General features: G+C 41.6%; 5 protein-coding genes across 5 annotated transcripts; 3 read left to right on the top strand and 2 right to left on the bottom strand.

The window, feature by feature from the left end:
* The first annotated feature begins 8586 nt into the window (after positions 1 to 8586).
* Positions 8587 to 12337, top strand: LOC148024641 (molybdenum cofactor sulfurase-like). Its single transcript, XM_087694270.1, has 4 exons — positions 8587 to 9059; positions 9761 to 10144; positions 10377 to 11252; positions 11631 to 12337. The coding sequence occupies exons 1-4, from the start codon at positions 9015 to 9017 to the stop codon at positions 11994 to 11996; spliced, it is 1671 nt and encodes a 556-aa protein (XP_087550396.1). The 5' UTR covers positions 8587 to 9014; the 3' UTR covers positions 11997 to 12337.
* A 42621-nt stretch (positions 12338 to 54958) lies between these two features.
* Positions 54959 to 97310, bottom strand: LOC148024640 (putative inactive DNA (cytosine-5)-methyltransferase DRM3). Its single transcript, XM_087694269.1, has 12 exons — positions 97183 to 97310; positions 88569 to 88653; positions 88355 to 88482; positions 87986 to 88070; positions 87804 to 87898; positions 72732 to 72846; positions 72410 to 72534; positions 72243 to 72308; positions 71981 to 72083; positions 71715 to 71785; positions 59567 to 60820; positions 54959 to 55193 (listed from the first exon to the last, which is right to left on the bottom strand). Exons 1-12 carry the CDS (start codon positions 97249 to 97251, stop codon positions 55128 to 55130), a joined length of 2262 nt encoding a protein of 753 aa, XP_087550395.1. The 5' UTR covers positions 97252 to 97310; the 3' UTR covers positions 54959 to 55127.
* A 39621-nt stretch (positions 97311 to 136931) lies between these two features.
* LOC148024639 (U2 small nuclear ribonucleoprotein B''-like) lies at positions 136932 to 166722 on the bottom strand. The gene is made up of 5 exons (XM_087694268.1): positions 166445 to 166722; positions 166074 to 166246; positions 138080 to 138173; positions 137896 to 137975; positions 136932 to 137777 (listed from the first exon to the last, which is right to left on the bottom strand). The coding sequence occupies exons 1-5, from the start codon at positions 166515 to 166517 to the stop codon at positions 137490 to 137492; spliced, it is 708 nt and encodes a 235-aa protein (XP_087550394.1). The 5' UTR covers positions 166518 to 166722; the 3' UTR covers positions 136932 to 137489.
* Positions 166723 to 245257: 78535 nt separating this feature from the next.
* LOC148024638 (uncharacterized) lies at positions 245258 to 247004 on the top strand. The gene has a single exon (XM_087694267.1). It carries the CDS (start codon positions 245448 to 245450, stop codon positions 246705 to 246707), a length of 1260 nt encoding a protein of 419 aa, XP_087550393.1. The 5' UTR covers positions 245258 to 245447; the 3' UTR covers positions 246708 to 247004.
* Positions 247005 to 296436: 49432 nt separating this feature from the next.
* Positions 296437 to 573229, top strand: LOC148024637 (U5 small nuclear ribonucleoprotein helicase). The gene is made up of 51 exons (XM_087694266.1): positions 296437 to 296563; positions 296903 to 297018; positions 335562 to 335626; positions 335724 to 335892; positions 375960 to 376452; positions 376551 to 376616; positions 376719 to 376823; positions 376989 to 377306; positions 377586 to 377702; positions 377841 to 377900; positions 402471 to 402542; positions 402622 to 402738; positions 402912 to 403073; positions 403257 to 403322; positions 403562 to 403714; positions 421734 to 421817; positions 422004 to 422078; positions 422321 to 422452; positions 422539 to 422604; positions 442165 to 442230; positions 442312 to 442434; positions 442529 to 442678; positions 455546 to 455758; positions 456008 to 456163; positions 469428 to 469652; positions 469735 to 469836; positions 506429 to 506509; positions 506642 to 506722; positions 506950 to 507153; positions 507229 to 507345; positions 537893 to 538015; positions 538138 to 538227; positions 538316 to 538441; positions 538530 to 538592; positions 538703 to 538791; positions 538880 to 538970; positions 539449 to 539598; positions 561414 to 561605; positions 561757 to 561822; positions 561901 to 562056; positions 562154 to 562297; positions 569702 to 569769; positions 569858 to 570026; positions 570113 to 570175; positions 570768 to 570863; positions 571020 to 571187; positions 571279 to 571461; positions 571561 to 571710; positions 571792 to 571920; positions 572075 to 572402; positions 572599 to 573229. Exons 1-50 carry the CDS (start codon positions 296549 to 296551, stop codon positions 572141 to 572143), a joined length of 6354 nt encoding a protein of 2117 aa, XP_087550392.1. The 5' UTR covers positions 296437 to 296548; the 3' UTR covers positions 572144 to 572402; positions 572599 to 573229.
* Positions 573230 to 576716: the final 3487 nt, after the last annotated feature.

Genomic DNA, 576716 nt, shown 5'->3' with positions numbered 1-576716 from the left:
GCAGTCATCTGATCAGTCCAACAGGGACAAGGATTGCCATTATTGTGGCCGGTATGGGCATATTGCAAAGGATTGTTACAAGAAGCAAGGAGATATGAAGGCAAAGGGCAAACATCATGGGCACTATGCATCTTCCAGTGGTGCTCATGATGAGCCAGTTGATAGACTCTTTGCCATGCAGCATGTATCCAGAAATGCATCGAGACATGATAGAGATGACAGATGGTACATTGACTCTGGAGCGTCAAACCACATGACACAGCATGGAGAGTGGTTTGATGAGATGGTTGCAGGTACACATGGTCATGTATGTACTGGGGATGACACCCAACATGACATAAAGCATAAAGGGATTGTTCCTCTTATGATGCCTGATGGCAAGAAGAAAGGCCTGCATGATGTATTACATGTACCGACCATAACAAAGAATCTGTCGTCTGTGGGTCAAATGGCAGAACAAAATTTGCAAGTGAGGTTTAACAAAGATGGGTGTTTCATTGAGGAGTATGGAAATGGCTACAAGTTAATTGCCAAGGGCAGAAGGGATGGCAGGATGTTTACATTGGATGCGACCATTCCGGGACTCAAGGCAGCCATGTTTGCTCATGATGAGAGTGCCATTCGGGATGTAGAGATTTGGCACAAGCGGATTGGACATGTCAATGTACAAAAGCTAAAATCTATGCAGCAGAAGGAAGTAATACTTGGATTACCTATATTCAAGTATAATGATTTAGGTCATGTATGCCCTGCATGTCAGTTTGGGAAGCAGGCACAGTTTCCTTTCATGAGATATGTAAAAAACAGCACTAGGCCTTTACAGTTGGTGTACTCTGATGTCTGGGGTCCTTCACATGATGCTTCTTTTGGCGGAGCACGGTATTATGTCTCATTCATTGATGATTTCAGCAGGTACACTTGGCTTTATATTTTGAAACATAAGGATGATATGTTTGATGCATTCAAAGACTTCAAGAAGCATGCTGAAAATGAATTGGGCTGTTACATATCATGCTTGAGATCAGATGGAGGAGGTGAATATGTCTCAAATTACTTTGACAGGTATCTTACTAAATATGGGATCAGAAGACAGCTCATATGTAGTTATACACCGCAGCAAAACGGTGTTGCAGAGAGGAAAAACAAGGTTTTGATGGAGTCAGCTAGAGCTATGCTGAATGAAAAATGTCTACCAAATGGTTATTGGGCTGAAGCAATGATGACTGCTGTCTATGTGCTGAATCAAACCCCTACAGCAGGGATTCATGATGTCACTCCGTATGAACGGCTGTATGGTCATAAACCTGATATTTCGCACTTGAAGGTATTTGGCAGCATTGCATATGTGCATATACCGGATGAGAAGAGGAAGAAATTGGATCCTAAGGCTGTGAAAAGTGTGTTTATAGGATATGCACAGGAACGGAAAGCTTATAAGTGTTATGTACCTTCTTCGCATGAGACACTCATAAGCAGAGATGTGGTATTTGATGAGTTAGCATCCTGGTATGGAAATCCTGTTGCAGTGCCTACTGATGGCTCACCCAGTATGAGTCATGCTGAAAATACTCCTGTAGAGAGTACTTCCATGAGTGGTCAGGCAGGTGATGTATCATCTACAGTGAGTCCTTGGATAGGACGATTGCGAAGTCACACTATTGCATCCACTGACACATATATGTCAGTGAGGGGGAGAACAGATAAGGGAAAAGAAAAGGTTTTTGAAGATGTAACAAGTCCACTCACTGCAGGTTATGATTCATCTAGCAGTGACAGCTTAGACAGTGAATTGGGGATTCCGTCTGTTATGACGCCAGGTGCTAGGCAGAGCCGTTATGTGCCGCCTCATGAGAGGCAAGCTCACAGTGAGCCACAGCTCAGGAGATCAGAGAGGGTCAGACGACCTATTGATAGATACACTTACACTGGATATTCAGCCCGTCATTATGCTTATATGACGAAAGTAACAGGTTTTAGAGAACCAAGTAAGTTTGATGAGGCAGTTGCAAATGAGAATTGGCGTGCTGCTATGGATGAGGAATATTCAGCTTTGGCTGAAAATGGTACATGGGATTTGGTACAGTTGCCTGAGGGCAAAACACCTATTGGATGCAAGTGGGTGTATAAGGTAAAATGTAAATCAGATGGATCATTGGAAAGATATAAGGCCAGGCTGGTTGCAAAAGGGTATGCGCAGCAATATGGTCTTGATTATGAGGAGACTTTCAGCCCTGTAGCAAAGATGGCTATAGTTAGAACTGTGATTGCTTTGGCAGCAGAGCTAGAGGCTGGAAACTATGGTAGATGGACGTAAAGAATGCATTTCTCAATGGAGAATTACAGGAAGAGGTTTACATGGAATAGCCTGAAGGCTATGTACATCTAGAATTTCCAGCATATGTATGTCGGCTGAAAAATGCATTATATGGGCTGAAACAGGCACCCAGAGCATGGAATGCTCGCATCAGCAGTTATTTGCAGCAACATGGTTTCCGATTGGGTGATGCTGATCATAGTCTGTTTGTGAAGAAGACATATAGTGGCTATATTTTCCTAATTGTCTATGTTGATGACTTAATCATTACAGGAGATGATGAAAATGGGATTGTTGAAATAAAGACATGTTTACAGGCTGAGTTTAAGGTCAAGGACCTTAGAGAGCTGAAATATTTTTTGGGGATTGAGGTTGTCTCTACACCTCAAGGCATATGGCCGCTACAGAAGCAGTATGATCATGACATGTTACAGAAATATGGTATGGTTGATTGCAAGCCTATGGATACGCCTTTAGAGCAGAATGTCAAGCTGTAGATTGATGTTGGGACAGAGATTGAGAATGTTACTATGTACAGACAGATGGTAGGCAGCTTGATCTATCTCACGATCACTAGACCTGACTTTTATGCATATGGGAAACCCCTTGACTTGATGGGGTACATTGATGCTGACTAGGCTGGTTGCACGTATGACAGGAGGTCAACCAGCGGCTATGCATTTGGACTGGGTAGTAGCATGATCAGTTGGCAAAGTAAGAAACAGCCTACAGTTGCATTGTCCAGTACGGAAGCAAAGTATCGTGGTGCAGCCTTAGCGGCCTGTGAAGCTAAGTGGTTACAGAAGTTGCTGAATGACTTGGGAGTACACTTGGACAGCAAAGTCAAGCTGTACTGTGACAATTTGAGCAGTATCATGTTAGCAAGCAATCCTATTTATCATGCAAGATCGAAACACATTGAGGTTCACTACCATTTCATCAGGGAAATGGTTTTAGCAAATCAGATTGACTTGGAGCATGTGAAGACTGAAGACCAGGTAGCAGACATCTTTACCAAACCACTTGGTAAAGATAAGTTCATTCACTTTAGACAGCTACTTGGAGTGATGCAAATGATTTGAGTTTTGTTTTGAGCTTGAGGGGGAGTGTCAGAAATCAAGCTCACCGTCAGTGTGTCTTTATCTATGACCAACATCTATGACAGCTAGAGTGTGCAGCTGTCTATATGTGACTACATTAAATAAGTCGGGTTAGTAGTCAGTTAGTGACCTGACTAGAGTTAGTCTGTCTAGTCTACACTTACACTAGGTCACTTTATCTTTGTATTGTGTGTGCTTTTCAGTGTTAGTGTGTGGAACATGAAGAAATGACTTTGAGAGCCTGAAGGCTCATGACTATGGAGTTTCCCTGTCTCTCTCTCTCTCTCAACTTTGAACATCATGCCATATAGTCACAAGATTCTAAGCAATCAATCCTAGGAGCTACTATCAAAGAGGGGGTTAAGACCAATTTGGGTTGTAGCCCTAAGTCCTTTAAAGTTTACAACTTGAATCTAATGCTTAAGGAGGTTAGTCCATGATTGTGGGCCACCTCATCCTTTTAAACAAGCTAACAATGTTGTAAAAGCCGTTTGGACCAAATTAGGCATGCCTAGCCCTCCTTTTGACTCAATTGTCATGACCTAGGACTAAGAAACAACCCTCTAGTGACACTTGCCTTTAGGTAGACACCAAATGAAACTAGTAAAGTTATTCTTTATCCTACTCCATGCTACCTTGCTAAGGTTGAGAACCATAGCCAAGAATGTAATAGTAGATGTAATCATTGTTTTAGTGACCATTAGTTTGCCCTGAAATGATACTTTTCTATTCTTCCATGGATCCGCCTTGGACCAAACTTTTTGCTCTAGCCAATTAACTCTTTGTTTCATTTGAGGCCCACACCAAGTGGACACCCCAAGTATCTAAAAACCTACCCAAGGGGAATAATCTTAAATCTTAGATTCTTAGCCCATTTTGTGACATCCTTATGTCGCATGTAAACGAGCTTAGTCTTGAATGCACCAGCAAAGAGCCCAAGAGCTCGAAGCAATAGTCATAGAAACCTAGTAGTGTCTTCATGTAGTCTTCATCTACATGAATAGGATTAGAATAATCATAAGCAAAAAATTGTGTGACAAACTCCTTGCTTCCAAGGATTGGGATGCCTTTGTAGGCTCCTTATTGAACCTTAAGCTCCAAATTGCATAGAAGGGGGTTAGTCATAATCACAAATAGTAGGGGATCAATAAGACAACTTTGATTGATCGACCTTTTAATATCAAAAGGCTAGGAAGTGACCCCATTAACTTGGATTGCTACAAAAAGCATTGGCAAATAAAGCTTGGGTCATCTTTAAAGAGCCAACACCAAAACACATCACTTCCATTACCTTTAATATAAAATCCCACCTTATCTTGTCATAAGCTTTGTCAAAATGCATGTTAATCAAGACAAATTTTTATCAAAGAGAGAGAGCATGATCCATGGAAAACATCAAGTTAAGGATGGTGTCATGAATTATCCTGCCATGGATGAAGCCATATTGTTATGCATGCAAGATGCGTCCTAAGAGAAATTTAATTTGATAGGTCATAGCCTTAGCTAGGGTTATGTAGCCCACATTGAGCATGGTTAGAGGTCTCCATCCTCCCATTTTAATTTATCAAGGGATTTAGGTGTTAATTTGATCGATTCTCTATTCATATGTTTAGGAACTATTCCTTCCACTCTTATCATATGAAGTAGCCTACACAAATCTTGAGAGCATGCATGCCAAAGTTCTTGGAAGACTTCATTCACTAGCCCATTGATGCCTAGCACCTTCCCAATCTTCATCTTGTCCACAATAAACTTGAGTTTGTCCACAAAGAATGGTTTGTGCAACATAGCAACCTTAGGTCGCTTCATGAGGCATGTGCCTACATGCAAAAAGGCCCTTCTAGTTTCATTGCATACTCTACAAGCCACTTAGGTTTAGTATCTACAATGGCAAAAAGATATTTGGTGAAAGCCTTTGCAATATCAAAATCCTCTACGATCATTTTATCATTTGGGCCTTCTATCATTACAATAGTTTCATAGTGTTTCTTAGTCTTTAGGGCCCTAAAGAAGGTGTGATGGGAGCATCTCCTAGAAGGTGCTAAGTGCCTTTTAGATGAACTTTTGCATCTTCAATTTGAGCCCTTTGCAAACTATCGAGGTGATGCTCCAACTCCTTGAGAAGATGGTGAAGCATACAATCATCAAGGTTAACCTTAAGAGCCATAATAAGAGAATCTTTGCATTGCTGACAACTAGCAACCAACGGTCTCCTATTTTTTGCTTGATGTATACCATGTTCCTTGTCCACCTCAATTATTGTAGCTAGGTGCTTTGACCAAATCTTGGTAGGGTGGATTTCTGTGTCACTATTAGCCTTCCAAGTGTCCCTAAGTTACTAGCAAAAAGACTCCATTTTTAGAAAGGATGTGTTGCTGACCAAGACACTCGGCTGCTAGCTTGAGAGCACAAAGGAGAGGGGAATGATTTGAGTTTTTAACCTCTATGAGCAACATCACATGTACAATCCAATCTTGTTGACCTCCATGTGCTACCAATTTGCCTAGTATGCCATGTGTGAGTAGATGCCAAATGCTATAGCCAAGTCTATGAGCTCATGGGAAGTTTCCAATTCATGCCAACTCTCTCTTTCCATGATCAAGGTGTTGTCATAGCCATGGAAGTGGTCTCCATCAACCAATGCTATATTCTGATCCTTAGATAGATTCCATTATCATCGGCTAGAAGTTGTGACATGTATTTTCATAATTCCGCCATGTTAGCACAAGCATTATGTCCATACACTGAGCATACAATTAGCTTTTGGTTGCCATAAGACAAAGAAGCAACAATCATACTTCTATTGCCCCCCCTAACCCAACATTGAGCAAGGCTAAATGTCTCTTTAATGAGTAACATTGTACCTCTTCTCCCTTGTGTACAATAGTCTCCCATCACTTTATAGCCACTACATCCAAACACTTGTGCTTCTTCAGCACCAAGTTTAACCTCTTGCAACACAAGAAACATCAAGGATCCTTCACTTGAGAAGGTGATTACATCATCCATTTTGGCTATGCTACCAAGCCCTCAAACATTCCATGAAATGATTGTAAACATGTCTGATGGCTACTCATAGATTTGGATCTCGTCACCCTCACAGTCCTCATCTTCATCTAGCACTACAAGTACATTCCTATCCACCAACATTTTTCAACAAGCAACTTCTTGAGTGATATCTTCTTCTCACTACCACTACCTTTTGAAGACTTTGAGGGTATGTTTTCCTTCTCAGCTCCTTTAAGCTTGCTACCTTTGCCACCAAAGACGACTTGCCTCTATTTATTCTCATCCTACCTCTCTTCTTTGCCTTTACCCTTTGTTTCTATACATATTTAAGAGGGGGTTTTTTCACATTGCTTTTACCTCTTCTTGGATCTGCACTTCTAGCCTTGAGCTTCTCATTAGGGGTCCCTACAAGAGCAGCGTTCTTCAAATTCTCCTTCTCAACAAACATCCCAGATTGTTGAGGTAGTGTCTTGCTCCCTTTTGTGAGTGGGTACTCCTTTGCATAGTGCCCAGAGCCTTTACATATGAATCACATATCTTAAAAGGTTGATAACTTGATGTCCACCATAGTTTGATCCCAGTTGCATATTGAACAATTCAAGGGCCTCATGTATTTGCCCAAAGCCTTTACAGATGAATCACGAATCTGAAAAGGTTGAGAACTTGATGTCCACCATAGTTTGATCCCATTTGCATATTAAACAATTCAAGGGCCTCATGTATTTGATGTTTCCTATCCCATAGTAAATAAGCATATTTTTTCGGCTTGATAGCACTATCAATAGTAGTGGTAGTGAGACATAATGCATTTTGCCAAGAGCCTGCACCACGAGCATACCTCCCCATCCAGCCATAGAGCATTTTGCCAAGAGCCTCAATGATGAGCATAGATACTTCCCCATCCAGCCATGGGGGTAGACCCAAAAAACTAACCCATACAAGGCATACTGAGTGTAGGACCTCTTTTGGGTTAAAGTTGGCCTTCTAGAGTATTGAATGACCAAAGTTCCATCTGTATCCCATTGTTAAGCCTAGTATCATGTCACATTTAGCCTTGGTTGTGATCAGCATGAGGAAAACACCCCTTCCAACAAACCTAAACTAATATAGAGATGCACTTAATCCAAAGGTGTCACTAAACCATTGCACAAAATCATTCTCCATAAGAGTCTTCCCCATTGAAAACATGTAGAGACCACACAGAGTATAATCATCATACCTTTGTTGAAAGTGGGAAAGAGAGAGAGCCACAGCAATGCACTAAATATGGTTACCACCCTCAAGAGATCCCTTCTTCTTTTTGTTGAATGGTGCTTGATCCTTGTGCATCTTCTTCTCGAGTGCTGCCATGTCTTCCCTTTGTAGGGACGACTCTTGCATAGTCCATATCCATGCTACTATTCTACTGCTTCGACAAGCCATCATTCTTTATTGAGCATTCAATAAAATGCTTTGGCCCTGGCATGTGAGAGGAAGCCTCACCATGTGTCATTAAACATGGACTAAATGCATTAAAGGCCATTATCTTGCCTTAAGTGCACCATGTAAGCCCTCAACCTTATTTTATGTCACACAAAGAGTTACACACAAGTCCTCGGGGGGAAGGGGCATCCTTCTTCATGCTTTCCCAGCCTTATGAGCTTCACAATTATACATTTCTACACAAAGCCAATAAGAGTGATACTAAATAATGCATTGTTTGAAGGTCTTACCAAAATGAAGATATAAAAAGTATCATATGGTTGCACTATCTCACTCATATAAGACATACAATTCATATTAATTTTTTTAAAATAGCTTCATCTATACTATTAGTTAAGGAGAGGTGGGGGGCAGGTGCCACATGGCAGCCCCCCACCTCCCCCACAAAAAAGAAAGAGAACGCGGGGTGGGTGCAACGCATCTAGCACCCCCCCAAAAAATCGCGCCCGCCACGGCGCGAAACGCCGGGGCGAGTCTAGATGCAGAGCGCCTAGTGTATCTAAAACTAATATATTGTAATTTGTTGCATTGAGCGTTATGCTTCCCTTCGCTCATGTTGCCAAGTGTACAAAGCGTGCGTAGCAGGCCTGACAGCCAGGCCACCGACCCGACTCCCGTCCCGAGTAACTATAATTTTTGGAAAAAGAACCAAATCTACTTTTTTTTCCACCTTCAGAATCTAATTTTCTCTCTCACCATCTCTGCCGCTGTCTCTGTCTGATCCGAGATCGGTCTGTCTGTCTTGCTTCGTCTCCGGAGTCCGACCTGGTCTCCCACCGCGTCTGTCTCTGTCACACGGAGGCTTTACCTTGTGGCGCAGTTGCTCTGCTGCGCGTTACCGCTTGTCACTTTATTGAGCGATTCGTGTAGCCACTTCAGTCTTCCATAGCAAGAAGAAACAAACAGAAGAAGAAGAACTGAACCTTTACCTTGTGGCGCACTTCCTCGGCTGCCCGTTACTGCCAGTCACTTTATTGATCGAATCGTGCAGCCACTGCCATTGCAAGAAGAAAGAAACAGAAGAAGAAGAAGACGACGACGCAGCAGAGGAGGAAGAAACAGAAGATAAGAGGAAGAAGAAGAAGAAAGAGGAGAAGAAGCACACAGCGATGTTCAACAAGCTCTCGAAGCTTCGTGCCAAGGCCGGGACACAGGCGAGTCCCAACGGGATTCCAACCCCTCTCTTTTGTGATCAATCAAAGAGATTTATATGCAGTTCCGCAAGAAATTATGGGTCCGAGATGTCAAATTTTCAGTTTCATGACGGAAATTCTGCATAGCCTTTCAGAGTCAACGATGAAGCTTGGCTTGTCCGGTCATTCTCTGATTCCAAGAAGAAATCAATAGAAATTCCAGACCACAAGTCAAGAGAAAGGGGAAATTCACTCATTCCTTTTAGTAGCTCGAACGTTTACTTGAGCTGATGCTCTTAAACCACCTGAGCCAGAAACTGAACATTTGTCCTGCTTAGACCAGTGTGTACCAGGATTATTGTCACTTTGTAGCTGTGCATTTGTAGATAAGTTTCTGCTATCATTCTTTGTTCAATCATCTCTTGGAGGGGATTTTCTGTACTATAAACCGGTAACATCCCAGCCTTCCGTTTTCACACAAACGATCCTGATATTCATCTGCGGACTAACAATTTCTTGAGAACATCATTAGGTTTCGACAAGATATTCCACTCAGAGATGATCGACAGTTTCTTATCTTCATATGATCCTGCTAGTTCTATATGGGAAACACACAGTTGCACAGTCATCCGATCTTCTAATGCATCGCATACAACCTAAATTTTCCTGCAACTTTCTAATGCATTGTACGTGACCTAATTTTTCCTGCAATGTGCTTGCAGAAAAACAAAGAGAATATCTATCCAAGGGCTCCAATATCTGCTTATACGTTTGATAGCTATTCAGCTTCTAGCCAGAGCAGTGGCTTCTCACAGAAACCCTTTGACTCGTCAGCATCTTTTGGAGAAACTTGCAGCATAGGTCAAGGATCTGATAATTATGAAGCCTCACAAGCTTCATCTCCTACTTTGAACGAGGGACTCAACATTGGAAATCCAAGTTTACCTGGATATGAAGATGCAGAAGAGCAGTTTTTAGAAGACTATGAAGGCTACTTTGAACATCTGCACGTGGATAACATTAGGAAGGACCAATATCCTAAGCTTGAGTTGCAAAGAATTGTTTACCTAGACTATGCGAATTTTGCACTCTTTTCGAGGTACCAGGTATTATCATTTTAACACTTCTTTATCTTAATAAAGCATCAGACGAAAAATGCATAGCTATATGGTTGAATTGATAACACTCCTGCATTTGGTATTATCAGCCATGCCTTTATACATGTCGATGCACTTGGCAATACCTTTTTCATTAAAAACATGGTATGAAGTTAAAAACGTTCTGCATGTCGACTTGAAGGCAATCTGTGATTTCACTCGACTGTGTCTTTTGGCTCAGGTTGAAGAACATATGCGAGTGCTTTTGGAAGAAGGACCCAATCTTGGTTCAGTCTCTTTGTCAAATGCTCCCTTCAGCCACCTTATGGCATATGTCTTTGACACACAGCACAGGCTTCTACAGCTTTTCAATGTTGACAAGAGTCAGTACTCTGTCATCTTTACGACGGGCTTCACAGCTGGCTACCGGCTTTTTGGTGACATATATCCTGCGCAGAGGGAAAGTGTCCTGCTAGTCTTGGCAGACAATCATGAATCTGTGAAACATGTTATATCCTGTTTTACTCTGCGGGGGGCCAAATGCACTCTGGCTCCTGTAAAAGAGCCCGATCTTCAAATTGGCACAGCAGAGCTAAGAAGGCTGCTGAAGAGGCAAGGCTGGCATGGCGGGGGGAAAGGCTTGTTTGTTTACCCTGCTCAGTCTTGCCTGTCTGGTGTACGACATTCTTTGAATTGGATACCTGAAGCACAGCAGAATGGGTGGCAGGTGCTACTTGATGTCTCTACACACCTGCCAACGGGTTCCTTGGATTTGTCAATCTATAACCCAGAATTTGTTCTTGGCTCTTTACACCACATGCTAGGCTATCCCTCAGGAATGGGATTTTTATTGGTTAGAAGAAAGGCTTTTTCTGTGCAAAAGGATTTGGATTCTCTCCAATTGGGACCAGCAGTGGACGAGGGAAATGATTGTCATATAGTCAGTGAGGATGACAATATTAATCTCCTATCATTTGCAGCTTTGAGTTTTGGGTTGCAACATCTAGAAAATGTGAGTCTAGTTGCTATCCAGAGGCGGACATTGAGCTTAGCAACTTGGCTAATACAGACCTTGAAGTCCTTAAGGCACAAGGATGAAGTGAGACCCTTGTTAGAGGTATACATCTTGCCGTCGTTTTATTTGATTTATTTCCAAGAAAATTTATTGTAGTGGATTAAGTGAGACCCGTGTTAGATCTGTACATGTTACATGTTCTTGTCACATTATTTATTCGTTTTTCATTGCAAATTCGTTGATAATGGAGCTTTAGCATGCAGATTTGCAGATTGCAATTGTCTTTCTTTTCAAGCAGAACTTAAAATGTTACAAGTGTCTTAGCGTCTGATAGCTATACCCTTTTTAAGCATATCATGCTTCTATAGTGTATTCATGTGACTGCCTTGTCAGCTTCTTAGTTTCTGTTGTCTCTGAAGAGACATGTATTGATATTTCATTATTTGGATAACATCTATAACTGCACTTTTTGTGATGCAGGTTTATGGGGCAATCTCAAGGAAAAACCGGGGCAGTATAGTAGCATTTAATGTAATTGACTCAACAGGGCATACATTTCCAGGAAGTCTTGTACAAAAATTGGCAGACAGAAACAACATTGTGTTTGGTGTAGGGCATTTCAACAATCCAGCATTGGCTGCACTTCTTAGCAGGTCATCTGACAAGTCACCTGATCCGACAGTCTTCAGTAAAAGGCCTAAATTCTCTGCAATCAGGGTTTCTCTTGGTCCTATGTCAACTTTTGCAGATGTATATAGGCTTGCACAGTTTCTTTCTCGTTTTAGGGATGAAGACTATGTATCATCAGAGGCAATGGAGTTTATAGAGGAAGGGGTTTCAACTTAGTTTTGTATAATCGTTACTCTGTGTGTATCAGTGCGAGTCAAGCCTAGGTGTCCATAGAGGAGCTCAACTTTTCCCCTATCCAAAGTTTTACCTCTCTACCATGTTACGTGTGTATAAAGAGGATGATTCTCCACATTTTCTTAAAGCAATTTATTGGCTCTTCCTTAAAATAGATAGTGTTGTCCAAACATGAAGTTTATGGACATTGACTAGCAACGCTTTTAGATACGGATGAATCTGTGCATCTCCTTAGCAAGATTCCTACTCATGAAAATTATAGAAAGAAAGAAAGAGAAATATTAATGTCTTTTGAGGACAAAATTGGCCTATGAGACAAAACCACGTACCCATATAGGGATACAATGGGGGGGATGAAGTAGTATGTCAAGCTATTTGGCTAAGTGATGTCCATATATCTAGTTTCACCTAGTCAAGATCGATGGGTAAGAGTATGTTGTACATCCTTGATGAAATAGTATGGGAGTAGTATTTGGATTGAGCTCCTAGCTTTGTCATGTGTTGCTCATGTTGTTGGTGGATCTCCCTCATCTCTCTTTGATGTAGCACTTGTGTCTAGTATCTTGATATCCACGGTTAGGGTGCTACTGTGATGTTTAGATTGTGACTTCTCTATGTGGGTGTTGTGTGTGGTTATTGTGTAGAAGAAATCGATGAGTTGATTGATGTCCCTCTCTTTGGATAGTGCGAGTGTATGGTAATGATGTGCAAAGCCTCTAAATCTTTGACGAGGAATTGGTCCAAGTGGTGGTGGTCCAGGGACTCCATGACTAGTACAAGGGAGATGTCTCCAAATAGCATGGGGTATCTAAGCTTGGATTGTAGTATAGGCTTTGCATTTGCAAATGGTGCTCCTTGCCCTCCACCTCCTCTTGGTATATTTTGTAGATGAGAGGATAACTTGAGTTAGCCAATGGCTATATGCATGTCATGTTGCATGTATACTAGGTATGTTGGTCTCTTAATGAAGCCATTTGCTAGTCTTTATGAAAGGGTCATTATAGTAGTACATCTTTAGGGAAGTGGTTATTGGGGTGAAATCCATGTATGATATATGTATAGATGATAAAGGTCTTGCTATGAGAGTGCATAATAGAAAGAGAAAATTGAACACGGAGAGGGGACAAAGAGAACATGAGAGAGAAGGAACAATGTGATTGCATTGGTTGAAGGTATGAGTTTGTAGCAATTAGTCCCAACACGTAGCTCTATATGTCAATGTGGATGCTAGACAGTTGCAAGGGGATGAGAAAAGGAGGGCTAGTTGATCACGAAGGATCAATGATGGATAATGGATAATGGATAATGAAAGTGAGAGGAGAGGTTGTCTATATATAGGTGGAAAAGAGGGAAAACCCTAACTGTGGTCAAATCCCTTTAAAAAAAGCCAATAGTGTACAAAAAGAAATGCACTAATGTGCTCTCCATGTAAAGTGTCTAAATACATAAAATGATAGGCATATAATGTTAGAGCTCCTAATGTTGTTATCTAACTTAGATCGATGCTCATATATAGGAGATGACCAATGACCACACAAGACACATATGATTGCTAACATCCCCTCTTAGATTCTGGATGTGGTGAAAGGCCAAAGGAGATGCAAATCCGAGGGGTGGCAAAAAAAGTGCCAAAGCTTATGTAGTTTGTTGATGAAGAAAGCTAGCTAAGGAGTAAGATCCCTTCTCTATATAAACATTTGAACAAAAGGAAAGCCATCGAAGGGAAATGGAAATGGAGGGGCCTTGAATGGGTTACACCAAAAAACTTCAATCGAGGATGGGTGAGCCAAGCCTCTAACCCAACTATGAGATGGCAGTGAGAAACTATTGAAGGCGTCATAAGCTACATAGAAACACTAGAGACTAAGGGCCAAGTGGCAAGGGATGGTGGTTTGAGGATGAAGACAAGGGGTAGTCGCATAAAAGGAAGGCCCAAAGTAGATTGGAAACCTTGAAGAAACTCCTCACGATCTTGGGAAGTCGCCTCGAAAACTTAAAAGGCCCAGGAAATCCATAGTCGCATCACCAATGGGGCAATAGAAAGGTGCCTCAGAGGGCCCTACACAAAAGAAAGGGAATGGAGCATGGATAGTCCTCTTTGTGATCCACTTATCACAAAAGGGGTTCTTGTAGAAGAATCCTCAACAAAGATCACCAGCTTGGTGAAGACCATGTGGGGCTCGAGTCTAGGAAGGCCATGAACTTAGGGAAGAGAGAAGCCCAAGTCTGAAACATGTAGGGCCTCAAAAACGGAGCTTGATGGACTGTACGACAATAAAGGCGAGATGCCAACACCACTAATTAGCACCAAAAAAAGGTTACCAGTAGTGGTGATACCCTATGATAGATGGAGAATCTGTTATCTCGGGAAGTCATAGAACTTGACACACCACTATCAAAGAGCAGAGGTTGCTCAGAGAAAGGCGGTCAAAGGAGGCTCCTCCACTTAATAAATGTGTAGAAACATTGACTTTGTGCGAACAAGAAGTGATGAAATGGAGGTAGACAAAGGCTCCAATGTAGATCCACCCTTCGCTCTCAAACAAAGGTGAGGGTATAACTCCAACAATTCTCCTCAAGGTGTGAGGTGTTCCCATGGTGAAGACGTGGGATATCCTCTACGCTTCCCCATAAAAGCTATATCAAAGTCGAAAGATAACTCCAACTTCTTTCTCTTTTCTTTCTTCTACTTAGCTTGTCATGTATCTTGAAATAAAAATGCATAAGCACGGCCATGTGCATGGGCTTTGTAAGAATCTAACTCATTGTGATGCGCATCTTGCTCAAGCACCAATGGGACTAGCTCCTCACATGTAAGTGTGAGAGTGCGCAACGGAAGAAGAACACGAACACAAAGGAGGAGAGAGAGAAAGCAGGGAATGAAGGAAGAAAATCTGCACTGACTGAAATGAATGCTGAATACACTGAAATGGACTGATCAGTCCCTGCACGCAGCCTGAAGCGTCAGTGAGGGCACCAGATCAGGCTGATGATGATGGCAACACCGAAGACGGAGGAAGATGACGGAGTCGGAGTGTGCACTTGCCAAGGAAGGAGGGAAGATGATAATACAACTGACTGCCAAGTGGGAAATGGCTATAAATAGCCAAAAAACCCAAAAACTGGCCGACCTGAAATTTGAGGCCATAAATATGTCCGACCAGCATTTAATGCTGATCCTACCAGCATTTAATGCTGGTAAAAATGCCAGGAATGCTCAGAAAAATCCCGGAAAGGGTGGACAATGTCCGGCAGGTGAGGCAAGCTGAAGAAAGCAGAAACTGCCCCGGGAAATGCACATAAAATCCCGACTGGAGGTGAAAATGCACTGAAATGCAATAAACTGAGTGCTCTAGAATGAGCTACCTCCTCCGTCAAAACTAGTGATAGACAAGTCAGAGCTCCTAAAGTCCTCGCTTGACTCAGACTGAGGCTCACAGGCAGGAGATGACAAGGCATGACAAACATGACTGCTAACAGTAAGAGTCTCTCGGCTACGAGGAGTGAGAAGATTGGTGCAGAACACATCATATATCAGTTATGAAAGATGTGAGAGAAGTGTCATAGATAGGTCCTTCGAAAAAATGTTTGTACCAAGTAATGAAAGCTCATCCCAAATATCCTCCATCCTTTGGATGTAACCCCTCATTGTAGGGGAATCTACCAACAGAGAGTTGTCGTAGCTTCAACTCAAGAGATAAGTGATGTCCAAGTGTTTGGATCTAAAAGAGATATACCAATCTTCTCCAAATCTCTACAATAGTGTGGTTATATCGAACATGCATGAGCACAGAATTTGTACAATTCAAAAGGAGAGAAGAGCGGGTTCTTGCATTCAACCGGTCCCATAAAGCTTTTGAATTTGTAGCCACACCATCATGAGGATCCATGGTAGATTGGGGTATAGGGACTGTAACAAAATCCCAAAGGTCACAATCGTCGAGGAGACACTCCATGCAGCATGCCCATAGAGGGTAGTTCGTCTTATACAACCGGTCGAATGTGGAGAGAGAGGGTACAATTGGGACCTGCTTAGGAGATGCCACCAATACCAATTGGGGACTAGAAGCCCTGGAAGAATCTAACAGGAAAGAGTAATAAGATAGTGGTTAGTCTGAAAGATCCCAAACCACACGATCCCCCATAGCATACACGTTGGCCATCTATGTCCTTTGATAAAGTAACTACAAGAAAACAAAGGAATTGTTGGCATTAGAAAGTTGTCCACGTGTATGGGGTCCGTTGTTATGTTGATCAAAAAGCATATTTGAGGTGTGAGAGGCGACTTGAGCTGAAGAGGTAGATATGCAAAACATAGATATGGTTGTAATAAATATAGTCAAAATAGGTCAAAAACCTGTTGCCTAGCCAAGAAAGAGGCCACCTGAAAAAGGGAGAGTTTGTCCAACAAAGAAAACACAACAAAAAAAGTAAATCTGTCTGCCTAATAGAGGCTGCCTAGCAAAGAATAGGTACCCCACCCAGCCTGCTAATGTGCCACCTAGAAGGACCGATGACTTGCTTGCACAAAACAATGAGATATAAGGGTTGCATGCACAAAAATGTAGGTAATGCAAGGCCTAGTTCTGTAGTACGTGTGTCGGGGGCTGCCTGTAGAAAACATGTCCGTTTTGGTGTTGCCCAGCCAATAGAATGGTTGTCCAACTTTTTTTATGCTGCATGGGTGCAGTAATGGTGCCGCCTAGCTTGGTAGAGGTTGCCTAGGAGCAAAATGCAAATATGCATTGGTAAACACAACCTAAAAAAAGGTTGGAAATAGGCTACCTTGCCCTGTTTGACTCCAAGCGCAAGGCCTACAACACGTGGGATGTCACTTGGCAAGTTTTGTTGCAAACAACACGCTCCTCTTTGAGATCATTGACTCGCATGCTTGGCTCTTATACCATGTAAGAGTGTGCAACAAAAAGAGAAAACTGGACACGGAGAGGAGACAACGAGAACTCAAGAGAGAGAATGGACAATTTGACTGTAATGGTTGAAGGTACAAGGCTGTAATAGTCGGCCCCAACACATAGTTCTATGTGTTAGTGTGGGCGCCAGACGGTAGCAAGGGGATGAGAGAATGAGGAGAGTTGGTTGCTCACAAAGGATCAGTGATAGACAATGGATAATGAAAGTGGGAGGGCAAGCTGCCTATATATAAGCAAAAAAGAGGGAAAACCCTAAATGTGATCAAACCCCTAAAAAATAGCCAAAAGTGCACAAAAAGGAATGCACTAACACATTTGAAGTGCCTAAAATACATAAAATGACAAACAAATATAATGTCAAAGCTCCTAATGTCCTCATTTGACTCAGACTGAGGCAAAAATAGATGACCACACAAGACACACAACTGCTAACACTTGCCACATGACCAAGTTCCTCTCGATATAGGAGAGGTGTATGAAGGGGGAATCAGGGTTGCATTGGAAGGGAGGGAGGTGGTCCATGTCTATCTTGTATTCTATGAGCCACTACTCCACCTGTGCATACCATGAAGTCTCACGACTTGCATGAGCTAGTTGCTTAGCGGCCTTGAAGGTTCTCCTAGGTAGTCTATTTGGATGCATGCCATGTACTTTAAGTATGAAGCTAATGGTTTGAAAAAGAGCCTCCATCATCATGGGGGTGCATCAAACTTGGCTCTCACAAGCTCATGTGGTATTGATGGTTTGCTACATATTATTAGTGAGAACATGATGATCTGTGGTCTCTCAATCTATGTCCATATGTATATAGCCAAACCAAGGGGTCCAAATAGGTGCACCATACATGATGGCTGGTGTGATCAATGTGTCAAATAGCCACCTCTATGTGTGAGGCTCTTGGAAGTGTGCTAGTGGCACTCTCTCTCCATCATGGCCAATGTTGCATATCCTTGTGTGAGTCGATCTCTAGTTGCTTGTGCCATGGTGAATCTCCTAGCGAATGAAGCGAACGTGACTCCTAAGTAGATATATGAATCCATAACCTTCACTTGCCCTCCTCCTAGGTTGATCTCCTCATTGGGGTTGATGTGTGGAAGATCAAGTTCTTGGTTTTGCCAAGATTAACTGCCAAATCCATGTTGTGCACAAAAGTCATGAAGTACATGAAGATGTCCTTCTAGACCCTCATGTGACTCAAAGACTTGAACAATATTGTCAGCATAAAGTATAATAGAGACCAATATACTTGCTATACCCCATCACCTTCTTGTGTGATGCGAACTTCTAACTTGTCGATGTAGAGCCCAAAGAGTGTAGGGGAGAGGGGATATCCTTGCTTCACTCCGATGGTACTAGAGAATATTGCATAAATGAAGTGCTCACCTTGTATACTCGTGTGATCTATCAATTGTCCATGTTGTAGGTGCTTCGCTATATTATGTGTGAAAAAGGTGGATATGGTAGGGTGGGGCTCTAGTGGGTAAGGAATCAATGGCTGGTGTGGTATATCATATAGTCTCTTTGCATAGGAGTGCCATGTCTTTGGGTCATTGATGGGTGTGGGGTGGCATGGCTCCTACAGACAATGTTTTGTTGTGGCTACATCTTTGCTCATGAATGAATGGTATAGATTCCAATATTGTGCCTCTTTATATGTTCGCCATTTACTGTGAGTCAAGGTCCTCATCTACATGACTGTCTCTGTGTAATAGATCCAAGTCTACTTTGGATCGGGAATTTCTGTATAGATTCTTGCACTCATCATCATACCACCAGTTTTGGGGCATGGTTTTAGGTTGTATAAGTCCACTAGTGCACGTGGAGTGTGGGAAGCTTTGAAAAGTAGCTGAGTGTGGGACAAAGGTGAGCTAGGAGAGGTGTCCCTACGGGAGTGGTATGATCAAACTATGTAAGCCCATCATAAGCATGATGTTTGTATATGTTAGCTAGCTCATGCGTGAAATGGAAAGTGGTGGTCTGGGTGGTGGGTGGTGGCTAGTACCTGTGGGCATGTGGAGGAGGATATGGTGAGGGATGGGCAGGTATGATTTGCTCCACTACTCAGACACAAGGAGGTATGGTGAAAGATTGAACTAGTTCCATTGTCACAATGGAACCTAGTACATAATCCACTGTGTTGGAGCTAGTGGGCTAGAAACGAGTTAGTGCTTGGGATCCATGCCATCTCTTCATCTCACTACAAATGAGGAGATGGTATTTAGCTCTAGTAAGTATTGGCCATAATGAGTACTATCTCCTCCAATGCTAATTGTTACTTTGTCTATGCTTGCCTCTACATCCATCACTTGTAGCCTCCCTTGATCCTTAAAATCATATCTGTCACACTATTTGCTCTTCTTCATCTTGGCATTAAAATCGCCTACCAAGAGAATCTCTCCTAGTCCAGAGTAGTGTCATTAAAATCTCATTTGATAGGTCTATGAAAGGGGGCTCTCCTCCATCTCCCTTCCTCTCCTTCTAGGGCTCCCTCATAGCATAACCCCTTAGGGGAAAATAGCAAAGGTCTATATAGCATCCAATCTTGGGAGATCTTCACTCTGATCCACATGTATCATGCGCTAGGGTCTTGTGCAATGATGGAGACTATCATATAACTCCCATTCGATCATCACTGCTCTTGAACCTTGGGTGGTACCTTGATGTCTTGTGTAGCTCCTATATGTGGACTCCCATACATATCCTCGTACTTTGGGCAATCCCCTCTTGGGACTCTAGTGTGCCTTTGTGATCAAAATTAGCTCATGGGTTTGCATCACCTCCTCCCTCCCTAGATGTGTCCATAATGAACCATTATAGTTCCATACTATCATCCATATCTCTAAGATGTTTGCCTCATAGGCCTTGCATCCCTATTCAACTGGCTTGCCATCAATGATGGCTTAGTCATCTCAATGCATTGCTTTCTTGCCCTCCTTTTTGGCCTTGATTATTCTGGGCATACTCATGCACTTGTGCTCCACTTGGATCCTAATAAGATCATCATCCAAATAAATGAGATCTCCCGGGAGTCCACTTAGTATGACCTTTTCCTTCATGAAGGCCATCCTCTCCATCTTGATGCCACTAAGTCTTGTGGTTAGAATAAGCAAATGCCCTCTTGAATCCTTGCATTAACTATATACGAATCATTGGAAAGTTAAACATCTTGTGCTTCATTGGATCCTATGAAGGCCCATGGCACCTTGGTTAGTAGGGATATCATGTTGGATTTGCACTCTCCTTTTAAGTGTTGGTCATTGGCATCAAGAATGTTGCATTGCCCTTCATATGCTTTCTTTGGCTTCAATTGTGTATTTGGCTCTCCAAGCCTTACCATCTTTGCAAGATTCGGCAAAGGCTTCTCTGTTGATGGCCTATCTTCCAATAATGAGCACATATATTTTTATTAGCTACTCGATAGTGGGGATTGGTAGCACCCTCCAAAGAGTTGGTGGAACCATAAATTTAAACATGAGAGGAATATCTAGTCTAGCTTGTGAAGCTACACACTCCTCAATGGGAGGTTCCAAGTCTTTGTCCTACTATTATGCAAATAGGTTGGGTGAAGTTTTGTAAGGTGCTTTGTGGTTGACCTAAACATGCACATCATGATGATGAGTTGCTTTGGGCTAAGCTAGAGGAATGTGAATGGTGTTATCATTGTTGGAGGTTCTTAGTTAGATGCTATTGTAGGGTGATGAGGGGCTTGGACAGTTGGTATTGGTGATTCTTCTATTGTTGGAGTTATTGGTGCTTGTTCTCCCAATTATTGTCATTGATATGCACTAGTGAGGCTACACTACAATAGTCTATGGGATCCCATTGATCTATACTGAGTATTTATTTACACTGACAATCTATTATACATTTGTGAAAGTTCGAACCTAATACTTGATTTAATTACCGCAACAACCTGTAGATGCTTAATCTATTCATGACAACTCATGATTATTAAGCGCTTTTCGACTACCTTTCAAAATATGCAAGTTACTCGATGCGAGGTATGACTTCTTCCTAATGATGTCCATGCTTAAATATTCGATTTCAATTACTAGACATGGTAGCAGTACCTGGTTTTAGCGTTCACACCTCATATTCTGTTCGTGTTGATGGTGGCATCCTTGCTCGATCATTATCCCGTAGTCACAGCTTTTCCAGTTACTTGGGAGAGTTTACGATTTGGGGCCATTTCGGAACTAGAATGCGACCTTCACTTCTCTCGAAGGACTCCTTGGTGCTGGATTCCTTACACCTTATCTTGACTTTCGCGGTCTCCTTGTCAATTAGAGGCAATCGATGGAGAGGTTATGAGGACCACCATGGGGAGAGAGGGTACTTGAGCCTTCGCCCAAGAAAGGAATTTGCTCTTGAGCCTCTTCTCTCTCTCTCTCTCTCTCTCTCTCTCTCTCTCTCCCTCCCTTTCTCTCTATGTTTCCTTTCTCTCTCTCTCTCTCTCTCTCTCTCTCTCTCTCTCTCTCTCTCTCTCTCTCTCTCTCAAGTCTGTGGCAACAGGGGGGAAAAGGAGAATAGCGTGTCTATTCTTTTAGGGGGGGTGATTTATATAGGGGGAGAAGGGTATTATTGGGGGGAGAAGGCACCGTGATGAGGAGGCCTTCACTCGCTCTCACGGCCATTGTGATCATTGCCATGTAGCCAATCAAGAAGGGGTATTGGGGGGTTTGGAGGTGGCACATTTGTGCCCCTCCTCCTCGTTATCATCGTCGTGTTGTCATGATCTTTGGCCTCCTTGTGACATTCCATGGGAGTGCTAGGCAGCATATTTTAGATCAGACTCCCAATGGACTACTAAAATGTGTCATGACCCAGGCATGTTACAAGAGTGGACAACTCTCAATGTTCTTCTTCTTCATCATTCATCACGCTTTCTCTAACTGAGTAACACACAATACAATGTACTAAAACCTAAGTCAAGTAGTGTAAAGAGACTTAGTCTAACTATACCAACTTAGTTTGATCGACTTTATTACACACACATGTCATCCAACTAATCTATTGTTGGATAGAGTCAGTAGCTACTAGGTAGAATGAGCTTGCATATCTCAAGAAGTATTACAAAAGAACAAAGATTTGATTGGATTTATGAGAAAATTGGTGAAAATCTTGGTTATTGGGATTCTATAGCTCTTATATTTTTTTGGAAAGTCATTATGCTTTGAAATGTCCTTTAATCTATGACAATTTTGTAGCCTCAATCTTTTCCTTCTGCAAGACTACACGGTGATGAATTGAAAAGTTTTTTTGGGACTTTTCTTGGTAAAAATGAGAGAAAAATATTGGCAAAATGTTAGGTGGGGTCAATTCACATTAAGTAGGGAAAGTGGTGGGCTAGGGATCCCTAGACTTGTCGTATGTGCTCTTGCCTTTACAAGCAAATGACTATGGAATTTGGAGTCTCGTCAACCTTGAGCCATTTTTCTCAGATCTTAGATTGAACTATCTAAAGCCATTGGTATCAACGCACCCTAGTGAGACTACCTGATGTGTAACCCCCTTTGCATGAGGTTCCATCAGTCAAGGATTCCCAAGTCCATAGTCAAAGCTTGGTCTAGAGCTCTCTCTAAAAGTAGAGTGTGGAGCTAAATTTGAAAAATTTTACTTAATTTTGGTCTTATGCAGTTGTTTTAACCATATCTTGATTTAGGATACTCACTCATTGGTGCTTGTAAACACTAGATTGTCGAAAGTTATGTTCAAGAAGAAAGTCAATGAATGGAAGGATCTGTCAAATTTTGGCAAGTTGAAGTGCCTCTCTACAGAGGAGATCACTCAAAAGTTCTATTTGACATATGATATTCCCCTTCTAAAGGTTAAAATGAAGAGACAAAGTAGCTCTTCCCCATGGATCAAAGTGGCATACGAATTCTGGAAGCAAAAGGATACCAATTGGTTAGAGGACATGATGAGGAAGGTTTTTCAAAAGCTTTGGTTTGCTTTTCCATTTTCCAAAGATCCAGTTTTTTTCTTCATTCAGGTGAAAAGTACTTTCAAAAAGAGCATTTTAAGAAAATGATGAAGTTGTTAAATTAGCTGAAATTGTAGTAAAATGAACCCTCTAAATTTGGTCATGTAAACATGAGTTATAGGAGAATGTATGGTTCATTTAAGATATCAACATTAAATAACTAAGGTCATTAACTTATGTCATGGTCACTTTTTAGTTGTTATTACTTATTGAATAGTTAAATATTATATCCTTTTTTCCACCAAAATCATGTCTGCTTTTTCATTTGTAGTCATTTGAAAATATCATTCTCATCTCATCTCATTTATTTCCCATTAGAATCACATATGTTTCATCCTCCACAGTCATTTGAAACATTATTTTCTCCTCTCTATTTTCCCCTCCTTCTCAAATAGTAGCTTCTCACGTAGATTATACTCTATTGTAAAATTTTGTACCAAAACCACATATGTTTTTTCCTCCACAACCATTTGAAACATTGATATTTATTCTTCTATTTTGTTCCTTCCTTCTCATACAATAGCTCTATTATCATGTCAACTTGGAGAAGCCCACATCGTGGAGCATTGCTAAAAAAGGAAAAGGTCAACATATTATCTTTGAATACAATAAATATTATAATATTTAAGTGGATCTCGTGAAATAATAGATTTGTGAAATATAAATACAATTTATAAAACATCAATATAGCTTGTATACGATAAATTTTGGCTTTTAATGTCCAACACATTTTTCATATTCAGGGGCCTTATATTATGAAAGAGCAAGAGTCCTTGCAAATATATAAAAGCCAAGGTAAAAATCACACTACTAAGCACATACATCATTCTTTTAGAGCACATAACATGGAGAGGAATTACCAAAATTACTTCTTTTGTGGAGAAGTAAGGCTTTGTTGGCACCCTTGAGTAGTCAAGAATCGTTGTTGGTTATTGGGTTATGCCATAAACAAAGAAGAGGAGAAAACATGGAAATGAATTCATTAATATTTACAAGGGGCTTGTTAAGGATTTCAAGCTTGAAAGATCAGGGAAAAATATCAAGGATGTGCTTATACAACATACATATATGTGCTCATAGAACTAGCCCATCCACATGCCATGCCATAGATCAAATTGTAAGTTACTAGAATATTTCCATAGGCTTCAACATTGGCTTATATTTTAGGAATTTGTTGAAGTTTGTCTATGTTTGCAGATATATATCCATCAAACCTCCAATATTGATAGCCTATCCAAAGCATAGTTAGAATCTTTGATGCATTTTAGGGTTCTATTGGTAATTATTTGTACAAAGTAATTACCAATAGAATGAATGATGTTAGAGGTCTGGTTAGAGGATGAGCTCATAACAACAATGCTAAGTGTAAGAGAAATGTCTCCTTATGTCAAGTGCGAATAGGCCTAGCAAATGCGGACATAAGTATTTCTACTACTTATTCATTCAACTACAATGGTTATAAGGTAAATAGAACATGTAATCTAAAATTGTGTGGCATTGTTTAAGATACACCTTTTTTTGGCTAATTATGTTGATCATGGTGAACCTTATGTGCAGGTGCCCCAAAGAAAAGAGAGAAATATTTTATGTGGGAACATTATCACAAAACAAGTTTTTCTCTTGCCATAACCTATCTGATAGGAATATGCAATAGTTGTGATAAGGACAAAATGCAATACAAAAAAAAAAGAATTCTAAAAGATGGCATTTGATTACAAGGTTGTGTTTTATATATAATAAGGCAACTTTTTATGTGTATACAAATTCATGGAGTATTTAGAGTCTTTGCATTCTTTCTACGTCTGAACAATCAAAATTGTCATTGATATCTTATGCCTCATCATATGGCTCCACATCATCCAAACATATGATACTTGGATGGCATTCATTCTTTCTCACTTGGGAGGTGGGCAAGGTGATGGAGATGCATATGCAAGTGGTATTGAGATATTCCTATGCATTGCACAATTAATTAGATTCTTGACCATCTCTGTTCTAAATATAAGAAGGTCATCATCCATGTAATTATCCAAATGATTGCCTTGCATAAAGTTGTACAAATTGAGGCTAACTATAAATTCATTAACACTATGCTAAACTAATTTAAGGAAATTAAACTTACATTATTGGTTTGATCCCAATAAGATGCTCTAGGAGTAGTTTGGTGGTGTAACAAACTCTCCATCCGTAGCTATGGCCATCACCCTACTCTAGCAATTTGCAACTAATTATACGTATATTCTCTAGCATATCATTGTCTCGGTTGATAGCCTTGAAGCCTTTGATGAGTTTTTCAATGTATCTATTTTGATAAAGGAAGAGAATGTTAGCACCTCTCTCTCTTTCTTCCCCCTCCCTCGCATGGGCTTAAGAAACTTACTTCTTCACGTTATCATGATATCCATAAGTCAAATGGGCCAAAAAGTATCTCTTTGTCACACAATATTGAGTAGCTCCAATGAGATCTATAAGTCAAGGAGGATAACAAAACTACAAAAAAATAGATTTGAGATACTTTAGAAAAAACATATCAAATAGTTTCTTACCTTTCTTGGTATACCACCACAAGGTATTGCACGAGATCTAAGTTACAATCTTGGTACCACTAGCATACATCCATAAGCAACATCTTGTACTAAATTAAGGTAGTGGATAACATGGAGTCTAGGATGAACACCTTATGTTTTTGCTTGAATGGTAGATTTACAAAAATTAAGTTGTAAAATTTAACAAACAATAAGTTTCAAGTTATTGGACACAAAAAAGAAACATACAAAAATTTCCAAGTATTATGATTTAACAAGTATACCTTAGGATGGCATTCATCACACAATCGTTGACCTCCTTATTGAGGTTTGCAAGTACCAAAATTAATTTTGAACTCTCATGGTATACTTGCATTTCCCTAGGTGAACTCCCCTCCCCTCCCCCCCCCCCCCCCCCCCCCACTTAAGTACAGGACAATGTGGCAAATCTTTCAATATATATCTCAAAACCTATAAACATTGGGGCAAATTCAACCCATTTCTTTGAGTTTTTCTTTCATATGAACAGTCAAAGAGCCTTTATAACCTCCAATACCTTAGAAATGTGGGTGAATAAAAAATCTTAAAGTTGTAACTCAACCTACTCAACTTTCAAGAAACAAATTGCAGATATGTAAAATTTTAGCCAATTGATGAATATTAGCCACTAAAGGGAACTCTAGAGGAGATGTACACGACTTAGCCACTAGGAGTTGAGGCCCTTGATTCTAAGAACGAACTTGATTAGTTAAAATTTTATTTTCTAGGTTGAAATGTCCCCTCTAAAGCAAGGTACCGATAGATAGATGAGTTTTTTAAAGCTTAAAATTCAAAAGATATATGTTAGATATATAAATTCTATTAGATGTAAAACTTATATTGTTTATAGAGATGGGAAAAATTCTATAATAGTGATTGTCATTCTAGGAGTGATGTCATTAATGGAAACAATAGTAATAGCAGAGGAGGGAAAATAATTTTTGCACTAGTGCAAACCCCATGCATTCATCCACTCATGTTCATGGAAGGAAATTTTGATGAGACAAATTGTAGCTTATGGTAGTTCAAGATCTTAGATTTATATGAGCTCGTAAATACAATTTTGGAAATTAATGATGAACATGTTACAATATTAGATCTAAGCAATCATGATGTCCAACTCTTCTTCATTTCTACAAATAAAGAAATGTACATGAATTCTATGCTATCTTTACTAGCCCATCTTATTCTACTTATTGTGATTCAAAATACATTCAAATCTAGCCAAGATTGAGATTTATTGAGTTTACCAATATGAGACACAAAACCAAACAAGGATTGAAAAGTTTGAGAAAAATGTTACAATAGGAAAGCTTTCTAAAGAAGTAGGCGAAGAACTTCATTATGTGGATCAAGAATCTATGTGTCAAAATAGCAACAATGAGGATAGCAAATGCCATTGATGAGGTGGGTGTAGTCCCTTTGTAGAATCACTGGCATATCTTTAATCTTAGTTATCTAACATACCAATAAATAAAGTCTTGCTACATTACCAAGGCATGTAGTGAATGCTAGCTCATGTGGAGCTCGATATCTTAATACTCCCTATTAAGCTAAGCATGGGCCCATGAACTCCAAGCATAGTCCTAAAGTTGTAACATACCCAAAATTTTACGAAAAAATATACTTAACCTTATTCATCGTCGTTTTTGCTAGAACATGATTAAACTAAGTTGATTAATGCTTTTTTGAACAAACATTAGTTTTAATGAATTAATTGAGATTTTTAGATTTAAAACTCATAAGAAACCAAAAAATAATTTTAAAATTAATAAATTAATAAATGATTCCTTTTCTTATATAAAATGAAAGAAACTCCTTTTGATGGAAAAGGTCCCCTAATTCCTAAACCTCATAAAAAGACAACCAAACTCCACATTCCCCCCCACCTACCTCGCACAAATAAAACTATATAAAGGAGGGTCTTCACATCTTCAATACACAACGATGACGAGTCAACTCTTGTGAGTGAGTGGGAGAGTGATAATCACAAGTTAGAGGTGAGAAAACTTTGCCGCGCGAAGCAACTAGAGGCTATTCTTGTGCACCTTTCCCCTTCCTCAAAGACTTTTCTTTTCTTATTCTTCTCATCCACAATGGCCCCTTGCTAGTGCATCGATGTAGCAAGACCCTCAAGGAGTCATGATGCTGAAATTTTGATCGTTAATGTAATGGAGGTATAACATTTATTATTATTAATAAATAGATAAAATAATACTTAATGTTTTAGAAAATTTGTATTAAAATTAAAAGTTCTCTTATTTTTTATTTAAATACTATTTTCTTATTAACTTTAATTATACAAACTCTTTTAAAATAAAGAAAATAAACATTATCATATTTTCTTAGTATTTTTATCTTTTAAAAAGTAAAAATATAGCTCAAATCATATCAAAATTTAGAAAAAAAATGTTAAAAATGAAATTTTAAAAAAATAGTTTAAAATTTAAAATTAAATTGAAATATTAGTTTATTATAGTTTTAAATTCTTAAAATCCTTGTAAATGTGTTTAAAAATCTTATTTAGTATTCATAATCATTATGAATTTATAATTTTAAATTTTTGCAATTAAAAAATTAAACTATATAAAAACTCATGTTTTTCCTACAAATATTATTTTTGTTATATTATTTTAGCTGCTCACTTAAACTACAACAGAAATTCAAATAATTAGGAATTATTATTCTCTTCTTTAAAAAAAATTAAATTAGTTCTCAATATTATTTAAAGCGTATTCATGCACATAAAAACTAAAATGCATTCATATTGGTTCATTTTAATGAATACAAAATAAAAAACACGCTACATTCACACACATAAAAACCAAAATATGCTCATTAGATTATATTTATATGGAATAAAATACTTGGATTATTTCAATGAGCAAAAGACATGAAATAAGATGCATTCACATGCATGGAAAATAAAATACATCCAAATGCGCGAGATGAACTTCATAATTGTAAAAGTATGAAAACTTTTATTTTTTGGATTTCTTAAAATTATTTTAAAAATATTTATTGGTAGAAAAATTAAGAACTGATTATGGTTGCCTTTAAGTATGATAAAAATTATACTATTTACATCCATGGCTTGAGCAATTGCATGGGAATGAGGCATGTTGCCAGGCCACCTTGGTTACTCTTCACCTAGAGTATTGTGCACTCTCTACTGTGGCTGACAACCACTGGGTACATTTTGGTCTTTTGTAAATGAAGATTTACCTTTATGGTGGGTAAGAATTAGCAAGGCTACATGTAGTTTGAGTTTGTAATATATGTCCCGGACCTAAGATAAGGTGGAAACATGTACAAGCCCAATTAATGTGGTTTAGCATTGGAAGGCCTAGGATGAACAAGGCAAGGGTGGTAATATGATTTTGGATTGGTTCACTTTTAAAGCAATTATATATATGAGAATAAAAATAAATATAGTCACTTTCAAATGGATTACTGAGTGTTCATAAATTAAGGATATGTCAATGAACCAAGTGTAAAAATTTTATGTGCTATAACAACATGGTAGCATGCCTTATTTATTTGGAATACTAAAATGTGCCCCAACATGATTGGAAGCAAGTGGACAATTTCTTGACGAAATCACTCTATGATTGGGTGGGCCTAATTAGTGATGTGGTTTTTTCCAAGTTTAGAATAAGGATTGATAAGCAAGTCCTTTCTATGAGCCAATTCTAAAATCGATAAGCATTATTTTAGGGGGCCAATAAGAGACTATGCCTTATAGGGAGAGGGGTTGATGCTTAGCTTCCCCTCATTTCTCACTCTCATTGAACTGAGTGTACTACTTTCCTACCTCAATCTTGGGTAATTCGCAATATGTGATTCGCAAGATTGAGGTTCTGGCCTACTTCAATCTTGGGTGATTCGCAAAATGTTTTCATTTTGAGCTCAATGTGTTAGATTGCTATCAAAGATTGTAGTTGTGTCTTTAGGAGCCTACAAGTCAATCTTTGTGGAATGAGGTTGAATGCTTCACATGCAAGATAGACCTAGGGAATGCTTAGTCATCTAAGTCTATATGCTCAAGGTAGCACAAATGGAGGTGACTAGGATTGATCTTTAGACGACTACCGAAAACTACACTTTTTAAGTTAAATTAGGATCAGGTAAATTTCATATGGTATCAAAGCATTAAATTTTAATAACTCTCCATCACTATGTTAAATTTGAAAATAAGGATATTTAAGTTATTCAACATTGTGATCAATGGACTAAAACTAGAATTTATTCTTTAAGGACTTTTTGACCAACTTATAGGCTATGCGATATTTTGAGCTTTATATACTATGGCTTGTGGATCCAACAATTTCTAATTTAGGAATAATGTTGGCTTGATTACTCTCAAGACTAACCTTGGATTGGATTGGCAAGAAATCGAAGAGAAAAGTTGAAAATTGTTTAATGGGCTTTACGTAGTGGATGCCAAAAAAGGCAGGCATATTGAAAATGATATTTAAAGATCTCAATTTTTTGAAGAACTCAACTTGGGTGAAGCTTTTTGATTCTTTGAAACCAAAGACTCAAAAGTCCATATTCTTGTAAGTAAGAAATTGATTAATCAAAATCAATATGTGTATTTTCGACTTACTAGAATATAAGCCCTGATCACATTGGATTGTGACCTCATAATTCCTTCATTTCTAATTTAAAAATATCAAGTCATATGGATTATTCTCTCTTGGCTATGGATGTACATAAAAATCCTCTTGAAAAAAATTTGGTCGACCCTAGCAAAACCACTCTCAATTGGCCAACAGAATATAAGTTTAGGCCAACTAACATCTTGTAAAGAAAAGGAGTGAATAACTTATGAAATCCAACAAACCTTAAGACTTGTACTTTGATAAGGGAATAGTCATAAGTAATTCATGAACATCATTAAAAATAACTAAAAGTTGTAAGAAAAGAATGTATGAAACTCTCTTACATTTGTTACTTTATATAGAAGAACTTTAGTTTGATATTCCCCTTGGTATACCATCTTGGCTCATAGTGTAGCCTACCCTTGAGAGAGAACATGTTTTTCTTGATGGATTGGATTTCTGCACTAGTATGATAGTAGTTATTTCACATGTGATAGTAGATGTAGTATATGGGTTGGTACTAGCAGATGTCTACTAACTACTACATGCATGTTGACCACATGGACAATCTTGAGTATGAGTTGTGGAGATGTTGGGCCAAGAGGCTCAACATAAATTGAATTTTTACTTTCTACCTAGGATCTCTAGGGCCTATTAAGTCTCATGATGGCAAGGAGATCAGCCAAGCCCACTGGGTATATCATAGGATTATCCAAGTCATACGACCCAACTATGTTGTATTTGCACATAGATCATGTTCTTCTGGTTATCACATGGAGGGCTTCTTGATCTTCCTATCGAGTATCTAGCCCTAGATATCCATAGTGAGCCACCCACATTTAAAGCTTTCTCTATTTTGTAGTACCATGATTGACTTGTATATCATGCAATGTTTGAGTCAAACAAATCATTGTATATAAATAAAGAAGTAATATAGTTGGCTTTCTTTTGTTCTCATTGAGTTGTACAATCTGCTATGCACTTGTTGGATTATGCTTGGAGAGAACACTTCATAAAGATCCCCAAGAAATTATATTGTCCTCCTAGATACTATTAAGAAAGACAATGGACCCAACATGGAAACTATTTCTTTATTGAGAAAGATTTGTCTATCTTGAAACAAATTTTAAAAGAGTTTGATGGATGGAATAACTCAAGCTTGTAAAGATATTTCTCTTTGAAGAGCCATATGTAAAGACTATTATAAATGTGAATAATAAAATTACCCATTAAGATTAGTATATCTTTGATTGGGTTACCAATGTCTTACCTCTTGATAGAATAGCTCAACAATGTAGACTAAAACAAAATGACTATATTGTCAAGGGATTTCTAAAAAAACCAAGCCATTATCAATTTCTTAAAGCCCATGAAAAACCAAATGTATATAAAGAGATACCTGTGTCCAAGTTTCATGAAAGCCTTTTTCAATGTATCAAAAATCTCCCTTTAAAAAGCTACATACTATATACATGGATGCAATTATGTTTGATGGTGTGAAAAAATATTGTCATTAATGACCTTGTCTAAGGCTATCATACATCTTCAAATACCCCCACCACCAATCTCTTTGGTCAATCAATAAAAAAAGAAATATCTATTAAATTAAGTTAAACCATTGGAGTTTAATAGTGAAGGCATAAAGATGAAACAAATGCTAAGATATGGATTGAATATTTGGAATACTATTTTTCCACAGTTGGAAAAAGCATAGTCAATCAAGCTATGCTTGCTCAATTATGTCTCATTGGAGAGACTTGATTATAGTGAAAACAATGGTCTCACAACAATGCTGTCATTGAGACATCCCAAACTTGGGAACAAATTAAGATAGTTGTCCAAGGAAGACACATGTCTCCCTATCAAATCCATAGAATGGACAAGTTTTTTAGCCTATGACAATAGGACCTAATAGTGAAAAGGTATTACTTTTGTTATGTTTCCCTTATGAAGTACACCCTCAAGATGACTATGACACAAGTAGCATGACTTTGTCAATGCTTAAACCCACCCTTGAACGGGCAACTAAATGCCATGAAACCTTTTGACCTTGAAGATGTGTTGCTTTGGGATCAACCTTTGATGGAGTCTCTTCCAAGAAGAAAATTTTGAGCTATCGCTTTCTATCCAATCATGGCTTTTCCTATCTAAAGATAGCTAGGATCAATATTCGGATGGAAAATCAAAATTAGAGTTGCTTCAACCTTGTCAATAATGCCACCAATTTCCAAACCAATAACAACATCAGCCTCATCTTGCAAATCTCAATCTAGGAGTCCAACCTTGTTGCTTTAAATGCAACTAGCTAGGCCACTTCAGGGCTCAATGTGCAAATAATGCCAACCCTCTAGTAAGAGGAAACTTCAACAATCCAAGGTGAGGACAGGAGTAGGACGAGGGACAGATATCCGTGCTTGTTTCCCTACTGAGCAAGAAGAGAAAGAGGATTCTGCTCTCTACAAAGAATTGGAGAGAGGAACTATCCATGCGGCCATCAATAATCTAGAGGGCGAATGCTAATTCAGTGTCTTGCTAAAGTGCCTATAGCGCAACAAGGTAAACCTTATCTAATTCTTATTGATTGTGGTGCTACTCATTTATTTATGTCTCTAAAGTACATTAAGAAATTATAACTGGAATTTGAACCTGTTAGGAAAGATGTAGTCGAACTAGCAAATGGGAAAGAATTATAGTTAAAACAAATTATCAAAGATGTTGATTTATAATTAGAAAATCATTATACTAAGGCAAACTTTAGGGTTCTATCCTTAGAAACTTACAATTGTCTCGTATGTATGGACTGACTGGGTCATAATCAGGCAAGTATCCATTGTGGGCAAGGGAAAATCACTTTAATAACGTTTATGGAACTTTAGTTCAAACTCAAGTAAAAACTAAGAAACCCAGACTACACTTAGCAAAAGCAAGTCAACTGATAAAGGGTCTAAGGAAGGAACTACCCATTTATCTAATCAAATTAAATAATGCAAATCTACCTAGAGACCTTGAAGAACCATCATAGCTTAGCAAGTATACTAACATGTTTCATGAAGTTTTAACTAAACCACCTTCTAATCAAGAGAGATCATGAAATTAGATAACTCCAAGAGCTAAACCAATAGCAAAAATGTCTTACAAAATGTCTATCCTTGAGGTTATCCAATTAAAGGAGCAACTTAAACAACTCCTAAAACAAGGATTTTTGATCTAGCAATTCACCATGCAATGCTCCCCTACTTTTCCAAAAGTAAAAAGATGGGACTTTAAGACTTTGCATCAATTATCATGGGTTAAATCATATAGAAATTAAAAATAAATATCCAATCCCATGGATTGGTGTTACTTTGATAGACTTCAAGGAGCCAAGTTGCTCTCAAAAATGGACCTAAGGTTAGGCTATTATCAAATCTGGATTAAGGACAAGGATATCTCAAAAACTACTTTTAACATGAGATATGGCCATTTTGAGTTTACAGTGATGTCCTTTAGATTGACTAATGCATTGGCTACTTTCAACATATTAGCCCATGATATATTCAGACTATACCTTGATGAATCCATCCTTGTATCTTTTGAGAATATCCTAGCCTATTTCAAAGAAGAGGAAGATTATCCAAACCACCTCAAAGTCGTCCTTGATACCTTGAGAGCAAATAAGCTCTATGCAGAGCAGACCAAATACACATTCTTTAAGAGCAAGATCAAGTACCTAGGATTCATTGTTTCAATCAAAGGAATCTCGAATGGTCCTACAAAAGTGAAGGATATTCAAGAGTGGCCATCTCCCCAGACTATCCAAAAAATCCAAGGATTCCTAGGACCCGCATGATAGCATTGCATTTTCATTAAGGATTGTACCCTTATTACCACTCCCTTGATTAAACTTCTTAAGAAGTAGATAAAGATAGTATGGACTCCTACATAGTTGAAGAGCTTCAATAAGCTAAAGGAATGTTTTACTACTACTCCGATATTAAAGCTCCTTGACATCTCTCAAGAATTTGAAGTCGTCTGATGCTAGCATTATTGCAATGGGATGTGTGGTTTGTCAGGATAGCCAACTATTCTTCTCAAAAGCTGAAACCTTATGGGAAGAACTGTGCTATGTATGGTCTAGAGCTTTTGGTCGTCATTCAAGTCCTTAAACTATGGTGCCATTATCTACTTGATAGAAGATTCATCCTCATCACCGATCACAAAAGTTGAAAATAGATCGTCACCTAACTAGAACTCAATAAGAGGCAAAGAATGTGACTATAATTCTTATAAGATTTTGACTTCAAGATCTGATTCTGTCCTAGGAAGGTGTCAGCGTTTTTGCAAGCTTGATTGTCAGAATCAATGGAATGCTTATGCTTTCAAGTGCTTCATCTGATTTGGCAACGGCTACAACTCACATAGCCTATACATCATATGCACTCATTGATTTATCTATTCTTCTCCCAAACCATATGAAAGCAAGAACGAATAAATTGACAAAGGTCCCGGGGGATCCACTAGAGTTTACTGTATGGTACCACGTGAGTGTAAGGGAGGGGGGTTATTTAAGGGAAGGAAGGTACATTTTATAAGGTAAAGTCCCATAAATAGGGGGTAGATAAGGGGTATTTTCATATATTTCTTGCATGCAGGTGACATCTCCTTATTTACTACTAGTGAATCCCCCATGACAATGGTGTAGTGAATTCAACACATTATCTTCTCCTTGACCACATGAAGTAAAAGCTCGATTGTAGCTTCATGATCTGTGAGATGATACATAATCCACATCCTCTACTCCATAGCTCTTGCTTTGATCCACAAGCACCCAATCTATGAGAGAAAATTCAAGGAAGAAGAAAGACTACTTGATCCCTCCTCTAATCCACTTCTCACCCGAGAGGGGAAGAAGAGAAGAGCATGTGTAAGGAAGAAGCCTTACCTCTCAAGTCTCTCACTCTCACACTCAATCTCCCTCGCTCTCAAGATGGAGCATAAGTAGATAGAATAGAAGCAAGAAGAGGCATGCTCTCAAGTTTGTACACCACAAGAATAAGCTTATCCATTCACTTTCCAGTTTTACACATGGCCTTTTGGGTTTGGGCTTCCTCTCTCATATTTGACTTTTGGTCGGCCTTCCTTGGTTTATGCATATATTATAGATTGCAAAAACTATCATGAAAGTGAATGAAAGCTAATACTTGCACCCTTGTCAAGCTATGAGTCTTTCTACCTAGCGAAAAATATTGCAACTTGCATGGGCACTACTGCCTCGCTTTCAAAATAATATCACAAGTAATTGTATGATTGCAAGCTTTGGCAAAAAATTATATGCCTTACACCCTTCTCTTGATTCGCACTTCTCTTTACTTTTTCTATCTTTGAGCATCTTTGCCAATTTTTCTTTGCTTTCACCTTTGCACATATTTTCCAATTTGCTTTGTTGTTCTCATTCTATGGTTAACACTTCCCCCCTCCTAGATGAGTGCTAGTCCCATGGCACTCTTTTAGGAGGTAGCATCCCTTAGCTTCTTGCACTAAAGATGAAAAATGTTTGAAATTTTTGAGGGATCATTATGTGAAGAGTGGTGGTTGTCACTCTAGCTTGATTTGGATGTTGAAGTCATTAGAAGGTTTTTGTGGGAATTAGAGTTTTTTTGTGCTTTGGATACTGAGAAAAAAGTGGTAATGTGGGTTGAATGTAGCTCTTGGCATTATGATCTCTTGGTCAGAGGTTGTTTGGGATCAATTGGACTAGTTAAAGCCACGTACCACAAAGGATGTTGGCTCGAGATATAATTTGCAAGCCACTACATTCACTTACGTGCAAGGGTAAATCTCTTGTGCTCTCTCCCTAGGGAGTGCTAGTTTGATTACATGCACAGGATGTATGTATGGATTTGGAGACTAGTTGAAATCGAGACAAATTGAGAGTATTGTCCCACACTTGAGGACCCAATCCATGTATAGGTGTTATTATGTGATTATTATGTGAGTACACATGCTTACATAGGCTATTACATACTTAGAAGACATCATGATGGCTTTATTTCATCCATCATGAATGAAGTAGGTCACCTATTATTGATGGGTAGGTGATGGAAAGTATTATTGCTACTAAGGGATAGAGGAATCAATGGGGAATCATGAGAAAAACCTCGAAGTACCATACGGTCAATGGGGCTCACATTCATGGACATGATGACAAAGGTTCATTTTAATGAATAGAGATTACAATGCCTAGTAAGAGTGTAGTATTGGGCTAAGGCCTAATAGGCCTTACATTCTTGCATTCGATTGGTTCACTCATGAAGATAACATCTAGATCCTTATTAGAAACCTCATCAGTCCTTATTGTTCATTGCAATTGATTGGCACCTCTAAAGCCTAGAAGCCTTTTTCATCAATTCTTTTGGCCAATGCCTTATGGCCAATAATCAATGTCCAAGGCTCTAGCCTTAAAAAACCATTACATCCAAGTGATTGATTTTAAGGGCAAGAAACCCAAATTAAAGCTTGGCAGTAGAGTGAGATGCCTTTTGGTTGATTCCAAATATCCATAATTCTAGCGACCAATCTTGTCCCAAGTCCCAATTTTCAATTTACAAGGCTTTTACACAAAATTTAGTAGCCAAATTTTGTGAGTCCTTGGCCCCAATGATGCCTCATACTCTATGATGATTGACCAAGATCTATATCCCACAAAAGTTAATTAACGAAAGAAGATTTCTCAATTGGATCACATAACTCAAGTAAATGCTCCAAGATATCTCCACCCCCCACTTGCTCAAACCCCTTACTTTGGGCTCACAAGCATACCCTTTCGCAATCCCACATGATGTAAAAACAAATACCAAAATTTAGATTTAATTTTTTAATGTTTTGCTTATTTGAGATTAAGGCCATTTCCTAAGGTTTTTCACATTTTCTAACTATTCTAACTTCACATTTTCATTCAAGAATCGACTTTCTAGTTTATCTCACACCCATTTCGAAACCACTCTTAATCTATATTAGAGTACATGTTATTATCCTAGTTTGGAGTAGTGCTTCTATTTTGAAGCATGATAAAAAGAATATTTATCTACATAGATGATTCCATCTTGTTCTAGAAAAGGAACCAAAATGTCAAAAATTTCACAAGATCAACCACCAAACTTGACGTAGTGCTTATTGTTTGAAGTGTTTCATTCAATTTGGTAATCACTACCTTCGTTTCACAACTACCTTCACAAATCAACGAGGGTGTGGTGAACTCACCACCTTACCTTCTCCTCATTGATGCTGCAAAGTGAAAGCTCAATGTGGCTCCATGATCCATGTGATGATACTCAATTTGCATCCTCTACTCCATAGCTGCTGATCAAATCCACAAGCACTGGATCCATGATAAAAAATGAGAAGAATAAGAAATACCACTTGATCCCTCCTTCAATCTACCTCTCACCCAAAAGGGGGGAGAAGAGAAGACCATGTGCAAGGAAGAAGATTTACCTATCAAGTCCCTCACTCTCACTCTCACATTTTCACTCTCTCTCACTCTTAAGATGGAGCATTAAGTAGATAGAATAGAAGCAAGAAAAAGAAGCATACTCTCCAATTTGTACAGCACAAGAATGAGCTTATTCATTCACTTTCTGATTTTTATACACGGGTTTTGAGTTTGAGCTTTTGAGTGCCCACTTCTCCCATTTGGCTCTTAGTTGGCCTATTCTGTTTTATGCATAATAGTAAACTACACCGATCATCATAAAAGTGAATGAAAGCTAATACTTGCACCCTTGAGCTATGGGTCTTTCTATCCAATGAAAAATATTACAACTTGCACTGATACCATGCCTAGCTTTCAAAGTAATATCATAATTAATTGTACGATTGTGGGCTTTCATCAAAAAGTATGTATGCGCCCTTCTCTTGATTCGCCTTTGTGCATCTTTGCCAATTTTCTTTGCTTCCACTTTTGCGCATCTTTGTCAATTTGCTTTGTTGTCCTACTACCTTCTGTTCTATGGTTAGCATAAGAAAAATGTGGTAGCCAACACTCTTAGTTGCAAAGCTTTCCTAAACTTTCTAAATATGGAAGACTCTACAAGGCAAGTAAGCCTTGTGAGTCTCATCTCAATACCCGATAACCCTTTTCTGGGAGCAATGGCTATCGAAGATCCTAAATACCTAGATTTCCTAGAAGTGAAGAGGATTATTTGCTTAGAAAAGAAAACTCGAAGGAGAAGGCTAAATTTAAGAATTATGTCTTATAAGATGGGCTACTCTATTATCATCAAAGACTTTATATACCAAAAAGTAAGGAACTAAAGAAGAAGATTCTATGGAAAGCTCATGATAGCATGGTAGCTAAACATCCAAGTTATGCTAAAACTTTGAATGTAATTAGGAAGAGCTACTATTAGCCTAGAATGAAAGCATATATCCTTAGATATATGATGTAATGTCTAAGCTATCAAAGGGTCAACGGTGATAGAATCAAACTTCCTGGTGAATTGTATTCTCTTGATATTCCTCTAATGAAAAGGGAATACATCAATATGGATTTTATAGTTGGCTTATCCATTGTTTAGGGAGGTTATGATATTATTGTAGTAATAGTAGACATGCTTACCAAGATAACTGGTAGAATATGCTTACAATGCTTCCTTCCAACAAAGCATTAGAATAACCCCCTTCCAAGCATTATATGGGGAAGAGTGCTTATTCCCTCTTAACTTCCCCAATCCAACCATAAAAGTGGAAGTCTCTAAGAGAATATTAGATGGCATGCAAGAGCAAGTCGAGGCAATCCGATAGGTTATAAAAGCAACACAAGATCGACAAAAGGCCTACACTAATCCAAAAGGGATTGACCAAACTTTTAAGGAAGGAGATATAGTTTTCATAAGGGTTCATCGACCCAAGAAAAACTCTCTATCTCTTGGAAAATTCAAAAAGCTTAGTCCCAAGTATTATGGGTCTTACAATATTATAAAATGCCTTGAAACTCATGCATACAAACTCGCCTTAATTCCTCACTTAAGATAAAAAACGTATTCCATATCAACCTACTCGAATCTTATGTTCCCAATTCAAAATATATCCTTGATGATTAACAAGTTGTAATACCAATGAATCCTTGAAGTCTAACCCAATAGGATCCTAGAAATTAGGGAGAGGCCCTTGAGAAATCATCTATTATGGGAATATCTAATCTAATGGAAGGACTTTCCAAAGAAACATGCTACCTAGATTGAGAAATCCATCCTTCAAAAAGAACAACCTTAGTTTCTCTTGCGATGAGGACATTCTGATTTCTCTAAGGGGAAGAGAATGTAACATACCCAAAATCTCGTGAAAGAATATACTTAATGCAGCCTTATTCTCCATCAATTGTAGTCACAAAGTGATTAAACTAAGTAGATTAATGTTTTTAAAAAAATTAATAAATTAATTAGGATTTTAAAGTTTTAAAAATTAAAATAAAGTATTTTATATTTTTTTAGATTTATTTTAAAATATTTACATATCCAAAACTAAATTCTCAAATTCTTTTATAAGCTAAAAAAATTTCTCTAAGTTTATTAATTTTTTAAAAAAAACCTCAATTTTAATTAGTTTTATAATAATTAATAAGAATTAATTTAATTTATAAATACTTTTTAAAAATTATAATCACATTTTCTTAAATAATCTTGATATTATCTTGAATTTTTCATCTATTTTTTCAAGATTTTTTACATTGAAAACAAACTCTAAAATTGATACACACAGATGTATATATAAAAAAAGAAAAATAAAAAATAATAATTAAAATAAAAAAGGGGATAGGCTTATTAGCCTTAATAAGAGAATAAGGGGGAGATAAAAGGGATCACCTTAGCGGTGCCCCCCTCCTGTGTGATGAACACATTGTCCCTCTCCCCCCCCCCCCCCCCCCAATTTAATTGGGATCTAACATGTCTCTCATGTGTGTGTGTGTAACCCCTACCTCGCTAAATTAAAAATTAAAAAAGGCAACCCCCCTCTCCTAAACTCATAAGAAATAAAAGAATAAGTAAGAAAATTTATAATAAATTAATTAAAATGTTAATTTTCTTATATAAAACAAAAGAAACTCCTTTTGTAATTAGATGGAAATAGTCCGCTCTTGTTTAAACCTCATAAAAAGACAAACTCCCCTATCCCATTCTCTCCCCTCCCTCCCCCTCAAAACTATATAAAGGAGAGCGAATCTTCTCATTTCTAAGACACATCAACGATGAGCCAACTCTTGTGAGTTAGTGAGGGAGTAATAATCATAAGTTAGAGGTGAAAAAACTCTACATGAAGGAGCTAAAGGCTCTTCTGTGCCGTATCCCTTCCTCTAAAGCTTTTCTTTTCTTATATTTCTCATCTACGATGGCACCTCGTTGATGCATTGATATGAAGCAAGAAGCATGATGGGAACATGAGTAAGCAAAATCAAAGGAGGTGCAAGCTATGAAGAGTAGAGTAAGAGAGAGAGAGACTCAAGATATGGAAACTCTAAAAATTAAGGCCAATCACAATGTGCGATCGGCCTTCCCTTGTTCATCACTAAAAGAATAACGAATGAAGTGATAGTGATGGACGCCTGCTACACGTAGTGTATGCATATGTGGATACTATAAGTGTAGTGAAGTGTAGTGAATATATAGGTGGTGTAGGCGCATAGATACCCTTACCCCTAACAACCTCCCACTTAAAGGCAAATATACCGCTAGTAAGAAGAGAACAAGAAAAAAGTAACAAAACACAAATGTATGTAAAGTACAACAAGATGAGCAAAGACGCCATCTTATCCTACACCCATTATCTTTTTAAGAAAGACAAAATGCTTTGTTTAAAGACTTTTAGTGAGCAGATATGCAAGATCTTAGTCAATTGAGATCTTAACAAGCTCAATGGACTTGTCCTCAATGATATCTATAATAAAGTGGTTATGCAACTTAATATCCTTTGTCTTCACATGGAAGACCGAATTCTTGGCCAACTGAACAATACTCATAGAAGTTGAATGTAATGTAGGGGACACATCAATAATACTGAGGTCTTCTACCAATTGGCCTAACTAGAGATCCTCCTTGCAAACCTTAGTGGCTACAATATACTTTGCCTCTGTAGTAGACAGAGTCACACATTTCTGCATCCTTGATATCCAAGAAACAATACCTCTAGTAAAGGTGAATATATAGCTAGAGATGGACTTCCTACTATCTAGATGTCCTGCATAATTAGAGTCAATATACCCCATGACTCTTGTATCCTAGCTATCATACCATATATATAGATCTATAGTGCCCTTAAGATACATCATGATACCCTTTATGATATCCCAATGCTAGCTACTAGGTATAGCCATATAGGATCCCACAACTCCCACTACAAATGCTATGTCAAGAGAGCAATTAGCTATCATGGCATATATCAAATTTCCCACTACAAATATATAAGATATCTTAGCCATCTTGACCTTTTGCTCATCAAACTATAGACAATAATTCTAACTAATCTTCACATGAGAAGGTAAAGGTTAGCCAATAGGCTTAACATCCTGTATATAAAACCACTAAAGAACCTTACGGATGTACTTCTTCTATAACAAGTAAAGAAGCCCCTTAGAGTGATCACACGTGATGCACATCCTAAGAATATATGAGACTTGTCCCATGTCCTTCATCTTAAAGCTCTTCTTGAGTTGACCTTTCAAGGCATCTAGCTCGTCATGAGCTCGTCCAACAATCATCCACATAGAGTACCAAAATCGTAAGATTGCTATCATGCACCTTTTTCGTGTATAAACATAGATCCATATCATTGTTAATATATCCCTGTGAATGTATGAAAATATCAAACTTGTAGTATCATTCCCTAAGGGACAGATTAAGGCCATAAATGCTCTTTTTCAACTTACACACTAAGTGTTCCTTGCCTTTTTTTCTCGAAGCCCTTAGGCTGCTACATATAAATCTCATCATGCAATTCTCCATGTAAAAAAGCCTTCTTTATATCCAATTGTTAGAGGTCCAAATCTAATTGTGCAACAAATACCAAATCCAATCAGAGTGTAGTCATCTTGACAACAAGAAAGAATGTTAACCCTCAAATGAATGAAGGTGGAAAATCCGGAAAAGCTAAAGCAGAAGACAAAGACAAAGGCCAAGGCAAAGAGAAACGGAAGACAAAGACACACAAGGAGAAGAGTCCTAAATAAGGGAGAAATGCGCACAAGGAAAAGCGCAAGTCAAAACTTTTGCAAAAGAGCGCAAGCGCATCATGGTTTAATTCAAAGAGCGTCGGGCTCTCACCTGTGCAATTTGTAAATGTAGACGGGCGGTGGAAAGGAAGCTAGGAAGATAGAAGGACAATGGAAAAAAGGGGCCTAGGCTACGGCCGGCCATGTAAAAAATGGAAAAAGGGGATGGCCCCCCAAAAGGGATTTAGGGTTTTGTATATAAAGTTGAAAAGTGAATGAGAAGCTCATTCTTGTGTGTGGCCAAAAGTAGCTCTCTTCTTCTTCTTCTTCTTCTTCTTCTTGCTTGCTTGAGCTTGTGCTTAAGAGAGGGAGTGTGAGAGTGTGAGGGAGTGAGTGTGTGAGGGTGAGGGACCGAGGAGGAGAAGCTCTCCATCTTCTCCTCTCTTCTTCTCTTCTCTTCTCTTCTCTTGTCTTGCTCGCGGCAATGGAGCTTGGAGCGTGGAGCTTGAGGATGGAGCTTGCTTGAAGCTTGCACTTGGATCGTGGAGCTACTAGAGTGCGCGGGAGAGGAGGTAACTCGAACGGCACAGAGGTAAGCTCACTACACCCTTAGATATGGATGGCACGTCGACTATGTGAGAGGTAGCCATTAGTGCTCGGCTTGGAATGCTTGAAACAATAAGTGGTCTATGGGTCTTGGCGGTTGAGTAAAAGCTCCCACATTTTGGTTCCGTTGCCGGGACCAACGGATTCAAGCCTTGAATGCTTGCGCACTTCGAATCGAGCATTGAAGTAGGGTTTTCCCCGAACTGGTACTTGAGGTAGATAGGTAGGAAGCGAGGGAGTTTGAAGAGGTTTTCGATCTCCTTAGCAAGTAGGTTTTTGGTTTTTTGGATTTGGAAAAGCATGTTGGAGTAGTCTAGGGATTGCTTTGTTATTTGTATGAGTTTAGGATAGGAAAAAATAAAGAAAAAGAAGAAAACAGTAGGGTTTTCTGTTGGCCTGAGCCCCCAGCTATGCTAAAGCCTAAGGAAACCCTTAGAACTTTGCATGAGATAACAACTGAGCAAGCCCTCGTTGAATATAGAAGTGTTACAGAATGCTTAACTGAGTTGGATGCTAAGCTCAAGGTGTTCGCACTAGTTTACGTCCTTGCGAACATGGGCACAATCCCCAAGGAGCATCTTGGAGATTACTTGCCCTTCCCTTTATCTTGGGAAGAGCAGGAACACCTTGATGAGCACTATAGCAGGCTCCTACACGAACGATTGCGACTCATCTCGAGCAAGGAAGCCGACGAACTGCGCTTAGCTGTCACGTTCAATGAAGTGCTCTGCCAACCGAATCTCGTAGACATAGAGCAACTAAAGCGATTGTCAGCATGCCAGAGTCAATTTGACTAGCGTTGGTGTGAAAACCGCGTTGCAATGGCCAAACTAGGAGCTTAGATCATGACAGTATCTGAGGAGCGATTGGCCAAATGGCGGTCTCAAAGAGACCCAACCTATGTGGCACCAACTTCCCTTCGAGTGTTGACTGCCATTCGAGGTACGGACTTGACTGAACCTAGCCAAGAAAACTCTCTGTTTGATAAGGTTCTCGCTGAGGAGAAGTTACATGTTGCCAGTAGACTCGGAAAAGGGTCCATGCTGGTCGATGTCGCAAAATATCTATCGATACTAAGTAAGCTGCCACGAGTGCTGGATGTGTGTGCCACGCTTTAGTACAACCCCGAGTTCTACAATTGGTTCTTATCCTCGTGAAGTGACATGGATTCATAAATATGTATATAAATAAACACTGGTTTTTGTGTCAACATGTATAAACAATATCAACACACACAAGCAATGATAGTCAAGCGCAGGGAGAAGAGTTGGGTCTGACAAGCTAAGCTCCTCAAGTCCTCCTCTCATCACGCATTTAAAAGCCGTATGACCATCCCAACCTCCAAGTGAAGGGCATGCAACCCACATTACCGCCATAGGAAGCCTTGACCAACAACTCTGATGGTGTAGACAGGGTGTAGTCCCTTTCTATACACCTTCTTCCCTTTCCGGTCTATCCTTTCGAGGAGGAGCCCTGCCTAAATCCATGACAGCCAGTCGACGTAACTCGGCGTAAACCAAGATCTACTAATGGCAGGAGGCTAAATATACATCACGGGGGCCATCCCTCTACAAAAAGACTACATGCCCCACCTCTCCCCCTTCTCGTCCTATGTGCTTGATAACCTGCACTATAATCCCTTACATATGAATGGTCTTATCATGTGACAAATCCTAATCCTTGATTCGCATCTTACAGGCCCCCCGTGAGGAAAACATGGAGAACCAAGGGCAGCTAGCTTGCAAGGACTCTCTCCGCAGTCGATGGGAACATGCAGCACACACCCCTCCGCCGGTGCGCTATGTGTCCACTCTGAAAAGGTATGCCAAGAAACGCGGCCCTAAGCGACACCGCCCCGGACGAAGGCTGAAGAATCCGCAGGCCAGGGGAGCAGACGCTCGAGGAGGCGCACACAATGTGGCAACACCAGTGGCACAAACCCCCAACGTACGCTCGGGCACCAGATGCTCAAGGCAGAAAGGGTAGCTCGGGACAGGGAAGAATTCAATGAACTATTTAAAGGCATTTTGGAAACGGTGGTGGCCTGGGACTACAACATTCATGTCCCAGCCAACATGTTCCATGCCCAACCCCACGGGAGCCCTGCACCAACAGAGCCCCAATCACCCGACCACCCAGACTCGCCCCGCCTCGTACAAATGGAGTAGCCCCATGTTGAATAAAGGCTTATGAAATGCTATCTAGCCAGGACTTTTTGCCTTTAAATGGTTCAATGTTGACATGTTTCCGAATTGTACGAACTTTTCATATCTGTGTTTAATATATTTCACGTCTTTAGCAAAAGAAAAAGCTAATCAAGCGCAGGTGATGAATATCTAAGTCAACACCATAGAATTCAGATAAGTGATGCCTCCTTGCATTGCACTGGTTTATTATAGCTGCGGCATATACCATGCATGTACTCTCATGAAGTGACAAGTGGATACAGGATGATACAAGTCTTTGTGTGAAAGTGTTCAATGCCGAATCACCGCAAGACCATCGACCCCACAAAGAGCCGCGACAAAGCCACGCTGCAGAAAGCAAAAACCACCCTTGCCAATCACCCACATCGCATAGCCCAAAGCATATTCATGGCCTACACTCTCTTTCTGGGTCAAGCTCTATAGTTGGCCCATGGCAGTCGTTACCTCAATTGTACCAACACCGCGTGTGTCGCAAGGAGGTTTGCAATATCTCAAGTGTATCTCCCTATCTCAACAACTGCTTCTCTAACAACGAGGCTAGGGCACAATCATCACTGTAATATCCATTTCCTGAGCCTTCGAAGCTTGATATTTTCCAACCCATTAAAAGGCTGATAGCCTCAACATATTGTAATGGTTGTACTCAGGCAAGTCCCAAAAAAAAAAAGAGGAGAAAAGAAAAGAGAACGAAAGAAAGAAAGAAAGAAAAAAGCACAAGAAAAAGAAAAAGAAAAAAAGGGAAAAAAAAAGAAACGAAGAAAAGATAAGAAGCACCCACGATCACAGCACAACACCTAGGGGTCCTCAAATTAGGTACGTCCAGTGACCTTGGTCGACTGGCTCCGTCCCTAGTCCCCTAGCCCTTTAGCATCACCCACAATTGTTTAGGGCACATCAAGGGCAGGACATACCTAGGGAGCTTGTCTCGCCTATGGTTAGACCTGTCACCCTGACCCACTTGCACAATTCTCTCTTGCACTCTGCCTTAGTACCATTGCAATCAGTGGTGGTAAGCACCGCACGATTGGCCATGAAAAGTACACTGTCCTCATCAAGCAAGTCCAATAGCTTCCACCTACCAAAAGTGTGGTATCCCTGTATTCAATTATGCTACGTCGTGCAGTCACAATGCAAAGGATGTCTCATATACCTTCACGTGTACTTCTTCTCAACATGGACAACTTTGCTTCATCCACACATTGTTACGAGAAACTAGCCCACGGTCTTCTAACTACGTAATATCTAAGTATGCACGAGCTCTTACATAATATCTGCACCGAAGTATATACACAGTTTGGGTCCTCAAGTGCAGGACAATACTCTCAGCTTGCTTAGAGTTCGACCTGTCTCCCAAACTAATCAAATATGTCTTGTGCACGATAAGAAGACTAGCACTACCCCTTAGGGAGAGACCACACGAGAGGTTTTCAATTGTAGGTGTTGAAGACTTCAACGAAAGCGTCATTCGCTCTTCATCAACACCCAACTCTGAATGCTTATCCCGTACCATCCGACAAGCCCGCAAAGAATCGTCATGTGCAGAATCCCTAACAAACCAATACTTGTGCTGGCCATCAATGCAATCCCCAACACAGAATAGCCCTACCACCAAATCCAACAACCTTCCACCAGCCACCTTGGCCACCAACAACAGGCCCCCAGGACCTTCTGCCACACTACCACCAACACTCCTCCCCGGAAACCACAGGTGTCCTTGTCACCCACGTCTTCGGTGCATGCTACAGCCTGCTACCTACGACGGTGAGTGCCATGGGACTGGCACTCGTCTAGGAGGGGGGTAATGTTAACCCTCAAACGAATGAAGGTGGAAAATCCGGAAAAGCTAAAGCAGAAGACAAAGACAAAGGCCAAGGCAAAGAGAAATGGAAGACAAAGACGCACAAGGAGAAGAGTCCTAAATAAGGGAGAAAGGCGCACAAGGAAAAGCGCAAGTCAAAACTTTTGCAAAAGAGCGCAAGCGCATCATGGTTTAATTCAAACAGCGCCTGGCTCTCACTCGTGCAATTTGTAAATGTAGACGGGCGGTGGAAAGGAAGCTAGGAAGATAGAAGGACAATGGGAAAAAGGGGCCTAGGCTAGGCTACGGCCGGCCATGTAAAAAAGGGGAAAAGGGGATGACCGCCCAAAAGGGATTTAGGGTTTTGTATATAAAGTTGAAAAGTGAATGAGAAGCTCATTCTTGTGTGTGGCCAAAAGTAGCTCTCCTCTTCTTCTTCTTCTTCTTCTTCTTGCTTGCTTGAGCTTGTGCTTGAGAGAGGGAGTGTGAGAGTGTGAGGGAGTGAGTGTGTGAGGGTGAGGGACCGAGGAGGAGAAGCTCTCCATCTTCTCCTCTCTTCTTCTCTTCTCTTCTCTTCTCTTGTCTTGCTCGCGGCAATGGAGCTTGGAGTGTGGAGCTTGAGGATGGAGCTTGCTTGAAGCTTGCACTTGGATCGTGGAGCTACCGAAGTGCGCAGGAGAGGAGGTAACTCGAACGGCACGGAGGTAAGCTCACTACACCCTTAGATATGGATGGCGCGTCGGCTATGTGAGAGGTAGCCATTAGTGCTCGGCTTGGAACGCTTGAAACAATAAGCGGTCCGTGGGTCTTGGCGGTTGAGTGAAAGCTCCCACAAAGAAGACTTCATCAAAGTTAACATCATGCTTATGCTTAAAATCCATAGCAACCAATTTGGCTTTATATGCTAGTTTGGGCTGTCCATGGTTAATCTTCAACTTATACATGCACTTGCATGGCAAAGCACGCTTTTCACCACTAAGCAAAGGAACCAAATCCCACATATGATTTATTCACAATGAGTCATCTTTTGACTACATGGCCCTCTCCCAAGAGTAATTATCACCTTTGCGTATGGCCTCATTGTAGGTAAGAGGCTCATTAAAATTGGTCACCATAAGATAGTCCATGGAGGATACAAACCGATTAGCCTAACATCTATCTCTAGTAGATTGTCACAAAATAGGATATGGTACCTAAACATCATATCTAACATCATGGTCATGAGCTATTGGAACATCAACTATAGATTCTCTAGCTAGCTATATGGGAACATGAGTCTCTCCTATAATATCACCACCATAGTTTAGTTTATGCAAGGTGTTTCACTGTTGTGATATAGTGGGTAGAAAGCTATTTCTCTAGCAAAATATATGCCTATTGCTCTTTGATGCTCTTCAAGTACTTAATTGGATGTATTGATATATGACATTGATGTTATGCACTTGGATATGCATTTGAAAGCTTTTAAGCTTCATCTTTGAGCTTGGTGATATTTGTACTAGTAGTGGCTACTTAACATAGTGCTCCTATACTTACAACTTGAGGATTCACTACATGTACTGCTTTGGAATGTATGGTCTTGATGTATCTTAGCTTTTGGACGCTTATGTATTTCATGTGTTGAGATTGCACGCACTTAGCCATCATTCGGCTTTGTTCTAGTGGGAGCCACTTGTTACTTAGATCTTTGCAAAGAGCTTTGTATTTGCGTAGTTGAGCTTGAGTTTATTTTTGAGATTATGGGACTTATTGAGATATGCATATTCTCTCTTAATGCGTCTTGGATGTAGTTACCTTTTAGTGGGCTAATTTGATTCATGTATTCGACATCGGCACTTATCTCTATTAGTATGATGTCAGTGATGTATACATGATTTCTGGCTATGTATTGAGCTACATTATCTTTTGCTCAGTTGGTTGTGCATTGGCAATTCTCTTCTATTATTAGAGACCTAATATATGCATGATGTCTATGCCTTTTGAATGTATGGTCTACTGACATATTGAGTTTGTGACAAATCTTGGTACCCGTTCAGTGTATATTCATTGCTAGCTACTCCTACATATCCCATATGTTGCAACATACACCTAGTATTGCAAGCTTGGATTTTTGTGATTGATTACCCACATTTTATATTGGATTCACTATTGTATCTATTATAGAAATGTTGTAATTGTTGGTTTATGCATTCTTTATGAGAGCAGATGCTTTGATTTGATAGTTCATAATTGTGCATGTAGTTTGTGGATAGTCCTACACTTTGGTGTTTTCTTCTATTTAGACCTTGTCTTGGTTGTCATTTAGGGCTGATTTTAGTCATTTATAGGAGCCTATTCTCTTGTACTATGCTCTTGGAAAATCGGATGGCATTAATTACAGCTACTGGAAGACACAAATATGGCAAGTTTTGGTACAGAAATTGTAGATTAAGCCATTGAGACACAAGGATGTAAAACCCAAACACTTTGATTCAAAAGATTGGGCTGAATTGGATGAATTGTGTAAACCTACAATCATTTTGTCACTCTCTGAGCAAGTCTTCTACAATGTTATCTCTAAAGGGTAGACTAGATGCCAGTTATGCGAGAAGATCCATAATGTCTAGAGCCCTACCTCTCAAATGTATTGGCTAAAGCAACTCATGGTGGTAGCTCAAATCAAGCCAAGAGCATCTCAAAACATTACCCAAGCATGTACCAAATGTTCAACATCAAATGAGCATCAATATGAGCAATAGGGGAGCCATAATCTCTAAGAATACACTATTTCACATATGTAATAGCAAGGGTATTGTATATTACAGCAAATGATAGAGGTGTAGAGGCTCAAATCAATGCCCAAAGCTAAGGATTCAATGCTACGAGTGTTCGAGATAAGTGCCAAGGTAGCCAAGAGCGTCTAGGAGCTTGAGGATAGGCCAAGCTGATCAAGAATATGGGCAACAACAATATGTGCAATTCACATTGTTGCTTCTATAAATGGAGTGAATGTGGCACACTTAAAGCTCAAGGGGAGCTCAATAAAGCCCCTACAATGCCTTGAAGAAGCTTTGATCAACTGAGAAGAAGAAAAATATCAAATGCATCCTTGCAAGCTGAAGCTATGGCTGCCATAAATGAAGAGTTATAGGTATTCAAATCCGGGCTAAAGTAATGTCAAGTGAAGCTCTTCAATCTCAGCTCTAATACTAGTTGAAGGGAGAAGCTCAAGTGGAAGAACGAGTGGAAGCAAGGGAGGTGCAAGCTACAGAGGATGGAGCGAGAGAGCAAGAGAGAGAGACTCAATATATGGAAATTCTAGCAATCATAGTGTGTGACCGGCCTTCCCTTATTCATGAGTCACTAAAAAAATAAATAATAAAGTGATAGTGATGGACGCCTACCAATTGCAGTGTACATGTGGACCCTGCCACCTGTAGCATATAGATATATGGGTACTATAAGTAGAGTGAAGTTTATTGAATACACGAGCGACGTAGGCATAGATACCTTCACTCCCAACATGATGTAGCAAGACCCTTGAGCAACCATGACACCAAAATTTCAACCAAGATATAATATTTTATTTTTCTTTATTAAGAGATAGCTAAAATAATGTCCAAATTTAAACATTTTAAAAAATTAAAGTTAAAATGTTATTTAAAAATTAAAATTAAATAAAAACATTAGCTTAGTAAAATTTTCATTCTTAGAATCTTTATAATTTCATAGAAAAATCTTTTTTATTATTTTAAAAAATTATTAATTCATAATTTTAGTTTTTCTCATAGTTAAAAAAATAAACTAGGTAAAAACACATGTTTTTCTTAGAAAATGTTATTTTTTTATATTATTTAGTTGTGCGCTTAAATTAGGATAGAAACTCAAATTGTTGAAAATTATTGTTTGCTTTGAAAAAAGAAATTAAATTGGTTCTCAGTATTTCTTTAAAGTGAGTTTACACACTCAAAAACTACTATGTTCATATTGGCTCATTTCCATGAATGAAAAAATAGAAATTAAGGTGCGTTCACACACACACAAATTAAACTAAAATATGCTCATTAGAGTGTGTTCACACGCTTGTTGAAAAGATTGATAGACAGAAAAAACTTAGTGATTGTGATTGCCTTTAAGTATAGTACAACTTATTTATACTAATTATGTCTATGGCTTGAGCAATCGGATGGGAATGAAGCACATTGCCATCCCCAAGGTCACCCCAATTACTCTTCACACGGAGTATTGTACACTGCCTAATGCGATTAACCACCGCTAGGTACGTTTTGGTCTTTCATATAGGAAGGTTCACCCTTATAGCAAGCAAGAATTAGCAAGGCTCTGGTTTGCGTTTGTTATCTCTATCCTAGGCCGAAGATAGAGTTGAAAACTCTTGGGATGTACAGAGCAAGGGTGATAATCTAATTTTGTGTTAGTTCACTTTTGAAGCGATTGTATATATGAGAATAAAAAACAAGAATACTTGTTACTAAATTGATTGCTTAGTGTTCGTAAATTAAGGGCATGTCAATGAACCAAGTGCAAACACTAATTAAGGAAGATCTTTTTATGTATTATAACAATGTGGTAGTGTGCCTTATTTAAGATACTAAAAATATACCTCAATGCAATGGAAAGCTAGTGGACAGTTCCCCAACAAAATCACCTTATGGTTAGGTGGACCTAGTTAGTTGGGTGGCTTTTCTCAAGTTTAGAATAAAGACCTATAAGCAATACACTTATATGAGTCAATCCTAGGACTAGTAAGCACCATTGTAAGGGGTTGGTGTGAGACTATGCCTTATGGATAAAGGGGTTGGCACAATTTCCCCCCATTTTTTACTCTCATTGAATCAAGTGTCGTGCTTGCTTACCTCAATCTCATGTGATTTGTGAAATGTGTTCATTTTGAGTTAAATGTTAGATTGCTGCTAGAGACTATAGTTGTGTCTTCATGAACCTATAGATTGATCCTCATGGGATGAGAATGGATGCTTTGCATGCAAGGTAGACCTAGGGAGGAACACCTAGTCATCTAAGTTTGCATGCTCAAAGTATTAGGATCGAGATACATTTCAAAAGGGGCAAAGCTATGGTAACTATAGTTATCATAGTAGATGATAACTTTCTTATCTACACACAATTCCAAATTACCAAGTAGCTTGCATAGCCAAGCTACCTCACATGCTATAATTGTACCACCCTTGTACTCTATCTTAGTACTAGACAATAGCAATACTCCCAAAAGGAAACATAAAAGCACTAGTAGATATGTTATTTGAAATATTACCAATCTATCAGCATCTGTGTAACCATATAAATCCAACTATACACCTGCAACCTCGGATAAGGCATAATCAAGTACAAATCTAACATAGTGTAATATGTGCCATACTACATCAAAATGTGGCTTTCATGGAAGTTGCACAAGTGGACTCTACAAAACATTTACATAATTCAAGTATTTGATCATCTCAAATAAATAATGTTGCCCACAATCTCCTTAATCAAGTTAACCTCATGTGCACTAAGCTTAGCATTAATATAGAAAGGTATAAAATTTTGCTTACAATTAGCCATATCAGACTTTTCAAATAAATCTAAAGCATATTATCTTTGTGATCCCCATATCCCCTCTTGAGACCTAATTATCTCAATGCTAAGAAAATAGTGCAACTCTCTCAAATCCTTCACTTATAACTCTACCTTGAGAAAACCCTTTATATGATCAATCTCTATGTCACTATTATTCACAATCACAATAATCAAGTCATCTATACATATAGTGATAACTAGAATACTTGCATCACCCTAAAATACATAAAGTTAGTGATTGGTATGTATTTTGTGAAATCTAGTGCTAACAAGGTAGGTGTTCTGTAGTAATTGATATGTGTTCTGTGAAATCAAGTGCTAACAAAGTATTTTGCAATCTTGTCATGCCATGCCCACATGTTGTATGCTTTGTGCGTTCCATTGTTTTTTTTTGTTCCTTTGGATTCCATTACTTTTGTAAAATACTATTACTTTTTATGATTATGCTTCATTTTGTATACCCTCTTGTCATGCCATACCCACATGCTATATGCTTTATGAGTTCCTTTGTTTTCTATTTTTTCTTTGGATTCCTTTGGTTTTGTTAAAAATTATTACTTTTTGTGATTTTGCAACCTTTGGGTAAAGATACCAAATCCCAAGTGACATTTTCCTTAAGTGCAACCATTTCTTCATCCATAGCATGATCTCAACGCTATTTACCCACTACATCCTCAAAACTAGTGGGATTTATATCATGTACCTTAGTCGTGTATATATAGTGATGAGCTACATAGCTACCATAGCTCTTGTTGCATTGACTTGCATGGACCTGGATCACTACCGAGTGCCTTAGTATGCTCTTATGCCTTCTTCACATTACACTAGGGGATTTAAAAAATAGAATTCCAAATTCATCATTCAAGCGCTCAAAGCCATCCACATGCACATCAACATGAGAGAAATATGATGTCACATAAACTATGATGGGTTAGTCCCTAATGCTCTACAAATGACATCAACTTTAGTCGACATGCAGGCACACAAACACATGGATGCCTTGAACCTTATGTTTCTTAGAAATTACTATAGTTATCTTCTTCTTGTTACTCACATGCTATTCCTTACAACGAATGATTTTGCCATAGTAGTGATATTCGTACATTGGGGGACTATGCATGGGCAGTAAGCTCATCTTTGCTCTTTCTCACTAGGTGATGTTCATGATGCTCCTCACCACTTGTGAGCAGAGCTTCTCGCACTTCTTTTGTGTAGATGGTAGCTTAAATTGCCCAAATTCAACTCTTCCTCTCCAGTCTACTCATTTCCTCCTTTGCTCCCTGCTTGAAACAGGACACATAAATCTCTAACTTTCCTCTTTCTATCTATGCATCATCAGTATCGCCTACAGTTGTGCATCTCATCAGTATGACCTAAAGTTGTTGCTAATAGTAACATGCATATTTTTGAGCATTATCTACAATTCAGTCAAAACATAATATTAGTGAGTTTGGGAATCTCCCAATTCCCATTTTTTGAATACTAAAAAGGTGGCACCCTGATAATATGTCCATAAGTTTCTCAAAACCATATGATGTGACCTATCATTGGAAAGCACTTGAAAAATGGAATATATTGAGCTATAGACCGCTTGATTTGGAGTTATAGTGTTCAAGTTATGGCAAACCCAAAGATTTGACCATGTATCCCAAACTTACGGGAAATTCCCATATTCCCCAATATGGTGTTTCAAAGCTTTGCACTGCAACCTTGACCTGTTGTCAAATGGACCTCAATACATGATGCACATTGCATGTGCAATGTGCCTTTGTGCCATAACTGTTCTCACTGAAACATGTCTACTAGCCTGATTGATTTTGGATGGCTTGTTGTTCATTGTCAGCATCCTATACTTTCATTGTCATTACTACACCTTTATCAAACAGTGAATTGTTGTCCTCATACACTATAAAACATTTAACGATATCAAGAGTAGTCCTATTCAATTCTTTAATGATGCACCGTCGAAGCTGTCCTCAACATAGTCTTCAAGAACTAATATTTGAAGCTGTCTATAGCTACATTGAGACTGATGCTCTCTCTCTGCTAGAGCTATGTCTGAATTTGCATTGATTAGCACCATACTTGTTAATCAATTCATGAGGAAATTTGGATGCCTCATGCTCAACAATCTGAGCATCCACAAGTACATTCCCCTCTTGAAGCCCACATATGGACTTGAAATTGAAGCCCGTACTAGCTTCTACTTTTGTCAACAAGCTTACATCTCTACACTTGCATCTTACCCAACTTGCAAGAGCCATTGAGAATAACAAATTCCATGCATAAAATACTTTCAAAAAGTGAAAATCAATATAATTCCATATTAGAAAATTTAAGAATTTTCCAAGTCCCAATTTCAAATAAATGATAAGTATTTGACCATGTAACTAAATCTTGATCCATATTTGAAAGTGGAATTTGGAAAGATAACTTATATAACATTTAGTGTAAACTCGACCTTTAAGTAAGATAACAAGATTTGACTATGTGGCAAAATAATAATGGGGTTTCCCAAAGTGCATGGAAATTCCCAAATTTCCTAATACAAGGACTAAAGCAATTATAGTCACCAAAAGTGTTTTCTTTTGACTCAATGTGAATCCATGATAGCTTCTTTAAAGATAGTGGCTCCATGTAATGTTGAAAGCTCCATTCGATATCTTCATTGGAATGAGTGCAAGCACTTGCACTTGATGATAGCATCTCCATAGTCCTCATAAGATTTCAACTTCCTCAAATGCAATCATAATGACAATGAGTACACATTTTCTTTTTTTTAAAGCAAGGATGACTAAGACATACTAAGCATGAATCTAATAAAAGAATATAAAGCAACATAATCAAGAGCCCCAAACTCGCTCTAATGCCATGTTAAAAATTCCAATGTGGGGTTAAGCATGGTGTCTACAATGGATAACACATAGATAATCAAGGAGAATCAAAATAGACCAAGAAAGACATGGCTACAAACTAATTGCACACTCAATAATAAGTTATGTTCCACACCACACAATGTTACAATACAAGGCTTCTTTTATAGATAGCCTTTTGCCCTTTCACTCATACAAGTGGCCATCTTAGGTGATGTCCTTATCTTTACTTTTCCATAGTCAATACTTATCCACTGACTTTACACCTCTAGGGTGTTGTCACACACATACACATACACCCACAAGACCAAGCTTATACTCTCAACAATCTGTCGTCCATTGTGCATATGCGCAAAGAATACTTTCTTGACATTTTTTGTTCTTTGTCTCCTTCTACTTAGCAAACTACCCAAGCCCACTCGGCTTTCTATGCCTCGATTAGGGATTTGGTTTCACTAGATATGCATGATTATTTGAACAAAGATATCTTAGAGGGAGAGGTCATGGATGTCTTGTTTCATTTGCCCAGTGACAAAAGTCCAAGATGGGATGGTTTGATTAATGAGTTTTTTTAAAGTCTATGTTGCCAATCTAGAAAAACCCTTGACAGCCATGTGCCAACAAATCTGGGAGGCTAGAATTATGTTTGGCTCCTGGAAGGTGGGAGTCATTAAGTTTATTCTACAATTGTCCTCACCCTTGATGCTAAAACATTGGTGACCAATTTCTTTGATGGCATCTATGTATACAATTTTCTCTAAAGTCATGGCTAATTGCCTCCAAAAGCACCTCCTTAGCCTTTTCCATCCTAATCAATATGGATTTATCAAGAGCTGGAATATCTTCCACGATGTATTGAATGTTCAACTAGCTATTAACTATGCAAAGCACTCTAAGCAAGAAGTCGTGTCGATTCAATTGGATCTCAAAAAAGCTTTTGATTACTTGGATTGGTCTTTTGTGGTAGAGCTCATGCAGGTTATGGATTTTGGTCCATGCACGTTTGGTTTGATACACATAGTCAGAATAGATGCCTATTTAAGGGTTATGCTAAATGGTGGGGTCACTAAGCCATTCACTCTTGCATACTCAATTAGATAGGGTTTCCCTTTGAACCCATTATTATTTGCCCTAGCAACACATCCGGTTCTCTCCATGTTCTCTCATTTTGGTGGATATGGGACATATGGGTGGTCTCTTACTTTCCTTTGGCGAGCATTTTGTGGGCCAATAATTAGCACATGACACATTCATGATCCTCAAAGAAAAAGAAGAGAATGTCCACAAGGCATTGGATCTATGGAAGCTTTTTGTGCAAGCCTATGGTCTTCATATCAATGTAGCCAAATCCTCTATCATTAGTTGTATTGAACCAAATTTTCATTCTTTACAATCTCAAGGGATGGCGATCCCTTGTGGGAATGTTACATGGCAGTGGTGCAAGTTGGTTGCAAAGGGAAGTAGAGTTGGATGTATATTTACTCTGGATGCTGGGATTCCTACTATGAATGCTGCTATGTATGCTAAAGGAAAAGGTGTTGTTGCAGATATTGAAATTTTGTACAAACGCATTGAACATGCAAATGTACAAAGGCTGAAATTAATGCAGTCCAAAGAGTTGGTTGCAAGTTTGCCTACATTTAGAATTGCAAAATTTCATAAGGTATGAGAAGCATGTCGATTTGATAAGCAGGCATAGCTATATGCTTTTCGCTCTCCTTTGCCATATCTACTACAATTTTCTCTAGGGAACACCTAGTATAGTTTGGTTTCAAACCAATGACAAGGTTGAGTTTAGATGTGTATACCTTGTTTACTTGTTCTTTACCTCCTAAATTGTCAGGTTGAGTTGCCACAAGAGCTATAGGAATCATCATACATGGTCCTACTTCTTTCCTTTTGTATTCTTTGGAATTTTGTATGGTGTTCTTTTCTTCTATATTGGTGTTATTACTTGTGCATGTATACAACTTTAGGCTTTGGTAAGGTCTTTTATTTGGGTTATACCCTAGGTGTTGATTTTTTTAGGCAAATTTTATTCATCGAAAAGCGTAGGCTTGGCCTTTCCATGTCTACCTTAAAGTGGCACAATCCATCATGCTATCCATGCCCATTTATTTCTTGTTACTCTTACCTTGGACTACCTCCACTTTGAGGGTTCTTCTTGGACACTTTTGCCTTATGCTATGGAAAATTGATACTTTGCATGCAAGTTTCTCATAGATCTCTTGGAGCCATGCTTGCACTCCTAAAAGTATGGGTAATGGAGCTATTATGGATGTGCACATATTCACATGGTTGCTCTTTAATGATCCGCTTTTGTGCCATGTGTACTGATTGACACCCTCAAGTCTTTGTTGCCTGGTTCTTTTTTGAAGAGTGAGGTGTCATTCATATTAATACGACCATTCACAATTCTTGGGGGTAGGTCCTTAGCATTGATGATCTCTTTTCCTTATCCTCTTTTTTCATGGTCACTTGGCACGTCTCATTGTGGAAGTTGGTTCTTCAAAAGGCCCAATGGCACCTTGCGAAGGATTGTTTTGCTACCAACTCTTTTTAGATGGAATTGTTGGTAGTGTCAAAGCTAATTTTGTGAGATGGAAAGCAAGTGGCTAGTCATAAATTTAATCGCATGGCACGTTTAGCCTAGTGGCACCCTGTGACGAATCCCTTAGCTGCTAACTCTTTTCATATGGACTTGCTAAAAGTGTCCAAGCAGATTTTGTGGGATGGGAAGCATGAGGCTTATCTTAAATTTAATGGCTTGGCATGATTGGGCTTATCTTCAGTTTTTTTATGCCACTCTAGTGAGTCAACAAGGATTGATGTCTTTTCACACATGCAAGAGGCTTTTTCACATCCCTCAATTTTAAAGGGACTTGTGGGACCACCGACACTGTGACCCAAAGAGCCCTTCCCTTTGTAGTTTTTTATCATCCCTAGCAAGATTAGGACCTTGCAAGTTGACTCCATCAAGAAAAGAATTTGGCTAATCAAGTGTATCACCTTATGATTAAGGACCACCATTGGTTGGTAGCTAAGGCTAATATCATCTAGGGCTTGCACAAATCTTGAGATTAGTGGAAAATTGCTATCATGGAGGGTCGGTTCGATAAGACACCATACAAAACAAAAGACTTTCTTTGGCATATCATGGTTGGCGGGCCACCTTTGACCATGGCACTTGCAAAGTGTCGCATTTCCAATGGCTAATTTTTTATGTGCCTCACTAATGTAGAATCGTCTTGTCATCGTTCTCTTTTGGGCCCTTTGACACAAAAAATCTAATCCCTATTGTTTGCTATTTTGAGAGCTCTGGTTGGCACAGCATTGCTCCCCTTTGATTGTGGCCCAAATTCCCTACTCTAACACAACCACATATGAGGATTTTGTTTTTGTTCCTCTATTTTTGGGGCAGTTGTTTTTAATTTCATATGTGGGGTGCAAACACACCTTGCTAAGTTGAAAGGTCTCCTTAAAACTTTCCAAGAGATTATGATGTTAGAACTTGTGGCAAAGAGACTATACAAAGGATTGATCCATCTCATTTCCAAGGAGTGGGGATAGATTGGACATTATGTAGTGGCAATTGATAAATTTGCTAAGAACTACAAATTCATGCTCCAAATTGTCCACATGTATAGTGGACTCAAGTACATCATCATAAATAAGAGCTGATTGAGCTAATTGCTATTTCCATTGCCTAGTACATTTGGACTGCTATAAACCTTGATGGTGTTTCCACTACAAAGAGTCTCTCTTTTAAAAAATAATTTATTTTCTCTTTGAGGGGTCACTAATAGATGTTCTTTTTCTTTTTCAAGAAATTGGGCAACTAGAAGAGGAAGGAGAATTGATTAGTTGAACAATGGAAGTGCTAAGAGTATAATGGGAGCACATGTTCATCAATATTCAAGCCAAGTTTTTGCAAAGAGTTTGTAACTTGTGTTCAACAGTTTTCAATTTGGAAGTTGATCCCCTCCCCTCTATTGAAGAAAATAGTTAGTAGTAATCGGCAAAGTCCTAAATTGATTTTATTCTGTAGGCCTATTTTTGCAATTCAAGGCGAACCAAAGCAGGAGCATCTCTACACACATGACCAACTAGAAACGACAATTCATTAATTTCTCATGTCATTTGACATGCAAAGTCATCTTGGACACGGCACAGTGCGTTGGGGCAATTATTCAATTATTGGGCTCTGTCAACAATGCATGAGTTGCTTTACCATATTGAGGATGCGAGGAAACTCGTAAAAGAGAACAGATTGCACTGCAGTCTGCTTGCTGTTGCTGGTACCACTAGCAGAGAGATCAGTCCAGGGGCAGCCTCCAACAATAAGATCAAAGCCTCCACTCTCATCCATATAAGAAGAGAGGACATCAATTGTGAGCTTTTGGACATCTTGTAGTAAAATCAGCCTCCCTTGCTGTTTAGTTCTCTTCCACCAGCTTTGTATCACATCCCTATTCTTCTCTTTGACCTCGACACTCACCACATACTTAAGGAAAACACCATTCTTATGCAGGGCCACCTCTGCCCCCCCAATGCCAGCAAACAAACTTAGTACACTCATGCCCTCAGGGTAATAATCGCACAATGGGGATAAATGGTAGGCTATGGTGTCAATTTGAAATGAATTTGCCAACGCCTCATACCTCTCTGTTAGCGTGTATGCTCCTCTCGTATGTTCTGGGTCATATCCGAGCAGCAATTCCATCTCATGAGGCTCCACAGAAGCTACCTGACCGGGTCCTATCCATATTAGGTTCCATACATCACACTTCTCTAATATCCATTGCTGCTTCTGTAAGGGAGGATCTCTCTCTTTATATGCACGCAAAATGTCTGTGATCTCCATGCATAAAGTATCAGCAGCCTTTCTGCTGATACAACAAGTAAGCTTCTCCCTGTTATCCCAGCAAGGCCAATAAGGTCTTGTACCAGGAAGTGCCTCTTTAATAGTCATGGGTGGGGGAGCTATAATTAAACGTCTTCCTTCAACTGGCAGGTTATGGACATAACCCCGCTCTCTTTTTAAAGCGGAGAAGTACTTGCAATCTACAAATTCTGGGTCAACACCATGGAAGTGCCGTTTTGTAGTATCCCATGCTTCTGCCCTGCCAGTAAGATTCTCAAAATAAAAATATGGTGGCCCTGATATCATGGGGTTCAAGTTTCTTGAAATTATTGACATGGGACCACCAGGTACTCCATATCCTATCATGTCTCCATAACTCTGAAAGCTGCCTGAAATACTGCAATTGTTGTCTGTTTTACGAGGACGCTTCTGGCATGCGTTTGTCTGCTTCACGCTTCTTGACACTTTAACAGTATCATATCCTCTTTCACTTGAGGTAAATGCATAATCTGTAAGGTCATCCCACAATCGTTTGGATGTGCTCCCTTCAGCAACATCAGCAGTACGGAGAGAGCAAAAATTTCGAGGTTGACAAGAATCCCCAGAGACATTTCTAATTGCCTGAAGAAATTAGACCAAGCATCAGGGAGAAAAAGATCATATTGACAATTCCAAGTCTGATAAAAATGCAACAACTCTTTTGGCTTCACACGTCATAAAACCTGCTTAACCATTAATTTAGACTTTTGCAGGATACCATTGTCACAGCAGCTAAGAACTCATACAGAACATACAAAGGGTTTCCATACTTTGCAGAGAGATTATCTTGAAAGAACAGTGTGATAACTTTCAGATATTCCGGGGCCAGAACCCCAAGAATGCATAAGCTATGAAAGAAATGGCCACTTTACGTGGTCATAAGCTTTCTCGATGTCCAAGAAGACACCCCACTTTTTTTGCAAAGATACTTCACAAATTCAAAACTTATTCCAATCGCACATTAATGACAGATCAGTTCAGTACCCTCTCTTAAACACGATTATATTGCACCAAACCACCCATATAAGTATCCAAATAACCATAAAACTCTCATTCAGATCAGTTATTCTCAAATAAGACGTGAAGAGCAGATTACCTTCAGGTTGTTGAAGCCCATTCCATGCCGAGTAAAATGCTCACTTGATAGGGAAGTGCCTCCTTTTTGTACCGTTCCTTATATCTTCAGTAAACACTATACAGCTCAAGAGTATTGTCATCTATAACATTCTTAGCTAGAAGCCCTGTCTGTGTCATCTATAACATCCTTAGCTAGAAGCCCTGTCTGTCTCTAAATATAGTCATTCTCCTAGATACAATGGATTATACATAGCTGATCCCCATAAAGAATTCACTGTTCTTTTTTTCGAGGTACAGTTTTATGACTTCATTAGCTTGAACATCTCTCTGAAGTGTTCATTGTGCTCACCCTGGGACCTATCAAGCAACACCTTGCACCATATGATTCTCTACAAGAAAGCTAGAACATAAGGTGGCCCAAATTTGCAATCGAACTTCCTGAAGATACCACCCCAATCCAGGGGTCAATGAAGTCATCATCTATTTGTGCACGTCATGTTTGGAGGTTTAAGGGCTTATTGGGAGGCTCTTTTTTTGGTCTTCAAAGAAGAGAAAATTCTATTAACAAAACCTCCTGAAAATTCCCAAAAGTAGAAATAAAAACTAAGCAATATATAGGACTTCCATGAGATATCAAAGACTAAGGCAAAGTCTAGCAGAAGGGCTGAGTGAACAACCAATCAAGTAGTGTAATGTCAAACCATATGTGACTCCAAACAGAAGAAGATGCTAGAATCCCAAGTGTGAGGAAAAGCATCTCTCCTCCTCATCAGCTCAGAATGGGCATGCCATATCTTCCGTCTCCCACAAAGTATGTAGATAATCTCGTCCAAATCCTAGAGAGTGTCCCTACAGTATGCCCTGCAAATCTATGACATGAGTATAGCTAGCAGTCCAAATGAACAGAGCAAAAAATTTTGGAATCTGACTCCCATCTATAACAGTATTTCCATGTACAACAGAGTATGTGAAAGTATGGTGTGGGAATCATGCCGGAGTGCGAAATGAGAAAGGACTGACTCCCTTGAAAATTTTCATATCCACATGTTGGGCCTTTGTCCATGACATAATCAGGTCCTTATCATAGTCTCAGTTGTACCACTGGACACTATCTTGAGTACTCTGTTCAACGCTTCATGGTCCCTGCTGGCGGAATTCCACAAGTGGAGTTTACATTTCCTACGACTCCCCATATCTAATACAAGGTGATGGACACTTGCCGTAACCAAGCCATGTGCCAATTACCAAGCTCATATGTGCTACTAACCACAAGAAGAGTGAAACCTTTCTAGGCCTGCACCTATCCTCCAATTGCCTCAAAAACTCATTCAAGGAGGATAACAGCTTCCCAATCAAAGACAATGCTGGGAAGAAAACTGACTCCACTCTGGTCCTGCTCATCTATATCCTCCTCCCCAACTTGGTGGTATATCAAAGAGGAAACGTCTCAAGGTCTACCCAAAAAGGGATCCCTCCAAACCCAGTCATGGAAGTCCCATTGTAACTATGTAAAGGCATCCTCAAATAAGCCCAGTCTCTCCATCCATTGATTGTGTAAAAAACTATCTTAGATGGTGGATAGAAAGATGGAGCTGGACATGTGTTGAGCCTTGAGTTGCAAGGAACTTCAGCATGATCTACAATCTTGAAACTTGGACTTTCTAAGGACAATGTTTAGGGTTTCCTCCTATAACTAACTGCACTTTACTTGAAGCTGCATAGATTTTCTTGGAGTTCTGGATGCTGCTGGTAGTTTTTGCAACTGAAATTGTTTGCAAGACCATATCTTTGATTTTGGAATGGTTACTTATTGCACGATATGGAACTCACAATGGGAAAACTTGAAGAACATGTGGATGATGGTAACCTGGCTTGATTGAACTCATGTATGCATACTTCAGTACTATCATGGCAGGGCTTTCTGGAGAAGATGTTTGTTTCAGGGTTACTCACAGATTCTACTGGTGCTCAGACAGTTCTTTCTCTAATCCTTGTGTTTTAATTTCTCATAGTCAATGTTTGGCGAATAGGACAGCCTAGCTGTACACATTCTGTATGCTGGAAGGATGAAATTTTGTTTCCCCTCTAGCAATATTTTTACATATCCTAGACTCTTTCTTTTGAAGAGATAATCTATTAACAGCTAGCTATGTTGCTAAGACAAGTACAAATGGAACTTTAAACATCTATATTTTCTTATCTATTGTTGATTGCCCATGGAGCTTGGCTGCAGCAGGAGAGGATTTGTCCTGGATATTTTGAAGCACTTTTTTCATACATGTAAGACAGGCCAAAAAGTGTGCTAAGGGGCTTGCAATATCTTACAATGTATAGGGCCACGACTGGCTGTGTCACTTGGGGGAGCTTCTGTTGTTTGCTAATTAACTAAGGATACTTACTCTACAAGGATAAGATGTAGGATACCACCTCATTAATGAGGCTGGTGCATATACAGTTGTCAAATTGGCATTCATGCCTAGCCATCCTGTTTTGGAGCCCTCAACATCACCTTTGGAGGTTTAAGAGCTTATTGTTGGCCTCTTTTTTTGTTTTCAAAGAAAACACCATATTGGGAAATATGGGAATTTCCCATAAGTTTGAGAAACATGGTCAAATCTTTGGATTTGTCATAACTTGAACACTTTAACTCCAAATCAAGCGCTCTATAGCTCAATAGATTTTCATTTTTCAAGCACTTTCCAATGATAGGTCACATCATATAGTTTTGAGAAAATTATAAATATGTTATCCGGGTACCACCTTTTTACTATTCAAAAAATGGGAATTGGGAGATTCCCAAACTCACTAATACTGTGTTAGAAGAGAAAACTCTATTAACAACCACCTCGAAAAACTCCCCAAAATATAAATAAAAAATAAGCATCATATAGGATTTCAATGATCTATCAAAGACAAAAGATAGTCTAATACAAGGGCCGAGTGAACAATGAATCAAGTATTCTGTAATGTCAAACCGTATGTGTCTCTAAAGAGAAGAAGGTGCTGGAATCTGAGCATGAATAAAAGCATCTCTCCACCTGATGAGCTCAGAATCACCATGACATATTTTACTAGTGCTAGGGCAAGTCTCTAAAGTATGTCCTGCATATCTATGGCATGCCTATATCTAGTAGGCCAAATGAACCAAGCAATAATTTTAGGGATAGACTCCCATCTATAACAGAGGATCTAAAAGTATGGTGTGGGAATCATGCTCAAGTGCTGACCAAGAATGAGAAAGGACTGTCTCCCTTGAAATTTTTCATATCTACATGTTGGGACCGTATCCATGATGTAATCCCATCATTATCATAGTCTCAGTTGCTGTGTGGGGCACCATCTCGAGGACTCTCCTGCATGCTTCATAGTACCTAGGGGAATTCCATGTCATGTAGAGTTTACTACTAACCACAGGAAGAGTGAAACCTTCCTACGCCTGCGGCTAGCCTCCAATCACCTCCAAAAGTCATTCAAGAAGGCTGCCCTGGTCCTGCTGATCAATATCCTCCTCCCAACCTGCTGGTATACCTGAAAGAGAAAACAACTCAAGGTCTTCCCAAAAAGGGATCCCTCCATTCCTAGTCATACAGGTCCCATTGTAACTGTGTAAGGCATCCTCAAATAAGCCTAGTGTCTCTGTCAATTGATTGTGCAGGTAGCCATGCTCCATACATCTAATCAACACTATCTAGCTTGAGACCATTGTCATCCCTAACATTTTCAGCTAGAAGTCTTGACTGTCTCTAAACACTCATCATCTTCCTAGATAAAATGGATTATGTGTAGCTGATGAAGCCCATGAAGCATTCACATTCCTTTTGTTGAGGTAGAGCTTATGACTTGATTAGCCTAAGCATCTCTCTGAATTGCTTGTAGTGCTCACCGTGGGACACATCAACACTTGCACCATCAACTATAAGAAAGCTAGAGCATCTGATGGCCCAAATTTGCAATACAGCTTGCTGAAGACACCATGCCAATCCAAGGGGTCTAAGGAGTCATGATCTATTTGTTGTAAGGGTGACTGTTCTTCATGGTGATATACATTTTCAAACTCTGAAAATGACTAGCAAAGAGCTATTTTATCAGTAGATGGTGGATAGGAAGATGGAGCTGAACAAGTGTTGCCTCCTGTTACAAGGGACTTCAGCATATCTACAATCTTGAAACTTAAAACTTTCCTAGGACAACGTTTTGGGGTTTTTGTCAATCACTAACTGCACTTTACTTGAAGCTGCATAGATCCTATTGAGTTCTTGATGCTCCTGGTAGTTGGTGCAACTGAAATTTTTTGTGAGACCATATCTTTTCATCTTGGAATGGTTTGCTTATATCATTACATGGGACTCACAATGGAACTCATGTATGCATACTTCAGTACTATCATAGCAGAACTTTCTGGAGAAGATGCTTGTTTCAATGTTACTCAAAGGTTCAATTGGTGTTGCAGATAGTTCTTTCTCTAGTCATCATGTGAGCTTGTTCATAATTTCTCGTAGTCACTATATGGCAATAGGACAGCCTAGCTGTGCACATTCTGTATAAGGGAAGGACGAAGCTTTTGTTTCCTCTCCAATACCTTTTTCTTATCCTAGATTCTCTTTTGAAGTGATAATCGATCATCAGCTAGCTATATTGTTAGGAAAAGTACAAATAGAAATTTACCCATCTACATTTTCTGTCTATTGTTGGTTACCCATGGGAGGTGGTAGTTGGTAGTTGGCTGCAGCACAATAGGATTAATCATGGATATTTTGAAGCACTGTTCTTGAATTGCAGGACAGCCTGGAAGGTGGGGCAATACACGTGTAGGGTCAAGACTGGCTGTATCACTTGGGAGGCCTTCCCTTGGTAGTTACCTTTGGATCACTTTACAAGGATGAGATGTAGGGCACATTCCTCATTAACAAGGCTGGAGCATATATGGTTGTTGGTTTGCAGATCTTGCCTAGCTGGCGTGTTCTGCAGCCCTCAGCATCACACTTGGAAGTTTAAGAGGTTATCACAAGACTCTTTTTTTGTTTTCAAAGAAGAGAAACACCTATTAACAACCACCTCAAAAACTTCACAAAGTAAAACTCTAAGATGATTATTGTATAGAACTTCAATCATCAATGTTATACAAAGACATAAGAGAAAGTCTAATACAAGGGCTGAGTGAATCACCAAGCGAGTAGTCTGTAATCCCAAACCATATGCGACTCTAATTAGAAACAAATGCCAAAATCCCAAGTATGAAGAAAAGGCTCTCTCCTCCTCATCAGCTCAGAATCAGCATGCTGTATCTTACATCTCCCAGTAACCATGTGGATAATCTCCTTCCTAAGTCCCAAACAGAGTATGTACTATATGTCCTGCAAATCTATGACATGCCTATATCGAGCAGTCAAATGAAACCAAGCAATAATTTTAGCAGTCAACTTGTATCTATACTAGTACTCCCATCTATATTAGTATCAGTGAAAGTTCTAGAACGGCCCAAGTTTTTGAAAATCCAGCTTCTGGAAAGTGCGAGAAAAGCATAAATCATGCCATAAAAGCCAAACTCGATCTATGATGTTTTAAGTTGGATGTTGCATTCGTTGTTGATCGGCATTGTCTTCATACCTTTCCTAGGCTTGTTGGATACGTGATAGATCTTGGACAAGTATTCAGATAGATTCATAGCTATGAGATTCTTTACTGGGTAACTCATATAAACGTCCATTTTAGGGTGTCTTCCATAGTTGGCAGAGAATGAAGTTTTCCTACTAGAGGTATGACTAGCATTATTGTGGGCAAGTTCACAGCCAAGGGAAGCAAATCCACCTAATTAACTTAATGGTAATTGATTGTATATCGGAGATATTGTTCTTGTGAAAATGCGCAATGGAAGAGAACACGAACACAAAGAGAAGCACAAAGAGAGAGAGAGAGAGAATACAAAGCTCAGTCATGGTGGAAGGCAACGGTGATGGAGGGCTGGTTGAATAAGACACCGTTCAAATGTAAAGTCTTTCTTTGGCGGGTGATGATTGGTGGTCTTCCTCTTGCCTCGGCCCTTTCCAAGCACCGAATCTCCAATGGCAATTGTTTCTTCTGTACCACTACTGTGGAATCTGCACGGCATCGATTTATTTCTTGCCCGCTGGCCAAGAAGATCTAGTCGTTCTTGTCACAGGTTTGGCGTACAGTGGTGGGGTCCTCTCTAACCCCTTTCGACTGGGTTTTTGTGCCGCCAAAATACCCCACACCGCCACAGTTGCATATGAAGATCTTGTTTCACTTTTTCAGATTCTGGGGATGCTAGCACAATTGGACCACTCGGAATGCCTTTCTTTTTGATTCCGCCTCTAATGTACCGAAACACATTGCCCAGCTTAAAGGTCTCTTGCATTGGCAGATAGATCTCATTCGACACTCGGACTTGCTCCCTCGGGAGGACTTGCTTCCCTGGCACATGGCAATCTCCTCGAGGACTTGCTTCCCTGGCACATGGCAATCTCCTCTGGGTCTTTGCCATGACCTGTGTAACTTTTGTGTGGCTTAGTATTGGGATCTTACACACGTGGGCCTAGAGCCCTCGTGTATCTTGTAATCATGAAAACTTGTACCTTTTTCGTAATTAATACAATTACCTTTTACGAAAAAAAAAGAGAGAAAGAATACTGCAATAATTGAAGAAGAATGCTGATACAATGGAAATGGATTGGTCAATCCCTACACGCAGCCCAAAGCATCAATGAGGGCACCAAAACAAGCTGATGACGATAGTAGCACCAAGCACGAAAAGTCCAATGTTGAAGTATGCACCTACAAACAGAAGAATGAAAACTAAAGAGTGTGTGTCTGCCAAAGTTCCGAGTGTGGCTATAAATAGCCAAAACACCAAAAAACTGGCCCACCTACTCCTATCGGACCCATAGATGCTGGCCGACCAGCAATAAATGCTGGCTGACCAGCAATAAATGCTGGTCACTAAAGAGAAAAATGCCAAAAAAATAGAAGAGACCTGCAAAATTCCTAGATAACAATGTCTAACAAGTGTAGGCAAACTGTGGAAAGCAGAAATTGGCCTTAAAATGCACACAGGAAGCCAACAAATAAAGAAAATGCACCTAAACTGCTAGAGCTCCTATGTCTCCATTAGACTCTAACAAGAGCTCACAACCAAGAGATGACAAACTAACATGACTAACATAGACAGGCTAACACCCCCTCTCATGCCCTGCGAGTGTCTAAAGACCTAATAATGTCATGTGATGAAGCAAACAAGCCTTGGGTCAAGGCTTCGTGAAGAGATTTGTTGCATTGTCCTCCGTGGAACAATAGGCCACCACTAACTTGGAATCCACGATCCACTCACAAACATAGTGATATTGACCCTCAATGTGCTTCATGCGAGCATGAAACATAGGGTTCTTTGCCAAAGCTAGAGCACTCTGATTGTTAGCATGCAGCTCCATAGATCCAAGTTGAGAAAAGCCAATCTCCGCCAACATGCAATGTAGCCAAATCGCCTCCATAGCATTAGAACATAATGCACGATACTCTGCCTCTATAGAAGAAAGAGCCACAATAGGTTGCTTCTCCAACCAAAGAGAGAAACCCCCTCTCCATGTGTGATCCCATAGGATTAGATCCCCTATAAATAACAAAGAACATGCAAGGCTGCTCTCCAATGCTCCTAAGTGGGAGTCTTCATGAAAGAAGACAACAAAGCCACAACAAAAGAAATATCTAGCTGAGTGTGGATAAGCCAAATGAGGGAGCCAACAAGGCACCTATAATGGGTGGCATCTGAGTTTAGGTTTACAAGATGCTCCCGACAAAGGATTAGAGTTGTGGCTTAATTGTGACAAGTCTTGGTACCAAAGCCACAACAAAAGAAATATCTAGCCGAGTGTGGATAAGCCAAATGAGGGAGCCAACGAGGCACCTATAATGGGTGGCATCTGAGTTTAGGTTTACAAGATGCTCCCAACAAAGGATTAGAGTTGTGGCTTAATTGTGACAAGCCTTGGTACTTAGACCTAGACTCTTAGACTTGCATGATAGGTGGATGAAGACATGGGCATACAAGAGAAGGCCACAATAGAGACTTCAATGGGACTGTGGGGATTGGGTATGGAGAGACCCATTTGCTGAGATGCCTCGAGATGTGCCCGTCTTGGGTTTACTACTAGACTAGGAAGGAGGATACAAATAAGCAAGGTTAGAACGATGCCAACAACTGCTCAGCATTGGACTACCCAAGGTATATCACAACATTTCTTTGCAAACTTTCAGAGGAGATTGGAAAGAAGCTTTAAACCAAGAAAGATTTCACTCTTTCTTTGATTACTGGCACACAAGAGTTTAGCAGTTGGTACATGGATTGGCTATGGTAGAGACCCTATTCCTTGTGCTCTATGTAGGGAGCATGAGGAGACACATAAACACAACATATGGAAATGCTCAAAGGCTCAAAGGCTCAAGAAGTCTAGAGGAGAGCCCTTAAGATGGTATTTTATAGCACTTTATATTCTATGATTGCTACATGGGGGAGAGTTACTTGGGCCACAAATAGAGACTTCAATGGGACTGTGGGGATTGGGTATGGAGAGACCCATTTGCTGAGATGCCTCGAGATGTTCCCGTCTTGGGTTTACTACTAGACTAGGAAGGAGGATACAAATAAGCAAGGTTAGAACGATGCCAACAACTGCTCAGCATTGGACTACCCAAGGTATATCACAACATTTCTTTGCAAACTTTCAGAGGAGATTGGAAAGAAGCTTTAAACCAAGAAAGATTTCACTCTTTCTTTGATTACTTGCACACAAGAGTTTAGCAGTTGGTACATGGATTGGCTATGGTAGAGACCCTATTCCTTGTGCTCTATGTAGGGAGCATGAGGAGACACATAAACACAACATATGGGAATGCTCAAAGGCTCAAAGGCGCCACAAATAGAGACTTCAATGGGACTGTGGGGATTGGGTATGGAGAGACCCATTTGCTGAGATGCCTCGAGATGTGCCCGTCTTGGGTTTACTACTAGACTAGGAAGGAGGATACAAATAAGCAAGGTTAGAACGATGCCAACAACTGCTCAGCATTGGACTACCCAAGGTATATCACAGCATTTCTTTGCAAACTTTCAGAGGAGATTGGAAAGAAGCTTTAAACCAAGAAAGATTTCACTCTTTCTTTGATTACTGGCACACAAGAGTTTAGCAATTGGTACATGGATTGGCTATGGTAGAGACCCTATTCCTTGTGCTCTATGTAGGGAGCATGAGGAGACACATAAACACAACATATGGGAATGTTCAAAGGCTCAAAGGCTCAAGAAGTCTAGAGGAGAGCCCTTAAGATGGTATTTTATAGCACTTTAGATTCTATGATTGCTACATGGGGGAGAGTTGCTTGGGCCACAAATAGAGGACCAGCATGTTGAATATGAGGGTGTACAAGGGTGTCATGCCTATCTTGTTTTGGGGCAGCTTGTGAGCAGGATTATCATGCCAGATTTTTCACAGACTATGTGGACTCAAGGGTATTGTCATAGATGGGAGCTAACAGCTAGTATTACTACTTGGTCCATATGGACAATCGGATGTAGCTAGGCTATTGATTTTTTGGACATATATACTGCAGAGACTCTCTCCATGATCTAGACAGAGATTGTACATACTGTCCCTAGGAGATAGGAGAGGATACAAGGCAGTTCTATGAGGAGGAGGAGGAGGAGGAGGAGGAGGAGGAGGAGGAGGAGAGATGCCTTTCTCAAGACATAGGATTTTGGTACCTTCCTGCTTTTCCAAACCCACATGATCTAGCATTGTAGACCTCTGGACAGGTTATTTACTCAAGCTTTGTAATAGACTTCCCCCTTGTTACATATTTTTTGATATGGATGTCCCTTACAACACTGCTTTATATTTTGCATTTTTCCTTGGATATTTTGTTCCAAGGAGTCTTATCAATAGAATTTTTCTCTCCTCTTGGGGGAAAAATGCCAAGGCCTGAAGGACTCCTTTCTATGTCCTTTTCTGCACTTTGCTCGAGCTGATCCGCGGCCTTGCTATAGCTGATCTGTGGTCTTGTTAGAGCCAATCTGAACCTCTAGTCCCCCAACACTATCAAACATGCCTTACTTTTGGGAAAAAGAAAACCTTGTCTATTTGTGACTGAGCTTGGGTCAGATATTTTCTTCAACCATCACTCAATATAAAAGTTCTTTAGATAAAATGACAGGAATGCTAAGGATAAATGTTTGTGAGTTGTGTTAATCAAGATGAGCTCCTTAACTCTTATTAGATGATACACCTCGAATGTGACCAAAACCATGAACGTAGTTTTACCTGTTTCAGAAAATTTTAAAATAACTACTGAAACGAGCTTGAACATGTAAACCTTGACTTATAGCACTTACCTTTGCTGAAGGTGATACTATCTCCTCATGTACTAGAAGACAGTCCACAAGGACTTCAAGATCACAGGTTCCTGCAAATTTTCGAGTTAGTTGCAAATTATCAGTTGAATATTTTGGCTTCGTGAAGGATGCAAAGCTTGAGCCTTATTGCAAACACATTCTTTTTTGAACAGAACTACAACTTTTATGGAGGAAAAAGATGCTAGATCCATATTCCAAACTCATTCTTTCTGAAACAGAACAAATAGCACTTTAATAATTCTCACCCAAGGTATGCACTGCTCTTTGAATAGATTCATCAGTAAAGCCCATTTGTTTTAACTGCTGGAAAGAAGTTCCTTCAACTTTTATACAAGGTGACAAACTCTGCTGTAAAACAGTCCCAGGTAATGTACCCTTCTTTTTTAAAATAAAAGCTTAGTGTGAGAGCATGCAAATCATGTTTACTTGATGCACATTAAAGACAATAAAGTTGCTATTTACTTCACTGAGTGATTTTCATATAAAATTTCTTGTTCACAATCTTACTTCTCTCATTGGATGCTGTTGGGAGATCCCATATTCTCTTCTGGTGTTTCTATTTACTTCACACACCTGCAATATATCTTTTAATCTTGGGGAATGTTATTTTGAATAAAACTCCAAACAACAACAAAAGAACTTGTTTTATAAGTAGCTTGATAGCAAAATCCTACATCAGATTGCAAGTCTTGTGGTGTTGACCCTGCATATTCCACTGCAGGGCTTCCATACTGTGCCTCGATAAAATCAGATTGTGCCTCAATAAAATCTGATAGCACATCTATTGAGCTGTCTTCTCCTGCACAAAACAAAAAACGTATCTGCATCATATGATGGACAATCATGGAAAGTGCCTTATTGATATAGAAACGACTGCCTGTTTACTTTTCCTCCTATTATAGTAAAATGCATAATTCCTCAAGGTGCACTTTATTTTTAAATCTGTTCACTTTCAGAACGGCGAAGGTAAATCAAGGCTTTTTCTGGATAACTGACCACATGCATTGATAGCAGCAGAGACATGCCTTGCATGGAACCCCATTTCACGTAACTGTGTCTCTACATTCTGTGAAAGACCTGATAGAGGAGATCTTTCTTTGCTAGCCCTTTCCTGGTACATTGAGATAAGCACTCAAATAAAACAACATGGATCCTTTGCACTACAAAAGTTATAAAATTTAAGATTCCCGAGTTTTCTAATGAGCTGCAAGTAAAAACAGATTTGTAGCAAGACATACAATCAGTAGACTGATAGTTTCTGAGGAAATAAATGTATATTAATAACACCTCGAGAAAATTCTACCAAGATAAAATAAAAAGTACAAGGAACTATGTACATAGTAACTAAAAACATCACAAATACAATGGTTGTGTGAACAACCAATTTGGTGGCCTGTAATTCCAGACCATCTGAGGAGCAGTGTGGAAAAAAGTGCTGGAGTCCCAGGTCCACAGGAAGACCTCTCTCCTCCTCATCCTCTCAGAAGTGCCCTACATCCTCTTCCATTTCTTGTGGAGAGTGGATGATCTCTGTCCAATTCCTCAAAAGAGTCTCTGCTGTGGATACATCCTGAAGGTCTGTGGCATGGCTGTACCTCTCAGTCCAAATGTACTACACTATGATACTGGCAACCAGCTCCCATCTGTGACAATTCACATGCGTGCAATGGACACTGGTAATAGGACTTCGGCCCCCAGCCTACAATTGGCCCCAAGTCATGAACCTTATATGTTCTCCTTATAGAGGACCAGCAGTTCAAGCCATGGACAAGAATATTTAGAGATCACAACCCTTGGCATCTGGGCTTAGCTTCATGATCGGCCTAGTCCATGCTTCTTATCCACACCTTGCACACTACCAAGGCCATGCAAGTCAAACGACAGTTTTGCATGGTTTGTCTTAACTCCCCTAGCATCAACTAGGGAGTTGGTCAAGATGAAATTGGCCTTTAGTGAACCACAGGGCAGTGAACTTAACTAGCAAGCACTTAATCATAAAAAAAGAAATTCAGCAACAGAAAAACAAATCAAACATTGGACACATATCAGGCTGCCCGTGATGTATTTGAAGGGCTGCCGCCCATTACATTTGGTGTTTCAGCTGGAGTTTTAGCAAGTGAACTCAATGTTCAGCCAGCTGCTCCATTGGAAAATGCAAAAAATCAGCCATTGGCTAATCTGAATATTCAGCAAAGTGCTGAAACTGAAATTCCATTGGAAAATGCAGAAAATCAGCCATTGGCCAATCCGAATATTCAGCAAAGTGCTGAAACTGAAATTCAGCAAGAGCTTATGCACAGTCAGGAGGCAAGACGAATGCCTAGATGGTATTTACAGACTATGAAAGATAGTCATCTGGATGCACCCATGGCTGGTCGTACTAGAAGGCAAGCTCGTATGCATGATATTGCACATACCATGGAGTTTGTTATGGCAGCAAGCACACTTGATGAGGAGCCTGAATGTTTTGAGGATGCACAACAGAGTGTGCATTAGATGGCAGCAATGCAAGCTGAATTGGATTCTATCACTAAGAATCAAACATGGAATTTAGTATCTTTGCCCTTTGGAAAAAAAGCCATTGGAACAAAATGGGTCTACAAGCTGAAATGGAATGCAGATGGATCCATTGACAAATATAAGGCAAGGCTTGTAGCTAAAGGCTATGCACAGAAAAAAGGCATTGACTATGAGGAGACATTTGCTCCTACTTCCCGCATAATGACCATCAAGTCTATGGTTGCTTTGGCTGCCCATTATGAATGGACTGTGCATCAATTGGATATTAAAACTGCATTTTTACATGGGGAACTTCATGAGGAAGTATATGTACAGCAGACCATTGGTTTTGCAGTTGAGAGATCAGAACACTTGGTTTGCAAGCTGAAAAAAGCTTTATATGGCTTGAAACAAGCTCCTAGAGCTTGGTATGCAAAGATAGATGCTTTCTTGCTTAGCCAAGGGTTCATAAACAGCTCATCTGAGTCTACCCTTTACGTATGTAAAGAGGGGGAATCCATGCTGATCATTTGTCTATATGTTGATGATCTCTTGCTTACAGGGACACATGCTGATCAGATTTCAGCATTCAAACAAAATTTGCAGCAAACTTTTGACATTTCAGACTTGGGATCTTTGCATTATTACTTGGGCATTCAGTTCATACATGATGCTAGAGGTATCGGTTTATCACAGTCAAGATACATTGGTAAACTTCTTGAGAAGTTTGGCTTACAGGATTGCAAGCCAGTCTGTACACCAATGAAACCTGGACTGAAGCTGTCATTACATGATGACAATGATTTGTTTGATATACACACATATACTCCAGCAATTGGATGTCTTATTTACCTATGCAACACTAGGCCGGACATAGAGTTTGCAATTTCAGCCCTGAGCATATATATGCATCAACCACGTATGTCACATTGGCAAGCTGTTAAACGTGTCTTCCGTTACTTGCAGGATACTAGGTCTCTTGGATTGCTTTATGCCAAGGGGGGTCCACTGCAGTTACATACTTACAGTGATTCTAATTGGGCTGCTGATTATGATTCACGTCACTCCACTAGTGGCAATTGTTTCTTTTCTTGGCTCATCTTGCATCTCCTGACTTAGCAAGAAACAATCCACTGTTGCCACATCGTCATGTGAGGCTGAATACAAGGTAGCTTTCACTAGCACAGTTGAACACGTATGGATTAGATGCTTGCTAGATGATCTGGATGTATCTGTTACGGAGCCTACTCCTTTGTTCACTGACACTCAAAGTGCCATTGTAGTGGCACGGAACTCAGTGTTTCATGTACACACGAAACACATTGAGATACATTATCACTTTGTTAGAGAGAGGCTACATGCAGGTGATATCAACCTTGTCTATTGTCCTACCACCGGTAATGTGGCAGACATCTTCACCAAAACTCTTCCTCGTGACAAATTTGAAGCATTTTGCAATGCTTTAAATTTGATCTCCTTTGGTGGCGGATGATCCTTGTAGTCTTGATCGCTCTTCACTCCAGGGGGATTTGTTGGGTATTTCACTTACGCCTCACTTACGCCTACGCTCACATAGGAGTGTCAGTGATCAATAGGACACCGGGGCACTTTTTACTCTCAGTACGAGAGGTTTTTTTTCCCTAGACTTATGGTCTTATTTCGTACATACTTATGTCACACACTTACAGGCACTTATCCTGTTCGGGTGTGAACATCCCCTACAACCCTACGGTTTAAGGGTTTTACCTTGTACTTTCAGTTTACACTCTTTCAATCTATTGTGTTGGGTGTTGTGCATCACTCTCACACTGTCTACTGCATTCTGTGCTAAGCTTCGATCCTGTCTCCATCTCACACTCATGAAAGCCAAGAAAATAAACTACGATAGTTTCAAAGCATGAAATAATCCTTGCCTTCTATCCATCTATCAAATAAGGCAACTACTATCCAAACATCTAATGGGGTAGTAGGCACCACTACAAATTGCTTTGGTATGCTAAAGCTAACCCTAAAGCATCCCTTTCATAATAGGATTAGTTTGGTAACTCTTGCAAGGGTGCTTGTGAGATTTGCTTGTATCATGTCTCTTTCAATGTGTGCATCACTAGTCTCTCACCTCCCAATTGGCACACCACAGATGACACCTCCAAGAACACCACTCTCCAAACATCTAATGGGGTAGTAGGCACCACTAGAAATTGCTCCAGTGTGCTAAATCTAGCCTTGAAGCATCCCTTTCCTAACTGGATTAGTTTTGTAACTCTTGCAAGGGTGCTTGTGAGATTTTCTTGTATGATGACTCTTTCAATGTGTGCATCACTGGTCTATCATCTCCCAATTGGCACGCCACATATGACACCTCCAAGGACACCACTCTATCACTAATAAATGATCTCTATGTTAGGATTGGACCTGATCTGTTCATCAGGTCAAACCAGTCTGTAAGTCTAGTCCAGATCTATGTTCCATATTTTCTCTCTATGAGCCATCTCTCAAATCCTCTATCTAGAGAGAGTACTCTTGCATGTCTATCTCCCATCTGATCAGGTCATCATCCTATACAATGAGCATAAAAGAAATATTCTCATAAGCAGTCATCACAATAAGTAGAATGTCTCCTCTAGTAAACGATCCCATTCAAGCCTAACCACTAGTTTGAGCCCACATAATTCAATCCCTCTGATGCCCCTAAGCCTCTAGCCTTTTGAAGCACCTCTGTGAAAGTATGTGACTCTCAAATTTTACTTGCGAAAAATACCCTAGGTGAGGTGTCTCTCATATAGTGTGGTAGATGTTGAAAAGAAAAAACTAACTTCTCTTCTCCTCAACAGGTTAAAGGGAATATGGAAAAGAGCATAAGATATTGCTCCATAGGTTTTGATGACCTGCTGCAAACTTGCCCTTGAAAGCCCTACCAAACTTTGTAGCTCTGATACACTCAAAAGTCCATTGGACACTAGGCTCCAAAACGCCTCTCATGTGTGGTCTGGTCTATTTGAAGAAATATGGGAGAAATTTCTTTGAAGGATCCTCTCTTTGAAGAAGACCACAAACAAGGAGCTTTACCAAAATGTCTTCTTTGACAGTCTCGCCTCTCATGTGTGGTGTGGTCTATTTGAAGAAAGATGGGAGAAATTTCTTTGAAGGATCCTCTCTTTGAAGAAGACCACAAACAAGGAGCTTTACCAAAATGTCTTCTTTGACAGTCTAGATCAATAATGCCTAGCCCCCCTCTGAATCAAGGTTAAAGACCAACCTTCCAGGTGACCTTAGCTCTTCTTGGGATTCCATTCCCTGCTGACCGAATGAAGTTGTTGATAAGGCACATCACTTGGCTAACACAGGATCTAGAGAACTCAGAAGCCAGCAAGACTCCAGGAATCTGCCACATTGTCACAAATAGGAATTACCTGATTGGCCATCAACACTCTCTCTGCAATAGAGAGTCTATGGTGCAGTGAACTGCTGATTGGAAGTGTGTAAATGGTCACATGTCAGTCCTATGAGGGTGAGACTCAAGTGAAGAGTTCATGAGGTCTCCCATTGTGGCTGTGGAGTGTTACATACCCAGAATCCAAAGGACTGGTGGCAATTCCTAAGGGATGCTAAGGCCAAGAGAAAAATTTCCATGCCTCCAACAAAGGCCCTGAGGTTCCCCTAGTGTCATTGATATGGAAGACACCTTTTGTAGTGCAGTATCATAAGCAAATCCGTCTGACAACTTTTGTACTCAGCAATGAAAGCCATTGCTGCCTCCAATTCCTGTCTGCCTGTCTCTAAAGAAAGAGGGAATAGCCACAAAGAGGACAGGAAAAGGCACGAGAGGACGACCCTAAGTCACTGATTTGCAAAGGTTGAATCTGTCACCTGACTCATCTCATCAAAACCTGGCTGTGAGCAGAATAATATAAAGTTGAAACATGCAAAATCGACTGTCCTGAGAAGCCCAGCCATAATATAGTGTCCTCTTGGAACTCTCCCCTTTCCCCCCAGACTACTGAAATGGATATGTATAAATTTGATACAGCTGGAGCACAAGAGAGCAGTCCTATCTCACTGACTTTAAAAACTGGATCTATCACTCCTGTCTCCTCTGATCAAAACCTGGCTATGAGCTGAAGAATATAGAGCTGAAACACCCAAAATACACTGTCCTGGCCCCAACCATATCATAGTAACCCCCAGTACCCCCTTGGAACTATCTCCCATTCCCCTAAAAATGTTGAGCTAAAAATGCGTTGGCCCAACATAAACAGCCCCAAACACACTTAATTAATGAAGAAACTTTCTTGTTTTAAAAAGAAACCGGATCCCAAAGAGTTACTATATCCCACATGCCAAACCCTGATTTGGGTGCCCCAAACTTTCTATGAAGAGGCAATGCAGCCCATCACTCTCCCTTAACCTCGTTTTTGCAAGTTTCAAGAGCCGTATCTCAGCTACCCACACCCCATTCATGGAGGACATCACAATCAAAGCTTCCCTTCGCTATTTGCTACCATCTAGCGCTTGATTCCAGCCTCCATCACCCACATCCAACTATCGCCTGCTGATTGACCACTGTCAAATTTGCATTTGCTGCCACGCATCCATCTCCAAATGCTAGCATTGCCATTCAAGCGGCATTTACTACCACCAAGGCTTTCTGGAGCTATCACCATCATCCAGGTGTTGTCACCTTGACCAAATTGCTTGCATTTGATCTTCTCTCCTCCACAAAGTCATCCTCACTATTGCCTACACTTTACACACTATCGCCCGCATCAAACTATTTGTGTTTGCCTCCTACAATTGTCGCCAAGTTTTCTCTCTCCTCTACAGATTTGTGTTTGTTGCATATTCTCTCTTCTACTACCTGACTGCATCAAACCCTGTCTTCTGTGGCTATGTTTGCCAATGTTCGACACACAAAGGCTGCCTTACTAGATCTATTCGGAGTACAACACTCTCTCCATCTCATAACCTTTGCCTTGATCCTAGAGATATGAGAATTTGAGGTTCAATATTCACTACATAATGTGTTTGTTGTGTAAGCACTATATATTCAGTAGTCATTCACTTCATTAATTATTGTATTCACTGTCTCTGAGTTACCCTAATCCTAATTGTGTTTTGTGTTTATCAGTTGTGCTTTGTTGTATGATTGGTTTTGTCTTTTTTACGTTTAGAGTATTTCTTCACATAATATCAGAGCTAGGTACTCTTTGAGAAATCTTGGTCTTTGATGGGAAAGCTCATCCACAAAAGCATAAACAATGGAAGGGTCATGTGACTTCGAACGCATTCACACCATCGCTCCAATCTCCATAGCCAAACATGGACAGAAATGATTAGGAGTGGACCTCCTAGCTTGCTATTGTCCAATCTAACATAGGCAAAGAGCCATTGAACTACCATGGAGTCTACAAACCATATTAGATTTCTACCATTGAGTATGATCTCATCCTTATGCACAGGGCTCAATAGTAGGTTGAAGGTAAGCCTAAGTTATCTCCTTGAGTTTGGTGCACGAAACCAATGATCTTACAGAACCTTCAGAATCTCCACTACGGACTGGCCATCCATAAGTGAAACGTAGCTCAAATTACACTCCGCTTCCATATTACTTGTTTTCTCCAATGTCAAGTATGAACCCCATGATGTCAAATTCTATGCTAACTGATTCTATATTTTCTATTGGATCTCGTCAAGAAAGGACTCTTCAAAATAACCTTTTATTTTTTAGTAATGAGGAAGACGCATATTTCTTTATGAACTCAAAACTAAGTAAGAAGCTAAAAGAAGAACTCGTAAGTATTCCTTCACTTCCTTTTTCTTCAAATGATTTTATTTCTCATGATCAATTTGGAGTAGGTGAGTCTTCATCTAATGCATTTAATAGACCAAAGGTACCAACCATGTTTCCCACAACAACATCAATCACTAATCCATTTGGGCTCTCATCCATCCCTCCCTCATCTTTCACTCCACCTTTCTTTCCTCTTCCATTAAGTGCACCACATTTACCACCACTCACCACACCGGGGGGTTCTGCACATTTAGGCCCAGCCTTTAGAACCTCTACATACCTGTTTCTAGGTGGTGTACCTATGACAAAGGCTCGATCTCCCACACACTTTTGAGTTCTCTCTCTGAGAGGCACCTATCTAGCTTAACCTTCTCCTTATCATCCACCACCATCTTATCTTCCACACTATCCCACCTATCCAACTTCACAAACACCTCATGGTTCTAGCTCCTCATCCGCCAAGCATGCTTTTAATGATAAGCCTCGTTTCAACAAGTCAAACTATATCACGTGGTCAAACTTGATGAGACATGTCTTAGAATCTCAGGACCTATGGGATTCAGTGCATGGGTTGGAACCTGAACATGATCTCGCACTTATCTCATATGAGGTCATCCGCTCATAGAAGGCCCGTAACACCTCTACTATTGTCGAGCTTATGTAGGGCCTATTGCTTGAGTTTCACCCTTAGCTTCAGCATTTTGACTTAGCATCCAAGTGTTGGATGCACTTGACTGACTCCTATGTGGCTCAAGATAGAACCTGTCGCATCAATTTGGATCATGAGCTCCCAAAACTTTAAAATCACAAATAAGGATAACTTGAAAATCAAGTTGGTCGAGTATCAGTGTCTCCTTGCTCAGTTCTCAACCACTGGGGCTCCTACATCCTCTAACGAACAGGTTACCCTATTCCTTAACAAGCTATCAAGAAAATATTTCCATTTTGTGCAACAAGTGATTTCACAGCCTCAAATGCCACGTTTTATGAGTTTGAGTGTTAGCTATTGCATTATGTATGGTTGTTCGATCAATTTCATAACATGTCCTTGATAGAGGAGGCTCCTGTTGCATCTTCTCAAAAGGGGCAACAAAGCAAGGGTAAACAAAAGTCGAATCAAAATCAAAATCAAAACAAGGCTAGTGAATCCCAAGAAACCACAATCCACTCTCAAACTTAGATGGCAAAATGTACATAAGAAAAATAAGTATTGTCAACATTGTCAAAAGGCTAGCCATTATGACAATGAATGTTGATCTAAGGCGAGAGATACATAACCAAAATCCAAGAATCTAACCTTCGCACCCCAATCAAGTAACCCCCAGCAAGGAAAGTGGGGTAGTGGCAACCCTCAGCAAGGACAGTGGCGAGGCCAGACCCACACTGCCACCGGTCAACCATCAAAGTCACCAAACTACCCAACTCCAGAGGGTTTGTCCGATTGGTTTACATGTTTGGCTTGTGGATAGTGGAGCTACCCATCACATGACTCCTATAGAGGACATTTTCATTTCCCAAGCCCCTACATCCAAGAGAATCCATATAGGAAATAACTCATTGGTTAAGATTTGGACCCAAGATCGCCTTAGTTTTTCCACTAACCAAGGCTTAGATCTCGCTTCATTGGATGATGTCTATCATGTCCCTCAGTTTGGGATAAACTTGTTGTCCATTCAACAACTTTGCCAGTTGGGGTGAGCAGTTTTCTTCACTGCACCACACTCGAGGTTCTAGACTCTGAGACTAGTTTAGTAATTGCTCGCAACAAGGCACAACCTAATGGTCTTTACCACATTATCCATTTTCTTACCAAGCCGACTGCCAATGATTCAAAGTTCCATCACTTCCAAGACTTGGCTACCAAGTGAGAGCCCATAGACCCTATGCTTCTTTGGTATTTTTGCTTAGGGCATAGGGCATCTTGGATACGACTCTCTTTATGTATTGTTACATCATGGGATGGTTAAGGGCCTTCCATACCTAAAACTTTCTTGCAAGGTCTGTAAAGCTTGTCAGCTACATAAGCAGCATCATATACCCTTCCCTCAACAATCTACCACCCATGCTGAGGAACCCCTCAGGCTCATTCATGAAGATTGTTGTGGTCCCACATCCAATGAAGATCTTTGTGGCCCCACATCCAATGTTGCCTTGAATGGTGTGATGTACTTCTTTTTTATAGTGGATGATTTCTCTAGATACATATGGGTGTACTTCCTCAAGCACATATCAAATGCCTTCACTTATTTCAGTGCTTGGGTGTTATTGGTTTATGACCAGACTGGTTGTCATGTGGATACTATGAGTGATTCTAGTAGCAATTTTACCTCCCACAAGTTTTCTGAATTTCTACAGGAGCAGGGCATTGCACGCCAACTCACCTCTACCAACTCCCTACATAGAACTGAGTCATAGAGCGTAGAAACTAGACAATCATGAATATGGCACACTCTATGCTATTCGCAACAAAGCTCCTTAAGCGCTTTTGGGTTGAGACTGTTAACACTTCAATGTATATCATTAACCAATATATGACTACAGCAATGCCTAAAAAGACTCCGTATGAGGCATTTTTTAGCTCTCGGCTTGTTTCTCACTTCAGAGTCTTTGGTAGTCATGCTTATATGCACACTTCAGATGACATGTAGGAATGCTCATCCCTCGAGCAAATCTCTTGATCTTTGTGGGCTATTCTTTCCCAAAGTAAAAGTCTATCATTTGTTCGATCTTTAGATGAACAAAGTGATCATTAGGAGGGATATCATCTTTGATAAGAGAAACATAGTGCAATCTTCTATACCAAACTCTACATCCTCACCTCTGCTCACATTGCATGAGATCGTGCCTTCTAAGCTGAGTCTACTATCCGCTCTTGACCTTTCTGCAGATACTTCAACTCCCAAGCTCCCTCCACGAGACCCGTTATCTCATTAGTATTAGCAAACCGTGTGGGATTCGAGGATTCTTTTATTGGATTCCACTCTAGAGGGCCCTAGAATGTCTTCTCGGCTCGTCCCTCAAGCTTCATATGCATCATTGTCTACAACTGATTACAGTACATATTCCAAGCTGAACAATTTTGGCAACAGGCTCTCCAAGTCCCTTTGTGATGTGAGGCCATGGAGAAGAGACTAGATAGTATCAATCGAAATGGGACTTGGACATTGATGGATCGTCCTTGTCACAAATCGGTCATCGAGATGCAATGGATCTTTAGAACCAAGCTAAAGGCTAATGGTACTTCAGACAAATACAAGGCTTGCCTTGTAGTGCAATGTTTCAAGCAAAAGCACCGCATTGGCAATGAAAAGACCTTCATACCTATAACTCTGTTGACATCATTTTGTCTATTGGTTGTACTTGCCGCTCACCACGAATAGCCAATCTATCAAATGGATATTAAAAGTGCCTTTTTGAATGGTTTTTTGGAGGAGGAAGTCTATGTGGAACAGCCTCCTGGCTTCTCTTCCGCTAACCAGAATGACAAGGTATTCCGCTAGCGGAAAGCTCTTTATGGACTAAAGCAAGTACTAAGGTCTTGGTACCATAAGATGGATGAGTTCTTACCAACTCATGGATACCATTCTACCTCCTACAATTCAAATCTATATGTATGCACCACTAGCACAGGGGTCAACTATATCCTGTTGTATGTGGATGATATACTTTTCACTAACTCAAATTCTAAGGCCATTGCAAAAATCAAGGCAAAACTTTGTACATTCGAGATGACCAACTTAGGTTCGTTATCTTACTTCTTGGGGATGGATATTATTTGATCCAAGGAAAGTATCTTTCTATCACAGCAGAAATACACCCTACAGCTGATAAAACGGTATTGCACTAATCAAACATGGCCAATGGCCACGCCTCTTGATTTTCTATCCATCTGTATAAGAATACCTCGGGTCAACCTTTTGATGCTCATACTTATCATTCTACTGTAGGAAAACTACTTTGGTTGATCCATACTAGGCCAAATCTTGCATACTCAGTTAGTTTGCATAGCCAATATCTTAATGTATCTAGAATGTCTCATTGGATTGCTTATTTTCATATGTTAAGATATTTAAGGTGTACTTATAATTATGGACCAATTTATGGTCATGGTTTATGCTTGCAGGAATACACTAATTCTAATTGGGCAGGAGATCTTGACACCCAGTGTTCCCATAGCAACTACCTCTACACCTTGGGCATGAAACCCATCTCTTGGGCTAGTCGTAAGTAGGAGACAGTAGCGACTTCCACGACCAAGGCAGAGTATTGGGCTCTTTTCAATGGTATCATGGAGGCCATCTATCTGAAAAACTTGCTAGCCGCACTTTAGTTTACTTGTGAGATGCTTACAGTTGTCTACTGTGACAACCAGAGTACCAATACCCTTGTAGGCAATCCAATCATCACCCCTCAAACAAGACACATGCCGATTCCCTTCCACTTCACCAGAGAGAAAATTGAGCTAGACACTATTTGCCTAGAGTTTGTGCGTCTAGTGACAATATTGCAAATATTTTGACCAAGGCAGTCAACAAGCCAATTCTATAGTACCTTCTACCTTGGATTGGCTTGGGTATAAACTTCTCTACTTCTTTAGATTAAGAGGAAAAGGATACTTCTTACTTCTCGTTCCAAATTGAGAGAGCAATTTTCTTCTCTTAATAGTGATGATGCTTATAGTCTCACTTTGTATATTTATTGTACATTATGAACATTTATAACTTCGTAATGTCAGCATGGCATGATTATAAAAGGACGCTTGGGCAAGTGAAGAATTTCCCTACATGAATACTATCCAAGTGATACCGTTGCATCGCATTCTGCATGAGCATGAAAACTTGCATCTTTCTTTGCATTACCCCATACATTGGCATTTTGCTTATGTAAACATGCATCTCTGCGCATTTATCGCTTTATCTTTAGAGCAGTTAACTCCGAATCCACCATACTCGTGGCATTGCACATGTCAATCTCTAAAGGTAGTTTTTCCCTATGCTTGCATGTTGGCTTTGTTTGTCTTGCTTGCTTCCACGTCCGTCATGCTTGTCTCTCCACATATTCTCCATATGATTTGTACACACTCCGAATCCACCATACTCGTGGCATTGCACATAGCAATCTCTAAAGGTAGTTTTTCCCTATGCTTGCATGTTGGCTTTGTTTGTCTTGCTTGCTCCCACGTCCGTCATACTTGTCTCTCCACATATTCTCCATATGATTTGTACACACACACCATTAGGTAATCCCTAGGCACTTATCCTAGTAGTGTGTAAGATTGTTTTGCCTGTTTTATGAAGGTAGTGGGACTATCCATCCTTATTTCTCGTACTTTGAGGCACAATGACTCAATGAAACAAACGCTGATTTGAAACCCTCGTTTAATGCTAAATATTGTGATACACTAAAGCAAAGATCTTCAAGAAAAAAAAAAGTCCATTGTTGATTCCATCTGCCTTTGTAGGACTTACTAGACCCCTCGGCAGTTGATGAGCATCCTTGGTCCGATGTCGTGGCCTCTCTGGGTTGATTACTTGGGCTCCCTTAGTAAGAAAACCATCGCCTCTACAGTCTTGGTAGGTCACTAGCAACTAATGTGCACCCTTTGCTTGATTCCCTGGCTACTTTGGGGTGGAATGCCTTGGGGTGAAAGAAAATAAACAAAAGGGCTTATTTCCTATGGCTTAGTTTTGGGCCTGAGAGGGACTGTTGAGCTAAAAATGTATTAGCTTGACTTAAACCACCCCAAAATACGCTTAATTAATGAAGAAACCTTCTTATTTTAAAAAGAAACACAATCCTAGAGAGTTACTATATCCCACATGCCAAATCCTAATTTGGGTGTCTCAAACTTTCAACAAATAGACATGCAGCCCACTACTCTTCCTTAATCTCTTTTTTGCAAGTTTCATGAGTCATATCTCCATTGCCCACATCCTATTCGCGAAGGACATCAAGATCAGAGCTTCCCTTTGTTGTCTGCTACCATCTAGTGTCTAATTCTAACCTCCATTACCCACATTGAGTTGTCGCCTATTAATTGATCGCTACTAGATTTGTATTTGCTGCCACGCATCCATATCCAACTATTGGCATCATCATTCAGGCTACGTTTACTATCACCAAGGCACTACTAGATTTGTATTTGCTGCCATGCATCCATATCCAACAATTGGCATCATCATTTAGGCTGCGTTTACTACCACCAAGGCCTTTTGGAGCTATCGCCATCATCTAGGTGCTATCGCCTTGATCTTTTCTCTCCTTCACAAGGTCATCCTCACTGTCACCTACACTTTGCACCCTGTCGCCCACATCAAGCTACTTGCATTTGACTCCTACAGTTGTCACTAGGTTTTCTCTCCTCCACAAATTTGCATTTGCTGCGTATTCTCTCTTCTAATGCATATCTACATCAAATCCAGTCTTCTATGGCTATTTTTTATGGTGTTCGGCACCTAGAGGCTGCCTTGTTGCGTCTCAAGATCCATTCAAAGTACGACACACTCTCCAGCTCATAACCTCTACATGATCCCACAGATACAAGAGTTCGAGGCTCAATATTCACTGCATAGTGTGTTTGTTGCATGAGCACCGTATATTCAATAGTCATTCACTTCATTATTCACTGTGTTCATTGTCTCTGAGTTACCCTTACCCTAACTGTGTTTTGTGTTCTCAATTTGTGCTTTGTCGTATGATTAGTTTTATGTTTTCTGTGTTTAGAGCATTTTTTTACACAAACTACTTAAGAGGCTTTGAATATATTTGATGCAGCTCCAGCTATGCTGAGAGATCTTTCATTTTATGGTTCAACTATACTATTGAGCCCATGTATTTCCATGTTTTTACTTTTGAGTGACATGCATAAGAGGCTTTGCATATATTTGATGCAGCTCCAGCTATGCTGAGAGATCTTTCATTTTATGGTCCAGCTACACTGTTGAGCCCATGTATTTCCATGTTTTTACTTTGAGTGACATACTTGGCCACACTTTTTTCTGCAATAAAAGCAGTTAAGAGTTTCTTTAGTGAGGAAAGACTCTAATATGCAATCATAATATGAAAAATATTCCCAATGTAAAATTGATAACCATTAGCCTTTTACCAGGTGTCATACCACACACAATCATAATGCCAATTAGCTTCCTTCAATGAATTGTAAAAATTGATAATTCATCAGGATTGTGTGATGCAAAATGCTCTGTCCCATACAAGAAATTTCCATAATCATATGTATTGCCTGAATCTCAACAAAATACGAGTTTGCAAAACTCCAGCTATTTTCACGATGCACTGCTGGATTTTCGACTTTTTCACATATACTTGGCATTACATGTCTAAAGTATCTTCTGTAATACATTTGTTACAGCTGGTCGAAACGTAACTTCCACCCTTTAACTTGTACTCCTGAATCCTGACAGAGTTGCATTAGAAATCATGTTTTGACTGTTCATGTTTTGACTGTTCTTGGTAGAGTGTGATTCTAGGAACCCATAAGATCTCTTCAGTCAGAAGTAAGAAATGTAGTAGGCAGCTTCAGTTTAAACAAACAAATACATCAGACCATGCATTTCACATTTTAAAACCATGAGCATTTCTTTGAATCTGAGAACTGAATATTTCTTTTCTAGTACTCCTACAGGCATAATTTGACACCATACAAGTCCCCATGGTCTCAGTTCTTATTTCGTACTGCACAGATTCCTATATTTCACAAGAATCTCAAGTCCAGCAACAAAGAATGACTGGATTTCAAAAAACTTAGGACTTATGCATCTTACAATTCGATCTTTACCAACTTCATCATTTACTTGCTTCAACTTTGTAGCTTCTGCCTCAATGAATTGAGAAAGCTCGAATATAGACATGTCCTTCCCTGCATTCGGACAATCCAATAAAGTTTTTAGGAAGAGTTCTCAATTCACTAATGAGCTAACACCACAAAAGTCATTTGAGCACTTACCATGGGCTTCAATAGCCTGGGACACCCGATCTATTGAATAACCCATGTCCAGAAGTATCCTAGTAAGAGTCTGAACTTTTGAATCCTGATAGTCATAGAAATATGTGAGGCATACATGAAACCTCCTCAATCACTGATACACTACCATCATCCTTGCCCCCTACTTATGCATATTTCCACTCAATTTTCAACTGAAAGTCTTATTTTCATTAAATACCAGTTAATTCAACATGTGTACCTGCCGCTTCCAATGTGCAATCAGTTGGCAACTTCCAAGCAATTGTCACAATTTCTTTCACATGATCATATCTTGCATGTAAGAGTTGGACAATGTAAATGACAGACGCCATGTAACAGAGTGCATCTTACATCAATTTCGCAGTCCCCTTTATCATGGCTTTCTTTGACTTGATTGTGGCTCGTTGGCTCAGACTCATTATCTTTGCAACACAAGCTGCAGATGAAATTACTCAGCTCAGAAATTGAGCTATCCTTTCCTGTGATCATTCAGCAATACAGTACCTCTCAAATGACAAGTATACATATGAAGGGCAGCACACAATTCACCAATGAATTGAATTACCCAATGCTTCAATAGCTTTAAATACATGACCCTTTAAGAATCCCATCTCCGAAAGTATCCTCATAACTGTCTGCTCTTTCAGGTCCTGTCATTTAAACCAATAAAGAAAATACACCACTCATTCACACCCACACCCAGATGCACACACATGCACATGCTCTCTCTCTCTCTCTCTCTCTCTCTCTCTCTCTCTCTCTCTCTCTCTCTCTCTCTCCTTTAAATAAATGAGAATATTTACATCAAACCTTCTGGCCAGCCAACGAAAATCACAGCAATCATAAGTGAAGCCAAAAGGCTACCAAAACACAGCATACAAATATCATCAAGGGGGCACAGCAGGAGTGGAGCAAACAATATGCCGCCATGGAGCAGCTACTTCAGTGAGGACCAGGTCAGCTGAAACCATGGAGGAAATTTTCCATAACAGTAACCCTTGAACATGGGCCATGTGACCACAGATACCTGAGGCCAAATCAAAAATAAAGATATTATGGGTGCACCAAATGTACCAGAGCCCAGTGATGATTGGGCTGCAAAGTGGTCCTGCATCTTGTCCCCCATGACTCAAGAATAGACGGCCGTTCGCTGCTGTGTCAACAAGGTCCACACATTGGAAATAAACTTCCAAATCTGTGTCACAACAGAGCAGGAAATGAAAAGATGAGCCATGGTCTCATCAAATGGAATGCAAAAAATACAATGGCCATAGGAGATCTTGCAAGCACGGAGAAAATCCCCAATGTGAAGACCTCAAATAATCACCTTCCATATGAAAGCTTTCCCTGATAAGGAATATTGGACTGCCACAATTGAAGAAATATGTCCCACCACTTCCCTCAGCTATCCCAAACATGCCAAACTTTGTTGGCTTTCTCAATGACCCTCTCTTATCCTCGACCCATCGTATGGTAGATTTGATGAGCCGAACTTTTTAGGAAATTGTCTGGTTTCACAAACACCCAATCTTGACAAGGGAAAGAAGGCTGAAAATCAAGCAACGGAGCATGCCACTGAAGCTACTCCTACAAGGTCAACAAAATCTGGTTGTAGAGTCTAGGCACCCAAAAGTGCTAGTGGATGCAACAAAAAGAATAAACACAGGGTTGACTATTAGTGGCAGCATCATGTACAATCTGCAACCCCATTCTAGCCATTTGATTGAATTTCTCTCAGTACAAGTCTTTATCAAGCCAATCTAGCAGCCTGGAAGTGGCCAGCACTTCCACTAGTAATCAATTAGCCTCCTTTTGGAGATCAAGAGGGCACAAACTATAAAGTGGAGAATCTCCTACCAAAAGCTATTCAAATGAATAAGGAGGAGAATTGTGAAATCTTAAAAAGCTGTGTCGAATTCCAAACACGCCACCAAGAAGCCCGAATACCAATACGATCATGGGAGATAGTAGTCTCCTCTATAAAAGATTTTACAGTATTAATCCAAGGATGACTTTACACACATATAGCGTGCAAAAGAGCCACTCTCAAAGCTGTCATATGGAGATTGACATCCAACAAATCAGCCCAACCCAATCGTTTTGGAGTAGTAACATGCTAAGCTATCCGCACCTGACCCAAATGATTTCCTTTCTTTTTCCACAATGAAAAGTGGATGCGCTGCACCAATTCCAACAAAGACTTCTTGGTCCAAGGGAAAAAGGGCAAAACATATGAGACTATACTTAATCATGATGGATTGTGCCACTTTCAACCGCACATGAAGAGGCCAATCCTAAGATATCCAATACATAAACTTGTCATGAACTCAAGAAGACATCCAATCAAGCAAGGCCCGAGGAGCCACATCCACACCAATCGGATAACCCACATGCCGAGCATAATTTCACCTTTAGAAACAACCACTCCTTGCAACCTCAAATTTTGCAAATCTATCTCCATACAAGAAATCACATAGATTTCTAAGCATTGACATGAAGCCCCAAAGCCAAACCAAACAAACTCCAAACAGCCATTTCCCTATTTACATTGGTCAGCCTTGAGAAACATAAAGAAATCATTTGCCAAAGATTGCTAGAGATTGAACCATAAGTTGAGCACCACTAGGAAGAGTTAAACCAATGATTCGCCCACCATCAGCCAACTTATCCAAAAAAGAGAGCATTGGGTGAGTGACCAATGTGAATACTCAAGGACTGAGAGGACATTCTTGACGAAGAGAACTAGGATGATCTCATCTATGACCCCACCATTAAGCGCAATATGTGCCACAACATCTTGCCTGGTGGCATCAATAAGAGAAGTCGTGCAAGGATGAAAATGCACGATAGACATCAATTGCTATAGAAAAGACCAACTAACATGACCAAAAGCATTTCTGATATCTAGTTGGATCATAACAACTGCTAGCCAAATTATGCATGATGTTCCTTTCCTTAATAAAACCATATTAGCATGGATGAATCAACTTTGGAAGCACTTTATATAATCTTTTGGCAATGATTTTGGAAAAGACTTTGTACAAGGAACTCATAACAAAAATGGGTTTGCACTACTTCAAGATTAAGGGACCTTGGGCAACAAACGAATGACTCCAATCTTCCAATACAAAGGCATTGAACTAGATCTCTATACATGTTGGCAAAGGCCAGTGAATGGATCCTCAAGTTGTTCAACATGGGCTGAAAGTAGTTCATTGGGGAGGCCATCCCAACCATGGTTTTTCCTGCATAGTCGATGGGATACTACATCCTCCACTTCAACCTCAATAATATCCACCTCCATGAAGTCTACCCATTCCGGCTTAATGTGATATCGAACCATGCCACAAATGTAACAACAAGTAGAATAACAACATCAAAAAGAAATTCATGCAAACCCACCAAAGATTTGTAGTACTCGAGGCACATCTAAATAATAGATCCAAGATGAGTAAACAAGTCACCTTGCTCATTCATCAAATGCACAATATTCTCCCAAGCATATTTGTTGCGAAGACAAGCAAAGAAAGGAAGGGTCTAACAGTTATTATCATGCATAGCATCTAGACAAGCCAACAATTCATATTTACGATATTCCTCATCATGAAGGCCTTGGACTATGCATTTCAACCATTCAAAACATGTGACCAATTCATCACTGAATGTTCCAACAAGGATTGCAAATGCTACAATTCAGCTTGAAAAATCAATGCATGCTGAATACCATATTGTCGGGAGAAAGCACATGCATTATCTCTAAGTATGGGACATGTATCTATACCCCTGGACAGAACCTGCATGCCAAACAAAGCAATCAATTGCTGCATGTACCCCAATAATTGATCATGCAGTAGAAAAGACCAATTAAAATGCTAAGGAAATTGAGCAAGCAAAGCCTTGAAGGCATGCATTGGCCAATGAGTCATTTCCAAAACCAAGAAATAATGAAAGAACATGTAGGCACTCCACCCACATGTCAATCACTTTAGGAAGAAAGGAATTACTCCGACAAATGTACATACTATGCAATCTAGCCCAATTGCCCAAGTGCTAAAGAGATCAATATGTAAATCTAGACTGAGAAGAACAAAACAACAACCACATGTCTTGTTTCAATGACAAGGCTGCGAGAGCATCCCATGTCTAATGCTAGGACTATCCATAATAGAGCGAGGAAAAATCACCCAATCTACAAACATGCAAATATTACAGTCACCCATAACAAACCCCTAACAGGCCAAAGAGAGGCATTGCAAACCTTCCCAAAACTAACGATGATCCCAAGCTCTATTAGGTGCTTAGTGCTTGAAGGGTGAGGAAAGAGGAATCTCAACCAAAGGCTTTGAACCTTTGCTTTGAGTCAAGGTATTATACTACAGTAAAATAGGAGAAAAGCAATCCATAAGACAATGCTAAGAGACTCATCACCAAAACTAGGGCCTCAAATATTCCTATTGCTAGTGCTTAGAGGATGGGAAAAGAGGACAAATGGAAAACTGCACTCCATCCATTAAAGCTGGGGGCTACTAGGGGCTTTGGGGGTGTGGTTATACTTGTTTGGAAGAAACTCAAATGTGTTGTTACACAATACATGTGGTTGAGATACGCACAAGGAGACTGCTTGATATCTTCACTGAAGTATGCTACTTCCCTCCAACAAATTCAGGTTACACTACATGAGATGGGTCACCCTTTGATGCACTTTTTGAGGACATCATGAGATGTGCTAGCATTGGAGTTGTACTATTTTTGGGGAACTTCAATGAACGCATCGAGAACAAGCAAAGTGGCTTCTACACGCATGAGAATTCTATGTTCAAAGAGATTGGCATAGATGAGGTGGACTTGCATAGGTTGGGCCAGGATAGGGAAGTGAGTGCTTATAGGGCACATCTATTGGCTTTGAGAAATGCACAGAGTGGTCAATTTTTATGGTCTCTCACACTTGCCAAGATGAGACCCTTAGGCATGCTCAAATCATAAGTAAGGAGAAAGTATAGTGGACTAATTTGATAGGGTTGCCATCATTGATATAAGACATCTAAAGCTTTGGGATATCTAGGAGACTGATTGGTATAGCACTAGACCATGCCATCTTGAGTTTTACGATTTCTTGTGGCCTCATGAGAAATACGACACCATATCTACTTGGGCACCCTGGATACCACTTTACAAAGATTACAACTCAACCTCGACAAAACATTGTAGGAATGCACAAGGTATTTGACAAAGGCTTTGCACAATTCAACCACATATGCATTCCCACAAAATTCACTACCATCTAGACCCCCATGTTCTACCACTCCCTAGAATGGTTGGTATGATGAGGAGTGCAAGACCACTTGCAGTTACCTAAAGAGAGAGATTGAGGGGGACACTCAAACATACTAGAGCAAGGATAACCTTCAAATACCCTATATGGAGAAAGAAGCAAGACTACTTGGCATTGGTAGAAACAAAAATATACCAATTATTCCTAGAATAGAATAGCAAGAGAGCATGGAAGCTGCCTCACAAGAGGTAGCCCCCATACAGATCAGCACCGAATGCTTGGCTTGATTATGGGAGACAGCTATAGGATGTGCCAAGACAATACCCGTGCAGGCCCCACAATACCACAAGCCAACATGGTGGTCTCTCTTCATCCAAAAGATGGTCAAAGATGTATGCTACAAATTGTAGAATGGCAAACATATGATGCGGACCGTCTAGTAGCAAAGCACTTCTCACATGATTGTGACAAATTCAACATGTGTATCAGCATGAATGCTTAACAAAGCAATATGTGAGGGTTTTCTTGTGAGTTGGCTGGAACATACTACAGCCCCACTCTTTAAGAGCAATGACCCCTTGGTCCCCAGTAATTACAAGACCACTATGATCAGCCACACACTAGCCACAATATATAGATCTATCTTGGAGTATGAGTTTAATGCATGGGCTGAAATGCAAGGCATGAGAGCACAAGGACAAGTACGATTCAAATGCAAATATACCACATTAAGCACCTAGGTGAGACAAGAGAATCTACTGTTACGTTGCAGATTTTCACAAACCATCTGATATAGTACCTTGAGCATGCATCATATAGAGATTACAAGATACCAAAGTACCAAAGAGTATACAATGGGGTATTTATGCATTGTATGAGATAGTGATAGGCCATGTACATGCACCTAGGACTAATAGGATTCATAGCACGATTCTAGAAGGCAAGGAGGCTCGCTCTCACCCATACTATTCGGATTGTATATAGATGAGGTGTCTACCTACATTAGCTAGGGAGGTGGAGCTAGAGCTACACTAGTCAAAGTGTTGATGCCAATACTGCTATATGGTAATGACATTGTAACTGCATGCCTTTGGCAAAGATAGAGGACTCACAATGAATGTTTGGATAGTTCACATTTGGAGGAGATGTACTAGAGCCTATGAGGGAATATGTATGCCTAGAAGTCACACTATCTAGCCCAAGGGCCAGCCAAGGCAGGATGGCACAAGGTTGTGCAACACTAGGGCCTTGAAAGTCAGTATGCCCACATACAGTTTCAAGAGCCCCCAACCAAACTATGGTTGTTTGATACCCTCCTCACACTTACTTTACTGTATGGAGTAGAGGTTTGGGATTTCAGCCTATACAACAATGGTTGAGCCTGCTCACTGTGATCAAACTTGTCAAGAGAGAGACTATTATGATAGTTGGCATAGCATGGAGAGGCCATTGATCGTGACGGCATCACATATGATCAAGACTAAGCCCTCCACCCCACATTTCATTGTTACAGAAAAGTTGGAAACAAGACCTGTGGCAGTGTGGTAATGGAGACGCTCCTCATAGTAATGATTATTGCACAAATTTTCAAAGCTTCCATATCAACAAAACTCCAAACTAGCACTAATCTCTTCCCAACAGCTAGCAACGGAGGCAAGGGGGAATGTTGGTTTTCACAAATGACTTCTTGGATGAGCTTGCATGGGTTGTACATTGATCAGTGGACATTGATCGGCTCCCACCCTTTGACTATAGTTTGGACTATCCCACACTCCCCCTCAATCAAGCTGAGCTGAACCAAATTATAAGGGCTAATATCATGAGGATGGAAACAAAGATTACATGGACTCCACCACCATCCCCCTTGGGGCTGAAGACAGCATTCTACCAAAGCCGTTTCTTGCAGCTCTTTGAGGATGGATTTATGGTCCAGCCGTAGTATACAAATATAAATCTGTTCCACGACATGCACTCTGCTATTGAACAAATTCACACTCTCCCATAGGTTGAGGAGAGAGACAGGAAGATGGCCAAACATCCTAGTAGAGAATACGATATGCCAACTCTATGGCCAAGAGCCCAAGGAGGAGGGACAAGGTGGTGCCTCTCTAAAACATTATCCCTAGTTACTAAGTGGCTCACTTTAGAATTGTTGAGTTACTGGTTAATTCGGTTCAGATCACGTTCACTTTTTGCCTGACTTTTCTTTTTCTTTAAATCTAGTTTTTGGTTTTTTAAAGAGGGACAGTGCCCAAAAGAAGGTTGGGTGGTAACCTTTAATGATACCCAAGAAATTGAGTTGGTGATGTGGAAGGCTGCAGAATTGGTTGTGTGACAAAGGGATGGGCTGGCCATACAAGGAAGAAACCGGAAGCTACCGTACAATTTCGTCTTTACCACTCCTCTTTAACGTAGAGAACTCGAAGCAAATATTTCCCTTTCATTGTAGGCACACAATAACAGGATTCTTTTAACTATTCTCTCCTTCATTCCACCGTTGCCACCCATTCTTCTCCCTCTTCATTGCTCCTGCTGCTAGCCACATCTGTTTTCCAGATGCCATTTCTATGAGCAACAATGGGAGCTAGGCTTGTGGTCTTTAGCTATGATCCTTGTGAGAACAAGACCTACAAGGTGTGCCACCGTTCCCTGCTGAAGCATGCCACACTGCCCCTGGACATCATCCCTATCAAGCAACCAGAGCTTCACATGCTCAACATCTATACATGCGAGTGCAACCCAACCAGCAGCATCAAATTCTCCTTCGTGCACTTCTTGACAGCATACCTATCAGGCTAGATATAGCAGCTACAAAGGCTGGTCGCTTTTTGCGGAATGTGTCTTCCTACACACAACTGACATCAAGGAGCATGCGGAGTTGAGTAACGACCAATACACCATCATGTGCATGCAGCACAAATACGCACCAAAGACCACCACCAAGATGGATGGCATGCTGCAAACCGTTTATCCCTGCAAGAACTGGTCCTCCATGGTCCTGTATATTGCTCCTATCCCAAAAACTAGATCTTACACATGTCATCACATTAGATCCCAGTCCAGCTCCTTCCTCCATTGCTTCATGTGGCTCGATGACAAGGACATTGGCACCAGTCCCTCCACCCAGAATTTCCTTGTCATCCACAATGAAAAGCCTAAAGGCTTTGCTCGCCTCCTTTCTAATGCCATCCATCATACCTTTGGCAGCCCTGGCTCAAGGCATGGCAGACTGTGAATCCGCAGGTGCCTGGATCCATGAGCAGGATGAGTACAGGGGATCTTACATGGTGCAAAAGGTCATCCAAGACAAGCTTATCAAGCAGCTTGATACCAAGCTTGCTGAGAGAGAGACGTGCAGAAATGGAATAGAGATAGAATGCATGCTCAAGAAAGTTGATTCTTTGGAATGTCTCCTCCGGTTTTGCCTGCAAGATAAGTCGATGCCTGTTGCCGAATTATTGTTTTCAAGCGGAAAAGGAACTCTGCAAGAGCAATGCTCTTGTGCACGCTCGTGGACCTTGTTATTGATCTCATGTGAAGAGGGGTCAGTTTGGAAAGAAATAACCCTACCTCTTCCACCATCAGATAACAGTGTCACAAACTTTCAAAACTATCTCATGCGGAGAGGATTCAGTTTGAAACCCATTAACCCTGCCTCTTGCATTACCAGACAATTCTTGCACAAACTTTAAAAACTGTCTACCCTGCGATGCACTGTACTGCTTGGCCTTGGTACATATTCGGATTAAAAATGGGAAATCCGAAGTACAGAACAGGTTATGTCGAAAACAAAAGAGAATTACAAAGCCAAACACACACACACATTCTCTCTCTCTCTCTCTCTCTCTCTCTCTCTCTCAGCAATCAAATACAAAACAGAAATGGAGGGTGCGAAAGAAGAAACGACCGTTGAGGAGCATAGCACACGCTCAGTAAACGAAGATATACGAACGGATTCCTCTCCTTCATTCGCCATTGATGCTGGCTGGCTCGCTCGCTCTCTCTCTCTCTCTCTCTCTGCCAACCCAAAATAAAGAAAACTTCTCTCTATACAATCGCTATCGCCGCCAACGGTCTCTCTCTCTCTCTCTCTCTACCCAAAACAGAGAACGCTGATCTCTCTCTATACTATCGCTACCAACCGGCTCTCTCTCTCTCTCTCTCTCTCTCTCTCTCTGTCTCTGTCTCTCTCGCTAGTTGGCTACAGTAGCGCCATGCAGAGTGCACGTGTGAAATTAAAAGAGAAGACGGCCATTTGTAATGTTTTTTGTTTTCCATCAATTCCAATTTATCAATTCTGCCAACCCGCCTTGGGTGTGAGCATAGCTGAAGGTAGTTCGAATCCTTAGTTAGGCCGCTCTAAAACATCAAACCTCCAAGGTGATTTAAAACCTTCCTATTAAAAACCCTCAGAGCATTAGGTTTCACCCAAACTCAAATAAAAATATCTCTCAAATAAAAATATCACTGGTATTCTATGCGAGGTTGTTTCAATATCTCAAACCAGCAAGCGAATGTTCAACAATCCATTTCTCATCTTTTTCTCTTCGCTTTTTTTCTTTATTTTTATTTTTTTCCTTCACCCTCTCTCTCTCTCTCTCCTTCTTCCCCCCTTTCCCAATTCCCTATGTCTAATTCTCTCTCTCTCTCTCTCTCTCTCTTCTTATCCTTCCCTTTCTCCTAATTTTCCTCTTTTTCTTCTCTTCCTCACTCTTTTGAATTCTCTCACTCTCTAAAATGTTTAAATTTACAAAATACTTTTCTCTTTCCTATTTTCCCCCATCTCTCTTCTATTTTCCCTCTTCCTTCTTTTTCTCTCTTTCTCTCTCTCTCTCTCTCCCCTCACTTTTCTTCTCTCTCTTTCCCTCTCTCCTCTCATTTCCTTCTCTCTCCCTATCCTCTTTTTTCCTTTTTTCTCTCTTTTCACACTACAAGATATAGGCCTTATACCGACGTTGAAAGCAACGAAAATGTTAATAAAAGAATTTGCCCCCGTTATCGCAAAAAGCATAGTTATTGGCGACGTTACAAAACAGTCAATATTAGTGTCGTTATTAGCATCGGTATTTGCAACGCTAATAACAATGCGTGTAGTAAATTTGCGACGCTAACAGCGACGGTAACAGGGAAAAAAATTGAAATAAAGACAAAGTGTACTTAAATCATAACACTGATACATGAAATAAATACATGATCGCATAATGAAAGTGACTGGTACAATCATGGCAAGATATCACTACTACATAGAAAATGTCTACATAGATCACGTGACCAAAAAAGAAGGATGTGTAAGCTCTAGGGATCCAAGGGCGAGCTATAAATCATCGACATCCGAAAGCTCGTCCCGTCGCAAAGGAGCATCAAACGGACTCTACAAAAAAAGAAACAACTATACATCAGTCCACTATACGATAATGCATTCTAATTAAACATGGTAACTACGGACAATAAAATGAGTGGCTTACAGAGCCGCTGCGTCCATGCAATCGATCGATCAATGCAGTGAGACCGTGCCTCTCTGCATATCGAGTCTCAAGGCCGGTCGGATCGCGATTTGTAATGGAGTACTGCAAAGAAAACAAAATACTAACTGTCAAAAACACGATTGTCAATACAAAGGATATTGCAAATAAGTAAGCAAGCAAAACAAAAAAAAACTTACAAAATCCTCTAGATATGTCGTGTGGCCGCCACTTCCAAGATGATGGACCACTCTAGCCTCTAGTCGTACCATCGCCGCCTCGCGCTGCTATCTCCAACGTCCTGAAGAATTTATAGCCTCCTCCTTGAGTCGGCGCCAGTCGTCTGCGTCTAGTCACTTGGGCTTTGCAGCCCCACTCTTGAGTGCCTTGCGTGCGTCCAATCATCTGTTGACATATATGCACGCATGCACTCCATCATCCAATCCATAGAAAACCTATCTGTTGCGGTTGGTACCGGAAACTCCTCATGCAAGGATGCTACTATGTAGTCTTTGCTTCCCTCCGGTATGTTTTTCCAATGATTCAAGATGTTATGCCGAAAAACTTGTTAGTACAACTTGTTAAGATATCGAGCTCCACTCGTGATATGCCAGGGTGACCGTTGTGCATTTATGTCACCGACTTGTCAATTGCAGATGCGGTTGGTACACCGCCCATGAATAATAGCTAGATGACAACTATCCTTATCTACTCTAGTTCGTGGCTCAGTTAGTATGCCACCTTAGTTAGTTGAGTTTGGTTTGAGACCCATATATAGGGTTCTTCTATTTCTATGTACTTGAGTTCTTTTTTGCTTATACAACTAAGAAGAGGAAAACTGTTTTCAACCTCCACCTTTGTGTGTATTCCCCCATTGTGCAAGCAAGAAAGCTACAAGTGAGACTCCTTCCTTCTCTCCCACAATCTTGACATGGTATCAGAGCCTTGTTCGTGGTAAGGAGCTTAAGAAAGTAAACCAAGTTTGCGGTGTTCTGGTAAGAGGACCAATGTTGCTTTCATTTTTCTGTTTTGGGAGCAAGTCTCTGCAGGTAGCACAGTCGAAAAGTGCAAGAGTGCATTGTTTCAGATTGAGACGCCCTTCGCGGTGTAGCAAGAGGGCAGTATATATTGTGGGCAAGGGCTTTAGTCCTTGGTTGCCCTGTTTTTTTTATTTGAGGCCATTTCGGGGCCTGTTTTGGAGGCGGAAGTTTTCTGCACGCACTCAGGAAAAGGCCCTATTTTATGCTATGCGACCACTGTTCTACAGGCCGGTGAAAAGTTATTATAGAAATTGCATCGTATGCCTGTGCGCAGAGACATTGGGAGTTACAGAATCATCCTTGTTGCCTGTTGATGCAAAATCGTCACTAGGAAGTGACTGTGTGGTCAAATACCACTTTCGTCAGTTTTGCAGATTTGCCCTTGTGAGGCTAAAACTGTGTTCTTTGCAGTGACAGAATTTTTTGCAGTGTTCTATAATGGCGTCTAATTCTCTTTCACAGATTGTCACTGAAAAGCTTGACAAGAACAACTTCCAAGCATGGAAGTTCAGAATGACGAATTTCCTTATAGAAAAAGGATATTGGGAATTCGTTGCAGGAAATGAAGAATAACCAATTCTTCCTGATGTTCCCAATCAACAGCAAATGCAGGCATTTAAAGCATGGCATGAGAGAGCCAGGAAAGTTATGTATTGGCTGTCTATCAGCATTTCAGACTCTATAATTGTGCATATTCAAGATGCAAGTACGCCAAAGGAAGCATGGGATACTTTGTCAAAAATGTATAGTACAAATACGCAAGCCACGAAAATGCAGCTCAAGCAAGAGTTGCACAATGTGCAAAGAGAAAGTATGAGCATCAATGACTACCACATGAAGGTGAAGAAGATTGCAGATGCACTTGCTTCCATTGGGTCGCCAGTGGAAGATGATGATTTAGTTTCTGTGACCTTGAATGGTCTAGGAAAGGATTATGCATAGTTCCGAACATCCATTTTCATCCGTAAAAGATTTCCTGATTTTGAGGAGTTGATTGCTCTTCTAATTTCTGAGGAGCAGAGAAATGGTGGTGCATCTTCTTCAGGAGGAACTTCAAAACAAGCTATCTTCTACTCAAATGCTGGAAGAGGTAGAGGCAGAGGTAGAGAAGGCCGATCTTGAGGCCGTGGTAGAAATCAGAATATGTAGCAAACTCAAGAAAATCAGTCCTATGGAGGAGGACGTGGTAACTCTAGAGGCATGGGGAGCCAAAGAGGTCATGGTGGATGGCAAAGAGGCCAAAATGCAAACAACAATGTTGAATGCTACTAATGTGGTAAAATTGGTCATATGGCTAAAGATTGCTATAAAAAGCAGAATGACATCATGAATGGAAAATTACAACAAGGAAATTATGCATCTTTTAGTAGACAGGGTGATGACAGAAATGAGCATTTGTTTATGGTGCAGCACATGACCAATTCTGTGATAAGTGCAGAAGAAAGCAACGATATGTGGTATGTTGACTCAGGTGCATCAAACCACATGACAGGTCATGCAGAATGGATGCAGGATGCAAGGAAAATGAAAAAACCAGGATTTGTGGAGACTGGTGATGATACTGCACATCCTATTGTGCAGATTGGAAAAATTCCTTTGTCTATGCAGGATGGGAAAAAGAAATACTTGTCGGATGTATTTCATGTCCCGAATATCACCAAGAACCTAGTTTCTGTTGGTCAAATGGTTGAGCAAGGCTTGCAAGTCAGATTTAATTCTCATGGATGCTTTGTTGAGGATATGAAAAATAAAGGTCGCTTGATAGCAAAAGGAAAGAAGAAGAGCAGAATGTTTACATTGGATGCAGACATGCCTGAATTGAGTGCAGCAATGTTTGCACATGGGACCGGTGTAGTTGCAGATATTGATATCTGGCATAAACGCATTGGTCATGTTAATATACAGCGACTTAAATCAATGCAAGCCCAAAATATTGTTGAAGGATTGCCTAAATTCAAGGTTGCTGAATGCATAAGGTATGTGAAGCCTGTCAATTTGAAAAACATGCAAGAAAACCATTTTCTAGACATGTTCAAGAGAGTAAGAAGCCATTGGAATTAATCCACTCTGATGTGTGGACTACTAAAGCTGCATCTCTTGGAGGCTGTCATTATTTTGTCACTTTTATTGATGACTATAGCAGAAAAGTTTGGGTGTATTTTATGAAAAAGAAAAGTGAAGTTTTTGGGTATTTCAAAACTCTTAAAGCTATGGTTGAAAAAGAAATAGGCCTGCAAATAAAATGCCTAAGGTCAGATGGAGGGGGAGAGTACCTCTCAAATGAGTTTGCAAGGTTCTTGTAGGAGTATGGCATAAAGCAGCAATATTCATGTAGTCATACCCCACAACAAAATGGAATTGCAGAAAGAAAAAACAGGCATATTGGAGAGGTATCTCGTGCTATGCTCAATGAAAAAAACCTGCCAGATTTTTACTGGGCTGAGGCAGTTGCTACAGCAGTCTACATAATGAACAGGACTCCCACTGCAGCAATACATGGCATGACTCCAGAGAAGATGTATACTGGTAGGAAACCAGATATTTTTCATTTGAAAATTTTTTGTTGCATTGCCTATGTTCATGTGCCAGATGAGTTGAGATCCAAGTTGGATCCAAAAGCTGAGAAGTACATCTTTATTGGTTACTCTCTGCAGCAGCAAAAAGGGTATAGATGCTATAACCCTTCTACTCGTAAGTTTACAGTGAGCACAGATGTTGTTTTTTATGAGATGAGTAGCTGGTATAAACCAGTAAATGTGATTGATAATGAAGATACACAAAATGGTAATGCTGCACAGAATTCACAGCAGCAGTCACAAGATATTAGTGGACCTGGAGCATCCTCTACTAGTGGTTCACATTCTTCGCCATGGACAGGCAGATTGAGATCAAGAGAATCGTCTCAAAGCAATGCAGATAGTGGTATGCAGGTATCACGAAGAGGAAAAGAGAAGGTAGATCAGCCCATGTTTGATGTGAATGCAGGTCACTCTTATGTGGATGGTGAATCCAGTGGCTCAGAACAGAGCATTAATGATGAGTTGGGTATTCCTTCTATTGTTACACCTGGAGTAAGGAAGACCACGGATGTTTTGAGAGCACCTGGGAGTGAACCTACTTTGCGCAGGTCTACCAGAGCTAGGTATCCTATGGATAGGCTGAAATATGATGGATTTACAGCCATTCACTATGCCTATATGGTCAAAGTGATACAGGAACCAAAACCCACTTCTTTTGAGCAAGCCATGGGAAAAGAAAAATGGGAGAAAGCCATGGATGAAGAAATGGATGCCTTGGAAGCAAATGCTACATGGGAATTGGTACCTTTGCCTAAAGATAAGAATGCAATTGGTTGTAAGTGGGTTTATAAGGTGAAGCACAATGCAGATGGTTCTGTGAACAGATACAAGGCAAGATTAGTAGTCAAGGGGTATGCACAAACATATGGCATTGATTATGAACAAACATTCAATCCGATTGCAAGGATGGCAACCGTAAGAGCAGTTATTGCTATGGCTGCATCAAAGGAATGGTCTTTACATCAGATGGATGTAAAGAATGCCTTCTTGCATGGTGATTTGCAAGAAGAGGTATATATGGAGCAACCACTAGGTTATGTGCATGCTGTTCATCCTGAGTTTGTTTATAGGTTGAAGAAAGCATTGTATGACTTGAAGCAAGCACCTAGAGCATGGTATGACAAGATAGGACAGTATCTTGTCACTATTGGCTTTCAGATTTCCAAGGCAGATTTCTCACTTTATGTGAGAAAAACAGAGAAAGGTATTATGCTACTTATCATTTATGTTGATGATTTGATTATGATAGGTGACAGTAATGAAGATATCCTTCATTTGGAAATGCTATTGAAGCAGAAGTTTGAGATGAAGGATTTGGGAGAGTTGCGTTATTTCTTGGGCATTGAGGTGATTAGATCACCAAGTGGGATACGGCTCTTGTAGAGGCAGTATGGATTGGATATGCTGTCCAAATATGGGATGACAGGCTGTAAGCCTATTTCAGTTCCTTTGGAGCAGAATGTGAAGCTGAGCGCAGATGCAGGTGAGCTTCAAGAAGACGCTACTATGTACAGTCACATAGTAGGAAGTTTGATTTATATAACTATTACCAGGCCATATTTGAACTATGCTGTTGGATTGGTAAGTCAGTTTATGGAGGCTCTAAGGAAACCGCATTTGGATGCGGCTAGACACATACTCAGGTATGTGAAGTCCACATTGCAGTATGGACTACTTTATGAGACTGGGGTTCAGATACAGTTGTATGGATACACTGATGCTGATTGGGCTGGTAGTATTTCTGATAGACGATCTACCAGTGGATATGTGTTCTCTTTTGGAAGTGCTGCAGTCACTTGGAGCAGCAAGAAACAGCCTACAGTTGCCTTGTCGAGCACAGAGGCTGAGTACAGGGGCGTAGCAATGGTTGCATGTGAGGTAGCTTGGTTGCATAAGCTACTTTATGACATGCATCAGCCTACAGATGGGCTAGTTGTCATTTATTGTGACAATATGAGTAGTATACACTTGGCAAATAACCCAGTCTATCATGCTAGAACAAAGCACATTGAGGTGCATTATCACTATGTGCGGGAGAGGGTTTTACTAGGTCTTATTGATCTAGTTTATGTCAGCACAGAGGATCAGGTAGCTGACATATTCATGAAGGCATTGGGCACAAAGAAGCTGCGCAAGTTCAGAGACCTGCTTGGTGTACAAGAATTGGGATTGAGCTCGAGAGAGAGTGTTGAGATATCGAGCTCCACTCGTGATATGCCAGGGTGACCGTTGTGCATTTATGTCACCGACTATTCAGTTGTTGCAGATGCGGTTAGTACACCGCCCATGAATAATAGCTAGATGACAACTATCCTTATCTACTCTAGTTCGTGGCTTAGTTAGTATGCCACCTTAGTTAGTTGAGTTTGGTTTGAGACCCATATATAGGGTTCTTCTATTTCTATGTACTTAAGTTCTTTTTGGCTTACACAACTAAGAAGAAAAAAATTGTTTTCAGCCTCCACCTTTGTGTGTATTCCCCCATTGTGCAAGCAAGAAAGCTACAAGTGAGACTCCTTCCTTCTCTCCCACAATCTTGACATAACTCTCTCATGTGAGCCATCACCCTCCTCCCCTCATCATTCATGATGATGGCTCTTGACCTATCATCTACAAGGTAAGCATACCCCTTTGGGGTATGCTTAAAATGGGTCCTCTCCCACCTGCGACCACGCTCCTGGGCATATCCAGGAGACCCTTGTACATCTGGTGTACCGATCGGGGTAGTATCTATCAGAGTAGCACCTATAGGGGTGCCACCTACTTGCGGATGGCTGAGCAAAATCCGAAGTGATTGGAGTAGATGTCTCCATAGGTGTGACAAATCCTGGAGGTAATGCAACTCTAGCAGAACGACGAGACGAAGACACCGTGTCCATGCCTCCACAGCAACCACCTGAGCCACGCTCTCTAGAACCACCACGAGAGCGAGGAGTAGCACCTGTATCCTGAGCCGACCGCAGGCTCACTGCATTCAGATCTTTGCAACATCCCCTTGAAGCACTCCCTCCGTCTGGCCCAAGTCTGGAGCGTCGATCTCGTCTGCTCGAAATTGAAACATCAGATCACGTTGAAGTAGATCTAATAAAGCGGCCTAACGATGTCCGAGACAGCTCCTAGTCCGCCATGTTTCTAAATCTCGCCATCTGATCTAGAGACATGCGTGTGAAGATCTCATGCAACTCCTCATCGCTCATCCCTCGACTCATCCTGAGGATCTAAGTATCCACAAAGGTTACCTGCACAGACAAAAAATGATGTTAGCATAATCAATTTAAATCATACAAAGCGCGATAATATAAATCTTTAAAAAAATGATCTTACTTAAAATGTATATCTTATGTACCCTTATAAGTGATTCGTCAACAAATTGAGTAGGTGGATGCTCCAAGTATGAAGTATCCTATGATCCCATGCCAATCTCGTGACACAACCCAGCATAAACTAGAAGGTCGATAGATATGTCACCACAAAATGATGAGTCCACCTCGTTCTCAAAGAATTCTTCGACTCCTATATTTCCATCATTGTTACCCGATGCTGGCTCCTCTGCGTGCTCCAAGCTTTCAGTGGCCTCCACCCCTTGCAATATCGACCCCTCTATTTGCATATCGTCCTCATCTATGCTCGGAACATCGCTTTGATCATATACTCTTGCACTTCGGGGAGCTGAATGTATAACATACCACCATCGAGGTTGTCGGGGGTTTGGATAGAAGATTACATATTCACAAACATGTACAAGAGAGATTTAATTATTGTGACATGTACCATGTCGTACTACAATTAAAAAACAAATGAGTTCATGCACCTATTCACAATGGACCGGCAACACAAAAGTGTCGCACAAATCTGTCCATTTTTTTCGGAATCTATTTCGAGAAATCCAGATGGACCTCATCGAACTGTTGCTCTAGCTCCTTCAAGTACCACTTTTAACCACTGCACATCAAATAGTATCATGGAGAAGTTACCGTAATCCACCGTAACAATACTTTGCAAGTTCCCAAAATACTCCATCTCATCTATAACTGTGTTTGGATTCGTTGCTCGTCGTCAGCTCTCTTGCTCGAATCTTGCCATGATACCACAGTCTGTTGTGGAGCACATTTTGTTAATATGCTCCACGCAAAAATGCCGTCCACGCAACCACACTGCACTATATATTTTGTATTGTATATTGAAACACTCAATTAGTTGTCGCATATAAAATATAGATATGACAAACCATAAACACATCATCACCTTTGGAGGGTCCCCTCGAGAATTCCCACTCCTCGATTGAGACCTCCGTCCCTTCACGAGACATTGTGGTCAAAGCTCCATTCAACCATCGCGTTGACATAAATCGTGGCATTTCCTCCATGCGCTCGGAATATCGAATCGGTTGATGGCACATACTACGTCGAAATCCCTCTCGATCTTGCCTAGCTTGTTGGTACCTAGCGAGCCACGTCTCCATAGAGGCATGGTGCAACATACAAAAGCGATTCACTTTCTCCTCCATTGCAGCATCCATTCTTTTTTCTATCCCATTTCTAACCACCACATCTTCGATTAGTCTATCATCATCCTTCGGTGACCATAGCATACTGTTGTTTGGATCCACCATTGGTATCCATTATGAAATATGCACTAGCGCCTCAGACACCAACCAACCTTCAGCCATGCTACATTCTGGCCGAGCTCGTTGTTGCACAAAGCCTTTCAGGGTTTTCATGAAGCGCTCCAAGAAGAACATCCATTGCGTATGGACAGGTCCAGCAATCTCCACTTCATCTACAAGATGCACAAGAAGGTGGATTTGTATAATGAGCATGCTTGTAGACAGGTATTTCTCAGAGAGACAGACCATCTCCACTGCTCCCCACCTCGCGGATTCAATAGAGGACATCTTAATCTCCTTCTCTGAGATCCATTGCACTAAAGTCGACAACCTATAAATTGCCCCATGTACTTTTGAAATAAGGCATCCTGCGATCTCGATCAGTAGTACAAACTGTCACAAATGAGAAAGCATTATGAACAATGATTACACTCTAAATAGCAAAATACGTAGGCCACTTACAATCCATTCATAGTACAAACCTGACATATCTTATGCCAATCATGGGATTTTAGTCTTGATAATTAGTCATCTTTAGAAAACGCAGACCTGAGAGAATGCATCATACCCGTTGAAGTGCGGATAGACTTGACTATTTGCTTCACAAAGCGCTCTTCATTAGTGGACAAAACCCCAGGAGCGCGAGGTAGCTGCAAGCGACCATCAGCACTCGACTACGGCCAAAGCGCCTCCATCTTGCCTACCTCCTTCAAATTCATTCGTGCCCCTATAGTGTCTCTTTTTCCTGTGATGTGGTCCCATAGCAAGCTACCCACGCTCTTGAAAATATGCATGGGATCCAACAAGTGGTTGATCTGTAAGTGGGTCCAATATGGCAACTGATAGAAAACTGAGAATCGTCACATTCCATTTGGATGTGACTTTGTGTGGACCATTTTCAGCTCATACCAGCTTTGGGCATTCATACGTGTTGGAGATCGTCCAAGAAAACCTCCCCTGAGTTCATGACCCTCTTGCAAGAAAGCAACGTATCCTTGATATACCATCTTCTTCATGGTTTGTGACCTTCGGGAGTCTAACTGTGGCCCACACAATGGACATGCATGATAACCTGAGGAAACCAGACTTATCCCAATACCTCTATCTAGTGAATACAAACTTGAACAAGCTATGATAGATACCAACCAACGAGAACGGAAGCCTACTTACCTAAGCACTCTCCGAATCCCGGAAAGTCATGCATCGTCCACATGAGAATGGCTCGAATATTGGCGGACCATCGACCATCGCGCTTACTTATATCTTGCACGTGACCCCCTCCTCCCATAAAATCTTAAGCTCATTGACTAATGGACAAAAATACACGTCCATATTTTTAACTTTGTAGCGGTCGGGGACGAGTAAGCTAAGAATGAGATGTCCTTTCTTCATAGAAAGCCATGGAGGGATATTGTAGTTGACAAGGACTATAGGCCACACACTGTAAGAAGTTGAGCGCAGACCGAATGGGTTCACGCCATCCATTGCAAGACCGAGCCGCGAAGATTCCTTGGCTCTCCGGCAAAGCCTGGGAAGGTAGAGTCAATGTGGCTCCATGCGCGTGAATGTGTTGATATTCGTTGAAATCCATTTGTGGACCTATTCTGTGCATGCCATGTTGTCAAGCTCGCCATACCGGACGTACAAAACATGTGGTTTATGTAGGGGATAAGCGAAAAGTGTCTAAGAACTTTTTGATGGATGGTTTGCCCTTACAAGTCATGTCGATACATGTGAGAACACACTTTGGACATGTCTCCATAGTCTCGTATTCTCCTCAAAACAGTATGCAATCATTGATACATGCATGGATGTTGTTGTAGTCCATGCCAAGCTTTCGTAAAATATGTCGTGCATCATCACGAGACTCAGGCATGGTATTCGCAAGTGGTAATATATGATACTTCAGTAACCTGAAAAAAAATCTTAAAACACCTTGAAAAAGCACAAATGTTTTTAATAATAGTGCCGAAAAGAAATCAACGAAGCGTACATACAAGGTACCTAATCAACTCGGTCACACTCGCATTGCTACACCCGTATTTTGCTTTCACACTTAGGAGTACAAGCAGTGTCTTCAGGCGAGATACTCGGCACCCATCATATAATGGTATGGATGCTTCCTCTCTAAGCGGATCAAAAGTCTCGACATCCATGGAAATCAATGCATTGATCATTGCTCTCTTTCTCTCTTTCCCTATTATGTTTAATGTTTCCCTCTCTCTCCTTTCCTCTCCCTCCCTCTCCCTCTCATTTTCTCTCCCTCTCTCAACACACATGAATTTTAACAAAAACAAGTAAAAGAGAAAGAGAAAACACAAAAACAAAGCAAGAAGGAACAATGCACTCACCATAAAGGTTCGAGGATGGATTCGGCGGCTCCTCTTCACCCTCTGTACACTTCCTCCTTTTCTTCGCAAACGACGGCGGCGACGGTGAGAAGCTTTCCTTCTCCCTCTCCCTCTCAAATGCAAGATGAAGTTTGCTCTCCCTTTTGCTCTCTCTTTCGTGTATGCGCGCAAAATAACACGCTCAGATTTCAGCCCGCATTTTTTTCATCTGAGCACCATCACTATTTGCATCGCTATTAGCGATGCCGCTATTTTGCGTTAGAAAGTGCCGTAGCTATACCTCCATATCCTTGTAGTGTCATTCTCTCTTTGAATTTTTTATTTTCTCTTTCTTTTAAATTTATCTTTCCTCTCTCTATAAGAATCTCTCTTCTCCTTTTCTTCTCTCTATCTCTCTCCCCCTTTTCTTTTCCCCCTCTTTTCCTTTTTTCTTTTGCTCTCTCTCTCTCTTAAATTTGATATTTCCTCTCTTTATAATTCTCTCTCTCTCTCTCTCTCTCTCTCCCTTTCTCTCCCCCTATTTTCTCTCTCTTTCAAATTATATATTTCCTCTCTATCTCTCTCTCTAAGTCAAAAACTATATCAAAAAATAGTTAATTTAAAAAAGACTATTCTCTTTCCTCTTTCCCTCTCTCTCTCTCTGTCTTTTTCTCTTTTTTTATTTTCTTTTTATCCTTCCCCTCCTTCTTCTTCTTTTTCTATCCTCCTCATGAAAAACTGTCCAAAAAATATTTAATTCAAAAAATTAAATTAAAAAGTTTAATCTAACTGAGAGAGAGAGAGAGAGAGAGAGAGAGAGAGAGAGAGAGAGAACTTTTGATTTAAAAAGAAGTTTGATTTAATTAAAGGAGAGAGAAAGAGTGAGAGAGAACCTAGGCCCTACATAGAGAGAGAGGGGAGGGGGGAGGAAGAAAAAGGTTTAATTTAAAGAAGATTGTTATCTTTCCTCTTCCCCCCCTTGTCTTTTTCTCTTTCTTCTTCTTCTTCTTCTTTCTCTAGCTCTCTCTCTCCCCTTTTCTTTAAATTAAAATAATTTATAAAAATATTTAATTAAAAATTTTAACCTAACTGTGTGTGTGTCTTAGAGAGAGAAAACCTAGGCCCTACACATAAGAGAGAGAGGGGCGGAGAGGGGAGGAATTAAATTTAAAAGGGTAAGGGGATAAGAAAGAGAGAGATTATATAGAGGGGGGAGGGGGTTTTAATTTGAGAGAGAGAGAGAGAGAGAGAGAGAGAGAGAGAGAGGGGGGGAGGGGGGATGGTTTTAATTAAAAAGGGGGAGGGGAAGAGAAAAGGAGATATTACAAGTGAGAGAAAGGGGAGGAGAAGGGGTTTTAATTAAAAAGGGAGGTTTGGAGGTTCGGGGCTTTCCAAACCTACAATCAAAATAATACAGTAGTAAGATACTTAAAAAATTTGTCCCTTCATAATTGTAAAACAACACAACTCTGAAGAGATCTTACCCATGGAAGCAAAGTTTACCTACATAAAAGGTTGAGATTGGGATGGGTGGGTAAATGTGTACTTTGGAGTTTCAAGCACTAAAGTAATCAACATATCCCAAAGGAATCAAAATGCGCATCATGAATGAACTTAGCCAACATAACTCATAGCGAAGGTGAAGTGAAATCACCAAGATGACTGGGTTTTAATAAAGAATGGATTGTGGGAGCAAACTAGATAGGGAACAACAAGTTCCATTTGAAAAAACCATTCCATCCCAATCCACCTAGTTACATACATGCAAGCCTTGATGCTTATGTTAGATGTGGTGTCTATCAAACAGATCTCTACTCAATGAGTTCCTCTAGGTGCTCTCCCCCTTTAGCATCATTGCCATTGTGTTGCCTGCCACCCATGGAATACCATTCTAACATGCAAAGGGTCCCTTCCCCTATTAGGAGTGCCACACTCAATCTTTCTTCTATCCTCCCACAATTTGAGACAATCTCTACCCCCATCAAGCAACATGCTACCCCCTCTTTTCATTGTGAGCACCCAAGCATGGTGAATTCCCTACAAAAAACATATGGAAGCATTGTGGGGAATCCTCTATTTTATGGATTGACTTTGTAATACATCAAACACGAATTCTAGCCTCCTTGGTCAAGAGGAGAAGCTCCTAACCATGTGGGAGGAAGAAGGGAGTGGCAATGTCACAACAAAGGAAACTATAAACCTCCTTGGTCAAGAGGAGAAGCTCCTACTCATATGGGAGAAAGAAGCAAGTGGCAATGTCACAATGAAGGAGACTACAATGGAGGCAATGCCAACCAACATACAAGAGTTGGAGGACCTCACCTCCATCAAGGGAAACTCCCTTAGAAACTGAAGGGGTTTACTACACAATAGTTCCTAGAGATCAATTGAGCCCTACTAAACAAAGCAAATATCCGACTCTCTGGGGAAAAGAAAAAGTTGACCCAATTGTCAATGAAAACCAAGAACGTGTCTAGTTAGAAAAGCATAAGGTGAATATCTCAAATAATTCCATACCCATCTCTTTTAATACATTAGGGTTAAACCAATGCAATTTGATGTATCAAACTAGATTGTTGATTGGTTTGTGTCACCTATGTGAATTTCTTGAGAAATTAGGTCAAAACCCATGAGAAACTTGCTAGGACCCATTTGACTACAGGTAGCAAATCATTCAATATCCTCCAAACAGTTATTTCTTCTTTGCTTTTGAGAGTGCCAAATGCTTCTGACTTCATGGAGTTACGGGTAGTGGATGTTGTGTAGCTCCCACTTGTCCCTATTCAAGTGGGCATTTGAGTTTGAACTACTAGCTAGATCCAAACTCACAAAGGTTCCACCCTCAACTCCTAGTTGATATCAACATTAGCAAAACTTTAATTAAATTCCTAATAATTTTTTATTTTGAGGGAAATTTCATTAAGGATTGGCCTATAAAATATCTGCTTAATGTCTATTCTAAGTGTTTGAAAACATACCATTTCACAAGGAACTGTTATGAACTCAACGTAACAAAAATTGCCCTTCAAAAACAAGAAAATCTCCAAGTCAAAGGAGACAAACCGATAGATTATGGGTTCTACCAAAGGGACAAATAAGAGGGAAAATAACAAAAACCAAAAGAATTCGGTCAATAAAAACATTAACAGAGGAAAGAGCATGAAAATATATGCCCCCCTTTTAATGGACTTAACAAATAACTTATGTAACAAATCACACAAAGGGGAGTGTAGTAAATCAATAGCTCACATCTCACATCCCATCAAAGTCCAATGAGGATGAGGTGATTGTTGAAGAAACTCAACTAATAAGGATTGGGAAAAACTCTTCAAAAAATGGTGAAAATCAAAACCTAGACTTAAATGGAAAACAAAAGAATTAAGGCTTGCTTTGGGGAAGAAGGAGGAACTACCTAGGGCAATTTCATCCTAATAGCCCTCTTCCTTTAGACAACCCAAGAAAAGAAATGAGTAGCACCCAAAACTCCAAAAGGAGGTACTCAAAAGTGATGCTAAGTGAAAACATTTAACCAGCGGAAAGAAACTTAGAAAAAAAAGGGAAGCAAATTTAAAAATATTAACAATGATAAACAAACTTACTATAATATATTTCAATACTAAAGGGTTCATGGGCCCTAAAAGGGCACAAACCATTATAACAATGCCATGCACCTTGATGTTATATGCCAATAAGGATCAAAGGCTACACAAGATAATCTACTTAAGAACCTCATCACTATTTTTCAAATTTCATAGGGATACTCAACTCGACATACCCCTAGAACTAGGGGTACATGCATATATGTTCATGATAACATAAAAGATAAGGTATGCAAACTTTTCAATTGATGTAAATAACAACTAGATTGTTGTACATTGCAAATAAGTTGAAGAATATGCAATAGTAATAGTATATGCCCATAATGACTCCTTAACAAGGAGAAAAGTATGGAATTCTCTATGAGAAATTTAATGTCCCCTAATACTTACATGGGACTTCAACGTTGTAGAGACATTAGAAGATAGGTATGTGAACAAAGGTCAAATGATCTTCGGTAAATAAAGAGATATGTTGCACAACATCAAGGCTTTTCATGGTTTAGTCAAGAAAGTGAATTTACTTGGTCTAATATCTAGCCAAGTACTAATCTCAAGAAAGCTAGGCTAAATAGATTGTATACTTCATCTAGTTTATTATCCACCTTTTTTAGTAAGTGTACACATGAATCATGCAGTCATCAACTTCTACCTTTAAAGATGGACTATAATGAGAAGGTGAGTGACAAGTGAGCCCACTAAAGCTTTGAGTCCATCCTTTCTTGCCTTTCATAAGATTTATGAGAAGGTTGAAATTGAGAGAGAAGCAACAACACGTAACCATAAACCATCCATAGCATAAATCTCATTACCCATTATACTATCATGAATACCTATAAGGCCATTCTCTTACCAACTACAATTTCCTACTCATATTCATAGTGGATACACCATGAGGGCCATATCCAAGCTTACACCAAGAGCCTCAAGTTTGAGTTTTTACTCACAAGTATTATTTGATGCTTGCTATTACCACTGCCAAGGCCTAAAAATTTAGTCTCACCACAAGTGCCCTAATCACAAGCTTACTTTCATCACGAGTGTATCTACTCCACTTGCTTGCCTCAATCACCTATTTGTCACGTTCCTTGCCACTCATCCACTTGTGATCATTACGACCATGCCCTCATAGGTGCACTCAACACAAGCTTACCTTCATCATGAGTGTATCTACTCCACTTGGTTGCCTCAATCATGTGTTTGTCACCTGCCTTGCCATTCATCCACCTGTGGTCATTATGACCATGCCCTCATAGGTTCACTCACGTAGGCACACTCCACCTATAGGCACTCAAACTAATCATGGTCACCTTAGGCACAATCACACAAAGATTACCACCTTTGCACTACACTTGTAAGCTTGATAGCTCACCACGTGAGCACACTTGCCATGAGTAGTTTCATCTCACAAGTGCATCTAGCCACATGTGTCACATCCCCTAGCCAGATCACAATTAACCATGCCATAAAAACATAGTGTGTCAACCATGTGTGCATGCCAAAAGAAGAAACTAATCACCACAAGTCCATCCACCTTAGGGCCATCACTATCTCATCCACCCATCCATCTTCCTAGGTGTACCTCACCCAGGTCACTAAGGTATAGCCCTTAGGTGGAGATTTTAGGGATCCACTAATAAGCACTCCATCTCACCAACAGTTCGGCCAACCATCCCTTCAAGGGATGGTTATTCACATGACCCATCCTCACCTAGGCCCTTTTATCTATTAAGTACATAGTTTAAGGCACACTTAGCTTCAACTCACTTAGATTAACCTAGGGACAACTCACTTAGACCTCTCACAAGACCAATTAACAATTGGTCAAGAAAGAGGTGCATTTTATAAGTCAAGAGTGTAGAAAGACCAAAACCAACCAAGAACTAACTTGTATATCACTAAAAGAAATTGGTTGTACACGTGATCATTAGATTGATAAAAAGAAAAAATCTTTGATTGAGCACAAGGACACACACTTGGTAGATTGAAAGAAGGCTTGGAAGTTGAATTGAACTAATTTATGGAAATATAAAACAATAAACTTGTAGGTAGAAACAATCATGCGAGGGTCAAAAAACCAATACAAGGCTAGAACTTGAGATTGACTCAAGGACAAATTGAGGAGGGGGGGAGGTAAAACCTAATTATCCATAAATAAGAGCTTGTTAGAAATATAGCCTACTAAAAAACACAAGTGTTAAAGTAGAGAATCAATTTCATGAGCTACTCTGCTTGCAACTGAAAGGGCCCTTGACCTGACATTCTCTCTCTCTCCTATTGCACATTTTAATGCAAATTGTCTCTTATAAATTCTATACTCTGATCATAGGAGCATACCCATGTTGAGAACCATGGCATGAACAACAATGGATCCAGCTCCTTTCCACAAAGGCAAGGACACCCTCATCTCCACTAATTATGTAGAGAGCATGTAATATGTTGATGTAATTTCTACATTGTGCAAGGGGTAATGTGTTGTCAGCTTGCCTTTGGAATGCAAGATCTATAGGATTACCAAAGCAAGCAACAATTGCTCTAGTTGTCAACTCACACAAAGCCTTCTAATATAGTGGAAGTGGCTTTCCTTCCATCGATGCTTCCTGTAGCCATTTACTATGTTCTCTTACTTGATTAGTCACAATGCATGTGTTGACTTCTTTTAAAAACCAAATCATGGACAGCCAATAGGCTTTACATCCTGTAGCACTCAAGGGTTTTATGAATGTACTCCCTCTGTGACAAGTAGAGGAGTCATTGATGCCTGTCGCATCTAATGCGCATACCAAGTATGTGAGCGGCCTATCCCAGATCTTTCATCTCAAAGCTCTTCTTGAGCTGAGCCTTAAGAGCATCTAGCTCATCATGAGCTTTCCCTGCTATTAGCATATCATCCACATAGAGTACCAAAATCAATAAAGAACCATCACGGGCTTTCTTCGTGTAAAGACACGGATCCATAGCACTCTGGCTGTAGCCCTATGACTGCATAAATACATCAAAGTTATGATACTACTCCCTAGGTGCCTGTTTCAAGCCATAAAGAATTTTCTTCAATTTGCATACTAGGTGCTCCCTGCCAAGTTCTGCAAAGCCCTTAGGCTGCTCCATATAAATCTCATCATGCAAGTCCCTATGTAAGAAAGCCGTCTTGACATCCATCTGGTATAAATCCAAGTCAAACTGAGCAACCAAAGCCAAGACTAAGCGCAGGGTGGTCATCTTAACCACAAAAGAAAAGACCTCGTCAAAGTCCACACCATGCTCCTGCTTAAAACCCTTTGCTACCAATCTAGCCTTGTATGCCGGCTTGGGGTGTCCAAGAGTACTTTTTAGCTTGTACACCCACTTGCATGGCAAAGCCTTCTTGCCCATAGGCAAGGAAACCAAATCCCAAGTGTCATTCTTATGCAGGGAGTCTATCTCAAACTGCATAGTCCTCTCCTAGGAGTGACTGTCACCCCTGCGCATAGTCTCATCCTAGGTAAAAGGCTCTCCTGCATCTGTAACCAAGACAATGCAACGAGGGCTGAAATCTATCAGGTGGACGTCTGTCTCTAGTAGACCATCTCACAGCAGGCTCTGCTGCCTGCCCAGCTGCCTATCCAACACCCTGACCATGAGCATCTGCTGCAGTTGTAGGCTGTCCAATTGGCTGTGCGGGAGCTCTCGACTCCTCCTGAAATATGACCCTGCGGATCTCAACAACTCTCTCAGGTTGGCTATGCATTTTGTCTTCATGGAAGACTACATCATGACTGCGGATGACTTTCCGCGCCTGCGGATCCCAGAGATGGTAACCCATCTCGCCTGCATCCCCATAACTAAGGAAAATGCATTTGATACTCTTGGGATCCAGCTTACTTCTCTTGTCCCTAGGCACATGGCAAAATGCCTCACATCCAAAGACACGAAGATGCGTATAAGAGGGAGGTTTTCCAGTCCATACCTCCTCTACAATCTAGAAATCCAAACCACTAGAGGGTGATCTGTTTATGACATGCACAGTTGTACTAGCTGCCTCAGCCCAAAAGCTCTGTGGTAGGCCTGCATGGCTAAGCATACTACGTATATGCTCCTGGATGGTTCTATTCATCCGCTCAGCCAAACCATTCTGGGGGGGGGGTGTAGGGGGCGGTCAACTGACACTTAATACCCCTCTCATCACATAACTGCTCAAAAGCACATGAGACATACTCACCCCCATTATCTGTCCTGAGGCATTTTAGCCTATACCCAGACTGGTGTTCTCAACCAATGCAAGCCATCTCTAAAACACAGCCAAGACATCGGATTTCAGCTTAATGGGATAAGCCCAAACTTTCTGTGAAAAATCATCTATGAACGTAACAAAATACTTTGCACCACCCATAGACTGACAAGGCATGGGCCCACAGACATCCAATGTACCAATGCCAAGGGCTCACTCATGCGTGGCCTCCCAGACTTCTTATGTGTAAACCTAGTCTGCCTGCCATAAAGACAATGCTCACATGAATCAAAACATGCATAATCAAGGGGCGGTAAGTACTGCAAACCAAAAAGCATTTTCATTCCCTTCAAAGACATATGGCCCAAACGGGCATACCAAAGAGATACATGTGGGGTAGAACCCACAGACAAAACATGATCAAGGGAAGAAGCTGATACAATCAAGGGGTAGAGACTGCCAGTCTTGGCACCTCTTGTAATCACAAGTCTGCCACGAGTGATCTTCCATGCAGAGTCTCCAAAACATACATGATATCCTGCGTAATCAAGCCGTCTAGTTGACATGAGACTGCGTGTCAAAGCAGGTACATGACATGCATCCTGCATAACAAAACTGCTGCCAAACGGAAACTACAGTTTAACATCACCAATGCCCACAATATCAAGAGTGCTTTCATCACCCAAGCGCACAAAACCCGAAATAGTACGGTATGAATGAAACCACTCTCGGCAAGGTGTCACATGAAAGGATGCACCTGAGTCCAACAGCCAACACTGTGCATACATAGAGTGTATCTCTGTCATCTGTGAAGCACTAGAAGAAGCTGGTAGGATATAATCATCATCATCAACATTCTCAGGTTGCATAACATTGATCTCTTCAATTTTAACACTGGACTTTGCAGGTACTATGCTGCAATCAGAAGACTTATCCTGCACTTTGTCTTTTCCCTTATCTTTGCACCTTTCATTGCGCAATTCATGGCATTGTGGCCTAATATGGCCATTGTGGCCTAATATGGCCATTTTTTCCACAATGGTAACAAGTAACATCTGCATTCTTGCCACGGGATTTGCTACGTGACTTACTACGAGACTTGGATCGAGATTTCTGAGAATCTCATCCACGGCCACTACCACTACCATGCTTTCCATATCCATCATTCTTGCCTCTAATTGTCATAGCATGAGACACACGAAAGGCATCCAAATTCTTATGATTAACCTCTTCCTGCAGAAGAGCACTCTCAACATCAGATAATTTCAAGGTAGCAGTAGAGGCACATAATGTAGTGCGGAATACATCCCATGACTCATTAAGAGTACCAAGCAAGAAAAGAGGAGTGACATCCGCTGTAAACGTGATGTCCTGTGAAGTCAAGTTCTTGAGTATAGCATGGAACTAGCTCAAGTGAGCAGACATAGTCACATTCTCCTTCATGCGCAGATCCATAAGCTGCTTCAGCCAATACATCTGACTTGCTGGACTTTTCTTATCATAGAGATTTTTTATCTTTTCTCATAACTGCCATGCACTCTGTTGTTCCTCAAAGAAATTATAGTAAACCTATTCTGTGAGAGACAATACAATAGTGGACTTACATAACTCATCAAGCTCAAGCCAATCCTCATCTGGCATAGTTGCAAGCGGATGCCCCCTCAACCTCAAAGGTTTGATCTACAATTTCTACACCAACACCTGCCAAATTTGGCTTTTCCAATAAGAGTAATTCGTACCATCAAGCTTAGTGATGTTGAAAATAGCATGATCAGTGGACGAACTCGCCATAATGCAGGCTGGAAGACTGTAGACAGTTCAAAACTGCTTGATGTTTACTGTAGAAAATGACAAAAAAATCACCAAAATCTAGGAAAAATGGCGAAGAAAGTGGAACCAAAGATGCTGCCCACCAAGTACTAGTGAAACTACATCATTTCAGAGTGTTTTAGCATGGAAAATCCATGTCAGTCCATACATATATGCTTGCTATAATAAATTTCAGATTTCAGTAAAAGAGAGCTAATAGTGCCAAAATCGGATCCCAAGGCAATCAGATACTGCCAAGACCAAAGGCGGCATCATGCGGACATAGCATAAGCATATGACGGTCGATAAGCATGAATCCAACACCCAAGTATGTCATACAAACATCTGCCAGTGAGTAGGCACACCCCTAGGCAACGGGGCAAAGTGTTCCTGCCACTACCAAAACTTGACACAAGTAGGTGTCAGTTCATAAAGATACGGATCCAAAACTAAGACTTAGCTCATAAGCATATAGTGAACCAAGACATATGATGTATCATCCCAAAAGGTAAGAAGTCCCAAAGTTTCAAGTGTCTGTAACTACTCTATAGCATGTAACGGCTCAATGCATAAAAGTACCACCTGCTCAATGTTTGATAAGCATTCAAGAATTCTCCCACTGGCACAAAAGCTGTATGTACGAGCTCAAGAGCTCAAGCCAGGGCAAGACACAGTGCCGATGACATAAGTCCAAGACAATGCATCAATAGTACATCTCGAACATGTAGGCGATAGAGCATCCGTATGTAGCATCCATAAGCATGTAAGACATCAAGTATATCCCAAGATACAACTCTAGCAAGCCAATAAATAGCTCAAGTAAGCTCCAAGAATCCAAGGTCAAGCCAAGACCGAACTCCAGTAGCAATAGGCTCCAAACAATGTAACTAGCATGTAGTAATGGCATAAGCTAAGCATGTCAAGACCGGTCAGACATAAGCAACATACATGCCATAAGTACATCCAAGATGGAGCATCCAAATGCTTTGCAAAGCGAGTTCAAGCTCAACCAATGATCCTGAATCAAAACCAATCTCTATGTTGAGCCCCAAGTGTCAATACATCACCATATATGCCCGAAACATAGCCTGAAAAGCATAGGCATAAGTATACATGAGTAAAATGACTTCAGCCCAACTATGTACAGCAGTGATTTACTATTCAAAATTGAGAATTTCAGCACCAAAAATGCCTTAGATTCATTGAAGCAAAGTCTTCATGGCAGCTTTGACATGAAGGATCTTGGTGATGGAAATCACATTCTTGGCATGCGAATACTCAGAGATAGATCGAAAGGCTTACTCTATCTATCTCAGTAGGAGTATATCTCCAAAGTTTTGCAGTGTTTCAATATGGAGGGGGGGAAAACAATTGGGGTTCCATTGCCTTCATATGTGAAAATTAGTGCAGAGGACAGCCCTACATCTGATGATGAGAAGGCTGAAATGGCCAAGTTACCATATGCTTCAGCTGTTGGCAGTTTGATGTATGTTATGGTTGCTACACGTCCTGACATTGCCTTGGCAGTGGGAGTGGTTAGCAGATAAATGGCAACCCCTGGCAATATGCATTGGGATGCAGTGAAAGGTATTATGAGATACCTCAAAGGCACAAAGGAGTTGTGCATGTGCTTTGGAAAGCAGAAGGCATCTGTTGTTGGCTTTACGAATGTAGACTATGCTCATGCGGACTATAGGAAGTCCACTTCTAGGTATGTGTTTACTTTCAAAGGAGGAGTAGTCTCCTGGATCTCCATGCTACAAAAGTGTGTTGCATTGTCGACTACAGAGGCAGAGTATGTGGTTGCCACAGAGGCTTTATGGCTTTCAAGTTTGATGGGAGAGATTGGCATCACAGAGTTACCTGTTCTCCATTGTGATAGTCAAAGTGCTATCATCCTAGCATGAAATCTTGTCTTTCATGCAAAGACAAAGCACATACAGGTGAAGTACCACTTCATTAGAGATGTACTTGACAGAAAAAGCATTGAGCTTGTCAAAGTTCATACAGATGATAACCTTGCAGACCTTCTTATAAAGGGTCTTCCAGCAGAGCGGTTTGCTCATTGCCAACAAATGATGGGAGTTGGATAGATATATGAATTTCAGCTTTGTACATACCTAGACTTAGCTGATTCTTTTTTCTCCTCTTGAAGCACATTGCCTTTAGGTGGGAGGTTGTTGGGAATAAAGGCCTCATGCCTTTAAATGTGCTTGGGTGTGAACGCACCCTTAGCACTTGTACTTACTCATATATATCTATCTAAAAACCTAAAGGTACACACTCGTCATTTGTACCTAAAAACGTGCTCACTCTTTACTCTGCTCTCTTGCACTCTCTCTGTCTCTCACTACACATAACAGATGTATGCCTTAATCTCCGTGCCTAACCGGTCCCTACAGATTTTCTTAGTAATGGGAACTTGTCATTTTTGGACTTTTAAATACAATTCGATACTCTTTTAGTATAGTATTATGTATAGCAATACTGAAACTCAATGTTGAGTCATTTTGTTAAGAGCAAACACTTGGTTTGAGCACTTTAGTGCATTCATTTTGTGAAAATCTACACATTATATTGCACCCTATCTCTTACTGTTAATTTTGGGCCGATTATAGGGCTAATTTATTGTTATTATAGTAGCCCATTCTCTCTTTGCATTGCAATCATTATGGCATGTGCTTCTAGTTTCTCTGGGGGATAGTGCCATCCTTAACATTGATAAGTTGGATAGCAATAACTTCAATTATTGGAAGATCTAGATATAGCACATTTTTGTACAAAAAAAGTAAATAACACTACGTTAGGGAATTTAGCAATTTAGATGCACTTTGGGAATCCCCAATACCTTTATTATTTGACCACATAGTCAAATGTTGTTGTCTTACTTAAACGTGGAGTCTACCCTAAATGATATATAAGCTACCTTCCCGAATTCCACTTTCAATATGGATCAAGATTTAGCCATGTAGTCAAATATTTATCACCTATTTGAAATTGGGACTTGGAAAATTTCCAAATTCTCTAATATGGTGTTAAATTAGACCATTGAAATACAAAGGCATAAAGCCAAAAGATATGGATGATGACAATTTGGGATGATCTTGATGAGTTATGCAAGTCCACTATCATTTTGTCTTTGTCTAAGTAGGTATCCTTTAATGTCATTGAGACTAAGGGTTGAACATGGTAGTTATGGGAGAAAATATGTGATTTTTATGATAAGTAAAGCCATGCTTCACAAGTGTGCTAGCTAAAGAAACTTGTGGATCTTATTATGAAGGAAGGTATGCTTATGTCTACTCATTTGAATGTGTTTCATTCTTTTTGAAACTAGCTTACTTCGCAGGGGATTACCTTTGAGGAGAATGTCTAAGCTATGTTCTTACTTGTCACTCTCCTTAATTCATGGGATACTTTCTGTTTTACTAAAACCAACACTAATTCTCATGCAAATGGTTTTATATTCAAAGATGTAGAGGGTGTCTCGTTTAGTGAGAAAGTAAATAGAAAGAATATTGACGCTCCTCATGCACTCACAATAAGAGGCCACAATGATAGCATAAATGATAATGACTCCCTTGGTAGAGATGCATAAGAGGACACATCAAAGTAGGGTGCAGTAAATCCCATGGCCCCAAGTCATCTCTTACATGTCATTATTGCATGCAACAAATCATATTTGATCCCAGTGCCATAAAATGCACTAAGATTGGCATGATAAAGGCAAGGAAAAAGTTTAAAATAATGCTAAGACATTGGATGATCGTAGCATCACAAAGTCTATGGTCAAGACTGAGGAGATAAATGCATTGGAGCACAGTTCTGATAGGTATATTCTAGTTGCTCTTCACATGACATGTAGTTGACTGATATTCAAAAATAGACAAGAGGAGAGAGAGGTGAGGGCCCAAGAGCACACACACAAAAGCAATGGAGACTTGAGAACGCAAAGAGATATGGCTAAAATATTCTCTTCTTCTTTTGTCATCTTCTTCCACATAAAGTACTAAGCCTATAGCATTATAAAAGGCTAATACAAAAGTACCACAATGTATGTATACGTAGTCAATAAGTGTCAACCCACTAAGGAAAGAAGAGGTGGCACTATGAATGTGCAATAACCAAGGATGGACTATGTGGGTAGTCCAACTATAAAATCACTAGTGTATCCTCATGTCAATGACCTAACATGCTAGTGAATAATATCCTACCACATCACTAAGGTGCATAGTGAATGCTAACTTATGTAAAGCTCGACATCTCAATAGTCCCCCTCAAGCTCAGCATGAGCTCGTGAACTCCAAGCATAGTCTTGAAGTGTTGAAGTTTCTCAGCTCTCCAAAGCCTTGGTGAAAATTTCAATAGCTTTATTCTCTATGCTAACATAAACCAAGTCAATATCACCCATTAGAACCCACTTTCGAGTGAAATGGTAATGGACCTCTATGTGTTTGGTCCGTATATGATACATTAGATTCCTAGTCAATTGAATGCTACTAAGGTTATCACAATAAATGATAAATTTCTTGTCTACTCACATCCCCGAATCACTAAGTAGCTTTCATATCTAGTCTACCTTATATGCTGCTATTGCAGCACCTCTATACTTTGCCTTTGTACTCGACAAGGTAATTGTTAGCTATTTCTTGCTTCTTCAAGTAACAACATCACTGCCAACGGAAAATATAAAACCACTAGTAGACCTCCTATCTAAACTACTACTAGCCCAATCTGGATCTATGTAGCCATGCAAGTCCAATGGTACTCTTGCACCATAGAATAAGGCGTGGTCCAATGTGGACGTGACATAGCATAATGTTTGTTGCACTACATCCAAATGTGGCTTCTATGAAAGCTACATAAACTGACTCTCCAAACCAATTGTGTAGTTTAGGTGTACCCTAGTGATTGTCAAATAGATAAGGTTTTCCACAATCTTTCGATACATAGTGACATCCTCAATCAAGTCACCCTCATGTGCACTAAGCTTAGCATTAGCATCCAAATGTATAGAAATATGCTTGCAATCAGTCATACCATACTTCTTCAACATATCCAATGTGTACTATCTCTATGGCAACAATATACCCTCTAGAGTTTTGATTATCTCTATGTCAAGAAAAGAGCATAGCTCTCCCAAATCCTTTATCTCAAATTCAATCTTGAGGAGATTATCAATCTTTGTCTCATTGTCACCCCCACAATCAAATCATCCACATATATAGTAATAGCCACAATATTTACATCATTCTCATAGACATAGAGTGAGTGATCAGCATGTGCTCTACAAAATCCAATGCTAACAAGGTATTCTGGAATCTAGTCATTTCATGCCCTATGTACTTGCTTTATTCCATACAAGGCCTTATGAAGCCTACATACATAATGTGGATGATTCTCATCCACATAACTAGTTGGCTACTCTATATAAACTTCCTCTTGCAACTCCCTTAAGGAGGAATTCTTAACATCCATTTGATGCATGATCCAACCTTTTGATGCAATCATTGCTACAATAGCCCTTACAGTGGCCATTTTAATCAATAGAGCAAAAGTCTTCTGATAATCAATACCAGAGTTAGCATAATCAATACCAGTTATACCTTATCGCACTCAATAGATCCATCTAACTTATATTTGACCTTGCAAACCCATTTTGGGTAATAGCTTTCTTTCCTTTGGGTAAAGGAACCAACTCCCATGTATCATTATCCATAAGTGCAGCTAGTTCTTCATTCATAGCACAATCCCAATACTCATTATCCACTCTATCCTCAAAACAAGTGGGTTCCAAATTGTGCTCAACCTTAGCCATATATGCATAGTGATGAGCTACATAGTTATCATAATCGTCTACGTTGGCTTTCTTACTTCTATTTGACTTGTATGGACCTGGATCAGTACAAGGTTCTTTAACATCCTCTCGTGCCTTCCACACACCAAATGTTTTAATAAATGGAATCCCAAACTCCTCATCGAATCTTTGCTCAGAGCCATCTAAATCAGTATCAATATGAGATAAACTTGATGATACATCTATCAAAATATTTCTATTTACATTTTCTTGATGTCTGTGATGTACTTAGTGGAGTAACTTGTGACCTCAATCTACACTCCAAGGTCTATCAACATAACCATGACTAGGAGACTATTGTGGTCCACTCAGTAGCTATGATTGCTAACTTGTTTCATAAAAAATAACATCCTTGCTAACTCTCAACTCATGTGTAACATGGTTATAATATCTATATCCCTTCTGCTCAACATGCCTTGAATGCACATGGTATATAGGATTTTTACATAGTGACCCCCTAGAGCCCAAGAGATGAACTATTAGAGGAAATGTTAATAGTTTATCCAAAAATTTGGAGCCACAAAAAGGCATCCATGGTGCTCAAAAAATTTTTGAGAAAAGATTTCATTCCTGAAAGATTACTTTAAAATTTTTGCACAAGTATAGGAATTTGAAGGCACCATCTCAAAACTAGTTGGGGATGCACTAATAGAGCAATCACAATGCTTTGAATGTAGACTGCAAATGAAAGGTCCATTATTATATGGACCATGCTGGACTTTTCAAGTATCGGGAGAGTGCTTAGGTAGATGGGTCTCCATTCTCATTGCTTTCTTTTATATCATACTTTTATATTCATGTTCAGTAGATACAGATGTTGTGGTAGGCTTAGTCACCTAAGAGAATATCCAACATATACACATTTTTTTGCTTTGGATCCCATTTACTATGTAATTGATCAGGAATATGCACATAAGCAATGCATTCAAATAATTTCAGATGGGATAGATTTGGCTTTCTACACGTAAACTTCTCTTCGATTCTCATACTATGTACATCAATAGTAGGTGTCATGTTCATAATGTATATAGTAGTAGCAATTGCTTCAGCCCAATAGTAATGAGGGAAGTTTCTTTTTTATATCAATGGGAAATTCATCTCTATAATATGCATATTTTTCTACTCATAAACTCCATTTTGTTGCGAAGTATATCTACATGTGCTTTGTATACCTTTTTTTGCAAAAAAACAGAAAACTCATCTAAATGATATTCTTTCTCTCCATCTATCCTTAGGCATTTAATATGCAGTTTTGCCTCATTCTCAACCAAAGCCTTAAAGCTTTTAAATTGAGTGAACACCTCACTTTTCTCATGTATAAATTAAATCCATTACGAGTATAATCATCAATGAAGGAAACATAATACATGCACCTACTCAAAGTTGTAGTCTTTGTTGGACCCCACACATTAGAATGCATCAATTCAAGTGGCTTCTTGCATACATGCTTTTCATGTGGAAACACATGCCTTGATTGCTTTCCAAATTGGCATGCTTCACATACTTTATGCATTTCATCAACTTTAAAATTGGACAAACCATCTACAACCTATTTTGACTATATGTCTTTCAGTCATTGCACATTCACATGACCAATTCGCTTATGTCAAATTTAAATATCAGCCACAACACTTAAACCTTGTGTAAACATGATAGCATCTAGTTTAGGCAGACTTTATCGAGAGTAAACAATTTGCTAGCATGTTTCCCTTTTATAGCTAGCTTGTAATCATTTTTTGAGATTTTCTACATAACAATCATCAAATGTAGATCGAATCTGCAATCCATGTTCTACCACCTAACTAGCAATAACCAAGTTTTTTGTAATATTTGGTACATAAGCATATTAACCAAGTACTTAGTTTTACTATCATGCATACTCAAAGGAACAATTTCAACATGAGTAATTGGGTGAGAGCTATATCATCCCCTATCTCCACATAGCCCCCAGGGACTCTGAACTGTGCATCTCTCTTAACCACTCTCTGTAAGAAGTCATGTGGTTAGAGGCACTTGAATCTACATACCATACATCATTCTTTGATGAAGCATTAGCAATCATAGTATTCATAAAGTGTTGCATAACAAACAACTATTCACTTCTGTCATCATTGTTTCTACTGTTAGATGCATAAGTACCTTGTTGCTTTTTCCCATTTCTAATTTTAGTCTTCTTTTTGAAGTAGTTTTTAGAAATGTGGCCTTTCTGACCACAATGCTAACACTCTTTACTATCACCAAAATTATGTTTCCTATTAGAATCTACAACTTGGTCTCTTTGACTCCTCCTTCCTCGTCAAGACTATCCTCCTCTACTTTGCTATACATCATAACTTTGATAATGGCCACCACCTTGGTGTCCACCATGACCTCTACCTCTGCTAATAGAGTAAAACGCATGTTCAGACCTATTCTTGCTTTGAGAAGAAGGGGAATTCAAGCCAAGGTTCTTCTCCTTAAGTATCAATATAAAAATCAAGTCTATAAAATCAGGGATATCATCCCTCGTATTCATAGATGACCTAAAGCTATTGTATTCATCTCCAATTCTATCTAAGCATGCATGCACAACATCATCAACAACTACCATACTAATAGATCTAAGAGCTTTCACAATACTCTTGATCTTCAAGGCATAATCATTAATGGGCAAGTTCCCTCTTTTCACTTAGTTCAGCTCTAACTTTGTGCTTGCTTTGAACAGCCTTCCTAGTTTCTTTCATGCAATAGCAGGGGTATTAGATTCTTGTGAATAGCCCATCATACTATCTGCGACACTACTAGATAGCCAATACATGATTTGACTTTGTGTTTGCTCCCAATCTTTCTTAGCCTTTATCTATTTTGTAATAACATTTCGCATAGGAACTTCAGGTGCAACTTCCATGTCTTCTTCAATTGCATTCGAAACACCTTTGCTCTTCAAGAAATTTGTCATCTTGAATGTCCATGTAAGATAATTGTTCTTATTAAGCTTCTTGCTAAAAATTTGGTTGAAGTTGTCAGATATTTTGACAAAACAACAACTTGCATAAAACTACAAATGCAAGCAAGTTGATACAAGGTGTACCACAACTAACAGTCTTTTTCATTAATTGCACAATAATAATCACAATCTGCAATCTATATATAGATACCTTCTATGTTTGCAACCTAGCAAACACTTGAAATCTTATCGATTCAAAAATTATAACATGTGCACTTGTAAACGGCCAACATAACCAAAATCGTAGCATACCCAAAAACTATTGTTGAGACCACTTGTAGGTCCAAAACAAAGGCCAAAATGACCTCAAATGCCAAAAAACTCAACTCATCAAGTTTCACTACAATGAGAGACCATAGCTTTGCCATCCTTAGGAGCCTCTTGCAGCTATAATCTAAGGCAAATCGAGCAAGGTGGAAGAGCTTCTTACTACCCATTGCTTGCTTGTTTACTTTTATGCTCCAATGCCTTCACCTTAGCCTTCGATCGAGCTCCCTACAGCCATGATAAAATACTAATATGAAAGTATCATAACATATGTACATTTGGTCACTAAGTATAAATCCACTAAGAAAAGAAGAGGTGGCACTATGAATGTGTCATAACCAAGGATGTGGATGTAGTCTAGATATAGAATCATTAGTGTATCCTCATGTTGATCACCAAACATGCCAATGCATAATATCTTGCTATGTCACCAAGGCACATATAATGAATGCTAGCTTATGTAGCGCTCAACATCTCAACAATATTCATTCCTCTTTCTCTCAATGTTGGTTACTTGATTTGGGGTCTTTCTTTCATGTGACCTCACATTGTGCTTGGTTCCATACCTATCATTCTATGATAGGTTCTTTGACACTAGGAGATGATCATGTTTGTGTTATTGTTGGCATCGATTATATTTGCTTGTAGTTTGCTATTGTTACTTTTTTTCTATATGATGTATACCATGTGTCAGATTTGCCTAAAAACCTCATTTCTACTCAATACTTGAATGATACTAGATATGTCTCATTTGGTGATTCTACATGGAAAATCACGCATAGCAACCTCATTCTAAATAGAGGTGCCGAGACTGGTAGTCTTTATCCCTTACTTGTATTTAGCACTAGTAATCATGTTTTGGGACCATTGGGCTAAGGCAGCTACTACTTTAGTTTACTTGATTAGTAGATCCCCATGCACTGCTCTTGGTAATAGAGCTATAGAGAAAGTATGGTCTAGTAAACCTCCCTCATATGCTCATTTGAGAGTCTCTAGACATAAGGTATTCTTCCACATTCCGAAGGACAAACGCAATAAGTTAGATCCGATCTGATAAATGGATATTTCTTAGATATGGTAATATAGATGAGATGGACTATCACCTTTGGGACCCACAAGCTCAAAAGGTTATCAGCAACAATAGCCATAATATTGTGTTTCATGAGAACAAGATGCATAAGCAACCAAACCAAGTGATTGAATTGTGCAAGGTGATCTTTTAGGAGGAGCCTCCTCTTACCATATGGCTAGTCCCAATTAGATAGTCTACAATTGTGATGATATATTGGCCTAGGATCCACCTGTTGTGCAGGATCATGATGTTGGACAAAGAGGACAAGATGCAAAGACCCCCTATCTAGTCTTGTGATGATCTACTAGAGTCTCACTTCCTCTTGATTCTTATGAGCCTTCTATGCATTATGTCATGGTGATAGCTTTTGATGAGCCCATTACTTATGAGGAGGCTATACACATAGGTGATAGTCACTCTTGGGGGAGGGCCATGTAGTCTAAATTGGATTCATTGCAAAAGAAACATACATGGAATTTGGTTTCATTACCCAATGCACAATATCCATTGCCATGGAAGTGGGTATATGTGTTGAAGAGCATCCCTAGTCACCCTAAGCTAGCATATAAGGCCCGTTTGGTTGCTAAGGATTCCAAATAGGAAAATGGAGCTGATTTTGATAAGATATTCTCCGATGTGATCAAGATGCCTATCCTTTTCTTAGTTTTGGCCTTGGTTGCATAGATGGATTTGGACTTGTACCAAATGGATGTGATAATGGGTTTCTTACATGAGGACTTGCATGAGGACATCTATATGCAATAGCCTAACGGCTTTGTGGAAAAGGGTAAGGAACACCTAGTGTGCAAGTTGAGGAAAAGTCGTTATGGACTTAAGTAGACACCTAGGAAATAGCACCACAAGTTTTATACTTTCATGCATTCATTGTCATGTTCTGGTAGTGATATGGATCTTTGTCTTTACATGAAGAAGACCCATAATGGCAACCTTATCATTGATTGTTGGGAGTACTCTCAATACTTTGAAGACACAACTCAAGAAGGGCCTTGAGATTAAGGACATGGAGCATGCTTCTCATATACTTGGTATGTGCTCTAACAGACTTCTCTACTTGTCACAGAAGGAGTACATCCACAAAGCACTTGAGTGGTTTCATATGCAAGGTGAGGAGTTGATTGTTAACACCCCTTTACATTCTCATTTGAAGGTGAGTTAGGAAGGTTGTCCCTAGTCAAATGATGAGAGAGCCAAGATGGCAAAGATCCCATATGCATCCGCAATGGACAGCTTGATGTATGCCACGATAGCCACTAGACCTAATGAGCATTTGCAATGGGACTTGTCGCTTGTTATATGATGACACCTGGCAAGTGACATTGGGACACTGTGAAGGGTATTATGAGATAACTTAAGAGCAGTATATACTTGTGCCTTTGCTATAGTAGCCAGGACACTGACATCATGGGTTACATAGACTCAAATTATGCAAGAAATGCATATAGTAGAAGCCCACGTTTGTCTATGCTTCATTTTTGCTAGAGGTATTGTTTCTTGGATATCTAGTGTGCAAAAACACAGTAACTTATCTACTACCAAGGCTAAATACATTGTAGCCATTGAGGCTTGCAATGAGGCCCTATGGTTATACAGGTTGATTGGAGAACTTGGTATCACATATATGACTCCTACATTGCATTCAAACTCTATGAGTGCCATCCAATTTTGGCACATAATCATGCCTTTCATGTGAAGACCAAGCATATTGAGATCCATTCCCACTTTATTAGAGAGGTGGTTGAGGACAAGCAGATAGAGCTGGTTAAGATCTCTACAGATGAGAATCCTATTGATCTACTCATCAAAAGTATCCCAATGGAATATGATGCCTTCCATAGGAAGATAATGGGTGTAGAATAAGATGACATCTATTCCTCTCATCAAAAGTATCCCAATGGAATATGATGCCTTCCATAGGAAGATAATGGGTGTAGAATAAGATGACATCTATTCCTCATCCAATTATGATTATATATACACATTGTACTTAGTCATTTTTTTATTATTTTATCCTCACTCATGCACGTTGGCCTTTAAGTGGGATATTATTGGGGGGTTAAAGGGTCTGCCTATGCCTAGCCGCCCACATTTACTACGTACTTAGTGTCCACACACATGTACACTATAGGTGGCAATTCCCCACCATCACTGTCACCTTATTATTTATTATTTACTATGACAATAGAATAAGGAAAGGCAGGTCAAACGTTGTGACTATTGGAGTTCCCACATACACTCTTGCTCTCTCTTCTTTCTTGAACCTCCATAGCTCTTGCTTCATGCTTCTACTTGTGAATCATTCTTGCACACCCTTTCCACCTTTCAACTAAGCAAAAACATTTCTTGAGAGTAGAAAAACTATTTTAATAAAGACTTGAAGTGAAATCTTTGAGGTGATTGGGGTACAAGACATGGATAAAGACTTTCGGATTTTTATTCTTTCAAGGAGGGAGAAGTGACTATCCAAACAAAATTTAAATCCAAATGTTTCTAGAAAACAATTTTGTATCAAGAGTAGAAGAAATATTTTAATAAAGACTTGAAAATCTTTGAGGTGATTACAGTACAAGATATGGATCAATACTTTGGGATTTTTATTCTTTTGTAAAGTTTTTCTTCCAGTAACAACACCAAGCGTTGAGCCTGCATTAATTGCATAACAATTTTTAAATTGTGCTACCTTTGACTTTGCACCATAGTATCCTCACCTACTCCCACGTGAGGGAAATGTTGATTGAGAATTATCCCTCTTTGTAGATTATGGAGTAACTTCTAGATTATTGTTTCTTTGTGATGAGAGGAAAAATTTGTCGTTGATGCCATCCCCCTTGAGGTCTCCAACCACCATGATGTATAAGAGACTTTCATGGCCATGAAGAAAAATTCCCTTTACTAAGCAAATACCAAAGAAGGTTTGATGAAATCATGTGTATCGTTGATTCATTTGAGAAATAGTCATGATTATTTTCGATAAAAAATTTGTCCACACTATGAATGTTATACCATAGAGCATGGTCAAACCACAAAGATATAATTATTATTATATTTAGCTTTATGTCTACTGGCATCAAATGTGCATTTTATGAATGGTTTGCAATAGTTCATATTGCCATACAATAATCTAGTTTGCAATGGTTTGCAATAGTTCATATTGCCATACAATAATCAAATGTGCATTTTATGTAATCCATATGGGGACAGGCATCTTCCTCCTTCAAATGTCTCCATACAAAATGGTCCTAATAAATGAGTTATACCAAAGCGAGACGAGATGCCCTCTTGTGTGAGTCTTGAATATTCAAGGACATCAACTTCTTGGTTTTTTTCTCCTAAAGGAGAAAGCCACATTTATGTAGAGATGGGTGCCAAATAGGTAAAGGTACCAATCTTGGGCGCCGGGGGTAAAAGCATCCACACACAATGCTTCATCCTTTTTTGAAACCCACTCACATGTTTCCCAAGAGGTAGCTCGAATATTAACCTCTTCTTCTATAAATGCTGGGGGAATTAGAGAAGTACATTCCATTGCTCTCGAGCTAGGAAAAGAAGAAAAATTTTCAAAAACTTGGCATAACCTTGTATTTTCAAATGTGAAGGGGAACTTGTTGATATGGAACACGTGTTTCAAGTTATTTTTAGAACATGTACACCTGATTGTCTTCCTCAATAAATTTGTGGGGACCTTGCACTAATGCCATGGTTTTTGCAATGGTAGATTATGGATTGGTGAGGTAAGTCTCATATAGTTTGAGTCAATATGTTATATCCAACTGCAATAGGAATAACGATTTAGAATTAGCATCCTAAGGGTATTTTTATCAATGTCAATGATTACTCACTAGAAATCCACATCCTTCGTACACATGAAAAGGCCATGCACAAATATTGGAGGTACAAGTAAAGGAAGAGAGAGACGATGAGAGAGAGAGGGGGGGTGAGAGAGGGAGGGAGGAGGGGGATTATAGTAGAAATATATATCGAGGGTGTACAAGTGATAAATGTAAAAATTAGAATGTTCTTGTGTCCTTATCATAAAGACAAAAAAATCATCTATGTACATAGATAGGGTGATAGGTATAGCCGAGAGAGAGAGAGAGAGAGAGAGAGAGAGAGAGAGAGAGAGAGAGAGAGAGAGAGAGAGAGAGAGAGTGTGTGTGTGTGTGTGTGTGTGTGTGTGTGTGTGAGAAAAGGTATACATAAATGTGTATATATGTTTGTACATATACCAAATTATATATAAATCATACTAGATAGGTAGGTTAAAAACACCATATCAAATGGAGTATCACTGCATTTCTTCCAATGAAACAACATCACAATGAAAGCTAATTGTAATTGAACCAAGACAGTTGCCTACTACACCTAAGCTCTCACACACACACACACACACACACACACACACTCTCTCTCTCTCTCTCTCTCTCTCTCTCTCTCTCTCTCTCTCTCTCTCTCTCTCTCTCTCTCTCTCTCTCTCTCTCTCTCTCTCTCTCTCTCTCTCTCTCTCTCTCTCTGTGTGTGTGTGTGTGTGTGTGTGTGTGTGTGTGTGCGTGCGTGCGTGCGTGCGTGCGTGCATGCATGTGCGTGCGCATGCGTGCACACATATGCACATGCTCTATATGTTGTTGAGGCAATTATATTCTATAGTCATGTACTTGCTCATTACACTTGACCCTTTCAAAAACACAACCGTGACCTATTGCACATAAATGAAAATGCAAAACGGGCTCTCATCATACTAATCAAAAAGTTCTTATTGAGAGAACTTGGATCTTCTTGTATGTCTTTTTTCAATCTATTGCATACTTTATTAGCATGCTACTTATCTTCTTGTAATAAAGAAAGCTTTAGTGGATTCCTCCATGCCTTGAGTGTGGCATTTTGAAAATACTCCCTAGTTATCAACAAAGAATACTCGATTCCTCATAAAATGGTGCTGCATAGGAAAAATAATATATTAGGAACTATAAGAGAATATGTAAACCTTGTCACCTCAAGTTAAAAGATAAAAATACTATTGTCTCTATCTAAAGAGGTGTCATTCATCCTCTTTGGTATTTTTGCTTCCCTTTAGATCCCAAACATATATTTTGCTTCTTTTTCTCTTATTTGAGCTTCTAAGATCACACATTTAATTATTCCAATTCCATCTCTACCCGAATTGACCTACTTACTTATTATTTAATATATATATTCCTTCCAACCATAATGGTTTTGATAAAGCATTACGAATCTCAAATTCATGTTGAGAGTTTAAACAATCACAATATTCTAGTAACCTACTATTTTCAACTCCAATAGACCTAATTGTATCATATAGTGTAAAAAAGTTAGGTGGCTCACCTAATAGATTTGCTAGATATAACTCTCCATCCACACATCATTACGCTTCTTAAATTCATCTCCTAACCTTTTTAAAGAGAGAGAGAGAGAGAGAGAGAGAGAGAGAGAGAGAGAGAGAGAGAGGAAAGCCGCTTGCATGAACAAAATCTTGGAGAAAAAGCACAAAAAATAGCACGCACTTCACGAGTAAGGGTTGTAGAATAGCCAAAAAAGAGGGGTCCACAAAAGAATGTAGAGGCTTTGAGCTCAAAGATTGGGGAAACCAATGTCCCTATCACTAGTGTTGCATGGCAAATAAACAAAAGTAATGCAAGAACAAGGTCACTAATTATAAAATTTGTAGAATTGAATCAAAAAAATAACTCTCGACTAGAAGGAGAAAGAGAGTATCTAGATGATGACCTCAATCCAAGCCAAAATAGCACGAGACTACATGATGGCATTTGGCCTATGGGAGCATGAAAATCTCAATATGGAATGGTAATGGAAGATTGTATCTAGATGTAGGTTGTTCTAAAGACACTTGTGAAGGTATAAGCATGGCCTTTCACACGAAAATGCATGAATTCATGGGTAGAAAGCTTCCAATAGTGCATAAGCACAAATGGGAATGTCATTCATTTGCATCCATAAACAAGAGGCACTAGAGGTTCAACAAGAGTTGCATTACTATTCAAAGAAGAGGCAGATAATAAAGTATGCATCCTATGTAAGAATGCACATGTCAAATGCATGTGAGTAAAGATATATAGACAAAGGCAAAGAGACACTTTCACTATAGTATGCCACTTTGCACTAGCTCATTCACGCTATACATCGTAAGAGGAATCCCATTACGTGCCCCTACATGGTATAATGAGCTTTGTTGGCATGGGAGACATACTTCTAGTATGGAACTTTAATGTCAATACTTGGAACTTACATTGTCATATGATACAAATGACCCTATGTATAGAGAGTTGCCATTGAAAAAAACTGGTATACAGAGCACCTCTCAAGGCAAAGGGTATGTAATTTAGGTATGGGATACATCTACTAATTCTTTGGAATGCACAAAGACTTGTGATAAAGTCAAGAGCTCTCCCATGATGGAACAAAAGAGTCGCTAGTACTGTTTACCACCTCATAGAATCACCTACTTTAATCCCCAACATACAAATTATTTGGGTAGACATATTGGTGTGGCACCAAACCATGCATATTTGACATTTCCAATGATACACCAAGGGGAAAATAAGTTATAGGCTCACATGTAAATAGACATCAAAGTATTACTTTGCAAAGGATACCTATAGAGCATATAGTGCGGTTGTGTGGGATGATGGACTATGGAACATGGATCTTGATAGCTTCCTAGAGAAACTCACAAGGATCTTAACTAATGTATTACATATTATGTATGTATGCATTCCCATATAGCAAGGCTTCTATAGATAGGCACCCACAAAGCAAAGCCCCTCAAGACAACTAGGATAATAATGAGAGATGTAAGACTACAGATAGTCTAGAGAGGGATATTGCACAAGGAACATGTACACACACACAGTCGAAGAAAACAATTTGAAACTTAGTGAGGAGGAAAATCCTCAGCAATCTTAATAAGTTAGAAATGTAAGACTACAGATAGTCTAGAGAGGGATATTGCACAAGGAACATGTACACACACAGAGTCGAAGAAAACAATTTGAAACTTAGTGAGGAGGAAAATCCTCAGCAATCTTAATAAGTTAGAAATGACATCTACTAGTGGGCTTTAGAGCAAGAGAGTAAGAAGGCTTGAAGGATGTTCCAAGAAAAGTGTAGAATGGTTATGCAATAGCGCTATATGATATACTAGGATAGTCAAATGTACCACAACTAGTCACCCCTAAACCAATTCATAGCAATTTCTTTACACAATGATTGAGAATGCCATTAACAAATTGCAAATATGAAGAGCATAGAATCACGATAGCCTAGAAATCTTGACATTTCTCACATGCAAAGATTCATTCCCCCAAGTTTTGGTACACATTGAATGGAATCGTATGAAACAACTTTCTAGCAAACTAAGCAAATCATATCATTCCCTTTGAAACCACTTAAAGATCGTGATCGGACACTAGTGGGCAAAAATCCTTGTCTATCTTGGAACATTAATTGAGTTGTTGAGCAAAGAAACATGGTTAGAGAACTCTTAAGGCAAGCTAATTCTAAGAGAGATTTCCCTACATTAGATCATTGCTTACACTCCATGCCCTCGCAAAGGAGGGAGAAACACCACATATATTCTATACAAACAAATACCTCTAAATGGATATTAATATAAGACTAGGTCATGGTCTTTTAACACCAACCAACCTTGGGCAACCAAATCAAAGCATCAATTCACTTCTAGTGAGAGCACCATAGAGATGGTCAAATCATAGGGAGCATCTGCCCAAATTCTTAAGCACAAATGAGATACACCAAACCAATACCATCCTACACACTTTTGTACACCACCAAAGCACTAGCCAACAATGAATTCTACCCATTCAATGATGCCTTCCCCCAAGTCTATAGCCAAACAACTTTTTTTAGTCCCATCTCCATCTTCGTTGCAATAGCTCTCTATCAATTCATTTATAGTGAGAGCACCACAGAGATGATCAAATCATAGGAGGTTTCAAGCTTTGACACTGTAGATGAAAAGACATCTATACTGGGTAGAGTGATTTCTTCTTAGGTTTTCAACCATACTTCGGCATCAAATGAGTTCTTACAGAAAAGTACACATGTGATCCTCTTAAACATATGTCACAGATCCAAGTATTGTCTGTCCTGAAAACTTGCTATTCACCACTCTTCTTTTTCAAGTCTTAACAGATCTACTGGAAGACATGAATTACTCTCTGACCTCAGGTTTTGACATTGATGCAACAGGCAGTGCCTGTCCTGTGACAAAAGCCACAACTGCTTTTGTGTACTGAGTACAGGATGTCCAAACATGGATTTAGCCTCAAAAACCCTCCTAGATCTGACATATATGGAGAACATACTGGTTGGTGAACACAAGATCAAGGACTACTTCTTGGCATAAGTAATCTGCATAGGATTCTGTGGTGTAATTTTAAAATTTTGGAGAGCCTGCAAAGCCGTTGTGGCCTGCATTTCATCTCCATACTCGACAAATGCAATACCAGGTTTTGCTTCTATCATCCTTACTTCCTTGAAGCCCGGAAACTGTTGAAAGAGCATTTGTAGCATCATTGAGGTGGCCTCGTGAGGTAGATTCTGCACAAACAATATACTGTTGGGAAGGGCAGGAGCCTCTGGTATCACAGGCTTTGGTGGCTGAAATTGGGGTGCCATCTGCAAGACATGACATGACCTCCAAATTAGCGGTGAGATAAATGAGATGAATGAGATAAAGTTTTAAAAGTTGTCATAAGCTTGTAATGCAGTGGATAAAAATGAACCAGGTACTCACAGGATTGCCATATGAATTGGAATAAGGTGCATTTCCAGCATTTTGGGATTCATTATGTTGCTCTTTTCTTTTCTTCTCCGCTGGAATCCAGATGCAATATTGTTATGCAATCAAAATGATGCTCTAAAAAAGGTCAGCAGCATTTAAGCATTCAACTGAGAATAACAAGACAATCCTTCATTACCTCTTTCTTCTTGTTTCTTCCTCTTTTCTTTCGGTACGTAAGTCCCATCCGCTTTGGCAATTGCATCAGACTTGGTTTTGGCATATTGTATTTTCTGGCATACATGTTTGTAATGTGGCAAGTTGATGAGACAAAAAAGAAATGAAGAAGGCCTACCAATTTCAATGGAATCAAAAAAACAAAGGCCTGCTAGATTTTCTGACATACAGTGTTTACAATATAGCAAGTTGATGAGACAAAAAAGAAATGAACAAGGCCTACCCAGAAAACTCTCAACACGCTGGCAAAGTGTACCCTCAATTTCAATGAAAGCAAAAAAAAGGCCTGCTAGAGTAGTGAAATCATCAAGACATGCCTCTGTAGCATGTCTGTAACACAATAATATGTCAAGGATTTAGATGTAAGATGCATAGGCAGAATTAATAATTAGGACAGATTTTTTTCCGGGAAAAGGAAATTCTATTAATAATAAATCACCTCCGAACAATGTACCCCAAGGCGCCAAAATACAGTATACAAACAGCCCTGTGAGGGACTTCCAAAACTAAAATATATACAACAAAGTGGAGGAGTCTTTTACAAGGCCTGATTAAATAACCAACCAGGAGGTCCGTCATGCCAAACCGTATGTGGCTGATAGTGAAAAAAGGTGCCAGAATCCCATGTCCTAAGGAAAGCATCTAACAATTTGTACAGATTCAACTATAACTTCCAGTTTTTGTTTTGTATAAAGTGCTGCGCACGGTCATTACAGCAGCATAGCCATTGGTCTTCAGCTGTGAGAGATTGCCTATGCATATGGGTGTAGTATATTAGAGTGGCTGGGTAGGCAGGTGTCTGTGCACTCGTGCATGTGTATACGCATGTTCTGAACATGCTTCCACATGACAATAGAAAGAAACAATTACATCTCACTATGGGGAATGTTACAGCATAATCACCATGTTCTTGGTGACTGGTCTTCTGTCAGCTCAAGCTGTGAGGTTGTGCCTCCATGCATTATCACTCTGCGCTGGCAGTCCAGTCTCAACTTGCTCAATTGCATTTCAGCAGGAAGATGTAATATGAGAGAATGTGAAGGACCTGCTATGTTGCATAGGGAAGCGGTGTTAGGCCTACCACATCACTTGCAGGTGCTGGTAGACAGTAGCAATGGATGGAGTGGCTTTCAGATGGAAGATACTTGGGGACTCATGGTGTGAGCCTCTGAGACAGGCTCAACCATTATTCGACAGTTCACTATAGTAAACTACAACTTGCAGTAAAGACACAAGCAGTTGGAGCCATTACATATGAAGATGCTCTCCTATTATGCAATACAAATGCCACTCACCACATCGTCCAGGAAGAATTTGGTCCACTACATGAGCTTATGACATTCTCCAACTAGAGACGCATATGAGAACTCAGAATGAGCAGATGATAGGATGTTCAAAAGAGAAAAAGAACACTGACAAAAAGAAAGAACACATGAACACAAGAACTCAGAAGGTATAGGCAATGGAATCCATTAGATGAAGCAAGAGATATGCAATACAACATTAACAGGGTACCAGCACAATGATGACCAGCATCAGTGCCTCCAATCTCCCCTGCAAGTCTTATCAGTGACTTTCGAGTTACTGTGGTCTGTTCTAGATTACCAAGACAATAAGCAGTGTATCTAATGCGTTGGATTTACCTCCTGATATCCAAGTTCACCCAGTGTTCCATGGGAGTCATTTGAAAAGGTGAACCAATAGTCCTGATTGGGGAAGTCTTGCGACTCCAGGACATTGCTCATTATATTCCACTCAAACCTAAAGTGCTTCTTGACTATAGGACTAAACAAGAGTGTCGGATCATTTTTCTAGAGTTTTTAGTCAATGGAAGAACAGCTCAGAGAAGGAGGCTACATGGTAGTCAGTATGTTCATTGAAGATCCATTTTCCTCACTTCGTCCCTAAAGATATTGCTGAAGATAGCAATCATTCATAAGTGGGGAAGTGTTACATCCTTGGCCATCTAGATGGGCTCTAGTAGCGTTTGTAACAATGGTCATTAAAGTGACCTAGTTAGAATGCACTAGGGACACTTTAGGATTTAGGATGGCCAATTCCTATTTAGGACTCAAGGCCCTATTGTGCACATCATAGTGTGATCACCACTCTTGGACTCTTGGCCCATTGGCTGATTTGTCCTTTACACTGGAATGGTGGGGGCTGGTCGTATGGAATGCCCGCTCTTGGGACATTTGTGACCCAATTTGTTGCTAGCTCCCATGCTTAAGGGTGAGCCCGTTTGGCCCTTTCGCTAGGAGGTGATTCTGATATCCATTCCTTTTTTGTTCGATGACATGGGTACAACTTGTGTTGTCTCTCCTGTGCAAGTTGGATTCTAGGGGGACATTTCACAGCCCATTTGGGATTTCTTTAGTTTTCTTGTATCTCGTTCCAAGGCATCAATATATGCTCAACTTCTCTCATTCTTGTAGCATCAACGTCCTTTGGGACTTTTAAGGTAACCCACATGTCCACTTGGAGCTCTTGAGAAGTGTGATTACAATTAAGATAAATTGTAGCACAATCCTGGGGCGTTTTAATGCTTTCCCAAACAATCATTAACACTTCTTGCACATCCTTGGACATCCGAATCGGACCTAGAGCAAATCAAGTCACAACCGCATCCCAAGAGCTAGTGTTCAATACCACTAACCTATCAAAATGCAGTGAAATGTGAGCATATGCACAAACTAACCGTAGATGCTGAACAAAAAAGGAGGGTAAAGAAATACCCTAACACAAAAACACAATACAATCATATGACAAAGCACAAACTAAACAAATGAGAGTGTTGGAGTAACACAAAGACAATGAACACAATGAAGATCATAAATAGATCAGTAAGTAAATTTTCAGAAGCACCAAACCATGTGCTACAGCATTCCACAACTGATTACAGTTGTTCCAAGGGCAAATACATCACATTACATGAGAAGTCCCAAATTTTAGCTGCAATTTCTGTTGTACATGTACCCACAAGCATAAAATTTGACACGCACAGTCAAAAGCCCCAAAATTTTTGTGCTCAAAGTATCAACCATACATCTGCATTGTCTCTGACATGCATAGAACACACCAATTTTGCCAAAATAGAGCAATTTCAGTAAAAACCCCAAATTTTTTCAGATTCTAGGTATCCAAATTGCATTAATATATATTCCCGAAAGCATAAAATGGGCAAAATTAGTAAAATTTCACAAGGTTTTTTCAAAAGCCCCAAATTTCTCAGGTCCAAATGTGCACCAATGTCAACCAATCTAACTCAGCTTAACAGAATTTCACTAATATAGTAAAAGCCCCAAATTTTATGGGTCCAATGTTGAGAATTTTCAATAAATTTAGTGAGATCCCCAATTCAAACGCACACAATGTTTGCAATTTCTGACACAGATGCCTCAATTTTGCATGAACAGCACTCAATCTAGAAAAGCCTCAAATTTATGGGCCAAGATTGCACAAATCTGACCTTTTGTGCTTATGCGCGCGAACATCGGGCAAGGGAAGAAGAAAAAAATTCCAAGAATTTGCCAGAAAAAATGACGAGCAGGAAAAAAAAAAACGTCACGTCTGGATGTTAACCCGTCAGGTCAGGTCTGGTCGCGCTGGCATGAAGTAACCCGCCGTAAAGTTTGTGTCGCCCGTTGGTCCCGCCACTAACTCGTCCAGCTTGTCGCCTGCTCGCCAAGCCGTTGCATGCTTGCCCAACTCGTCGCACGCTCGTCAGCCCATCAACTGCTCATCAGCGCAATCACCTATTTGCCTAACCTATCAGCTGCTCGTTAGTCCCCCGTCAACTACTCGTCGGGCAGTTGCCTGCTTGCCCAACCCGTCAACTACTCGCTAACCTGTAGTCGATGCACATCTCGTCACCTAACTGTCTAGTCAAGGCTGACCTATTGACTATTGCCTACCTCAAATAGTGTGCACTCTTTTGCCTGCTCTGATACCAATTTGTCGAGCTCAGAGGGCGCAGAGAATGAGACACGCAATGCTTGCTAGCGAGAGAGAGAGAGAGAGAGAGAGAGAGAGAGTGAGCACGACTTGAGGGTACAATCGAGTGTGTACTGCTTTAGGTTTTTAGATATATATATATATATATATGAAAGTACAAGTGCCAAGGGTGTGTTCTTTTAAAAGGCACGAGGGCCTTTATTCCCAACACCAGCAACCCTGCATTATCCAGCTGCGAGGCACATTGCAACCTGGCGGCTCTGTCTACAGGTTCTAACCTGCGTTTTCTGCAGTTTACCAGCCTCAGCTTTGCATTTCTGGCTTACAAGCAGTCTATGGCACTGGGCAGCCCATCACAGGTCTGGACAGCCTTATCTGCAGCATTCGAGCAGGCTTTTCCAAACAGTCAATCCCTTTCTCAGCTGGGCGCAACCTATTGTGTGCTGGGCGGCCTATTTACAAGCAATCAAAGCTTGCATTTTCAGTCATAGGGTTCCCCTACGATAACTCTTTGTCGCAAATTCCCCTATGATGAGGGATCACATCCACAAGCTAGAGGAGATTTGGGAAGAGCTTTCATTCCTTGGTATAGACATTTCTTCGAAGGACCTAGCTGTGACACTTCTCTCACATCTTTTGTCACCGACAAATGATGAGTTCTACACCAGTCTTCTCGCTCTCTTAGCCGAGAGAGACTCACTTGGAAGGAGCTAGTTCCATTGGTTCGTTAGTAAGATGTGCGCCACAATGAGAGAGATTCTTGCAAAGCCCGTGCACATGGCTGTGTTTATTCAGCTTTATCTACAGGTCCAAGACATGCCAAGTAAAAGAAAGGGAAGAGGAAGGAGTTGGAGTCATCTTCCAACTTTGATACAGATTTTGTGGGGAAGCATAGAGGATATCCCACGTGTCCTCATTGTGGGAAAGCCTCGCACCCCAAGAACTGTTGGAGGATATACCCTCACCTTTGTCCGGAAGTGGAGGGTGGATCTACATCGAAGCCATTGTCTACCTCTACTTTATTACCCGCTATTACCACCAAGTCGATGCTTCTACACATTTCTTAGGTGGAGGAGCCTTCTTCGATTATCTCGACTTCTAAGCAGCCTTGGCTCAGTAACAATGGTGCCTCGAGTCATATGACTCGCCAAGGTGATTTGTTACAAGATCTTCATCCATCAGAGGGTATCGTCACTTCTAGTGACATTTTTTCAATGCTTGTTAGTGGTGTTGCTACCTTGCCTCTATTGTCTAACCATTCATCAAGCTCCCACGCATGCTCGCCTTCAAGATCTCCAAACTCCCATGCATGGCTCTGATACCATGTGAGAGTGTGCAACGGAAAGAGGAAAGTAAACACAGAGAGAAGGAGACAAGGAGAGAATACAAGAGAGAGAAGGAACAATGTGACTACAATGGCTGAAGGTACAAGGCTGCAACAGTCAACCCCAACACACAGCTCTACACATCAATGTGGGCATTAAACGATAGCAAGGGATGAAAACATAGGGAGGGCTAGCTGATCACGAAGGATCAATGATGGATAATGGATAATGAATGTGGAAGGGCAAGCTAACTATATATTGGTGAAAAAAGAGGAAAAATCCTAAATGTGGTCAAACCCCTAAAAATTAGCACAAAAAGAAAAGCACTAACAAGCGCTCTTACTAAAGTATCTAAAACACACAATATAACAAATAATTACAATGTCACGGCTTCTAATGTCCTCATCTGACTCAAACTGAGGCTCACACGCAGGATATGACCACACAAGACATACGACTGCTAACAAGATCAACCCAATGATGATAATATTGAACTTTGTAGGACATGGGGCAAAATTAGAGATCAACATCATTGATTTTTTTTGTCCACAAGCATGATCAAATTTCATCTCTCTTGCTATGGCAGCGTGTTTAGGCATCAAGAGGATGAGATAGGGCTCATTGGTGAGATTAGTGTAGCATGCAATGGACACATAGAGCCAGTCACTCGTATCATTGGAAAGCTTTATTTGCACATTCAAAGTCATCTGGACAACAGAGTTCTTTATTGCTCCTTTGAAAGGACATGATGTCTTGCTTAGTATGCCTTGGTACCATCGCATGCATGCAGTAATTGATGCTCATGATAAGATTGTGACCCTCTTTCATAGAGAGAAAATTCATACTTTGGATGTAAAGTTGAAAGGGAAATCTGTCCCTATTGTATCTGCTTCTACTATTTCCAAAGTAATGAAAAATCATCTTTCAGCTTACTTGGTATTCACTAAGAGGATAAGAGTGATAATGAAAACGTTGGAAATGTGACTCATTTGGATAAAGATCACATGTCATTTTTGCAAATGTATGCTGATTGCTTTTATCAATCACTTCCAAGACACTTGCCACCTGAAAGGCTTGAGGATCATGGCATAGATTCCCGGTAGTAGCCCTCCCAGTAAGCCACCTTATGGAGTTCGTGCAACCCAACAAGAGAAGATAGAGTCAATTTAATCTGTTTTGTTCTTCAATGCCTCTAGTATAGAAAAACATGCGCATTGACTATCGTGCTTTGAACAAAATTAGGATAAAGAACAAATTTCTGATCCCCAGGACCGGTAATATCTTGGACAAATTGCACGGGGCAACCATTTTCAATAGCATAGATTTGAAAAGTGGTTACCATCAAATTCGGATTGAGGCAATTCGTTCGCAGTCACATCTTCGAAATGTTTATGAGATCCACAATTTTATGGGTCTTTGTTTGTACTACAAGACATATATACAAAACTTTGCTGAAATTGCTTCTCCATTACATGCTTTGCACAAGAGGAATGTGCCATTTAGATGGACAACAATGGAAATTTCAATATTTGAAGCATTAAAAGATAAAATGACTTCGGATCATGTGCTTGTATTCCCTGATCTCAAAAAGTCATCTGTTATGTAGTGTGATGCATATGGGAACAGCATTGGGGCTGTTTTAATGCAAGATGACCATGTAATTGCTTATGAGAGTCATGTTCTCCATGGTGCGGAGAGGGATTTGCAAGTCTATGAGAAAGAGCTCTTGGCTGTAATTCATGCACTTTCCACATGGAAACACCATCTTTTAGGGGCTGATTTCACAGTGCAAACCAACCATCAAACTTTGCACTACTTCTTGACTCAGAGGAAGTTATTTGAGAAGCATATGCAATGGGCAAACTTCTTGCCTATATTTCACTTTCATTGTGCACATAGATGGCAAAAAGAATGTAGTGGTTGATGCACTATCTCGTAAGCCTTAATTATCAGCTATCAACATGGTTTATCACACTGAGTTGGATGCTATGAAGGATCAATATGCTGTTGATTTGGACTTTGAACTTTGCAATGGCCAAAGCCATGATCACTTTGTACTTTGAGAGGGCTTTCTCATGATGCATGGACAACTATGTGTCACAAAGCAGTTGAGGGCCAAGGTGATAACTCAGAGTCGTGCTCCTCCTTATGCGAGTCATAGAGATATCGATTGCACAATTAAGGCAATTGAGCACCCTTTTATTGGCCAACTTTGAGGGATAATATCGAATAGTATGTCAGACATAATATGCTAGAATGACAAGTATGGAAGCAAAATATGTCGGTTTTATTGCAACCCTTGCCTATTCCTAATAAGCCTTGGCAAAGCATTGCTATGAATTTTATCTTTGAGCTTCCACGTACATCTACAAAGCCGGCTCACTTCATTCCAATGAGGAAAAATATAAAGGCTGATCATATGACATGCCTTTTTATGCAACATGTGTTTAAGTACCATGGTATATCAAAGTCAATCATTAGTGATCGTGACCCATAGAAGACAAGTTTGTTTTGGAAAGGATTGTCTCAGAATAAGTTTTTTTTGTTTTTATTTTTTGAGCCGCGTGCCTAATCAGACTCAAAGGCGGAACCCTGTGCCACTAGCTAATGATTTCGCTACTTCCTTCAGGACCAAGGTCCTTGAAAGACTCCTACCAATGGAAGGGGCGTGGGAAATCTGAGAATAAGAACAACGCTGAAATTCTCTTCATCCTTCCATCTACAAACTAATGATCAATCCAAGGAGGCTAACTCCACAGTTTTAGATCTTTTGAAGTGTTATGCATTAGACCACAAAGCGTAGTGGAAATAATATTTGCCGTTGGTTGAATTTGCATATAATAACACCGTGCATAGTTCCACTCATTAGGCTCCTTTTGAGGTGGTAGAGGGTGATAAGAAAGTACCCCCTATTTTGCACACAAAATATAAGATCTTTGAGGCTAATCACTATGTGGAGAGCATGGGTGCATCTTGTCAATAGGTTAAGTAGCGCTTCAAAAGGGTGGTAGAGGGTAGTAAAAAAAGTACCCCCAATTTTGTACACAAAAGATAAGATCTTTGAGGCTAATCACTATGTGAAGAGCATGGTGCAACCTATCAAAAGGTTAAGTATGAGTTTCAAAGATCGCAAGACAAGCAAAAGAGAGCAACTGATCATCATACGCGTACTTTGCATATTGCAAAGGGCAATTATGTGTTGCTACATTTTGAAAAGGCACAGCTAAAACATAGAAAGGGCAAAGAGAGATTATATTTAAAGCTAAATATGCAATACTATGGGCCATTTCGAGTGTTGAAGAGGATGAATGATGCATGTTATAGGCTACAATTGCCTCCAACACTTGCAGATACACAATGCCTTTCATGTGAAGCTAGCTTAAGCCTTTTCATGGTGATGTGCCAAAGCATGCATCTATTGAAATTCAGCTTGAGATTGAAGAACTCGATGAGATACCGATATCAAAGTAAATTTTGGCGCACAAAGTGCGAAAGATCAAGTAAGGCTTCTAGACAGTACTTGGTGAAGTTTCAAAAATATTCACCAAAGGATACCAAATGGATGGAGAAGGCCTACTTGGCAAACCATCCTCAGTTATTGCAGCTTTACCTTGATGCTTTCCAGTTAAAGTGGACTTTAGATTAGGCTTCAGCACAACAAGGGTCCAGAGTATTACTCCATGCTTGTGAGGAAGCTAGCACCTCCACCCCTCAATGATGGACAGCTCTAGATATAGTGGATCTCGGATATATTCAACATACATTCAAGGTACTATAGCTGACAGTATGTTTGCCACAAGATCACTATTCAATGTATTGGGCACTATGTTTAGTATGCATACGGTATAGTTTATTATCTGCACCTCTAAAATTGTACATTTGCATCAATTAATGATCATCAAGGGCTGATTATCGAATGCTGATTTTTAGTGTATGGTCATTAATTTTCAGTGGTACTCGGTAGACTTTATAGACAGTAGCATATGTTATGATGTCATTGATGTTTCAGCCACAGTTTATGCTTGATTTATGTTATACTATTATTTAATTTTGTCAAATTAATTGAGCTCATGATTAATGGATCCATTGTATGATAATCTAGCAATGTTTTTAAGATTCTCTAAGTCTTATGTTATGTTATGTTGGCTGGTCATTTTCAACATGTGTTGGGCATATAGAATGGTTCAATAGCAATGCACAATGTTGTGTTGACTATGATACCTTGACGAAATTCCAATGCAGTACTTTGCTTTTGATGCGTCTAGTAGTGCAATCAGGGACGATTGCACTACTAATAGTGCAATCTAGTAATGTAGTACTTTGCTTTTGATGCATCTAGTAGGGCAATCGGGAACGATTGTAGGGATTTTACAAAGGAGGGCTCTCATGAGGACATGTATTTTTGCAAGCCTCACTTAACATGTGGATTAATTTTTAATCATATGTTTGAGTAAATGTTGCACATGTGAGGTGTAACAAACATTAATGCAAATTAATGAGGTCAAGACCTAAGGAAATCAACGGATGTCAAAGGCAAAAGTTGTAACTAGTCATATCACACAAACACTATACGATATCTGGTGTCAATTATTGGCCTAAGTCATTTATTTAGCCATAAGTGTCGATTGGTAACACTAGAGATGTAGCGTTTTATGGTACTTAGCACTGAACTAATCATCAAAAATAGCAAAGAAAAACTCAAACAAATTAAAGTGGCCTAGCTAATTCAATTACTAGCTAGTCAAAATTTATTTTCAAATTTTATATTCTAAAACTAAAATTTAATGTGTTGAATAATGCTGAAAATTCAATTAAGAAAGTTGCCACTTGGCAAAACTTACCCATGTAAGTTTAGGAAAGTTGAATTCACGCTAACGAGACAAGGAAATCTTGCATTTTGGAGCTATTGGGAAGAGAGTTTGGGCTAATACTGCCTACTTTTGGGGCAATTTCTCAACCATTGGAAAACATTTTCGTGAACACGTTCAATAGCTCAATTTCACTAAGTTCTCATGACAAATCTCTAAATTATCTCTCTCTACAGCATTCCCTTTCTTTCTCCAACCATTTCCCATCTTTGCTCCAAGTTTTACAGCAATCCAACCATTGGACGTGGAGATTTTGGGTGAATCTCTGCTGTAAACCCTAATTTACAGTAGAAATTAGGGTTGAACAGTTGCCTCAAGAAGCGTGTGAAACATCAAAAACTCCAAGTTCTTAATTATTCAAGGCTGAAGGTGATTTTCAGCTGAAAGCCAACCTATTAGCAGATATGTCAACTCATGTGTGAGTTTGTACATGCAAAAGCTGGGGACATTATTTAAGATATTTAGGCATTTTTTATTTATCATTTTATGGTCATATTGAGCATTTATTGCTGGCCGACCAGCATTAAATGCTGGATGACCTGATCATATTGAGGACATATTTTTGTCCTCTTTATTCAAGCTCTTCCTCAATCAATCAGTCAATCATCATCACTTGTGGATCTTCTGCTAAGGAGAGGAGCCAGTGCCAATGGCCATGCACCTAGTGACTGATTGTTGCATGCGACTATCTCGTGTTGGATATATGGATTCCATTTCCAGAGCATACATCTGAGTTCTCATCTGCATTGTGTTCTTCAGTGTTCTTTCTTTCCCTTTCTCTTTTGTCTTGAGTTTCAGCAGTTTATTACAGCATATGTTTACGCTTCCATTGCCACTCCACTTCTAACATGGTATCAAATTTCAAGATATGTAATCCTGTTGTATTTTCTTTGCTGATTTTAGGACTCTTTTTACCATTGCTGATCAGGCAACTACTCCTCCAACCAAGCAATCTATTTTACCTGGGTTTTTGCTGATGTCAGTATCTGTACAACCTGCGTCAACTCCTTTACTGCATGTGTGTCAGTTCCAGCCTACATTTTGGTGTTTCTACATCTCCTGGCTGGACGATTGCATTTTCAAGCCTTTTTACTGTTTCAAGTAATTTCTAACTAATTTTTTGACTTTTCACTGCAGTTTTTTCTTCTTGTTTTGATCGGATTTTGGTGAATACTGCATGTAAACTCTCATTTTCTACAGTCTATGCTTGTGATTTGGCTATGTTCCCTCAGCAAATACCTTCTCTTTCTCTACTTCTCTTCTAAATCCTCTACAGATGGCTCCTTCATGCACATCCACTGATGATAAGTTACATGGATCTGATTATCTTATGTGGAGTGCTCTGACGAAGGCTTGGTTTATACAAACGTGGTCATAAGGGAGGCTTTCATCAAGTTCTAGTGAGCCTCTTGCAGCTTTAGAGAGGGGTTTGAAGAAGAAATCGAAGACCTAGTGTTTACCACTATGGGCAGCGAGGTCATTAGCTAAAGGACTACAAAGAGTTAGCGGATTCCAAGAAGAAGAAGGAGAAGATGAACGGGATGTGGACTCCGACAATGAGTCATCGTTTTGCCTCAAACTCGAACTCCGATCCTCTAACCAAGGAGAAGTTCAAGGTGTGGAAAGGCTCAGCTCCGACAATGAGTCATCGTTTTGCCTCAAACTCGAACTCCGATCCTCTGACCAAGGAGAAGTTCAAGGTGTGGAAAGGCTCAGCTTCTTCAAATCGCGAGAAGGGCTTGATGGCCCCTTTCTCAGTTGCTTTCTAATGGTGGTGATGACAGTATTCCTCAGGACTCTCCAGTACCAAAGAGGGAGTGTCAGAGGGTGGTGAGATGGGGCAGCCGTGCCTCATCTATACATTTATACAGATGCACAAGATCCAGAGAGGGACTTCCTTGACACATCGATTGAAGTCTGGCAAGTTCAAATCCAGAAGCTAGGATTGACATCCAGGTTCATGATGGGTTATTTCATTGACAAAGAGCGGGTTTGGCTCCTAGTCATGAGCTCACATGCAGGGACACTTTGGTGGTCTAGCCAAAGGTAGGGAATCCATGGTCACGTATGTTCTAGAGGCAATTTTTGACACGATGGTCACGTATGCTCTTGAGAGACATTGGGATAGACACAGAGATATGCTATGATCTTCTCTATTTTTAGGAGCTGGTATCGACATCAACATTAGATTCTCTCCGAGGCACCTTGGTGGTAGCTTGATCACCCACTGCTTGGGTATCCATGGTTCTACTTGGTGGTTCTATGTTATATGGTTTATGATTCATTCTCATTGTACCATTGTAGCATTAAATGTTGGCCGACCTCATCATATTGAGAACATATTTATTTATTCAAGCTCTTCCTCCTCAGTCAGTCAGTCAATCAATCATCACTTGTGGATTGTCTGTTGGGGAGAGGAGCCACTGCCAGTGCCCACACAACCAATGACTCATTGTTGTATGCGACTATCTCGTGTTGGATATATGGATTCCATTTCCCGAGCATACATCTAAGTTCTCATCTGTATTGTGTTCTTTAGTGTTTTTTTTTCCCCTTTGTCTTATGTTTCAGCAGTTTATTACAACATATGTTTACGCTTCCATTGCTGCTCCACTTTTGATACAACCAGCCATCAAATTTGGAGCATTTTCACTCTTCTCAAAGTGGGTGAAGGCCAATGATTGTCTAGATCAAGGGGCAAATCAGATGGTCACTTTGGATAACAAGGGGAGTTTGGATTGTGAAGGGGATTGGGAGAATCCCATTGTAAATCAACTTCTACTTTAATAAAGCTAAAGAAATACAAAAAGCGACGCTAGTTTTGGGTATCCATTGTTCAAAGAATAGTAGGAAATTTTGTATTTTCATTTTTGCAATAAATGCTTGGTGTTGTAATGAAGTTGTAATCAGAGAATTACCACCCATCCACTGAAGGAAGAGGCTGGTTTCAATTTGTTATGATGGTCTAGCCATTTAGCATTAGGTTCTCTATAAAAGCACACTTATGCAACCCTAGCACATAATGTGTAGCATTATTCATTGTTGTCATTCAAGTGTTGTACTCTCCTTTCATTTATACATTTCCTTTCATTTTGTGATTGAGTATCATTGTGCATCAATTAGTTCTCTCATTATCTTTCATTCTCTATCAATTAATCGCACAATACTTCACGCTTGAGCCAACAATCGGAAGGCTCATTAGTCATGCTTGGGAAGTGGGCTATCATGAAGGTTGTGGCAAACTGTAAGGCATCACTTTGGCAACAAGACTTCGAGGTTAGGGCACATTAGGCAGCAACGAGCTCTCTTTTATCAAGGTTAGGGCGAACTAGACAGCAACAAGCTTTCTTTTAGTAATGCTAAGAAAGGCCAACCTTGTGGTGGCCCACATAGGTAGAGCAGCACGTAACGTACTATAGGATGCATCACGATGGTGCAAAGTGATGCCTTTATGGGAAATCACACCAGCAACAAAACAAGTCCTTGCTCACAAGTTCCCTTTTTTTTGTATGGAAAAAGAGGGAGGGCAAGGAGGGGAGGCGGACTATGTGGCTTTTGTCAAAATAGAGGGCAATAATGGAAGCAAGAGAAACTATTGTAATAGACTACACAAACATTAAGAAGAAAGAAGAATCCTGCAAAGAACAAAAGAATAAACTCAAGGAGAATATACTCAAGAAATGGAATCTATATACCAAGGCACAAGTCAAAACAAATGTTGAACACCAAGTCACTGCCAGCAATGGGCATGGTCTGCCTCTCTTCATTAGGATGTGAATCTACAAGTATGGTGATGACTGAAAACAAAGAGGGATACCTTCCCACAAATAAACAAAAAGAATGCATGACTGGATGACCAATCGGCCAACTGAAAACTAGAGCCCAAAATCACGACATCCAACCTTAGCAAACTCTAGCATAAAGTACAAAAAAACCCTCTAAAGCACAACTCTAACCAATGAGATGTGCAATATATGCTAACATCCTCTCTCACATTCTGGGTGATCGGTACAATAAGAGAGACAATGATAAGGACTCATCATAGTATATACAACAATGATACTTAGATAGGACCATGGATATCCAAGTCAATGTCCATTGTACGAAACCTTAACCACAAAAAATAGTCACAACACCTCTCCATAACCAACAAAAACCCCACATGCAAGCTCCTACCCTTTTAGGCCCCAAACTTGCTGCCATCTACTTATGGACAACCTATAGGGGCCGTCACCTATCTCCAATGGTCTTCTCATCAATTGGGACAACTCTTTGACAACCTCCAATGGCTAGGCTGATCATTAATGGCTCGAAATTTGCAACAGTAGCTCTCTCTCTTCCTCTCCCGACCTCCACAACATTGGAATGAGCCTCCGACAGCCTCTAATAGCGTTTTCCTTACTTGCGTGAGCAAGTTTTGCAAAGTGGCAACCTTCTAGTTAGTTTTTTCAACCAATTAAACTAATTTTTAAAATTGAAATTTTAACAATTATTTTAATTATTAATGCGTACTCCAAAAATTAATTTCAACAACCAACAAGTAAATTGCCTGGGCCAATTTGTCACCCAAGTGTCCTTAAGCATTTATTAGCCCCTAAACTTGCATTAATTAATTAATTCATGTCTAGTTCTTAATGTCACTAATGACATTAACGGCTTAAGGAATATCAAATTCAAAATCTACCACCAAGCACTACCTTGTACTTAATCAATATAACTTATTACAACTTTTGCCTTCGATACTTAATGCTAGAAATACACATTAGCATCATAGTCAAACAGCATGTGCACCTATTGCTTAACCATGCTCGTGCCCTCTATATGTCTAAAATTCCAACCACTTAAACTAGTTACAATTTCACATTGCTACCAAAAAGGGTACATTGGCTCCATTTTCCTCATGACTAACAGCAATATATGGAGCATTTGCATGACTAGCATTAATACCATGAGTCCCAACCACAATGGATTGCAAATATGCATTGTTAAACTTGTTACTTGGTGCTCCAACATCATACCAACATTGCTATTCCTTCGATACATCTTGTTATCCCTTTCAGATTTCTTTGTTGTAAACCCTAATTTGCACAACAAAAATTAGGGTTTAGCAACAGTCTTGGGAGGCGTGCTAGAAATTGGAAGCTGCAAGTCTTGGATTCAATAGGGTTGAAGCTATTTTTAGTCAAATTCAAGTGGAGGGACCAATAAATTAATGAATTTGGGTCATTTTCCATCTCCATTAAAGCGAGTGAAGGCCAATTGACTATTTGAATCAAGGGACAAATCAAATTGAAGACTTGCTGGTCATTTTGGACAGCAAGGGGAGTTGGAATACCGAAAGGGATTGGGAGAATCCCAATGTACATCTTCTTCTTCTTCTTCTTCTTCTTCTTCTTCTTCTTCTTCTTCTTCTTCTTCAATTAAGTTCAATAAATACCGAAAGGGGTGCTAATTTTGGGACCAACAGAGTGTCCATTGTCCAAGATTGTAAGTTAATTTATATTTCTCAGTGATGTAATAAATGTTAGTGTTGTAACTAAGTTGTAATTCGGGAATTACCACCTATCCGCAGAAGGAAGGCTAGTTTCACTTTGTCTAGTATTTGATTAAGTGTTAATCAAATGTTCAAATGTGAGGTACACATGTGATGTGCAAGCTAGTTATTTCACAATGATGGGCCAAGGACTTTGCGAAGTCACTATTGTTAGCAGATTAGTCAGCTCATGGTTGGGTCTCGACTTGTGTGCAGCAGGCTAGGCACAGAGACATTTTAGGCATTTTATTTGCCATTGTTTATTATGGTTTAGGCATTATTTGCAGTCAATTGGCCAGCATTTAATGCTGGCCGACCAGTTATATTTTGGGCATTTATTTGTCTTATATATTGTTTGGCTCCCTCCTCATTCATTCATTCATCACTTGACAATTCCTTGGAGAGAGGGAGCAAGTGCCAGTGCCTCCACAGTCAACGACTCACATTGTATTAGTACTGTCTCATGTCTTGGTATATGGATTCCATTTCCTGAGTATACATCTGAGTTCTCATCTGTATTGTGTTATCTCTTTTTTTTCTTTTGTCTTGTGTTCAACAGTTTATTTCAGCACATGTTTATGCTTCCATTGCTGCACCACTTCTGACATGGTATCGAATTTCAGGATTTGTGTTTCTATTGTGTTTTAGTGCTGATTTCAAGACTGTTTTCCCTCTTGCTGATCAGGCAGCTGCTGCTCCCATCAGGCGACCAGTTTTGCCTGCGTTTTCTTGCTGATGTCAACATCCATACAGCCTATGCATCTGTCTCAGCCTGTGTTTTCATCATCAAGCTGCTGGCGACAGTTCCCTACACCTGTTTATGCAGTGTGCAGCCTGCGTTTTGCTGTTTTCAGCACTCTTTTAGGCTAGGCGATTGGCACAACAGGCCGTTTTTGCTGTTTCTGGCAGTTTTGAACCAATTTTTTGAATTCTAACAGCAGCTTTTGTCTTATTTTAATCAGATTTTGGGTTATACTGTATGTGAACTCTTGTTTTTTGCAGTCTGTGCTCATAGTTTGGCTATGTTCCCTCTCCCAATCCCTTCTTTTCTCTACTTCTTTTCTCAATCCTCTCCAGATGGCTGCTCCATGCACATCCACTGATGATACGCTATATGGAGGTTCAGGTGAGGCTCTTGCAGCTTCAGAGAGAGGTTCGAAGATGAAAAAGTCGAAGGACTAGTGTTACCACTATGGCAAGCAAGGTCATTTAAGGAAGGACTGCAAAGAGTTAGCGGTTTCTAGGAAGAACAAGGAGCAAAAGACGAAGCGGGATGTGGACTCCTCCGACAAGTCATCATCTTCCTCAGATTTCGATTCGGATCCTCTAGCCAAGGCACGGACGGGATCCTCTTCTTCGGATAGTGGGAAGGGCTTAATGGTTGTTTCCTCAACTGCTTTCTAGTGGTGGTGATGTGGTCATCCCTTACGACTCTCCAGTGCCAGAGGGAGTGTGATAGGGTGGTGAGATGGGGCAGCCACACCTCATCTATATTTCTATACAAATGCACAAGATCCAGAGAGGGACATCCCTGACGCATTGACTGAAGTCTGGCAAGTACAAATCTTGGAGCTGGGATTGACATCCAAGTTCATGATGGGCTGGTTACTTGATAGAGAGCGGATGGCTTTCGTCTAGAGCTCACATGAGGAGACACTTTGGCGATCTGGCCAAAGACGGGGAATCCATGGTCATTTTTGCACTACAGCATTGATGACAGGATGATCACGTATGCTACCTTAGGGGCATTGTTGACAGACATTGAGAGCTGCTATGATCTTCTCTATCTTCAGGAGCTGGTACGATCGACATTGACAACAGATTCTCTCCGAGGCACCTTGGTGGTGGCTTGCGCACCCACTACTTGGGTATCCATGGTTCTACTCTGGTGGACATTGTTGTGTGTACTATGATGCGACATTATCATTGTCTTGTATTGTATCAGATCAACCATTATCTGAGAGAGGGTGTTAGCAAATTAGTCAGCTCATGGTTGAGTCTGGACTTGTGGTGCAACAGGCTAGGCACAAAGACATTTTAGGCATTTTATTTGCCATTGTTTATTGCCAGCATTTAATGTTGGCCGACCAGTCATATTTTGGGCATTTATTTGTCCTATATATTGTCTGGCTCCCTCCTCATTCATTCATTCATCACTTGACAATTCCTTGGAGAGAGGGAGCAGGTGCCAGTGCCTCCACAGCTGGTGACTCACATTGTATTAGTATTGTCTCATGTCTTGATATATGGATTCCATTTCCTGAGTATACATCTGAATTCTCATCTGTATTGTGTTATCTCTTTCTTTTCTTTTATCTTGTATTCAGCAGTTTATTTCAGCACATGTTTATGCTTCCACTGTTGCACCACTTTTGACAACTGGGTGTCAAATGCAAAAGTTATAATAAGTTACATTGGTCATATACTAGGTGGTGCATGGTGAGATTTTAGCCAATAACATTTTATTTTATTATCCATTAATGTAATTGGTGATATTGGAAACTTATCATTAATTAATACCAGTTTAGGGACGAACAAATGCTCAAGGATACTTGGGTGACAAATTGGCCTATCCAATTTAATTATTGGGTGGTAACATTATTTTTTTAGAAAGAATTAATAATTAAATTAATTTTTAAAATTTTAATTGTGAAAACTAATTTAATTGGACTGAAAAATCTAATTAGAAAGTTGCTACTTGGCAAAACTTGCCCATGCGAGTGAGGGAAAGTCTATTAGAGGCTTTTGGAGTCTTATTCCAATGTTGTGGAGGATGGGAGAGGAAGAGAGAGAGTTGCTACTGCAATATTTTTAGCCATTGATAATCAGCTAAACCATTGGAGATTGTCAAAGAGCTACCTCTAGCTGATAAGGAGGCCATTGGAGATAGGTGACAACCCTTATACGTTGTCAATAGGTAGGTGGCAGCAAGTTTGGGGCGCACAAGGGCAAGTTACTACATGTGGAACTCTTGTTGATAGTGGGCTGCATTCAATCAGCCATTTAAATTTCAGCCAATTCTGGTGATGAAACTTTGAAATTCCTCCCTCTCCAGCTTCCTCTCCATTCTCTCAACCAATTCACAGCTTCTCTCAAGGGATCTTAGCCAAATTCAGTCCCAAGAAGGTGCAATTGAAGAATTTCTGATGCTAAACCCTAATTTATAGCAGAAATTAGGGTTAATCAGCCACCCTGGTAAAAGTGCTTAGAAATGGGGTCTAGTACTTGAAATTTAGAGTTGAAATTTGGGGATTTTAGAGAATTCCATGAGGCCAGCCAATCAACATGAAGTTTGGGGCAGAATTTGTCATCAAAAGAGTAGATTGAAGGCCAATCCCTAAGCAAACCAAGCGGTACATTGGTTTGAAGGCTTGCTTGTTGCTATGGATAGCAACATGTATTGAAGATTGAATGAGATCATGTTGGATTACTTCAATCTTTAGTAATACAAGCTAAAGAAATACTATTAAGGGCATCAATTTTGGTGCCAATCAAGTGTCCAATGTCCAAGATTAAGTGGTAACAAGTACATTTTCAATTTCTGTGAATTTTATGCTTCTCAACCTCTGGTGATCTCAATGTTGTAATCTTTCGAGCAAGGCTATAAAAAGCCTGGGAGATGAGAGAGAATGCTGAGAAGAGAGAAAATTCAGACTTTCTTTGCAAAAAGCTGAAGAAAATCTACCACTTACTACTGTTGCCCTGTCTCAACAACTTGTAGATACAAAGAACTAAAGAAAATCAATCATTTACTGATGCTGCCCTTTCTCAATAGCCTGTAGATGTTGTCACTTGCTATTGATTGGTCTTCTCCTGCCCCTAGCTGCCTCAAAAATCCTCCGATGGTTGCAAATCAAACCAACAGCATCTCCTCTCTCTCTCTCTTGCAAGCTGAATACACTAAAATGCCTCTCTCTAGTCTCTAAAGACGTTTCTTCAGTCTTGCATGGGCATTTTTGACAAGTGGCAACCTTCCCAAATGGTTTTTTTAGCATTATCCATAATTAAATATTAATTTTCAATCTTTAAATACTGAAAATTAATCTGATAATTATTTCGGTGCCCTGAAAAATAATTTGACTGACCAATAATTAAATTGGCTAGGCAACTTCCATTCCGAGTGTCTCTGCGCCATCTTTGACTACCAAATTGGCGTTAGGTACTATTAAATGCCACTTCTCTACTATCACCAACAATTGATACTTATGGCCAAATGAATGACCTAGACCAACAACTAGCAACATAACTTATAGCAACTTTTGCCTTTGACATCTTGTGATTTCTTCTAGTCTCAGGCTCGTAAATCTACTCTAACCCCAGTTACACCTCATATCTGCAACATTTACTTAACAATGTGATTAAAAATTAATCCACATATCAAGTCGGGTTTCAAAAATAATGTCCTCATGACACAAAGCATCAAAATTTCATGTCCTTCTGACACAAAGCCCCCTCTCTATGAAAAAAAGTAGCTCATAATGAGCTTGGATGTTAATCTTAGCTCCAAGACTTTAAAACTTACTAGACTTCACTATATGCACAAAGCGGCACTCTAGACCCACTGCATCTATACATCAATGAGGCCAAGATGCCCCACTCTCTCTAGCATTAGAGTCATGAGGGGTGACAACTACTAGGGCTAGAAGGCAAAAGAGGATATCATCACAGTTTTTGCCCTCACTACCAAAGAGGAGCCCTTCAAAGCTTGTCCCTCACTCTAATTAGAGGACTTGAATCTAAGTCAAAGCCGAGAATCAAGATTACTCTTCTTCTTCTTCTTCTTCTTCTTCTTCTCTCTCTCTCTCTCTCTCTCTCTCTCTCTCTCTCTCTCTCTCTCTCTCTCACACACACACACCATGCTACTAGTTCCTTGTAATCCTTTCAGAGATACCCTACTTGCCACAATGATAATATTTTGCCTTCGTCTCTTCTTTTTGTCACTTCTCTCAAGTTATATAAGCCTTGCCACCATATCAAGATACAGTGATCACCAAACAAAAAATGACTAAATGTCAAAAGATGACGTACCAACGAGACAATAGGGTTGGCGGGAAGGAACACGGAGTGAGCTCGGTAAACATGGAGAAGAGAAGAGAAGAGAGAAGAAAAAAACTTTGATGAATGGAATGATGAAGATCTGAATCATAGAGTGAATGTGATACAAGGGAACAAGGGTGTCGTAGCACAAGAAAGATGATGAAGACAGCCACGAACCACGAACCGCAATGTCCTCCTGAAGGGGTGTGAGGGTAGTGGAGAGGCTGGAAAGAAGAGGTGACGGACTGAATGAATCAGCCGTGAGGAATGAATGAGAGTGCGCCCTATAAATAGGCACAGTCAGTCCAGGATGGAGCCCCTTTTTGGGACTGCAAACCCTAAACGCAAAACGCAAAAACGCAAACTGCGGATGAAGGGTGAAGGGTTTCTCAACACCCCCTCTCAGGCCCAAAAAGGGGAACAAAATAAGAGTAAGGTGGAGATGCAATACTACATGCTGAAGAATACTCATGCAGCAAGTGCCATTTGGAGAGTGTCCCTCGTGGGGAAATTGTTCACTTGCCCAAGCGCCCTAGTAGAAAGATGATGAAAACATGCAATGCATAGGAGGAATGTCGAACTTTGTGTGGTGCCAAGAACCATAAGGATATCCCTGTACTCAATCTCAAGAGGTGGCTCCATGCTAACCAAGGGATGAAAAAGATCCACCCTATAATCTGAGAATACCACCTGAAAGGAGACCTTTGAAGATAATCAGGAGACCGGATGAGCTGTAGAACCCGAAACTCAACCTCGGGAGAGAAGCCACTAGCTCCGTGCATCCATGCTAGAAGGAATACGAAGGTCTAATCACCAAGTTGTGTTGAAGATCCAAGGGCCCCAATCTACGTAGATCCTCTAGATCCTAGGTATCAGTAAAAGAGATGACGAGTCGAAGATAGCCACCCTAAGAAAGTAGAGGATGGGTGAAGAACTTCATGTGGAGTAGGTTCCCCCTTTGAGGTGGGAGGTGAAGGGGCTCCCACTGAAGAAGAAGTAGATGCCCCCTCTGAGGGCAAAGAAATAACATCCCCCTTTGAATCCCCCTCTGAAGTAGATAGGGAATCTAAAAACTCATGGATCACGGACACTGAAATGTCTGATGGCGAAGGAAGTACCATCGGTCGTGCCAAAGAAGGTATCTAGGATACTGAAGAGCTCCCAGAGGTAGCCTCTCGAACCTGAGTAGTCGAGGGTGAAGAAGAGTGGGGCTCAAAATGAGCAAGAGGTAGGCAACAGTCGTTGTCTCTCAGTGGAGCGGACTAGGTAGCCGAAGAACAGGAAGGAGTCGAGAAGCCATTGTCTCTCGAAGGAGCAGACCGACGAGGAGACGGTATCAAACAATCACTGTCATTCGGTGGAGCAAACTGTAGAGCCGTAAGTCGTGAAAGCCACTAAAACTGAAAATAAGTGGGAGAAGACTGCCATTGGCATTGCGACGATCTCCAAGAGGTCGAAGCGCCAATCAATCCTCCATGTGCTTGAAAGGACTTAGTGCGTATCGGATGCGTCTTATTGCCTTGAGCATAGTACTCTGATAGCCTATACAAAACGATCTCTATGGCCCAGTAGGAGAGGTGGCACAAGAAGTGCCTGGTGGAAGACACATGTACTCTGAAGGGGTGGGGAGCAAAGGTCGAAGTCGGCAAGTATCGGTGGTGTGTCCAGTGATGCCACAGTAGGAGCACCCAGTAGTTTGGACATCTGTTGATAAAGAAGTCATGGATACCAATGTGTCTTGCTGAAGAACAAAGAGGTCAGCCACCATGAACCACGAACCGCAATGTCCGCCTCAAGGGGTGTGAGGGCAGTATGAAGCACGAACCGCAATGTCCGCCTCAAGGGATGGGAGGGTAGTGGAAGGGCTGAAAGTGAGTTGCCAGTGGGAGGAGGATGCGACCAGCAGTAAGAGGTTGCAACTAGTAGAAAAACACAAGTGAGGAGAGAGGACTAAAAACGCAGGTAGCAGGTGAAAGAAATACTAAAAACGCAAGCAGGACAGCCTGCAGAAGAGAGAAATACTAAAAACGCAAGAAAAAAACAGCAGCAACAGTCAATATGCTGAAATCAGCTCCGAACAGTGTGATAAGCTGGAAACAAGTGCCAGACTGTTGTAGACAGCAATGGCAAGCTTGGACCGTGATATCCTCCGCATTTGGGGTGTGGGCAGCAAGCTGAAATACCTGAAATCTGCAAAAACGAAACTGTTTTCTGAATGGAGAGTGATCAGCAATAGTCGCTCTGTTGTAAACAGCTGCAGATTGTTTTCTAAATGGAGAGTGATCAACAGTGGTCGCTCTACTGTAAACAGCTGCAAACTGCAGGTGGAAGGCTGGAAACAAGTGCAAGACTGTAGATGACAGCAAGGGACAGCTGAGACTACGATGTCCTCCACGAAAGGGGTGTGGGCAGCAAGCTGAAAACACCTGAAACCTGCAAAAACGAGATTTTGATGCAGCGGAAGAAGAAGAGAAGTGGATGCCAAACCCGCCACCGGTCTTTGCCTTCACTGAAGTGGAGGATCTTTGCCACTATTAGAGCAGATCCAGTTCTGATACCATGTCAAAAGATGACGTACCAACAAGACAGTAGGGTTGGCGGGGAGGAGCACGGAGTGAACTCAGTAAACATGGAGAAGAGAAGAGAAGAGAGAAGAAAAAAACTCTGATGAATGGAATGATGAAGATCTGAATCATAGAGTGAATGTGATACAAGGGAACAAGGGTGTCGTAGCACAAGGAAGATGATGAAGACAGCCACGAACCATGAACCACAATGTCCTCCTGAAGGGGTGTGAGGGTAGTGGAGAGGCTGGAGAGAAGAGGTGACGGACTAAATGAGTCAGCCGTGAGGAATGAATGAGAGAGTGGCCTATAAATAGGCACAGTCAATCTAGGATGGCGCTCCTTTTTGGGGCTACAAACCCTAAGCACAAAACGCAAAAACGCAAACTGCGGGTGAAGGGTGAAGGGTTTCTCAACACTAAATCATATCAATCATCTTAGACTTGATAGTCTAGAGATGACCATAGAGGGTCACAACTCACATGGTCAATAGAGCCTCATACATAAGTTGAAGCTTCTTCCACAAATCTAAAGTTGTCCTGCAAGAGGTAATTGCTAGAAAAACTTGTTTAGAGATGCATCTTAGAAGAGCAGAATAGGCAAGGGAGTTGTTTATCTCCCAAGTAGCACTAACCCCTCATAGTTGCCTTGGCCCCAATATTGTGGAATAGGATTTGAAATCCAAGGATGTAAGATAGCTCCTAAAACATCATACCACATGTGTTTCTCCACAAACCAAGCTTTCATCACAATACTCTAGGTGAGATAGTCAAGTCCTTTAAGCTTATCATCAGTAGAATAACAATGAGATACCGTTGAAGAAGAGAGGTGCATAAGATGAAGGAAAGAAGAGGGCTATAGAGAAAGAGAAAGATGCGAAGACTTTGATCCAAAAACCACTGATTTAGCAGTACAAGCAAGTTAGGTAAGCCACAAAAACAAATATGTGAAGAGAAAGTCAATAGATGCAAAACACATCAACCCAAAACACTACAATTGAAAACACAAAAAAATGTATTCAAACAGCTCACAAGAAGAAAAGAAAACCCAAGGGTAGTGTACAAATCATGGTGCAGCCTACAATGCAATAAATACAAAGTTGGGGGACAAGGAAAGAAGTTTAGCACGCCAAGATATCATGCAACCCTATAAGAGATACAAAAACTAAAATTGCAAGGATTGTCTAGTAAACACAAGGTGTAGACTAGTATTGCAAGTTTGGCATGGCAGAAAACAAGTCAAACAACAAAAAGAATGAAAGTCAGCCCAACCCTAAGATCAATTTTGTCATAGGGACATGAAATTTTGATGCTCTCCCTATGCATTGGTTGGCATTTTATTGATTTAATAATCAACCGTGCATATGAGAGATACACACGTGATGTGCAAACAAGTTATTTCACAATATCTAGCCAAGGACACCAAGATATCAATTAGTGCGAAAGATAAAAGTTATATTAAGTTATATTTGATAAGTACTAGATGGTCACCTAGTGTCAATTTGGGCATAGAGCAATTATTTGACCAACAAATATCAATGTTGATACTAGGATTTAGGCATTAATTAATTAATAAATGGTTAAGGGTCAAATAATATACGTGAACACTTGGAGATCTAAATGGCCTAGTCAATTATATTATAGATAGTTCTTTCACAATATCTAGCCAAGGACCCCAAGATATCAATTAGTGTCAAATACAACAGTTATATTAAGTTATATTTGATAAGTACTAGGTGGCCACCTGATGCAGTTTGGGCTTAGAGCAATTATTTGACCAACAAGTATCAATACTGACACTAGGAACTAGACATTAATTAATTAATTAATGGTTGTTTAAGGGTCAAATGATACACATGAATACTTGGGGATCTAAATGGCCTAGCCAATTATATTGTGGATGGGCATAATCAACCTTATGGGTAAGGTCAAAGGACTAAATTAATTTTCAAAATCAATTAATTTTGAAAATTAATTAATTGGCTGAAAATTGCTAAAATACAAATTAGGAAGGGTGCCCTTTGGCAAATGTCTATACAAGGGAAAAAAAAGCTGTAACACTGGAGAAACGTCATTCCAACTCGGTGAGGGCTGTGAGAGAAAGTGTGTGTGTGTGTAAGAGAGAGAGAGAGAGAGAGAGAGAGAGAGAAGAGGCTGTCATTGCTACTACAGTGAATTGTAGGCCATGTCCATCCAATTGAGTATCCCTTAGCAGCTAGTGACCTGATTTGACCTGATTTGGAGGATATCTCCCTACATGCAATAGACTAGAAGAGCTGTCGATTAGATCAACCACATATAATGCAAGCAACAACTAGTTTTGGGATTTTTTGGTAGTAGGCAACCGCATAAGCAACAGTCCTAATTGAGACAACAACTATTTTGATGAGTTTCCAACAATGAAACTCTGAAATTTCTCTCTCTACTATATTCTCTCTCATTCCCTAGTCTTTCCTTAATATATCTCAACAATCCTTAGCCATTGATAGCAGAATTCGACCAAATTTAATGTAGACAACAGAGTCATTACTACTATAAACCCTAATTTACAATAATAATTAGGCTTTACCAGCCATCTTGGAACCCGTGCCAAAGATTGATGGCTTGGCACACTGAAATCAGCAACTAGAATTTGAGTAATGGCCAAGGATTTCAAGAGCCAGTCCATCCCAATTAGAATCGCCTTTTGGGATCCAAAAGGTAGAAATATTACTTGAAGTAATGATATAATCTTCAATGAGAAGAAAATGCATAAGCAACCTCTTATGGAAGGCTACTTTCCAAGATACAATGCCGTTAGAGTTGGCCATTGACAAGTAGTCCCAAGTTATAGTGAACTCATCCAATGGGTTAAAGAAAAGACAATACACACTTCCATTAGATGTGCCAAAACAAACCATTACAATTAGCAAGATGGTATGAACATGAAACGTTTGTATGATGTGAATGTGTAGACTAAAATCTTAAAATGCACATATCTTGGGATAGAAAATGTGTACAAAGATTTCAGTGTTGTTTTTGTTTCACATGACACCCATATTGAGGAGGTCCCTAAATTTTAGAATATCTTAGGATAGAAAATATTTATAAAGATTTCAGCATTGTTCCTATTTCACATAGCACTCATATTAGCAGGATTCCTAAATTTTAGAAAATCCCTAAATTTTAGAAGGTCCCTAAATTTTAAGAGCCTCAGCTTGGCCTACTTCTTCTTTAAAGAACTTGGGTTGAATTACATTTCCACAAAAGAAATTTTTTGAATAATTGTCATATTCAACTTTAAGTATTTGTTTTCTCCATTTCTTAAAATATTGAGTCTCGAAAAACCAATATTATAATTTTTGAGTATACTATGTTATTCACGACAAAGAGAGAACTGAGAAGAATACTCAAAAACAAAATCCATACACCAAAACATGTGACAATAAAATACAACAACAAGTCATAGACTGAGTGGACACGAGTACAAGCTTTATCTCTTCAACATGGCCTACAAATAACAAAGTATGTTGATGATGTGTCTAAGGAGAAGAAAGCCTGGCAATAAATAGGCCAAAATAGGCCAATAATCTGCATCAAGTCGACCAGATGTGAACCACATAAATTAGGTGCTAGAAAATAAATCCACTAATAAAATAATGTGGCGCCCAGCACCTAAACACAACCAAACTCACACATGGACTGCCTAATCTGCTAACACAAGCTGCAAGTAGGGGCTGACAAAAACCAACCTTGTATCATTCAGATTTGTATCAATTTTATTCCTTCAACTCACTATATTCCTTCTATCTCCTCCTCTTTCACTCGATGTTCATTGTTCCTTTCTATTGCCCACTCTCACAAAAGCTATAGGGACCACCTCCCCCATCATGTCAATGTCGAATGGGAAGGAGGAACTGGAGGATCAAGCGTTTGGCCAGCTTGGTCAAGGTATCAATGAATTTATCGAATGATAGCACAAACTCTAGGCAGATGGTGGCTAGCTTCACCTACCCTAAAGTAAAATCATAGTGGACCCCAACATGCTTCATTTGATAATGATTCGCCCAGGACAACCAAGTGTAGACAGCAACAAAATGTAAGGTGTTATGACCTCTAAGGCAGTTGAACAGGACAAATCAGACCAAGAACAACAATCACAAGAATTTTGAAGCACCAAGACCAAGATACTCACAGAGAGAGAAAAAAAAAGGACACAAGCCCAAGGTACACAAGAGTCAAACTAACAAGCCCACAGCCCATTTCCCTTCCACTCCCTCCTTCCTCACGTCACACTTAGCACACAGCCATATTTTATGTTTATAATTCCCCTAGTATCACCTCCCACACAACCTTAAGCCCTTCCCCATTTATGTAATCTTATGGGGGCATCAGTCTCTTCTACAGTGCTTTCACACGTACTCATTTTTCATGTGAGATGTGTTATTGTGCAAGTGCAAAAATTCTTCACGTTCTTTCAACTTATGCCAACACAAACCAAACTCCCGCCAATGCATATTCCATTAAGATATTTACATCCAATGCATGACAGGGAAACCAAAGTTGCCCCCTTTCTTTCAGTTCTGTCCTCAATTGTAGCGAAGTTTATGATAAATTTGAGACAAAGAACGTGATTGTGAAGATGAAAACGATATCTGCTTACAAAGAGACGAACATACTCAACAGTGTCAAATTACCATAGACTTGTCATAGAAAGGAAAATCTTGCATCTGTCTCAGAGCATTCGTAGCTGCAGTAACATCGTCGAACACGACCCATGCCTGTCCCCTCAGCTTCAACGTTTTGCTCGCAACAATGTCCAAGATTTTCCCAAACTGGGAGAACACAGCATAGAGGGACTTCTTCAACTCTGCAATGGCAAGATGCCGATCAGACAGAGGGAAAACCGAAAGTTGCAAGCTACTAGAGATTCAGTGGAGACGCGAACTGTCTTCTTCTCAGTTAGAAACTCCTCTACTGTGATTTCGTCTATTCATGACATTTCAGTAAACGTCTAACCCTAAAACAAAGGGTCTGAGATGGAGACAGAAAGAGAGAGAGGGAGCACCTTCTTTCTTGACCTTCTCGTTGAGGTTGTTGATGTAGATGGTCTGGTTGGGAGGGACGTCCCCCTGCATCATCGTGGCGAGCACCTCCGGCTTTCAATAGCGAATGGCAGGCAAAAGAAATGCAGACGAAGCCTAGCTTAAACCTTCACACCAATTCACGAAATACAGCTTCCGAAGGCTCAAGACTTTGGCGATTCGAGAACAGGCGTTTGCTTTGATTTTCTGGCACCACTTAAGGTTTCTGAAGGCTGCCAATGGCCTTAAGGGCGAGCTAGTTTACACTAGTACTTGTGTGCACATTATAGTGGAGTTCGATTCCCATGAATGGACTTAACTTTAATTGCCTCACTCTCTCAGGGGCCTCGGCACCTTAAAAACTAATTGTATAAAAAAGAGATAGTCTGTAAAAGCCACTGTAATCTTTAAGCAGGACATGTAGTCATGCAGACCTAATACTTGAGAGCCAACATTTTTTAAAGCTAATGACAAAAGAATATAAAGTTGAGCCTACTCTAGAACACATGTTGTATGGTTGATCTTTTTGCATGTTTAGGACATGTTTGTGAGGCAAAAGTGGTCTACTGAAGCAATGCAATGCCTTTCTTCAATTGAAGTCCTAACAACTTTGCTTACTGCTAATAGAATACATAGGGAGGTGGAACTAGGACTAAGTTGCTTTGAGTAACTCCTCAAACTAAATGAAGCAAATGATGCTCCATAATTGTTGGTGGCAAACATTTACACAAATGATGGCTAGTGGATTGATGCAAACATGATATAAATGAGATGAGAAAGCATGTGGGGGGTAAGAAAATGCTTGCAAGTTCATTGATAGAAGTGAACAAAAAGCGATATGATTTCACTGTTGGTGAAGGTAAAATCAAGTATTTAGCAGTACTATTTGAATCTTTTAGCCTAAGTATAATAATGAAGGATGTGTGCCAAGTTTGGAATTGGTGTTGTAACACATGTATGAAGAAGGTATGGAAGCATGCCTCAACACTTAATAGAAGAGGTTGTCTATTATGCGGTCAACATTTTTTATAGTATAGGCCAATATTTTGGTAATAATTCTATTAACATTGGTTTTAAGGGCATATACTTTAGTGATGGTTAGACATACCAATTTTTAGAAGAGGTTGTATATTATGAGGTCAACATTTTTTATAATATAGGCCAATATTTTGGTAATAATTCTATTAGCATTGGTTTTAAGGGCATATGCTTTGGTGATGGTTAAACATAGTAGTTTTTGAGGAAATTTTACATCAAGTGGTAGAGATATCCCTCTTTTAGAGAGAAGTCAATGTGATGGGGTGAGGATAAATGCTCTTCTTTTGAACTAGAAAATGAATCTTTCTTTGTGGCATGTCTCTGTCTTGTTTTTGCGAGTCATTATAGCTAAGAGATAGACTATTCCATAAGTTGCATGCCATGGGAGTACCTAATGAGCTTTATTTGGAGGATTCTTGCACTTTATAAGTAAGGTCACTAGCAAATTGCCAACACCTAAAAGACTTTCAGCACTTGTCCACTCCACCATAGACGTGAAGTAGGGATGACCCCTCTCCTCGACATTGTTTGGCCTCTACCTCTACATTAACAGGATTTCTAATTGCATATAGCAAGGAGGTGCCAAAGAGGCCCCCTAGCCAGTACTTTGATACCTCTCTTACTGTTTGTAGATGACATTGTACTGATAGCCAATTCTTCACATGGGATATAGAGACACTTAGATGCATTACAATCCTATGCACATGATAGTGGGTTGTTAGCAAACCTTGGTAAAACCAAGGTCTTTGTATTTAATACCACACAATAGTAGGTTAGGAGATCAGCACCCAAGTTCACTTATGAGCATGAGGAGATGGAGTACGTGGAATCTTATATATACTCGAGAGTTTATTCACTGGTCCCACCTTCTATATGAGAGGCAGAATAGATACCAAATTGACTAGGGGATATGCATCACTAGGAGGCTTAGAGAGAATATGCTCACAGATCCAATTCTAGGAATCTTGTAGTAAGCTATGATTATTTAATATGTTGGTCACTTCTACATTGCTATACGAAGTATAGAATATGGGAGCCTAGCCTTGACCATCACAGGGTTTAGATTGTACCTATGATAGTAGAGCCCCAAGAGAGACACCAATTTTTTTTTTGAGGAATCTACTGCAAGAAAATCTGTATTGTATCATCAACAAGCATGCAAAAGGGTCACTAGAGCCACTATAGTGTCCTTTCGTAGCTCAACAGTGTCACTATCACTTGAGTCTTTATTCGAGTCTTCAGCATCTACTTCTTATGCTTCTTTGAACTATTTTGAACTTGTATTCGTCTCTTCCCAATATTAGAATATTTTCCCAAGCTACACATTCATTCCACAAAACACTTATAGAGGCATACAAAACAAAAACAAAACAAAGATAGAGGCTCTACAGAAGATCTCTAATACCATCAGAAGGTCATTAGAAAGCATTCAACTAAATTAAAATCATTCAAAAACATCAAGAATCATTCAATAAGCTTCCAAACATTATTAAACACCATTAATTATCATTCCAACCTATCATATAAAAAGAAACCAGAACAAAATAGAACCTATCAAGCCCTTGACAGAACCTTTCAATACATCATATCTCTACTAAAAAACATAATGAGTTTCGTAAACCTATTCAACATTGTCCAAAACTCTCTCAAAAACTTCAAAAACAATCAATCATCATTCAAATCATATAAAAAATCACCCAAAAATCCAACAAAAAATAGCAAAAAATACAATCATATCAACCCTCAAGATATCCTCGTATTTAATTAAGAAGCATCATCGTGACCTTAGAAAAAGAAAATAAAAGTTTAAAATAATAGCTCATTACTTTATCTTCAAATATCCAATTAGCAACTAATAAGGGCTCTAGCTTCATCTTCATAAAAGAAAACCTGAGAGTTTCTTCATCTATATCCATCCATCTATCATCACTAGGAATCTCCAAAAAAGTATCTTCGAATAGTTTGAATATCCAATCACAACCCCATCATACAAATAATACACACAATACAGACACTAAACACAAAACGACCATTTGGATGGCACCTCCAAAAGAGAGATATCACATTATAAATCGTCAAAATACATCCAAGGATATCAAAGAAGGTGATCTCTCTTAAAAGCTTGGTGATTTCAGAAACAATCCATGGACAGAGATTCATCTACAAAAGTCTTGGGAGGATTTTGGAAAATTTGTAAGCAACACATCTTATTCACAGATACAAGATATCAGTTAGGTGAGCAAATGGCATGAAAGTACAAAATATCCAATTGTTGGGGATCAAGATCCATATTCACATTCATATACAACTTCGGATTGACTTCAGATCATTATGGAAATACCGGTGCTACATGTAGGCAAGATACCAAGCCAAGCGAGCAGTCACTCTCACTAAAGGATTTGAAGACTGAGAATACTTTTGAGCAAAGTGTAGATATTTTTGAAAAGCTTGGCTGGCAGTTATTCATTCCTTTGGAATCAACAACCAATTATATTTGAGGTCCTGTTAAAGAATCTACTGCACTCCATCCTCAACATCTAAGAATCTTGAGATCACAACCTGTGTAACTGCTAACCAACTAAGGGGGACGAGGAATAAAAGTGGTAGAAGAGGGAATATAAATAAGCAAGAGGGGGTGAAGGTATGGATAAGAAAAATCATAAAAGGAGGAATCGGTTTTAAAGAAGGATAGTCTGTTAATTTAGGGGAATCAGCTAAAAGGATTGTTAACAAGTATGGTGGAAATGTGGAAAGAATAGTTGTGGATAGGGAAGGACAAGAAGGAGGAGGGGGAAATACATGATTCTCAATAAAAAAACTACGGGTGAAAATAGAGATCTGAGAGGCATCTTGGGGTTGAAAAAGAAGGGGTAGAATAATCTGTGGAGTAGATTGATACATAGAAAGATAGGCTTCATATTTATGGGCCATCTGTTAATAATAAGATAAACAAGGCACTGATGGTCCTGGGGTTGTTGGGATAAATATATCTACAAATAAAAAATAGTAAAAGTAGTAAATAAAAACTTATTTACAAGATAAAAAGTGTAGGAAAGGGATTTGCACAACATATTTTAGATTTCCTATATATTCCAATTAGAGATTTCATAAACTTAAGTGACTTCTTAAGAAAAAAAATTAATATAAATTAAGATCTAGTGTTCTTTATAAATAACATACTAGTGAATAACAAATAAAATTAAAATATGCATTAAATTGTACTCATAAGTTATATTTATCTTTCAATGTAAAGATAAAAGATATAGTTTGTTTGGCTATCATATGAATTGAAAAGATTTACAACCTTTGATCTTGTTTCTGAAAAAGAAGGGGTAGAATAATCTGTGGAGTAGATTGATACAGATAGGCTTAATATATATGGACCATCTGCTAATAATAAGATAAACAAGGCACCGATGGTCTTAACACAGATCTACGATGATAGACATCAAAGAAATATGAATCAAATGGAGATTATTTGGAAAGGTGGGCTAAGAAATCCATCCTCAGTTGGTTAGTGTTTTGCACATGAGCAAAGGCTTTGATTTGACACTGATTCAAAATCACAGAATCAATCATTGTATGCTAAGAGGTTGCAAGACAATCTGTCACTTGGAAGGAATATGTTTGGAATATTTGATCTATCTACAACTCCAAATGTTTGATATATAAAACAACTTGCAATACCACATCTCCAACATACCAAGATAAATCTTCATCATTTGGGATCGACAAATCACCTCACAAGTGTACGTATGACATAAGCATAGTATCTAGAGTCACTAAGTCTTCAAAGACTATTCTTACCACCTCAGTCAATAAATCAAAAGACCAAGCTCCACTCTAGCTATCCCTCTAGAGGAGATCAATCCATCGTAAAAAGCTTAATATAAAATGCCAACTTATGTTACTAATAATACACAAAGAATGAGTGATCTAGAGGAATAAATTATTGGAAATACTCAAAACAAGTCCATTCTTGACTGAAGCCTTTTCACCTTTGTTGAAATAAAGAACATAATGTCACATTTCTTTGAAGAACAACTAAATCAGTAGGGGGTAAGGAAGGAACTGGCTGTACAAAAGGACTCGATGAGGCAAAATGGGATTGAGCCAGTTGTTCCTTAAGTTGTTGAATTTGAGTATTATTCTAGTCTATGATAGTGTTGGCTAATTTGAGCTCTTCCATTTGGATAGCTATCAAAGCTTTCGGCTCTTTGGCTTTCTTCAACAACCCATATTTCTCCTCAATCACAACAACTATTGTAGATTTGGTATTTGCCAACAACTAAGCTTGCAATGTAGATATCTCTGCTTTTTGGGCATCAATGACCTTAGTCTGTTGCTCTATCTGTGTACAGAGGTTTGAAATTTTTTATGTGGCAAAGACTAGCTCAATATTAGCCTTTTCTAGCTCCTCCTTGGACTCTTGTACCTTCTCATAAAAAGAATAATAGAGTTGTTGAATACAAGCGGTAACTAAGAGTTCAATAGAGCTTTGAATATCTTTGCATAAAAATGGAATTGCATCTCTTATCACTAGATGTTATACAGAAGGAATTGAAATATCTAGAGTACCATCTTGATGTGCTCTAAAAAGACTAGGCGTTGTACGAAAATCACATAGTATACTATAAGATTGGACAAGAATTGGAACTGAAGGAGTGGAAATTAGTATTGATTTAGCCACTCACTTAAGATGTTTCCTCTGAATGACCAAAGGAGGAGGATCAATATCCACAATGGTGGCATTAAGAGCTTCAATAGGAGTAGAAACCACTGGAGGATCAATCATCGATAGTGAGGGAATTTCCTTTACAAGGGCAACATATGTGAAGAAAACATAAAGGTAGGAACCAAATGTGACATTAGTCACATTACTCCTCATGACTTGAATAAAATGCTAATCCATTTTAGTGAGGAGATATGAACTCCAATCAATACTAATACCTTTCAGCACCATGCAAAAAGTTGTAAACAATTCCTTCGAAAGATAATTAGAAGGGGTTTTGGCAGGCATGAACCTATCCTGAAGGAACTGGCACAACTGTTTCCAAAAAGGGTTAGAAACCTTGGACACGCCAACTCTTGAAGTAGTAATGACCCGCTTAGGATCCAAGACATCCATAATCTTCTTCCGTAAAAGCTTCAAGATGTCCTCATTTGAGAAAAGTTGACGGGCAGTAGGAATAGATTCCCTAAGGTAGGGTAAAGAAAGATATTTGCCCAAGCTCTTAGGCATCATGAAGATAATTGTCACGGATAGAGCCATACCTCTTGCTATAAGAAGTTAAGAACTCACATATGTCAGGATCATCAAGGATAAGTGGTAGTGTAAGAGCCATAAATTTGCCCAGGGGAGGAGTACGAGGCGCCATTCAGATGGATCACACACACACACACACACACACATAATTACAAGGAATGCTTGCAAGATAGCACAATAGCAACGTATAAAATATTGACAAAAGAAATGACTCACATGGATATGATTGACTAACCACCCTAGGCAATTCACATCCTAAAAAAAGTTGGCATGACCTTTCCACTTATGTGACCAAAAGCTTCATGCTATGTAGACATACAAGTATCCAATATCTCGTAATCATGCAAGAAATAATAAGAATACACATTGTACCCTGACTCAAATCAACATGACCAAACAAAACTGGACTAAAAAAAACCAGAAACACACTAATAACCAAACCACACTTGACTAAGATGATCAACAAAGACTGAGACTAAAAACCACGTCACCCACCCCATGTAGCACTTCATTTAGAAGGGGTATTGTGCAATGTGAGGGAAAGAAAAAATTTAATTGAGTGTAAATTTTAATAATTAATTAACTGTAGATGAGTTTTATTAAGTGTAAATCTTAGCAAGAAAATGGTAGTTCATTTTATCTATTAATTAAAAATTATTAATATGGACTAAAACAAGCACCTAGAGCATGGAATGCTCGGATCAGTAGTTATTTAGAGCAACATGGATTTAGATTGGGTGATGCAAATCACAGTCTATTCACGAAGAAGACATATCATGGATATGTGTTTCTAGGTGTTTATGCAGATGATCTTATCATCATTGGAGATGATGAAGAGGGCATTGTTGAAATTAAATCATGTTTGCAAGCTAAAATCAGAGTCAAAAACCTTGGTGAGCTGAAGCATTTTCTTGGAATTGAGGTAGTATCTATGCCTCAAGCTATATGGCTACTACAGAAGCAGTATGCTTATGACATGTTACAAAAGTATAGTATGGCTTAATGCAAGACTATGGAGACACCTCTTGATTAGAATGTCAAGTTGCAGATTGATGTTGCGAATGACTAGACAATGTGACCATGTATTGACAGATGGTGCTTTAACGTTTCTCGAATATCGTTCCCGACTCAAGGTCTTTAAATGTGCGTTCATTTTTTGAAATTTAATGTGTGTGGAGTGCTTTTTTCTAGCACGTGCATTTATGACAATGGGTTCATTTTATTACAAATTAAAAATACATGTTTAGCATACGAAGTGCATGCTATGTGAATGAGTGGTTAATTTTGATTAAATTATATATGTGTGTAGCACGAATGTGCATGAAAAATGCGATCAATTGGTTCTTTTTAGTAATTAGTTATGATGTTTGGTGCAAAAAAGAAAAAAAGGAAAGGAACGAGGTACTTGGAGGGGTGTGAATGCAAGTGTATCTGAATGCGCACAAAAATCAATTGATAGAATGAGAAATGATCATGACCATGATGAATCCAAAATACACTTCAACTAGTTGAAAAATACCAAAACATCGTGTGTATATTGTTTGATTTTTTTTTTTAAAATGTGGATGTATTGGATTGTTTTTTTATTTTGTCTTTTGTGTGTGTGTGTGTGTGTGTGTGTGTACACACACACACACACAATAAAATAAATATGAAAAATTAATCATGAAAATTTATTTTATTTAAAAAATTAAATACCATACACACGATAAAATAAATATAAAAATTTAATCATGAAAATTCATTATATTTAAACAATTAAATACTTTTTTTGTTGATTTTATAAAAAAATATGACATTTTTAGGTTTTTATGAGAAAATTTTCTATTTTTAATTTTTAAGCTAATTACATGATAAAAAAATTCCCACAAATATTTTTTGGTTTTTTTTAAAAAATAATTATTTAATTTAACTTTTTAGTACAATTGAAAATTACAAAAATGTGTTTACTCGGGATTGCGTGTTGATTATGTGTAAAGGGCAATTTTTTTAAAACTTGGAAGGGGGAGATGGAATTGGGGTTTGTTGACATATATATATATATATATATATTATATATATATATAAGTGGGATGGGGAGACAAGGGTTTTTTTTTGGGTAGGGACAAGGGAATGGGTGGGGGTCACAGGTAAGGGGAGGACAAGGGAGTGGGCGGGGAGGGAAGGGAGGGAGGGTAAGTTGGGGTGGGAAAGAGAAGAAGGAGGGAGGAGATGACAAAGAAAGAGGAGGATGTAGGCGGTGGAGAAGGAGGAAGAGGGGGGCGAAGGCGGGAATCGACGAGACTGGGCAGTAAGGTGCTAGGTGGAAGAGGTGAGTGGCCGAAGGCAAGCTTAGGCAGTGGGCACAAATAGCATCGAGGGTGGTGGGCAACGAGTGTGAAGTTAGCGGGTGGTGGGTAAGCAGCTAGGCCAGTAGTGTTGGTGATAGGGCCAGTAGGTAGATGAGAAAGGGGAGGAGGAAGGGAGGGAGAAGGAGAAGGAGAAGGAGAAGAAAATGACGGGAGAGGAGAAGAAGAAGGAGCAAGAGGAGAAGAGAGAGAAGGGAGGAGGAGGAGGAGGAGGAGGAGAGGGAGAAGAAGAAGGATCAAGAGAAGATAGAGAAGGGAGGAGAAGGAGAAGGAGAAGGAGAAGAAAATGGCGGGAGAGGAGAAGAAGAAGGAGCAAGAGGAGAAGAGAGAGAAGGGAGGAGGAGGAGGAGGAGGAGGAGGAGAGGGAGAAGAAGAAGGATCAAGAGAAGATAGAGAAGGGAGGAGAAGGAGAAGGAGAGGGAGAAGAAGAAGCAAGAGAAGAGAGAGAAGAAGGAAAGGGGGGGGGTGGAAGGAGAGGGTAGAGCCTCAAAGAGGGGGAAGAATGGGAGAGAGAAAGAGGGAAGGAAGAGAGAGAAGGAGATAGGGCTGGAAACGGGACAATTGAGAGGAGGGGGAAATTTTTAATTATTTTTATTTTTAAAAAATAAGCATGTCCCATATCTCACGCACCTACATGGGTGGGGGATAAAAAAATTGAATTGATGGAGTTGAACAGGAGTGGGGAGAAACTAGTAGGGTGGAAATGGGAGAGGGGGCCGCCAAGAGGGGGGGAGATGGGTAGGGTGGGGGTCATAGGTAAGGGGAGGACAAGGGAGTGGGCGGGGAGGGAAGGAAGGGAGGGTAAGTCGGGGTGGGAAAGAGAAGGAGGAGGGAGGAGGTGACAAAGAAAGAGGAGGATGTAGGCGGTGGAGAAGGAGGAAGAGGGGGGCGAAGGCAAGCATCGACGAGACTGGGCAGTAAGGTGCTAGGTGGAGGAGGTGAGTGGCTGAAGGCAAGCTCGGGCACTGGGCACAAATAGTAGCGAGGGTGGTGGGCAACGAGTGCGAAGTTAGCGGGTGGTGGATAAGCAGCTAGGCCAGTAGTGTTGGTGATAGGGCCAGTAGGTAGACGAGAAAGGGGAGGAGGAAGGGAGGGAGAAGGAGAAGGAGAAGGAGAAGGAGAAGAAAATGGCAGGAGAGGAGAAGAAGAAGGAGCAAGAGGAGAAGAGAGAGAAGGGAGGAGGAGGAGGAGAGGGAGAAGAAGAAGGATCAAGAGAAGATAGAGAAGGGAGGAGAAGAAGAAGAGGGAGAAGAAGCAAGAGAAGAGAGAGAAGAAGGAGAGGGGGGGTGGAAGGAGAGGGTAGAGCCGCAAAGAGGGGGAAGAATGGGAGAGAGAAAGAGGGAAGGAAGAGAGAGAAGGAGATAGGGCTGGAAACGGGACAATTGAGAGGAGGGGGAAAATTTTAATTATTTTTATTTTTTAAAAATAAGCATGTCCCATATCTCGCGCACCTACATGGGTGCGGGATAAAAAAATTTAATTGATGGAGTTGAACAGGAGTGGGGAGAAACTAGTAGGGTCAAACATGACACGTCGAACACCTGGCATGCATGACGAGGCAAAAAACCAATTTTGCACGTGATATGTGGGGAGGGCAAGGGAACGAGAATTTTATGAAAAAGTTAATTCGAAGAGATCCACGCATCAGATGAACACCCCATAAAAAGCAAAACTGGGTAGGGCGATTGGAGGAATAGCACAAACAATGCATATGGTGTGTTTGACAACAAATAGGGGATTTGCATGGGAAAATAGAAAAAATCAGCCACAAAAAAGCACACAAAAATTAATTTCAAAAAAATCCATCAGTTGAAAAGAAATGCAAAAACAATAAAAAATATCCATAATGAGGTGTTGGACAAGCTTTTCATGTCAATATACAGTTCTAACATAAATAGAACCTGTTCACATGGAAAAAATAAAAAAACTTGATAATGCAATAAAAATTAATAACAAAAAATCAAAAAATCGAATTGGAATGCAAAAAAAAGAGAAAAAAATTCAAGTGATGAGTTGGATAGGGCTATTCAAAACATGGTTTTGATGACAAAGGGGATAGTTTGCATGGAAAAAATGATAAAAACACATCCAAAAATTTGAGCTGAACTAATTTCACATAATCTGCAAGTCGGAGCAAGGGACAACAAAAAAGAAAAATGTTTGAGGAATAGTGATTGATAGGATGATCCAATCAAAATGCAATTCGAGTGGAAAAAGGACGCATTCGCATGGAAAAAGGGACAAAAGTATATTAGAAAACACAATTAAAAATTAATAACAAAAAATTAGTAGGTTGAAATAAGGGGGAGAAAAAGGGAAAAATATCCAAGGGGACTAACAACTTGAAGCTATCCAAAGAGAATGCCATTCCGATAAGAGAAGCGCATGTTCACATGGAAAAAACAAAAAAACGAGTAAAAATAAACTCGCAGACACTCAAAAATAAATATCAACCAATCCATGCATCAAAAAGATGGCTTGTTCAAAGGAAAAGTATTTGAGAATGAGAGAAGATCAAGGCTAGTACATCAAACTACAGTTCTAGCGCGAAAAATGTGTGTTTGCATGGAAACACATTGGATTCGTGTAAAATTCTTTAAAATTTAATAATTGATGAATCATTGCTCTGGTGTGAGGGCCATAAAAAGTAAAAATAGCTAGTTTAAAGGGACAAACAGGATTGGAGGATTAGATTGCAATTTTCGTAACATAGGGTGCGTTCTCATGGCGGATAAGCCTAATGACACAACAACCAGAAGGGTAAGAAAAGGTCGTGGGAACAGGGTAAAATAAGCCACTGGGGGAGAAAGGGATCTCGATAGGGCATAAAGAAAACATGGTATTGTGTAGGGATCAATTAACATGATATTCATGGATATATGCAACCAATACGTGCAAGGACATGCTTCCACTTTTAAAATGTGAACAAATCAATTTGACTAATCAATAGGGGTCTAACACTCGACCACGACCCACAATCTTACATCTCCACACTTAAGACATGGTATATACCTAAATGAACGTAAGAGGTAGGGTTAGAAACGCTTAGCCCATCTAGTTGGTCGATGTAGAGTGTCGACACGCACTGGGGAGTTGAAGTCATCCACTGGAGGTACCAAGGCTTGCCATAGTATGCTCTTGGCATGGCAAGGACCATGTAGTAGTTCCTAGGGAGCCATTGTTTATGAAGATTGTTGGTTAAGGTGTTGAGGACGAAAAATACAACACTCGATGTCAACAATCACTTGTGGGAGGTTGATAGATTAGGCACTCGCCCCATAACTCAAGTCGCTCGAGAAGAGTGATTGAAACCCATATCTCACACTCCATTTAGAAATCAACAAGAGGGATGGTTTAGAAGAAGTATGCCGATGTGCACAATTGATGGTGCATTAGTGCATCCCAACCCATCTAGCATAGGTGCAAGAATGAAGGTTGGGGAGCCTTGTAGTGAAGTACATTGAATAGAATGATGTGTATGTAGTGATGGCAAAGGCTTGCCCCTATGTGTGGATAGGAAAATGAAAACATACTTGATACCAATTGTCATAACGTTCCTCAATCCTCACCTCTTAGTTGATGAAAGGGAACTGAATCATAATTAGCCTCCCCTTTGTCTCACGCTTTGTTGATAGATACAAGAGGGCAACCGAGTTCCTCACACCTATTGATGCAATCCTCATTGCCACTTGTGCAAAGGTTGTATGTCTTGTGCGCAATTGATGGTGTAGTAGTGTATCTCATCCTGTGTCAGCATACGGTGCGAGAAGAAAGGCTAGGGAGCCTTGTAGTGTCATGCACAATAATATATCATGCATTGTGCATTGAGAAGCCTAACCCATACGTGCGACACTCCATTTTTACATATCTCACCTCTCATTTGGATTTAAAAGGGCAAGGATTGGTCACTCATGCCACCCTCTATCTCACATTTGTCTAATAAATACATAGAGTAGCCCTTGTACTCACATCCTCATCTGGTTAGGACATCGCTCAAGGAGTGGTCAATGAGGATTGGCTTCATCTAGTTGATAATGTCAACTTGTATCAGTTGATAAATAGGCATACCTAGGGAGGTAGCCAACAAATCTAGAACTTCGATTGCAAGTGAGATGTCATCTGCTGTAGGAGTCAGATGCACGATGGAGTTGCAAGATACAACGCACCAAGGAAGGCAACTTTGAAACTGCATCCTAGAAGGTTGATTGAAGAATTGACTGATTTGGATTGTAGGGTGTTACCAACTTTTCCATAGCCAGCTTCCATCTAAGGATGTTTACCACCATTTCTTGGTACGAGGCCTATTATGAAAGGAAATTTCTTCATTTTCTCCCATAACAATTTTGATTTGAATTTTTTGGTTTATTTTTTTATTTTTCATACTTCTAAGGGTGTTTCCACCTTTTCTTGAAGAATAGGTTGGCATAACAAGAATGTATGTATGTATGTATGTATGTATGTATGTATGTAATTCCAATAGAAAAATGGTAGGAATACCTTGTATCATAACCATCCTCGCCACCTTTGTTGGACCAAATGAGAATGGAGTAAAGTAGGAGTGGGAGGTGGTTATGAGGGGCTAGAAGAACAAGGCCACCTCAGGATGAGCATGATGGTTATCAATAGCAACATGAGAGGTAAGAAGGAGTGATATCTCAAAAGGAGAGGAACTGACAGCTATGATTGTCAGGATCCCAAGGGAGGGAATACTTATTTAGGCGATAGCCATTAATTAGGAAGGGATTATCAGAACCATCTACGACCGATATCTAAATAGAGTCGTTAGGATTGATAGCAAGTACCTTATAGGGGCCCATCCAACACTATTGGAGCTTTCCTAGGAACTTACCAAATCTCGAGTCATCATAGGCCAGGACTAAGTCACCCGTTTTGAATTCCTTATGCTTGATGAAGTTGTCATGGTAAGTCTTTCATCAAGCTTGGGTAGCTTCCATACACTGTAAGGCCATTCAGCGAGTCTTGTCCAGACATTTCAAGTGTAAGAGACGATGCTACATGGACTCATCATTGCCTAGACATTCTTTGATAGCCATACGCAAAGAGGACAGCTCTAACTTAGCAGGGAAGACCGCTTTTATGGAAGGTTTTGTATGGCTAGAGGGCCTTTATAAGTCGACTATCCCAATTGTGACGATGTGCAACAATCATTCTTGTTAGGATTGAACAGCTGATGCAATTGGTAACTTCGACTTGGCCATTGGCTTTGGGGTAGTAGGGTGTGGACTTGCAATGGCGGATCTTGTACAACTCTATTAGTTCATCCATAATCTTGTTAAGAAAGTGAGTACCTCTATAGCAATCATAGGCATCCTTGTGGAGAGTCAGCCACTAGTGTCCTATAAGCAAAGCTTTTTTGGCTATCGCTCCTTCTGCAAAGTGTCATCCACATGGCTCATTATGACATGCTTTTAGAACTGTCCCAATCTCGTCTCCTACAATACATTTGCACAACACTTCATCTTTTCTCTTCTTGTACAGAGCACCACCTAATAGGGTGTAGAGAGCTGATTCCAATAGAATCTTCTTCTCACGGTTGGAGATAGTAGGAGGATACTATTGAGTTGCCAAGAGGTTGGCAATGTTTGCATACCATGGGGTTACTGTTTTTACTAGAAATAGGAAAGCATTAGGGAGGTCTGGATCATCTTGCTCCTCTTCATTGCTTTGAAAGATACATAACAAATGATCAGCTCTAGAACATGGGAGTGATTGGGTTTGGCACCCACTTCAAAGTCAAACTCTTGGAACAAAAGGAGCCACCTCATCATTCAACTTTTCACCTCTGCTTTATTCATTAAGAAGAATAACGCCTCATAGTTCATATAGAATTCGAAGTGCGTCAATAATAAGTAGTGTTAGAATTTCTCCAAGGCAAACACCATAGTGAGACATTCTAGCTCCATCACTGCGTAGTTTCTTTCTTGATTAGTTACTTTTCAACTTGCATAGTAAATAGATTGATCTAACTTTGAGGAGCCTTTTTTACATAATAATACACATAACCCTTCGACAAATAACTAGTGTGCACATGGAATTTCTTTGTCCAATTAGGAGATTATAAGATGGGTGCTTCAATCAAACACTACTTCTAGGTGTTGAACACTTTGTCGCAATCAACGGTCTATGTAAACTTTACATCTTTCCTTAAGAGCTTATGCAAGGGGATTGCCTTTGTCAACAAAGTGTGCAATGAACCATCTATAATAGCCCACATGGCCAAGGAATCCCCTTAATTTTTTGAGGTTGGATGGCGCAATTAAAGATGCAATCTTCTCAATCTTGGCAGGGTCTATTGATATCCCTTGTACAAGATAATGTGGCCCAAAAGAACTCTCAAAGAGACTCTAAATACGCATTTGTCAAGGTTGAGAGAGATCCAATACTCTTGACATCTATCAAAGCACTGATCTAGGTATCCCCAATGCTCACAGATTGGGCTATAGACATAAAAGTCATCCAGGTATACCTCAATAAAACCATGTAGATAGTTTTGAAATCTTTGAAAGGTAGCATGGACGTTACAAAGCCCAAACGACATCACTCTATAAGTATAGTTTCCCCATTCTGTTGTAAATGTTATTGTGGATTGATCTTCTTCTACTATCTGGACTTGATTGCATCCATTGAATCCATCCAAGAGGGAATAGAGTTCATGTCTAGCCATTGTATCTAATAGTTGGTCTATGAAAGAAACATGGAAATTATCATTCTTTGTCTTGGAGTTTAGCTTTCAGAAGTCCACACATATTTGCAGCTTCCATTTTTCTTGAATACTACCACAATGGGAGAAACTCATTTACTATTGGCCACTCGATAGATAAACTCAACTTCAAGGAACGTCAATAATTTGGATTTTACTAGGGTAGAGTAATTTGGATTTTGTAATATTCTCATCATAACGCTTCATATCAAGAAATGAATTCAAGCTTGAGATGTTTTAGAAAATTACTCGTCAAGCTATCACATAAGTGATTGCACGTAATTTTCTTAATATTGAGTCTTGCATTAAATCAATTTCACAATCCGACAAGAAGACGCCTCAATGTTTCCAGCTAACAAAAACCAAAGATACCTCATAAATAATATCACGACGGCTTGATCATAATTTTCCTCGCATTCACTACAACAAAACAAAGGAAGACGGCGGTTAGTGATGCAGAAATAGCGGCGTCGCTATTAGCGTCGCGTTTTATGCAAATAGCGACGCCCCATTGAGAAAAAAAAGCGGGCCGAAACTCGAGCGCGTTTCATTTCGCGCATTCGTGAAACTTTTTGAGAGGGAGAGCGACCGTTTTGCATAGAGGGTGAGAGAGGGAGAGGAAGAAGGCTTGTTGCCACCGCCGCCGTTCACGAAGGAGAGGAGGAGCCGCCAAACCCTCCTGCAAATCTTTATGGTGAGTCAATTCTCTCTTTCTTTTACTTATTTAGGGTTTAATTTGTGTATATTGAGAAAGGGAGAGGAAATGAGAGAGAAAGAGAGGGAGAGGGAGAGGGAGAGGGAGAGGGAGAGGGAGGGGGAGGAAAGGGAGAGGGAGAGGGAGGGAGAGAAAGAGAAAGAGAGGGGGAGAGAAAGAGAAAGAGAAAGAGAGGGAGGGGGAGGGGGAGGGGGAGGGGGAGGGGGAGGAAATGAGAGAGGGAGAGGGAGGGAGAGTGCATTCTCTCTCTCTTTTACTTTTTTAAAAATAATTTGTGTATATTGAGAGAGGGAGAGGAAATGAGAGAGAAAGAGAAAGAGAAAGAGAGGGAGAGGGAGAGGGAGAGGGAGGGGGAGGGAGGGAGAGAGAGAGAAAGAGAGGGAGAGGGAGAGGGAGGAAATGGAAGAGGGAGGGGGATCAAATGAGAGAACGAGAGGGAGGGAGAGTGTATTCTCTCTCTTTTTTATTATTTTTTGTATAATTTGTGTATATTGAGAGAGGGAGAGGAAATGAGAGAGAGAGAGAGAGAGAGAGAGAGAGGGGGGAGGAAATGGGAGAGGGAGGGAGAGAGAAAGAGGGGGAGGGAGAAGAAATGAGAGAAGGAGAGGAAGAGAGCAAAATGAAATGAGAGAGGGAGAGGAGAGAGAGAAAAATGAGAATGAGAGGAGAGAGAAAAAGAGAGAAGATGTTAGACATAATAGGAAAAGAGAGAAAGAGAGGATGTGGGTGAGGGAGGGAGATGAAATGAGAGAGGGAGGAGAGAGAAAAAGAAATGAGAGAGAGGAGAGAGAAAAAGAGAGAAAAATCATTAAACCTGATGGGGAAAGAGAGAAAGAGAGGGTCAGGGTGAGGGAGGGAGAGGAAATGAGAGAGCGAGAGAAAGAGACAAAGGGAAATGAGAGAGGGAGAGGAGAGAGAAAAAGAGAGAAAAATCATTAAACATAATAGGGAAAGAGAGAAAGAGAGAGTCACGGTGAGGGAGGGAGAGGAAATGAGAGAGGGAAAGAAAGAGAGAAAAAAATGAGAGAGGGAGAGGAGAGAAAAAAAAATGAGAGAGGGAGAGGAGAGAGAAAAAGAGAAAAAAATCATTAAACCTAATAGAGAAAGAGAGAAAGAGGGTGAGGGTGAGAGAGGGAGAGGAAATGAGAGAGAGAGAGAAAGAGAGAAAGGGAAATGAGAGATGGAGAGGAGAGAGAAAAACAAATGAGTGAGAGAGAGAGGAGAGAGAAAAATCATTAAACCTAATAGGGAAAGAGAGGGTCAGGTGAGGGAGAGAGAGGAAATGAGAGAGGGAGAGAAAGAGAGAAAAGTAAATAGGACCTTACAATAAGCTCATCCTAGGCTCATAGGGGTTAGGCCGATCCTCAACAAACCTAAGGGATATATGGATAGAGAACCCTAGCATGATGTTCTTTTTGCAAAGAGACCTCTCATACATGGGGCTTGTCCTAGCCTCCACTACGCAAATATACAACGAAGGCAATGGTGTGTAGATCGGATACTGTATGCTCGCGTAGTGAATGCGGGAAGGTTCCCAAGAACAAAAGAACTCTACTTTTTGCACAAAACTCAAGGTAAAAAGCATGCACGACATGAACAAGAGACCAATTGGGTGCAATCTCCCCCCATGCCTTGTGTGAGCGCTCCACAAAGCATGTATTTTATGTATTAATCATCTTCAAGCTCAAATAATAGCCCAAATTACAAAATAACACGCTTTTGGCTTTTGAGTTTGCTTTAGCACAAAATAGAAATAAAGCTAATGGGCGGGCGCCCAAAGAGTCAGGTGTTCCCAATACAATGTCCAAATACAAATATCATAATCGTGCGTCCATGCGCATACAAAATAATAAATAAATATCCAATGCCTTAATAAATAGGCGCGACAAAATATAGGCGCCATGTCTAAGGTATGCACCCATCAAAATATAAGTAATAACTCGAATACACGCTATTCTCCAATGCTTTCCTCCGCCACTACTGCTATCTCTACATATCAATTGAAGCATTCACAATGTTAGTAAAATAATACAATTAAACTGACAAAAGTGAATACCTAGCAGTCTTCAGCTACATAAATAAATCAACTGGTTAGAAATCAATCCTAACCTTAATTTATTACGAGTGCGCACTCTAAACTCATAAACATTTATTAATTTAATATGTATTTTGAGGAATCACCCGCTATGGAATCACCCATGTACACACTAAATTAATGAAACGCTCGAAAAGGATAGGCGTCCCCATCAACTTCTCGCACAAAGAATCCACTTTGTATATGAGCCTCGGTCAACAAAGTTTACGGAATCCACCGTAAAACCTCACGGAATCCACCGTGAAATATGCCTCCTGGCATCATATCCCCGGGGTGGGATATCAATTGACCTCAATTGCTATTAGCTCAATGTGGAGCTAACAGAGTGGGGAAAGCATTTAAGTCTCTAGCGTGCATCCATTGAGCTTTCTCTACAGGATGGTTTTTAAATTTGACTAGATATCTAGAATATCTTCAGCCAGTTCTAGTGGTCATAAAGTCAGTATCTATGATAGCTTTAGGTTCAAGTATTTTAGTCTCTTCATCTAACAAAGGTGGGTTTTCGTAAACAAGGTGTACATGTAATTGGCCTCTAAAGGGTCGTAATAAACTAATGTGAAATGTGTTGTGAATTTTCCAGTGAGGTGGTAATTCTAACTTAAATGCATTGTCATTGATTTTATGAATGATCTTAAATGGTCCATAGAATCTAAGTGCTAATTTCACAACTGGGTGTTTATCTACATTTTGTAATCTACATTTTTCTATTCTCAACCAAACATAGTCATCAACTTTGAAATTCATTACTTGTCTTTTCTTATTGGCTTGTTTGGTATATGATTGCTGGGCTTTGGCAATCATGTCTTTAACCTCATAAAAAATAGTAGCGTGTATATTAGCAATATCATCAGCATTCTGAATTCTATTTGATAAAGATGCAACATGTGTAGACAATCTATAGCCATAAGTCACTTCAAACGGTGCTTTCTTTGTAGATGTGTGTGGTGTATTGTTATATGCAAACTGTAGTAAATGCAAATGTGTGTCCCATGTCTGTGGTTTAGAAATAGTGTAAGCACGTAAAAGATCTAAAATAGTACTGTTAGTGGCTTCTATTTGTCCATTAGTTTCAGGATGAAATGCAGATGAGAAATCAATCTTTGTTCCTAGGTTAGCAAACAAAATAATCCAAAAAGTTGTTACAAAATCTAGAATCACGATCAGAAATAATAACTTTTGGTAATCCATGATTAGTAAAAACAGTTTTAAAAAACAATTGTGCTGCCTGAGATGCTGTTAAAGTTTTCTTACATGGAATGAAATATGCTTGTTTACTAAACCTGTCTACTACAGTCCAAATCATGTCATGGTTAGCTTTAGTATTAGGTAAACCAGTAATAAAATCCATAGAAATCTGTTCCCATGGTCTTGAGGAAATAGATAAAGGCATAAATAATCCATATTGTTTAGCATGATGTCTCTTAACTCTTTGACAAATCAAACATTTAGAAACAAAGTTAGATACATCAGTGTCCATATGTGGCCAAAAAAAATCTTCAATCAATGTATGCAAAGTAGATATGATACCTCTATGACCTTGATATGGAGGATAATGAATCTCATTCAAAACAAAAGATCTAAATGGAACTGTAACACATAATCTCTTTTCATAAAACATGAATCCATCATTATAAGACAATGAATCAATAGGAATCCAGTTATTTCCAACTAATTTATTCCAATCAGCATGAAAAGTAGTGTCCTGATGATAAGTATCTTTCATAGGAGTTAGAGAATCAAATGATATAACAGAGATATTATGAATGGTGGGTCTTCTACTTAATGCATCAGCCATTACATTTTCTTTACCTGGTTGATATTGAATAATGGGATGAAAACTCTGAATAAAAGCTGCCCATTTCATATGTTGGTCAGATATTTGAGGTTGGCTAAGTAAATGTCTAATACTTTGTTGATCGGTCTTAATCATAAACTCAGAATCCATTAAGTAATGTTTCCATTGTCTTAAAGCTTGTACCACATCTAATAATTCTTTATCATATATGGAATATTTAAGTTCGAAGGGTTTCAGTTTACAACTAGAATAGGCTATGGGATGATTATCTTGCATAAGTACGGCTCTTATTTCAGATCCGCTAGCATCAGTAAAACTACTAAAAACAATGGTCTATTAAAATCAGGTAGTTGTAATATAGGAGCATGGGTTAATGCATGTTTCAATAAATCAAAGGATTTCTGTTGATTATTAGACCAATGATAAACAATACCTTTCTTTAAAAGTTTAGTCAAAGGCAAAGCAAGTAATTAAAAATTTCGCACAAATTTCTTGTAAAAACTAGCAAGACCTAGAAAAGAACGTAACTCATGCACATTTTTAGGTATAGGCCAGTTCAATATTGCTTCTATCTTCTTAGGGTCAACTTTAATACCATCTGATGACACAATATGACCTAAATATTCAATTTCTGTTTAAAAGAACTCACTCTTTTCCAGATTAGCATACAATTGATTATCTTTCAACAACTTAAAAACCAAGGACAGATGTTCATAATGTTCTTTCTCATTTTTACTAAACACCAAGATATCATCAAAGAATACAATAACACAATGCTGATATTTAAAAAATATACGATTCATCATTCTACTAAATGTAGCAGGTGCATTAGTCAATCCAAAAGGCATCACTAAAAATTCATAATGACCAAATTGTGTTCTAAATGCAGTCTTGAATATGTCAGACTTATCTAATCTCACCTGATGATAACCAGATTTAAGATCTGTTTTACTAAATATGGCAGAACCTTGTAGTTTATCCATAAGATCATCGACTCTAGGAATTGGATATCAATTCTTTACAATAATTTTATTTAAAGCACGATAGTCAATGCACATACGATAGGTATTATTATTCTTCTTTACCAACAAAACAGGTGCACCAAATGGAGAACTACTAGGTCTAATTAATCCTCTATTTAGTAATTCCTCAACTTGATTTTGAATTTCTTTTTGCTCAATCTGGTTATGCTTATATGGTGCTTTACAAGGTGGTTATGTACCAAGAATTAAATCTATTTTGTGGTCTTCAGGACGTGAAGGAGGTAATCTAGGTGGTAGCTCTTCTGCAAAATAGTCTTTAAATTGTGCAAGGAATTATTTATGCCTAGGGTGCATATGTTTTTCTTTAGCTTGCAGTTCATTCACCCAAATTAGATAAGATTTACTACTTTTGCATAATGCACATTTAGCTTGAGTATGAGAAAGCAGTGGAAAGGCATTAGATGCATGCATACTATACAATGTAATATGTTTTCCTTAAAAATGAATATTAATTGAATGCGTGGAATAATCTATATCAAGATTATGCTGATGACGCTAAGGCATACCTAAAATAATATCACTGGATTGTAATGGAACAACTAGGAAATTCCTTCTTTCAGTATATTCACCAATTTGAATTTCTAAATCATGCACCTCTTGTGTTCCATTATACCTTGTGCCTAAGAATGCTGCTTTAATGTGATAATGCGTATGAACAGTTTGTAATTTCAATTCTTTCACTAACTTTGTAGAAATAAAATCATGAGTACTACCATCATCATGCAAAATATCTTTTCTTTTCTATGTACTAAACATTTCATTGTCAACAAAGAATGTGGAGTTGGCATACCTGGTAAAGTATCAGAAGGAGTAGTAATGTCATCTTCATCTTCTGTAAAGTCAGGCATTTCTTCATGTTCTTCAGCTTCCATTGCTCCAAGATAGTTGATATGGACAGGTGGCTTCTTCGATTGGCAATTGGCTACTAGATGTCCAAGTTGATTGCATTTGTAACACACTATAGGTTTGGCTTTAGATACATTGTTTGCAATGGCAGAAAGTCTAGGAATATTAGGATTTGGCTGTGAAGTTGGCTTAGGGTTTTGATTGGTATTCGATGGTAAAGCAGGTGGTTTTGCCCAAGACTTACGGAAAGATGATGAAGGAAATCGACCTTGATTGAATCTTCTAAAATTTAAATTGAATTGCTTAGATCCATAGTTACCATTTGCTTGAAATTGTTGTGGACGCTTGTCTCTTCCTTGAAGCTTGTCTTCAGTGTCATGAGCTAAAGAAATTGCATCTTCAAGAGTTGCAGGCTTGAACATATTGACTTCAGCGTAGTAATGCCCAAGTAATCCAGACATATACTTGCGCTTGTGAGTTGCTTCAGGTACGTCTTCAAGCATGCATAACTGGAGTAATGCATTCCAAAAGCGTTCAGTGTACTGAGGAATAGACTCACGATCTCTTTGGTGAAGAAGGTCCCATTGCTTTATGGCTTTTTTATGGAATTGTGGAGGAAGGAAATTCTGCATAAACTTCTTATTGAAACTCTCCCAGGTAGGACAATCTATGTTCTTACGAACCACAGTCCACCAAAGAGATGCTCTATCCACGAAATGATTAGTGACACACTTGATTTTATCTTTTTCAACGTATGTCTCCTCATGAAAGTAATCATCAAACTGACTGATGAATGCAAGAACAAATTTTCCATCTCGAGTGCCATTGAAAGTACGAAATTTGAAATTTCTTTTACTTATCTTTGTTTCTTTGCGGATACATTGAGCTTCGAGAGTCGCATCGATGGTACGTCGGATAAGATCTTCAGATTGTGGTTCCTCTTTGTCGGTAGTGGATCTTTGTAAATTGGCCAATTGAACTTGCAATGCTTGCCGGCCTCGTCGTTCTTCGTCCAACTGCATCATAATTAAATCCAACTTTTGCTCCATCGTAGGTTCAGGAAGATCGCTTTCAGCCATTAAATCATCCATATTTTATTTTGTCATCCTGCAAAACTTCAAAAGACCTCACACTCTCAAAATCCAATTAGCGGGATGAGAGTAGCTCAAGATCAGGTGTACAAGGCTTATATATTTTTGTGTGTGGCTTTCACAGTCTTCGTCTTTGGCAATTACGAAATTTGAAATCTTTAAAAAATCTGTGTTTTGTCCTTCTGCATGTGCTGAAACTGGTTCAGCAAGTCTGTATATGCGAACAGTACCTTCCAGGAAACAACTTTGCATGTTCGGTACTTCTGCGCAGGAACAGTCCTTATAGGAGTTTTGAACACAAGTCAGTTTTTACTTCTGGTTACTTGTCAGACTTGCAGAGTTGCAGACTTACGAAACTTAATCAACTTGGTAGATTTACGTGTTTGATGACTAACTGAACTTGCAGGATATGTAAATTTGAACTTGAGGAGTTAGAGAACCTCAGTAGACTTAGGTTACTAAGAAGCTTTAAGCTTCTTCACCAGTCGTCAACTTTTAGGATATATTTATGTCCTCGGCGGAATTTTCGCCGCCCAGCACGTCCTGTCGCCATTTTCGTTGATGTTTTTGATAATAAGCTTCTTTAAGCTTAAATTAAGCTTTATAACTTTAAAACTTAAGCTTTGAAGCTTAAGGAAAAATATGGCTTATCTCGGTATATCCACGAATTGGAGAAGGGGATATAGGAGTAGTCCTCCGCCGTTGCAGGCCGGTCCTTCGCGATCAGAGGCTGGAAACAGAGGTTCTTGATTGCCAGGATTCCACTCGTATCGACCGTTCGCGATGAGATTGATCGTAGAGCTCGATCGTTCTAGGAGCTCTATCTTCGCACAAGATGGGTAGCGATTGGAAGCTCTCGATCTCAGCTTCACTTTGATACCACTGGTACGCAGATCGGATGCTGTATGCTCGCGTAGTGAATGCCGGAAGGTCCCCAAGAACAAAAGAACTCTACTTTTTGCACAAAACTCAAGGTAAAAAGCATGCACGACATGAACAAGAGACCAATTGGGTGCAATCTCCCCCATTGCCTTGTGTGAGCGCTTCACAAAGCATGTATTTTATGTATTAATCATCTTCAAGCTCAAATAATAGCCCAAATTACAAAATAGCACGCTTTTGGCTTTTGAGTTTGCTTTAGCACAAAATAGAAATAAAGCTAATGGGTGGGCGTCCAAAGAGTTAGGCGTTCCCAATACAATGTCCAAATACAAATATCATAATCGTGCACCCATGCACATAAAAATAATAAATAAATATCCAATGCCTCAATAAATAGGCGTGATAAAATATAGGCACCATGCCTAAGGTATGCGCCCATCAAAATATAAGTGATAACTCGAATACACGCTATTCTCCGCCACTGCTGCTATCTCTACACATCAAATGAAGCATTCACAATCGTTAGTAAAATAATACAATTAAACCGACAAAAGTGAATACCTAGCAGTCTTCAGCTACATAAATAAATCAACTGGTTAGAAATCAATCCTAACCTTAATTTATTACGAGTGCGCACTCTAAACTCATAAACGTTTATTAATTTAATATGTATTTTGAGGAATCACCCGCTATGGAATCACCCATGTACACACTAAATTAATGAAACGCTCGAAAAGGATAGGCATTCCCATCAACTTCTCGCACAAAGAATCCACTTTGTGTATGAGCCCCAGTCAACAAAGTTTACGGAATCCACCGTAAAACCTCACAGAATCCACTGTGGCACGGAATCCACCGTGAAATATGCCTCCTGGAATCAGGCAATCAGCCTATTAGTATGAAAAACATTCATTTTTCATAACGTAATCCCAAAAATAACTTTGGATATTCTATAAAAATCAATCTCTTCTTAAAAAGACAAATACATAAAACTAAAACAGCATCATTCATATATATGCTTCGCAAAACTAAAACAGCATCACCACAATATCTCTTAGAAAACTCATCTTCAACTATTAATTTTAATTAATAAATATAATATAAAATCACTTGCAAGGAAAGACACTCTTTTATCATTAACCCTCTTTCTTCCTTAGAATAGTCTTAGGAACAAATTTATGCTCTAACAAGCATATATTTGAGCATAATAACTATTTTAAGGTTTATTCCATGAGTAGTAGTAGTATACATGCAACCATCAAGCTAGAGATCATGGTTTGGTATCCGTGGAGATCCCAATCTCATGCCCTCATAGAGATTGTAGTGTGCAATAGTGTGGAGAGAAGATGGGTGAGTTGTAAATGGTAAAGGAGAATTCTATTGATGATGGAGAGAAGATGAGGTGAATTGCCAATCCTATTCTTAGTGAGTGCAACCTACCCATAGTCATGGTAGTCATGGTCGTGGTCGTGGTCGTGGTAGTCGTAGTCGTGGTCGTGGTCATGGTCATGGTCATGGTCGTGGTCGTGGTCATGGTCGTAGTTGTATTCATAGTCGTGGTCATGGTCATGGTCATGGTCATGCTCGTGGTCGTGGTCGTGGTCGTGGTCGTGGTCGTGGTCGTGGTCGTGGTCGTGGTCGTGGTCGTGGTCGTAGTCGTAGTCGTGGTCGTGGTCATGGTCGTGGTCATGCTCATGGTCGTTATAGTTGTGGTTGTGGTCGTTGTAGTCATAGTCGTGGTTGTGGTCGTGGCCATGGTAGTAGTTGTGGCCATAGTCATAATCGTGGTGGTGGTGGTGGTGGTGGTTGTGGTCGTAGTTGTAGCCGTGGTCGTGGTCGTGGTCGTAGTTGTCGTCATGGTCGTAGTTGTCGTCATGGTCGTAGTCGTGGTCATAATTATAACATAGAAAAAGAGAGAGATGGAAGGAGAGGATAACAATTTAAGAAAGAAAAAAAAAGAGAGAGATGGAAGGAGAGGATAACAATTTAAGAAAAAAAAGAATGATAACAAAAACAAATTGTTTGTTGTAACGTAGACAAAATGGAAAACGATGAAGATCTTGTTGTTCAAGATCATGAGACCTATCTTAATCAGCGTGTCCCATGTCCTTGCTCTCAATGCAAGCTGGCAATTAGACGAAAATGTCGATTGTCTATAGAACACGTACGACGATTTGGCGAGTTTCAATCCGAGATCATTGATCAGGCGATTGCGGATCTTCAGTAAACGGTAAGAAAAGTTAATATCAATCGTGCATTATACTCGCAAGCTAATTGAATACCATATACAATAAGATTGGGTCTGATTGGCAAATTTTCTATCCAGGGAGGTGATGTCTCGTCCCAAGGAAGAGTGCACCCTTTGCAGCCAATTAGAACAGTTCCTGGGCGTACGATGGATGGAGTGCATAAGCCAATCCACTACTTGCAAGGCCAATCTATACCGTCAATGCTAGAGGAGACAGGTAACCTTCCAGACCTACCTACGATCTTGGAGCATGAGATGGAGGCAATGATCGATGCATTGATTCCCATGGATGTCGAGACTTCTGATCTACTTAGAGAGGAAGCATCCATACCATTATATGATGGGTACCGAGTATCTCACCTGAAGACATTGCTTGCACTCTTAAGTGTGCAAGCAAAATATGGGTGGAGTGATGCGAGTGTGACCGAGTTGTTCAGGTACCTTGTATATACGCTTCGTTGATTTTTATTGGGCACTATTATTAAAAACATTTGTGCTTTTTCAAGGTGTTTATGATTTTTTTAGGTTATTGAAATATCATATATTACTATCTACAAATACCATGCATGAGTCTCGTGATGATGCACGACATGTTTTACGAAAGCTTGGCATGGACTACAACAACATCCATGCATGTATCAACGATTACATGCTGTTTCGAGGAGAATACGAGACTATGGAGACATGTCCAAAGTGTGGTGCTCATAGGTATTGATAGGACTTGCAAGGGCAAACCATCCCTCAAAAAGTTCTCAGACACTTTCCGCTTATCCTCCACATAAACCACATGTTTCATACGTCCGGCATGGCGAGCTTGACAACATGGCATGTGCAGAATAGGTCCACGGATGGAGTTCAACGAATATTAGTGGATTCACGCGCATGGAGCCACATTGACTCTACTGTCCTAGGCTTTGCCCGAGAGCCAAGAAATCTTTGGCTCGATCTTGCAATGGATGGCGTGAACCCATTCAGTCTGCGCTCAACTTCTTACAGTGTGTGGCCTATACAATATCCCTCCATGGCTTTCTACGAAGAAAGGACATCTCATCCTTAGCTTACTCGTCCTCGACCACTACAAAGTAAAAAATATAGACGTGTATCTTCATCCATTAGTCGATGAGCTTAAGATTTTGTGGGAGGAGGGGGTCACCGTGCAAGATATGAGTAGGTGGATGGTCGGCGGTCAGTCAATATTCGAGTCATTCTCATGTGGAGGATGCATAACTTTTCGGGATTTGAAAAGTGCTCAGGTGAACAGGCCTCCGTTCTCGTTGGTAATATCTATATTTTATCTCATTCAAGCTTGTATTCACTGGGTCGTGGTGTTGGAACAGGTCTGGTTACCTCAGGTTATCATGCATGTCCATTGTGCGGGCCACAGTTAGACTCCCGAAGGTCATGAACCATGAAGAAGATGGTATATTAAGGACACGCCGCTTTCTTGCAAGAGGATCATGAACTCAAGGAAGGTTTTCTTGGATGACCTTGAACACGTATGAACGCTGCAAGCTGGTACGAGCTAAAAATGGTCCATGCAGAGTCACATCCAAACGAAATGCGGTGGTCCTCAGTTTTCTACGAGTTGCCATATTGGACCCACTTACAGGTCAACCACTTGTTGGATCCCATGCATATTTTTAAGAATGTGGGCAGCTTGCTATGGGATCACATCACAGGAAAGAGAGATACTATAGGGGCACGAATAGAGTTGAAGGATGTAGGTAAGATGGATGCACTTTGGCCGCAGTCGAGTGTTGATGGTCGCATGCAGCTACCTCACGCTCCTTGGGTTTTGTCGATTAAAGAAAATCGCATTGTGAAGCAAGTAGTCAAGTCTATCCGCACTCCGATGGGTATGATGTGTTCTCTCAATCTGTATTTTCTAAAGACGACCAATTATCAAGGCTAAAATCCCATGACTGGCATAAGATATGTCAGGTTTGTACTACGAATGGATTGTAATTGGCGTGCACATTTTGCTATTTGAAGTGTAGCCATTATTCATAATGCTTTCTTATTTGTGGCAGTTTGTACTACTGATCGTGATTGCAAGATGTCTTACTCCAGAAATACGCGGGGCCATTTATAGGTTGTTGACTTTGGTGCAATGGATCTCACAGAAGGAGATTAAGACATCCTCTATTGAATCCACGAGGCAGGGAGAAGTGGAGACGGTCTGTCTCTTTGAGAAATACCTGCCAACAAGCATGCTCACGATACAAATCCACCTTCTTGTGCATCTTGTAGATGAAGTGGAGATTGTTGGACCTATCCATACGCGATGGATGTTCTTCTTAGAGCGCTTCATGAAAACCCTGAAAGGCTTTGTGCGACAACGAGCTCGGTCAGAAGGTAGCATGGCTAAAGGTTGGTTGGTGTTTGAGGCGCTAGTGCATATTTCACAATGGCTACCAATGGTGGATCCAGACAATGAAATGCTATGGTCACTGAAGGACGGTGATAGACTAACTGGAGATGTGGTGGTTGGAAATGGGGTAGAAAAAAGAATGGATGCCTCAATGGAGGAGAAGGTGAATCGCTTTTGTATGTTGCACCATGCCTCTATGGAGACGTGGCTCGCCAAGTACCAGCTTGCTAGGCAAGATCGAGAGAAAGCACGATCTGAATTCCGACATAGTACGTGTCATCGACCGATTCGATATCCCGAGGGCATGGAGGAGATGGTGTGGTTCATGTCAACACGATGGTTACATAGAGCTTTGACTGCAGCGTCTCGCGAAGGGACAAATGTTTCAATGGAGGGAGTGGGAATTCTCAAGGGGATGTAGTCCAAAGGTGATGAGGTGTTTAGGATTTGTCGTATCTATATTTTATATGCGACATCTAATTTGGATGTTTCAATGTACAGTACAAAATATATGGTACGGCATGGTTGCGCGGACAGCATTTTCGCGTGGAGAGTATTGACAAAATGCGCTCCACAATGGACTGTGGTGTCATGGCAAGGTTCGAAATGGACTGTGGTGTCATGGCAAGGTTCGAAATGGACTGTGGTGTCATGGCAAGGTTCGAGTAAGAGAGCCGGTGACAAGCAATGGATCCAAACACGGTTATAGATGAGATGAAGTATTTTGAAAACTTGCAAAGTATTGTTACGGTGGATTACCGTAGCTTCTCCATGATACTATTCAATGTGTAGTAGTTCAAAGTGGTACTTGGAGGAGCTGGAGCAACAATTTGACGAGGTCCATTTGGATTTCTCGAAATAGATTCTGAAAAAAAAAGGACGGATTTGCGCGACACCTTTGTGTTGCCGGCTCATTGTAAATAGGTGCATTGACTCATTTGTTTGTTAATTGTATTAGAACATGGTACATGTCACAATGGTCTCTTGTACATGTTTATGAACATGTAATCTTCTATCCAAACCCCCGACAACCTCGATGGTGGTATGTTGTACCTTCAACTCCCCGAAGTGCGAGAGTATATGATCAAAGCGATGTTCCAAGCATAGATGAAGACAATATGCAAATAGAGGGGTCGATATTGCAAGGGGTGGAGGCCACTGAAAGCTTGGAGCTAGTATCGGCTAACAATGATGAAAATACAGGAGTCTAAGAATTCTTTGAGAACGAGGTGGACTCATCCTTTTGTGGTGACATGTCTATCGACCTTCCAGTGTATACGGAGTTGTGTCAGGAGATTGACATGGGACCATAGGATACTTCATACTTGGAGCATCCACTTACTCAATTCATTAACCAATCGCTTATAAGGGTACATAAGATATGCGTTTTAAGTGAGATATTTTTTTAAAAGGATTGATATTACTGTGCTTTGTATGATTTAAATTGATTATTTTAACATCATTTTTTGTCTATGCAGGTGACATTTTCAGGTGAGTTGAGGGATGAGCGATGAGGAGTTATAGGATATCTTCACACGCATGTCTCCAGACCAGATCATAAGATTCAGAGATATGATATACCAGGAGTTGTCTCGGTCTTTGTCAGGGTGCTCTGCTAGATCTACTTCAGTGTGATCGGATGCTTCAGCTTCGAGCAGATGAGCTCGATGCTCCAAACTTGGGCCAGAGGGAGGGAGTGCTTCAGGATCAGGGGGATGCTGCAGAGATACGGAGGCAGTGAGCCCATGGTCGACATGGGATATAGGTGCAACTCCTCGCTCTCATGGCGGTTCTAGGGAGTGTGGCTGAGGCTCAGTTGGATACTGTGGAGGCATGGATACGGTGTCTCTGTCTCGTCGTTCAGCTAGAGTTGTGTCACCTCTAGGATTTGTCACACCTGTGGGGACGTCTACTCTAGTTACTCCGTCAGCAGGTGGCATCTCTATGGGTGCCACTCCGAGAGATATTATCTCGGTCGGTACATCGGATGCAAAGGGGTCTCCTGGATATGCCCAGGAGCGTGGACGCAGATGGGAGAGGACCCATCTTAGGCAGACCCCAGGGGGATATGCATATCTAGTCGATGATAGGTTAGGAGCCATCATCATGAATGATGAGGGAAGGAGGGTGATGGCTCACATGAGAGAGTTGTGCCAATAAGTTTTTCGGCACAACGTCTTAGATCATTGGAAGAACATACCGGAGAGAAGCAAGGACTACATAGTAGCATCCTTGCATGAGGAGTTTTCGGTTCCAGCCTCAGTAGATAGATTTTCTACGGGCTGGATGATGGAGTGCATGTGTGTATATATGTCAGACAGATGATCTGACACATGCAAGGTAATCAAGAGTGGGGTTGCAAAGCCCGAGTGGTTAGATACGGATGATTGGTGGCGATTGAGGGAGGAGGCTACAGATTCTCCAGGACGTTGGAGTCAGTAGCGCGAGGCAGCGAGGGCACGACTCAAGGCCGGAGTGGTCCATCATCTTTGGAGTGGCGGCCACAAGACACATTTGGAGGACTTTGTAAGTTTTTCTTTTGTTTTTCTTGTTTATTTTTTTGCAATATCCTTTGTACTGACAATCATATTTCTAATAGTTAGAATTTTATTTTCTTTATAGCACTCCATTACAAATCGCGATCCGACTGGCCTTGAGACTCGATATGCAGAGAGGCACTATCTCACTGCATTGATTGACCGATTGCATGGACGCGGCGGCCCTGTAAGCCACTCATATTATTGCCCGTAGTTACCATGTTTAATTAGAATGCATTATCGTATAGTGGATTGATGTATAGTTGTTTCTTTTTTTGCAGAGTCCGTTCGATGCTCCTTTGCGACGGGACGAGCTTTCAGATGGCGATGATCTATAGCTCGCCCTTGGATCCCTAGAGCTCACACACTATTCTTTTTTGGTCAGGTGATATGTGTAGACATTTTCTATGTAGTAGTGATATCTTGCCATGATTGTTGTACCAGTCACTTTCATTATGCGATCATGTATTTATTTCATGTATCAGTGTTATGATTTCAGTATACTTTAGTTTTTGTTTGCAAAAGCATTGTACACAGTGTAGAAACTATTTTGTATGGCTTTAATTTTTTCTCCCTTGCTACCGTCGCTATTAGTATCACAAATTTACTTGCACGTGTCATTATTGGCATCATTGTTTTCGTTGCAAACTGTTGCTATCAGCGTATTGGCGTTGGTATTAGCGTCACATTGATATCGACTGTTCTATAGCGTCACCAATAATGACACTTTTTGTGATGACAGGGGCAAATTTTGTTATTTGTATTTTCGTCGCTTTTAATGTCGGTATAAGGCCTATATCTTATAGTGATTATATTTAATTTAGCATTCTCGATTCCATTTAATGCATCAAAGATCGCATTGATCTCATAAAACTGTAAGACAAATCACAAAAGCCTTAATCGATAGACAAAGAACGTGCAAGAATGAGCATGATATTGAGTAAGTTGAGTATCAAAGAGTATGACTTTATAAACTAGATAAGTCATGAGGTAACTTAGCAAAAAACCACAATATGAAGTCATTTTGAAGAAAAAAAGACGTTTTTGAAAAAATAAGCCGAAATTCATGTCTTTTTTAAAGCTCACTTGGCTCTTGACAAGTAGCCAAAAGAATGAGTTGACTGTATGCTCCCCCTCATGCCTATAAATACACCCCCTCTTCTTCACAAAGAAAACAAGAAGGAAGACCTCCTGATGATTGAAAATTTTCTCTACTTATCTTATCCATTGAAGCTTTAAACTTGAAAGAGGAAAATACCCCCCTTCTACCTCATTTTCATTTTCTCTACCCTCTGTTACACCGTTGTCCCATATGACCATACCGCTAAGCGAAATGTTGGTAAATTTTTTTTTAAACAATCACCAACTTTTCCTAAACTACAGGTCAATTTTGCTTAACATCCATGGTTCCACGTGGTCGCAGAAATTTAAAAAGCCCATTTAAAGGAAGGGAAGCAAGAAACACAGCTAATGGAGAAAATGACGAGGTAAGAATTAGCAAAACCCCCGTTACTATAAACTTGATAGAGGTAACATCTCGTTGGTTTGGAAAAAATTAATTTTTTATAAGCTTATTGCTATATTTGGCTTTAAATGATTATAAATACATTCTAAAGAAAACACATATGAACTATCGCTTAGGAAAATAACCTAAGTAATATAAGAATTAACTATTTAGTGAAAAGACTCTTTCACTTGAAAAAGGATTATATGCTTGTCATTAAGAAAATATCATAATTATGGTTTATTTCGTGATATTTATTGTTATTTCATTAATGACACATGTGATCATAATAACAAAAAAAAAGTAGAAAGTGTTTGGGAAGAGAATATTTTATAATTTTTTTGAAAGTGACTATCTCTATTTCATTTTGCTAATGATAAAAAAACACATATGAGTTTTATAATAATTTATAAAAAATAATTAGATAATATCATGAAATAATCAATGCATTAAATCAATAGAAATTTATATAGAAAAATATATACTAGATGTGCATAAATTAGGTGCGTACCAATATAATTCGATATCCAAAAAATGAAAGTAAATTTGCACTTATGATTTTTGCATTGCCTAGAATAAAGATTTTAGAAAAACAATCATCATTGCACTTAGGACATAGCTAAATGAAAATTGTTCTTTCTAGATAACATTGAAAGTTCGACAAATGGTCGAACGTTGTTGATTAAGCCATAGAATATGAGTAGAATAAAATAAAAAGTATTTTTTATTAAAAATACACGCAACGTTAATATTAATGATTATATTGGCGAGAGCGTCAATATCATGAGTTGACCCACGTATGAATCAATGATAAAACCTAACCTAAAATATCGAGAATATTGAAGTAAAAATAACTATGAAATACTCAACAACCCTGAAACTATCAATATTAGAAAATTAAATAAATATCAGAAGTCTGTAAGACTTGTTGGGCATTGATAATAATTTTTTGATACAAATTCTAAAGTCTAAAAAGACTTGAAAAAGCATTTGAAATCTTGGTAAGCGCGGGTTAGGGCAGGGCATCGCATGAATTGTTTACCATAGGTATAAATGCCCATATTATCTTTTAGGACTGAAATACCAAAATTTTCATAAGGATAAAATAGACATTACATTCGAGAAATTACTTGCGGATCTCAAAAAAGAGTTGCAAGTGGAAAGCGAAACCCTAAGAATAAGGTGGGACCTTAAAATAGAAACCTTAGATTTAGGTGGGGCTACTTCCTATGCTAAAAACACTTACTACTGTTTCTTTTTTATTTGTGCATGCATTGATGGTTGCACAAGAAAGATTGATTGTGCTTGCATCAATTAGATTTTATTGTAAATATATAATCAAGATAATAAGAGGAAAGATCACGCTATGCCTCCCCCATGGCTAGACGCAAAACCCTGCTCCAAGGGGGATTGTTTTGTATCACTACGAGAGGAGCTTTGGACTGACTCTAACGGTGAGAGGTTGCTTAGTGAGGAATTCGTTCGGTAAGAGGAGGCGGAAGTGGCAGGGGAGACTCTGGCCATAAATCTCTCAAACGCTCCTAGGAACTGCCTGACCACTTCACATGAATCAGGATGGGATCCTAGAGTCCCCAGTACTAGTGAAGGGACGAAAATCTCGAAGGATTTCTTTCTTCTGTGCAGACAAAATGGATTTTTCGATGAACAGAGGTTTATCTTCTACATATGAAAAATGAAAAAAAATTGTGAATAACTTTGCAAAATAATAAATAAATATATTTTACCAAAAGGTTATTTTCTATGTCTTTGTGTTGTGTCGTAAAATTACATGAAGGTACATGTGATAACCGTAGAGGCAAGCTCAAGCGCTCGACCGCCAAGATCCATGGACCGCTTATTCTTTCAAGCGTTCCCAGCCGAGTACTGAAGGCTACCTCTTACATAGTCGATGCACTATCCATCTCTACAAGTGTAGTGAGCTTACCTCCATGCTTGATTGAGTTACCTCCTCTCCCGAGCACTCCAGTAGCTCCACGACCCAAGTGCAAGATTCAAGCGTATTCCATCCTCAAGCTCCATGCTCCAAGCTCCATTGCCGTGAGCAATACAAGAGAAGAGAAAAAGAGAGGAGAAGATGGAGAGCTTCTCCTCCACAGTCCCTCACCCTCACATACTCACTCCCTCACACTCCCTCTCTCAAGCACAAGCTCAAGCAAGCAAGAAGAAAAAGAAGAAGAAGAAAAAGAGGAAGAGAGCTACTTTTGGCCACACACAAGAATGAACTTCTCATTCTCTTTTCAACTTTATATACAAAACCGTAAATCCCTTTTGGGCGATCATCCCCTTATTCCCTTTATATATAAAACCGTAAATCCTTTTTGGGCGGTCATCCCCTTATTCCCTTTTTTACATGACTGATCGTGGCCTAGGCCCATTTTTCCATTGTCCTCCTATCTTCCTAGCTTCCTTCTTATCGCCCATTTACCTTTATAAATTGCACGGGTGAGAGCCTAGCACTCTTAAAATAAATCATGATGCGCCTTGCGTTCTTTTACAAAAGTGTTGATATGCACTTTTTCTTGTGCACCTTTCTCCTTGATTTAGGACTTTTCTACACTTCTTGTGTTTTTAGATTCTTATCGACGTACCTTCTATTTTACTTTTGCCTTGGCATTGTCTTCTGCTTTAGATTTTTCGGATTTTTCACCTTGTTTGTCTGAGGGTTAACAATACTCTCCTCCTAGACACGTGCCAGTCCCATGGCACTCACCGTTGTAGGTAGCAAGCTTGGGCATGCACCAAAGATGTGGGTGGAAGTGACATTTGTGATTTACCTTGGAGGAGTTTTGGTGGTGGTGCGGATGAAGGTGGTTGATGGCAATTTGTTGGTGTGATTGGTTGGTGAAAGGGTTATTGAAGTTGGTGATAGGGCTAGTTTTTGTTGGGAGTTGCACTCATGGGTTGGCACAGGTGTTGATGTTCTGAGGATTCTGCAGGCAATGATTCTTTGGTGGGCTTGCATGATGATAAAGGACAAGAGTTTACAGTTGAGTATTGATGAAGAGTTGACAATACCTTTGTCGGAGTCTTCAATATCTGCAATTGAAAAACCTCTCATATGTTGTCTCTCCTTGGGGATAGTGCTAGTCTTCTTATTGTGCACAAGACATAGTTTTATTAGTTTGGGAGATAGGTCGACAAACTCTAGGTGGAGTAATGTCTTGCACTTGAGGACCCAAATTGTGTATAGATTGTGGTGTAGATATTATGTGAGTGCACATGCATACTTAGATATTACATAGTTAGAAGACTACAAATCTGGTTCCTCATAGCAATGTATGGATAAAGCAAGGGTTCAATGGGGTGGAAAAAATTGTCAATGTTGAGGACAAGTACACTTGAAGGCTTCTTGAGACATCATTTGTGATTTTGTCAACACAATGTAGCATAATTGAGCTCATTGATGCCTTAGATTTCAGTAGATGGTGGATACTTGTAGTATTTGAAGAGTATAAAGTACTTTCCATGGTCTTGCATGCCTTGCTTACCACTATTGATTGCAATGGTACTGACAAGGGATGTTAAAAAAAATTGTGCGAGTGGTTCAGGGTGGCAGGTCTAACCATAGGCAACACAAGCTCCCTAGGTATATCCTACCCTTGATGTGCCTTGAACAATTGTGGAGGGTGTGTGAAGGGGTAGGGGACCAGGGACGGAGCCAGCCGACCAAGGTCACTGGATGTACCTAATTTGAGGACCCCTAGGTGTTGTGATGTGATTGTGAGTACTTTTGTTTTGTTTTGTTTTTCCTCTTTCTTTCTTTTCTTTTCTTTTCTTTTTGTGTTCTCTTTTGTTGATTTCTCACTTTTTTTGGATAAAATGAATACAACCAGTGCAATACATTGAGGCTATCAGCCTTTCATTTGGACTAAGAAATGTCGAGATCTAAAGGTTGTGAAAAATGGATATTACAAGGATGATTGTGTTACTAGTCTCGATGCCAGAGGAACAGTTGTTGAGATAAAGAGATACATTTGAGATTTTGCAAACCTCTTTCTAACTTATGAGACATCAGAACAATCGAGATAGCAACTGCAATGAGTTGAATGTAGAGTTTGGCTAAGAAAGGGAGAGCAGCCAATGACTATGCTTTGGGCCATGCTCAAATGCAATGTGTGATTTTTGCAAGGGTGATTTTCTCTTCTAGTAGGGCTTCTGTCACACCGCTCTTTGTTTCTTGGTATTTTTGTCACTTTCTCCATAATGGTTCTTATGGGGTTAGTGGTCTTATGGTGACTTGGACATTGAATACTTTCGTACAGAGGCCTATGTTGTCATGCATTCACTTGGCAACTTGTGAGAGTACATGCAAGTCATATGCTTCAACCATAATGAACAGGTGCAGCTCAAGAGATCACTTATCTGAATCCCACAATGTTAACTTCGATGCATATTACTTGCGCTTGATTGTCATTGCTTGTGTGTGCATGCTAGCTTTGCTTCTTTTGGTATTATTTATACACAGCCACAAAACACATTGTTTATTTATATACATGCTTATAAATCCATGTCACTTCATGAGGATAAAAACCAATTGTAGAACTTAGGATTGTACTGGAGTGTAGCACACGTATTTAGTACTCATGCTAGCCTACTCAATAATAACATATATTTTGCAACATCGAGTAGCATGGTACCTTGTCCGAGTCTACTCACAACATGTAGCTCCTTCTCAGTGAGAATCTTATCAACCAGAGAGTTTTCTTGGCTAGTTCTGGCTAAGTCCATACCCCAAACAATAGTTAGTACTCGAAAGAAAGTTGGTGTCACATAGGTGGGTCTCTTTGAGATTGCCATCTGGCCAATCGCTCCTCTAAGATTGTCATAAACTGGGCTCCAAGTTCAGCCAATTGTAGTACGGTTTTCAAACCAGTGTTTTTCAAATTGACTTGGACCCTTTGATTGTCGCTTTAGTTACTCTATCTCTAAGAGATTTGGTTGGCAAAGTGCTTCGTTGAATGTCACAATTAGGTGTAGTTTGTTGGTCTCCTCATCAGAGATGAGTTGCATGCGCTTATATAGGAGCTTGTCATAGTGGTTGTTAAGATAATCATGCTCTTCCTAGGATAGAGGATATGATAAGTATTCCTCAAGCTGCTCCTTAGGGAACGTGTCCATGTCTGCAACAAGAACATAGACACGTGCAAATAATTTGAGTTTAGCATCCAACTTAGTTAAGCATTCTGTGACACTCCTATGTTTAATGAGGGCTTGCTCAGTTGCTATTTCATGCGAGGTTATGGGAGTTTCCCTAGGTTTTAGCATAGCTAGGGGCTCATGCCTAGATGAGCAAGATTGGTCAATGCTAGGATTGCTTATGTCATCGGGGTTTTTATGTTTCTCCTGAGACTTTGCTGCTATTGTGTCATGGTTCTCCTCGGATGTAACTGGTATACTTTTGTTAACCTGTTGTGACAATGTTGTATCCATTCCTAATTGGTCAATGTAAGTTCTGTTGGTCGATGAATTGAGTGTTGCAAGAAACTGTTGATGGTAATGGTTGCTTTGATTTATCAAAACATATGGATGTGTCTGAGTTTTCACTACTGTTAGGAGAGATGGCAATGGGTTCCTTAGTGGGTGGACTCGATGCTTTATTCCTCAGCTCTTCGGCACTCTTGGTCTCAATCTTCTTGGTGCCTACAACCACTTGCAACGATCATTGTTGTTTTCATTCTTTTCTCCTCTTTTTCTTAGGCAATCAAGGTGTATCCCTTGAAGACTTAGGACCTTGAACTAGGTCAGTCGTTGATGTGCTTGGTTGGGCCTCAACATTCTATTTCTCTAGTGTATCCTCATGGGACGTAGTTGTGGCCTGTTGAACAGCCTTGCTAGGTTCTGAGGGTACAATTGCCTCTCTTTGTGGAGAGTTTTGCTCTTTAGCCAATTCTCTTTCATTTAGCCCCTCATCTGATTGCATTGGTAGTTGCTCCTGGTCGGGCGTTTGCTCTAGACTCTTGTCCTTAGCCATTGTTGGAACATGCCTCCATTGCTTCTTATCAATGTAGGTGTTGTGTTTAGAGTTGTTTTTCTCTTGCTCATGAGGTTTGGGTGACTCTAGTGTAGAACCAAGAGATAGTTTAGGGTTCTTGTCATGTAGGCTTGGACAGAACCAGCTGAAGAAGTCAGGGTTGTATTGATGGGAAGCATAGAGATATAGGATTGCAAGGTCTTGAGTGGAGGCAGAAGACATATGCGCTAACATCAAGAACCATGCTCCCTATCCCTAGCATGCGAGCCACATGTAGATCTTCTTCTAGAAGCAGTTTATCGTATAAGGGATGTTTTTGGACAGTTGGTAGAAAGCTGGACCTCATGGAACACTGCTAACACTCGTAATGAGGTTGGGAAAACGTACGTGGGATCATATATTGATGTCCAAAGGGCTTTCCTCTGCTTAACAAATGTGATTAGTCAGTGGCCAATTTTGGCTGCCAAACTTTGATTGGAGTACCATTTTTGCACCAAGTTGCCTTGTCCTTTCCCTTTTCGTTTGATTGTTTTGAGCTTTTCCTTGTTTGGCTCACATTGGGTAGTATAAAGTGAGGGTATCAAGCGCAATTCTCTAGCTGTGGCCTTTGGGATGTCCTTTATGACTTCCTCAGCAATAGCTTCATAGTAGGAGCAAACATGTTGTTGCTCATCCCAAGTCAGGGGTTTGGCTATGAGCTTCATGTGCTCTAGTGTTGGCATTCCCATGTCCACATTGATGTACGCACTTGCCATGGCTATCAACTTGTGATCAAGCTTCATCAAGCACTTCATCTCTGGTTCATTGGTTAGATGCGCTATCTCCTTGGCCAAATCTTTGAGAGATTTCTCCTCAAGCCTAGGCTTTAGGTGCTTCGGCAATGCTGGAGGTATAATGGTGCTCAACCGCCAAGACCCACAGACCGCTTATTGCTTCAAGCGTTCCAAGCTGAGCACTAATGGCTACCTGTCACATAGCTGATGCCCTATCCATCTCTATGGGTGTAGTGAGCTTACCTCCATGCTCGATCGAGCTACTTTGTCTCTTGAGCTTACCTCCATGCTCGATCGAGCTACCTCCTCTCTTGAGCACTCCGGTAGCTCCACATTCCAAGTGCAAGCTTCAATCAAGCTCCATCCTCAAGCTCCACGCTCCAAGCTCCATTGCCACAAGCAAGAGAAGAGAAGTGAAGAGAAGAGAAGAGAAGAGAAGAAGAGAGGAGAAACCACAGTCCCTCACCCTCACATGCTCACTCCCTCATACTCTCACACTCCCTCTCTCAAGCACAAGCTCAAGCAAGCAAGAAGAAGAAGAAGAAAAGAGCCACTTTTGGCCACACACAAGAATGAACTTCTCAATCACTTTTCAACTTTATATACAAAACCCTAAATCCCTTTTGGGCAGTCATCCCCTTATTCCCCTTTTTACATGGTCGGCCATGGCCTAGGCCTATTTTCCCATTGTCCTCCTATCTTCCTAGCTTCCTTTCCACCGCCCATTTACATTTACAATTTGTACGGGTGAGAGCTCCCGTCACTCTTAAAATAAATCCTGGTGAGCCTTGTGCTCTTTTACAAGAGTATTGACTTGCGCTTTTTCTTGAGCGCCTTTCTCCTTGATTTGGGAAATTTTTGCACTTCTTGTGTTTCCATATTTTTCTTGGCGCACCTTCATCTTCTATTTTGCTTTTGCCTTGGCCTTGTCTTCTACTTTAGATTTTTCAGATTTTCCACCTTGTTCGTCTGAGGGTTAACATTACCCCCTCCTAGACGAGTGCCAATCCCATGGCACTCATCGTTGTAGGTGGCATGCTTTGGCATGCGCATCGAAGCGTGGGTGGAAGTGACATCTATGGTTTACCTTGGAGAAGTTTTGGTGGTGGTACAGATGAAGGTCATTGGGGGCATATTCTTAGCCTGGGTGGCCGGGGTAGGGTTATTGGAGTTGGTGATAGGGTTGAGAATTGCATTGATGACTGGCACATGTGTTGTTTTTTGGGGATTCTACACATGCCAATTCTTTGGTGCGCTTGCATGATGATAAAGGATAAGAATTCAGAGTTGAGGTTGATGAAGGGCTAACAGTACTTTCATTAGAGTCTGCAATACCTGCAAATTGAAAACCTTTATACGTGGTCTCTCCTTGGGGATAGTGCTAGTCTTCTTATCATGCATAAGACGTAGTTTGATTAGTTTGGGAGATGGGTCAAACTCTAAGAAAACTGAGAGTATTGTCCTACACTTGAGGAGCCAAACTGTGTATATATTGTGGTGCAGATATTATGTGAGTGCACATGGATACTTAGATATTACGTAGGTAGAAGACTGCTGGTCTGGTGCCGCGTAGCAACGTGTGGACGAAGCAAAGCTGTCAATGTTGAGGAGAAGTGCACATGAAGGTGCATGAGACATCCTTTGCACTATGACAACATAATGTAGCATAATTGAGCTCATCAACATCCTAATTTTTGGTAGCTAGTAGCTACTTGTCTTGTTCGACAAGTATGGTGGACTTCCCATGGTTGTTCGTGAGTTGCTTACCATGATCAATTGCAATGGTATTGAAGTGGAGTGCAAAAAAGGAATCGTGCAAGTGGGTCAGGGTGATAGGTCTAACCATAGGTGAGACAAGCTCCCTAGGTGTGCCCTGCCCTTGATGTGCCCTGCCCTTGATGTGCCCTCAACAATTGTGGGGGGATGTGAAAAGGGCTAAGGGACTAGGGACGAAGCTAGCCGACCAAGGTCATTGGACGCACTTAATTTGAGGACCCCTAGGTGTTGTGCTATGATTGTGAGTGCTTTTTTCTTTTTCTTTCGTTGTTTCTTTCTTTTCTTTTCTTTTATTGTCCTTTCTTTTTGTTTTCTCTTTTTCTTCTCTTTTTTTTTGGGAAATAAACCATTGCAATACGTTGAGGCCATCAGCCTTTCATTTGGACTGGGAAATATAGAGAGTCAAAGGCTGTGAAAATGGATATTACAACAATGATTGTGTTACTAGTCTCGTTGCTTGGGGGAATAGTTGTGAGGATGGGGAGATACACTTGAGATTTTGCAAAACCTCTTTGTGACATGTGAAGTGGTACAATTGAGGTAACAATTTCCGTGAGCCAAATGTAGAGTCTGACCCAGAAAGAGAGAGTAGCCAATGACTATGCTTTGGGCCGTGCTCAAATGCAGTATGGGCATTTTGCAAGGGTGCTTTTCTCTTCCGGCAATGAGACTTCCATCATGGCTCTTTGTGAGGTTGGTGGTCTAGAGGTGACTTGGACATTGAACACTTTCGTACAAAGACATGTGTCATCTTGCATCCACTTGACACTTTGTGAGAGTATATGCAAGCAATATGCATCAACTTTACTAAACAGATGCAATGCAAAAAGACATTACTTCGTCTAAATCCTATGGTATTGATTGCGATGCATATCACCGGTGCTTGTTAAAGACATGATATGTATTAGTAGCAGGTAAGGAAAGTTTGTACAGTCGGGAAGCCTGCCCCTTTAACCACTTAAGGAAAAAAAGTTAAGGTAAGATGGAATTTAGCAAGTAGCTTATACAATATAGGGACTATTCTATTTGTATAAGAGGCGGGGTGAGTTTGAGTGATCAAGCGAGTAGGGCAGTGTTGGTGGTGGGCTCATGTCGAGGCTTTGGGTAGAGAAGACATCAGTTGGGACCCAAATGGTGTAGTCTCTAGCTGCCGCGGTATCAAGAATGCTTTGGAATAACTTAGCAAATTCCTTTTTTTTTAATAGCTTCCTTCTCTTCCTTTGAGCACCTGGTGCCCGAGTGTCTAGTAAGGGCCTGCATGGCAGGGGTTACTATCCCCTGAGCGTTCCCTTGTACCTTTCTCTTCCTTGCTTGGGGAGTTTACAACCTACGTCTTAGACAGTGTCACTTTGGGCCTCATTTCGACGTATACCTCTTCAGGGTAGGTATGCAGTGCTTTGGTGGAGGAGCTTGTGCCGTATGCTCCCTTCGACAGTGGAGAGCTTCCTTGTAGGCCAGCTGCACTGTGTGCTCCATGACAGCTACTGTGGGGAAACCTGCAAAATGTGAACCAAGGGTTATGCCTTGAGGCAGGATACAATTATTTACATGAAAGGGATTAAATAGTGGATTATCAAGCACATATGACGAGGAGGGGTGAAGTGAGGCATGCAGTGGTCATTGTAGAGGGCCGCCGTGATGATGTTTGTCTTGCCTCGACTATGGGGGCGTATTCTAGCCAGTAGTAGATCTTTGGTCACTCCCAGTTGCATGTACTAGTTGTGATGGAATGCTGGAAGGATGGATTGGGAATGGGGGAAAGCCTGTAGAAGGGAAGGGTGCCTTGTGTACACCCTCAGAGCTATTGGTCAGGGCTTCCCATGGCGGCCATGAGGACTGCATGCCCTCCACCTGGAGGCGGAAATTGTCACACAACTTCTAGATGTGTGGTAAGGGGAGGACCTTAAGAGCTCATCTCGTCAAACCCAACTTTTCTCCCTACGCTTGACTATCATTGCTTGTGTGTGTTGGCATTATCTATACACAGTTACATAATTTATTGTCTATTTATGTACATATTTATGGACCCATATCACTTTGTGAGGATAAGAACCTATTGTAGAACTCGGGATTGTACTGGAGTGTGGCACACACATCTAGTACTCGTGGTAGCTTACTCAATATAACAACATATATTTTGCAACTGTTTGAGATTGCCATTTGGCCAATTGCTTCTCTGAGATCGTTGGGCTCCTAGTTTGGCCATTGTAATGAGGTTTTCAAACCAATGCTTTTTTAAATTGACTTTGACTCTTTGATTGCCACTTTGGTTGCTCTATCACGAAGAGATTTTGGTTGGCAAAATGCTTCGTTGAATGTTACGGTTAGGCATAGTTTGTCAACCTCCTTGTCAGAGATGAGTTGCATGCGCTTATGTAGGAGCTTGTCATAGTGGTTGTTAATATATTTCTGCTCTTCCCAGGATAGAGGAAATAACAAGTATTCCTCAAGCTGCTCCTTAGGGAATGTACCCATGTCTGCAAGGATGTAGACATGTGCAAATGATTTGAGTTTAGCATCCAACTCAGTCAAGCACTCTGTGACACTTCTATGTTCTATGAAGGCATGCTCGATTGCTATCTCATGCAAGGTTCTAGAAGTTTCTCTAGGCTTAAGCATAGCTGGGGGTTGGGCCTAGATGAGCAAGATTGGTCAATGCTAGGATTGCCTATATCCTCGAAGTTTTCATGTTTCCCTTGAGGCTTTGTTGCTATTGCTTCATGGTTCTTCTCGGATGTGACTGGTGTAGTTTTGTCACCCTGTTGTGACAATGTTCCATCCACTCTTGATTGGTCAATGCTTGTTCTATTGTTTGTGGATTGAGTATTGCAAGCAATCGTTGATGGTAATGGTTGCTTTGACTTCTCAGAATACATGGATACGTTTGAGGTTTTACTGCTGCTAGGAGAGATGGCGGTGGGTTCATTGGTGGATGGACTTGACATTTTATTCCTCAGCACTTCAGTGCTCTTGGTCTCAATCTTCTTGGCATCTTGTTGCCACTTGAAATTGCCGTTGTTGTTTTCATTGTTTTCTCCTCTTTTTCTTAGACAATTGAGGTGTATCCCTTGAAGACTCGGGACTCCGAACTAGGTCAAGTGCTGATGTGCTTGGTTGGGCATCAACATTCTCTTTCTCTAGTGTGTCCTCATGGGATATAGCTGCGGCAAATTGAATAGCCTCGTGAGGTTGTGAGCGTATGACTACCACTCCTCTTGGGGAGTCTAGCTCCTTACTCAATTCTCCTTCTTTTAGCTCTTCCTCCGATTCCTGATTGGAATTGGTAGCCGCTAGTTTAGTGGATTATTGGTGGATTGCGGTGCCAAATCCTTAGGCAGATCAGAAGTGGTCACGTCTTTTGTTGGCCATTGAGCATTCACTTGTGCAGATCGAGCATGAGTTGAGTTAATCACAATGGATTGCACAAGCATATCCTTAGGTTGAGAGCTAAGGGTGGTGTCATGTCCCACCTCTTGGACATTTGGAAGCTTAGATGGAGATAGAGATCAGGACTGAGCAGCTGCACTTGGTGACTGCTGTTGAGCTTCTTATGTCTGTTTAGGGAAAGAAGGTGTAGGAGATTTGGGACTCCTAGGTGGACTTGGCACTGGCCGAAAGATTTGCTCATGACTATTAGACGACTCTACCATTTGCTTTCTTGAGCAATTAGCCTTATCATGAGCAATGTTGTGTCTATGATGCTCACTAACCTCTTGGCAAATCAAAGGCTCCTTGGGCACTAGTGGCTTTTGTGTACACCAGACAGTTACATCTAATATCTGTTTGTTAAGTACGCTAGGCTGAGGATCTACCTTACAACCAATCGTGTTTGGTTTCTTGATTTCAATCGTGAGGGGCTCAATCACTCCATCGCTGTTGATTTGAGTCTTGGATTTTTGTTTAGATTTCCTCCTACACTTCCTCGATTCTGATACGATCTGGCCTTCAGCTGATAGAGGTGGTTTAGTAGGGGGATTTGGCACCCAAATCAAGTGGTTACTTGCATAATACCCTTGAGCACAAAGCAACACTTTGGATATTCATTGTGGTATTGTGGTGACTCTCCATCGATACATTCGTCTATAAGGCTTGGGCTTCTTTTGTGGTCTTCTATGATATTTGTAAGTCCAAATCCTGTCCTTGCAATTGTTTTCTAACCTTCTTGTTTCAAGCATGGCCTTGCTCACTGGTTCTCTTTGTTCAACATGCGCTTGTATCAACTCTTCCAACAAGTCCTTGCTCTCATCACTAGGCTTGCCTGGCATGTCAGAATGTTCATTGTCTTTCCCTCGAGGTTTGATGAGGTCACCCTTACTAAAGGTTGTGATTATCCTCACACTCGGTAATGTCAAGTGTATCCTCTGTGCTACATAGTCGGTCTCACACTTGGTCACCCTTTTGAAGGGTCGTCCTAGGAGGGTTTCCTTTCTACAATTAGCACTATTCGAAGGAACATGGAATAAGATAGGCAAGCTTTTAGTCTCAATAGTTACAAGGGTCTTGCACTTCCCTATAAGTGCTTGTGGGTGTCCCCCGTAAGGATTAAAAGTTGCATCGGTTAGTGTGAGCTCTAGTTGGCCTAGTAGGATCCATGCTTCATAGGTCAAGATATTAAAGTCAGCTCCTTCATCGATGAGAGTATCGACACTATGCTCTCTTTTTGTGGTGAGTTTGACCCTAAGATAAGCAGGTGATACTATATCTTCATCTTCTGGGTCTTGGCTTGTAAACTTAAGTCTTCTGATGCATGTATTTGAGTCCCCGATTGCACAACTAGATGTGGATTCTCTATTGATGTCTTGGGTCATCTATGCAGTGTCATTCAAGGCGCATCTATCATTAGGACTGCCATTTCTAGTCATCCTCCTAGTTATAGCTTGATGTTGTTCAGTTTAGCTTTGACTAGATGCATTCTAAATGCAACCTGTACGTGTTTTTGTGGTGTGGTCTTTTTGCCCTTGTTGGCTAGATTGGCCCATTGAGGTTCTAGGGTCTCTGTTCATCATTGTTCGGGTATGGGCTTTTGGTTGATGTTTTGTAAGTGAGAGTCCATGCTTGTGCAGAGCCATTACTACACTAGGATTTGATTCGGAGGACTTGTCACGGCACGCATTTTCTCTCCAACCTACTTAGGGGAGGTGCCGAGGGGGCCTCTGCGAGGATCTTGGGGGGCGGAGTTCCCCTGGCCTATAGGGCCATTACGATAAACACCATGCATGATTTGAATGACCATTTATAGCCAAGTTTTGAACTACTTGCTCTAGATTTTAGTCCAGTGATAGATCTATGATGTGCTTTTGGGTCTCTATGGTCTTTCGGTCGGTTTCAAAGCCTAAAGGTTAAAATTTTGTAAAAATCCAAATTCGGCTCAGCACGTCCGAATTGTAAGGACCGAATGTTCGATTCGGCCCTTCCGAGTGGCCAAGAGCCGAATGAGAAAAGGTCGAATGTAACTGGTCTAAATATCAAATTTAGATAGTCTGAATGTGGTTGTCCAAGGGCCGAATGATTGAATGGTAGTGGGCCAAATCAACTAGGCCAAGGGTCGAGTGATTTGTCCAAATGGGGGGTTTGGGCCGAGTGCAAAGTTGGTCTGAGTGGTGAATACAGTTGAGCCAAATGCCAGCTTGTTCGAGTGGGGTTGGGTTGAGTCAGTAGGACCGAGGATCGAGGGCCGAATATCAAGTTGGTCCGAATGGTCGATTCAGAGAGGTCGACTGGTAGGCGTTTGAATGGTAGTGGACTGAGGGCCGAATTTTCATGTGTCCGAGTAAGATGCGGATTCTAGGAGTTGGCCTTGAATCGCGGTCACTCGGTTCAACGCAACACGATTTAGATTACGATCTATCGCATACACCTCCAGATCAAAGCTATGGGTGGAGGGGAAGAGTTGTATATACATGGAATAGCAAATAAAATCCAAAATGCAAATCAACAAACGAATTAAACCTTCATACCTTGTTATGGCAGCAAAAACCCCAATGCTTGTTTTTCTTATTTTTCTTTGTTTTTTCCTACCCTAATGTATACAAATCACAAAGCAATTACCTACATTACTCCAACATGCTTTTCCAAATCCAAAAACCCAAAAAATTACTTGCTAAGGAGATCGAATACCTCTTCAAACTCCCTCACTTCCCACCTATCTACCTCAAGCACCGGTTCGGGGAAAACCCTACTTCAATGCTCGATCCGAAGTGCACAAGTGCTCAAGACTTGAATCCGTTGGTCCTGACAATGGAACCAAAATATAGTGGCAATCAACTGCCAAGACCTAGGACCATTTATTGCTTCAAGCATTCCTAGTCGAGTATTAATGGCTACCTCTCACCTAGCCGATGCGCTATCCATCTCTATGGGTGTAGTGAGCTTACCTCCATACTCGATCAAGTTACCTCCTCTCTTGAGCACTCCAGTAGCTCCACGATCTAGGTGCAAGCTTCAAGCAAGCTCCATCCTCAAGCTCCACACTCCAAGCTCCATTGCCGCGAGTAAGAGAAGAGAAGAGAAGAGAAGAGAAGAGAAGAACATAGGAGAAGATGGAGAGCTTCTCCTCCATGGTCCCTCACCCTCACACGCGTACTCCCTTACACTCTCACACTCCCTCTCTCAAGCACAAGCTCAAGCAAGCAAGAAGAAGAAGAAGAAGAAGAAGAGAGCCACTTTTGGCCACACACAAGAATGAGCTTCTCATTCACTTTTCAACTTTATATACAAAACCCTAAATCCCTTTTGGGTGGTCATCCCCTTATCCCCTTTTTTACATGGCCGGCCATGGCCTAGGCTCATTTTCCCATTGTCCTCTTATCTTTCTAGCTTCCTTTCCACCACCCATCTACCTTTACAATTTGCACGGGTGAGAGCCCCTGTCACTTTAAAATAAATCCTAGTGTGCCTTGCGCTCTTTTACAAGAGTATTGACTTGCGCTTTTTCTTGTGCACCTTTCTTCTTGATTTAGGACTTTTCTGCACTTCTTGTGTTTCCATTATTTTCTTGGCGCTCCTTCATCTTCCATTTCACTTTTGCCTTAGCCTTGTCTTCTACTTTAGATTTTCTAGATTTTCCAACATGAGGTGTCAAGGATGTTGCTTACGACACCTCTTCCATAGGTGAGTTGCTAAGGACACGTTCTGCAAGGGGCATCATCATGGCCAAAGATTGTGATTGCTGTGATTCCTGATTGGAAGTAGTAACGGCTAGTTCAGTGGATTGGCCACTATTGGTAGACTGCGGTGTTAACTCTTTAAGCACATCAGAAGTGGTCGTGTCTTTTGTTTCCCTTCTAGCATTCACTTGTGCAGATTGAGCACCAATTGAGCTAGCCACAAGGGATCGCACAGGCGTACCCTTAGGCTGAGAGCTAAGGTGGTGTCATGTCCCACCTCTTGGACATTTAGAAGCTTAGATGAAGATAGAGATTGAGATTGAGCAGCTACACTTGACGATTCCTGTTGTGCTTCGTGTGTCCATTTAGGGAAAGAGGGTGTAGGTGATTTGGGACTCCTAGGTGGACTTGGCACTGGCTGAAAGATTTGCTCATGGCTATTAGACGACTCTACCATTTTGTTTATTGAGCAACTAGCCTTATCATAAGCAGCATTGCGCCTGTGGTGCTCATTATCCTCTTGGGAAATCAAAGGCTCCTTGGGCACTAGTGGCTTTTGTGTACCCTCAATGATTATATCTGATATCTGCTTGTTAAACACGCTAGTAGGCTGAGAATCTACCCTTCGAATAGTCCCATTTGGTTTCTTGATTTCAATCGTGAGGGGCTCGGTCACTCCAATTTTTTTGACTCGAGACTTAGTTTTTCGTTAAGATTTCCTCTTATGCTTCTTCGCTTTTGATACGTCCTGGCCTTCAGCTAACAAAGGTGGTTTAGTAAGGGGTTTTGGTACCCCAAATCCATCGATTACTTGCGTAATACCCTTGAGCACGTAACAACGCTTTGGATATCCATCACGGCGTTGTGCTAGCTCTCCATCGATACCTTCATCTATAAGGCTTGGGCTTCTTTTGTGGTCTTCTACGATATTTGTAAGTCTAAAGCATGTCCTTACAATTGTTTCTTGACCTTCTTGTTTCAAGCATAGCCTCACTCACTGGTTCTCTTTGTTCAACATGTGCTTGTATCAACTCTTCCAACAAGTCCTTGCTCTCATCACTAGGCTTGCTTGGCATGTTAGAATGTTCATTATCTTTCCCTTGAGGTTTGATGAGGTCACCCTTACTAAAAGTTGTGATTATCCTCACACCTGGTAGTGTCAAGTGTATCCTCTATGCTACATAATCGGTCTCACACTTGGTCACCCTTTTGAAGGGTCATCCTAGGAGGGTTTCCTTTCCACAGTTAGCACTATTTGGAGGAATATGAAATAGGATAGGCAAGCTTTCAGTTTCAATAGTTATAAGGATTTTGCACTTCCCTATAAGTGCTAGTGGGTGTCTCCTATAAGGATTAAGAGTTGCATTAGTTGTTTGGTGCGAGCTTTGGTTGGCCTAGTAGGGTCCATGCTTCATAGGTCAAGCTAGGTCCTACTTTGACAACATGAGGTCTCAATACATCAACTAGCTCCATCGGAGATGTCCCACAAGGGCTTCTCATCTGACTGGAGCGATCATAGTTACTCTTTGGTTCATGCAATGCAATGCTTTTCTCTAGTAACTGGTTAGGATTCAAGGAACCTTAAGGAGTTTTGGCATAGTCGTCGCACATTTTTCCTAAGATAATTACTAATCAAGGTTTTTAAGACCTGACCCTAAGTAAGTCAATGCTCAGCTCTACTCAAATTTTTCTTATTAACATTTCATTCAATATCTTGAGAGAAGCTCCTAGCTTACTAGGACCACCCATCCCATAGGACGGATCCATCGGGGATCCCTCCCATTTGCTTCCCACAAATGGTTTTCTTGAGTTTTGTAATTACCTATCACATTAAGTTATGGCATATAAAAGCAACTACGTTAATTAATCCGTTATTGTTAACCCTAAGAATAAACAAGGTGAAAATTTTGAAAAATCTAAAGTAGAAAACAAGGCCAAGGCAAAAGTGAAACGGAAGATGAAGGCGTACCAAGAAGAATCTGGAAACACAATAAGTGCAGAAAAGTCCTAAATCAAGGAAAAAGGTGCATAAGAAAAAGTGCATGTCAACACTTTTGTAAAAGAATGCAAGGCGCACCACGATTTATTTTAAGAGTGCCGAGCTCTCACTCGTGCAATTTTTAAAGGTAGATGAGTAGTAGGAAGGAAGCTAGGAAGATAGGAGGACAATGGGAAAAAGGACCTAGGCCACGGCTAGCCATGTAAAAAAGGGGATAAGGGGATAACCACCCAAAAGGGATTTAGGGTTTTGTATATAAAGTTGAAAATAAAATGAGAAGCTCATTCTTGTATGTGGCCAAAATTAGCTCTCCTCCTCTTCTTCTTCTTGCTTGCTTGAGCTTGTGTTGAGAGAGGGAGTGTGAGAGTGTGAGGGAGGGAGTGTGTGAGGGTGAGGGACCATGGTAGAGAAGCTCTCCATCTTCTTCTCTTCTCTTCTCTTGCTCGTGGCAATGGAGCTTGGAGTGTGGAGCTTGAGGATGGAGCATGCTTGAAGCTTGCACTGGGATCGTGGAGCTACCGAAGTGCTCGGGAGAGGAGACAACTCGATCAAGCATGGATGTAAGCTTGCTACACTTGTAGAGATTGATAACGCGTTGGCTATGTGAGAGATAGCCATTAGTGCTCAGATTGGAATGCTTGAAAGAATAAGTGGTCCGTGGGTCTTGGCGGTTGAGCTTGAGCTTGTCACCTCTACATTTTGGTTCTGTTGCCAGGACCAACGAATTCAAGCCTTGAGTGCTTGCACACTTCAAATTGAGCATTGAAATAGGGGTTTCCCTGAACCAGTGCTTGAGGTAGATAGATGGGAAGCGAGGAGGTTTGAAGATGTATTCTATCTCCTTAGCAAGTAAGTTTTTGGTTTTTTGGATTTGGAAAATGTAGGTTGGAGTAGTGTAGGTGTTTTCTTGATGATTTTGATTTACATTTAGGTAGAATAGGTTTGCATTATGTTTTACTTTGTAAATCCAGTTGTAGTATATACAATTTTCCCCCTCAGGTAGTGGCACCAAATCCCAAGTCAAATTTACATTCAATTCTAGCATCTCTTTTTCTGTGGCTTTCTTCCAATGCACATGACCAATAGCTTCCTCAAAAGAAGTATGCTCAATCAATTTCGTAACCTTCTCAATATACGCATAATGGCAAGTAGCATAACCATCATATGTCAACTTATTTACGAGATACCTTACTCTCGTTGATCTTAGCACTTGCAAAGCACTCTATAACCCTTTTGCATCAGCCTTAGTTTTCCTCACATAAGGTGTACGGACAACTAGAATCCCAAACTCATTCATACTCTGACATAAGCCATCAAACTCACCATCTATATGTGAATAGCTTGTAGAAATGTTTGCTATACCAAGTGACTCAACCACATTTTCTTTTCTTTTAATATGATACATTTTCTACACTTGTAGGAGTGTTATTCACATGAAACCTGCCACTCTATGGTTTTCAATAGATCTACTAGAAAAGAACTCTTCTAGGCCACTCAATGTTTGTGATTGTGGACCCACATTTTTTGCAATCACCTTTTCTTTGCATCATCTACAATAACCTATTTTTCAGTAGCATAGCAACTACTCATCTCATCAAACACAACATCTCTACTTTCTTGTTATTAATTGTAATTGGATTATGATACATATAACCCTTTTTCTCAAGGGAATAGCCCACAAATATAGACTTTTTAGCTTTCAAATCCAACTTCTTTCTTAGCTCATTAGGAACATGTACATATGCAATGCATCCAAATACCTTAACATGTGACAAATTTGGTTTCTTGCCAATAAACTTTTCCTTTGGTGTCACATCATACACTATACTAGTGGGAGTCTTGCTCATAACATACACAATTATATGGAGAGATTTAGCCTTGCCCAAGCCATCCAAACATACAACCACTATATCATCATCGTCAACCTACTTTTTAATAGATCCAAGAGATTTAACAATGATCTTATTCTTCAATTCATAATCATTAATATACATATTGCAATGCTTGACATTGTTTAACTTAGACTTCAATTGCAACTTTCTAGGTTTGGTATTTGTACCAAAGAGTTTGACCGGGTTATTCCATGCTTCTACAAGACTATTTGCAACCTGCATATACCTAATCACATTATTTGAAATATGATGGAAACCTAGTATATAACTTTTCGAGCACCTTGGTCCCATTCATTAAATGCCTTAACCTACTCAGACATTGCATTTTTCTCCAATAACATTGGAGCCTTAACATTATCTCCTTCAATGTAGTTCTAGTAACCTTTACTTGTAAGGAAATATGCCAATTTGAACTTCTAAGCATGGAAGTTGTGCTTGTCAAGCTTGTCACTAATAATTTGATTAAACCCCTTAGAAATTATGCAGCAAAACCCAATAATCTACTTTTATCAACAACCTACTAATTCATATAAATTGTCACTCATACCGAACTCGGTACATAAGCACATCTTGAGTAACACTTGCAATGTCTGACAATATCCAAATACTATTTGCCACACCCAATACTTGTAACCTATTTACGAAATGAAAATGTTTTCACGGTTCATGAATCTTACCAGATTTGCATATAAATAGCCTCAAACTCCTAAATGGGACCAAAATTCACCTAAAATGTGAATTCGACCACATAGGCTCAGACCAAAGGTCTCTTTGGAGTAGTTCAAGCTCACAAAGACAACTTGTCAATCAAAGATAGGTATACTCCATATAGTTTCCTTGTAGACTCTTATGCTTGCAGCTCAAAGCTCCTTGCATGAATACCTCTCTCATACCATAGAGAGAGAGAGAGAGAGAGAGAGAGAGAGAGAGAGAGAGAGAGAGAGAGAGAGAGAGAGAGAGAGAGAGAGAGAGAGAGAGAGAGAGAGAGAGAGAGAGAGAGAGAGAGAGAGAGAGAGAGAGAGAGAGAGAGCACACAAGATAGGAAGGTGAAACCCCTAGTCTTTCTTCGTCTTCATCTTCTTCACTAAATGTCTCTACCTCAAATAAGAGAGAGTATAACATACATAATATAGAAGCATTCCATGGTGTGAACATGTTAGTTAGAAAGACGACTAGATAGATATCTTGTAACTTGAGTAGGTGGAGTAACTACTATATAGTTGTAAAGTATTATTGGAATGATATGTTGATGTAGGTACCAACTACCACAATGATATGAATATGAGTATTCTAAGTAGAAAGATGACTAGATAGATATCCTGTAACTCTACGTGGAGTAACTAATGACTAGTTGTGAATTAGCACTAGAATGATATATTGATGCAGGTACCAACTACATCAATGATATGCATGCAAAAATGGTATTTAAGTATGTGAGTGTTAGCTTGTGTTGAGCTTGACATCTCAAAAATCTAGTTTCTTGCTTTGAGCATTGGCACGAGACTACTACTATTGCATTTATTGTCTTGATTTTGGTAGTGCTAGTTTTCTAGAAATTTTTGGCTATATGAATGGAGTCACAACTACCATGGCTTGTTGTTCTTTTGTGTTAGGTGCTTGTAGTGTCCTTCCTTTTCTTAGATGAGTAGTAACATGGGTCTTCTATTATAAAATTCTCTGCTTTGGGTTTAGTAGTGTGGGTTTCTTTAGACACCTTTTGTTCCTCATGCAAACTAGGCTATTATGGTTCAACATTGGGTATCTTTAATGTCCTTTACCCATAGATAAACATGGACCTTTTGGCCACTGATTTCTTTGGCGGTATTTTTTTAATCTCCTTAGGTGCCTTCACCTATAGTGCTAGTTATGTGACTTTCTTGCCTTTTAATTTGGAATTGCTTTTACCAAAGTTGTATCTAGAATGGATTGTGGAGGGAGAGGAGTCCATTTAAATGATCTAGGTATACAAGTTTTCATCATAATATCATTGAACATATAGCAAGGATTTGGGGAGTTATTCTAGAATCAAGATGAATCTCCATCAATATCTTCAGTGAAAATATTGTGATTTCTTGCATTTTCTTTGTGGGGCCATTTGATGTTTCTTTTTGGCTAGTTTGGGAGCCATTGCATTATCATTAATGGCCTTAGGTACCCACTTAGTGCTTGCTATTATCTTTTTAGAGAGGGCTTGGCTAATGGGTTTGTTTGTCTCCCTTTGTGCCTTTAATAGTCTTTGATTACTTTGTCACCCCCCTTTTTGGAGGTTGCAGTAGATCATGCAAATAATAATGATCTTGACATTGGAAAGGCTAAGGTATATTCTTTATATATCATAGTCAATGTCGCACTTAGCTTTCCTCTTGAAGCTTCATCTAAGCAAGGTTTTTGTCTCAACATCTTGCTGATTTGAAAGTATAAAGAATATGAGTGGTAAGCTTTTATTTCTACTTTCATGAGGATCTTACACTTCCCCAAGGTGGTGTATGGATTTCCTTAATAAGGTAGAGGAGCCATGCGAGAGAGAGAGAGAGAGAGAGAGAGAGAGAGAGAGAGAGAGAGAGAGAGAGAGAGAGAGAGAGAGAGAGAGAGAGAGAGAGAGAGAGAGAGAGAGAGAGAGAGAGAGAGAGAGAGAGAGAGAGAGAGAGAGAGAGAGAGAGAGAGAGAGAGAGAGAGAGAGAGAGCACCAAGAGCTTTTGTGGATATGGGAGGCCTTAATTTCCTATTATCTCCACTTGTCTATCAATGTACAATGTGTACATATACAAAGGGTATCCACAGGACCATATGCCATTGGCCTTTACCCCAATAACCTCTTTCTTAAAGGCCAATGCACCTTTAAGATTAAGGGAGGTAAACCAATGGTTTAGTACTCAATGTCTATCAATAGTCTGTAATGTGCAGGGCTTCACAAGACGATTTGTAGGGTTGTCATCTTCATGAATCTTGATAACTTAAATATGCTTGTCCTCAAGAAATTCCCTAATAAAGTAGTACTTTGCATCCATGTTCTTTGTCTTCTCATAAAAGACATGATTTCATGCCAATTGGATGGCACTTTGACTATCACAATGCAAAATTGGAACATCTTCTGTGATGCCCAAATTTCCCTCTAGATGAGTAATTCATATGGCTTCCTTGCATATATTAGTAGTAGCAACACATTCTATCTTAGTGATAGACTATGTTGTACATCTTTGAAATTGAGAGGCCCATGAAACTGCACCTCTTATAAATGTAAAAGCAAACCCTATCATAGAGACTTCTTGGAGTCCCTTCAAAATCTACCTTTGCATAACCAATGATAGATGTATCCTTCCTTCCAAAGGAAAATGCACGTATCTCTTGTCCGATTCCAACATCTCATAATACTCTTCACTACATTTAAATGCTTCTTACCAAGGTTTGCTATAAGCTTGAAGGGAGTGAGCCCCGAGTGGAAGCACGTGAGTGGAAGCAAGAGCTATGGTGGAAGGAGTAAGAGTGAGAGTGAGAGAGAGAGAGAAGATGTGGAAACTCCAACAATCACAATGTGTGACCGGCCTTCCCTTTATTCAAATGTCATTGAAAGAATAAAGAACAACGTGATAGTGATGAGCGCTTGCTACCTATGGTGCACAAGTGTGCGGTTACTGTCAATGTAGTAATACATGGGCATCTTGACACATGCACCTTTACCCCCAACAATCTCCCACTTAAAGGTGAATGTGCCCCTAGTTTGAGGAGAGAACAAGAAAAAAAGTACAAAGTACAAATATACATAAGTATACCATGATGAGGAAAGAAGTCATCTCATCCAACGTCCCTCAACTTCCTTAGGAAGGCAAAACACTTTGTTGAGAAACTTTTTGTGAGTAGATCTACAGGATTTCGTTTAGTTAAGATCTTGACAAGGTCAACCAACTTGTCCTCAATGACTTCTCTAATGAAGTGGTAACACACCTCAATGTATTTTGTCTTTGCATGGAAGATCGGATTCTTGCCTAAGTGGATAGCACTCATAGAATTTGAATGCAATATCTGAATGCAATGTAGGGACCACATAAGTAATACCAAGGTTTGCTACTAGATGTTAACTAGAGGGCCTCCTTGCAAGCTTTAGTGGTTGCAACACACTTGGCCTCGGTAGTAGACAAGGCTGTGCAATTTTGCACCTTGGACATCAAAGAAACATCACCTTTAGCAAAAGAAAAGACATAGATAGAGGTGGACTTTCTGTCTGCATGTCCTATATAATCAAACTTAGTGTACCCCATGATTCTTGTATTCTAGCTACCATAACATATGACATAGCTAACATGGCCTTCACATGCCTAATGATACATTTGATAGCATCTCAATGCCATCTACCACGTGTATCCATATAGCATACCATAACTCCCACTACAAATGCTATGTCAGGACGAGTGGCTATCATGTCATACATCAAATTGCCCATTGCGGATGCATGAGGGATCTTGGCCATCTCAAACTTCTACTCATCAGATTGCAAAAAATGAACCTAAGTAACCCTCACAGGAGAAGGTAGAGAACAACCAATAGACTTACCATCCTGCATATGAAACTGTTTAAGGACTTTCTAAATATACTCCTTTTGACAAATAAAGGAGCCCCTTAGAGTGATTATATGTGATGTACATCCCAAGAATATGTGAGTCCTCTCCCATATCGTTAATGTCAAAGCTCTTCTTGAGCTTAGTTTTTAGGGCATCTAGCTCATCCTGAGTGCTCCCAACAATAAGCATACCATCCCACATAGAGTTCCAAAATCATAAGGGTGCCATCACAAGCCTTCTTCATGCATAAACACGGATTCATGGCACTATAACTATATCCCTATGAATGCATAAAAGCATCAAACTTGTGGTACCATTCCCTAGGTGCTTGCTTAAGGCCATAAAGGTTCTTTCTCAACTTGCACACTAGGTGTTTCCCTACCTTAGCCCTTAGGCAATTGTATATAAATCTCATCATGCAAGTCCCCATGTGGAAAAGCTATATTTACATCCATCTAATAAAGGTCCAGATCTAGCTGAGCAATCAATGCTAGTTCCAAGTGTAGGATTATCATTTTGATCCCAAGAGAAAAGACTTCGTCAAAGTTAATACCGTATTCCTACTTAAAACCCTTAGCTACCATAAGCAGGCCTGGGGCATCTAGGGATAATTTTAACTTGTATACCCACTTGCATGGCAATACCTTCTTGCCACTAGGGAAATGAACCAAATCCCATGTATAGTTAGTTTGTAAGAAGTCAAACTCTGACTACATAGCCTTGTTCCATGAGTGACTATCATCTTTATACATGGCCTCATCATAAGAGAGAGGCTCACCTCCATTGGTCACCATAACATTATCCATGGAGGGCGTAAAGTGCTAAAGTTGATGTGTAGCTCTATTAGAGCATCTCAAAATAGGCTGATCTTGCATAGTGAACATGTTGCTCAAACCAAACTGACATCACCAATACCAACTGTCTCCAATGCCAGATCATTACCCAAACAAAAAAAATCAATCATATTGTGATAGGAGTGAAACCACTCTCTTATGGGGAGTCACGTGAAAGGAAGCCTAAATCAATCAACTGACACTGAGTATATCTTGACAAAGCATTAGTCAGTTGTTGTGAAGCATCCAAAGAAGAAGCTACCAAGATAAGATTATCAAATACATCAGGTTGCAACACATTAATCTCCTCAATCTTGATACTAGACTTGCTAGGTGCAATGCTATGATCATCATTGTTTTCTTACACTTTATCCTTGCCCTTTTCCTTATGCTTGTCTTCACGCATTTTATGGAACTATGGTCAAATATAACTTGATTTCTCACAATAATGATAAGGAAGATGGGACTTTTGGCCATGGGACTTATTGTGAGATTGCTCACGTGCCCTAGACCAAGACCTGTTAGAGTCTCTACCATGGCCATTTCCATCTTTTCGGCCTCTCATAGTCGATGCATAGGACTTGTAAAATCAATGTTGATCTTAAAGTGTTTTTCAATGCCTCATATAGGCATGTTTGTTGAGATATCGAGCTCCACTCGTGATATGCCAGGGTGACCGTTGTGTATTTATGTCACTGACTTGTCAGTTGCAGACGCGGTTGGTACACCGCCCATGAATAATAGCTACATGATAGCTATCCTTATCTACTCTAGTTCGTGGCTCAGTTAGTATGCCACCTTAGTTAGTTGAGTTTGGTTTGAGACCCATATATAGGGTTCTTCTATTTCTTTGTACTAGAGTTCTTTTGGCTTACACAACTAAGAAGAGGAAAACTGTTTTCAGCCTCCACCTCTGTGTGTATTCCCCCATTGTGCAAGCAAGAAAGCTACAAGTGAGACTCCTTCCTTCTCTCCCACATTCTTGACATGGTATCAGAGCCTTGTTCGTGGTAAGGAGCTCAAGAAAGCAAGCCAAGCTCGGGATGTTCTGGTAAGAGGAGCAGTGTTGCTTTCATTTTCTGTTTTGGGAGCAGATATCTGCAAGTAGCACAGCCGGAAAGTGCAGGAGTGCATTGTATCAGGTTGAAACGCCCTTCGCGGTGAAGCAAGAGGGTAGTATATGTTGCTTTAGCCCTTGGCGACCCTGTTTTTTTTATTTGAGGCCATTTCGGGGCCTGTTTTGGAGGCAGAAGTTTTCTGCACGCACTCAGGAAAAGGCTCAGTTTTATGCTGTGTAGCCACACTGTTCTATAGGTCGGTGAAAAGTTACTATAGAAATTGTATCGTATGCTTGTGCACAGAGACATTGGGAGTTACAGAATCATCCCTGTTGCCTGTTGATGCAAAATCGTCACTAGGAAGTGACTGTGTGGTCAAATACCACTTTCGTCAGTTTTGCAGATTTGCCTTTGTGAGGCTGAAGCTGTGTTCTTTGCAGTGACAGAATTTTTTGCAGTGTTCTGTAATGGCGTCTGATTCTCTCTCACAGATTGTCACTGAAAAGCTTGACAAGAGCAACTTCCAAGCATGGAAGTTTAGAATGACGAATTTCCTTATGGAAAAAGGATATTGGGAATTTGTTGCAGGAAATGAAGAAGAACCAGTTCTTCATGATGTTCCCAATCAACAGCAAATGCAGGCATTTAAAGCATGGCATGAGAGAGCCAGGAAAGTTATGTACTGGCTTTCTATCAGCATTTCAGACTCTATGATTGTGCATATTCAGGATGCAAGTACGCCAAAGGAGGCATGGGATACTTTGTCAAAAATGTATAGCACAAATACGCAAGCCAAGAAAATGCAGCTCAAGCAAGAGTTGCATAATGTGCAAAGAGAAAATATGAGCATCAATGACTACCACATGAAGGTGAAGAAGATTGCAGATGCACTTGCTTCCATTGGGTCGCCAGTGGAAGATGATGATTTAGTTTCTGTGACCTTGAATAGTCTAGGAAAGGATTATGCACAGTTCCGAACATCCATTTCCGTCCGTGAAAGATTTCCTGATTTTGAGGAGTTGATTGCTCTTTTTATTTCTGAGGAGCAGAGAAATGGTGGTGTATCTTCTTCAGGAGGAACTTCAAAAGAAGCTGTCTTCTACTAAAATGCTGGAAGAGGTAGAGGCAGAGGTAGAGGAGGCCGATATGGAGGCCGTGGTAGAAATCAGAATATGCAGCAAACTCAAGAAAACCAGTCCTATGGAGGAGGACGTGGTAACTCTAGAGGCAGGGGGAGCCAAAGAGGTCGTGGTGGATGGCAAAGAGGCCAAAATGCAAACAGTAATGTTGAATGCTACTACTGTGGTAAAATGGGTCATATGGCTAAAGACTGCTATAAAAAGCATAATGACATCATGAATGGAAAACTGCAACAAGGGAATTATGCATCTTCTAGTAGACAGGGTGATGATAGAAATGAGCACTTGTTTATGGTGCAGCACATGAACAATTCTGTGACAAGTGCACAGGAAAGCAATGATGTATGGTATGTTGACTCAGGTGCATCAAACCACATGACAGGTCATGCAGAATGGATGGAGGATGCAAGAAAAATGAAAAACCAGGATTTGTGGAGACTGGTGATGATACTGCACATCCTATTGTGCAGATTGGAAAAATTCCTTTGTCTATGCAGGATGGGAAAAAGAAATACCTGTCCGATGTATTTCATGTCTCGAATATCACCAAGAATCTAGTTTCTGTTGGTCAAATGGTTGAGCAGGGCTTGCAGGTCAGATTTAATCCTCACGGATGCTTTGTTGAGGATATGAAAAATAAAGGTCGCTTGATAGCAAAAGGAAAGAAGAAGGGTAGAATGTTTACATTGGATGCAGACATGTCTGAATTGAGTGCAGCAATGTTTGCACATGGGACCGGTGTAGTTGCAGATATTGATATCTGGCATAAACGCATTGGTCATGTTAATGTACAGCGACTTAAATCAATGCAGGCCCAAAATATTGTTGCAGGTTTGCCTAAATTCAAGGTTGCAGAAATGCATAAGGTATGTGAAGCCTGTCAGTTTGGAAAACAGGCAAGGAAACCATTTCCTAGACATGTTCAAGAGAGTGAGAAGCCATTGGAATTAATCCACTCTGATGTGTGGACTACTAAAGCTGCATCTCTTGGAGGCTGTCATTATTTTGTCACTTTTATTGATAACTATAGCAAAAAAGTTTGGGTGTATTTTATGAAAAAGAAAAGTGAAGTTTTTGGGCATTTCAAAACCCTTAAAGCTATGGTTGAAAAAGAAACAGGCCTGCAAATAAAATGCCTAAAAGGTCAGATGGAGGGGGAGAGTACCTCTCAAATGAGTTTGCAAGGTTCCTGCAGGAGCATGGCATAAAGCAGCAATATTCATACAGTCATACCCCACAACAAAATGGAATTGCAGAAATGAAAAACAGGCATATTGGAGAGGTATCTCGTGCCATGCTCAATGAAAAAGCCTTGCCAGATTTTTATTGGGCTGAAGTAGTTGCTACAGCAGTCTACATAATGAACAGGACTCCCACGGCAGCAATACATGGAATGACTCCAGAGGAGAGGTATACTGGTAGGAAACCAGATATTTTTCATTTGAAGATTTTTGGTTTCATTGCCTATGTACATGTGCCAGATGAGTTGAGATCCAAGATGGATCCAAAAGCTGAGAAGTGCATCTTTATTGGTTACTCTCTGCATAAAAAAGGGTATAGATGCTATAACCCTTCTACTCGTAAGTTTACAGTGAGCAGAGATGTTGTTTTTGATGAGATGAGTAGCTGGTATAAACCAGTAAATGTGATTGATGATGTAGATGCACAAAATGGTAATGCTGCACAGAATTCACAGCAGCAGTCACAAAATATTAGTGGACATGGAGCGTCCTCTAGTAGTGGTTCACATTCTTCGCCATGGACAGGCAGATTGAGATCAGGAGAATCTTCTCAAAGTAATGCAGATAGTGGTATGCAGGTATCACAAAAAGGAAAAGAGAAGGTTGATCAACCCATGTTTGATGTGAATGCAGGTCACTCTTATGTGGATGGTGAATCCAGTGGCTCAAAACAGAGCATTGATGATGAGTTGGGTATTCCTTCTATTGTTACACCTCGAGTAAGGAAGACCAGGGATGTTTTGAGAGCATCTGGGAGTGAACCTACTTTGCGTAGGTCTACGAGAGCTAGGTATCCTGTGGATAGGCTGAAATATGATGGATTTACAGCCATTCATTATGCATATATGATTAAAGTGATACAGGAACCAGAACCCACTTCTTTTGAGGAAGCCATGGGAAAAGAAAAATGGGAGAAAGCCATGGATGAAGAAATGGATGCCTTGGAAGCAAATGCTACATGGGAATTGGTACCTTTGCCTAAAGGTAAAAGTGCAATTGGTTGTAAGTGGGTTTATAAGGTGAAGCACAATGCAGATGGTTCTGTGAACAGATACAAGGTAAGATTAGTAGTCAAGGGGTATGCACAAACATATGGCATTGACTATGAAGAAACATTCAGTCCGGTTGCAAGGATGGCAACCATAAGAGCAGTCATTGCTATGGCTGCATCAAAGGGATGGTCTTTACATCAGATGGATGTAAAGAATGCCTTCTTGCATGGTGATTTGCAAGAAGAGGTCTATATGGAGCAGCCACCAGGTTATGTGTATGATGTTCATCCTGAGTTTGTTTGCAGGTTGAAGAAAGCCTTGTATGGCTTGAAGCAAGCACCTAGAGCATGGTCTGACAAGATAGGACAGTATCTTATCACTATTGGCTTTCAGATTTCCAAGGCAGATTTCTCACTTTATGTGAGAAAAACAGAGAAAGGTATTATGCTACTTGTCATTTATGTTGATGATTTGATTATGACAGGTGACAGTGATGAAGATATCCTTCATGTGAAAATGCTATTAAAGCAGAAGTTTGAGATGAAGGATTTGGGAGAGCTGCGTTATTTCTTGGGCATTGAGGTGATTAGATCACCAAGTGGGATACAGCTCTTGCAGAGGCAGTATGGATTGGACATGTTGTCCAAATATGGGATGACAGGCTGTAAGCCTATTTCAGTTCCTTTGGAGCAGAATGTGAAGCTGAGCACATATACAGGTGAGCTTCTAGAAGACCCTACTATGTACAGACGCATAGTAGGAAGTTTGATTTATATGACTATTACCAGGCCAGATTTGAGCTATGCTGTTGGATTGGTAAGTCAGTTTATGCAGGCTCCAAGGAAACCACATTTGGATGCGGCTAGACGCATACTCAGGTATGTGAAGTCCACATTGCAGTATGGACTATTTTATGAGACTGGGGTTCAGATATAGTTGCATGGATACACTGATGCTGATTGGATTGGTAGTATTTCTGATAGACGATCTACTAGTGGATATGTGTTCTCTTTTGGAAGTGTTGCAGTCACTTGGAGCAGCAAGAAACAACGTACAGTTGCCTTGTCAAGCACAGAGGCTGAGTACATGGGTGCAGCAATGGCTGCATGTGAGGTAGCTTGGTTGCATAAGCTACTTTATGATATTCATCAGTCTACAGATGGGCCAGTTGTCATTTATTGTGACAACATGAGTAGTATACACTTGGCAAATAACCCAGTCTATCATGCTAGAACAAAGCACATTGAGGTGCATTATCACTATGTGCGAGAGAGGGTTTTACTAGGTCTTATTGATCTAGTTTATGTCAACACAGAGGATCAGGTAGCTGACATATTCACGAAGGCATTGGGCGCAGAGAAGCTGCGCAAGTTCAGAGACCTACTTGGTGTGCACGAATTGGGATTGACCTCGAGGGGGAGTGTTGAGATATTGAGCTCCACTCGTGATATGCCAGGGTGACCGTTGTGTATTTATGTCACCGACTTGTCAGTTGCAGACGCGGTTGGTACACCGCCCATGAATAATAGCTACATGATAGCTATCCTTATCTACTCTAGTTCGTGGCTCAGTTAGTATGCCACCTTAGTTAGTTGAGTTTGGTTTGAGACCCATATATAGGGTTCTTCTATTTCTTTGTACTAGAGTTCTTTTGGCTTACACAACTAAGAAGAGGAAAACTGTTTTCAGCCTCCACCTCTGTGTGTATTCCCCCATTGTGCAAGCAAGAAAGCTACAAGTGAGACTCCTTCCTTCTCTCCCACATTCTTGACAATGTTGGGATGCCTCAATTGGTCCACTCACGGCAAAGAAGACACTGAACTTCCTTAGTTCATTGGAGGTGGGAGATTGATAATAGCTTTAACTTTTGGAAAGTTAGTTGCAATATTGTTCTTAGAAACCACATGCCCTAGAATATAACCATGCTTTACCTATTTACAACATTTAAAGATAGCTCAAAGTTTTTCTAAATTTTCAATTTGGAATGTAACCTTCCATGTGCACATTAATGCCTCAAAGTTTGTTGTTGGGAGTATTTTAAGATGTTAAGATGTTGAAAAGAAAGAATGTGGATGTTTTTTGTACGCCTCTAGATATGGGAGAGCAGGCCAATTGATGAGTTGGAGTGGGACCTTAGAGAGTAGCTATGGCTGGCCACTGTGGTTGCCAAGAAACCACTGAGGTTCTTGGAGTATACAACCAAGATTGGTAGACATGTACTGATGCAAGAGGACATGGACTAGGTGCCTTCGTGTAGCAGATATCAGGCAGAGCATAGCATCACAGATGCCTTACGTCGGACTTTCTGGCACCGCCTATGGGATAGCTAGAGGCCGAGGAGGGTGTCATATTTCCTATGGCTTTTGGCACATGGAGGTCTGGTGCAATGTTTATATCATCCGTCTTGTTGCATCTGGGCTAGCCTTGCCAATATGGAATCTAGGCCAACTGTTGATGAGGTATTTCATGTGTCCATCTCAACCCTAATTTCTTTTGTACAATTGCCAAGAACATTAGGCTATTGCCCCAATCCTTAATTGCTCGTGTGTTTCTCATCCAAGATCAACCAAGAGTAGGATATCATAGTCCACTACCTTCACGACAATTAAGTTCATGGAGAACTAGATTCCCACAATCTTGATTGACCAATCCTTCAATATCCCAAAATGTTTGACTTTCATTCCATTGGTTGATCCTTCTATATCCCAAAAGGTTTAACTTTAATTCCATTGGCCAATGTAACATTAAAGTGTGCAATTTCTACATGTGGGTTGCACCTAGCTTGTAGAGCCATATGGCTAAGAACGCTAACTCCTAGCCCCATGTTGACAATTTCTTTTCAAGCTGTGTCACCTAAGGCAACAATTAGGAGAACTATGTCCATCTCCCTCCCTTTCCAAAAGGCAACTTGTAAGGTTCATGACATGCTAGGCTTAGGCTGGGTATATACATATCAATGTCATGACCTTGCATGTTTCCTATCCCCGATTGCATTGGTCTCTCTATCTAGTTTCTAGCACTTCCCAAAGTGCAAGGCTTTACTTTAGCTGTCCTAATGGCAAGAATTTGGGGTTGAGATTAATGTGGCAAGGCAAGCTAGCACTCAATTTTCCTTGCTCATACACTTCAAGTTCTTGTCTCTAGTGGTTAGCTTGTGTTTGATGCTCAACAACAACTTTGCTTGGCTCTTGATTAGGTGCCTCAAGCATTGAGTTTGTTGAGATGGCAAGCTCAACACATGCGGACATTGATGATGGACCGCATGGCTAGATGGGTCTGCACGTCTACACTTAGTATGTTGGTGGTCATTATGATACTCACATGGCCACTGACTTATCACTTATTATACTTAGTTTGTTACATCTACCTACAGCTGGCAAAGATATAGCACTAGTCGATTAGTATAGTTGGTTATACACTGTTTGACTTAGTAGACCACTTTCCTTTATGTTGTATCTTACCTATACTTTGTGTACATTGTATAGTGTGTGGAAGAAGAAGAAGAAATCAGCAAGAAAACGTTTTGGCCTCCATCTCTCTTCTTGTGTTCTTGAGTGAGCTTCCTCTTGTGTATACAGTGTGTGCTTAGCGCAACAACTCAAGCAAGTCCCCCCACCACGCGATTCTTGACATGGTATCAGAGCTGCGCCATTGAGAGAGACTGATTTTGAAGGTTGAAGTGAAGGAGAAGAAGCAAGGTTCGAGCAAGCAAGTAACGGGTAAGAAGCTCTCCCATTCTTCCACTCTCTCTCTTGGATAGTGCATGTGGAGGCACCAGAAGTAGGGTCAAGCAAAAATCTCAGATTGTTGTGAGATTTGGTGTGCGAGCAGACCACTGTATATTCTACAAATCAGCCATTTAGGGGTATTGTAGTTATTTTGGGCGTATGAGGCCATTTCAGGCCCCGTTTTAGAGCCGCAAGGTTGTGGACAACAATTTCAGGGTATACTGTGATTTCAGATATTTTAAGCGAAAGTGGGTGCACAGGTTACAGATTTCGAATTTGTAATTTTTGAGGTGTTTGCAAGAAGCAAACATAAGGTTTATCTGCAAACAGGTTGCAGATTATATGTACTATTGAGCAATCAATGAAAAAGGTTACTTGGCGTAGTGCTGTGCACGTGTTGTGAAAGATTGCAGAAGACTAGCTTGCTGTGCTGTATCCTTGTTTGTGATAATAGCAAAGAACAATGGAACTCCCATTATTGAGAAGCTCGATAAGAACAACTACCCTTCATGGAAGTTCTGTGTGATGAACTTCCTCATAGGAAAGGGCCTTTATGAATTTGTTTTAGGTGAAGAAAAGGAGCCAGAGCTGGGTATTCCTCCGACTGCAGATGAGTTAAAAGCATGGAAAGAGTGGAATGCGAAAGACAAAAAGGTAATGTATTGGCTATTTGTAGTAATTGATAATACTATGCTGGAATATATCAGGAATGCAGAAACTTCACATGCATCTTGGACAATTTTTGAGAGCATGTTTTCAGTAAATACGAAGGCATGAAATATTCAACTCAAGCAAGAGTTGAATGCCTTGAAGAAAGAGAAAATGTCTGTCAATGAGTATGTTTTGAAGGTGAGGAGCATTGCAGATGCCTTAGCAGCGATTGATGCAATGTCAGATGATGATGATTTGGTTTCATCTACTCTGAGTGGCCTTAACAATGAGAAGGCATGGAAATCATTTGTTACTTCAATATATGTACGGAAGCCATTTCCAGATTTTGATGAGCTAATCTCTCTCATGATTACTGAAGAGATCAATATGCAAGGTGATTCATCTAAAAGAAATGGTGAACAGGTCCAAGCATTTTACTTGAGTTCAAGAAGGGGACGTGGAAGATCCTCTTCGAGAGGCTGTGGTATGGGATGTGCTGGCGATAACCAGCAAAACATGTTCAATCAATAGTTTGGTGAAATGCAGGTTTCTGGAGGCAGAGGAAACTTTAGAGGCAGGGGGAGCTCTAGAGGAAGAGGTGGATGCCAGAATAGAGGTTCTTGAAATTTTGCTATTTTTTGCCATTATTGTGGCAAAACAGACCATATTGTAGCCCATTGCTATGCAAAGAAGGATGATATTCATAGTGGTAAATTACAACAAGGAAACTATGCATCGTCTTCATGACAGAATAAAGACAAAAATGAGCGTCTGTTTGTTATGCAGCATATGATGAATGCAGTTCCAGGAAAGGGGACACACGATGATGTATGGTATGTTGATTCATGTACATCTAATCATATGACCAGTCATGTTGAATGGTTTAGAGAGATGTAGGACTTACAAAACCCAGGTTATGTGCAGACGGGTGATGATTCATGCCACCCAATTTCACACATTGGAAAGGTTCCCTTGTCCTTGTATGATGGCCAGACAAAGAGTCTGACAGATGTATTACATGTGCCTTCAATTACAAAGAATCTAGTGTATGGTAGAACAGGGGTTGCAGGTTTGATTCAATGCAAAAGATTGTTTTGTAGAAGACTTTAATGATAAGTGTAGGTTGGCCGCAAAAGGAAGTAGAGTTGGCCAAATGTTCACTTTAGATGCTGGAATTCTTGCAGTGGATGCTACTATGTATGCTACAGGAAAATGAGTAGTTGCAGTTATTGAAATATGGCATAAATGTATTGGATATGCAAATGTGCAAAGGCTGAAATTAATGTAGTCTAGAGGATTGGTTACATGGTTGTCTTCTTTTACAGTTGCAGAATTGCATAAAATCTGTGAAGCATGTCAGTTTGGTAAGTAGGCAAAACAACCCTTCTCACATGACATAGAAGTGAGTAGAAAAATACTTGATATAGTGCATACTGATGTTTGGGGGCCTACACATAATGTATCTCTTGGTGACAGCAAATACTTTGTCACATTTATTGAAGACTATTCAAGGAAGTTATGGGTATACTTTATGAAGGAAAAAAGTGATGTGCTTGAGCACTTCAAATCTTTTAAGGTAGCTATTGAAACAAAAAGAGGATTAAAAGTAAAGTGCTTGAGATCAGATGGAGGGGAAAAGTACCTCTCTAATGAGTTCAGTGGCTTCTTGAGGACTCATGGGATAAAAAGGCAATTTACTTGTAGGTATACCCCACAGCAAAATGGTGTTGCAAAAAGAAAAAACAGGCATATTGCAGAAGTTGCACGAGCATTAATGGCTGAAAAGAATATACCCAAACATTTTTTGTCTTAGGCTGTCCATACTGGTGTCTACATTATGAACAAAACTCCCACAGTTGCAATTCATGGGATGATTCCTGAAGAATGCTTTACTGGTAAGAAGCCTGATGTATCGCACTTGAAGGTATTTGGCTGTGTTGCATATGTTCATGTGCCAGATGAGCTATGAAAGAAGCTTGATCCAAAGGTAGAAAAATGTATTTTTATTGGATACTCTTTAGAGCAGAAAGGGTATCGCTGTTATAACCCTGTCATAGGTGAGTTCAGAGTGAGCAGGGATGTTATCTTTGATGAGATGGGAAGTTGGTATACACTTGTTGGTGATGTTTTGGATGATGATAATGATCATGATAGCTATGTGCAGAAAGATAAACAAGAATCACGGAGTTTTAGTGGACTAGAAACATCATCTAGTACTACACCTACAGTGAGCCCTTGGTTTGGGAGACTAAGGAGTAGCCCCACATCTTCAGGTGGATCTATAAGTGTTGCAGGGAAGGAGAAAGGAAAGAAGAAAGTGTTGGATGGTAATGATGCATCTACCAATCATTTGGGATTTGACGGAGATTCCAGTGGTTCAGAGAGCTTGGTATTCCTTCAGTTGGGATACCAGGTGTACAGAAAGCTCATAGTAATGTAAAGGCTCCATTGAGTGATCTGGCAGTACGCAGATCTAGCAGGGTCAGATACCCTATTAAAAGATTTGGTTTTGAAGGTTATGCAGCTCACCATTATGCTTATATGGTGAAACTAGTTGAGGATGTTGAGCCCACTTGTTTTGAGGATGCTGTTGGTCATGCTCATTGGGATGCAGCAATGGATAAGGAGATCGCTGCATTAGAGGCCAACAAGACTTGGGATTTGGTATCCTTGCCTAAGGGTAAGAAAGCTATTGGTTGTAAGTGGGTTTACAAAGTCAAGCATAATGCAGATGGTTCAATTAGCAGGTATAAGGCTAGGCTAGTTGCAAAAGGCTATGCTCAAACATATGGCATAGATTATGAAGAGACATTCAGTCTAGTTGCTAGGATGGCAAATGTTAGGTGTGTGATTGCCTTGGCAGCAACCAAAGGTTGGAGTTTGCAACAAATGGATGTTAAGAATGCCTTCTTGCATGGTGAATTGCAAGAAGAAGTGTATATGGAACAGTCAGAAGGTTATGAGGATTTAGAGCATCCCACATATGTGTGCAACTTAAAGAAGGCGCTCTATGGGCTGAAGCAAGCATCTAGAGCATGGTCTGACAAGATTGGAGAGTATCTTGTCAATATTGGATTTTGTATTTCTGATGCTGATCACTCACTTTATGTGAGAAAGGGAGATGCAGGGTTGGTCATCATAGTCATCTATGTGGATGACTTGATTATTACAGGTGACAGTGACAATGGGATTGCTGAAGTTAAGGACTTCTTGAAGAAGAAGTTTGAGATGAAAGATTTGGGTGAGTTGAGATACTTTCTTGGTATTGAGGTGATCAGATGTGATGATGGTATATGGCTCTCCCAAAGGCAGTATGGCTTGGATATGTTATCCAAGTATGATATGATAGCATGTAAGCCTCTTTCAATACCATTGGAGCAAAATGCAAAGTTGAGTGCTGATGTTGGAGATGAGATAGAATACCCTACTATGTTCAGGAGGATAGTAGGGAGTTTGATTTACATGACTATCACAAGGCCAAACTTGAGCTATGCTATTGGCCTTGTCAGTCAGTTTATGCAGATGCCTAGAAAGCCTCATTTGGATGCAGTTAGACGTATATTGAGGTACGTGAAGTCCACTTTACATTATTGACTTTTTTATGAGGCAGGTAAGGATGTACATGTCTTTGGATACACAGAAAATCTACAAGTGGATTCATGTTTTCCATTGGTAGTGCAACAGTTACATGGAGCAACAAAATGCAACCTACAGTTGCTTTATCGAGTACAGAGGCTGAGTATAGAGGTGCTACTATGGCAGCATGTGAGGTGGTATGGTTGCAAAAGTTATTAGGTGATTTGGATGTGGAGGGAGATGGTCCAGTTGTCATTCATTGTGACAACATGAGCAGCATACAGCTAGCTAGGAATCCAAAGTTCCATGCTAGGACAAAACACATTGAGATGCACTACCACTTTGTGAGAGAGAAGGTACTTGTAGGAGAGATTGACTTGGTATATGTCAGCACACAGGATCAAATAGTTGACATTTTCACAAAGGCATTGGGTACAGAGAAGCTTCGAAAGTTCCGAAACTTACTTGGAGTTGCAGAGATAGAGTTGAGCTTGAGGGGGAGTGTTGAGATGGCAAGCTCAACACGTGCAGACATTGATGATGGACTGCTTGGCTAGATGGGTCCGCACGTCTACACTTAGCATGTTGGTGGTCATTATGATACTCACATGGCCACTGATTTATCACTTATTATACTTAGTTTGTTACACCTACCTACAGCTGGCAAAGACATAGCACCAGTCGATTAGTGTAGTTGGTTATGCACTGTTTGACTTAGTAGGCCACTTTCCTTTATGTTGTATCTTATCTATACTTTGTGTACATTGTATAGTGTGTGGAAGAAGAAGAAGAAGAAATCAACAAAAACATTTTGGCCTCCATCTCTCTTCTTATGTTCTTGAGTGAGCTTCCTCTTGTGTATACAATGTGTGTTTGGTGCAATAGCTCAAGCAAGTCACCCCACCATGCGATTCTTGACATCGTTTCCTTTTGACCCAATGTAAGTGGGAGAGGTAGGTGGGTTTACACTCGAGAAGTCATGAAACTCTTCTTTCACTATTGGTTTGGCATTCTAGAGATGCACTTGTGCCTCCTTTACCCAACTTCTAACATTATCTACTATTTCCTTCTAATCCTACTCTTCCTGTGAATGCTGGGATCCGTTAGACCTAGTTTGACTAAATCTCTCTTTGTTGCCTACCCCCATCGATGTGCCAATGTGAACTTCATGACTTGCTATAGCATATCCTTTCCTAGTTGCCTTTCCTCTTCTAGGTCAGATATTATTTCATGCATCATTCTTCTTTGTCCACAACCTTTGTTTGTTGATCATGTTGTGTAATTAATTGTTGAATATTCAAGGGAAATTCAACTGGGCCGAAGCCAAGATCTTTTGTATTTGAACTAGAGGTAGATATTGTTTTGGATTTCTCATGCTTGACTTAGTATTCAATAATGCTAAAGAGTTCAAAAAACACGATATAGGATCCTAGGAAAGACACATCTTACTAGAAAAGCATGTGGAGGGTGAATTGTTTTTCATGAAGGGTTGCCAATGGTTTATTGCCCAATTTATCATTATTGTATAGGAACAATGAACTTCTCGTCTCCTCATGTTGGTTATGGCCTCTACTATTCATGGTACTTTTTAGCACAATAGGCTCATATGGCCCTCTTGGTATTTCCTTCCTTCCTTTTATTATTGTCTTACTTCATTCATGTAGCAAATGTTGGTCTAGTATGGCCTAGTTGGCCCTGAACACTCTAGGATTCTCTTGGGCAAGCAATCTATTCTCGGGCTAATGGTAGCTCTTATCAACACTCATCCCTTTGGTTTATTATCTATTCTACAACATACACAATATATGTGTTCCTTTTGGCAAGAGAAATTCTTCATTCGAAGGAAGAGTCACAACCATCTAGGTCATGCTTGTGGTGCAAGATCATATAGGTCTCTTGATGGCTCACTTAGAAAGAATAGCCCCTAGTGCAAGGAGTCTGTTGGGGTTGTTGTTTCTAGCTTGGCCCTCTAATCACTACCTGGTTTATACTCCACAATCAAGGTTTTGATAGTCCACATTGTACTTAGATGAGCAATTGTGTGGTGTCTAGGTCAAAGTGTGGGAGCAATGTGATGTACAACAAATGCTCTATAAATAGTTCCCTTAATGTAGGGTGCACCTATTTGCAATGGGGTGTGGTTACGATGACATAGAGGGTGAATAAGTCAAACCCTAAAGGTATGTATGACTTGTGACTTATGTCAGGAGGTTTTTGAGGTAAGGTTCACAAGTGACCTTGGGTTGGGATTTATGGCCTAATAGGGTGTGTGTTATGAGCTCTCCTAGATGTGTGTGTAAGTCACAGAAGTGGTGGCTAAATGTGGTTGATTGTGGTTTAGAGACCTAGGGAGTACGAGGTAACTTAGATCCCATTGGGGGATCGAGATGAGCAAATGTGAAGAGTCGATGGTGCAAATCATTAGTCCTCGATTGAGGTCAATCCAAACCATGATTGCTTGGTGGTACGAAGATTACTTTAAGGCATGTGACTACAACCATGGAATTAATTCGGCATTGTGTGTGGGTGAGTGCTTAAAGTAGTGGCCAAGTCTGATTGTAGTGTTCTTGGCATGAGTGAGTTTTTGTCTTTTGAGCCCTATGTGTAGCTTTCTTCCTCAATGGGCAAGTGTTTAGCTTCTCTTATGGAATCACTAAGAATTTGCATTTAGACTCCCAACCATTACTTGGTGATTGCTTGGGATAGGTTTTAAATAATATTTCTTGGTCAGGTCCATGTGTATAAGAGGCTCTTGGTTTACTTTATCTCCCTTAGAAACATTTATTACAACTCAAGGTGCATGAATTGAGAGGCGACTCAATGTAATTTTGTCTAATGATAATGCAATGAGATCAGATCCAATTGATTGAAGATTTGCAATTCAAATCTTGAGCAAGGATCTAGATCTCTTGATACATCCCCTTTGTACTCTTACTCCCACTTGGCAAGTTTATGCAACTCGAGGTAAAAGGTCATTCAAGGCATTGCGCTCAAATTTTTACCTTAGAATGAAGCCAAACCCCTCACAATCTATGTGTGAGCAATCGAAGACTCTCTTAAAACACTCCCAAGGCTCATGAAACATAGCATGAAGTGCATGCATAAGTGCAATATTCGATAACATGTAAGCAATATCATGGGCCCCAACTAATGTTTTAGATGGAAGGGATTACCCCTTGCAAGGGCTAAAAGCCTCAAGTCTAAGTGTATATGTGCATCATGATTTGGATTAAGGGTTCATTTGACCAATTGTAGGGCTAGACTTGCATGGAGTGGCATAAGCAGTCTCCTGGTGATTGCAATCCTTGACATTCACTACTACTTTCCCTTGGTTGGGTGCATTGGATAGGGTCTAGTTAGATTCAAACACAGGTTCTACCTGGGGCATGATTCTAAAAGATTGAGTCAGATTTGGTGAGGATTCTAGGTCTAGCCATACAGTTGGATTCCAGAATTGTTTTCAGAAGTGTTTCTAGGGATGTTAGGGAAGCAAGGTTGAATGTCATGTGTGCAAAAAGGTAAACATGATTGTAGATTTGTGTGTGGGCTAAGATGAACACTCTAGTTTGCGTGGTAGATGAGTAGTGTCGTTTAAACTTTGCTTGTTGTGGAGAGACACGAGTTGAGTACTTCAGACCCTAGATTAGAGAAATTGTCCCAAGTATTGAGTGCATCAAGGAAGCTTGGGTCGGAAAATACAAACTTTAGAGAACACTTCAAATTAGTCCTTCTCAAAGAAGCATTCTGTCAATCCAAAGCATTAGGCATTCGATTCTATCGTTACTCCAACAAAGGCGTTTGCTTTTCTAGTGTCAAAACAAGGCATCTACTCTCCATGCTTTTTGGCATTCAATTCTCATGAGGCATCATAAGGCATCGGATTGCATCACTAGGAGGTCCATCCAACTAGGCATTTGATTCATTCATCATAAGGCATTTTAAATGAAATCCAAGGCATTTTCATTCCATGAAGGAAGGCATTCATCACAAGACGTTGCTTTTTCTAGCGTCGAACAAGGTGTTGCTTTGTCAACTCTACTCTTCTTTCCTTGCGTCTTGGCATTCAATTCTCTAAATAGCTGCACATGCCTCTTCTTTTGGCTTCTATTGTTTCATGAGTCTAACCATCTAGAATGCAAGCTAGCTCTCACATAGTCCCTCATCTCTCTTCCCCTAACCACTTGCTACTCTAACTAGCATAGTGAACAACAACTAATAGCTTCGAGATTATAGTAGACACATGTCAAACTCCTTGTAGTCCTTTGCAAGCCAAAGTGGGTCTCACCATCCTCCTATAATTACCTCAATTATAGGAGGTGAGCTCTCAATCTAGACATTCTGACCACCACTAGACTCAAGTTGCAATCATGTAAAGGATGTAGAAATAAGAAATGAGTAAAGAGATCATCAAATGCTTCATGTCACATCCCTCACGTCCTCACTATCATACTCTCTTCCTCACTCCCCCTCTCATGTTGCTTCTCTCAATAGCACACAACAACCACAAGCAAGTAGTAAGTAGAGAATGAATAAAGAAAGCTCATTCAAAATGTTGGCACACATTCAAATGCATGTGAATTCTTTTTTCTCATTTTTCATACATGCATATGAGGGTTTCTACCTGTTTTGGCTTCGTGGATATTCAGCTCACCCTCGTAGCCTTGTGGTCGAATCTTTTCAGTACAAGCTCTTAGAAGTTTAAATGCGACTCTAGTCCACATAAAATTATTAGAATTTGCACGAGAGTGATCCTGGCTCGATATGAAATTGATTGTGATAACAAGCCATCACATATATTCTTCTCAAATGAAAATTGAGCACTTGCATTCCCTTTCTTCTCTACTTTCTCCTCTTTGGGTTAACATTAGTGGTAAGCTAAGTAATGGTAGGCCCAATCAATTTTAGGCTAGCCTAGCTATGGTACGGTTCTCAAAAGTGGGCAAGGGTAGATGTTGTATACCTTCTATGTTAGGCAAGGGGTAACCCTCCCGTAATACTAAGTCCATCCAATGGCTCTCTCTCTACTCTCTCTATTTTCTCTCTCCTCTCTCCTCCCTCTATGTGTATGTGTGTCTCGATTTCTCCTTATTCTCTTTCTTTCTCCCTCTCTCCCTAGCTCTCACTTTAAAACTATCCTAATAACATTAATAACTTCTTGAAAAAAACTATAACGTTCCTTTCTCTCCCTCCTCTCTACCTCTCTCTCCCCACAACTTTATTCTCTTTGCTTCTCTCCCTCTCTCTAAAACCATGCCAGTGACAAAATAAATTTTAAGTAAATAACTTAACCTTCTTCAAAACCACCTACAATACATTTAGATACAAGAAAGAAACACAAACAACAAAAACTGAAAGAAACATGAAAAAAAAATTGCAGGGGTGAAGCACTTATCTCAAAGATGATGGCATCAAAAAATGAATAAGGGAAACTTTCAATTTTAGCCTCTTATATAATGGCATATCCGTTATTTTGATGACATGAAACTTTTTGGAAATTATATAGGTGAATATACTAATGATTATTTTGATGACATTAAATGTTTTAGAAAACCATTGGAATCCTAGGTTTGAAATTATATTCACCTCTTGTAGTGAGTGTGGTACATTTTGTTATTAAGATAACCAAGGTTGTATGTGGACGCGCATGTGACCTATTTGTGACTAATTTGATCTATAAGATACTATGCACAACCTTGAATTCCTTTACTTTTCAACGAATATAAATAACATTAGAAAAAGTTGGCCTTTTTCTTTAAAGGGGAAGCATAACATAAACTATTATCCAAGAGTTTATGCACACATAGAGTATTAAAATTGAACAAAATACCTAACCTATATGAAGACTCTATGATGCTACCAAGTGTGTGTGCGTGTTTGGTCACTTGGAATATGATATCATGGATGCAAAGCATGCCATGTATGTCCAATGTTTGTACATTGTTGTGCCTAAAGAGCAAGTTCATGTAGCATGAACCATGCCTCCTCATCTTTTGTGAGCAAAGGGAAGCAACCATGCAATTGCACGACTACTTCCCTTTGTGCACAAAAAATGCAAAGCAAACTTAGTAATGATGCCAACCACATGAAGCACAATTAGTGGGTTTGGCCTACAATATCGACTAAGCTAGCTAGTGGTTTATAATTTGAGGTAGTAGCTATAGTTTCAATATTTGAGCACAACTTTTGTAGTCAATAGTAAATTTCTCAATCTAGACTTCTCTTTTTTTTATCAAAGCTCTACTTTTAATATTTGAGCACAACTTTTTCTCTACTTTTGATCAAAGCTTCAAATCACTTATAAGACCCAATATCTCATGGTAAAAGATTCACATAGCACAGATGTCAACATGTTGGCCTTCCATTTGATCATCTAAAGGGCATAAGCCTTCATTACTGTAGCTTGAAATTCCCTCTCCGTATTGTCATAATTCTCATCGTATAGTCTTTCTTGTTCATAGGTCATCTTCTTATCCATGCCATATATACACCTTATTATTCTAGGGTCATGCCTTTTGACTTGACCATTGAGTTGATAAGACATTTAGAAACATCACAATAATAATATATTTTCAACTCTATTGTTTTAAACATTAGGAGGTGGTATACAAGGAAGAGTATAGTTGTGAACTTTAATGGAGGAAAAACACATTTATCACAATGTGCCTAAAGGAGGGTTTCTGTCAAATATGGAAGTATAAACGTCATATGTAAGTATATCCTTATTGGAGTTGTCATAAAGTCTTCGGACTACTTCTGAAGACATGCTTTAGATGAAAAGAAGTCCAATATGAAAGTAAAATACTCTACTAAAAAGATCACTTTAAGTTTTATCCTTATTTTGGTATTTAAGAAGATGATGTTAATAGCTATCACAAGGGCATGCCAAGGGAAGAGTAGAGCAAGGTTCAAAGAATTATTAAGATAAGAAATGATCTAATCACAAACTAAAGTGACAATCAAAATAATTTCAATGGACTTGCCCATAGGCAAGGCCATTACATTCCTTTTTTGGTTTCCAAATTTTTTAAGTGCAAGGTGTGAGAGTCATATTTTCAAAAACCCTCTTGGTAAAACCTTTTTTATATGGGCATTGCATTCATTTGTTAGCAATTCCTATTTTCCTTGAGTGCAAGATGTGAGAGGAGCACTTTCAAAAACCCTTTTGGGAAAGCACTTAGAGCAATGATCATCTTCTAGACTTGGTCAACTTCATGATTTTATTCATAGGATACTTCACACACACACACACACACACACACACACACACACACACACACACACACACACACACACACATTCTATAATATCTTTTACTTCTCTCCTTTATAGAGCTCACTAATATGTAGCACGTGAATGATGTCATCTAAAAATTTGGGCTTTTGTTTGCACCTTTATAAATCATACCCAAACATATGCATGCATACATACACATATAGGTACATAAATGTGTACACATGCATAGGCACGTGCACATGACCACATGTGCACACACACACACACACACACACACACACACACACACACACACACACACACACCTACCTTGCATGCATGGTACACATATGTGCACACACAAGTAAATAAATATAGACATGCATATATACAAGCTACACATGAATAGACAAATATGCTATATCCACTTATAAAAACATATTGGTGCATGCATATATGTAAGCTACACATGAAAGGGCTCGGATATTATATCCACTTACGAAAAGACAATGATACTTCTATACCAATATTTATGAAATAAAATTGATGTTACCTCTTAAAGTATTCCATTTTTCACATGCCTATCATTGTTAGATGCATAGTTGCACACACATGCACACAAATTTTACTATTTTAGGAGATCTCTTTAAGCATGGTCAAATTATATAACTAACAGTATAACTTGATGGAGTAGAGGTTTTCAAAGGGCCTTCACATATCTCTTGCCATTCAACTTCTATATTGAAAATCCAAGATTATTAATTAGGAGCGGCTATGTACATTCACATTGAAAATTTATCCCAAAGTTTGAGGTGTTATCTGTTGCTTAAAATTCCGCGATGAGGCTTAAATTGAACAACAAATATGAACCTTAAAATCCATTTCATTACTTTCTTGTGGAGGAAGCATCCCACATATGTGTGCTTGTTTCCCAACTACACTCATGTAGGCATGCTTCTATGATTACGTCACCTTATAATTCTAAGATTGAAGGTGGTCTCACATGTTGACTCACTATGAAGCTTTTCCTCAAAGACACATCTGCACTAGTTGTTGTGAGGCTCTTTTTTGTAGGACACATGTGTTCTATTCCAACAAAAAGTCATCTCATCCATTGACTTCTGGGCTAGAAAATGTTGGGAAGACCAGTCATAGTCAAGCTTGAAAGTACTGTAGCTCCTCATCAAATATTTCATTTTGTTGCCCTGCAATAATTAATTGTGATTCTGTCCCCCTACAAGTTCCTATCATCACCAAAACTGTAAATTACCCTTTCCAATTGTATCGAACAAATAGAGATATAATAGTCTCTCTATTTTCCCTTGTCACAGTATTATAGGCTAGTGTAACGGAGACTAATGTTTTATGGGGTAGAATAATAAGAGACAATCCCATGTCAATGTGTCATTCCTTAACACATTTTATATATTCACAACTACATTCCCAACATTTTTATGATGGTTTAACCAATTGTTGACATTATATTATTTTAAAAGAAATATCTTAAAAGTGTGCAAGAGAGATATCGGCAAGTCATGTAACTCATGAGCCCTTGAGGTTTCTACCAATCACCCTTTGATAAAAATCTTGCAGTTTCTACTAATAAGTGGCCAACATGTCTATCTACTAATAACCATTTCACAAAAAACATGAAATGTTTCCAATTGAGATACTACTTTGTAGGTTCTCCGTGTGTATGTTTGTGTTGTGTGGTTCAAGGTGATGTGTTCACTTCATTCTAAAATATATATAGTGGAGTGGAAATGCCACTAAGCTATCAAGCCATAAACACAAGTTCGAACTCCACACTTTTGCTTCAATAGCTCAAATCCCTCATGAACACCCAAACACACACACACACACACACACACACACACTCTCTCTCTCTCTCTCTCTCTCTCTCTGTGTCAATCAATTCTAAGTAGAAAAGAGAGAGATGGCATAAGTAGGCCTCGCTTGTGCGATGGACTCCTTCGACATCTGCACAACACCCACCGATTTCTACCGCCTGGCATCGGGGCTCAGGGGCTTCTTCCTCATCATCGGAACGCACCTGCTGGCCGGGGAGGTGGACACGACCCTCTCCGATGCACCCCTGTGGGAGCGCTTGTCATGGCTCCTGCTCTACTTCAACCCTGTGAATCTCTCGTGGCGCTACTACTCAATTCTGTCGTACCGTATGGCGGTATGGCAGGTCAGGGGCGGGGGCAGGAGGGCTAGGGCCGGGGCCGGGGCCGGGGCTGGGACGGAGCCCGATGTGGCTGGCGTGGGCGAGGCTGGGACCAGAGGCAGTAGCGATGGCAATCAGGCCGGCTGCGGAGGCGGCGATGGCGGCAAGGGCCTGGGTGGCCTCTGCTGGATTCCCTGCGGGTGGACTAGGGCTGAGGCTGGGGATCGAGCTGAGGCTGATGTGGAGCGCATGGCTGAGGCCGATGGCGGCGGCTGCGGCTGCGGCAGCGATAAGACTGGTGGCTGCGGCAGCGGCCACAACCGCCGCAGCCATGGCCCGGGGTCCCTCCCCGACATCCCGCGCCGCCCCGCCTGGGGCGATGTGCAGATGGCCATCATCAACCACGAAGCCCACCCCTTCAAGCACCCCCTCCCTTACGCCGTGGCGGAGAACCATGCCGCCCTGCATGTCCGCCGCCTCGAGCCCGCTGGTCTCTTCAGCTCCCAGGGCATCCTCACCGTCAGCGCCGGCTACCAGGGTGTGCTCGCGCTGCAGTACACCGTCTCCACCGCCGGCGTCGCCTTCCTCCCCAACATGACCATGCCCCTCGCCATCATGGGCCTATTCCGCACCGCCGTCTCGCCCTGGATAACCAGCAAAGTGTATGTCGACCCCCATTGCTACCCTGGCCAGGATGTCCCTGCGTCAGATTATAACCCTAACAGGGTTTTGGCCTTGGGCTGGCTCTGCACCATCTCTGGCCTTGTCTTCCTTTCCTTCTGGCCTTACCTCGCATACCCGGCCTTTGACCTGCCGCAGGACCTTATGAAGCTCTGGATTCAGATCTTCTATCAGTACGCCACCGTCTCTATGTTCTTCTTCCATGCAGTATTGCTCAGACATGGCTCGCTCGCATGGGCAAACCGGATTCTTTTCTTTGATCATTGGGTTTACAAGCTCCAGACTGTTGGCTTCATGGGCATCCTCGTGTGCATGCTTGCACTTGGTATCTCAGATTATGTGAGACAAGACTATTACAGGCATTGTGGCTAACAATTTTTTGGGTATGGATCGTGTGACTTCTGAAGCTGCCGAGGGTGTGGGCTAATTATGTGGCACAGGGAAAAAGAACACTTGCAAAATGTTGTTGGATTCTGAGTATTTCTAGGCCACCATGACACAGATTGAATGTTTAGCTAAACAAAGATTAGTACAACTTCTCTCTCCAAGTCACTTGTCAAGATAAGAATTTACCCCATTGTAAAACAAGGGTGAGTTTTATTCATTCCTTCCTTTTACCAAGATTTAATCATGGGAATTTGAGAGTGCTTTGCCTCTCTTGGATGAGAATGGCCATTGCTTTCACCTTGATAATATCAAGGTCCATCAACATATTCTCATACCCTATTAGAACTTTTGTCTATAAACTCTTAGACCTCTACAAGGATGCAACAAAAGCAATGCACGAGTGTGACACGCAATTCAATCGCTAGCCACTTGAATGTAAAGTCGCCCATGTGAAATGGACTCTAGGCCTTAGCCTTGCAATTGTTATCCACTTGAATGTAAAGTCACCATTGATGTGAAATGGACTCTAGGCCTTAGCTTTGTTATAATCAAATTGTGGAAATGTATGTAGAGGTGGGACTATTGAGCATAAACATGGGCTATGGTTGTTGGGTGTGAAACACTCTTGCAAGTCATACCTAGTGTGCAACCATGTTATCCAAAATAATACAAATGTTACTAAAGGAGTAACGTTACTTACGAATGGATGAGGGCATTTATTTGACTTCACAAATACCCATAGGACTTCTTGATTTATGATCAATAAGCTACTCATAGTATGTTGGGTTCATTTAACTTAACAAGCCAACCTTGGCCTATTGGTTGTTTGGTAACCAATGCTTTTTGGGATGGAATACGACATACTTGTTCAATATGCATTCACAAGTGAACAAAAAATTTAAGGCTCCTTAAACACTAGTCTTTCCATATGAAGAAGTTACCATTCCCACATGCATTATAACATTGTATGAGAATGAGAAAATTTTACATGGTGGTTCCTTATAGATGTCTATATTCACACTAATGAAAAGTGGTGGAAGTGGCTCCAATACGTGCAAAGGGCATTTAGTAATTGTTAGGTAGTATGTAGAAGCCTCTTATAAACATGGTCAATGCCAATGCACTCTTGATATGAACGTGCTTATTAACCACCTTCATCCATGTGTGCTCATACTATCCAAGTATAGGACTAAGTGTCTACAAGTTTAAGTAAGCCCACCCTTCAATGCACAGTTAAAAACCATTGTCTCAATGGTTTTTGTCTTTTATTTGTTGATTTGAAATGGATCGTTTAATTGTGTTGTAGATCTAATAACTCTCTTTACTCATAGCATGCCATGAACCATGAAGAAATTGATAATACACAAATATACTAGCATGATGACACATTTGCACTGCAATAATTTCAATGATGATGAGCATCAAAGTCGCAAATTAACCACCACTCCAATAAATTTGCTTCTTCAAAGGTTGGTAAAAAGGGAATTCGGCATGCGATGTTTATGCAAGATTGTGTAGTCTAAGGCTAAGTACATCTTCCTCAATGTTTCAATTCTCTTTTCACATCTTTTATTGAGTATTGTTGAGTAATGGGAATGGAGGAATCAACTCTTATGTGTGTGTGTGTGTGTGTGTGTGTGTGTGTGTGTGTGTGTGTGTGTGTGTGTGTGTGTGTGTAGCAACATAGACACTTAGTCTGTCTCTCTCTACTTGTCCTCTCTCTCCACAATTAGTTTGCTCTCTTTGCTCATCCACATCTGTAGCAATGCAAAATAGCATGTTCATCTCTCTTTGCTTACCCATGACACCACATAGAGTTAGCCCACCCACACAATTTGCCTCCTCTCTCTCTCATATCTAACAAACATATACTCTACATACTTAGCTTGTAGAGCATTGTCTTGGAACCCTTTCTCTAACTCTCACATTAGAGCTTGTTCATACACATAAGAGTCCTAAGAAAGTTTTAATATTTTAGTAATCTCCCCCTATGGTGCAAGGGTGGCACCTAGGGAGAAGGTTAGACTTGAATTATCACCCTAATAGCATGATATACCCAAATACTTTCTCAAGTGTCACAGCAGTATCACCCAAGCCCCAAGCCCGTGGGAGGAATATCTACACCAATGAGTTTATAACTTGGAAGTAAAAAATGTGGCCTTGAAGAACTCACTTTCCAAAGTGCATATGTGCTTGGCTCAACTAGAGGAGGAGTTGGTGCTAGAGGTGACTACAACTAGTATGAAGATTGACGATGATGTCAAGGACATGACAATAAGAGTGCAAGAGGAGATATAAAAAGAAATTAAGAGAAGGAAGGAAGAAGATAAACAAGGTATAATAGACACTATTTTTTCTATGGTAAATGAAGCTACATTACAAAAGAAGATTGAATCTCATGCATGGCTCAGAGGACTTCCTAACGGGTGGCAATGGGCATGAAGTAACACAAGAGCGACTAGAGGATGAAGAGTGATAAGAATATTTGGAGTCATACATGCTAGAAACCAAACTAAAGCCAATATTAGAGAATCACAGGTTCAATTGGGTGACACCATGGTGCATCACCAAACAAGTGCATTATCAAGCAACTTTAGAGTTTGGAGACATAAAAGATAAAATTGGACCCAATCCATGGAACACAAATGAGCTCACACCAACATAATTCAAAGCACAACAACCAAGTGAGATCACCAAGAAAAATATAGCTAGAAAAGAGGGAAATTTGTATTGAGATCAGAAAGCCATCATAAAGAGTTCAAAAAGGCTAAGAAATAGGCTACTTAAGAATCATTAACATATATATTAACTCTTATATCTTTGTTTGTCTTTGTTCATGCCAATGGCACCCCAAAGTGGATTGTATATTAATCATTAACATATATATTAACTCTTATATCCTTAGTAGTTTGTCTTTGTTCATGCCAATGGCACCCCGAAGTGGATTGTATATGAATTTTGAGTTACATCATTTTGTCCTATACACCTTTGAACCATCTTAGAGGACATTAATCTCTCATGCACATGTGCGCGTGCGCACACACACACACACACACACACACTCTCTCTCTCTCTCTCTCTCTCTCTCCATTGCCATCATCATCATCAGCATCTCAATGGCATCATCTAGTCCTCATACTACCATCACCTTGATTTGCCATTGTAAAAGCTCCTTAAACTTTTTTAAAAAGTCCTATAACTAATCAATTATAAGTTATCTATATAGCTTAGAAGCTAGTGTATATTCCCCTTTCACATGCTAGACTTGTGCACTTGCTAAGAGCCTTAGTGCCCATTCTTGATTTCACTTTTGTAGTTAAAAAAAACTTTGGTGAGGATCTGGAGGTATCATCATCACTATAGCATTGAAATTATGCATAGAACTCACACTTGACTTACTACTTTTAAGTCCCAATAATGTGATATTTTGTGAGATATCCAAAGGAGTTTTCTAGGAGTCAACTAAAAATTGTGTCCATACACATCACCCACCTAATCTCCATGCGGTCTTAGTTCAACATAGGAATCTTGATTCCACTTTGTAGGGGAAGTATAGACAAGTCGACTCCAACAATACTCTAACTCTTACTTAAGAAGACTCACTTGTTGTAATCAATTAGATATGAGTAGGACCAACACTACACTTGGTTTAAGAATAGTGAGAAATTGGGGAGAGTGTAATGTCGATTCCCTAGCCCATAAGACATAGTCTCTGTTAACCTCAGTTCAAGATGGCGGAAAAATGAAGCAAAAAGCAAAAAAAGGATAGAAAAAGAGCAAGGGCGCAAAGGCGGCCCTTAAACGGCTAAGATGAGGCGAAAGCACAATTTTAAAGAGAAGGCACCTAAAAAAACTCTAAAAACTCTTGTAAAAGAGTGCCAAGATCCCTCTAGTCCCATTTATAAAGGAATAGATGGGTGTAGGTTTAAGGCATGAGGCGAGAAAAGGGGAATAAAGGAAAGAACCTTGCCACAAAGGCTGGTCATGTAAAAAGGATGTGCGCCCATGGAATTTTAGGGCTTGTATATATAAAGTTCAAAAAGTGAATGGAAGATCATTCTTTGGTGTGTGGCTAACAAGAGACCTCTATTCTTCCTTTCTTCCCTTCTCTTTGCTTGTGTGTGTGCTCTTGAGGGAGGGAGTGTGAGAGTGTGAGGGAGTGAGTGTGTGGGAGTGAGGAATCAAGAGGGTGAAGCTCTTCACCATCTCCACTTCTCTTCTTCTCCTCTCTTCTCCTTGCTTGCGCGAGCACGGCCATGGTGAATGGAGCTTGATAGAGGAGGCTTGAGGGTGCTTGAGCCAGCATCAAGGATCATGGAGCTATCGGTGTATGTGAAGGAGGAGGCAACTCATTTTGGCATTTAGGTAAGCTCACTACATTCGTAGGTTTGAAGGCGCATAGGCTATGTGAGAGATAGCCATTAGAGCTTGCTTGGAACTCTTGAAGCAATAAGCGGTCCGTGGGTCTTGGTGGTTAAGCGAGAGCTCCCACATTTTGGTTCTGTTGCCGGGAACAACGGATTCAAGCTTGAGCACTTGCGCACCTTATATCAAGCGTCGAAGTAAGGGATTCATCCCCGAACTGGAGCTTGAGATAGGTAGGAACTTGGGGCTTTTGATCTTCAATACAAGTAACTATTCTGGTTATTTTGGTTGTTTAATGATTGGGAAAGAAGGGGAGATCCTTTCAGTCATTTGCTTTTGATTCTGGTTGCATTTAACATAGGATAGGATTACGAAATCGGTTTGGAGAAGCATAGGGTTACTGCTGTAAAATAGGGCAAAACAGGCACAGATCGAGGTGAATGGGAAAAAAAGAGTGGTTGGAATGATTAATGCCGGAAAGGGAGTGATTGGGGATGGAAAAACCCTGCTTGGGAAGGGGTTTAAGAGCCAGGGGACTATAGAGGAGCTCATTTTTTACCATAGCAGTGAAGGAGAGAGAGAGAGAGAGTGTGTGTGTGTTTCCAACATTGATTCGATTCGAACTTGCCATTGGGGAGTTCTTCGCACGATTCATGTACATCAAAACCTCCCTGATGTGTGTATTTGTTGTGATCTGGAAGGCGGTGTGCTTGGTGTTTGTGCGGATCGTTGGATTCAACGAGATCATCCCCGATGCGGCCATCGTCGCACAAGGCTCGTCCCGTCCGAGTGGATTGGGTTTGGGCCGAGTCTTAGAATTGGACCATTCGGCCCTCGGCCCCCTCGGACACTAAGCACTCGGCCAACTCACTCGGACAAGTTACCATTTGGCCCTTGACCGAATCAACCATTTGGCCCATTGTACTCGGATGCCCTTTGCTCGGCCCGTCCGAATCAAGCATTTGGACTAACTTGATATTCGGCCCTCGACCCGGTGTCCTGTATTCGGCCCTCAGCCCGCTTTTGTCACTGGGTGCACTTTTGTCACTCAGCCCACTTTTGTCATTCGGCCCTTGCCCTGCTCAGTCCTCAGACATATCTATTCAGCCACCCAAGGTCACCACTCGGCCCCTATAACTCGGATGAGTTGAGCCGAGTCAAACTGTTGCACATCTTGTGGAAGTTTACACCAAACCCAGCTAGATCTTAACGGCGCTAACCTTTGTGAGCCACCTCGACAGCAGGGACTTGATTCTGGCTCAAGGAATAGGCAATTTCGCAAAATGCAGCTGCTTAGCAGCTAGAGTAGGTTGTCGAGAGAGTCAGCGCCTTAAGGACAGCTAGTGGAGACATAGATGGACAATTGGAGCCTAGTGTAGGACTAAGCGAATAACAACAAAATACTTGGAGCAAGAGAACCTAACCATGTCTGAGGAAAGCTCAAACTGCAGGGAGAACGACGAATTTGACTTAGGAGCTTTTCCACAAGCAATCCAACAGTTGGTGAAGTAGCTATGACTCTCACGCTCGGTGTGAGCACGATGGTAGAGCAACAGAAGCCATTATAGCCAACCTAGAGGAGGAAAGAAAACTAGCCCACAAAGCATTGCGATGCATAATGGAATACAACTAGGACTAGCAGACTAGGAGCTTGAGGCAGAACGCGGAGATAAGAGAGATACAATGAGTGCTGAACCTAGGAAGCAGAAATCGAACTGACCATGAGAGAGCGTTAGAAGGAGATTTGACGCTAAGTGAGCTTCTCACGAAGCGATTGCTAGACAACACAGTGGCAGAGTAGAGCGCTATAGCATTGGCCACGTCACTACTAGTGGGGTTGGGGGTGAACCAAGGCTCCAGGAGCTAGCCTAAGATACTAGTGGTTGCGAAGCAACTCGATAAGTACTAGCCCCAAGATGATCCGTATGGCTTTATAGAGTAGTTCAAGTAGGTCTACAAGGCCAACAGTCTCACCGACTTGACTCAACGCTCTCAAGCATTCGGGCTTTGCTTGGGAGACAAGGGTCGGACTTGGTACACGAGTCTAGATGCCGCGGAGTGAGTAAACTTCAATGGATTGAAAAACCTCTTCATTAAGAGATTTTCCAAGCCCGAATACTCGGATAACCTGCTAGTACACCTTATGAATGTCAAGCAGAAGGAAAAAGAGGACATCTGCGACTATGTGACCCATGTAAGGAGTCTCTTCAAGAGAATCTCAATGAGCGAATGGCCGACCAAAAGAGCAGTGTCGATGGTATTCATCAGTGGGATACGAAATGAAGAATTGTATAAAGCCTTGGCGGGCAACTCGAGCTTGCAAGAGACACGCTAGCAAGGGTATTCAAAGAGGCCATTTGGGTTGATGACCAATTGAAGGAGAGGAGCTCTAGGAACTTGACCCAAGACGAGAACCACTCGAGAAGATTGGAGAGAGCTTCAGCATCCGGCAAGCGATCAAGCACAAGCACCCAAGATAAGGGAAAAGCTGTAGACACCAACTGACATGAAAATGGAAATAGCCAAGATGTAGGAAATGCTAAGACGACCAAGGTGACCACATGTCCAATGCGTGTACTATGGCGAAAACCACTTGTCGGCCGAGTGTCAAGACCCCAGGTCGCTGCCTTGTGCTAATTGTGGTAGGTTTGGTCACAATAGTGCGCATTGTAGATTGCCTAGAATACTTTCGTACTCACAACCATATAGTCAACTGTACCTAGTAAGCAAGCCGCAACAATTCTTCGGTAGGGGAGCACCATTGGCCCTTCCCGCACCAAATGATGCTAAGCCAGGTGTTCCAAGAATGGATATAAATCCTACTCGCATACCTAGACCACCGGGCCCCTATGTGACACATCTGCCAAGCGACGCTCCAATCCACTACGTGGAAGAGCTAAACGAGGAGGAGCCTTACCTATACCCTTACGTCTCGCACGACGATGAAGGCAATGCAGTCCTTATGGACTATTGACCGTATCAGTGATGGCGCTAGGTAGGGGACGAGGTAGAGGCCTAGGAGTGCAGACCCAGGAACCCATCATGTGTTGGACTTGCAGCCATCTGGGGCACATCTCATCACGCTGTCTCGAAAGAGAGCAACAAAATAGAGACAAGACTGACCTAAGGTGCCCTGAGTGCGGAATCACTCATCTCTTCGTTGACTGTCCAAAGCGAAAAACACCCTCAAACTTAGCTAATGTGCCATCCATCCCATTGGGACTGTTTGGTATCGAGAATTTGGATGGTGAAGCTACACCTATACCATTGCATGTCATGACCCATGCACAAACGAAGCAGGCTGGCATATCATTGCTGGGTCTTGGCAATCTTGCCACAGCCTCAATAGGGAAGAAGAGCCATAGGCGGAGGAAGAAGAGACCCGAAGCTAAAATCACACTGAAAACTGAGAGCGCTACGATGCTACCTGCTGGAAAGAAAGTCACTGATGCTGAAGCACAGACATCAGCCCCAAAGACTGCTGAAAAGGGAAGCGCTAAGGCAGGGGACTGCCCCGACCCGAAGCGCCAACTAGAGACCATTGAGAAGGTGAAGGAGTGGGTAAAGGAGGCTCAGGAACACCTGAAAGATGCGGAGCCCATCTTGGAGGACGAGATCGAAGATCTCTCTAGCATTAGCACGCCACTCTCACCCCCTCCGCCAAAATCGAGGGATACGACGGTACCACAAGGAGTACTGCTTAGGCAAGGCCTTGACTCTACGGGCAAACAACCCAGCCAGGGGGGCGCTGGCCAGGACAATCCAGAACAAGAGAAGGACGAGCAGCCAACGACCTCCTTACCACTCTAGTGACCACCTCGTTGATGGTAAACCTGGGAGATCTGCTTAGGCAACAACCGAGTCTATGGCATGACTTGACGCAGTGGGTTGAAGGGACATAAGAGCAAACTGCTGCAGACCTATAAGAACATGATGCAAAGACGCAAATACCGATCTTGACATTACACTTCGTACCCAATCCTTGCACATTAACGCTTTTTGGGAAGGCACCGAGAAATGCGCAATCTTGCCGGTCTCAGCCCTAGGAGACATAACAAGGAAGGGGATTGTAGACACTGGGGCATGAGTAAGTGTACTAAGTCACGCAGCGCTCCTGACTTGGGGCAACCCACCTATCAAGACTACTAGGTTCAACGTCACATCAGCTAACGGAATGAAAGTGAAGCCATTTGGGGTGCTAAAAAACTGGCCAGTAAGAATTGCTGGAATCCAATTCACGGTTGACCTTATAGTCATGAAGGGAGTGGACTATGATGTCCTATTGGGTCGACCTTGGATGTGCAATGCCAGAGTGATAAAAGATTGGGGGAATTGTCTCATCTTCCTAGGTAATAGAACATCAACTGGAGGGTAGAAATGGAGTCCTGGGAAACTACACCAGTTGACCTCGACACCATCTCCGCGGTGTTCAAGGGTGGTACCCAGATCAGGAAATCCTATGGGCCCCTAACTAAGTATATACCATGCCCTAAAGACGAGCGAGACTGGATGCATGTCCTTGCTACCATCGAACTACCGTTCTCGAATGACGAGGAGTATGAACACGTCCTTAAGATGATATGCAAACCCAAGAGTGCGCCCTCAGTGCCAATCTACATGATGGCAGGAAACCTTCACGAAAGGCCCAACCATGTCACCTTTCAAGTGCCAACCAACTGGAGGGAGCTCCAGGGGGTTGTAGAGTATTTGACCGGCAAGCTAGCAGGTAATCCAACATCAAACTTCAAGCCACTCCAAGATCTCTTGAATGAACCAAGGTGGCAATGGGCTAGGATGCATGACCTAAACCTCAGGTACAATTGGACCCTGATTCCCGGACAACCACACGAAACAAACCAAGACCTAGGAGACAATGAGCAATCAGATGAAGATACTTCCAATGACGAATGCAAGGACCGCCACTGCTTCAGTAACGAGGGTGAGGACGAGGTAGACACCATAGAATACGACACTGAAGGACGAGTGATAGAACATATGTGAGCAGACTCTAGGCCAAAGAGAAAAAACACCTTCGGGATAGAGCAAGGGGTCATGTGCGTGGATTGTGACCGCGCTTAGTTGGAACGTGTAAGAGCTATAAATCTGGAATAAGCACGCCTAACCCAACCAGGTAACATACCAATGCTTAAAACAGAGCGACCCTCCGAGTTGCGACCACTGAGGGAGACTACCTCACCTAGCAAAGGCGGAGAATTTGATTCTGAGTTGGAAGTCAACTTAGAAAGCGACCCAAAAATATAGAGTCATCCCAAGACTAGGCGTACCAAGGGGGGCCTGCCCATCCACCTGAGGCGCAGATGCTTGAAAGAAGAGAGGGCAGACCAATCTAAGGATGCAAGAGCAGACGAACAATAAAAACCACATGACCTCCCCAAGAGGTTTACGAGATTCAAAAAGGGCGACAGGGTAGTGATCGTGCTGGGTGCTAAACGTCAAGGGCAAACAAGTGAACCCATTGAAGGGCTCGCCAAGGTCAAGGAGGTGAACCTAGCCCTGGATGGGGAGACACCCCGACATGTCTTCATTGCTGATGATCTGACGGATAAGGACGAGACACATCTTGTTGCCCTCTTACGAGATTATCTAGACATGTTTGCATGGTCCTTAGAAGAACTCAAGCGGGTAGATCCAATTGTAGTAACTCACAGCATACCCATGACGCCAGATGCAATGTCGGCCAAGCAGCGATCGTACCCCATGAATCCAAAGCACGCTCATGCGGTCAAAGAAGAGATCAACAAGCTGATGAGAGCGGGGCTCATCTACGAAATTGAGCACACAGACTGGGTATCACCTATAGTCATTATAATGAAGAAGAACGGAAAGATTAGGGTATGCGTCAATTACAAGAAGGTGAATGTTGCAACGAAGAGGAACAACTACCCATTGCCGTACACCAAGCACATGCTCGAGAGAGTGGTGGGCAAGGAGGCCTACAATTTTCTAGACAACTTCTTTGGATACAATCAAGTACAGGTGCATCCCAATGATAAGCATAAGATTGCATTCACTACTAAGTGGGGGGTCTTCGCCTACATATTCATGCCCTTCGGGTTAACAAACGCTCCAACCACCTTTCAACGCCTTATGTGCACTATATTTAAAGACATGCTTAGGAAAGGGTTGGAGGTCTTCGTAGATGATTTGTGTGTTCGCTAGACCTGGAGAGAACATTTAGATACACTTCGAGTGGTCTTTGAATGGTGTCGCCTATATCGCCTCTCCTTGAACCCTTTAAAGTGCTAGTTTTGGGTAAAGCACGGATGTATCCTAAGGCACGTGGTGTCGAAGAACGGCATTGCCACGGACTTTTCAAAAGTCAGGGTCATTAATTATCTTCCACCCGTGACCAACTATAAGGGAGTGCAATGCTTCTTAGGTCATACGGAGTATTATCGACGGTTTGTGCTGAATTATGCATTGATTGCTAGACCTTTGTACAAGCTATTGATTGTATTCGAATGGACTAAAGAGTGCTATGCATATGAGAAGCTAAAAAAGTCTTGACCATAGCACCGATTCTGCGAGTCCCAAATTGAACCGTTAACTTCCACGTGCATATTGATGCTTCTAAATTCGATGTAGGGGCAGTGTTGTGCCAACTGGGCAAACACAATCTCGACTATCCAGTAAGCTTTGCCAAGACACAACTTCTTTGTGGATCATCAAGCCTTGCTATATTTAGTAAACAAACCTTGTACCACATGCCACATAGCTCGATGGCTCCTTCTGCTTTTAGAATTCTACTTCTCCGTGGTTCTGCAAAAAGGGAAACAAAACTATATGGCTGACCACATATCGCGCATCCCCACGGGAGAGGCCACTGGACAAGGCATCGTAGATGATTTACCAAACGTGCACTTGTTTATCCTGTCAAGTGAGAGAGAGTTATTTCAAGTGGACTTGATGCCATATTAGGCAGAGAACATAGTCCAAGTGCTTGAGAATGGACTACATGAACGACCAATGAAGAAAGCCCCCGGCTTACACGGCTCATCCTTAATATCCAACCCTATTAGTTGATAGCAAGTCAGTTGTATAGGCTAGGGCAAGATGGCTTGTTGCACAGATGTGTATGCAAATATGAGATGCAAGAAGTGCTCTCAGAAGCACACAATAGTGGGATTGCGGGAGGACACTTTAGCGAAGAGATAATAGCCCGTAAGGTGTTGTAGTCTTAATTGTGGTGGCCCACACCTTTCCACAATGCAGCGTTGTTTGTTAAGAACTATGACGAGTGTCAACAGACAAAGGTCTTGATTCGCAAGGATCATATGGGAGCTAACCCCGATGATTGCATGACAACCCTTTGAAAAATGGAGACTTGACTTCATAGGACCCATTAGACCTACAGCACAATACTCTCAAGCCAAGTATATCATTGTAGCCACTGACTATCTAATGAAATGGGAAGAAGCACCGGCTACGCGAAAGAATGACGCGAGAATGGCTGCCAAGTTCCTATGGGAGCAGGTAATCTCATGATTCGGCTTCCCCATCGAATTGGTTAGCAACCAAGGCACACACTTCATTAATGAAGTGATCGCGCATCTTCTAGCCGCCTTTCTGATTATCCATCGAAAATCCTCGCCATACTACCCTCAGGCAAATGGTCAGGTGGAATCCACCAATAAAATTCTAATCAACGTCCTGACCAAGGTGGTCTCTACATCACGCAACGACTAGGATAACAAGCTGATGGCAGTCTTGTGGGCTTACCGCACAACCTACAAAATGGCCATAGGCTAAACGCCTTTTAGGTTGACCTATGGAACAGAAGTGATTCTACCTATAGAGTTCTTCGTTCCTAGTCTGAGAATCGCACTTCACAAAAGATGGGAAGGAAAGGAAGCATGGATGCAATCTCTAATTGAACTCGAACGCGTCTCGAAAACACGCCTCCTAGCTATCCATGCACTCATATGCAAGAAAGCACGACGCAAAAACTGGTTTGACAAGCATGTCAAGCAGTGCGACTTCGAACAAGGTGACTTAGTGCTCCTGTACTCCGTTAAGGGGCATAAGCAGAAAATGAAGTTTAAAGGTCTAGGGCCCTTCAAGGTTCGTGTAATCAGCCGAACTGGTAATGTTGAACTCAACACTTTGGAAGGCGAGGATGTAGGCTTCTTTAATGGCAGTCGCATGAAGAAGTATTATCCCCCCACACAACCCTTGGACGAACCACTTATGTTAGAACCACCGGTCAGAGTACGGGTAGCCACAATCATGGAGATTAATGAGGAAAATGAGAAAATTGTAGAACCTGCCTATCTCCGTATCACAATCACTGCCAAGCAAACCTGCATTGTCAGCTCTTTAGTTGATGATGGAGCAGACTTCAATGTCTTAACCCACGATCATTGGACCCATATTGGCAAACCACAACTATAGCCCACTATCACCAAACTGAGCCCATATGGGGGGCCCTCATACACACTCCTAGGGAAATGCAAGGTCACTATTTCTATCGAGTCTGCGAGCATACCAATGACATTTTATGTGTTGTTGAACACGGAAAATGCAAGCACATAATCTGTGATGGGTTGAACCTTTAAAAAGCAAGCTCATTGCAATGTCGATTATGAGTCGCAACGTATCCACATAGCCATTGGCAATGTCCGCATAGTGGTAGCATTCAGCGAGGGCCATGCGACTCCCACCAAACCTACAATGCCACTGGTAAACACACAGCCAACCAAGTCCAAGGAGGAGGGTTGTGATTTGTCGTACCCTTCCATGCCTCTATGCCAGCAACTGATTGAAACCATGCTCGATGCCCATGAACATCACTTAAGGTGGGTGCCTAGACATTAGACCCTACCACCCAAACGCAATCGGCCACGCCTTTGCAAGGCCCACAGCACAGCCCCAAAACCTAGAAGGCCAAAACAAAGCTACACACAGCAACAGGTAGTCAAGCGACACTGGGTTCCTAAGACCCTATTGCAAGCACAAGGTTCTTATGAGGGTAATTTTCGGATATGGATCCCTAAGTCTAAAGCAGCCCAGAGCACCAATCAAGTGCCACCCCCACGAGTAACCGTATCCCACCGTACAATGGGTCAAGGCCTAACGCCGCAAAGGACTCAAGTCACCAAGCACGTTGACTCGCAACTTATTATGCACACACAAACCGACCAAATCTACTAGCCCAAACTTCAGCCTACTATTCCCAAACCAGTCTCACGTGACTTAATCAAGACGCAGAAGTCCATACCCCCAAGTAGGGACATCCCAATTGTAGTCCAGTCATCTGAGCCCGCCGGGCAACCGACCCAACCACAATCTCAGGAACAACTGAGCCTGCAACTATCTGCTACCCAACTCTCTAGTTCGGTCAGACCTTAGCCACCCGTAGGCCTTAGACCCTCCTATGAGCGGAAATCATTCTTGTCATTGGCCGCGGATCTAGCCAAGGACACAAGGGATGATGTCATTGCTTGCCTCAAAAGTTTAGATGCCACATTCATGTCGCTGGCTCTGAGTTATGACCACTTGGACTTGAACCTCTTGCAAGAGCCCTTTGCAACAGAAATTCGTACAATGCCTTGTTCATGGGACACACTGGAATTTGCATTCATCAAAGCACCCCACTCAGCTCCGCAGAGTTGCTCCGCACTGAGATATCTACAGAGCAAGCCATCAAACAACGGCTCATCACGTCATACGATAAGCGAGCCTCTTCTGCCATCACTGATTGAGAATTAGTGGAGTTAAAAAGGCTTGCTAAGACCGAATCCCGATCCCTACGGAGTTGGTACGCCCTTCGATTGCAATGGCAACTTAAGGGATGCCAAATAATGACCAATGTTGAGCAGCGTCGAGCCATCAAGACATTGAAATATGACCCAACTTATGTCGCTCCCACCTCATATAGGGTGTTAACCACTATTCGTGACCAACCCCTAGAAGAGCACATCAAAGGACACCCTTACCTTGACTGCCTCTTGACATAGGAAGATTTACATATTGCTAGTCGCATTGATTCTGGTGACATCCTGATAGATGTCCTTACTTACATTACACATGTAGGTACGGGACCCTTCGATCTAGACTGCGATGCTTGGCTAGAATACAATCTATACTTCTACGCTTGGCTCATGCAAAGGTAAACACTCGACCGAAAGCTAACAGCCCTAGGCCTACTAGCTTTCAATCTTAGGAAGGATTCTCCCCAGATCCGAAAGGGAAGGGGGATAAGGTAAGGTAAGTTAAGGAAGGGAACCAATCAAAATCAAGCAAACACATAAACACATGAGGAAAAGCCACACCGCGGTGAAAACCTCAGTCAACATTTAAACACGGGAAGAAAAGGAACATATTATTTTGCGGGTGAGGAAATATTTCACGAAAAAGTTGAATTAAAGTGCGAAAAAGTCTGAAATGAAAGTTTATGTTGGAGCTTAAATGTTTTCATTCAACGAACACAAAGCCTTTCTTTTCAACAAGTAACTCTTTCGCAAGCATTAATGGGAATGATGATATATGATAAGAATGAAAGATGTTGCAGCAAGATCGTGCTCACCAACTCCCATTCACGGAGGAAGAGAAAGCGCAGTACGACATTAGCCTAGAAAATCGGGCTTATATAGTCAACTGAAATTCCGTAGCATTCACAACCTTGAGAAGGTGGTGGCCAAGGAGTAGGCCGCAAGGAGAATAGTGAAACAGTGTAACCTCCACAAGTACTGAGAGAAGTTTGCACAGGAACCTGACCACATGAAGTGTGTAGAATTTTTGAGAACGTACAACCTCAACCAAGAATGCGAAACTGTGGCAGTGCCTTGGTGTGGAGAAGGCATTGGGGTTGGAACCTAAGCTGGAGAAAAAACGTAAGAGGAACTTGTATCCTTTGCTGAAGATGAAGAGGGAAGAGGTTTTGACAAACGACGGCATCAGCATACAAGATATCCCTGATACTGAGATTTACATGTAGACAAAGTTGGTGCACTCCCTTTTCTCTAGCCAACGCTATAATTCCCTCATGCACCGGATCAGTGTACACAGCTGTGCTGGAGAATGTGGCAGCTTGCACCTTGGATAAGGTGGATTGGAATGGCTACGTGTGCAAGACAATAGACCAAGCAGCCAAATCACTAGCCCTAGGCAACAGACAGGCAGGTGGAGAATCCCCAACCTCTAAGAATACGGAGAGGAAGAAACCTTCCTCGAAAGCCTCCTTCATCAGGTATGGAAGCATGCTGATGGCCATCATCTAGGAGGCTATGAAAGAAGCCCAACAAGGAAACGAAGGAGCGGATGAGACCCCAGACAAGTTGCTAACCCATCAAAGGGATGAGCAATCAAGTGATAGGACAGAAACCAAGACAGAGAAGGAGGAGCGAGAGGCTCTCAACCCAGAAGAAGAAAAACAAAGGAGTCCACTGGGAAGGCAACTCAGAAGAAGAAACAGAAGGCGGGCAGGAAAAATGAAAAAGAATATCTGGAAAGAGCCAAAAAGGAATCCCTAAGAGAGGTGGCGGAGTGGAAAAGAAGGTGAAGGAAGAAGCTGAAAAGTTGGCAGAGGAAGCAAGGAAAATAGAATAAGAGAGAGAAAAAAGAGATATGGAAGAGGAGGCAGAGTTGAGGAGACAGGAGGAGGAAGACATGGCCGAAGCAACTCGCCGATCCTAGGCTTGTGTAGACCTATTGTAGGCCTTCATTGGGCTCTTGCTTATTCCCTACCCACCCTGATTTGGTCCCTTAAGTACAGCAGCATGCTCACATTTTATTTGAGCCTATTTGCAAAAATGGCTCAAAAATCACTCTTTTTATCATATCTCGGGCATTTGGAACCCGATTCAGGAAGGTAAAAGTCTAAGTTGGGGTTTTGGCACACTCCGGACACGATATGATGTCAAATTTGTCAAATTGTGATGACAAAATATTCTGTAGCAGATATCAGGTCTGAGACAACATGTATTTGTATGCCTATGGCCTATGTGATGCTTCTATTGACGTCTATTGATACCATATCACTTGTGGATGTTATATCTCTTATGTAAGATGCATTTGGAGCCTTTTTAGCTCAGCCATTGACTGTTTTGAACAATCCCACATCTGGCCAAAACAGGGCAGCACTTATCTCTTGAAGTCTATGCTTACTGGGATTGATCACTTGATGCATATTGATGCCCGGATGATATCTACATGTATGGAGATGCTATGTTAATGGATTGCCATCATTTTGGTACTGCTTTGAGGCCTGAAATACTCATTCTGGAGCAGTGAATGCCTGTTGTAAATAGTAGGGCTGAAGCTATTCTACTCATGTATGCTTATGCCTATGCTTTTTGGGTCATGTCTTGGAGATGTACATTGATGTATTGACCATCAGGGATTGGAAAAGAGTTCGACATTGCTTCTTAATCATTGGTTGAGCTTGAGCTCCACTTTCCATAGCATTTGGATATTTATCTTGGATGAATCTTGGCACTTATCGGTCTATGCTTGACTGCTTTGGACATGCACTTATGCTCATGTCACCTACCTATGTCAGTTACACTGTTTGAGCTTGGATGCTATTGGAGCTTTACTTGGGCTTGAAATTTGATTGTCTAGAGTATATTTTGGAGATTTATTGGCTTGCCATAGTTTATTTTGGGATATACTTGATGTCTATGGATGCTACATATGGATGTCACACTGCCTCCATGTCTAGGATGTCTCATTGATGCTTGATCTTGGACACTTGTCATTGGTGCTTGTATATGCTTTGTTCGAGCTTTGTTGCTTGATATTCATGGCCTTTGTGCTAGTGGGAGCATCTTTGGATGCTTGACAAACATTGAGCAGGCGGTCTATTCTATTTGAGCTTTTGAGACTATTTGGGATTTCTTACCCTTTGGGATGATGCATGGTTCATATGTCTTGGTTCCTTCCAATGCTTATGAGCTGACTCTTTGACTTAGGTCCCTTTTCTTGTGAGCTGACACCTACTTGTGTCAAGCCTTGGTAGTGGCCCAGGCACACTTTGCTTCCGTTGACTGAGGGTGTGCCTACTCACTGGCAGATATTTCATGACATATTCGGGTGTTGGATTCATACTTATCGATTGTCATGTGCCTATGTTATGCCCGCATGATGCTGGTTATGGTCTTGGCAATATATGATTGACTTGGGATCCACTTCTAGCATAGTTAGCTCTCATTTACTGAAATCTGTCATTTATTACAACAAGCTAAAATCTGCAAATTTTCAGCACTTCTCTAAGGGTAATGCTTACTATTTGATGTTATCTTGGTCATATTTAGTGGACAGGTTCTTCTCTCGGTAAAATCCACTCTTTCAGCTAGTTTTAGCAGTGTTTTTAGTGTATTTTTTGCTAAGTACATCAACCTGCAATTTTGCCTTTTTGCATTGATTTGGGACAGTATGGCTGGTCATCTGAAAGACACAACTCTCTTTAACATTGCCAAGCTGGATGGTACCAACTATGGGTATTGGAAGTCCCAAATATGGCAAGTTTTGGTGCAGAAGTTGTAGATTAAACCCTTGCATTTCAAAGGTGTCAAACCTGAGGATATGGATGATGATGGTTGGATGGAAGTTGATGAGCTATGCAAGTTTACCATTATTTTGTCACTCTCAGAAGAGGTCCATCATAATGTTGTTGAAGATGAGAATCAGAGTGCATGGGATTCATGGGAGAAGATTCAGGAGCTCTATGCGCAGCAGAGTCATGCGTCACAAATGTATTGGCTGAAGCAATTAGTGGAGGAGGGGTCATCCCTATCATCTCATTTCAGTTAGTTTCATGCTATCATGAAGAATCTGTTGTCACTGGGTATTGAGTTCAACGATAACTTGCACCCGTTATTTTTGCTTGGCACCCTTCCTGAATCATGGGATGTATTTCGTACTACCATATGCATGAACAAGCTTGATGGACTGAAAATCAAAGATTTTGAGAGTGCTTTATTGACTAAGGAAATCAACAGGAGAAACAATGATGCTTCCCGCTCTTCACATGCATTGACCGTTAGAAGTGGCAGAAATAGCAGGCATGATAATAATCATAAGGGCAGGGACTCTGAGAAGTCCAGGTTTAAGTCATGTGGCCACAGTAAGTCCCGTGGACGGAAGTCTGATCTTACCTATCATTATTGTGGGAAAGTAGGACATATTAGGCCGCAGTGCCATAAAATGCGTGATAATAAACGCAAGGAAAAGGGAAAAGAAAAAGTGCAGGAAAAGTTTTGTGAGTGCAGCATAGTACCTACAAAGTCTAACGTGAAGATAGAAGAGGTTAATGTCACACGTGCCACTGATTCAGATGATGATTACATACTTGTAGCTTCTTCATGCGATGCCTTACAGACTTCTGAGATACATTCTATGTATGCACAGTGCTAGCTCTTGGATTCGGGTGTGTCCTTTCATGTGACACCTTGTCGAGATTGGTTTCATACCTATCGTACCATGTCTGGTTCTGTGCATCTTGGTAATGACAAGTCTCTTGACATTGTGGGCATTGGAGATGTTAGGCTATTGCAGTTTCCTTCTGGCATACGCCATGTACCTGCATTGACTTGTAGCCTTATGTCAATTGGACAGCTTGATGATGCATGGTATTTTGTGTCTTTTGGACACTCTACATGGAAGATTACTCATGGTAGACTTGTACTTGAAAGAGGTACCAAGTCTGGCAGCCTCTATCCCTTACTTGTATCAGGAGCCCCTTGCTCCCGTTCAGCCCTCTCCATGGCCAGCTAGACAGCACGCAGCATCACCTGATGCTCATGGCCCAGATACTAGACATGCTGATGCTATTCAGGATAATATGGAAAGTACAAGAATTTAATAAGGTATCTCATCGACCTATTTCATTAAAAAGGAAGGCGGATTAGTTTAGTCTCTAGAAATCAATAATGCTTCAAGAGGTCAGTATGCTGAGGGAGTTTATAACTTTTAGACTTTACTCACTCAATGATAGCAATCCTAATTCCTATTAGGTGAAATAACCTTGTATATTAATCATATATCCATTTATTCATCCTTACAAACTTTTAGACTATAAACTTCACTTTATCTCTTTAAAGAGTGTCATACTTATAAAGTCCAATTAGTTTAAGTTCATTGAGCCACTTCAAGATTTTAATATGATTTCCCATAACTTCATACAAGCTTATGTTTAGATAAAAGTATGGGTTAGCTCAACCCCACATTGGACTTCAATTGAAGCCCCTTTGTAAACTCAAACAAGTCCATAAGTGTGTCTTTTCTAAGATAGACATAATGCTTTCTCAAAATTCCAATATGGTTGATTGAGAAGTAGTTGCGTATATGATTTTGAAAATCAATCACATAAGGTATATCCTAATCCCTCACTTATAAAAAACAACTCAACTAATAAGCATGGCTACCATACATAGATTTTTTTTTCCACAAAAGAAGGCTTCTCTTTATTAATACAATAGTACTTACAAAATCTATTGAGTGCAATCCATCTACCAAAATACCATTTCATGAATTTTGTTCTTATGGAAGTTATTAGGATCTACATCCTCATATCTTAGTAGTTTCTCTTGGGCATAATAGATAATATACTTAGCAAGATCATGGGGGTATCTCCAACATCCAGTTCCAAATATAGGCCTTTTTGGCACTACAACTATTCTCTTACACTATATTATATGCAATACTTACTAATAGACCTATAATGTTTTGGGAACCAATTCAATGCCAATTTCTAACAAGATTCATCAAAAGCAGCAAATGAAATATATACCTTGACTAATTTTGGTTGCCCAACCCAACAAATCCTCCACAACTTATATTGAAGCAAGAAGTTTCAGCCTGCATATATCCCCATGTGTGACCTATTCCATGATCAAATGTCACTCATGTCCCACTCACCTTAGTGAGGTTGCAACACATTTGGAGGGATAAATGTCTTCTCCAATATCTCAAATATGGCTTCCCAATACAAGTTGTTTGAATCTAAGGCCATCTAGCACATCAACAGGAAAATCTCCCTCAAAGGTGTAGCGTCTTCATCTCCTATTTCATATGGGTCATAGTGCACTTACTAGAATTAATGGAAAATAGACAACCAACAAACAATTGAGATTCTTTCAAACATGTGTTGTTATTTAATTAATTCCTTTTATTCATTGATCACCTATATTTTAAACCATTGCTATGATATTACATGTGGCATACCTCCTCTAATAAACTTTTAGGAGTTCTCTAGTAGTCTATTGAACATTATGTCCATGCATATCACCACCCAATCTCTCCTACTAAAACATTGAATTTAGTTGAGCATGGGAATCCTAATTCTACTTTCACAAGGAAAGTGTGGACAAGTCATCCCTAAAAGCAACCTATCACCCCCCTGAGAAAGATTGCTTTGTAATCAATTAGAGGTCAGAGTAGGGCTAATATTGCAATTGGTTCAGTGATAATGAGAAAAAAGAGATGGTAGAATGTAAATCCCCCTACCCATAAGCATAGTCTCACACCCATCCCCTAAGATGGTGTTAAGCCCAATAGGTATCCCACCGAATTCCATCACATATTAATGGCTCTCTAAAGTGTTTAGGAAAGCTAGTCAACTTTTCAAGTCCACCCAACTATAGGAAATTGGTCATCAGGGCTAAGGCCTCCCACTTTCCTTGATGGGGTTCATTTTAGTTATCTAATTAGCAAATCATGCTACCACACTATTGTAACATATAAAAACATCTTCCTTTTATTATCCAACTCAACAGGGTTGATTAAAATGATCTTTAGCACATGACAAATACTTCAAAAAATAATATTTTATTTCATAAAAAGAAGTACAAAAATCATCACGTCATAGAGTGATACAAAATTTGTCTCTTCACGCAAAAGATAGTCATGGACCTTCTAACCTTACAAAGTTGGGTTGCATATGATCATACTCCTATGGCAAATAACATGGAATTTATTAACTCAAAGCCCTATTAAGCTTGCTTGAGCCTGCAGAGCTATCCCACATGACAGGATGCCTACCACTCCACCCTTGTGCTCTTAAACACTTGAGTATTTCCCATAACAAAAAAGACCTACCTCCCATTATAGGATTGTAGGGACCCCACCCACAAGTGAGTTTTCTCGTACCAACCCCACAGGATGCTAAGGCATGTTGAGCTAGGGATCTCAATGGCTTGAACCACCATAATGAATCTTCCATACAACTGCAAGCATGGAACCATAATATAAAATATTGCATCATACCTCAAACACAAAAGTAATCATAATCATAACAAGAATGTTTTTAAAGCACTTTTTAAAATATGTGGTCCATAGAAACTACATTGTTAATCCCCATGTTCATTCCAAAAAAATCAAATAACACTTTTAAAGTTGATTTCAACATTTCATAACTTATTTTTCACGTAACTTATAGCCATATAATTTATGAAGTGAAAAACCAATTCTACATTTACACTATATTGGGTTTATTTTTCAATTTTTCAATTTTATCCTAAACCATGTTATTATTTAGCAGGCCATCCATTATTGCATGAAATCACCATAACTTCAAGTTGATGTGCAACCCCACAGTATCTTTGGGTTGCATGATTTTAGGGCTACTTCAAGTTTCCCTTAAGCCTCGAGTTGAACCTCAACTTTAGTAGCCACCTCATTGTTGATGGGAGCACGAACACAATTTATTATGCCTCTTTGGAGCCATAGCACTAGTCTTCCAAACATGATTTTCACAAGCATGTGAACGATCTCTAAAAACTTGTGTCTATTATTGCTCGAGGTACAGTAGGGGTACAATAGTGGTCACAAATTTTATTGACTCATTCCAAAGCTACTTGGACCTAGAAGAGCATCCTAGTGTTATCATTGCAGAGTGTAAGAAGACTAATTTAAGTGTTGTAGAGAAAATCAAACGCCAATAGTTGTTGCTAAGCCAAAAGATCAAGAAATTGAGGACATCTACATGGGAGAAGAAGCTTCAACATTTTATGAGTCCTTAGCTAAAAATGTTTTAACTTTTTTATATAGATTTGAGCATAATACATGCTTTGATAATGTTATTAATTTTTTTATGCTCCATTTATTACAAAAGAGGTCATTTCATAAAAAATGACTTTTTATTAAAGATGAGTTCAAGGCCTTCAAAGTCCTTGTGGAGTCAAAAATAGTTATTGAAGATTTAAATACATTTATTCATTATCCTTTCCAATGAAGATGTACAACCAAAGGAAAATTGTGAAGAAAAGGCTAGAACAACTTGATGATTGTGAGCAGACATTGGATTGCCCACACCAAAAAAAGAGATGTGAGCTTTATGAATTCTAATCTAGATTCATTAGCTTTTTGTCTTTCCAAGAAGAGGCCTCAGTCCAATAAAACGTCAACAAAATATTTCCATTTGCAAAAGATTGAGAGATATTGAGGACACTAACATCAACATGTAGGAGGTCTTCGCTATTGAGTGGGACAAGGAGGCAATGTTAAGGGAGATTGACAGTGAAAGCTTGAAAGTGGATTATGTGCAAAAACAGGAAGAGCAACAAGAAATCCCAATGGTTATTGTGTCCCTCACTTTGGCAAACCTCCCCTTTTTGGGGAAGAAACTCATTACTCTTAATTATGTCCAAAACTTTTTACAAGGCTTATGGAGGAATTTGCATCAAACTCATTGTAGAGTATTGTTAGGATGGGAAAGATGTAGTGGATGACACAAATGAGGAATCACATATCCTAGAAACCAACACTACTAATTTTTTGGAGGCCAGCAAGGAAGCTCTTAGGCTTTGCTTGCAAAAAGCACTGGAGCACCCAAATAAACTTCCTACTAAATAGGAGTTTCTAAAGACACGAAGAAGATTGGGTATTGAGTTTATAGATAAATGTTAATGTGCAAAAGCCTCAACAAGGTTTAATTGATCTATGCGGAATAAAAAAGTTGAAGTGGAAGAGAATCCTAAAAATATGAGTTTTTGTTTGTTTGTTTTGTACTATTTCTTGAAATGTTTTAACAGTATAATTTAGTTTACTCGACATTTCACTTGTTCTTTAGGTATTAATTTATGATGATGATGGATTTCTAGCTTGTGTTCATGGGACAAAGACCAAGTTTGGTCAAGTTTCATCACTTGTCCATTATCTTCCCAAGCTTAATCTAGAGATTGCTATGATCTATCATACAAATTATTATAAGGAGCTAGCCATACCAATATTTATTAGGAAGACTTTGTCTAGCTATTTAGGGTATTCCCACATACCCACAAATAAGGAAAATTCATACTCGTTGAAAAATATATGCATTTTTTGCCCAAAATAAAGCAATGTGTAATTATTTTGCTTAATGCTTATTGGGAAAAAGAAAAACTCCCCAGCTCATGGAAACATATAGAGGGAAGCAACTCATAGGTCAAGGCTTTGCCTATGACCTCCCTATAGCTCTCAAGGTAAGTAAAGACAATATGGAAAGAGCAATGGCAACTCTAAAGGTGTATGAGTTGGTAGCAAGGGCTATGATAAATATTCATGATCAAGCTTTAAAATTCACACTTAGCAATCTTGGCTGGGAAGGGAAAGTTGTAAGAAGACGCCACACATTGAGGTATCTAGGCTTGCCTCTAAGCATTTGAGTAAGTGAAGTAACAAGAGATAGTTGGGTAATGGAGAAGCTCAAAGCAAAAATTAGCTCTTGGAAGTCCACAATAGCCCTTTAAAATAAAGATGAAGATATTTCACCCCTTTTTCTATCTAATACTCAAGTTTAGCATACCATTGCTAATTTTATACGTTAAAGGGCTGTTGTGGACTTCCAAGAGCTAATTTTTGCTAATTAGGAGCACATGGATGCTGATATTTCCTCTACAAGAAAGAAGCTTTGCTTAAAGAATCACGGTGGGCACCTTTTTGATAGCATATAATTTGATGAGGATAATCTTTATGAATTAAAAATCTATATGTGGTGAGCTTGAAACACTAAAGCATGTATTCTAGGGGATGGCTATGTCACTAGTAGTGCATGGAAACTTTTCAGGCCCCATCTTCATCTTGGACAAACAAAAGAACCAAGTATGCAAATATGTTTGTTTAGTGAATACAAGGTCAAGGGAAAAGTCAATAAGCTAATGATAAACTTTCTTAGAGTATTGAAACTCCAAGAGATTTGGGGCATTAGAGATAGGCAATTATTTCAACAAGAAGCCCTAGATTTTAGTTGGGAAGAAATGGGAATAAACGAGAGTTAAAGTTTCAATTTTTTGGAGTACATCATGTATGCTAGGGACAATAGGAAAAGAAGATGTGGCTAAGTTTATTGCAATTTTAAATTGGTCAAGATTCAAATATTTTATGTGGAAATTATTTATTTAGTATAAATACAAACATTAGTTTTAAAATGTTAAAAAATAAATCATAGCATGGTTCCAACCACTGCAACATGATTGAGCTTTATGTAATGCAATTCAATTGAAAGAAGGTAATGTGATTCTTCATGAGATGTGATTTTCTTTTGATGCTATGTGATTCAACATTCCAACGTGATTGAAATTATGCAACATGAGTTTAATGTGTGGTGCAATGCCACATGAGTCTAATGTGTGGTGCAATGCCACCCATGATTGTTGCAATCCAAGTCACTTTTTACTCCACTTGCAAGTGTGGCAATCCCAATAGTGATCATTGTTGTAGGTGAAGGAGGCCACCTCACTTGTGATGTTAGTGTGAAGCATTAAACTTGCAAGGGTGTGATCCCATCCAACCCCTACAAGATGTGATGTGATCCCTTGTTGAATTTCTTAAAACAAAGAGTGCAATAGCTCAACTTTTCTCACTTTCTTAAAACAAAGAGATGTTGAATTTCTTAAAACAAAGAGCGCAATAGCTCAACTTCTCTTACTTTCTAACTTTTTGTAACCTTCCATAAATATCAAGCAACTTGCTTCTCAATCATTATGCAATGCACAACATGATCTATAAGCATTAAATGGATTGAGCATTATAAGCAAAACTATATCTTTTCACTTATATTATTCACTCTGCAATCCTTCTACTTTAATAATCTAAAGGCTTCAATTTTCTCTTTCTTCACAAGCATTACTCATTCCACTCTTCAATGAGTGGCTAGCTCACTCTACTTCCACAAATTCCTTGACTCCAGAACGGAACTGAATGGAGGTGATTTAAGCTCAAGGTTCTTGCACTTGCAATGATGTTTGTGAGTGTCATGAACTATGGTCTATGGGATCATGGAATAATGATGATAAGGAGACTAATCTATGCTCACAATCTCACTTCGAACTCACTCATATATAATCTACTCAATGCAAGATGCTTCTAAGAGAGCTAACCTCTTAGGCCTTGAACTGCTTTGATACCAATATCCAAACCTCAAACCACTCTTTGATTGCAATGCTACCCCACATGTTCAACTTGAGAGAGAGGGGAAGAGCATAGGATGGAGGGGGATATCAATGGAGCTCTCACTTTGCCTCTCTCTCTCGATCCCACACCAGAGCTTGCACATAGGAGAATAGCAAGAGGAAACAAATCTTGACTTACTTGATGCTAAAATTGTGACTTACAAGGTAGGATTATTGCCTTTTATAGTGTGTTTGTATCCTCTTACATAGGGGTAGTTCACAATTGGTTATTGCATATCTTAGTGATTTACAAGGCCATGGAGACCAATGTAAATACATTATAAGGCCATTAATGGTCCAAGGTTGGTTCATTGGTTTTCCACTCGTCTGTCTTATTATAGCCATACCTAGTTAACAAACATAGTCTCCACCTTGAAGTTAGAACTTTAAAAAGAAGACCTTGGTGGACACTCAAAACCCAAAAATTTCATCTTGATACCATTGATTTGGCTCAAATCTTAGCCTGAAAGACCTAGCTTATGTATGACCCTAGGAATAATTATAAAAGTTTCTAGGAGCTCAAATTATCTATAGGGAGGTGAAAATTTCACCTCTAGGTGACATGAATTGATTGAAAGCACAAAGAAGAAATATCAAGACCAACTCCATGAAAACCAAACTAGATCCATCATTTGGAGGTTTTAAAAAAACCCACCATAAGTTTCTAAGATCTCAAATATCCGTAAGAAGGTAATAATTCACCTATAAGTGACCTAATTGGAAAGATCAAAACCAAGACTATGTCCATCTCAAAGCAAAAATATTGAAACCAAGACAGAAACTAGTTATCTGCCAATACCAAGACATTATGGATATTAGATGGGCATAGCCTTCAACTCAAATTTTTAAAAACAAACAAGATACATCGTATGGAGGTGGAAATGCTTGTAGGGAGGCAAAAATATCTAAATTTTCATCTCAACTTAATATTTTGCACCCTAAAGATCTATCATACAACCTCAAAGCCATCTAGAACAAATTCACGGGATCCTACTAAACTAGATAAGCACACGAGAGAACTTTTGGACAATTTCCAAATCAATGGGGAGACTCAAAATCATCTAGAACAAACTCATGGGACCTATTAAACCTAGAAAAGCACATAAGAGAACATTTGGCCGAATTCCAAACCAATGGGGAGCTAAAAACCAAACTCAAGGTGAGAGGTTTGTTATTTTCTCCTCTAGGTCATCTTCTTTGGTTCGAAATAGCAAAGTTCAAACCCAAACATAGCTACTAGCCTCATAGAACATATTGTACACTATGCTTGCCAAATAACGGTCAGGATTGACCATAATTTATTGCCCAATGGATAGTAATCACACTCCTAAATATCTTTTAGACCAAAATGTTGTACTTTCATAGCTTTGTATCTTTCCACTTGGAAGTACTTAGGGGATACAATCACAAGAGTATAGATAGTCCAAGGCGAGCACATGGAACCTACACAACAAGTTTGACCCAAAGAAGCTTAAAGAAACATTGTAGGGACCCAAATCAAAGTGGTACATGTGACTATAGAATGCTTCTAGGATCAACTCACCCAAACCATTCAACCTCCCAACCTAACAACTAATCTAGATGGCCTCGACCTATCCTTTGAGGAGAATCTTGTTAAAATTCTTATAAACCAAATTGAGCATCTTATAGGTATGTTTGTCATAGATTTGGACCCATCAAATAGATATCTTGTGGAATGTATGGACTTTTAGACCAAACCAAAGCATCCATCAAACTCTTGAATGACTCATCAAACATAGACTTGACTAAGAAGACAAAAGAAAAATATGCAAACAATTGTCACAATCATAAATGAGAAAGAAGGCACCATCTTGCAAATGTTTATGAGATCCAATAGCAAAAGGAAGGGTTAGATGGGATTTGCAAGTTATCATCTAATGTCGAGATAACTAGCACTTCCTCAAACACTATGTTAGATCTAGCATGAGACTACCTTCCAAATTCCTCATATCTTAGGACTAGGCTTGTCTACAAAGGAAAAGTACAAAATTTGTTTAGTCACAAAGTAACTAGACAAAGTATAGATCAAGCAACAATCCCCATAGCTTTGTGGAAAAAATTGAGCAAGTTTGCAAGCTAGTGGCCTTGCAATTATAGACAATTAAGCTAAGCTTTTGGCCTTTTCCTTGATGAGAAAGGAAAAACTTGGTTCACAAGCTTGGTTTCCATGGAGAAAGTAGACTTTACTATAACATGCGTGTCTTGCTAATATGCTCTTTTTCTGACACATGCTTGGGTACAAGAAGAAAGAATATATATTTATATGCAGTTGCATGCAAACGTCAACTAGTCATCTAAGTTAGTTAGTAAGGGTAGTACTAATTAGTTATGTTAGTTAAGTTATTATTAATTGATTAAGTTGGTTAAGGTAGTGGAGTTAGTATCCTAACTCAGTAAATTACTTAATTTACTTTGATAACAATTAAAAATAATATATTATAAAGATTGAGGGTAAGTTAATTAAGGGGAAAGGGGAAGTTTAAAAGGGGGTGGTGGCCTATATAGGCCACTATTGATAGCAAACCCCCCCCCCCCCCCCACCCCTCCTCCTCCAACTACAAAAAATTAGCTTTGACCACCCAATCTTCAACATCCCTCCCCCCAATGAACTCAGCACACTACCCAAAAATAACCCCCCATATTTTAATAAAATTTTTATAATTAAAAAAGTTATAAATGTCCCCCCACCTTCACAAAAATTAGATACATGGGCAAGAAGAATGCCATAAGTTTGTTTTGGAAAAGAGAGAGAGAGAGAGAGAGAGAGAGAGGAAAGAGAGTGAAGATAGAGAGACATATATGTAGAGAGAGAAACCAAGCTTCCTTTCTCACCCCCTTTCCATTTAATCATCTCTCCCCTCCTTTGCAACTTATAGCTCAATCTTGGAGCCCGTTCTATCAACATCAAGTGGATCTCCACTTAATATTTCGAGGGTACTTCTCTAGCAATAGGAGGCCACTCACCCACTTGGGCAACACATTGCGAGTAGTGATGGCACCAAAGAGGTGTGCGGTAAGCATTTCCCCAAAAAACTCTCTAGTCATGCTAAATGAAACCGCCAAAATAGTTACAAATTAAAGTATCATTTCAATAGACCATGGCATCATTTTGCATCATATATCAGATGTAAAATGTGATGGCATGGGTCAATAAAAGTTTCCCAATGTAAGTGTATAGCTTGTAGTAAAAGATATTTACTCAAGTTATCTCTAAGGAAAGACAACAATTAAATACTACTTAGAATTGGGTCATAGGACCTAACTAGCATCGTTTTAAGGGCCCCAAGTGAGTTTATGCCAAGGTAGAGGGGTCGATTCTTAATTCTCCCTCATCTCTCACTCTCTTTGAACCAAGTGTGGTGCTAGTTTGCTCTCAGTCTTGATCAATCGCTAGATTGATAATAGAGACCAAGAAGTCATAAGTCCCTCGGGATCATCCTAGTGAGCAAGATTGTGACATTTTGTTGCACGATAGTAGACACAAAACCAACTAGATTGATAATAGAGACCAAGAAGTCATAGGTCCCTCATGATCATCCTAGTGAGCAAGACCATGACATTTTGCTGCACGATGGTAGACACAAAACCAACTAACTCTATGAATTCTAAGGGGTCTACATGATGCTACTCTCAATTAAGGCATCTAGGCAACTATTGAATACTATCTCCCCTAGCTTGGGTGGGTAAATCAAATATGCTAAAGAAATCTTCATTATGAAGATTCTTTAAGGTGGGTTATATGGACAAGGTCATAGTCCAATAAACTAGCTATCACACCCTACACCTAGACTTTCCTGACTGCTTGTATACATGTGAACCCCAAATCATTGAGCCCCTAGTTCATACAAAATTTTATGTTTTGGACCTGCAATACTTCAATGAGCATGTGAGTCCAAGGTGCCTTTTGCTACTAGCAACTCTTTGATAACTTGGCCCTTTGCATATTCCCTTCCTTCTACAAGTTTAATACCTTCCTTCATTCTTGCTTTTTTCTAGGCTATCTTCACATGGAAGATCATATTCTTAGCTAACTAGATAAGTACTCATAGAATCTAAATGCAATGTAGGAACCACATCAATAATACCAAGGTCTGCCACCAAACAACCTAACCAGAGAGCCTCCTTACAAGACTTAGTGGCTGCAACATATTCTATCTTAGTTAGTAGAGAGGAACCTGCCCTAGACATCTAAGAAATAGGACCTCCAACAAAGGTGACGACATAGCTAGAGATGGACTTCCTACTGTCTGTATGTCCTACATAATCGGAGTCAATGTACCCCATGACTCTTGTGTCATGGTGGCCACCATAACATATGCACATAGCTGATGTGCCTTTTAGGTACCTCATGATGCCCTTGATGACATCTCAATGATGTCTACTAGGTGTAGCCATATAATGTGCTACAACTCCCACTACTGGTGCATAGATCGAATGTTGTATGCTTATGTAGCAAGCGCCGAAAGGTCCCCAAGAACAAAAGAACTCTACTTTTGCACAAAAAACGAGAGAGAAGACTTGCACGACATGAAGCAAAAGACTAATTGGGTACAATATCCCCCCACCATGATTAGCTTTAGTGTTAGGCAAACCAGTGATAAAATCCATTGAAATATGTTCCCATGGTCGTTCTGGAATTGGTAAAGGCATTAATAAACCATATTGTTTACCATGGTGTCGTTTAACTCTTTGGCAAATTAAACATTCAAATACAAAGTTAGATACATCAGATTCCATGTGTGGCCAATAAAAATCTTCAATCAATGTACGCAAAGTAGAAATAATTCCTCTATGGCCTTGGTATAGGGGACAATGAATTTCGTGCAAGACAAATGATCGAATTGGAACAGTTACATATAATATTTTTTCATAGAACATAAATCCATCAGTGTAAGACAATGGATCAATTGGAATCCAGTTATTTGAAACTAATTTATTCCAATCAGTTTGAAAAGTAGGGTCTTGGTCGTATGTATCTTTCATAGGGAGAAGAGAGTCAAAAGATATCACAGAGATATTATGAATGGTCGGTCTTCTACTTAAAGCATCAGCAACAACATTTTCTTTTCCACGTTGATATTGTATGAGTGGATGAAAACATTGAATAAAAGCAGCCCACTTAATATGTCGATCAGATATTTGTGGTTGATTAAGGAGATGTTTAATGCTTTGTTGGTCAGTTTTGATCATGAATTCAGATCCCATTAAATAGTGTTTCCATTGACTTAAAGCTTGTACTATAGCTAGCAATTCCTTATCATAGGCAGAATACTTAAGTTCAGAGAGTTTAAGTTTGTAGCTAGAATAGGCTATGGGATGGGAATCTTGCATAAGAACTGCTCCTATTCCAGATCCACTAGCATCAATGACTACTAGGAAAAATGGTCTATTGAAGTTAGGTAATTGCAATATAGGAGCATGAGTTAAAGCGTGTTTCAATAAATCAAAGGACTTTTGTTGATTGTCGGACCAATGATACGCAATGCCTTTCTTTAATAATTTTGTCAAAGGTAATGCAAGCAATGAAAAATTTCTCACAAATTTTCTGTAAAAGCTAGCAAGACCTCAGAAATAACATAATTCGTGCACATTTTTAGATATCGGCCAATTCAAAATTGCTTCTAACTATTTAGGGTCAACTTTAATACCTTCAGATGAAACAATATGTCCTAGGTATTCAATTTGTGTTTGGAAAATTTCACTCTTTTCAGGATTAGCATATAATTGATTCTCTTTCAATAATTTGAAAATCAAGGATAAATCTTCATAATGCTCATTCTCATTCTTACTGAAAACCAATATGTCATCAAAGAAAACAATGACACAATGCTGATGCTTCAAAAATATGTGATTCATCATATAACTCAATGTGGCTGGGGCATTAGTTAAACCAAAAGGCATAACATGGAATTCATAGTGTCCAAATTGTGTTCTAAATGTAGTTTTGAAAATATCAGATGTGTCCAGTCGTACTTGATGGTATCCAGATTTAAGGTCTATCTTGGTAAATATTGCAGACTCTTGTAGTTTGTCCATAAGATCGTCTACCCTAGGAATCAGATATCTATTCTTAACAATGATCTTATTTAGAGCACGATAATCAATGCACATTCTATAGGTATTGTTTTTCTTCTTTACTAATAGGATAGGTGCACAAAATGGAGAACTACTGGATCTAATGAGTCCTCGAGTTAACAATTCTTCAACTTGGGCTTGAATTTCTTTCTGTTCAATTTGGTTATGCCTATATGGAGCTTTACATGGTGGCTGTGATCCAGGAATTAAGTCTATTTTGTGATCTTCGGGACGTATAGGTGGTAAGCCAGGTGATAAGTCAGCAGAGCATAACAATCTTGAATTTGTGAAAGAAATTGTGCGTTCTTAGAATTCATTTGATTTGCTTTAACTTCAATTTCATTCACCCATATTAAGTAGGATTTGCTAACTTTTCGTAATGCATGTTTAGCCTGTGTATGACTAAGCAATGGAAAATTATCGAAAGTGTGCATACCATGCAATGTGATTTGTTTCCCATTAGAATGAATCTTCATTGAATGCGTGGAATAATCTATATTGGGATTATACAGATGACACCAAGGCATTCCTAATATAATGTCACTAGATTGTAAAGGCACAACTAAGAAATTTCTACATTCAACATAATCACCAATTTTAATTTCTAAGTTATGCACTTCTTGTGTTCCATTGTATCTAGTGCCTAAGAATATAGCCTTGATGCTATAATGAGTAGAAACAATATATAAATTCAATTATTTGACCAATTTTGCAGAAATAAAATCGTGTGTGCTTCCATCATCATGTAAAATAGTCTTTTCTTTACCATGCACAAGATTTTTCATCGTTAATAAAGAATGGGGATTTGGCATACCTAGTAAAGTATCTGAAGTAGTACCAATATCATCATCGTCTTCCGTGAAATCTGGCATTTCTTCATGTTCTTCATCTTCTATTGCTCCCAAATAGTTGATGTGAACAATTGTCTTTTTGGTTTGACAATTCACTGTTGCTAGATGTCCAGGTTGACAACATTTGTAATAGACTATGGGTTTGGCCTTAGACACAATATTGGTAATAGTGGGAAGTTTAGGGATGTTGTGATTTGGCTGGAAAGATGGCTAGGATTTGGATTTGTGTTTGATGGTAAAGCAAGGGGTCATGTCCAAGATTTATGGAATGAAGATGGAAGGAATTTGATTGAATCTTCGAAAATTTGAATTGAATTGTTTTGAACCAAGTTACCATTATTTGGGAATTGTTGTGGTCGCTTCTCTCTTCCTCGAATTTTGTATTCAACATCATGGGCCAAGGATTTGCATCTTCGAGAGTCATTGGCTTGAACATGTTCACCTCCGTATAAAAATGTCCAAGTAAGCCAGACATAAACTTGTGTTTATGGGTTGCCTTAGGTACATCTTCGAGCATTTGAAGTTGCAATAAAACCTTCCAAAAACACTCAGTATATTGTGAAATAGATTCACGATGAAGATCCCATTGTTTGATTGCTTTTCATGGAATTGGGGTAGAAGAAAATTCTACAAAATTTTCTTTTGGAAAGTCTCCCAAGTAGTAGGACAATCAATGCTTTTGTGGACAACAGTCCACCATAGGGATGCTCTGTCCACTAGATGATTAATGACACACTTAATTTTGTCTTTCTCACCATATTGTTCTTCATGGAAATAATCATCAAATTGACTGATAAAAGCAAGTACAGTCTTTTCATCACGTGACCCATTGAAAGTACGAAATTTGAAATTTATTTTACTTATCTTTGTTTCTTTCTGAATAGATTGCGCTTCAAGTGTCGCATTGATCGTGCATCGTATAAGATCTTGAAATTACGGTCCATCTTGGTCGGCAGTAGATTGTTGCAGATTAGCCAATTGAGCTTGCAAAGTTTGATGTGCTCTTCGTTCCTCTTGAAGTTGCATCATAATTAGATCCAGTTTTTGCTCTATCGTTGGTTCCAGTAAATCACCTTTGGCCATAAAATCTTCCATGGTTTGATCGGACATTCGAGTGGTCCTCCGCCTGTAGAGGGTAGTCCTTCGTGATCCAAGTGCGTAGCAAGGGGTTCTTCACTGCCACGAATACGCTGGTATTGATAGGTTGCCGTGAGACTGATTGTAGAGCTTGATCGTTCCAGGAGCTCCGCCTTCGCGCGAGATGGTAAGCGATTGGAAGCCCTCGATCTCAACTTTACTCTGATACCATTGGTGCACAGATCGAATGTTGTACGCATATGTAGCGAGCGCCGAAAGGTCCCCAAGAACAAAAGAACTCTATTTTTGCACAAAAAACAATAGAGAAGACTTACATGACATGAAGCAAAAGACTAATTAGATACAATCTCCCCCCATGCCTTGTGTGAGTGTTTCACAAAGCATGTATTTGATATATTATTCATCTCCAAGCTCAAAAAAATAGCCCAATTTACAATTAGCATGCTTTAGCTTTTGTGTTTGCTTTTGTCCAACTAAAGAATTAAAGCGATTGGGCGGCCAAAGAGTTGGGCTGTGCCCAAATACAACGTCCAATAACAAATATTTAAATCATGCGCCCATGTGCATACAAAATAATAAATAAATGTCAAGCGCTTCAATAAATAAGCACGTCAAAATAAATATTGGCGCCTCGCCTAAGATGCACACCCATCAAAATGATAATTTCTTCTAAATAACTTGAATGTACGCTATCGCCCAATGGTTCCCAACGCCACCGCTGCCTGCTCTACACATCAACTGAAGCATTCACAATTGTTAGAAAATAATAAAATTAAACCGACACAGGTGAATACCTAGCAATCTTCATCTACAAAATAAATAAATTGGTTAGAACTCAATCCTAACCTTATACTCCTTCTCTAATAACAAACAAAGGGCCTTAGAGCGATCGTGCATGATGTATATCCCAAGAATATGTGAGGTCTCTCCCATGCCCTTCATCTTAAAGCTCTTCTCAAGGTGAGTTTTCAAGATATCCAACTTATCATGAGCTCTCCTAGCAATATGCATATCGTCCACATAGACTTCCAAAATCATAAGACTTACCATTACGAGTCTTCTTCATATATAAACACGAATTCATAGCACTATGGCTATATCCTAGTGAATGTATAAAAGCATCAAACTTGTGGTACCATTCCCTAGGTGTTTCCTTAAGGCCATTAAGGTTTTTTCTCAACTAGCACACTAGGGGTCCCCTGCCTTTTTCTTCAAAGCCCTTACGCTGCTGCATATAGATCTCATCATGCAAGTCCCCATGTAGAAAAACCATCTTTACATTCATTTGATAAAGGTTCAAATCTAGTTGAGCAACTAATGCTAGTACCAAGTATAGGATCGTCATTTTGACCGTTGGAGAAAAGACTTCATCAAAGTCAACACCATATTCCTCCTTGAAACCCTTAGCTATCAATTTGGCCTTATAAGCGGCCTTGGGGTGTCTAGGCATACTTTTCAGCTTGTATACCCACTTGTGTGGCAATGCCTTCTTTCCACTAGGCAAAGGAACCAAATCCCATATATGGTTAGTCTATAAGGAGTCAATCTCCGACTACATAGCCATGTCCCATGATTGACTATCATATGTGTGCACAACCTCATCATAAGAAATAGGCTCGCATGCATCTGTTACCATAACATAATCCATAGAGGGCATAAAGCACTCAGGTTGATGTCTAGCTCTAGTAGAGCATCTCAAAGTAGGTTGAACCTGCACAACAAGTGGGGCCTGGGTCACTAGAGCATCAGTTGCTACAGGTTGTCTAGCTAGTTATATGGGAGTAGGAGGCTCCTCCTAAAAGATAACCTTGCATACCTCAACCACTTACTCAAGCTACATATGCCTCTTTTCCTCATGGAAAAAGACATCATGGCCATGGATAACTTTGCAAGCCTACGAATCCCATAGGCAATAGCCCATCTCACCTGTATCCCCATAATCAAGAAAGATGCATTTCACAGACTTAGGATCTAGCTTATTGCACTTGTCCTTGGAAACATGGTAGAATGTCTCATGACCAAAGACGTACAAATGAGCATATGGTAGAGGTTTTCCGGTCCATACCTCCTCTACAACCTAGCATCAATAGCAGTACAAGGGGACCTGTTAATCAAGTATACGATAGTAGTAACTACCTCAACCCAAAAGTATTGAGATAAGTCTACCTAGCTAAGCATATTGTAAACTCTCTTCTGAATTGTCCTATTCATACATTCAACAATACTAATCTAGGGAGGTGTGTAAGGGGCAATCAACTAATTCTCAATACCCCGCTCATCACAAAACTGCTCAAAGCTTTTAAGACATACTCACCCCCATTATTTGACCTTTAGGCATTTCAGCCTATACCCAAACTACTTTCAATAAGAGCAAGTCAATACTGAAAGGTAGACAAGACATTTGATTTTTACTTAATAGGATATGCCCAAACCTTATGTGAGTAATCATCAATGAATGTGACAAAGTACTTCGCACCACCTGGCGTGATTGATAGGGCATGGGACCACATATGTGAGAATGAACAAGAGCCAAAGGCTCATCCATGTGCTTAATCCCAAACTTCTTGTGCATACTATGTGTCTGCTTTCCATATAAATAATGATCATAAAACTCAAAACACTTATCGTCTAGGGGCAGAAGATACTACAAACTGGTAAGCATTTTCATTCTTTTCAAAGACATGTGTCCAAGGCAACAATGCTAAAGAGATACATGTGGAACTATAGCCATAGCCAAAACATAGTCAACTAATCCAAATACAAGCAAAGAATAGAGGGCACTAGACTTAGCACCACATGCAATAATGAGATTTCCACGAGTAATCTTCCATGAGGAATCACCAAAAGAGATAACATAGCCTACATCATCCAAGGTGCTAGCAAAGATAAGGCTCTTTGTGAGAGTTGGTACATGATGTACATCATGAAGAGTGAGCATGTTGTCTAAACCAAAATGCAACTGGACATTACTAATAGCAACTATTTCCAATGCCAGGTCATTACCCAAATGGAGAGATCCAATCATTCTGCAATAGAAGTGAAACTACTCTCAATGAGGGGTCACATGAAAGGAAGCCCCTAAATCTATCAACCAACATTGAGTATATCCTGGTAAAGCATTAGTTGGTTGTGAAGCATCCAAAGAAGAAGCTACCAATATAAAATCATCAGATATATTAGGTCGTACTATATTAATCTCCTCAATCTTGACACTAGACTTGGTAGGCACAATGATGTGATTATCATTCTTGCCCTGAACTTTATCATTTCCCTTTTTCTTCCTCTTGTCATCGCACATTTTATGCCATTGTGGTTGAATATGACCTGCTTTCCCATAATAATGACAAGTAAGATCGGACTTACAGCCACACGACTTACTGTGAGACTGTCCACGTGTCTTAGACCGAGATCGGTAAGAGTCTCTACCATGGCCATTTCCATTCTCTCAACCTCTCATAGTCAATGCATAGAATATATGAAATCCATCCACATTGTTTCTATTCACCTCTTCTGCTAAGTGGGCACTTTCAACATCCTAGAATTTCAGCCCATCCTTAGCATAGAGAGCCATACAAAAAGTGTCCCATGACTCAAGTAGAGTACCAAGTAGAAATAAAGGATGCAAAGCATCTTTGAACTCAATCTGCTACTGCGAAGCTAAATGGCTAGTGATGGAGTGAAATTCATTCAATTTTGCAAACATGAAGGTCCCTTCCTTCATGTGAAGGTCCATCGGTTGTTTCAACCAATACATTTAAGATGCAAGACTTTGGTTGGCATAAAGGTTCTTAATCTATGTCCAAAGTTCATATGTAGTTTGATTTCCAATTACAACATTGTAGTGAATTTACTTAGGGAGTGATAAAATGATTGTGGACTTGCATAGCTCATCCAACTTGTCCCAATCCTTGGTTGCAACATTTTCAGATTTGGCACCCCCAAATTTGAGTGGTCTAACCTACAACTTTTGCACTAAAACATATCATATTTGGGTCTTTCAATAGCTGTAATTGGTTCCATCTAGTTTCACAATATTGAAGATAGTACTATCACGAGAACTACTCACCATAATGAGACTAAGTAGAAAGAAGGCAAGACAGGTTGTTGTAATACCCTACAAATCAACCCCAAAATCACTGCTAAATCAAGCAAAAAATTGGAGATACTACCAAAGTAATGAGTTGTCTACAACCTATAAGAAAAATATTATCAAGTTTAGGTGACTGCCCTTAAATAGAATGCATAAAATTGAAATTACATGTTGATGTAATAAGTTGCAGCAACATACCAACAACCAACTATGAGCAACCAAGAAGAAATAAGCTAGGAATAACCAACATTGGAGACTATCAAAATTGTTGCGTGTCAAAAATCATACATGAAATAAGCATAGATGTCATGCATAGGGTAGGCCTCAAGGGTAAATGAAGAGAACTACCAGATGCATAACATTGAGTAGAAGCTCAATACATAACTGTTATAAAATCCGAGATACACGCTCGACCTTCTAATATACTTAAAATATATATGGTGAATATTATGTTGGCACAGAGAGAGAAGAAAAGAAAGATGTAGAGAGAGAGGTAGAGAAATTGGCAACACACTAGGGACTGGAAGATGGGCCAGTCTCCCCCCCCCTTGTGGAGTTATATTATTGACAAGGAGCAAGCTCCTCCATTACACATAAGCCAGTTCTTACTTATAGATCTTGGAAACAAGATCACGGTTCCTTGCATGGTATACAATCGGCTAACACTTGCACAACTTGGAAGTTGGTACCTTTTGATCCTTCTTGAGTCTCCTTCTCTCCTACACAATATGTGTAGGGCTCTCCTCTTGGCGCTTGATTTCAGCAGAGCTTCTGCAGCACTTGCACCTTTCTTCTCCTCTTGGAACTTGATTTCAGCAGAGCTTCCGCAGCACTTGCACCTTCTCTTCTGCTCTTGGAGCTTGATTTCAGCGGGGCTTCCGCAGCACTTGATTTCAACAAGGCTTCCATAGCACTTAATTTCAACAAGGCTTCCGCAGCACTTGTACCTTCTCTTCTCCTCTTGGAACTTGCAAAGCGATGCTTCCTTCTACCTCTCCCTTACACCCAAAGAGAGCCTCCTCTTTTATAGGCTTTCAAAAGATCCCCTTCTTCGAGAGAGAGTTGAGTTGTTCTTCATGCAAGATGTGGTTGTTCCACTCTGCAACACTAATTTCGAGATATATCTTTGTGCATTGTTTGGATGAAAAAACGTCCAACACGAAAGTTGTAGATCTCGTTGTTTCCGATAACTCGCGCCGCCCATTTTTAGATATCGTTTTTCTATTGTGAGATATTTTAATAATGGAATTTCCAAAAAATAGCTTTTTAAAATGTACTCTTAACTTGTAGTCCATGCAACCACTTTGAGTCATAGATAAGGAGAGTTCGTTAGTTTTCCTTGGGCCTCAACCTTAAGATTGAATTCCACAAAAAATATAGTGTCATTTTAGACCTTAGAAAGAGAAAATCACTTCTCTCCTCACTTCCAGAGGATCACGTTCTCTCATCTTTCTTAGTGAGAGGATTCCCTCTCTCATCTTTCTTAATGAAAGAAAAGGCCTCAAACCTTGACTTGTAGGGAAGAGGGTGACCCCAAACGAATGCAATGCTCATTACACACAAGTAAAACATTCCCAGGTGTCCTTGGATGCACACATAAATACATAACACAATGCTAATGCACTTCCTCTTCTTAGAACTCAATCCATCTTCATTTATGTGTAACTTCTTGGTTCTTGCGTACACTCTTACACTTGGCAGACACTTCTTTCCCCCTTCATAACTTGTATTGCCTGTACCAGATATCCCCGTCATAGTGCTTTGATCACCCCATTAAGTGATAGACTAGGAATACTGGTCTCTAAATGGTCTCATGGCCATGCTAGATCATCATCAACACTTAAAGAAAAGTGAGTCATTAATTTATTGACATGAATTTATTAAATAGAGAATGCGCAGTAAGCAATCAGTTTAGTGACAATAACCCAGAAGCATATAATTACCACTAACAACACCCTGAAAGACATAAGTACCAGGTCTAAGCCAAAAGATCAAATCAGCCCACGATAGGGTAATTGCATCCAAAAAATATCAAGAGAGAATATACATGTCACAATGAGTCCCAATGTCTCACTGTAATAAGCTCAAGCTCAAATGCATAAATCAAATGATTTGTAGTATATCCAAGTGTAAATGTGGTTGAGTACATAAAGCCAAGTAGCTCCCATTGAAGCAAAATCTGAATACTAAGTGAGAAAGCAAAGCTCAAAACATCATGTGAATGATACTCAAGTATCCAAGATACATGAAGCATAAGTTAGGAGTATAAAACTCGAGAGCTTCTTCATGCTCATGACTACATAAGCCATTGAAATAACCAAGGCATGTAACCACAATCAAGATGAATATTTCTAAGCTCAAAATTGAAGCTCAAGAGCATCCCATAGCATATTTGAGTGCATAGACCAATGTAAGCATCAATACATGTATATGAAACACCTGAATGACATTCAAGAGCAATAGGCATGTATATGAAACACCCAAATGACATCAATACATGTATATGAAACACTCGAATGACATTCAAGAGCAATAGGCATTTAGTGTTTCTTGAGAAAAGCTTGATATCCATTATATTATAGTAGTGAAATCTCTATAAAAATTGAGCCAATGCAAGCTCAATCAAAGCCCAAAAGCATTCCAAGACATGTGTCAAGCATCTCAAAGCGTTAAGCGAACATTTAGACATCAATACCAAGCCTTGAAAGCATCAAATAACAAGGGATATATACTTTTCCCAAATAAATGACATTCAACCATGTTATTACAACAATGAAATCTATGAGAAAACTGAGCCAAATGTATGCTCAAATCAGCCCAAAAGCATAACCATACCATCCAAGCACCAAAATGAATCCCCAAAGCATCAAACAAGCATTATGGAATTTACAATTTGCTATCCAAACTAGAAATTTTTTATTTTGTTTGAAATAGAGAATATAAAACTACATACAATCAACTCTATGAGATGCTCTTTATTTCTAGCTATGAAATGTCTAAATCCAATACTGGATGCAAAAGTTATGGCCAAAATAAGATAGTGATGTCAAGCTGCCACAACTATCCACAACATCTACAATATGCTCTATATCCACTAAAAAATGGATGCTCCTCAACTCAATAAGCACTAACAAGGCTCAGCTAAGCCTGGGGAAGTTTTTCAATAAAGCGTGCAGTAAGTTGAAACAAGCCGGAAGAAGGAAAGACTCGATGTATACCTCAAGAGAAAGAAATAATGGTTGCCATGAAACCTTGAGTTGAAGCTTTGAATCTGGGCTAAAGAAAGGATGGAGAAGATCCTTGAATGGTTGGCTCTGATACTAGTTGAAGGGAGTGAGCTTGAAGTGAAAGCATGCAAGTGAAAGTGAGAGCTATGGTGGAGAGAGAGAAAGAGAGAGAGAGAGAGAGAGAGAGAGAGAGGGAATATGGGAGCTCAAACAGTCACAATCTGTGACCCCAACCTTCCGTTTATTTGAGTATCATTGAAAGAATAAAGAATGAAGTGACAGTGATGGACACCTGCCACATGTAGTGTATAGGTGTGCAAGTACTACAAGTACTGTCGGTGTAGTAATACATGGGTAGCTAGGCACACATGCCTTCAATATCTTATTCTACCCATGTTTTTCAAAGCTTTTATTAGTCCTCCCTCTAAGATGGCCAAGATTAGGTAGGTGTTATCCCTCTATGTAATACTTTATTGATTTCTTTCAAAAGTGACCCATTGTTTGTCTATCTATAAGGCATCCATCTAGTTACAAGCATATCTAATTGAATTGTTTCAAAAAGAATAAATAAATTAGAAATGGGTAAGAGTAGCAAGATAATTATTCTTCCACTAGTAAAAACAATAATAACATAACTAAAAAGCTCTTTATCATGCTTCATTTTATAAATATTATAACTATTAATGGCCCATTTACTAATGATGTATGATATTTAGACTCATATGCCTCTAACCACAATGACTTCTCATGGAGAGTGGTGTAGAGAGATGCACAAACTAGAGTCTTCGGGTTATATGGAGATAGAGGATGAAACATCCCATCCTATTACTCACATTGGAAATGTTCCCATGAGTATACAAGATGGTAAAACAAAGTACTTGGCTGATGTGCTACATGTACTAAATATAACTAAGAACCTAGTTTTTGTTTAGACAGTAGAATAGGGATTGTAGGTTTGGATCACATACGATGGTTATTATATAAAGAAACCTAAAATGGTTTTAGCTTGATTGTAAAATGTAAGCATGCTAGTAGATTGTTTACTCTTAATGTAAGTCTACTTGAAATAGATGCTACTATGTTCGCACAAGGTTCAAGTATTTTGACTGACATTGAAATTTGGAATAAGCAGATTGGTCATGTAAGTCTACTTAAAATAGATGCTACTATGTTCGCACAAGGTTCAAGTGTTGTGGGGCTGACATTGAAATTTGGCATAAGTAGATTGGTTATGCAAATGTGCAGCATTGGAAAAGTATACAAGCAAAAGAAATTATGGATGGCCTACTAAAGTTTAGAGTTAATGGAATGCATAAAGTATATGCATCATGTCAATTTGGAAAGCATGCAAGACATGCATTTTTACATTAAAAACATGTATACAAGAAGCCACTTGAGTTGATACATTCTGACGTGTGGAATCTTGTAATGACTGTAACTATGAGTGGTTGCAAGTATTATGTCTTCTTCATTGATGATCATACTTGATAAAATGCACGTGTATTTTATGCATGAGAAAAGTGAGGTGATTATTCACTTTAAAAGCTTTAAAGCTTTGAAAAAGAAGGATACATGGTTGCATATTAAATGCCTAAGGTTAGATGGAGGGAAAGAGTACTTCTCTAGTGAGTTTTTTAATTTTTTACAACAAATGGCATTCAAAGATAGTTTCTATGTAGGTACACTCGATAACAAAATGGAGTTGTTGAATGGAAAATAGACATATTATGGAGATGGCTAGAGTGTTGAAGTAAAGAGACTTGTCTCATTACTATTGGGTTGAAGCAGTTGCTATTGTTGTATACAATATGAATAAGACACGCATGGCTATTATATATGGTATGACACCCATGAGGAGAAGTATATAGGTAAATAGCAAAATTTGTTTCATCTAAAAGTATTTGGATGTATTACTTATGTGTATACCCTTAATCAGTTGCATGGCAAATTGGAACTCAAAGCAAAAAGATGTGTATTTGTGAGATATTCTCTTGAGCAAAAGGGATAGAGCTGGTATAGCAATGTGTAGGATATAGTTAGGGCTGATATATATGAGAGTGTGGCTATGTAGAAAACAAGTCAATAGACACAAACATTGAGTGGGACACAAAAGTCTCCTAGTTATGGGTCTGTTAATAAATCTTAGAGTGGTAGATTGCAATCACAAATTGTTGGGGTAAAGGTGCCTATGCCTAGCTGCCCATATATTAGTTACATTGATAATACCCACACCATGTATTAGGTACCTGCACACTTGTACACTATAGGTGGTGGGTGCCCATCATTGTCACTTTATTCATTATTATTTTAGTAATATTTGAATAAAGGAAAGGCAAGTCACACATTGTGACTATTGGAGTTAGCACATCTTGTGTGTGTCTCTCTCTCTTGCTCTTGCTCCTTCCACCATAGCTCTTGCTTCTGCTTCATGCTTCCACTTTAGGTTTCAATCAGTATCAAAGCCATCATCCCTGAGAGCTCAAGCCTAACCCAAGATTACTTTAGTTTGCATTCAAATAGTTACAACAATTCTTCTTCAATGGAAGCCATGGCTCAGCTTGGAGAGGTATGAGTTGATGCTCTTCTCCTTCCTAGTGATCAAAGATTTGTTGAGACTTACTCCAAGCCTTCCCTTGGCTACAATAACCATTGTCTTGGGTTTTCTTATGGGTAGCATAAGCTATAGTAAGAGAGGCTGCAGGCAGTGTGTTTGTACCTGCTGTCCCTACCCCTCTTCCTATCCCATTTGGCACCCCTTCTACCTCCCGTTTAGCTTCTACCACTTGGTTGACTCCCGGGTAATCACCTTGGCACCTCGACATTGGTTATTGGCTCTTGGGATTGGATTTGAGCTTTTCCATTTCAATCATTGACTATGGATTGACAATAGTCTGTTGTATATTGCATGTGGACAACAAGTCTTGAGCTTTTCTTTACCTATGTGATGCTCTCGGGCTTGACATTGATGCCTGAATGTCAGCTTGATGCTTGGGATGCTTCTTGGGCTTCGATTGAGCTCATTTGGACCAGTTTACAAAGGTTGTTTCATTACTACAATAACAAGGCAACATACTATTTTATCAAAGATCTTGTATGCATATTACCATTTGATGCTGCTCGAGCACTTTGAATGCTATACTAGGGTATACCATTGATCTTACATGCTTGATTATGCTCTTTACATGCTCTTGAGCTAAGATTGGAGCTTTGAATCTTGACATTGGTTGTTATTCATTGTTATGTATCATCATTGGATGTTACAATTAGAGCTTTGCAAGTTACTTGGGTTGGATGCTCCTAGATATATGCTACTTGGTCATTGGAAGCCACAGTAAGAGCTTTGCAAGTTATTTGGGTCGAATGCTCCCATATATATGCTACTTGGATCTTAGATATAGGGATGCCTTCCACATGATATTTTGAGCTTTGTTTATTTGTCTGGCATTTGACTTTTGTTTCAATGGGAGTTGTTGCTTGACACTTCGATATTACATTGAGCATTTGGTTATGCAGTTGAGCTTGAGGGTCTTACAATGCGATCATGAGACTTGGTGACATGTACATGCTATTGTCATTCTTTATGTACATAGTTGATGCTTAGTGGGTTGATCTGATATTGCTTTTGGGCCAGCACATATCTCTGTCACGATGTTGTCAATGATATATGCATCTTGGTTGGCTATGCATTGAGCTTTTGTTAGATTGCTCAGCTCGTTGTGCCTTTAGTTGGTCTTTTTTGTTACCCATGAGACCTACTCTATCCATGATGGTTATGTCTATGGAGGATGTATCTCAGTCTGACACATTAATCCTTTAATAATTTTTTGTGCCAGTTGCATTTGTCCTCATTGCTAGTTGGAGCTACTCCCTGGTAGTTACAATTTGTCTTGAATGAATGATTGCCCCTCTCTGGCATTGATTTCTTACTGGTGTACATTTTTAGCATGTTGTAATCGTAGTTTATTGCATTATTTATGCAAGAAAACATTTCTTTTGTATTGACTTTGTGAATAGCTCATTACTTGTTCAATACCCCTTGTTTTCAACTTGACTTGGCAAAGATTGTGGAGCTAATTTGCAAGTTATTGTAGCAACTTGTTTTGCCCTTTTGTGCATTTTCTTGGACTCAGTATGGTTGGTAGTTCCAATGATAGTGCTATCTTTAATATTGACAAGTTGGATGGCACCAAGTATAGCTACTAGAAGGCCTAAGTCTGGCAAGTTTTAGTGCAGAAAATGCATATTAAGTCTTTGAAACATGAGGGTCTTAAGCCCAAATGTATTGATGCAGAGAATTTGGCTAAATTGAAGGTGCTGCATAAGTCCAGCCTCATATTGTCCCTCTCTAAAAGCAAATTTTCTATAATGTTGTCTCTAATGGGCAATCCGCATGGGACTTATGGGATAAGATTCACAATGTTTATGATGAGCAGAGCCCCACTTCTCTGCCATATTAACTAAAGCATCTCATGGACCTTTGCATGAAGGAGGGCACTTTCATATCAGCCCACTTACATAAGTTTCATTCTATTCTCAATCATTTGTCTTTGTAGGGGATTGAATTCAAGGACAATCTGCCCCTTTGTTCCTCTTGGTTACATTGCATGAATCATGGGATACATTTCATACTACTATGTGTGTAAACATGCCTATTAATGGGTTGCAGTTACAGGATGTAGGGGGTGCACTCTTGAATGAAGAGGTTAATAGAAAGAATATCAATACCTCTCGCAACTCTCATGCTTTGAAAATTAGAGGAAATAATAGTAGGAGCAATAATGACTACCACGGAAGAGACTCTCAACAGTCACATGGACAGTCTCGCAGTAAGTTTCGTGGCCGTAAGTCCTCATTAACCTATCATTGTTGTGGGAAAACAACACATATTCGGCCCAAGTACCATAAAATGCATGAGGACAAGCGCAAGGAAAAGGGCAAGGGTAAAATACAAGATAAAAATGATGATCATAGCATTATCCCTAGCAAGTCCAATGTTAAGATTCAAGAGATTAATGTCATGGAAACCAATTTTGATGATGATTTCATACTTGATTCATACTTCACAACTAATTGATGCGTTGTAAGGGTATGCTCAGTGTTGGCTAATAGATTCAAGAGCTTCCTTTCATGTGACCCCTTAAAGAGATTGGTTTCACTCATATCGTAGTTTGACTAGATCTCTCCATTTGGGTAATGACTTGCACTAGAGATCGTTGGTATTGGTGATGTCCAGTTATAGTTTGGTTTAGGTTACACATTTACTCTTTATAGTGTACATCATGTACCAGCTCTCATGAAGAGCCTTATCTTTGCTGGCACTTTGAATGATGTAAGTTATGTAGTTTCTTTTGGTGATTCCTCATAGAAGATTGCCCATGGGAATCTTATCATTACACATGGTGCTAAGTTTGATACTCTCTACCCCTTGCTTGTATCTGGGTCAATTGACCATGTTTTGGCAATGGATGTAGTTTCACATGCATCTCTTTGTCACCATCGCCTTGGGTACCTGTCCTTGAAAGGAATGAAAATGCTTCCTTGTTTCTAGTATCTTCCACCCCTTGACTACAAGTGCTTTGAGTCTTGTGATCATTGTTTATATGGCATGCATACACGTAATACACATAAAAAGTCCTATATGACACACATGTGTGAGCCTTTGGCTCTTGTCCATTCGGATGTATGTGATCCCATGCTTTGCAAGTCATTAGGTGGTGCAAAGTATTTCATTACCTTCATTGATGACTATATGCATAAAATCTGGGCATATCATATTAAGCAGAAATCGGAAGTCTTGGCTACATTTTAGCGTTGGCTTCCTTTGGTTGAGAACTAGTGTGGATATAGGTTGAAGTGCCTCACGTTAAATAATGGGGGTGAGTATGTCTCTAAAGCTTTTGAGCGGTTTTGTGATAAGAAGTGTATTATGTGTTAGTTGATCGCCTCATAGACCCCACCCCAAAATTCATTTTTTAGGCTGAGGTAGTTACTACTGCTATACACTTGGTTAATCGGTCCATTGCTCTTGACTATCAGGTTGCAAAGGAGGTATGGTCTAGAAAACCTCCCTCATATGCTCATTTGCATGTCTTTGGTTGTGTAGCTTTCTGCCATATTCCTAAGGACAAGCATAATAAGCTAGATCCTAAGTCTAGGAGATGCATCTTTCTTGGTAATGGTGATGCGAGTGAGATGGGCTATTGCCTATGGGATTTGTGGGCTTGGAAGGTTATCTACAGCCATGAGGAGAAAATATATAAGCAGCCTGAGCAAGTTGTTCAGGTACGCAAGGTGATATTTCAGGAGGAGCCTCTTGCTACTGTACAACCTTGTAGCAGTGGCTTATGCTCTAGTGGCCTAGGTTTCTAATGCTCCACAAGATGTATAGGCCCCACAACCTTTTTTGAGGCAGTCTACTAGAGATAGATGATAGCTTGCATGCTTTGAGTCCTCTATGGATTATGTTATGGTGACAGATGTTGGTGAGCCTCTTACTTATGATGAGGCCATGTGCAAAGGTAATAGTCACTCTAGAGAAAGGACCATGCAATCAGAGGATGACTCATTGCAAAAAATCATACGTGGGATTTGGTTCATTATTTCATGCTTGGCTACTCATGCATATTGTGGTTGATTAATAAGCAATCCAATTTGGCCACTTCTAGTTGTGAAGTTGAGTGCAGAATAGCTTTAACTTCACATAGGATAGCTTACATAGCTATGATTAAGTGTATTTGGCTTAAACACCTTTTTTGTAAATTGGTTGTTGGATAGTTATATACCACCACCATCTTCGATGACAATTAGAGCATACTAGGAATTGCATGGAATCTAGTGTTCCATATACATAGAAAGTACATCGAGGTGCATTATCATTATGTTGGGGAGAGACTATTGGCTTAGTATATGTGCCAACACAAGACAACCTTGCAGATATTTTCAACAAAGGCTTTGCCTCATGAGAAGTTTGAAGCTTTCCACAAAGCTTTGGGCTTTCTCCCCTTTGTGGATTGATCATACTTCACCAACAAGCTTGGCAATTCACTATAAATGAGTGCTAGCTTTAAAAAAAAGTTGCAAGCCTTATGATTAGCATTAACTTATCACTTGTTAATTTTTACAACAAAGTTTTACTACTAGTAGATTTAACTCTAGATTTCTACCTCATAACCCAAACACTTCCAAAAAGCCTATCATTCCTTGCCTTCCATTGAAGATTATCGCAAGTGTTTGCAAGAGGCCATGTGACCCTTGATAGCCCTATTGTGGATGAGTAGGATTGATTTCTTGGGAATCTCTCTAAAAGCACCTTTAAAAGGGGATGCAATATTCCTCATAATACATACTAGGTGCTCAATACCTAGATTCTCTTGGCACTAAGAGATAATCCTTACATTTTTGTTAATCTTGGAGAGCTTTGATACTTTGTTAAATAGCTTGAATCTATTGGTCCATTTCTTTCAGCATAGCTTTGGATGCGTCCATCTTGAGAGTAGAATATGAAAAGTTTATAGATGTATGGTATTCTTGCCCATGCAAAACTAGGTAGCATTATAGGTGAATTCTTCAAGAGATTGGTGTTTGATATACTTTCTCGGTTCTCTACTAGATTACGATCTTAGGATGTCTTTAATCCTTTAGTTTACTTTCTTAGTCAAGCCGTCAAAGTTGTATTCCAATATACATTCTAATTAGTATTAACATTTTATATTGAAATGTACTCTAATATTAAAAAAGTACTTAGAAAAGTTTGTGATAAGAAAATGTTATATTATTACATGTTAATTTTAATAATTAACATTAGATTATAATAACCTTAGATTATTGATGCATTTTTACGTACATATAAAAACCAATTCGTTTTGTCCACACACACACACAGTGTGGCTCCATGAGCGTACCTAAGTCTTGACTACCACTCTCTTTCGCATCTTAAACTGGTAACATTATTTTTTTACTATCTTGGACTATTAATACGTTTTTACACACATTTTAAATCAATTTTGTAAAACACGCACACACACACACACACACTCTCTCTCTCTCTCTCTCTCTCTCAGCTTGGCTCTACGGGGGTGTGCTTGAGTCTTGACCACCACTCTCTTTGGCATGCCCGAGTCTTGACTGCCACTCTCTCCCCTCTTCACTCAACTTTGGCTGGGTATCTCTACATCCACTATTTCTTGTCAATATGGTGCCACGTGGTGACATAAAAAATGTTTCCTTAAAATATAGAATAATATTTCCTTAATATATAGAATGGTATATGGAATAGATGATAGGTAGATAAAAGATTTGACTATTGAGAAGGTTTTAGATTAACATTACAATAAACTTTAACTCACTCACATAGAAACACACACCCACACACATAATCTCTCTCATGCTCTCGGTTGGCTCCCCATGCACACTTGCAAGTCTTGACTCCCACACTCTCTCCTCTTCATCCAATCTCTCCTCAGCATGGTGCCACATGGAGAGGTCAATAACCTTCCTAATAATATAATATAAATAATAAATAAATGTAGATATGTGTGTGTGTGTGTATATACACAAATGTGAATATACATGCATAAATATAAATGTATATGTATATGCACCTGTAAAAAGGTTCACTGGGATTGTTTTGTCGAGCGGGCAGACCACGCCTGCTACGTCGAATGCTTGCCCGGCACTCTCTCTTTCTTTGCTGCTCCTCCATCAGCACGCCATGGCCGTGCTACAGGTACGAAGATTGCGTTCCTTTCCTAGTCTTACGTCGCTGTAATCGATTCAAGCATATCTCAGCGTGTTTCCTTCTTTACAAACATTTGATGAGTCGTCTACATGAATTTGCGCATTGATCCTGGGAGAATGGTTGTCTCTGTACCATTTGCAATCATTTCCGGAATGCTGCATGAACGATTTAGCTGCATCAGCTTGGTCGTGGGATTGTGTCTTTCTCATGCATGTTGCGCTTGAATTATTGGCCTTAACACTCTGTGTTAGTCTTTCACCATTGGATCTTTCTCATGCATGCTGCCTGATGATTTATTGATCTTGACATGCTTTGTGTATCTTGCAGGTGCCTCGACTATCCACGACTTTGAGAACCTTTAGTAACAATTGTAACAACATTCATGACATTGAGCAAGCATATTTGGATCGGAAAAAGCTTTTGGAAAGCAAGCGAGAGAAAAGGTTGGCATTAAAAAAGAGTTGGTAGCATGAATGGATGTAGGAAGAGTGTGTTTGTTGGTGTAGTTCAATGAATCACAAGTCCAAAATACGTGTGTGTGGTGTGTATGAGAAGTGAGTAGGAAGCTTTGCTGTTTCCCCATGACTAGAGGAGAAAGATTGGCTGTTCTCTTGACTCCATACTGTTATCATATCCTTCATGGTCGAACTTCTGACTTTTTGTAGTGAAAGTGATTATACAACCATTAAACATGGAATGGGCTGAGAGAGAGAGAGAGAGAGAGAGAGAGAGAGAGAGAGAGAGAGAGAGAGAGAGAGAGAGAGAGAGAGAGAGAGAGAGAGAGAGAGAGGTATGAATGTCCACAAAAGGCGAAATCAGCCTATGAGACAAAAATAGACACATTTGAAGTTCAAAGAAGCTGCCACATGTTTTGGAAAAAAAAAAAGTAATCTAAAAGAAAACATTTAGTCAGGAAACAACAAATAGCTGAAACTACTAAATAAAGCACTAGGGATCTAATACAATGTTGGACTGATATGGGGATCATCTCATCCCAAGATATCCATCATGGGTTCATCCAACATGGATGGGTTGAAACGTTGAGGTAGAGTTGTTTGATGACATACCAATGTTGTCTATGTCCTTCCAATGTGGATTGGTGGGCTGTGGGCGACGTACTTTGCATCTCTCGATAACTTGGTCCAAGGTGCCTCCCTGTGGTGGAACCACTAGTTAGTTTGGATTATGCTTTAAGGGATTAGGTGTAGTTGTAGCTATGAAAAAGTGAGTAAGGGTGAGTTGCCATGAATCCCCAAGACAACTCCCTTTGGATTATAAGAGTTGATCTCTATGATGACGCAACTCCAAAAGGAAGAGTCCAAGGCAACACTCATCCAAGAAATCCATCACCCTTGATAGTGGTTTGAATCCATCTTGAAATAGACAATGGGAACACCCTCTAACCTCATAGAACATTGGACATCTATATATGTAGTACTCCTTAGTCTTTGGCTTGATCTAGCAAACTTGGTAGATCTAGCCCTTTGGGAGAAGGAAATTTGCTCCATAGTGATCGGTTTCTATTTGTAATTGGGGTGAGGATGTGTGAAGCTAACCAATGGCACACGATACTTTGTGGACAGATATGTGTCCATGTATCTCGGTTGGATCACAAAACCATTGGGGGATTTAAGTAGAAGATGCTTTCGGTAGAAAGCCATCTTGGTCCCTAGATCTTCGTTGGGTGCCAACCTAGTCGTGGTTGCATGTAGTTGAATAATGTTGTTCTTGATGATCTTGTTGAGCTCCTCTTAGTTGATCTATAAGAAAGGAGAATTCAACTTGTATTGTAGAGGTGCAAGGTGATCTATATGTAGTCCATGTAGTTGCAACCATGTGCTTTCCGAGCATATCAACACCTAGTGTCACCTTGTAGTGCTAGTTGTCTAGATGACTCTAGAGCAAGTCTAGAGTATCTTTGGCTTGAAAGGCCCGAAAGCCTATGCCCAAAAGTTCCTGTTTGGAAAAGGGCCTTAGCCACAATAGATAGTACTCCCATCTTTGCACTAACTATCTCATGTGGCATGGAGGATATTGCAACCCCTTTGGGGTGTTTGAGATAAGCATAATATCATTTGTATATGGTAGTATAAGTATCAATACTTCCCCAAGGCTAGGTCAATTTCCTCCCAATCTATCAATATATTTTGATATCTCATCAATGCATAGCCCAAAGAGAGTGCGTGAAAGGAGGTAACTTTGCTGCACTCTAATAGTGCTGAAGCCTTACGATCTCTTCTGGCATCCCTCTTGGAGCTCAGAGATATTGAGTGTGACAGACTCATACAATGCTAGGGCACCCCATTGCACGTGAATAGAGACTCTCAACTCTTGTAATCTTTGCAAGAGCCTAGCTTGTAGTAGTGTATAAAAAATTTAGAAGTCCACAAAACAATGATACATCCGTCTTCCCTATGCTCTCCTCAATGATAGCTCAGAGTGTGAGGATATGGTCAAGTATGGAATATCCTCTCTTGAACCTTGCTTGTCTACATGTTCGATTTTGGATCTTCACAGTCCACATCAGAGCATTCGGTGATGGACGCTCTGGAAAGTTGTGTGTGGAATGCGTTTGCTCTTGCTGTACTTAAGTAAGATATTTGGTCTTGGCTACACCCTTCTTCTACAGGGTTTACTTTCCATTCTGCGCAGTATGCAACTACATGGTCGCGGTTGGACCGCATGTACATCATGCAGGATGATGATTTTTTTCCTGAGATGTTGGAAATGAAAGTGTTGCAGCAATATGCCTTGTCGGACCGTTTTCCTCTACAGCTTGAGATGCTTGCACAACCCATTGCACCTTTTAAGCAATTTCTGGATAGACTCCCTTTGCGTTTCAACTCGTCTTATTTGAAGCATTCAATCTTTCAGGGCTATATGCAGCAATTGATTGATAAATTTTTATTGGACTTCGCCTCTGAGGGCAATGCTTCTTTTGAACGATTGCTCTCTAATGTGCAGCAGGTTGTTTGGTAGTATGGGATCCATCATGCCTCTCTTTGTCGGCGGCATCGACAAGCATTGGAGGACTTATTGGCTTTGGTTCGTTCTCTGTTGGTGGACACTCCAGATGATGTATTTCTGCTGCCACTGGCGATGCGTTTGTTTGATCTTATTAAAGAGTTTCAGTTGAAATCCTATCAGCAGGCCAAATTGCAAAATTTGACTGAGAATTTGCAAGATAGTGCTTGTCAGACTCATAAGTTCTTTCGAGCTCTACATGCATCTCCTGCTCGAGAAAATATGACTAGACTCCAGGATCCAGTAGGTCGAATGGTCATTGATCCTCAGACTATTGTGAATATGTGTAGGAATTGTTTTCTAGACCTTCTTGGTTCTTCTCCTTCACCTTCTGATCAAGTTACTCATGCACGCTCAGTTTTCTATGATCTGGTCCGCAATCAAGTTCCACTTGATATGCAAACTACTTTGGAGACAGATATTTGTGAGGCGGAGGTTATGGATGTTTTGTTACACCTGCCCAAGGATAAAAGTCCCGGTTGGGATGGTCTCACCAATGAATTCTTTGAGGTTTTTCCTACTCAACTGGTGAAACCATTGAGGACTATGTTTCAGCAGGTTTGGGAAACGGGGTTCATGTCTTCCTCATGGAAAGGTCTTATCAAATTGCTTCCAAAAGTTCCTTCGCTGTCAATGTTGAAACATTGGAGACCAATTTCTTTGATGGGTTCGATGTATAAAATCTTTTTCAAAGTGATGGCGAATCGGCTCCACAAGCATCTTCCGGCCATTGTGCATCCTCTTCAATATGGTTTCATTAAGGGCCGAAACATTCTGCATAATATCTTAAATGTGCAAATGGCTATTGACTATGCAAGGCACTCTAATCAGGAAGTGGTATTGATTCAATTGGATTTGGAAAAGGCTTTTGATTATTTAGACTGGTCTTTCATTGTAGAACTTATGTCTACTATGGGCTTTGGTACTCGGATGTCTCGCTTGATCTACACCATTAGTGCTGCGGCTTCTTCGCGAGTTATGCTAAATGGTGGTGTTACCGAGCCATTTGTCCTTGCACGCTCTGTGCGACAGGGTTGTCCTTTGAGCCCTCTCTTCTTTGCCCTTGCGACTCATCCGGTTCTTTCGATGTTATCTTATATGGTAGCTTCTACTTAGTTGGTTGGATTGTCTCTTCCTTTTGGACAGCACTTCATTAGTCAATCTTTGGCTGATGACAGCTTTATGATTTTGCGTGCGGACAAGGACAATCTTCGCAAAGCATTAGATGTTTGGACGCTCTTTGGTCATGCTTCTGGTTTTCATATGAATGCTTTCAAATCAGCCATTCTCAGTTGCACGGAGTCAGATTTACAGTCATTGGGCTGGCAGGGACAGGTTGTTCCCTGTGGTTCCATTGTCAGGCATCTTGGGTACCCTTTGGGTGTTGATGTTCGGCCAAAGCAACTACTAGAGTGGATTTCACAGAAACTGGCAGCTAAGTTTTTGTATTGAAAGTTGCAGGCCTGGCCCTTCCATGTTCGCCTCAAAGTGGCTCAGACAATCATGTTGCCAATGCTCACATATTTCTTGCTATTGCTGCCTTGGACTACTACTACTTTGAATGCTCTTACTCAGCACATTCGTTTCATGTTATGGAAAAAGGATTCCTTGCATGCAAGCATTTCATGGATTTTTTGGTCGCATACATGTACCCGAAACGCATGGGTGGTGGAGCTATTTTGGATGCCAAAACTCATATGCTGGCACTTCGTTGGTCTCTTTTTCGTGCCATGTGCGTGGATCATCACCCGCGGGTCGTTATAGCCGGTTATTTTCTTGAGGATCGCGGGCTTGTGCATGGTAATACACAAATTCGGAGCTCCTGGTGGCATGTTCTTAATGCAGACTCTTGGTTTTCTAGTCCTTTCTCATCCCTGCTTGCTCATTTGGTTTGCTCCTAGAAATTGGTTTTTCAGAAGGCGCGTTGGCATCCAGCGGAGGACCGCTTACATACTAACTCTTTTCAACTGGAATTGTTGGCAGCCTCGCGACTACTTTCTTGAGAAGGCAAACATGAGCTCAGACCAAAATTTAACCGCATGACTTGGGAGTGCTGCTAGCTCCCAGGCTCGAGGGTGAGCCTGTTTGGCTCTACGGCTGGGAGGTGAGTCTGATGTCCAGTTCCTTTTTTATGTTCAATTAGGCTTGTGTCGTGTCTTGTGTGTAGGTTGGATCCTAGGGGGATGTTTCATTAGTATCAGAGTGTAAACCTACAATTGGATGTGAGATTTGATGATGTGTACAAAACTACTTTTGGTCATGGAACCGTAATGGTTCATGCTTGACAGGTACACTTTTATCTTGTCAAGGGTGGTATGGGACACCGCTGGTAGGAGAAGTGTGCATAGGGGGTACGTGTTGCGGGTGGTGGGTATGAGAGCAAGGTACATTTTTTGTTTCGTACTTGTGCTTGGTTTTGCATTAAAGCGATGCTTGTGCACAAGAATTTTTTGGCAGTTATGATAATTTGAGTTCGGGGAGTTGCTACTCTAGGGCAATGGCAGACCATCGTTCGATGTCGAAATCTTATAGCGCGGATAGGCATCAGAGTTTTAATTGGCTATAATTTTGTTGAGTTAACCTTTAATGTTAATGAATTGTCATTTGATGTTAATGCGATTATTAATTTTAATGTTAATGCAATATTAAATGTTAGCATTGCCTTCAACATTTAATGTTAGCATTGTTTTAATCATCAATGTTAAGATGAAATGTTTTGTGGGGTATTACAATCAATGTGGTTATTGGGGGGAGAGAGATTGTAATTAAACAAATTTTCTTTTATAGAGAGACACATAGGCTGTTAGATCTTGGATAGAGAAATGTCACTCGTTTTTTAGTGACCGAATTGGTACTCGTCTTCAGTTGATGCACTGTTGGAATGTGTGCGTGTGTGTGTGAGAGAGAGAGAGAGAGAGAGAGAGAGAGAGAGAGAGAGAGAGAGAGAGAGAGAGAGAGAGAGAGAGAGAGAGAGAGAGAGAGAGAGAGAGTTATATTAACGTCTACAACAGGCCAAGTTGGCCTATGAGACCAAAACGTTGCATACAAGATGTCAGGGAGATTTCAAAAGTCCCAGTGAAGCTAATGTTTATGCTATGTTGAACTAAATTGAGTGGGTACAAAATGATATCTAGACTGGATACAGTCTAGAGGTACTCCCATTGCGGTGTGGAATTGCTCCTGGAGTGTTCATCCTAGGATGTCCTGCATGGGTCGGTCTAACATGGAGAGACTAAAGCGGCTGGGCAGGGCCCTTCGGTGGCGGCGTAGTATCCCTTGTATCTTCGACATGTGTCTTCTGCGGGGACGGGGGCCGGTGGGCGCCAGGCTTTGCCTCTCTCGCTGTGGCTATTTCTAAGGTGGTCCCCCGGGGTCGGGAGGCCGGTGGGTTTGGTGGGGGCTCGGTGGTGGGGAGGGTAGCTGGCATTTGGTAGAATTCGTTGAGTGTGCGTTGGTTGGTGGCTCCTTGTCTTTGCTCCGTGGTTCGTAGGAGGTGGTCTCTGTGGCGTCGTATTTCCAGTAGAAAGAGCCCTAGGCATCTCCGGTCTTTGAATTCCATCACCTTGGAGGAGAATGCTTAACTGAATAGGCAGTGGAAGCGTCCCCGGATTTCGTAGTACACTGGGCATCTACAGATATAGTGTTCCTCTGTCTCTGGCTCGAGATGGCAGAGCTGACAGATTCAGTCTTCTGGGGGGAGGGGGTTGGCCCTGTATCTGTCCGTTTCGACTCGTAGTTGATGTGAGGATGTGCGGATTTGTCCGATGGCACTTCTGACCCCGTGGGACAGGTGTGTGTCCATGTAGCTTGGGCAGGTGATGAAGCCATCTGGGGAGATGTGCAGGAAGTGTTCTCGATAGAAAGCCTTCTTGGTTCCTGGTTCCGACGTGGGGGTCACCCATGTCCTGGTTGTGTCTGTCTGGATGATATCCATTCTGATGATGCAATTCACCTCCTCTCGGCTGAGCTCCAGGTGTGGGCAGTCTAGACTGTATTGTAGTGGGGGGAGGTGGTCCATGTGCAGGCCATGGAGCCGTAGCCAAGTCTCTGTTCGGGCATACCAGCACTCAGTGTCCCCTTGTGTTGCTAGCTGTTTGGATGACTCCAGGGCGAGTCTGGGGTACCGGTGCCGGGGCAGGTCCCATATTCGGTGCAAGAAGGTCACGGTCTGGAAGAGGGCCTCAGCCACGAGGGGCGGTGCCCCCAGCTCTGCGCGGATGATCTCGTGCGGTACGGAGGGCTTGCTTCGGATCATCCGTGAGATCATAAGTATTAAGGGTCTCTCCATCTGCTCCCATCCCTCATAGGTGGCCTCCTCCTTAGGCAGTGGCTGGTCCTGTGGGGCCCTCCGTGTGTGGTAGAGACTGGACCCCCATATGGGAGCCCCGTATAGGAGGGCTGGTGTGACCAAGGTGTCAAAAATCCAGAGCTTTGTCCGGGGTTCCTGGAATTGTATGCGGGCACATTGGTTCTCCATTGACCCGAGGGCTGCATAGCCTCGGGTTAGTCTATCTTCTGCTGCTTTTCTCAGGGTAAATCTCGGTCCAGAGAATGTAGTCCCCAGATAGACGTATCTTTGGACCACGTCCATGGTCTCTCCGCCGTATGTGAAGGGGGGTACCGACCGTCGGAGGCATTGGGTTGACGTGTTGAACACCATGACCTTGGTTTTCCCCAGGTTCACAGTTAGGTCTTTGTCTTGGCAGAAGGTCTGTAGTGCGTCCAGTTGGCGCTGTAGCCCTTCAGGTGTGTTGGAGATGAGGACTATGTCGTCCCCATATAGTAAGATGGGTATCAGTGTCTCTCCCAGGCTCGATCCCTCCTCGCCCAATCTATCTATATATTCTGAGATCTCATCAATGTAGAGGCCAAATAGGGTGGGTGAGAGTGGGCACCCCTGCTTGACTCTGATGGTGCTAGTTATCTCCTTTGACAGCCCTCCTGGTGCCCGGACTCGGCCCGTTACCGATTCGTATAGTGCCACTATCCCCCATCGCATTTCGGTTGGGACCTCTAGTTCCTGTAGTCTATGCATGAGCCTCGCTCGTGGGACTGTGTCAAAGGCCTTGGGGAAGTCCACGAAGCAGCAGTACACCCGTCTTCCGTGTGCTCTGCCCTCCTCTATGATGGCTCTCAATGTGAGGATATGGTCAAGGGTGCAGAAACCCCTCCTAAACCCTGCTTGTCTTGCCGCCCGATGTTGATGTTGCTCTGCCCACTTGCTTAGCTCGTGGTCCAGTATGGATCCATAGAGCTTGGCTAGCACATGGCCAACCATGACTGTTCGGTAGTTCGTGGGAACCATGGGGTCTCCGGTCTTCAGGATAGGTATTATGGTGTTGGCTGACCAGCTGGCAGGGAAGCCTTCGCATAGGGCTCTGTTGAACATGTGTGCTAGGAGAGGTGCCAGTATGTCTCTGGCATGGGTCAAATGCTCTGCTACCAAGCCTTCGTGGTCTTGGGCACGGCCATTTTGGAGTCTATCAATGGCGTCCCGAACCCGCCCCGTGCTGAAGAGTGTGGATGATCTGGGTCTGCTCCCTGGGGGCCGGGGTAGCTGGGGCTGCTTGGGTACTTGGTATAGTGAGGTTGCATATGCGTGCCAAGTGTCCGGGGAGGTGATGGTGGGTGTTTGGGCTCGGGGTTCCTGAAACTCCTTCCATGCCTCTTTGCTGTCCTGTCCTAAGAATATCTGGTAGAATTTGTGTTCCACTTTGGAGAGGTAGGCTCGTTTCTTCCGTCGCACTAGACGACGGAAGATCAAGCGTGCCTGTTTATGCGTGTGTACTCCCCGTGCTTCGTCCTGTTGAAGACGGAGCCAGGTTTCCCTGCACTCTGCGTAATACCAACTGTTTTGTGGGACCTCCTTGTTCGGAGGGGTGGAGTGGGGGGATGTGTGGGGGAAGTATTCGGCAGCCGAGGTGTGTAGTGTGCCTGTCAACTGTGCTGTGACCTCCTCCAGGGGTGCGTGGGGGTCCATTTCCTGCAGGCTCCAGTAGAGATGGTTGGAGTATGCGCTCGCCGTTAGCCTGGTAAAGTGGTACGTGGGGAATCTTTGGGGGGGGGGGGGTTTGCTTGTTGGGGGGATTAGGTCATACCTGCAGGTTATGTCAAACTGCAGGTAGGCATGATCGGCAGCCACTGCGAGTGGGCGAGGTGATATTTTAAAGGACTGGATGACGGGGATAAGTGATAGAGGGCCGAGGATATAGTCCACTTTGCTTGCTCCCAGTTTTTGTGTGGGTGCTCCATGTGCCCCCCGTCCGATGTAATTGGCCGCATGCTTGTGTGGGAAGTATGTGAGGGCCTCCGACCTGGGCCATCTGTCGAGACCGTTGAGGACGGCTAGTCCGTGTGCCCCCCCTAACGCTAGTAGGTGTTCACCATATTCGGTGCATTCAGCTGTAACCTGTGATGCCCGGTTGAGTCCTATCTCCTCCGGTGCGATCTCTTTGTACATGTGGTCTTCGCTCTCGAAGAAGGGGGTCTGCCTTTGTGCTGTGCGTGCGTTGAAGTCTCCGGCCAACATGACATCCCCCAAGCTGGAGTAGTGCATGATATCTTCGTACAGTGGTAGGTATGGTGACTCACCCTTCGGTGATGCATATGGGGAGTGTGCTGGTGGGAAATAGCACACCGCCATGTATATGTCTCGGGGGCGATCTGTGTGTATCCGGATCCACATGAACTGGGCTTCCTCATCTTTCCGCATGACTTGCACCGTGGGCTGTAACTCCTCCCTGTACAACACAGCCACCCCTCCGGACCCTCCGGTCCCTCCTTTTGTTCGGGTTCTAGGGCGGCATGCCGTCTCCCATCTATATCCCCTCACTTCTGGTAAGTAGGTGCCTGGGCTTTGGTGGGTTTCTGTATAGAGGACGATGTCCTTGCCGGTGAAAGTCTCCTGGAATAATCCTGCATGTGTTTTCATAGCTCCGTTGCAGTTCCACATTGCAAACCTCAGGTGGGTCTCATAGGCCGCGCCCCGTCATTGGCATTTATCTGTGATGATGACACGACCATCTCTGTATACTGCCCATTTTCCCGCTTTGTGAGCCTCCAGGATCTGTGGCATGCATTCTTTACGGTGTGCCACGTGTGCGGGTGTGAGGTCATCCTCCAGGTAGACTTTTTCCCCTTTTAGAGCTGTCCTTTTGGAGAGGAAGGCTCGTCTGGATTCTAGGTTGGCAAATTTGAGGATAAGAGGCCTTCCCTTGGTGAGGTCTTTCCCTACGCGCCATGCGCTCTCCACTATTTGAGGGTCCGCTACTCCCAGCTTTTCACATATCTGTTTGGCGTTTGCCAGGGGGCTATCCCCTTCCTTCCATCCGACTACCCGGATGTGGAGCGCTCTAAGCTTTCTCCTTTTCTCCTCCTCCAGTGCTGCGTTCACAAACTCCTCCTTTTTTGTTGGTGACTTCTTGGCTACCTCAATCCATTTGGAGTTCTCGGCCACTTCGGCTTGTGCTTGTTTCACTATATTCGCCCATGTGTTGAGCTCCTTTGTTACTTGTGTCTTCAGCTCGTTGATCTCGGTTTGCACCTTGGTGGGCATTGTTTCAGTGATTTCTCCTTCCTCCTCCTTGAGTAGCTCCAGCTGGTTTCTATATTCATCGAGCTCGTGCCTCAGTTCTTCGATCACCCTGTTTCTCTCCTAGAGGGACGTTTCAATGTCCACCTTCCAGGAGGTGAAGTGTGATGCGATCTCGGCGTAGATTTCGTTCTTCCAGTCTTGCACTTTCGTGCTTATTTCCTCCTTGATTTGGTATGTAGTTTCTGCGCACATTGCTACCATGATTTCCTTGATGTTGCTGATGTCTTGGTCATGCGCCTTGCATACATCTCGGAGGGCCTCCATGCCTTTCCTTGTGTGGTAGTTTGTCACCTTGTCAATGCTGCTCCTAATCGCTGAGTATTTCTCATTTTTCTCCCCTCTTGTGCGGTTGCCTGGTGACGGGGATGTCTTGCTCGAGCCCATCCCTTCCTCATGGTTCCTGGGCTTGCTCAGGGGATGTGTGCATCTGGCCTCATTGTGGTGGCGGATGCGTGATGGGCGGTGGTGGGAGGTGGCTGAAAATTTGGGTGGTGTGATATGGGTGCTGAGTCCGGGGTGCGAGGGAGGCCTGTAGCAGGGCGGGGGAGTGGGGGGTGGCTGCTACGAAGAGAGGAGAGATGGCAATTGTTCTTGTCGGAAGAGCAGGGAGGGCGATGGTAGGGGCGGGCTGACGTGCATGGTCCGGCGGCTCGGGCGGTATGGACGGGGAGGGTGGTCACGTGGAGAGGGGGGCGTCCGATTGTGGGGGGAACTCGCACAAGATTGTGGGGGGGACTCGGACGAGGGCGGGACTCGGACAAGAGATGTCCGAATGTGGGGGGAACTCGGACGAGATTGTAGTGGGGGGGGGAACTCGGACGAGGGCTGAACTCGGACGAGGGCTGAACTCGGACGAGGGACGGACGGCGAGGAGAGATGGGCGATGATGGGGCGCTGACGGGGCGAGAGAGAGAGAGAGAGAGAGAGAGAGAGAGAGAGAGAGAGAGAGAGAGAGAGAGAGAGAGAGAGAGAGAGAGAGAGAGAGAGAGAGAGAGAGAGAGAGAGAGAGAGAGAGAGAGAGAGAGAGAGAGAGAGAGAGAGAGAGAGAGAGAGAGAGAGAGAGAGAGAGAGAGAGAGAGAGAGAGAACGGAGTGCGATGGTGGGAGCGAGACTGGAACCCTTCTGTCAGCTCGTCCTTTCTGCGCCCGTCTGGCCTGTTGCTGCCGTTGCCTGACCCGTTCGCGCCAGTCGCTGCCGTCGCCTGTCCCGTCCGCGCCAGTCGCCGCCGTTGCCGGACCCGTCCGCGCCTGTCGCCGCTGCCGCCGGACCTGTCTGTGCCCGTCCGCGCCTGTTTGTGCCCGTTCGCGCCTGTCTGCGCCCGTCCGCGCCTGTTCGCGCTCGTCCTCGCCTGTTCGCGCCTGTTAGCGCCCGCTCGGACCCGCCCGCCCTGGTCCACCCTGGTTCGCGCCCCGTCTGAACCTTGCTCAACGTTGACCTGATCATCTGCGAGCCCCCGTACGCACGTCTCAGCCGTTTTCCCTGTCTGATGGTCCCTGCGTCTGCATGACGACCTGCCCCGCGATTCCTTGTGTCGGTGCGCCCGCCTGGCCCCTCGTTTGACCCGCCCTGCTGAACTTGTGGCGTCGGCTGACCTGCCTTGCGGACCTGCCCTGCGGACCTGCCCTGCGAACCTGAGACATCGGCTGACCTGCCCTGCAGACCTGCGACGTCGCCCTTGGCTGCGCGCCCTGACAGAGAGAGAGGCCAGTAGCATGGCTGGCCTGGATATGGCTTTTATCGAGCAGACGGTGGCTGCCCTTGGTCCTGATTCTAATACAGAGGAGCCAGAGGATATGGTCCCTTGCACGGAGGAGATGCGTTCTGGTTCTGGCCTGCCGCCTGCTGGCAAACGCTCCAAGCATACTTCCGACGAGATAATGGGTCCTCCGGAACGTTCCTATGCGTAGGTTGCCTCTGATTTTGTGGATTCTCAGGAGATTGACTGGGAGCATTTGTTGGAATTTGCCAATACTTTGCTTGGCGATTTTCGTCCAGCATAATCATGAAGCTTTTTGTGACTCGGGAGCAGATGAAGTGCTGGAAGCCACGGTGGACCCGAAATCAGTCTTGCGGTCTTTTTCGGTGTTTTATGACCATGCAGTTATACTTTTCTTCACTGGCCGGATCCGAGTGCTTTCCCATATCTGCCAGTGGCTGCACCATTTATTACAAGGGAAATGTGTTGAGGAGATCTTTCTTGGACCCTGCAGCTTTTATGAGCTGCTGCTGAAATCAGAGACACATCGGGCTAAGCTCCTGTCCAAGTTGCCATTGTTCTTTGATCGCCGCTTGGTCCATGTTGTGCCATGGCGCCCTATGGCAGACTTTCAGCGCCTGCTTCAATGTGAATGCCCAGTGTGGGTTGAAGTGGAAAATTGTCCGGCAGTCTATTGGCCATTGTTAGAGGATGTGATGGTAGTTGTGGGAACGGTGCTGGTTCCCCCAAGCCTAAGGGCTATGAATCGAAACCATTTATGCATGTTATGGGACATGGCCAGGAAAAGGCCTGCGTGGCTTCGTCTCAATTGCTCTGGCATGCATCCTTTGCACTTTCGCTTGAAATGGGGCAACTTTGCAGGACACTGCTTTTCGTGTGGAAAATTGGGGCATTTTATGGCCGAATGCCCAGAGAGACAACCGTCTTCAGATGATGCACATGTTGTGCTACCTAAGGATGACATGGTGCTTGATGCTCCGGCATAGGAGGCCCCCCAGCCACCTAATGTTGTGGATAAAGGTAAACAACAGGTCCTGGGTTTGGATTCCCGTAGCAATGACTGGCTCGAGACACGTCTCAAAAAAGGTAAAAAGTTGGATGCAAGCCTGGCGGATTCTGGGCCTAATGTTTCATAGGATTCCGTGCGCACGTATATGCGCAGGAAAGAAATGTTCTCTTCACAGCACGCTGCGTGTACTATGGTTTCTTCTGCTCCCGTAATCAGTCTACTAGGATAGTCTATACCGACGGTCCAAAGAGCCCACCCGCTAAGTTGGCTTTTGATACTCAAGGGAATGTGATTACACCCTGGGATCGTCGTTATCCCCGTTCCACTCCCAAGGCAGTGGATATTCCATCTACCTCTAAAGCGGGCCACTAGAATTTGTTTGCAGTGTTAGCTGATTTTCTGGATGAAGGTGTCCTGGACGCTCTTGCGGAAAAGGTGAAATCGAGGCAACAGGTGTCTCGTTCTTGATTCTCTTTTTTGAAGATATATGAAGATAGCCACGTGGAATGTGCGAGGCATTTGTTCTCGTCATAAGCAACATGCCATGTGGACTGTCTTGCATGAGAACCAGTGGGATGTCGTGTGCGGTTGAGCACAAAAGTCACGGGGAAGCAAGAAAAGTTGTGGATTGCCATGGCTTTCGCCTGTTTTATGCAGGGACACGTGCTATGCACTATTCGGGCGTGCTTATGATTGTCCATGAGAAATACCAGCCTGTTCTTATTAAAAATGATGTATAGGGCCCGCTTTGTGGTAATCGAAGTTTTATTTGAAGGAGAGATTTTATGGTTGCTGGGCCTCTATGCTCCGAATGACCCTGCATCTTGACGGGATCTTTGGAAGACTTTGCAAAGCTCCATGTCCCTTGGCAGAAGGGGTTTTTTGATGGGGGATTTCAATATGTGTGTTGACTCTTCTCAGTCCACTTCAGGGCATTCGGTAATGGATGCTCCGGAAAGTCGGGTATGGAATGCCTTTGCTCTTCACGTACTAAACAAGATCTCTGGTCTTGGCTCCACCCTTCTTCTTCAGGGTTTACCTTTCATTCCGCACAATATGCAACTACCTGGTCGCGGTTGGACCGAATGTATATCATGCAGGGGGATGATTTTCTTCCCAAGATGCTGGAAATGAAAGTCTTGCAGCAATATGCCTTGTCGGACCATTTCCCTCTCCATCTTGAGATGCTTGCACAACCTATTGCACCTTTTATGCAGTTGCTGGATAGACTCCCTTTACGTTTCAACTCGTCTTATTTGAAGCATCCAATCTTTTAGGGCTATATGCAGCAATTGATTGAGAGGTTTTTATTGGACTTCGCCTCTGAGGGCTTGGCTTCCTTTGCACGGCTGCTCTCTAATGTGCAGCGGGTTGCTCGGCAGTATGGGATCCATCATGCCTCTATTTGTCGGTGGCGTCGACACGCAACGGACTTACTGGCTTTGGTCCGTTCGCTGCTGGTGGATACCCCAGATGATGAATTTCTGCTATCACTGGATGTGTTTGGCTGATCTTATTCATGTATTTCAGTTGAAATCTTATCAGCAGGCCAAACTGCACAACTTGACTGACACATTGCAAGATAGTGCTTGCCAGACTCATAAGTTCTTTCGCGCCTTGCATGCTTTTCCTGCTCGAGAAAATATGACTAGACTTCAGGATTCAGAAGGTCGTATGGTCACTGATCCGCAGACCATTGTCAATATGTGCAGAAATTATTTTATGGATCTTCTTGGTTCTTCTCCGTCGCCTTCTAACCAGGTTACGCATGCACGCTCAGTCTTCTATGATCTGATCCGCTAGCAGGTTCCACTTGATATGCAAACTACTTTGGAGGCAGATATTTGCGAGGAGGAGGTTATGGATGTTTTGTTACACTTGCCTAAGGATAAAAGTCCTGGTTGGGATGGTCTCACCAATGAATTCTTTGAGAGCTCGGCCACCCAGTTCGTGAAGCCATTGGCGGCTATGTTTTAGCAAGTTTGGGAAACAGGGGTCATGCCTTCCTCATGGAAAGAAGGCCTTATCAAACTGTTTCCAAAGGTCCCTTCACGGTCGATGTTGCAACACTGGAGACCAATTTCTTTGATGGGTTCGATGTATAAAATCTTTTTCAAAGTGCTGGCGAATTGACTTCACAAGCACCTTCCAGCTATTGTGCATCCTCTTCAATATGGTTTCATTAAGGGCCGCAACATTCTGCATAATATCTTAAATGTGCAAATGGCTATTGACTATGCGAGGCACTCCAATCAGGAAGTGGTATTGATTCAATTGGATCTGGAAAAGGCTTTTGACTATTTAGACTGGCCTTTCATTGCAGAACTTATGTCTGCCATGGGTTTTGGTACTCGGATGTCCCGATTGATCTACACCATTAGTGCGCGGCTTCTTCACGCATTATGCTCAATGGTGGGGTTACAGAGCCATTTGTCCTTGCACGCTCGGTGAGACAGGGTTGCCCTTTGAGTCGTCTCTTCTTTGCCCTAGCGACTCACCCGGTTCTTTCAATGTTATCTTCAATGGTGGCTTCTGTGCAGCTGGCCGGATTGTCTCTTCCTTTGGGACAGCACTTCATTAGCCAATCTCTGGCTGATGATAGCTTTATGATTTTGCGTGCGGACAAGGACAACATTCGCAAGGCATTAGATGTTTGAACGCTCTTTGGCCATGCTTCTGGTCTTCGCATCAATGCCTTCAAATCAGCCATTCTCAGTTGCACGGAGTCTGATTTACAGTCATTGGGCTGGCAGGGTCAGGTTGTTTGTCATGGCTCCATTGTCAAGCATCTTGGATACCCATTGGGGGTTGATGTTTTGCCAAAGGAACTACTGGAGTGGATTTCATAGAAACTGGCAGCTAAGTTTATGTATTGGAAGTCGCAAGCGTGGCCATTCCATGTCCGCCTCAAAGTGGCTCAGACAATTATGCTACCAATGCTCACATATTTTTTGCCATTGCTGCCGTGGACTCCTACTACTTTGAAGGCTCTCACTCGCCCCAATCGTTTCATGTTATGGAAGAAGGATTCATTGCATGCAGGTATTTTGTGGATTTCATGGGCACATACATGTACCCCCAAACGCCTGGGTGGTGGAGCTATTTTGGATGTTGAAACTCATATGCTGGCTCTTTGTTGGTCTCTTTTTCACGCTATGTGTGTGGATCACCACCCGTGGACCATTATAGCCCGTTATTTTCTTAAGGACAGCGGGCTTTGGCATGGTAACACACGTCTTCGGTGCTCTTGGTGGCATGTCCTTAATGCAGACTCTCGATTTTCCAGTCCCTCCTCCTCTCTGTTACTGCATTTGGTCGGCTCCTGGAAAGTGGTGCTCCAAAAGGGGCGTTGGCATCCAGTGGGGGACCGCTTGCATACTAACTCCTTTCAACTGGAATTGTTGGTAGTCTCGAGATTACTTTCATGGGAAGACAAACATGAGCTCAGACCAAGATTTAATCGCATGGCCCGCTTGGCTGTGACTTCAGTTGCGGATGCCACCCTTTCCACTCGTAATGTCTTCGCATCCTTTCGTACTGCTAGGAGACTATTCAGGATCCCGCGCGGATACCGTGATTTATGGAAACAGCTTTTGTCGGTGCTTCGGGGCAGGCAACCCTTTCCTGCCCCGGTCCTTGGCAGGACTGGGACCTTGCAGGCCGGTTGAGCCTCGAAAAGGCCTCTGCTAATCAGGTGTATCATCTTCTCATTAAAGATCATCAATGGCTGGTGTGAAAGCTAATACTGTATGAGGATTGCGGAAATCTCAGTCATGGTGGAAGGCAACTGTGATGGAGGGCTGGTTGAATAAGACACCTTTCAAATGCAAGGTCTTTCTTTGGCGGGTGATGATTTGTGGTCTTCCTCTTGCCTCGGCCCTTTCCAAGCAGAGAATCTCGAACGGCAATTGTTTCTTCTGTACCACTACTGTGGAATCGGCCTGACACCGGTTTATTTCTTGCCCCCTGACCAAGAATATCTGGTCACTCTTGTCACAAGTTTGGCGCGCAGTGGTGGGGTCCTCGCTAACCCCTTTCGATTGGGTTTTTGTGCGCCTAAAATACCCCACACCGCCACAGTTGCATATGAAGATCTTATTCCACTTTTTCAGATACTAGGGATGTTGGCACATTTGGACCACGCGGAATGCCTTTCTTTTTGATTCGGCCTCTAATGTACCGAGACACATTGCTCGGCTTAAAGGTCTCTTGCATTGGCAGATAGATCTCATTCGGCACTCGGACTTGCTCCCTCGGGAGAACTTGCTTCCCTGGCATAGGGCAATTTCCTCTGGGTCTTTGCCATGACTTGTGGAACTTTTTCGTGGCTTAGTTCTGGGATTTTACACACGTTGGTCTAGGGCCCTCGTTTATCTTGTAATCATGTAAACTTGTACCTTTTTTTCGTAATTAATACAATTACCTTTTACAAAAAAAACGAGAGAGAGAGAGAGAGAGAGAGAGAGAGAGAGAGAGAGAGAGAGAGAGAGGTCGCTCGTCACAGGTTTGGCGCGCGGTGGTGGGGTTCTCACTAACCCCTTTCGATTGGGTTTTTGTGCGCCCAAAATACCCCACACCGCCACAGTTGCATATGAAGATCTTATTCCACTTTTTTAGATACTGGGGATGCTGGCACAATTGGACCACTTGGAATGCCTTTCTTTTTGATTCGGCCTCTAATGTACCGAGACACATTGCCAGGCTTAAAGGTCTCTTGCATTGGTAGATAGATCTCATTCGGCACTTGGACTTGCTCCCTCGGGAGGACTTACTTCCTTGGCATATGGCAATTTCCTCTGGGTCTTGGCCATGACTTGTGTACCTTTTTCGTGGCTTCGTACTGGGATTTTACACACGTTGGCTTAGAGCCCTCGTGTATCTTGTAATCTTGTAAACTTGTACATTTTTTTCGTAATTAATACAATTACCTTTTACGAAAAAAAAAAGAGAGAGAGAGGTCAGGGCATGGGTTAACTATCACAGAGTTTGCGACTCTTGGTAAACGCTGATTGTAGGTGGGGGCATGAGTAGATTGTTAGTGGCAAGTGTTGATGAGAGTGTGAAGGGACGTAGGAGGTGTGATCAATGTTGTCCCATTGGGACAATCGACCCGGGGGGGGGGGGGGGACATTGACATTAGACACGTGGCTTGGGGGGATCGATTTTCCTCCTAGTGGAGTTACGTGGGAGGTAGGCCACTTTGGTTGTAAACGTGATCATTAGAAAAATTGGCCACATACTAAATTTCTTTTGTAATAAAAACTTCACCATGAAGATTTAAGCTTTCTTTCAAACCTGTTTTCCAAAAGCACAAACTTCTTGCCTAAAGATGCTCCTCTATTTGTCCCTGATGCTTGTCCACTCTACTTGCAAAAAAAAAGAGGATGATTTAGTTTCTCCTGCTCTTTTCTCTTGCTTTTCTTAAGCCTCAAAAATCGTCTCTTTTCTCTCTCTCTCTCAAAATCTCTCCTATATTGGATACCATGTCTTATCATGGTCTATCTCTCTTTGATGTGCTTGCTTCTATTGAACTTTAGCATATAGAGGATGCTCTTCTAACTTCTCTCAAACTCAAATACATGCACAGGTAGCATCTCGAAGCTGCTTCTTCTTTGAAGTCCAAAGGAGATTTGTCCATTGTGGTGATCCTCCAAGCTCAAGTAAAGGAAACATAGTAGCAATTAGTTGACCACTCCCCATTGTCCATTTGTACTTGTAGCCATGAGGACGTAGTCTCTTTAGTTCCAACTTGATCCCTTTAAAGATGAAACAAGCCTTCCTTCCGTGGATGGGGGTAATTCCCTGATTATTACAATGGACACCTTGCTGGCCCTAAAATTGGCACCCTTTTTGGTATTTCTTTAACTTAATGGAAGAAAAAGTTGATGTACAATGGGATTCTCCCAACAATCCCTTTCGGTATTTCAACTTCCCTTGCTGTCCAAAATGACCAGTAGGTCTTCAATCAGATTCGCCCCTTGATTCAGGCAATTAGTTGGCCTTCACCCGCTTTGATGGAGATGGAAAATGCCCCAAATTCATTGACTTTCTAGTCCCTCCACTTGAATTTGACTGAAAACAACTTCAGCCTTGTTGAATCCAAGTCTTGGAACTTTCAATTTTTGGCACGCTTCTTGAGGCTACTGCTAAACCTTAATTTTTGCTGCAAATTAGAGTTTATAGTAGAGAAATTTGAAATTTCTCATCCTTTGGTGATCTCAATGCTGTAATTTTTAGAGCAAGACTAGGAGATGAGAGAGAATTGTGAAGAGAGAGAAAATTCAGACTTTCTTCATGAAGAAGTGAAGAAAATTAGTTATTTACTGTTGTTGCATTGTCAAACAACCATGGAAGCTGTCATCTACAGCTTAGGACCGCCAGACAGACCACTGCCTTGCCAAACAGCCATGGAAGCTACCATCAAAAACTTAGGACCACTACATAGCTTGTTGTGCCCTTCTGTATGCTATCATTTGCACTAGGACCTTGGGCTGCTATCATTTGCTCCTCGAGGGCTCCAAATTGCTGTCAGTTATTGTAGGACTGGTCTATGGTGGCTGCAAATCACATAAACAACCTCTCCTTGCTCTCTAATAGCCTCCTTTACTCACATATGATGACAAGAATAGACTCCACCAGCCCCTTAAAAACGTTTTTTCTACTTGTATAGGCAAGTTTTGCCAAGTGGCAACCTTCGAATCCTAGTTTCAGCATTATCTAGCTTATTAAATATTAATTTTTAGTCTTTAAATACTGAAAATTAATCTTACAATTATTTTGGTATTCTTTTTTTTTTTGATTGGCCAATAATTAAATTGGCTAGGTAACTTTCATTCTGGAGTGTCTTTGCACCATCTTTGATAGGTACCATTAAACGCCACTTCTCTGATGTTACCAAATGACACTAATGGCCAAAAGAATGACCTAGGCCAACAACTGGCACCAAATACCAACAAGTATTTGTGCAACATAACTTATAGCAACTTTTGTCTTTGACATTCCGAGATTTCCTCGGGTCCCGGGCTTGTAAATTTACTCTAACCCTAGTTACACCTCACATGTGTAACATTTACTTAACCACGCGGTTAAAAATTAATCCACATGTAAGTGAGGTTTTAAAAATACATGTCCTCATGACGAAAGCAAAGAAGGAATGCGATGAGACGAATATTGATTCATAGCTGGCCAAGTGGATGACATATTTTGATTTGTACCAATTCGACAATGCCCAGTGCATTGGGTAGATACAAATCATGTTACATGGGAAGACATATGCTTGGTAGGCGGCTTATGTCCTAAGCAAGTGACTTGGGTTGATTTTCAATCCGTTTTTTGGAGATATTTTATAAACAACGATCGAATTTAAAATTTAGAAAAATTATTTAAGCTTGATATGTCGAAGAAGAGGTTGGATGTATACTCTTAGGAATTTAAAGATTTATTGCATAAGACGAAGGCTTTGGATGATTCTCAAGGCATTGCGGCAAGACTACTAGAATGAGGTGCTCTACAATCCTCTTTACTTGCTCGAGGATGTCTATAAGTATGCAAATAACTTTGATATTACTTTGATTGCAAGTAGGGACAGCCCGTTGACTAGGGTTTTCCATCGAGCTGTCTCCATCTTTAAGTCAGAGAAATTATCTACCCCCCAAGCAACTCCTCAGCTAACTTCGGAGTTCCATAAGAAAAAGGACAGTGGATTGCTCAAAGGGCTATTGTTTTGCTTGCCATTTGATGGGTCATTTTCACGATGATTACGAGTGTTGCTGGAACAAACATATGAAGTCTACTTCCAAGACTTCAATAAATACTCTTGAGAGTCTAGGTATTTCTTTTGAAATTTTATTTGAACAATATTTTGTTAATGCTAGTAATAGAAATAGTAGTCCCATTAGTAGCTTGCATGATCTTTTAAAGGTCACTTGGTGTGTTAATGGCCAAGACATTATAGTTTTATTTGATGATGGTTCTACTCATAATTTTATTTCATCTCGCTTGATGCAAAGATTGTAGCTCCATACGATACCCCTTGATCAAGTTTATCATGTTCGATATGTGAAGGGCCCTATGGTGGATCATTGGGATCAACTCGTACCATACTTAGGTCTTTCTATCCAACAGTACCATTAAATTATGGATTTTCGACTTATAAGCCTTGACCATGTGGATGTCATTCTTGGCATGCCATGGTTCTTTGAAAAATATTCCTCCTTGTATATTGATTATAAAAATCGTGTTTTTTTTTTTTTTTGGAGCTTGATGGTTGTTTCTATGTAATTGAGGGCTATTTATCTTTCGAGATCACGAGAAATAATGTATATATGATTTCAACAATGGAGTTTAGTCAATGTTTTTCCGATTCAACTATTACTATTTATATTTTTTCGTGGAAAAAGTTCAATCGTTTGATGATTGATGTAATTCAATTTCTTTTAATAATAATCTTAATATCAATTCAAATGTAAGTAAGTATTTGGATTCTATATTATATGAGTATTCTGATGTTTTTCCGTTTGAGCTACTTGATGAACTTTTGCTGTCTCGTGGAGCCTTAGACCATAGGATTGAAACTTTGCCTAGTAGCCATCCTCTCTCTCGGTAATCTTATAGGGTTAGCTCGAAAGAGGAGGACGAGATTGCTAGGCAACTTTAGGACTATCTGGCTAAGGGTTATATTGAGCCGAGTAAGTCTCCATGGGGCACGTCTATGGTTCTCGCTAAAAAGAAGGATGTCACTGCGCTTTTGTGTCGATTACAAAGTGTTGAGATATCGAGCTCCACTCGTGATATGCCAGGGTGACCGTTGTGCATTTATGTCACCGACTTGTTAGCTGCAGATGCGGTTGGTACACCGCCCATGAATAATAGCTAGATGACAGCTATCCTTATCTACTCTAGTTCGTGGCTCAGTTAGTATGCCACCTTAGTTAGTTGAGTTTGGTTTGAGACCCATATATAGGGTTCTTCTATTTCTCTGTACTAGAGTTCTTTTTGGCTTATACAACTAAGAAGAGGAAAACTGTTTTCAGCCTTCACCTTTGTATGTATTCCCCCATTGTGTAAGTGAGAAAGCTACAAGTGAGACTCCTTCCTTCTCTCCCACAATCTTGACATGGTATCAGAGCTTGGTTCGTGGTAAGGAGCTCAAGAAAGCAAACCAAGTTCGCGGCGTTCTGGTAAGAGGACCAGTGTTGCTTTCATTTTTCGAGTTTGGGAGCAAGTCTCTGCAGGTAGCACAGTCGGAAAGTGCAAGAGTGCATTGTCTCAGATTGAGACGCCCTTCGCGGTGTAGCAAGAGGACAGTATATGTTGCGGGAGAGGGCTTTAGCCCATGGTTGCCCCGTTTTTTTTGATTCGAGGCCATTTCGGGGCCTGTTTTGGAGGCGGAAGTTCTCCGCACACACTCAGGAAAAGGCCCTGTTTTTTGCTGTGCGACCACTGTTCTACAGGTCAGTGAAAAGTTACAGTAGAAATTGCATCGTATGTCTGTGCGCAGAGACATTGGGAGTTACAGAATCATCCTTGTTGCCTGTTGATGCAAAATCGTCACTAGGAAGTGACTGTGTGGTCAAATACCACTTTCGTCAGTTTTGCAGATGCTATATTTATAAGGTAAATTAAGGGAAATATGCACGAGGCATGACCGTTCGGGGTCTTGGGCACCCGAACGGGGTTTAGGGGAGCCTAGCATTTAAGAGGGTCCAAGAATAGTAGGGCTCACCAAGGTTTGACAGCTGGCAATCGGATCATGATGAGGGGGGCCAGCAATGATCTAGGCAAGGCTGGGAGATGAAACCAAGCTCGTGCTCATTTGTATCGGACTGCTTTCCTCTGGTCTTCATCGTCTTCTTCAGAGCCACCTGACATATGTTCGTCTTCTTCTGAGCTGCCTGATGAGAGTCGCCTGACATTGGTATCAGAGCCGACGGGTCTCGTTTCGTTGACCCGTGAAGCTGTTCGTCGAGAAGACAGAGCCGACGGGTCTCGTTCCGTTGACCCGTGAAGCTGTTCGTTTCCGGCGCCCTGGTGACACATCATACAAAATTTGACGTGACGTTTATTTTCGCCACGTCACTTATCATTTGGCAAAAAAAAAAAAGCTATCCTTTATGTCTAACGCCGTATCCTGGATCGTGAATTCCGTGAGACTTGACGCTATTCTCTGGTTTCTCTGTGACCAGCCGACTGCATGCTATCTTTATTTGTCTAGTATTTCTCTCGCCAGCCCCGACTGCACTTGTATAACAAGTACAGGCTGAGCAGAGAACAAGTTCAGGAAAGGTGCATTGATGGCCTGCGTGATCATTAAGAAGGGGACTAAATACTAGTCGTTTCTGCAAAGAAGCTCCATTTCCTGCGTGACCGGCTTAGTTCGGAAGATAAGGATTGCTTCTCACTCTTCGGGCTTACTAATAAATCCAGCAACAGCTGCCCTGTCATTAAAACCAGGGAAGTACTTTACTTTGTATGCAAATTTCTTATCTTTGCTTTCCAATTCCAGTGTATTAATGGCAGAAAAAGGGAAAGAGGGAGTAATGGAAGGTTCTAGTTCTGGGGACCACCCTATGGTAGATCTCCATGAATTAGAAATGCAAGAGGAACAGTGGGAAGAATTCTTTGCTACACGAGAACAATTTGATGATCGTACTGCTCGTGTGTAGGCTTAGGGGGTTCAAATGGAATTTTTAACTCAAACACTCACTGAAATAAAATCTGAATTAACTTTATTGTTAGAAAGAGATAAAAAAAAGGTAGAAACCTCGGATGTCCCATCTTCATCGAAAGATTTAGATGGACTTTTTAACTCAAACACTCACTGAAATAAAATCTGAATTAACTTTATTGTTAGAAAGAGATAAAAATAAGGTAGAAACCTCGGATGTCCCATCTTCATCGAAAGATTTAGATGTGACTATGCGAGATCCTAAGGAAACCCACCACAAGTTGAGGGATAATCCAGTTTTTAAAGATATGAAACCCCCTCAGTTTCACGGGGAGAAAAAAGATAGAAATAAATATACAATCTTTAATTTCCTCCAAAAATGGGAAGATTTACATAAACTTAAAAACACTCCACTACATCTCCAAGCACTGGAGGCTAGTTTAACTTTGGGGCCCAAAGTATATAAATGGTGGCGAACTTTAAAGAAGGCAAATAAAATACCTGAAACTTGGGCTCAATTTGAATCCGTCTTTTTGAAAGAATTCATTCCTGAAAATGAAATGGAAAGAAATTGGGAAGATTGGGATTATGTCAGACAAAAGGGAAGACCCCTGCTGACATATCTGGAGGAATATCGTGAGATAATCCTCAAATTGGAAGGAATAGATGAATTTCAAAAGACAAGAGGATTCATTAGGGGACTAGATAAAGCCTGTAAAAAGGAAGTAAAAAGGAGTTCACCTCAGACGCTGGAAGAGGCAATTAAATTTGCATTAATTAATGAAGATAATATGCGTCTAGGTACACTCACTAGTCTCACTGATACGGAGCCCAAGTCTAAGGAATTGGAAACCTCAAAATTTGTGGGCAAATTTAAAAGGAAAATGCCATTTTTTAAGGATAAAAAACAACCTTTTGAAAAGAAACAATATGTGAGGCCAAAGTTAAGTCTTGATGACTTTGATAAGGCCAAAAAAGAAAAGTTGTGTTTCAATTGCCTATTCCCTAACCATGCTGCTTGGAATTACCCTCAAAAGAAAAAGGGGGAAGATAAAGGAAAGGATAAGGACAAGGGTAGGGGAAAAGAAAAACAAATCCATGTAGTGCAGACCTTAGAATTAAAGGGGCATGAAAGGTATAAATCTTTAGAGGTCTTGCATATGGATGTACAACACAAGTGTGTATATCAACCTCTATGTGGCAGTCTACCTTTGGGCCACATGATTTAGTTAGAGTGCATGGATTGATAGCTGGAAAGAGAGTTAGAGTCATGATTGATGACTCTGCTACACATAATTTTATAAATTATGCACTTGTCAAAAAATTAAAACTTCCCCAACAAAAGAGTGGGCATGAATATGTTGTTCGTATGATGCAAGGTCAAGATAATAAAATATGGGATACAATGATATCCAATTTGGAAATTGAGATTCAAGGATATAAAGATAAACTTGATTTCCAAATTATAAACATGGAAAGAGCTGATATTGCTCTAGGGAGGGAGTGGCTATGGGGATTGGAACCATCCTTAAAACGTAGTTACCATTATAATACACTGGAATTTGAAAGGGATGGTAAGACTTTTGTCATTCAAGGTGAACATGAAGTATGTGATAATCCTTTGTTGTGTTCCACTGAGGTTCAGAAGCTGATAAAGAAGGAAGTTTGTGAGGTATATATGTGTTTTACGGCCCTATCTAGAACATTTTGTAGTAGTCTTCTTGGACGATATCTTGATCTTTAGTAAATCAAGAGAAAAACATTTGGAACACTTACAATTAGTATTCCAACTGTTAAGAACACATTTCCTTTATGCGAAGAAAACTAAATGTAAATTCTTTGCACAAGAGCTCAAATATTTGGGGCATATTATCTCGAAAGAGGGAATCAACATGGATCCAGAAAAAGTAAGGGCAATTATTAAATGGCCATCTCCAAGGAACTTGGAAGAGCTGCAGATCTTCCTAGGTTTATCTGGATTTTTGTGTAGATTCATTCGAGATTATGCTAAAATAGCTGTTCCAATGACAGACCAACTTAAAGGGAAAGGAAAGAGTTTTAATTGGGGAACATACCAAAATGAAAGTTTTAAAAAACTTAAGGTAGCTATTGCTACAGCTCCAGTACTATTAATTGTGGATCCCAATAAACCATTTGTGGTTGAAGCTGATGCTAGTGATAAGGCGATAGGCGCGGTCTTATTAGAAGAAGGTCGACCAGTTGCTTTTGAAAGCAAGAAATTAGACCGTGCAAAACAGAATTATTCTGTTTATGAGAGGATTATATGCAATAGTACATGCAATGAAGAAATGAAGGCACTATCTGTACGGTGCCAAAATTTTGATTTTATTGGATCATGAAAGCATTAAGTGGCTTAATGATCAACCGTATTTACACGGGCGTAAAGCCAGATGGGCCGAACTCCTCCAAGAGTTCGATTATGAGATAAAATATAGAAAAGGAAAGTATAATATAGTAGCTGATGCACTCAACAGAATGCCCATCATTAATGAATTGAGTTTTACTCAGTTTACTTCTGAATTGCTTGAATCTTCAAAAGGGAAATGCCAGGTTGATCGGGCATATTCCAACATATGGGAAGCAATAAAAATGGGGATCCAAATGAAAGTGCTTTTACTGAGGAAGGAATATCTGAGGATGTTCAACAAGGAAATGGAGCATTAGGGGTTGCTCAAACCGGATTCAAGTGGAAGAATTTTACCATTGATAATGGTTATTTACTCTACAAGGGTAGGGTATGTGTCCCGAAAGATACAGAAATAAGGTGCCAGATACTCTTTGAGTGTCATGATACCCCTAGCGTGGGACATCCAGGAGTTAATAAGACTTATAGTCTTATTAAAAGGCAGTTCTATTGGTCTGGAATGAATAAGGACGTCCTTGACTATGTGGTCAAATGTAATAAATGCGAGGTTAATAAAGCTGAAAGATTGAAAATGGGAGGACTTCTCCATCCACTAGAGATTCCTTCGGGAAAATGGGAGAGTATCTCCATGGATTTTATTGTTGCTTTACCCAGAACACAGAGGGGGCACGACTCTGTGTGGGTGATTGTGGATAGGTTAACCAAAATGGCTAGGTTCATTCCAACTTCAACTGATGTTAAAATACCAGAATTGGCTAGATTATTCGTAGAGAACATATACCGATTGTATGGCCTTCCGGCAAATATAATTTCTGATCGGGATAGAAAATTTGACAGTCAATTTTGGCGTGCGGTATTTAGGAAGTTGGATACTAAACTTAGCATGAGTACGGCGGATCATCCGCAAACTAATGGGCAAACTGAAAGGTTTAACCAAATCCTTGAAGATATGCTTAGGGCATATGTAAGTAAAAGGCAAACTAATTGGGAAGAGTATCTACCGATAGCAGAGTTTGTATATAATAGTGCCAAGCACTCTTCCACTGGATATAGTCCATTTATGTTAATGTATGGGTTTCAGCCCAGAGCTCCTTATGAAAAGGTTCAGGCAGCTAAGGATTTTTTGGAGGATATGAATAGTATGTTAAAATTTGCTCAAGAAAATATTAAAAAAGCTCAAAATCGAGGTAGAGCATATGCAGATCCTCACCGAAGAGACATCTCCTTTAAAGAAGGAGAATCGGTCTATCTTAAGGCGCCTGAACAAACTAAAACTATGAAAATGGGACAATGTCTAAAGCTTTCACCAAGGTATTGTGGTCCTTTCATAATACTTAAAAAGGTGGGAGAACTGGCTTACAAGCTCCAACTACCTGTTGGTAGTAAAATACATCCAGTTTTTCATGTAAGTAAGTTAAGGAAGAAGCTGGGTGACTTGGATAATCTAATCTTAAATGATAACATTGAGGAGCTATTAAATGACCAATCTAATCCACATGAACCAAAAAGAATATTAAATGTTCGTAATAGACGAACAAGGAATACTATTTATCAAGAATGTTTGGTTAAGTGGAAAGATTGTTCAGAAGAAAGCTCAACATGGGAGCGAGTAAGTACTTTAAAGAAAATGTTTCCAAATTTATAGTTAGACCTTCCAAGTATCGTTTTCGAGGACGAAACCGATTCTTAAGGGGAAGGAAACCTTATATTTATAAGGTAAATTAAGGAAAACATGCACGAGGCATGACCGTTCGGGGTCTTGGGTGGCCGAACTGGGTTTAGGGGAGCCTAGCATTTAAGAGAGTCCAAGAATAGTAGGACTCACCAAGGTTTGACGGCTGGCAATTGGATCACGATGAGGGGGGCTAGCGATGATCTAGGCAAGGCTGGGAGGTGAAACCAAGCTTGTGCTCATTTGTATCGGACTGCTTTCCTCTGGTCTTCATCGTCTTCTTCAGAGCCGCCTGATATATGTTCGTCTTCTTCTGAGCTGCCTGACGAGAGTCGCCTGACAGCAGATTTGCCCTTGTGAGGCTGAAGCTATGTTTTTTGCAGTGACAGAATTTTTTGCAGTGTTCTGTAATGGCGTCTGATTCTCTTTCACAGATTGTCATTGAAAAGCTTGACAAGAACAACTTCCAAGCATGGAAGTTTAGAATGACGAATTTCCTTATGGAAAAAGGATATTGGGAATTCGTTGCAAGAAACGAAGAAGAACCAGTTCTTCCTGATATTCCCAATCAACAACAAATGCAGACATTTAAAGAATGGCATGAGAGAGCCAGAAAAGTTATGTACTGGCTATCTATCAGTATTTCAGACTCTATGATTTTGCATATTCAGGATGCAAGTATGCCAAAGGAGGCATGGGATACTTTGTCAAAAATGTATAGCATAAATACACAAGCCAGGAAAATGCAGCTCAAGCAAGAGTTGCACAATGTGCAAAGAGAAAGTATGAGCATTAATGACTACCATATGAAGGTGAAGAAGATTTCAGATGTACTTACTTCCATTGGGTCGCCAGTGGAAGATGATGATTTAGTTTCTGTAACCTTGAATGGTCTAGGAAAGGATTATGTACAGTTCCGAACATCGATTTCCGTCCGTGAAAGATTTCCTGATTTTGAGGAGTTGATTACTCTTCTAATTTCTGAGGAGCAGAGAAATGGTAGTGCATCTTCTTCAAGAGGAACTTCAAAAGAAGCTGTATTCTACTCAAATGCTGGAAGAGATAAAGACAGAGGTAGAGGAGGCCGATCTGGAGGCCGTGGTAGAAATCAGAATATGTAGCAAACTCAAGAAAACGAGTCCTATGGAGGAGGACATGGTAACTCTAGAGGTAGGGGGAGCCAAAGAGGTCGTGGTGGATGGCAAAGAGGCCAAAATGCAAACAGCAATGTGAATGCTACTAATGTGGTAAAATGGGCCATATGGCTAAAGACTGCTATAAAAAGCAGAATGACATCATGAATGGAAAATTACAATAAGGGAATTATGCATCTTCTAGTAGATAGGGTGATAACAGAAATGAGCATTTGTTTATGGTGCAGCACATGACCAATTCTGTGACAAGTGCAGAAGAAAGCAATGATGTGTGGTATGTTGACTCAGGTGCATCAAACCACATGACATGTCATGCAGAATGGATGCAGGATGCAAGGAAAATGGAAAAACCAGGATTTATGGAGACTGGTGATGATACTGCATATCTTATTGTGCAGATTGGAAAAATTCCTTTGTCTATGCAAGATGGGAAAAAGAAATACATTTTGGATGTATTTCATGTCTCAAATATCACAAAGAACCTGGTTTCTGTTGGTCAAATGGTTGAGCAGGGCTTGCAGGTCAGATTTAATTCTCGTGGATGCTTTGTTGAGGATATGAAAAATAAAGATCGCTTGATAGCAAAAGGAAAGAAGAAGGACAGAATGTTTACGTTGGATGCAGACATGCCTGAATTGAGTGTAGCAATGTTTGCACATGGGATTGATGTAGTTGCAGATATTGATATCTGGTATAAACGCATTGGTCATGTTAATGTACAACGACTTAAATCAATGCAAGCCTAAAATATTGTTGCAGGATTTCTTGAATTCAAGATTGCAGAAATGCATAAGATATGTGAAGCTTGTCAATTTGGAAAACAGGCAAGGAAACCATTTCCTAGACATGTTCAACAGAGTAAGAAGCTATTGGAATTAATCCACTCTGATGTGTGGACTACTAAAGCTGCATCTATTGGAGGTTGTCATTATTTTGTCACTTTTATTGATGACTATAGCAGAAAAGTTTGGGTGTATTTTATGAAAAAGAAAAGTGAAGTGTTTGGGCATTTCAAAACTCTTAAAGCTATGGTTGAAAAAGAAACAGGCCTGTAAATAAAATGTCTAAGGTCAGATGGAGGGGAGAGTACCTCTCAAATGAGTTTGCAAGGTTCTTGCAGAAGTATGGTATAAAGCAGTAATATTCATGCAGTCATACCCCACAACAAAATAGAATTGCAGAAAGGAAAAACATGCATATTGGAGAGGTATCTCGTGCCATGCTCAATGAAAAAGACTTGCCAGATTTTTATTGGGCTGAAGCAGTTGCTACAACAGTCTACATAATGAAGAGGACTCCCACTGCAGCAATACATGGGATGACTCCAGAGAAGAGGTATACTGGTAGGAAACCAGATATTTCTCATTTGAAGATTTTTGGTTGCATTGCCTATGTTCATGTTTCAGATGAGTTGAGATTCAAGTTGGATCCAAATGCTGAGAAGTGCATCTTTATTGGTTACTCTCTGCAGCAGAAAGGGTATAGATGCTATAACCCTTCTACTCGTAAGTTTACAGTGAGCAGAGATGTTTTTGATGAGATAAGTAGCTGATATAAAACAGTAAATGTGATTGATGATGTAGATGCACAAAATGGTAATGCTGCACAGAATTCACAGCAGCAGTCACAAAATATTAGTGGACCTGGAGTGTCCTCTAGCAGTGGTTCACATTCTTCGCCATGGACAGGTAGATTGAGATTAGGAGAATATCCTCAAAACAATGCAGATAGTGGTATGCAGGTTTCACGAAAAGGAAAAGAGAAGGTAGATCAGCCCATGTTTGATGTGAATGCAGGTCACTCTTATGTGGATGGTGAATCCAGTGGCTCAGAACAGAGCATTGATAATGAGTTGGTTATTTCTTCTATTGTTACACCTGGAGTAAGGAAGATCAGGGATGTTTTGAGAGCACCTGGGAGTGAACCTACTTTGCGTAGGTCTACCAGAGCTAGGTATCCTGTGGATAGATTGAAATATGATGGATTTATAGCCATTCACTATGCCTATATGGTCAAAGTGATACAGGAACCAGAACTCACTTCTTTTGAGCAAGCCATTGGAAAAGAAAAATAGGAGAAAGCCATGGATGAAGAAATGGATGCCTTGGAAGCAAATGCTACATGGGAATTGGTACCTTTGCCTAAAGATAAGAATGGAATTGGTTGTAAGTGGGTTTATAAGGTGAAGCACAATGTAGATAGTTCTGTGAATAGATACAAGGCAAGATTAGTAGTCAAGGGTATGCACAAATATATGGCATTGATTATGAAGAAACATTTAGTCCGGTTGCAAGGATGGCAACCGTAAGAGCAGTCATTGCTATGGCTGCATCAAAGGGATGGTCTTTACATCAGATGGATGTAAAGAATGCCTTCTTGCATGGTGATTTGCAAGAAGAGATCTATATGGAGCAGCCACCAAGTTATGTGCATGCTGTTCATCCTGAGTTTATTTGCAGGTTGAAGAAAGCCTTGTATGGCTTAAAGCAAGCACCTAGAGCACGGTCTGACAAGATAGGACAATATCTTGTCACTATTGGCTTTCAGATTTCCAAGGTAGATTTCTCACTTTATGTGAGAAAAACAGAGAAATGTATTATGCTACTTGTTATTTATGTTGATGATTTGATTATGACAGGTGATAGTGATGAAGATATCCTTGATGTGAAAATGCTATTGAAGCAGAAGTTTGAGATGAAGGATTTGGAAGAGTTGTGTTATTTCTTGGGCATTGAGGTGATTAGATTACCAAGTGGGATACGGCTCTTGCAGCGGCAGTATGGATTGGACATGTTGTGCAAACATGGGATGATAGGTTGTAAGCCTATTTCAGTTCCTTTGGAGCAGAATGTGAAGCTGAGCGCAGATGTAGGTGAGCTTCTCGAAGACCCTACTATGTACAGACGGATAGTAGGAATTTTGATTTATATGACTATTACCAGGCCAGATTTGAGCTACGCTGTTGGTTTGGTAAGTCAGTTTATGCAGGCTCCAAGGAAACCGCATTTGGACGCGGCTAGATGCATACTCAGGTATGTGAAGTCCACATTACAGTATGGACTATTTTATGAGATTGGGGTTCAGATACAGTTGCATGGATACACTGATGCTGATTGGACTGGCTGGTAGTATTTCTAATAGACGATCTATCAGTGGATATGTGTTCTCTTTTGGAAGTGCTGCAGTCACTTGGAGCAGCAAGAAACAGCCTACAGTTGCTTTGTCGAGCACAGAGGCTGAGTACAGGGGTGCAGGAATGGCTGCATGTGAGGTAGCTTGGTTGCATAAGCTACTTTATGATATGCATCAGCCTACAGATTGGCCAGTTGTCATTTATTGTGGCAACATGAGCAGTATACACTTGGCAAATAACCCAGTCTATCATGCTAGAACAAAGCACATTGAGGTGCATTATCACTATGTGCGGGAGAGGGTTTTACTAGGTCTTATTGATCTAGTTTATGTCAGCACAGAGGATCAGGTAGCTGACATATTCACGAAGGCATTGGGCGCAGAGAAGCTGCGCAATTTCAGAGACCTGCTTGGTGTGCAGGAATTGGGATTGAGCTTAAGGGGGAGTGTTGAGATATCGAGCTCCACTCGTGATATGCCAGGGTGACTGTTGTGCATTTATGTCACCGACTTGTTAGCTGCAGATGCAGTTGGTACACCGCCCATGAATAATAGCTAGATGACAGCTATCCTTATCTACTCTAGTTCGTGGCTCAGTTAGTATGCCACCTTAGTTAGTTGAGTTTGGTTTGAGACCCATATATAGGGTTCTTCTATTTCTCTGTACTAGAGTTCTTTTTGGCTTACACAACTAAGAAGAGGAAAACTGTTTTCAGCCTCCACCTTTGTGTGTATTTTCCCATTGTGTAAGTGAGAAAGCTACAAGTGAGACTCCTTCCTTCTCTCCCACAATCTTGACACAAAGTTCTCAATAAGGTGACTGTCAATAATAGATATCCTTTGCTGAGGACGGATGATCTTATAGATTGACTTTGTGGTGCGTGCTATTTCAACAAAATCAATCTAAGGTCCAGATATTGTTAGATACTAGTAGCTTGAGAGGATGTCCTAAAAACTCTGTTTTGAATGTGATATAGACATTATTAATTTTGATTCTATCTTTTAGATTGACCAATGCTCTTGTAGCTTTCTAACAGTAGATGTACGCTTTATTTTGTCCGTACCTTAGAAAGTGGATAGTTGTTTTCCTCAACAACATTCTTATTCATAGTATGTCGTTGGAGGAGTATGACAAACACTTGCATATCGTCTTATATCTCTTAAGATGATAGCAACTGTTTGCCAAACTATCCAAATGCGAATTCTTTCATACGGATCTGTTATACCTTGGTCATGTCATCTCGATTGATGGCATTCGAATTGATCTTGAAAATGTATGAGTAGTGCTTGATTAGCCTATTTTGGGGACCATAAGGTAAGTAAATATTTTTAAGGTTTTACGAGGTTTTTTTGAAATTAAGGCTATGTTCATATTGTTGAACTCTTAACACGTTTGCTTAAGGGTATCTTAAGCAAGAAGAATCACATTAGAGTGTCCATTGTTTGGACTAGTGAGCTTGATCAATGTTTTCAAACATTGAAATGACTTGTTACTTTTGCATTGATGTTGCAAATTATTGAGTTGAATAAACCTTTTGAGATTCATATGGATGTAAGTGATTATACTTTAGGTATTGTTCTTTATCAAGATGACCAACCTATCGCATTCGAAAGCCGTAAGTTTGCGGATGCCCAGATATGTTACACTATCCAAGAGGAATTATAGGCAATCATCGGTGCGCTTAAAGTATGGCATCATTATTTGTACGGTGCTTGGTTTATTATTTGGATGGACCACTACTCATCGAAATACCTATGTGATTAGCTTAATCTTTGTGGCCGTAAAGCGAGATGGGCGGAGCTTTTGCAAGAGTTTGTCTTCCAAATTCACTATAGAAGGGTGCAACTAATATGGTTATTGATACCTTAGTAAATTCGTGAAGTCAATGCCTTGTTGTCCTTCAAAATTTCGATTGATTTCTATCTTTCTCTCAAAGGGTGTTGCCAAAATGATCTTCACTTTGGTAAGATCTAGCAACTAGTTCAAGAGGGACCAAGTAGCCCATGAAGCTTAGGCAGTCCAAATGCTCGAAGGTTGGCTATTGAGAGAAAGATGGCAGAAAAGTATTCCATTCGGAATGGATTGCTTTTTAAAGAAGGGAAAATGTGTGCGCCCAATAATCAGGATATTTGCAAGAAAATTTTATATGAATGTCACAATACACTGAGCATTGGATACCCTGGCATACACAGGACTTTGGCCTTGGTTACTTGTTATTTTTATTGGCCACATATTAAGACTATTGTTGAGTCTAATGTGCGTGAGTGCCCATAGTGTATAGACAGGCGGGGATATTGCATCTTTCACAAATCCTTGATAGGAAACAGAGTAGCATTTCTATGGATTTTGTAGTAGGATTGCCCTGAACGAATCAAGGTCATGATGCAATTTGGATTGTGGTCAACTGATTGACGAAAATGGCTCTATTCATTCCTACAAAGACCAGTGGTTTGGGATTTGGGATTGGATTCATCTTTAAAGTGGGTAGAATACCCTTAGCTGTGGATGGTGCGATTTCTATTTTGTGTCTAATAACTTTGGCCTTTGAGTAACAATTGTCATTTACATGGCCGTGTCTCTAGTAAAATGTACAAAACCTATTCTTTCTAGGCAAGTAATGCTGGAAGGATCTTTGTGATGTTGTGACCTTACCCCTCACTTTTTCCTTCAATGACGGAGAGTGAGCGTCGGTATCGGAATGAGGTTTTTGTTTAGGATCAATTTAGGAGTGTGCCACTAGGTGAGAGTATCTAGGTGATTCCTTTTCACTCCTTGTTTCCTTGAAGGAAGGAAGGGATGCATGAACATGAGTGGGGTTTGTGCCTTTGGGCAACCAAGGAAGTTGGTTTGTGTGTTGGAGGGGGATTCTCCACACAACTGGACCAAAGGACTGTGCGATGCACTTGCACATATGAAGGAGGTGCCAAGTGCACAAATAGCATTCCTGGAAACAAAGCACTAGGGTGCAAAGTGGCACACCTTTGAGTGTGCAATGATGACATAAAACCCATCAAGGACATGTGAGAGAGTGCAATGGAAGAGAAACATGAACATGGAGAGAAGAGAGAAACAACAAGAGAGAAGAGAATGAAGTGATAATCTGCACTGAATCTGAAGGAATGCTGAATATAATGGCAGACTGATCAGTCCTTGCACACAGCCCAATGCAATCAGTGAGGGCATTGGATCAGGCTGATGACAATGGCTGCACTGGAGGCAGAGAATGTTAGAGACGGAGTGTGCTGAACTTGCAGAAGAATGATGAATGTCTGCTGCCTCCAATTTGCCTATTTTCTGCTATATATAGCAGAAAATGACCAGAATTGGCCACCTTGAATAATGATGAATAAAATAATGCAGTTGGCCAACATAAAACTGGCAGGCCAGCTTGATTTGAAGGCGAAAATGCTGTCAACAGACTCTAAGCAGGTTGCCCAATATCTGGCCCTAATAACAGGGATCCCAGCCACTGAAAAAGAAATGCAAGCATGCTGGTGCTAGTGCGAACACACTCAAATTTCACTTAAAAAGAAATGCATACACCTAGACTGGGCTAAAATAGTTAGAACTCCCTTTGTCTTTGTCGAACTCTGATGGGGCTCACAACTAGGAGATGATGGGAGTAGCTGAAGATCCAAAGACATCATGTGATGAGAGCATTGTCCTCTGTGGGACACTAGGCCATTGCTAACTCAAAGTCCACGATCTGCTCCCATACAAAATGGTACTAGACCTTGATGTGCTTCACATGAGCATGAAATAGAGGGTTCTTTGCCAGAGCTATGGCACTTTAGTTATCCATGCACCGCTGTGTGGGTCTTGTCTATGGAAAGTCAATCTTTGCCAATAATTGACGGAGCCAAATTGCCTCTTGAGTGATAGAGCAAAGTGTTTCATACTCAGCCTTTGTAGAGGATAATGCCATGGTAGGCTGCTTCTTATTGCTCCTTGAGATAGCTCCCAAGCCAAGGGAGAAAACAAAACCCATCGTGGAGCATCAAGTCTCCACGTCACTTGCCTAATCTAAGTCACTCCATCCAGTGAGAGTGGCCCCCTCTCCATACACGATCCCATTAGATCGAGTCTCCTATAAATAGTGCAACGCTTGTGATGTGACTCTCCAGTGAGCATGAGTAGGAGTCTTCACAAAAGAAGACATTAATGCCATTGCAAAAGAAAAGTTAGGCCTAGTATGGATAAGCCAGATCAAAGATCCGAGGCACTTATAACGGTTGGCATTAGGAAGGGGAACTCTGGTAGTCACCATCTTGGATTGAGGATCAATGTGGCATGAAATGGGCTTATAGTAAGCTATACCAAACTTCGAAAGAAGCTTGGAGATATACATGTGCTGGAAAATAAAGTTCCTGTGTGTCAAGACCAAGGAAGAAGTGTAGGATCTCAAGGTTCATCATGTCAAACTCCTGTTGCAAGATCTCTGGAGTCCAATCCACGTGCTATGAGTCACTTCCTGAAATAATTAACTCATCCACATATAAGATGACCAAAGCGCACCTCTCATCCTCAACCTTATATTAAAGGTTGAGGTCACGATAAGAGTGATGGAAGCCACTTTGTAGAAAGAAACGATCAATCAGTTGTCACCAAGCCCTAGGAGCTTGCTTTAGGCCATAGAGAGCCTTCCACAACATGTAAACATGATCCTCCTTTCCCAACTCATGAAAATTAGGAATTTGATCAACATAAATCTCCACCTCTAAGATGCTATTCAAGCATGCAGACTTTATGTCCATCTGGTAAACCAGCCAACGGTGATGAGTTGCAAAAGCCAAAACAACCCTAATAGTAAAGATACATGTTGTAGGTGCAAAACGTCTTGGAATAGTTCAAGCTTGCCCTTTGTGCAAAACCTTTGGCAACAAGACTAGCTTTGTGCTTGTCCAAGGTGGCATCAGCTAGGTATTTGGTCATATGGACCCACTTCACACCTATCATCTTTTGCTTCCCTCAACACGGAACCAACTCCCAAGTTTGATTATGTTTGATGGAATCAAGCTCCTCCTACATAGCATGGTGTTATACATTTTGTGCAAGAGCCTCATCGGTAGTAGTAGGCTCATGATCCTGTAAAGTCTGAGACATAAGGGCATAGCTCACACAAAGTAAACTACCTTGCCGAGCCTTGGCTGATCTATGTGGGCTTGTCGGTGTAGCATGAAAATGAGAGACACCTGCATCTTGCATAAGCTGCTTGTACCATCGTGGAATAACAATAGACTCATTTTGCTATGATGGAGATTGAGAGGCCTTCGATACCTATAGTGCATGTGTTTAGGATAGGGACTCTCCCTCATTGGGTAAAGGTTCATTCTCCTCATTAGAAGAAGAGGGCTCCCCTCCGGACCGCTCAACACCCCTTGAAGACATCTAAGGGGATGGGAAAGGAGTAGAAATACTCAATGGAGTAGAAAGAGCCATCAAGGGTGGAAGGGAAACTGAAGGGGGAGGAGTTGCAGATAAAGGGATAGTGCTGATGGGTAACTTGGAAGGAAGGGAAGGGGCTGATGGTTGGGCGGGTCAGTCGATGACAAAGAATCGCCTACATTAGAAGCACTATCAATTGGATTATCAGAGGCCATAGCCTCATCAAACACCTCTTGGTCGTACTATAACCAACCAAGATAAACTTCTTTGACTTCAGGTGGTTTGGAGGAGGGGGGGGGAGGGGGGGAATTGTAGGCTGAATGATATGCATGGCCATTGCAAGATCTGGAGGTGATGACATCGGCAAGCTGGAGTGAAATGTAGATTGGAGGTGCTTGATGGATGCAGGCTTGGGGAGGTAGACTGATGAGGGTAGGGGGTGAATTGGTGGTAGACTAGGATGCAAACTGACCTAGCACACTCTATTTATAGATGAGGAACCAACCGGAAAGTGGAGTGTGCTTATGGGACATTGAAACACGTTTAGTGCATTTGAGTTTTGGGGCTGTTTAATGAGCTAATGAAGGTTTAATGTGTAATGCACCTTTTAAAGCTTAACAAGGGGTTGGACCCAAGAGGTGTGATCTTTAAGTGTGGGAGCATTATAGCTCCATTGTTGTTAGTTATTTGTTTGCTGATTTACAGTCTAGTCATTGTGGGCCAATCTTCAAATAGCAAGGGTAGGGTTAGGGGTAGTGAATATGCAGCGTGCACTCTCTTTTGTTTATGCACACACATATGCATGGTCATATTTACATGTAAATAGATGTGCTCATCCAATTTCTTTCACTTCCAACAAATGTAATTGGCAATCAAGTTGTTATTTCTGTTCTAGATATTTGATGTGATGTATGATCAGGTTTGTGTTTTTGTGCCACAAATAATTTACATATCGTGATCTTGAAGGCATGGGCAATATGTTTAGTTTTGGCCTTGTTCCAGACTTTGACTTGAGTTCTGAAAAATGGCTAATTTAAAGAAAATTATGATAGCTAGACTTTACATCATGATTGTGAAATTGAGGCCATGCATAATGCATTTAGTGGCCTTGTTCCAAGCATTGATTGAAGATTTGAAAAATACTAATTTAAATGGAAATAGGAAAGAATTGGTGGTGGGGAATTGTCACCAGACACAATCGTGTTGATTATCAGTTATGTTGAGGTACACGTCCTTTTTCTTGTAGGTTACCTACTCAGGTTGTTGGGGAGTCAAATCTTGCTCACAGAATCATACTCAATTGGCATGATGGTAACATTCTTGTTAAGCTGTTTGGTGTTTATGCTTTACATTTGGAAACTGTTTATTTTTAGTGACATCAATGGGGGAATCAACTTGGCATACGCAGCACCTCCTGATGTCCGAAAAACCTATGAAGAGTTTCTGCATGCTGTTGCTGACCTAGTTGATGGCGAACTCATCTCCGAGGAGTTGCAAGAAACAAGTAACATTGTGTACAAGATTTTGAGCAATAGCGAGCCTAGTGATTCCACAAAATCTACAATCGAGATGAAAAAGTGAGCACGTTGATTTCAGTAAAGTGCTTCAAAGTCATGTTAGATTATTAATGTCTGAAATGTCATCTCATGGCAGTAGCAACACAATGTAGGGTCCCTTGAGAAATTTAGTATGATATTTTGGCTTGCTGATTAGAGTGCTGTTGCATGTACCATGTTTAATATAGGTCAATAAATGAGTTGTTGCATAAGAAATACTATCATGGTTTTTGGAAAATTTTCCGGAAAAGATATAATTAGTTGGTGATGACTAATGTCGTCTTACGCTCAGAATTTACACTTGCAGGCAAATTTGTCTGCTACACTCTAATGTGTCACAGGTCAAACTTGCTAGGGGGTCATACCTGCTGGCCAGATGATGGCTTTTTAGCTCTCATTTGGATGATTGCCAATGGCCATGCACACTCTGGAGTTTTGACACGAGAATTCAAAGAGAAGATGAAATGGAAATGTCTGTGAAATGGGAAATAGTTGAAATCAGACAAGGGAGTTGAGTTAGAGGTTGTCTAATCATATTACTCTACTTTGTGTGAGTGCTCAATATGGGCTGTTTGTGCAATGAAATAGGCTACTGGCTTCGACTGAAGGAAACCACCTCTCTTTATGCTACATAACAAAATTAATAGCTTTTTCTTGCCATGAAAGCAAAACAAATTCATTTTAGCAAATGCAATAAGATGCGATGCCATATGCATGCCAGCACTGCCATATCATCATGCCACGTCAATACTGTCAGCATTCGGTGTTTCATGCATGTCATCTCTTGGTTGTCAGTTCATGTGCATTTGTCCAGCCCAACTTTTGTGTGCATTTTAGCATTCTTTACAGCCTGATTGTGACGTTTTTCAGCCCTATTCGCACTTGTATTGTAGCTGTGCCATGTGGCAGTGTCTGGTGGCCAGATTCACTGCATTTTCTATTACTGTTCGGATCGGATGTTTATGCCATTGTGGCAATACTTGGCCAGTTTATTGGTTGCTGCCTTCAGGGCTGATCATTTGCTAGCTTCTTTTGTCAGATGGGAGAGGATCGAGGTGCAGCTGAAGTGCAGTAGACAGTGTGAGAGTGAGAGTCAGAGTTGAGCACGACACCCAATGCAATAGTACTGAATAGAGTGTTAGCTGAAAGTACAAATGATAACCCTTATACCTTAGAGTTATAAGGGGCTGTTCACACCCGAACACAGTAAGTGCCCGTAAGTGTGCACCACAAGCACATACAAAATAGTACACATAATCTGGGGGAAAAAACCTCTCCTACCGAGAGTAAAAAGTGCCCCAGTGTCCTAGTGATCACCCGCACACTCCCATATGAGCGTAGGCGTAAGTAAGGCGTGTGAGATACCCAACAAACCCCCCTGGAGTGAAGAGTGATCAAGTGTACAAGGATCATCCGCCACCAAAGGGCGTCAAATTCAAAGCATCGCGAAATGCTTCAAATTTGTCTCGTGGAAGAGCTTTGGTGAAGATGTCTGCCACATTGCTGGTGGTAGGACAGTAGACAAGGCTGATATCACCTGCATGTAGCCTCTCTCTGACAAAGTGGTAGTGAATCTCTATGTGTTTCGTGCGAGCATGAAACACAGGGTTCCGTGCCACTGCAATGGCACTCTGACTGTCAGTATATAAAGGAGTAGGCTCCGTAACAGATACATCCAAATCAGCAAGTAAGCGTCTAAGCCATACGCACTCAACTGCAGTAGTGAAGGCTGCCTTGTACTCAGCTTCACATGACGACGTGGCAACAGTGGATTGTTTCTTGCTAAGCCAAGAAATGCATGACGAGCCAAGAAAGAAACAATTGCCACTAGTGGAGTGACGAGTATCAAAATCACCAGCCCAATCAGAGTCACTGTAAGCATGTAACTGCAGTGGTCCCCCCTTGGCATAAAGCAATCCAAGAGCTCTAGTACCCTGCAAGTAACGAAACACACGCTTCACAGCTTGCCAATGCGACATACGAGGCTGATGCATGTACCTGCTCAAAACTGAAACGGCAAACTGTATGTCTAGCCGAGTGTGGCATAGATAGATGAGACATCCCACTGCTGGAGCATAAGTATGGATATCAAACAAATCACTGTCATCATGTAATGACAGTTTGAGCCCAGGTTCCATGGGTGTACAAACTGGCTTGCAATCCTGTAAGCCAAACTTCTCAAGAAGTTGCCCAATGTACCTTGACTGACATAATCCAATGCCTCTAGCATCATGTACAAACTGGATGCCCAAGTAATAGTGCAAAATACCCAAGTCAGACATGTCAAAAGTTTGCTGTAAATTATTTTTGAATGCTGAAATCTGATCAGCACGTGTTCCAGTGAGCAAAAGGTCGTCTACATATAGACACAAAATCAGCATGGATCCCCCCTCTTTATGTACATAAAGGGTAGACTCAGAAGGGCTGTTTACAAACCCCTGACTAAGCAAGAAGGCATCTATCTTTGCGTACCAAGCTCGTGGAGCTTGTTTCAAACCATATAGAGCTTTTTTCAGCTTGCATACTAAATTTTCTGAGCCTTCAACTGCAAAACCAATGGGCTGCTGTACATACACTTCTTCCTGAAGTTCCCCATGTAAGAATGCAGTCTTTATATCCAGGTGATGCACTTTCCAACCAAAATGTGCAGCCAAGGCAATTATAGACCGAATGGTCGTCATACGGGAGGTAGGAGCAAAGGTCTCCTCATAGTCAATGCCCTTTTTCTGTGCGTAGCCTTTAGCTACCAGCCGTGCCTTGTACTTATCTATGGATCCATCTGCATTCCTTTTCAATTTGTAGACCCATTTCGTACCAATGGCACGCTTGCCAACTGGCAAAGACACCAAATCCCAAGTATGATTCTTATGAATAGAATCCAATTCAGCTTGCATGGCTGCCATCCAATGCACACTATGTCGTGCATCCTCAAAATATTCAGGCTCCTCATTATCATGAGTACATGCTGCCATAACCAACTCCATGGAATGTGCTGAATCATGCAGTCGAGTTTGCCTTCGAGTACGACCAGCCAAGGGTGTTTCCAAATGACTATCTCTCATAGTCTGCGTGTACCATCTAGGCACCTGTCTTGCTTCCTGACTGTGTACAAGTTCCTGCTGAATTTCAGTTTCAGCAATGTGCTGATTTACTGCATGTTCCATAGGAGCAGCTGGCTGAACATTAGGTTCATTTGCTGAAGTACCAGCTGAATCACCAAATGTGATGGGCAGCAGCCCTTCAAAGACATCACGGGCAGCCTGATATGTATCAAAACCAGCCAAGGATAATTCTGATTTTTCATCAAATACAACATCCTTGCTGACAAAAACCTTCTTGGTCACGGGATCATAGAGTCTGTAGCCTTTGCTTTCGCTGCTATATCCCATAAAGATGCATTTTACAGCCTTGTTGTCCAACTTCTTTCGAAGTACCTGTGGAATATGGGCATATGCAAGACACCCAAAAGTACGGAAGTGGCCAACAGAAGGTTTGCGGCTGTGCCAAGCCTCAAAAGGTGTGACGGTTTTCAAGGCCTTGGTAGGGCATCTGTTCAAAATGTGGCAAGCGCACATGACGGCTTCCATCCAAAAACTATGAGGCAAACTCTTTGCCTTCAGCATACATCAGGCCATCTCCATGAGTGACCGATTTTTCCTCTCTGCTACCCCATTCTGCTGTGGAGTATATGCAGTAGTGTACTGATGGATAATGCCCTTCTGCTGCAAATAAGAATTCAGCATAGAGGACATGTATTCCCCCCCTCGGTCCGAACGGAGAGTCTTAATCTTGCAACCAGACTGAGTTTCCACAAGTGCACTGAAAGCCAAAAATGCATCATACACTTCTGACTTCTTTTTCAAGCAGTAGACCCAGCACAAACGTGTAAAGTCATCAATAAATGTTACAAAATAGTAACAACCACCCAATGACTGTGTCTGCATGGGCCCACAAACATCCGAATGCACAAGCTGCAATCTGGCTGTTGCTCTAAAAGCAACATCACGGGGAAAAGAGAAACGATGCATTTTCCCCAAAATGCAACCCTCGCATAAATGCTCAGGAGGTCTCTCCAAGAGAGGTAATCCATCCAACATCTGAGTACGCTGTAATAGCATCAAGCTGCCATAGTTTACATGCCCCAAACGAGCATGCCATAACTCTGCCTCTAACATAGCAGGAGTAAGAGTGGATGTCAAATATGCAGACTGATCTACCGAAAGAGCATCCAACTCATATAACCCATGACACAGAGAACCTGTCAAGACCAATGTCATGTGTTCCTTGTCACGGACCATGCAACGGTCATCATCAAAGGTGACCTGCAAACCACAACGTGCCATAGAAGAAATGGAAAGCAGATTCTTCTTAATGCCAGGCACATACAAAGCATCCTGTAGGCAGAGAATAGAGCCATCAATGGCTGTAAGCTGAATCTCCCCAATACCACGAACAGGGTATGATGCATTATTAGCGCACTGAACAGACTTCCCAACGGGAGGTGCACCAAGAGAAGCAAACAAATCTCTACGAGATGTGATATGCCGTGAAGCACCACTGTCAAAGAACCAAGTGTCAGCATCTTCTGTAGAGCTAAATGCTCTATCAGCCCAAGAGACATCATAACTGCAAGTGTAAAAACAATAGTCCCTGTCTGCAACAAAGGACGCGGACTCACTAGCAGTGGAAGGAGCTGCAGAAACAGACATCCCTGACTCCTTCTTCTTCTCTTTGGCGATGCGCTTCCTGCACTCAGTGATGTAGTGGCCAGGCTTCTTGCAGTAATGGCATTTTCCTTTCTTGGCTTGCGTGCCCCCCTGTTTCTGACTTGTCTGTGAAGTGTTACTACTACCAGAACTCTGCGAAGCATTTTTCCCTTGGCTGTTTTTACCCTTCTGCCTTGACATAAAAGCCTGCTCAGAGGCTATACCATCCACACCACTGTTCCGTCTAGTTTGTTCCTCCTCTAGAAGCAAACTGACAAGCTGAATGAAAGTGATGGGCTCTTTCGAAATCCTCATAGTGAGGTTCAAGGCAGTATGAAAAGCCAAGTAAGAGGGAGGCAGTGAATTCAATGTCGTAGAAATCAGCTGCGCATCTGAGTAGTACTCATCCACATTCATGAGTTGCTCCCGCAAGTCCTGAATTTTGTTGAGATGATCCTGCATAGAATCACCCTCATTCATCTTTAGAGTCTCTAGCTCTTTCTTCAAGAAAGAGATGCGAGTCTCATTCTTTCCTGCAAACATCTGCTCCAATATCAACCAAGCTTCTTGTGAAGAAGCTGCTGAACGAATATGAGGAATGATAGAACGTTGAACTGCCAATGCAATCAGCGACATAGCCTGTGCATCCCGTGTATCCCAAGTTTTCTGAGCTGCAGTTCTTGGGGGAAGTGGCTGAGCGGGGTGAGGTGGAGGGGGCTGAGGTTGCCCTCTTGCACGTCCTCCTGGAGGAGGAGTAGCGGGAGCCACGACTCCCGGTCGTGCTTCCTCTCCACTGACATAATCCCACAAATTTTTGGCCACTAATACATTCTTCATCATGAAAGACCAAAGGGAATAATTGTTCCCATCCAATCGGTCTTCCTTAGACACATAGGTGAATACATCTCCTCCCTGATTTGCCATTATTTCCCAAAAGGTAATAGAGCAATGTCAATGCAGTACGGGCTGGAAATCTGCAAATTTCCAGAAATTGCAGCAAACACAAGTCTGCAATTAATGTGCAAAGGGTACTCTGTCAAAAAAAAAACTGTCACTGATGCACGCTTCCCAAGGTGCAATTAGTGCTCAGCAGCACTAAAACATCAAAAGCCCCAAAATTTTCTGCCCAAAATTTCTGTCACAAATGTCTGTTACAAAAGCCCCAAAATGTGCATTCAATGTGTCACAGACAGACACAGCACGTTTCCCAATGCTGAAAACTGAACCTGCTGCTGCTCTGTTACATACACAGAGCACGTGTCCCAATGCAGAAAATTGACCCTGCTGCTGCACGAACTCCTGTGTTGAAATAAAAAATGCAAAATGTTACCTCTGCAGAATGATTGACGACAGGCACGAATCCCGAGGCAATGTCTGTGCACAGGAGCAGGCTGGCGAACAGAGGCCCAGGCGTCAGCTGGTTGCAGAAACAGGGACGGATCTGCGCAGTCGGTAGCTGGTGGCGGGCTTCTGTAGGTACAGGAGGCGGCGTCTGCAGACAGGTGGCACGCGCAGGTACAAATGTTGACGGAGCCTGCCAGGTGCCACGCTGGGACAGGTGGCACTGGGGGCGTCTGCAATCAGCGCGCTGGGCAGAGAAGGCTGCGCCTGAACTGAAGACTTCTGCAGATGGCGCGCTGCAACTGGCGGGTGGAGCTGTGCGCTGGCGGCTGGAGCTGACGCTGGCGGGTGGAGCTGCGCTGGCGGCTGGAGCTAACCTGGCAGGTGGAGCTGCAAGTGACGTGGCTGCTGACGAAGGTACAGGCTGCACGTGCTGTACCAGACAGGTACTGACGAGCTGTCAGTGCTGATGCAAGTCCTCGGGAACCGAACAGAGCTGTTGACCAGCTCTGATACCAAATGTCAGATGGGAGAGGATCGAGGTGCAGCTGAAGTGCAGTAGACAGTGTGAGAGTGAGAGTCAGAGTTGAGCACGACACCCAATGCAATAGTACTGAATAGAGTGTTAGCTGAAAGTACAAATGATAACCCTTAATAGTACACATAATCTGGGGGAAAAAACCTCTCCTACCGAGAGTAAAAAGTGCCCCAGTGTCCTAGTGATCACCCGCACACTCCCATATGAGCGTAGGCGCAAGTAAGGCGTGTGAGATACCCAACATCTTTCACCTCCACTCTCTGATTCTGGCTTGCTTCTCCAACATTATTGGCCACATTCCAGTGCCGTCATTGATGTAGTCCAGTAGCATGCAAGGGATGACTATTGCAGCCGTGTATTCAGCATTTTGATTAGTGTTTGTAGTGTTTTCTCTCTCTCTCTCTCTCAACTTGGAAATTAGAAAGCTTCGATTTTGAATATGAAACTTGTAGTCTAAGTTCTAACTTCTTAGCACTTAGGCTCTAAGCTTGCCATCCCCCTCCCTTCCTGGTTTCCCTCAACCATGCTTGGGGTCCATCTCCAGTGAACAACACACTCTAACACTATTAGCATACATGTCTTATGTAGTCATCTCTTGCTTGTGATCCTTAGTCTTAAGCCAAACAAGCACATTAGGAGATCTGACTTTGTGTTTGTTTGCACTTTTATGCCTTTTAGACACTTTAGATGGAGGGTACATCAGTGCATTTCGTTTTAGGCACTATAGGCTGTCCTGGGCACCCATGTTTTGGGCCTGGTTAATTATATATCAGTTGTTACCTCAATTTGCTATAGACAGCCTGCCCTCTCACTCCATTCATCCATTGTGATCATCATTCAGCCAGCCTTTCTCATTGTCTTGTCCCCCTACGACCATTTGGTGCCCACAGTGACATGTAGAGCTGTGTGTTGATGCTAACCATTGCAGCCTTTTATCTTTCAGCCATTGCAGTCAGTTTGTTCCTTCTCTCTTCTGCGCTCATTCAGTTTCCTCTCTGTGTTTGCTTTCCTTTTGGCTGTGCACTCTCACATGATATCATTCACTGAGTTGGGAGCTGGAATCTTCAAAAAGGAGCAACTGTTCATCTTTCCAGCCAGCAGGGCATCATCTCCAGGCATTGCAGCCCTTGAGTTTGTAGTGTTCTTGTGCAAGGCGGCCTGATTTTGTCTCTGCAGGCTTAATTATGCTGGACAGCAACTGTGTAGGCTGCATTTTGTGCAGATCTGCTTTCAATCTGCTGCATTTTCTGTGAGGGAGACTAGCTATTGACTGTGCAGTACCATACCAGGCTGGATGACCTCTTTTTCCAGGCAGACAGGACATATATTGTGCTGCATTTCATCCTGGGCAGCTGCTGTAGCAGCAGACGACCTCTGAGATGTACTGGGTAGCTCAATCTGCACCCTGGGTGGCACCATACCAGGCTGGGTGACCTCTGTTACAGGCTGACAGACTGTTTTCCAGCAGGGCATCATCATCTGGGTACTCCTGGTTGTCATTCCAGCCCCTGGTTGACTGCGTGTTCAGGCTAAGGAACTGTTTTCACCTGCATTTTCTGCTTAGCCTCTCTGCCTGGCATCAAATCATCTCTCCCACCTTGGACCCTGAATAGGCAGAGAACACCCAGTACAGCCTCTTTTCTTGTGTTTTCTTGCAGGGTTTCTTGAAGGACATCAATGGCCGATCTGTATGATTGGAGGGATCATGTAAATTGGGATCGCAATGAAGCTATGACCGAGACCGTGAAGACGGTTGTTCATAGCTAGTCCTTGATGGGTAGTTATGGCATCCCTTGTGTAGGTTTCTATCCTATCCTCTCTACCTACATCTGAGAAGCTGGATGGGACGAACTGCCCTCTATGGTTGTGCAAAGTCGAGTGCATCCTTGACACTTTTGACCTACAGGATTTTGCTACAATCCCTATTTCCCAATCTACCATGGATCTGTGGAGATATGCTAGGGGTTGCACAAAGTAAACAAAAAATGTACGGACATGACTAAAACACAATAATTGAGAGAGTAATGCAATAAACGGAAAACTCAAAACACAAAGAACACATACACAAACAGAGAAGAGAGATAACTCTAAAGTGAATGAATGAATGTTGTAAATGAAGGAAAGAATGCACAAGATGCTCAAGGGCAGAGCTGTCCAACAATTGGTGGCTCTTGTGGGAGCAGGTTGAGGGAGGGGTTGATGTGTGTCATCCACCAACGATTGATCCCAAGTGCAGTAACTACCAATCGCAGGAGAGTTAGTCTGTCATCTCTTGGTTGTGAGCTCTTGTTAGAGTTTGACAGAGACATGGGAGCTTTGGTATTTTTAGTGCGCATGTCTCGCATTTCTTCAGTTTGTGCATAGTTTAGTGAGCCTTTCTTGGCCGTTTTATGCATTTCCTAGTCTCTCACCATTTGTCAGACATTGCCCAAACATGTACTATTTTCCTGCTATTTTTTTGAATGCAGTCTATCGGCTATTTTTTGGCCATGTGGACAGGTTGGCCAGCTCAGCAGATTTTCTGCTATTTATAGCAGACTTTGGTTGGGGCAGCATTCATTCACTTTTGCAAGTTGTGCACTCTTTGGCTTTGACACTCTTTGTCCTTGGTGGTGCCATCTTCATCAGCTTGATCTGGTTCCCTCATTGATGCTGTGGGTTTTGTGTAGGAATTGATCAATTCTCCCTTTGTATTCAGCATTCATTTTCAGTCAATGCAGATTTTTTCCTTCTTTTTTATGCTGTCTCACTCTTCCCTTCTCATTGTGTTAGTGTTCCTTCTTTTGTTGCGTACTCTCACGTGGTATCAGAGCCAAAAGTGTGACACAATTGAGCCTCTCACTTAAGAGGTGACCACCCAGCCTTCAAAACGCAGGTCATAACCTTGTGTCTATTGCGTAGGCAGCCTCCCTTGCTTGAGGCGGTAGGTTTTCAGCCTAGGCGATAGTCTTTTGACTGTTGGCAACATGTCTTTTCCGTGAGCCCTCAGCTTTTTGGCTGCAAACACAGATTTCATCCTCTAGGCGACAATATTCTCCATCGGGTGACAATTTTTCTATAGCAGGTGATAGCATCTAACACACAGGTGGTGCATCTACATCAATTGTAGTTGATTTCCTCCTGTGTCCATATTGTTTGATAGCCAAATGCAGCTTTTCTCTGTGAGTACAGGTTCTTAAAGATGTCTCATAACTAGTTTTTTGGCTTTGATGACTCAAAGGATGAGGTCTCTTATCATTCCTTTGAGAGATGGAGAGATTATCGTGCTAGTCTGTGCAAAGACCAAGAAGAATGTAGGTCATTAAATCCGTTTGTACGTGAGCCTTTTCCTATTCCCTCCCTTCATGTTCCTCTCAAGACTTGACACCATGGTCTTAAGATGCCCTTGAGGACACCCTCTGTGTTGGTGCCTATGCTTCCTTCTTTACCCAAGGAGGACCTCTTGGATGGTTCCAACTATTCTTTGTGGTCATGTAAGGTGGAGTGTATTCTTGACACCTTTAAGCTTTGGGAGTTTGTTTCTCATCCCGTACCCTATCTCGCGGAGGATCCCACCATTGGAACAATGATGGATTGTGATGCCTTATGGGATTGGTTTAACTCTCGAGCTAGATTCTTTCTTTTTGTGAGCTTATAGGATTTTTTCCTAGTACATGCTCACAAATTTAAGATTGCTGTGGAGGTTTGGAAGAAGCTTGCATCTCTCTACCATCAAAAGATGTTTGCTCATTGCATATCCCTTGAGAAGAAACTTTATATGCTTAGTGTCGATGGTTCTCCTTTCATGAAGGACCACATCAACAAATTGGAGGATATGAGAGATGAGCTTGCATCTCTCGGATGCACTATATCTTCCGAGGACATGGCTCTTAGTTGGTGGCTTGACACTACATTTACCCTTAGAATGGTGTATTACCTTAGTCATTGTTATTTCCTGTGTGAAACAGCCTCTATTTGTCTCATGAAGTTCATTGCCTCATGAAGCGCAGTTTTGGGATAGTTGCAAAAAACGTGACCTGATGAGGTATTTTGTGTATTCTTCTCATTGATGTGGTCATATGTGATGTCTATGTCTGATGTATGATGGGTTTATTTGATTATGAAGAGAATCTGGCAGTTGGTGCCATCATCTATGGTGTCTTTGTCTTATTTGCAGCATGTTTTGTGTGTTGTACTTCTCATTTTCTGATCTGTAGTGCTGAATTATAGTATGTCTATGTTTCCATATGGTTAGTTCTGAGTTTCTATGGTTTCTAGATCCGATATTGAGTATTTACCCCATGAAGCATTCTCAGTCTTATTATGTATTCTGCATAGATAGGGCAGCAACACTTTGGCAATCCTGCCACGCTTTTCTAAATCTCTGGTGTGGAAGTTTAACAACAAAACGACTTCAGTTGATGCCAGAAATTTGAAGCTGTGTAAAAAACGACCCTGTTTTGAGGAAGACAACCTAATTTCGTGTATGCAGTTTGAAAGGTTTTATGGGTGCAGAATTTGTGTAGAGATTTGAAGAAGTACTTGAGATTTGTAAAAAATGACTTTGTTTTATGGATAAAAAATGAATTTGCTATATGGAGTTCAAAGGGTTTTTTGTTGGTATATGTTGCCATTGATTCTTTGTGTCTCTGAGTTCAAACACCATTAAAAACGGCAATGATTGAGGTCAAAAATTCGAATTTGCTGTATGGAGCAGAATCCCTACATGGAGTGCAATTTTCTGCATGAAGTAGAGTTCCTGCATAAAGTAGTAGTTTCTGCATGAAGCAGAATCCTTGCATGAAGCTGAATTCTTATGTGGAGCAGAATTCCTGCATGAAGCAGTTTCTTGCATTAGGCAGAGTTTTTGTATGAAGCAAAATGTCCTAAAAATCTGAAATTTTTGTCCATAGATGAAGCTGGGCAGATTGCTTGAAGCAATGAGAACTACCTAAAGCAATGGGTAAATCAATGGAAAAGAAAAAGCGGTGCAAAATTTTCTTTGAGTTTGGACATACTTCAAAGCATTGTTCTTATATTCATGGGTCTTGTGAAGTCGGAAGATCCTGCAAGTATTTTTGTATGTTTGATTTATGTAATGAGTTTGATGGTATTTGCAAGAGGTTTTCATTAGCAGTAAAGAAGGCTTCTAGTTGAAAGATGGATAAAGTATGGGAGAAGTTGGATTCTTTTGAGGATATTCTTCATGATTCTTATGAATGGCATGATGATCATGAAGGCAAGAAAGTCAGGTCTTGCTCAAGCGTGAAGCATATTGGGAGATCCAAGATTGCCCACAACAGTTGAAAAGCTCAAGGAAAGATATGAAGATGTTTTGGATTTCGATTCAAATTTAGATTCCAATTCAAGTTCAAGTGATGATGATGATGATTGGTGCTCTTTACGCATGGTCTTGCCAAAGATTGAGGTAAAGGGAGCGAGAGAGGACAAGAGCCAAAGAAGCCAAGAATCCTCGAGTGCCCCAAACCCCATAGAGCAACTTGCCAATGGGAGAGTGGATCATCACACACTTTGCATCAATAATCTCAATGTATTTTCCATATTTTGGTATTTTGCAAAATGTCATACCCAATCTCCAGTCAGCTTTAATCAAGAAGAAAGCAAGCCAACAATTATGAACAATGAAGATGATTATATTGGTAATCAAGAAGATCAGTTATGTATTCAAGCAGATGATGCTGTTATGGATGATAAGTTTGAGAATTATGGTTGTTGCAATGAGGATGCCATTGTGTATGATTTTTGTGAGAGAGGACGGCAGTATCGAAGCTCAGTACAGAAAATAATAGACAGTAGAGAGTGAAGCACGACACCCAATGCAATAGACTCAAAGAGTGTAAGCTGAAAGTACAAGGTACAACCCTTAAACCTTAGGGTTGTAGGGGGTGCTCACCTCCGAACACGGTAAGTGCCTGTGAGTGTGTGCCATAAGCACATACGAAATAATACCATAAGTCTGGGGAAAAAAACCTCTCCTACCGAGAGTAAAAAGTGTCCCAGTGTCCTATTGATCACTGACACTCCTATGTGAGCGTAGGCATAAGTGAGGCATGAGCTAAATACCCAACAAAACCCCCTGTAGTGAAGAGTGATCAAGAGTATAAGGATCATTTGTCACCAAAGGAGATCAAAATCAAAGCATGGCGAAATGCTTCAAAATTTTCACGAGGAAGAGCTTTGGTGAAGATATTTGCCACATTACTGGTGGTAGGACAATAGACAAGGCTGATATCACCTGCATGTAGCCTCTCTCTGACAAAGTGATAATGTATCTCAATGTGTTTCGTGCATGCATGAAACACTGGGTTCCGTGCCACTATAATGGCACTCTGACTGTCAGTGAACAAAGGAGTAGGTTCCATAATAGATACATCCAGATCAGCTAGCAAGCGTCTAATCCATACGCATTCAACTGTGGTAGTGAAAGTTGCCTTGTATTTAGCTTCACATGACGATGTGGCAATAGTGGACTGTTTCTTGCTAAGCCAAGATATGCAAGATGAGCCAAGAAAGAAACAATTGCCACTAGTGGAGTGACGTGAATCATAATCACCAGCCCAATCAGAATCACTGTAAGCATGTAATTGTAGTGGTCTCCCCTTGGCATAAAGCAATCCAAGAGATCTAGTACCCTGCAAGTAACGGAAGACACGCTTAGCAGCTTGCCAATGCGACATGCGTGGCTAATGCATATATCTACTCACAGTGGAAACTGCAAACTGTATGTTTGGCCTAGTGTTGCATAAGTAAATAAGACATCCAACTGCTGGAGCATATGTGTGTATATCAAACAAATCAATGTCATCATGTAATGACAGCTTAAGTCTAGGTTCCATTGGTGTACAAGGTGGCTTGCAATCCTGTAAGCCAAACTTCTCAATAAGTTTACCAATGTATCTTGACTGTGATAATCCAATACCTCTAGCATCATGCATGAACTGAATGCCCAAGTAATAATGCAAAGAACCCAAGTCTGACATGTTAAAAGTTTGTTGCAAATTTTGTTTAAATGCAGAAATCTGATCAGCATGTGTCCCTGTAAGCAAGAGATCATCAAAATAAAGACAAATGATCAGCATGGATCTCCCCTCTTTACATACGTAAAGGGTAGACTTAGATGAGCTATTTATGAACCCTTGACTAAGCAAGAAAGCATCTATCTTTACATACCAAGCTCTAGGAGCTTGTTTCAAACCATACAAAGCTTTTTTTCAGCTTTCAAACCAAGTGTTCCAAGCCCTCAACTGCAAAACCAATGGGCTGCTGTAGATATACTTCCTCATGAAGTTCCCCATGTAAAAATGCAGTTTTAATATCCAACTAATGCACAGTCCATCCATAATGAGCAGCCAAAGCAACCATAGACCTGATGGTCATCATACGAGAAGTAGGAGCAAATGTCTCCTCATAGTCTATGCATTTCTTCTGTGCATAGCCTTTGGCTACAAGCCTTGCCTTGTATTTGTCAATGGATCCATCTGCATTCTGTTTTAGCTTGTAAACCCATTTTGTTCCAATGGCTTTCTTCCCAAATGGCAAAGACACCAAATTCCATGTTTGATTTTTAGTAATAGAATCCGATTCAGCTTTCATTGCTGCCATCCAATGCACACTCTATTGTGCATCCTCAAAACATTCAGGCTTCTCATCGTCAAGGGTGCTTGCTACCATAACGAACTCCATGATATGTATAGTATCATGCATACAAGCTTGCCTTCTAGTACGACCAGCCATGGGTGCATTTAGATGACTATCTTTCATAGTCTGTAAATACCATTTAGGCATTTATCTTGCCTCCTGACTATGCATAAGCTCTTGCTGAATTTCAGTTTCAGCATTTTGTTGAATATTCAGATCAGCCAGTGGCTGATTTTCGGCATTTTCCAAAGGAGCAGCTAGCTGAATATTGAGTTGACTTGCTGAAACTCCAGCTGAATCACCAAATGTAATGGGTAGCAGCCCTTCAAATACATCACGGGCAGCCTGATATGTGTCTAAACCAACAAGGGACAATTCTGATTTTTCATCAAATAGTACATCCCTACTGACAAACACCTTTTTAGAAACAGGATCATAGAGTCTGTAGCCTTTGCTTTCATTGCTATAACCCACAAAAATGCATTTAACGGCCTTGCTATCCAACTTTTTTCTGAGTACCTTTGGAATATGTGCATATGCAAGGCACCCAAAAGGTACGAAAGTGTCCAACAGAAGGTTTTCGGCTGTTCCAAGCCTCAAAAGGTATAATTTTCTTCAAAGCTTTGGTGGGGCATTTGTTCAAAATACGCAAGCACACTGCTTCCATCCAAAAACTGTGAGGCAAGCTCTTTGCCTTCAGCATACATTTGGCCATCTCCATGAGTGACCGATTCTTCCTCTCTGCAATCCCATTCTGCTGTGGAGTATAAGCAGTAGTGTATTGATGGACAATGCCCTTCTGCTTCAAAAAAAAATTCCCCATAGAGAACATGTATTCCCCCCCTTGGTTTGAAAGGAGAGTCTTAATTTTACAACTAGATTTGTTTTTGCAACAAGTGCAATAAAAGCCAAGAATACATCATACACTTTGACTTTTTGACCAAAGAGTAGACCTAGCAAAATCAAGTAAAGTCATCAATAAAAGTCACGAAATAGTAACATCCTCCCAATGACTTTGTTTGCATAGGTCCATATACATCTAAATGCACTAACTGCAACCTGGCTGTTGCTCTAAAAGCAACATCACGGGGAAATGAAAAACGATGCATTTTCCCCAAAATACATCCTTTGTACAAGTGTTCAGGAGGTCTCTCTAGTAGAGGTAATCCATCTAGCATCTGCGTACGCTGTAAGAGCATCAAGCTGCCAAAGTTCACATGCCCCATCCTAGCATGCCATAACTTTGCCTGTATCATAGCAGGAGTAAGAGTGGATACCAAGTATGCTGATTGATCAACTGAAAGAGCATCCAACTCATATAACCCATGACATAAAGTGCTTGGCAAGACCAAAGTTATGTGTTCTTTGTCTCTCACCATGCATTTGTCATCATCAAATGTGACCTGCAATCCACAACGTGCCAAATAAGAAATAGAGAGCAAATTCTTCTTTATGCCTAGCATGAACAAAGCATCCTGTAGACGGAGAATAGAGCCATCAATGGCTGTGAGCACAATCTCCCCAATACCTCTAACAGGGTATGATGCATTGTTGGCACACTGTACAGAATTGCTAACTGGAACAGCACTAACAAAAGCAAATAAATCTCTGCGAGATGTAATATGCCTAGAAGCACCATTGTCAAAAAACCAAGTGCTTGCATCCTCAGTAGAGCTAAGTGCTCGATCTGCCCAAGAGGTGTTATAACTGCATGTGTAAAAATAATAGTCCCTGTCTGCAACAAAGGATGCGGACTCAGTAGTAGTGGAAGGAGCATCAGAAACAGACATTCCTGACTTCTTTTTCTTCTCCTTGGCAATTCGCTTCTTGCACTTAGTGATGTAGTGGCTTGACTTCTTACAGTAATGGCATTTGTCCTTTTTGGCTTGTGTGCCCCCTTGTTTTTTAATTACCTGTGATGTGCCTGAAGTCCCAGAACTCTGCGGAGCATTCTTCACTTCGTTGCCTTTGCCCTTCTGTCTAGCCATAAGAGCTTGCTCAAAGGCTATAGCATCCACACCACTATTTCTTCTTGTTTGCTCCTCCTCTAGAAGCAAACTGACTAACTGAAGAAAAAACATTGGATGCGCGGCAATTCTCATGGTGAGGTTTAAGGCCGTATGAAAAGCCAAGTACAAAGGAGGTAATGAGTTCAAAGTGGTAGATATTATCTATGCATCCGAATAGTACTCATCAACATTCATGAGTTGCTCTCGCAAGTTCTGAATTTTGTTCAAGTGATCTTGAATAGGATCACCTTCATCCATTTTCAATGTCTCTAACTCTTTCTTTAAGAAAGAGATGCAAGGCTCATTCTTGCCTGCAAATATCTGCTCCAAAGTTAGCCAAGCTTCTTGTGAGAAGAAGCTGTTGAACGAATGTGAGGGATAATTGACCACTGAAGTGCCAATGCAATCAGCGACAAAGCCTGTGCATCCGTGTGTCCCATGCTTTTTGAGATGCTGTTCTTTGTAGAAGTGGCTGAAGTGGAGCAGACTGAGGTGTCTGTTGTGCATGTCCTCCTAGAGGAGGAGTAGCTGGAGCCACAACTCCAGGTCGAGCTTCTTCTCCATTGACATAATCCCAAAGATTTTTGGTCATAAGTATATTCTTCATCATGAAGGACCAAAGTGAATAGTTATTTCCGTCCAATTTGTCCTCTTTGGATACATAGGTGAAAACATCTCCTCCCTGATTTGCCATGATTGTCAATTACCAAGAAATCTGAAAAAGCAAAAGAGCAACGTCGAAGCAGGACCACATTGGAAATCTGAAAATTTTCAGAAATTACAGGAAATAACTTTATGCAATTAGTGTATAGAAGTGCACTCTGTCAAAACTGTCTGTAATGCACGCAGTCCAACGTGCAATCAGTGTTCAGCAACACTGTACCAGCAAAATCCCCAAACTTTCCTGCCTCAAATGTGTTCAAAACAGTCTTTCTGTGACTGTAGTTGACGTAATGACGGACTGTCGCTAATTACTGGCGTGTGTCAGGTGGGTTGACTGGCGGCGCTTCAGACGAGTTGTTGCTCACGACAGGCGGATACAGGCAGTGCTTCAGACGGGCTGACAGGGCGGCTTAAGACTGGCGGTCTAGCGCAGGAGGTTGCGACTGTGGTTACGAGGCAGTTTGACGGGCGGCCGTTCTCAGGCGTAGGCAGTGTGACTGATGGGCTGCAAGATCCAGGCGATGTCGCAGCAAGACTGGTGGCTGATGTGGTGGCTGCTGGCTGGTCGTTGGTCAGGGGAGTAGTTGTAGGAAGAGGCGTAGGCGGGAGAGCACAGACAAGGGCTGGGGCGTCATAGAGACCTCGCGGGAGTAGCACAGAGGGCGGGCACTGGTCAGAGGCAATGCCTTGGTCCAGTCAGAAAGGCAATCGAGTTGATGGAGGCGGAGATTGACTGAGCAGGAGTAGGGTAGCTCTAGAGTTGACAGTGGATAGGGGGTAGATCTAGTTCTGAGCGAGGACTCTTGGAGGCTGAGTGGAGTTGTTGAGCAAAGCTGGAGCTCCGATACCAAATGTGAGAGAGGACGGCAGGATCAGATCTCAACACAGAAAACAATAGACAGTAGAGAGTGAAGCACGACACCCAATGTAATAGACTCAAAGAGTATAAGCTGAAAGTACAAGGTACAACCCTTAAACCTTAGGGTTGTAGGGGGGTGTTCACACCGAACACGGTAAGTGCCCGTAAGTGTGTGTCAGAAGCACATACGAAATAATACCATAAGTCTGGGGAAAAAACCTCTCCTACTGAGAGTAAAATGTGCCCCAGTGTCCTACTGATCACCAACACTCCTATGTGAGCGTAGGCGTAAGTGAGGCGTGAGTGAAATACCCAACAATTTTCTTGGCTCTCTTATTGATGCTAAGGAAGATAATGCAACTACTAAATTGGATTTCAATGAAGGAACTTTGCCAGAACTCGAAGAAGTTCCACTACTTGTAATGTAAAATGCAACATCTTTGGATGTATTTGTTCAGGATACCGATTTTTCCAATGTGCAAAATAATATTCCAGGTCATTGCATTCTTGGATCTGAAGAACAAGTCAGTGTTTTTAGGAATTGCAAGATTAGCCGTGTAATCCCTTTGCAGGAAGAGCAAGATTGCAAGATTTGCACTACATTTCCTTTGCAAGAGTTGATTGAATGTGAAGCATTGCAGAATGCAGTCAGTTTGCATGGTTTTTTTGAAGTTCCCCATGAGGTGCACTCTATGCTTCAATCTCCACGTGAGATGATTCATTGGTTTTCTGTTGAGCTTGAAAAGGAGAGAAATGCAGCCAATGTTGCAGCAATTGAAACTCTCTGTTATTAATTGGCTTCAAGGGGAGAAAGCATTACTACAGCAAGAGGTTTCTCAACTGAGGAATGTAATGGATTTCCAAGTTTCTCATTGTTTTGAAGTCATCAGTGCTCTTGAGGAAGTTGTTCTGTAGAAGGATAATGAAATTGCTGATTTGCATACACAGTTGGTATTTTCTCCTAATTCAAGTTAAGATGTTATTCTTGAGGATCTCTATGCATTGAATGATCAGGTTGTTGATGTTTCAATTCAAACTTCTATTTCTGAAGTCTTTGAGGACTCTGATCAATCTATCACTGAAGTTGCAGTATCTGCAAGTATGCAAGTACCTATAGTGGATATCTATGCACTTCATATTGTAGCAGGAATGGTTGATGTTATTCATGTTGATTGGCTTTTTAGCATGAAAGTAATGATGTTGTATGAGGTGGATGCTTGTAGTAAGTGTATGTTACAATTTTCTGTATCAAGAAAGCTTCAGAATGATCTGCAAGAACCTAAATTTCAGCAATTCTTACTACTGAATTTTGAATTCCTACAACAGTATCTTAACTTCATGCAGCAGCAAGCTGAATTTCTGCAGTACCTACGGTAGCAAGCTGAATTCTTATACTTCCTACAGCAGCAAGATGTACTACAACAAGCTGAAATGCAGCTAGAGGTGCTATAACAACCTCGAAAACGGTAAGTACGACAACCACATGATGATTACTGGTTCCAAGTACCTGAAAATCAGCAGTTACAAGTTGTTGTGGATTATTTTACATGTTTCTTTCAAGATGCAATGCCTTATTCAAAATCCAAATTGGGTGGTACATTGCCATACATTTATTATGATGAAAATGCTAGAGTATCATTGATATCTTTTCGAGTCAATGCAATTATTCTTTGCAGTTGGAGCAGTAATCTACTTATTCTGTTATGGTTTTATATCTTCATTCTCTATGATATACTATGGATGTCATTGTATATGATGAGTTCTCAGCCCTGGCATATTTCATTGAAATGGTTGTACTACAGAACTATGGCTCATTACCTATCAGCAGTTGCAGATACTTTCATTCTGACTATAATGCAAGGGGACATTGTTCAAGTTGGTTATGATTAGCCACAAAAGGATTGATGGGTTCAGCAAGTAGTTGGAGTCAATTTTATGCAAGTCATTGCTGTAGTGCCTTATGCAACAGTAGTGCAGAATTCTATGGATATTGTGGTTATTTGTCAGTTTTATGAGATATATAGTTCTCAAACTTTGACAATATCTCATTTTACTTATGTTGGTGATATTTCAGTGCGTACAATAGTATTTGTTTGGCTTGAATGGACAAAAGAGATGTTATTCATGTTACAAGAAAATACAATCTTGATGAAGGTGATTGTTATCTTGCCGGAAGAGACAGGGGTTATTGCAGCAAGAAACAAGGTTTTTGCAGTAGATAATAAGGTTACTACTGCAGGCAATAGGGTTACTACTCCAAGCAGCAGGTTTACCATTGTTAGTAAATAGTTAACCCATGCAGCAACACAGTTACCCCATAGAGCATGACAGTGATTTCATACAACAAGGCATCAACTTGGTTGCAATTAGCAATGGTAACTCTAAGGGGAGTAAGGGAATTGATATGGAGACACTCAAGAAGCAGCAAAAGCCTTTATAAAAAACAGAGGAGGATTTTGATAGAGTATGGGTAACTAGACACATCAAGAAAAAGATATTTAAGGAGGGAGATCTTGTCATGGTCTATAATCCAAAGCTTGGAAAGCATTTGGGAAAGCTAAAGTTGAGGTATATTGGTCCTTATGAGGTTGGAAAAGATGTGGGTCAAGGTATTTTTGTGTTGGCTACTTTGTAGGGTGACATAATCAAGGCAGTAGTAAATGGGTTTAGATTAAGGAGATTGGTACAACTAGATTATAATGATTTACCTCCTGAAGTTCAGAAGAAATCCTTAGTTGCTGTCAATTTGGTTCAACTTTCTGCATTTTTGGTTCAACTTTCTGCATTTTTGCCTCATAGAGCAGGCAATTTAGTTGCTGTCAATTTGGTTCAACTTTCTACATTTTTGCCTCATAGAGCAGGCAGTGCAATTTTTCCCCATAGAGCAGTTTATGGTTTTCTTACTCTTTCTCAGCCTTATGCAGTTTTAGAGCAGTCATTTGTGTTTGAGAATATGGATGTATTGATACATGAGAAAGACATGTTGAAGGAGAACTTGGATGCTTTATAGGCTGAGTATCATAGGATTGTGGATATGCTCACTGGATTGCAGAGTGCTAAGCAAACTCAAGGTGCTGAAAATCAGCCTACAGATGTTGTTGATGTGCTTAGGGCTGACATTATTGATCTTTTACAAGATCTTAACCAGCAGGTTAAGATTAGAGATCTCACAGTTGAGAAGATTCATGATATTTCACCTATTGGATTACAAGAGCAACATGTTCAGGAGCAGTCTATTACGGATTGCCATGATGCTCATGAGCCTCATAGTTCATGAGTTACTTTGATGTACCATTGTCAGATCTGTTTCTTTCTTTGTCCATCATACTTACTTCATATTTAATATCTATGCCTCTAGGATTGTGCCTTTATGTTTTGTTTTGACTGTCTTTTGAGGGGATTATGCAACTGCAGTAGGGGGCTATAAGTATCCTATTGTAGAGGCTCTACTTATGGTTACTCTTTGTGGCTTACTTCATGGTGCAAGGCTGTGAGTAAGGCATAATTTTTCTCACTAGATATGTCTAGTTTTGGATAAGGCATTTTGACTTCATAGATCATGCAAGGGTTCAAGTCATGGCTGTGCTAGGCATCCACCGGGCTCTGCCAGGTGTTAGCCATTGGCTCGACACTACATTTACCCTTAGAATGGTGTATTACTTTAGTTATTGTTATTTCCTGTGCGAAGTAGCCTCTATTTGTCTCATAAACTTCATTGCCTCATGAAGTGCGGTTTTGGGGCAGTTGCAAAAAACGTGACTTGATGAGGTATTTTGTGTATTCTTCTCATTGATCTGGTTATATGTGATATCTATGTCTGATGTATGATGGATTTATCTGATTATGAAGAGAATCTGGCAGTTCGAGCCATCATCTATGTATGGTATCTTTGTCTCATTTGCAGCATGTTCTGTGTGTTGTACTTCTCATTTTCTGATCTGTAGTATTGAATATAGTATGTCTATGTTTCTACATGGTTAGTTCTAAGTTTCCACAGTTTTCGGATGCGATATTGAGTATTTACCCCATGAAGCATTCTCTGTCCTGTTATGTATATAGGGCAGCAACAATGGCCATGATTCTATTGACTCAATTGCCATCTCCAAAGTTGGATGTATTCTACGCTAGTCTTCTCACTTCGAGGACTTGAGAGACTCTTTTTTGGGAGGATCTTGCCCCGCTAGTCTTGGAGCATGATGAGTGGCTCAGAGATATAGATATCCATGGCTCTAGCTCCACAAAGGCTTTTACTGTAGGTTTAGGGGGATGGAAAGGAGTATTGAATGGACTCTGCAAAATGAACGATTAGACATTAGTCCACCATATATAATGCATTAAAAAAAAATAGTGACTACAGATGAAAGATGATTGACTTATTGGGCCGTCGCGTATGTACAATCTATCAATGAGTGTAGTGAGACCGTGTCTCTCTGCATATTGAGTCTCCAAACCTATGGGATCGCGGTTTGTGATGGAGTGCTACAAAGAAAACAAAATACAATTGTTAGAAACACAATTGTTAGTACAAGTGATATTGCAAATAAGAAAGTAAGAAGAACCAAAAGAAAACTTAAGTGCCAATTTGGAAGATTGTGACCCATCGAATTCAGCGGAAGGGGGTGGTATATCTTGAACAACTTGTCTTGCATTGAAAACAAAGTGTGCAAAAGAGAGTAAGATTTACAATCACAAAGTTCAATAATGAGATGCTCTAAAAAGATAAACAAAACTGAAATGAAAAATGAATTGAACGAACAAGTGTAATAATGCAAATGTGTATGCATGTATAAATGTAGCGGAAGACTTGAAAAGCAAAGGCTAAGTGTGTGGCCACCATTGCATATGGCGAGGTGGATGTTGTAGCTTCTGAATAAGCTTTTATGGCAAAATAGAAGGGGAAGGGCAATCAGCTCAAGGATGCTTCGTAGAGTTTCGAAAGTTCTTGAACTTCACAGAAAAACAAGAAGTAGGGGGTAACAAGCCAAGAAGGGCAAGTTCCATTTCTGTAAAAAGCCAGGTCATTATATCATAGAATGCAAGAAACGCATTGCTAAGGAGAAAAAGGAGTTTGGGATGTTAGTTTCACATGCACCTTCTATTGCTATTGCTAGTGTCCACGTTGTTCGTCATTGAACGTAACTATTGTTTTAATACTTGAAGTTATGATTCTTCTCGGATAGATAGAGCATTTAGCTCTACAAAGGATGGTAGCACTTGGTCTTTTGACAGTGGTACTTCAAAGCACATTACATCCCACAGGGGCTTGTTTACTTGTGTTGTTGCAGCTCCTATTGGCAAATCAATGCGATGTGCCAACAATGCATCTTATCTTGCTAGAGGAGTTGGAGAGAGTGTTTTGAAAGCCATTGATGGCTCTACTCTTCGTTTGCGAGATGCTTTATATGTGCCAGGGATAAAGCAGAATTTGCTGTCCATTTCTTCTTTAGCAAAATATGGAATGCAAGTCACTTTTGATAATGATAAATGCATGGTCAGGGATAAGAAATTCTTGACTTTGGTACTCATTGGCACATTATGTCATGGACTTTATGAGTTAAATGCTCACTTGGTTGATTAGTCAGTTTATTTGGCATCTACTTTTATTCCTGTCATGTCATAGGTAGAGTTATGGCATGCTCGTATGGGGCATATGAACTATGGTAATTTGATGCTTATGTAGCATGCTCAGATACTGGAAGGCTTATATCTCTTGGAGAGACCTCTTGGGCACATTTGTGAGGGATGCATTTTGGGAAATATATATTGGTTTTCTTTCCCTTGTAATGTTGCCTTTAGAGCTACGGCTAGGTTGTAGATTGTGTATTCAAATGTATGTGAATCCATGCAGACAGTCATTGGGTGGATGTCATTACTTTGTCACCTTCATTGATGACTTTACATGTTTTTGTTGGGTTTATTCATTGGTTAAAAATTCAGAAGTATATGATGTATTTTTGGCTTTTACTGCACTTGTGGAAAATCAATCTGGCTATCAAATCAAGACTTTTTGTTCGGACCAAGGGGGGGGAATATATATCTTCCTTGCTAGATATTTTTTTGAAGAAAAAAGGCATTACAGATCAATTTACTACTACATATACTCCACAACAAAATGGGTTTGAAGAAAGGAAGAATCGGTCACTCATGGAGATGCCAGATGTATGTTGAAGGCTAAGAAATTGCCACATGTATTTTGGATGGAAGCAGTTATGTGTGCTTGTAATGTTTTGAATAGGTGCCCTACTAAAGGATTGAAAAATATATTGCTTTTTGGGGCTTGGAATAGCCGTAAACCTTCAATTGGTCACTTTGATACTTTTGGGTGCATATGCTCATATTCCCAAAGTATTGAGAAAAAAGTTGGACAATAGGGCTGTCAAATGCATATTTGTGGGGTATAGAGTGAAAGCAAAGGGTACAAATTGTACAATCCTGTTTCCAAGAAAGTTTTTGTAAGTAGAAATGTGATTTTTGATGAAAAATCAAAATTATCTCTTGCTGGTTATGACACATATTAGGCTGCAAAAGATGTGTTTGAAGGGCTACTACCTATCTCTTTTGGTGATACAGTTGGAGGTTCATTAAATGAACAAAATGTTCAGCTATCTGCTCCATTAAATAATGTAGAAATTCAGCCTATGGCTGATTTGAATATCTAGCAAGATGTTGAACAACAGGTTCATCAAGAGCATGTACATAATTAGGAGGCTAGACACATACCTAGATGGTACTTGCAGACTTTACAAGACAGTCATTTGGATGCTCCTCTTGCTGGTTGTACTCAAAGATAAAGACATTTGTATGATCATGCTAATTCTATGGAATTTTTTTATGCTAGTAAACACACTTGATAGTGATGAGCCTGATTCTTTTGAGGATGCACAATGGAGTGTGCATTGGATAGCAGCAATGCAAGGCGAATATGATTCTATCATGAAGAATCAAACATGGGATTTAGTCACATTACCTGTTGCAAAGAAAGCCATTGGTGCTAAATGGGTCTAAGTTGAAACGAAAAGCAGATGGATCCATTGATAAGTACAAGTCCAAGCTTGTGCAAAAGGCTATGCACAAAAGAAGGTATTGATTATGAGGAGACATTTGCTCCTACATCCCACACGATTACGATCAGGTGTATGGTTGCAGTGGCTTCCCATTGTGGTTGGATTATGCACCAACTTGACATTAGAATTGCATTTTTACATGGGGAACTTCAAGAGAAGTGTATGTTTAGCAGCCATGGGTTTTGCAGTTAAAGGATTTGAACACTTGGTATGTAAGTTGAAAAGGTTTTGTATGGTTTGAAACAAGCTCCACGAGCTTGGTATGCCAAAATTGACGTCTTTTTCTCAGCCAAGGGTTCATTAACAACCCATTAGAGTCTACTCTTTATGTATGCAAAGATGGGGGATCCTTGCAAGTCAATTGTCTTTATGTGGATGATCTTCTACTCAGAGGGCCACATGCTAGTCAAATTTCAGCATTTACGAAAAATTTGCAGCAAATTTTTTCTATGTTAGATTTAGGGCCTTTACGAATTGGGCATTTAGTTTATTCATGATACTAGAGGATTGGATTGTCACAGTCTAGATATATTGATAAACTCCTTGAGAGATTTGGCTATGTTTGACATTCATACATATGCTCCAGCAATTGGATGCCTTATTTAATTATGCAACACAAGGTGAGGTATTTAGTTTATAGTTTCAGTCTTGAGTAGATATATGCACAGCCCACGCATGTCATAGTGGCAAGCTGTGAAGTGTGTTTTCTGTTACTTGTAGGGCACTAGGACTCTTGGATTGCTTTATGCCAAGGGGAGGTTGTTGTAGTTACATGCTTATAGTGATTCCGATTGGATTGGAGATTTTGATTTTCGTCACTCGATAAGTGGAAATTGTTTCTTTCTTGGCTCTTTTTGCATTTCTTGGCTTAGCAAGAAATATTTCATTATTTTCATATTGTCTTGTAAAGATGAACACAAGGCAGCTTTCACTACTACAGTTGAATGTATATAGCTGAGACATTTGCTGGCTGATCTTGATGTATCTGTGACAGAGCTTACTCCTTTGTTTACTGACAATCAGAGTGCCATTGCAGTGGCACGGAACCCAGTATTTCATGCACGCACGAAACACATTGAGATACATTATCACTTTGTTAGAGAGAGGCTACATATAGGAGATATCAGCCTTGTATCCTGTCCTACCAACAATAATGTGGTAGACATCTTCACCAAAGCTCTTCCTCGTGATAGATACATTATCACTTTGTCAGAGAGAGGCTATGTATAGGAGATATTAGCCTTGTCTACTGTCCTACCAACAATAATGTGGTAGACATCTTCACGAAAGCTCTTCCTCGTGACAAATTTGAAGCATTTTGCAATGCTTTAAATTTGATCTCCTTTGATGGATGATCCTTGTATGTTGATCACTTATCACTCCAGGGGGGACTTCTTGGGTTTTACTCATGCCTATGCTCACACGAGTGTTAGTGATCTGCACGTAGGACACAGGGGCACTTTTTACTTTCCATAAGAGGTTTTTTCCCCGAGTCACATTATTTTTCATATGTGTATTTATGTTACACATTTTGGTTACTTATTGCACATTACACATATCGGTGTGTGAACGCACTTTAAGTCACTTACACAACCCTTAAGTCTAAGGGTTGTACTTTGTACTTGGTTACTTGTATCTTACTTTTCAATCTATCAAGTATCGAGCTATGACTACAGTCTCTCTCTCTCTCTACTGTCATGTTCACTTTGAAGTTGTACAACTGTTCTTTGACTTCAACACCACCTAGATGCACTACATGCCTTTTGTTAGAACAGAGATCTCATAGTGAATCTTGGGCAAACCAAGGTTATGGTGTTTAATACCTTCTTCCAGTGGATTCAACGATCAATACCCCCTTTCACATATGAAAAGGAGACAACGGAGGTGGTCTAGAGATATGTTTATTTGGGGATTACATTTTTAGGGCTGAGATTCACTTTGAGGAGGGCAATACAAGATAGACTGACATGAGGCTATGCAAGTCTAGGATCAATGGAGAACTACTGCACATGCATATAGGTTTAGGAGACTTGGACAAAGCTTTGGCTCTTTGACACTTTGGTCATACCAACACTTCTATATGGGATATCCATATGGGGATCGAACCTGTACCACATGAGGAGAGTCACACAGGATTAGTCACTACCTAGGGGAGAGGAGATATATGAGTATGGAAGTAGATGGAGGGACCCCTAGTATTGATGATATCAGAGATGATCTAGAGTAAGTTCTCTGTACCACATGGGATTATCAAAGTAGAGAAGGAAGGTGGCAGAGATCCTTTTCTAGATAGCGATCTTTCTACCTCGGTTCTAGGATATGCCGAGATAGAGATACTCCTGGCTTGCACTAGAGTCATCTAGACAACTAGCATTAGAGAGGGATATTGAGTGTTGGTATGCTCGGACAGAGGCATGGTCACGACTACATGGATTACACATGGATTACCTCCCATCACTACAGTATAGCTTGGATTGCCCTCACTTGGAGCTCAGCTGAGAGGAGTTGAACCACATCAATAGGTTGAATATTATTCAGATACACAGAGCTAGGACATGGGTGATACCTACTGAGGATATGGGGACATAGATGGCTTTCTATTGAAAGTACTTGTTTATAACATATGATGAGTCAAAGTTATCGATGTCCTATTCATGATATGGATTGCAATATGTACAGCATCAACCCGATAAGCTAAGGGCATGTGCATCTGATTAATCATTGCCCTTGCTACTTCTACAATAATCCTATTCTTTCTTTCTGCCACACCATTTTGTTGTGGTGTATACTTACATGTAACTTGTCTTTTGATCCCATGGTCTCTTAAGTAGTAAGAGAACTGGTTTGACATATATTCTTCTCCATTATTTGATATCAAGCATTTTATATAGCCCCCAAATTTCTTTTCTTCCATGGCCTTAAACTCCAACAACTTTCCAAATGCTTTACTTTTATGTTGCAAGAGGTATACCCATGCCATCCTGTTGAAATCATCAACGAAAGTGATATAGAACATGCATTTTCCACTCAAAGAAACATTTTAACATAGATCCCAAATGTCTAAGTGTACCATTTCCAAAGGATAACTACTTACTCTTCCCCTATTTGGAAATGGGAGTCTAGATTGCTTGCCAAATTGACAAGCCTTATACTTTGTGATCTACTTGAGATACATGGATACACACCTGTCTCATGGTGTATAATGAAAGCAGCCTTCCTTCGGTGAATGGGTGGTAATTCCCTGATCACAGCCTAGTTATAGAAGCAACATTTATTACAAAATTGAGAAATGCAAATTAACTTAGGATCTTGGATAGTGGACACCTTGTTGGCCCTAAAAGTGGCATCTCTTTCGGTATTTCTTTAACTTAATTGAATAAGAAGTTGATTTATGATGGGATTTCCCAATCGCTTTCGGTATTTAACTCTCCTTGTTGTCCAAAATGACTTGCAAGTCTTCAATCTGATTTGCCCCTTGATTTGGGCAGTTAGTTGGCCTTCACCTGCTTTGATGAGATGGAAAATGCCCCAAATTCGTTGATTTATTGGTCCCTCCATTTGATTGAAAACAGCTTCAGCCGTATTGAATCCACGTCTTAGAGCTTCCAATTTCTGGCACACTTTCTGAAATTGTTGTTGCTAGATCCTAATTTTTGCTCTAGATTAGGGTTTACAATAGAGAAATCTAAAATTTCTCAACGTTTGATGATCTCAATGTTGTAATCTTCGGAGCAAGGTTGTAGAAAGATTGGGAGATGAGAGAAATGTTGAGGAGAGAGAAAATTCAGACTTTCTTCGTGAAGATTTAAAGAAAATTAGTCATTTACTATTGTTGCCCTATCTCAACAGCCTGTAGATGTTGTCACTTGTTGTTGGTTGGGCGCCTCAGAAGGTCCTTCAATGGCTGCAAATCAGACCAGCAGCATCTCCTCTCTTCCTCTTGCAGACTGAATACACTAAAAATGTCTCTCTCTAGCCTCTAAAGACATTTTTTAGTCTTACATGGGCATTTTTGACAAGTGATAGCCTTCCCAAATGGGTTTTCCAGTATTATCCATAATTAAATATTATTTTTTAGTCTTTAAATTTTGAAAATTAATCTAATAATTATTTCAATGTTTTGAAAAATAATTTGACTGGCCAATAATTAAATTGGCTAGGCAACTTCCATTCCTGAGTATCTCTGCGTCATCTTTGACCATCAGATTGGCGTTAGGTACCATGAAACGCCACTTCTCTAGTGTTATCCACAACTGACACTTATGGCCAAATGAATGACCTAGGCCAACAAATGGGATCAGATACCACCAAGTACCTGTGCGGCATAACTTATAGCAACTTTTGCCTTTGACATCTCGTGATTTTCTTAGGTCTCGAGCTCGTAAATTTACTCTAACCCCAATTACGCCTTACATGTGCAACATTTACTTAACCATGTGATTAAAATTAATCCACATGTTAAGTGAGGTTTCAAAAGTACATATCCTCATGACAGCCCCCTTTTAAAAATCCTTGCAATTGTCCTCAATTGCACTGGCAGATGCATTAAAAGCAAAATAGTGGATTGGAATTTCCACAAGGCATCATAGTTAACACAACATTGCGCAGTGCTGCTCAATCATTCCATATGTCCAACACAAGCTGAAAATTACCAGTCAATCATAACATAACATAAGACTCACAAAGAATCGCAAAAACATTGCTAGGTTAACATGTCACATGTAACTCATCTAGCACAAAACCAAACCATAGCATAGCATAACCAAGCATAAACCATGGCTAAAACATCAATGGCATCATAACATATGTTGATGTCCATGGAATCAGATGTAAACCATTGAAAACTGAGCATAATCTGATCATAAATTGATCACTTAGTGATCTAAGAATTGACCACAAAATGCTGCAAATGTGACCCCAAAATGATCACAAGCTCATTCCAAAAATTGACGAGCAATCAATGCCAAAAAGGATGCAAAATTGATCCCTAAATTGACCATTAACAGTTCTCAAGCTGATCTAAAATTGAGCTGAAATTGATCAAAATTTTTGTCTCAAAACTACAAGAGGAGATGGATAGATTGGCATATAGGCTAGCTATGGAGGAAGCATCTAAGAGGCCTCAAGAGACAAAGAAGGACAAGGAGAAGTAGATTGAAGTAGGAGACAAGAAGACAACAAGGATGGGGAGGAGAATGAGAGTTTAGAAGATGAGGCAAAAAACATGCCAAATTGATCATAAGCTGATGCAAAAGTATAGTTCCAGTGCCCGGGTGAAACTCATACTCATTTGCATATATCTCACAGTCAGCTCATGGCAAACATAGTGTCAGTGCAGTACCTTGGATGAATGTTGAATACATCCGAGATCCACTACATACAAGAGCTGCGCATAACTAAAGGAGTGGAAGTGCTAGCTTCCCCTTGAGCATAAAGCAATATTTCGAACCCCTGCTTTATGGAATTTGACGGAGCCTAAAATTGACTCTAGCTGAAAGGTATCTAGGTAAAGTTGCAACAACTACGGATGGCTTGCCAAGTTATCAACTTTCATCCATTTGGTATCCATTGGTGAATAATTTTGAAATTTCATTATGTATCTCTTGGAAACTTTACCTTTGATATTTCTTTCCTTATGTGCAAAAATGTGCTCGGGTACCAAAATCTCATTTAGCTCCTCAATCTCAAGCTGAATTTCAGCAGACATATCCTTTGGCACATCACCATGAAAAGGCCCTAACAAATTGATATGAATGGCATTGTGTATTTGCCAATGTGGAGGTAATTTCAGTTGATATGCCACATTGTTGATCTTTTTCAACACCTAGAAGGGCCCATAGTATCTCATACTCAAATTTGGATAGAATCTTTCTCTTTCTTTAATCTTTTTCAGCCTTGCCTTTTCAAAACACAACAATACATAATTACTCTTGGCAAACTGCAAAGCACCTCTGTGGCGATCTGTTGCCCTCTTTTGCTTTTCTTGCGATCTCTAAAGTGCATAATTTATCTTTGTATAGGTTGCATCCAAGTTTTTCACATAACGATCAACCTTAAAGATCTTATTCTTAGTTTGTAGAATAGGTGGTATCTTCTTGCCACCCTCAGCCACCTCAAATGAAGCTTTGCTCGTGGAACTATGCATTATGTTGTTGTAAGTAAACTCAACCAAGGGTAAATACTACTCCCAAAGTGTCTTGTGGTCTAAAACATAGTACCTCAAAAGATCTAACACAATGGTATTTGCTTCCTTAGACTGACCATCTGTTTGTGGATAGAAGGATGATGAAAATTTTAGCGTGGTATCCATATTCTCAAACAACCCCTTTCAAAATAAATTGGTCATCCGAGAGTCTCGATTTTCTTTCTTATCAGAATAAAATGGGCTTATTTGCTAAACTTGCAAATGATAGTCCATATTCCATCATTCCCTGTAGGTGTCCTAAGAAGCTAAAAAATAAAGTCCATTGCAATGCTCTGTCAAGGCCTATCTAGAATAGACAAGAATTGCAACAAACTTACCATATTTTGCCTATCATGCTTTACCTTTTGACATATGATATATGTCTTGACAAACTGTTCTACATCATGTCTTAAAGTTGGCCAATAAAAGAAATGCTCCATTGCCTTGACTGTGGCATAAACACCTTTGTGTTCTGCATATAGAGGAGCATGACTTTCCGTGATAACTCTGGGCCTTAACTCTGTGATATGCAGTTGTCCATGTATTATTAGAAATCCATCTCTCAGCACAAAGTGTTCATGTCTTTGGCCACTGCAAAGTTGATCATAAACATTAGCAAAGTTCGAATTATGTTGCTCCTTCATGGCATCCAACTCAGTGTGATAAACCATGCTGATGGTTGAAATTTGTGGCTTATATGACAGTGCCTCAGCCACAATATTCTTTTTACTATCAATATGTACAATCTGAAAGTGAAACATAGAGAGAAAATTTGCCTATCTCTTGATAACTTTGTTTGCGTCAAAAAGTACCTCTAAGTTTGATGGTTTGTTTGCATTGTAAAATCAGCCCCAAAGGTGTAGAAAATGTCTTCTTCTTATTGCCTTTGCTGTCCTTCTTTGGAGCATTCAAAAAGCAGGTAAATTGAGGGTCCTTTGCTAATTCAACAAAGAGATTTTCTACCCTCTTCATCGGATTCTTGAATTGGTCATCAAATTCCTCTTCACTTTGCTGGTCATTAGCCTCCTTATACCTTGAAGGCCGTGCATCTTGCCAAACAACATTTTTAGCTTGTTGTCCATCGTCTGAGCCTTGTTCAAGGTCAGACAGTGCATTTTCTTCATTTCCATGTGAATGATCATACTAAGAGGCATCATCAGTGCTTGAGTCTATCTCACTATATGAAGACATATTGCTGTAATTTCGTAGCTTAGAGTAAAAATCAACACTAGCACAAAGCTTTGGCTTGCAATTAGGTACCTCGGGTCCACCAAATCAAGGGATTGAGTGGTATCCTAGCAATGGAACCATGAAGCCAGCCTTCTTTCCATGGATGAAGCAACATTTACTACAAAATTAAGAAATGCAAATTAATTTACGATCCTGGACAATGGACACCTTGTTGGCTCCAAAATTGGTGTTCCTTTCGGTATTTATTTAACTTAATTGAAGAAGAAGGTGATGTACAAAGGGATTTTCCCAATCACTTTCGGTATTCAACTCCCCTTGTTGTCCAAAATGACCTGCAAGCCTTTAAACTAATTTGCCCCTTGATTTGGGCGGTCAGTTGGCCTTCACCCGCTTTGATGAGATGGAAAATGCCTCAAAATTCATTGATTTGTTGGTTTCTCCACTTGAATTTGATTGAAAACAACTTCAACCCTGTTGAATCTAAGTCTTGGAGCTTTCAATTTTTGGTACACTTCTCGAAATTGTTGCTGCTAAATCCTAAATTTTGCTGCAGATTAGGGTTTACAGTAGAGAAGCCTGAAATTTCTCAACGTTTGGTGATCTCAATGCTATAATCTTCGGAGCAAGGCTGTAGAAAGGCTGGTGGGAGATGAGAGAAACGTTGAGGAGAGAGAAAATTCAGTCTTTCTTTATGAAGAACTGAAGAAAATCAGTTATTTACTATTGTTGCTCTGCCTCAACAACTTGTAGATATTGTCACTTATTGTTGATTGGTCTTTTCTTGCCCTTGGCTGCCTTAGAAGATCCTCCAATGGTTGCAGATCAAACCAACGACATCTCCTATCTCTCTCTTGCAAGCTGAATGCCTAAAAATGCCTCTCTTCAATCTCTAAAGATGTTTTTTAGTTTTGCATGGGCATGTTTGACTAGTGACACTCTTCCCTAATGGTTTTTCTAGCATTATCTATACTTAAGTATTAATTTTCAGTCTTTAAATATTGAAAATTAATTTAATAATTATTTTGATAACTAAAAAAATAACCAGACTGGCCAATAATTAAATTACCTAGGGAACTTCCATTCTTGAGTGTCTTTGCATTATCTTTGACCATCAGATTTGTGTTAGTAGATACCATGAAATGACACTTCTCTAGTGTGACCAACTGACACTTATAGCCAAATGAATAATCTAGGCCAACAATTGGCACTAGATACACCCAAGTATTTGTGTGGCATAACTTATAGCAACTTTTGCCTTTGACATCCTGTAATTTCCTTAAATCTTGGGCTCGTAAATTTACTCTAACCCTAGTTACACCTCACATGTAACCAGCCTTACTTGCGTGGATGGGTGGTAGATCCTTGAATACAACTTAATTACAGCAGCAAACAATTAAAGCAAATCTGAAAAATACAAATTTACCTACTGATCTTGGACAATGCACATCCGATTGGCCCCAAAATCGGCGCCCCTTTTGGTATTTCTTCAGCTTTATTCCCTTCTCAATCCAAACTGCTCTTGTTGTCTAAAGTGACCACAAGTCTTCAATCTATTTTGCCCCTTGATTCGGGCACTTAATTGGCCTTCACCCACTTCATAGACAATGGTTTTGTCCCAAATTCAATGATTGGCTAGTCTCCCCCTTGATTTCTGTTATTAATTAGGGTTTACAGTTGAGAAATTTGCAATTTCTCAGCCTCCAAGGGTCCAAATGCCGAGATCTTTGGAGCAAGGCTGTGAAATGGCCGGGAGATGAGAGAGAAAGCTGAAGAGAGAGAAAATTCAGAGTTTTGTCGCGAATAATAACTGAAAATCAGTCAAATGTAACTGTTGCCCTGCCACAACAGCTTGTAGATGCAAAGAATTGAAGAAAATCAGTCATTCACTGCTGCTGCCTTGTCTCAACAGTCTATAGATGCTGTCACTTGTTGATTGGTCTTCTCTTGCCTTTGGTTGCCTCAGAAGGTCCTCCAATGGCTACAAATCAGACCAGCCGCATCTCTTCCCTCTCTCTTGCAGGCTGAATCACTAAAAATGCCTCTCTTCAGCCTCTAAAGACGTTTTTTAGTCTTGCATGGGCATTTTTGACAAGTGGTAGCCTTTCCAAATGGTTTTTCTGACATTATCCATAATTAAATATTAATTTTCAATCTTTAAATACTGAAAATTAATGTAATAATTATTTCTGTTCTGTAAAAAATAATATGATTGGCCAATAATTAAATTGGCCCGGCAACTTCCATTCCCGAGTGTGTCTGCATCATCTTTGACCATTGGATTGGCGTTAGGTACCATTAAATGCCACTTCTCTAGTGTCACCAATTGACACTTATGGCGAAATGAATGACTTAGGCCAACAACTGGCACCAGATACCACCAAGTACCTGTGCGGCATAACTTATAGCAACCTTGGCCTTTGACATCTTGTGATTTCTTTGGGTCCCAGGCTCGTAAATTTACTTTAACCCAAGTTGCACCTCACATGTGCAACATTTACTTAATCATGTGATTAAAAATTAATCCACATGTTAAGTGAGATCTCAAAAATACATGTCCTCATGACATCACATGTGCAACATTTACTTAACCATGTCATTAAAAATTAATCCATATGTTAAGTGAGGTTTCAAAAATACATGTCATCATGATAAAAAATGTGCAATTGGACAACTCCATACATCCTCACAAGAGCTATGGATTGAGACAGGTAGATATGGTGTAGACTTCCTCTCCTTGGAGGACAAGATTTGCCAGCTTTGTTAGCTTGAGTGAGAGACAAAAGAGTACTACTTATGTAGATTTCTAGCGTATTATGAGATCAGAGAATGTTTCCATTACATATTTAGAGAGAGATTCGGGCCACTATCAAGGGTGATGGATTTCCCAAATTAGAGTTGTCCCAAACTCTTTTTACGGAAGCTACGCTATGAGAGAGCATCTCTTACGGACCCAGGAGTAGAGACAAGGAGCCAAACATAGGCGTACACTCATAGAGTTCTACTGAGTGGCCCCTAAACCCCAAAATAGGGGGCCCTTGATGACTCTCACACTCTACAACTTGATGCATTGTGCCTCTTGTCCCAACAGAGGGAAACCCCCTAGACATAGCGATAGATAGGTGCAGATCTTGTTGTCCATGTCCCCAGCCGGTCCCCATCTTAGTTATCAGCCATGTATTGTTTATTGTTGATTTTTCACTTAGTCAAAGCATTAGATGACAACTATCTTGGGGCTTGGGAAAATTTCTTGACTTTTCAGATGTAACATTTTGGTCTCATAGGACGATTTGGCCTTTTGTACATGATAATATAACTTTCTTTTTTCTTTTTTCTCGTTTAGCTTGCACATGGTTGGAATGAGCCATACACCCTCCATGCACTGATGGAATCTCGATGGCTTGAGAAAGGGAGCCCAATGTTGAAGTAGAGAGCATAACCTTGACTGTTGGATGTTGAGGTTATCCCTTTGCCATTGCATCAAGGAAGGTTTTGTTCCGCTAAATGACATGCCCAAGAGCTTTGCCTATTTGGGCTATATGAGGCAAGAAATACTCGTTGAGGTCAGGCAGGTGTGCCTTGACAGTTGTGCCATCTCTGAGCATGGAATAATTCTTGCCCTCAATCCATCTATCAAAGAAGCCAATCGTAGTTCATATATCTAATGGGCTAGTGGCAAGCACTGTGTAGACTGCTATAGTGTGCTAAAGTTGACCTTGAAGCATCCTTTCCCCAATGGGGTTACCTTTGTGACTCGTTTAAGTGCCTATGAGAGTTGCATATATTAGGGAGTGCCCGCAGGTAGTGACAAGTTGGGAGGCAGTAGGTCACCAGATGCTTAGGGAGACCAAGTCAAAGGAATTGATGGTATCCTAGTCATGGAACCATGCAACTAGGCTTCCTTCTCGGAGAGGGTGGTACTGACGTAATTAATCAACAATTTCAGCAAGCATAAAATTCACACCAACTAAAAATACAAGTGTTACCATTTAATTTGGGCAATGGACAACCTATTGGCCACAAAATTGGTGCCCCTTGCAGTATTTCTTTATGTTGAATTTAAATTTGGATGGAATACAATGAGATTCCTTGAAATTCCTTCGCTCTCCAATTGCCTCTTGTTGTCATAAATGACCAGTAGGCCTTCGAACGAAATTGTCCCTTGGTTTGCTCAAGGATTGGTCTTCAATTGTGCTCCTTGGGTAACAAATTCAGCCCCAAATGTTTGCTTTTTGAATTGCTACTTGAATCTCTTGAAACTTTCCTAAATTCAATGATTGAAATTCAAGTCTCTAGGCCTTCAATTTTTGAGCAGGCTTTCCAAGGTGGTTGTCGAATTCTTATTTTTGCTGTCAAATCCCACTTGCATATGCAAGTTTTTTCCAAGCGATAGCCTTTGAAAACAATTTCTAACATTATGTAGCTTTATTAAATTAATTTTTAGAATATCAACTCACTCATTAGCCTGAAACTAGCATTGATTAATTAATTAATGCCACTTTCCTAATGTCACCATTGACACGTATGGGTAATTAAATGTTCTAGGTTAAGTTTCAGCGCTGGGTACTACATAGGCATAACTTATTACAACTTTTGTCTTTGGCATCAATTGATATCTCGAGATCTTGGGTCCCAATTGACTTGCACCTCACATGTGCAAGTCACATTTGCACATTTAATCAACTTTTAATCAAATGCTAAGAAAAGCATTAAAAGTTCATGTCCTTGTGACATCAGAGGTATGGCTTACCCATCTCCCACTAGAGTTTTTGGAAGTGATCCGTACGAGACCTCTCCACTCCCATTGTTCTATGGTGGGCTTTTGTTGAATTGGACGTTTATCTGGAGAAAAGGTCTTACTCCTTGGTTTTCATTCTTTATCAATGGACTATATCAGTAGTGGCACTTCTCTTACCACCCTCAGATTCATTTCATCATCTTTGGCCTTCCAACACATCCAATATATGAGAGAAGGTGTTAGCAGACATGTATGTCTTGTACAGTCATCTCTTGCCTGTAAACCTCATTGTGAGTCATACAAGGAGATAAAGAGCTCTACCATTGTATTTTTCTGTCATTTCATGTCTCGTAGACACTTTAGATGGAGGATACGTCAATGCATTTTACCTTGGGCACTGTAGGTTGTCTTGGAGGTCCACATTTTGGGCTTGGCCACTTGTGTACTCATTGTGATCCTAGTTTGCCTATATATGGGAAGCTTGCCCCCCTCCCTCAATTCATCCATGGTGACCATCATTCAACCAACCCTCCTTCTCTAATCCCCTTGCTATTGTTTGGTGCCCACACTGACGTGTAGAGCTATATGCTGGGGCTAACTATTGCAGCCTTGTATCTTTCAACCATTGCAATTAGTTTGTTCCTTCACTCTCTTGTGTTCACATTGTTGTCAGGGTTTTTGAAATGGGAGGTACGAAATGGGTTTCATAGGTTTTATACGAGTTTCCTAAAACATTAGAAATGAGTTTCATTCAAGATGGAAGACAACTATATGTATAGATTATGACTCATGATGTAATTTATCATAGTTAAAAATCCTATACAATGCAAATGGATATTCAACATAGCATCCACATATACATGCATCATGGTCCATTGTCCATGACAATATTAGCTTTAATTATAGACGGAGCCACCAATATATATATATGCATAATAGACAACAACTCAAGAAAATTTATTGCAAACAATGTCAATGTCATGTTAGTGTGTCAAATGGATGAGTGACAAATGTTGATTACAAAAGTTCAAACACATTTTTTAGGGTAGGGGTTTTCAGGAAATTTAAACTAGGTGTTTCCTAGGTTTCTGAAAAGCTCGGGTATGAAACAAGTTTCCCAACCTTATGAAACGAGTTTCTTGGCAACTATGTGTGTTCATTTAGTCTCCCTCTTCTCTCTGTGGTTGCTCTCCTATCCACTATGCACTCTCACAGACACCTCCCAGAGTCATTGATTGTTGGACTGCTCTGCCTTTCAGCATTGCATACATTCACTCATTACATTCACCATTCTTTTATTCATAGGATTCTACTCTTCTTTGCATTTTTGGGTGTTTGTCTGAGTTATTGTGTTTTCTAAGTTTAAACCCTAGCATATCTTCATATTTCTTATGTGGCAAGAAGGGACATTTCTAGAAGGATTACGTTAAGCTAGTGTGAACAGGGCTGGAAACAATCTTGGCCAGGTAGGGGTCAATCATGGTCATCCTATAATTCTCTGCTACCATAGGGTCCTTGCTCTTAAAGAATGGTACAATGGTATGCTCTGTCCAACTTGCTGGAAAGCCGTCACACATGGCTTGATTGAAAATGTGCATTAAGAAGGGAGCAAGAGCTTCAGATGTATGCATAAAATGTTCCCCAATAAGGTTACCATGATCTTGTACCTTTCCATTTTTCTATCTATGAATCACGTCTATCACCATCCCTATAGTAAAGTATGAAGTGCAGGATGGACAGGGTCCTTGTGGGGGGGACATAGGGTGCTGGCCTTCTACATCATAGAGGGTCTATCACCATCCCTATAGTAAAGTATGAAGTGCAAGATGGACAGGGTCCTTGTGGGGGGGGACATAGGGTGCTGGCCTTCTACATCATAGAGGTTCTTTGCGTACCTGTACCATGCCTGTGGTGCCGTGATCAGGGTGCTCGGTTGCCATTCTTGAAACATCTCCCATGCCCTCTTGTGCTGTCTCGCCCCAAAATGGCTAGGATTCCAATGCTGCCTTGGATCCATTGGTGGTTGACTTCTATCCTACTGTATGATTGTGTAGAAGAGATTTTTATTGGCCCTAGGGGCTTCTATGGTCATTCTCATATCGGCCAAGGATTAAGATGACCTTTTGGGCAGGCTGCCCCTCTTCTTTGATAGACAATCTGTGCATGTGGTGCCATGGAGACCCTTGGCTTATTTCTAGCGCTTGCTTAAACAAGAATGTCCAGCGTGGGTTGAGGTGGAAAACTGCTCTGCTGTTTACTGGCCTTTGTTAAGGGATGCAATGGTAGCCATTGGTACTGTTTTAGTGCCCCAAGCATGTGGCCGGGCAATAGGAATCGATTGTGCATGTTGTGGGATACTACTAGGACAAGACACAATTGGTTGCATCTTAATTGCATTGGTATGCATCCATTATGGTTTCAACTTAAATGGGGCACCTTTGTTGGCCATTGCTTCTCTTGTGGTGAGGTTGGTCACTTCATTGCTGAGTACCCAGGCAAAAAGGATGTGCCTTTGAATATGGGATGTCCCATCCTTTGAATATAGACAACCCTACGTGAAAGCTCTGGCCTACTTGGTGGAATAGAATGAGTGTCAATTGACTAGTTAGGGAGAAGGGCTTGGAAGTAGTGACAGCTAGGAAACACTAGGAAAGCTATTCTACCTAGAGGCTCAGTTTGGGTTGAGTCCCACGTCTTCCACCAAACCTTACATCGTAGATACAAGAGACACATGGGAGGTCAAAGTCTCTTTGTTTTGCCAAACCTCTCACATGCAAGGTAGTTGGAAGGCATTTTGGACAGAGAACAATTGGTTTAGAGAAACAAGCTGCAGGAAATGAATGTGCTCATGCTTCATTGCGTTAGCATTGTCAGTGGAGGATTACCCATTGAGTGGCCCAATCAGCATTTTTTGGCCAATCATTTCAGACTGGAGCAGGCGCACGTTGCTTGATGCCGATTACAATAATGTCATAGCTGGGGATCTTGACATGCTCTTCACAATTAATGATGCATCCTATTAAAAAGTAAAGGTCAACATCCCACATCTTTGCAGATTTTCATTTTGTGGTTGGAAATTCGTGGAGATCATATAAAGTGCAAAAGATAGTATTGCTAAAAAATTCTTATCACAAGACCACATTTCTGTCTCAAATTACAGGAAGGAGCTTATTTCAACAATCGGATTGCTTTCCTCAGATGCTAGTTTTCAAAAGACTGCAGAATTAGCTAGAAGACTCCATGCGTATGAGATTGATTTTGGTGAGCCTCAGGATGCTGAAGGGTTCACAGGAAACTTCAATACAGAAGAATCCTTTCATTATGAGTTTGGAACAAACCTTCAGTTCAATGTCTCATCAGACTTAGATGTGACTTCTGGAAGTAGTGCTGTAGAAGAAGATGATGATTGGGACTTTGAAAAAGGCCAGTCAAAGCATTTAGCCAACATTCAAGACTCTGTTGTTAGTGCCAGTTTTGATAGTGAGGAAAGCACAAAGAACCCAACTGTTCGTACAGCTGAAGCAAGCAAAGTTGGTTTGAGGTGGTTCAAGGAGCTATGTAGTAGAATTTCGAAGTCTGCAGCACAGTTTTCTGAAGATGAGTTGGCTATTTCTGTTCTGTCTGTTCTGGATAGTGAAAGCACAGGGGATGAGGTATGGTGGCTAGAACACGGTTTCTGTATTATGGAGTCTTTAAAAAATCTAACCATATAGAAACAGAGTTTTAAAGTGCCTAATTTTTCTCTTGACAGATAGCTGGTGAACTTTTAGATTTGATCGGAGATTCAGAATTTGAGAATATTCAGAAGGTTTTGCAGGTATGGTCTTCTCAAATTCTTTTTTTGGGTCTATAGAATCTGCCACCTGAGGTTTTACAACCCCACTTTCAAATGTCAATTACCAAGATGATGATTATGCAGCATCGTAAAGAACTTGTTGAAGAAGCCCATAAAGGTTTGGAAAACCTTAAGATGGAGAAGATGGGCAGCAGTCAGCCGGGAAGAATGCCAAGCTATGGCACACAGGTATTTGGGATTTTTAACACCACTTTCCATTTTCTGAATCTTCTCACAAGGAGGAAGAACCCTTCCTGGCTTACTAGCTGTGAGTGTCACTTTATAAGCTTTTGTAAAGGCCAGGCCTTTGGAGTTTTGTAGGAAAAGGGATAACCACCTTTTAGATGTATATAGGTCACTGTACAAACAAATTCAGACCGGCAATTTGAAAAGAATCGCCGCAAAGAGGAGAAGAGGAACCACAGACGTGGTTTGGCAGGCACAACATTTGCTGAGACTGAGCTTGAGTGGCTGACGGGAGCTGGGGGCTTTGATGCATTGGTCAAAGCTAGTGAAGGTCTTTTAGATGGCTTGATTGGGCAAGGTGAGGAGTTAAAAAACCTGTCTGGGGCAGCGTTACCACAAGGAACAGTGAGGAGGGTTTACAAAGGATATGAAGAGGTCAGAGTACCTGCTGCTGCAACTGCTCCAATGAAGCCTGGAGAGATTCAGGTAATCAGGATAACTTGACCTTGGATCTTTGAAAAATTTGATTATGTTTTGTATGGGATTTCCCTGGTTGTTGGTTGACTGTGCTTAACACTGCTATTTTTCTGCAAAGGAGAAGTAACAGTTTTTGAGCAATACTTAACAGTTTCCTCTGTGCCTTTTGTCCATTATAGATTTCATCATCATTCTCATGTAATATGCTTGCTAAGCTAAGTTCTGAAATGATTGTTGAGGTCTTTTGAATGGATAAGTCATGAAGCGTTTAATGGACAAACTTTGCAGGTTCAAATATCTGAGCTGGATGAGTTTGCACAGACAGCCTTTGAAGGGTTTAAGACTTTAAACCGCATCCAAAGTCGGATTTACCAAACAGCATACCACAGCAATGAGAACATCCTTGTAAACTTTTCTATAACAATTCTCAAATACCTTTGGTTTTTGTCAACTGTAAAATTAATTGTGTTTTCCTTTTGAACCTTTATGGTAATGTCTTCAAAACTTGGGTCTAATTTTATTTGCTGTCCTATCTGATCTTAGGTATGTGCACCTACAGGTGCTGGAAAGACAAATATTGCTATGATAACGGTTCTACGTGAAGTAAGTCTGCAAGATACTGTGTGGTGTGCATTTTATCTTCTTGATTTTCAACCTGGTGCTTGAATATTATGGTTCTAAACGAAGTTGCAGTGACAAGTTCTCAATTGTCTTATACTTTCCTACACCTATTGCCTCTTTAAATGGTTCTAAACAAAGTTGCAGTGACAAGTTCTCTACTTTTCTACACCTATTGGCTCTTTAGAGTTACTATTCCTGTTTGAGGATGTTTCAATGCACTTATGCAATTTAACCATCCTAGATAAGAAAATGTCTAGATATCATGTTGTGACAGAATAGAATTCTCCAGAACTATGCATCATTGTAGACTTAGGTTCTCTGCTATTATCTGATAGCCTCTTTTTGATTTCTGAGCACAATTAAGCTATATTGGTATATACAGATGGATGTTTCTCCTTTTTACTAGCAAAGAGCTGCATCAGGAATTTGTGTTTCTTCCTTTCTGGACAAAAAGACCCTAAAATGGCAAATGGGTTACAGAAGGGTGGGACTGGAAATTGAGGTGTAGATGAAATAGAAGTGAATGGAATTTAAAAAAAAAGGAAATTAAAAATGAGATGGTGATGCTTGAAATGATGATGCAGCAACTTCAGATTGACTTTGAGAAACAAAACTTGAAGGGAAAAAGGGAGGAGGAGAACTCAAGAAGGGATTATTGATTTATTCTCATACACACACTTCTTCTTGTGTTTATATACAAAAACCGGTCCTCTTTAGGACTTAGATTTGAATGAACATTTTGAAGATGTCCTTTCTTCTTTATAATTATTACAAAAATCTTGCTCGGAGGTAGAAGCAATATGACCTGATACAGAAGTAAAAGTGGGCATACTTGACACAAGATTAGATGGAGGTGAAAAAAGGGTAGGCTTGTACTTATGCTGATATCTCCAATAGGATGGCCAGTCCCTAGTGGAGGTTCCATTCTTTTAGCAAAACCAATAGATCTGTGCATTGAACCTAAAGGGGAATAATCAATATTACCTTTGAGTTGTTGTTGGGCTCAATACATGAGGATTAGGTCAAACTCAGCCTGTGAAATCTTGTATGGTCTGTAGATTTTATGGTGGCTCGATCTCTCTCCACCAGTGTCGGAACCTCGTAGAGCAAGCTGTGAAGCCCACTCTTGCTCAGTTCTCAACATAGGCTGCTCTAGAGACTGAAGTGGTGAAGAAGTGTTCGAAGTCATCTATCCTTTGAGATCTTGTTTTTGATGTTGAGGTTGTCAGAGTGCAGCGATACGGAAGCAAAGGACAAAGACTGAGAGAGAGTGAACACAAAGAGGAGAGAGAGAGAGAAAAGGAGACTGTAAACGCAAAAATCTGCTGTGTAATATGCTTTATAAGAGTGCAGAAATACACAAGGGGACAGCGGAAATATCTGCGTATGGAAGTTACCGACTGCAGTAAACTGTCCGACTGCAGGTGCTGATGTGGCATTTGCTAACGTGGCACTGCCATACTCACTGTCTAGGAAATGACTGGCTAACACCCCCTCTCACATCTTGGACGTGTCAAAAGATTGAGGGATTTGGAATGCTGCCGAAGAAGAGCTTGGGGAAGCGCCTTCGTAAACAAATCTGCAAGATTATCCTCCATCTTGCAATACTCCACATCAATGGTCTCATCCAGAAGCTTCTCCCGAATGAAGTGATACTGGATCTCAATGTGCTTCATCCGGACATGAAATACAGGATTCTGTACCAAGGCAATGCAACTCTCATTGTTGCACCGCAGAAGAGTAGGACGAGGCTGGGGGCAGCCAAGCTCCTCCAACAATCTCCAAAGCCTCATAACTTCACATGTGGTGGAAGACGCAGTTCGATACTCCGCCTCAGTAGAAGAAAGGGCTACCGTGGGCTGCTTCTTGCTACTCCAAGAGAGAACACCTGTACCCAAGCTAAAACAGTAGCCTGTAGTAGACCGTCGGTGGTCCACATCGCTAGCCCAATCCGAGTTACTCCAACTTGCAAGAACAAGATCAGAAGCATTTGCACCTGCGGGATAATAAATCCGTCAGTCAGAGGTCCCCCTCAAATACCGAAGAATCCTCAGGGCATCTTGCCAATACACCTGTTTGGGTTCAGTCATGAACCCTACCAAAAAACCCACAGCAAAACAAAGATCAACACGAGTATTGAGAAGCCAAATCAAGGATCCAATCAACTGACGGTAGCGTGAAGCATCCATCACGGGAGAATCTGAGTGTGAAGTGGCCTTCCAGTTCGGATCCATAGGAGTAGTAATGGGCCGACAAGTCTCCATCTCAAAAGTCACCAAGAGCTCCTGAATGTACCTCTACGGAGAGATGAAAATCCCCCTCTGAGATTGATAAATCTCGTGACTGAAGAAGAAATGAAGAAGCCCCAAATCCGTCATCTCGAATGTTTGATGTAAAGCTCTCTTGGTCTCTCGGACCTTTTGTACATGATCCCCTGTCAGAATCAAATCATCAACATATAACACAAACAACACATGATCAACCTCGGAAGTGTGCACATAAAGCTGCTGATCGGCCTTGGAGTGTCGATATCCCAACTTCAACTGGAGAAACGAGTCAATCTTCTCGTTCCATGCACGTGGAGCCTGCTTGAGGCCATACAAGGCCTTCTTCAACCTGTAAACTTTCCCATCGGAGGATCCAAAGCCAAGAGGCTGCTCAACATAGATTTCCTCCTGCAAGTCACCATTTAGAAAGGCCGACTTCAGATCCAATTGATAGACAGGCCATCTCTGTTGGGTATCTCACATGCCTTACTTACGCCTACGCTCATATGGGAGTGTGCGGGTGATCACTAGGACACTGGGGCACTTTTTACTCTCGGTAGGAGAGGTTTTTTCCCCCAGATTATGTGTACTATTTTGTATGTGCTTGTGGTGCACACTTACGGGCACTTACTGTGTTCGGGTGTGAACAGCCCCTTATAACTCTAAGGTATAAGGGTTATCATTTGTACTTTCAGATAACACTCTATTCAGTACTATTGCATTGGGTGTCGTGCTCAACTCTGTCTCTCACTCTCACACTGTCTACTGCACTTCAGCTGCACCTCGATCCTCTCCCATCTGACATTTGGTATCAGAGCTGGTCAGCAGCTCTGTTCGGTTCCCGAGGACTTGCGTCAGCACTGACAGCTCGTCAGTACCTGTCTGGTACAGCACGTGCAGCCTGTACCTTCGTCAGCAGCCACGTCACTTGCAGCTAAGTCCTGCCCGTCAACAGTCGTCCACATCTGCAGACGTCTTCAGTCCAGGCGCAGCCTTCTCTGCCCAGCGCGCTGGTTGCAGATGCCCCCAGCGCCACCTGCCCAGCGTGCCACCTGTCCTGCACAACGTGCCGCCAGTTCTGCACAGCGCGCCATCTGCCCAGCACGCGCGCTGTTCGTCAACGCAGTCTTCGACAGTCCTGCCCGCCGTTTTTGACCACGTGCAGCCCGCCTGCCCATCGCGACTGGTCAGCCCGTCTGACGACCTGCTCCCGCCTGCCCGCCTGCCTTTGTCACGTCAGCAGCTCGCGACGTGCTGCACGCCCAGGTAAAATTTTCAAAATTATTGTCATTCCAGCCCAGAATAAAATTCTGGAAGCGGCGGTTCACACGCGGTTGGCACAGATTTACTGGAAAAGTAAATTTCATGCAAATTTCTGACTGAATGGTCAGAAAATTTTGGGGCTTTTGTGTATTTGGAGGACAGATGCATTTAAATTGCTGATACAGTCACAGACCGACTGTTTTTGACAGAGATTTTGGCAAAATTTTGGGGATTTATTCATAACAGTGTTGCACTGCACTGTTTGCACATTGGGAAACGTGCTGTGTCTGTCTGTGACACATTGAATGCACATTTTGGGGCTTTTGTAACAGACATTTGTGACAGAAATTTTGGGCAGAAAATTTTGGGGCTTTTGATGTTTTAGTGCTGCTGAGCACTAATTGCACCTTGGAAAGCGTGCATCAGTGACAGTTTTTGTGACAGAGTACCCTTTGCACATTAATTGCAGACTTGTGTTTGCTGCAATTTCTGGAAATTTGCAGATTTCCAGCTCGTACTGCATTGACATTGCTCTATTGCCTTTTGGGAAATAATGGCAAATCAGGGAGGAGATGTATTCACCTATGTGTCCAAAGAAGACCGATTGGATGGGAACAATTATTCCCTTTGGTCTTTCATGATGAAGAATGTATTAGTGGCAAAAAATTTGTGGGATTATGTCAGTGGAGAGGAAGCACGACCGGGAGTTGTGGCTCCCGCTACTCCTCCTCCAGGAGGACGTGCAAGAGGGCAACCTCAGCCCCCTCCACCTCACCCCGCTCAGCCACTTCCCCCAAGAATTGCAGCTCAGAAAACTTGGGATACAGGGGATGCACAGGCTATGTTGCTGATTGCATTGGCAGTTCAGCGTTCTATCATTCCTCATATTCGTTCAGCAGCTTCTTCACAAGAAGCTTGGTTGATATTGGAGCAGATGTTTGCAGGAAAGAATGAGACTCGCATCTCTTTCTTGAAGAAAGAGCTAGAGACTCTAAAGATGAATGAGGGTGATTCTATGCAGGATCATCTCAACAAAATTCAGGACTTGCGGGAGCAACTCATGAATGTGGATGAGTACTACTCAGATGCGCAGCTGATTTCTACGACATTGAATTCACTGCCTCCCTCTTACTTGGCTTTTCATACTGCCTTGAATCTCACTATGAGGATTTCGAAAGAGCCCATCACTTTCATTCAGCTTGTCAGTTTGCTTCTAGAGGAGGAACAAACTAGACGGAACAGTGGTGTGGATGGTATAGCCTATGAGCAGGCTTTTATGTCAAGGCAAAAGGGTAAAAACAGCCAAGGGAAAAATGCTTCGCAGAGTTCTGGTAGTAGTAACACTTCACAGACAAGTCAGAAACAGGGGGGCACGCAAGCCAAGAAAGGAAAATGCCATTACTGCAAGAAGCCTGGCCACTACATCACTGAGTGCAGGAAGCGCATCGCCAAAGAGAAGAAGAAGGAGTCAGGGATGTCTGTTTCTGCAGCTCCTTCCACTGCTAGTGAGTCCGCGTCCTTTATTGCAGACAGGGACTATTGTTTTTACACTTGCAGTTATGATGTCTCTTGGGCTGATAAAGCATTTAGCTCTACAGAGGATGCTGACACTTGGTTCTTTGACAGTGGTGCTTCACGGCATATCACATCTCGTAGAGATTTGTTTGCTTCTCTTGGTGCACCTCCCGTTGGGAAGTCTGTTCAGTGTGCTAATAATGCATCATACCCTGTTCGTGGTATTGGGGAGATTCAGCTTACAGCCATTGATGGCTCTATTCTCCGCCTACAGGATGCTTTGTATGTGCCTGGCATTAAGAAGAATCTGCTTTCCATTTCTTCTATGGCACGTTGTGGTTTGCAGGTCACCTTTGATGATGACCGTTGCATGGTCCGTGACAAGGAACACATGACATTGGTCTTGACAGGTTCTTTGTGTCATGGGTTATATGAGTTGGATGCTCTTTCGGTAGATCAGTCTGCATATTTGACATCCACTCTTACTCCTGCTATGTTAGAGGCAGAGTTATGGCATGCTCGTTTGGGGCATGTAAACTATGGCAGCTTGATGCTATTACAGCGTACTCAGATGTTGGATGGATTACCTCTCTTGGAGAGACCTCCTGAGCATTTATGCGAGGGTTGCATTTTGGGGAAAATGCATCGTTTCTCTTTTCCCCGTGATGTTGCTTTTAGAGCAACAGCCAGATTGCAGCTTGTGCATTCGGATGTTTGTGGGCCCATGCAGACACAGTCATTGGGTGGTTGTTACTATTTTGTAACATTTATTGATGACTTTACACGCTTGTGCTGGGTCTACTGCTTGAAAAAGAAGTCAGAAGTGTATGATGCATTTTTGGCTTTCAGTGCACTTGTGGAAACTCAGTCTGGTTGCAAGATTAAGACTCTCCGTTCGGACCGAGGGGGGGAATACATGTCCTCTATGCTGAATTCTTATTTGCAGCAGAAGGGCATTATCCATCAGTACACTACTGCATATACTCCACAGCAGAATGGGGTAGCAGAGAGGAGAAATCGGTCACTCATGGAGATGGCCTGATGTATGCTGAAGGCAAAGAGTTTGCCTCATAGTTTTTGGATGGAAGCCGTCATGTGCGCTTGCCACATTTTGAACAGATGCCCTACCAAGGCCTTGAAAACCGTCACACCTTTTGAGGCTTGGCACAGCCGCAAACCTTCTGTTGGCCACTTCCGTACTTTTGGGTGTCTTGCATATGCCCATATTCCACAGGTACTTCGAAAGAAGTTGGACAACAAGGCTGTAAAATGCATCTTTATGGGATATAGCAGCGAAAGCAAAGGCTACAGACTCTATGATCCCGTGACCAAGAAGGTTTTTGTCAGCAAGGATGTTGTATTTGATGAAAAATCAGAATTATCCTTGGCTGGTTTTGATACATATCAGGCTGCCCGTGATGTCTTTGAAGGGCTGCTGCCCATCACATTTGGTGATTCAGCTGGTACTTCAGCAAATGAACCTAATGTTCAGCCAGCTGCTCCTATGGAACATGCAGTAAATCAGCACATTGCTGAAACTGAAATTCAGCAGGAACTTGTACACAGTCAGGAAGCAAGACAGGTGCCTAGATGGTACACGCAGACTATGAGAGATAGTCATTTGGAAACACCCTTGGCTGGTCGTACTCGAAGGCAAACTCGACTGCATGATTCAGCACATTCCATGGAGTTGGTTATGGCAGCATGTACTCATGATAATGAGGAGCCTGAATGTTTTGAGGATGCACGACATAGTGTGCATTGGATGGCAGCCATGCAAGCTGAATTGGATTCTATTCATAAGAATCATACTTGGGATTTGGTGTCTTTGCCAGTTGGCAAGCGTGCCATTGGTACGAAATGGGTCTACAAATTGAAAAGGAATGCAGATGGATCCATAGATAAGTACAAGGCTTGGATATAAAGACTGCATTCTTACATGGGGAACTTCAGGAAGAAGTGTATGTACAGCAGCCCATTGGTTTTGCAGTTGAAGGCTCAGAAAATTTAGTATGCAAGCTGAAAAAAGCTCTATATGGTTTGAAACAAGCTCCACGAGCTTGGTACGCAAAGATAGATGCCTTCTTGCTTAGTCAGGGGTTTGTAAACAGCCCATCTGAGTCTACCCTTTATGTACATAAAGAGGGGGGATCCATGCTGATTTTGTGTCTATATGTAGACGACCTTTTGCTCACTGGAACACGTGCTGATCAGATTTCAGCATTCAAAAATAATTTACAGCAAACTTTTGACATGTCTGACTTGGGTATTTTGCACTATTACTTGGGCATCCAGTTTGTACATGATGCTAGAGGCATTGGATTATGTCAGTCAAGGTACATTGGGCAACTTCTTGAGAAGTTTGGCTTACAGGATTGCAAGCCAGTTTGTACACCCATGGAACCTGGGCTCAAACTGTCATTACATGATGATAGTGATTTGTTTGATATCCATACTTATGCTCCAGCAGTGGGATGTCTCATCTATCTATGCCACACTCGGCCAGACATACAGTTTGCCGTTTCAGTTTTGAGCAGGTACATGCATCAGCCTCGTATGTCGCATTGGCAAGCTGTGAAGCGTGTGTTTCTTTACTTGCAGGGTACTAGAGCTCTTGGATTGCTTTATGCCAAGGGGGGACCACTGCAGTTACATGCTTACAGTGACTCTGATTGGGCTGGTGATTTTGATACTCGTCACTCCACTAGTGGCAATTGTTTCTTTCTTGGCTCGTCATGCATTTCTTGGCTTAGCAAGAAACAATCCACTGTTGCCACGTCGTCATGTGAAGCTGAGTACAAGGCAGCTTTCACTACTGCAGTTGAGTGCGTATGGCTTAGACGCTTACTTGCTGATTTGGATGTATCTGTTACGGAGCCTACTTCTTTATATACTGACAGTCAGAGTGCCATTGCAGTGGCACGGAACCCTGTGTTTCATGCTCGCACGAAACACATAGAGATTCACTACCACTTTGTCAGAGAGAGGCTACATGCAGGTGATATCAGCCTTGTCTACTGTCCTACCACCAGCAATGTGGCAGACATCTTCACCAAAGCTCTTCCACGAGACAAATTTGAAGCATTTCGCGATGCTTTGAATTTGACGCCCTTTGGTGGCGGATGATCCTTGTACACTTGATCACTCTTCACTCCAGGGGGGTTTGTTGGGTATCTCACACGCCTTACTTACGCCTACGCTCATATGGGAGTGTGCGGGTGATCACTAGGACACTGGGGCACTTTTTACTCTCGGTAGGAGAGGTTTTTTCCCCCAGATTATGTGTACTATTTTGTATGTGCTTGTGGTGCACACTTACGGGCACTTACTGTGTTCGGGTGTGAACAGCCCCTTATAACTCTAAGGTATAAGGGTTATCATTTGTACTTTCAGATAACACTCTATTCAGTACTATTGCATTGGGTGTCGTGCTCAACTCTGTCTCTCACTCTCACACTGTCTACTGCACTTCAGCTGCACCTCGATCCTCTCCCATCTGACAATCTCCTATGGCCAGCCAAGGCAAGAACAGCTCGCAAGAACAACTCGAATAGTCGCCATACGAGCAGTGGGGCAAAAGTATCATGGAAATCAATGCCTTGGCACCACTGGGCAAAACCTTTAGCAACAAGGGAAGCCTTGTGCTTGTGCAAAGAACCATTGCTAAGGTACTTGGTCTTGAAGACCCACTTGACACCAATCACCTTCTTGTGAGAGGGACGAGGCACAAGAGACCAAATGCCATTTCTCTCAATAGCCTCCAACTCGGCTTCCATGGCCTTCCGCCAATGATTAGATTGCAAAGCCTCCTTTATTGAAGTGGACTCATGATCTTGCATAACACGGGTCATCAAACAATAGTTGGAGTGAACAAGCACCGAAAAATGTATCTGGGTCCTTTGTGACCTCCGCGGTCCATCCTGCGGTTCCCACTTCTCAAGGACCCCCTCGATTCCCGAATCTCGGAGTGTGTCACGGGTCCAACGAGGAGGAGGACGAACCTCTCCCCGTCGCTCTCCATCTGCTGAAGACTCAAGAACATCCACCAGCGAAATCTCCTCGGGGGTTGCCGGTGGAAGAGAAGACTCTGAATCAGAAGAAGAATCTTTATCAAGAGGGTCTGGCTCCAAAGGAGCTGTCGCGGAAGCCCAACTCTCCCCTGGATCTCCAAGGACGGGAAGCTCCTCACCTCTCTCTGTGGCCGGAACTGCCACGAACTGCACATCTCGGCTCATGTAGACATCCTACTTGATGGGATCAAACAAACGATAACCTTGGGACTGGGAGCTATAGCCAACAAAAACTTGTCGTTGGGGAGCCGCCTCGAACTTATCACGTTGCGTCTTCGAAATGTGCACATAAGCGTTACACCCAAAGATCTTGAAATAATGGACATCAGGCTTAGTCCCGAAGTAAGCCTCAAAAGGTGTCATCCTGTCAATGGCCGAAGTGGGATATCAATTGAGGATGTGAACTGCGGTAGCCATTGCCTCGGCCCACAGAAACTGAGGTGTTTGTTGGTGCTCCATCATGGTGCGTGCCATCTCGATCATGCTTCGGTTCTTGCATTCCAAAATGCCATTCTCTTGGGAAGTGTTGGTGTTAGCAAACACTTGGTGAATATCCCTATCTGCACAAAAACGAGCGAACTCATTAGACATAAATTTATCTCCCTTGTTTGAACGCAAGGTCTTCAGTTGCCGGCCAGAATGGTTCTTCTCAAAGAGAAGCCAATCCTTGAAGTGAGAGAAAGCATCCGACTTCAAAGTCAAGAAATAGACCCAAGTCATCCTGCTGTAGTCATCTACGATCAACATGAAGTACAAGCTCCCCTTCAGGGACTGGGTCGTCATGGGGCCATAAAGATCCGTAGATACAAGCTCCATGGGTGAAGTAGACCGCCTAGAAGCTTTGTTGGGAATCGCATCCCGATGCAGTTTCCCACGAATGTAGGAGACACATGGCTGATGGCTCACCACTATGTCCGGCGATCCTTGGACAAACGACCCTCGCGATACCTTTCGAAGGTACTCGTAGTTCAGGTGGCCAAACCGAGCATGCCAGAGCTCGGACTATGCCTAAGAAGTAAGAAGAAGAGAAGTAAGAGCTGAAGAAGACTTCAATTTGTAGACGCCATTCTCCTCATACCTGTCAGAAGTGGAGCAGCGGTGGAAGCATGAACATGTGCTGAAATAAACTGCTGAAACACAAGACAAAAAGAGAAAAAGAAAAGAACACGATACAGATGAGAACTCAGATGTATGCACGGGAAATGGAATCCATATATCTGAACACGAGACAGTCGCATACAACAGTGAGTCACTGGCTGCGTGGACACTGGCACTGGCTCCTCTCTCCACAGAGTCTGCAGATGGTGAAGATGATGTGTCTAACTGAGGAGGAGCCACTGAGTATAAATAGGCTGAAAAAGTGGGGAGCAATAATGCTGGTCGGACAGCATTAATGTTGGCCGACTGGTGCATAAAAATGCCCCAATGGCATAAAATGCCACACCAGAAAAATACCTAAAATACCTAATAAAAAATGCCCAGCCCAGATCAAGCTCAGACTCACACATGAGCTGACAAATACTCTGCTAACACCCTCTCTCAGATCATGAGTGATCTGATACAATACAATAGTACAATGAAAAGGGATCAGAAACTATACAACATAGAACCACCAAGTAGAACCATGGATACCCAAGTAGTGGGTGATCAAGCCACCACCAAGGTGCCTCGGAGAGAACCTGATGTCGATGTCGATCGTACCAAACACCTGAAAATAGAGAAGATCATAGAATGCCTCTGTGTCCATCATCAATGTCTCGCAGTAGCATACAAGACCATCCTGTCAAAAATGCCCCTGAACATAGGTGACCATGGATTCCCTGCCTTTGGCCCAGACCACCAAAGTGTCCCCTCATGTGAGCTCCAGACGAAAGCCTCCCGCTCTCTGTCAGATAACCAGCTCAGCATGAACCTGGATGTCAATCCCAGCTCCAGGATTTGATTCCGCCAGACTGAAGTCGATGCGTCAGGAACGTCCCTCTCTGGAACCTGTGCACCTGTATAAAAGTATAGATGAGGCGCGGCTGCCCCATCTGAACACCCGCTCACACTCCCTCTCTGGCACAAGAGAGTCGTGAGGGATGACCTCATCACCACCACTAGAAAGCAGCCGAGGAAGGGGCCACCAAGCCCTTCCCACGATCCGAAGAAGAGGATCCCTTCCGCGCCTTGGACTTCACCTTGGTCAGAGGATCGGAGTCGGAGTCTGATGAAGGAGAGGACTCATCGGTAGAGTCAACATCCCGCTTCGTCTTCTGCTCCTTCCTGGAAGCCGCTAACTTCTTGCAGTCCTTCCGCAAATGTCCCTTCTTGCCACAGTGGTAACACTGGGCCTTCGACTTCTTCTTCCCGTCACCCCTCTCTAAAGCTACATAAGCCTCACCTCCATAATGTGCCGGAAGCCGCCCCTGTAATCTCAAGGATGCCTCATGCTCAAGAAGCATCGAGGTCATATGTGTAAAACTGACAGGAGTCGATGATGTCTGCGCCCGCAAAGCATTGGCCACTCCATCAAACTGTGGGGGAAGCTTGTAGAGGACCGTCCCGACAAGATGCACCTCGGGAAGAGCAGATTGCATGTGCCGAAGCTGGTCCTGTACCTGCGTAACACAAAGAAGAAAAGACTGAATAGTATCTTTCACCTCAAACTTCATCTGCTGGAGCTGGCCATAAAGTGTGACGGCCCGCATAGTGGAAGGTGCCTCGTACATCTGTTGCAACTTCTGCCATACTTGAGGAGATGTCCTATAGGAGGTAACCGCCGGTAAGACCGCTTTAGAAATACACCGAAGCAACACCGAGTAAGCACGGGCATCGTCGGAGTTCCATGTGAGCACCGCTTCCTCATGGTTGTCCTCATCAAAGTCTTCAAGAAGAGGAAAAGGACGGAGAGGTCGAGGATTAGCTCCACAAACGATGTACCATAACCGCTTCTGCACAAACCAAGCTTTCATGACAGCACTCCATGTGAGATAATCAGGTCCATGTAACTTATCATCAGTGGAAGTGCACGGAGGAGCCATATGGAGAGGATAAGAAGGGAAGTAGAGAAGAGATGGAATTTAGAGAGGAAACACAGCCAAAACACAAGCACAGACTACAGAAAATGAGAGTTCACATGCAATAGAACCCAAAATCTGATCAATAGAAGACAAAATCTGCTGCAGAAAGTCAAAAAATCAGTCAAAAACTGCCAAAAACAGAGAAAACGGCCTGAAGTAACAGTCACTCAGCCACGAGAGATGCTGAATCAGCAAAACGCAGGCTGTAAACTGGAGAAAAATAGGTAGAAAACTGTCGCCAACAGTTGCAGATGAAAAACGCAGGCAGCAGATGGTGCCATAGGCAGCAGAGGGTGCGGAGGCAGCAGGCGATGGCAAAACTGCAAAAAACGCAGGCTGAAAACAGCCCCAAAACAGGTCGCCTGGCTGGGACAGCAGTCGTCTGATCAGCAAGGGTACAAAACAGTCCTGAAATCAGCAATAAAACACAGCAGAAACACAAATCCTGAAAACTGATACCATGTCAGAAGTGGAGCAGCGGTGGAAGCATGAACATGTGCTGAAATAAACTGTTGAAACACAAGACAAAAAGAGAAAAAGAAAAGAACACGATACAGATGAGAACTCAGATGTATGCACGGGAAATGGAATCCATATATCTGAACACGAGACAGTCGCATACAACAGTGAGTCACTGGCTGCGTGGGCACTGGCACTGGCTCCTCTCTCCACAGAGTCTGCAGATGGTGAAGATGATGTGTCTAACTGAGGAGGAGCCACTGAGTATAAATAGGCTGAAAAAGTGGGGAGCAATAATGCTGGTCGGACAGCATTAATGTTGGCCGACTGGTGCATAAAAATGCCCCAATGGCATAAAATGCCACACCAGAAAAATACCTAAAATACCTAATAAAAAATGCCCAGCCCAGATCAAGCTCAGACTCACACATGAGCTGACAAATACTCTGCTAACAATACCCTGCAGAGAGAACCTTCCTCGATCCATGATCAAGGACTTGAACAGTATCACTGTCAAACTCCACCAAGAGGCCAAGAGCACAAATCTTATGGACGGAAAGTAAATGATACCCCAAACCGGGCACATGCAATACCTCAGAGGTGTGGGTACCACCACGTCCATCTGGAATAGGTTGCATCTCACCCTGCGCAGCAATAGACACAGAAGAGCTGTCTCCGATGAGAATCTGTCCACGCGAAGGTTGCAAATGGGCAACACCAACGGGAGAAGGAGTCATGTGTCGAGAGGCACCATTGTCCATGATCCATTCACGAGCCTGGGGAGCTGTCATTGCAGCATCAGAAGTCTTCGGTGTTTTCCACGATCCATTCACGAGCCTGGGGAGCTGTCATCGCAGCATCAGAAGTCTTCGGTGTAGAGTCCTCAATGACTGCTAAGTATAGAAAAGCAGCTGATAAGGGTGCAGCCACCTGCTCTAGAATCCTTTGTGTCGTTTTTCTTGGTATCCTTCTTGTCTTTGTCGGGGCAATCCTTCTTCCAGTGGACTGGTCTTTCCACAAATATGGCAAGTCGATTCCTTCTCCTTGTCCTTCTTGGATTTGCTATCCTCCTTCTTCTTCTTTTGGTTCTCCCCTTCTTCTGAGAGGCTTGACCAACCAATGCCTTCGATTTGGAAGCATTTTGTCCCTTTAATTGTTACTCCTGACCCAAGACCATAGGAACCAACTCTTCCCACCGAAGAGTCGACTCCTGCCGTGATGCAATAAGAGCAGAATAAAAAGTACCGAATCCTGGCGGCATCTGGGATAGTAAAGTGATCGCCATGTCTTGGGAGGAAATAGCCTTCTCCGCATTTTGAACCTGCATCTGAAGCTGTTGAAGCTTGTTGATGTGTTCTCGAAGCGAAGAAGACTTATTCACAGAAAAGGTCCGCATTTGCACCTCCAAAGAAACCCTCTTTATCAGGGTCATCTGATCATACATCTGATCGAGCTCCAGCCATATCTCTCGAGCGATCGTCAAGTGCTCGATGTGAGCTATCACGACTATAGTGCAAGACATAAACAGAAAAGATCGAATCCTGGCATTCAGTTTGTCCCAATGAGACTCGGCCTTGGTCCATTCCGCACGAGCATTGGAAGAGAGTTTGGACTCATCTCTCACTGAGGGCTTGCTAATCTCCTCCATAACCAGTTCTACCAAATCATAAGACTGCAAAATGGCCAACATCATCACCCGCTAGATGCGGTAATTGTCACTATCAAGCTTTTGATCTGATGGAAGAGCTGGTAGGACAGGCACCTTCTTGTCCATGATCGCCTGGAACTTCAAATCAGTCTATGTAGACATGTTAAATTGCAATACTTGCACAAACACAAAATCAACCCCCTCTAACTGTGAAAATGCAGCCTTCTAGGGCTGGTTCCTCTGCTGCCCAAACCTTCTTCACTCGTCGAAGGCGATGAAAAGGTAAAATCTGCAATGGAAGGCCTCAAACGCAGTGTTTCTCCCCTTTGAACAGCAATAACCTGCAACAAATTCACCGATTAGACTCCTTTCCCGCACGCCCACGCTCGCTTCAGCCTTGATCCGATGCGTAGTCAAGAGACAATACCACGATAGAAACACAAAGAGACGGACACAAACATAGAGGGCAAAACTCAAACCCTAAACGTAAAACTCAAAGACTCAAACCCTAAACTGAAAACTCAAAAGTCTAACACCAAAACTCAAACACAAATAGAAGAAGGGAGAGAAAGAACACAACTTTGAAGTGAATGAATGCTGTAAATGAATGTAATAGTGTACAGTGTGCTCAAGGGCAGAGCAATGTCGGTGTGTGATGTCCACCGAAAACGGATCCCAAGTCTGTGACCAGTGATCGGAGTATAGAAGTGCTGAATAGTGAATGGCAGCAGGCTGGTCACCAAAACGCAGCAGTCTGGAGGCTGGAAAGTGTTAAATGCAACAGTGTACCACCGATCGGAGGCTGGAAACTGTGCACAGTCTGTTGTAAACAGCAGGCTGAAACAGAGTTTGAGAGTTTCAGGGCCTGCAACGCTGAAAATGTAGGCTGAGTGACCTTGGAGATGATGGAAAATAGGCTGAAGAACAGTCTGGGACAGTTTGGAGCACTCGCTAGCAGCTGAGAGCTGTCGCCTACAGCAATGGATAGGCTGAAGATAATGTGGCTACAGTAGATGATGACTGGACAGCAGATGGAGGCGGGCTGCAGGCTGGAAACTGGGCACCAACAACAGCAGAGGGTGTGTGGGCTGGTGTAACCTCTGCTGTTGTATTTCCTCTTATACAAGACCACGATAGAAACACAAAGAGGAAATATGTTGTATAAGAGGAAATATCTGCGTATGTCTCCGGCTGCATTAAAGGTTTCCGATTAAAGGCCTTGGTTTCTTTAGAGAGTACCTAGCTCCAATACCACGTAAGAAATACTCAAACATAGAATGCAAGCACAGTTGTATGACAAAACACAGACTAATAAAAGAACTTAGTAGGGTTAGGGCAACTCAAGAGACAATGAACAATGGAAATGAATGAATAGTACAATGGAACAAACACACTATGCAAGGTGAACACCGAACCTTGAACTCTCGTGTCTTTGAAGGACCAAGGTAGTGGATATGAGTTGGAGAGTGTGATGTAATCTATATGGATCCTAAAATGCAGCAGAGCCTCTGAATGTGTACAGAAGGAGCGAAGGCAAATCTGGAGAGACTAGATCAGGCATAACTTGAGTAGGACAGCTTGAACAGTGGGCTGCAGCTGAAGAAGTGCCAGAGGGTGACCGGCAATTCTTCAGCGGCTGGTGACTGGCTGAAAACTGAAAACACAGCAATGTACTGTCTTGGTGATGATAGTGACTGGCTGAAAACTGAAAACACAGGCTGGAAGAGATCTAACAGCAGCAAACACAGATTGTGTACTGTCACCAGTTGTTTGTGGAGGGCTATTAACTGACCCTTGGTTGGTGGATAACAAACTTGAACCGAGATATCTGCTAGGAAGGTGTTTGGACAACAAAGAACAACGTGCGAACAATTTGCAAACAGGATTGGGGTTGAGTGGTGGGCAACTTGCTTATTTATAGATGAATGGATACTCCCAAGTTAGGGTTTGGCATGTGGGACATAGACACTCTCTAGGGAAGCGGTCGTTTCATGAATCTTGTGGTAAAAAGCATGTTTTGGGGCTGTAATAAAGAGCTAATTAGTATATAATGCATTTTAAAGCTCGATAGTGCAACGATGTTGGGGTTGCCTCCTATCCCATAACAATAATGCTCTGCGTCGTTGGAGCTCTAGCAAGAAAAGGCCCAAACATCTTTGGTCCTCATAGTCCATCACCCGTCTTAGTGGTCCAAAGCCCTTCTTAAAGAGGCAATGATAGCGGCCTCAGATATCATAGTATATAGTACATTTACAAATGTAGTGCTCCTCCGTCTTTGGCTCCCATCCACAAAGTTGGCACATCCTCTCATTGGCTGCAATATGGCTCCATCGACCTTTCTCAATCATCAGTTGATGTGATGAGGTGCGGATTTGACCAATAGCAACTCGGAGTCCATGAGAAAGTTGAGCATCCATATATCTAGGCCTCACTATGAAATTGTCATGAGAAAGCTGCAAGAAGTGACATTGGTACTGTGCCGTTTTCGTGCCTAATGGGAAAGGGGGACTTGGACCAAGTCCTTTCTGTCTCCACTTTAGTGATGTTTGCCCTGATCACACTATTCAACTCTGCATGACTGAGGCTTAAAATAGGGCAGTCAAGGCTGTAATCAAACGGTAAAAATGGAATCAAGGCTGTAATCAAACGGTAAAGAAGTACACACAGAGAGAGAGAGAGAGAGAGAGAGAGAGAGAGAGAGAGAGAGACTCAGGCTAAAAATGGCCTATGAGACAAAATCATATATAAGTGGTAGTAATGACTTGTGGATATCAAGATGTATAGTGCACAATGCAAAGTGATGTACAATACGAGGTTAAACTAGGGATAGGAAAGGTGGGTCGAGGGAGCACGAAATGACTAGCTTTGTGACTAAATGATAAATGACCATAGAAACAGGGAACGCCCGTTCCGGCGCCTAGGAACGGATTAGCGTGTTCTGGGAGGTCTGAGCCCAAGAAACGCTGGGGGAACGTTCCAGCCCGTTCCCTGTCCCGTTCCCGCCTATTTCGGGCCGTTTCCTTGCTCGTTCCTTGTTTGGAACGGCCATTCCAGCAGCGGGAATTGTTGTTCGTGTCATGTCCTGCCTTGCACTAGCTGCTCGATTCTCGCCTCTCGTGAATACTATCGCGGCTCGCTTGTCGTGACTCTTGCCCTGCCTCGTGCCAACTAGCCTCCGCTCCCGCCTCTCCCACCTCTCTTACCTGCCTGACATGCCTCACGCATCTCTCCACTGCTTGGCCGCCCGATTGCCAGGCCCGCCTCCCAACACCCGCCTCTCACGCTTGCCTGGTGCTTCTCCCTCCTGCCTATAATTTCTAGATGAATCTAGACTTAAGTGTTGTCTCTCTCTTTCTCTCTCTCTCTCTATATATATATAATGCCGTTCCCTCCGTTCCCGTTCTCTAACTTTGGGTGTTCCCCCCGTTCCGAGGGGTCCCGTTCCCATTCCCATTCCTATTCCCAGTTCCTGGTAACTATGGATAAATTGCTATATGTGTCAAGGATACAACCATGTGGCACAATCTTGTCTAACTCCATCCAATCAAGATCGATGGTTATAATATGTCATACATCCATGATGACATGGTGTATGGATAGTAGTTAGACTGGCCTCTAAACACTACTAGGTGCTGTGAAGGAAACTGCTAGGGTTTGCATTGAGGACACACAGAGTGTACGACCACGATAGAAACACAAAGAGACGGACACAAACATAGAGGGCAAAACTCAAACCCTAAACGTAAAACTCAAAAACTCAAACCCTAAACTGAAAACTCAAAAGTCTAACACCAAAACTCAAACACAAATAGAAGAAGGGAGAGAAAGAACACAACTTTGAAGTGAATGAATGCTGTAAATGAATGTAATAGTGTACAGTGTGCTCAAGGGCAGAGCAATGTCGGTGTGTGATGTCCACCGAAAACGGATCCCAAGTCTGTGACCAGTGATCGGAGTATAGAAGTGCTGAATAGTGAATGGCAGCAGGCTGGTCACCAAAACGCAGCAGTCTGGAGGCTGGAAAGTGTTAAATGCAACAGTGTACCACCGATCGGAGGCTGGAAACTGTGCACAGTCTGTTGTAAACAGCAGGCTGAAACAGAGTTTGAGAGTTTCAGGGCCTGCAACGCTGAAAATGTAGGCTGAGTGACCTTGGAGATGATGGAAAATAGGCTGAAGAACAGTCTGGGACAGTTTGGAGCACTCGCTAGCAGCTGAGAGCTGTCGCCTACAGCAATGGATAGGCTGAAGATAATGTGGCTACAGTAGATGATGACTGGACAGCAGATGGAGGCGGGCTGCAGGCTGGAAACTGGGCACCAACAACAGCAGAGGGTGTGTGGGCTGGTGTAACCTGCAAACAAGGATGATGGCTGAATGGGGGCAGCTTGTCTATTTATAGATGTTGAAGGGCGCCCAAAAATTAGGGTTTCCACTAAACTCTCTTGAACTGCTCTCTGTTTTAGGGTTTCCACTGAACTCTCTCGAACCGCTCCCCGTTTTTAGGGATTTACTCTAGAAGAGCATTTTTAGTGTGTTTTGGGGCCGTTTAAGAAGCTAATCAGCAAATAATGCATATTTTAGCTCAACAGGTGCTGCTCATGCTTTCGGCTGATCTCCATCATTTCTCTTTGATATAATTTCTCTGTTTGATATCTCTATACCCTTGGTTGGTATGCAATTTTGATCTCAGCCTCTGGAGTGTCACCTTTCTTTGTGTGAGGGTAGCGTGTGCGGTCATTGTTTGGAAAAAGTTTGTGTCTTTGTTTTTGCTTTTTTTTTTTCAGAGATAAGTACAAATTCTATTAACACGCCTCAGAACAAAGGGTCCCAGGGCTAGAAAACTAGTACAAAGCAGCCATGTAAGGGACTTCCATATCAAGAATTATGTAACAAGGGGAAGTCTATTTCAAAGCTTGAGCGAATAGCTAGTCGGGAGGTCTATAATGTCAAACCATGTGGGTTTGGAAGAGGAAAAAGGTACTAGAATCCCAAGTCTTGAGAAAAGTTTGGTCTAAAGCTGTCCTCGAATCTCCTCCAGAAGTCTATCAGGAAAGGTTGTGATATACCCTCGATAGTCCAGTGCTCAGTTGCAGCTAGTACCACTCTGGTCTTGCTCATTTGTATTCTCCTCTCCAACCTAGTGCTATAGCCAAAGAAGTGGCCATCTTGAGGTGTCTCTAGAAATGGATCTCTCCATACCCACTCCTTGGGGTTCCACCGAAGCCTCGGTAGCGGCCTTCTTCTATATGCCTAGTGTCTCCATCCATTTTCCATACAAGTCTAAGGGTCTGAGTCTAAGTATCAAGTCCTATCACTGCAATAAGGATCTCTCCTCTAGTAAAGAGCCCTATCCATGACTGATTTGTCACTGTGTCATTTCTCCATTCAAGGGGTACCACCTCCTTGATGCTCTCCATTATGACTGTGACCCCCTTGATACCTTGAAGTCTCTGTTTTTGTAAATGGGCCGGCAACTCCTGAAAGGCAAACCACTCCCCCATTGTAGAAGCTACCTATGTATAGAACCTCCCACAAGATAGAAGGTTCGTCTCCCTAGTGGTGTGGCCTCTCTTTGTCTTGAGTAGCTGATTAAAAAGGAGTGGCTGCCTCAACTTCTCTTCAACACTCATTGGGTCAACATGATGCTTGGATAATAGATGCAGAAAATTTGACCTAAAAAATGTTCCCAAGACTTGTAGCTTGGATATATTGAAATAGCTAGTGTGTGCTAAGCTGTCACAATCCTCCATGAGCAGGAACAATTGTCTCTAATCTCCACAATAGTAGCTTCTTCCATGGCTCCTCACCCGGAAGAAGGCCCCTCACAATGAGCGTTACCATAAGTGCTTTACTCTAACTATCTAGATCAATGACCCCCAAAGCACCCTTGGATCTAGGCTGGATGATAACATCCCAAGATACCTTAACCCTCGGAGGAGTACCATCTTCACCAGACCGAATGAAGTCCATGATGAGTTGCTTCACTTGGACAATGCATGACCTAGAGAAGGCCCAACAAGAAGTTATGTACCACATGGTGGCTAATAGAACTTGATTTGCAACTACCACCTTGCTTGATAGTGATAGTCTTGCTATGCTCCAATACAGTAGCTTTTGTCTTATGCTAAGTAATAAGGGTGCCAACTATTGCTTTGAAGAAATATCAATGCCTACATGGCAGCCAATATATCTCATAGAAGTGCCATGAGGGGCCCAAGTGAAACTCTTGTGGCTTCCAATCTATTTGTTGAGTATCGCAAACCCAAAATCTATAGGAATTGTGCTAGGTAGAAGAGCTCCTAAGGCTTTGCAGAAGACCTCCATCACAGTTACAAAGGCCCTACAATTCTCCTCCTCCCCATCCAAGTAGACAGATGTGTCGCTTGCAAACTCTACATCCAGCAACTCCTCAAACTCTGGAACGGGAAGTTTGATGCCTCGAATACGTGTATTCCTATCCCTTGGGAAGGAGCTCATAGCCTCTACTATAAATAAGAAAGGAGAGGTGCACGGAGGCATCTCTGTCTCTTTGACCTTTGAATGCTGAATCTGGCACCTTTGGTCCCACCAATAAGGACCTGGCTATGAGGTGATGAATATAGAGCTGATACACTTTTGATCCGTTGCTCTAGGAAATCCATCCTCAACATAGTGCCCCCTAGAAACCCCCAATCAACTCTATCATAAGCCTGTTGGGTGTAAAGTCCCTTCATCTCTGTGTATATAGTCATACGGGTGTGAACACACCCTTATTGTACCCTAGCATATAAATACATTCTTTTATTCTTTGTGTACCATCACGATTTGGTACACCTATCTCTGCATTGACTCTCTCTAACTCTTAGCTCTACCGCTTACGCCCCAATCTCGCACTCCATTGTGCACTCTCTACCCTTCAAACTGGTATCAAAGCTGTTGGTTACAACATTCGCGCTTTTCAAGAGTGTCACAGGTCACGACACAGAATCCAGTCAACAGATAGCACTCAACACATGCATCAGGTTGAGCTGAAGTGAAGAGCTAAGGAGAAGCGATCAACACAGGTCGTACAGACGACCAACACAAGGTGCGTGTTGACAGACTGACGGGTTACAGAGGCGACAGTATTGCTGTAGGTGTGTCAATCAGTTGGGCTGCGAGGAGTAGGTCAGACGGACGGCTCGATGGGGACTGATGACCTGACCAACGCGTGGCAACAAGGCCAGGCGTCAGATGTGCACGACTGGACAATCGACAGGGGACAGACCCAGTTGACAGACGGGTAACAGGCGCCAGCAGGGTTCCAGGCCATGCGATTGACGGGTCGCATGATTGGCACGCAGGGCTGGACGGACTGATGTCCGTCAGATGGGCAGGTCAACGGTCCTATTTTTTTAAAATCAGAAATTTTGAGTTATTTTATTTCCTCTCTTCCAGGTGTTCGTGTGCGCAAGCACAATGTGCAGATTTGTGCAGATTTAGGCCCAGAAAACTGGGGCTTTTCAGATTCAGTGCTGTTCATGCATAATTGAGGCATCTGCGTCAGAAATTGCAGACATTGTGCACGTTTAAATTGGGCATTGCACAAATTTAGTGAAATTTTGCTCATTTGAGTAAAATTTCCCAACATTGGATCCATAAAATTTGGGGCTTTTGCTGTATTGGTAAAATTTTGTTCAGCCGAGTCAGATTGGCTGACATTCGTGCACACTTGGACCCGGAAATTTTGGGGCTTTTGCAAAATTTTGTGAAATTTTTCTAAATTTACCCGTTTTATGCTCTCTGGGACATGTATTAATGCAATTGGGGCAGATTTGATAGTGAAATTTTGGGGCTTTTGCTGAAATCTGTGGATTTTGGCAAAGTTGATGCGTGAAATGCACTTTGGGAATATTGTTGAAGCAATCTTGTTGCCATAAGCAGAGTGATTTGAGCATTTTTATCTCCCCTTGTGCGATTTTGGAGAAATTGCAGAGATATCTTGGCGTTTTGTGTATCAGAAGTTTATATGAGCACATATGTATGCAATACACATGTTGGACAGCTGTCATTGAGTTGATGTATGGCTGATTATTCATGTTGCAGCAGTCTTAGTGATCATTTGCAGATCTGGGATTGTTGGAGATGTATTTTTGGTGATATTGCTGAAGTGTGAGTTACCTGGTAGTGATGTATGCATTTAATGTATGCTGAAATTTTAGTCATACTGCTGAAAGTCATTCATCATACTGCTGAAAGTCATTCATTCTACTGCTGTACATGTACTTGGACTGAAAGTCTCCACAAGGTGATCTCTAGTTTGTCTCCGCTACCCTTTGGGATGAGGTGAATGAATCCCTTTGACATCCTTTCCAGCATATCTCCTAATGCCATGATCCCTTGAAATGCTGCTAAAAGTCCTGTGCTGATCATGTGCCAATAGCTCAGGAAGAATGCCTTGTCCAATTCATCATCCCTTGGGCACTTCCTTGATGGTAGAGCTAGCAGGGCCTAGGCAATCTCCTCCTTTGAAAATGGGGCTATCAAATGTATCCTCATGCTCTCTGTGACCACTCTCTTGGTACTTTGTCACACAATCTCTCTATCCCTCTCCAATCTTAGAGGCCTTGTTGTTGTGCCCAACAAAGTAGCGTAATAATCTGTGGCCACTTGACCAACCTCATGTGGCCCTTGGGCAAGGGATCCATCTGCTCTTCTAAGTCACCTAACACCTTGTCTAGAGTGTCTAGGACCTATGGTGCAAAAGAATACTTTGTTCACCTATCTCCCACCCGTGTCCAAAAAGAGGCCCTCGCATGGTACGTATACTCTGATCTTGCCTCCTTCATAGCATCTTTTTCTGCTTTGGCTGCATACATCTTCTTTGCCACCCACCTAGATCCTAGTTGCCTTTCCTTCTCCCTTTGAAGTGCTGCCAATGAGGCTCTAGTAGCCCTCTCTTTCTCTAAGTAACCTTCCGTCTTGCTCCTAGGCTTCTCTTTAGGAAAGGAGCTTACCTCTTGCAAACTCTCATCCAAGTCCCTAGCTGCCCTGCCCAGCGAAAATGACTTGGCCCTCCAAATCTTGGTAATATCCTTGCTCAATTCCTCATCATAATACAAGTGTAAAGGAATTCTAATGCTGGTACTTGTTCCTATGGCTCCCTCCATAAGAACCAATTGTACTAATGCATGATCCAATAAAGTGGTTCCGGGAACAATACCAACTAGAACCCCCTTGTCACAAGCCCAGTCACCTATATAAAATCTGTCCAGCTGGGAGAAGATCCTGGCACCAGTTGTCCTATCCCTTCATGAATGGAACCTCTGAATCTCAAGGATTAATTGACCCAAGTGTTGTAGATCTTGGGACTCCACGACTAGTCTCCCCTCTGAGTAGTATAGTGTACTTTGACTAAATTGTGCTGTAGGAATTGACCCAAGTGTCGTTGATCTTGGGACTCGATGACTAGTGTAAGGGAGGTCTCCCCTCTGAGTAGTATAGGGTATTTTGACCAAATTGTGCTGTAGGCTTTGCGTTTGCATTAACAAGCTGAGTTCCTATGCATCAGGAATAAGTTAGATATCCTGTTCAATTACCAGCTACACAAATTGAAGAGCAGTCAAAAATTTTAAACTCATGCCCAACTTTGGCAGTCACAAAAATATAGCATCCTTGCTAAACTGAGTCAAATTGATTGTATTTCTTGTTTGTAAATTAATGCCTACTGGCATCCAATACCACTAGCTCTGATGTTACTCATTAATGCAAAATAACAATATTGTTGCAATGAGTATAAATTGCACCCTTGTGGCACCAAAAACAGGAAAAGAAAGAGAGGAACCCTTCCACAATGTTGCAATTGTTGTTTGATTCCATTCATGAAGGGTTGCTCTTTGTTTCCAATGATGTCATATGTTCATAGTTAGAAATATTTGATGTCAGAGGAGGGCGTCACATGTGACCCATGTGTGGACTTGAGCAATGTGGTTGTGAATTTTCTGGCATTGTCAAGGGGAAAGATAGAAATCTTTAACTCCATGTTGTGGATTTCTTTTGATCATTTCCAATGGTAATGTTTATTCCTCTCAGCCATCTCAGGGGGTGATACTTTTTGTGTGCTAAAATGTCTTTTGCTTGTTTGATTCTCTAACTTCTTACCTGCCTGATGGTTACAAGGGACACATGTCTTGTGCTTGTTTGATTCTTCACCTCTTACCTGTCTGATGCTGACAAAGGATGCATCATCGTTTTCTTGGTGAAGTTTCTAATCTGGTTGTGCATATAATGTGTTGTTTACTATGCAGATTGGTCAGCATTTAAAGTATGGTGTCTTGCAGAAGAGTGAATTCAAAATTGTGTACGTAGCTCCAATGAAGGTAATACTAAGCTGTAGTGATTGCTAGAGCAGTGCCATTTCCCCCCAGCTTTGTTGGGTTAATATGCCTGTTTTTCCAGGCCCTTGCTGGAGAGGTAACAGCTGCATTCAGTCAAAGATTGCGTCCTCTGAATGTGGTTGTGAGAGAGCTCACTGGGGACATGCAGCTTACGAAAAGAGAGCTTGAAGAAACACAGGTTTTAGCTGTTATCTCTCGGAGAAGTCTGCATACACTTCCTTATGAATTAGAAAACCCTCTTGTTATTTTGTTCTCTGTGTATCCTTCCTCTCCCGGCCATGATACACAGTCTCCCATTTCTTTCTTTGTTTATGTTCTGAGATTGTGATAACCTCTTGTTGTTTGGTCCAGATGATTGTGACAACTCCTGAAAAATGGGATGTCATTACACGGAAAAGCAGTGATATGGCTTTAGCAGTATTGGTGAAGCTTTTGATTATTGATGAAGTGCATCTTTTGAATGATGATCGAGGTCCTGTGATTGAAGCCATTGTTGCACGTACATTGCGGCAGGTAAATTAGGGCTTGAAACTTAAACATTCTGGGCTTAAGCACCTTGGGGTTTTCTTTGGATTCCATCTCTGGGGGAAGGAGGAGGAAAGGGGATCTCGGGGGAGGGAGGTTGGTTCTTTGCACAGAATGAGCTTACTTGAGATGTTTACTTGTTCTAACTGACTTTCCTTGTGATCACTACAGGTAGAATCATCTCAAAGCATGATTCGCATTATTGGACTGTCCGCCACTCTTCCAAACTATCTGGAGGTATTTTCATGGTCACTGTAGAATTGAAGAGATGATTTTGTGCATGGCTGGTGGGCTAAAGTTGGAAAAGTAAACATTCTATTAATACTTGTCATGCTAGAAGTTTTTGATTTATTATGGAGTTTCTCCACTCACTGCATTTTTGTCATGCGGTTTTCTTCCAGACAAAGCTGAGCAGGTTTTATTTAAGAGAAGATCCTGTTGCTTTGCCTCTAATTTTTTCTTTGGAAAATTTGCAGGTGGCACGGTTCTTGGGTGTTAAGGCCGACACAGGGCTTTTCTTCTTTGATAGCAGCTACAGACCTGTGCCACTTACTCAGCAGTACATTGGCATAACTGAAACAAACTTTTTGGCTCGTAACACTCTGATGAACGAAGTGTGCTACAATAAGGTCCACTTTTTTTGTGAATGGCATAGCAGAGTTTAAGCTGTTGTCAATGTCAAGTTTCTGAGCAGAGTAGTTAGTTTCAGCATTGCTCTTGACTGGAATAAATAAAAAACCGCACTTGACAAAATTGACTTATTGTAGGGGTATTCATAAATCTGACAATCTGAACTTTTCCTTATAAATGGATGTAGATGATAGCCCTTGTTTTTGTTGTGAATGACTTAAAAAAAGGGTTGCAGATGAGAGCCCCCCTCAAAATAGTGATGTATATGATAGCTCTTGTTGTTGTTGTTGTAAATAAATTTAAGTTGTTGCCAATGTCATGTTAAGTTTTGGAGCAGAGTAGGTGTTTCAGCAGTGATGTTGACTGAAATGTAAAGATAGAAGTTCACCTGGCTTAAATGACTCGTTGTATGCCATATTCATAAATCTGACAAGATCTTTTTTGTCCTTAAAATAGGGTCAAACAGAGCATTAGTAATCTTCTGACAAGGATCTGGTTTCTGTCTCCCCTGAAGTTATCTGTTCTCTGCTTGGTGATCTGACCATTATCATCTCTTGTCTGGGGTTTGGAAGGGAACTGCTCTCTGCTGGTTGCAGGGCTGAGGGTGGCCGAAAGAATTGTGCAATGCCCAAAGAATGAGCAGGTCAAGGCTATTAAAGGGCCCTCCAGGCCATTTTGTGAGGGAGAACTGCTCACTCGTAGATCCTTCTCTCACTTCGATAGCTTGGTGGGTGTACTGACTTGTTGTGTGTATGCGTGGGGTATCAACACCAATTCTTGAGGCTTGGAGTTTGAGACCTGGTGTTGCTGCAAACCCCCAGGCTTGTTGATAAGCCAAGCTGGTTCCAGTTATGGCTCTATGGATGGGAGGTGAGTCAGATACTAGACTCTGTAGTGTTTGTCCTCTATTTTTGTCTGACATGTATGTTTTGGAGGTTGATCCAGTAGCTGACCTACTACCTCTCATGGAGCTTTTAAGGACCTAGTGAAACCACCTGATTGGCCTGCACAGGACTTGTACTAGTTGGTGATTGCTGTGAAGCCTGATGAAAACGTCAATGTATGTGGCACACCTCATGAAGCTCCCCTTGAAATAAATTCCATGTCATCTGCAAGTTTCACATATAAGAGCTCCAGCCTTTCAAAGAGTAACAAGATTTAGATGCCTCTGACCCCAGCCTTGGACTTGTCAGAAAGCTGCTATTAGCCTCAACTGCCAAGGCAACCTCAGCTTGCTAATCCAGATATGCAAAATTTTCTCCTGTCTGAAATAGAGTCTGCTGGTCGTGGGCTGCAGAGTAGAGCTCCCTAATCCACACCTTCTGGAAGCTCCTTATCTTTGTGCATTGCTTTCATGGCTTGCTTTCCCCATTGCTCAAAATGCACAATCATTACTACAAAGATCTTCATGCCAAAGCCATACAAATCCTAATTTAGCTCCACAAAAACTGCCCCAAAAGAATTACTCATTACAAAGGCATTTTATTTTGGCAATGCGACGAATGCCCAAAAATCCTCAATATGAGGACGTGCTGTAGGCATCCATGATCATCCCTCTTTTTTTGCATTTTGCCAGCACTCCATGCTCATAATTCTTCCTCTCCAGTGGCGGCACCTCTTGAACAGGCTAAGGCTCATTCAACTAGGGCTGTAGCCCCAGCTGCCACTTGTGCTGTCCCTGCTGCCACAACTTCAAGAAGTCCCTACTGCTGGAGGATCATGTGCTACTGCATTTTGGTTCTCTACCTGCTTCATCATCTACAGCTGCTGTCGTCAGTCATCACCATCATGCTGAAGGCTGCATTTTGTTGTTTGGCTGCTGCCATCCTCATGCATATAATCTAGAGCCATTGCTTGCACTCTTTTCCCTCTTTGGTGGCTGCATTTTTGACTGCCAGCTGCTGCACCTTTCCACAGAGAATGTCTCTAGACAGTACATTGCTGTGTTTCATCATGCTCAGCTCTGACATTGCTGCATGTTTAGATCCAGCCTACTGTCCTGCTGTCTTGAGCTCTGTGAGAGACAGTCGTCGTTGGATAACATCAATTGTTCTTGTTCTTTTGCATTTCACATCTTGTCTTAGTTCATTGTTTGTTAGTTGTGTTTGTATAGTATCAGTGTTTCTTTGCAAACCCCATCTTTGGAGCTCTTCTAAATTGTGCATGGCTATTGTGAAAAGCTTGGTTTGCATGAGTGACATACAACTAACTCATGATTCTTAGATGACTCCATCTTGGGAGTACATAGCATCTACTCAAGCCTCTTCTTATTTTGAGGCTGTGAGATGGCATTAAAATTTCCTCTCTCACCTCTTCTTTAAGTCAACGAGACATTGAGCAGATGACAGAAGTGGAATTAATGGAATCATGTGTAAGGTGGCCTGACCATACTCCTCAATATTCCCTCTACACTTTGATAGTCTGCATCAACCGGTGAATTTTGATGGCTAGGCTGGCCATCTTTCAGCTTGGGGAGGACATACACTTTTACGATGATTGATGATCCATCATCTTCATCTCAACTAAACCTGATGTCAAGTTCATATAATTCATTTGACTTGTATGAGTTGAGACCCCTCTCTATTGTTCCTTGTATTGTGCAAGAATTGACCTCAAGATAATACAAAGACTCATGTTAGTATCTGTATGTACATCTTAATACAGGAGGCTCTAGATGTAGAAGCATGCTTATAGGTATACTTGCTACTTTACCTTTTGTTTCATTTGATCATGTTTTTGGTGCTACTCATTCACGAATTCCTCTTGTCTCTCCCTCATCAAATGAGCATTTGGGTTCTCTCTCTTATGCTTTTAGAAGCTTAGGATTAGACTTTGCTCTTGCATCTGCTATTTTAGGTTCAGTTTCCTCTCCTCTAGCGCCATATGCTTAGACTCTTCTATATCTAGTCTAGGTTCCTCACTCCCTTTGGTTAGCTTAGATCCTTCACATCTAGGTGTTAGATCTTCATCAAGTTATATTGATTAGGATGTAAGTGTTCTTCCCTTTCCATCGTGTACTCAATAGAGAGCATAAGATTGAGAATGACATGGGTGTGATCCTTAGAGAGGTGGCTAATGGAGATTATCCACCTCACCCTAGTTGTACCACTTTGTGATAACATGCTTTACTAATGCTGAACTGATTTACTAGAAATTCAAGAGACAAGTTTACATCAAGCCAGAGGTCCATTAGTTGCTATTGGCAACCTTCATAATCAACATAAGAAAGAACTAAAGGTTGGTCTTCTAGAGAAATTTGATGGCACAAGGTCAAAATTCAGAGGTTTCCTCCAGCAGGTACGATTGTTTATACGTATGCAACCAAAGGGTTATCCAAATGATGCTTCTGAGTTCAACCTTGTAGGAACTTTTTGTTGGGTATTTTACTCACGTCTTACTTACGCCTACGCTCATATGGGAGTGTGGGTGATCAGTAGGACATTGGGGCACTTTTTACTCTCGGTAGGAGAGGTTTTTTCCCCCAGACTTATGGTCTTATTATCGTATGTACTTATGTGCTTATGTTACACACATTTAGGCACTTAGTGTGTGTCGGGTGTGAACACCCCCCTACAACCCTAAGGTTTAAGGGTTGTACTTTGTACTTTCAGATCACAATCATTTAGCTATTCTTTTGGGTGTCGTGCTTCAACTCTGTCTCTGTCACTCTCACACTGTCTAGTGAATCTGGGTGTACCTCGATCCTCTGCTCTCACATTTGGTATTAGAGCGGTCCTCAGTCAGCAGCCAGGTGTCCCCGCCAGTCTTACCCCCGAGTCGCCAGCTCCAGACCTGCTCAGTACCCTGCTTGTTAGCAATGTCAGCCTCCAGTGCCACGTCAGCAACGTCAGCCTCCAGCGCCAGTTCAGCGCAGCTCCACCAGCCTCGCAAGCAGCTCCACCAGTTCGCCAGGGCTCCGTTTCTTGCAAGCGGAGTCAACGCCCGCTCGTGACCACAAACTGCCCGCTTGCCCGCGTCAGACTCGCGACCCGCCTGCCCCCGTCAGAATCGTCAGCCCGCTTGCCCGCCTGTCGCCGTTTTTAAAACTCCACGTCAGCTCGCGTTCACGTCGCCTGCCCGTCAGACCACCGTTTTTGACCACACGCTAACAAGTAAAATTTTCAAATTTTTTTATTATTTCAGCCTAGAATAAAATTCTGGAAGCGGAGGTTCACACGCGGTTGGCACAGAACAAGTGGAGAAATAAATTTCATGCAAATTTCTGGATTGAATCGTCAGAAATTTTGGGGCTTTTGTGTATTTGGAGGACAGTTGCATTTGGACTGCTGATACAGTCCACAGAAAGAATGTTTTTGACAGAAATTTGGAAAAAATTTTGGGGATTTTGACATAACAGTGTTGCATTGCACTGTTTGCACCTTGGGAAGCGTGCAGTAAAAGACAGTTTTCTGACAGAGTATGCCCTTGCACATTAATTGCAGAAACGTATTTGCTGCAATTTCTGGAAATTTGCAGATTTCCAGTTCGTATTGCTTTGACATTGCTCATTTTGTCTTTGGAAATTTGTCATCATGGCAAATCAGGGAGGTGATGTTTTTACGTATGTATCCAAGGAGGACAGACTGGACGGAAACAACTATTCTCTTTGGTCATTTATGATGAAAAATGTATTAGTGGCCAAGAATTTATGGGATTATGTCAGTGGAGAGGAAACTCGGCCGGGAGTTGTAGCTCCCGCTACTCCTCCTCCCCATGGCGCACGTGGACAACGGGGACCTCAGCCCGCTCCACCTCAGCCACTTCCTCCAAGAACTGCAGCTCAAAAAGCTTGGGATACCCGTGATGCACAGGCCTTGTCGCTGATTGCTCTGGCAGTTCAGCGGTCCATCATACCTCATATCCGTTCGGCATCTTCTTCACGAGATGCATGGTTGACTTTGGAGCATATGTTTGCAGGAAAAAATGAGACACGGATCTCTTTCTTAAAGAAAGAGTTGGAAACTCTGAAGATGCATGAAGGTGATTCTATGCAGGATCACTTAAACAAGATTCAGGACTTCAAGGAGCAGCCCATGAATGTAGATGAGTATTTTTCGGATGCACAGTTGATATCCACCACCTTGAATTCCCTACCTCCTTCGTACTTGTCTTTTCATACTGCATTGTATCTCACCATGAGGATTGCTGAGCACCCACTCACTTTTATTCAACTGGTTAGCTTGCTTCTAGAGGAGGAGCAAACACGGAAAAATAGTGGTGTGGATGCTATAGTCTCTGAGCAGGCTTTTGTGGCAAGACAGAAAGGCAAGAACAGCAAGGTGAAAAATGCTCCACAGAGTTCTGGCACTTCGGGCACATCGCAGAATCAGTCACAAGGGGGGACGCAAGCAAAGAAAGGAAAATGTCATTATTGTAAGAAGCCCGGCCACTATATCACTGAGTACAGAAAGCGCATTGCCAAAGAGAAGGAGGAGTTAGGAATGTCTATTTCTACTACTCCTTCCACTGCTAGTGAGTCCGCGTGCTTTGTTGTGGACAGGGACTATTGTTTTTACACTTGCAGTTATGATATCTCTTGGGCCGATAGAGCACTTAGCTCTACAGAGGATGCTGACACTTGGTTCTTTGACAGTGGTGCTTCTAGACATATCACATCTCGCAGAGATTTGTTTGCTTCAGTTAGTGCACCTCTTGTTGGGAAATCGGTACAGTGTGCCAATAATGCATCATACCCTGTTCGTGGTATTGGGGAGATTCAGCTCACAGCCATTGATGGCTCTATTCTCCGCCTGCAGGATGCTTTGTTTGTGCCTGGAATAAAGAAGAATTTGCTTTCTATTTCTTCTTTGGCACGTTGTGGTATGCAGGTCACTTTTGATGATGACCGTTGCATGGTTCGAGAAAAAGAATGCATGACATTGGTCTTGACAGGATCTTTGTGTCATGGTTTATATGAGTTGGATGCTCTTTCAGTAGATCAGTCAGCATACTTGACATTCACTCTTACTCCTGCTATGATACAAGCGGAGTTATGGCATGCATGCACGTTTAGGGCATGTAAACTTTGGCAGCTTGATGCTTTTATAGCGTACTCAGATGCTGGATGGCTTACCTCTCTTGGAGAGACCTCCTGACCACTTATGCGAGGGATGCATTTTGGGGAAAATGCATTGTTTCTCATTTCCTCGTGATGTTGCTTTCAGGGCAACAACCAGATTGCACTTGGTGCATTTAGATGTTTGTGGGCCTATGCAGACCATGTCATTGGGTGGTTGTTATTATTTTGTGACATTCATTGATGACTTCACATGTTTTTGCTGGGTCTATTGTTTGAAAAAGAAGTCAGAAGTGTATGATGCATTTTTGGCTTTCAGTGCACTTGTTGAAAACCAATCTGGATGCCACATTAAGACTCTCCGTTCGGACCGAGGGAGGGAATACATGTCCTCTATGCTGAATTCTTTTTTGCAGCAGAAGGGCATAGTACATCAGTATACTACAGCTTATACTCCACAGCAGAATGGGGTAGCAGAGAGGAAACATCGGTCACTCATGGAGATGGCCAGATGTATGCTGAAGGCAAAGAGCTTGCCTCGTAGTTTTTGGATGGAAGCAGTCATGTGTGCTTGCCATATTTTGAATAGATGCCCTGCCAAAGCCTTGAAGACCATCACACCATTTGAGGCTTGGAACAGCCGTAAACCTTCTGTTGGTCACTTTCGTACATTTGGGTGTCTTGCCTATGCCCATATTCCACAGGTACTTAGAAGAAAATTGGACAACAAGGCTGTTAAGTGCATTTTTATGGGATATAGCAATGAGAGCAAAGGCTACAGACTCTATGATCCCGTTACTAAGAAGGTTTTTGTCAGTAGGGATGTTGTTTTTGATGAAAAATCAGAATTATCCTTGGCTGGTTTGGACACATATCAGGCTGCCCGTGATGTTTTTGAAGGGCTGCTGCCCATTACTTTTGGTGATTCAGCTGGAGGTTCACAAAATGAACCTAATGTTCAGCCAGCTGCTCCTATGGATAGTGCAGAAATTCAGCCATTGGCTGATCGGAATATTCAGCATCATGCTGAAACAGAAATTCAGCAAGAGCTTGCACACAGCCAGGATGCTAGACAGCTACCTAGATGGTATTTGCAGACTATGCAAGATAGTCCTTTGGATGCACCCATGGCTGGTCGTACTAGAAGGCAAACTCGTTTGCATGATTCAGCACATACTATGGAGTTTATTATGGCAGCAAGTACTTTTGATAATGAAGAGCTTGAATGTTATGAGGATGCACAACACAGTGTGCATTGGAAGGCAGCCATGCAAGCTGAATTAGATTCTATTACTAAGAATCAAACTTGGGATTTGGTGTCCTTGCCATTTGGTAAGAAAGCCATTGGAACAAAATGGGTCTACAAATTGAAAAGAAAAGCAGATGGATCCATTGATAAATACAAGGCACGGCTGGTAGCTAAAGGCTACGCACAGAAAAAGGGCATTGATTATGAGGAGACATTTGGTCCTACTTCCCGTATGACGACCATCAGGTCTATGATTGCTTTGGCTGCACATTATGGTTAGACAGTCCATCAGCTAGATATCAAGACTGCATTTTTTCATGAGGAACTTCAGGAGAAAGTTTATGTACAGCAGCCCATTGGTTTTGCAGTTGAAGGCTCAGAAAATTTGGTATGCAAGTTCAAAAAGGCACTATATGGTTTAAAACAAGCTCCTAGAGCTTGGTATGAAAAGATAGATGCTTTCTTGCTTGGTCAAGGGTTTCTAAACAGTTCATTTGAGTCTACCCTTTACGTATGTAAAGAAGGGGGATCTATGCTGATTTTATGTCTTTATGTTGATGACCTTTTGCTCACTGGAACACATGCTGATCAGATTTCAGCATTCAAACAAAATTTGCAGCAAACTTTTGACATGTCTGACTTGGGAGTTTTGCATTACTACTTGGGCATCCAGTTCATACATAATGCTCGAGGTATTGGGTTACCACAGTCACGGTATATTGGGCAGCTTCTTGAGAAATTTGGCTTACAGGATTGCAAGCCAGTTACTACTCCCATGGAACCTGGACTGAAACTGTCATTACATGATGACAGTGACTTGTTTGATATACATACATATGCTCCTGCAGTTGGATGTCTTATCTATCTATGCAATACTAGGCCGGACATACAGTTTGCAGTTTCAGCCTTGAGCAGGTATATGCATCAGCCACGTATGTCACATTGGCAAGCTGTCAAGCGTGTTTTTTGCTACTTGCAGGGTACTCGTTCTCTTGGGTTGCTTTATGCCAAGGGGGGACCACTGCATTTACATGCTTACAGTGATTCTGATTGGGCTGGTGATTATAATACACGTCACTCTACTAGTGGCAATTGTTTCTTTCTTGGCACTTCTTGCATTTCTTGGCTTAGCAAGAAACAATCCACTGTTGCCACATCGTCATGTGAAGCTGAATACAAGGCAGCTTTCACCACCACAGTTGAATGCGTATGGCTTAGACGCTTGCTAGCTGATTTGGATGTATCTGTTACTGAGCCTACTCCTTTATTCACTGACAGTCAGAGTGCCATTGCAGTGGCACGGAACCGAGTGTTTCATGCTCGCACGAAACACATTGAGATTCACTATCACTTTGTCAGAGAGAGGCTACATGCAGGTGATATCAGCCTTGTCTATTGTCCTACCACCAGTAATGTGGCAGACATCTTCACCAAAGCTCTTCCTCGTGACAAATTTGAAGCATTTCGCGATGCTTTAAATTTGATATCCTTTGGTGGCGGATGATCCTTGTACTCTTGATCACTCTTCACTCCAGGGGGTTTGTTGGGTATTTTACTCACGCCTTACTTACGCCTACGCTCATATGGGAGTGTCGGTGATCAGTAGGACACTGGGGCACTTTTTACTCTCGGTAGGAGAGGTTTTTTCCCCCAGACTTATGGTCTTATTATCGTATGTACTTATGTGCTTATGTTACACACATTTAGGCACTTAGTGTGTTTCGGGTGTGAACACCCCCCTACAACCCTAAGGTTTAAGGGTTGTACTTTGTACTTTCAGATCACACTCATTCAGCTATTCTTTTGGGTGTCGTGCTTCAACTCTGTCTCTCTCACTCTCACACTGTCTAGTGAATCTGGCTGTACCTCGATCCTCTGCTCTCACACTTTTCTCTTAGGAACAACTCTCTCCTCTCTTGGTTTGCCCCCTTGCTTGACAAGGAATCCCCATTGGTATATAAGCTTGAGGCCTTTCGTACACGAGTTCTTTGCCACATTTGGAGAAGTAGATAGAGTAATAATAGTTGAAACAAAGATTAGAAATCTACACCAAGGGTCGAGACCTGTCTCAATATATGCATCATAATTTCAGCAACTCACATTTGATTCAACTTGGCATGAGTATTATTTTATTTGTCAATTCTGTTGGGGTTTGAAAAATAATGTTAATGATCTTTTGCTCACTATTCCAAAGGTGAATACACTTAGGGAATTTATCAAGCAATTGAATGTGACAACTACTTGTTTGAGAGAAGACAAGAAAGATATCGAGGAGCAGCCTTGAATTCAAGCAATATGAATATGTTCAAAGACCCAACCAACCAAGAAAACCAAGTATCCGAGGGAAAGCCTATGCAAATTGATATGATGCGATTCAAGCCATTGACAGCCCAAGAAAAACAAAGGCAACACATTAATGGATTATGCATGTATTGTGATCAGTTGGGACATATGGCTAAATATCGTCCTAACAAACGAAGGATGAGAATTCATGGTGCCACTACTTCTTCGTCACTGTCGGGAAAATTAACATTGAGCCTCAATAGAGACCATACGGCCAGACAAAGCTTCAAGAAACCCAAAAGGTCTCTTTCTATCTGTAGATCCAATGTTTAGCTTTATCTTACTAATAAAGATTATCTTGAAGGGAAGACATATATATACAAATAAGCTTTGTTACACTCTGTAGCCACAACGTACTTCATGGATGAGAAATTTGTAGAGTAACATGGTATACAATTTCTAAGAAAAGCAAATCCAGTATGTGTAGAAGTAATTGATGGTCAACTCCTTGCTTTGGGAGATGTCAAGTATGAGACTCAACCCTTAAAAGTTGCCCTAAGGAGTCTTGTATCAGATATAGCCTTTAACATCATTCATTGCCCAAATAGTCCTGTTGTTATTGGGCTACCTTGGCTAGAATTACATAACCCCAATATTAGTTGGAGGTCTAGAAAGGTTGTACCAAGGCTATTGCAAAATAATAAAAGGAAGAAATCTCGACTAATATACATTGGGATAAAGGTGTTCATATGTCAAGCAAATAGAAATCCATCCTTTTTGATTTATGCAATTGCTATGGAGAAGCCAAAGGACAAAAACCTGGACACACTCCCAACTCAATATGGAAAATCAAGGATATGTTTGAAAAGAAGAATGCGGATATGCTACCAAAACACCAACCTTATGACTATACAATAGATTTGCAAGAAAGAGCTCAACCTCCTTTCAGCCCCATCTATAAGCTATCTCAAGATGAATTAGTAGAGCTCAGGAAATATATTGATGATAATCTTGCCAAGGGATTCATATGTCATTCAAAATCTCTAGTGGGTGCTCCAATTCTGTTCATCAAGAGAAAAGATGGATTCCTCTGTTAAAGATGCGGGATCCAGAGCATGGCAGAGGCGGAAGCTATGGAGGATGGAAGATGAAGATACTACTCATGTTGACATTGACAAAGAAGACAACTGTTACATAAGTGAATTAGGTTTCAAGATTGAGACTTGAACTCATAAACACAATCTTGTGTAGGACTGACAATGACATAGACACTTGACAGAAAGAGACAAGTACTATTGCATTATCATCATATGAAAGTGATAGTCAAGTACATCATTATATAGGATTACTTGGTAGCACACTACATCACTGTGCCTATGGGATCTGTCTCTCTTCCTAGAATGAACTGCACCTTCCTAGCCTAGTTGTTCCATACAAAGGGGCATATATAGGGTGTGATTGGCAGATTCTCAACACCCTCTGCATGTGTGTGGATTATAGAGGGCTCAATAAGATTACTATCAAGAGTTGCTACCCTCTCTCCTTGACTCTAGGACTCCTTAAAGGACTTGGGAAAGCCAAAGTCTTCAGCAAGATAGATCTTTGTGGCATTTATAATCTTGTTAGGTTTAAGAAAGGTGACGAATGGAAGATCGCTTTTCACATAAGGCATAGGCATTGTGAATATGTTGTTATGCCATTTGGTCTCACCAATACTCTAACGGTTTTTCAATATACGATGAATGATATGTTTTGAGAATACTTGGATGATTTTATTGTGATCTATTTGGATGATATCTTGATCTTTTCTAAGAACCAAGAGGAGCGCGAGCATCATGTCAAATAGTCTCAAAAAAATTGTGGGAAGTAGGCTTTTATGCAAGGTTGGAAAAGTGTTATTTCTATCAAACTGAAGTTGAGTTTTTGGGGTACGTTATTTTTGAGAAGGGAATTTCTATGGACCCTAAGACGGTGCAAACTATTCTAGGATGGGAGATACCTTCATTTATGCAAGATGTTTAATGCTTTCTAGGATCTGTAAATTTTAATCGAATCTTTTTCAAGGATTACTCTAATATTGCTACTCCTCTAATCAACCTAATGAAAAAGAACAAGTTTGTATGGGATTAGAAGGCTGAACAAGCTTTTCAAACATTAAAGCAAGCCTTCACCTCAACATCCATTCTCATCCATGTAGATCCATTCAAGCCCTTTATCATGGAGACAAATGCCTTAGATTTTGCACTTGAAACTGTTCTATCCTAGATTTGTGATGACAATTAGAGTTCATCTAGTAGCTTTCCACTCAAGAAAATTTTGTACCACAGAATTCAACCATAAAATTTATGATAAAGAACTTCTAGTTATTATGGACTCCTTGGAGACGTGGCGACATCTACTTGAAGGCACTTGCCATAAGATCACTATCTATACAGATCACAAGAATCTGGAATATTTTACAACTTCTCGTATCTTGAATCATTGCCAAGCAAGATCGAGTGGTTTCCTATTAAGTTTTGACTTCGTCATTACCTATAGGCTTGGCCACCAACAAGGAAAGCCAAATGCTTTATGTCGAATATCCTACCTTTCACCAAAAGAAGGTGATGAAGCCCATGACCAATAGAATTCAATAATCTTAAAACCTAAGGAACTAAAGTTAAGGACATTTATCAGCAAAGCCCCAGAAGACTTTGGATTCTTATCAAATGTAAAGAAGGAATTTACAAAAGACTCATTTGCCAAGGACATAAGGAGCCAAGAACAAACCCAAAGGGATTTTTGGGACATTGATGGACTGCTCTATTAGAAATGACTCCTCTACATTTCTCATGGTCCTTTGCAAGTGGATATACTGAAGAAGAGACATGATCTTCTCTTAGTAGGGCATTTTGAGGTTAACAAGATAATTGAGTTGGTTTCAGGGGATTTTTGGTGGCTGAACATGTGGAAACTAGTCAAGGACTTTGTGCATTCTCGTGACATGTGCAATCAAGCTGAAGTCCCTTGTTATTGACCTCATGGCCTTCTTCCCATTGCCTATTCCAAGTAAGCCATGGTCATCCTTATCGATGGACTTCATTGTTGAACTACCTTCTTCCAGATGGTATTATTCTATCTTGGTGGTGGTTGATCGATTCACAAAAATGGCACACTTTATTCCAACAACCAAGAACATCAATGGAGAAGGGATAACAAGGGTCTTCTTGGAACACAAGTATATTAGCACCACAGGTCACCTGATATATTGTCTGTGATTGTCGACCCAAGTTTATATTCCAAAACAACTCTCAGATCCACCCAGAAATGTACCAACAGTTCTGCAATCAACAGCAGCAGCTTTATTACTGCTCTGATGAACTCTTCCAACCACTTGCCATGTCCTTGCCAGCATTTGACATGTGAGCAGGTCCCTATCATCACCTGAGAATGTGGAATGTCTCCAACATCATTCTTCATTTGCTGCCACTCTAACCACTCCAGCTCTGCTGACCAGTATGCTCCACAATCCTCCAGCATCATGCCTTTTGCTGCAACTTTGACCACAAGCAGCCAGGATGTGACAACTGTTGTTTCTGCTGCATGCCACCAATTGCTGTAATCAACCTTTTATATGTGAACTATCATCAAGATGTATTGGCTCAATGATTCAAATCAGTTTGATGCTTATAGATCTCGAAATATGATTTGTATGTTCTTTGAGTATCCACTAATTATGGTTAAATGCCCATCTTATTATTCAAGGGTGCTTGATGGCCAGAATGTCCTATATTGCAATTGGGTGGTGGTCATGAACGAGATACCCATGTTGAGAAACCACTTCTTTAGTTCACACACTTCATTTAGGGCTTTGCATTGATAGTCCCAAAAAGGGATAGTGTCCACATTTTGGCCACTTTTTTAGTGGGCGCCCACACAGTGGAACGCCACCCTAGACAGCTTATGCCTATAAATAGGCAGTCACTTCATTCATTCTTCACCACCCGACCTCTCTCTTCAGTCATTCATCACCACCTTCTTCGGTCACCTCCACCACTTCTCTTCTCTCACCAGCCCCTTCCATTGCCCTCACACCCCTTTAGGAGGACATTGTGGTTCATGCTCATGGCTGCCTTCACCCTTCCTCTTCTGCTTCAGGTGCTTTGTTCCAACATCAACCCTTGCATTTGGAGCATCTTCCACCTAGTGTCACCATCATTTGCTTGGCATCAACACCCTTCTCCTTCAGGCTCCACCTTTACGTGCGTTTTTCCGTTTGGAGGCCTTGTCCTTGCGTGGCATCAACATCTCTATCTTGGCATCAATATCCTAGCCTTTGCCAACAATCTACACCATCTAGCGACAATGATTTTATCACTCATCTATCAGAGGGGTTGTTGGGACTTGCGTTTTGTAGGCTAGCTCCTCCTTCATCACGGGGTGTCACTCATTTGTCTCATAGAGGTTGCTTGGACTAGCTTTTTTGTAGCTTGGCTCATCCTTCATAATTTGGCATCATCATTATCCACCTAGCATCAACATTTGGGCTGCTCTCCCTGTGTTTGACAACTTGGACACTTTGGGATTTGCGTTTTGCTACCCAGGTCATTCCTTGGCATTAGAGGACTACGGTTTGCTCCCTCGACAGTTAGTGATCATCTTTCACATCTCCAACAGTATTAGAGGAGTGCGGTTCGCTTCCTCAATAGGTGTCCTTCACCTTCCAGTGATTACTTTGATAGCCCACTGCCCTAATTGACTGCATTTTACTCCCTCCAGTGTACAAATTTCCCACAGGTGCTGTTGCCTGATTAAGGTAGGATAGTGTAGTTATCTTTTTGAGCTTTGGCTCCATTGTATCAAAGTTTCTTCTCATAGCATGATTTAGTGCATTATCACCGTGTTTTTCTTGTGTTTTTGAGTTTCTCTTCTCTCTCAATGTTTGCCGTACACACTCTGTGTTACTCCTCACAAACCCTACTGTCTCTCTAAACTGTCACCTATTTTGACATGGTATCAGAGTATACCTATGATTTTTTGACATGGTATCAGAGTAGATTTGTTATTTTTGATAGCCCATGAGGACTAAAAGCTTAGTTGGTTTGTTAGATTGACCGAAAAGCGAAGCCAAATACTCATGATGAAAGAAACAAGCCATGAACTAGTGAGTCTAAATAATTAAGCTCTTTTTTTTTTCCCAAGAAAAGAGAACTCTATTAATAACACCTCAGAGAAAGCCCCCCTAAGGTAAATACAAAGTATAAGAAACTCTGTGAAGAGTAACTAAGTACATCAAAGATACAATGGTTGTGTAAACAACCAATCTGGTGGGCTAAAGTGCCAGAACATCTGAGGGATAGTGTGAAAGAAGGTGTTTGAATCCCAAATCCTCAGGAAAGGCTCTCTTTTCTTCCTCATCCTCTCAGAGCTTCCCTGCAACCTCTCCCATCTCCCACGGAGAGTATGGACTATCTTTGTCCAAATCCTTGATAAAGACTTCCTAGTGGGTATATCCTGAAGATCAATGACCTGGCTACATCTCACAGTCCATATGTACCAAGCTATAATGTTAGAAATCAGCTCCCATCTATGACAATGTCCCTGAGTCCAATGTGTCTACGAGTAGGGGTAGGGATCCTGCTCAGATGTTGTCCAATGATGAGAAAAGAAAAGCTTCCCTGAGTGTCCTTATAGCCGCAAGCTGGACCTTTGTTTGTGACCCAAGCTACAGCCCCCCAAGTCGCCACGTGGACTCTGCTATACCATGGAATACTATCCTAAGAGCTCTCCTCCAAATCTCTTGGGCTCTAGGATAGTCCCAAAGGCAATGTCTTTGTGTCTCCTCTGGCTCACCACATCGCGCGCAAGCCATTGGGTCCCTGCCATATCCAAGCCAAGTGCCCACTGCTAAACTCCTATGGGCTAGAAGCCATAGAAAGAGAGATATCTTCCTGGGCTTGAAGCTGTCATGTAGCCGCCTCCAAAAGTCGTATAGGAACTCATTTGAGACTCCCTCTCTATGCCAATAAGGGATGGCTGCAGGCTGTGCTCTAATCTTGCTCATCTGTATCCTCTGTCCCAATCTAGTAGTGTAGCCAAAGAAGGGGATGTCGGATGGCCTATCAAGGAAGGGATCCCTCCACACCCACTCTCTTGGATCCCACTGAAGTCTTTGTAGAGGCCTCTTGTGGTATGCCCAATATCTCCATCCATCTATAAGACAAGTGGTTGGGTCTGGGTCTATGTGCCATTTTCTTTGAAAGTGTGCCACTACTCTGATTCTTTGCCTGGAGCAGCCAGTGAGTGCTGTAAGGTCAAGGTCCTCTCGTCGCTGGAAGAATCCAAATTTGACAACTCCTAAAACTTAGGAGGTTACTATTTTTGGATGTTACTCCAATGAAAGTTTTGTTTGCATTAGAGGCTCCAAAATCTCGCAAGTTACAATTTTGCAATCTTTTCAAATTCTTGGACATTTGAAAGATTTTCAGAGTAGAAGGCTTAGAAGCTTCTTTCTCTAAAAACTTGACATGTGGGATCTAGAAAATAGGACGTGCCATTTTGAAAGTGACAAAGTGTCCCTACATGGACACTTATCATTTTTTTGAATACATGTTATTTTTAGTAGACATTTTTCACTTCAAATTTGTAGCCTTCACTTTCCACTTTTAAGCACCTGCCACCCAAGCTTCATACCTATATATTGAAGGTGTGTCTTCACTTCCAACAAGCCCTAATGCTGAGATTTTAGCCACATGCTTTGTATGCTCTTATCTAATACTCATCCAAGAAGCTTCTCCTATTGAACTTGAACACATTGACTTCTCCTATTGAACTTGAACACATTGAACTCATCCAAGAAGCTTCTCCTATTGAACTTGAACACATTGAAGCACAAAAGAAGAAAAACAGTTTGCTGCCCCATGTATCCAGAAATTAGGATTTCAAAACCCGAATTCTCAGATTTGCAGCAAATTAACTGCATTGTATATAGTTCAAGTAGCGTGTGAATGTGGTTTGTTTCAATAAAGTCTTGCAAAGGGGGATTGGCTGGTTCCCATTTCATCATGGTGCTGCCATTCCATCTCTCTCTATTTCATTTCATTTCTCTCTCTCTCTATTTCTCTCTTTCGCTTTCATTATTTTGCAAATTTCATGGTGATAATTGATCAAGTTGGATAGTTTAAACTATTGTCATTATGACATTCTTCCCAGTGTTTACAATTGCTCTACTTGAATCACACAACTTAAAGTCAATTGTTGCATGTTTCTCCCAGTAAGTATCCATGTCCACCTTGCTATACTGGCTCACCCCACTCACTGACATCCACCTGCCACCTGCAGCAGATGACACCACAACTTTTGCTTCTACTAGGTGCCCAAAACCACTCTATCAGCCAATGTATTTATATCCCTCTGTTATGTTTCTTTTTTGCTCGCCCTACATACAAACTCCACCATAATTGTAAAACTACTTTGTCCTCTCTAGCAATTGCGCCTATCAACCGTTAGTCTGCCAGGAAATAGCCATAATATGCCAAGTTCCGCTCTAGCCAACATAAGCTCCACTTGGCAAAACACCAACACAAGTGGAAAATACAAAAAAGGTCAAAGCCATGCCAAAGCTGTTTCCTTAAACATTGTTGAAGATTCTCCTCTACTAAAGCGATCTGAAACTGTAAATGAGGTCTGGCAGTGGGGCTGAAGCATCAGAAGGATGGATTTAGCTTGGATTTTGGCTTGGATTTTGTAGGTTTTGTTTAGAGTTGATTGTTTTGAATTCTTGATGTTCTTCTGCCCTGCTGTCCTCAGCCCTCTGCCTCTGGCATGCCGCCTGTGTCTGTCATTCATGTATGCAAGTTTCACCCACTGTCTGCCTCTCAGCACTAACACATGCATGCCACCAGTGAGATGTCAAGTGTGAATATGAAAGTTTAGTTTTCTGGCAGGGTCATGTGTGTTTCAGAAACATCAGCAACATTCCATTGAAGCCAAGTTTAGCTCTGCTGACAACTAGTTTCTAGATCCAGACAAGTTATTTATAAGATCTCATGATCACAATTTTTTTCTGTCCTTGTTTTTCTGTTCTATCGGGACTTCAGGTTGTATTTTTGCTTAGTATGGCCTTGTGTGGCTCAGCTAAGTTAAGCCTTTGACTTCCCTTCAAACCTGAAGGGTAGTTATCATGTATATAGAGGTTTCCTTGGTCTGTTTTCTCTGTTTATGTTGGACAGCACAAGCACTGTTTATTATAACATGTTTTCCTTGGTGTGTCTTCTCTGTTTACCTTTTGGACAGCATGAATGCTGTGCTATAATAGGCATATGCATTGATGTTTTGCATATTTTCCTCAAGTACTAAATTGTACTCTTGCTGTGATTGAGCCCCATCAAACTGCTATCTTTTGTAATTCCATTTGCAGCCAAATCCTGGGGGATTTTACATTAGGGGATGAGTGCCAAAGCTCTAATAATGCACTTATGCTGCTACGCAGATTTTGGATTCAATAAAGCGTGAGAAACAAGCAATGGTCTTTGTGCACTCCCGAAAGGATACTGGCAAGGTTGCTCGCATACTGGTATCTACTCTTCCATCTAGGAACTCATTGCTATGATCTTTTCGTACTAGACACGATTTTATGGTTGGGCTACACTGCTTATGAGTTCAATCTGTTGAGACTTGAAGGCTAGGTGGTGATGGATTGTGTGGCCTTTGCTTTGCTTTTTTTTTTTTTGGCTTAGCTATGTTATCATTTATTTTGAAGGTTGAAATGGCACAGAGGAATGGAGAGATTGGGTATTTTACCGCAGAAGATCATGCTCAGTATGGGATCTATAAGGTGAAATATTTATAGTTATGGTGACTGTTTGTATCCAATGCGTACTTTCTGATGCTAGATGCTGACATATGAGTCATGGTAATAGCTACAGTCGTGAAAGAATAGAAACCTGCAGTAGCATTCTCGTTTTGACTGTGGATGTGTGTGTGTGGTGCATGTTTGTGCACGTATTTCCTCCTGCTGACATCTGAGTCATGTGTGAAGGGTTTGCCGCCTTTCTAATATCACCAATGAAAATGCAGAAAGAAGTTGCGAAATCAAGAAATCGTGAGTTGGGTGAACTTTTCAGCTCTGGATTTGGGATACACCATGCTGGCATGTTGCGATCTGACCGAAACCTTACAGAGAGAATATTTTCAATTGGCCTAATAAAGGTGATTTTCTTACAGCAGCTTGCATCATGTGCACTGTATTGTTTACACCAAAATAGGAGTAAACTTGATAGTAGTTGTATTTGCAGGTTCTTGTATGCACTGCAACATTAGCGTGGGGGGTCAATTTGCCAGCTCACACAGTTGTCATAAAGGTTCATCTTCCAACAAAGGCACCACTTACAGTGCCTTACCATGTGCAATCTCTTAAGTTAGAATAATATAACATCCAAGGTTAAACCATTGCAAAGTAATTGTATAGCACTGCTTTAAGCATTTGTGCTTGCCACCCTGCAGAGCGGGCAGTTAAGGGTGCATAATTCTTCTTCTTTTCTTAGCTGTATTGTACAATGTTTGTTTTCACTAATAGAGGAATATCTCTTTCAGAAAGTCTTCTCTTTTAAAGAAAGGCAAAGTAAACAGTGTAAGAAATCTGCAGGCTCCAGAGGCATCAACTCAACTCCTAAGATTGGTAAACTAAAACTCTAGTGATATCGAATTGGCTTTTTTATTACTGGAAAGATCTACTGTACATATTCAGAGATATCATGCTTGCCTCACACAGCTTCCATATACCTGTTGGTTTTTGTGGAATTTCTTAATGCCTTAGGTTCATGCTGACTATCCCATTTTAGAAAAGGGGAATTTCAAGATGGTGTGGATTACTCCACCCTTGCTTAGGAACATGTTCTATCTGTGCAGCTAATTGCGCTTTGATGATCTCTTTGAGCACTGATGGCTTGTTGAGGGTCATTCACGATGTCATCATCACTAATGGTCTCTCCATGTGCTGCCATCCATCATGATTATACCTCTCTAGACGATCTTGCCTTGCCAGTGGCCCTTTTGTAGTGTGATAAAGGCTAGGTCCCTAGATCTTTGCCCAAGCTGCAATATAGGAGGATTGGTGTGACCAACGTAGTGTTTGGTTCCTAGAATTGGATGTTTGCAACTTGTTGCTTTAGGGCACCTAGGGTTGCAAATCCATGTGCCAGTCTAGCACTTACAGCTTCTCTTATAGAGAACTTGTCATCAGCTCAGCATGTGGTACAGTATTGAATGCTTTCTTAAAAGTCCATAAACAGCAGCAGATTCTCTTTGTGTGTCAGGCACTCCTCCATGATGGCTCTTTGTGTAAGCACATGATCCATGGTAGTGTGGCCTCTCCTGAAGCCAGCTTTCTCTGAGGCTTTGTTTTGTGCTGCTTTGCCCAAAGACTAAGCTCATACTCAGTAAGAGATCCATGGATCTTGGCTAGGTAGTGTCCAATTTTAATGGCCCAAGAATTGCTAGGAATCATAGTCTCTGCTCTTGAAAAGTGGCACCATTGTGCTCTTAGTCCAGCTGCTCTATTAAATATGTATACCAAGAGTGAAGCCGCTATATCCTTTTTATATGAAAAGTGCTTAGTCAGTGGTTACTAGACCATTCTAGTACAACTGCTAATATAGCAAAAAATGCCCAAATATGACTTGCATTAGGGAAGGCCATAAGTTCTGGCTGACCAGCCATAAATGCTGGTCAATGACGAATAAAATGCCAGAAAAATAGGGGTGACCCTAGAAAAATCCCAGGTGACAATGAGAATGTACGGTAGGTGTCGACAGACTGTGGAAATTAGTAACTGGCTAGGAAATGCACACAAAACCCCGATTGGTGGAGAAAATGCACTAAACGGCAATAAACTGAGTGCACTAGAATGAGCTACCTCCTCTGTCAAAACAGATGATAGATAGGTTAGAGCTCCTAAAGTCGTCATCCGACTCAGATTGAGGCTCACAGGCAAGAGATGACAAGGCATCACAAACATGACTGCTAAGAGATTCATCTTTTCATGTCATGGCTTGTTGTGAGTGAGATTTGGAGCTTTATTTCTTGTGTGTGGACCTTGGTGATAGAGCAATGAGTGACCATTTGTTCATGGGTCATGGGCCAGATGCCTTCTTTGACCACTTTGTAGGAAAATCATTGTTGCCTTTCCATCTTCTTAGGTGGATTGCTCTTTGGCACATTCGGTGCACTTGTAATGCCTTTATTTTTGATTTTGGCCTTGGGTATGTGCAGTCACGTAGCATGTGTTCGAGGATTACTGTTATGGCAAATTTCTTCAATAGTTTTGATTGACCTCATCCTCCTTGAATTGGTTTCTCCTTAGTTGCATATTGTGCTCTCCAATCTTGTTGTTCCTAGCCCTCTAGATGATATCTGTGTAATGTGTTTTGGTAGCCTTTTGACTTCACTTGTGATCATAGTGATTTTCTTTGGCTGGCCAGAATTCCTAATGTAAATATGCTCATCTAATTGGAGCTTCTCTGTGAGAGAGTGAGAGAGAGAGAGAGAGAGAGAGAGAGAGAGAGTTATATTAACGTCTACAACAGGCCAAGTTGGCCTATGAGACCAAAATGTTGCATACAAAATGTCAGGGAGATTTCAAAAGTCCCAGTGAAGCTAACGTTTATGCTATGTTGAACTAAATTGAGTAGGTACAAAATGATATCTAGACTAGATACAATCTAGAGGTACTCCCAGTGCGGTGTGGAACTGGTCCTGGAGTGTTCATCCTAGGATGTCCCGCATGGGTCGGTCTAACATGGAGAGACTAAAGCGGCGGGGCAGGGCCCTCCAATGGCGGCGTAGTATCCCTTGTATCTTCGACATGTGTCTTTTGCGGGGACGGGGGCCGGCGGCTTGACTGCTGCAGCGATTCCCCCTGCCTATCCTGCTCGTCTAGGGCAGCTCGTCGCTTTCTGCAGGAGCGAGAGAGAGAGACAGCGAGTGCTTCCCCGCCTACGGCTGTGGCTTTGGTCGTCGCCCTGTTCCTTCTTTGCCAATGCCGCCCCGCCTCGCTGACTTCCCCCTTCGTGGCTGCCGTCCGCCTACGCCCTACTGCTGCGACCAGGGCTTCGCCTTGCTGATAGCGCCTGCAACGCCTTGCTGTTCGTGCTTTCCCTACGGCCTGGCTCACGCCCGTCAGCTGCCACCGGAATCTATAGAGCAGTTGCCGTCCCCTCTGGGTCCTGGTTGATGGCGACCATGTGACTTGCCCCTTCACCTTTGTCGTCGTCCCGTCTCAGCTCAGGTAACAGATCAAGTGTGATAGAGCAGGGTAAATAGATTTCTTCTTCGCCTCAGCGAGAGTTAGTATTTCGTGACAGAGGAGAGAAGCATGGCTGGCCTGGATATGGCTTTTATCAACTAAACGGTGGCAGCCCTTGGTCCGGATTCTGATACAGAGGAACAAGAGGATATGGTTCCTTGCACAGAGGAGATGCCTCCTGCTCTTGACTTTCAACGTGCGGGCAAACTCTCCAAGCATACGTCAGAAGAGACAATGGGTCATCAGGAACGTTCTTATGCTCAGGTTGCCTCTGACTCTGTGGATTCTCAGGACATTGACTGGGAGCATTTACTGGAGTTTGCCAATACTCTGCTTGGCGAGTATGTCCAACATAATCATGAAGCTTTTTCGGACTTGGGAACTGAAGATGTTCTGGAAGCCACGGTGGACCCGAAAACTGTCTTGCGTTCTTTTTCGGTGTTTTATGACCGTGTTGTTATTCTCTTTTTCACTGGCAGGATTCCAGTGTTTTCCCATATTCGCCAGTGGCTGCACCATTTACTACAGGGGAAGTGTGTTGAGGAGATTTTTGTTGGGCCCCGAGGCTCCTCTCCCTAACATCTAAGATCCTATTGTTTATACGGCCAACTGCTAAGATATAATTCCTTCTCTCGGAATACATCCATCATTCGATTCGGGATCAATTTTGACTTGGCAAGATCCCAAGGGTTTCATAAGCTGAGTTGCTTATTTACCCTCTTTCCTTGGGTTAGGATTTATACCCTGTTAACCCAAATTAACAAATGCCTTAGGTTTCCTTACATTAACTACATGGTCGTGGTTGGACCGAATGTATATCATGCAGGATGATGATTTTCTTCCTGAGATGTTGGAAATGACAGTCTTGCAGCAATATGCCTTATTGGACCATTTCCCTCTCCAGCTTGAGATGCTTGCACAACCCATTGCACCTTTTATGCAATTGTTGGATAGACTCCCTTTACGTTTCAATTCCTCTTATTTGAAGCATTCACTCTTTCAGGGCTATATGCAGCAATTGATTGATAGATTCTTATTGGACTTCGCCTCGGAGGGCACTGCTTCCTTTGACCGATTGCTCTCTAATGTGCAGCGGATTGGTCAGCAGTATGGGATCCACCATGCCTCTCTTTGTCAGCGGCGTCGATATGCAGCGGAGGACTTACTGGTTTTGGTTTGTTTGTTGCTGGTGGACACCCCAGATGATGAATTTCTGCTGTCACTGGCGTTGCGTTTGGCTAATCTTATTAAAGAGTTTCAGTTGAAATCTTATCAGCAGGCCAAATTGCAAAAGTTGCCTGAGAATTTGCAAGATAGTGCTTGTCAAACTCATAAGTTCTTTCGCGCTCTGCATGCCTCTCCTGCTCGAGAAAATATGACTAGACTCTAGAATTTAGAAGGTCAAATGGTCACTGACCCTCAGACCATTGTCAATATGTGCAGGAATTATTTTCTAGATCTTCTTGGTTCTTCTCAGTTACCTTCTGACCAGGTTATGCATGCACGTTCAGTCTTCTATGAGCTGGTTCGACATCAGGTTCCACTTGATATGCAAACTACTTTGGAGATAGATATTTGTGAGGAGGAGGTTATGGATGTTTTGTTGCACCTGCCTAAGGATAAAAGTCCCGGTTGGGATGGTCTCACCAATGAATTCTTTGAGAGTTCTACTACCCAACTGGTGAAGCCATTGACGACTATGTTTCAGCAGGTTTGGGAAAGAGGGTTCATGCCTTCCTCATGGAAAGAAGGGCTTATCAAATTGCTTCCAAAGGTTCCTTCACCGTCACTGTTGCAACATTGGAGACCAATCTCTTTGATGGGCTCGATGTATAAAATCTTTTTCAAACTACTGGCAAATCGGCTCCACAAGCATCTTCCGGCCATTGTGTATCCTCTTCAATATGGTTTCATTAAGGGCCGCAACATTCTACATAATATCTTAAATGTGCAAATGGCTATTGACTATGCAAGGCACTCTAATCAGGAAGTGGTATTGGTCCAATTGGATCTAGAAAAGGCTTTTGACTATTTAGACTGGTCTTTCATTGCAGAACTTATGTCTACTATGGGCTTTGGCACTCGGATGTCCCGCTTGATCTACACCATTAGTGCTGTGGCTTCTTCGCGAGTTATGCTAAATGGTGGTGTTACAGAGCCCTTTGTCCTTTCACACTCTGTGAGACAGGGTTGTGCTCTGAGTCCTTTCTTCTTTGCCTTGGCGACTCATCCGGTTCTTTCGATGTTATCCTCCATGGCAGCTTCTGCTCAATTGGCCGGATTGTCTCTTCCTTTTGGTCAGCACTTCATTAGTCAATCTTTGGCTGATGATAGCTTTATGATTTTAAGTGCGGACAAGGACAATATTCGCAAGGCATTAGATGTCTGGACGCTCTTTGGTCAGGCTTTTGGTCTTCGTATCAATACTTCCAAATCAGCCATTCTCAGTTGCACGGAGCCCGATTTACAGTCATTGGGCTGGCAGGGTCGGGTTATTCCCCGTGGTTCCATTGTCAGGCATCTTGGGTACCCTTTGGGTGTTGATGTTCGGCCAAAAGAACTACTACAATGGATTTCACAGAAATTGGCAGCGAAGTTTCCGTATTGGAAGTCGCAAGCTTGGCCCTTCCATGTTCGTCTCAAAGTGGCTCAGATAATTATGCTGCCAATGCTCACATATTTCTTGCCATTGTTGCCTTGGACTCCTACTACTTTGAATGCTCTCACTCGGCCTATTCGTTTCATGTTATGGAAGAAGGATTCATTGCAGGCAAGTATTTCGTGGATTTTGTGGTCGCATACATGTACCCCGAAACGCCTAGTTCGTGGGGCCATTTTGGATGCGGAAACTCATATGCTGGCCCTTCGTTGGTCTCTTTTTCGTGCCATGTGTGTGGAGCATCACCCGTGGGCCGTGATAGCCCCTTATTTTCTTGAGGACCGCGGGCTTCTGCATGGTAATATACAAATTTGAAGCTCCTAGTGGCATGTTCTTAATGCAGACTCTCGGTTTTCGAGTCCTTCTTCATCCGTGCTTGTTCAGTTGGTCGGCTCTTGGCAATTGGTTCTCCAGAAGGCGCGTTGGCATCCAGCGGAGGACTGCTTACATACTAGCTCTTTTGAACTAGAATTGTTGGCAACCTCGAGATTACTTTCATGGGAAGGCAAACAGGAGCTCAGACCAAAATTTAACCGCATGGCCCGTTTGGGTTTGACTTCAGTTGCAAATGCCACCCTTGCCAGTCGTAATGTCTTCATATCATTTCGTACTGCCAGGAGGCTTTTCCGAATCCCTCATGGATACCATGATTTATGGGAACAGCTTTTGTTAGTCCTCCAGAGCAGGCAACCCTTTCCTACCCTTGCTGTGGATTGCCCTTGCCAGGACTGGATCCTGGCAGGCCGATTGAATTTGGAAAAGGCCTCGGCTAACCAGGTGTACCATCTTTTGATTAAAGATCATCAATGGCTGGTTAGTGAAGCCAATACTGTATGGGGGTTGCGGAAATCTCAGTCATGGTGGAAGGCAACTGTGATGGAGAGCTGGGTGAACAAGACACCTTTCAAATGCAAGGTCTTTCTTTGGAGGGTAATGATTGGTGGTCTTCCTCTTGCCTCGGCCCTTTCCAAGCGTCGAATCTCTAACGGCAATTGTTTCTTCTGCACCACCACGGTGGAATCAACCTATCATCGATTTATCTCTTGCCCTCTCGCTAAGAATATCTGGTCGCTTTTGTCAGCGGTTTGGCGAGTGGTGGTTGGTTTCTCGCTGAGCCCTTTCGATTGGGTTTTTGTACGCCCAAAATACCCCACACCGGCACAGTTGCATATGAAGGTCTTGTTCCATTTTCTTAGATACTGGGGATGCTGGCACAATTGGGCCACTCGGAATGCCTTTCTTTTTGATTCGGCATCTAATGTTCTAGGACACATTGCCAGGCTTAAAGGCCTTTTGCTTTGGCAGATAGATCTCATTCGGCACTCTGACTTGCTCCCTCGGGAAGATTTACTTCCCTGGCACATGGCACTTTCCACTGTGTCTTTGCCATGACTTGTGTATCTCTATCCGGGTTTTGTACTGACAGTTTACACACGTTGGCGTATTGTGATCATGTAAACTTGTACCTTTTTTTCGTAATTAATACAATTACCTTTTACGGAGAGAGAGAGAGAGAGAGAGAGAGAGAGAGAGAGAGAGAGAGAGAGAGAGAGAGAGAGAGCGCATGGGTGGTGGAGCTATTTTGGATGCAGAAACTCATATGCTGGCTCTTCGTTGGTCTCTGTTTCGTGCCATGTGTGTGGATCATCACCCGTGGACCATCATAGCCCGTTATTTTCTTGAGGACAGCGGCCTCCGCCAGGGTAACACACGACTTCGAGCCTCATGGTGGCATGTCCTTAATGCTGACGCTCGATTCTCCAGTCCCTCTTCCTCTTTGTTAGTGCATTTGGTCGCTTCTTGGAAAGTGGTGCTCCAAAAGGCCCGTTGGCATCCTGTAGGGGACCGCGTGCAGACAAATTCTTTTCAGCTGGAATTGTTGGCGGTATCCACATTACTTTCATGGGAAGATAAACATCAGCTCAGACCAAGATTTAACCGCATGGCCCGTTTGGGTGTGACTTCGATTGCGGATGCTACCCTTGCCACTCGCAATGTCCTTGCATCATTTCGGACTGCTAGGAGACTTTTCCGGATCCCGCGCGGATACCGTGATCTATGGGGGAAGCTTTCCTCGGAACTTCAGGGTAGGCAACCCTTTCCTGCCCTGGCTATGGATCGCCCTTGGCAGGACTGGGACCTTGCAGGCCGGTTGAGTCTGGAAAAGGCCTCTACTAATCAGGTGTATCATCTTCTCATTAAAGATCACCAATGGTTGGGCGTGAAAGTTAATGCTGTTTGGGGCCTGCGGAAATCACTGTCATGGTGGCAGGCAACGCTGATGGAGGGATGGCAGAACAAGACACCTTTCAAATGCAAGGTCTTTCTGTGGCGGGTAATGATTGGTGGTCTTCCTCTTGCCTCGGCCCTTTCCAAGCGTCGAATCTCGAATGGCACTTGCTTCTTCTGCACCACTTCGGCGGAATCGGCCCGACATCGTTTTCTTTCTTGCCCGCTCGCCAAGAATATCTGGTCACTCTTGTCACGAATCTGGCACGCGGTGGTGGGGTCTTCATTGACTCCCTTCGATTGGGTTTTTGTGCGCCCGAAGTATCCCACACCGCCACCGTTACATATGAAGATCTTATTCCATTTTTTCAGATACTGGGGATGCTGGCACATTTGGACCACCCGAAATGCTTTTCTCTTTGATTCGGCTTCTAATGTACCGCGACATATTGCAAGGCTTAAAGGGCTCTTGCATTGGCAGCTAGATCTCATCAGGCACTCTGACTTGCTCCCTCGGGAGGATTTGTATTCCTGGCATTTGGCAATTGCCTCTGGGTCCTTGCCATGATTGGTGTAACTTTTTAGTACCCTAGTCCGGGGATTTCCCACACGTTGGCCTACGGCCCTCGTGCCTCTTGTACTCGTGTAATCATGTAATCTTGTACTTTTTTCGTAATTAATACAATTACCTTTTACGAAAAAGAGAGAGAGAGAGAGAGAGAGAGAGAGAGAGAGAGAGAGAGAGAGAGAAATAGATATATTTGAAGTTCAAGAAACTATCGTGGTTCCCAAGTACAGTAAAGAGACCATAATTTGAAAGGAAACATCTAGCTAGAAAACAACAAACAATTGAAAATACTAAAAGAGCACTAGGGATCTAATACAATGTGGAACGGATATGGGTATCAGTATCATCCCAAGATATCTCTCATGGGTTGATCCAACATGGAGAGGCTGAAGCATTGGGATAGAGTTGCTTGATGACGTTCCAGTATTGTCTCTATCCTCTTGTGGTGCCTCGAGTTGGGATGTGGACTAGTGTGCCATGGGTGGCATCCTCTCCATCTCTTAGTGGCTTTGTCTGAGGTGACTCCTTGTGGTAAAACCATGAGTTGGTGTGGGTTATGATTTGAAGTATTAGGTGCATCTGCAGCTTTGAAGAAGCCAACAAGGTTGTGTTCCCATGAATCTCTATGCCTCCCTTGAAATTGTAAGAGGTGATCTCTAGGTTGGCATAGCTCCAAGAGGAAGAGTCCAAGGCAATTTTGATCTAAGAAGTCGCATCACCTTGGATAGTGGTCCAAATCCCTCTCAAAATAGACAATGGAAGCACCCTTTGATCACATAGTACATTGGGCACCTACATATGTTGTCACGGGGACGTGAATTTTTCACTTTTTAATGCTTTGCTAAGAATTTAACTTAATTAAAGGTCAAATGTGAATAAGTGAGGTGCAAGTGAGCAGGTCAATTAAGTGATGATGTCCGGTCTAGGACCCCAAAATCTCAATTAGCGTCAAAGTCAAAGTTGTAATAAGTTGTACTGGTCAAGTATTGGGTGGTACCCAATGATAGTTGTTGTGATAGGTGGTACCTAGTCAGGCACTAGGTGGTACTTGGTGACAAATGTTGGTGGAGGACAATGTATTAGCCATTACTATGAATGGTGACATTAGGAATTGGGCATTTATTGATCAATTAATGCCACTTTTGGGGCTAATAAAAGCTTAGGACAGCGTGGGTGACAAATTGGCCTAGCCAATTTAATTATTGGCCGGCAGAAAATTTTTTTCTAGGCAAAAATTTTAGGAATTAAATTTTTTCAGAATGAATGTTCCTAAAATTAATTATTAAGGGCTGAAACTGGCTGAAAATCAATAAAAAAGGCTGCCACTTGACTTTGGGGACTTGAGGGGAGAGAGAGAAGAGCCGAATTCAATTGTGGACAGCTCAAGGGAGAGGATTTGACTGCTGCCACCTGCTCTTGGGGTTGTTTTGCAGCCATGGAAGATGCTCCAATTGTTGCTTGTGAATCCATATGGGACTTGAAAATAGGGAGGACAGCTCAATTTCACCAATTTATGGCGACAACTCCTTGAGTTCTCTCTCTCTATGGCTTCCTCTCGATTGCCTCAGCCAAATCCCAGCCATTCTTGAAAGATCTCAACCATTCTTAATCCCCAGTGGGAGAAATTGAAGAATTTCTGCTGCAAAACCCTGATTTTGCAGCAGAAGTTAGGGTTTCTTACCCTCGTTGGGAGGCATGCTTAGAAATTGAGGCTTTGGACTTGGAATTCAGTCACTGAGATCGGGAAATTTAAGAGAATTCCAGGAAGCCAGCCAACGATAATTGAATTTGGGGCCAAATTTCTCACTCAAGGAATGAATTGGAGGTCAATTCCAAGAGGCAGCCAGCCATAATAGAAATTGGGGCCGGATTTCTAAGTGAAGGAGCAAAGTGGAGGTCAATTCCCTTCAGAATCAAGGGAAAATTGAATTGAAGGCTTGCTGTCTACTCCTGGTAGCAAGGGGCATCGGAAATTGGAGAAGATTGGATAGCAATCTTAGTGTACTTCAACCAATTTCAATGCAAGCTAAAGAAATACTGCAAGGGGTGCAAGGTGTTGGGGACAATTGTGTGTCCATTGTTCAAGATTGATGGGTAAACAATTTCATTTCAGTTTATGTGAATTTTGTGGTTGCTGTAGTTAGTGTTTAATCAGGTCATTACCACCTTGTCCCTAAAAGGAAGGCTGGTTTCATGGTTCCATTGGTGGGATACCATCAACTTCTTTGAATAGATGGGTCCATGGCACTTGATTGGAAGTCAGAAGCGTTGCTCTAGTGCTGAAGTTGTATTCAACTGAGCATTATAGCAAGGATGTCTTCATATATTGAGAGGGGATCAAGCAGTAATGATACCTCTCAGTTTGGAAATTCCGAAGGTGAAGGGGAAAATGCGATTGCTGATCTTGCACAATTTGAGCTTAATACCAAGTCACTAAGCCCTTATCGGTGCTTCTTTATTCTCTCTCATTGGGTTGTGTCTGGGGTTTTCTCCTTGCAGTGCTTGCATGATAGCGTGATATACTTACATTTTTTTAGGTGCACCCCTTGAGGGCTTTGTTAACCCCTCAATATGGCATGTCCACCTTGTGGTGGATGAACTACCGTGCAACTTCTTCCAATTGTGATAACTTGAACACTATCCATCAACTTGTAGGTTGTATTAATAAGCCATCATCTCCTTGATATTTGAACCATTTCTTTGTTCTAAGTGATACTGATGACCAACACAAAAGTGAAGAATAGGATGATTAGTTCAAAGATTAGTTTAGGATAACAACTGATATCTTTGCTCAATTGGCAAAGGATCATCAATTCACTCGATTTTGAACTCTTCAAGGAAGGAGAGCAAGGGCAAGAAGAGGAAGTCATCCGCTATAGCTTTAGGATAGTGGAATCAATTTTCCAAGCAATGGCTTGAGACAGTTCAGCTATGTTTAATGGAATCGAAAATCCAATGTATAGCAATGTGCATGATGCCTCAGACACAAAGTAACATGTTTGGTAATGCATCTATGCAGCTGGTATGTTTGGGACTCATGAGACAGCTGCTGGTTATGTTAATGCACCATTTATTACTGGTCAAATTGTTGGTACAGCAAGTGCACCCTTTTTGCAGCCACCTGTCCATGATAACTTGGCACCGATGGTCGAAGCAAAAGATTACAATGAGGATGGTAAAGGTGTGAAGCTTGAAGTATTTAGTGGGGCATAATTTTCAATGAGTAGTTTGATATTGCCTATTCAGGAGGTAAAGCATGGTCAACATGGATTCAATTTAAGAAAATGTTTGCTTCTACATGGTTGACAAGTAGTTTTGAAGTGGATGTAATGACTTCATGGCATGATTTTAATGCAAAAATTTGGAGCATTATAATAATAAGTTTTGGGTCGTGCTGCTCTTGTCACTTCGTATTGTGGTGTCCCCCTTTTTGAGCAGATTGAAGAGTATTATTGTGCATTTCCTAAAGAGATTCAGTTTTTCTGCATAAAACCACTATGACCAGCAAAGTCACAACTCAGTGAAACAACAAATACTGCTGATGCTTTGTGGTATGGAAAGTTGTCAGGCTTTTAAGTTGATGGGGGAAAAGTCACTGAAGTAGACTTTCAAGATTGAAAAGAAGGGAAGATCTGCAAATGGACGTGTATAGATGCAAAAATATCAAGGAAGGACATGGAAAATCTATGCCCAGTGTGAAGAATTGATAGTTGCAAATAAATGCTTTCTTTGTGAACAAGAGGGGCATTTGGCAAAGAGCTGCCCAAATAGACAACAAGGAAAAAGGGTTAAAAATGAAGAGAATACAAAGGGTGAGAGACCCAAAACAATAGTAGGTTTGGTGCTTTATGTAGTCACTGATCAACTCAATGATGATGCTATTGAGCATAGTTTTTTTTTACAGCATCTCTATTGTATGCTTTGCAAAAGAAGGGTGTGTTATTTAAGTGGACAGCAATGGAAATTTCAGCTTTTAATAAGGTAAAGGAAAATACAACTTCAAATCTTGTGCTTGTATTGCACAATGTAACGAAGTCATTTGTTGGTTAATGTGATGCATTTGGAAACAACATTGGGGCTGTTTTAATGTAGGATGGTCAAGTGGTGACATATGAGAGTCGGTTCTCCATGGTATAGAGAAGAATTTGTAGGTCTATGAGAAGGAATTGTTGGCTGTATCTCATGCACTTTTGACATGGGGGGACTGATTTCATTGTGCAAACAGTTCATCAAACATTGCACTATTTTTTGACTCAAACTAAGTTGTCTAAGAAGCATTTGAGATAAGTGAATTTCCTCTCTATGTTTCACCTTGAGATTGTGTGTATATATGGGAAATAGAATGTAGTGGCTAATGCACTATCTCGTAAGCCTCAAATTTCGGTTGTTAGTCTTGTTTATTACATTGAGTTGGATGCCATGAAGGATCAATATGTTGTTGATTTGAATATTGCTAAGGTTTACGATTAGCTTTGCAGTGGCCAGAGGCATGAGCATTTCAGCTTAAGAGATGGCTTTTTGATAATGTATGGGCGACTGTGTGTTACGAAGTAGTTGGTCAAACGTGATGACTGAGAGTTATGCTCCTCCCTATGCAAGGCATAGAGGTATTGATGCTACAGTCAAGGCAATGCAACACTTTTGCTATTGGCTAGCTATGAGACAGGATATAGAGCAGTTTGTCCATACATGCATTGTGTGTTGGAAAGTCAACTATCATAGGCAGAAGGTGCAAGATTTATTGCAGCCCTTGCCTATACTTGATAGACCTTGGCAAAGCATTGCAATGGATGACATGCCAGAGTCGATCATTAGTGATCAAGATCCATGGATGACTAGTTTGTTTTAGAAGGGATTGTTTAGAAACATGGATACCAATTTGAAATGATCTTCGTCCTTCCATTTGTAGACAGATGGTCGGTTTGAAGAGGCAAACTCCACAAATTTAGATATTTTAAGGTGCTATGTATCGGAGCATAAGACATAGTGGGAGCAATACTTGCCCTTGGTAGAGTTTACATATAATAATACAATGCATAGTTCCTTTGATAAGCTCCATTTGAGGTTGTGGAGGATGGCAAGAAAGTAACTCCAATTTTGCACATCAAGGATAAGATCTTTGAGGTTGATCATTATGTAGAGAACACGGATGTAGCCTATGAGAAGGTTAGTATAAAATTCATAGATCATAAGAAAAGCAAAAGAGGTCAAGTAATGGCCATAGATGTGCTTTTTGCAGTTTGTAGAGGGCGACTATGTATTGTTGTGTTTTGCAAAGGCAAGTTTGGAAAAGATGAAAGGTAGAGGGTGATTGTATCCAAAGTTGTGTATGCGTTATTATGGGCCCTTCCAGGTATTGGAGAGTGTAGGCTAAAATTGCCTCCACACTAGCAAATACATAATACCTTTTCATATGAGCTTATTGAGGCCTTTTCATGATAATATGCCAGAGGATATATATATTGAAATTCAACAAGAGGTTAAGGAGTTGGATAAGATATTGGTACTTGAGCAAATATTGCCACATAAAGAAGGAAATATCAAAGATAAAGTTTCTAGGAGATTTGGTAAAGTTTCAGGATTACTCGCAAATGGATGCTAATTGGATAAAAAAGTGTGACATGGTAGAGCACTCTTAGTTGTTGCAGCTTTACCTCAATGATTTTTTCTTGGAGCTGAATTTGGATCATGCTCAATCAGGTTTGGTAGAGTAGGGGTCCAAAGCATTGCTTGATGCTCAAGAGGGAGGTAGCACTTCGCTATAGTCATGGATAACTTTGGTGTATAGTGGATTTCGGATGTATTTAGGATGCATCGAAGGTAGAGGTTGCTGACAATATGTGTGCCATGGGATCAGTGTTGAGTGTACTAGTCAATGCAGTTGGTTTGCGTATGGTATGATTTTTCCTTTGGAGCTCTAAAACTATACAGTTGCTTTAATTTATGATAATTAGAGATTCATTATTGTTTGCTGGTTTGCAATGGATGAGCATTAGTTTTCAGTATTCAGCTGGTTTTATGGACAGCAGTGTGTTTTATGAATGCCATTGATAGTTAGCCATGGTTTATGCTTTAGTTGAGATATATTGGTAATGGGTGTATCCTATGGGCTTCTAGCGATGGTTTTGGATTCTTTTTGAGCCTTATGTTTTGATTATGCTGGCTTGAAATTTTCAGCAAGTGTTTGTTGGTTTGTAGTGAATGATCACTAGCTTTCAGTATTCAGCTGGTTCTATGGACAGGAGTGTGCTTTATTAATGCCATTGATAGTTTAGCTATGATTTATGCTTTACTATGGTTGCTGTTGAGAATAGTTGAGATATATTGGTATTGGGTGCATCCTATGGGCTTGTAGCAATAGTTTTGGATTCTTTTTGAGCCTTATGTTTTTATTATGCTGGCTGGAAATTTTCAGCAGGTGTTTGATAGTGGCATGGTTGAGCAATAATGACCAATTTCGTTTTTACTATGATGCTTTATTGGAAATCCCAATGCAATATGTTTTGCTTTTGACACATTGCAGTATCCAATTGGGGATGATTGCAAGGATTTCAAGAGGGAGATTTGTCACAAAGACATGAATTTGCCACTTTTTAATGCTTTGCTAAGCATTTGACTTGATTAAAGGTCAAATATGCAAATGTGAGATGCACATGTAATGTGCAAGCTAGTCAAGTGATAATGTCCCGCTTAAGACCCTGAAATCTCAAGTTGGGTCAATGTCAAAAGTTGTAATAATTTGTATTGGTTAGGTATATTAGGTGGTATTCGGTGACAGTTGTTGGCCTAGGACAATTTATTAGCCATTAATGTTGGTGACACTAGGAGCTAGGAATTAATTGATTAAGTAATGCTATTTCTAAAGCTAATAAAAGATCTGGATAGCTTGGATGACAAATTGGCCTAGATAATTTAATTATTGGCTTGTAGAGTTATTTATCTAAGCAAAAAATTTAAAGATTAATTAAATTTCGGAATGAATGTTGATAAGGGCTGAAAGTGGCTGAAAATCAAGAAAAAAAGTCTGCCACTTGTCAAAAGAACCCATGGAAATGACTTGGGGGACTTAAGGGGAGGCGGTGAGTATTTGAATCCAACGTGGACAGTTGAGGGAAGAAGGTTTGACTATTGCCCCTTGCTCTTGGGGCTGTTTCCCAAACATTAAAGACAATTTTGGTGAAGGCAATTGCATATTCTTGACCTATGGAAGCTAGTGACTAGTATTGAGAAACAATTGTTTGGTGACGGTGATGGCAACAGGGTCATCACTTCACTATGCTATAGTGTTTGTTGCGGTGCCTTCCATGAGTTGAAAGTAACATACTTGAAGATTGGAAACTTAATCACAATGCCTTTGGTTGTCGTTCTATTTCTTTGCAAGTCATGCCATCCATGAAGGTGTATAGACATCTTATCTCCACCCTCGATTTATAAGCTTCAAAAATGCGTTATGCAATTTAGCTAAATGATTGAAATGGTGGAAATCCAATGTTGTTAAAATATGGAAAAACATGTTGTGAAGCAGAGGCTGTTTTGTTAAGATGCTGGATTGAAATGGTTCTTGTAGGACAAAAATTGGCCAAACGGCACATTGCTTCACCTCAATATGAACATGCTCTTGTGTATTTGAGAGAGTACCGCATCTATTAAGGTATTACATATAAACTTGAATCTTTTTGGATGGCCTTTCACGACAATTGCATGCCCAATTTCCAAGTCAACAATTTGGAATATTCTTGTTGCTGTTTCGCTGGTTGTCTCAAAGATATTGTCAATAGGTATTGTTCTTTCATGGCCTAGAACATGAGTGGAGTGAACAATATGCAGCCGTGGAGCAGACACTTCAAGGAGTATTAGGTCCGCCAAAAGCATGGAAGAAATCTGCCATAATAGTAATCGAACATGGGCCATATAACCATGAATACTTGAGGGTGAATAAAAAATAAAGGCATCTTGGTGTGCCAAATGTGCTAGAGAGTAGTCCATTTGAGAAAATGGAAGAAGGCATGTTGCCCTTGACCCAAGACTGTCTTTCATGGGCTGTTTCGAAGTCAACAATTTGGAATATTCTTTTGGCTGTTTCAAAGGCTGTCTCAAAGATATTGTCAATAGGTAATGTTCTTTCATGGGCTAGATATTGGGCTTTGTGGATTGTTTAGACTCAAAGGATGTGTGCTTTTACAAGGGCTTTGTCATTTCAGTCATATGTGTGTGCCGAACTTCCACTATGGCAATTGTCATATGATTGCTGCCATGCTGGTGATCAAGGTCTTTCATGTTGTAGCACTTTTGTGTTTCACCACAGTTTTTTATTTTTGAAAATACTCTTCTTTTTTCTGTGAAGAAGCTTAAATTAAATGAGAGTATTTACATTAGGCCTTCTCGCCAGCCAAAGAAAAATCCAGCAATCACAAGTGAAGCCAAAAGGCCACCAAAACACAGTGCACAAATATCATGTGGGGGGACATCACGAGTGGAGTGAACAATATGCAGTTGTGGAGCAGGCACTTCAAGCAGTATTAGGTCTGCCAAAACCATGGAAGAAATCTGCTATAATAGTAATCGAACATGGGCCATGTAACCATGAATACTTGAGGGTGAATAAAAAATAAAGGCATCTGGGTGTGCCAAATTTGCTAGAGAGTAGTCCATTTGAGAAAATGGAAGAGACAGGGATGATTTGGCTGCAAAGCGGTCAAAGAAGGCATGTTGCCCCTGACCCAAGAACGGATGATTGTGCATTGCCAAGTCATTGACAAACACATTGGATATAAGGCTCCAAATCTGTCTCACAATAGGGCAAGAGATGAGTGGGGGGTTGTATTGCATGTAGTGCAAAAGGTACAATGGAGATGGGAGATTTTGCAAGCATGCATCATATCCCTTGTGGGAAGATCCCCAGTAAGTAGCCTCCATATGATAACTTTCCCTTGATAAGGAATCTTGGACTTGTACAATTGAAAAAATCTATCATGCTAGTTCCCTTTGCTATCCCAAACATGCCGTACTTTCTTGGTTTCCTCAATTGCCCATCTCTTATTCTCTACCCTCTTATGGAGGCTGAAAAGTAGGCAATGGAGTATGTTGGCAAGGTTGACCAAATTAGGTTATAACTTCTAGGCACTTAGAAGTAGTGGCAAATGTGATGGAAAGAATAAAGACGTGGCTGCCCAGGAATGATAGCGTCACGTACTATCTATGACTTCAATCTAGCCATCGGATTAAATTTATCTCGTTGCAAATCTTATCAAGTCAATCTAGCAGCTTGGAAGTGGCTAGTGCTTTTGCTTGTAATGAATTAACCTCGTGTTGGAGATTAGGAGGATGCCAAACTATGAAGCAGAGAATCTTCTGCTAGAAGCCAATCGAATGAGTAAGGAGAAAGGACCATGAGATTTTAGGAGGCTGTGTCAAGTTCAAAACAGGCCACCAAGAAGACTTGATATGCATATGACCATGGGAGATACCAAGCTCCTCAATAGAAAATTTTGCAATATTAATCCAAGGATGACTCTCCACACATAGCTTGCAAAGTGCCATTATGAAAGCGATCATATGGAGATTGACATCCAATAAAGCAGCTTCACCCAACCGTTTTGGTGTACTAACATTTCTGCCAAGATATCCTCACCTGACTCAAAGAATTCCCTTTCCCTTTCCACAACATAAAGTAGATGGGCTGCACCAATTCCAAGAGAGACTTATTATTGAAGGGAGGTGAGCGAAAAAAATATGAGACCATACTTATCATGCTGGATTGAGCCATTTTTAACTGCACATGGAGAGCCACCTTGAGATTTCCAATACATAGACTTGTCATGAACTTGGTAGGACATCTAGGAATAAGCTTTTCTATGAAGTCCTACTTGGACTAGGTGACAATCGCCTTGTTGAACGGCTCCTCAACTAGTGGTTGACACCAGTCCCGATGTGCTCTTGGATAAGTGTTCCGACAGAAAAACAACCAGAACCCTATTTCTCCATCTTCACAAGACAAGGTAACCTTGGTTTGTAAGAGGTGCCTCCCTTCTAACTGTGCATGACCATCCCACCCCTCCCCTCTATCCATTTTCTTCTTTGGCATCGTCTTCCGCTCCTATTTTCTTGATATTCCTTTCCTTGTATTCACCCTTTTGTGCAAGATTATTTCATTTCACCATCTTCTTCTTCTATACTTGTCTATCCTTTTCTTTACATCCAGCAAGCCTTTCATCTTGATTCCAACTGGCTCTTGTATAGTACTGATTTTCTGAGATAATGAACAGCGATTTTACCCAAAAAGAAAAAAAGTGTGTGTTGGGGCATGCATGCAGCTATTTGAAGACAATGGTCCACTGCAAGGAGGGTAGTGCCAAGTGAGGGTTACCCTTAGGGAGTCAACTCCTTCAGTGCTTGAATGTACATGACCACTTAGAAGAGAGCCTTAAGCATCATGTTGAAAGTCACTAGCTCTTCTTGCATGATCTCATAATCCTGCCAATGGCCTCTGCTGTGTCTTTTTTGGGTGCTGTTGTACTCGCTTCTATGTGTGGCACCTTAGAATGGTACTTTGAAAATGTAAAGAAGTGAGAAACAATTACTCACGTTGTCGAGAGCTTTTCTCTCATGGAAGGGCAAAGTTGTTGGGGACCTTGTTCTTTTCTGATTGTGTACTAAATGTTGGATCCTAAGGCCTTTAGACTTCCTATGTGTCGCCAACTTTAATCTCTTCTTTGTGTTTTGTGTTTCGTACATGGCACATTAACTGGAAGGTGTGGTTCCAATTTATACTGGTTCCAATTTATACACATGTTATACCACTCTGATAGGAGGACAGTATGCGTAAGGGTTAGAACACTGAGTGCTTACGACCTTTTCTTTTCCATATTGTTTGGAGGTGCTACATTTTCTATTTCTTTTGCTTCAAGAAACTTTTGTGCCCAACATACAGTGCATCACAGTTCTGTTTGGAAGCTTGCTGGATGATCACATGTTGGACCTTTGTTAACTGTTGGATTTAGTATTAATCCAAATATGCTGTCTTCGGGTTTTAAAAAATTTCTGCTTATTAATAGGAACAAGCAACCTGACTGTAATTGTTATGTTTTCAAAAAAGCTAGCAACGTTGACTGTTTTATGTTGCCTGAGCACTTATTGATTTGGATTGATTGTGCAATGTGCAGGGAACTCAACTATATGATCCGAAAGCTGGAGGATGGCGTGAATTGGGAATGCTTGATGTTATGCAGGTCAATGACACCCAGTGCTATCTGTCAACAGGACTACAAGCATCTACAGTTTAGCTCTTAACTTTATATTATGTCTTTTAGATCTTTGGAAGGGCAGGACGTCCACAGTTCGACAAGAGTGGAGAAGGAATCATCATCACTACACATGACAAACTTGCATACTACTTACGCTTGCTAACTCATCAACTGCCAATTGAAAGTCAGGTAGGCTCCTGGGCCTGGCATGGCTTAGTTGAAGTGATAGAACTTGAAATAACTTGAAGGTACCTAAGCTTTGCTGTTTTCTGATATTATCCAGTTTGTGAGCTCCCTGAAGGATAACTTGAATGCCGAGGTTGTACTTGGAACCGTTACAAACTTGAAGGAGGCTTCAGCTTGGCTTGGATACACGTACTTGTTTGTTCGAATGTCATCAAATCCCCTTGCTTATGGAATAACATGGGAAGAGGTATAGTTACTATATATTTTGTATTTTTAGTCACAGTAAAGGAGACATAGAAGGTCTACAGCCTTAATAATCAAGAAATCTTGTGACATGCTTTCTTTATCTTTATCTGCTATATGTCTTATCATGTGGCCAATGATGAAGCAAAGTCCAACACATGTAACAGATGATGTTTCTCCTTAAGCCAATCTTATTTAATGGTTGGTGGCTCATGTATTGAGCTACAGCTACATATCTGAGACATTTTTTGACTCTTTGACTGGGCCTATTTTCTGCCTTGTTTAGACAAGGTCAGGTCAAGTCTGATTTTGGTCTGGCTGACTAGTTTCTTCATTTGTTGCCTAAGGTACAAGGACAAGGAAAAAGGATATTGGAAAATGTGCAATTTCCAAAGCAATCTAGAAATTGTGCAAATTTTCTAGATTTAATGATAATTTGAAAGTTTAGTCATGAGCAGCTTACTTATAATTAATCAACCATTAATTGGTAACTCTTAATCCAATTCAAATTTTGATTAAGGAGCAACTGATTACTCGTAGAAAGTAGATCATGGCTATTTGGGTCCTCTTTCTCTCTCATTTGAGAAATACAAGTTAGGAGACAATCATTCCTCTCTTCTTTGCACATTTAAGCCATGGAGCATGAGCTGATGGCATGTTTGGAGTCAAGACAACAACCAATTTTCTCATTTTACATGGAAAATCCATTGGGCAGATTTGTAACTTAATCTATAGCAGGATGTGCTGCTGTTTTTAATCTAAATATAATTAAAACTGGTTTTTACAGCAAAGGGGCCAAGATCCTCTATTTTGGGGTCTTGAGCTTTGTGCACATTCTAGAAAACTTTGAGAAAGTGATTTTCTTACAGTTTTATTGCAAGAAATCCTTCTATTTGTAAGAGGAACGATGTAGGATGACATGGGGACTATGGAGGAAAATTATCAAACCAAATTGTTTGTGAAATTGGGCTCAATTTATGGTTGTCATTTTTAGGGTTTGGCAGACTGAAGTGTTCATGTGCTTTTTTGAACACTTCAAAGTTTGTTCGTGTACTTTTTTGAACACTTCAAAGTTTGTTTGAGACCATATCGAAAGTGATAAGGTTATTGGATACATGTGGATCTGTTGTTTTGCATGATTGTTGAAAAAAATAGCCATTTGTAAACTGATACACTTGATTTGCTGATCGTTGGTGTATGCTTTAGGTATGAGTACACGGTTGATGTGGGAGTGGTTGAATCTCTCATTGTGGTATCTTGATGCATTTAGAACTCTAGCATTTAGGGAAGCCTCTCTTTTGTCATCATTGGACAACTCTTGAGCAAGATTCCCACACCAAATTACTCGTAGACACAATGGAACCAGGCGTATTGCCACAGATGGGAGCTGATTGCTAGCATTCATGTTTGATACCTCTAGACCGTGAGGCTCAACCATGCTTAGACCTTTACGATGTATCCACAACAGAGATTTTTTGAAGATTTGGATAGAGATCACCATACTCTCCATGGAGGTGGGAGAGGACACATAGTAGCTCTTGATAGGATGAGGAGGAGAGATGCCTTCTTTCAAACATGGGACTCTAGTATCTTTTTTCACATTGGCCTTTAGACGTTTTGGCATTATAGCCTACATTGGTTATTCACACAACCATTGTATTTGTGATGTACTTGGTTACTGTATAAAGGGTTTTTTGTACTTTGTGTTTTACCTAATGTGGATTTTCTGCGAGGTCTATTGGGAGAACTTTCTCTTCTTTGAAAAGAATATGAAAAATCTTCCCAAGCTGGCTTCCCTTCTTCTCTGTTAATGTCAATGTGCCTACCCTTAGTGTCCTCCAAAGCCTCTCCTCGAGGTGCCTTCATGCACACCACAGATGGAAAAAGGGAGGAGATTACATGCAGCCTATCAAAAGAAATCACGATGCTACAACTAGCACGTGCTGCACACTAGTATTGGGCAAAAACAAAGTGTGTCATACTCTCCATCTTTACTTCTCTTGCTAGTAGCATTCCATAGCATCCTATTAGGTAATGGAGTAAACTTGTGAAGCCTGGATCATCATGGTTCCATGAGTTTCTTGCAGTTTTCTTGCCATATCCTGTGGTAGAGAGCAGGTTATTGCACATGTATCAATGAAATGCCCACATCAATATCCAACCTGCACACATGACATGGCTCAAGTTGCACAATGCTAGAAAGAAACATAAGGAGATGGCCACCAAATTCACCTCCTAGTCCTAGAGCTAAATGGTGTTGCATCCAAGCTTGGGACCATTAATATATTGGCTAAGCATCACCCCACCACCACCACCCAAAAACACATCCCACCCACTCTGCACCCTTCCGCAACAACCCAACAAAACCCCCAATCCACACACACACACACACACACACACACACACACACACAACAGAAAGGCAATATGCTTAGATCGGTCATATGCTTAGATCGGTTGTCTTTCTTAGAGAAAGGAAATGACAAGCGCACATTGTGATTGCCTGCATGGTGATTGAGTACAATCTTGCATTCAATGTCCTAAAGCATGAGCAGTGGAGAAAGATGGTGAGAACCATCGCCAATGTGGGTCCATGTGAAGAATGGAGTGATGTTACATACAATGACATGAGGATGAAGAAGATTGATGAAGAGAAGGAGAGGATTAATAAAGCCCTTGATTCTATTTGGGCTGCATGGTCAAAATACGGTTGCTCCATTCTCACCGATGGGTGGAGAGACCCTACGAAATAGGGCATCATTAACATACTCATTTCATGTCCACTTAGCGTATGAATTTTTCAGGATGTAGATACCGGCAATAGAGGAAGCAAACAATTGGCACATTTGGCAAGCTATCATTGAGGTATACCTTGCCTTTTTAAATTTCAAAGCTGTGTCTTCATTATTATAAATTTTAATTCTTGTCCCTTAAGCTTTTCTAATCATAAATTTAGATTTATGCCATGTATGATGTGGTTGAAGGTGGGCAGACTGTGGAAAGCAATAAGTGGCCTAGAAATGTACACAACATCTCGACTAGAGGAGAAAATGCACTGAAAGGTAGTAAATTGAGTGCTCTAGAATGAGCTACATTCTCCGTCAAAAGAAGTGAGAGAAAGATCGGAGCTCCTAAGGTCCTTGTCTGACTTAGATTGAGGCGCATAGGCAAGAGATGGCAAGGCATGACAAACATGATTGCTATTAGAATCCAGTCTTTCTTCTTTGAGAGAGTGGTAAAACCAGATAAAGCACTTAATTATAGCAATTAAATGAATAGAAACTGAAATGCACACATTACCATAACATTCTTGGACATTGGACGACCTATTGGTCCCAAAACTAGCGCCCCTTGTGGTATTTCTTTAATTTGTATTGCTTTTGGATGGAGTATAATTGAGATGTCTTGATCTCCTCAGTTGATCTAGAAGCCCCTAGCTTCACAACCAATCAGCAAGCAAATTGGGCGAATTCCCCCTTGATCTTTACTTAGGACTTGTACAAATTGGACTAGAAACTTGCCAAATGCTATCCCAAATCACATGGGATGGGTTGGCATCTGAAATCCGCGACCATTTTTTGAATTTCAGCTGCTGATGTCAGTGTACGATGTCTTTAAGCGATGGCACACGTCCCAAGGTGGTTGCTAAACCCTAATTTCTGCAAAGAATTGGGGTTTACAACAGAAATCTCACTACTGCTCACCAAATTTGACTGAGAACACCTTTAATTGGCTAAGACATGGTTAGATACTTAGAGGATAGGTTGGAGAAGGTTAGAGAATGCTGAGATGAGAGAGAAATCAGAGTTTCTTCGTGAGAAGCCCTTTCAAACTGCCTTCTGTCCTGTGTAATCTGCATTTAATGCAGTGGTGAGCTGCCTAGAGCCATAAAACCTGCCATCGCTTCCATTAAATGCTACTGCATGGTATCCGTGATGCCATAAATGCTGTCGCTTGATTCTAGAGGGTTCTCGGTAGCTATTGCCTGCAGCAATTGACCTTCAGTAGCTCCAGAAATTGATCAACAGCAGCCTCTTCTCTCTTACAGCCAGCCAATGAACTGAATGAGACTCTTCCTAGGCCCCAAACAAGCTTCTCTCCTTTTGTATGGGCATTTTCCCCAAGTGGAAGCCTTGTAATCCCATTTTCCAGCAATTTTCAGCGAGTTACAGCAATTTTCAGCGAGTTAATTAATGTTTACAATTATTTAATTTTGAGAATTAATTTCAGCCTTTTTGACCCTACCCAAAAAAAAAGCCCATCCACAATTTAATTGGCTAGCCTATTTGCAACCTCAAGTGGCCCTTAATTAATGCCTAGTACCTAGTGTTACCATTGATGCTTATTAGCCAATTCATGCCTAGTTTCTAGTGTTACCACCGACTCTTATTAGCCAATTAATTGCCGTAGGGTTAAAATTGACACTAATTGACGGCTAGAACCCAGTTGGCATAACTTATTACAACTTTTGCCTATGACATCCACTACTTCCTCGGGGTGCTTGGCTTGGTTGTTGGGTATCTCACACGCCTTACTTACGCCTACGCTCATATGGGAGTGTGCGGGTGATCACTAGGACACTGGGGCACTTTTTACTCTCGGTAGGAGAGGTTTTTTCCCCCAGATTATGTGTACTATTTTGTATGTGCTTGTGGTGCACACTTACGGGCACTTACTGTGTTCGGGTGTGAACAGCCCCTTATAACTCTAAGGTATAAGGGTTATCATTTGTACTTTCAGCTAACACTCTATTCAGTACTATTGCATTGGGTGTCGTGCTCAACTCTGACTCTCACTCTCACACTGTCTACTGCACTTCAGCTGCACCTCGATCCTCTCCCATCTGACATTTGGTATCAGAGCTGGTCAGCAGCTCTGTTCGGTTCCCGAGGACTTGCGTCAGCACTGACAGCTCGTCAGTACCTGTCTGGTACAGCACGTGCAGCCTGTACCTTCGTCAGCAGCCACGTCACTTGCAGCTCCACCTGCCAGGTTAGCTCCAGCCGCCAGCGCAGCTCCACCCGCCAGCGTCAGCTCCAGCCGCCAGCGCACAGCTCCACCCGCCAGTTGCAGCGCGCCATCTGCAGAAGTCTTCAGTTCAGGCGCAGCCTTCTCTGCCCAGCGCGTTGATTGCAGACGCCCCCAGTGCCACCTGTCCCAGCGTGGCACCTGGCAGGCTCCGTCAACATTTGTACCTGCGCGTGCCACCTGTCTGCAGACGCCGCCTCCTGTACCTACAGAAGCCCGCCACCAGCTACCGACTGCGCAGATCCGTCCCTGTTTCTGCAACCAGCTGACGCCTGGGCCTCTGTTCGCCAGCCTGCTCCTGTGCACAGACATTGCCTCGGGATTCGTGCCTGTCGTCAATCATTCTGCAGAGGTAACATTTTGCATTTTTTATTTCAACACAGGAGTTCGTGCAGCAGCAGGGTCAATTTTCTGCATTGGGACACGTGCTCTGTGTATGTAACAGAGCAGCAGCAGGTTCAGTTTTCAGCATTGGGAAACGTGCTGTGTCTGTCTGTGACACATTGAATGCACATTTTGGGGCTTTTGTAACAGACATTTGTGACAGAAATTTTGGGCAGAAAATTTTGGGGCTTTTGATGTTTTAGTGCTGCTGAGCACTAATTGCACCTTGGGAAGCGTGCATCAGTGACAGTTTTTTTTTTTGACAGAGTACCCTTTGCACATTAATTGCAGACTTGTGTTTGCTGCAATTTCTGGAAATTTGCAGATTTCCAGCCCGTACTGCATTGACATTGCTCTATTACCTTTTGGGAAATAATGGCAAATCAGGGAGGAGATGTATTCACCTATGTGTCCAAGGAAGACCGATTGGATGGGAACAATTATTCCCTTTGGTCTTTCATGATGAAGAATGTATTAGTGGCCAAAAATTTGTGGGATTATGTCAGTGGAGAGGAAGCACGACCGGGAGTTGTGGCTCCCGCTACTCCTCCTCCAGGAGGACGTGCAAGAGGGCAACCTCAGCCCCCTCCACCTCACCCCGCTCAGCCACTTCCCCCAAGAACTGCAGCTCAGAAAACTTGGGATACACGGGATGCACAGGCTATGTCGCTGATTGCATTGGCAGTTCAGCGTTCTATCATTCCTCATATTCGTTCAGCAGCTTCTTCACAAGAAGCTTGGTTGATATTGGAGCAGATGTTTGCAGGAAAGAATGAGACTCGCATCTCTTTCTTGAAGAAAGAGCTAGAGACTCTAAAGATGAATGAGGGTGATTCTATGCAGGATCATCTCAACAAAATTCAGGACTTGCGGGAGCAACTCATGAATGTGGATGAGTACTACTCAGATGCGCAGCTGATTTCTACGACATTGAATTCACTGCCTCCCTCTTACTTGGCTTTTCATACTGCCTTGAACCTCACTATGAGGATTTCGAAAGAGCCCATCACTTTCATTCAGCTTGTCAGTTTGCTTCTAGAGGAGGAACAAACTAGACGGAACAGTGGTGTGGATGGTATAGCCTCTGAGCAGGCTTTTATGTCAAGGCAGAAGGGTAAAAACAGCCAAGGGAAAAATGCTTCGCAGAGTTCTGGTAGTAATAACACTTCACAGACAAATCAGAAACAGGGGGGCACGCAAGCCAAGAAAGGAAAATGCCATTACTGCAAGAAGCCTGGCCACTACATCACTGAGTGCAGGAAGCGCATCGCCAAAGAGAAGAAGAAGGAGTCAGGGATGTCTGTTTCTGCAGCTCCTTCCACTGCTAGTGAGTCCGCGTCCTTTGTTGCAGACAGGGACTATTGTTTTTACACTTGCAGTTATGATGTCTCTTGGGCTGATAGAGCATTTAGCTCTACAGAAGATGCTGACACTTGGTTCTTTGACAGTGGTGCTTCACGGCATATCACATCTCGTAGAGATTTGTTTGCTTCTCTTGGTGCACCTCCCGTTGGGAAGTCTGTTCAGTGCGCTAATAATGCATCATACCCTGTTCGTGGTATTGGGGAGATTCAGCTTACAGCCATTGATGGCTCTATTCTCTGCCTACAGGATGCTTTGTATGTGCCTGGCATTAAGAAGAATCTGCTTTCCATTTCTTCTATGGCACGTTGTGGTTTGCAGGTCACCTTTGATGATGACCGTTGCATGGTCCGTGACAAGGAACACATGACATTGGTCTTGACAGGTTCTCTGTGTCATGGGTTATATGAGTTGGATGCTCTTTCGGTAGATCAGTCTGCATATTTGACATCCACTCTTACTCCTGCTATGTTAGAGGCAGAGTTATGGCATGCTCGTTTGGGGCATGTAAACTATGGCAGCTTGATGCTATTACAGCGTACTCAGATGTTGGATGGATTACCTCTCTTGGAGAGACCTCCTGAGCATTTATGCGAGGGTTGCATTTTGGGGAAAATGCATCGTTTCTCTTTTCCCCGTGATGTTGCTTTTAGAGCAACAGCCAGATTGCAGCTTGTGCATTCGGATGTTTGTGGGCCCATGCAGACACAGTCATTGGGTGGTTGTTACTATTTTGTAACATTTATTGATGACTTTACACGTTTGTGCTGGGTCTACTGCTTGAAAAAGAAGTCAGAAGTGTATGATGCATTTTTGGCTTTCAGTGCACTTGTGGAAACTCAGTCTGGTTGCAAGATTAAGACTCTCCGTTCGGACCGAGGGGGGGAATACATGTCCTCTATGCTGAATTCTTATTTGCAGCAGAAGGGCATTATCCATCAGTACACTACTGCATATACTCCACAGCAGAATGGGGTAGCAGAGAGGAAAAATCGGTCACTCATGGAGATGGCCTGATGTATGCTGAAGGCAAAGAGTTTGCCTCATAGTTTTTGGATGGAAGCCGTCATGTGCGCTTGCCACATTTTGAACAGATGCCCTACCAAGGCCTTGAAAACCGTCACACCTTTTGAGGCTTGGCACAGCCGCAAACCTTCTGTTGGCCACTTCCGTACTTTTGGGTGTCTTGCATATGCCCATATTCCACAGGTACTTCGAAAGAAGTTGGACAACAAGGCTGTAAAATGCATCTTTATGGGATATAGCAGCGAAAGCAAAGGCTACAGACTCTATGATCCCGTGACCAAGAAGGTTTTTGTCAGCAAGGATGTTGTATTTGATGAAAAATCAGAATTATCCTTGGCTGGTTTTGATACATATCAGGCTGCCCGTGATGTCTTTGAAGGGCTGCTGCCCATCACATTTGGTGATTCAGCTGGTACTTCAGCAAATGAACCTAATGTTCAGCCAGCTGCTCCTATGGAACATGCAGTAAATCAGCACATTGCTGAAACTGAAATTCAGCAGGAACTTGTACACAGTCAGGAAGCAAGACAGGTGCCTAGATGGTACACGCAGACTATGAGAGATAGTCATTTGGAAACACCCTTGGCTGGTCGTACTCGAAGGCAAACTCGACTGCATGATTCAGCACATTCCATGGAGTTGGTTATGGCAGCATGTACTCATGATAATGAGGAGCCTGAATGTTTTGAGGATGCACGACATAGTGTGCATTGGATGGCAGCCATGCAAGCTGAATTGGATTCTATTCATAAGAATCATACTTGGGATTTGGTGTCTTTGCCAGTTGGCAAGCGTGCCATTGGTACGAAATGGGTCTACAAATTGAAAAGGAATGCAGATGGATCCATAGATAAGTACAAGGCTTGGATATAAAGACTGCATTCTTACATGGGGAACTTCAGGAAGAAGTGTATGTACAGCAGCCCATTGGTTTTGCAGTTGAAGGCTCAGAAAATTTAGTATGCAAGCTGAAAAAAGCTCTATATGGTTTGAAACAAGCTCCACGAGCTTGGTACGCAAAGATAGATGCCTTCTTGCTTAGTCAGGGGTTTGTAAACAGCCCATCTGAGTCTACCCTTTATGTACATAAAGAGGGGGGATCCATGCTGATTTTGTGTCTATATGTAGACGACCTTTTGCTCACTGGAACACGTGCTGATCAGATTTCAGCATTCAAAAATAATTTACAGCAAACTTTTGACATGTCTGACTTGGGTATTTTGCACTATTACTTGGGCATCCAGTTTGTACATGATGCTAGAGGCATTGGATTATGTCAGTCAAGGTACATTGGGCAACTTCTTGAGAAGTTTGGCTTACAGGATTGCAAGCCAGTTTGTACACCCATGGAACCTGGGCTCAAACTGTCATTACATGATGACAGTGATTTGTTTGATATCCATACTTATGCTCCAGCAGTGGGATGTCTCATCTATCTATGCCACACTCGGCCAGACATACAGTTTGCCGTTTCAGTTTTGAGCAGGTACATGCATGAGCCTCGTATGTCGCATTGGCAAGCTGTGAAGCGTGTGTTTCGTTACTTGCAGGGTACTAGAGCTCTTGGATTGCTTTATGCCAAGGGGGGACCACTGCAGTTACATGCTTACAGTGACTCTGATTGGGCTGGTGATTTTGATACTCGTCACTCCACTAGTGGCAATTGTTTCTTTCTTGGCTCGTCATGCATTTCTTGGCTTAGCAAGAAACAATCCACTGTTGCCACGTCGTCATGTGAAGCTGAGTACAAGGCAGCCTTCACTACTGCAGTTGAGTGCGTATGGCTTAGACGCTTACTTGCTGATTTGGATGTATCTGTTACGGAGCCTACTCCTTTATATATTGACAGTCAGAGTGCCATTGCAGTGGCACGGAACCCTGTGTTTCATGCTCGCACGAAACACATAGAGATTCACTACCACTTTGTCAGAGAGAGGCTACATGCAGGTGATATCAGCCTTGTCTACTGTCCTACCACCAGCAATGTGGCAGACATCTTCACCAAAGCTCTTCCACGAGACAAATTTGAAGCATTTCGCGATGCTTTGAATTTGACGCCCTTTGGTGGCGGATGATCCTTGTACACTTGATCACTCTTCACTCCAGGGGGGTTTGTTGGGTATCTCACACGCCTTACTTACGCCTACGCTCATATGGGAGTGTGCGGGTGATCACTAGGACACTGGGGCACTTTTTACTCTCGGTAGGAGAGGTTTTTTCCCCCAGATTATGTGTACTATTTTGTATGTGCTTGTGGTGCACACTTACGGGCACTTACTGTGTTCGGGTGTGAACAGCCCCTTATAACTCTAAGGTATAAGGGTTATCATTTGTACTTTCAGCTAACACTCTATTCAGTACTATTGCATTGGGTGTCGTGCTCAACTCTGACTCTCACTCTCACACTGTCTACTGCACTTCAGCTGCACCTCGATCCTCTCCCATCTGACATTGGTAGCATGAAATAATTGGCATGTGCATCACATGTGCCTTACTGCATTTGCACATTTGATTATTAAGTTTATCAAGTGTTACTAGCAAAAGAAAAGCATCACAAAGTGACAACAAAGCTATATGTTAATTCCTCAATAGTGATGCATGTTGATGTTTGATAGAGAGACATTAGATCACTTTGTTGTGTAAGTGGCTATTGTTTGTGAGGTGAACAATTGGCAAGGTGAAGGGGACAAAGCTCAATTGATTTGGAAGAGCATGGATTGAGGGATACCAAGGTAGTTATGTACGATTTCTATGATAAGTTCTCTTTGCAAATATATACTAGATGGAATGCAAAGAAAAATTTACAAGGAAAATAAATTGTTTTGTATGCTCATTAAAATTTACATATAGAATCACCTTTCCTATAACATACATTACACATACATAAATTGTGCTACTTGAAGATAGAATGTTTAAATATCATGAACTAGACAATGGTTACAAGACTATACGAGTCCAATCCCAAGAGTCATGTCATGAACTAGAAAACAAATACAAGGCTATAAGTATAAATTCAATTTGTCATGCGGACATGAAATTTTTGAGATGCTTAAATCTTGCTAGTAACATTTGATTAACTTAATTATCAAATGTGTAAGGTTGCAAGGCACATTTGATGCACATGATAGTTATTTCATGCTAACTTGGCCAGGGACCTCGAGGAGGTAGTTGGGTGTCAAATGCAAGGTTATGGCAAGTTGTGGCAGGTGGGCTTCGGTTCTTAGTTGTTGTTAGTTTTGGCCCTAGGACAATTAATTGACCATTAAGTGTCAGTGGTGACACTAGGGACTAACATTAATTAATGAATTACTGCCAATCTAAGGATCAATTAAGATTGGGGACCACTTGGTGTTGCAAATGGCTTAGCCAATCAAATTATGGATGGGCACACTTAATTTTGGGCAGGGTCAAAAGGGTTGAAATTAAAATTTTGAATTAATTAATTTTGAAAATGAATTTAATGATTGAGAATTGTTGGAAAATGGGATTAGAAGGGTGCCACTTGGCCAAAATTGCGATGCAATAGGAAGGCTCTTTGGGGGTTGGAGAGATTGATTTAGCTTATTCAAGTTGTGGGAGAGAGAGAAGAGAGGCTGCCGATCAGGTTTTGCTGTTGTGGAGAGCATTTGGAGGCTGCCAACTGCTGCAAGAGACCCAAGAGAAGCAAGTGATAGCATTTATGATGCCTACAGGAGCTGGCGACAACGTTTAATGTATGCAACAACAGTTTTGGCACTCCTAGGTAGCATGTGACAACATTTGGGCTGCTTTGGACAGGGCAACAGTCCTTTTCAGGGGTTTTCCGCATGGGAAATCAGGGATTTCTCTCTCTTCAACATTCTCTCACTTCTCCAACCTATTCTTTAATAATCTCAACCATTTGGAGCAAATCTCAGCCAAATTTGTGGACAGCAAAGGAATTCGTGCTGTAAACTTGAATTTACAACAGAAATTAGGGTTTAGAAGTCACCTTGGGACCATGCCATCAGTAAAGGCATCGTATACTAAAATTAGCAACTGAAATTCAAGGGAATTGTCAGGGATTTCAGATGCCAAACCATCCCAATTGATTTGGGGTAGCATTTGGCCAATTTGTGGTTCTATTTGTACAGGTCTTGGGTGAAAATCAAGGGGAAATTGACCCAAATTGCTTGCTGATCGGTTGTACAGCAAGGGGCTTTTGGATCAGTAGAGTAGATTGTGAAATCTCAGCTTGTACTCCATCCATTAGCAATCATGTTAAAGAAATACTACAAGGGGTTCCAATTTTGGGGCCAACAAGGTGTCTAATGTCCAAGATTATAATGGTAATGTGTGCATTTCAGTTTATGTTTATCTCTTAGTTGCTTTAATTAAGTGCTTGATTAGATTTTACCACCCTCTTTGAGAAGGAAGGGTGGTTTCACAATTTCCAAGAGTCATGTCCATGCTTGAAGATACATTACTTCTTGGACATGGGACACTAATTTCTCCTTGTCCCATTGGCCACTTCTTGAGGACTTGTGTAGGACTTCCCAAAAACTTACAAGTCCATCCATAACCATTAGACTTGGTAGAGGCCTTCTCAAGGTTTGTAGTATAGAATCCAAAAACTTCATGAAGATGCTTAGGCATTGTGGTAGAGACAGAGTGATTGAGTAAAGGTAGTGGTAGATGTAGAAGGGAAAGAGCATTATATCCTACAAATAGGTTGTTCATACAACTTTTGTTTTTATGATGTATTTTGCTACTCTCTACATGGTTCTTTGTACATTGTATTGTACCTCAGGGGGATTTTCCCTAAGGTGTTATCAATAGTTCTCTTTTCTTGAAGGAAAAAAGCATGCATTGAGGATTCAAGGACTATTTTACTGCTGCCTGTTAGTATTTATAGGGTGATTGCTTGACTGCACTAATATTGATTGCTATGTATGCATCGGCAAATATGTGCATGAAAATTTGTTTTAAATTTTAATGCCAGATGTATAAGATCTTTCTCTATATATGTGTTGTTTTAGATTTGTTTGGAAGTAAATATATATATTATCTGGTCATCTCTCTGAATTTTCTCTCTATGATGTTTATTTCTGCAGGTTATCAAGGATCCTAATCTTATTGGTAAACGGAAGGCTCTCATTATTGATGCTGCACGTGCTTTGGACAAGGCAAAAATGCTTCGATTTGATGAAAAAAGTGGAAACCTTTATGTTACTGATCTTGGGAGGGTGGCGAGCCATTTTTATATTCAATACACAAGTGTAGAGACCTACAATAATATGTTGAGGCGACACATGAATGAGTGTGAGGTGTAATCTCTGTCTGATTGATGCAAAGCAAGCATGCATTTGAGGCTTTGTTAACAGTCTCTGTCTTTTAAGACAAGAATTAGTGTCTTTGTTTTTTGTTGAAATTTATCTGTCCATCTATGCCAATATTAATGTGACCAGGGAAGAATGGTTTTTCACTGCTAAGTGCCATACCAGTGTTTCAATAGAAATGGAAGCTGTTGGCTTGATGAAAACAAGCAATTTTTAACGAATTGTCTTTTTAAACAGCTTATCAATCTTGTTGCCCATTCCTCGGAGTTTGAAAATATAATGGTCCGTGAGGAAGAGCAGCAAGAGCTGGAAAAGCTTCGGCATACTGCTTGCCCTTTGGAGGTTCGGGGTGGACCAGAAGATAAGATTGGGAAGATAAATATCCTGATTCAGGTGAGTCATCTTCAAGTTCCAAGGTGGAAAATTTACTCTTTTCTTTCTTCTACGATAACAAATACATATTAACACTGTGCTTTCACTGACACACCCTTCAAAAACTGTTATAAGTCCTCCTATCTCACTTACTTTACATTTGACTCCATGCCATACAACTGGAAGACTATCATGACACAGCTTATTTATGTGGCTTTATGAAGTTGAAAAAGTCAAGTTGCAATGTCAAGGTCAAAGTCTACATGTCCGAGCAAAGAAAGGCTCGTTTCCTGAGAACATGCTTTAAATGTGTTTGCTCTAGTAGTTCTGCTAAAGTGTAAATTTCAAAATAAGGATTGCTATTTTTTTAGTGGGAATTGCATGGGAGAGGTGTACCTCCATGTATGCTGGTGTGAGAATGAATCCATCTAGTGATATATGAAAGAAGTGGTGCTGATATTCTGCAATCTCTGTGCCAAGGGGCTTTGAAGGGTACACCCATGCATGCTATATATCAATCTTGATCATATTTGGCCTGATAACTCAAACCTAAGCTCAAGTGAGAAAGCGACTTTAAACCTCATCATATACCCTCTCTCTCTCTCTCTCTCTCTCTCTCTCTCTCTCTCTCTCGACGGTCTGATGTGACATGCTGGTCTGACATGATGTGATGCTGGTCTGAGGTGATGTGACGCTGGTCTGACATGGTCACACTGGACTGACTGCAAGCTGAGCTCTGGACATGGTCATGCTGGACTTTCTGGACATATCCTCTCGATAGTCACACTAGATGTGGTAACAGCCACCTCCTCTATCCCACCACAGCCGCCTCCTTGGATCACAGCAGCTGCCCTGCTTGCCACGCCTCAACCTGCTTTGCCTGCACACTCACCTCCCTTCCCAGCCATGGACACTTCCTCAGCCTCCTCATCCACCCTTGCAGCCTTCGTAAGATTCCTTGCACAGGCAACCTCCATCTCAACTTCCCCCTCACAACCCCAACAGGCAGACCAGCGGCAGTACCCTGTGCCAATAGACCAAGAAGCACCCGCACCATAGACACATGGAGTTAGCGTATCACCTGATATTGCAGCTGGTCCTCCACCATCCCTGAGGGGTTCCAATGTAGCCCCCCGCACACACTTAGCCGATGCCTTCCCATCGATCTCCTTCGCTCCGGACACAGAGTTGGCACTTAGGGAGAGAGTGATAGCCCTAGAAGCATCATCCTTGGCCTCTAGAATGGTCGGAGATTGTCCGCTGATCCACAGTCTTAAGGACTCCATCCATTCAGCTCTTACTGGCACACCAGCTGGGATCACATGAGTAGTGCCCCTTGGAAAGGGATGCTTTAGACTCCAGTTCACCCGAGCAGATGGAGGCAGCGCTCGCTACCAGCCCGCTTGATGTCAGGACTTTAGTGGCATACTTCGATAGATGGATGGAGGGTCGGGACTATTCATTGCTTGGAGATGGCATTGCCATCACCATCTCTTTTCTTGGCCTTGATGAGTATTTTACGCCATACCTTTCCGAGATTGGCAGTGCATTCGACCATGTCATTCAGAGGGATAGGACCTTTGCTGACGCAGTCTCAGATTGCCCACACAGATACCCATCGGTTCGAGTGATAGTACCCACAGTCTTTGCATTGCCTTCCCTAGACTATCAGGATTCCCTCCATTCATGGGGGCTTTCTCATCCAACCAGTTTTTTATATAGGCGTCCTTGCTCAGTGCTTTGCTTGTAGGATGATTGGACATCTTGCAACAGATTGCCACAGGACACGCTGTTGCTAGACCTCCTTCAGGGATGAGGGAGGTGGTAGACTTGAGATGCGTAAGAGGAGTGAGGCAGAGCACTAGAAATGGCGCAAGGCTAGGCAGAGGAGACAGTGTTAGCGAAGAGAACGTGTTGACAAGAGTCAAAGGCACAAGGGCCTAGAACTGAAGAGTGATTAGGAACCTCAGGCTGTCAGCCCATGTGGAGCCACCGTAGCCCCCATTGCTCCCATAGACATTCCTCTTGATGCCCAAGAGCTAGAGGTCCCATAGCCACTGATAGTGGCAGTACTACAGATTGATGTGTTACAGCCCATGAAGGTAGCACCACTAGTAACTTCTCATGAGCTACAATAGGCTATAGATACACCATAGTCCCCTAGACCGTTGCCTCATTAGGTTGACCTCCTAGAGCTTAGCCCATCTCAGGTGCTTGACACTTAGTAGCTAGGAAGGCCGTGATGGCCCAAGACAATGAGCAGGAGGTAAATGACTCAGATGCCTACTCTGAGGACTTCCCCCCATTACACCCCTAATCAAAGATAGTGGAGAGTACACATGATAGAGTATATACTAGGAGGCAGCAGAGGCATGCATGGGCTGTAGAGCCACACCAGTCCGAGAGGTTGAGATACACTTCATGAGGATACTCTCATGGAATGTACAAGGCTTTGGAGGTCATCACTTGAGGCAGGGCCAGAGTCTCATGCGATAGGATTTGCACAGAGCTCTAGTAGGAAGATCCATTGATTTTCTTGTGTTACAGGAGCACCATCTTTTTGCAGATAGGATATCCCGATGTTGCGGGAAGCTACTGCCAGGTTAGAGGCACACTTACTGGCATAGTTGTCAGGTACGAAAGGTACGATACGATACGGTACGATAAAATACGGTACTAATTGGTACCTTATGATTTTATAAGGTACGGTACGATATTAGTATGAAAAAAAAATTAAGATGATTTTTTAAATAACAAAAACCATAAATCATTAAATGATAAATCATAGAATACATGTTTAAAGTGGAAATAGCTATTTCATTACAGAATAAGATGAATACATGAGAGTGACCATCGCGGTGGCATGGGCTACGTAAAACATGCAATACAACTACAGTCTAGTATATCTGATACAAAAAAAAGAGAGACCTATGTCATATGAATGATGAATGTATGATGAGGCATCACTATCATCATCATCATCAGAACCATTAGAGTGCTCATCAAGAGAGTCTAAAGATGACTCCTCGGCATCCGATGATGAGACACACTCATACTCATCCTCACTGATGAGGTTACCATCATCATCAAATGATGGCTCCCTAGGTGGCGGCTGTGTAGGCAAGGGGGGGATGTCATAATGAGGCATAGGATGTGAGCTACTAGAGCCCCACCTTACATATGTTTGCAAGCCACTCGAACCACCCCTCGTGGATGATGGAGGGCGTCGAATAACCATGCCCTTGCTACCACCTACTCGAACTCCTCGCCCATGAGCACGCTGACTGCGAGTGTCACGAGTATCTGTTGCTATAAGCTCTCTATAGAGCTCTACAAAAATCATCTCCTCCTCCTCGTCCACCTCCTTATGTATACTCGGAAGAGTGTCGCCCTCTAACTTGAATGTATTAACATTCACCTACACAATGCAGTGATGCATGTAAGATTGATCATTGTAAATGCTAAAGTCTAAATTGTAAATTATAAAGTTTAAAGTTTAAAAGTTAAAACAACAAATTTTAAATGTTATGGTCAAGTGTTTAAACTTTATCTGCTTTGGACTACCCATGCTCATCATATCCCTCATCATGCGTAAGTTAGTGCGGCAATAGACTAGCCGCTCTAACTATCGTGTGCTAAGCCGGTTGCGAATCTTTGTGTGAATGAGAGAATAGGCACTCTAGTTTCTCTCACATGCACCCGAAGAGCAATCTTGGGCAAGGACCCTCATGCTAAGGGTTGAAGGGTCTCCAATGCGTATCCAAAGTTTTTCCACCAAAATAAAGGCTTCACAAGTGACTCTTTCCTCCAATAAGTGGGAGAAGCAAAAGCCACATGCCCTCTTTAATCTGCATAGCATCTTGGCTCCTCTAGCATTGCATTGTGGTCATCAACAGGGACCATACGAGTCAAATAAGCAAGCTCGTCTAAACGGAACTCTCTATCATCCATGACCGCCGGTGACTTGTAGGCCAGATGTACCAATGCCGCAAAACCATGGATGGGCTTATGCATCCACGCCCATCTCCTCTCTGCTATCTCTAAAACATGTGCATGCTGTGTCTTTGTGATCACTGTACAAGCACGTGCCTCCACCAATGCTGCTCTAAAGAAGTTAAGAGAAGGTCCATGGTGGACCCCTCGCAATCACTCATATGTAATACCTTATAAAAGGGAGTCATGACAATGACAACAGCACGGACTTTTAACCAAAATTGCTCATTAAGGCACAAGTGCTGCATGGCTTTGGCCTCCTCTATCTCATGCTCATCCCACTCATTCCATAGAGTGGATACCACTGTTTGGCGCAAGGCAGGACTGCACCTCATTAAAACGCTCAAGCAATAACCACATGTAAGCAAAGCGAGTTGAAGAAGGCCTCTTCAACTCCAGTGTGCTATGCTCACAATACATCGTAGGCACCTTTACCTTTACCGTGAAGAATGTGACAATTGATGTAGCTTGGCGGACCATCTCTTCATCCACTTGAGCTTCCCAATGTCCTCCATGAGGAAGTCCAAACAATGACTTGCACATGGAGTCTACACAATTGTAGGAAACTCGGTCTCAAGCAAACAACCCATGCGCCGACAATTCGATGCATTGTCGGTAACAACTTGCACCACATCTGAGGGACCAACCTACAACCACAATTTACAAATTACAAGTTATGTATAGATCAAAATTCAATTATGAATCATGATATTATCATAATGAAAGAAAGTGAAACAAATTTAAGACACAAATTGCAACGTATATCTCTATGATAGCTTGTCGAATGTGGCTGTTGATGAATGCGCCCATCTTTTTTCTCCCCCCCTTGCTGGTATCTACGGCCTGTAAAAAGTAAATGCGGAGTGGACATGAGACGAGTATGTTGATGATACCCCGTTTCTTATGATCACTCCATCTGTCGGTGAGAATGGAGCAATCATATTCTATCCATGCGGTCCGAATATGATCAAGGGCTCTATCAATCCTCTCCTTCTCTTCATCAATCTTTCTCGTTCTCATGTCGTTGTATGTGACACCGGTCCATCCTTCACATGGACCCACATTGGCAATGGCTTTTACCATCTTCTTCCATTGTGTTTGCTATAGGATATTGAATGCAAGATTGCACTTAATCATCATACGTGCAATTTCAATGTCCGCAAGTTCCAAGTACCCCACCAAGCTATGGCTCTTCAATACACTGGTCACATCCACACTACTTTATGGAGTACAGATATGGGGGCCCAGTCTTGACCACCGTAGCAGATAAGGGCGCACTTATGACAGATGGAGGTCGATGGAGAAACCCCTAGTGTCCATGATATCCAGGATGATCAGATGTAAGACTTCAGTGCCACATGAGATCATCAGAGCCGAGCTAGCAGCTATACCGATTGTGTTAGAGGCCCTTACTCCATTGGTCACATACATACATAGCCTATGGGACTTACCCAGACACAGATATGCACGGTTGGTCCTTGAGTCCTCTAGGCAGCCTGCCAGAGAGGGTGATACTTCATGCTGGTATGCACAGATGTCGGCCTGGTTTGAGTTGCATGGCTTTAGCATGGACAAGTTACCCCCCTTCCAGTACTCCCTTGATGCACCATCTCTTGATCTGAGCAGGTTAGAGATTCGGAAGATCATCAGGATGGATCTTACCCAATTGGATATCAGGCGGACATGGTTGATGCCAGGGTAGGAGCTAGGGACAAAGATGGCTTTCTACCGCGAGCATTTCCTTCATACTATAGATGATGGATTTATTGTTCGCCCGAGATACATGGACACCCACCTTTCCCATGGGATCAAATGTACAATTGGCCAGCTGCGCACCTCCTCACATGAGCTAGAAATTGAGACTGGTAGATATAGATCCATCCCACCAGAGGAGTGCATATGCCAGATATGCCAATTAGAGCCAGAGATAGAGGAGCATTATATATGCCGCTACCCAGCGTATTATGAGGTCCGTGGTCGTTTCTACTGTCTCTTTAGAGATGGATTTGGACCACGGATTTGGACCACTATCGAGAGTCATGGATTTTACCAATCAGCGACTTTCTTCTTGAGATAGGATGGCTTCGTGACATGCGCCTTAAGAGTATAGCTGCTCTAGGACACTGAGGCCCTTCACAGAGGTAGCTCACATACTTCTTTGCAAACGAGGCTCAAAAGACTTCAATATAGTTATAGCCACAGTCCACACGAGAGTCTCTCTCACTGCCAAAGTCCACACACAGACAAGGAGTACTGATTGATTGAGCCATCCCAACTTAGCTGATCCAGACATCCTAGGCCTCGACACAGACACGGACGACACCTTCATAGGCGGATGTAGGGGATTATTGCTCGGGCTGGAGCTAGGCCCTCCATACCCACATGAAATTGTACTTTTTTGGAGCTCATTGTTACTAGATAGAGCTCTATGTTTTGCACATAGCCATAGTTAGTTTCCTTTCTTATTTTGCTTGTGCTAAATATTTTGCCTAGACATTTGTACCATCATACACATGGTTGTAACTCATGGTCTCATAGGTCATTTTGGCCTTTTGTAGACGTTAATATGTATCATCATCATCATTTCATTTCTCTCTCTCTTTCTCTGTATGGAAAAAGATGCATGAGAACCAACCACCCTCACATATTACTAGACTGGATGATTGGCATGGATATGCTTGCACACTCTATGATGTTCTTGGCCAAGAGCCTATGCCACTCCCCTCAACCTCAAGACCAGCAAATTGCAGATTTTTCATAGAAAAAAAAGTGATAAATGCCATATGGAAACTGAAAAATGGAAAAGCCCAAGATCATGATGGTAGCAGAACACTTCGTGCATGCTCGTGATATCTTGGCACCAACGCTGGCTCACATCTTTAATAGGGCAGTTTGTGAGGGATTTCCAACCTGTTGGTCAGACCATATTATTGTGCCGCTCTTTAAGAGTGGAGACCCCGTGCTACCTAGTAACTATCGAACTATCATTGGCCAAAATATATGGCTCTATCATGGAACAAGCATTGAGTGAATGGGCCGAGATACATGGCCTGAGATCAAAAGGCCAGGCTGGCTTCAGGAGGGGATATACAACTCTAGACTATATCTTTACATTGAGGGCAATCATCGAAGAAGGCAAGGCATTCAAGAAAAAGATCTACTGCTGTTTTGTGGACTTTCGCAAGGCCTTTGACACAGTGCCACGTGCTAGACTCATGAAAAGAATGCAAAACATTGATGTGCCTGTAGAGATACAGTGGAGTATCTATGCCTTGTATGAGACAGTGACGGGTAGAGTACGACGAACACCTGAGGGCATCTCAGATATAGTCAATAGCACCATTAGGGTGAAACAAGGCTGTCCACTTTTACCGACACTATTTGAGTTGTACATAGGTGAAATTTCAGAATATGTGGACAGAACTGGTGGAGCCAGAGCCAGCCTTGCTGGAGTGCTAATACCATTACTGCTTTATGCCAACGATATCGTACTTATATCTGACTCACTTGAGGGACTAAATAGACACTTGGATGCATTATCAGCTTTTTGCAGAGATAGAGATCTTAAGGTGAACCTTGGGAAAACTAAAGTTATGGTATTTAACACTTCAGCTGCTTGGGTGACAAGAGCTGAGCACCAATTTACTTTTGATGGAGAGCCAGTGGAGATGGTTAGACAGTCTGTCTATTTGGGGGTCACATTGAAGGGACCATAGTTCTCGTGGAGAGAGACATTAGAGGCTCGTTTGGCAAAAGCATATGCAGCCTTAGGTGCATTGGAGAGGCAATGTGCTCACATACAAATTCATGAGCCGTGCACCAAATTGTGGCTTTTTGACACCCTGGTTACACCCACACTCCTATATGGGGTAGCTATTTGGGGTCCGAGTCTCTTTCACACGAGGAGACAGCCTTTGGGAGACTAGGATGAACCAGAGAAGGAATACTATGATGGGTGGGAGCATATGGAAAGACCAGTGGTCATGATGATCTCACGTATGATACGAGCGAAGAGCTCGACCCCACATGAGATTATCAGAGCTGAGTTGGGAGCATCACCCATGGTGGGTGAGGCCTTGGTCTAGGCAGTGACTTTCATACATAGACTATGGGAGCTCCCCCAAGATAGATACCCACGGCTAGCCCTGGCCTCTTCTAGACAACTAGCAGCAGATGGTGACAGACATTGTTGGTATGCTCAGATGAGTACATGGATGAGTCTACATGGGTTGCAGATTGACAGACTATCCCCCTTTGACTATAGCCTGGATTGCCCCACACTTGACCTAAGCCGATCAGAGCTAAACCATGTGATCAGAGCAGACATACTGAAGTTAGATACGGAGAAGACCTGGATCCGACCCCCCTCTCCCCCCATGGCACGAGGATGGCACACTACCAGACCCACTTCCTTCAGGTATTTGAGGATGGTTTCATCACCTGACCCAATTACATGGACACACAGCTGCCTCATGGACTACGCAGAGTTATTGGTCAGATCCGCACCTCATTCCACCCCCTGAGGATTGAGACAGGCAGATGGGAGGGTATACAGTCAGAGGAACGCATATGCCCACTATGCGATAGAGAGCCAGAGACAGAGGAACACTACATCTGCCGATGCATTGTATATTATGATATACGAGGTAGATACCACTGTCTGTTTCGAGAGGGTTCTGGACCCCTGAGACGGATCATGCAATTTGAGGATCAGAGATGCTTGGATTCTTCCTCTTGGAGCTCCAGAGGTGCAGAGCAATGATTCTACGGAGTAGGAGGCCCCCACAGCTCGGCTGACATAGACAAAGAGCAGTCACTGACTTTTTCACTGATACACGACAGAGTATGGCAGATACCGCTACTACTACCACACAGCCTACAGGAGTACATAATCATTGGACCTCATCTGCTGTAGGTGTCCCTTTGGATAGAGCAGTGGCACTTAGCTGGTCTAGGCGCCCAGGTCCACCCAGACGAAGGCCTAGACATCCACGCCACAGACAAATTAAAGCCATTATTGAGCGCCACAGGAGATAGATGCCGAGATGCCTCAGCCATGCAGAGATACACCTCCTTAGAGGACAAACATCTCATTGATGGAGAGTTTTCCTCTTTCTACTTTCACTTTTAGATCATTGACATGTTTCCCTTTTATAGGACACTATTTCATTTTTTCAGTCTTATAGGCATGTTTTTCATATTTTCTCGTTCCAGATGAGAAACACACCATCATTGTATGTATTGCTTTGGTCTCATAGGCCACATTGGCCTTTTAGAGACGTTAATATACTCTCTCTGTTTTTCTGTTTGTACATGCAGGGCAGGTCGCAACACAGGGCTGCGCATGCAGTTTAAGGGAGGCGATGTACCAGGTAGGTGTTGCAGTACTCAAGGCACGACTCAAGGCAGGTTGTGTCACAGTGCAGGTCGCCACCCAGGACATCCAATGTTTTAGTAAGATCCATGCTAAACTGAAAATGAAATCCATTTTTTTAGTCATGCTAGACTCTAGGATAAGTATATCCTCAACAAGATAGACATTATCATCAACACTGTCCTTGAAAGACACATTGGAACAAGTCCCTATGGACAACAACTTAACCTTCTTGAGATGCAAGAGTGAGCTTTCTTATTACAATGTGATATAGGTGGATCAGCCACCTGCAAAGTTTAGGTGATAATATATAGATGGTTCATGGATTTGATATTTATCAACCAAGATTCAAAGGCTTGAACACATTTTAAAGTCTTGTATATTATAGTGGCTAGAAACGTTAGAAATGTTTAGAAACGAAATGTCAAAATTGTGTTTCATAACTTTCTTTCAAGAGCGGGTAAAATAAGAAACACGGGTTTTTATAGAGGGATCTTTTATAGTTTTAACCAAGGAAAGAGATTGTAAATCTCCGTGAAACTTTCTCTTAAACAAAAAAAGGCCAATTGAGCTTGAGTGACAATACACGAGAGTCAATTGAGAATAATACGTTACATATCCATGATCCATTATTGACTCATGTCAAAGCTAGCCTTTGGACAAGCTATACTATGGTTCACACCTCATTATAACACATACATATCACAAAAAGAAAATTGAAATTAACATGTAGATAGCCCATGTACAATATGGATTGATTCAAGTTGCAACATCATGATTCTCATTCCAAAAGAAACTGACAAAATGTCAAAATCATACATAACTCATAAATGAGACTAAAGCTGTATAATAATCAACTTTCAAGACAAGAATGGATACTAGATTGACATAGTATAATAACTAAGAAAAATCCTAAAAAAGTAAGTCTCTCATCCATAATCTCGAGCCCTCATGAGTCATTACTCATCGTGATCATTATATTAACATTGCCCAACAATTTTTGTAAAAAAGAGCCATGTTTTCCGGTTTTCCAAAACCCAAAAAAGAGAAAAATTTTACTGTCAAACATTTTATAAGTTTGAAAGGCAAAGAAACGTGTTTCTTTGCTACTATGATGTATATAGAATGGTTTCTCCTACTGAAGTGAAAGGACAGATTCTGGAGAGTAGTAGTGGCTCAAGCAAAAGGGGAATGAGAATATGTTGGTCATTGATTTGGGTATTCATTTGTGGTAAGAAGGAAATCTTGCTTAGTAAGTTGTTCACAAGTACAACTGGTACACTCTCTTTGCACTTGAGAGTGACCTCTACGTTGTTTATATAGCCTCACTGTGAGCTAGGGTTAGGGTTTCCCCTGCCCTTCAGTCCATTCACACCTCACCTTCCCTCATGCACCCTTCCTTATTGAGGGTTCCTATGCTACACTTCTAACACCCTTGCTCAATGCCAAGGTGGCATTGGATTATATAGCATGTAAATGGCTCCCCCCCTCAATGAATCAGTGGGATGCCTTTATAAAATAGGTTACAAGAATGTTTATTGAAAGATGATAAACCAGATACTAGAGGAGTTGGTACTCAGATGATTTGGAGACATAATTGGCCTCCAATTCTTTGAGAACTTTAGGAGAGTTCAGATATTTACTAATGATATGCCCTATTTGTTTACATTTGTTGCACTTTATCTTGTTGGGATATTTTTTCAGCAATTGCTTACAATGTTCTTTTTTGTTGCAAAAGGAGCATTTAGTAGTCACGGTATGGATTAAGAGTTATCCACAGGTTATTGAGGTAGATGCTGAGATGGTGGTACCTTCTATCTGATTTCTATTCTCCTCATCTAGACAAGACGGAATGACACATTCAAGTGTAGGATTTGGTATATTTGTTAGGGTAGTGACAAGAGTTGAAAAGGCTTTTCTTATAGCTTTCAAGAGTATTGCAATGGCATCTTCTTCAGCAATTGGATGTTGAACTGAAGCTAATTTAGCCATCAGATCCTTCATGTGGAAAATGAATCTTCCCAGGTCTTCTCCTTGCTTGTATTCCAAGTGGAAGAACTCTATTTTGAGAAAGATTTTGGAATTCTTTCCTCTTGCACCATACAATTTCTCGAGTTCATCCCACTTCTCTTTTGCAATTGCAAGCTAGTTAATATGGTGAATTAAGGATTCATCTAGGTGTAACATTATTATGGCTTGGGCTCTTCTATCATCTTTAACATCTATAGGGTTGGATGGGTCAATGGATTTGGTCCCTTTGATGAAGCACCAGTAACCTCTCTCCATTATTTTATATTTTACTAACACTTGCCATGGTGGAAGTCTCTCCCACTAAACTTGCAGATTTGAGGCTTCACATCAACATAGGCCATGGTAGGAAGGTGTTACCGATTTCACAAGGTTATGGTAGTGTCTGTTTCCTTACAAGTTGGGCAATACAAGTAGAAACAATTAAAACGATGTTTTAAAGCAAGTAAATAGCAAACTGTAAACAATTGATGTGAACTCAGACAAATAGATTAGATAAAGAGAAGGAAATGGTCTATGTGTTTATATCTGACACACAGCCTTACAAATTTCAGGAGAGATGATGATAGTCAAGTACTTAATAAATATGCTCAGGGCCTAAAAACTTTCAGATTACTGAGATTAACCAGCAAGCAATGATTAGTGGTTTGATCAGTAGGTTAGAAAACACTAGTATCCAAGATTAGTGAAGTGCTTGTGTGGAATCCACTAGTTGGATGTCAGCTTGAGAGTCATCTTTGGGGCAAGAAGCTCTGAGTTTTGGGCTTCCAGGTTTGTAATTAACTTGAACCTTGCTCAATTAGTGATTAATATCACTATTCATGACTTCAATGATAAGAAAAGTGAAGAAAATCAAGCTTCAAGCTTTTTAGCTTTGTCTGCTAGTAGGGTACACACTTAGGGTTTTTCTCTTCCTAATGCACCACATTGCTACACCCTAAGGTAAGGAGAGATTTCCAGAAGAAAGTAGGGCTTGATATGCTCTCTTTTGCTCTCCCCAGGTCCTCCAGGCTTTATAGATAGCCTTTTGCCCTTTCACTCATACAAGTGGGCATCTTAGGTGGCATCCTTATCTTGACCTTTTCATAGTTAATACTTATACACTTACCTTGCACACTTGAGGTGCTGTTTCACACACACACACACACACACACACACACACACACAGGAGTGCAGTGTGGTGACAAGTGAGGTGGAGTGGAGTCCAGTGTGAACTGCAGCTGATGGAGTGCGGTGAAGTTCAGAGGGAAGACAGAGAAGTACGCAGTCGAGAGAAATCCACACAGTTCTATGACTTCCAATGACCCTTGTTAAAAGAGAGTTGCCCTTTTTATAATAGAGGAGGGCAATTAAAAAAATCTCATTACATGTCTTCTTTCCTTGGAGAGAAACTAACATGGGTCAAATGTGAGGAAAAATCTCTGTGTGGGGTCCAGAGTCCAAAATCTAGTTCTAGCTCTGGTCGTGGGTCGAAAGTATGGTGGGTTTAGAGTTCAAGGTCCAGAGTCCACTCAAGGTCTTGGGTCTAGAGGCCAATGGATCCAAAGTCCAGGGTCCATAGCCTATTCCAAAAATCAGCCTTGTGTGTGAAGTTCAGTCTGGGTCTAAAAACCTTGTTTGATTGGTCTAGAGAAGTTTCTAGAAAACAACTCTGTAGAAAAGTCAAAGTCACCAAAAATCACTTAGGAAAGTAAAAATAACTTAAGAAAAGCTTGTTGTTATGCTGTATACCAAAGTGATGTATAATTCAAAAAGCCGGCTTCATGCTGTAGTGTACAACTTAATTCCTGGTTGTTTTGAGAAACTACAATGTTGTTTGCTTTCAACAATTCTTGCAAAAGCCTTAACTGTATTTCTAATCAGTTGTTCTCTTGTGCTGCAAATAAACAGATCTACATCTCACGGGCAAATATAGAGGGATTCTCATTGGTTGCTGACAGTGCATATATAAGTGCCAGCTTAGGACGCATAATGCGTGCTTTGTTTGAAATTTGCCTGCGAAGAGGCTGGTGTTCAATGACGGCACTTCTCCTTGAATATTGCAAGGCTGTGGATCATCAGATCTGGCCTCATCAACATCCATTGAGACAATTTGAAAGAGAATTGTCATTGGAGGTTGTGATGGCAGCTAAAAATGTTTATTTCAAAACTCTATAAGGTGATTTTATCAATTAAAAAAGAGATTTCTATTTGCCAGGTATTGCACAAACTTGAAGATCGAGGTGGTGATCTGGATAGACTTTATGATATGGATGAGAAGGAAATTGGCTCACTGTTGCGTTATCCTCATGGTGGCAAGGTAATACTTTACTACACATGCTTACATGCATGTGCAGATTTTCCTTTTCCAAGAAATGAAGTTTTCTTAAATCAACCTCAGCTTTATGCAAGGTTTAAAAATACATGGAGCAGAACCGAATAAAAACATTAAAAACAGACAAAGAGCAAAAAGAATAATCTACTAGGCTGGTCACTCTCAGTGAGAAAAACATATACAAGGGCTCTGGAAAATCCAGTGAAGAGGTTTATAGTAAACAAGGACTGGGAGGATATATCAGAATGAGAGTGCTAGAATGTTATGTGTATCTTATCCAACTCTTATGGATATGAGTGATCTCTACTCAAATTATGAAAGTTAATGGCTTGCATCTGAATGTCCAAATATACAGGCTAGGATGCTAGAAATGAGTTCCCATGTGTCAGTGTTCTATTGAATAGTCCACCTAAGTCCCTGAATAATTAGGCCATGTATCACCCTTGGCCCATGGTTTGTGATAGAAATAAGGGATAATCCCCTATATAATCACAAAGCCACAAGCAGTTTCCACTATCAGTCACCCAGGTGAGCCAATATTCTTCCTTGAGTGTTTGTGAACACTCCTTGAGAGCTCTTCTCATGACCTCCTTGGTGTAGGGACTATCTCAATGCAAATGTTCTTGGGTGATGCAGAGTTGCTAGAGTTTTGGAAACAACGGGTTTCATATAGGTTTAAGTTTTGTACAATAGGGTAAATAAATAGAAATTTATGTGTGCTAAATTCTGAAAAAACTTTGCTTAATTATATTCTATACTAGGAAACCATTTATATTACATGCATAAAGAAGAGATAAACAGTATCCTTGTCTTTAAATACTTTCAGAAAACCACATTTTAAACCCTTTGATGGACTGCTCTGCTGCCCCATATTTTGAACAAGTAATAGGGACCTTGTAGAGCCAAGCCAAGTCCCCACCACCAGAGTCTTGTGAGTAAGCAACTACACAAACAAGATATTGTTTGGGGTCTGAAGTTTCCTCCGATCTCCTCCAACAATCCATGAAGAATGGCTATGTAATTGTTGTCTGAAATACTGGTAAGGTGCTATTTTAGAGGCCAGACAATACCTATATGAATCCATTCCTCTCATTTGGTCATGTAGTTTATGAAGGGAATTGTTGGAGGCTCTTTGAGAAATGTGTCTATCCATACCCGCTCTCCTAAGTGCCAGTCTACTCTCAGAAAAGGTCTTCTCTAATTACTGCAAGATGCCCAGCTGAACTGAAATATCACATGGATCCATGTCTGGGTACCACCTCTTGTCAGTATTGAGCCACCTGTGTGGGTCTTCAGCTAGAGCACCAATGATTTTTTTTGAATATATCCTTGAGAAATGCATCTATAAGGGGGGGCTAGGGCAAACTTCTCAGTTGTAAGTGGGATGACAAGCTTTGGCCAACAGTCACCTTGCACCAAACTCTGAGATTTGTTGCACATTGCTCTTGCTGCTAAAATGAGTGTGGGAGCTTTCGCTCTACTGCCAAGACCCATGGACCGCTTATTGTTTCAAGCATTCCATGCGAGCTCTAATGGCTATCTCTCACCTAGCCGACGCGCCATCGATCCTACGAGTGTAGTGAGCTTACCTTAGTGCTGATATGAGTTGCCTCTTGTCTCACACACGTCGGTAGCTCCACGATCTTAGATGCTTAAGCAGCAAGCCTCCTCCACCTCCAAGCTCCATCCTCCATAGCCGTGCGTGCAAGAAGAGAGAAGAGAAGAGAAGAAGAGAAGAGGAGATGGTGAAGAGCTTCACTTCTTGATCCCTCCCTCTCACACACTCACTCCCTCACACTCTCACACTCCCTCTCTCAAGAGCACACAAGCAAGAGGGTGAGAAGGAGAGAAGAAGAAGAAGACTCTTGTTGCCACAGACCAAAGAATGATCTCTTATTCACTTTTTGAACTTTATATACACAAACCTTAAAATCCCATGGACACCCATTCCTTTTTTACATGACCGGCCATTGTGACAAGGTCCTTTTTCCATTTCGCTCTTCTAGCCTTGTGCCTCTAGCCTACACCCATCTAATATTTTACAATTGGCACAGGAGGGAGCCTGGCGCTCTTTTACAAGAGTTTTCCGAGTTTTTTGAGGCGCCTTTTCATTTAAGGTTACGCTTTTTGCTCCGGTTCATCTTTAGAGGTCGCTTGCGTGTCGTTGCTCTTTTTCCATATTCCTTTTGCTTTTTCCTCCATTTTTCCGTCATCTCGACTTGGGGTTAACATTACCCCCCTCCTAGACGGGTGCCAGTCCCATGGTACTTCGGCGTTGGTGTAAGGGTGAGGGCCACATGTAAAGTCAGGTGCTTGTGGAAGCTCAAGAGTGATGTTCGTTGGAGCAGCTCACTGGATGTCGTGGGTGGACGAGGGCCTCCGAAGTTAGTGGTTTGGCGCTTTTGGAATGCCCGAAGAAGAAGGTGCGGTGTTCTACCTAAGGGGAGTGCGTTCCTCAATGTATTGGTGTATTGTGCTCGTGCTAGTGGAATGGGGAGATGGGTCTAACCGCAGGCAAGCTCGGGTGATGTCCCACACTTGAGGACCCCATTTGTACCAAGGGGGTGCGGTGCCAATGGCTTAGGGTGACAGGTCTAACCATAGGTGAGTGTTACCTCCCTAGGTGTGTTCTGCCCTTGATGTGCCCTAAGCGTGAAGTGGGGGAGCAAATAGGGCGAGGGGGTTAGGAGCGGAGCCAGCCGACTGAAGCCACCGGACACGCTTAACTTAAGGACCCCTAGGTGTAGTGATCGTGCTTTTCTTTTCTTCTGTTCTTTGCTTTTCTTCGTCTGTTTTTTTTTTTTGGATACATTTAGGGATAGTATTACATCAAGAGTATGGCAGCCAAGTCTAATTCTCTTTATCGGAATGAGGGGGGAAAGGAGGGTGGATAGATTTGCGTAAAAATTGGTGGCTTTGTATGTACCCTTTCAAGTTCATGCGGACGTGGAGGGAGGTGGTGGTTAGGAAGGGGTGATTACACCTAGTGAATTGACTGTCACTTATATCCTCGAGGAGAGCTAGGCAAAAGGAAGGTAGTAGGCTAGCTCTCATCGTTAAGCGGGCCATAGCGCAGCTATCAATAGCATTGGGATCGAAAAAGAGGGGAGGCAAGCCGTTTTCTTGCGGTGCCGGATCTTGCTTGAGTAGGAGCTTAAGGAGCCTAAGGTAATTACACGTAGTTATGAAAGCGGGATCGGGACAGGAGGAGAATTCCGCAAGGAAGGGCATCATGGAGTCGGTTAGGCTTTCTAAATAAAAAAGTAGAGCATCCTCGAAGGAGGTGGCGTTGGAATTGTAGATGACGGGGAAGTCATGCCTCCGATGGAGGGTGGCGACAAAATCCATGCCTACCCTGCGAGGATACGCCATGAATGTGGGGTCGTTTCTCTCGTAGGGTAGGGTGTGCAAAATGCCATCCAAGCGAGCATGTTCGTATTGCATATTCGCCTTCTTCAGAGGGGTTGGCAGTCGTAGCCCCTTACTATGTGTGGCACTTCGTACACTTTGTCTTGCCAAAATTCGGCTTTCTCCGTGCCCCACAGAGTGGGGGTCCTTGCTCTGTCATCCAGCCATTTTTGGCCTAGTCGGCTGCTAGCCGCGATCACCTCCTCCATTACTTTGATTGGCAGGACCCTTCTCAGGTTGTTAGGCAGAAGGAAGTTGAAAGAGAAGGGGTCCTTTTCGATTTCCTGCCGTTCCCAGACCATCAGCTCCGTGTGGAATTGCGTTGGGAGGTCATCGGGGCATGGTGGGAGGGATGCGGATGGCCGCACGACTGGCTTGGACTGCAGCTGCGTTCTAGCTTCTTCCACTAACTTTTTCCGTCGCTCCTTGAGTGCGGCTTGTCTATCCAAGGGCGGGTCGAGTTGCTGCTGTTTTTGATCATGCGGTGAGGGGGGTTGTGGAATTATTTTTTCGTTGGTCCTTCTTATGACGAATTCAATGTCAGTGTCCTCCCCCTGCCGGTCGTCTAGCTGCGCCCCTTCCTCAAAGCCGAGTGCATCTGTCTCCTGGGGGTTAGGCGGGCTAGTAGCAGGTACTTTCGCTGTTTTCCTAAGCTAGTCTAACCTCCGCAGGTTGGGGTGGTATTTGTAGCCCCACATGCAGGGCTCTGCGTGCGATGCTCAGTTTCTTCTGCATCACCTCCAACGGCTCCTTTCCCTCCGGTTGGGTTGTGTTCAGTAGTGTGTTGAGGAAGGCCTTTTGTTGAGCAGTGAAGGCTATCTGGGCGGCGTCCACTTTGCTTTCGGCCAAGATCTTTTCCTTCTCCACCAAGGCGAGGTGCCGCGCTAGTGCCTTTACTCGTTTCTCGTTCTGCGTGGCCCATTCCTCGGCCCTTTTGCTCATTTCTTCCATGCTCTCCCCTTGCTTTTGTGCTAGGGTAATGAGCTTCTCCTCTTGGGCTTTGAGCTCTTTGCTCATGTTGTCTTGCTCTTTTTTCCCGAGGTGTAGTTGATTGGTCATGGACTCGATCTCTTTTCGTTGTTGCTCCGTCTTTTGTCTTCTCTCTTCTTTGGCGTTCAGTTCCTCCATCATCTGCTCAATGGTGGCGGTTTTTGACTCTAGTTCCTTATATTGCATTAGGAGGAGTTTGTATTCCCGCTGCATCTGCACAAGCTCTTGATTCTCGTCCTCCAGCTGCTGTTCTCTTTTGGCGTTGCTGTCCTCTTTTGCTTTCAATTCTTGCTTAAGTTCAAATATTTGGCGTTTGTATTCCTGTCCTCTTTTGCTTTCAATTCTTGCTTGAGTTCAAATATTTGGCGTTGCTGCATGGCGATGATGCGGGTTTTCTCCAGTTGGAAGGCCGCCATTGACTCTTTCTCTGTCACCAACTTAGCTACTACCATTCTTTTTTCCTCCTTCGCTCTCTCCAGTTGGGAGAGTAGCTCAGCGTCGTATTTGTCGTAACTGACTGGTGGCGTCATCGTTGTGTGGATGTGGGTGGTTGAGGTCTTCATACGCGGACGCTTTTGGTACTGCCTCGATTCTGCATCTGCGGCTGGCCTTTTTGGTCCCGTGGTCATGGTTTCCGTGCTCTTCCCTTGGGTCATTTCCTTACTGATGAAGTATTGCATTCAGGCCACCAGGTTGGACACTTCCAAGTTGGTGGGGATGCTAGGGGTGAGCGTAGTGGGTTCAGTGGGGGGTGCCATGAGGGTGGAGATAGGATGGAGGGGTGCTTTGCCTTTTCCTTTCGGAACTGCGGGGGGTGCAGGTTCTGGTGCTTGCATATTGGAGCTAGGCCCTTCTTCCCTCGGCTGGTTTTGTCGTGTAGCCTCGGTCAAGTCCTCCTCCTCCTTTCTTCTTAACTCCTCTTCCTCCTCCACGACTCTTCTTTTCCTTTCAGCCTCTTGCTTTGACGCCTTTGTAGCTTGCCTGACTTGCTCTGCTGTTTCTTCTTCTTCGTGCTTCCTCTTCCTTTCTCTCTCCTCGACCTTCCTGAGGGATTGTCTTTTCGCTTTGTCCAAGTCTTCCTTCTCCTTCCTACAGCCTTCATCCTGTTTCTTTTTCTTTTGCGCTGCTTTTTTCTTGGTCTCCTTGACCTGCTTTTTGCTTTTCTGTTCTTCTCCTTCTTCCTCGGTCTCCGTCCTATCACTGGACCTCTCCTGGTGTTGATGAGGAGGTGATCTGTCGGGTGTTTCCCCCTCCTCCTCTTCTGTCTCCTTCGCTTCCTTCACGGCCTCCTAGATAAGCGCCGTTAAGATGCTCCCGTAGGCGATGAACGAGGCTTTGGAGGTGGCCCTCTTTCTTTCTGCGGCCTTCGACACTGGGGATTCTCGTCCTGCGGGCATGCTTCCTAAGGCTAATGCTCGAGCTGCTTGGTTGATGGTCTTGCGCACGTAGCCGTTCCAGTCGACTTCGTGCAGGGTATGGGCTGCCACATTTTCTAGTGTCGATACGTTAATCCGGTGCATCAACGCATTGTAGCGCTAGCTGGAAAAGAGCGCACGCATGAGTTTCGCCTGTAACCTGGTCTCTGCATTGGGGATGTCCTGGATACTAATGCCGTCGTTTGTTAGCACGTCCTCCTTTCTCATCCCCAGCATGGCATATACATCTCTCTTTTGCTTCTTTTCGACCTTTGGTTCCAGTCCCAGTGCCTTCTCCACCAAGGCCGGGGTTAGACGCACCAATACTTGCCTAGCATTCTGTCCTCTTCCCACTGTGACGGTGCCCCATTCGCTGCTGGGGTCGTAGGACCTGAGAAATTCCACACAGCTCGTGTGGTCGGGTTCTTGTGTGAAACTTTCCATGTACTTCCTGAAGTTGCAGCTTTCCACGACTCTCTTGGCCGCCTCTTCCTTGGCTACTAATTCTTCTAAATTGTGAATAGTTCGGAATTTCAATTGATTGTAGGTGCGGCTCTCCAAGGTGATGCTGTACCGCGTTCTCTCCTCTTCCGTGAATGGGAGTCGGTGGGCTCGGTCTTGCTGCGACATTTTTTGTTCCTGTCATAAACCGTAATTTTCATTAGTGCTTGCGACATAATAATTTGCTGAAAAAGAAAAACTCTAAGCTTTTGAATGAATTCATTAAGATCTAATGCAGATCCCCCTTTTCAGACTTTGACTTTTTGCCCTTTACTTCAAAGTTTCCATGCCCTTTTCCTACCCCATCTGTTTTTTATAATATATGGCTATGTGTTTGACTCACTTTGATTTGATTTACTGATTCTGATTTGATTCACCTTATCCTCACCTTACCCTCTCCTCTTCTAGCTTGAGAAGAATCCTTCCTAGGATTTAGGGTCAGAAGATTAAGGGTTTTTGGCATGGTGATGTAGGGGTTACTTGTGAAGGAGCCAAGTATAGAAGTTGGGATTGTATTCCAATTGGGCTTTGCGGTCCAGATCACAGGTCTTAATCCCCACTTGGGTGATGTACGTGAGAACATTTGTTAGGAAGTCACCAGAGTTGACTCGGCTAGCAATGTGTAACTCTTCGTCGGTCAACAAGTGGTCGAGGTAGGGGTGCCCTTTGATGTGTTCTTCTATCGGGCAGCCCCAAAGAGTGGTTAACACTCGATATGAGGTTGGCGCGACGTATGTGGGGTCGTACTCTGCTGTTTTGATAGTGCGACGCTGCTCAGCATTGGTCATTGTTCGGCATCCTTCAACTTCCCATTGCAATCTAAGAGCGTACCAATGCCTTAAGAACTGGGATTCTGTCTCGGCAAGTCTTGACAGCTCTGCAACTTCTTGGTCAGTGATGGCAGAAGTGGCTCGATGATCATACGACGTGATGAGGCGTCGTTTGATTGCTTGCTCTTTGGAGATCTTACTGCTGAGCAATTTAGCAGCGGAGGTAGCGGCTTTTGCAAATGCGAATTCAAACGTTTCCCAAGCACAAGGCATCGTTTAAACTTCGGTTGCGAAGGACTCGTCCAATAGGCCTAAGCCAAGGTGATCGTAGCTCAGAGCTAGCGACACAAAAGTGACGTCTAGTCGCTTAATGCAATCCACCATGTCATCCGCTGTTTCTTCAGCTAAATCAGTTGCTAGTGAGAGAAAGGATTTCCTCTCGTAAGAGGGCCTAAGGCCTGCGGGTGGTTGGGGCTTGCGATCGTAGCTCAGAGCTAGCGACACAAAAGTGGCGTCTAGTCGCTTAATGCAATCCACCATGTCATCCGCTGTTTCTTCAGCTAAATCAGTTGCTAGTGAGAGAAAGGATTTCCTCTCGTAAGAGGGCCTAAGGCCTGCGGGTGGTTGGGGCTTGGTAGGACTTGAGCCTTTGGTGACGAAAAGTTGCGGTGATAAGTGTTCTTGAGCTTGCAATTGGGTAGCTGGGACGAAGGCTGGGTTAGCAGCAGCCTCGAGTGACGGCTTGCTGCTTTCAGGGTGGATTTGGAAAGTTGGATCGACGCTAGCGGGTGATGACTCTTGTGACGGCGGTTGTCGCTTGGGTCGATAGGCTTGGGCGAGTCTCTTGGATTCTCGCGTGGATGGACTTGATGATTGCGGGTCAGGAAAGCTCTGCGGCTTGTGGTTTTGAGGGTCTACGGTTTTTGGGATGATTAAGCTTGAGGTTGGCGTACGAGTGGTGCTTCTGGCCGTAATAAGCATTGCTCTCATAGTAGCCTTGTGCGTGCTAGAGGGCCTTAGGGACCCACCTTTGATTGATTACACGTCTATTCTTGTAACTGCGTTTGGGCCTCCTAGGTTTAGAGTTTCTGGTCTTATGAGGGTAGGAGCGTCGACTCCTAGGTGGCTGTTGCGGCTGTTTAGGCATCCATTGAAGGCGAGACTGTGGGGCCTTAGCTTTGGCTGCTATGGGTTGCGGTCTATGAAACTCGGGGAGTGGTGGCCGCACACTATCCCCCTCCTTAGACTTGACTTCATATGTTTCTATCGGTGGCTTTGTGGCCTCGGATGAGGTCGCACAGCCCTTGCTGAAAGCTGTCACAATGCGAACGTTGCCTATCGCGAGGTGGATGCGCTGCGACGCGTAGTCAACATTGTAGTGGGTCTGCTTTTTGAAGGTTCGCCCCAGCAAGCTGTGCGTGCGTTTTTAGCATTTGGCAACACGTAAAAAATCATTGGAATAGTCTCAGACTCGATAGAAACGGCTGCTTTGCACTTGCCGAGTAGTGCGTAGGAATGGGCCCCATATGGGCTTAATTTGGTAGTGGTGGGTTGAAGTTGTTTGCCAAGTTGAGTCCAATGATCGTGGGTTAAGACATTGAAGTCTACTACCTCGTCGATCAAGGCGTTGAAAGCACATGTTTGTTTTGTCGTGACCGTGATACGGAGGTATGCGGGTTCTACGGCTTCCTCATCCTCGTCGTCGATTTCAGTGATTGTGGCTACGCGTACTTTGACAGGCGGTTCTAACATCGGTGGCTCATGCAAAGGATGCGTAGGAGGGTAGTACTTCTTGACACGACTGCCATTGATGAAGCCTATTCCTTCACCGTTTAGGGTCTCAAGTTCGACATTGCTTGTTTGGCTGATCGCACGAACTTTAAAAGGTCCAAGACCTCTAAATTTCATTTTTTGCTTTTCTGTTCCATAGGTCAGCCTAAAGGGGGTTTGACTGACAACCGTTTTAGAAGCTGTTCGGTAAGCCCACAGAGCTGCCATCAGCTTGTTGTCCTAGTCGGTGCGTGAAGCAGAGACAACCTTGGTTAGGACATTGACAAGAATCTTATTCGTTGATTCGGCCTGGCCGTTAGCCTGAGGGTAGTATGGCCAGAATTTGCAATGGATGATGAGGAAGGTGGACAGGAGATGCGCGATCACTTCATTGATGAAGTGCGTGCCTTGGTCACTGACCAGTTCGATGTGGGAGCCGAATCGTGAAATCAGTTGCTTCCGTAAAACTTAGCCGTTGTTCTAGCGTCGTTTTTTCATGTTGCTCTCGCTTCTGCCCATTTAGTGAGGTAATCCGTGGCCACAATGATGTACTTGGCCTGTGAATACTGTGCCGCAGGACTGATGGGTCCAATGAAATCGATTCTCCATTTTTCGAAGGGTTGTCGAGCAATAACTGGGGTTAATTTCATTTGATCCTTGCAAATCGGGACCTTCGTCCGTTGGCACTCGTCACAGTGCTTGATGAATCGTGCTGCGTCGCGGAAAAGCATGGGCCACCATAGTTGAGACTGCAACACTTTCCGTGCTGTCGTGTCTCCGCTAAAGTGTCCTCCGGCAATGCCGCCGTGCGCTTTTGAGTGCACATCGTGTATCTCATATTCGCATACGCATCTGCACAACAATCCGTCTTGCCCCAACCTATAGAGTTGGCCTGCTATCAGTTGATAGGGTTGGATCTTAAGGATTAATTGCCTAAGTCGGGCTTTTTCTATTGGTCGTTCAGGTAGTCCGTGCCCAAGCACTTGGACTATGTCATTTGCCCAATATGGCGTTAGGTCAACCTTGAATAGATCTCTCTCGCTAGACAGGTTAAACAGATGGGCGTCGGGTAATTCATCAACAACACCTTGTCCAGCGGCTTCTTCGGTGGGAATGCATGACATGTGATCAGTCATGTAATGCTTTTTTCCCTTCCGTACCACCACGGAAAAGTCGAACTCTAAAAGCAGGAGCCATCGAGCTATGCGTCCTGTAGCGCAAGGTTTGTTTACTAGATAGAGCAAGGCTTAATGGTCCACACAGAGGGTAAAGGGCGTGGCCAAAAGATAATGCCGGAATTTCTTCACAGCGAACACCATGGCTAATCCCTCTCTTTCCGTTGTCGAGTAGTTCATTTCCGTCTCAGTGAGTTGTCTGCTAGCAAAGCTCACTGGATAGTCTAAATTGTGTTCGCCAGGTTGGCACAACACTGCTCCCATGGCAAACTTGGAAGCATCGATATGCACGTGGAAGGTGATGGCCCAATTTGGGGCTCGTAGGATTGGTGCTGTGGTTAGAGCCTTCTTCAATTCTTCGTATGCCCGTTGGCATGCTTCAGTCCATTCGAATACAATAAGTAGCTTGTACAAGGGTCTGGCGATCAACGCATAATTCAGTACAAACCGCGGATAGTATCTAGTATGGCCTAGGAAGCATTGAACTCCCTTGTAGTTGTTCGGGGGTGGAAGGTCAACAATGACCCTGACCTTTGAGAAGTGAGTGGCAATGCCGTTTTTCGACATCACATGCCCTAGGATGCATCCATGCTTCACCTAGAATTGGCATTTTCAGGGGTTCAAGGAGAGATGATATAAGCGATACCGCTCGGAGTTTGTCTAAGTGTTCGATCCAGGTCGAGTGGACACAGAGGTTGTCGACAAAGACTTCTAACTCCTTGCGAGGCATGACCTTAAAGATGGTGCACATGAGGCATTGGAAAGTGGCAGGGGCATTAGTCAACCGGAAGGGCATGACTATGTAAGCAAAGATGCCCCACTCAGTGACGAAGGCAGTTTTATGCCCGTCCGCAGGATGCACTTGCACCTGGTTGTACCCTGAGAAGCCGTCCAGAAAACTGTAGGCTTTCTTGCGTGCCACTCTCTCAAGCATGTGCTCGCTGTACGGCAACGGATAGTTGTTCCTCTTGGTAGCAGCGTTTACCTTCTTGTAATTGATGCGCACTCGGATTTTTCCATTCTTCATCACGATGACTATGGGTGATACCCAGTTTGTGTGCTCAATTTCGTAAATGAATCCTGCTCTCATCAGCTTATCAATCTCTTCCTTGACAGCATGAGCATGTTTTGGATTCATAGGGTACGGTCGCTGCTTGACCGGCGTTGCGTCTGGCATCATGGGTATGTTGTGAGTCACGACACTCGAATCTACCTCCTTAAGCTCTTCTAAGGACCGGGCGAATACGTCTATGTACTCTCGCAAGAGAGCGACAAGACTCGTTTCTTTTTCATTAGTCAAGTCATCGGCAATAAAGACTGGTCGGGGTGTTTCCCCTTCCTGGGCTAGGTCCACCTCCTTAACCTTGGCTGGTCCCTCGATTGGTTCGCTTGTCTGTGCTTGACGTTTGGCACCTAACAGAAGTACCACCCTATCCTCTTTTTTGAATTTCGTAAATCATTTAGGGAGGTCCTGCGGTTTTCACTGTTCTTCCGTTGGAGTATCCCTGGGTTGGTTTGCCTTTTCCTGCCCTAATCGTCTGCGTCTCAGGTGGACAGGTAGGTCCCCCTTGGTGCGTCTGGTTGTGGGCGGCCTAGGGATTTCTAGATCACTATCCGAACTAACCTCCGATTCAGAGTCGAACCCTCTGTCTTCGCTAGAAGAGGTGGTCTCCCCTGGTGGGCGTAGTTCAGATGGTGATTCAGTCCTAAACACTGATGTCATTCCTGGCTGGGCTAGTCCCGCTTGCTCAAGGTCTATGGCTCCTACGTGTTCCAACCATGCATGATCACATTCCACGCGCATGACTCCTCGCTCCATCCTGAAGATACCCTTTTTCTGCGGCTTGGAGTTTGCTCGTATTCGCTCTATTTCTTGTCCTTCAGTGTCGTATTCCACGGTATCTACCTCACTCTCACTTTCATCACTGAAGGATTGGCAGTCTTCGTATTCGTCGTTAGAATTCTCTCCATCAGGCTGCTCGTCGTCTCCTAGGGCTTGGTATATATCTAGTCGTTGGTCAGGAACCAGGGCCCAGTTATACATGAGGTTTAAGTCATGCACTCTGGTCCATTGCCACTTGGATTCTTCTAAGAGATCTTGGAGTGGTTTGAAATTTGCAGCTGGATTGCCAGCTAGCTTGTCCATTAGGTATTCCAGTATCTCTTGGAGTTCCCTTTTGTTGATTGGGACTTGGGAGTTGACGGGCTTCGGTTTCCCACGAAGGCTTTCTGTCATCATGCAGACTGGCACGGAGGGTGTGTCGTTAGCCTTGCTGATTGTTTTGATGGCTTGCTCGTACGCCTCGTGATCAGAGAACGGCAAGTTGATTGTAGCAAGGACATGCATCCAATCCCGCTCGTCCTCTGGGCATGGGATATACTTGGTCAAGGGCCCATAGGACTTCTTGACCTGAGCATTACCCTTGAGCATAGCAGAGATGGCATCTAAGTCGACTGGTGAGGTCTTCCAGGTGTCCATCTCTACTCTCACGGCGTCCGTCCTATTGCCAAGGAAGATCAAGCCATTACCCCAATCTTTGATGACTCTAGCGTTGCGCATCTAGGGGCGGCCTAATAGGATGTCGTAGTCCACTCTTCATGACCATAAAGTCAACGGAGAAGTGGACACTTGCGATCTTCACTGGTCAATTCTTAAGCACCCCGAATGGCTTGACTCTCATACCGTTTGCTAGTGTGACATTAAACCTAGCAGTCTCAACGGGTGGGTTTTCCCAAGTTTGAAGCATTGCGTGGCTAAGCACACTAACCCTAGCCCTCGTGTCCATGATTCCCTTCCTCGTTGCATCGCCTAGGGCTAAAACCGGTAAGACCGCATGCATCTTGGAACCTTCCCAGAAGGCATTGACGTGCAAGGATTTAGGCATAGAGTGCAGCGTCAAACTCGGTATTTGCGTCTCTGTATCATGGTCATGAGGGTCTGCCATGACCTGCTCTTGTGACCCTTCAACCCACTGCTTAAGATCTTGCCATAGGGTGGGGTGCTGCCTAAGTAGATCCCCCAGGCTAAGTGTTACAGGGGTAGTCACCAACGCGGTCGGGAGATCATTGGGTGTTTGTCTCTCCCCTAACTTGGATTGTCCTGACCAGTGGCCGTGACTGAACTGCGGCTCTGTAGTAGCGCCGAGGCTTGGCCTTAGTGGCACCGCTTGTGGTGCAGTTGCTTCTCTTGACTTTGGTTGTGGAGGTGAGGTTGGCGTACTTATGCTGGAGAGGTCATCGATTTTGTCCTCTAGGATGGGCTTAGCGTTTTTTAGATGCTCTTGGGCTTCCTTCACCCATTCCTTCACCTTTTCTATGGCCTCTAATTGTCGCTTCGGGTGCAGGTATTCCCCTACCTTAGCACTTCCTTTTTCGGCCGTCTTAGGGACTGAAGTTTTTGCCTCTGCGTCACAGACCTTTCCAGTAGACAGAGTTGTAGCACTCTCCGTTTTTAGTGCGATTTTAGCTTCCGACCACTTCCTCCTCCGTCTACGGCTCGTCTTCCCTATTGAGGCTGCATCGAGATTGCTAGGTCTTGGCAGAGAGATGCCGGCCTACTTCGTTTGGGCACAGGTCATGACCCGCAATGGGATAGGCGTAGCCTCCCCATCGTGGTTCTCGATACCAAACAGCCCCAATGGGACAGATGGCTCGTTGGCTGAGCTAGACGATGGCTTTTGCCTTGGGCAATCGATGAAGAGATGGGTGATCCCACACTCAGCACACCTTTGGTCAGCCTTGTCTCTATTTTGCTGCTCCCTTTCAGGGCAGCGTGATGAGACATGACCTGGGTGGCCACAAGTCCAACGGGTGATTGGATCCTGCGTCTGCCCTCCTAGCCCTTTACCTCGTCCTCTTCCTAACGTCATCACCGGTACGGGGCAATAATCCATGAGGACAGCGTTGTCCTCATCGTCATGCGAGACGTAAGGGCATAACTAAGCTTCTTCCTCGTTTGGTTCTTCCACATAGTGGACGGGAGCGTGACTCGGTGGATAGGTTACGTAAGGACTAGGCGGTCTAGGAATGCCTGTAGGATTTATTTTCATCTTAGGAACAGTCGGCTCAATGTCGTTAGACACAGGGAGGGCCAATGAGGCTCCCCTTCCGAAAAATGGTTGCGGCCTGTTGGCTAGGTAAGGCTGGCCATATGGTTGTGAGTATGGAAGTCTTCTTGGCAACCTACAATGCGCGACATCATGACCGAACCAACCGCAGTTAGCGCAAGATCTTGACCTAGGGTCTTGACACTCGGCTAGTAAGTGGTTTCGGCCACAATACACGCATTGGACGTGTGGATGCGTTGGTCGTCTCAACATGTCTCGCAACTTGGCTAGTTCCATCTCAACGTCAGCCAAGTCTTGGTTCGTTTTGGTGATTTTTCCCTTATCCTGGGATGATGGGGCTGATCACTCACTCGAGGTTGACGCTCTCTCTGAGCTTCGCGAGTTGGTCTCTTCTAGGTTCGCGGTTCTGGAGCTCCGCTCCTTCAGCTGATCGTCAACTCGGATGGCTTCCTCAAAGACCCTGGCTAGCGCGTCTCGCTGCAAGCTGGAATTGCCTGCCAAAGCCTTGTATAGTTCCTCGTTCTGAATCCCGCTGATGAATACAGTTGATACTGCTCTTTCACTCGATCGCTCTCTAGTAGGGATTCTCTTGAAGAGACTCCTCACATGGGTCACGTAATCGTGAATGTCCTCCTTTTTCTGCTTGACGTTCATCAAGCGTACTAGTAGATTATCGGAGTATCCTGGCTCGGCGAATCTCTTAATGAAGAGATTCTTGAGGCCATCGAAGTTGGCTCGCTCTGCGTTATCTAAGCTCGTATACCACGTCCTACCCTTGTCGTCCAAGCAAAGCTCGAACGCTTGAGAGCGTTGAGTCAGGTCATTGAGGCCGTTGGCTTCGCAGACTTGCTCGAACTGCTCAATAAAGCTGTATGGATTGTCATGGGGTTGGTACTTATCGAGTTGCTTGGCAACAGTAGGGATTTTAGACTAGCTCTTTGAGCCCTGGTTTGCTCCTAATCCTGTGAGCAGCAATGTCGCTAGAGCCATGGCACTTTGCTCTGCAGCCGTGTTATCGAGCAGCCGCTTCATGAGAAGCTCACTCAGCATTAAGTCTCCTTCTAGTGCTCTCTCATGGTCCGTTCGATTTTTGCCAGCCAAGTTCAGCACCCGCTGCACCTCTTGCAACTCCATGCCTTGCCTTTGGCTCCTAGCCTGCTGATCCCTATTATATTCAGCCATGCTTTGCAATGCTTTGCGGGCCAGCTTTCTCCTCTCTTCTAGATTTGCGATGATAGCATATGCTGTCCTACTGCGGTGCTCATACCCAGTATGAGCATCGTAACTGCTGACCAGCTCTGCTGAATAGCATCTCGAAAGGCTCCTAAGTCGAATTCCTCGTTAGATTTGCGGTCTGAACTTTCTTCTGCCATTGTCGAGTTATTGTGCTTCACCAAGCTATCGATCAGGTTCAGTAGACTTGTCAAATCCACTTCGTCGGCGTCCCTTGCTTGGTCCTATTTTGCGCGTTGATGGCTTGTCTATGTCTTGGGTCCTCTCCTACAAGTGGGTTCCTTGAGTGGTTTATCTGGGTGAGTTCCTTCAGTTTATTGAATACAGTCCTCAATTTATGGCCACTGAATGTGTGTCTCTCCCTGTGCACTTTAACTCAATTAGGCTTTCAGTTTCCTTAAGTGTACCTCAAGTGCGGAAATTCAAGGTGAGTGCAGCAACCAATTTCTAGGCGTTTTACGCACTCTCGCGTTGTTTCGGGCCTAATAGGCTTGTTGGTCAATTTTCTGGCCGTCTTGTCAGGGTTTAGGGTTTCTCTAATATGTTGCTTCGTGTCTCTGGGTCTCGCAACTGCCTACTTCTAGCTGCTAAGCGGCTGCGCCCTACAATTTTGCCTATTCTGTGTGCCAGAATCAAGTTCTGAGCGTCCTACGGGCTTTCGACAGTTTGCGCTACTGAGTCCTAGCTGGGTCAGGTCAAATTTCTGAAACTTTGACAAAAATCTATACTCGTCCTAACTGGTCCGAATTGCAGGGTCCGAGTGGGTCACTCGGACGGGCCGAGGCGCATGGACTGAGGGCCTAATTTGGGACTTTGACAGGGTGGACTTGGACGGGCTAAGAAGCGGACTTGGACGAGGTCACTCGCATGGGTTGGCTCGGACGGCCGAGTGGTCGATTCGGACGAGGTTGCTCGGACAGGCTGAGACAATTGGGCCGAGGCAAGTGGGCCGAGGGTTGAGTTTGACACGTGGTAGAGGGCTGAATTTGTCCACGGTCCAAATGGTAGACTTGGATGGGCCGATTAGGGTTTTGGCCGAATGGGCCGAATGGCAAGGGGCCGAGGGCCGATTCTGGGACTTGGCCCAGAAGTGACTGTTCGGACGGGCCAAGCATGGCACACGTCAATAGCGCGAGTTTGATTTCGATCGTTTCTTGCGATTCACTCAATCGTACCAGGCACAAACCTCTAGATTCGCCGAAGGGGGTAACAGAAGGGATTCATATACCTGGATAGAGTGGTGGGCTCGTCGTTGGTGCGATCGAATAGAATCGGGCGATAGCTCTCTCTCTCTCTCTCTGTGTCTCACTGAAATGGTTGCAAATGAGCTCTACCTTGGTCTCTTGGCCCTTATGCCCCTTTCCAGGTATGGTGTTGATGCCCCCAACCACTCACTTGCCGATCTTAGGCATCACAAGCGAGCTTTTTGCCATTTTTACACGATTTTTGCCCTGTTTTGTCCTGTTTTGCAACAGTAAACCCTACCCTTCTCCGGTGCGATTTCCTAATCCTATCCTAATCTAAATGCAACAAGAATCGAAAGCAAAATACTGAAATGATTTCTCCATGTTTCCTAATCATCAAACAAACAAAATAACCCAAAATACTTACTTGTTTTGAAGATAAAAAACACCCAAAATTTCTACCTATCTCAAGCTCCATTTCCGGGATGAATCCCTTACTTCAATGCTCGATATGAGGCGCTCAAGTGCTCAAGCTTGAATCCGTTGGTCTCGGCAACGGAACCAAAATGTGGGAGCTTTCGCTCTACTGCCAAGACCCACGGACCGCTTATTGTTTCAAGCGTTCCATATGAGCTCTAATGGCTATCTCTCACCTAGCCGACACGCTGTGGATCCTACGAGTGTAGTGAGCCTACCTTAGTGCCGATATGAGTTGCCTCCTCTCTCACACACGCCGGTAGCTCCACGATCCTAGATGCTAGCTCAAGCATCCTCAAGCCTCCTCCACCTCTAAGCTCCATCCTCCATAGCCGTGCGTGCAAGAAGAGAGAAGAGAATAGAAGAAGAGAAGAGGAGATGGTGAAGAGCTTCACCCTCTTGATCCCTCCCTCACACACGTCGGTAGCCTCCTCTCACACACGCCGGTAGCTCCACGATCCTAGATGCTAGCTCAAGCATCCTCAAGCCTCCTCCACCTCTAAGCTCCATCCTCCATAGCCGTGCGTGCAAGAAGAGAGAAGAGAAGAGAAGAAGAGAAGAGGAGATGGTGAAGAGCTTCACCCTCTTGATCCCTCCCTCTCACACACTCACTCCCTCAGACTCACACTCCCTCTTAAGAGCACACACAAGCAAGAGGGTGATAAGGAGAGAAGAAGAAGAAGACTCTTGTTGCCACAGACCAAAGAATGATCTCTTATTCACTTTTTGAACTTTATATATACAAATCCTAAAATTCCATGGGCACCCATTTCTTTTTTACATGACCGGCCATTGTGGCAAAGTCTTTTTTCCATTTTCCTCTTCTAGTCTTATGCCTCTAGCCTACACCTATCTAAGATTTTACAATTGGCACAGGAGGGAGCCTGGCGCTCTTTTACAAGAGTTTTCCGAGTTTTTTGAGGCGCCTTTTCATTTAAGGTTACGCTTTTTACCCCGATTCATCTTTAGAGGCCGCGTGCGTGTCGTTGCTCTTTTTCCATATTCCTTTTGCTTTTTCCTCCATTTTTCGGCCATCTCGACTTGGGGTTAACAATGAGGCTTTTGGAGGGCAAGGAAAACATAGCTGGCTTGTGTGGCTGAAGTAGATAGAGCAGATATAAGGACAAAGGGCTAAGTAGGAAGAGGAGGAGTAGTAGCTAGGAGTGATGGCAAGATAAGAAGAGGTGAAGGGAGATAAAGGTGGGAAGAGAAAGCTTGGAGGGGACTGGCAAAGGGGCAAGGAAGGTAGAAAAAAAGAGATGGTGGTGGAGATGTTGAAAGGGGCAGAGGAGAAGCAAGTTTTAAAACTAGTAACTATATGCGGCTTTGAAGCTTACACATGTGCATTCTCGAAGTTCTACTACGAAGGACTTGGAGATGAAAGATTGGCAAATGCTAAAGAATTATACTTTGCAAAATTGCCATATCCTTATAACCAAAGACTAAGTCTTGGATACAAGACTTGGCTAAAAGACAAAACAGATACTTTGGGTGCTAGAATAAGATATACCAGAAATAGCATAAATAAATGGTGCACAAATGCACAACAAGAATATATAATCAGGAAACATGTAAATTATGGACTCTGCTGTCCACAAAATAGTGAAAAATTAGTGTTCGGAGAAGTTCGAACATATAATAAAAATTATAAGAAAAGAAAAGGAAAATATATTCCAAAGAAAAGATATTTTCCCAAAAGAATACATAAAAGATTTATTCCTAGATTTAGGAATAAAAGAATAATGAAAAAACCAAGAAAAACTAAAGAACCTAAAAAATGCAAATGTTGGCTATGTCAAGAAGAAGGACATTATGCTAACGAATGCCCAAAAAGAAAAAAGGCAACAAGATACAATCAACTATATTCTTTCGTATTGGAAGAATACATAGAAGGTCAAAGTTCATCAGAAGATGAATATTTTATAATTGAGTCTGAGACAGATTCAGATATAGAATAATGGAAAATCCATTATATAAAGAAGAAATAGAGAATTCACACGAATTCTCTAGACAATTATTATTCGATAAAAATATCTTTAGACAATTATCTAAAGATAAAATACAGGATACAACTGAGCAAGCATTTAGTAAATCATTATTCGTCCTTGGACGAGTCTCCTTTGTCCTTGGACGAGTCTCCTTGGACGAGTCTCCTTTGTGAGCTCCCCGAAGAGATGGTATGTCTCTCCTTCGTTCTTCACAAAGAATGCTTCACTCCGAATTCTCACTCCGAATCCTCATTCCGAATGAGCCTTCGGGTCTTGGTTATATAGGCTTTTGATAGTGCGTGATGACATGGCACTTTTATAAAGTTGATTTGGACATTAGGTTTGCGTGGTGAATAAGGGCACGCAACCTTTACAGGATTATTGCGCATTATTTGTGAGTGCGCATCTTTTGCTTTTAAGTGGTTGGGAAAGGTTGAATACGATGTATACATTTATCGCATTCTTTTGGATGATTTTCTTTACAGAATATTTCTCGGCATTTATCCGAGGATTCTACATTTTCTTCGATATCTCTTATTACGGTGTTTATGGTGGTAATGTCTTTTTCAGACATGGGAGCATAGTCTTGTATGAGTATGGTGACGTCAGCTTGTTGATAGACTTTACTGACTATATGTCATTTTTTCTCTTCTTTTATCTTTTTCAATTGCTTCAGGATTATTTTCAATCCTTGTGCTCTTTTGAAGTATAGATTGTTTATATCCAATCTATTTCTATTTATTGGATTTTCAGTATTGTCAATTTGAATTGTCTCTTGTTTGTTTAATTCCCTGAGGATGACAAGATGTACTCCTCTTGGCCAGTTGACTTCTGGTGCTGCGTTGAAGAACTTGAAGTTGAGCTTCGCGGTTATATTCTTTGATTGTAGTAGATTGGCACTCCACTTGAAAATGTGGGGAAAATTCTTTAGCTCTATTTGGTTATCTGTGTAGACTTGATCTAGATAGCCAAAATAGAATAATTTATTTGTCCATTCTGGGTCTGATTCTGGTAGACAGATGATTCTGGGATATGCTGTTTGTGTGAGCTTGATACTCTTGTTTTCCTTCTTTTTCATCTGCATTATCTGTTGTGTGATTTTTTGATATTCTTTGCTGAATTCTTCAGCTTTGATTGCTTCATACCTGTTATCATCAAATGAAATCAAATCGTTAGCATTATAGTCTGCCACTCGTTTGGTCGGCAGTGAGTTATGTACTGACTCTTTCGAGTTCAGTGAGTTATCTCCCGATCCAGATGGACTCGGTACAGTTATTCTTTCCTTTTCAGGAAAGTAGTTATGCGACCCGAGGAGCATCGGGATAACCACCTGCTCCTTGTCCTTCTTTTGCTGCATTATTTTCAAAGTTGAAATGTTAGTGATTATATTTTGAAGTCGTTCTTTTATATTTTCGACTTCTTGAAGGAGTCCTTTGAGCTGGTTCTCGATGTTATCCATTAGCTGCTTCTCTGGTCAGAACATCAGCCAACACATTAGTAGCACTTTTTATATGAACAATTTCAAAGTTATAGAACGAGAAGAATAGTTGTCATCTTTTTAGACGGGCATATTGAGGAAGGTTTTTTAGATTATTATTTATTAGTCCTCGTACTTGTGTATTATCTGTTCTTATTATAAACTTTCTAGGTAGTAGAAAGAAGTTGAATTTTTCTATTGTCCTTTTTATTGCTAGTACTTCTAGCTCGTTTATATGATAATTCTTTTCTGTTTTTGTAAATGTACCACTTGTATATCTACATATATTTTCATTTTCATTTTCTTGTTCCTTTAATACTCCCCCCCAAAAATTTTCTGAGGCATCGGTTTCTATTATTAGCAGTGTTGTTTCTGCTGGCAACCGGAGCCGAGGAAGATTTTTGGTAAAAGACTTGATAGTCTTTATAGCGTTTGTATGCTCTTGTGTCCATTTCCATGGTTCATCCTTTTTTAATAATTTTTGTAATGGATTTCTATGTTTTTCTAAATTGACTATGAACATTTCCGCGTAATTCGCGCATCCTAGAAATCGTTGAAGTTGCTTGACATCTTCGATTTCATCGGGAAATGTGTCTAATTTAGCGGCTATATGTGGTTGTAATTCTATACCTTTATTATCTAGGATGAGTCCTAGATATTCAATTTTTTCTTTGAATAGTTCAATTTTCTTTAAAGAAAGATTGACACCATTTTGTTGAGAAATTTCTAGAAATTTCTTCAAGTGTTGTTCATGTTGTTTTTCGTTTTTACTCATTATTAATATGTCATCCACGTATATTATACAGAAATCTTGGATTTCTAAATATGTTTTATCTAGCCATTGTTGAAACTCTTGTGGAGAGTTTTTCAATCCAAAGGCCAATATTTTCCATTCGTAGTGCCCTTGTGGGGTACTGAATGCACTATATTGTATGCTATTTGGTTCTAGTTTGATCTGCCAAAAGCCACTTTTGCAGTCGAACTTAGAGAATATGTTTTTATATCTGATTTTATCCAATAATTGTGATTTATTGGGTAGAAAGTACCCATTGAATTTTGTGTATTTATTCAATGTTTTATAGTTTACTACCATTCTTGCTTTGCCACGTTTTTGGTCAGAATGATTTCTGACCATAAAGGCTGGCGAAGAATGTGGGCTTTTACTGTGTTGAATAATATCATGTTCTAATAGCTCTTTCAGCTGTTTATCAAATTCTATCCTATCTTCTTCAGAATATATCATTGGTTTACATCTAATGATTCTATCTTCTGTTAATTCGATTTTTGCCGTTGTCCGATGTTTTTCCCAAAAATATAAGGGATTGTCATGACAGAGTTTTTCAAATTGACTCATATATTTAGCTGTGAGATCTTTATATTTTTTTTCTAGATGTTCTAATTTTTCGTTTTGAAAAATTCTATTAATTCCATAATTTAGTCTTTTTGTTTTGATTATATCGTTACCTAGAATGAATGTTATGAATTGAGAGTTTTGTCTAAACTCGTCAAAGGAATTTATAAAGTTATTTCCTAATATTATGTCGACACCAGTTTGATTATTTTCAAATATTTCATCTATTGTGAGTTGTCTTTCTTCAATTTCTATTTTTACATTTATTGCTTTGTTTTTGTATTGAGTTTTATGTCCGCCCATATCTAGGCCTATGACCTTATCTTCTTCTGGTATCCATTCATCGTAATGCAATACTTCTCGTTTGCATACTGATATGAATGATCCATTATCGAGAAAGGCATCAAACTCTCGCTTGATATCCTTTGTATATACCATTATTTTGATATATATATTATTATTTAATTCTCCTAAAGTTTTTCCGAACATTAGCATTTCTTAGTTATAACCTCTTGATTATTTATTTGTAACGTGAGGACATTATTTTCTATTTTGTATTTTTGACAATCATGCTCTAAGAATTTCATTCCTAGGATGATTGGATATTGTTCGTTTGTTATCCCTTCATCAATTAATAAAGGAATTTTGAAGGTTAGTTCTTCTATTTTTATCTCCACTTCTACTGCTTGAGAAGTTTCGTATGTTTTGTTGGTCCATAGGTGGACATAATTCTGTTTAGCTATTAATTCTGTAGGATATAAGTATCCTATATTATTTTTTCTAATGTAATTATCTGCACATCCTGTGTCTATTAGTATTTTAATTATCTTCCATTGTTGTCCATTGAAATATTGTCCTTTGATTTTAAAATGTTCGTTATTATATTGGTTGTATGATGTATTGATTATTTCTTTTCCTTTTCCTTTATTTTGGTTTTGGTCTTCTCCACGGATTTGAGGAGCACGTAAAAACCCATCTTTGTCAATAATATGTCTGGGTTTTTGCGGAATTAGTTGAAGATTTTCTTTGGGATTCAGATCGAGATTCCATTCTTGATCATTTTGTATTAATGGTCTTTCTATTGTTGGTAATTCTATCTCTTCAAAGGAAGAGTATAGATCATCTATATGTATGATGTCTTGATCTTTATAGCGGACTGAATGTACACTATTAGTCAAGGCATAGCTTATTCCATAATGAATATTGAAGACCTTTGTTCCTTTCAGGAAGTTATTAAATCTTTCGAACTTATATGCTAATGTTAGTGTTGAATCTATATTTTTATCGTTTAGATTGATCGTGTATTTTGGGAATAGGTAAAATCCTAGCTGCTGATATGCCAGATTTCCTTTCATTATTCTCAAAAGAGAATCTTTTCTATCTATTATTCTGTTATCTAGAATAGCTAGTTTTATTGGTGTATCTATTCCTTCGCGGAAATGTGCTTTTATGAGTATATGAACTCCTCCTAAATGGAGAAATTGTATCTTATGTCTATCATTTTGTTTTATTTGATTTATTTTTTCTAATAAATCTTTTTTGAGTATCAATGGTAAGTTCACATTACCAGTTGCTTGTTCTATATCTATCGATTGTTCTTTTATTTTTAGTCCAAAGTATATAATGTTTTCTCTTTTAAAAAGAGTCATCCATTGTTTGTATAATGATTTACTAAATGCTTGCTCAGTTGTATCCTGTATTTTATCTTTAGATAATTGTCTAAAGATATTTTTATCGAATAATAATTGTCTAGAGAATTCGTGTGAATTCTCTATTTCTTCTTTATATAATGGATTTTTCATTATTCTATATCTGAATCTGTCTCAGACTCAATTATAAAATATTCATCTTCTGATGAACTTTGACCTTCTATGTATTCTTCCAATACGAAAGAATATAGTTGATTGTATCTTGTTGCCTTTTTTCTTTTTGGGCATTCGTTAGCATAATGTCATTCTTCTTGACATAGCCAACATTTGCATTTTTTAGGTTCTTTAGTTTTTCTTGGTTTTTTTCATTATTCTTTTATTCCTAAATCTAGGAATAAATCTTTTATGTATTCTTTTGGGAAAATATCTTTTCTTTGGAATATATTTTCCTTTTCTTTTCTTATAATTTTTATTATATGTTCGAACTTCTCCGAACACTAATTTTTCACTATTTTGTGGACAGCAGAGTCCATAATTTACATGTTTCCTGATTATGTATTCTTGTTGTGCATTTGTGCACCATTTATTTATGCTATTTCTGGTATATCTTATTCTAGCACCCAAAGTATCTATGTATCCAAGACTTAGTCTTTGGTTATAAGGATATGGCAATTTTGCAAAGTATAATTCTTTAGCATTTGCCAATCTTTCATCTCCAAGTCCTTCGTAGTAGAACTTCGAGAATGCACATGTGTAAGCTTCAAAGCCGCACATAGTTACTAGTTTTAATCTTTGTAAATTATTATATGCATTGTCGCGTTGTATTTTTTGTTCTTCTTCTTTGTGGGTTGTCCACTCTTCACCTTGGAATTCTTTTCTTACTGCATTTTCGAATCTTGTAAGGATTCGTTTTGCTGTATCATTTGCTGTAACAGTATCTGTTGTAGCGTTTCCTGTTTTTATTTCGTTTTTAGTTTCATCGGTTTGCTCTTCCCACCAATTAGCAACGTTTCCTTGAAAGGATGTTACTATGAATGAGGGAAGATCTTCTAGTTCTATCTTTTTTGTGAGTAAAGCATGATTCATGCTTTTGACCCATGTTTCTATAGCTTTATCGACATCTTTTTTACAGTCCAGATTTAGCCATGTGCCTCCACTTGGCATTTCTGTCATATTTTCGTAGCTATATTTCCAAGCCTCAGCTGGATCTTTATAAGGTTTGTAAGATGATGTTATAGGAATTGGTCTTTTATAATTGAATCCAGGCCCTAACCTTCTGTATGAATAAGGTGGAGCACTTGGTTCGTAGGTTGATTCTAAAGTATTTGGATATCTATTTGTTAACTGTTCTATTGCACTTATTGCTTCATCTAATCCCATTTGTTCAGTAAGAACTTTTATTGGGTCATTAGATGCTCTTGATGAACTGGGTTTCCCTGAGTTCATTAGAGTTTGATTTGTTTCTATATTTTCGGTTTCTGATTCTATTTCCATCTCCCCCAATTTGGAAGAGAGGTCATCCTCATAGTCACTTGAGAGATAATCCATTAATTATCTCCTGGTAACTCAAGATATAAATTATGATATGTTATCATATTTCTTGTTCTACGGTTTTCATATGTTAATTTATAGAATATATAATCCTGTCTCAATGCGTTTTTAATATTACGCAATGTTCTTGGATCTATATAGTCTCTTATTGATTTATTGACATATCCCGCAAAAGTTGCAAGATTTGCTAAATACCAAATGATATTGTTTATATTATGATAAGAAGACTTTCTAATATAGAAAAGTCCATAGAAAATATAAACAAAAGATTAAATCCTATAGATTTAACTTCAAAAACTGTGTCTGAAATAAGTAGATCGTTAACCTAAAAATGCAGATGGATAACGAGCTATTCAGACAGAAAGTCGACGAAATAGCAGAGCATATCGTCATGGTCAAAAGACTTGTCAAAGAAACGTTCTACAGCCTCCGACATGGTGGAAGTGTAGAAATCTTTCAAGATATTAACATAGAAGTTGCCCGAGAAGTTAATGTCCGGATGCAGCTTATCAAAATGTTTTGGAAATATATAGCATACTCCGACTTTATTCTTGGACATGTATTCACTATCCAAGAAATAAGAACAATAGACAAATGCCAAAAGATTCGAATTCATGGCAGAACCTAATCTCTTTGATTCTTATCAAAGACATAATGTAACGTGTTTACAAACGCGAATAGCCTTTGAATATGCAAATTGTCACGATGAAGGACGTTTTCAGCCTAGATCTGGGTGTAAAATGCTCATCCTGCTGCCCTCTTTGTCAAAAACCAAATGCTCCCCATCTTGCACGGTGAAGAAAATCCCATAGGGAGCACCATCCACTCTACCTATCATTATAAGGGGATACTTGCCGGTGAGAATCTAGCAGCCCACACCTCCCCAGGCTCCATCAGCTCTCGGATCGGGGGGTCAAGTCACTCCCGAGGGATCACTGAGTCAATCTTCCTTCTCCTCAACTCAGCTCCTCGCTGACAACTTGATGCCCGCTGCAACACCTCGTGATCCACCATCGTGCACACCTCTCCCTGCGTCCTGATAGTACGAGCAGGACCAGGCTCCCATCAAGCCCAGTGGATGTGGGGGCTCTCGTCAATCTGTATCCTGTCTTGATCTCTAACTTAGGCGTTCCGGATTACCAACTAGCTATCTATCTTCTCATGGCATCTTGGGGGCCTTTGAGGCGGACAATACTCTAGTAGGTTAGCTTCCACCTGATAGAGTCGAGAATTGGAAGAAAATGCTGGGTAGGAGTGATGTCGAGTCCCACCTGGAACCCTAGGTATCAGACGGTCTGTCCCGTGCAGACCCATCTGAACCCCAAGTAGATGCCCCATTCCTTTCTAGCGTCCGGGTTTGTAAGAAAACCAACCAACTTTCGCGAGTTGATATTCGCTCGAGTTGCAATGTAAAACTAATTCAGAGCTAGTCTCACTCTCTCCAACGGGGGACACGATGGCAGATACGGTTGGCCAATACATCAGATGATTGTCAAGAGTGCCTTCCTAAATGGTTATCTGGAGGAGGAAGTCTATGTGGAGTGGCCACCAAGATTTCCTTTTTGCGAACCCGAGGGATAAGGTATTTCACTTGTAGAAAGCTCTTTATGGGCTGAAGCAAGCCCCGTGGTCTTGGTTCCATAGAATTGACGAGTTCCTACAAACTCACGGATACGATTCTACTCCTTATGAGCCAGACTTATATGTTTGATCTACTATAGAGGGGGTCAGCTACATGTTGCTGTATGTTGATGACTTACTCATCACAGGTTTAGATTCTGTTGCCATAGCGGAAATCAAGGCAAAGCTTAGTACTATATTTGAGATGATAGACCTGATTTCTCGTGTTACTTCTTGGGGATGGAGGTAGTTGGATCTAAGGGTTGTATTTTTGTGTCACAGCAGAAATACGCACTTCAACTCGTGGAACAATTCACTACGGATTAGACATGGCTAGTGGCCATGTCTCTTGATCCTATTGTCTACTCGTCAAAGGATACCCTAGGTCAATCCTTCGATGTGCATACCTATAGGTTTTGTAGGGAAACTTCTTTGGTGAATTCATACTAGGCCAGAGTTAGCTTGCTCAGTCAGCATTCTTAGTCAATATTCTACAGCACCTAGGATGTCACATTGGATTGCATGTCTTCGTGTGTTGCATTATTTACGGTGTACTTATTCTTATGGCCGTGCTTATGGTTTTGGTTTTTGTTTGCAAGGGTATACTAATTCTGATTGGGCAGGAGATCCTGACACCCGGCATTTCCATGGCGACTACCTCTTCACCTTAGGCATGACTTTCATTTGCTCTCTTCGATGGGACCATTGAGGCCATCTACTTGAGGAGCTTACTGGCGGCGCTTCACTTCTCTTATGACTCTCCCATCGTTGTCTACTACGACAACTAGAGTGCCATTGCTCTTGCGGGCCATCTGATCTCATCATACCACAAACGCGGTATATGAGAGTCAACTTTCACTTTTTTGGAGAGCACGTTGAGTGAGTCACTATTCGCTTAGAGTTTGTGCCTTCATCAGACAATTTTGCAGATATTTGGACTAAAGCGGTTAGCCGGTCGGTTCTTCGGTATTTTCTACCCAGGATAGGCTTGGGTACACTCTCCGCTACTAGGTTGACGGGGAGAGAGTGCTTTTCTCTTGCTTTTTCTTCTTGTTTGAGAGAGAGCGGCTACTTCTCTTGATACTGATAGTGATGATGCTTACAATTTTTTCATTTATTTATTCTTTTGTGTTGTACTTATGGACATTTATAACTTCAGTTGCATTATCAAGATGACATGATTGTAAAAGTGCACTTGGACAAGTGCATAGTTCATGTGCGAGGACACTATCCAAGTAGCACTGTTGCATTGCATTTTGTGTGAGCATGACATCTTGCATTTCCTTTACATTGGCATTCTGTTAATGTAAACATGGGTCTGTGCATATTTATTCCTTTTTGGTCTTTTGGAGTGGTCGACTTTGAATCCACCGTATTCAGAAAGCCTCTTGACACCGCGCCTTCCAGATATGCTATCCAGTAAGACTCCCTATGATCTCCTATACCTCCGAGCGGTCTGCTCTGGCCTCCAGTACCTGGCGGATGGGTAGAGCCTCCAAACCGACCACTGTGCATGACCTTGTCTCGATGATAAATATCGTGTTCTACATCTCGGCCTCATAAGAAGGTGACCGCCCTGGCTTACTGCCTGCCAACAAAAAGCTTCCCATGAGATACATCCAAGGCTGGGTGCTATACAACGAAGGATGCGGCATGCTCCTCTCCACACGAGCTGCGCCTCCTCACATGACCAAAGGCAATGCTTCGGGGTTTCTAGAGGCTGCTGTGTGCAGCGCTTACAACATCCCTCCTCCCTCCTGCATCTGGGCAAACCAACTTTCCACTGCCAAGCCTCCATGTGCTACTAGCCATAAGAAATACGACATCCTCCTCGGCCTCCAGCTATACCATAGGCGGCACTAGAAGGTCCGTGATGCTGTGCTCCGCCCATTGCCTGCTACGTGACGGCGTCTAGTCCATATCCTCTTGCATCAGTACATGTCTGCCAATCCTGGCAGTGTACTCTAGGAACCTGAGTGGCTTCTTGGCAACTGCAGAGGCCAGCCATAGCCACTCTCCTGGATCCCACTCCAGCTCATCAAGTGGTTTGCTCTCCTAGATCCAAAGGTGCCACTCCCTGAGCTCCTTCCAAAAAGCATAGGGGTCCAGTCGCCATGTCTTCCCCTGAAGGCCCACCACCCAAATCCTCCTCCGCGAAAGGGTGGCAATCCCCTCATCTTGCTACCCTATCAAGGGCTAGACGTCCCCTCTCCTGAACGGTGAAGAAAGTCCCTGGCGGGGCACCACCCACTCTACCTGCCACTTGAAGGGGGATGCATGCTGGTGAAAACCTAGCTACCCATACGTCCCTGGCCTCTATCGGCTCTTGTATCGGGAGAGCAAGCCACTCCGGAGGTATTGCTGCGTCTATCTGCCTTCTCCTCAACTCCACTCCTCTTTGGCAGCCTGATACTCGCTACAACACCTCCTTGTCCACCATCTTGTACACCTCCCATTATGTCCTAATGGTATGAGCTGGGCCTTGTTAATCCAAGGGGCAGGACCAAAAATTGATAGTGTCTATGAAACTGACCTTCCTTTTTGGATAGGGTGGTAGATAACTTGATTTAACACAATATACAACGAGTGTAAAATTCAATAATCTTAACTAAATGCATTATCACATTGATCTTGGACAGCCAACACCTAATTGGCCCCAAAGTTGGGCCCCCTTGCATTATTTCTTTAACTTCTAATGCTTGAATTTGTAGTACATGGAGATATAAGTTGATCTCTCTACAAATTCCAATGCATTGGGCTGTCACTAGTGACCAGCAGTCAAGTTCCAATTTGCCCCTTGATTCTAACCATATCCGGGCAGAAAAGTGTATGAAATGGTAGCAGGCTGGCTTGGCTAGCAAGGTTATCACTTTATCAGAGAGAGGCTACATACAGGTGATATCAGCCTTGTCTACTATCCTACCACCACTAATGTGGTAGACATCTTTACCAAAGCTCTTTATCGTGAAAAATTTGAAGTATTTTGTAATGCTTTAAATTTGATCTCCTTTGGTGGATAACCCTTGTATCTTGATTACTCTTCACTCCAAGGGGGTTTGTTAGGTTTGACTCATGCCTATGTTGCAAGAGGAGTGTTGATGACTTTTAGTAGGACACTAGGGCACTTTTTACTCTCCGTACAAGAGGTTTTTCCCCCTAGATGTATTTCTTTTATTTTATGTGCCTATGTTATACAGTTTTGGGCACTTATCGTGTTTTACACTCTTCAGGTGTGAACACCCTTTTACAACCCTAAGGTTTAAGGGTTGTACTTTGTACTTGCACCTTACACTTGAGATTATTGCATTGGGTGTCGTGATCTCACACTCTACATTGTCAAATGTACTCTCAGCAGAGTCCTTCCTCTCACAATTGTTGTTTTGTCTCTTCTTAGTGGTGCTGAAATTTTGGGTCAATGTTTGGCTGACGATTTCTTTATGTTTCTTAAGGCTGATGGGACTAATGTAAATCAGGCAATGGTTGCATGGAATCTCTTTGCTTTAGCTTCAGGGCTTCATATTAATGCTTAGAAATTTACACCGATTTCTTGTATGGAGAGTGATTTGCAAGCTTTGGGTTTGCAAGGAGCTGTGATTCCTAAAGGAGATATTACCTAACACTCGGGTTATCCTATTGGTGTGGATCTAGCTCCTCATGCCTTGCTTGATTGGATGTCATCCTGTACACATGATTGGTTTATGTATTGGAAATCTCAAGGCTGGCCTCTTCATGTGAGACTTAATGTTGCTCAATGCATCATGATTAGTATGATCTCATTTTCTGTGCCTTTCCTTGGACTAAGAAGTCTCTTCTGGAACTAGTGTAGCCTATCCGTTTCATGTTGTGGAAAAAGAAAGGGAATCATTTGGGCCAAGTGTGGATTTCTTGGTAGCATGTGACTACTCCTAAAAGGATGGGGGGAGTAGCTTTATTGGATGTTGATGTCTATATAGTTGCTTTGAGATTGGAACTTTTACAGGCTTTGTGTGCAGAGTCATCCCTGGTTAGATATTGTAAAATTTTTCATTGAAAAGATGGGTATCTATCATGGTCACATGGTTAATCAAGTTTCTTGGTGGCATGTGCTGAATTCCACAAGGCATATTAAGGTCTCCCAGTCTTTTTTCCTTTCTCATTTGATTGCATCCTGGCAAAGAGGTTTTGTGTTTTGTAGTTCGCTTTGTAAGCAGGAGAATTCGTTGCAAGGAGAAGTGCTGGCTATATCCAAGTTGTTGGACTGACCTGATAAAGACTTGTAGTGAGATAAGTTGAATCGGATGGCTTGCTTGGGGTTGCAGACAGTCGATGATGGTGTCATTCTTGGGTAGCCCCATCTTTATTCTTTCTGATGCATTCTTCAGTACTTTTGGGTACCTTATGGCTATCATGACATTTGGTCGTCCTTACAGGAGCAGCTTTTGAGATACTCTCCATTGCCTACTTTACAGCCCTCATCTCCTTGGCAGGATTGGATGTTTGTGCTACCTGATGATTTCGAGGACAGGTCAGCTAATCAAATCTATCATGAGATGGTCAAGGTCAAGAGATGGGTCATTGGAAAGGCCAATAAATATGGCATATTTAGGATAACAAAAAGAAGTGCTAGGAAAGATTTCTCCAACTTTGGAAGTCTAAGATTCCTTATCAGGGTAAAGTTTTCATATGGAGGTTGCTTATTGGGGGTCTTCTGACTGGGGATGTGTTGTGTGCTTGCAAGATCTCCCGTGGTTGTTGTGTGTTCTGTACTGCATGTGAAGAGACATTGCTTTATCTCTTTGTCTCTTGCCTTGTTGCCCGACAGATTTGGAGTTTTGCTTCACGTGTGTGGTCCTCTTTGACTCAACAGCGGAAATCAGCTCCTTTGTGGATTATGGGAAGGATGCCTTCTATGTCCCCCTTGCAATTAGATCATTCCTTGCGTTTTCCATTTCCTTCGTTGGATAGGTTCGTGGCATATGTGGCGTACTCGAAATGCCTTCATTTTTGATTCAGCCTCGGGTATCCATGGTCATGTGGCTTGTGTTCGTGGTTTATTGTTATGGCAGATCTCCTCTATGGTTTCAGCTGACCTGGTTCTTCCTAGCATTGCTGCTCCTTCGCTGGATATTGTTTGCTCCATTGCGGTTGTCCTTTCTGTGTGATATTTCTGTGCTATGGTTGTAGAGGCCTTTCCGTTTGATTTGGGTTTGTTCTATTTTTCTTAGCTGATGTAATGGTTTGATGTAAATATTGCCATTTAATTCAATTATCTTCACGGAGAGAGAGAGAGAGACATCTCTAAAAGGCCAATGTGGCCTATGAGACCAAAGCAATACATACAATGACGGAGAGAGAGAGAGATAGAAAGAAAGAAAGTTATATTAACGTCTACAACAGGCCAAGTTGGCCTATGAGACCAAAATGTTGCATACAAAATGTTTGGGAGATTTCAAAAGTCCCAGTGAAGCTAACGTTTATGCTATGTTGAACTTAATCGAGTAGGTACAAAATGATATCTAGACTAGATACAATCTAGAGGTACTCCCAGTGCGGTGTGGAACTGCTCCTGGAGTGTTCATCCTAGGATGTCCCGCATGGGTTGGTCTAACATGGAGAGACTAAAGCAGCGGGGCAGGGCCCTCCGATGGCGGCGTAGTATCCCTTGTATCTTCGACATGTTTCTTCTGCGGGGACGGAGGCCGGCGGGGCGTGGGTGCCGGGCTTTGCCTCTCGCTGTGGCGAGAGAGAGAGAGAGAGAGAGAGAGAGAGAGAGAGAGAGAGAGAGAGAGAGAGATGGCTTGGCAGGCCGGCTGAATTTAGAAAAGGCTTCAGCTAACCAGGTGTATCATCTTCTGATTAAAGATCATCAATGGCTGGTTACTAAAGCTAATACTCTATGGGGATTGCGTAAATCCCGTTCATGGTGGAGGGCAACTGTGATGGACAGCTGGTTGAACAAGACACCCTTCAAATATAAGGTCTTTCTTTGGAGGATGATGATAGGTGGTCTTCCGCTTGCTTCAGCCCTTTCCAAGCGCCGAATCTCCAATGGCAACTGTTTCTTTTGGACCACCAGTGTGGAGTCCGCCCGTCACCGATTTATTTCTTGCCCCATCACTAAGAAAATCTGGTCATTCTTGTCAGCCGTTTGGCGAGCGGGGGTTGGTTTATCGTTACGCCCGTTTGATTGGGTTTTTGTGCAGCCCAAATACCCCACGCCGACACAGCCACATATGAAGATCATGTTTCACTTTTTGCGATATTGGGGCTGTTGGCATAACTGGACCATTCGGAATGCTTTTCTTTTTGATTCCGCCTATAATGGTTAGCGGCATATTGCTAGGCTTAAGGGTCTCTTGTATTGGCAGATAGATCTTCTCCGACACCTGACATGCTCTCTCGGGAGGACTTACGTCCCTGGCATATGGCAATACATTTCTGTTTCTAATCTGCTCAGGTATTCCCGCTTCTTTTTGAGTACCAACCGTTTGAAGGGTGTTCGAGCATGCTTATGTGTCATATGCCAAGTGCTATCTCTCGCTGAAAACGTGTTCGTGTCTCTCTGCACTCATCATCATACCAGCCATTTTGTGGAGCATTACCTCGTGGAGGTTTATCTGACGGTGTAGTATGTGGGAAAGCGTATGCTTCTGAAGTGTGTATTATCTCGGCCAACTGTCCTGTAAACTCATCCAGAGAGGCCTGTGTGTCTAGCTCCCTCAATGCATCTCGCACAGTAATGCTGTATATGTGTGAGGTCGCTTCCACAAAATCATAGCGTGGTAATTTTGGTATGTGTGACTGTGCTTCGTGTATATGCCCATATTGCATTGTGAAAGCTAGAATAGCATGGTCTACTACTAATCCAATTGGTCTGTCTGAGATTTCAAAACTTTTTATGTCAGGTGGCAAATGGGTGATCCAATCAAATAGTCTACTGTGCTTGACCCTTTCTTGTTATTTCAACATGTGAAGCCATTAGATCTTGGCCACTGTGGTAGCCCGTTAAGGATGGCCAAACCATGTGCACTTCCCAGTGCCAATAGGTGTGTTCCATATTCTGTTATCTCTCTATCTTGGGCTGATCTAACTAATCCCACTTCATCTAATGCAATATCTCTGAACATCTCATCACTAGTGTCAAAGAAAGTAGATTGATTGTTTCTTGTGCGTGCATTAAAGTCTCCTGCTAGTAGAACATTCCCAATTCTCATGTATCCCATTATGTCCTCATATAGTGGTGTATACGGGGATGCGTCTTTAGGGGCAAACTTAGAGTATGCAGGGGGAAAATAGCATATGGCAATATACATGTCTCGAGTTCTACTTGTGTGTAACTTGATCCACATGTATCTTGCCTCTACATCTCTATGTACCACTTGGACTGTATCTCGGAGCTCTTCTCTAAATAGAATTTGCCACACCTCCTGATCTCCTCGTCCCTCCAAGCCGTTTAGGCTGAGGGCGATATACACTTTCCCATCTATATCCATATACATCAGGTAAACGGTTGTCTTTACATTGATGTGTCTGAGTATACATAGCAATGTCTATACCTTTGAAAGTATCCTCAAAATAACCTACATTTGTCTTAAGGGAGCCATTGCAATTCCACAGTGTGAACTTTAGGGTCTCATAGGCCGCGCACCGTCATGCCATCCTTTTCTTTGTGATGTTGACTCTTCCATCTCTGTATATAGCCCATTTACCTGCTTTCCGTGCCTCTAGAACACGTGGCATATTTTCCCTCCTGTGGGCTAACTGGGCTGGGGTGAGGTCTTCATCTAGGTAGATCTTTTCTCCTTTAAGAGCGATCCTCTTGGAGAGGAAGGCTCTTTTCTTTTCCAGGTTTCCAAACTTCAAGATGAGGACTTTTGTTTTTGTGTCAACCTTCACGACTCGCCTAACCCCAATGATGGGTACATTTGTAGCTTCAATTTTGGTGGCAAGAGCTGTAGCATCTTCAATTGGGGAGCTTTTCTCATCTAGTCCAACCACTCTTATGTGGAGTGCGCATGCCCATCTTTTTGCCTCTTCTTCCAAGGTGGCATTCATGACTTCCACTTTGTTGCCATGCATTCCTTTGTTTTTTTTGCCACATCTATCCATTCTGCATTTTCTTTGACGGTATTCTCAACATTCTCCATTTTCTTTTGGGTGCCTTCCACCACGCTTGCATAGGTGTGCATGTCCTTTTTTAAAACATCCATTTCTTTTTGTAGTTCCGGTGTGGTTTGTGGTTCCTTTCGGGCGTCCAGTTTCTTTTTGCATTCCTCTAGTTATTCTTGTAGATTAGAGATCAATGAGTCTTTCTCTGCCATGCGTGCATCCAATGTTTGTTGCATCTCCTTTTTTAGTTCTTTCATCATTTCAGCTTGAACCCGCTCTTGTATGTCCTTTTCCATTTCCTTCCTCATGGTACATATTTCAGCACGGAGTATGGTCAACATCCCCTCATATAGTGTTTCATTAATTTTGCGGGATGTCTTCCCATATCTACTCGACCTTGGAGAGACATTCCAATCTCGGGTTTTACGCCCATAGGTTTTGTATCTCGTGTTCTTTGGCGGTGTATGAAACATTGTCTCCATGGTTGGTTTTGTGATTCCTTCATTGTCAGTTTGTTCCATCGTAATTATAGTATGCGCTATAGCATAAAACTGTTTACAGTCTGAGTAGAGTAGTAAACCTCAGACTACAGTAATCGACTAGTGCTATATCTTTGCCAATTGTAGGCAGGTGTAACAAACTAAATATAAGTGATAAGTTAGTGGCCATATGAGTATCATAATGACCACCAACATGCTAAGTATAGACGTACGAACCCATATAGCCAGGCGGTCCATCATCAATGTTCGCACATGTTGAGCTTGCATCTAGTGTCTGCATTCATGTCAATCTGAGAGAGTGTCTGCAATCTGAGAGAGTGTATGCATACGTCACTGCTGCCACAGTACATTCACAGTGTTTGCATTCATGTCAGTTTGCATTCATGTCAGTCTGAGAGAGTGTCTGCATTCGTCACTGCTGCCACAGTACATTCACAGTGCCTGCATTTATGTCAGTCTGAGAGAGTAAGTGCAATGTGAGAGAGTGTTTGCATTCGTCACTGCTGCCACAGTACATCCGTCACTGCTGCCACAGCATTCATTCGTCGCTGCTGCCACACTCCGTTCGTCACAGTGCATTCGTCAAACTACATTCATCAAACTTCATTCGTCAGAGTACACTGCTCTGCCAGATACGTGTGCTGGTGTCACGTCTGTCTTGTCTGCATCCGGCTCGTCACATCTGTTGTGTCAGCATCCGTCTGTTGTGCCCGTCACACCAGCGTCACGCAGCTCACGGTCCTGTCACGCCCGTCACACACGCCAGCGTCACGCCCGCCACGTCACGCCTGTCGCACCAATTCCCCATCGCGTCAGCTCCCCGTCACTCCAGGCACCAGCTCCCCGTCGCATCAGCTCCCTGTCAACGCATACTCGTCAGAGCATACCCGTCCGACCTGTCAGAGCATACCCGTCCAACCCGAGAGAGAGAGAGAGAGAGAGAGAGAGAGAGAGAGAGAGAGAGAGCTTACGAAAAAAAAAAAAAAAGAGAGAGAGAGAGAGAGAGAGCATCCATGGTTTACGAAAAAAAAAAAGAGAGCATCCATGGTCATGTGGTCCGTGTTCGTGGTTTAGTCTTATGGCAGATCTCCTGTATGGTGTCAGCTGATCTGGTTCTTCTTGACATTGCTGCTCCCTGGCTGGATATTGTTCGCTCCACACCAGCTGTCCTTTCTGTGTGATATTTCTGTGTTAGAGTCTTGGTAGGCTTTCATTTGTGTCTGTTTTTCTTTGCTGACCTGATGGTCTGATGTAAATATTTACTAAATTCAATTATCTTCACGAAAAAAGAGAGAGAGCACAATGCTATCTACAGTAAGGCATTGTTTCAAACGTTTTAACATCAAACAGTTTTGTCTTTCAGCTGGTAAGGCAGTGCTTAGAGAGTTTCCCCAAGGTTCACTTGTCAGCTAACATCAGTCCTATCACAAGAACTGTTCTTCAGGTAAAATTCTCAATTGAGTGATGCTCAAATGCTTTTGATTTGTAGATGCTTTGGTGGCTAAATGCGATATCACAAGCTTCTCTTGGCATTAATTTGGATGGGCTAGAAGATATTAATTCAGAATTTTTGCAGGTTAGTTTGACATTGACTCCAGATTTTGTTTGGAAGGAAAGATGGCATGGTTCAAGCGAAAAGTGGTGGATCTGGGTAGAGGTATTTTTCTCTCTTAGTTCTTAGATGCTTCCTCTATTTCTCCCATGCACTGCAGAACAGGTAGAATATACTCGATCTTTGAATCCTTCCTTAGACACACATTCACTGACTTGGTACTGGAAATCTCTTACCCTTAAACATTTCATGTCGGATACTCCAATGTGCATCAAATGTTAGACCATGAGATGCTGAAGGCCATTGTTCTGTTGTGGTTGCTATATTGGCAGGACTCAGATAATGAACACATTTATCATTCAGAGCATTTTACAATGACAAGAAAGACAGTTAATGAGGGAAGTCAGACTTTAACATTCACAATTCCCATTTTTGAGCCTCTTCCACCACAATATTACATCTCTGTGGTGTCAGACAGATGGCTGCAAGCAGAGGCAGTTCACACTGTCTCTTTTCACCACCTTATTTTACCAGAGGTGAGATATGTCTTTTTGGCTTGGTTCCTATTTTAGAGCAATTTTATCATAGTCACTATGCGTTATTTGCTGCAGCTACATCCGCCTCACACAGAATTGTTGGATTTGCGTCCTTTACCAGTCAGTGCACTTGGAAATGAAATTTATGAAAGTTTATACAAGTTTTCTCATTTCAATCCTATCCAAACACAGGTATATTCAGCTGTCAATGCTTCAAAGATAAAATATTTCAAACCTGTTGTACTTTTAAAATCTATCACATGGTTCATTGAGATAAGACTTTTTCGAATACCTAAGAGTGAATACAAAAAAGCAAAAGAAACAGATTTTGCAAGAACTGTCCATCATCTTTGATGACAAAGTGTAGCTTCTCAGCATTGAATCAACTTAATAGTCAATATGAAATTTTGCAGTAACTATAGACTCGCCCTGCACCTAGTCCCACCGGTCATGGAGTGAGTGGATGATGGAGGTCCAGAGCTCAGCCAAAGTTGCCTGTACTGAGAGGCTCTCCCCACCAAAAACCACCTGACAACATGCCTTCCAGTTCTGCCATCCAGTAAGACTCCCTACAATCTCCTATACCTCTGAGCAATCTGCTGTGGGCTCTTGTACCTGGCGGCTGGGTAAAGCTTCTAGGCCAACCATTGCGCAAGACCCAGCTTCAATGATGAAGATCGTGTCTTACATCCCGGCTTGATTCAGAAGGTGGTGGCCTTGTCTGACTGCCTACCAGCAGAAAGCTCCCTACGAGATACATCCAAGGCTGGGTGCTAGACGGTGGAAAATGCAGCATGCTCTTCTCGAACACAAGTTGTGCCACCTCGCACGACCAAAGGCAGTTTTGGAGTTTCCAAAAGCTGTTGTGGGTAGCGTTTACACCCTCCATCCTGCTGCAATTGGGCTAGCCAACTCCCCACTGCCAATCCTCCATGTGCCAGAAGCCATAGGAAATACGATACCCTCCTTGGCCTCTAGTTGTCCCATAGGCGGCGCCAGAAAGTCTGACGGAAGGCATCCGTGATACTATGCTCTACCCAATATCTCCTACACGAAGGCGCCTAGTCCATGTCCTCCTGCATCAGTATATGTCTGCCAATCCTGGCTATGTATTCCAAGAACCTCAGTGGCCCATACCTCGCCGGGCTCTATCGGCTCTATGATCGAAGGGTCAAGCCATTCGTGAGGTATTGCTGCGTGAATCTCCCTTCTCCTCAGCTTTTCTCCTCTCTGACACCTTGATGGCTGCTACAACACCTCTTGGTCCACCATCTTGTACACCTCTTGCTATGTCTTGATAGTGTGAGCGGGACCGGCCTTCCAGTGAGCCCACTAGATGTGGGGGTGCTTGCCAATCTGTATCCCGTCCCTATCTTGACTTGGGGATTCTAGGCCACTGGCAGGTGGTCTATGTCCTCTTTGCATCCTAGGGGGACTTTGAATTAGGGCCTTACACAGGCCCTACCATACACGAAGGATCTGGGGGGCGTGATCTGGGCCGCCATGAAGATCCATCTGAAGGATGGTCTCCAATCGCCACCAAGCCTCGATCTGCACTCCTAGAGACCCTCCAGCAGTAGGACCTTCCACATTTGCCCTCCTGGCATGAGCCCGTGCACTACTAGCTTGCCCAAAAGGGCCAATCTCTAAAACTCTGCGTCTATGATCCCAAGCCCTCCCTCAGACTGATACCGGATGATGGTCGCCCATGCCACCTTGGCCCGAGAATCCCTAGAATGGGGCCAGAGAAAATTCTGCACTAGGTGGCAAAGCTAAGCTACATAAGACGAGGAGAAACACCAACATGAGACAATGTACCATGCTATCACTAGGACGTGGTTGACCACCTGGGCTTGGTTTGCTAAGGAAAGGCGGGCAATACTCTTGTAGGTTAGCTTCCGCCTGATAGGGTCGAGTATCGGAAGAAATTGCTAGGTAGGAGTGATGTCAAGTTGCACCTGAAACCCGAGGTATCGGACGGTCTTCCCTCTGCACACCCATTTGAATCCCAAGTGGATGTCCCACTCCATGCTAGAGTCCGAGTCCGTAAGATAACCAACTGAGTTTCGCCAGTTGATTTTCACTCTTGTTGTAGTGCAAAACACCTCCAGAGCTAGTCTCTCTCTCTAGCATCAGATCATCGTTCTCTATATATAGTGCGGTATCATCTACATACTCTGAATCTAACAGCTCCGTCTTCTTTCTCACCAGAATTCGAAGGCCACGTAGCCCGCCTACACATGATTGGAGAAAGTAGGACATCGCCTTTGCAAAGAGTAGAAATAGGTACGGGGCCAGAGGATAGACCTGACGGACCGATCTCTCCACTTGAAACTCCTTCCCCCTCCTACCACCTATGAGAAGCCTGCTAGTAGTCGATTTGTAAAGTGTAGACACCCCGTGGATCCTTGCCTGGGGGAGGCCCAACCTCACCATGGTGCCCTCTAAGAAGTCCTAGTCAACCCTATTGTAGGCTTTCTCGAAGTCTAGGAGACGTACAACCAATCCTTGACCACTATATTGGACCCACTCAATCGCCTCGAAGAAGGTGAAGTCATTGTCAAGCATGCTCCTATCTTAGAAAAAACTTGTTTGTGTGTCGTGAATGATGTTTGGAAGCATGGGGCAGAGTCACCTACCGATCATCTTAGCTAGTGCCCTATAGGCTACAGACAACAGGGTGATCAGTCTCCATTGGGATAGCTCCAACCGGTCTCCTACTTTGGGGAGGAGACTGATAAGACCTGTCGATAGACTCCTTGGCATCCATCCTGAGCTGAAGATCTCCTGAAAGGCCAGCAGTAGGGAGCCCTTCACTACCTCCTAGTAGGTAGCGAAAAAGGCCTTAGAAAGACCATTCTCTTCCGGGTATTTTTGCCCGTCCTGTCCATGGAAAGCCTTCTCTAATTCCTTTTTTGTGAAGGGGTCTAGGAGGGAGCGACCCATCTCCTGTGCGACGAGGAACAGGATGTGGTCCCAAACCTGCTGTCTACAACCATGTCCTCTGGTTGAGATTGCCTCCTGCTAGAAGAGGCGTTTGTAGTAGTCAGTGGCAATCTCCATCACCTCATCTGGGTTGAAACGAATCCTCCCATATTGATCTTGGAGCCTGTGAATCTGATCTCGTGAAGTGCGAGGTTGATGCACCTAGAAAAACTCCTTGCACATCGTGTCCCTCTTCTGTGCCCAAAAAGCTGCTGAGTTACAAGTGGGGCCACGGACGGGCCACACTTGACGGGCAAGGACAAGCAGGGCAGGCATGAGGGGTCTGTTGAGAAACCCTTCACCCGCAGTTTGCGTTTTTTGCATTTCTGCGTTTTGCTTTTAGAGTTTGCGTTTAAGGTTTGTAGTCCCAAAAAGGGGCGCCATCCTAGAGTGGCTGTGCCTATTTATAGGCCACTCTCTCATTCATTCCTTATGACTGATTCATTCAGTCCGTCACCTCTTCTCTCGAGCCTCTCCACTACCCTCACACCCCTTCAGGAGGACATTGCGGTTCATGGTTCGTGGTTGTCTTCATCATCTTCCTTGTGCTACGGCACCCTTGGTCCCTTGTATCACATTCACTCCATGATTTAGAACTTCATCATTCCGTTCATCAGAGTTTCTTCTCTCTTCTCTTCTCTTCTCCATGTTTGCCGAGTTCACTCTGTCTTTCTCTCCGCCAACCCTACTGTCTTGCTGGTACGTCATCCTTTGACATGGTATCACAGCTGGATCTACTCAAACAGCGGCAAAGATCCTCCACTTCAGTGAAGGCAAAGACCGGTGGCGGGTTCGGCATCCACTTCTCTTCTTCTTCTACTACATCAAAATCTCGTTTTTGCAAATTTCAGGTGTTTTCAGCTTGCTGCCCACACCCCTTTCTCGGAGGACATCGCAGTCTCAGCTGTCCATTGCTGTCATCTACAGTCTGGCGCCTATTTCCAGCCTTCCACCCGCAGTTTGCAACTGTTTGTAGCAGACGACAGTTGGTGATCACTCTCCATTCAGAAAACAATCTCGTTTTTGCAAATTTCAGGTATTTCAGTTTGCAGCCCACACCCCAAATGCGGAGGATATAGCGGTCCAAGCTGGCCATTGCTGTCTACAACAGTCTGGCGCCTATTTCCAGCCTATCACACACTGTTCGGAGCTGATTTCAGCATATTGACTGTTGTTGCTATTTTTTTCTTTCGTTTTTAGTCTTTCTCTCTCCTGTAGCCTACGTTTTTAGTTTCTCTCTCTCCTACAGCCTACGTTTTTAGTCTCTCTCTCTTCACCTTCGTTTTTCTATTGGGATCAACCTCTTATTCCTGGTTACATCCTCCTCCCACTGGCAGCTCACTTCCAGCCTTTCCGTTGCCCTCCCACCCCTTGAGGTGGACATTGCAGTTCGCGCTTCACATTGCCCTCACACCCCTTGAGGCGGACATTGCAGTTCGTGGTTCATGGTGGTTGACCTCTTCCTTCTTTAGTAATGCACACTGGTATCCATGGCTTCTTTACCAACAAATGACCAGACTATTGGGTGCTCCTACTGTGTCATCACAGGACACACCACCGATACTTGCCGACTTCGACCCTTGCTTCCCACCCCTCCTGGAGTATATGCGTCTTCCACCAAGCACTCCTTGTGCCACCTCTCCTTTCTGGGCCACAAAGATTATTTTGCATCGGCTATCAGAGTACTATGCTCAAGGCAATAAGACGTATCCGATGCCCACTAAGTCTTTTGGGCACATGGAGGATCGATTGGCGCTACGACCTTCTAGAGATCGTCGCAATGCCAGTAGCAATCTTCTCCCACTTATTTTCAGGTACAGTGGCTTCCACGACCTACGGACCTGCAGTCCGCTCCATCGAGAGACAATGATTGTTTGATGCCGTCTCCTCGTCAGTCTACTCCTTTGAGAGACAGTGGCTGCTCGACTTCTTCCTCTTCTTCGGCTACGCAGTCTGCTCCACTAAGAGACAACGATTGTTATCCACCTCTTGCTCATTCTGAGCCCCACCCTTCCCCACCCTCGACTACTCAGGTTTGAGAAGCTACCTCTGGGAGCTCTTTGGCACCCCAGATACCTTCTTCAGCACAATCAGCGGCACTTCCTTCATCATCAGACATTTCGAAGTCGATGATCCATGAGTTTTTAAATTCCCTATCTACTTCAAAGGGGGATTTAGAGGGGCATGTTATTTCTTTGCCCTCAAAGGGGGCATCTACTTCTTCTTCGACTTCAGCGGGGGCTCCTCCACCTCCCACCTCAGAGGGGGAACCTACTCCACATGAAGTTCAAGCATCCTCTACTTTCTTGGGGTGGCTGTCTTCGACTAGTCATCTCTTCTACTGATATCCAAGATCTTCAAGTACCACCTAGATCGAGACCTCAGAGGTTTAGCCGCAACTTGGTGACGAGACATTCGTATTCCTTCCAACATGGATGCATGGAGCTAGTGGCTTCTCTCCCGAGATTGAGTTTCGGATTCTCCAGTTGACTCTATCTACTGTTCTTTACTACAGATTACCTTTCAAGTGGAATCTTGGATCTTAGGAATCCTCTATATCTTCCTCCTCCTCTGCATTGTATGTTTTCATCATCTTTGTACTAGGGCGCTTGGGCAAGTGAAAAATTTTCCCACAAGGGGCATTGTCCAAGTGGCACCTACTGCATGAGCATTCTTCAGCATGTAGCATTGCATCTTCACCTCACTCTTCTCGTGTTCCCCTTTTTGGGCCTGAGAGGGGGTGTTGAGAAACTCTTTACCCTTCACCCGCATACTCACTTTTATCATCCTTAGGCACTTATCCTAGTCAGTGCGAGGGATTGGCTTGCTAGTTTTGTGCTTCACTTGGGTTTAAAACTCTCTTTATATTTTCCTATCCGTCACTTAATCGGCCGCTTCCCCTATATTACTTATGTATTTTCAAAACAATTTTTTAAAAAAATCCATTCGGCCTTTATAGGATTTGGTAGGCCCTTGGGCAGCCGCCAAGCACCCTTGGTCCAATGCCCTAGCCTCTTTGGGGTGATCACTTGGGGCTCCCTTGGTAAGATAACCATCGCCTCTGTAGTCTTGGTAGGCCATTGGGCAGCCGACGTGCACCCTTTGTCCGATGCCGTAGCTGCTTTGGGATGGGATGCCTTGGGGTAAATCAAAATTTAGGATGATCTTCTTTTCTCGCTCTATTTTGGGCCTGAGAGGGGGTGTTGTACTAAGAGCTGCTCTTAGCCACTTAAACAGCCCCAAAGCATGCTTATTTTAGGCTTATTTTAGCCAAAACCCTAAAACGGGAAGCGGATCGAGAGAGTTAAGTGGGAGAGGATCTAGAACCCTAATTTTCTATAAATTGGCAGCCAACTCTCCACTCTTCTCTCAATCTCATTTTTGCAGGTTTCAGGTGTTACCAGCTTGCTACCCACACCCCGATCACGGAGGACATCTCAACCCTTGCTGTCCATCATTGTTCCCTACAGTGTGGCGCCTGTTTCCAGCCCTCCACACGCTGATTGCTATTGTTTCTGCCTGGCGACTGACTGCTGGTCAATTGCACTGCTATTGTACAGGCTGTCACATTAGCAAACTGCTGCGTTTGCAGGCTTTAGCTGTCATCTGCAGTTTTCTCTCTCCTCTCAGCTACGTTTTCAGTCTTTCTCTCTCTTGTAGGCTGTCCTGCCTGCGTTTTTAGTCTTTCTCTTACCTATTGCCTACGTTTTTAGCCTTTCTCTCTCCTACAAGCTATCTTGCTTACATTTTTAGTCTTTCTCTTACTTGTTGCGTGCGTTTTTAGTCTTTCTCTCTCCTCACTCTCCAGCTCATTACCCCTGCCCTGATCCTTGAGATACAGGAGTTCGAGGTTCAGTATTTATTCACTGCATAGTGTATTTGGTGCATGAGCACGTATTATTAGTAGTCATATCATTTCATTTATTCACTGTGTTCATTGTCTCTGAGTTACCCTAACCCTAACTGTGCTCTTTTATCAGTCTGTGCTTTGTCATATGGTTTCTGTTTATGCTTCTATGTTAGGGTATTTTCTTTATATGACCCTTCACCTGCAGTTTGTGTTTTTGCGTTTAGGGTTTGCAGTCCCAAAAAGGGGCGCCATCCTAGATTAACTGTGCCTATTTATAGGCCACTCTCTCATTCATTCCTTACAGCTGATTCATTCAATCCGTCACCTGTTCTCTCAAACCTCTCCACTACCCTCACACCCCTTCAGGAGGACATTGCGGTTCGTGGTTCGTGGCTGTCTTCATCATCTTCCTTGTGCTACGGCACCCTTGGTCCCTTGTTTTACATTTACTCCATGATTCAGAACTTCATCATTCCATTCATAAGAGTTTTTTCTCTCTTCTCTATGTTTACCGAGTTCACTCCGTCTTCCTTCGCGCAAACCCTATTGTCTCGCTGGTATGTCATCTTTTGATAGGGTCAGTCAAGGACGGGATAGCAAGCACACATGACGGTCAGAAAGTCTTGCTTTCACTTGCTATAGTTGTTTCTATTATTTGCTTAGCTTCACCTGCATTAACAAGGCATTTTCTTGGATATGTTTGAAAATTTTTTTTCCAAAAGAAAAAGAGTTCTATTAATGACGCCTCAAAAATTAACCATTCTTGCAAACCCTGTACAAGTAGGTAATTGTCTCCTAGATACAATGTTTGAGTGCTTGGTGGAAAAAGGTGCCGAAAGCCCATGTCCACATGAAAGCATCTCTCCTCCTCATTTACTCAGAACCACCTTGCAGCCTCTCCCATCTCTTGCAAAGAGTATGAATAGTTTCTGTCCAAATCCTAGAAAGATTTATTGATTTGAAACATCTTGGAAGTCAATAGCCTGACTAGACATCGTAGTCCAAATGAGCTACTATCCCTGATAATGACCTTGAGTCCACTATGCTTATGAGTAGCCCAAAGTGGGAATTGTGCTCAAGTGTCGGTAACTGATAATGAAGCTGTGGCTTCCCTAAAAATCCTCATATTTATATGTTGGGCCTTTGTTTGCGGCCCAAGCTACTACCCTGAAGTTGCTACCATAGTATTTGTTGTGGCATGAAATTTTCTTAGTATGCTAGCACTCTAATCCTTTGCTTAGAGCAGCCTATGAACTTTGGCTGATCCTAGTCTTCTCTTGGAAGTGGGCGGACATGCTTCATAGTGAAAGTGAATATCATGTCTCTAGCAATGACAATAACACCAAGTAGAATATCCCATTTGGAGAAGAGACCTATCCAAGTCCTAGAGGGGGCTATATTTGTCATCCACTCAAGAGAGACTCCATCTGTTTTTGACACCTTTTAGCTCCCTATAATTTTTGCCTTAAGATCCCCTGCGGTAGTTCTTGAAAAGAAAACTAGTCTCTCTTTCAAAAAGGGATCTACTTTTAGAATCTTGCCAAGAAAGATGGATCCTCTATCCAAGGGTGTGGTGAAACTTTGATCTCAAGTAATGATTGAAGAGAAGAGATAATCTAACCTCAAAACTCCTCCTTAGGTCTTTGGTTCTAATCTCTTGAAAAATCCAGTAAATGCTAGGCTACCATGGTCCTCCAAGTGTATATAGGTTAGATAGAAGCAAGAAAGCAAGTGCCAAAAGCTAGCACACACAAGAATAGCTTGTTCTATTCTATCTCAACCTTTTTATACAAGTTTTTGGGGTTAGGGTTTCGCCTCCCCCTTCAACGTTCTAGCACTCTTTTTGGCCAAGTGACCAGTCACTCCTCCATGCATGCATCTAGAGCTACTGATATACATGCCTTTAACTCCAATGCTACACATTTATCAATACAATTTGCTCAGGAGGGAGCCCCGAATCTCTTTACATCCTTCAAAATCATCATAAAAATCGAAAATTTATAAAAAAAATTGGTCCTTCCAAGCTCTTAATTTCTTCATGTCTTCACATTGTTAACATCAACATTTTAACAGGGTACTCGACCCTGCTAGACTTGCGTACCATTGGAACACTCTGTGGAGCCTTTACATTATTATGTGCTCTTTGTATACTTGGTGTCCTGATTGAGAAATACCAAGCTCATCATCCAAACTCTTTAAACCACTAGAATCTCCATCAAATCCCAGATGACTGATAGATGCGTCATTACCGTCCAACACTTTCTTCTTTTGACCTCCATAGCAATAGCTTCTTCCAACGTTCCTTTCCTAGAAGAAAACCACTACAATTAGCTTAATCAATTAGGATATAATTTGGCTATTTAGATCAATGATCCCCAAGCTACCTTTGCCTTGATTGGGATTTTTTTTCTCCTAACAAAATAAAGTTTCTGATGAGACATTTCACTTGGCCAATGCATGACCTGAAGAATGCCCATTAGGAAGTGATATATCAGATGGTTGCTAAGGAAAGCCTCGTTGTGCTCCAATAAAATAGCTTTTATCTAGGCTAAGGAGAAAAGGTGACAACTATTTTTGTGAGGTAATTCCAATTCCCACATGATATTGAAGATATCTCATTGTAGTCCCGTGAGGAACCCAAGTAAAGTCCTCATGAGCTCTCCATGTGATTGTTTAGTGTCACATACCCAAAACCATAAGTCTTGTGCTAGTTGATGAGAGCATCAAAATTTCTACTAAAGATCAATATAGTTGCATCAAAGGTCTTGAAGTTTCTATCATTCTCATCATAGTACGCGGGAGTTTCAAAAACAGGAGAAATGAAAATAGAAAAAAACGGAGTTTTGGAGGTTTTGCCAAATTTTAAAAACGAGGAAATATATTTCGGATTGTACACTAAAATAAATACAATATTATGTAAGTATGTAAATATATCAATACCTACAAAAACATGTATCTAGCAAATTTCATACAAAACTTTAAGTCTTCATGTCATATGATTGAAATCATGATTCATTACACATGTCACGACTCACGAGTGAAGATTCAGGAGTCAAGACTCAATGGTTGAAACTTAAGATAGCTCAAAACGATGAATACTCAATTTTCAAAACTTAAGGCAATAAAATGAATTTTAATTTATGACTCATGAAGCATCTATGATCCAAAGAGCAGTGAAGACTAATATCCAAAATAGTGAAGACAAACATCAAGAACAATAGAACAAGAATCAAGATGTATAATTCAGGAGTCGGAACTCAATGGTTGAAACTTAAGATAGCTCAACATAACTAAGACTCAATTTTCAAAACTTAAGGCAAAAGTGAATTATAATTTATGACTCATGAATCATCTATGATCTAAAGAGTAGTGAAGGTTGACATCAACAACAATGAAACAAGAATCAAGATGCATAATAAGTGAAATCAACATACAATGATACATGTAACTATATCATGTGAATATTCTATCAAAACTCTAAAGTCCAGTGAGTATTGAGCACTGAGCACTGTGTACTAGTCTCTAGACTTTAGTAACTACTGAGTAAGAAGTATCAACATTAATGAACAATTGGCAACTATAGTCTCGATTTTGCAATGCCAAATTGAGTCTTGTATATTATGAGTCATGATTCATCCAGACTCTAAGGATTTGTGCATCATCTTCTCATCTGATTTTGAGGACCATGATCGAGAAGTTGATGAAGCATCTTTAACCTGAGTCTTAGACTTCGGCTCTAACTTTATCTCTGATGCATGGCCATTTATGGCCCTTGCTCTAGTGGCTCTAAGCCTCCTCTATGCACGAGTCGTATGCACTGGTGCCGATAGCTCCTCATAGAGCATGGAGTAGATATGTTGCTCCTCCTGTGGTATCTCTTGGATATCATATACCTTCTCTATATCAATCTTGTCAACATTCACCTATAAAGGTGAACAAGACAAAGATATATCACATGAGAGAACTTGAAAATATTCAACATGTTCAATGTTCATATATATCATAATTTACAATCCAACTTCCAAGCAATGTGAAGTGTGAAGATTAAAATGTTAATTATACATAATACTAATCATTACCAATTTACCTATGAAGGCTTAGGGGATAGAGCCATACTCTCAAGAAGTTGGAGATTGCAATGGCAAAACACTAAACGATCGAGCTGGGCAATTGTGAGCTTGTTTCTCTTTTTGGTGTGGAAGAGGGCCCATATACTCAAGTTTCTCTCAGCAGTCCCTGAACTACAATCTTGTGAGATGACATGAATGTCAATGTATTTCTATTTAAATTTTAGAGATTGAGGTTAAGTAATTGGCAATTGCTAATATGCAAGTTGCAAAAATTAATATTCAAGTGGGCAATAGATTATAGAATGTATTACCTAGGTTACATAATGCATTAGATTATCAAGATTCAAAATATAAAAGTCACCAATCATATACCAAAGTAGAAGCACAATTGCCATATTTCTCCCGTCAAGAGATAGGTTGAAGCTGTGTCTTTCAAAGCCTAGTTGTGGGTCAGCCAAAATGAAGAGAATGATTGTAGAATACCAGCAAATCATCCTCTACTCTCCTCATCATACCTATATCATCCCTTGTAAGGCACCTCATATACTCCATAAAGCCTTTTTCTAACTCCTTGCTAATATATTGCTCCTTGCTGCGTCAAAGGGGATGTAGGATACGTGTGACAACATGGATTGCTTTATGGAACCAATCCCATCATGCATTCCACACTGCATGAATCTCATCAACCCTTAGAGCAAAGGATGATGAATCATAGATAAAATAAGTTAAAAAGTTAGAAGTTTCAATAATGATCAATCATCAAGAAGTCATTAACACTAAATAGTTACATGTATAAAAGTTAAATAAGAATTTACTTATCTTAGGGCAAAAAGACTCTTCACCAATGCCTCTACCTCAATCCACCAACTCTCATCTAAAATATTATATCTAAAAGTGAGAGCCTTTGGAGACTCTCTCCCACTCCATGTGAGCCATTCCTGGCATGCAATGGTATGTATTAAATTTGGATGGACCTGTATAAACCTCTCCAATAAGATAAACATATAAACACATTTACGTAAGGCCCGATGTCTTTGTTGGGAATGCATGCCAAGTGTTCTTTCATGTGCGTTATGCTCCTTGATTTCTCCAATCCACAATAGTTGCACCGCCAGTTCTTCGATCCGTCGGAGCCCTCATATCCCTTGATTGGAGTGACATGCCTCCAATATGGATTTGGCGCCATGATTAGGTAATGGGAGGAAGAGGAAGAAGAAGAAAAAAAAAAAAAGAGGAGAAGGAGGAGACTCAAGAGCTGGAGTGTACCCTGCAGGATTGAGGAGTGTCGAGATGATCGCGATTCCCTTCGAATGAAGAATGCTAGCGGGTTTTCTTCTTGGATAACCTGCGGGCTACTACTTGTTTCGGACCGCAGGACGCTGAAACGCCGGTTTGCCTTTTTTGTTTTGGTCTAAAATGGCTGGTCCATTTTGGCAGCCCCAAACTGCTGTTTTGCAGTACTATGCTTCTCATCTAAGTATTTTGTTGTGTCATCTACAAACTTCACATCAAGGAGGTCCTCAATTTCTCATGATGGGTAACCTAATGTCTCTTGTGCTAGTGGATCTATCTATAAAAAAGTAACTCATTGCCTTTGCTACAAAGAAGAATAGGAAGGGGGCAAGTGGACAGGTTTGTCTTACTAATCTCTAAATGTTGACCCTCTCTCCTCTAGCACACTAAGAAAGACTTAGCTATGGATTGAAGAATAGAGAGCTACAACTTGTTTGAGCCATTGCTTTTGAAATCCTTAGCATGGTGTCCTCCAAGAACCAAGAACTTCCATTTACTTGGTCATGTGCCTTTTTAAAATCATACCATCTCTAACAAAACCAATTTGAGTGGGACAAATAATGTCCAATGTCATGCAGACATGGAAATCTATTGCTTTGCTTAGCATTTGATTATAAGTTAATCAAATGTGCAAATGTGACTTGCACATGTGAGGTGCAAGTTAATTGTTTCACAATGTGGGACCCAAGACCCTAAGATATCAAGTGGGTACCAAAGGTACAAAATGTAAAAGTTGTAATAAATTATGCCTAATAGGTACTAGATGTTACCGGGTGTTTGAAGTTGGCCCAAAACATTTAATTAGCCATGAGTGTTAGTGGTGGTAGTAGAGAATTGGCATTAATTGATTAATTAATGCCAATTCCGAGCTAATGATTGCTCAAGATTACTTGGGTGATAAAGTGGCCTAGCCAATTTAATTGTTGGCTGATTAGATTAATTTTCCTGGCACAGAAGTAATTATTTAATTAATTTTCAGATTTTATATTCTGAATATTAATTTAATGGGCTGGACGATACTGGAAATTCAGTATAGAAGTCTGCCACTTGGAAAAAATTGCCCATAGAAAGCCTGGGAAAGTTGAATTGGGGTGGCTTTTGCTGCTGCTTGCTTTTAGGGCCATTTCTCAGCCATTGGAGACCATTTTGGTGAAGGTGATTGCATATTCCTGACCAAGGGAAGCTTATGATCACAGCTGATGCACTTTCTCCTGAAGATTACAACCTTTGATACTCTCTTTGCTATTGGTGAATCCATTTGGGGTTGGAAAACAGGGTGAGTAGCTCAAATTCACCAAATTCTTGTGACAAATCTCTGAATTTCTCTCTTTACCACATTCTCTCCCTTTCTCCTGCCATTTCCTAGCTTTTCTCTAAGTTTTACGTCAATCTAGCCATTGGAGGTGGAGATTTTGGTGCATCTCTGTTGTGAACCCTAATTTACAATAGAAATTAGAGTTTAACAGCCAACTTGGGAAGTGTGCCCAAATTTTAAGGTTTCATACTTGAATTTTTAGAGCTGAAATCAATGTACTTCAAGACGATTCAAGAGGCTAGCCAGCCAACATTGAATTTGGGGCTAATTTATTTCCTAAGGAGCACATGTGAAGGTTAATTCCTTGGCAAATCAAGGGGCAAATTGATTTGAAGGCTTGCTGGTCATTTATGATAGTAAGAGGCAATTGGATTAGTAGAGAAGGTTGAAGAATTTGAGTTATATTCCATCCTTTTGCAATAGAAAAGAAATATTGCAAGGGGTGCCAAGTTTTGGGGCCAACAGGTCGTCCAATGTCCAAGATTAAGTGGTAAAATGTGCATTTTCAGTTTATTGAGTGTTATACTTGTTTTAATTAGTGTTAAACTAGATTAGTACCACCCTATCCGAGGAGGAAGGCTGGTTTCATCCGATGTCAAATGAGCTAGCCAATCCAAGTTTGATCGTGCTTGTGAGAATCTCATAAGCAAGTCTAAGAAACCTAATTGGTCTCCACTATTGGTCTTGGCAATGAGATGAATCTCACAAAAAGCTACAATAAGACATGCATTAATAAGATCCCTATAGCTCAAGACAAAACACTTATCCAATCCATCATGGGCACTTTCTTGGGGGAAAGGCCATAAGTGCCTTCTCAAGCTCCTCAATGACAATAACTATCAAATGTTGGCTCATCCCATTAAAGAAACTCTGCTAGTGCTTTGCCAAACAACCTTAGTCCCATGCATAATCAAGGGGTCTAGCGTGGATTCCAACAAAGCTATGTAGTACTTTGTACATACCTGTGCAATCTTATGTGGGCCTTGTGTTATGGAAATATCATCTCTTTTGACTATATGTAATCCCTTATCCCTATGTAGTATCATAGTTGTTAGGTATGAAAAGTACGGTACGGTACGGAACGATAAAATACGGTACTAAATGGTACCTTAAGAGTTTATAGGGTACGGTACGATATTAGTACCAATAAAAAATTAACTTCATTATTTTGAACTATAGATGATAGAACAGATGTTAAGAGTCTAAATAGCAATGCTATTGGAGTATATAAGATGAATACTTGAGAGTAACACTCCAAAACCTCTATGGGATATGCCGCATGCGCAACATGCGCTACAACTTACAAGTACATACCTAGGAGTGGATATATCATACATGAATGATCATACAAATAAGAGGCATGTATGCTTGAGAGGAGAAGGTTGAGAGAGAGAGAGAGAGAGAGAGAGAGATGAAATGACATGAGATGCTTTATTAACGTCTACAAGAGGCCAAAATGACCTGTGAGACTAACAATTACCAAACAAACCACCAAAGGTTTTGGTAAAAGATTTATGAATTTTGTTATGGTTTTGTTTGGCATTGCTAAGGCTAAAGTAGCTACCAATGGTACATTCACTAATTCGTGTACTCTTAGAAGGTACATTAGGCCAAGCTATCCTCTGGCCTAGTTTTATTAGCAATGTGTACTAATGCTTTGGGTTGGGTGGTGCAAAATAAGCTATGAACAAAAGTAAAATCAATAGGATTAAGCTACTTGATGATTCTCAAATGGTGCTGAATTTATTTATTGATGACACTAACATATTGTGAAAAATGATGGGACATCAACTAGAAACGTTTGGAAGTGCTTGAATACCTTATGTATGGCCTTTGGCTCTAGGATAAATCATAACAAAACATGTATGAGGAGTCTAATCAAGCTTCCACCACCTTTCTTGGTTGATCGATCAAGGCTACAGAATCACCACCACCACCACAACAACAACAGTCAACAACCCAAACCACCACCAACAACAACAACCACGCACCACCCAAAAAAAAAAGTGCTTGTTTTTTTGTACAAATTCGTACGGTACGGTACGGTACGAACCGTATAGTACGAACCAATTCGTACTACGTACGAGTGCAACTATGTGTAGTATTTAGGTCTCGTAGCATGAAAGAAGTCCCTATTTACTTTGTCTTGAAACTAAGTCTGGAATGAAGTTCCTACATGAAATTTGTACTTTAATCTAGCTTCCTTGAGAGCATCTATCTATGCTATGGAAACATTCATCTCTCATCCACCCATCTACAATTGGGGCATCTCTTCTCCTTCCTTTGAAGTGCAGCCAATGATGCTTGCTGGCCTCTCCCTCACAAGGCCTTGTTGTAGAAGAAGGAATTGATCTCTTAGAGGCTGTTATTGAAGTCTCTATCTATCTGTCCAACTAAGATCGGTTTGGAGTTGCAAATGTGTGACTGACTCTCTAAGATCCTTGTATTGGCGTATAGGAGGTTTGGAATTATGAAACTTGACGTTGTTCTCTAACTCTCTCAAAAAGAACTAGCTGATGAGTGGTCCAATAGAGTTGTGCTAGGGATGATGCCAACTAGTCATATCTCTCACAAGCCTAGTCATACACAAAATCTTTTGGTCCTAGAAAAGATCCTAGCTCCTAATGCCTTGTCTCTACTAAAGAATAGAAGTATTCGTGTGGATCTACTAAACTCCAATGTGAATGAAGGTTCATATTCTTTGGTTTGGATTGTGACTCTTGCCATGCGGCATACTCCTCTCCTCTAATAATCCTTGTTCATTTTCCCCTTCTATCCTTCATGACCTCCACCATAGTCATAGTTGTCATGTACAAAAAGTATGATACAATACACCATCATGAAATATAGTACTAAATGGTTCCTTATGATTTTGTAATGTACAGTATGATATTAGTATTAAAAAGGCATTTAACTTGATTATTATGGACTATAGATGATATAACACTTGTTTAAAGTCAAAATAGCAATGCCATTAGAGCGGGATCCGTCCACATTGAATGGTCAGGTTGATCTGTCCCATCCATCCCATCCAGTTCAACCCATTCGACTATCCAATGGTTTCACTACATTAGTGAAACTGCATTTTTACTTGGTCAAACTAGTCGTTCGATCAACTTCTGTGATCATTGCCCATGCATTTTCAGCCCATTTGCATAGATAAACATGGTTGGCCCTTGAGTCCTCTCGACAGCTTGCCAAAGAGGGTGACACTTCATGCTGGTATGCATAGCTATCAACTTGGTTCGAGTTGCATGGCTTTAGCATCAACAAGCTACCCCCTTCCAATATTCCCTTCGTGCACCATCTCTTACCTTGAGTCGCTCAAAGATTGGCAGGGTTATTAGGATGAATCTCACCGAGCTAGATGTTAGGAGGACATGGTTGGCACCAGCATAAGCCAGGGAGAAAGATGGCTTTCTACAGAGAGCATCCTCTCCATACTACTAAGGATGGACTTTCGAGATAATGGGATCGGATGTGCTATTGGTCAATTACGCATGTCTTCACATCGGGTAGAGATTGAGATTGGCAGATACATATCCATACCACCAGAAGAGTGCATATGCCAGATATGGTAGCCAAAGACAGAGACAACGGAGCACCATATTTGCCAATGCCTAGCATACTACAATATGCAAGGCCATTTTCACTATTTATTCAGGGACAAATTTGGGCTACTATCTAGAGTCATGGATTTTGTTGCCCAGCGGTGCCTTGGTCTCTTCCTCTTAGAGATATAGTGGCTTCATGACTTGGTCCTTAGGAATACAATAGGTCGAGTGTTGGGAATAAAGGGCCATCGTGCCTTTATATGTGAACGGGTGTGAATACACCCTTAGCACATTTGTACTTTTATATATATCTATTCAAAAACCTAAAGAGGTACACTAGTATTTGTACTGAACAAGAAAGGTGTCCTGCTCACTCTCCTTTTTACTCACTGTTCTCTCTCTCTACTCTGTGTGTGTGTGTGTGTGTGTGTGTGTGTGTTATCCATCACGTTCACTCTCAGCTCTGCATCAAGCAGTAGTCCAACAAACTAGTATGAAAGGTGATGGTCCACGCAAGTAGCCGCAACATTGATAGTAATAGGCAGTAGTCGTCAGATGCAGACGACAGCCATAGTTGGTGCACAAGCACTAGTTATGAGCAGCGATAGTAGTCAATCCCAGGTGGCTGACAAGTAGTGCAGGTAGGCGTCAGACAGTGCTCAGTTGGACAAGACCTACACGCAGCATGAGAGGCGACAGGACTGATGAAGGCCAGGTGGCATGCGACAAGATACAGAGGCCACGCGACTAACGGGTCGCACGACTGGCATGCAAGGTTGGACGGATTGACAAAGGCATGTGTGGCAGGCGACAAGATTGACGAAGGCTAAGTCAATGGGGATCAGGGCTGATGGGAGCTAGATGGGCAAGTCAACATCCCTCTTTAATAAATTTGAAATTTTCAGTTTTTATTCCTTCTCTTCTAGGTGTTCGCATGCATAAGCACAGATCATACATGTTTGCAAATTCCTGTGAATTTTGGGGCTGGTGCACAGTGGATCCGAGAAATTTAGGGATTTGTCTAGATCCGCATCAAGCTCCAACATCTAGGACATCAAGGCTCCAACATCCAGGACATCCAAGTTCCAACATAAGTATGATGATATAATTGTCTGACAACAATAAATGAAAATGTAATAAGTTGTCTTAGCTCCGCATCAGGCCCCAACATCTAGGACATCAAGGCCCCATCCAGAGGTAGCTTATAGATTTCCTCGGGAGAGACCTTCCGAAGTTTTCAACATAGCCACAATCTCAGTCATCTACACATACATGAGGAGTATTGATTGATCGAGCTGTCGAGCTTGGCCGATCCAAACGTTCGAGACTGTGACACAGGTGTCAACGACATTTCCATAGCACTACATGAAGATACCATGAGATATGCAAGTATTGGGGACATACTACTAGTGGGAGACTTTAATGCCCGAACAAGAAGTGAGCAGTCGGCCTTTTATGATACTGAACATGAAATGTTTAAGGAATTGGCATTGGATGAACTAGGGCTTGTCATGACATCTCAAGATAAGGAGGTGACAGCATATGGATCCCATCTGCTAGCTTTGGGAAGTGCTCACAGATTGGCTATATTCAATGGCATATTAAGATGGCTGGGAGTGGATGCTTTCACTTGTTGGAACAACAAAAAAGGGGCCAGTGTAGTGAACTATGTAATGGGCTCGCTAGCGTTAATTCCAGAAATTAAGCATTTTGAGATATCTGAAAATCCGATCAGCATAGCGGTCGACCATGTGATCCTAAAACTTACTCTGGCATGTAGACAGAGACAAGAAACATACACACAGTCACACACATTCCCGCAACCATTGGGGTCCTAGAGGATATGTAGTGGTGTATTTATGCATTGTATGAAATCGTGACAGGGAGAGTATGAGTGCGTGGAGGCACAACAGACTCAGTGTCTAGCATGGTGGGTGTAAAGCAAGGTTGTCCCGTCTCTTCTTTGTTGTTTGGACTATACATTGATGAGATTTCTGATTACATGCAGAGATGGGGTGGTATTGGAGCCAACTTGGCTGGGGTACTAATACCAATTTTGTTATATGTTGATGATGTGGTGCTTATCTCAAATTCACCAAAGGGACAACAATGGCATCTAGATGCATTACATGTGTTCTGTGAAGATAAAGGTCTCAAGGTTAATCTTGGAAATACTAAAATTATGGTCTTTAACAACTTAGCAGCTTGGGTGACACGCTCACAGCACCACTTTATGTATGACGGTTAGCCTATGGAAATGGTTAGACAATATGTATACCTCGGGGTCACTTTCAAAGGGCCACAGTTTTCATGGAAGGAGACTTCAGAGGCCAGGCTTGCACGGGCATATGCAACTTTGGGTACTGTAGAGCGGCAGTGTGCACACATACAATTTCAAGAGCCTTCTCCCAAATTTTGGCTTTTTGACACTTTAGTTATACCCACACTGCTCTATGGGGCAGCCATTTGGGGCCCAAGCCTTTATCATACTAGATGAATGCCACCTATGTACTATGATGGATTGGAAGCACAACATTATGTTGGTTGGGAATACATGGAAAGACCACTGGTAATGATGATAGCATGTATGATAAGTCCAAAAGCCTCAGTACCACAAGAGATCAGCCCGTAGAATTGGGCGTTGAACCCATGGTAGTTGAGGCATTATTCCAAACAATTACTTTCCTCTAGAGGATATGGCAGCTCCCTAAAGACCAATATCCTAGACTAGCTCTCGACTCTTCAAGACAACTTGGAGCAGAGGGACATAGACAGTGTTGGTATGCACATATGAGCACATGGCTGAACTTACGTGGGATGGCAACTCCCTAAAGACCAATATCCTATGAGTGAACTTACAGTGTTCAGCCACGGACCTCTGGCCTTTTAGAGACGTTAATATAGATCCATCCCACCAAAGGAGCGCATATGCCAGATATCCCAATTAGAGCCAAAGATGACAGAGGAGCATTATATCTATCGCTGCCCAGCGTATTATGAGGTCCGTGGTCGTTTCCACTGTCTCTTTAGAGACGGGTTTGGACCACTATCCAAAGTCATGGACTTTACCGATGAGTGATGCCTTGGTCTCTTTCTTCTTGAGATACAACGGCTTTATGACATGCGCCTCAAGAGTAGAGTTGCTATAGGACATCGAGGCCCTTCACAGAGGCAGCTCACTGACTTCTTTGCAAAGGAGACTCAAAAGACTTCAATACAGTTACAGCCACAGTCCACACGAGAGCCTCTCTCACCGCCATAGTCCACACACAGACAAGGAGTACTGATTGGTCGAGCCGTTCAGCTTAGTCAATCCAAACGTCTTAGGCCTCGACATAGACACTGACGACACCTTCATAGGCGGATACAAGGGATTATTGCTCACGCTAGAGCTAGGTCCTCCATACTCACATGCGATTGTACCATTTGGAGCTCATTGTTAATAGATAGAGCTCTATGTTTTACACACAGCCATAGTTAGTTTCCTTTCTTATTTTACTTTGTGCTACATACATATTTTTCTCAGATAGTTGTACCATCATACACATGATTGTAACTTATGGTCTCATAGGTCATTTTGGCCTTTTGTAGACGTTAATATATCATTTCATTTCTCTCTCTCTCTCTCTCTCTCTCTCTCTCTCTCTCTCTCTCTCTCCCCACTATTCGGCCAGTATATATGGACACCCATCTCTTCCATAGCGTACGGGTGGCTATCGGACAGATTTGCACCTCCTTACATAGGCTTTAGATGGAGACAAGTAGATGCACAAATACCTTAGCAGAGGATAGGACTTGCTAGCTTTGTGGTCGAGAGCCTAAGACGAAGGAGCACTACATATGCAGATGCACAATATACTATGACATACAAGGATGGTACCACTGCCTCTTCCGTGATGGATTTGGACCCGTCATGGAGTACGACAACTAGAGGTGCCTTTGTTTACTTGTGAATTTCCAAATTTATTGATTCTAACTTCATTATGTGTAATCTTATAGGTTAGTTTGCAAAACGTTGTGCAAGTTGTCACAGACAATGCCTCTAATTGTGACTTTATGGAACGGAAACTTTAGGCCGAGTCGGAGCGGATAAAGATATAGACAAGTTGGAGTGGGTGAAGAGAATTGTGGACAATGCTTGCACAATTGTCGGTTTCATCAACGCCAAAGTTCAAGTTTTTGCAATTTATGGCTCATTCTTGGACTTGGGAGTTGAAAAAGCATTCAAAGGCACACTTCATGGCCATGTGACTCCTCAGGTGTCTCTATGACGTTCACAACAGGCTCAAAAAGACTTGTTTTTTATGAGTTCAAGGAATGGCTTGAAGGAGAGTCCACATCGAGTCAAGTGGAAGCGAAGGCATGCAATCGCTTTACTTGAAGGAGGACTTAGGATGGATGTGAGGGGCATTGCCATTGTTGTCAATTCCATGTACAAGGTGCTTTGCATGATCGACGTGGAGGGGTCTACTATTGGCTTCCTCTATTATCTTATGGCGAAGGCAATACAGGAGGTACCAGAACTGACCAGGATGGGGAGGCTTCTTCTTCGTGGTAATCTTTTTTCTTTTTAAATCATGAATCGTGCTTCTTTTAATTTTTAGAATTCACATTGTCTCACTTTCTCTCTTTCCACCATCCAACAATGATCTACCCTCTATCTCTCCCTGTAAATTTCTCTCTTATACCTTTCTAATGACATCTTGGACATCATGCCAAAGAGAAGTTATTTCCCTATTGATGAAGAAGAGATGGATCATGGGAGTGGATTTCTGCCTGCTTGCATCACGAAGAACAGACCCTGGCCGCCCCAATTGCGCATGAAGTGACCTCGGAGCTCCTGACGAGCCCTGGCCTCGCCTTGCACCTGATCCCATCGGCCGCGGAGGGAGTGGATGATGGAGGTCTAGAGCTCTGCTAAGCTCACATGTGCGAAAAGTCTCTCTCCGCCGAAAGCCTCTTGACACCGCGCCTTCCAGATATGCCATCCAATAAGACTCCCTATGATCTCCCATACCTTCGAGCGGTCTGCTGTGGGCTCTAATACCTAGCAGATGGGTACAGCCTCCAAACCGACCACTGCGCACGAGCCTGCCTCGATAATGAATATTGTGTCCTACATCTTGGCCTTATACAGAAGGTGATGGCCCTGGCTTACTGCCAACCAACAGAAAGCTCCCCATGAAATACATCCAAGGCCGGGTGCTATACGGCAAAGGATGCGGCATGCTCCTCTCCACACGAGCTGCGCCTCCTCACATGACCAAAGGCAGTGCTTTGGGGTTTCTAGAGGCTGATGTGTGCAACGCTTACAACCTCCCTCCTGCATTTGGGCAAGCCAACTTCCCACCGCCAAGCCTCCATGTGCCACCAGCCATAAGAAATACGACACCCTCCTCGGCCTCCAACTATCCCATAGGCGACGCCAAAAGGTCCGTCGGAAGGGCTTCGTGATGTTGTGCTCCGCCCAGTGCCTTCTACGTAACGGCGTCCACTCCATATCCTCCTGCATCAGTACACGTCTGCCAATCCTGGCAGAGTACTCTAGGAACTTGGGTGGCTTCTTGGCAACCGCAGAGGCCCGCCATAGCCACTCTCTTGGATCCCACTCTAGCTCATCAAGTGGTTCACCCTCCTAGATCCAAGGCGCCACTCCCTGAGCTCCTTACAAAAAACATAGGGGTCCAGTCGCCATGTCTTCCCCTAAAGCCCACCACCCGAATCCTCCTCCACGAAAGGGTGGCAATCCCCTCATCCTGCTGCCCTCTATCAAGGGCCAGATGTCCCCCCTCCTGAACGGCGAAGAAAGTCCCCTGCGGGGCGCCACCCACTCTGCCTGCCACCTGAAGGGGGATGCGTGTTGGTGAAAACCTAGCTGCCCATACTCATGGGAGCGGATGGAGCAACCTATCCATGCGTTTGCGATAGGATAGAACACGGTAGGATAGGGCAAAGGTGTGAGGAAGGTGGTGGCAACGTCCCAACAATTGTAGGCAGCAGCAATGGATGGGAGGAGGGTAGTGTTCGTCACGCGTTACCATTCAATGCATGGCCTACACCAATCATGACTAGGCTGGAGACATGGTTAGTTAGCTGTTCCATGGTGGCTCCACGATCTCTCTTAGTGAGCGCTTGTTCCTTCAATTGGCATGGAGGCTTTTCCTGCCAAGGCTGACCCTCAGGCATCTCTTTAATGTCAGTATAGCGGTTGCTTCTCCAACACAACTCTTCCATCTGAGTAGCTTCTATGTCCACTTGCTCATTAGGTTCTTGGCACCACACAGCTGACATCAGTTCCTTCTCGTTTGGATCAGCTTTGATGGTTTGAAAGGGGGTTGTTTTCAAATTTCTTCACATGGTAGATATAGGATTTAGTATTATCTTGTATTCTTGGACATCCGCATCTGGGATCCCTTTAGCTTCAATGGTTTTTATGAAAGGAACTCAATGTGCACACCACTCATCATCCTTTCTGCCTACTCACCAAATGTTACCATCATCATCTACCCTCACCATCATCATCATCATTTGGAGGTGTTGCCCTTGCTGGCGGCCATCTACATTAGGATCTTGGCTGCTGTCAGCCTGTTTATGGACACTTCCTGCTGCCACCAACTGCTGTGGCATCCATCAGCTGTGTGTGGTTTCTGCCAGCGATCTCAACCTGATTTGCTGCTGTTTAGAGGTTCTCCTTCCTACTGCAGCTGCCTGGACATTATCTACAATATTGTCCACTCTCTAGATCAATAGGTGATATCATTGCTGGCCTCGGGGACCTGCTTCCAGCCCTGGCAACCTATTTTTCAGCTGGGCAGCCTGTTTTCTATATGCATTTTGGATTGGATCAGCTGCGTGTTACATCATCTTCTTCAGTTTGATTAGCCTTTTTCTACCACAGTAGGTCATGATCAGATTTTGCACCTTGTACATTGGGTTTTCAGTCACAGGCACTCCTTTTTTTGGCCCTTGACTGCTGTGTGGCATCACCCTCAGCTTCAGTCGGTTGCATCTATGATTTGGTGGTACTGCTGCACTCTCGATCTATACATGGAGGATGACGCTCTTTGGCACTCTTCCTCAGCCCCCTCCCATTAGAATCAGAGGTTGTTAGACATCTTTGCTCTTTGAGCATCATATCTGTATCATCATCTTTATTTTTACATGATATCACTCTTGCTCCCACAAGAGTCAGTGGTTGTTGGACATCTCTGCTCATTGAGCATCATATCTGTATCAACTTCTTTGTTCAGTCATATTCAGCCTTCATTCATTCATTAGATTCTACTCTCCCAGTTGTGCACTTTTCTATTTTTGTCTGTATGAGCTTCTTCATCAACCTCTTTAGTTAAGGCAAAGGGGAGGAATTCTTTAGTTTTACTTGCCATTTTCAAATGTGAATGGTTTTTTAGGTCATGCTTTTCATAGCTAAGATCTCTCTGTGTCACTGAGTTTCAAGTAAGAAGAGATCCAAACATCTGTGATCCTTAAACTTTATGACCTTGCGTGGAGATTTAAAGCCTTCCTGGAAAAGGCAATAGTATCTCCCATGGATCTCATAATATACTGTGAAGCGGCATGTGTATATGTAATGCTCCTTTCAGTTGGCCGGTTGAGAGCATAACTAACAGGCTACCCCCTCATATCTGCCCATCTCTGTTCTCAGCTGGTGGGGGAAAGTACTGGATTTTTGAATGGCACTTGGAACATCATGTGACAAATACATATCTAAATAAGGTGGACATGAGACAAAACCATTTGGGCAGCGATGTATAAAATGATTCTAGTAATTAGGCATCTTTGTATCTAGAGGCTGTGGGGATCGGATCCTTGTCCTTTCTACATCGAGCTTCACAATGTTCCTTTTGATCACACTATTCAGCTCAAAGTGGTTGAGAATAAGGCAAGGAATTTAAGGCTGTAGGCAAAGGACTCCCATGAATCTAGTTACCACATTCATACGGCAGAAAAAGGGTATCTCAATCGGCCTTTCCATGAAGGTATCACTCTAGGCCGACTTTCCTAGATCCCAGTTGAAACTCTGCGAGCCCTGTCTGATTTATTGTAAAGCAGAAAGTTTCAAGTATTTCATGAAATAATGAAGGCACAAAAGCAGCTGATTTTTTTTTTGCAAGTAAAATGTGGCTAATTATATTTCCTAGGAGGCTGATTACAACGAAGTGCACATGCTCGACAGACTAGCTAGAGCTGATGCAAATCACAAATCCATCATGTATACAAGCCTCTCAAGGTGGTTTGGGGGGGATCGGGGCAAGAAGCCATTTGGGGCTGCCCACCTGCATCATGAACAGGTCATAGCTGCCCCAAGTGCGCTGAAAGTGAAGATGGAGCTCCTGACAAGCTCGAGACTTGCCCTGCACCTGGTCCCACTGGCCGCGGAGGGATTGGATGTTGAAAGTCCAAAGCTCTATTAAAGTCACATGTACTGAAAGGTACTCCCCGCCAAAAACCTCCTAATAGTGTGCCTTCCAAATGTGCCATCATGTAAGACTTCCTATGATCTCCCATACCTCTGAGTGTTGTGATGTGGGCTCCGATACTTTGGTGGCTAGGTAAAGCCTCTAAGCCGACCATTGCGCAAGACCCAACCTCAATGATAAAAATTGTGTCTTGCATCCCGGCCTCATACAAAAGGTGACGACCTTGGCTAACTGCCTGCCACCAAAAGCCCCCCACAAGATGCATCCAAGGCTGGGTGCCACATGGCGTAGAATACGGCAAGCTCCTCTCCACACGAGCTATGCCGCCTCACAAGACCAAAGGTAGTACTTTGGAGTTTCCAAGTGTTGCTGTGGGCAGTACTTACAACCTCCATCCTGCTACATCTAAGCCAACCAACTCCCAAGAGCTAGACCTCCATGTGCCAAAAGCCAAAAGAAATATGACACCCTCCTTGGCCTTCAAATGTCCCAAAGGCAACGCTAGAAAGTCCGACGAAAGGCATCCGTGATGCTGTGCTCCACCCAGTATCTGCTATGTGAAGGCGCCCAATCCATGTCCTCCTGTATCAGTACATGTCTACCAATACTGGCTATGTATTGCAAGAACCTCAGTGGCTTCTTGGCAACCGCAATGACCGGCCCTAGCCACTCTCTAGGGTCCCACTCCAACTCATCAAGCGGTCTGCACTCCCATATCCAAAGGCACCACTCGCAGAACTCCTCCTAGGGCACATAAGGGTCCAGTTACTAGGTCTTCCCGTGGAGACCAACCACACAAATCCTCCTCCAAGGAAAGACAACAATCTCCTCATCCTACTGCCCTCTATCAAGGACCAAACCCCTCCCATCCTGCACGATGAATAAAGTCCCGTAAGAGACACCGCCCACTCTACCTACCACTTGTAAGGGGATACCTGCCGGTGAAAATCTAGGAGCTAGCTCTCACTAGGCTCCACCGGCTCTTGGATTGAGGGGTCAAGCCACTCCTGAGGGGTCGCTGAGTCAATCTCCCTCCTCCTCATCTCAGCTCCTCACTGACAACCTGATACCCACTGCAACACATCTTGATCTGCCATCTTGTACACCTCCTGCCACGTCTTGATAGTATGAGCAGGGCCAACCCAGTGGATGTGGGGGCGCTCGCCAATCTGTATCCCGTCTTGATCTGGCCTGGGGGTTCTAGATCACCAACTGGTGGTCTATCTCCTCGTGGCATCTTGGGAGCCTCTGAACTAGGGCCTTGCGAAGGCCTTGCCACACTCCAAGTAAGTTGCAGAGAAAGGAAGATCGGGGTGGCGTGATCTCACCAGTCGTGAAGATCCATCTCAAGGATGGTCTCCAACTACCACCTAGCCTCAGTCTGCACTCTTGGAGACCCTCCTATAGAAGGACGTTCCAGGTCTGCCCGCCCGGAGTGAGACCACGGACCACTAGTTTGCCCAAAAGGGTCATGCTTTGGAACTCTGGGTCGATGATCCCAAGCCCTCCCTTAGACCAATGGCAGATATGGTTGCCTGTGCCACCTTGGCTCGGGAATCCCTAGAACCGTTTGAGCCGGCCCAGAGAAAATTCTACACTAGGTGGCAAAGCTGAATCACACAAGATGAGGAGAAGCACCAACAAGAGGCTATGTACCATGCTGTCGCTAGGAGGACTTGGTTGACCACCAGGGCTTGGCTCGCTAAGGAAAGGCGGACAGTGCTCCAATAGGACAACTTTCTTCTAATAGTTTCGAGAACTGGAAGAAACTGTTGGGTAGGAGTGATGTTGAGTCCCAACTAGAACCCTAGATATCGGACGGTCTATCCCCTGCACATCCATTTGAACCCCGAGTGGATACTCCACTCCGTGCTAGAGTCCGGATCTATAAAAAAAACCAACCGACTTTCACTAGTTGATTTTCGCTCCAACTGCAGTGCAAAATACCTCCAAAGCTAGTCTCGCTCTCTCCACATTAACTCATCATCCTCTACATAAAGGGTGGTATCATCTGCATACTCTGAGTCCAGCAGGTCTGTCTACTCTCTCACCCGAAGTCGAAGGCCACATAGCCCACTTACACGTGAGCGAAGGAAGTAGGACATCGCCTCCACTAAGAGTAAGAACAGATACGGAGCAAGAGGTCAGCCTTGCCAGACAGATCTCTGTAGCCGAAACTCCTCTCCCCTCCTGCCACCTATGAGAACCCTGCTAGTGGCTAATCTGTAAAGTGCAGAAACCCCGCAAATCCATGCCTAGGGGAAGCACAACCTCACCGTGGTGCCCTCTAAGAAGTCCCAGTTAACCCTGTCATAGGCCTTCTCGAAATCCAGGAGTACAGCCAATCCTTGACCATTGTGCTGAGGCCACTCAGTTGCCAAGAAGAAAGTAAAGACGTTGTCTAGGATGCTCCTATCCTAGACAAAACCTGTCTGGGTGTCATGAATGATGGGAGCACGGGGTGGAGTCAACTACCAATCATCTTGGCCAGTGCCTTATAGGCCACTAACAACAAGTTGATCAATCTCCACTGGGTCAGCACCAATCGGTCTCCCCCTTTGGGGAAGAGACTGACAAGACTTGCCGATAAACTCCCTGGCATCTGTCCTAGGCTGAAAATCTCCTAAAAGGCCTGTAGTAGGGGGTCCTTCATCACCTCCCAGTAGGTAGTGAAGAAGGCCTTAGAAAGACCATCCTCACTTGGGCATTTCTACCTATCCTGTGCATGGAAGGCCTCAGCTAACTCCTTCTCTATGATGAGGGACGGAATGCAATCCTAGACCTGCTTTCTACAACGCTATACTCTGGCTGAGACTGCCTCTTGCTGACAAAGCTGTCTATAGAAGTCAGTAGCAATCTCCATTACCTCATCTGGGCTAGAGCGAATCCTCCTGTACTGATCATGGAGGCTGCGAATTTGATCTCCTAAGGTGCGAGGCTGATGCATCTGGAAAAACTCCCTGCACATCATGTCCTCCTTTCGCGCCCAAAAGTCGCCTGTCCTCAAGACCGGCGAGGGCTGCCTGTGTGCACATCTCCTGCATGTGGAGAGTGGGATCCCCTAGTGCCTCCTAAAGTAGTGTCTGAGTGACTGCTAGGCCTTGCTTGAGTGCTCTCTCCTCCTCCCAACGTTGTTGCCTGCCCTATAGGGCTGCCTCTTGGCAAATCGTGCTCGACTCGGCTAAGACATCTGCAACCTCCTCTGAGATCGGGTCCCTCTTGTCCCACTCCCTAGTCTAGAGTTGCTCAATATGCCTCCTCACCTCCTCCCTCCTATAGATCTAGTCAGGGATCTGATAGGATCGTGTGTCAAGGACTGAAATGAGAGCTCTAGTGTGAGGAGAACCGGATAGTGATCAAGCAAGGTGGTGCCAGTCAACTACCCTACCTGGCCTCTTGAGAGCACCCCCACTCTCCCACATAGAACCAGTCCAACCGCTCCAAAAGAGCTCCGCCCAGCCAGCTGTATCCCCAAGAGAAGTCTAGCGACCTCTCCCTCTTGTGAAAAGTTGAGTCCCGCCAAGCATCATGTGCTCCTACCACAAGGAGAAAGACCTCCCATGCATCCTGCTTCTCCCCTATAATACCCTAGCTTTCTTTGCCTCTGCCGTGATGGTCCTCTAAGGCCTCCAGGTTGGTCAAGTCTCCTCCAACAATTCAAGAGTCCACCTCTGGAAGTCTTGCTACAATCTCGATCCAAAACTTGTTGCGCACCCTAACCTCCGTAGGAGAGTAGACATTGAGGACTCCAAGGCATGAGTCCCCTAAATCTAGTTTGATCCATAGGGCCCTCCTTGCCACAATCGTCCCATGGTTTCGCACACAAGTGGTAAGGCTTGGGCCAATAGAGGTGCATACGCCTCCACTCCTACCATGGGCATCGATGGAGTACTCCTAGTAGGTGTGTGAGCTACTTAGAAGTACCTTCCCTACCCGATGGGCTTGGGCATGGATGAGCTTGTGCTCCTGAAGAAGTAAGATGTCGATCTATCCGGCAAGGGTAGGGTGCAACTCCTGCCAAACAATCAATTTCTTGGAACCACATGCCCCACTGTAGTAGAGGCTGTTCACATTCCAGGATGCTAGGTGTAAACTCATGGGGAAACTTGTGACTGACCGAACAGGCATTTGTTCAGTGTGGAAGCTGCTGATGAAGAAGAAGAGCTATGGGGCATGCGAATGCGCTTTGCTGCAAGCCTAGAGGGTGAACTCCATTTCCCTATGGTGGCTCTCGGGTGGACCATGGGGGTAATAGATGCTCCAAGCGGTACCACCATGGCGTCTATCAGCCAAGCTGAGGCGTGACTGTGTATTGGTAGAAGCAGGCAGCCTGTGCAAGGGGCCACTCGATCACATCCATCGATGAGCTTCATTGGGTAGGGCCTCGAAAAATGATGCTCAAATGTGGGACCTCAGCTCCAACCCACTAGTTAATGTCCATCATGCACCCTGGCCACTGCTGGCAGAATAGTGCTAGCCCTCCTTCACCCATCCACTAGGAGATGTGGTCTACAATCTGGCCCCTCACTTCCTCCTCTATCTGTGTCATCGTCCAATCTCTTGAATGAGAGGTTTGAAAGAAGAAAGCATAATTTGGTCCATCCAATGGTGGTGCTAGTAAATGAACCTTGCCGCTCCTTGACTTGCAGACCACGAAGATACCCACCTCCAGAGGTAGTGGAAACTTTCCGCACTCTGCAACTCTCAAATAGGACCACGGACCATTGCAGAAAAACTCGTGTGGGAGCAACTGTGCCTATCGAGGGAAAGTGTGACCGAGCTACTGGGCCAGATGAGCTAGTGGCTGTGTGGGGAGGGGGGGGCTGGGCTGCTGGTGAGGAGAAGATATGGGCATGTGAGGCTCATCACCCCCTGTGCAAAGGGGGAGAATGGGTTGTCTTTTTTTTTGGTGGGGGGGCGGGGGGTTTGATAGAAGCTCATTGCATGAACCAATAAATTGAAAGCTTTTAGAATATTTGCAGAAAGTGGATAAATTTGAAGATAACCAACAAGACAGACAAGGCAATGGTAAAGGATCAGTCTAAATGATTAAGGAATTGTCTAGGACACTTTAAGCTATGCAAATGTAAGTTACACTTGAGCACTAAATATTTGCTTTATTTTATTGGCATACAAGCTTTTGCATTTTTCAATGTAATCTACTGAATGTCTCTACAGTTGGTATCAACTCTAAGCTGAAATCAAAACTCCCACTGCATTGTGTACTTTGTTAGGCGTTTCACACACTGTACCATACCGACAACAATGTACTTCTGGGGGCCCCTACAGGAAGTGGGAAGACCATCTCATCAGAATTGGCCATGCTTCATCTCTTCAACTGTTACCCTGATATGAAGGTACTGCCCAATATTCTTTTTTCCTTCCTAACTCAGATGCTAGACATTTCTGTGCTTATATGGAGTCAAGTTTCTACTGATTTTTGGAAAAGATCAGTCACATATGTTATGGAAAACTGCAGGTAATATATATTGCTCCATTAAAGGCTCTTGTTAAAGAGAGGATGGATGATTGGAAAAGGGGCCTGACAAAGATACTCAACAAGCGAATGGTAATTTATCTTAATATAGTAATCTGTTTATTTTAATTACCTAAGGGAATACACATGAACTCACCAGGTGGTTTGACTGATGCCACAGGTTGAACTTACAGGTGACTATACACCTGATTTGAAAGCCCTTTTATCAGCAGACATAATTATTTCAACACCTGAAAAATGGGACGGCATCAGTAGGAACTGGCACAATCGTTCTTATGTAACAAAGGTCTTCCATATGCTTACACACCTTGTTATGAAGTGATGTCTTGCCAGAGTTCTGTCACTCTTACAATATCTTGTGTTTTTGCGAGCAGGTTGGCTTGATGATTATTGATGAGATTCACCTACTTGGAGGAGACCGTGGACCGGTTCTGGAGGCAAGTTCCCATCTCTTAGATGCTTTTGACTTTTTAAAATGTGTTAGTACAGTTTTGCACAACGACAAAACATTCGTATCAGGTTGCATGCCTTGACACATTACATCCAGGTTATTGTCTCTCGAATGCGGTACATCTCCTCCCAAACAGACAAGCCAATACGCTTTATTGGATTGTCAACAGCTCTTGCGAATGCTCGGTAAATTGTATTTCTGTAATATGATTCCTTTCTTTAAAGTGTAAGATCATTGTTGAAACTGGCAGCTGTATGCAAATGTTGAATGCAGTGATCTTGCGGATTGGCTGGGCATAAATGAAGTGGGGCTATTCAATTTCAAGCCAAGTGTTCGTCCAGTTCCTTTAGAAGTTCATATTCAGGTTTGGTGAAACCGACCTTATTGGCAGTGCCTGTGGTTGTTAGTTTATTTTGCATAATGCAACCACTCAAGTTCCACTTTGTATACTAGCTGTGGTTGCCACAACTGCATTGAGTTTCAGAACTGAACCAGCTTTGCAGGATTAAACTCTCTTGCCTTTATTTTAGTAACATGAATTGGAATTACTGCATGGGAACTCAAAACCAATTCCCTCATCCAACATGCAAATACACTTCCACTGTGCATGGCAACCCTTCTTTAGTGTAAAGCAGATATGTATCCCTTGCAACTATCTAATTTGAAAGTTGGCAGTGGACATATCATAGATATAGGAAGCCAAGTTCAAGCTGTCCTTTACAGAATTATTTTGATCTCACTTGTCACATGTGATAATACCAGTCTTATTCTTGTCTTCACTTGCTGAATCATCTGTAGTTACTCTCCTTGTTTTGATTTGTAGTGCTCTTTGTTTGCTACAGGGTTATCCAGGCAATTATTATTGCCCTCGAATGAACAGTATGAATAAGCCTGCCTATGCTGCCATCACAACTCACTCTCCAGTTAAACCTGTCTTGATTTTTGTGTCGTCTCGCCGTCAGACAAGGTTGACAGCCCTAGATCTTATCCAGGTAATTTTCTCAATGTCTTACTTGGGTGGCAAATCTCTTCGTTTCGTCATTGACATGTTTGAAATTAATCTGAATGTGGATAGTCTCACACTCAAAACTCACAAAGACGGAGGGAGAAATCAATATGTACAATGAACTGACTGATGCAGTGGCTGAATGGCACATGCCAGAACTGACTGATGTGTGTGATACAAACTAAGTCAATAAATAGACAGTTGGGGGGTGCAACTCGATGGTGCATTAATTGTGCACAAGATGTGTAAAGTAGGGGGTGCCAAACTGCAGGAACCAGCAATATAGCTGAAAATACAATAATGACTGAATAACAAGGAGTTTCAGCAGCTGTTCCTTCACAGCTCTAGTTGCCATAGCCTGTTCTGCATTCAATGGATGGCAACTCCCAGTAGTGTTACACTTCCCCTTCCTTGGCTCCTCCTCTCTCTCTCTCTCTCTCTCTCTCTCTCTTTCGTATCACACCACTTGAGGATTATGATGTTTTGCTTGTTATGCCTTGGTGTCTTCATATACATGCAGTCATTGACTCCCATAACAAAGAAATCACTTTTCAATACAAGGGCAAGACCCATACTCTTGATGTAAAGCTTAAAGGGAAATTAGTTCTAGCTGTATTTGCTTCCACTATTTCAAAAGTAATGAAAATTCATCTTTCAGCATACTTTGTCTTTGTTAAGGATAAAGATGATAATGTAAGTAAGGGGAACGTGTTTAAGTTGGATAAGGATCGCACAACATTCCTGAAAACATATGTTGATTGCTTTGCTCAACCACTTCTACAATAACTATCGCCTAAAAGGCTAGAGGACCACGGCATAGATTTGATCCCTAATGGTAGCCCTCCAAATAAGCTACTGTACAAGGTGAGTGCAGCCCAACAAGAGAAGATAGTGAGCCAAGTTAGTGAGCTATTAGAAAAAGGGCTAAATCAGCCCAGCTCATCTCCTTTTTGCTCCCCAGTGCTTTTAGTGTAGAAAAAGGATGGTCCATGGCATATGTGCATTGATTATCATGCTTTGAATAAAATCACAATAAAGAACTAGTTTTCGATCCCATGGATCAATGACATTTTGGATAGATTATAAGGGGGGCAGTGTTATATTTATAAGGTAAATTAAGGGAAACATGCACGAGGCATGACCGTCCGGGGTCTTGGGCGCCCGAACGGGGTTTAGGGGAGCCTAGAATTAAAGAGAGTCCAAGAATAGTAGGACTCACCAAGGTTTGACGGCTGGCAATCGGATCACGGTCAGTGTGGCCAGCAATGAACTAGGCAAGGCTGGGAGGTGAAACGCATCTCGTGCCCATTGAGTTTTCGGACTGATTTCTTCTAGTCTTCTTCTTGATCTTCTGAGTCTCATGACATTGGTATCAGAGCGGGCGCAGGCGTTGGATTCTTCTTCTTGAGAAGTCGTCGAATCATTCTGTCTTCAAGAGCCGACGGGTCTCGCTTCATTTACCCGTGAAGTTGTTCTTCTCCAGCGCCCTAGTGACACGTCATACGAAATTTGACGTGAGGTTTATCTTCGCCACGTCACTTATCATTTGGTGAAAAGAGGCTGTCCTTCACGTCTAACGCCGTATCTTGGATCACGTGAATTCCGTGAGACGCAAACAAATAAAATTGAGGCTACCCTCTGGTCTCTTTGTGACCAGCCGACTGCACGCTATCCTCTATTGTCTGGTATCTCTCTCGCCAGCTCCGACTGCACTTGTATGACAAGTACATGCTGGGCAGAGAACAAGTTCAGGAAAGGTGTATTGATGGTCTGCGTGATCATTAAGAAGGAGACTAAATACTAGTCGTTTCTGCAAATAAGCTCCATTTCCTGCGTGACCGGCTTAGTTCGGAAGATAAAAATTGTTCCTCACTCCCTCGGGCTTACTAATAAATCCAGCAACAGCTGCCCTGTCGTTATAACCAGGGAAGTACTTTACTTTGTATGCAAATTTCTTATCTTTGCTTTCCAATTCCAGTGTATTAATGGCAGAAAAAGGGAAAGAGGGAGTAATTGAAGGTTCTAGTTCTGGGGACCACCCTATGGTAGATCCCCATGAATCGGAGATGCAAGAAGAACAGTGAGAAGAATTCTTTGCTACACGAGAACAATTTGATGATCTTACTGCTCGTGTGCAGGCTTAGGGGGTTCAAATGGTATTTTTAACTCAAACACTCACTGAAATAAAATCTCAATTAACTTTATTGTTAGAAAGGGATAAAAATAAGATAGAAACCTCGCATGTCCCATCTTCATCGAAAGATTTAGATGTGACTATGCGAGATCCCAAGGAACCCCACCACAAGTTGAGGGATAATCCAGTTCTAAAAGATATGAAACCCCCTCAGTTTCACGCGGAGGAAAAAGATAGAAATAAATATATAATCTTTAATTTTCTCCAAAAATGGGAAGATTTACATAAACTTAAAAATACTCCGCCACATCTCCAAGCATTGGAGGCTAGTTTAACTTTGGGGCCTAAAGCGTATAAATGGTGGCGAACTTTAAAGGAGGCAAATAAAATACTTGAAACTTGGGCTCAATTTGAATCCACCTTTTTGAAAGAATTCCTTCCTGAAAATGAAATGGAAAGAAATTGGGAAGATTGGGATTATGTCAGACAAAAGGGAAGACCCTTGCTGACATATTTGGAGGAATATCGTGAGATAATCCTCAAATTGGAAGGAATAGATGAATTTCAAAAGACAAGAGGATTTATTAGGGGACTAGATAAAGCCTGTAAAAAGGAAGTAAAAAGGAGTTCACCTAAGACGGTGGAAGAGGCAATTAAATTTGCATTAATCAATGAAGATAGTATGCGTCCAGGTACACTCACTAGTCTCACTGATACGGAGCCCAAGTCTAAGGAATTGGAAACCTAAAAATTTGTGGGCAAATTTAAAAGAAAAATGCCATTTTTAAAGGGTAAAAAACAACCTTTTGAAAAGAAACAATATGTGAGGTCAAAGTTAAGTCCTGATGACTTTGATAAGGCCAAACAAGAAAAGTTGTGTTTCAATTGCCTATCCCCTAATCATGCTGCTTGGAATTGCCCTCAAAAGAAAAAGGGGGAAGACAAAGGAAAGGATAAGGACAAGGGCAAGGGAAAAGAAAAACAAATCCATGTAGTGCAGACCTTAGAATTAACGGGATATGAAAGGTATAAATCTTTAAAGGTCTTGCACATGGATGTACAACACAAGTGTTGTATGTCAACTTCTATGTGGCAGCCTACCTTTGGTCCACATGATTTACTTAGAGTGCATGGATTGATAGCTAGAAAGAGGGTTAGAGTCATGATTGATGACTCTGCTACACATAATTTTATAAATTATGCACTTGTCAAAAAATTGCAACTTCCCCAACAAAAGAGTAGGCATCAATATGTTGTTCGTATGATGCAAGGTCAAGATAATAAAATATGGGATACAATGGTATCCAATTTGGAAATTGAGATTCAAGGATATAAAGATAAACTTGATTTCCAAATTATGAATATGGAAAGAGCTGATATTGCTCTAGGGAGGGAGTGGCTATGGGGATTGGAACCATCCTTAAAACGTAGTTATCATCATAGTACACTGGAATTTGAAAGGGATGGTAAGACTTTTGTTATTCAAGGTGAACATGAAGTATCTGATAATCCTTTGCTGTGTTCTACTGAAGTTCAGAAGCTGATAAAGAAGGAAGTTTGTGAGGTATACATGTTATGGTCTCTTCCTGTACAAAACACTTTTACTTTCTGTAATATAAAGCAACAATATTCTTATGTTTGTGAGTTGAATGTAAATAATGAATTAAGTAGTTTGTTAGATGAATTTAAAGATGTGTTTCCTTCTGATTTACCAAGCGGCCTTCCACCAGATAGGGGTGATATAAATCACCCAATTGACACAAATAAGGATACTCACCCTATTTCTAAACCACCTTATAAGTTAAGTGAAACGCACCACCAAGAAGTTGAAAGACAAATTAAGGATTACCTTGATAAAGGATTTATTCAAGCCAATAATTCACCTTGGGCTTCGCCAATTTTATTAGTAAAGAAAAAAGATGGTTCTATGCGACTTTGTGTTGACTATAGAGCACTTAATAAAATAACGGTGAAGAATAAATTTCCTATGCCCAGAATGGAAGATCTTTTTGATCAATTACAAGGGGCAAAATTCTCCACAAAGATAGATTTAAGATCAGGCTATCACCAAGTAAGAATTAAGGCACAAGATGTTCCTAAGACAGCATTTCGTACTAGATACGGGCATTATGATTTTTTGGTGATGCCTTTTGGCCTCACTAATGCACCAGCTACCTTTATGAAGCTGATGAATAGTGTTCTATGGCCCTATCTAGGACATTCTGTAGTAGTCTTCTTGGATGATATCTTGATTTTTAGTAAATCAAGACAAGAACATTTGGAACATTTACAATTAGTGTTCCAACTATTAAGAACACATTCCCTTTATGCGAAGAAAACTAAATGTGAATTCTTTGCACAAGAGGTCAAATATTTGGGGCATATTATCTCGAAAGAGGAAATCAAGATGGATCCAGAAAAAGTTAGGGCAATTATTGAATGGCCATCTCCAAGGAACCTGGAAGAGCTGCAGATCTTCCTAGGTTTATCTGGATTTTATCGTAGATTCATTCGAGATTATGCCAAAATAGCTGTTCCAATGATAGACCAACTTAAAGGGAAAGAAAAGAGCTTTAATTGGGGAATAGACCAAAATGGAAGTTTTCAAAAAATTAAAGTAGCTATTGCTACAGCTCCAGTATTATTAATAGTAGATCCCAATAAACCATTTGTGGTTGAAACTGATGCCAGTGATAAGGCGATATGCGCGGTCTTATTACAAGAAGGTCGACCAGTTGCTTTTGAAAGCAAGAAATTAGACCGTGCAAAACAGAATTATTCTGTTTATGAGAGGAAGCTGTATGCAATAGTACATGCAATGAAGAAATGGAGGCACTATCTGTACGGTACCAAACTTTTGATTTTATCGGATCATCAAAGCATTAAGTGGCTTAATGATCAACCGGATCTACACGGGCGTAAAGCCAGATGGGCCGAACTCCTCCAAGAGTTCCACTATGAGATAAAATATAGAAAAGGAAAGTATAATATAGTAGCTGATGCACTCAACAGAATGCCCATCATTAATGAATTGAGTTTTACTCAGTTCACTTCCAACTTGCTTGAATTTTTAAAAGGGAAATGCCAGGTTGATCCGGCATATTCCAATATATGGGAAGCAATAAAAAATGGGGATCCAAATGAAAGTGCTTTTTCTGAGGAAGGAATATCTGAGGATGTTCAACAAGGAAATGGAGCATTAGGGGTTGCTCAAACCAAATTCAAGTGGAAGAATTTTATCATTAATAATGGTTATTTACTCTACAAGGGTAGGGTATGTGTCCTGAAAGATACAGAAATAAGGCGCCAGATACTCTTTGAGTATCATAATATCCATAGCGCGGGACATCCAGGAGTTAATAAGACTTATAGTCTTATTAAAAGGCAGTTTTATTGGCCTGGAATGAATAAGGACGTCCTTGACTATGTGGTCAAATGTAATAAATGCTAGGTTAATAAAGCTGAAAGATTGAAAATGGGAGGACTTCTCCATCCATTAGAGATTCCTTCGAGAAAATGGGAGAGTATCTCCATGGATTTTATTGTTGCTTTACCCAGAACACAGAGGGGGCACGACTCTGTGTGGGTGATTGTGGATAGCTTAACCAAAATGGCTAGGTTCATTCCAACTTCAAATGATGTTAAAACACCAGAATTGGCTAGATTGTTCGTAGAGAACATATACCGATTGTATGGCCTTCCGGCAAATATAGTTTCTGCTCGGGATAGAAAATTTGATAGTCAATTTTGGCGTGCGGTATTTAGGAAGTTGGATACTAAACTTAGCATGAGTACGGCGGATCACCCGCAAACTGATGGGCAAACTGAAAGGGTTAACCAAATCCTTGAAGATATGCTTAGGGCATATGTAAGTAAAAGGCAAACTAATTGGGAAGAGTATCTACCGATAGTAGAGTTTGCATATAATAGTGCCAAGCACTCTTCCACTGGATATAGTCCATTTATGTTAATGTATGGGTTTCAGCCCAGAGCTCCTTTTGCAGTAGGACTGCATAAGGAAAAGGTTCAGGCAGCTAAGGATTTTTTGGAGGATATGAATAGTATGTTAAAATTGGCTCAAGAAAATATTAAAAAAGCTCAAAATCGAGCTAGAGCATATGCAGATCCTCACCGAAGAGACATCTCCTTTAAAGAAGGAGAATTGGTTTATCTTAAGGTACCTGAACAAACTAAAACCATGAAAACGGGACAATGTCCAAAGCTTTCACCCAGGTATTGTGGTCCTTTCACAATACTTAAAAAGGTGAGAGAATTGGCTTACAAGCTCCAACTACCTGCTGGTAGTAAAATACATCCAGTTTTTCATGTAAGTAACTTAAGAAAGAAGCTGGGTGATTTGGATAATTTAGTTTTAAATGATAATATTGAGGAGCTATTAAATGACCAATCTAATCCACATGAACCAGAAAGAATATTAAATGTTCGTAATAGACGAACAAGGAATACTATTTATCAAGAATGTTTGGTTAAGTGGAAAGATTGTTCAGAAGAAAGCTCAACATGGGAGCGAGTAAGTACTTTAAAGAAAAGGTTTCCCAATCTACAGTTAGACCTTCCAAGTATCGTTTTCGAGGACGAAACCGATTCTTAAGGGGAAGGAAATGTTATATTTATAAGGTAAATTAAGGAAAACATGCACGAGGCATGACCGTCCGGGGTCTTGGGCGTCCGAACGGGGTTTAGGGGAGCCTAGAATTAAAGAGAGTCCAAGAATAGTAGGACTCACCAAGGTTTGACAGCTGGCAATCGGATCACGATCAGTGTGCAGCAATGAACTAGGCAAGGCTGGGAGGTGAAACGCATCTCGTGCCCATTGAGTTTTCGGACTGATTTCTTCTAGTCTTCTTCTTGATCTTCTGAGTCTCATGACAGGCAGCCATATTCATCCACATTGATTCGAAAAGTGGATATCAAATACGTATTAGGCTTGAGGATGTATTTAAGATAGCTCTTAGGACATCTTTTGGATCGTATAAGTCTCTTGTCATGCTAGTTGGGCTTATGAATACTTCTACCATGTTTAATCAAATGATGAATCACATGTAAGTGGAGTTTAGTGGGTATTTCAGCTTTTGATACATTAAAGGAAAAGATGACTTCAAATCTCGTGCTTGTATTGCCCAATATAGGGAAGTCATTTGTTATTCAATATGATAAATATGGAAACAGCATTAGAGTTGTTTTAATGGAGGATGGGTGAGTGGTCGCATATGAGAGTTATGTTGTGTTCTCTATAAAAGGAATTACTGATCATGCACTTTCTACATGGAAACACTATCTTTTAGGGATTGAGTTTACATTACAGACAAATCATGAGATATTGCGCTACGTTTTGATGCAGACTAAGTTGTCTAAGAAACATATGAGATAGTCGAATGTCCTCTCTACATTTCACTTTTAGATTATGATTGTGGATAGAAAAAAGAATGTAGTGGTTATTGCACTGTCTTGTAAGGCTTAAATATTGGTCATTAATTTTGTTTTCCACACGGAGTTGGATGCCATGAAGGATTAATATGCTATTCATTTGGATTTTTTAAATATTTTTTATCAGCTTATTAGTGGCCAGAGGCATGAGCAGTATAAACTTGGAGATGGCTTTCTGATGATTCATGTGTGACTATGTGTCATTAAGCAAGTAAGACCAAAGGTGACGATTGAGAGTCATGCTCCTCATGCAAGATATAGGAGTATAGACGCTATAGTTAAGATAGTGGAGCACTTTTTCTATTGGCCTACTTTGAGACACGATGTTGAGCAGTTTGTTTGAACATACATTGTATGTCAAAAAGTATGATAGGTAGAAGATACCAAGTCTATTTCAACCTTTACCTATATTTGATAGGCTTTGGTAGAGTATTGCAATGGTTTTTATCTTTGATCTTCCTAGGACACCTATAGGGAATGATGGGATATGGATTATCATTTGCGAGTTCAGTAATCAAGTATGTTTCATTCTAGTGAGAAAGAAGATAAAGGTTGATCATATGGCACGAATGCTTTGTAGTTTGCAGAGAGAGATTATGTACTAATACAACAAAGTTCGAGTCCAGAGTTTTGTCTAATTCTGAAGGGGGAGGTAGTACTTCCACTCCCCTAGTGATGAATAGATCAGTTATATCATGAGTCCCATATGTACAAAGTCTACATCCAGGGTATTGTATGCTTACAACATTTTTACCATGAGGTCACTATTTAGTGTACTAGCCACTGCAATTAATATGCTTATGGATAGAGTTCTCATAATAGCTTTGAAACTATACATTTGCATTTGTTTATAATCATCAGACATTCATTACCATTTTCTTGTTTATAGTGGATGATCATTAGTTTTCAGTTGTATTCAGCTGATTTTATGGACGAATGGTATGAATAGTTTAGCTATGGTTTATGCTCAATTTATGCTTTGCTATGGTTATACTTGTCACTACTTGAAAATTCAATTGCAAATTATAATATGTATTAACATTAAACATATTGAAACTTCTCTCATATCTTTGTCTCGTTCACCTTTACATGGAAATATTAAAAATTTTGATATAGAGAAGGTGCATGACATTTCGGGGATGTCATTTTAAAAAGAGCAATAAATGAATAGTAAGATTATCCCTCATAAAGAGTTATTTTGTGGCAAGGATGCTGATGTAGAGATACATGTGAAAGATGCGGGATCTAGAGCATGGTAGTGAGTTATGGTGGATGGAAGGAGAAGTGTGGACTCATGATGGAGAAGACAAAGACACTGTTTGTTACACAAGTGAATTAGGTTCCAAGATTGAGACTTGGACTCATAAACACAATCTTGTGTATGTGGTCAATGACACTGACACTTCACTGAAAAGAAAAGAGTACTATCATTGCATTAAGAAAACGAAGCAAGTACAATGCTTTATAGGAAAGTAGAAAACTGCAGTAGGCACCACTGTGCATATGGGATAGGTTAGCCTGCATGTCCTTGGCCCTGAAGCTCCATACAAAGAGGCTGTTTAGTGAGTGTGATTGCTAATTCTCAACACCCTCCTCAATCACAACTAGAAAGACACAAAGTGTGTAGAGGCTGTAATGAGAACCACCTACAAAGTATGGGCACACCACAAACATGGTAGACACCAGAGGCTGTCGCAGAAAAGGCTAAGTGTGGGCACCAAAACATGATAGACATCCAGAGGCTATAACAGGGGCCTCACAAAGTGTACAGGGACTGTAATGCCAAGTTACATGAGGAGTTTATAAAGCTTATGGCAAGAAGCATTAGGGCAAGGAAATACAAGGCTTTTAAAATAGTCTATCAGAGTAATGAGAGTAGAAGGACTGATGAGTCTTGTCCTTCCGATCCTGGTGGTCTTCATCTTCATCTTCTTCTTCATCTTTTGGTCCATGGTCTTCTTCTTCTTTCACAACTGCAAGATAGGCCTTTTGGGACCTCTTCCTAGCATGACAGAACTTCTTAGTATGTCCGGTTCTTTTGCAGAAGTCACAAAAGAGCGGTTCCTTTTTACCTTTGTATCTGTTGTTTACATATAACATTTGTTCATCCTTTGAAGTGTTGTGCTCTTCTTTGCTTTTAAGTTTCTTTTCTTCCTCTAGTAGAGAGGCTTTAATATCAACAAGTTGAGGATCAGGCATGTTGGTTAGAGTGGTTGATACATTATCATAAACAGGAGGCAAACTTTTTAACAAGACACTAATACAAACATCTTCATCTATTTTTAGATTTATTCCTGCAAGTTGAGTAAGTAGGCTTTCCATGTAGTTTAGATGGGATGCCAGGGATGTATGAGGCTTCATATCAAGTCGGAAAAATTCAATTAATAGACCATACTTAGACGACTTTGACTGTGCACCAAATAGGGAATCCAATTTATCCCAAGTGTCATGGGACGTGTCACAGGCATCCACATGATGGATGTAGCTGTCGTCCAATTCCAGTTTGATGATGGCTTGTGCCTTGTCATCATTCTTCTGCCAAGTAACTGCAAGGTCTGCATCTCAAGGTTTCTTCTCTTTGCCATTTGTGATGACCCAAAGACCCTTCTTCATTAGGATGAGCTTGATGCGGGTTTGCAAAGTGTGGAACCCGACTCCTTTGAATCGAGCATTTGGAGAGTCTTTTTCCATGTTGAGGTTGCAAGATCAGCAGCAAATCAACACCAGAATTCTGAGATTTTATCAGTAGAAGAGCAGATTGCAATGTGTCAAGAGACACAGTTAATGACAGTGTGAAAACACACTATGTCAGTGTTGATGTTAAGCTTGATTCTTCTTGTTTGGGATCGTTCGGTCGTTCTTCAATCTTCTCAGGACCTTCCCCTTCTTGATTTGGTGCTGGAACAGTAGATCAGAGTGGCAATGGGTTTCTCCAGGTGGCAAGAGAGAAAAAAATGATGAGATTTTTTAGCTTTGATGAGACTGGCTATGGCTGACAGTTTAGGGTTTTAGATAGGGGCCTGGTTTTTTGCAAATTGCAGGAGCTATGGTTGATCATTTCCAAAACTTTTTTTATGGAAATGTAGCTCTTTCCAAGGCCTATCAAAGCCCTATGATCTTCGTCAGCATCACGACGTGTGCAGGCGGAATATGACGTACGAATCAGCAGCAGCGCAGTCTGGATAGCGACGAAGAATTTTCGCAATGCTGGAGTTACAGGTCACCAATGTTATGGATTGAGGTGTTGGGATGAAGCGCCTTGAAGTTAGGGACAATTTCTCAGAAGGAAGCAAGTGAAGATATCCCCTGTAAGTGGAGATCCAGCTCCTCCAACAGAGGTAGGTTGCAGATTGGCTATGGCTGCCAAGGGGTAGAGAGTGAAAATGGAGTTGGAGATGAAGTCTAACACTTGAGTTGAGCTGGATAGAGATTATGAGAAACTGAGAGAGCAGAGAGAGAACTTGAAACATGCTAAGCCATGCTCAGCTGCGCTCTGATACCATGTGAAAGATGCGGGATCTAGAGCATGGCAGTGAGTTATGGTGGATGGAAGGAGAAGTGTGGACTCATGATGGAGAAGACAAAGACACTGTTTGTTACACAAGTGAATTAGGTTCCAAGATTGAGACTTGGACTCATAAACACAATCTTGTGTATGTGGTCAATGACACTGACACTTCACTGAAAAGAAAAGAGTACTATCATTGCATTAAGAAAAGGAAGCAAGTACAATGCTTTATAGGAAAGTAGAAAACTGCAGTAGGCACCACTGTGCATATGGGATAGGTTAGCCTACATGTCCTTGGCCCTGAAGCTCCATACAAAGAGGCTGTTTAGTGAGTGTGATTGCTGATTCTCAACAATACATGAGGACGTAGACGAGGGTAAGCTACCATGGAACGGCTATAGAGAGATTGTCAACCGTAATTGTTGTGGATATAGTGAATCCAAGTCAAGCACTCTTCATAACATAAAATGAAGTATACTTACACAATGTGAGGAGTTTTCACCTTGGACGAACACTTGCTTTTTTAAGTTTTCTTACATTTCCAAGGGCCCCATTTCACATAGGACAATGCGAATGCATGAGAGATGCTACAAGTATGAGTGCTCTCATAGAGAAATCACTCACATGTCCAACTACCCTTATTCAAGAATGACCATCAAGATGCTAACAAGCAATGATGCAAATGCATGAGTATATTAATTTAATTATTAGAATTCTGTAAGCACCAAGGGAATGGGGCCTCCACCTCTCATTGCTGAAAGGTGAACAAAGACTAGATAATAATGTGAATGTACGAGTACCACAATGTAGTGACCAAAATCTTGCAAGCACCAACAGAATGAGGCCTCCCCTCTCATCCATGAAAGGTGGAAGAAGTACCACCTCTCACCCCATCATGTTAGTGTGAAAGGCAGAGGAGGATTGCGAAGTGGATCATGAGCATAAGGACTTAACCCTCGCCTAACTCTGTTAGATCTTTGCCTCGAGATTATGGTGTATTCATCTTCGGTGAGAAAATGCATTTGCCTTGGTGGAGAGCATATAGTGGATGCATCCTATGGATTTTTGACAATACTTTTGGATACTTTTTGAGTCTTATGTTTTGATTATGTTCGTTGGAAATTTTCATCAATTGTTTGGTTGTAGCATGGTTAAGCAATAGCGGCCAATGTTGTCTTTAATATGATTCCTTATGTAACTTCCACTACAATATATCTTCATTTTAGCACAATGTAGTGCAATCGAGAGCGATTGCAAGGATTTCAAGGGGAAGGCTTATCATCACGGGGACATGAAATTTTGATGCTTTGCTTAACATTTAATTAACTATTAATCAAATGTGCAAATGTGAAGTGCACATTTGATGTACAAGGTTGTGTAAGTTAGTTGTTCCACATTGATGGATCAAGTATCCTAAGAAATCAATGGGTACCAAAGGCAAAAGATATAACAAGTTCCACTTGATAAGTACTAGGTGGTACATAGTGACAAATTTTAGCCTAGATCACTTTATTAGCCATTGGCCAATTTGATTATTGGCTGGTCAAAATTCTTTTTGGGCATAAATTAATTATTAAATATTCTGAAATTTTATTTAATAAGATTGGAAACTGCTACAGAAAAGATAAGCAAGGCTGCCACTTGGCAAAATTTCTTATTGAAAGCTTAGGAAGGTTGAATTGGCTTGGAGGAGACAATGAAATTTTGTTTTTGCAATCAAATGTTGTTGGGGAGAGATGTTGAATTGCTACTACCTACTTTTGGGGTTGTTTCCTAGCCATTGGAGACCATTTTGGTGAAGGCAACTGCATATCCATGACTTTGGGAAGTTGGCAATTGCTGTTGGTGCATTTCTTCTAAAGATTATAACCTTTGATACTTCTATTGCTACTATTGAATCCATTTGGGGCTGGAAAACAAGGACAATAGCTCAATTTCACCAATTTCTCGCGACAAATCTTTGAATTTTGTTGAGAAATGACAAATGATGTATACTCCAAGAAGAGATTTCTTGAATACCACATGCATAGTGAGGAGAGTGAAGAAAGGTCAGAGACTATATAATGATGTACTTGGTCATAGTTCTTTTATCCTTTAATCAAGTGTCTGTGTCATTGTCAAACACACAAGATTGTGTTTACGAGTCCAATTTTCAATCTTGGAACCTAATTCACTTGTGTGACAGTTGATCTTGTTTGTGTCTATGTCTACATGAGTCCTGTCTACATCTTCCATCCTCCATAGCTCATGTCATACTCTAGATCCATGTCTTTTGACATAGTATCAGAGCTCAGCTGAGCATGGCCCAGCTTAATCTAGCTCTCCTTTCTGTTCTCTCAAGCTTTCTTAACTTCAGTCGAGCTCAATGCTAGCTTAGGACCTCATTTTCACCTCTATCTTCATTCCAGCTTTCATGGCTGCCATAGCCAAATTGGACCTGCAACACTTTGAATCTCCCAAACCAGGCAATATCTATTGAAGCTTTCTTCTAGACATCTCCTCTACACCTTAAGGCACTTCTCTATACCACGTTACAGCTCGACATTAGCCTTGTTTAAGCTGACATTGCAATAATTCATACTTGATATTCAGATCTGCACCTCCTCTGGTCTTACTGTTGTTGATACACGCAGAGGCCGCGATCCTCCCTGCAACCATAGGGAAAGTGAAGGTTGGCCAATGATCTTATTCCCCATCAAAGGATTCATCAAATGGTTGCTACAGGTTGCTGTGACCAAAAAATCAGTCAAGTCTGTAAGAAACCCTAAAGACTTTATAGCCGAAGCTTCAAAGCTTGACATTTTTCACTATTTCTTCTCACTGAAGCTATCAACAGTGATTTTAATCACTAAGCTACACTCTTTGAAGTTCACTACAGATCTAAAAAGTGCCTGAGTTAGCTGAGAAGTCATCCACAAAGATTCAAGAGAAAACCAAGACTCCATACTTATTTCACCTCAAGCTTTCTTTTGACTTCATTTTCACACTTATCTTAGCTCAAGGAAGTTTTTGCAACTCTGATTTAGTGATTCAGTCAGTTTCCAGCGAGTTCTTTTCCATCAAATCAGAAAGAAGGGGAGAAATTAGTAACAATATCAAACTCAACATAAAGATGTTCAAATATTCAAGCATAGTATCTATTGATACTCAACTAGTGTTGTTTGGTACTAATCTACTTGTGTTCTTGAGCAACTCACTTTCTGGTATTATCTCAGCTATTTGAAGCTGATTAACATGGCAAAACTTGAGCAAATAGCCAAGTTCAATGGAGAAGGCTTTCATGCCTGGAAGGAGAAGACCATGCACCACCTTATGCAGAAGGACTTGTGGGACCTTTTTAAGGATGATACAAATAGCAAGAAGGAAGATGATGAAGACGGTTTCGTTGAAGAAGGCCATTTCAAGACAAAGGATTGGAAAAAGATGATGAACAAGGCTCCATGCATCATTGTTTAGGGACTATCTGATGATGTATTACACCATATCTCTGGCTTCAGAGATACTAAAAAGGCTTGAAATGAGCTTGACAGGGTCTTTGGAAGTCAAGCCAAAAACTCTAAGATCAAGTTGTTAATGCAGTTCTATAAGCTTGACATAAAAAACAGCACTTCAATGGCTATGTATATTAGCAAATTCAAAAGTCTAAAAACTCAACTTGCCACTTTGAAAAAAAACAGTAGATGAAGATGAAGCCATTGTTGTGCTCCTTGCTAGTGTAAACCAAGATCCTTATGAAAACCTTGTTTCCACTCTCAAGGATGTATCTAATTTGTCATAGAAAGATATTGAGTATTCTCTTCTTGATAAAGAGAATAAATAGAAGAACAAGAATGCAAAAGATGGTGTCCCATCATCTAGGGAAAATCTCTTATACACCAGACGAGCTGTTGGAGCAAAAGGTCAAGGCCGAGGATTCAACTCCAACAACAAAGATCAGATGACATGTCATTATTGTGGTAAGATTAGCCATATAGCCAGTGAATGTTTCCACCGTAAAAGAGCACAACAGGTGCAAAATGGTAACCACCAAAATCAATTTATGATTAAAAGAGAAAAAAAAGAAAAAGATGCTTCTGCCATCAACAACAACTCTAATAGATTGTTTTGAAGAAATATATTTCCCATAGTGGATCTTATATTTTCCCATAGTGGATTTTGTTTGTAAAACAAAACCCTTGCCAAAGATGTAAAGTTTCAAGCTTTGACTTGACTAGGTTGCTTATGAGCTAGTCTCTCAGGCCATGTCATCATGTAGGGAGAGCAAAAGCCAACAAGTGTAGGAACTCATCATTTGAGGGGGGCTGTTGAGAAATGACAAATGATGTATGCTCCAGGAAGAGATATCGTAAATCTTGCATGCATAGTGAGGAGAGTGGAGAAAGGTCAGAGACTATATAATGATGTACTTGGTTCACTTTTCAAGCAATGCCATAGTACTTTTGTCCTTCAATCGAGTGTCTGTGTCATTGTCAAACACACAAGATTGTGTTTGAGTCCAAGTCTCAATCTTGGAACCTAATTCACTTGTGTAACAATTGATCTTGTCTGTGTCTATGTCTACATGAGTCCTGTCTACATCTTCCATCCTCCATAGCTCATGCCATGCTCTAGATCCATGTCTTTTGATAAATTTTCTCTCTCTACAACTTGCTCTCTATTCTCTCAGTCATTTCACTGCTTGCATCAAAAGGTCTCAGCTAAATTCAGTCCTAGGTGGGTGCAATTAAAGAATTTTGTTGTAAACCCTAATTTTACGGCATAATTTAGAGTTTGACAACCACCTTGGTAAGTGTACTCAGAATTCAGGGCCTAAGACTCAGCAGCCACCTTGGTAAGTGTGCTTAGAATTCGGGGCCTAGGACTTGGAATTCTGCAACTGAAATTTGGAATTTTAAGGAATTCTAAGAGGCCAACCAGCCATTAAATTTGGGGCTGAATTTGTTATCCAAGGAGCAAGATGAAGGCCAATCCCTAGTTAGATCAAGGGGAAAATCAAATTGAAAGCATGTTGATCATTTATTGCGGCAAAGAGAAATTTAGATTAGTAGAGGAGATTGAGGGAATCACAGTGTTCTCTAACAAGTTGTAATATAAGCTAAAGAAATACTGCAAGGGGTGCCAATTTTAAGGCCAACAAGGTGCCCAATGCCCGAGTTTTTTTTTTGGCAAATAAAATGTGGCTGATTATATTACTCAAAAAAACTTATTACAACAGAGTGCTCATTCTCAATGGACTAGCTGGAGCTAATGCAAAGTCACAAATACATCATGTATACAAGCCTCTCAAGGTGGTCTGGGGGGGATGGGGGCAAGAAGCCATGGAGGGGGGTGTATCGCCATCTGGGGCTGCTTGCTTGCATCACGAAAAACAGTTCTTAGCCGCCCCAAGTACGCATGAAATGACAACGGAGCTCCTGACGAGCCTTGGACGAGCCCTGCACCTAATCCCACCAGTTGTGGAGGGAGTGGATGATGAAGATCCAGAGCTCTTCTAAGCTCGCCTATACTGAAAGTCTCGCTCCGCCGAAAGCTGCCTAACACCGCACCTTCCAGATATGCCATCCAGTAAGACTCCCTATAATCTCCCATACCTCAGAGTGGTCTGTGTGGGCTCTAGTACCTGGCGCATGGGTAGAGCCTCCAAACCAACCACTGCGCACGACCTTGCCTCAATGATGAATATCATGTCATGCATCCCAACCTCATACAGAAGGTGACGGCCCTCTGGTTGACTACTTGCCAGCAGAAAGCTTCCCATGAGATACATCCAAGGCTGGGTGCTCTACGGCGAAGGATGCGGCATGCTCCTCTCCACATGAGCTGCGCCTCCTCACATGACCAAAGGCAGTGCTTTGGGGTTTCCAGAGGCTGCTATATGCAGTGCTTACAACCTCCCTCCTTTTACATTTGGGCAAGCCAACTTCCCACCACTAAGCCTCCATGTGCCACCAGCCATAAGAAATACGATACCCTCCTCGGCCTCCGACTATCCCATAGGCGGCGCTAAAAGGTCCGTCGAAACGGCTCCATGATGTTATGCTCCGCCCAGTGCCTGCTACATGATGGCTCCCAATCCATATCCTCTTGCATTAGTATGTGTCCGCCAATCTTGGCAGTGTACTCCAAGAACCTCGGTGGCTTCTTAGCAACTGCAGTGGCTAGCCATAGCCACTCTCCTGGATCCACTCCAGCTCATCAAGTGGTCTGTCCTCCTAGATCCAAAGGCGCCACTCCCTGAGCTCCTTCCAGAAAACATAGGGTTCCAGTCACCATGTCTTCCCTTGAAGGCCCACCACCCAAATCCTCCTCCACGAAAGGGCAGCTATCTCCTTATCTTAGTGCCCTCTGTCAAGGGCCAAAGGCCCCCCTCCTGAACGGTGAAGAAAGTCCCCTGCGGGATGCCGCCCACTCTACCGGCCACATGTAGGGGGATTCCTGCTGGTGAAAACCTAGTGGCCCATACCTCCCCAGGCTCTATCGGCACTGGTATCGGGGGAGCAAGCCACTCCAGAGATATTGTTGCATCTATCTTCCTTCTCCTCAACTCCACTCCTCTCTAGCAGCCTGATACTCGCTACAACACCTCCTCGTCCACCATCTTGTACACCTCCCGCCATGTCCTAATGGTACGAGCCGGGCCAGCCTCCCAACCAGCCCACTGGATGTGGAGGCGCTCAGTAATCTATGCCTCTTCCGGATCTTTGACCTAGGGGTTCCAGATCACTAGCTAACGGTCTATCTCCTCCTGGCAGCCTAGGGGGATCTGGATTAGGGCCTTACGGAGGCCTTGCCACATGCAGAGTAAGTTGCGTAAGAAAGGTGATTTGGGGGGGTGATCTGGGTTGACATGAAGATCCATCTCAGGGATGGCCTCCACTCACCATCAAGCCTCGGTCTACAATCCTGAAGACCCTCCTACAATAAAACCTTCCAGGTCTGCCCGCTTGGTATGAGGCTACGGACAACTAGCTTGCCTAAGATGGGCATACTCTGATACTCTAGGTCTATGATCCCAAGCCCTCTCTTTGACCGGTGCCGTATGATGGTCGCCCATGCCACCTTGGCCCTGGAATTCTTGGAGCCATTTGGCCTTGACCAAAGAAAGTTCCTCACTAGGCGGTGAAGCTACACTACGCAGGATGAGGAGAAGCACCAACACAATGCGATATACCAAGCCGTCGCTAGGAGGACTTGGTTAACCACCAGGGCCCGGCCGGCTAATGAGAGGCGAGCCGTGCTCCAATAGGTCAGCTTCCTCCGAATAAAATCAAGGACAAGAAGAAACCGCTAGGCGGGAATGACATCAAGTTCCACCTAGATCCCTAGGTACTGGACGGTCTGCCCTCTGCTCGCCCATCTAAATCCCAGGTGGACGCTCCACTCTGTGAACCTTGCTGGTGGCTAATCTGTAAAGTGCGGAGACCTCACGAACCCAAGCCTGGGGAAAACCCAACCTCACCATGGTGCCCTCAAGGAAGTCCCAACCCACCCTGTCATAAGCTTTCTCAAAATCCAAGAGTAGTACGGCTAGTCTCTGCCCACTGTGCTAAGCCCACTCTGTTGCCTCAAAGAAGGTGAATAGATTGTCCAAGTTGCTCCTATCCTGGACAAAGCTTGTCTGTGTGTCATGGATGATGTTTGGAAGCACGGGGCATAGTCGTCTACCAATCATCTTTGCCAATTCCTTGTAGGCCACTGACAATAGTGTGATCAGTCTCCACTGGGAAAGCTCCAACCGGGTCTCCCCCTTTGGGGAGAAGACTGATAAGGTCTGCCGAAAGACTCCCTGGCATCTGCCCTAAAGTGAAGATCTCCTGGAAGGCCATTAGTAGGGGGTCCTTCACCACTTCCCAGTAGGTAGTGAAGAAGGCCTTAGAGAGGCCATCCTCTCCCAGGCATTTCTGCCTGTCCTGTGTATGGAAAGCCTCCTCTAATTCCTTCTCTATGAAGAGGGCTAGGAGGGTGCGTTCCATCTCCTCTGAGACAAGGGATGGGATGTGATCCCAGACCTGTTGTCTACATCGCTACCCTCTAGCTGAGGATGTCTCCTGTTGGAAGAGGTGACTGTAGTAGTCAGTGGCAATCTCCATCATCTTGTCTAGGCTAGAACGAATCCTCCCATACTGATCTCGAAGGCTGCATATCTGCTCTCTTAAGAAGCGAGGCTGGTGCACGTGGAAGAACTCTTTGCACATCGTATCTCCCTTCCGCACCCAGAAAGCTGCTGAGGTGCGGAAAGAGAACTTTGAGCGCTTGTCCTCTAGGCCAGCAATGGCTGCTCATGTACGCACCTCCTTTGCATGGAGGGTGGGATCCCTTGGTGCCTCCTGTAATAATCTCTGTGTGGCTGCAAGGTCCCGCTGGAGTGCTCTCTCCTCCTCCCAGCTCTGTTGCCTAGCCTATATGACTGCCTCTTGGCAGATTCTGCTCGACTCGGCTAGGGCCTCTACAACTTTCTCTGCGGTCCAGTCCCTCCTACCCCACTCCTTGGTTCAAACTTGCTCTATCTGTCTCGTCACCTCCTCCCTCCTATAGATCAAGTCAGGGATCTGACAGCAGGCTCATGTGTCTAGGGCAGATACTAGGGGATCTAGTGTCAAGAAAACCAGGCAATGATCGGACAATGTGGTGCCTGTCAACTGCCCAATCTAGCCTCCACGAGAGCTACCCCACTCTCGCACATAAAACCTATCCAACCACTCCAGCAGGACTCCACCTAGCTGCCTGTATCCCTAGGAGAAGTCTAGTGACATCTCCCTCTTGTGGAAGGCAGGGTCTCTCTAGGCATTGCGTGCTCCTACTGCCAGTAGAAAGACCTCCCATACCTCTTGCTCCTCCCTATCCATGCTATGGTAGTTTCTGCCTCTGCCCTGCTAGTCCTCCAAAGCTTCCAAGTTGTTGAAGTCTCCTCCAACGATCCAGGAGTCTACCTTTGGGAGTCCATCCACGATCTCCACCCAAAACCTGATGCGTGCCCTAACCTCCGTAGGGGCATAGACATTGAGGACTCCAAGGCACGAGTCCCCAATATCCAATCTGATCCATAGAACCCTCCTTGCCACTATCGTCCCGTGGTCTCATACACAGGCGGTGGGACTCAGGCCAATAGAGGTGCATACGCATCCACTCCTGCCGTGGGCACCTATAGTGTGCTCCCAATAGGTGTGCGAGCTTCCCGGGAGTACCTTCCCAACCTGCTGGGCCTAGGTGGGAGTGAGCTTGTGCTCTTGTATAAGTAAGATGTCGATCCGGTCCGGCAAGGGTAGGATGGAGCTCCTGCCGTACAATCAACTTCCTGGAACCACATGCCCCACTGTAGTGGAGACTATTCACATTCTAGGATGCAAGGTGTAATCTCATGAGAAAACCTGCGACTGACCAAATAGGCATCTATTCGGTGTGGGGGCTGCTGAGGAGGAAAAACTATGGGGCATGCAAGTACGCTTTGCCGCAGGTCGGGATGGCGAACTCTAGTCCTGGTGGCCCTTAGCCGAACCAAAGGGGTGATAGATGCTCCAAGTGGTACTATCAATGCATCTATCAGTCATGCTGAGAGTCGTGACTCTGTACACTAGTAGAAACAGGCCGCCTGTGCTAGGGGCCACTTGATCACATCCCTCAAAGCTCTCCACTATGGGGGGGCTCGAAAGATCATGCTCAAGTGTGGTACCTCGGCTCCAGCCCACCAGTTAATGTCCATCATGTAACCAGGCCACTGCTGTGCAAACAGTGCTAGTCCTTCTCCCATCCACTGGGAGATGTGATCCACCACCTAACTCTTCAACTCTCCTCAATTTGTGTCATCGTCCAATCTCCCAAGTGAGAGGACTGAAGGAAAAAGACGTAGTTTGGTCCATCCAGTGGTACTAATAGATGGACCTTGCCCCTCCTTGACTTACAAACCACAAAGATCCCCACCTCTAGAGGTAGTGGGAACTCTTTGCGCTCCACAACTCTCAGATAGGACCATGGGCCACTGTGGAAGAACTCTTGTGGCAATAATGTGCCCGTCTCGAAAGAGTGTAACAAGCGGCAAGGGCAGATGAGCTGGTGGCTGTGTGGCTGGTGCGAGGAGGATGTGGGCGTGTGTAGCTCATCGCCACCTATGGGAGGAGGGTGAGTGGGTCTAGGGGGGATCTCCTGAAACGGGTGCAGATAGGGGGGGGGGGGGGGGACTAGCACAGGTGGGGGTGGGGGGGAACAGGGTGCAGTCGAGGCGGGGGCAGCGTCGCATCACAATGGCAGGGAGCTTTTCTTGATAATTCTAGAATATATGTTAGACCCCCAATGTCCGAGAATGAGTTGGTAATGTTTCAACTTCAATTTATGTGAATTTAGTCTTCTTGTAATTAGTCTTTAATCATGCATTACCACCCTTTCCCTTTAGGAAGGCAAATCCATGTAGGACACCATTCCCACATTGCGAGGGCCTATGCCGCATGTTCCCTATTACTATTTATGGAGAAAGAAGAAAAATGTGTATATTACATTGGTTCCCTTTTGAGTATAGAATTTATAACCAGAGTTTTCTTTTCTTTCTACAGCTGCATAAGCAATTTAAGATTTTTGTTTTTGGCATGTTTTTTCATCAAGTGTCCATTGTATAAGTTTCTCACACTCAACTTAGAATTCTCTTTGCTGATCCCTAGTGTCCTGTTAGCAAATCCCAATATCCTCCTGAGGAAATAATATTTGAGTCTTTGGTTTTCAGTTTGCCATTGCAGATGAAAGGCCAAGACAATTTGCCCACATGACTGAGGAAGAAATTGAAATGATAGTTTCACAAGTTCTAGACTCTAATCTAAAGCACACTCTTCAATTTGGAGTCGGATTACATCATGCAGGGCTAAAAGAAAGTGACAGAACATTAGTGGAAGAACTATTCACAAATAACAAAATTCAGGTAACTGTACAGCTTCTTTGGACTGACTTAATAATTCTCTGTTAACTCCACAGGTTATGAGCATTTTCAGGTTCTTGTAGGTACAAGCAAACTAGCACAGTGTGCCTTTGTACTTATTTCTCCATTAACTCGACAGTTTTTAAAATTTCAGGTTCTTGTGAGTACAAGTACGCTAGCATGGGGTGTTAATCTTCCTGCTCATTTGGTTATAATTAAGGTAATTCGGCATTCTGATGCCTACTATGTAGTTGCATGTGGTGATGACTATGAAATTGATTATGCACCATGTTAACAGGGGACTGAGTACTATGATGGAAAGACCAAACGCTACGTGGACTTTCCAATTACAGATGTTCTGCAGATGATGGGCCGTGCAGGGCGGCCACAGTATGATCAGCATGGTAAAGCAGTAATTCTTGTGCATGAGCCTAAGAAGAGCTTCTACAAGAAGGTTTGTGATCTTTAATATAATCTGCTGGAATTCCAGGGACTATCAGGTATTGACTTTTTCTGGAAATAACCAGTCAGACCAAACCTTGTTTTTGCAGTTTCTATATGAACCTTTTCCTGTGGAAAGCAGTCTTCATCAGCAATTATATGATCATTTTAATGCTGAGATTACAGCAGGGACCATAGCTAGCAAACAAGATGCAATCGATTATCTCACATGGACTTACTTGTTTCGACGCCTTGTGAGTTTTCGTATCTACTTTTTTAAATGGGTTTGTGGACTTGCATCATAAGTTCAGAAAAAGGTTGCTTTCTTCAAATACCAATGCAAAGATTGGCCAGGCATTCTTATGCTGTCATAATGGCTGACAGACTTTAGATTTTGTCCCTGTTCTCTCTACCGTAGCTCTACTTTAATTATTCCCACAGCCGGATTGTTTTGCAACCTCAGAACTATTATCTTAACTTCAGTTCATTTTGCATAGAGCCCATATTCAAGTCTCTTGTTTATAGACTGAAAGCAATATAAGTATTGTATCAACATGCTCCTTCAGACACAATGTATCAAGGATATGTATGCTTCTTCATCTAAGGCCATTTGTGGGACTCCTGGAGACTAGAAGCCAAGATGAAATACTGTGGAGTACAACTTTCACAAGAATGTCTCACTAACCTGTCTTCTAAGTTGCACAACAAGCATGGATCTAAATTACTCAATTTTCCATGATATCACCTCCCATTGGAAATGGTCACACCTCTCTCATCACCAAATGCACTTTGTATGACACGCTAGACCTAAACCGCCTTGCATGAAGATTTGGTAACTTTATGTGATATGGATTGTGAAGAGAAGGGTTAGGATTTTGGGTAATGTGGATTCTCAGAAATATTCATTGTGGAAAAAGATGTGAAAGCCTCTTTAATAAACATTGTGAAAAAGGGGCTACAACACTTTTTGTCATGGATTTGGAAAGGTGATATGAAATAGACTAATACACAACATATGTAGCATGGATTACATGGATGAATCTTGGGGAGTGATTTCCCAAGGAAGAGAAATATAAGCGAAGGACCTTGAAGAAGTGGCAAGTTTGTGCTTCATGGATTGCAAGTAAAAATATATGAATTTTGGGCAATGTGCTCTGTGGATTCTCAGAAGAGAAAAATCCTACTAACCTCTGTAAATGAAATTGTGGAAAAGAGACTACAATAGTGTCCAAAGGGAGATAGAACAGCTAACCACTAAGTACTACACCATGTTCCTAGGCTTCACAACTAGACCTTTAGGTTATCAAAGAGGTAGAGAAAGTCTATGGCAAATTCCACATATAGTGGTCTCACTAAGAGTATGAGTAGACATTTGATGCCCCCTTTTTAGAGGAGCTTAGGAGCTTTACTAGCCTCATCATAAGGATTTAGAGAAGACTCAAAGGCACTATCTATGGGATTATCCTAGATCTCATAGGTGGATGAGAGCCATCAGGATGGTCTTTCATAGTACATCAAAGACTAGTTGCAACTTGGGGGACCAATAGCTTGGATCATAGACAAAGGCCCAACATGTTGATATAAGGATTTTTAGGGGAGCCACTCTTCTCTCACCATTGTCCAACATTTGAGTCGAGTCCATACTTAAGATTACTTGCAAGCATAGTTGTCAAGTATAAAAGGTATGATACACTACGGTACAGTACAATATTAGTACCCAAAAAAAAAATTTAACTTGATTTTTTTCAAACTATAAATCATTAAATAATAGATCACATGTTTAAAGTGAAAATAGCCATGCCATTACAAAATAAGGTGAACACATAAGGGTGGACCTCGCAATCACATGGACTACGTGCAATATGTGATACAACTAGAGTCTAGTACATACGTGGATCATATTGGATACAATAATGGTAGATACAAAAAGGAGAGAGGCCTATAATGAGATATCACTATCATCATCATCATCATCATCATCATCAGAACCATTTGAGTGTTCATCAAGAGAGTCTGAAGATGACTCCTTGGCATTGGATGATGAGATAGTCTCATACTCATCCTTACTAATGAGGTTACCATCATTATCAAATGATGGTTCCCTAGGCACTCGCTGTGTAGGCAAGGGGGAGATGTCATCATGAGGCATGGGATAGGAGCTACTAGAGCCCCACCTCACATGTCTACAAGCCACTTGAATCACCCCTCAATATCGAAGGGTGCCAAATGGCTATATCCCTACCCCCACCTACTCAAACTTCTCACCCATGAGCACACCGACTGCAGGTGTCACGAGTATCTATTGCTATAAGCTCTCTACAGAGCTTTGCAAAGATCATCTCCTCCTAGTCCACCTCTTGATGTACACTCCGAAAAGTATTGCCTATCAACTTAAATGTATCAAGATTTACCTGCACAATGCACATAATATTGTAAATACTAAATTGTGAAGTATAAAGTTTAAAACGACAAAAGTTAAACTTTATGATTAATTGTTTACTTTGGACTACACATCCTCATCATAGCACTCATTGTACATAAGTTAGTGCGACAATAGACTAGTAGCTCTGAATGTTGTGTGCTAAGCCGATTGCAAATCTTCATGCGAATGAGAGAATAGGCACTCTAGTTTCTCTCACATGCACTTGAAGAGCAATCTAGAGCAAGGACTCTCATGGCTGGGCTAAAGGATCTCCAACACGTATCTAAATTTTTGTCACCAAAAGAGAGGCTTCGCAAGTGGCACTATCCTCCAAGTGGGAGAAGCAAATGCCACATGCCCTCTGTGATTTGCATAGCATCCTAGCTTCTCCAGTACTGCATTGTGATCATCCATATAGACTATGTAAGTTGATTTGAACAAAGCTCTCTATAGTCTATGACTAGCAGTAACTTGTAGGCCGGATGTACCAATGTTGCAAAACCATGGATTGGCTTATGTATCCATGTCCATCTCCTCTTTGCTATGTCTAGGACATGTACAGGCTATATCTCTATGATCATCGTACAAGCATGTGCCTCCAATGCCACTCTAAGAAGTGAACAACAAGGCCCATGGTGGATCCATCGCAATCACTCATACACAACATAATATAAAAGGGATCACAACAATGACAATGGCACACACTTTTTACCAAAACTATTCGTTGAGACACAAGCGTTGCATGGCTTTGGCCTCCTCTATCTCATGCTCATCCCACTCATTTTATAGAGTGGAAATCACTATCCGCTAACTGCACCTCATAAAGACTCTTAAGCAACAACCATATGTAAGCAAACCGAGTTGAAGAAGGCTTCTTCAACTCGGTTTTGCTATACTCATGTTACATCACAAGCACCTTCACCTTTACTATGAAAAAGGTGACAATTAATGTAGCTTTATGAACCATCCTCTCGAGTTTTCCGATATCCTCCATGAGCAAGTCCAAACAACGACTTGCACATGGAGTCCACACAATTGTAGGAAACTCGACCTCAAGCAAATAGCCCATGCACCAACAATTCGATGCATTGTCAGTAACAACTTACACCACATTTGAGGGCCCTACCTACAACCACAAATTACAATACTTAAGAGAGAGAGAGAGAGAGAGAGAGAGAGAGAGTTATATTAACGTCTACGAAAGACCAAGTTGGCCTATGAGACCAAAACGTTACATACAAAATGTCCAGGAAACTTTCCAGGTCCCAGTAAAGCTACCATCTAATGCTATGATAAACTAATTGAGTAGGTATAAAATGGTATATAGGCTAGGTACAATTCATATGTGTTCCAAGTATGGTGTGAAACTGCTCATGGAGCTTGGTCATCCTAAAATGTCCCACATGGGTCTATCTAACATCGAGAGGTTGAATCAATGGGACACGGCCCTCCAGTGGCGGTGTAGTATCCCTTTTATCCTCGACATGTGCCTCTTGCGAGGGTGGGGGCCGGTTGGGCATGGGCGTCGGGCTTTGCTTCTTGCCGTGGCTATGGCTAGGGTGGTCCCCTGTGGCCAGGAGGTCGGTGAGGTTGGTGGGGGCTCAGGGTGGGGATGGTAGTTGCTTCTTGGTGGACTTTTGTGGGCGAGCATTGGGCGGCTCCTTGTCTCTGCTCCGAGGTCTAGAGGAGGTGGTCTTTGTGGCGCCATATTTCCAACAGAAAGAGCCCAAGGCATCTCTGGTCCTTGAAATCCATCACTCTGAAGAGTGACCCAAATCCTTCTCTAAACAGGCAACGGAAGCGTCCTCGGATCTCGTAGTGCGTTGGGCACTTGCATATGTAGTGTTCTTCTGTCTCCGGCTGGGAGCTGGTAGATTTGGCAGATCCGATCTTCTAGGAGAGGAGAGGGTGGGCCTCGTATCTACCTGTCTTCTTGACCCGTAGCTAGTGTGAAGATGTACGGATCTGTTCGATGGCGCTTCTGACTCCATGGGACAAGTGTGTCTACGACTCCATGGAACAAGAGAGAGAGAGAGAGAGAGAGAGTGTGTGTGTGTGTGTGTGTGTGTGTCTCAATAACAGCTTATCGAATGTGGCAATAGATTGTTTTCCTCCCCCCCTTGCCAATGTCTACGACTTGCAAAAAGTAAGTGTTGATTGGACATGAGATGAGTATATTGATGATGCCCCATTTCTTATGATCACTCCATTTGTCGGTGAGAATGGTGCAATCATATTTTGTTTATGCAGCTAGAATAGAATTAAGGGTTCTATCAATTCTCTCCTTCTCTTCATTAATCTTTTTCGTCCTCATGTCATTATATATGACACCGGTTCATCTTTCACATGGACCCACATTGGGGATGGCTTTTGCTATCTTCTTCCATTCCTCTTGCTTTAGGACATTGAATGCAAGATTGCACTCAATCGCCATGCATGCAATTTCCATGTCCACAAGCCGTTGAAAGGCAACCAATCTATGCACATGTTTGGGAGCTTGAGAGAGAGAGAGGATTGACTCTTCATTGCCGCATGAGCCTCCTCTCTTTGTCTTTTGCTAGAGCCAGATGCGGATGTGAAGCTGGTACCACCAATGGTGGAGGTTTCACCCACATCAATTGAAGATATACCCACGTTCAATACTTCCTCATTAGGTGGTATAGGTGTTGGTGCTGATACGCCACATCCTCCTCCTCTAGTGGATCCCCCTCTCGTCTCGGCAGGAATCTTGTCATGATGTTTTAATGGATTTCCTTGCATGGAGTAACTTGCTCCCCATCTTGAAAAGACGTTGGAGATGTCCGGTTACACCACTTGTGTAGTGCTTCCTGCAATACTTGCATGTCCAATGGTGAGAGTTGGACTTCTTTGTATCCCTCTCCACATGGTTGGCATACAAATTGAAGGCCTTGTGATTTTCATGAGTTGTGATTCCAATGGAGGGCCAAGGCTTCAAGCTTGGAGATTGGAAGTTCGAGACCCGGGCAGGGAGAGGAGAATGAGAGAGAGGGGTAGTGAGAGGCTTGAGCCTTGAGAAGGAGAGGGAGAGTGAGAGGCTTGAAAGTTAGAGAGAGGGGTGGGATAGGCTTGATAGATAGGTAGCTTGCTTGAAGAGAGAGAGGCTTGAAAATGCTTTTTGATTTGATGTGGAAGGATGGAGGGGAGGAGCATCTTTTATAGGCTAGAGAAGAGAGTGGAAGAAGAGAGAGATCCAAGGTGGAAGAAGATCATCCAAGGGAGCATGGAATCCAAGGGGGTTGGGTTGTGGAATGTCACCTACATGTGGCATCCAAGGACTCCAAAGTACCACACAAGAAAAAAACAGGCAAAAACATGCTGAAGAAGACATTGACCAGACCCAGAAATGTGCCCAGACACGGGGAAAGAAAGCGCCAGTTTGTGTATGAAAACATATGGATTTGTACCATATGGACTATCTGTAAGGATCATACCATACGGACCAGTCCATACCACATGCAAGGGCAACTATGCTCGCAAGCACATTGGGCTTAGGGACAGTGTCACAAATGGGAGCTAATTGCTAGTATCATTGCATGGTACATTTGGGCTGTGAGGTGTAGTTGTGCTATTGCAGCTCTAAGAGGATGAGAAGGAGAGATGCTTTCATGCAGACATGGGATTTCGGCACCTTATTTCACCTAGCCCATTTCGTTTTTTTAGGACAAAAAAGTGCCTAGGGGATGATGGATTGGACAAGCCTTTCTTTTTGGATATTGGGACCTAGCTGGCACAAAGCTTCTTGTAGCATTCCAAGAGGTTATGACGTCAAGACATACCAGAGAGGTTGTTTGAGGGATTGATTCACCTCATCCTAAAAGGTAGTGGAGATAGATTAGGGATTAGCTAGTGGAGACCAATCACTTTGCTTGGAATTGCTAACAAGATCCTTGCTAAGGGGAATAGTCGCAGACTATCTCCTCTTATGCTAAACAGAATACAAGTTCCTTTTGTAGAGACACCTAGGGATGTCCAGCTCTTTGGATACACCACCAAATTAGGGGAGGCAACATAGATGAGTAGAGTGATGCCAGTGGTGACTCAGCTGTGGATTGCATATTCTATCATGCATCTTTCCTTACTGATTTCTGGAGAGGATTGAATGATAGTCTGAATGGGCCTGTTTGTGGATATGAGAACCTCCAAGGGATCATAGCCTATCAAATATCATATCAGTACCTGAGAGTCATCACCACTTTAGACTTTTCTCAAGCAGAAAGGACTGCATGTCATAGTCGTAGATGGGAGCTCATTGGCAGCAAAATTATTTCCTACATTTGGCAGCAACATGCTGTGAGGCTATAGAAGGAGCAGCATATCTCTATTGCAGAGACCCTCACTCATATATGGACAAAGATCCATCATTCATAGAGGAAGATGTGAGAGACCGTAGGGTCATTCAGAATGCATGAGTGGGAGGCTAGAGGCCTTCTTATGTACTTCAAGTCTGGCACGACTTTTACTTACAAATTCTTCACATTGTTTGGCATTGTAGACCATCAAACCGGTTACTCTACTAACCTTGCACTTATACTTGACATCTATGAAAACACCATGGGAAGGTTTCCAATTGGACAACCTAGGGAGGCTCATGGCCAACCTGCACAAGCCCTTTAGTGACGCTAAAGAAGGAGCAGCATATTTCAATTGCAGAGGCCCTCACTCATATATGGACAAAGATCATTCATTCATAGAGGATGGTGTGAGAGACTGTAGTGTCATTCAGAATGCACAAGTGGAAGGCTAGAGGCCTTCTTACGTACTTGAAGTCTGGCACGACTTTCACTTTAAAATTCTTCACATCATTTGGCATTGTAGGCCATCAAACTGGTTATTCTACTAACCTTGCACTTATACTTGGACATCTATGAAAACACCATGGGTAGGTTTCCAATTTGGACAACCTAGGGAGGCACATGGACAACCTGCACAAGCCCTTCATCCATTTCTAAAATCTCTCCTCATTATGCATGTACCTCTTGGCACTCCTAGTTCATCAATCTGCTCTTCCATTGGTCACCGGTGCTCACTTTCGCTAGGCTAAATTTACTCTCCATTGGATAACTTATTATCAGGGTTTCATGCATTTTGTTGAATCTACTAGTGCCACATGGAGGCTGAACTATTGCTGTTTGTGGCTTTCAAATTGTAGAGAAAATACTTTGATTTCATGGTGAGAAAAAGGTAATGTTCCTTACATTGTGTTTGCTGATTTCAGTTTATGAATCCAAGCTATTATGGTCTGGAGAAAACTGAAAGCAGTTTCATCAACAGATATTTGTCAAGGTAAGTTGCCCTGCAGTTGTATTGTGTTGTCTTCTGTTTATTGATCCATGTTACAACAAATAATGTGTATGGCCTGGATGTTTCACAGCCTGGTAACTAATACACTGGAAACTCTTGAAGATGCTGGATGTGTTAGATCAGTTGATGATGACATTGTGGAACCTTCGATGCTTGGTATAATTGCTTCTCAGTATTATCTTAGCTACAGAACAGTTTCTCTATTCAGTACCAATATCAGAGTAGACTCTGCACTTGAGGTCAGTGACAAACAGATCTTTTGTTTTGTATTAATGTTATTTCTAAGCCAGCAGTCTCAATAAATTCTGTGTAATTTTCCTTTCAGGATCTTCTTTTTGTGCTTTCAAGTGCTACAGAGTATGATGAACTTCCAGTTCGGCACAATGAGGTACTCAAACTAGTGGCTTTACTTTCATTATCTCCTTGGGATCTAGCCTTTGAGCCCAATGGCATTGGGAATATGATAACACATCGACATTGGGAATGTGCTTGACATCAATTTTTTCTTTAAAGTTCTGAAATGACAATATAACAATAGCTTGCTGCTGCAGCTGTATATGTATATAGAGCCTGTTTTGGAGGGGGGGGGGGGGATGTGGTGGGCGGGGGATTTCAAAACCTCTCTGTACCTCTTTTGTTCCTTGATTCAAATGCTAACTGTCTCCTGCACCTCCTTAAACCATCTGAATTCCAGACCTGAAAGTTTGCAAAATCTACTTCAATATGAACCTATGGGCTGAAACAAGAAATTGACCAGTTTTTCCAACTGCAGAATAGAGCTACATCAAGAACGGATTTTCCTTTGAAAAGTACCAGAAAAGTATCAGAATATGCCCAGGATATGAATCTAATCTTTCTGATTGAAACCAAAACCTTGAATATACTTTCTTCTGTTCTTCCTACTCCATCATTCTACCAAAATGTGTTAATATACTGAAGGAGCTTGGATGTGCAGGTAACTTCTTCTCTGGATTTTGCAGGATAAATTAAATGAGCTGTTAGCTAGGAAAGTCCGGCTTAATGTAAATCCAAACTCTCTGGATGATCCTCATACAAAAGCAAATTTGCTATTACAGGTAACATCTATTTGTTTTGACTGTAGCAGTACTAAAGATGCTTGCACATCTACATTTTTCATGTTTATAGCATGAAGATGTAACAAACAATGAGTAAACCAGGAGTGTAATCAGACCACATATTCATAAACCAGCATTTTGGTGGTTAATATGCAGGCACACTTCATGCAAGTGGATCTGCCCATCACTGATTATTTGACAGATACTAAGTCTGTCTTAGATCAGAGTATACGAATCATTCAAGCAATTATTGATTTCGCAGCAAATAGTGGGTGGCTAAAAACTGCTATAAATGCTATGCATCTTTTCCAAATGATAGTACAGGTACAGGAAAGTTTTGGCATGATTTGTCTGGCTTTTTGCGACAATTACCACCAAGAGGCTAATGTTAATCTTTGGTGGTGCTTGTTTTCAGGGCATATGGTTTGGAGAGGATAATGAATTATTGATGTTTCCACACATGAGTGAAATGGTCTTAAGTCGCTTGAAAGAGAATGGCATTTCCTGTCTGGCAGAGCTTCTTAATACTTCGTCAAACATAATCTCCCAAGCATTGAAGTCCATTCTCAAAGCCCCAGAACTGGCAGATTTGATGAGGGTTTGTGTTACTTATGATGGGCATAGCTGCTTATACATTTATTACTGTATGAAATTTGTCTCCTCCATGATTGCTGAACTCAACTTGTGGTTATTTCAGTGCTTGACGCATTTACCTCAAATAGTAATTAAATGGGAACTCAACAAAGAGCTCAAAGAAAACAAGGAATTTCTAGTAGTAGATCTCTTTTTGAGGAGAAAAACATCTGGGCGAAAAGACATCAGGGCATTCGCACCTCGTTATCCCAAGGTAGCTGTTTCATTTGACATATGCACCTGACATTAATTTATTATTGTATATTCAAGTTTTGAGCTTTGGTGGTTGATACAGGTCAAAGATGAAAGCTGGTGGCTTGTTCTTGGGAATGTAAGCACATGGGAGTTATTTGCACTAAAGCGTGTTAATTTTCTTGATCATTTGAAAACACAGCTGGTTGTCCCTGCAAGCATACAGTCAAAGGTAGAAATGCTTTCCCCTTGAATATTTCAGTCAACTTCATTAATGCTCTTTAGCTTCTATATTATGTAAAGGTACATTGGCCAATTTGTTATGGACCAAGACTATTAATCATGGTCTACTTACTATGTCTCTCTGATCTAAATTTAATATGCAGGAAATTACACTTTTCGTCGTCTCGGATAGCTACTTAGGTCTTGATCAACAGCACATTTTGAGATGCTGATCTTGTGGGTTATCGAAACTGGAATGATTCCATTGGCTGCAGGCACAAGATACTGACAACTAAAATGATCTGCAAAAATGACCACCATGAACATCATATATGGATTATATTCATTCCATTGCTTGGAAGGATGGTGTGCTTCTTGTTGTCTCTCTCTTTGCCATGGTTTGCATGTTACCTGCATGCAACAGTTTCGCTTTCCATAAGCTCTGCAAAATGGCCCGAATCCTGTGTCGAGCAGATGGAAAGTCCCTTGCAGGTGCTTGAGTTTTCTAATACTTTGTTTTTGCATTCGTGCTCTAAATAAGCTCTTATTAGTTGCATAGAGCATGATCTTCATGCCTTGCTTTGGCAAGGTGAACACATAAATTGGCTTTCTGAAGAATAAAGCAGTGATTATAAACAACCAACTCGTCTGTTAGCTTTAGATTAAATATTGAGCCATTTTGTGACAGATAAGCCAAATTGAATACAATAGAGGGTGGAAGCTACATGAGGAAAAGCTGCACAGCTTGAGAGGAGTTGTCTCTAGCCCTTCATCAGACCAAAATTTTGTGCTGTGGTGTGAGAGACAAGCCAAATTGGACACAATAGAAGATGCAAACTACATGAGAAAAAGCTGCACAGCTTCGGAGGAGTCCTCTCTAGGTCCTCATCAGACCCTCCTGATAATTTATTTCAACCAAATGGCAGCTACCTGGTACTTAGTATATATTGTAGGGCAAGGCAAGATCTCCATCACACGTTCAACTCCTACATTGGCCATCCACAACAAGCATCCAGATACTCACCTATCACATGCAATATTATGTCGTGTAATTGATTTTATGGGTAAGGAGCATAACCAAAAGTCTTCCCGCTACCCAGGGACCCAAAAGAATGAAGACATCTTTTAATACATTTATACCATGTATGAGTACCACTATGTTGCCTTCAGGAGAATGCTCTTGTAAGGATAAAAAGGATGACCGATCCTTGTTCTCAATGTGGAATTATGTCGCCGGGACTTGTCAAATGATCATAGTTTTTCAGAGAACTGCAATGATAAAAAAGAAGTTTGCATGCATAAATAATTTCAAAAACTGTCCTTACTTTTCAAGTTTATCTAATAAACATATCACCTCTTGAATATCAAAATAATTTATTCACCAAAAATTTGTGCATGTCTGCATGCATGTCTGCATGTCTGCATGCGTGCACCTGCATGACAAGCATGGAAATGAGTTGTGGCATTTGAACAAATCACTCAGTCATTGCAAATCAACCTTAAAAGATTGGGAAGGACAAGTTATCAAAACAGAGGCTCTTTTGTTTGGAGATGCATGGTTGGAGCATTGCCAACAGGCCAAAATTTAGCAAAACATCGCATTGCTTCCTCCCAATGCTTGCAATGTCCTTGTACTTTGGACTCTTTTGCATCTCCTTTGGTACTATCCAACCCTTCATGACCTTTTGGAGAGACCTTGCTACTACCATGACTTGGTAAGTTTTTTTGGTTCGTTGGCACATTTTCTTCTAGATTGTCCAAATACTCTAAATTCTTGATTGGGTTAGATTTTGGACAATTTGGATTCAACAAAATCATGCATATGGCCTTTAGGTCTTTTCAACTAGAAAGTCTCTTTTGTCACATGTTGTAGGAATGATTGTATGATAGTTACTGAATTGCAACAATTGCTTGGAGCATGTAGATCCCTTGATGTATGCCACAATTTGTTCTAGTTGCATGTTTAATCCCATATCAATATTTCTTTGATGAGTTTCTCAATTGTACATTAGTCTCTTCCCCTCCAATATGAATGCTTAAAATTAAGTATCTATTTTAGAACTTGCAGGCATGAAGACAACACATTGACACAATATATGGATATAGCTTGTTTATTGTAGAAAGATATTTTCACCAAGTGAAGGGTTTGCTTATCACATTAAGAAGTCATATAAGCTCTTCGTGTTTTCAAAAGTTGTTGAGAAGGACCTTGGATATTATTATAAATGAGATTTGTAGACAGAGCTCATAGCTCAAAGAAAAAAATTTCATGAACATAGATTCATGAGATTTTATCGTAATTGATCGTATAAGCTTATAAGTGTTCTCAAAACTTGTTCTCATTTTATTAAAGGGATGTCATTTTGCAAAGATTATGCTCCTTCGTTAGGTTATCGATTGTTACATGCCAAGACTATCCTTTTCCTAAGGCTTTCAAGAAAAAACTATAAATGGCTTCTCTATTTTTCTAGAATGTTAAGCAAGCTATCTCAATTAGCATTGTCTCGGCAATGATATGTTAACGTTATTTAGAAGAGAACTTTCAAAGTGCTAGTTGAGAAACAACTTTTCATGTTCATGTGGTCTTTAGATAGTAAGAGTGTTAGGTGATGTCATTGTATGTTTGTCATAAAATTAAGGTAGTATAATAATATAAACTCATTATAGCTAAATTCACCTTGAATGTATTATCTACATGCGACATCTAGAGATGGTCTTAATATTATCTTTTTTGACAATCTAGTGTTTTAGCAATCTTGTAAGGCATATGATACCTTGGTATTGATAATCTCATGCACGAGTCTACCTTACAATATATAAATAAGATTTTATTACTAGAAAATGTCATAATTATTATAAGGTAATATTAATAAGTATTAATGTACGTAAGAATTGTTCTTTCTCATCTATATATAACACCTTTAGCTTATATAAGGTGGTATTGATAATACAATCTACCATCCTGCCTTACATATATGTAAATAATGTTTTATACATGGCTATTATGTTTTTTATAGAGACCATAAATAGAAAGTATGGGTTTATATGTACAAATGGGTTTTTTTAAGCATATGCAATGTGTTCATTTGATTGAGCTATACAATTTTGCCAAAACGCATGCCTTGAATATTGTTTTAGAAAATCCTTACCTTCCAATGTTTCAAGGGTTGATTAGCAACTTTTTCCTTACCTCCACATAGAGGACATGAGGGTGAAATTTTGAGTTGGCAATTTGTCTCTAGTAGCAAGCTTTCACATAAGCTCTAAATCATTTTTGTGACGGGTGGTTTTTCAAACCGTCATCCTCTTTCTCCATTCTTTGTAGTGATCCCTTAAGAGCCTAATTTCTTATAAGCTTGACTTTAACAATCCATTTGAGGCACAATTTCCTCTTCTTAACTTGGTTACTAGATAGATTGCCTTAAGTCTACATTCCTTAAGGGAGTATTTTATATAGTCCTTAAACAGGTTGGGATAGTCCACTTTCAATTTTTTGAATGATGTTGTGCCCAATCAACCTCTTTCCTTATTAGCCCAAAATGTTTTACTTGTCAAGATTCTAGATAATTAACCATCTTTCAATCCTCTAGTATATCTTGATCAAATATCTTACTAAACCCTTGTAAGCCATAATCAAATTTATGTTATTAGAAAAAACTTACTAAAAGAAGGCAACCTCCAAATAGCTTCTTGCTAAATTTTGTAGCCAAAATCTCTTAATAACTAGTTTATTTTGAATAGCAGCATGAATTTTCCTTCCTTGAATTAGATTGTATTGCTAAGCGTGAATTAACTTAACCACTAAAGATTTGAATCCAAGAGCCAAAGACTTGGGCATAGTTTTGTAAGAAACATCGACTAGTGTCACATGTCTTAAGAGTAGTATAGAACCTTTTGGACTTGGGTGTTCATTCTCATTTGTGCATCAACTTGCACTTTGCAATATGTTGTCGAGTTATTCATTGAAGAGCTTGTTGAATATAAGAGGGGCATGGAATTGTTGCTCATTGTCTCCAACACTAATAGGACTCCCCCAAGGGTGTTTCTTGGGTGTTTGTGCATTTGTGGAGTTTGTGTTTGTTGATTTGAAGGTCATCCTACTTGCAAGTAGGTGGTGTGGTGTGTTGCTTTGTGGCTCATAGATAGGTGGTAGTTGGGAGTTGACTCCCTATTGTAAGGGTAATTAAATTTGTGTGATGCTTGTGGTTCATGTTGAATGAAGACAAGGTGTGTCTCATAGAGGTGTGAAGAGTTTTTGTAGAGTGGAGTTAAGGACTCCTTTAGAGTGCACTTGGACAATCTACCTACCTGCATGCAACGACATTTGAGGAGACCTAGGTATGTTGATACCGTTGATTCGTGAACCTTGGGTGAATAGTTGTTTTTTCTTTAAGGACCATGAATATGGGGGAGCTATTTATGGACTTGATAGCAAGAACACCATGAGGATACTTGATGGAATAGAAAAATCATGAGGCATAGTAAATACAAGCACACTCTTCTTCATGGATATAATAGCTAACTCAAATTCATAATCCTCCTTGAGGAACAAGCAATTATCCACTCAAGGCTCATAAATCATTGGCATTAACATACCTAGATCTCCTTGAATGTTGTTGCATGCAGGCAAGTAGATTGTCCAAGAGCACCTTGGGGGAGTCCTCAACTCCACTCTACAACTCCAACTCTCCACACTTCCATGAGCTCCATCTTGTCTTCGAGTACCATAGGGTTTCACCCTCCATGTCCAAGGAGTGAAATATGTCATCCTTTCCTACGTCAACCACATACACTTCAAGGAGCTGA

Source organism: Lygodium microphyllum, chromosome 15 (genome assembly GCF_053477565.2).
Source record: "Lygodium microphyllum isolate KBCC chromosome 15, Lygodium_microphyllum_v1.1.10, whole genome shotgun sequence".
Taxonomy (NCBI): domain Eukaryota; kingdom Viridiplantae; phylum Streptophyta; class Polypodiopsida; order Schizaeales; family Lygodiaceae; genus Lygodium; species Lygodium microphyllum.
Note: the sequence above shows the minus strand (reverse complement) of the source record. Positions and strands in the feature narration are given on the sequence as shown.

Bases quoted from the DNA above. Each gene is read 5' to 3' on its own strand.
- LOC148024641 (XM_087694270.1), top strand. From the start codon at position 9,015: ATGTTCAACAAGCTCTCGAAGCTTCGTGCCAAGGCCGGGACACAG. The intron at 10,145-10,376 runs GTATTATCATTT...CTTTTGGCTCAG, and splicing joins CACTCTTTTCGAGGTACCAG to GTTGAAGAACATATGCGAGT. The intron at 11,253-11,630 runs GTATACATCTTG...TTTGTGATGCAG, and splicing joins AAGTGAGACCCTTGTTAGAG to GTTTATGGGGCAATCTCAAG.
- LOC148024640 (XM_087694269.1), bottom strand. From the start codon at position 97,251: ATGGCGAATGAAGGAGAGGAATCCGTTCGTATATCTTCGTTTACTGAG. The intron at 87,899-87,985 runs GTAAGTGCTCAA...GTCCGAATGCAG, and splicing joins CCAGGCTATTGAAGCCCATG to GGAAGGACATGTCTATATTC. The intron at 55,194-59,566 runs GTAAAGCAACTC...CATTTGAGGAAG, and splicing joins TTCCTCGCATCCTCAATATG to TTGAAATCTTATGAGGACTA.
- LOC148024639 (XM_087694268.1), bottom strand. From the start codon at position 166,517: ATGATGCAGGGGGACGTCCCTCCCAACCAGACCATCTACATCAACAAC. The intron at 166,247-166,444 runs GTGCTCCCTCTC...TTGCCATTGCAG, and splicing joins CGAGAAGGTCAAGAAAGAAG to AGTTGAAGAAGTCCCTCTAT. The intron at 138,174-166,073 runs GTAATTTGACAC...CATGTATGCCAG, and splicing joins CTTTCTATGACAAGTCTATG to AAAATACAATATGCCAAAAC.
- LOC148024638 (XM_087694267.1), top strand. From the start codon at position 245,448: ATGGACTCCTTCGACATCTGCACAACACCCACCGATTTCTACCGCCTG.
- LOC148024637 (XM_087694266.1), top strand. The intron at 561,606-561,756 runs GTAACTGTACAG...TTAAAATTTCAG, and splicing joins TCACAAATAACAAAATTCAG to GTTCTTGTGAGTACAAGTAC. The intron at 561,823-561,900 runs GTAATTCGGCAT...CCATGTTAACAG, and splicing joins CTCATTTGGTTATAATTAAG to GGGACTGAGTACTATGATGG.